Source organism: Heloderma suspectum, chromosome 11 (assembly GCF_057233095.1).
Source record: "Heloderma suspectum isolate Gila_16-S chromosome 11, 16-S_ref, whole genome shotgun sequence".
NCBI lineage: Eukaryota > Metazoa > Chordata > Lepidosauria > Squamata > Helodermatidae > Heloderma > Heloderma suspectum.
Window position 1 is genome coordinate 20,570,107 of NC_139468.1, and position 549,040 is coordinate 21,119,146.

General features: G+C 44.6%; 1 long non-coding RNA gene across 1 annotated transcript; it reads left to right on the forward strand.

Moving 5' to 3' along the window:
• Window positions 1-130,581: 130,581 nt before the first annotated feature.
• On the forward strand, window positions 130,582-474,781 carry LOC146337113 (uncharacterized). The gene is made up of 6 exons (XR_014785353.1): window positions 130,582-130,763; window positions 237,288-237,437; window positions 305,642-305,706; window positions 397,914-397,986; window positions 451,000-451,032; window positions 473,637-474,781. It is a non-coding gene; the product is annotated as an uncharacterized LOC146337113 (long non-coding RNA).
• The last annotated feature ends 74,259 nt before the right edge of the window (window positions 474,782-549,040 follow it).

Below are 549,040 nucleotides of genomic sequence, written 5' to 3' on the forward strand. Positions count from 1 at the left end.
CCCAACACATGCACACCATTTGGGCAGCATCTGTTTCTAAGGAAGTGAACTGGTCACCTTGCATTGCAAGGAACTCAGGGTGTGGGATGGGGAATTGGAATTCATATTTTGAAAACTAAGTTGTCATCCCATTCCATTTCTCCCTCCCAGCATGTTTCCCAATATGTGCAGTGCTTAACTGGTGAGTCGTTCAGGGGATTATACAAAACACAGAGATAAAGAGAACAGGGATTTAGATTTGGATATTGCGAAAGAGGATTAAAATTCAATTTGGGACCAAGTTGGGATAATTTTTGTCAATATAAACAACAATGTGCTTAAGGATTCAGCCTATAACTTGCTTATCAGTTGATAAGTGGCAGTGGATTTTGTCCTCCTTCGAGACTGGAAATAAGCAATAAGCAGCAGCAGAGGGCTTTGCTCAGTCAGGAGATGGAGCCAAATTAATGTGTGGTACAAAATAATGCATTGACTAGTTACAAGAATAGCAAGAACATCTGAATCTTCTGGCTGCAAGGGTGCACACCGTACTGGCCAGCACAACCTGTGACTTATCAGGATGAACACAGCCCACCAGCCACAATTCATGGCCTGCACCAGCTGTACTGGATGGTCAGGAAGTTGACTGCTCCTTTTGTTTATGCTGGAAACCAGCAAAACCAGGAGGTTTACTGGACCTCTGATGGGCTGCCATGCATAACTGGTGGGATGCCCTCTGGCTAACAAAGTACTTACATGGGCATTTCAGCCCTTCACTTGTCCTAAATGTGTCGTGGCCACCTGGAGCTCTTGGAAGTAAGAATCTGATTCCACACAAAACGTAGGAGCTGAGTAGTTTATTTTAATGTGCCTTCCTGGCAGACAGCCACAGGCAGGCCAATCCTTGTCTTGCCAGTCTAGCATATATATTAGGATAGATTATGTGCTTGCATCCAGGCCATTCAGAAATCCTGGCCTGGCTCAAGAAATGGGCGTATCACAAATACTACAAAATGCTCTTGCAAATATGCCTGCAGTGCTAATAGGATGTCATTGCCCCAATTCAGATGCTCTGTGTGAGGATGGGAGCTCTGACACATGGAAACACATTTCCATTGTTTCCATGTTCACATGGCCTGAACATGAAGAGATGGGTATATGGAGCTGAGGAATCAGTGCTGGCTCCAGGTTTTTGAGGGCCTTTGGGCAAGACAGCCAATCAGCCCCTCCCTCCATGAGTTGCTGCCATTGTCCCCAACTGCTATTGCTTCTCATTCTGTTCTCATCATTGCTGCCACTTGCTTTCAGAGAGCCGATGAACAAGAGGGCAATGGCTTCTACTGCCCCTCCTTCTCACCACCCCTGTTGTCTGGTCCAGAGCCAGAGGGGGTGATCAAGCAGGTTGCAATCGTGAAGAGGAGGAGGAGATCCAGTGGCTGTTGTCAGTGGGCCCCTATTTGTGTGTGACCCCTTGGCAGGTGCCCAACCATGCCTACCCTTGACACCATCCTGTGAGAGAGGTTTCCAAAATTCTTCCCCTATGGGTTTCTCCCCAGATTTTTGAGCTCCAAATTACTGGATTCTTTCCCCCATAGTGGGACTGATGAAATAAAATTTTTATTTATTGTTGTTGTCGTTGTTGTTCTTGTTCTTGTTGTACAAAGTGCTGTGAAATTTGAGGTCCAGGCAATCTCCTGGGACCCCCTCAGAGCCAGGCATTTGGGCCTGGCTGGCTCTCTGAAGAGATAATCCTCAGGCTGAGCCAGAGGGCAGGTGGTTGGAAGCAGCTGTCCATCCATCATCAGCTTCACTGGTTCATCAACCAGGGCCTGGTGCAAAGGCCACCAAGTTAGAATTAAAGTATACTAAGCCCAGGAAATAGTTTTCAGTAGGGTCATGCATGGGGCCCCCGCTTCACTTTGGATGCCAAGTTGGACCTTCCAAACTGGCCTTGCTTCACTTCAGACCAATTCAACCCCTATCTGCTTCAACTTGGATCCGAATCCAAAGCAAGATTCGGACATCCTTGTCACTCATTTTTGATGTTTTCCCATTGACTTGCATTGGAAAACACAAATGGCCATAACTTTTTCAGTTTTCATGATAAATACATGAGATGTGGGGACTGTGCAGCCACCATGAAGAGAATTCCACCTACCAAATGTCAGCCAGTTTAGCCCAGTAGTTTTTGTGCTAGGTGGAGTTAAAATATTTTTTTTCAACAAAAACTCTCAAAGCAAAGAGCTATAACTTTTCACAATTTCCACAGAAGTGCTTGAAATCTGGGCAGCTAGCAGCCCCCATGGAGGGGATCCCATCTTCCAAATTTCAGACAGTTTGGCCCAGTAGTTTTTGTGCTAGGCACAGGTGAAATGTGCTATTCTCAGAAACTCAAACCAAACTCAGAAGAGATAATCAGAGAAGTTAGGTGTTGAAGCAGATGAGGTCCTGTAGGTTTCTTTGAAGTTCAAATAACCACTCTTCCCTAGTACTACTTTTGTATTCACAGTGGATGACCTCATGCTCTCTTTGGCTGAATTTGGAATACACATTACCTGGCGGGTAGGCTGGCAGAGTTTTTTTTGTAGTAATGTACTTTTTTAGCACATACAAAATGAATATTTTAGATTTTAGATTTTAATTTTTTTTAATAGCCACACTACGCCTGCCAAATTTCAGACAATTTTTAATTAAAGAAATGATGCAAGTGAACTGAAGGAACTAAGAGTGTACCAAAATGCACATCCTTATCCAGTTTGTGTTTATATATGCAGCTGGTGATTTAGCCGGGTGCTAGAAACCTCCACCTTGTGGACCCATACTTCTCCCACCCCATCTCCTCCATGGTGGCCTACCTAGGGATGTATGAAAGTCACTTACCTTTCCGCAGAATTTTTTGCGGTGGGGGGGAGGTGTTCTGTCCCTCCCCCCGGAATTCTCGATGGGGGGGAGGCAATCCCGTCCTCCTCCCCAGAATCCTGCCCGGCCGGCTGCTGGAATCCATGGTGGAATTCTCTGCTATCCCTAGGCCTACCTATGCCTCTTGGGCGTGAGATACGGAGAGCTTTCAGGAGTTCCAGCACTACCAACCTTCTGCTTGCCCCTGCTGCCTGTCTGCTGGGACGTGGGGACCTCTTCCCCAAGCAAGGCCGATAGGTGCTGCCTCCTTAAGTGCAGGAGCAGGCTGCCCATGGTGTTTCCTGGCTGTTTCCCCCTGCTCAGAGATGCCTTGCAGTAGCAGCAGATCCACTCCCACCTCAAAGTCGTCCCATATGATGCTGCCCTGACATTTCTGTGGAGACAGAGACTGCTTGCCTTGAGTCTCGGGGGTCACAACATGAGCCGGGTGGACAATGGAAGGGGGTTCAGGTGCTGGAGCTTCTGCATGCTGCTCATCCTCCCCGACACTCTGAATGATCTCCTCCTCTTCAAGGACTGGGGGAGAACCAGCTTGCCTACCAGCACTGCTAGTCCCAGTGGCACCTCACCCACCTCTGCCCCCACACACCAGACCCTGAAGATGCCTCAGATTGGGCTTGCTTGGCTTGCAACACACAGTATAGTATTATATTATTTAAATGATAGATGTTAATGCATGTGTAGGGCTTTGCCCACTGTTTTTGGAAGTGGGGACTGTGTAGCGCTTTGACACACACTGTGTGTCCACAGTAGAAGCACACACTTGCAGACACACACACACACTCACACACACACACACACACACACACAGACAAGGGCAAAAGAAAAGCAAACACTAAACTACCTACAATAAATGGGAAGGAGAGGACTGTAATCCAAACAGAAGAGAAAAGGTTTTTCATTTTATTATTTTATTTTTTAAAAGAAAAGACAGAGATCAAAAATGGGAAGGGGAGGAATACAGGAATCAAGAATGGCAGGGGAGGGGAGCCAAGAACAAGGACAGGAAAAGAGATAGATTACATAGATGATAGAGAGATAGAGAGATGATAGGTAGGTAGGTAGGTAGATGATTGAGAGAGAGAGAGAGAGAGAGAGAGAGAGAGAGAGAGAGAATGAAAGTAAGGGCAAACTAGTGGTTGAGAGAGAATTGAGAATGGTGTGGGGGAGTTACAGAATGAGGCAAGGCAAGTAAAGTAAAGTTTTCTGGATTTTTAAATGAACAAACAAGAAGAATGAAAGGTACAACCTATTAGGGAAGGGTCAGGTGGGGGAAAACAAAGACCAGGGAGGAAACTCAAATGAAGTGCTAAATGTTTGTTTTTTAAAAAATAAAGAATCTACAAAAGAAAGAGCATAGTTGAATTGGGAAGAAAGAAGAGCAGTACAAACACACACACACACACACACCTCTAGTCGAATAAGTTCAGACAGACCCTCTCCAATGACACCACCAGAATGAGCAAATGCAACTGTTTTTCTCCAAGTTTATTCAGTATCCCCCCCCTCCACCGCTGTCACTGATTGAAGACTACTGGGTTACATTCAGCCCTAATTTGGCAACTAGAGTTGCCATTCACTGAAGCTCCCTCCCTCCTCCTCCTCCTCTCCCCTTCCCCACTCCCTCCTCCTCTTCTTCCCCTCCTTGATCTCTCTCAATTTGATATATTTGGAGCCAACCTGTCTGGGCTGCTCAAAAGAGCTGAGTCTCCAAGGTGGACGAGGCGCCTTGTTGATGATGAGCTGCTTCGCTTTGGGGTGCCTCAGTGCTGTTCTGATCAGCCTTGTATCACGCTGAGGCACCTCTGAATCAGCGCACTTCACCTTGTTATTCAAGCTTTGGACCAAAGTGATGCACAGCCCTAGTTTTCAGTACCACAGAGTTCTCAGTCCTTCCACACAAAAACCCACTCCTGGTTAACCCCAAATCTTCCTTCATTTGAGTCATATAATTTAAGGCATGCTTCCCTAACCTGGTGCCCTCCAGATGTGTCAGAGTAGCTGGAAATGATGGAAGATTTAAACCAACACATCTGGAGGGCAACAGGTTGAGGGGGCTGATTTAAGGTATGTCTGTGTGGGGGTGTCATTTCCTTGATGATGTACTTAAACAATTTGGAGTTGGAAATTCTTGATGCAGATTCATGCCCATGGCCATGATAGGCTACGTACATATTTTTTTAGTAAAAAAGTAAAGTAAATAAAGTAAAAAAAAAATACAGTAAAGAGCAGGGATGCAAATGGCATCCGTTACACCATTTGCGTCCCTGCTCTTTGCCATGATAGGCATCCGCTACACCATTTGTGTCCCTGCTGTTTTCGTGATTGGCTACATAAATATTTATATAGCCAATCACGGAAAGAGCAGGGATGCAAATGGCGTCCGCTATGCTATTTGCATCCCTGCTCTTTACCGTGATAGGCTACGTAAATATTACGTAGCCTATCAAGGGCAGGGACGCAAATGGTGTCTGCTACACCAGACGCCATTTGTGTGGCAGCGGATGGAAGTCCAGCTGCAGACAGGCCCGGCCGGCGGCTCCGCAGACTCGCCACCGAGTGGAGCCAGTCGGGCAGGATTCCGGGCTGAGGGATGGATCACCTCCCACCCCCGCCCCGCCACGGATCCCTTCAACAGACTGGTAAGTGGGTTTTGTACACCCCTAGCTGCAGGACAAGATGGCACCACTCCCCATCCCATGTACAGAAGCTGGCTGGACTGGCAGTTAAAACATACTTCAACACTTGCAATGGGGTAGTATCCCCCTCCACTTCTGAAGCAGTAGACTAGTTTAGGGAGCCCTGGACAGGTCATGTGCCATACACAGCTCTGTTCTCCAGTGGGGTGGGAGGAATAGCTAGGGAGTTCAGGAGGAACAGCCAAGAGGCTGCCACTGCTGTGCACACGCACACACACACACACACACACGCACGTGCACACAGCATCTACCACCTGATATGATCATTGTACTCTGCCTAATGGGAGTGCCAGCCCTGCTTTGGTCTGTCCTGAATCAACTGCCGATGAGTTTCATTGGATGACCCCACATTGTACTATTGTGAGAAAAGAGAAAATAAATCACACACCTCTATATTAATTCTCCCCACACCATGCAGAATAAGGTCTCCAAATTTCACCTAATCTAATCACATCCCTGAGCAAAACCAAACCAAAATGAAGACAAAAACCTGGTGATACAGAAGTGTTAAGGAACAGAGCTGTCAGTCATCTGACAACAAAGATCAGGGGAGCATCTCCTTTTCCCCCCAAGTAATTCTACCCACAGAAAAATGTAGCACAATCTCCTGGCCATTCGTTTTGCAAGTGCAACGGAAGCCTTTGTGTTCCGAAGCATGTAAAATGTCACTTACTGAGATGTCATGCTGTGCGCCTTGTCATGCTCGCTTATGTGAGGCTGGTGGTGTTATATTAATCCACCAGCTTCCAAGCTACTTTGCATATGAAATCATGCTGAAGAAATGTAAAGTGTTTGAAGAATCCCTGGAGCAGTTTGTCTTCTTAGGGTCCTTCTTCTGTCCCCTGCACCCCTCACCAGGAGAAAGTAAAGAAAGCCGTATACTCTCAGCTGTTTAGGGTCAGCTCTTATTTTCTGCAACTGCCTTCTCCACCCTTGTATTCCACCCCTAGACATTTTGGAATACAGCTCCCATCAAGCCTGGCCATTGACCATGCTCCCGGGGCTGATGGGAAGTGTAAACTGAAACATCTGGTGGGCTGTTCAGCTGGATAGTTGGAGAAGGCTGTTCTTGTACTTGCTTCCACTTCTGGATTTTGGGGGAGGTTTTGGAAAATCTTTTACAATTGTTGCTGGTGCAAGTTACTATATCTCTCCTTCAGGTGCCTCCGCCATCTTAGGGATAGTGAGGAGCTAACAGGTAAAGGCTTTCTCGATGGTGGGACCCCAGCTGTGAAATGTTATCCTGATGTCATTTCAGCACTAGGCAAAGGCCTCTCTGTTTTCTCAGCCTCTTTAATTTGATTGGTTTTATCTCTGCTTATCACTGTTATGCTGTCTTGTATCTGCTCTTATCTCTGCTGATTGCTTTCTTTTAAACTATGTTGGTGGTTTAAAAAAAAAAAGTTTAAAATGTTTTTAATTGTAATTTTGATTTTTATGAGCAGCCCCTGGGAACTCGCAGAAGGACAGAAGAAGAAATTGGTAAAACAAATAAAATGTTCTCTTCCTTAAGTCTTTAACAGCTATACACACACACACACACACACACACACACACACCTGTTCAGAGATTTATCTTGTCTCTAGTAGGGATGGATGAGCGCCCTCTCGTCCAGGTTCTCCGGGTGCCCGCCGAGCCCCTGTCCCTGCTCGCTGGGCCTTCGGGCTGCACTCAAGCCCCCCTCCGCGCTCGGTAAGCAGCCCACTACTTCCCAGGGCCCGATCGTCTCTGTCCCAATTGCCATATTTTTAAAAAAACATGACGATGGGCAGCCCGTGCCCATAGACCTATATGCGACATAGCACTGTGAAACTAGAGTATATGGGTGATTCATGGAGCTTTTTGCGTATAAGTCTATGTGGGCACATAGACCATGCTTTTTAAAAACATGCCTATCAGGACAGAGACGAACAGGCCCAGCTAAGTGGTGGGCTGCTTACCGAGTGCAGGAGGGTGGTCCAGGGACTGGTGAGCAGGGGGAAGGGCTCAGCGGGCACAGCTCGGCGGGAGCAGGCACCAGCGGTCCAGCAGATTTGCAGACTGAAATGGGTGCCTGCAACATCCCTATTCTCTAGCACACATCCAAAAGGCATGAGAACCTGTGTGGTGTAATAGTTAGAGTGTCAGACCAGGACTCAGGAGATACAAGTTCTAGTCCCCACTCACCCATGAAGCTCACTGGGTGACTTTGGGCCAGTCATTGACTCTCAGCCAATCCTACCCTGCAGGGTTGTTGTGAGGATAAAATGGAGAGGAGGAGGACCATGTAAGCCACCTTGGGTTCCTTGCAAGAGGAATAAAGGTGGAACATAAATGTAATAAATGAATAATTTGAACAATAAGGCACCACAGAGTGCCCCAAGAATATATAACAAAAAACACACACAATCTTTCCCTTTTTAGACCTGCCTCTACTTCCCTCCCCTTTTTCTGTTGTTTCCCCTGTGTTGAATTGTTAGATTGTAAAGTCCTTGGGGCAGGGACCCATCTTTTTGTACTGTGTAAAGAGCCCTGTGCGGAGGAATGAGGAGGAATGAGACAGGAGGAGGAATGAGACAGCCTGAGTGCCCTGGACATTGCCTTCTGTTGGAGGACAGATCTGAGTGTGCCACATAGTCTTCCCTGTTCAGAGGTGTTAAAGCTCTCTGCAGACATCCTGGCGACTATGTTTAACTACACTTTTGACTTGAGCCTTCTGCAAATCTTTTCCCTCCCCAAGCAAACATCCTGACTCCTATAATCTTTAACTAAATGTTTGGTCTTTGGGCTGAAACTGACCAGCATGCACAAACAGATGTAACCCCATAATATCCCCAAAGCAAACTGAATACAAAAATGGAAGCCAGTTCTGTTCCTTCACAGCTCCACTCCTGATCTCTGCACAGTCAGCTGAAGTTCTATGCATTCACATCTGTGTCCGCAATGGGAAACCCGTCTGTCAGGCTTCCAGCTTGAGCAGGGCTCATTCTGTGACAAGCAAGCAAGGATCCACAGGGCCAAAGCTGGTGGTTGAGGCCAGGCTGGTGTTCAGCTCAGTGGAGGGTGGTGGCTCCGATTTCGATGGGGCTGTGAATCCATTCTGGGTTTTAGTCAGAACCAGCCAAAAGTCTAATGGAGCTATCCAAGGTGATGAACCCTATACCCAAAATGTCTTCCACAACTTGGATAGCTCCTTTAGAGTTTTGGCTGGTTCTGACTAAAACCTAGAATGGATTCACAGCCCCATTGAAATTGGAGCCACCAGCCTCCACTGGTTCAGGTTCTAGAGGAGGCAAATGAGGGTCAAAAGAGCTAGATTCCCAAGGGAAGAGAGAAGGCAAGACGGTCTCTATGGTCATTCTTGGTGATAAGTTGCTCAGATTGAGGAGCTGATCTAGTGCATCCCTATTGGCCGGTATCAGCTGACTGCATTCAGGCTAGAATTGCAGCCTAGAGGGCACCCTTTATCCACAGAGTCTGTTCTGCCTACTTTGCTAAGGAATCAGAGCATTAGTAGGGATGGCGGAGAATTCCGCCGCGGATTTCAGTGAGGCCGAATGCACTGGCATTCAGCCCCCTGAAATCCGTGGCAGAATGGCCTGCCCCCCCACCCCCCCTGCGGATTCCCCCCAGGACAAGACTTGCCTGGGGTGGATGTTCTGGACAGCGGCGGGTCCTGTGGCAGGTCAGGCGGCGGTGGTGGCAGTGGCTGGTCTTTCGACCAGCTGCCGCGGCCACCATTTGCATCCTGGTCTTTGCCATGATAGGTTACATAAGTCTTTACGTAGCCTATCACGGCAAGCCAAGCAAAAAAAAAAAAAAGGCGTACACAAATGGTGGCGGCTATGGCGGCCGCCATTTGCGTTCCCTATTTTTTGCTGTTTTAGCCTACATAAATATTTACGTAGGCTAAAACAGCAAAAAATAGGGAATGCAAATGGCAGCCGCCATAGCTGCCGCCATTTGTGTACACCATGGGTTTTTTTGTTTGTTTTTTGCCCAGCCATGATAGGCTACATAAAGACTTACGTAGCCTATCATGGCTGCCTGGCTGAACGCAAATGGCGGCCGCTACGGTGGCCACCATTTGCGACTGCACCAGCCAGTCCGCGGCCGGAACTCCGGCTGCAGACGGTCCTGGCTGGCTGCTCCATGGAGCCGCCACGGAGCAGAGCCAGCTGGGCAGGATTCTGGGGGGGAGGACCAGATCTCTTCCCCCCCCATCGAGGATTCCGGGGGGAGGGATGGAGCGCCTCCCCCCCCCACCGCGAACACAATCCATGAAAAGGTAAGTGACTTTTGTACATCCCTAAACATTAGTATTGCAAGTGCCATAGACTAGCTGTTGGAGGCCCTGGTTCAACATCGCCACCATCATCCCAAGGACACCTTACATTTGCCTTTTGCAACGGTCATAGACATAGACTTTAGGGATGGACGAAAGTCACTTACCTGGTCCCTCAGCTTGCTTCGCGGTGGGAGGGAGGCCCTCCATTCCTCCCCGCCAAAATTCTGGCTGGGGGGGAGGTGCCCCGTCCCTCCGGCCAAAATTCTGGCCGGGGGGGAGGTGCCCCGTCCCTCTGGCCGCGAATCCTCCTGGCCGGCCAGGACGCAAATGGCGGTGGCCGTAGCCGCCACCATTTGCATCCCTGCAGTCAGCCATGATAGGCTACGTAAATCCTTATGTAGCCTATTACAGCTGACTTGGGGGGGGGGGAAGCGCGTATGCAAATGGCGGTGCCCATGGGCGCCGCCATTTACGTTCCTTATTTGGGCACATGTAGTCTACGTAAAGATTTATGTAGACTACGGTGAAAATAAGGGCAACGCTATTTGCGTTGCCCTTATTTTCGCCGTAGTCTACGTAAATCTTTACGTAGACTACACATGCCCAAATAAGGAACGCAAATGGCGGCGCCCATGGGCACCACCATTTGTGTACGCGCTTTCCCCCCCCCAAAGTCAGCCATGATAGGCTACGTAAGGATTTACGTAGCCTATCACGGTGTTTTTTGAAAATCTAGCCATGATAGGCTACATACATCTTTACGTAGCCTATCATGTTTGCTTGTGTTTTTTGTGTTTTTTTTACTTGGAAATGGCGGCGGCGGCAGCCGGTCAGAAGACTGGCCGCCGCCACCACCGCCGCCGCCGAACCGCCGCCGAACCGCCGCCGGGAGCCGCCAGTGCCAGGGACATTCGGCAAAGGTAAGTCCCATCCTGGGGGGGGTGGGGGGTGGACCATTTCTCCACCAATTTTGGGGGGCCGAATGCATTGGCATTCCGCCTCCCGGAGATTCGTGGAGAAATTCTCCGACATCCATACCTTAGACTTAGACTCATAGGGTTGGAAGGGGCCTATAAGTCCATTGAGTCCAACCCCCTGCTCAATGCAGGAAGCCTGATTCACAGGCAGTCTCCCATCCAAGTATTAACCAGGGCTGAACCTGCTTAGCTTCCGAGATCAGACAAGATCAGGTGCATCCAGCCTTTTGCTCGACTTCGTAGAATCATAGGGTTGGAAGGGGCCTACAAGACCATCGGGTCCAAACCCCCTGCTCAATGCAGGAAGTCTGATTCCCAGGCGGTCTCCCATCCAAGTACTAACCAGGGCTGACCCTGCTTAGCTTCTGAGATCAGCCGAGTGTGTGTGTAAAAAGCCCACCTGCAAATAGGTTGTACATGAATAGGTTTCCTTAGGCTGAAAATGCAGAGGTAAAAGGCAGGGCCAGTGGACATGATCCCACTCCTGCTGCCCACATGTTCATCTCCATTGATATTTTGGATGAATAGGGATATTCTCCCCTGACAGCCTTCTGGTTTGTGTCAGCAGCTAGTTTGAAGGGCAAGACGAGGCAATCAATGTGCAATCCTATGAGCTTTCTCTAATAAAATGCCTGTCAACATTTTATGATAAAGCCTTGTGCTGCTGGGATTTCTTACTCAGCTATAAAAGTTGCCCTAAGCAACTTCTTCACATACATGAACTTGTTCAAAGTTTGTTGAAATCAAGAGACTCAGGATGAGATGCAGACTGCATTGTCCTGGCATCATATTTGTTTTCTTGAGAGCATGTACAAACCACTCAGCCACCTCATTACAGCAAGGTAAGCACTGAAGCCCTGCACCTTGAGAAATTTCTCCTAAATTGTCAACATCCCTATCAAAGAGGCAGAAAAAGGCCTGTCTCCTTTGCAGGAAAACGGAGATGTTGCAAAAGGGCAGGTGGGGTTTCAGCACAGCACTAACATGAAACTATGAAGAACAATTCAGAAATGCCTCCTGACATTTATGTATGTATGTATGTATGTATTTATGTATTTTTGTATTTATTAAATTTATTAATCATCCATCTGGCTGGTCACCCAGCCACTCTGGGCGATGTACTAGCATATAATAAAACAGTTTAAAACAATACGATTCTACAATAAAAACATTTTCTAGAATACCCTAACCCACCCCAAATGCCTGCCTGAACAACCACATTTTTAATGCACGGTGGAAGCTCATTAATGAGGGGGCATGGCGGAGTTCCCTAGAGAGGGAGTTCCACAGAGTGAGGGCCACACACCATCTACTATAGCCTTTAAGAAGACCATGGAAATACCTACTTCTGTGGAAAATCCCACCCCTGATTCACAGGAATTTTAAGCTCTGGGCAGTAGTGAAAACCCCATCCACAAGTTGCATTATTAGTATTACCCTAGTCAAAGAAGCAAAACAAGTAAAAAGGAAAATGCAGTCACTGTGGAAAGGCAGATGTAACACAATGGATTGCCATCCCTAACATATGACTCACTGGTAGAGTGAGTCATATGCCTCCTTCGGACTCCTCCAAGGCTGAAGGGGAATGGCAGGCTCCAGACCCCAGGGAAGGGACCTGCACAGAAGGGTCCCGAGCCCCCTCCCCTCCTGTGGATGTTCCTTGCCCAGCTGCAGCCTCCCCAGAGGATTCAGGGGGCGAAATGCCACTGAGCCCAGCAGACCAAAGGAGGCTGCATGTAAGAGAACAACGTAGGCAGGCCTCTGTCCATGTAAGACAGAGAGGCTTTCAGAAGCAAGGAGACTGGCTACATACAGCTGCTTCAGGACACTGCAGTTAAAAGCAGGAAGCAGGCAGGGGCAAGGGTGCTGGAGAACAATGTCATTTTCACACGCCGGTTCTCGTCAGCCTCACCTTGACCCCAAACCTGGACCTCAGCCTTGCTCATGTTCCTCTGTGTTTGGGGCTTTGGACTGGAAAATGGACTTCTCATTGTCACATTGCCTTGGATCTGAATGAACTGGTAAAGTTTCCCACTTCAGCCTCCTTTTCTCTCTCTCAGCTTTGGACAGGTTTACAACCCTGTATTCAGCCAGTGAGTTATTGCCGCCAGCTGGCAAGAACTGATAAGGTGTGACCTGCCCCTTCCAGAAATGAGCATTGCTATTCTTTGTGGCACTTCCCACTGGAAGCACTACTTCATGACTGCCAACGATAGGGGCCATGCGTGTGCCACCACTGGCATGCAAGGGCAGCACTGGATTCTACCCTAAGAATCCCAAGGGCAGCAATTAATAAAATACAGATTGAAATTTAAAAGTCTTCCAACTTAGTGGGTTGTTTTAAAAAAAAAACTGATCATAATGGAACCACACAAACCTTGGGGTGGGGAAGTGAATTCCAGAAATGTGAGCCACAACTAAGAATTCCCTGGCATGGGCCCTGAGCAGGTCCTGTATCTACACCAGTGGGACAGAAATCAAAACAGTCTAAAAATCCCACCAGTGAACTAAAAGGGGGGAAAGACCCACACCCCACCTCCCAGCCTTTCTGGAGAGAGCCAGCAGCACTTTGGACATGGGAGATCATCTGCCACTCAGCTTGGATTGGTCTGTCAGTCTCCAAAGTGTCGCAAGACTTTCTGTTGTTTCAGCTCGGCTCCTTACTGCAAATATGCATATTTTTTTCTCTGCCACTTTGATGAAGTCAGTAGAAACTGCTGGAGGTCTGGCTGATTTCCCAGATGTACTAGGTGTTACCAATTGCATTAAAAAGCTGCTCACACTTTCTTTTCTTTTGCTTTTGTGCATGGAGAAAGCACTGAAACAGAGCAAGCATCCTGTGGAAGAGGCAGTGGCTTGGCCACAATTGTGGCCATCGAATTTAAGATCCGTAACCCATTGCCTCACTGCTATGTGAGAGCCACCAATGAACAGCACATTTCTTGGGAGAACAGCCTTGCTCATCACAGCACTGCTGTGCATTCCACTCTCATGGACACCTAGGACACCTTGGGTCCAAACGCAGTTCAGTGGAAAGGACATTCTGGAGCTCCAGTGCCACTACCAAAAAGGCCCTGTCTTTCATATTTACATGTGATGGCACTGATGGCATAGGGCAGGTTTCTGTGGGAGCAGGAAGTCCCTGGGTAATCCGGTTGGATTGGGTTGCTTTTTCCAAGGCAAACAGGATGGTTTCTAACTTTCTATACTGAAATCTTATGTGAGAATGTGTAGTGCTGTGCCTATTATTTATTTGTCCTTCTTTTCTCTTGCTTTTAGGCCAGGGTTAGCCAGGTACATTCTTCACTGACGGCACTGATAAAAACAATTGACAAGTAATCGGCTCTCGGAGAAGATGATTTAATGCTGCAATCCGAGCTGGCTTGATTAATAAGAGCAATAACAATGCTTGGCACGTATGCCAAAGAGAGCACAGCTTCAGCTAATTGTACCTGCCCACACCACATACGTCTTCGACATTCATTGCTCCTGGGGAAGGAGCATTTGCCAGAAATGGAGCATGCAAATTAAAAAGAGATTGGAAAATATCTAGTGATCTGGGCTCTTCTCTTCTTTGATTTTTTTTTTTAGTCCAAGTCACAAGGGACTAGATCAAATTCATGCTAGATGCATTGTGACTCTTTGCAGGTCCAGCACCAAGGGTAGGCATGTTTGGGCACCTGCCAAGGGCCCACACCCCAACAGGGCCCCACTGACAACAGCCCCCTGGAGCTGCTGCTCCTCTTCACCATTGCAACCTGCTTGTTTGCCTCACTTTTGCTCCGGCCCAGACTATGGTGGTGGTGAGGGTCAGGAGAGATGCCACTGCCTACCTGCTCCCTAGCTCTCTACCTGTCAACCAGGCACATGGTAGAAATAATGCGAAAGAAGGTGAGGAGCAACAGCAGCATGTGACAATGGCACTGAGAAGACAGACCTACTGAGGGGCTGGGGGATCCATTGAGGGTGTGTTGCCCGAGACTCACAACACCTGGAGCCAGCACTCGCTCTGTTACATAGCAGTTCTGTCACTGTGATCAGTTTGGGGTGGTGGGGCAGCCTCCAGCTTCTTACTCTTCCAACTTGTTTGGGAGCTGGACTGTATATGAGGTTATTCAGCCTCACGCTCTGACAGCCCCTCAAATACAGGAATGTACACATGGCTGCCCTCACCAGCATGTGGCAATCTTGGAAGCCTGCAAAGGCTCTAATGAGGTTGAAGGGGTTAATAGAACCCAAACGCTGGGTGTCCTGGGACTCGTCTCCAAGGGAAAAGACACCTGCAAAATGGTGCTGAGCATGTGCAGAGCACAGTCCTCTGAAAGCATCCTATGTTTCAGCTTTCCCCCACCTGGTGCCCTCCAGAGGTTCTGCACTACAACTCCAGGTTTCCTTACTAAGACTGATGGGAGATGATGTCCAAAACGTCTGGAGGGCACCAGGTGCGGGAAGGGCCATCCGGTCCAAGTCCAGATGAAAGATAAAGAAGTCAGGACAGCAGGATACTCAAAGGCGCCAATCAACAGTTACCACCTGGACAGCAAACTGAGCAGGCACACAAGTCAACTGATCAAAGTCTTCCCCACTATGGGGAGATGAACCGTACATGATCACCTATATACATATCCGTTGTGCAAATGTTACATAAGTATGTGCCCCCTTCATTGTGTAAGTGGCCACCAGGGATGTAAAAGGGTTGTTGACACCAGATCTTAGGAACATGGGAAACTGCCTTAGACAGAGTCAGACCCTGGGTCCATCCAGCCCAGTATTGTCAACACAGACTGGCAGCAGCTCTCCGGGTTTTCAGGCAGGACTTTTTCCAGCTCTACCTGGAGTAGGGGTGTATGAATCCCCTACCTGCCAGTCCGGGGGGGGGTCCGCAGGGGGGGAGGCGATCCATTCCTCCCCTCAGAATCCTCTTCGGCCAGCTCCACTCTGCGGCAATTCCATGGAGCTGCCGTCCAGCACCAAAGTGCCAGCGATACGGCCACCATGCCATATTGCTGGTTGAAGGGGACTACTGACTGCAGCTGCAAATGGCATCCCGGACATTTCCGTTCCGCCACAAGTCTTCTGCTCTGTCTCAGACTCCGGGGGGCCGGATTCTTTAGAATCCAGCCTCATTGGAGTCTGTGGTGGAATTCTCCGCCATCCCTAACCTGGAGATGCTGGGGATCGAACCTGGGACCTTCTGCATGCCAAGCAGAGGCTCCACCACTTAGCTACAGCCCCTCCCTGAGCCACCTAACTGTGCTGCTCTTTTTTGTTTTGTTTTGTTTTTAATTTGTTTTGTTTTTAAATCCTCTTTACTGGTGATGTATAAGTGGCCACCCTAGTGTTGGTGCTCACTAGGGGTGCACGGAAGTCACTTACCTGGTCTCATAGCTTTTCATGGTGGGGGGGAGGCGCTTCGCTGCTCTCCCCCCGAAGTTCAGGCCGGGGGGGGAGGCTTCCCACCTCGCCCGGCCGAAATTCAGGCCGGGGGGGAGGCTTCCCGCCTCACCCGGCCGAAATTCAGGCCGGAGAGGAGGCGCCTCGCCTCGCCCGGCCGCGAAATTAAAAGTTAAAAAAAAAAAACGCCCCCGTGATAGGCTACGTGACGATTAACGTAGCCTATCACGGCTAGATCTGCAAAGTCAGCCGTGATAGGCTACGTAAATCGTCACGTAGCCTATCACGGGTGACTTTAAAAAAAAAAAAAAAAGCGCATACGCAAATGGCGGCCCCCATAGGGAGACGCCGTTCGCGTTCCTTATTTGGTTGCTGTAGTCTACGTAAATCTTTACGTAGACTACAGCGACCAAATAAGGAACGGTAATGGCGGCTCCCTATGGGGGCCACCATTAGCCATACGTGCTTTTTTTTTTAAAGTCACCCGTGATAGGCTACGTGACGATTTACGTAGCCTATCACGGCTGACTTTGCAAATCTAGCCGTGATAGGCTACGTTAATCGTCACGTAGCCTATCACGGGGGCGTTTTTTTTTTTTATTTACTTTTATTGGAATGGTGGCGGCGGCAGCCGGTCGAAAGATCGGCTGCCGCCCCCGCCCCTGACGAAGACCCGACGAACCGCCGCCGGGACCCGCCGCCGGGAGGGACATTCGGGAAAGGTAAGTCCCGTCCCGGGGGGGGGGGCGGAGAATTTCTCCCCAAAACTTTTTCGGGTGGCCAAACACGTTGGCACTCGGCCCCCTGAAGTTTCGGGGAGAAATTCTCCGCCAACCCTAGTGCTCACTATGCTTTTGAAAGTGTGCATGTTCAAAAACATAAAAGATAAGAAGAGCCCTGCTGGATCAGACCAAGGGTCCCTCTACTCCAGCATTCTGTTCACACAGTGGCCAAACAGCTGCCTGTGGGTAGCCCACAAACAGGACATGAGAGCAACAGCACCTTCCCACCCATGTTCCCCAGCAACTGGTGTACATAGGCTCACTGCCTCTGGTACTGGAGGTAGCACATAGCCCTCAAGCCTAGTAGCCATTGATAGCCTTCTCCTCCAGGAATTTGTCTAACCTCCTCTTAAAGCCATCCAAGTTGGTGGCTACATCTTGTGGTAGCGAATAATGAAATGATGTTTGACAGACATCACTGCAATGCTTCATCACCAGCCTGGTTTGCAGCTACCAGCATTTCATATCATTAAAAAAAAAGAAAAAAAAATTCACCCATAAAGAGAGCTGAAAGCTTTAGTTTGTTTTTATTTAGTCTGTAGAATAGATGCACCTGAAATTAAAGCAATCCCTGTGGAGTACACCATTTGTTATTTGTTACCTTGCTTTTAAAAAATCATGGGGGGATCTCTATTTTAAAAAATTGCAGCCACAGACAGAACGATTTGCCAGCAGGTTGCAGGCTGAATCAGGGGTGCTTTTTTGATCAATCTGCTTCTAACGATGCTCAAAATGCTGTAATGGATGTAGCCTCCCTGCCTTGACCTAAATTGGATTAGATGCCTCACTAATGTGATGTCGGCAAGTCAAATCAGCCCTTAATGCCACCAGGATGAACCTGTGGGGAATATTTGATCGCTAATACCCGCATGCGAGTTGGAAAAGAAATCCTATCTTTTGATTTAATAAACCATTTCTATATTTCCCAAAGGTGGTTACATGTTGGAGCAAGATAAACTAATTAGCCAAATTACTCTTTTTAAAGGGAAGCTATAGGACATGGTGCTAAATTAGAACATACGAAACACTACAGTCCTACAAGACCTGGCAGTTGTTCACACACACTCGTTTTGATCATTCTAAGCATCGTGGTGGTTCACAGAAGGATTTGGCATTCTCTGTTAAGGAGCCGATCTTAAATGATGCATTTGAATCTCATAAAATACTCATCACTATTAAAGAATTTAGGAAACATGAAAGGCCTATATCCTTAAATATGTCCTGCTGAACTCAGTTCACCTGGGTATCTTCCAGCTTCATTGCATTCATATTTTAACAGGAAAAAATGGCAACCTTTCTAATGTTAGACATTTCTGACTGGCATAGGTCTCCCTCACCATTTGTGTCAGTGCCACCTTGGTCTGTGCCAACACCATCAAGCCCTCCTCCATCTATACACAGACCTCACTTTACATAAAGGATGAATCTGAATATTGGACAGAGAAGTGGCAGGAGAACTGGAAGAGTGGAACCATGTACACACACGTGACAGAAGGGGAGAGAAGATGTAAAAGATCCAAACCAGGTGCAATGCCAGGAGAGAGGATCACAGCCCAGTGGTAGAGCAGATGCTTTGCATGCAAAAGGTCCCAGGTTCAATCCCTGGCATCTACAGGTAGGGCCGGGAAAGCCCCTGTTTAAAACCCTGGAGAGCCGCTGCTGCCATTGGCAATACTGGGCTAGATGGACCTGTCAGGGTGGAAACTAAGCCCATAGAGCCCCAGAGCAGTTCTGATTCTGAGGAAGAACAGCAATCCGTGGAAGAGGAGCTTACTCATCTCTCACAAGCACCGCAGCTGGCACAGATTCCTCCCGCCAGCATTCCTGGGAGAGATAGTGACCCTGGCAGTGAGAGAGCACTGGAGGGGGGCTTGCTGGATGCTCAGCGCAGATGCAGGGAGTGACGACAGACGGAGGGCGCTGAAAGGAGGCGCTGTGCTCGTTTGGCGCTAAAACAACAGTCGCGTCCCAAGGACCCAAGGGAAAAAGGGAGTAACTCTCCCTAGCCCATAAATTCAGGGTTTTCCCATGGTTCCCCTTCAAATGGGGACCAACTGCCTTACCTGGAGCTTAGGCTACTCTGCTTTCTTTCCCCAGTGCTATTCCTTGCTTAGTCGTTAGTGATTAGTATCTGAAAGAGTCATAAAGGAATAAAGGAATAAAGCCTTGGAAAGAATCCTCGTCGTCTGTGTCCCGAGTTGGCTATTGGAAGTAGGGATGGCAGAGAATTCTGCCATGGATCACAGTGAGGCCGAATGCCAGTGCATTCGGCCCTCTGAACTCCGTGGTGGAATGGCCTGCCCCCCACCCCCCCGCGGATCCCCCCCGGGACGAGACTCACCTGGGGCGGATCTTCTGGGCGACAGCGGCTCCGGCGGTGGCTCCGGCGGCGGCTCCGGCGGCGGCCGGTCTTCTGACCGGCTGCCGCTGCCACCATTTCCACTCTGGTAAAAAAGAAAGAAAGAAAGAGAGAGAGAGAGAGAGAGAGAGAGAGAGAAAGAAAGAAAGAAAGAAAGAAAGAAAGAAAGAAAGAAAGAAAGAAAGAAAGACGTGATAGGCTATGTAAAGATTTACGTAGCCTATCATGACTAGGTTTAAAAAAAAAACGCGTACGCAAATGGCGGTGGCTATGGCCGCCGCCATTTGCATTCCTTATTTTTGCCCTCTTCATCTACGTAAATATTTACATAGACTATGACGGCGAAAATCAAGGGGGACGCAAATAGCGTAGCGGGTGCTATTTGCGTCCCTTTTTGATTCCCCATTTTAGCCTATGTAAATATTTACGTAGGCTAAAATGGGGGATCAAAAAGGGAGACACATAGTGCCCGCTAAGCTATTTGCGTTCCCCTTGATTTTTGCCGTCTTAGTCTATGTAAATATTTACGTAGATTAAGAGGGCAAAAATAAGGAACACAAATGGCGGCAGCCGTAGCCGCCGCCATTTGCGTACGTGGTGTTTTGTTTTGTTTTTTACCCAGAGCCCTCCGCAGTCAGAAATCCGGCTGCAGACGGCTCTGGCCTGGCCGGGCCTGGCCTGGCTGACTGCTCTGTGGAGCTGCCGTGGAGCACAGCCGGCCACGGAGGATTCCGGGGGGGGAGGAACGGAGCACCTCCCCCCCCGGCGAGGATTCCGGTGGGAGGGACGGAACGCCTCCCCCCCCACCAACATAATCCGCGAACAGGTAAGTGACTTTCGTACATCCCTAATTGGAAGGGACTGCAAGAGGCAGCTAGGGCACTCCTGACAGCTTGGTCCCCGTTCCTCTCTTTTTTCTCTCTCTCTTTCTCTGCTCCTACCGCCTCTGGAGGCTGCCATGGACTCGGCGGTGCAAGCTCTCGCGCAAGAGAACCAGGGTCTTCGTGATCAAGTGGCTCAACTGACGACTGCCATACAGAGTCTGCAAGCTGTGGTTCAACCCCCACCACCTCCGATTCCCCCCCGCTGCAAGTGCCCGGTGGCTGTGCCAGAGAAGTTTTCTGGTGAGAAAGGACTTTTTCAGATTTTCCGTGCCCAGTCAGAGCTGTACATGTGCCTACGACCTGAGGATTTCCTAACAGAACAGGTTCATGTGGGCTTTATCATTAACCTACTTTCAGGCATGGCAGCTAGATGGGCTTCGGGACTTCTTCTCGCTAATGACCCCCTGCTCGGGGACTATCAAGGTTTCATGACAGCGATGGCCATATTTTTCAGTGACCCCCTGCGCACACAGACAGCTTCTCGGGAGATGTGCTGCCTCAGGCAGGGCAAGGACTCAGTTTCCAGGTACGTGAGAACTTTTTGCTTGCTCATGCAGAATTTACAGTGGAATGATGCCGCGCTGGTGGCTCAGATTTTGGACAGTTTGAATGACGAGATCTTGGATGAGTTGGCATGCACGCCTAGCCCGCCTACTTTGGAGGACCTCATCCAGATCTGCCTCCAGATAGATAGTCGGCTGGAGGGGCACCGGCAGACCTGGCGGGGCACCGGGAGCTGAGATTTCCCTCCTCCCATTCCCCCACATTTCCTGCCCCCTCCCCCACCCCCCACTCCTGCGGTGGGGGTGGAGGAGACCCCAATGCAGCTGGGAGCTACCTGAGCCCTGCTGCCGCTGGAGGAACTAGAGCGGCGGTGCGCAGAGCACCGATGCTTTCGGTGTGGAAAGCTGGGACATTTCACCCAAACCTGCCACGTCAGACCCGCAGCCCCACTGCCTCCCCTTCCTCTCCTTCCTCCTCCTTCTCCTAGTCCCCAGGGCTGACTAGGTTGTCCCCCAAGCCTGTTGGGGGTCTCCAGTGTGGGGGTCAGTTCCCCACCAGGTGGGTGCCTTCTGCAGCCCCCCCACCCTCCCATCTGCTATTGCATGTTCACCCCTGCTCCTCCCAGTGGGGTGGGGTGGAGGCACTAGCTTTAGTGGACTCGGGGGCTACAACTAGTTTCATGGATGAAACGTTCGCTCACCTCCACAAGATTCCTACCCTGCCTCTTCCTGCCCCCTTGGCAGTGGAGACCATCGATGGGCGTCCTCTTTCCTTGGGCGCGGTGACCCAGATTACAGCTCCACTCACTCTGCGCGCCCAGTCCCACGTTGAGCAGATTCAGTTTCACTTGGCCAAGGTTCCCCAGTACCCAATCATGCTGGGTGTTTCCTGGCTCACTAAGCATAATCCTCAGATTTCTTGGGGGCTTCAGCAAGTGGAGTTTGTGTCTCCCTACTGCCGGGACCATTGCCTCCTGACCGAGGTGCTAATCCCATCCCAGGCCTTAACCCTTTCCTCCCCCTCCTCGTCTGCTTCTGGCAGTTCTTCAGCTACCGTGATCCTCCCAGAGAAGTATGTGGCTTTTCGGGATATTTTTGACAAAAAGGAGGCTGACCAGCTCCCCCCTCACTGCCCTTTTGACTGTGCCATTAACCTCATTCCTGGGGCGACCATCCCCACCGGCTGGCTGTATTCGATGTCGGAGCCGGAACTTCAAGCTCTATGGGAGTTTTTGGACACAAACCTCATACGTGGTTTCATTTGCCCCACCTCCTCCCCCGTCTGCGCCCCTAAGATATTTGTGCACAAAAAATTGGGAGAACTCCACCTGGTGCACAACTTCAGAGCATTGAATTCGGTCTCGATCCCCAACAAGTACCCCCTCCCCCTCATACCCGAGATGCTGGAGCACCTGGGGTGAGCCAAGATTTTCACAAAGTTGGACCTGCATGGCACCTACAATCTGATTCACATCCGGGAGGGGGATGAGTGGAAGACCTGTTTCGGCACCCGGTACAGAGCGTATGAATACCTAGTGATGCCATTTGGGCTCGCCTGCACCGCCCCCCCACGTTTTCGCGTTTTAGGAATGCCATCTTCATTCATCTTGGACACTTTCCTCATTGTGTATCTCAATGATTTACTTATATTTTCTGAGGACCCCCATGCCCATCAGCACCATGTCTCCGCCATCCTCCAGCGTCTCCATGAGAACCATCTTTATGACAAGCTGGAGAAATGTGCATTTGACCTAACCTCTTTGGACTATCTCAGCTACATTATCTCAGAAGACGGTATCAGGATGGATCCTGAAAAGGTCCAGGCTGTCCTCTCCTGGCAGGCTCCATCCACCAAGAAGGACTTGCAATGTTTTCTAGGGTTTGCTAATTTTTACAGAAAGTTCCTGCCTAGCTTTGCTTGGGTGACATCTCCTCTCACAGACCTCCTTAAGGGCAAGAAATCTCCTTTTCATTGGACGGCATCTGCCCAACAGGCTTTCGAGGAACTTAAGAAGCTTTTTAGTTCTGAGCCGATCCTGTTACATCCCGACCCAAGGAAGCCTTTTGTAGTGCAAACTGATGCCTCTGGCTTTGCGGTGGGGGGGTGCTTTTTCAGCCAGATCGGGCGGGTGGCAGGTTGCAACCCTGCGCCTACCACTCCAGGAAACTGATCATGTCTAAGAGAAATTATACCATCTGGGAGAAGGAACTGTTGGCCATCAAGTCCGCTTTGGAGACCTGGTGTCATCTTCTGTAGGGGGCACAGCACCCAGTGAAAGTTAGAACCAACCATCGCAACCTGGAACATGATGCCCGTGCCTTAAACCAGTGGCAGATTAGGTTGTCGCTTTTTTCCCCCCAGTTCCACCTTAAGATTTGCCATGTGAAGGCCTCCGACAACCTACAAGTGTTGCAGAACCCAGAGTCAGAGAGACCACGGAGTGAAGGAAAAAGAGATTCTTTATTTAACGCGCGGGCTTAAGGCTGGAATCATTTCTAAAGAGCCAGAAGCCCCGATTTACATTAGCACATTGGTTTTATAGACATTGTGACATATATGAAACGGCTCCTCCTCTCCCTCCCGCATGGGGTTGCAATCCTCAACATTTCTTCTCCTAGCACTATTGTTTATAATACAAGAACTGGGTTATAGGGTAGCCATGATAAGGAGAGAACAGAAGAGAACAGCAGAGAACAAGATATACAATTGTATGACCTTTGACAAGATAAGGAATTCCTGTGTCTCGTCAGCTTACAACAATATATTCAAAGGAGAAAGAGTTCAGCAAGAACATGAAGCATGAGACTGCATGAGGCTACTTAGTCTGACCCCCGATATGGCTGCTACATTCCCCCCTTAAATGCATAATTTCATTACAATTATAGCATTTTTGATAACCATACAAAGCTTTTTGTGACATACATATTACTTAGCCTCTTGTTGGGCTATTAGAGTGTAGAGGCCAGCAGTTTTACTAGCTGAGACATAAAACAGATTGGTTAAACAGCTCATAAGACAAGGAACGCAGAGACATAATAGAACTTTTATGAACAACACTGGTAGAATTAGGATGAACAATGCTTCAAGCCAGCTAAGATCTGGAAGCCAAGGGGTCAATTAATTGAGCTAATTGTTTTGTCTTATTGTTTTGTTAGCTACTATATTGTGCAGCTTGTTGATCTGTTCATCTACAGCATTGCCATTATCAGTTAAGTTAAAACAACAGAGCTTTTGGTGTGTCTCACAACTTAAATGATGAAGAAGGAAGAGGTAATCTATACCAGCTTTATTTTCTAGAACTGCACCTCTTAGATCACGCAACTCTTTATTTAACAATGACAATGCTTGTGAGGTGGCATTTATGCTTTTGGCTAAGCTGCAAGCTAACCGGTTGATTTCCAGACCATCAGCCAAGGCTAAACCTGGAACCTTAACCAGTGACATTGCTAAGGCCAATTTTTCTGAGTCAAAATATAACTGCACATGACTATTACAATTTTTAGTTAGTTTTAGTGCTCGAGGCTGCCGTTGACGGATTTTCTCGGGCTACAGGGGAAGAATTGGCACCAATTTAATTGGCGGCTGAGGCAACATGGGTGGTTATTAGACAAGTTGGCAGGAATGAATGACCAAGTGCGGGAACTACATGTCTAAAACCATCCATGAGGCAAAAGTATGTGGGCATTATTAAAAGATATGTTTTGAATTTTATTACAGTGGAAGGGGGCCAGGGATAGCTTTATATTTTCTGGAAAATTTTTGACAATTAAGCATTCGTGCACACGTAGCATTTGTTTTAGCAACGATGGGGGTGCATAGAGTGAACTCTGTAGGGGGTAGGATCTTTGCAACTATGCTCCAATTAGCATTTTGGGAATAAGTTAAACTTACACCATAAACTTTTAACATGGTATCTTTTTGAATTTTCCCAGGATGTCTACAGACAGGTATTAGGCAAGAGCTAATAAGCCTGTTTGCAGGTATACCTCTTGGCAAACAAAAATGTTTTATTTTCGTGATGTTAGCCAGGTGGAGCCAGTAATTATCAGCAAATCACTGGGACAAACTTTTTTTTCCAGGGGCAGACCCCCCTTTTGCACCTTATTAAGGAAACACAATGCAACACTACTAACACTACAACACTACAATACGCATGTTTGATCTTCTTTGGGATCTGACCGTACGCTGGGCAGCTATTCACCTGGCAAGCTGCAGTAGGGTCTAGTCCCCTTCTTCAATTTTCCAGTTGCAGGTCTGACCGTACGCAGGGGGACAGTTTCCCGGTGTGTCTACAGTAAGGTCTAGCCTGAGTCTTCTTACTGCTTTTTCAGAATGATTTTTAAAGGATTTTCAGGATTTCTGTTTATAGTCTACTTTCCCCCTCTCGCTCTCTTGACTCGTGTCCAATGTATCTAGGGTTTAACTCCAGCTGCTTTCATAGCTGTGGGGGTGGAAAGTATGACAGTTCTCAGTTCTCTCCATTTGGGAGTCAAAGGGTTATTTTTTCCTCTTTAACTCATACTTTAACTCTTGGTTGGAAAGGATGAACTTCTGTGATGGGAATTGGGGGCTTATTTTCTAAGACAAAGCGACGCTGGGCTTGAAGAACTTTGTTCAGTGTTTGGACTTCTTGTTTAAGGCTAATGTTTGATTGACATTTTGATGTCAATCAAAACGCTGCTCCAGTGTCAATTATGAAGTCAATGTCACGGCCCCTCACAGTCAATGTCACGGCCCTTCTCAAGCTGTCTCCCTCTTCGCCCATTCTGGCCCTTTTGTTTTTTTCCTTTGTGTATTTGATTTATTTTATTTGGGCATTCATGCCACTAATGTCCATCTTGTCTACACTGGGCACACTGGTTCTTTTTTAAGAATCTTCTGCCTCTGCCGGGTCTTCTTCTTTTCTTTTTTCGTTTACGTCTCCTTGGGCCTCTGGGTCGAGGGGGGTGTACTGGCGATAGGCATTTGAAAGATGCTCCAAGTACACTCTGGGGCCTCGGTGGCACCTTGCAGCACTTTAGATACTTTGGTCATATTAACTGACTTATTTATACCTGCCTTTACGGCTTTTAACAGCAGGGTTTGATACTGGGTGAGGCGCTCTAGCCCAACTTGTGTTTTGGGATTCCAGCAGGGGGGGGTTACTTACAAGGAGACTTTATTGGGTAACTTACAGCACACAGGCATACTTAATGGTTGGATCAGACAGCTTCTCTGAACCACGAACTATTGGGCTAAATGGGTTTTATACTATACATGTTACCCATGAGGCAGCACAACACTAGCAAGCATTTTCAGCATAGGCTAGAAGTGTTTGGTTCTCAGGCACAGCTTCCTGTAAACAACTTCACTTCCCAAAGTGCTTGATAACACTTTTATTTATTAGTATGGGAAGACATTTTTTTTTCTTTCTTTTTCTTTCTTTTTCTTTGCTGATCTGCCTGTATTGCAGATCATGTTTCAAACTTTTTATATAAAACTTTCTGATCTATGCACCAGCCTTGTTTCTTTATTTGTCTTTTTCAAGTTAAACTCACTTACTTAAACTTTTCTGCCTTACACTAGTCTCAATGACACACATTTGGGATACGCTCTTCTTCTCTTTCTAGTTACATTTTCTTTATCTTAAAGAACTATTACATTATTGTGGCTACTTTACCCCAGGTAATAAGCTCCAGGCACAATCAGCTGCTTTTAATTTACCCTGGGGGCAACTATGGCCACGCTTCTTTTCTACTTGCCTCTGTCTTTTCTCCTTGTTATCCATCGGGAACCACACTTAGTATTATTTGGAGTTGCAACTAACACTAATTTGCAAATATCACATATATTTCATGATATTTAAGAAATCATAAAATATACACAACAAACTTTTTTTGCAATTTAACACAATGAATGGAAAGCACTTTTTGCATGGTAAGGCATGATGGAGCAGATCCAGCAATTATACTGCTCTTCTGGCTGAAAGCTCAGGGCTCATTAAAATCAAAGGACGGGCATACCCACACACGCAGAGTTCTAGGTCACCATTTTTGCATTGGCAACTCTATGCTGCATGAGTTCTGGCAGAAGGAAATTTAAAAGTTATAAATCAAACTCAGCCTGCTGTACACTGAGCTGACTACAAACATAGACACACGGTCCACAGCGATGAGAGTTCAAGTTTATCAAAAGCTTCATAGCACTGTCCATGGCAAGTCTTTGACAATTTAAAATTTTAGTCCATGTGCAGAGTGTCTCTAAAAAGCCCAGACGATGATGGAGCCAAACAGAGAAGGCTCTGGGCAATGAAGATGTGATGTTTTCAGCAAAGGCTCTCCACTTTTGCATCAGTTTAAAAAGGGGAAGTGTGGCCCTACACCCCTTCTGACAGACAAGGGCCTTTAACTTTTTAGCAAGGCCTCTGTCTAAACAGAGCGGCACAGCTCAGCTATTTAGCCGTGACGCTTTAACCTGGGCAACTTCTTTGTAAATTTTATTTTACTTCTGTCAGGTTCTCTCACAGACATTTTAAAAACTTACTCTTTTTTTTTTTCCTTCTAACCTGGTACACGAAAGCACTGAAACACTGAGTGCCGAAACTCAGGACGCTGGGGGGTGATGGGCATCGCCTTATACTTGCATTTTTCAAGCAGCCATTAATCTTCGGGGAGGCGGTGGGGTGATTTGCAGGACTTTAAAGGCAAGCTTCTCAGTTTGTTTGTATTTGTAAATCCCAAGCTTAAAACAGGACATGATGAGGTACAGGGCAGCTAAATTCTTGCTTTGGCACGGGCAACAAATAACTCGGGTCAGCTTTCTTCGCTGGGGTCTCAAACAGGAAAACAGTCTTAATTTAAAGTTGTAACATCACTGACAGCGTCAGCCAGCCAGCTACACAGATCTCATTGTTTTTTTAAGACAGTTGCTCCAATATTTTCTTTTCTTCTCAATCAGGTTGGGTCTCCCAGCTTACACAGTTTATTGCAGCTTTCAGGAGCATGGTAGTAGAGCGATTTTGGCTTGGCCAGGAACATGCTGTCTGGTTTCTCGGTCTCTTCAGCACACACTTAGGCAGTGTAACACTGGACACTCAAATCAGTGAGATTTCTTCATTGCAGGGAATCCCACAGCAAAAGCTTAATGGTTACGCTCTTCAGAAATCATATAGCTGATGGTTAGTAGCTACAGGCTCTATGCAATTTTAACACAGTTCAAAGCTAAACACGGTTACCTTGACAGAGATCTTCAACATGGTCTTTCCGCTTCATTCTGCTTTGGGACAGTCTTATGGCACACTTTTCACTCGAAGAGGGGTCTAGCCTGTGCTCTGGGGGCTGATTCTTCACCTTTATTTTCTATTTTGCCTTCATCTTCTGGGTCTTCATTTTCAGTTTCCATTTTTTAGGGATTTTATCTCAATTAGGCGAGGTGATGATGTTGCACAACTCAGAACGTTGTGGGCAATTTTCCTGCCCCCCCTCTCTCGGCGCGCTAGGCTAACAGCTACTTCTTCAGCCTTACACTCTCACGCTCCCACGCTTTGTTAAAAGCCAGACTGTCCTGCAACATTTTTCTAATTAACAGCCTCAGATCTTGTTTTTTTTTTTCTTCTCAGCTCGACCTTGAGCTTTTTGCTGTTTTCTCTCTCTATTCTGAATCTTTTTTTAAAAAAAAAAAACTTTTTCCTTCTTTGTTTGACATACATCTCAAGGGGGTGCAAGGTTTGCTTCCCCCACCACCCATAGCCTCCCTCCTAAATTGAAGACAGACACAATTAGGGAATGGGAATTGGTCAGTGAGTAAGGGGTCTCACTGGCCGACACAAGAGGATTTTTCACACCACGCACTTTGCTACTGGCCTGGGCACCCGGATGGTCAACGGTATGCTTCAGAAACCGCAGTAGCCACTCACACAATCATCAATCTCTCCACTACTTCCATATGTCCCTGCCTCCCACTTTTCCCACTTTTTACCAGAGCGGAAAACGGCTTCCCCAGCTTCCTCAGCTTCCTACTGAGTACTGGCCGGCTGGGTACTGGCGCCCACTCGGGGGTGTGATCAGGCCCCCCTTCTACCCGCAAGGAGTAGGTTCTTTTGTATACATGTACCACCAACACTGACCTTCTTCATAAGTCGGGGCCCTCTTTTTTTCTGCCCAGTGGCCTTTCTCCCTAAAGTCGGGGCCCTCTTTTTCCCATATACTTGCCTTTCTCCTGAAGGCTTCCAATGTGGGTTTCAACTCAATTGCAGCTGCGATACAGGCAGGGCTCAAGTTCCTTCCTCCGCTTCTCAAGGTTCTCTTGCTGCGCGCTGCCGTTTGGGCGATCCCGGTGCAGGCTTTCTCCCATTCACTCGACAAAAAGGTCGGTGGCGCCAAGAAAGGGAGGCATGCGCCGAGCTCGTCTTCCCGGTGCGGCGATCAAGAGCAGGCAACTGCCACCTGTCTGGCTCAGAGCCTGCCACATCCGAGTCACGGCACCATTTATGTTGCAGAACCCAGAGTCAGAGAGACCACGGAGTGAAGGAAAAAGAGATTCTTTATTTAACGCGCGGGCTTAAGGCTGGCTGGAATCATTTCCAAAGAGCCAGAAGCCCCGATTTACATTAGCACATTGGTTTTATAGACATTGTGACATATATGAAACGGCTCCTCCTCTCCCTCCCGCATGGGGTTGCAATCCTCAACATTTCTTCTCCTAGCACTATTGTTTATAATACAAGAACTGGGTTATAGGGTAGCCATGATAAGGAGAGAACAGAAGAGAACAGCAGAGAACAAGATATACAATTGTATGACCTTTGACAAGATAAGGAATTCCTGTGTCTCATCAGCTTACAACAATATATTCAAAAGAGAAAGAGCTCAGCAAAAACATGAAGCATGAGACTGCATGAGGCTACTTAGTCTGACCCCCGATATGGCTGCTACACAAGCAGATGCTCTTTCTCGTAAGCTGGACCTCCAGCCAGGGGGTGAGGGAAATCCCCCCCCCGATTCGTCCCCCCAGAGCCTGGTGGCAGCTGCGGTGCCTCACTCTTAGGAGGAGCATATTCACTCTGAACAGGCTCGGGATGCTTTTGTCCGCACAAAAGTGGAGGAATTGGGGCTAGCCTCTGCCCCCCCTCTATCCCCTTCTCTTTGCGAGGTGGCCTGCTTTACCATTCTGGTCGGGTCTATGTGCCTTCTAGACCCCTCTGTGAGAAGGTCCTCCATCAGTGCCACGACTCCCCCACCGCTGGGCATTTTGGCTTTGCTAAGACCCCGCATGGAGTGACGCGGGATTTTTGGTGGCCTCCTGTGTGTCAGGACATCAAGACCTATGTCACCTCCTGCCCAACCTGCCAGCGGGCGAAGGCCCCCTCAGGCAAGCCCACAGGCTTGCTTCACCCCCTGCCTATCCCCTCAGGACCTTGGAAACTGCACTCCCTTGACTTCATCACTGACTTGCCTCGCCCACACGGTAAGACCACTATTCTGGTGGTGGTGGATTTGTTTTCTAAGATGGCCCATTTCATCCCCTGCTCTGGGTTGCCCACAGCCAGGGAGATGGCAGAACTTTTTTTGGTGCATGTTTTCCGGCTCCATGGATGGCCTGAGGGTCTCATTTTGGATAGGGGCCCCCAATTCACTGCCCATTTCTGGAGGGAGCTACTTGGGCTTCTCCATGTAATACTCTCTCTTTCCTCTGCCCACTATCCACACATGGATGGCCAGACCGAGTTCATCAATGCGACTCTGGAGCAATACTTGCGCTGTTATGTCAATTACCAGCAAGATGACTGATTTTTCTTGCTGCCTCTCGCAGAATTTGCTTATAACAATGCCTGCCATGCTTCCACCCTCCAAACACCATTTTTTGTAGGGATGTACGAAAGTCACTTACCTTTCCGCAGCTTATGTTGATGGGGGGGGAGGCATTCCATCCCTCCCCCAGGAATCCTCGATGGGGGGGAGGCGATCTGTTCCTCCCCCCCAGAATCCTCCATGGCCGGCTGTGCTCCACGGCAGCTCCACAGAGCAGCCGGCCAGGCCCAGGCCAGAGCTGTCCGAAGCCGGATTTCCAGCCGTGGAGGGCTCTGGGTAAAAAACAAAAACAAAAAACCGCGTACGCAAATGGCGGTGGCTACGGGCAACGCCATTTGCATTCCTTATTTTTGGCCGTCTTAGTCTACGTAAATATTTACGTAGACTATGACGGCAAAAATAAAGGGGAATGCAAATAACTTAGCAGGCGCTATTTGCGTCCCTTTTTGATTCACCATTTTAGCCTATGTAAATATTCATGTAGGCTAAAACGGCAAATCAAAAAGGGATGCAAATAGCGCCCTCTACGCTATTTGCGTTCCCCTTGATTTTCGCCGTCATAGTCTACATAAATATTTTCGTAGACTAAGATGGCCAAAAATAAGGAATGCAAATGGTGGCGGCCGTAGCTGCCGCCATTTGCGTATGCGGTTTTTTGTTTTTAACCCAGCCATGATAGGCTACGTAAATCACATCTTGTAAAAAAAAAAAAACACAAGACTGCAAATGGCAGCGGCGGCAGCCAGTCGGAAGACCAAGCACCGCCGCCGCTGCCGCCGCCGCCAGAGCCACCGCCGGAGCCGCCGCCCCCCGGAACATCCGCCCCAGGTAAGTCTCGTCCCGGGGGGGATCCGCGGGGGGGTGGCAGGCCGTTCCGCCACAGAGTTTGGGGGGCCGAATGCACTGGCATTCGGCCTCACTGAGATCCGTGGCGGAATTCTCTGACATCCCTAGCATGCAGAAGATCCCAGGTTCAATCCCTGGCATCAGAAGGTCCCATCCTTGCCCCAACTCTTGCCATCACTATCCTCCTCCTCATCATTGCCCGGCCAGCCCCGCTGGTAAAAAGAAGTACCATGGCCAAGCCTGTAGGCCCCTCAGCACTCCATTTAAAAAAAAATGTTTTAGGTTTTGGCTTTATCTTACATTTGGAGTGTCAGCGATCTAAACCAATCAGATGCTGCCTTTGGGCGGGACACAGCCAGTAGGGCACAGGCCAGTTTTTACATTGCTCTGTTCCGTCATTGGTCACAAAGACAGTGTCTGATTGGTTCAGATGACTGCTGCTCAAAACTTAAGCATAGTAGTAGTTGTTTTAAAACACTGTTAAATAAGTGCATGGCAAGCCTGGTGCTATGGGGATTTGCCAGCAAGAGTGACTAGAAGAGGAGGAGAAACCATCACTGACCTCCGCAAGGTCAAAACTGAACCTACCCCGAAATGGACCTACCCACACTCCACTTTCAACATCTAAGGTCCTTCTCCAGCTGCCTCCTCTGAGGAAAGCTCAGAGGGCATCAGTGAGGGAGAGGGCCTTCTCAGTGGTGGCCCCCCACCTCTGGAATGATCTCCCCAATGAGGCCCTCTTGGCACCAACATTGTTGCCCTTTCGGCAACAGGTTAAGACCTTCCTCTTCTTTCAGGCATTTGGTAGCACGTGATGAGTTTTTAATCGGTCCTGGATCTGTCTTTGGTTATGACTGACTGTTCAAAGTTGTTTTTAGTTATATGTTGTCTTTGTGTATGTTGTCTCTCTGTGTGTTACGTAAATGGATTTTAAACTTTGTATAATGTATTTTAATGTTTTAAGCTCTGTAAACTGCCCAGAGAGCTTTGGCTATGGTGGGGTATAGAAATGTTAATAATAGTAGTTGTGATGATGATGATGATGATGATGATGACAACTAGGTGGATGAGTAACTGGCTGCTGCAGCAGGTAGTGGACAGGCAAGAACCCTAAGAAGGGAGGGGAGGGACCTTGAAGTTGCCCATCTACAGTTAGGACCTGGAGTGCAGATGGAGCAATCAGGCACACAATTCATCTGGCCAGAGTCTTCAATGGCTACTAGTCTTGGTGGCTATGTGCTACATCCAGTAGCAGAGTAAACTAGTTGCAGGGGAACATGGGTGGGAGGGTGTTATTATGCGCGTGTCCTGCTTGTGGGTTCCTGGTCGACAGCTGGTTCGCCACTGTGTGAACAGAATGCGGGTCTAGATGGGCCCTTGGTCTGATCCAGCAGGGCTCTCCTTATGTTTTTACATTGCCCACTATGGTGAGAGATGGCTTGCATCTCTATTTAAATTTTAATAACTCTTCCTGTGTGTTGGGTACATTGTTGTTGTTCAGTCGTTCAGTTGTGTCCGACTCTTCGTGACCCCATGGACCATAGCACGCCAGGCCTTCCTGTCCTGCGCTCTCTCCCAGAGCGTGCTCAAGTTCATCTTCATTGCATCGGTGATGCTATCTAGCCATCTCATCCTCTGCCGTCCCCTTCTCCTTTTGCCTTCAGTCTTTCCCAGCATCAGGGTCTTTTCCAGGGAGTATTCTCTTCGCATTAGGTGGCCAAAATATTGGAGCTTCAGCTTCATTATCTGTCCTTCCAATGAGCACTCAGGCTTGATTTCCTTTAGGATGGACTGATTTGACCTCCTTGCAGTCCAGGGGACTCGTAAGAGTCTTCTCCAGCACCACAGTTCGAAAGCATCAATTCTTCGTGTTGGGTACATTAGCACATGCCAATTTTATGCAGACCTCATCCTCTTTTGCCCTCTTTTGGCACAATGCATTTCCTCTTTCGGGGGTGATGTGCAAGTAGCCACCCCAAAGACAGAGCAGATACAATATCAGTCTTCAGCGACGAGCAGGGGTGGGGGGCTGGCCAGTGTCCTTCATATCAGGATTGAGGTACTGTGTGTCCCTATTCTCATTGGTGAAATGTTGGCAGGTGTGCAGTCCAACCTGAGACTTGTGGACCCAGAGTGCCATCCAGGGTTGCTGGCACCAGATCTTAGGAACATGGGAAACTGCCTTAAACTGAGTCAGACCCATGGCCCATCTAGCTAGTATTGTCAACACTGACTGGCAGCATCTCTCCAGCGTTTCAGTAGGGATGCTGGAGAAATTCGAGATGGATTACAACAAACTCAGATTTCTAAGAATCTAACCTGAGGAATCTGCTGTGGAGCGCCCCATCAGGTCGTGCAGAGTCCGTGGACTTTGGGATGATTTTTTTGCTTGTTTTTACTTTCACAAAAATTATGCATATAAATTTGTAGACAAATATGCATGTTTCTGCTGAGGAAACGTTGAATGGAATGAGGGACAATACACTAGATGTTCTGTACTGAGGTAAATTATGTAAATACTTATGTAAATATTTATGTAGTTATTTGCATATTTTTCTGCATGACAAAAAAATATTCGTATCTGTCTGTGGGTGGACAATGGAACGAGAGGCTCCTGACAATCCGCGAAACACAGACGGAGCGGATTTTTCACAGTCCCTGCCTCCCTAGGTTTCAAGCAGGAATTTTTCCAGCCCTACCCGGAGATGCCTGGGATCAAACCTGGGACCTTCCATACACAAAGCAGGTGCTCCTTCCCCTGAGCCACGGCCCTCCTCTTGGGGATCTCTTAGGCAAGAGGCCATTATTGGCGGGGCCCACTGTTTGAGTGGCCTCTCCACGTTGCCACTGTCACTACTGCTCATTTGCTTGCCCTCCTCCTCTGGGCCTGATCCACACCATTGCCAAGACAGGATGAGGTAAGTGGCAGTGGCTGCCCCTTCTCTTTTTTTCCTGCCACTGTTCACATGACCGGAGATGGCAAGTGCTCCTATCTGCCTGTCCACGGCAGTGCTGTTGCTGCCTGTTTGTGGCGAGTGAACAGGCAGCAACAGCGGAGGAGCAGGGGGCTGGGGTGGGGGGCGGGGGTCAGCAGTGAGCCCCTGCTGTGGACTGGGCCTCAGCAGGCACCTCATGATGCCAGCCCCTGGCGCTGCACTATGCGAAAGTCTCAGTGGGGTTGAATTATAGTGATTACAAAAACAACTCCTGAATGATGCATAGCTAAACTAGCAGTACATTTGTACTGTATTGTATTATATTGTATTGTATTGTATTTATTACATTTCTATGCTGCCCCATAGACGAAGCTCTCTGGGTGGTTTACAAAAGTTAAAACATTAAAATACAATGTTGTTGTTCAGTCGTTAAGTCGTGTCCGACTCTTCCTGACCCCATGGACCATAGCACACCAGGCCTTCCTCTCCTGCGCTCTCTCCTGGAGCATGCTCAAGTCCATATTCATTGCATCAGTGATGCTATCTAGCCATCTCATCCTCTGCCGTCCCCTTCTCCTTTTGCCTTCAATCTTTCCCAGCATCAGGGTCTTTTCCACAGAGTTTTCTGTTCGCATTAGGTGGCCAAAATATTTGAGCTTCAGCTTCAGTATCTGTCCTTCCAATGAGCACTCAGGGTTGAGTCAAGTCCAGGGCACTCGTAAGAGTCTTCTCCAGCAGCACAGTTCGAAAGCATCAATTCTTCGGTGCTCAGCCTTCCTTATAGTCCAGCTCTCACAGCCATACGTTACTACTGGGAAAACCATAGCTTTGATTAGACGGACCTTTGTCAGCAAGGTGATGTCTCTGCTTCTTACTATGCTGTCTAGGTTGGCCATAGCTTTCCTCCCAAGGAGCAAGTGTCTTTTAATTTCATGGCTACAGTCATCACCGTCTGCGGTGATCTTGGAGCCCAAGAAAGTAAAATCTGTCACTGCTTCCATTTCTTCCCCTTCTATATGCCAGGAAATGATGGGGCCAGATGCCATGATCTTAGTTTTTTTAATGTTGAGTTTCAAACCAGCTCTCCTCTTTCACCCTCAACAAGGTGAATGTACAATGTACAAAGTTTAAAAGCCATTTACATAAAAGCACACAGACAATATATACAAACAACGTATCACTAAAAACCTATAACTAAACGTATCAATAAAAACTTTGAACTTAAAACAATTTAGCACAAAAGAAAAATATGACAATAAAACAACACAGCTTAAAATAGCACAGCTTAATATAAAAACAGTATACAAGAGTGAGCAAAAGGAACAAGAGTTCTAAAAAGGGAAGGCCTGCTGGAATAATGGAGTCTTTAATGCTTGCTTAAAAACATTCAACGAGGTCCGTGGGAGCATTTCAACTGGCATGTCATTCCACAATTGAGGGGCAGCAAAGGAAAAGGTCCCCTTGCATGTGGCTGCCAGTCTCACATTAGGCAGCCGCAGCAGAGAGCCCTCAGAGGACCTTAGGGGGAGGACTGGGACGTAGGGGAGAAGGCACTCCCTAAGGTACCTTGGACCTAGACCAAAGCCTTAAAGGTAAGAACCAGCACTTTATGCTTTGCTCAGAAACAAATTGGCAGCCAGTGTAAAGATTTTAAAACCAGTGCTCATTGACAGAGGGCATGGCTAGCTTAAATAGCAAACCCCCTAATTCTTAAGGGGCCGCAGTGGCTTAGTAGTTAAGACGCTGAGCTGCAGACTGGAAGGTCGGCAGGTCAGCAGTTCTAGACCCGAGTGCTGCGTGATGGAGTGAGCTCCCGTCTTCAGTCCCAGCTTCTGCCAACCTAGCAGTTCGAAAGCAAGAAATTGCAAGTAGATAAATAGGTACCGCCTTGGCGGGAAAGGTAACAGCATTCCATGCACCTCGGTGTTCAGTCATGCCGGCCACATGACCACAGAAGCGTCTTCAGACAGCGCTGGCTCTTCAGCTTAGAAACGGGGATGAGCACCGCACCCTAGAGTCGGACACGACTGGTTGGGGACACCTTTACCTTTTACCTAATTCTTAGGAGACACCAGCTGGGATCGTAAAGGCTTTTTTCTTTTCTTTTTCTGTTTTTTTGCTGGCAGAGCCTAATAGCTCTAAATGTGACTGCACACAGATTCATTAACAAGATCCATTAAAAGTGGCCAGTACCCACTATATGGTCAGCAGAAATTTTGCAATTGATTTCCGCAGAAAAAGCAGAGAAAACATTATTTATGAAACTCCACAAAGGACCCAACCACCCAATACAAAGACCAGTCAAGACATGACAAAATGACATTGATATTACATCTTTTGACCTGGATTCCATCTTTAATTGAGGCCTGTCACCTGATTTAAAAATTCAGACAGTTTTAATCCATTTGTTAAATATACATGAATACATTTGCATAGAAATAAAATTATAGTTCCATGCTAGTGGTGGGGGAGGAGAGAGAGAAAGAAATGTGCTGCTTTCATGTTTAGGTATTCCATTTATTTATACATTTGTTTGATTTCTACCTGTTCTACCAAGACATTCCACTCAACGTCTTGCAGAAGATGCTGTTTTACTGGAAATTCTTCAAAGTTGGCACCTGACACCCATGATTTTTGCCAGTACTTGTATTAAAAATAATACAGGGGCACCTTTAATTTGATCAAAAGGTGGCAAATATGAGAAGAGTTCTGCTGGATCAGGCCAAAGGCCTACCTTGTACAGATGCCTGTTTCCCACAGTGGCCAATCAGATGCCCCAGTGGGAAGCCCACCAGCAGGACATGAGAGCAATGGCACCCTCCTGCTCATGTTCCCCAGTAGGTGGCATCCAGAGGTGCACTGCCTCTGATACTGAAGGCAATGTATAGCCATCAGGACAAGCATCACTGATAGCCTTATCCTCCCTCGGTTTGACTAATCTTTGTTTAAAGCTGTCCAAGCAGGGTGGTTACATATGCATAACTAGGGAACAGGACAAAAGAAGATAGAGATTTGGATAAAATTTGCATAGATATAATAGGCACATTTTAAAACCCTGCTATAATTTAAATAGAAATATAATACATCTGACCATAGTGGGGAAGACACTGACCAGGTGATCTGTATGTCTGCTTGGTCTGCCGTCCAGGTGCTAAGATGGGCAGCTCCAAGGCCCCTGATGCTCTCCCTTCATATGGGTTCTTTACCTTCAAACAGAGGACTGTGCTCTGTAAAGCAGGACACATGGCCAAACTACATCTACACTGGTGGCTGTCACCACATCTTGTGGCACCAAATACAATAGTTTGCCAATGTGCTATGAAGAAGAGCTTCCCTTTGAGTTGAATCTCCCACCATTCAGCTTCATTGGATGAGCCCACTGGATTCTAGCATTGTGAGTGAGGGAGAAAAACTCTGGCCGATCCACTTTCTCCATGCCATGCCTAATTGTAAAAGCCTCTCCCTTGCCCTTCTCTTGATCAGATTTTTTGCTAAACTAAATTACAACTAAGGGAGCAATCCTATAGCCACTAGACGCCATCTAGAGGGCCATAAGATATGCTCTTTTTTGGGAACCGACCTTGGAGCCCGCACTCCAAGGTCGGTTCCCAGAAAACCGACTTCCCCCCACATCTGCACTGCCTCGGAGGCAGCGCGGAGAAGCCCCGTCCTCCGCACTCGGAAAAGGAGCGTGGAGCAACTGAAAAGGGGCGGGGCTGGGGGCGTTCTGGGGTGGGGAGAGCCGAGCTGCAGGTAAAGCACATCCTATCTATCGTATAGCAGCCTCTTCTCCCGGTCACCCCCCCCCCAATGGCTAGTCTAGCAGAAAATAGTAGGGCAGGAGAGATACGGAAGGAGTGATTCCCCCCATGCCTCTCCTGCCTTGCTTTGGATAGGTGGTCACCTCCGAGTTCGGAGGCAGACACCTATCTTGATAGGATGGCACACTAAATGTTGTAAGCTTTCTTCATGAGAGTTGCTCCAGCCCCTTGATCATATTGGTTGCCCTTTTTGCTCCTTTTCCAGCTAGACAGCTTCATTCAGTGGCCAATCAGATGCCTCTTGGAAGCCCACAATCGGGACCTGAGGGCTTTCAAATCAGTTAATCAAATCAATTGTCCATTACAGCTCTCCTTCAATTCTTAGCCTCTTTCAGCTGTTAAAAGTGCTGATTTCTGACAAAGGAGGGCCGTGGCAGGACTGTAGCCCCTTCAGTAGAGATGTATGAGAAATCGGTTTCACTTCGTTTTTGATCAGAATTTGCACACTTTGCACCTTCCAGACTGAACATGGACTCAGACGCAAACTGCAGTCGAAGTCCACACATTTCCAAGCTTGCAGTGTGATTCGTGGACTAAAAAAAAATGTGTTCGACAGCATGCGTTCATTTGAAAAATGCACATGAGAAGTGCACACTTTTGAAAATTGTACACAAATATGCTTTAATCGATGGGAGAAGAATGAATTGGAGCATCACCTTGCTGTGGTGAGTGGGCTTGTATGTTCCAATGAACCCTGTGAGCAAAACCGTCGGGAGTCATGTACTCCCAGCAGGGTCACCCATGGCGGTAAGGTCAAGGGGGAGGAACCAAACAAAGAACGATCCAAGAAAGTCCTCAATGGCAGAACAGGCGGACGATAACAAGGTGTATGTTACAACGGCTGTGAAGGCGGATGAAGGCTGCAGCAGATAAAGGACTACCAATCATCATGTTATTCATGCCATTGGATTTAGAGCCTTTTTCTGTGAAGACTGTGTGTTGATTATTGTGCACTGATCTCTACATATAAAACAAATTCACACACAAGCATCTTCCAATCCAAACCACCCAAACAACCAAAAGTCCCATGGCGATCGGCAAATGGCAACAGGGGCAGGACTGTGAAATCCAGAAGCCCCTAGTCATGGACCGGCACATGGGCGGTGGATACAGATTCAGTTGTCCTGACTCAAGGGCCAAGGCAGTTGAGTAGTTCAGCAGCTGTATCCATGACTGAGCAGTCCTATTTAGGATCCACTCTGCTCACCCCGTATGGGGAGGGGGCTAGAAAAGATGCCCTAAACATAGTCTGCCTCACCTCTTCCCTGACTGGATTACTGTGTCCAGTGGGGTCACCACTTAGTGGTCGCAAAAGACAAATGAATTTTGGAACATGGAATATACGGACACTGCTGGGCAATACAGATTGTGAATGCCCTGAACATAGGACTGCCATCATTGCAAGGGAGCTGAGACATTTTAACATTGACATAGCAGCACTCCAAGAAACCCGAAGTGCAGGAGAGGGACAACTGAAGGAAGAAAAAGGAGGTTATACCTTCCTCTGGAAAGGGCTGCCTGGACAAGAACAACAAATACATGGAGTAGGCTTTGCTACTAAAAATGATCTTATGAAGCTCCTGTCAGAAGTTCCTACTGGCATTAACGAACGACTCTCAACTCTTTGAATAAAATTCACCAAAAACCAGCAGGCAGCTATTTTAAGTGCTTATGCACCAACATTAGATGCTGATGAAGACATCAAAGAAAATTTTTACTCCCAGCTGGACACCATCTTATCAGAGATACCTAAGGAGGACAAAATTATCCTCCTGGGTGATTTCAATGCAAGAGTTGGGCGTGATCTTGATTTGTGGCCGGGGACTATTGGGAAAGAAGGAATTGGCAATAGCAACCAGAATGGAATTCTACTTCTGACTAAATGTGCAGAGCATAATCTTGTTATTACCAACACACTCTTTCACCAGAGAAATAAATTTAAAACATCATTTAAGCACTCTCGGTCGAAGCACTAGCATCTTCTAGTGTATGTAATTGTCCGTGCCAGAGATCACCGCGATGTACTCCTCACCAGAGCCATGATGAGTGCTGATGAGTGCTGGACAGACCATCCATTAATTCGTTCCACGATGGCCATTAAGATTGTCCCTCAACGTAGGCTCCAAGGAAGAAAACTAAGATGTAAAATCAACACCCAAGCCCTTCAAGATCCTATTAAGTGAGCCTGCTTTCAAACAACTCTTAAGGAACATCTACCTATGGAAACCCCTAAAAATGTCGAGGAACACTGGAATAAAATAAACTGAAGACCTCCATTATCGCAGCTTGTGAACAAACTATCGGATACCAAACTAAGAAACATCAGGATTGGTTCGATGAGAATGATAGGGAGATTGAACATATTATTGATAAGAAAAGGAAAGCCTTCCAAATATGGAAAAAAGACATCAGCTGTGCCGCTAAGAAAAAAATCCACGCCAGTGCAAAGGCTGAGGTCCAAAGAAGAACTAGAGAATTTAAGAACACTTGGTGGATAAAGAAAGCTCAAGAAATCCAGCATTTTGCAGATGCCCATGATGTACGGGATTTTTTTAATGCCACAAAGGCCATCTACGGACCAACAAATCATGGTACAAACCCCCTACGCTCAATAGATGGTGCCAAACTCCTAAAGGACAAAGAGTCTCTTGCACTGCATTGGGAAGAGCATTACCACAATCTCTTTAACCATAACTCTATGGTTAACCATAACTCTACTGAACTGCTCTCTGGACCATTCTTTTGAAAACCTGATGCCTTAATAAATTTGTGAACATCTTGCAACTCCTCAAGATGGCAACACTCTTGGATAACAATGTCTCTCAGAGTGATCCATTTAAAGTGGGATCAGGCATTAAACAGGGATGCGTTATTGCTCCAACTTCATTTGCTATCTTCATCGCTATGATTCTACACCTTGTTGAAGGGAAACTTCCCACTGGTGTCGAAATCATATATCGAACAGATGGAAAACTTTTTGATCTCAGTAGACTGAAAGCAAAAGTAAAGTAGTTACATCCTCTGTCATTGAATTTCAATATGCTGATGATAACGTAATCTGCACACATTCAGAGGAAGATCTCCAAACTATCCTAGACATCTTTGCAGAAGCATATGAAAAGCTTGGCCTCTTGCTTAACATCAAAAAAACCAAAGTGCTTTATCAGCAAGCACAAACGAACCCCTCTGTAGCGCCATCAATCCAGCTTAACGGTGTGATGCTGGAAAATGTCAATCACTTTTCTTACCTTGGCAGCCATCTCTCCACAAAAGCCGACATAGACGTTGAAATTCAGCATCGCCTGAGTTCTGCGAGTGCAGCATTCTCCCGAATGAAGCGTAGAGTGTTCGAGGATTGGGACATTCACAGGGAGTCCAAAATGCTTGTTTACAATCTTTGTACTACTGACCTTACTGTACACCTGTGAAACATGGACCATCTATAAACACCACCTCCAACTTCTCGAAAGATTTCATCAATGCTGCCTCCGAAAAATTCTGCAAATTACTTGGGAAGACAGACAGACTAATGTCAGCGTATTGGAAGAAGCAAAGACCACCAGCGTTGAAACAATGATTCTCCAACATCAACTTCATTGGACCGGCCATGTTGTTCGAATGCCTGATCATCATCTTCCAAAGCAGTTACTCTATTCCCAACTTATGAATGGAAAACGGAATATTGGTGGACAGCAAAAGAGATTTAAAGATGTTCTCAAAGCTAATCTAAAAAAATGTAACATAAGCATTGAGAACTGGGAAGCTCTAACTCATGAGCGTTCCAACTGGAGGTCAGCCTATATTAAAGGCGCTATGGACTTTGAAGAAGCATGAGTACAGAGCGAAAGGGAGAAACGAGCTCAGCAGAAGGCACATCAAGCAAACCCTCACCGTGTAGTGTAGTGGTGAGAGTGACGGACTGGGAGCCGGGAGATCCGGGTTCTAGTCCCCACTTGGCCATGGAAGCTCACTGGGTGACTTTGGGCCAGTCACAGACTCTCAGCCCAACCTACCTCACAGGGTTGTTGTTGTGAGGATACAATGGTGAGGAGGAGGATAATGTAAGCCGCCTTGAGTTCCTTGCGAGAGGGAGAAAGGCGGGGTATAAATGCAATAAATAAATAAAATAAATAAACCTATGTCCTCACTGTGGGAGGCTGGTTAGATCCAGAATCGGCCTTTACAGCCACCTGCAGACCCACTGTCTAATCCTTTTAAAGAGTTATCTATATAGACTCTATCTTTGGAAGACAATCTTACTCGGTCATAAGTGATCACCATGATGATGATGATATTGGTTAAAATATGTATGAAAATATGCACAGATTTTCATGTGAAAATAAAAAAAATGAGCTTGCAATCTGATATGGACTTGAGTTGGAATGAGCTTCAAGATGGAATTCAGAGAATTTTGCTCAGCTTGAGTTTTGCTGATTCGCACATCCTTTCCCTTCAGGAAGATTCCATGCCCTTTTCCTGAACAGCTTCCATTCTTCCTTCCTCCCTTTCAAGTAACCATTTAAGTCTTACATCGCAGCTTGGGCAGCTGTTGGGGCCCTGACACCCTGGCAGGGCCCACCACTCACCTGACATTTGTCTTGGATCTCCTGCCCTGGAGAGAGTGGGTCAGAGCTGCCATTTTAATTCCCCACAATGCTCCAGAATGACACTACACCAGAGGTATTACAGGAAATTTAAATGATGATACAGACCCAATTGCTTGGTGCCAATCTCTGGGGTACTACCTACTGCTGGTCAACACTAGGGAGGCCATGTGTCCTCTTTTACAGCAAACCATCCTCTATTTGAAGGGCTGTCCTGTTCAATTCCAGTTTAAAGATAAGGAACCGTTAGAATTGTTGCCCATCAGCAATTAGCACTTGGAACAGCAGGCCAGACAAGCACACAAGTCACCTGGTCACAGTCTTCCACACTATGGTGACATGTATTGTATTTAAATTATAGTATAAAGTAAATTGTATTTCTAAACATGCATACATACATATAAATTAGGGGTGTACTAAACCCCACTTACCTGGCTCCGCTGGGTTCCGAAGGTGGGGGGAGGCGATCCGTTCCTCCCCCCGGAATCCTCGAGGGCCACGGAGCCACCAGCAGGGCCAACCTGCAGCGGGGCCTCCAGCTGCTGCCCGGCTGGTGCGGACGCAAATGGCGTCCCCTACACAGGACACCATTTGCGTCCTTTCCCCTCCCCGTGATAGGCTACGTAAATATTTACGTAGCCTATCACGGCAAAACTAAGGGAATGCAAATGGTGGCCACTATGCCATTTGCACCCCTCTGTTTTGCCGTGATAGGCTACGTAAGTATTTATGTAGCCTATCATGGTGGAAAAAAAGGGAACGCAAATGGCGGCCGCCGTAGCTGCCGCCATTTGCGTTCCCTTAGTTTTGCCATGATAGGCTACGTAAATACTTATGTAACCTATCACGGCTTCCGCAGGGACGCAAATGGCATCCCTGCGTTAGCCATGATAGGCTACATAAGCATTTACGTAGCCTATCACGGCTATATGGAAGAAGCGAATGGCGGATGCAGATGCGGCCAGCGCCACCATTCACAATGCAGCGTGGATGGCAGCAGGTAGGTGCTCCTTTCCGGGCCCATTTTGCAGGGTGGGGGAGCTTTGTTCCGCCACGGATTTCGGGGGGCCGAATGCGCTGGCATTCGGTCTCACTGAGATCCATGGTGGAATTCTCCTCCATGCCTAGTATAAATTAGAATATTTTTGGGGGGAGGGGGGGAATCGCTGTCATCTTTTGTCCCCTTTTTTTAATGTTTCCTCTTGTTTGGAGATTCATAAGTGACCACCCCAGGTCAACCTCTATCCCCAGGTAAGCTGGTCAGGGGCTAGTGGCAGGGACCAACCAGAGGGCCCCCTCAAACACGGAGCTGGCCCTGCTTCTGGTGATAAAAGGGGGGAAAGACACACAGGAATGATTCTTTTCCATTGCTGAGTGAGAAGTAAAGCTGGCTCTTCCCCAGAGTGCAGTGATGTAGGGATATTTTCTGAGCACTTATAAAATCAAATGTTTATTTTATTCAGGTTTAATACATGTTAACTATCTGTACTGAGTTTCTGGCTATTCTGCATTGACCTCCTTCCACCCTCTCCTACCCGTATAATGTGTCCTTTGGCCCTCTCAGAAGAACATTTCTTGCTCTGGACCTGGACTTTAAGTAAACACAGATCTTGATATGAAACCAGTTCTTTCTTCCCTGGAACTAGAGAATGTCTCCCATTCAGTTGCTCTTTCTTTTTTTCTTTCATTCTTTTGTGAGGCTGTCTGGATTGATGGGGTTTTGTACCATTTCTCACACATACAACAGCCGCAACAGTCTTTTAGATCCAGGACCTGGAGAAGCACCTGGTCTAAGTAGCCTTGTCATGCACCGCCTCGCTGTTTGGCTTCCTGGATTTCTTATGAGTGATATGTTTCTCACCTGCAGGAATGACAAACTGGTCTACCCTTGGGTTTGCCTGAAAATATGGACGTATTAAAGCATGATATGAAAGAGCTATTTCTGGTCTTTGTCGGAGATTTATAATGTATGCAGCACTAATATTTCTGCCAGCCCCAAGGTATGTGGAACAGGAACTGGGGAGCACCTAGCTTTGGAGAAAGGGTCTTTTGAAATGTTGTGCCCATCAAACCAAGAAAAAGCCATTTAAACACACACACACACACACACACACCAAAAAACTTCTCATAAGTAAGGCACCCCAGGAGGACTCTGCTGAGAAGAATGTTCTGCCATGATGCTCTTTCTGGGCCAGGTGAACATTCTTGTGTGGTCCAGGTCCCTCGCAGCCCAGGAGGCCTCCAAACACCCATCCAGAGAGCAGCAGGTGATGTGGCAGCAGAAGCAAACTCCATGTTATTCCTGTAGTCAAGCTGGTGCTATGACTTAAGTGAGTTTCAAATGCAAAACTATCCATGCTCAGACTATTATTTTTATCTAAGTTAATAAATAGTGTTGTTGTTGTTGTTGTTGTTGTTGTAACACATTCTAACATACCAGGAATGCAGAAGCAGTTGTAAACATGGAATGGTGGCTTACAGGTGAAGAGAACTGTTAGCTGTGTGCTCACATGGGCATCGAAAGGGGGCTTCTGTAAGACCATTAAATCCAGGGTCTAAAATTGCCCTGCTGCACTACTGCAGGAGGACAACCTCCATAGAACTTGAAGTGACAGGGTGAAAGAGCTTTCAAAGAATGAACGTGGAAGAAAGGGGCCAGTTTTGAATACTGCCACTGATACTGGAGGTAGCACATAGCCATCAGGACTATTGATAGCCTTCTCCTCCAGGTATTTGTCTAACCCCCTTATAAAACCATCACCATATCTTGTGGTAGTGAATTCCATAGTCTGACTATATGCTGTGTGACGAAGTCCATACTTTTATCTATCCTGAATCTCCCATCAATCAGCTTCATGGGTTGACCCCAGGTTCTAGGATTATGAGAGAGGGAGAAAAATGTCTATGGGGGAAGAGTTAAAAAAAATACACACACCACTACATCAATACACAATCATGCCACTGTCTGGATCTGGATCAGGGAGCCTGTCACTGCTTTTCCTAAACTTTAGAATCTAAAGAAAGTGATGCATCACGTTTTAAGCACATTCACATTAGTTCAAAATGCGTTTTAGTGTTACATGTTGTTTGTCCCTTTTCCAAGAGATACCTAGAATGATGATGAATATTTTATTTCAGTCCAAGACCATTCCTAGAATTTAGCAGGGTTATTAATGAGGCTGATTAGGTGATAGCTGGCTATACTGGTTACACATCTCCTTCCTGAAATATGTTGTTCTTCAGTCGTTCAGTCGTGTCCGACTCTTCATGACCCCATGGACCATAGCATGCCAGGCCTTCCTGTCCTGCGCTCTCTCCCGGAGCATGCTCAAGTTCATATTCATTGCGTCGGTGATGCTATCTAGCCATCTCATCCTCTGCCATCCCCTTCTCCTTTTGCCTTCAGTCTTTCCCAGCATCAGGGTCTTTTTCACAGAGTTTTCTCTTTGCATTAGGTGGCCAAAATATTTCAGCTTCAGCTTCAGTATCTGTCCTTCCAATGAGCACTCGGGGTTGATTTCCTTCAGGATTGACTGATTTGACCTCCTTGCAGTCCAGGGGACTCGTAAGAGTCTTCTCCAGCACCACAGTTCGAAAGCATCAATTCTTCGGTGCTCAGCCTTCCTTATAGTCCAGCTCTCACAGCCATACATTACTACTGGGAAAACCACAGCTTTGATTAGACGGACCTTTGTCGGCAAGGTGATGTCTCTGCTTCTTACTATGCTGTCTAGGTTTGCCATAGCTTTCCTCCCAAGGAGCAAGCGTCTTTTAATTTCATGGCTACAGTCACCGTCTGCGGTGATCTTGGAGCCCAAGAAAATAAAATCTGTCACAGCTTCCATTTCTTCCCTTTCCATATGCCAGGAAGTGATGGGGCCAGATGCCATGATCTTAGTTTTTTTAATGTTGAGTTTCAAACCAGCTTTTGCACTCTCCTCTTTCACCCTCAACAAGAGGCTCTTGAGATCCTCTTCACTTTCTGCCTTTAGGGTGGTATCATCTGCATATCGGAGGTTGTTGATAATTCTCCCAGCAATCTTAATTCTGACCTGTGATTCATCCAACCCGGAGTTTCTCATGATGTAATCTGCATATAAGTTAAATAAGCAGGGTGACAATATGCAGCCTTGTCATCCTCCTTTCCCAATTTTGAAACCAATCGGTTGTTCCATGTCTGGTTCTTACTGTTGCTTCTTGACCCTCATACAGGTTTCTCAGGAGACAGGTAAGGTGGTCTGGTACTCCCATCACTTTAAGAATTTGCCACAGTTTGTTGTGATCCACACAATCAAAGGCTTTATTGTAGTCAATGAAGCAGAAGAAATAGACGTTTTTCTGGAATTCTCTTGCTTTCTCCATGATCCAGCAAATGTTGGCGATTTGATCTCTAGTTCCTCTGCCTATTCGAAACCCAGCTTGTACTTCCGGTAGTTCTTGGTTCACATACTGCTGAAGCCTAGCTTGTAGGATTTTGAGCATCACCTTGCTGGCATGTGAAATGAGCGCAATTGTGCAGTAGTTTGAACACTCTTTGGTGTTGCCCTTCTTTGGAATTGGAATGTAAACTGACCTTTTCCAGTCTTGTGGCCACTGTTGAGTGTTCCTAATTTGTTGGCATATTGAGTGCAGCACTTTAACAGCATCATCTTTTAGGATTTTAAATAGCTCAGCTGGAAGACTGTCATCTCCGCTAGCTTTGTTGTTAGTAATGCTTTTTAAGGCCCACTTGACTTCACTCTCGAGGATGTCCGGCTCAAGTTCAGTGACCGCACTATCATGGCTATCAGGGACATTCAGATCTTTCCTGTATAGTTCTTCTGTGTATTCCTGCCACCTCTTCTTAATCTCATCTGCTTCTGTTAGGTTCCTGCCTTCTTTGTCCTTTATCATGCCCGTCTTTGCACAAAACGTTCCCTTGAGATCTCCGATTTTCTTGAAGAGATCTCTAGTCTTTCCCATTCTATTGTTTTCCTCGATTTCTTTGCATGGTTCATTTAAGAAGGCCTTCTTGTCTCTCCTTGATATTCTCTGGAACTCTGCATTCAGTTGGATGTATCTTCCCCTTTCTCCCTTGCTTTTCGCTTCCCTTCTTTCCTCAGCTACTTGTAAAGCCTCATCAGACAGCCACTTGGCTTTCTTGCATTTCTTTTTCTTTGGGATGGATTTCGTTGCTGCCTCCTGAACAATGTTACGGAGCTCCATCCATAGTTCCTCAGGCACTCTGTCTATCAGGTCTAATCCCTGAAATCTATTCCTCACCTCCACTGTATATTCATCAGGGATATGATTTAGGTCATACCTGAATGGTTTAGTGGTTTTCCCTATGTGTTTCAATTTAACCCGAAATTTTTCAACAAGAAGCTCATGATCTGAGCCACAGTCAGCTCCAGGTCTTGTTTTGACTGACTGTATAGAGCTTCTCCATCTTTGGCGGCAAAGGACATAATCAATCTGATTTCGATATTGACCATCTGGTGATGTCCATGTGTTGAGTCGTCTCTTGTGCTGTTGGAAAAGAGTGTTTGCTATGATCAGCGTGTTCTCTTGGCAAAACTCTGTTAGCTTTTGTCCTGCTTCATTTTGTACACCAAGGCCATGCTTGCCTGTTATCCCGGTGATTTCTTGACTTTCCACTTTAGCATTCCAATCCCCTATGATGAAGAGGACATCTGTTTTTGGTGTTAGTTCTAGAAGGTGTTGTAGGTCTTCATAGAACCGATCAACCTCAGCTTCTTCAGCCTCAGTGGTTGGGGCATAGACTTGAATTACTGTGATGTTGAATGGTTTGCCTTGGATTCGTACTGAGACCATTCTATCGTTTTTGAGATTATACCCCAGTACTGCTTTCCCCCCCCCTACATGGATCACTGCCTTGTTGTGGCGAAGGGGTTTGCATAACTCAGTGAAGCCATAAGCTATGCCGTGCAGGGCCACCCAAGACGGACAGGTCATGGCAGAGAGTTCTGACAAAATGTGGTCCACTGGAGAAGGAAACGGCAACCCACTCCAGTATTCTTGCCAAGAAAACCCCATGGAACGTATCACAAGGCTAAAAGAGATGACGCCAGAAGATGAGCCCCTCAGGTCAGAAGGTGTCCAATATACTACTGGGGAAGAGCAGAGGGTATTTCCAAGGAGTGCCAGAAAGAGTGAAGCAGCTGGGCCAAAGCCGAAAGGACACTCAGCTGTAGATGTGCCTGGTGGTGAAAAGAAAATCCGATGCTGTAAAGAACAATATTGTTTAGGAACCTAGAATGTCAGATCAATGAATCAAGGTAAGCTGGAGGTGGTCAAACATGAGATGGCAAGACTGAACATCGACCTCCTGGGAATCAGTGAACTAAAATGGACAGGCATGGGCAAATTTAATTCAGGTGACAATCATATCTACTATTGTGGGCAAGAATCCCTTAGAAGAAATGGAGTAGCACTCATAGTCAACAAAAGGGTGGGAAAAGCAGTACTCGGGTACAATCTTAAAAATGATAGAATGATCTCAGTACGAATCCGAGGCAAACCATTCAACATGACAGTAATTCAAGTCTATGCCCCAACCACTGAGGCCCAAGAAGCTGATGTGGGTCGGTTCTATGAAGACCTACAACACCTTCTAGAATTAACACCAAAAAAAGATGTCCTCTTCATCATAGGGGATTGGAATGCTAAAGAAGGAAGTCAAGAAATCACCGGGATAACAGGCAGGCATGGCCTTGGTGTACAAAATGAAGCAGGACAAAAGCTAACAGAGTTTTGCCAAGAGAACACGCTGATCATAGCAAACACTCTTTTCCAACAGCACAAGAGACGACTCTACACATGGACATCACCAGATGGTCAATATCGAAATCAGATTGATTATGTCCTTTGCCGCCAAAGATGGAGAAGCTCTATACAGTCAGTCAAAACAAGACCTGGAGCTGACTGTGGCTCAGATCATGAGCTTCTTGTTGAAAAATTTCGGGTTAAATTGAAACACATAGGGAAAACCACTAAACCATTCAGGTATGACCTAAATCATATCCCTGATGAATATACAGTGGAGGTGAGGAATAGATTTCAGGGATTAGACCTGATAGACAGAGTGCCTGAGGAACTATGGACGGAGCTCCGTAACATTGTTCAGGAGGCAGCAACGAAATTCATCCCCAAGAAAAAGAAATGCAAGAAAACAAAGTGGCTGTCTGATGAGGCTTTACAAGTAGCTGAGGAAAGAAGGGAAGCGAAAAGCAAGGGAGAAAGGGGAAGATATATCCAACTGAATGCAGAGTTCCAGAGAATAGCAAGGAGAGACAAGAAGGCCTTCTTAAATGAACCATGCAAAGAAATCGAGGAAAACAACAGAATGGGAAAGGCTAGAGATCTCTTCAAGAAAATCAGAGATCTCAAGGGAACGTTTTGTGCAAAGACGGGCATGATAAAGGATAGAGAAGGCAGGGACCTAACAAATGCAGATGAGATTAAGAAGAGGTGGCAAGAATACACAGAAGAACTATACAGAAAAGATCTCAATGTCCCGATAGCCATGACAGAGTGGTCACTGAACTTGAGCCGGACATCCTCGAGAGTGAAGTCAAGTGGGCCTTAGGAAGCATTACTAACAACAAAGCTAGCGGAGATGACGGTCTTCCAGCTGAGCTATTTAAAATCCTAAAAGATGATGCTGTTAAAGTGCTGCATTCAATATGCCAACAAATTTGGAACACTCAACAGTGGCCACAAGACTGGAAAAGGTCAGTTTACATTCCAATTCCAAAGAAGGGCAACGCCAAAGAGTGTTCAAACTACCGCACAATTGTGCTCAATTCACATGCCAGCAAGGTGATGCTCAAAATCCTACAAGCTAGGCTTCAGCAGTATGCGAACCGAGAACTACCGGAAGTACAAGCTGGGTTTCGAAGAGGCAGAGGAACTAGAGATCAAATCGCCAACATTTGCTGGATCATGGAGAAAGCAAGAGAATTCCAGAAAAACATCTATTTCTGCTTCATTGACTATGCTAAAGCCTTTGATTGTGTGGGTCACAACAAACTGTGGCAAATTCTTAAAGTGATGGGAGTACCAGACCACCTTACCTGTCTCCTGAGAAACCAGTACGAGGGTCAAGAAGCAACAGTAAGAACCAGACACGGAACAACTGAGTGGTTCCAAATTGGGAAAGGAGGACGACAAGGCTGCATATTGTCACCCTGCTTATTTCACTTATATGCAGAGTACATCATGAGAAATGCTCGGTTGGATGAATCAGAGGTCGGAATTAAGATTGCTGGGAGAATTATCAACAACCTCCGATATGCAGATGATACCACCCTAATGGCAGAAAGCGAAGAGGATCTAAAGAGCCTCTTGCTGAGGGTGAAAGAGGAGAGTGCAAAAGCTGGTTTGAAACTCAACATTAAAAAAACGAAGATCATGGCATCTGGCCCTATCACTTCCTGGCATATAAAAGGGGAAGAAATGGAAGCAGTGACAGATTTTACTTTCTTGGGCTCCAAGATCACCACAGACGGTGACTGTAGCCATGAAATTAAAAGACGCTTGCTCCTTGGGAGGAAAGCTATGGCCAACCTAGACAGCATAGTAAGAAGCAGAGACATCACCTTGCCGACAAAGGTCCGTCTAATCAAAGCTATGGTTTTCCCAGTAGTAATGTATGGCTGTGAGAGCTGGACTATAAGGAAGGCTGAGTGCCGAAGAATTGATGCTTTCGAACTGTGGTGCTGGAGAAGACTCTTACGAGTCCCCTGGACTGCAAGGAGGTCAAATCAGTCAATCCTAAAGGAAATCAAGCCTGAGTGCTCATTGGAAGGACAGATACTGAAGCTGAAGCTCCAATATTTTGGCCACCTAATGCGAAGAGAAAACTCTCTGGAAAAGATCCTGATGCTGGGAAAGACTGAAGGCAAAAGGAGAAGGGGACGGCAGAGGATGAGATGGCTAGATAGCATCACCGATGCAATGATGATGAACTTGAGCACACTCCGGGAGAGAGCGCAGGACAGGAAGGCCTGGCGTGCTATGGTCCATGGGTTCACGAAGAGTCGGACACGACTGAATGACTGAACAACAACAACTGCTTTTCCCACCCTTTTGTTGACTATGAATGCTACTCCATTTCTTCTAAGGGATTCTTGCCCACAGTAGTAGATATGATAGTCACCTGAATTAAATTCACCCATGCCTGTCCATTTTAGTTCACTGATTCCCAAGATGTCGATGTTCAATCTTGCCATCTCATGTTTGACCACCTCCAGCTTACCTTGATTCATTGATCTGACATTCCAGGTTCCTAAACAATATTGTTCTTTACAGCATCGGATTTTCTTTTCACCACCAGGCACATCCACAGCTGAGTGTCCTTTCGGCTTTGGCCCAGCCGCTTCACTCTTTCTGGCGCTACTTGGAAATACCCTCTGCTCTTCCTCAGTATTATATTGGACACCTTCCGACCTGAGGGGCTCATCTTCTGGCATCATCTCTTTTAGCCTTGTGATACGTTCCATGGGGTTTTCTTGGCAAGAATACTGGAGGAGGTTGCCATTTCCTTCTCCAGTGGACCACATTTTGTCAGAACTCTCTGCCATGACCTGTCCGTCTTGGGTGGCCCTGCACGGCATAGCTTATGGCTTCACTGAGTTACGCAAGCCTCTTCGCCACAGCAAGGCAGTGATCCATGAAGGGATCACATGAAGGGATCACCACAACAAGGCAGTGATCCTGAAATATAGGGGTGACTATACTAATAGACCAGCCAGTTGGAAACCAGCCAGTGTGAATAAAAAAGTTTTTTAAAAAGTTGCCAAAATTGGAATGTGCCAATTAGGATCAGTATCCATGCAAGTAATTCTCCCCATGAGTTTTGCTATTGTTTTTGGCTCCTGGACCAAAACTAGCAAAATGAAATTCATCACAGAGAAATGCAAAGTTTTGCATTTTGCGGGGAGGATCCAATACACAGGTATAGGTTAGGGCAGGGTTAAGCAACCTGGTGCCCTCCAAATATTTGGACTATAACTCCCATAATCCCTGACCATTGGCCATGCTGGCTGGGACTGATGGGAATAGTAGTCCAAAACATCTGGAGGGCATTACATTTCCTACCCCAGGATAAGGGATACTGAGCTTGGCAGTAATACATATGAAAAGGATCTCAGGATGTGGTTGATCATAAGCTGAACATGAGTCAGTAGTGTGATGTGGCTGCAAGGCTCATACAATTTTAGGCTGCATGAATAGTATCATAGGTTCCAAGTTACATGAAGGAATAGGTCCAGTTTATTCTATACTAGTCAGATGCATTTGGAGTATACTATGTCCAGTGCTGGGTGCCATATTTTACGAAAGATGTAGACAAATTGGAATGAGCTCAGAGGAGAACAATAAAGATGACTAGCAGTATAGAAAACAAGTCCTATCAGAAAAGGCTGAAGGAACTGGTCATGTTTAGCCTGGAGAAGAGTAGACTGGGGGAGGGCAGGGTGATGATAGAACTCTTCCAGTACCTGAAAGGCTGTTACATGGAACAGAGCAAAAACCTGTTTTCTGCTGCCCCAGAGGGCACGACTATGTTCCACTTAAGCTGGGTCAGACTCAGCATTAAGGGTCAAATCCAAAGGCAGCTCAATAAACTTGCAAAGTTCAAAGGCACAACTGTACCAGGCAAGTTGGTGGTTTCCAGAAGAGAGGCCTGAAGAACAGCCAAGGTCAAAACAGTCAAATAGAAACATAGTCCAAAAAGCAGAGTCAACCAAGAGTCCAGAGGTCAGTAACACAGAGGTTCAATCACAAAGCAGGGCCAAGGAAACAAGACTACGAGACACTGGAAGCTGAGGTAGGTATTGTTTCCAATGGCTATCAAGTTCTAACTGAGAGCTAATATAGCCAGACCTTCCAAGGTTCAGCTGAAGTTCACACAGGCTTGTGTAAAACATCATCCTTGTGAAGAGGGCCCTATTTATGAGGAGTCTGGTTACTGTGGTTCTTGAGGCATATGCTTCACCTCTGGGTGGGGGCCTGTGCCTCTACCATCTGGTGCTGGTGTATTCTAGGGCTAGGCAGATGCTCAGCCTTTCCTCAGATTCTATAGGGCATGTATGGTCTTCTGGGTCCTTGTCCTAGAGTTCCTCAGTGTCCACCAGTACTGGAGGACCTGTTATAGCTTCCTGGAGGTGCTAGGAGTGCCAGCATTAGGATGATGCACAGGGATGCTGGACTGCAGTCTCAGAATCATCCAAAAAGTCATCCTGGCCTGACAGACTACATCTACTGGGCTTGACTTACAGGAGGGTCAATCTCAGTTGAACTTGAGGAGAAACTCCTTGACAATTGGACCAACTACCTAGAAGGCTGATGGGCCCTTCCTCACTGGAGACCTTCAAACGGAGGCTGGACATCCTCCATCTGTTGTGGATGCTCTAGCTCTGAATTTCCTCCATTGACTAGGGGTTGGACTAGATGGCCTACAAGGTCCCCTCCAGTTCTGTGGCTCTATTGTTCAGAGACTGGAAATGGGTTTTCTCATTTCCTTCTCCACACCTGGCCCAAGGTAGGCTGTCAGCAAGGTCCAAATGGATATAGACCAGGGGTGGGCAACACAACCTGCAACCCATATGCGGCCCCTGCCCTCTGCTGTCTCTGCACCGCCAAAATTCATGGCAGTAGCGGCAGTGGTAATGTTTTGCCACTGAATTCCAGCAGGAAATCATTGGTTTTTATTTATTTTTTTTGCAGCTGTCATGCCCCCACCCCCAAGAGCCTTCTTCCAATGAAGAACTTCCCTTGCCTAAGCTCAAGAGCTCTCCTGTCCCCGACAATGTTCCAAAGGCAGGTTTCCAGGAGGATTGTGGTTGTGCAGCTGAGTAAGAGGCAGGTCCATCTGGAATGCCCAATGGGGGCATCCCTCCTCCAGTTCTTCCATCCCAGCATGGCTCGGATTCAGAGCCAGACATGGCAAGACCACCCAGCCCTCAAGAGCAATAGAGAATGAAGCATGGGCAGCAAACCAGGCCTTCTGGAAAAGCGCCTGGCTACAAGCCAGAAATCCAGCTCCGCAATGCTTTCCTTTTATAGCCAGCATTGCCGAAAAGCTCAGTAATGAGTTGCACCTGGGACTTGGGCGTGTCCTGACTGTGCTTGGCAAGCAGCATGAGCAGGTTGTTGAAAACAACATCTCCGTGTGCTTCCCATGTTCATGTGTCTTCAATGATCCTGACCTTCCGCCTCAGAAACTAGACCTTTTTAAACCTTTGGACTGGATCTGACTTGCCTCTGGAGTCACTCTTGCCTGGATACTGTGCTCAGAACTTTGCCTGGCATGACTTTTGGACCGCTTGACTTCTGGCTTTTCAGACAACCCCTTATCAACCTGCTGTAAGTAGAAGCGGCCTTGAAGAGACCATTATCAGTCATTGCTACTTCTGCTGGCAGGGCTCCCAGCCTAATTAAGGCTTTGCTTAGACAGGGCAGCTGCCACCACCAGCAGCCCTGAAATTCCACAGGGTGGCAGCAAAAGTGTGGCCAATAGGGGGTCCAGGGGTCAAAAATGGCCCCCAGGCCCCCTGAAATTGCCCATTCTTGATATAAACATTAGTTGCACAATTTGCCATATTGCCAAAAGTAAAGTGGAGAAATGCTACTCTTGTACATTTTTGAGATGTACACTTCTAAATAATATTTTTAAATTATCCTTACCAGTAATTAGTTTCCCAAATTCAGCCAACTCTTTGTCTCTTTTAGCTTTTTCTATTTCTGTCCAGAACTGTTTTCAATAGCGATCCTTTTTCTCTATTAAAATTCAAAACCCCAAGTAATGTGTGCTGTACTATAGTACCCTGTTTGTGGAACTCACTTCTCAGGGCAGAGGGTTCATCTGATATTGTCTTTGTCATTTAGGTGACAAGTTAAGACATTTTTGGTTACCCAGGCTTTTTAGATATGTTGACTGATGTCAACTGAACTCTATTTTGTGTGGTTTTATTGTAGTTTTAGTGGCTGTTGTTTTATTGGTATTGTGAGTTATGTGATCATAAACCACTCTGAAATCAATTGATGGAGGGTGGTATAAAATTTTATTTAAAAAACAGAAGTAAATAAAACTCTGATTTTAGGTTTGCTAGTTTGAAAACATATCGCTCTTGGAGGCAATATGTGATTTCAGCTCTAATCGGCAAGCTTTGTTGCAGTAAGAATTGACAAGAAGAACTGAAAAAATGGTTAAAATATTGAATCCACACTTTCTGTCAGGCAGAGTGGCATGCTACAATGGAAATGACATGGAATACTTTGAAGATGAAAACCAGGATGAAAAAATCTCCTAAAATGTATAGAATGGTTGTAAAATAATGGTGACATGGAACAATGCAGGAAGAAGGTACTGCTTCTCTCCACACATTTGTACTCCATGACTTGCAGAAGCAACCATTTCATAAAAGTCATCCCTGATTTGTTTGATATGCAATTATTGAAATTTTACTAAGGATTGTGCAGAGATTCCAGTGCATAGCATGCAGTCAGTGAGGAATAATAAGTTTATTGCAGCAGGCTCTGACAGTGGCTCATAAAAATGAGTGACATTCTATATCATAACATCTCATCGGCTCTTCCACATGCTAATAGCTGGCTTCGTCTTTCTTTAGCATAATGTGGCAGGCTATGTACCCAATATTCAACTCCAAAATGAAGATTATGGAACATTTGATTTGAAGCCAGAAAGTCACATTTAGCAGAGATTCAAACAACTTGCATATAAAATTTCAATTAAAGTCATTTTAAGAAGCCTTTTATTATGCCAAAGACTAGATATTCTTGCAGGGAAAAGCATGTGTGTATATGTTTTCCCCGCCCCCAGCTACATTTTTAAAACCTATTTTTCTGGTGGGATGTAGGCTTTTCCTCTTATGGGGGAGAATTTCATTTGGTTCACATTTTTAAGCTTACTGATCTGATTTGCACTTCCCAAACTACTATGCAGATTAGCCTTTTGCATCATAAATACAAAGCCATTTTCAAGAAGTCAGAAGATTACTCTAAGGTACAATAGTATACTGGAGAGATCCAAAGAATCCTACCATCTTGTCTAGCTCAGCTCAAGGTTCCCAGGAGAACCTATCTGAAGCAATTGCAGTAACTAGAATGACAAGCAGGGGTGGACGAAAGTCCCTTACCTGTCCTCGAAGGACGTTCGCGGTGGGGGGGAGGCGCTTCGCTGGTCCCCCTGCGAAGTTCCGGCTGGGGGGGGAGGCTTCCCGCCTCGCCCCGGCCGAAATTCAGGCCGGAGAGGAGGCTTCCCGCCTCGCCTGGCCGCAAACGCGAAAGTTTAAAAAAAAAACAAAACGCCCCCTGATAGGCTACGTGACGATTCACGTAGCCTATCACGGCTAGATCTGCAAAGTCAGCCGTGACAGGCTATGTCAATCGTCACGTAGCCTATCACGGGTGACTTTAAAAAAAAAAGCGCGTACGCTAATGGCAGCCCCCATAGGGAGCCACCATTCGCGTTCCTTATTTAGTCGCTGTAGTCTACGTAAATGTTTACGTAGACTACGGCGAAAATAAGGGCAACGCAAATAGCGTTGCTCTTATTTTCGCCGTAGTCTACGTAAACATTTACGTAGACTACAGCGACCAAATAAGGAACGGGAATGGCGGCTCCCTATGGGGGCCGCCATTATCCGTACACACTTTTTTTTTTTTAAGTCACCCGTGATAGGCTACGTGACGATTGACGTAGCCTATCACGGCTGACTTTGCAAATCTAGCCGTGATAGGCTACGTGAATCGTCACGTAGCCTATCAGGGGGCATTTTTTTTTTCTTTTATTGCAATGGCGGCAGCGGCAGCCGGTCGAAAGACCAGCTGCCGCTCCCGCCCCGCTCGAACACCCGCCGAACCGCCGGCCGGACCCGCCGCCGGGAGGGACATTCGGCGAAGGTAAGTCCCATCCCGGGGGGGGTGTGGGGGGCAGGGGGGTTCGGAGGATTTCTCCCCGAAACTTGTTCAGGGGGCCAAACATGTTGGCGCTTGGCCCCCCGAAGTTTCGGGGAGAAATTCTCCGCCAACCCTAATGACAAGGCAGCGTCAAGTCTGGCTATACAGGATGGCCAGGACTTCCAGGACCCTGGACAGACCTATGCTGGCTGGGACTCACTCGGGAAGAGCTGTTGTCTCAGCAACATGAAGAGGCCTTTTGAAGCCTGGTGGGTGTGGGCCTACTGTTAACCCACCCTCTCTGAGGTACTGTCTACTTCTTAAAGGGGCATTGGCCAATTCTTCAGTCACTGGCTCCTATAATGTGAAGGCAATGATAATGAAATTGGAGGAATGTCATCTGAGTCTGAAGAGTTAAAGTCACACCCTCCAACCTGGAAGGTCCTGGCATAGCAGATAATCAGTTATTGGATGATGCCTCCTCCCCCTCTGAGTCCTTCTGTTAGCCAGAGTGGGGATAGAGACTGGAGAACATGACACCTTCTTGCTTGTTTTAGACCTTATTCACCCATTTCTGTTAACTTGAAACACCAACCTTTCTCATGTGGATAAGGAATTCCACCAGAGGTTCAGCCACATATTCATAGTCCATCAACTTTATTTGCTCCCAATTTGTTTCAGACCCCAATTCAAAGTGTTAGCTTTGACCTTTTTAAGCCCTAAATGCTTTGGGGCCTAGATTTCTGAAGGCTCACAACCCATATGAGCATGCTTTGCTCTATCAATCCATATATTTTTGTTTCTCTGAGTTCCTTAATTTTTCAATCTTAAATTCAGTTCATCTATAATTTCAAGAATTTCTCCAGTCTTACGTTCAGTGTTCCCCAAGCTTAGAGATTTGTTTTTAAGTTTGCATGAAAATTCATAAGCATTATGTGAACATTTCTCCTAATACATGCATTCCCTAATATGCACTTTTTATTGGATAATTTCATTACGATATTCAGGGAAAGTGCAAATTCCAAAGGAAAAATGAGTTTCAGTTAACACAGTGGTTAAAAGTATGAAATTAAGTAAGATCGCATTAAAATGCAAACTGAATGACTTTTTCCCCCAGCCCTCTTTGGTCCTCAGAGGAAGTCTTGCTCTGTATTCCAGCACCATCTGTGCTGGCATCTGGGGGAAGAAAGGACAGGGGCTTCTCACAGTGACTGTAAGGCACTAGAGGACTCAAACCACAGCACCTGGCAGCAAAGCACACAGACATCACACTCTCTCACCCAGGACATCTGTTAGGCAAAGGGATCTATTGGTCTGATATTTACTGCTCTGCACCATCACACATATAATGGCCAGTGAGGCATACTGCAGGCCATCACCCCAGCTGAACCAGGTGACCTGGAGAGCCAGTATGTGCTTAGTTGTCCTTCTGACTGTTGCTTCCAATTTGGACATTCTTTCACCATTGTCTGGAATAACCGATGAGTGAGCTGATATAGTATGCTATTGCTGCTCACTTTTGTCTTTTTAGGGGGTTGTTTATTTATTTTATTGATTAAGGATTTTATAAAAGTTGAGAGCTTCCTTGAGGGTTCTATTTTAGAATGACCACTTATGCATTGCCAAAAAAGGAGGCAGTGCTTTATTGAATATGTAACATTTGAATATGCTAATGTATACTTATACGTTTACACAGAAATACAATACATCTCATCACAGTGGGGCAGATTGTGACCAGGTGACCCACCTGCAAGCCTGCTCAGTGTGCTGCCCATATGCTAACTCGTGAGGGGCAACATCAAGGCCCCTGTCTCACCCTTCTTATGATTCTTCACCTTTCAATGAGATTTGGACTGGACAGCCATTCAAAGATTATCCTCTGTGAAGGACACAGGGCCACCCTAAGCTGACTACAACCCACCAGCCATGCAGGGCCTTGATAAACCTCTTGCGTGGGACTTCAAAATTGGTGTGGTGGGGAGGGGGTTGTCAAACATCTCATGGAACATAGGAAGCTGCCTTATATTGAGTCAGACAATTATTCCATCTCACCCACTGTTTTCCATTCTGAGTGGCAGCCCTACCTGGAGATACCAGGGATCGAACCTGGGACCTTCCACATGCAAAGCATGTGCTCGACCATTGATCCATGGCCATTCTCTTTGGGAGCTCTCCAGACATTCAGGTACTGTTGTTTCCCATCTTTTGCTGTTGGGAGACCCTTTTTTAACTGAAGATGCCAGGGACTGATTCTGGGGCCTTTAACATACAAAGCACATGAGCTACACCACCACCCTCTTCAAGCTCAATGCATAGTTAAACTAAAAAGCTTAAAACCCAATGCATACTTAAACTATGGCATTCTTCTGTCACCCTATGAAGTGATGACCACCAGCATAGATGGCTTTAAAGGGGAATTAGACAAATTCATAGAGGATAAGGCTAACACTGGCAACTAGCAATGATGGTGATGTGTAATCACCAGAATCAGAGGCAATCTGCACAGGAGTAGGGTCTTTCACCCACTTGTGAGTTTTCCATTGGGGCATCTGTTTGGCTACCATAGGAGACAGAATGCTGGACTAGATTTGGTCTGATTCAGCAGAGCTCTTCATACATCTTTTTTATTTTTTATTATTGTTTGCACCTCAGCAATGCATCATCCCTTGAATCACTAACCAAATCAGTAACCAAAATAAGTTAAGTGGTTGTTAATTGCAAGAAAACATTGTACAAACAAGCCCTGTGACCCCTTGGCTTTTGCAAGGATCAACTCAGAAAGCTAATTAGATAGAATCACTCCTAAAAGAGTCTAGAATGTGGTACAGAAGATCAGAGGACGGGCAAGCTTATTAACCATTTATGATCGCCATATTACTAATGACTTACTGGCTAAAATGGTCCCAAATGTGGTAGTGGTGGTGATGATGATTTTAAAAGCCTGGCTTTAAACATGTCACAGATTTTCCTAGTCTTCTTAATCTTTTTGCTGATGCAAGGTCAGTTTCCACCTCATTACAACAAGACTGCTATTACTTTTCATAATTAAAAAGACCAAATTAGTCTGACTAGATTCACCTTGCCTTCCTCAGTTCCCTAGCCTTCCATTTCCTTCAGATGGAAGTGGTAGCACTGTCAGCATCCCCATGCGTTTCACTTCTCACAAACTGTTCTGTTCTGTGATCCTGCTTCAGAGTCAACAACATTTACAGGAGGGGGTTCCTGTGCTTTAGCTGAAGTAGTTACAGGTGACAGGCTGAAAGTGAGCAAGTGAAACTGTTCCCAACATACTGCTCCAGTTCCGCTTTTTGCATAGCTGATACAAGTACAGAGCTCCTGTTTGTGGAAAAATTGATCCTCACAACAACCCTGTGAGGCAGGTTAGGCTGAATCACAGTCACTGATATAGGGTCATCCAGCAAGCTTCAAGGCTGGGTGTGGATCTGACCCAGGTCTTTATAAGAAGATTAATGGAACTAAGTTAAAGACAGCAGTTCCCAGGGAAGCAGGGTGGTTTCCATGCTCGCAGCTTCTGACCTCATTCTGGTCAGATCTCAGTTCAGTAAAGCTTTTGTTGCTGGATGAACTTTCCTTGAATCTCTCTCACCTTCTCTCTCTCTCTCTCTCTCTCTCTCTCTCTTTCTGTGTGTAATCTGAACAGCCCCCACACTCCAATGCCCAGCACTGCCTCTGCTACCAAAAAAGGTGATAAGTTGTCCAAAGTTTTTTAGAGTGCGACCCTATGGGCTGTAGTAAGAGGGCAGATGGCTCCAAATCTGGAGCCCTCCAACTATCCTATACCCTGCCAGCAAAAGCCAGGCAGGGCAAGAGTAGGATGGAGGTGATTCCATCTCCATTCCTCTGTTTAAAATATAGGGATGGCAGAGAATTCCGCCACGGATCACGGTGAGGCCGAATGCCAGTGCATTCAGCCCCCCGAACTCTGTGGTGGAATGGCCTGCCCCCCCCGCCCCCCACCTGCGGATCCCCCCTGGGACGAGACTTACCTGGGGCGGATCTTCCGGGTGGTGGCGGCTGCGGCAGTGGCGGCGGCAACGGCGGCCAGTCTTTCCACTCTTGTAGAAGAAAAAAAAAGAAAGAAAGAAAAAGAAAGGCGTTATAGGCTATGTAAATCTTTACGTAGCCTATCATGGCTGGGTGGGTTAAAAAAAAAACCGCGTACGCAAATGGTGGCGGCTATGGAAAATAAATATTCCTTATTTTTGCCCTCTTAATCTACATAAATATTTACATAGACTATGACGGCTATTTGCGTCCCTTTTTGATTCCCCATTTTAGCCTACGTAAATATTTACGTAGATTAAGAGGGCAAAAATAAGGAACACAAATGGCGGCGGCCATAGCCGCCGCCATTTGCATATGCGGTTTTTTTGTTGTTTTTTTACCCATTGCCCTCCACGGCTGGAAATCCATCTGCGGACAGCTCTGGCCTGGCCAGGCCTGGCCTGGCTGGCTGCTCCGCGGAGCTGCCGCAGAGCACAGCCGGCCTCGGAGAATTCTGGGGGGGAGGAACGGAGCACCTCCCCCCCCGGTGAGGATTCCGGGGGGAGGGACAGAACGCCCCCCCACCATCAACATAATCTGCAAACAGGTAAGTGACTTTCGTACATCCCTATTAAAATACAAAAAGCATACTCTGAGCCCACCTAGATGATCTACCTTTCAGTGGGTGGGGAGGGGACTAGAGAGGGCTTTTAGGGATGGCAGAGAATTCCACCACGAATTTCAGTGAGGCCGAATGCATTGGCATTCAGCCCCCCAAAATCCGTGGCGGAATGGTCTGCCCCCCTGGCCCCCATGCGGATTCCCCCCGGGACGAGGCTTACCTGGGGCGGATGTTCCGGACGCCAGCAGCTCCGGCAGCTCTGGCGGTGGTTGGTCTTTCGACCAGCTGCTGCGGCCGCCATTGTCATCCTGGTCTTTGCTGTGATAGGCTACGTAAGTATTTACATAGCCTATCATGTCAAGCCAATAATAATAATAATAAAACGGCATATGCAAATGGCGGCTACACCAGCCGCCATTTATGTTCCCTAGTTTTCGCCGTTCTAGCCTATGTAAATATGTACGTAGGCTATTATGGCAAAAAAAGGGGGGGAACGCAAATAGCGTAGTGGGCGCTATTTGCATTCCTTTATTTTTTGCCATTCTAGCCTAAGTAAATATTTTTTACTTTAATCAATTTAATTGATACATAAATATTTACGTAGGCTAGAATGGCGAAAAATAAAGGAACGCAAATAGCGTCCACTACGCTATTTGCGTTCCCCTTTTTTTTCGCCGTAATAGCCTACGTAAATATTTATGTAGGCTAGAATGGCAAAAAATAGGGAACGCAAATGGCAGCCACCATAGCCGCCGCCATTTGCGTATGCTGTTTTTTTTTGCGGGGGGGGCGGTTTAGCCGTGATAGGCTATGTAAATACTTACGTAGCCTATCATGGCAGCCTGGCTGGACACAAATGTGTCCACACCAGCCCATTCACGGCCAGAAATCCAGCTGCGGACAGCCCTGGCCAGCTGCTCCGCGGAGCCACCGCAGAGTGGAGCAGAGCCAGCCGGGCAGGATTCCAAGGGGGAGGACCGGATCACCTCCCCCCCGTCGAAGATTCCGCGAATCAATCCGTGAAAAGGTGAGTTTCGTACATCCCTACTTAGGATACTGCATATCCCAGCCTCTCCTCCCGCCCCCCTTACACACTTCTGATCATTTTCTTCTTAGAAATTTTCATTTCCCAGCATGCTGAATTGCTACTCTTGGTATCCATTTAACATCACACCTACTGATGAGGGCAGAAACCAAAACATTTATCTCTAAATATATTTTGAAATTATTCTGTTTTTAGTCTATCTATCTATCTATCTATCTATCAAATACATGTTGCCCTGAATAAGCAGCCAACCCTAGAACAGTATTTATATTCAGCCAGCTGAACACCTATTAGCATCCCAGATTCTTTGATTCTTCTTGTGCCAACTGCCTGTAGTCCCTTTACACCCACTGTCAAGTTGAGTGACCATGTTTCCTAATTTACAGAGGAAAGTCCTCTATGTGAAGGGCCACCCAGTCCAAGACTGGTTTAAAGTAGGGATGTGTCAATCAGCAAAACTCAAGGTCACCAAAATTCTCTGAATTCCATCTCAAAGTTCATTCCAATTTGAGTCCATATCAGATCGCAAGCTGAGATGTATGCATTCTTCCCCCATTGATTAAAGTACATGTGTGTGCTTTTTCCAAAAGTATGCATTCGCATACACATTTTTCAAATGAGTGCATGCTGTCGAACACATTCATTTTCATCTGTGAATCACACTGCAAGCTCGGAAAAGTATGGACTTCAAATGTAGATTGCGTTGGACTCCATGTTCTGTCTGGAAGGTGCAAACTGGGAAAAATGACCAAAAATGAGCTGAAACAGATTTCTCACACATCCCTAGTTTAAAGATAAAGGATCTTGAGAAGCCAGGAGAGCAGGGATCTTCAAGTTGTCCACCAACAGTTAGCATCTGTGCCATAGTCTGAGCAGCAAGCACACAGGTCACCTGGTCACAATCATCCCCACTCTGGTGAGATGTATTATATTTATACATTATCTATATGTTTGGAGGGCACCAGTTTGCCTATGCCTGGCATCGAAGGATATCACTGTGCTCCTCTTCTTTAGGGAACCACTGGTGTCATATTTCACCTGTTTTGAAACATCTGCACCAGCTCTCGGTTATCTTGGGGACTCAGTTCAAAGGGCTGATTTTAACCTCTGAAGCCCTACATGGCTTGAGACCCAGATAGTTGTGAAGGAAGCAACAGTAGTAATTCACCTGCCGACTGTGAGTTCAATAAGTGGATCTGCACATCTTAAAAACCTCATTGTTAGACCCTAGGTAGTTTATCTGCTGCAGTACAGATGACTGGATATATTATGTCTTCTTTCCTGTTAATTAAATGTAGCTGTCCTTGGTCCTACTGTTTGTCAGGCCTTATCTTCTCTTTGGGGATTTTAATACTAGTTTTGCTAAGGCTTGTTTATCTGCTTTCCCTTAATGTTTATCTCCCACCATGTATTTGTGGAATTGTTATTGCAAAGAGTTGAGACACTCCAAAATGCCATCTGCAGCCCTCACTTTTCCTCTGCCCAAGTTTGCATTTTACTCTCTTTCCTTGGGGAATGTTATTCACTCTCCTTGTTTGTAGCATCATTGGTATGCAGAAAAAATACTCCCATATACTTTCCGGTCCCTACAGATGGTATAAAAGTGGTTGATCTTTTGCATAATTTTCTGTGTGATATTCAGTCTTGGATGTCTTCAAATTCCCTTAAAATGAGCAGGTAGAATATAATCAAGCCACTATTGAAATCATAGTTTCCCATTCAAAGGCTTTCTGATATTCTGCCTCTTCTTAGGCTGATCAATTCACCGTTGAAATAGTGATTTTAAGCATTTAAAATAAAATATCCGTTAACTATTTTGGGCTCAGTTTATTTCTGTATGAATGCTCAATTATGTGGGCAGTGCATTCTCCTTCTCCAAATGCTATTGGACTGTGGTTTACATACACAGCAGATGGTAGGCCATATCTGCCCTGTGTAGGCATAGTGTTGCCCAATCATCTGGCTATGATTAAGATATTGGGAACCGACCCGTAGATTTGCAGGCTCCTTCTCCCACCTCTTCCTTTCCTTCTTATACTCCCTTCTTGCATGCAAATTCCCCTTTCCTTTCCTTTTCAGTGCTAACTACGGTCGGCATCACATCTGTACTGGTGATCCTTGCTAACTATGCATAGCTTGAACCTCATTTTGGAAGCCCACTTTTCACCATGGTTGCAAGATGCAATTTGGGGCTAGCTGTGGGGCTAGCTCCCAAAATGTGTGGGAGGAGAACACAGGAAACTGCTTTATACTGAGTCAGGCCATTGGTCCATCTAGCCCAGTATGTCAACACTGAGCACGAATGGCTCTTCAGGGTTTCAGACAGGACTCCTTCCTAGTGCTACCCGGACAAGCTGGGGATTGAAGCTGGGACCTTCTGCATGCAAAGCATGCACTCTACCACTGAGCCATTGTGGTCCTGATCTCCAGATTATGCTTAGGAAACAGAGGCAGCCTTACATTTGCATCAGGGCATTGCTTTTTATTTTATTTTATTTCATTTCCATGCAGTACATGCACAGAGGCCCCTGATGGCAGATAATCATGAGAGCCAGTCACACTACATAGCACATAGCTGGTGAGTGCACTGGCCTTCCTTCTACTTTGGCTGCCTTTTAGCAGTGGCCCAGTAGCACAGACTCCTCACCCAGTGCCAACTCCAGGTTTTGATGGCCCTTGGACAAGACAAGACTGCCCCCTTCTTCTCACAACCCTTGTTACCAGCTGCTCTTGCCTCCTCTTTCTCATCAGTGTGGCCACTTGCTTGCTTGTCAGGCAGACAGCCAGGCAGAACACAGGCCGTGGCATCTCCTGCTCCTCCTTCTCGCCACCACTGTTGTCTGGGCCAGAGCAAGAGGCAGGCGAGCAAGTGGGTTGCAATGATGAAGAAGAGGAGCAAGTCCAGGGGGCTCCTGTCAGTGGGCCCCTGCCACTGTGTGGGCCCATGGCAGGTGCCCAACCATGCCTACCCTTGACACCATCCCTGCAGGCGATGTAGACATATTGGAATGAGTCCAGAGGGGAAGAGCAAAGATGGTCAGATGTCTGGAGAACAAGTGAGAATGGGGCCAGCAGCAAGGACAGGCATGATCAGGGGCCTGCTGAAGGCCCACCCCCCATCAAGGGGCCACTGCCAAGAGCCCCCTAGAGTTGCTTCTCCCCTTCAGCATTGCACCCTGCTTGTTCACCTGCCTCTCGCTCTGGCCCAGACAACAGTGGTGGTGAGAAGCAGGAGCAGTGGGTGCCACTGCCAACTTGCTTACTGGCTCTCTGCCTGTCGAGCAAGCAAGTGGTAGCAAGGGACAACTAGCAATGCCTATCCTTGCTGCTGATCCTACTCTCACCCCTATCCTGACCATGCCTATCCTTGCTGCTGGCCCTACTCTCACCCCATTTAAACAAGTGGCACCAGAATATTAAAAATATACCCTGGCCCCAACCCCTTTCCCCCAAGCACCAATCATTAGAGGAGTTTCCCAGCTTTCCTGCCATTTTTCCCCATTCAAAAAGAATGGAATACCTCTCCTAAGGCAATGAGAGCATCAAGCTAAAATATCAAGCTGGACAGCCATCTGTCAGGGAGGCTCTGACTTGGATTCCTGCATTGAGCAGGGGGTTGGACTCGATGGCCTTGTAGGCCCCTTCCAACCCTACTATTCTATGATTCTATGCTAATATCTTGGTCTTTTGACTCTACCCCATTTGCCTTTGGCCCCATCCACCACTGGAATGTGGCCCCAAGAGATGCTCTGAAATGGAATTTGGCCCTCGGGTGGAAAGAGGTTCTGCACACTTGGTTTACAGGATCTGCTTTAACCCTGTTCAGCATTCTTTTTACTGGTTTCATGGACCATGTAAGAATAGGAACCCTCCAGCCCTAGGGATGTCAGAGAATTTCGCCACAAATCTCGGGGAGGCTGAATGCCAGCGCATTCAGCCCCCCGAAATTGGTGGCAAAACAGTTTGCCCCCCCCCCCAGGACAGGACTTACCTTGGGCGAATCTCCCTGGCGGCGGCGGCAGCTCCGGTTCGGCGGCAGCCAGTCTTCCAACCAGCTGCCACCACCGCCATTTCCAGTTAAAAAAAAAAAAAGTAATAGGCTCCGTAAAGATTTACATAGCCTATCACAGCTAGATTTTCAAAAAATACTGTGATAGGCTATGTAAATATTTACGTAGCCTATCACGGCTGAGTTAAAAAAAAAAAACCGTGCGTACGTAAATGGCGGCACCCATGGGCGCCCACATTTGTGTTCCTTATTTTGGCATGTCTAGTCTACATAAACATTTACGTAGACTACGGCAAAAATAAGGGGAACGCAAATAGCGTAGCGTCTACGCTATTTGCGTTCCCCTTATTTTCGCCGTAGTCTAAGTAAATGTTTATGTAGACTAGACGTGCCAAAATAAGGAACGCAAATGGCGGCGCCCATTGCGTACGCGCGGGTTTGTTTTTTTTAACTCAGCCATGATAGGCTACGTAAACATTTACGTAGCCTATCACGGCTGACTGCAGGGACGCAAACAGCGGCTGCTACGGCTGCTGCCATTTGCAGTCCCAGCCGGCTAGGATTCGCAGCAGGAGGGACAGGGCGCCTCCCCCCCGGCCAGAATTTCGGGGGGGAGGGACGGGGTGCCTCCCCCCCGGCCAAAATTTGGGGGGGGAGGGACAGGGGCATCCTCCCGGGCCAGAATTTCAGGGGGAGGGACAGAGCGCCTCTCCCCCCCACGAATCAAATTTCATCACAGGTAAGTGACTTTTGTACATCCCTATCCAGCCCTGCCCCCCTCCTTACGTGCTTCCATCACTATGTATGTGTGGAGGGCAATGGTCAGAACCGGAGAGCCTCCTGATACCAGGAATGAATCTGAGTGGGTGGAGATGTCTGGCAGAATCAGATTCAGAATCAGCAAGAACAAAGGGAGGCACCCTCCCTAGTGAGCCCAGAGACGGCGAGACTTTCTTCCCAAGACCTTGACACATAGATGGCCCAGCCTGAATGGCTCCTCCATTCCTCCACCATGAGAACTCAAGTTTCAGAAGGAGAGAAGGAGGACGAGGATGATGATGATGAGGAGGAGGAGGAGGAGGAGGAGGAAAGTGAGGGGTGTGACATGAAGGAGGCTAGGGCCCATCGCAGAGTGAAGCTGCAAAAATTAGGGGCAGGGCTCAGCTGCTGTGCCAGGTTGGCCACTCATGGAAGCCAATGTAGGGGGAGCCACCCTAAGGGAGGGGCATCCTTGTGAAGCAAGTCTGGCCAAGACGTTCATGCCCAGATTGCTGGCAACTTCTCTAAATTCCACTTCGTCTTCTCTATTGGTATTTGTAGATGTGTGGATTAGCTGATTCTATGCAGTCAGAGTTTCCTAGAATCTGCATTTGTAAAGAAGTTTGTCATTTACTAATAAAATAGTTTTGGCCTGAAGCTTTGTTTCCTTGAGTGTGTTGATTGTGAAAGGGGAGGACAAAGGAATGTGACACCTGCAGTCATGGAGGTTCTCCATGCATACCAGGATCCTGATTTTGCAAGGTCATGGATCACGTGGAAAGCCTCCATGAATACAGGAGGTTCTTCTCTTCTGCCTGTTGCCCTCCACACATACAGGGTGACAGAAATGCACAAGCACAGGGCAGGGCTTTCTTCATGCATGAATACAACTGGCAAATAGAAGGCCTGAATAGGGGTTTTGTTTCCCCGTAAAACCCCTGAGTTCCATGAATAGAGAGCCAGTGTTGTGTGGTTGTTGGACTGAGACTTGGGACATCCAGGTCCTAGTCCCCACTTGGCCATGAAGTTCACTGGGTGGCTCTGGACCAGTCACTGACTCTCAGCCTCACCTACCTCATGGGGTTGTTGTAAAGATAAAATGGAGAGGAGGAGGGCCACGTAAGCCTCCTTGGGTTCCTTGTAAAAGGGGAAAAAGTAGGATATAAATACAATAATAATTGAAATTGTCATCAGATACAAAATATGGATTCAAGAAGGCAGACAGAGAATTGCGGAACAAGGTGTTTCTAAGCATATGCTCAGTCCATGGATTTGTCTTCAGTTCCAGAAATGGAGCCTTGTACACAAATCCTTTCATACACAATTCTACTCTGATCTTCTGCCCACCCCTAAAGCTTTCTTGACTAGTTCAGCAGCCTAATTTGGAAGTGAGAATGGGCTTGTTGTTGTTGTTAAACCATTGGGAGTTATTAACCCTTGCTGGTTTACTGCATATCACCCGGAGATCTCCCAGTATATCCTAATCTAACTTCTGCCCACGCCTGTGATGTGGGTTATGAATTCTATCACAGAGCTGCAGCCATGGCATGCCATAAACCTTCAGTCACTTTGAAAATCTTTAGCCCAATTGTTAGCCAAGTAACAGCAGGCCTTTTATGACATAAAATGGTGGTTTTTTACTGTTGTGTCTGTGTGAGAAATAGACGCAATTATCTAACTTATAAGGGCTGAATTTATTATCTTTACTTAAGTGTTCCTGTTGTTGTTGGAATTATTGCTTTGCCAACTAAGTTTTGGGGCTAGTGTCATACATTCATTTTTTTATTATTGTTTCTACTGTTGCACCAAATAATTTCTTCCAGATGCCTATTATTTTAACAGAGTATGTTGTATAAACTCAAGCACATTGGTATTAAATATTGATTTTTCCTTTAGACAGCCAGATTCATTATCTAGTCAGAATTATGCTATAGTAAATACCCACCAGACAACAGCTTTTTTTGTTGTTTAGGGCTGTAAACCTCCTGTAGGAAACCAAGCTTTATAATAGTTATTGTACCCTCCAGGCCTTGCAGATAGATATAGATAGATAGATAGATAGATAGATAGATAGATAGATAGATAGACAGACCACTATCAATTACTTGATGTCATATGCCAGTCTTCCCCAACCTGGTGCCCTCCTATATTTCCCAGACAGCATGGCCATGCTAGCTGGGAATTGTGGGAGTTGCAGTCCCAACTTATCTGGAGGGCACCAGGCTGGGGAAGGTTTCTGATATGCTCTTTCCCCTGCATTGTTGGTTAAGTAAGGTTGATCATTTCATTGAACTCAATTATGAGTGTTAATCTATGTTAACAATCACAGTATACGGTTGCTCGAAACGTTACGCTTTCTCATTTTTCTTGAGTTCAATTGCTCATGCTACCCTAGTGCTTGGATAATGATGATTTCTTTTTTAGAAACAGCCTAGCATTAGGGATGGAAGGAATAACCTTTGCCTGCCCCGCTCAGCGCTCTCCAAATCTCCGGCACTTACCCAGCCCAGGCGAGTGCATGGGGCGAGCCGCTGGGTGGTTTGTGAATTGCTCAGCATGGCGCCCAGGCATCAGCTCCCTCATCGAGCACCATTTGCCGCTCAAATGGCTGCTCATTCTTTTCCATAAGTATCCCATCTATGCAAATGGGGGCCTTAAAGAGGCAATGTCTGCAACACTGCAGGCATTTAGTTGATCTAAAGTTAATCTATGGATGTGCCTTGATCAGTGTTGTTGGCAAGGCTCTCCCAGCTGTGGCTTGGGGTCACACTGGTTCAGTGGCCCGATGCCATGTCCCCAGGCTCACAGGGTCAGCAGTACCCTGAGGACGACTAAGAGTCCAGTGAGCCCCACTTCAGTGAGAACCCTCAGCGCCCCCTCATATCCCTCAGCCATGCAGGAGCAAGAGGCTACAGAAAAGACCACGGGCCCTTTAAGGGACACAGCTAGCACTCAGCAGAGGTGAAACCTCTGAATGTTCTGGGTCTGACAGTCTCCTTAAAGCCTCTCTTGCCTGCAATCCCTTGTTGAGCCAACTCTCTAGAGGAAAAACTCCAGTTAGTATCACCTGCAATGCACTCTCCAGTGTCCTGACAGTTCTTTATCTTGCCGCGACCCTGCTCGCTTGGACCTGACTGTGCTTTACTAGTCATGACCGTGCTTTATCGGACTTTGACCCCTTCCTACCTGACACTGAATCATCTGTGAAAGCATGTGCTAAACGCTCCTTCCCTTGGGTATCATAAGAACATAAGGAGAGCCCTGCTGGATCAGAGCAAGGGTCCATCTAGTCGAGCATTCTGTTCCCACAGTGGCTAACCAGCTGCCTGTGAGAAACCCACAAGAAGGACACAAGCACAGTAGCACCCTCCCAGTTGTGTTCCCCAGCATATTGCCTCTGATACTGAGGGTAGCATAAATCTATCAGGACTGGTAGCCATTGATAGCTTTATCCTCATCACGCCAAGCCAAGCCAAGATGTTCTCCTCTTATCTGGGGGCTGATTCCAGAAGGTGGTACTGGGGAACTTTTATTTGGCCCTGTGCCATTTCTGCTATGAGGTCTCTCAAGGGTCTAACCTGTACCCCATATTATTTAATATCTACATCTAGCATGGGCAACGTCCTGGGGTTGTGGTACTGTCTGGGAGGGGGGCACACCCATGCTGCCATGATGGCAGTACAGCTGTGGGGAAAAGCAGCTATTTTGTTTGAAAACAGCCACTTTTCGGCTCTGTGGCAGTGCCAAACTTTGGCAGTAAATGGCTGCTTTTTGCTTTAGAACGGGGGCTCTTTTCCTCTCAGTGCAGCTGTGGTGGGGCAGTGGAAGGGTGCAAACAAGGTAGGGTTGGCGGAGAATTTATCCCCGAAACTTCGGGGGGCCGAGCGCCAACATGTTCGGCCCCCCGAACAAGTTTCGGGGAGAAATCCTCTGAACCCCCCCCCCCGCACCCCGCACCCCTCCCCGGGACGGGACTTACCTTCGCCGAATGTCCCTCCCGGCAGCGGGTCCGGCTGGCGGTTCAACGGGTGTTCGAGCGGGGCAGGAGCGGCAGCCGGTCTTTCGACCGGCTGCCGCTGCCGCCATTGCAATAAAAGAAAAAAAAACGCCCCCTGATAGGCTACGTAACGATTAACGTAGCCTATCATGGCTAGATTTGCAAAGTCAGCCATGATAGGCTACATCAATCGTCACGTAGCCTATCACGGGTGACTTTAAAAAAAAAAAAAGTGTGTACGGATAATGGCGGCCCCCATAGGGAGCCGCCATTCCCGTTCCTTATTTGGTCGCTGTACTCTACGTAAAGATTTACGTAGACTACGGCGACTAAATAAGGAACGCGAATGGCGGCTCCCTATGGGGGCCGCCATTAGCGTACGCGCTTTTTTTTTTTTTAAAGTCACCCGTGATAGGCTACGTGATGATTGACGTAGCCTATCACAGCTGAATTTGCAGATCTAGCCGTGATAGGCTACGTGAATCGTCACGTAGCCTATCAGGGGGCGTTTTTTGTTTTTTTTAAAACTTTCGCGTTCGCGGCCGGGTGAGGCGGGAAGCTGACCAAAATGGGAACATTTCTTCATAAACAGAATGGGGGGGGGGGACTTGATTAAAAACACTGAATGTGCAAAAAGCCAAATTCACATATTCATCCATCCCTAAGGATTACTGCATACATGCCCCCCCCCATTACACATTGCTGAGGAATATATTATCTCTTGTTGTCTGCTATATTTATTAGCTCTAAGTGTTTGTCTTGGACCAGCTTTAAAACCCAAGAGGATCTTTGTGCTTTAGATTAAAGCTATACCAGAAAAACTACATATGTCCGACAACAGCTGAAAAATCAAGGTGTTTGAGAGTGTTGTAGGTATTTGAAGAGTGCTACTGTGTGCCCCACTCGCAGTCTTCCCTTTGCAAAGCTATGCAAACACACTTCCTTCAGTCTTTCCACATAGAACTTGTTTTCCATACATCTGACCATCTTTGCTCTTCTCCTCTGGACCCATTTCAATTTTGTCTACATCTTTCTAAAAGTGCAGCACTCGAAGTTGGACATGGTACACCTAGATGTCTGACTAGTGCAGAATAAAGAGGAACTATTACTTCCCATAATGAAACAATGGTACTATTAATGGATTAGCCTAATCAATTAAGTGTGTGTGTGTGTGTGTGTGTGTGTGTGTGTTTTACAAATATCCTACCATTCTTCCTCCAAGAAACCCAAGGCAGCATACATGGTCCTCGTCCACTCCATTTTATCCTCACAACCACTCTGTGAGGTAAATTAGTCTGAAAGTCAGTGCTCACTCAAAGTCACCCATGGAGCTTCATGGCTGTGTGGGGGACTAGAACTGAAGTCTCCTAAGAAGGGATGTCAGAGGAATCCGCAACAGAATCAAATGAGTTTGGATTTTATCGATCTGACCCATCAATTCCACAGCAGACTAGCTTTTCCTGAGTCACATAAGAACATAAGAAGAGCCATGATGGATTAGACCAAGGGTCCATCCAGGCCAGCATTCTGTTCACACAGTGGCCAACCAGCTGCCCACAGGAAACTGACAAGCAGGACACGAGTGCAACAGCACCCTCCCACCCATGTTCCCCAGCAACTAGTGTACATACGCTCACTGCCTCTAGTACTGGATGTAACACATAGCCATCAAAACTAGTAGGCATTGATAGCCTTTTCCTCCAGGAATTTGTCTAACCCCCTTTTAAAGCCATCCAAACTGGTGGCCATCACTACTTCCTGTGGTAGCAAATTCCATCATTTAACTATGCGCTGTGTGAAGAAGTCCTTCCTTTTATCTGTCCTGAATCTCCCGCCAATCAGCTTCATTGGAAGACCCTGAGTTCTAGTATTTTGAGAGAGGGAGAAAAATATCTCCCTATTCACATTCTCCACACCATGCATAATTTTGTAGACCTCTCTCATGTCTCCCCTTACCTTCCTTTTTCCAAGCTAAACAATCCCAGCTGCTGTAACCTTCTCTCATAGGAGAGATGCTCCAGCCCCTTGATAATTTTACTTGCCCTTTTCTGCACCTTTTCCAGCTCTACAATATATTGTATTTACAACAGGTGAAAATGTGCATTTCTCCCATAGGTCAAAGCATGAAAATGTCCATTTGGGGGAGGATTTGTGCATCTGGGGGGGATTTGCACATTTTCACAAGTGTGAATTTGTTCAAATGCAAATTTTTGCAAATTGCAGAAACTGGAAAACATCCGATTCTGCCAATGAGTGGATGATGCAGCGAAAGGCACCTGACAATCCATGAAATGCAGAGAGAGTGGATTTTAGAAAATCCATATATCCCTACTCTTGAGTCCCAGTCCAACAATCTAACCACTACACTAATTCACATTTTTTCAATGGCAAATGGTAGTAATTGAAGTACATGTGATTCTTTCTGGCTTGCAGTGGTGGTGCACCCCTTTGCTAGGTGTATGCACGACGTATGGCAACCCTTGACACATGACACTTCCTAAACCTGTAGTTAAATGTTCATCAAAATAAAGCTTTTGCTCAAAAATATGTGACATAGGAGCCTAACCAGTCCATAATTCAAGATCATCTAAACTTCAGGTTTTTTTCCCCCATTTATATTACTTACCAGCAAAGTAGGATCTGTTTGAGGCCTGTAATATATGGGACGACTTAAGGAAAGAACTGGGGAGCACATGAGACATTGTTTGTAAAATTCACCCTCCCCCACCCTGGTGCCCTCCAGATTTGTTAGACTACAACTCCCATCAACCTCAGCCAGCATGGCCAATGAGCTCCCCCTGCTGGTTCAACTCTGTCAGTTATGCGGCCATCCTTCATTTCACTCCAGCAGTGAGTTTGTGTGCACGTACTGCAAATCACCACTTTGATATGTCATCTGCACTTTGATCACATGTTGTCAGGAGCGCCCTAACTGCCTCTTGCAGTCCCCTCCAATAGCCAACTCAGGACAGAGACGACGAGGATTCTTTCCAAGGCTTTATTCCTTTATTACTTTATGACTCTTTCAGATACTAATCACTAGCAACTAAGCAAAGAACAGCACTGGGGAAAGATAGCAGAGTAGCCTAAGCTCCAGGTAAGGCAGTTGGTCCCCGTTTGAAGGGGAACCACGGGAAAACCCTGAACTTATGGGCTAGGGAGAGTTCCTCCCTTTTTCCCTTGGGTCCTCAGGACGCGACTGTTGTTTGAGCGCCAAACGAGCAGAGCGCCTCCTTTCAGTGCCCTCCATCACTCGTCACTTCCTGTGTCTGCGCCAAGCGTCCAGCAAGCCCCCCTCCAGCACTCTCTCACTGCCTGGGTCACTATCTCTCCCAGGAATGCTGGCAGGAGGAATCTCTGTCAGCTGCTATGCCTGTGAGAGATGAGCGAGCTCCTCTCCAATGGATTGCTGTTCCTCCTCAGAATCTGAACTGCTCTGGGGCTCTATGGGCTCAGTTTCCACCCTGACACATGTCCACTTTGCTTCACGTAGTTTGCAAAGTATTCAGAAGCCTAAGTCTGTGCATGTAAAGCTCACTTTGGTGTGTAACTATTGAACAGACACAGCCTGTTTACTTGCTTTTTTAGCTAGCCTGCTTGGCATGGATAAGTTGGAGAATGCACCTGGAGGTAATGAAATATTGGGGTTTCTTGGAGGAAGGTTGTCAAAAGGGGAAACATCAGTGGAAGCTGGTGGGTCTGGTTTTGGTGGGTCTGTGAATCCATTCTGGGTTTTAGTCAGAACCAGCCAAAACTCTAAAAGAGGTATCTAGGGTGCTGAACCTATTTTGTGGCTGGGGTTTAGCACCTTGGATAGCTCTTTTAGAGTTCTGGCTGGCTCTGACTAAAACCCAGAATTGAAATACTGCCACACCAGAATTGGAGCCACCAGCCTCCACTGGGGAACATGACTTGTTAAGTACATTTTAATGTCTTGAGAACTGGAAAAGTAAATCTGCTGTTTAAAAGATAAACATTGGGCCAACAATCTCCAACACTAATGACTATAGATCTTTACAACCTCAACAGTTCTGCCAGCAGACTTCCTTCCTTCTGTTCTGTGGCTAGAACAAACAGAACGTCCTTAAATATACCTGCTTCATATTACATCATCATATCTACATCAGGCTTAGCTTTGCAACAGGCTGCAACATGGTCTAAACCTGACACAGGCACATCCTACTCGGGTGAGCCCGGGACTAGAGATATGCTCAAAGATGGCCTGGAGGTCAGAAATCAAGCAGGCAAGCTGAATCAGCCTGAGGAGCTATCTTGGAAGGAAAGGTTATATAGGGCATGGTACATCTCCATTGGCTTGTGAGGTCAGCTGACCATGTACAAGCTGGGAGACCCACCAACAGCACTAAAGCCAGGACTGAAGCCTAGAGCCAGTGAGAACAACCACTTTTGGTCCGGGAGCTGGATTACTGGGACATGGACCTCATCAGGTGCCTGACAATGCCAGTTCTTCTTTTTTTTAAATAATTTTTATTGTGAGTTTTAACAAAACAAAGCAAACAAAAAACATAACAAACCCAAAAAATTAAAAATATAACATATTTTAAAATCCTCAGTTTCAAATATTACAATATTTTAGGGAGAAAATAAGAGAAAAAGAATAAGTGACAAATAATCATCAGTAAAAGCAGACCAGATATCCAAATATAAGTAGGGGTGTACAGACCCCACCTACCTGGGTCTGCTGGGGGATCCACAGGGGGGGGAGGCAATCCAGTCCTCCCCCCCAGAATCCTCCCCAGCCAGCTCTGCTCTGCGCCGGCGAGTCCATGGAGCCGCCGGCCAGGGCCGGCCGCTGCCAGACTTCCAGCCATGGCTGGTCTATGGACGCAAATGGCATCTGGCATAGCAGACTCCATTTGCATCCTTCCCTTTGTCCATGATAGGCTATGTAAATCTTTACGTAGCCTATCATGGCCAAAGGGAGGCATGCAAATGGCGTCTGCTATGCCGGACGCCATTTTGCATCCGCACGGGGCAGCGGACGGACCCGGCAGGATCCGGAGCTGGCAGTGCCAGCCTGCCAGGTAGGATCTGGCCGGGTCAGACTTTGCAGGGTGGCAGAGTGGGGTGGTCCGTTCACCACAGACTCGGGGGGGGGGGATTCTAAGAATCTGGCCTCATTGGAGTCTGTGGCGGAATTCTCCGCCATCCCTAAATATAAGTTCATTTAAGAACCTAAGAAGAGCCATACTGGATCAGTCCAAGCATCCATCTAGTCCAGCAGCATTCTGTTCACACAGTGGCCAACCAGCTGTTGACCAGGAACCCACAAGCAGGACACGAACACAAGAGCACCCTCCTGCCCATGTTCCCCAGCAACTGGGATACATAGGCTCACTGCCTCTGGTACTGGACATAGCACATAGCCATCAAGACTAGTAGTCATTGATAGCCTTTTCCTCCAGGAAGTTGTCCAGCCCCCTTTTAAAGCCATCCAAATCGGTGGCCATCACTACATCCTGTGGTAGCGAATTCCACAGTTTAACTATGTGCTGTGGGAAGAAGTACCTCCTTTTATCTGTCCTGAATCTCCCACCAATCAGCTTCACAGGATGACCCCATTGGGTTCTAGTATTTTGAGAGAGGGAGAAAAATGTCTCCCTATCCACATTCTCCACACCATGCATAATTTTACGCCTATATACCAACACTTTCAAATGTTGCTAGCATTGTTAAGTCTTCAATCCATTGCATTATAGGCAATGCCAGTCCTGTAAGCAAGTTGACAACATCAATTGGTTGGCTACTTATGCATCACCAGAAAGAAAAAATGCATCACCAACAAAGTGGACAAAAAAGGATTCAGATTTCCATAAAATTTGCATGTGCTGATTTAAAGATATAGGTGCAAATTCAGAAATGAAAACTAGAATTTAAATAGAGATACAGTCCATCTCACAACAGTGGAGAAGACGGTGACAAGGTGACCTGCGTGCCTGCTCAATCTGTTGTCCAGGTGCTTACTGCTGATGGCCAACTTCAGGGCCCAGCTCTTCCTCCTGGAGGTTCTTTATCTTTAAACAGCCCTTCAAATAAAGGATGACTTGAAAAAGAGGACTGTCCTCAGTAACACATGACTACACTATTGTCTATCCTAATCCTCTATGAGCAAAACAATCCAGTTTATAAGTAGTTCTAGCTGTACTACGCCAGCTAAGAGTGCAATCCTATTGCGATAGTCGGCAGCCTTTGAAGTCACAGGCTGCCGCATATCCAATACAGGGTAGTCGTAGCATGGAGGCCATCCTCACCCCCATAATCTGGCAGCCCTCCATTTTTGCTTAGACAGCCAATTTTCACTGTCATGCTGCAGCTTCGGGGAGGGGGACGGAAAACAGGCCATGCAGCGCATAGGAAGCTGTATAAGGTGGCTTCCGCAGTCTCCTACGTTCCCTGCCCCCAGGACCATCCCCTTTTCTCCATCGCCATGCTCCATTTCTGAGCATGGAGACATAGCTGGTGTGGAGAGAAACGTGCTGGCTATGAAAGAGAGGGCAAGCATGGTTTCTGGGAACTGTGTTCCCAGCCCTGGCTCCAATCTTGGTTCCCAGAAACTGAAATATCCTATATCCCTCTAGACAGTGTCTAGTGGCCATAGGATTGCTCCCTCCATCTATAATATTGTTCTGGATACAGAATTGCTCTTTGGAGCATTTTAACATGTATTTTGTGCTGCCACCTTTCTCAAACACATCCCCGGAAAGCAAATCAAAAACACAGGTAAGTCTCTTTTAGGGATGGCGGAGAATTCCGCCATGGATTTCAGTAAGGCGAAAGGCACTGGCATTCGGCCGCCCAAAACCCGTGGCGGAACAGCCTGCCCCCCCTGCAGAATATTCCCCAGGATGAAGCTTACCTGGGGCGGATGTTCCGGCGGATGTTCCAGCGGTGGCGGCTCCGGCAGTGGCGGCTCCAGCGGTGGCTCCAGCGGCGGCAGCTGGTCTCTCGGCCGGCTGCTGCGGACTCAAATGGCGGCCACCATAGCAGCTGCCATTTGCATCTGGCCAGGCTGCTGTGATAGGCTATGTAAGTATTTACATAGCCTATCCCGGCAAAGGCAGCCATGCGAATGGTGGCCACCACGCCATTTGCATAGCTGCCTTTGCAGTGATAGGCTATGTAAATACTTACGTAGCCTATCACGGCAAGCTAAAAAAAACCCAACAGTGTACGCAAATGGTGGCGGCTATGGCGGCCGCCATTTGCGTTCCCTTTTTTTTCGCTGTTTTAGCCTACGTAAATATTTACATAGGCTAAAACGGTGGGAAAAAAGGAACGCAAATAGCGCCCACTACACTATTTCCGTCCCCCTTTTTTTCACCGTAATAGCTTACGTAAATATTTACGTAGGCTAAAACAGCGAAAAAAAGGGAATGCAAATGGCAGCCGCCGTAACCGCCGCCATTTGCGTACGCTGTTTTTTTTTTTCCGGAAGGCTGCCCAGCGGCCGGATGTCCAGCTGCGGGCGGCCCCGGCCGGCGGCTCTGTGGAATCTCCGCAGAGCGGAGCCGGACAGATTAGGATTTTGAGGGGAGGTGCACCGCAAATCACCCCGTCGAAAAGGTAAGTGACTTTCGTACATCCCTAGTCTCTTTTAGCACATTTTGTTGTTGTTGTTCCAGCCAGGTGAAAATATTACTTTGGCCCCATTTTGCTCAAAGTAAAAGCCTTCTGCTGATTGAGGGGAGTTTAATCTGTAACTCCTCTCCCCTTGATTGCTTTTTTTGGTCCTCCTTATTTGTGAAGAGCTTCCAGCTCCCGCCCAGGCCGCCCTTCAGCACTGTCATTAAGCACAGAATGCATCAGGTGCTGAAAATAGCTTTGCTGGATCAAATTCCTGCCATTGCATTACCCGCTCACTGGAAAAAGGGCCTAATTGGCCTACAGTGATAATAGGTTTGACTCTAAAGTACTGATACCAATTTACGAAGCTTTACATGTCTTGGTTCTGTCTTCTGGAAAGACTTAAACGAGAGCCTTTGTTCAACTTCTAAATGGCCTTTCTCCGTTCTTCTGTGCACCTAATAGATCATATCCATTTACTCCGCCAGCTATGAAACACAATCTCTTTATGTTTTGCAACACAAAGTGCCATCTATTTTTAGGTTGAAACCCACCCTCTCCTCACTTTCTCCCCTCCCCATCTATTTGTCTTATTTTAAAATATTTATTTTGCCCCATTTTACATTATTTGTATTTGGGGCTTTTTTGTCCCGTGGCATTGGCATAAAATGCACCATTGGATTTTATTTTATTTTTTTTAAAAGGGCATGCAATTGATTTTTATACATTTATTTTTAAGTCTGTCTGACACATGAAAGGTTCAGGTTCCACCTGCTCAAAGGAAAACAGCAGCAGAAAAATTGTGACTTGACCATTTCAGAAAAGAAAGAATATGAGTGCATGGGATGCATTCCTAGAGCAGTATTTGACATTAGAGAGAAATTGAGACAGAAATTAAGGACAGATCGAGAAAGATGCCTGGTTACTGTTAGACCATTTCACATCTCTTGAAAACCCAGTTCAATTCACATTTTGGCTCCCATCCCACAGAACATGCATGGAACAGCTGGGGCCGCACCTGTGTATAGGCTTCTCCTAAAACAGGGCTGGGAAATCTCTTTCACCCCAAGGGCTAAATTCAGTTTCAGACAAGTTCTTGGGGGCTGCATCCCCATGGTGGATCTACTCTGGGTTTCATTCAGAAGCAGTCAGAACTCTAAAGCTTCTGCACCCCAAATACCAGCATATTTTAGCTTAAACCCCTTACTGCCAGTAACTAAGCATTAGGAGAGGCATTTCAACCTTTTTAGAATAGCGGGGGAAAGAACTGCGGAAAAGGTGGGAAACCACCAAAGGGGTGAGGCTAGGGGAAAGGGGTCCTGGCCTCCCCAGAGGGCCAGATTGGGACCCCAGGGTGGGCCTGGATTTCGCTCCCAGGCCTGAGGTTCCACACCTCTGTTCTAAAAGCTGGAATCCTCCTGATTAACTGTTTGGCAGGAAAAGGGAATGAGCAGTGGTGCAGCTAGGGTTCAACCTCGGGGTTGAAGCCCATGGCCCAGGGGCCCCAGAGTCCAACCCTCTTCCCCCCCTCCCACAACTGCCCCGAGAGCAGCAGCTGATGGGGCCAGCAGCAAACAGGCCCAGTGCCAGCCCATGGGCTAACATGGGTCCACCAGGGCTGATGCTTGCTGCTGCAGCATCCGTTCTTATTTATAAAAACATTTTATAGTGGGGAGCAGCTGGCTGAGCATTGCACATTGGTGCTGATGCTCATGTTATTATTTCTACTTTGAAAATATATTACCCTTTTCTACAAGAAAAACGTGTGTTTAGCATCGAGGCAGCAGATGCAAACTCCATTTTATTGCTGGAGTCCTGGTGGTACCATGATGGAAGTTTAAAAATGAAAAACTGCACATGCTCAAGAGTATTTCTTTTTTTAATCAGGGTTAGCAAACAGGTTTTGTTTGCTCGTTCTAACATATCAGGAATGTAGAAGGTGCAGTTGTAAAGGATGAAATTGCCATGGGGATTGTTAGTTGTGTACTTCAAAACTGAAATAATACGCTGTCTAAAGCCTCCCATAAGACCATTAAGTTCAGGGTCCAAAATTACCTAGCTGCCCTACTAGTTGTGTGGAGAAACTAAGTGAGCCTCTGTCTCCCTCTCCCGTATGGCTGAGCAGGAGAATTTTAATATTTTTAAAAGTACTACGCATGTGCAGTCTTTGCTGTCAGATCAAGCGCGAGAATCCTGTGAAGTGAATCATACAACATCAAACTTTCATACCCACACTGGAAAGCAAGTGTAGCATAGTGGTTAGAGTGTTTGACTGGGACTTGGCAGATCCAGGTTCTAGTCCCCACTTGGTCACGAAGCTCACAGTGACTTGAGCCAGTCCCTGTCTCTCAACCTAACATACCTCAAAGGGTTGTTGTGAGGATAAAATGGAGAGGAGGAGGATCATGTAAGCCACCTTGGGTTCCTTGGAGAACACCTTGAAATGTATAATAAATATATGTAAAAATAAATGAATAAATAAAATATGGGAGCTTGATGTCCATTGGGAGGAGACTTTATCATTCCTCTTTCATAATACTAGTACTGGGGTCATCCCATGAAGCTGATTGGTAGGAGATTCAGGACAAATAAAAGGAAGGACTTCTTCACGCAGGACATAGTCAAACTATGGAATTCACTACCACAAGACATAGCGATGATGGCCACCAATTTGGATGGCTTTAAAAGAGGGTTAGACAAATTCCTGGAGGAGAAGGCTATCAGTGGCTACTAGTCTTGATGGCTATGTGCTACCTCCAGTATCAAGGGCAGTATACCTATATACACCAGTTGCTGGGGAACATGGGTGGGAGGGTGCTCTTGCACTCATGTCCTGCTTGTGGGTTTCCTGTGGACAGCTAGTTGGCCACTGTGTAAATAGAATGCTGGATTTGATGGACTCTTGGTCTGATCCAGCATGGCTCTTCTTATGTTTTTATGTACACTTCTATAATGCATGCATGTCTGTAAAGTTCCCCATACTTCTTCACCATTTTTCTCCATTGCATAACCCGTAGCATGTACCTCTTCTTTTGCTGCCAGACCCAATATCAACCATTGTGATGCAGCTGCATCTGGAAAAGGAAGGACGCAAGTGTCCATGTAGCAGCTGTCAACCTTTGTCTAGTGTCTGAAGCCACACAATCTATGCTGTCCTAGATGAATTTGTTGCTCACATTTATTGCAGGCACCAGCAACTGGTAGTCTACTTGTCAGTAAAGGGGACCAGCCTTTCTACTGCCATACTTCAAGTACCGATTCAAGGTAACTTTAGCCTGGCCCCATTTTTAAAGAAATGTAGATTGTGTTCCAGCAATATTACTCGCATCGCTTCTGATTGTCGCCAGAAGACCACATATGGTATATCCCTCATTTCCCAGATGTATTATTCTCATCTAGCATAACGAAAGGAATGTTGAAGAGAAAACTGCAGGTGTGGACACAGCTGTGAAAGACAACTGCAACTACTTTGGCAAGGCTGGAAAATACTCAATGAACTGTATAGCGAGAGAATTTGTCATAAGAATGATTGCATCAAGAGGTTCCAACTCATTGAATCTCTTCTTCCCGTATGTTTGAACATCTGGAATATGAGGAAGCCCTATATATGTATGTGCATATGGTGATGGATATAACCGTTGCACTGCCTCTGATATGAACTGGTATTCTATTTGCTTCTTAATATCCCAGATGAAGTGCCCAAGGGATATACAAGGATTGGAGTGGGAGAAAGAAATAGCAGGAGTTTGCAGTAATCTCTGATCTGTCATATAATATATATTTCAGCAGAGTTTGCATAAGGACGGAAGCTGACAACAGTACATATCAAGGGGAAAAGGTATATACAATATTTTATCAACAGCGGAACATTATCTTCTGAGAAGGAAAAATGAAGCACAGAAGAATTCAAATTCGGAATGTTTCCACTGGAATAACTGGTTGCTTTCTGGTTTCATTGTTCATAAATGCTGCTTGAGAATATTAAGAATATTTAATGCTTTACAAGTTCAGATTTGCACTTCCATGGAAAATAATCAACACTCACGACAATGCAAAACTATTGGAAGCATCAAAATGATTTCTTTCTTTCTTTTCTGTCCTAATTTCCACAGCTCCATCACAGCTCTCTAATCATAGTGGCTAATTTATGTTCTTCTTGTACGAGAATAAATGCACTGTCATGAATTTGCCGTGAAGAGATTTTAAATAAATCCCTGTGCCTTGCTGAGTTTAGCAAGGCAAGGCATAACCTGCAATGTTCTGAAGAGATGCATGTTAAATGATGCTCTTTGCCATGCAGTCATTTGCATTTTACTGCCTTAGCACAGAGCTGGGGAGCCTTTTTCAGTCCAAGGGCCAAATTCCAATCTGGGAAAGGACTTGGGGGCGACATTATATTTGTGGGCAGGGCCAAAGGCAAAGTGGGAGCAGCCAAAAGCAAAATGGGCAGGGCCAAATGTGTTTTTTACCAATCATAAGTCTACTCAGAAGTAAGCAAGACAAGCTTCTGCATGTCTAATCAGAAGTAAGCAGGAATGACTCACTCAACACAGTAGCACTTTCAAATAGCATCCCAAATATCAAGCCTCTACATGTCTACTCAGGAGTAAGTAGGAACGATTCACTCAGCCCAGCCCAGTAGCATTTTCAAATAGCATCCCAAAAAGCAAGCCTCCTCTACACATCTACTTTGGTACTTTATCCTGAGTTAACTGAAAGAATATAAAATAGCTGTAAATGCTGGCTTCTTTTTCAAATGTACCTCAACTTTAGCCTGCCCCAACCTGGTGCCCTCAGATGTATTCATCTACAACTTTCATCATCTCTGACCACTGGCCATGTTTGCTTGGGCTGATGGGATATGAAGTCCAAAACATTTGGAGGGCACCAACTTGGGAAAGGCTGCTGTACATGCTGCATTTGACATCAGGGTTCAATAAAGGAACCGAAGTCAGAATGGATTTTCCAAGAGATGTTTTGGGCCTTCAATCATTTGCAAATTCAAGTATGAAATTTCCTGATCCACCTTCTGACTCAGGCTAATTGCAGATCAGAACATAGCTATCCCAAGAGATCGTGCACTTCTTCAGATGTTGTGTTGCAATCTTGGTATTTTAAACATATCCAACATGGATTTAAATTTGTGTTTTGAGAGATAATAGAGATTTTTTTAAAAAAAAGATTTTTTAAAAGATTTTTTTTTTAAAAAATCTCATATTAATGTGGAAACATGATGTAAGGAAATTATGAGGAAAAATATGTTAAAGTGACTCAGACTTGAACAAGACAGATCTGTCCTTGATTTTCTCTTGGTTTCAGTAGAAATTGCCAATGCCATGCCATGTAATCAAGGTTTTTCCACTAAAGGGTCGGAGAGTATATGTAATGCCAAGCAAAGTCAGTGATAAGTATATCTGGACAGTATTGTTAGATTCATAATCATCAGTAGTTGAAGAATATTCTGGTGCCACTCTCATGAGTAGCACATAGCTGTGATGATATCATTGAGATGGCTGCCAAAGTCTAATTATCTTGGTATCTATTGGACTGATTTTATTATGTAAGCTCTCATAGGAAAAGTATTTACATATGCTAATCAAAACATGCCCTTATGATGATGAAATGGTTATTATTTTTAAGACAGTTTTGGTCCCAAGCACCGTTTTTAAAAGGTATTGTGAAAGGCGGTATGCAAAGAGGGGGCAGGGATCATTTAGCTGCTCCATTCATTTTAGCTATTCAAAATTTCATTCATTCATTATAATTACATTCATTTAGGGCATAATCCTAGGCATATTTAAACAGAAAAAGTCCTAAACTCCCAGCATTCCCCAGATGGGGAATGCTAGGACTTGTAGGACCTTTTTCTCTCTGAACATGCATAGGATTGCATCCTTAGTTACTGATTCAGAATAAGTTCAGTCACTACTAAAACTCCTGTTTGTTTCCATTTGCCATTGATTTCCATGGGTCACCTTCTGCTGCCTGTATCTTCCGTGTTTTCAATACAAATGGCATTTCACTACTCCTTAAAGTCATTAGACCTGCTGAATTTCAGACAGATGGGGGGAAAGGATCCCTGTTTTAGAGGCAATTATGAAAAAGGTGCATATCTTATATGCTTCCCATTGATTTTGATGGGAGACCCAGCTGCTATTCTCATTCTTTTAATTTCTGTATCTCTCACCCTATTGGCATGAAATTTTCAGGCACGTTACTATCCCTGCAAGGTGCCAAATATGTGCCAAATTGCAGAAAGATAAGATGGGGGGGGGATTTTATAGGCAATTATACAATAATTAACTAATTTTATTACTTATTATTTTATTACTTATTAATTATATAATTATATCTCATCTCATCTGAACAGGGCTCTGAGCTTTCCCACTTAGACAATAGGTGCACACACTTATGGGTGGATCCAGGCTTGGCCATACCTCAGGGAAACCCATTGAAATCAATGGAACTGAAATATCACTAGGTCTAGGTCCAGCCCATTTTGAAGAGCCTTTCTTGTGCAGAAATGTGAATTTAACATCCTTTGAAATACCAGCTGCCACAACCTCCTCCACCTGCAGCAGCAACTAGGGAAGACCCACAATGCATGGAGCTAAGAAAGGGGAAGCACTGAAGGTGGACAATCAGGTAACTGTTCCCTGTTAGTCAGTTGTGCTGCTCATTGGCTAAAAAGCAGGGGTGGGAGAGCTGTGGCCCTCCAGATGTTGTTGAGCTCCACCTCTCATCAACCCAAGCCACCACAATTAATGAACAGGGCAGATGGGATCTGCAGTACAGCAACATCTGGAGGGCTACAGGTTCCCCACCCTGGCCTGGACTAAAGTGTTGCCTCAACTACTCAGGCAACAGGTTTTTTTGTTTAAAGAACCCTTATTTTTTAATAGAAATGCTTATAAAAACTGTGGATGAAAGCATCTTCTTAAAAGACGTATTCCCCCCTTCTTTCCTTATATGGGAGTGAGATGACTTTTGAAAATGATTCTTGCTTTCTCTCACTCTCCCTAGATTACATCAATGTGGAAACACCTGCTGACAGAGTAAGAAAAAAATGGACCGAAAGGGTATAAAATAAGATTCGAGAAACAGTTTTCCCCCCAGTCTCCAGTAGATTGACAAAGGAGACAACATTTTGCTGAAAAAATTCTCAGACTTTTTTCATTAGTAAGTATGTATCTATATGTTATTTTTAGTACTAAAGTAAGTTTTATATAGTTTTAAAAATAATGTTATATATGCATTAGCTCCTGTGGCAATTTGTATTTTAGTGGTGTTTTACTGTAATTACTGTATGTGTTGTCCTATTTGTAAATTTTATTACCATTTAGGTTACAGCCCCCTGAAGAAGACCTAAAATAAGAAAAAGAAAGGCTGAAATGCATTGGGCTTCTTAGAATAAATTCAATTTTCCATCCTGAGAACTTGTTTCTCTTCTTTGTGATACACTCAGCTCATACCAGTCCCTCAGAGTTTCAGTCTGTAAGTGGGCAAGCTGAACTGCATCCTGACAAAGGGCCCTTTGGCCTTGCTGTCGCATCATTGACCTTACAGACTCCCACAGGAAGATCCATGCTCAATCATGCCAAAGGCCAGCAATCAAGGCCAGCATTCCCTTTGCATGCTGGCTGACCAACTAACTGCCTGCTTGGAGGAAGCCCACAAGGGCTTCCATCAGTGCAAGAGGACCCTCCTCCCACTCCTTCTCCCCAGGCTGCAACTGGTATACAGAGGCCTACTGCCTCCCAGACTGGAGGAGATAGCCTTCAGGACTCAGAACGAGACATAGCCTTATCCTCCAGAAACTGGTCCAATCCCCTTTTAAAGCCATCCAAATCAGTGGTCATCGCAGCATCTTGGGGTAACCAAGTCCATCATTTAACTAGGTGTTGTGTGAAGAAGGATCTGTCCTGAATCTCCCACCATTCAGCTTCATGGCAAGACCCTACTGGGTTCTAGAAGGAAGGGTGTGTGTCCGTGTGTGTGTGTGTGTGTGTGTGAGAGAGAGAGAGAGAGAGAGGGAGAGGGAGAGAGAGAGAGAGAGAACGAGGATGAGAAGAACGGACAAGAATACCTTCTCCCTTTTCCCCCAGTTGTCAGCCTACTTCCTGGCTGCCCACATTGGGTACTCACCTTCCCAGCTTGGTCCTTCCACCCTTGGGTTCTCCCTGGCCTCCAGGCTTCTGGCTGGACCTCACTGGGGCAGGGGCTGGCATCTCTCCCCAGCCCCCTCTGTAACTTGGGAGAGGAGGGGCAGGGGAGAGACCTGGCCTCTGAGACAGACTGGCAAATCACGGACCGGACTTTCTGGAATTTCCAGTTGTGTCACCCACCACTCCGCCAGTGATGTGAGCAGCAGCCACAAATGGTGCATCATCTAATCTAACACCAAATAAAAGATACACTTCTTGCTTCTGAATTATGGTTACCCATATGCAAATGTAATTGAATAATCAACTGAGGTTTCTTTAATGAGGTGTCAGCCCTAGAAATTAGTCAGTGGCAAGACACAAAATAGTTCAATCTGAATCACTATTGCTGTTATTAATTAATGTATACCACATCCTTGGGGTATCTGGCATTTTACATAGTAATACAAGCAAAACGACTAAAGTAAAAAAAAAAAAGAAGGAAAAAAGGTAGATCCCTGCCCTGTTGCTTATACAATTTAAATTTATACCAGCCTTCCCCAATGTAGTGCCCTCCGGGTGTTTTGGACTACAGTGTCCATCAGATCTAGCATGACAGATGGTCTGGGATGATGGGAGTAGTAGTCCAAAATATCTGGAAGGCTGAATTATACAATCAGGAAAGACAAAGTGGGGAAGAAGAGAGATAGAAGGGATTAATGCAAGCAAAACTCCTTGTATTTATGCTTCATTTCAGTTGGAGTGAAGAGTGAGAGGTTAAGCCTAAAGTGGGAGGTTTGTGTGTTTGATTTATTTGCACCTCACCTTTCTACCAGGAAAAATGGCACTCGCAGCAGCTTACAGTCATAAATAAAACTTGATCAAAACAATCATAAAACAAATGCCTTCAAACACAATTAAAAACACAACAGAATAAAAACAGCATCCAACCCAACAGGCATGTTTACATGCCGAAGGTCAATTTGATTTAAAAGGTCTTTGCCTACCAACAGAAGAAGAACAAAGAGGGAGCAAACCTAGTCTCCCTAGGCAGGGAGTTCCAGAGCCTGGGAGCAGCCACCGAGAAGGCCTTCTTTTGTGAAACGTGCTTCTGAAGGTGGCAGGCTTGAAGGAAGAGTCTCTCCTAAAGGTCTTAAGACCTGGGCAGGGAGAAGGTGGTCTTTTGATCAGGGGTACCAAATAATCCAGAAACAATCAAGAAATGAAGTATTACGATAACATGACTAATATAGAGTGCTATTTGCTTAAGCAATGTTTGGGGAACCAGTGGCCCTCCAGATGTTATGAGACTACAACTCCCATAATCACTGGCCATTGGCTGTGCTGGCTGGGGCTGATCATAGTCCAACACCATCTGGAGGGCCCCAGATCCCCACTCCAGGCTGAAGCCTATCATTACACTATGTAGGTATATCATTTCTTATGTACAAATATTATTGTATTTACTGGAGCCTGGATGTTATGGGGCAGGTGGTGTTTTGATGAGAGATTGGAAGCAAGGGGAGGGGTGTGACCTGGGAGGCAGTGCTACACATAAGGAACACACACCAAAACACCTGTGGCCTCCATGAGTTGTTCCTCCATTGGCTGTGCGGGGACTTGCCTTAAAGATGGAAGCTCACATCACCGTAGATCAGTTGGTCTTGAAGGTGCCAGCAGATAGTTTCTTGCATTTGCTGTAACAGGCGAGGGACCAAATTAGACCTGAGGTTAAATGCATCTTTGTGTTTAATATGTGGGTTTATTAAACATGCAAATAAAATTAGCTGCCCAGGGTGGTGGTGGTGGGGAGCTTGTCATTATCAATGTTGCAGCAGGCATGGAGGGGGAGTTTAACACTTTCCTTCCCTGCTGGAATTGGCACCAGCAGGGGGGATTTCCTCCCAATGCAAATGCCAGCTTCAGAGGAGGGGTTTTCTTCACAACTGCAGCAGAGGAGGATAGAGTTAAATTTCCCCTCCAGTCCTGCAATCCTGATCATCATCAGCCAGGGCTAGCTCCAAGTTTTTGAGGGCCCTTGGGAAAGACACCTTCAATGGGCCCCCTCCTTCTGTTAGGCCACCTTCTCACCACTATTATCACCAGCTGCTGCTGCGCATCCTCCTCTGTCTCAGCATTGCTACCACTTGCTTGCTTGACAGGCAGAGAGCCAGTGAGCAAGTAGGCCATGGCATCTCCTGCTTCTCCTTCTAATCACCACCATTTTCTGGGCCAGAATCAGAGGCAGGTGAGCAAGCAGGCTGCAATGGTGAAGAGGAGGGAGGGGCAACTCCAGTCCATGGGACCTGCTGAGGTATGGGCCCCCAGCAGATGCCCGACCACACCTGCCCTTGATGCTAGTCCAACCCCCAACTAATGCTGTTCATCTTTTCTTTTGTTTTTTAATCTGCCCATCAAATACAAAGACACGTGTAACGTTGCATCTAGTTTGGCCCTAGCGTGGTTATCCATCTGGAAATACACATAAAGGCTAGCTAGGGAGGATACTTGGTGATGTCTTTGCCTCTGGGCATGTGTAGACCAGTGTCTCATGTCAGAATCTGCAGTACAACTTTCTCGAAATCTGATTATTAGCATGATCTGCTTCCTCTTTTCTATCATCATCATCATGATTTGCAATTCCGCCCGACAACATAGAGCAGGCAGCACGTCACCCAAGAAGCAAAAGCCTAATTTATGAAAGCAGCATCACACCTTGCACCGATAATTCTCTGCAGCTCTCCGTCTCTCAAATCAATTACAAGAGACAAGGCAAAGCAGGCCCCTGTAGATGATGAACGGCTGTATCAGAGGCTAGTTAAGAAGAAGCCCCTTCACATCTTGCGATATGCAACTCTCTCTTTGAATAATTCCAAAAGTATAACTGGTGAATTATGGATTTCTAACTAAAAGAGTTGTGTAATTATAAAGTGTTTATCTCCCGCCGCCCCTGCCCCCTCTCCTCAGGGTGGCCATAATCGGGAATGTTCGATCGCATTATGCAATACCATTGTGAAGAACAGACATTGTCACCATTCAAAGTGGGTACTTCGGGCGCATAATAGCAGTGTCACATTTGTCACAGCATTGAAGAGATGGGAGGGCTTGAAAGCAGGAGGAAAGCTATTAATGCCAAAGAGGTTTTTTTTAAGTGCCGTTGGATCTTATAGCTGATGCCTCTGCTTTACATACAAATGTCCAGCGTTGATGATGAAACGGAAGTTGTCTGTGGTGAAAATCATCGGAGAACAGTCAAATATGATAAATGACTGCCAGGTGCTGCCATTTGGCCAAGCAAAGGGGCAAATTTACAATAACGGAGCTAAGACGAATGAATAGCCACCAAAACAAAACAAAAATTTGATGCTAAGGCTACAATCCTATACACGCTTTCCTGGTTTCATTGAACACAATGGGACTTACTTCTGAGTGGACATAAGAACATAAGAAGAACCCTGCTGGATCAGAGCAAGGGTCCATCTAGTCCAGCATTCTGTTCACACAGTGGCCAACCAACTGTCGACCAGGAACCCACATGCAGGGCATGAGCACAACAGCACCCCCCACCAATGATCCCCAGCAACTGGTGTACATAGGCTCACTGTCTCTGGTACTGGACATGCATAGGATTGTACTGCAAAAGAAACAAACAGAGCACAAAGCCCATCTAAAACAGAGGTACAGAACCTGAACCTCAGGCCCAGGGGTGAAATCCAGACCACCTGGTGTCCCAGTCTTGCCCTCTGTGGTTCTCCAGAGATCCAGGTCCCCTGCCCCCACCCTCTTTTCCCAAATTGTTTGGTGGTTTCTTAGATTTTGTACAGTTTTCCCCATTCTAAAAGGTTGAAATGCCTCTCCGAAGGCTGTGTTACAGTAAGAGCTTGAAGGTAAAATATGTTGTTATTTTGGAGGCTTGCCCCTTTTGCCTTCAGCCCTACCCACCACTGGAATGCCATTCCTGAGAGCTTCTCTGATATTGTACTCGGCCCCTGGGCTGAAATAGGTTCTGCACCCCTGATCTAAAAGCATAGAAACAGCATGATTCAGTCAGCCATGTTTAGTTTATATTAGAGCTGTGCACAAAGGGCCTCTCAAAATTATCTAGCCTGTTTGTGGGCAGAGAAACAAATTCACTGAATTTCTCCTAGGGGAGGAGAAATTCTCCAATGGTTTCTCACAGATGGGGCTCACTATCGGCAGGGGTTGTCACACGGGTTCTTTCTTTGTTCCTTAGGGTTTTTGGTTGACTACATTGCTTCTGTAGGTGGCAACAGCATCAACTGTGTTGAGGCTTCCACTTTTTTGAGGCAGAATTTTGAATTTCTTATGGTGGTATTTTTGACCTTACCTAATCATTGTGAGGTGCTGAATGTGTTTTCTCTCCCAATTACACAAATTACTCAAAGCAAAGCTTCCAATGAAGATCTTGACCATTGGGCGATATAGGAACCAGACAATAGATTTGTGGCTCCTACTCCTGTAAATAATGTATCTTTCCAGCTATGTTGTGTATGGCAACTAGAAGAATTAGCTGAGGTCTCACAGGGGTCCAGCTCCATAGCCTGTTTCACAGCCACTTTGACTGAAGCAACAGCAACATCTCCCCGCCTTAGACAAGACCTAGAAGCATTGGGAGAAGAAGCACCAGTTCACTCATGCTTCACAAGAGCATTGGAAGCAGCTAACAAAAGCCAGTGGTGAGCCTCAGAACTCAAAACCTGCAACATCAGGCATTAGCGAGGACTGGTATGACACTCAGTGCCGTGTGGTGTGTAAACTGTTGGATGAGGACTTGAGAGGGCTCAGTTCAAACCCAGCCTTTGTCCTGAAACTCACTACTAGCCTCAATCTCTTGCTTTAACTTATATCATGGAGTTGTTGTGAGGATCACAGCGGCAATGCATATCATTCCCAGCTCCTCAAAGGGAAATTATGTTATTGGTGGTGCAGTTCACAATACCATTTCTTCATACCTTCATATTTCAGTTTGTATGAAATAGAAAGAGTTTCTTATAGCTATGGGTAGACACATCTGACAATTTTGGATTCTCTCAGTTCCTCATTTTTCCCATTTAACTACATTCTGTCCAATGTCTTCATCAGTTTGCAACTTTTTTTTTTTAAAAGGAGACATGAAAATTCATATGCATTTTTTTGTGCACATTTTCCTAATTCATGCATTTTTCTATGCAAGTTTGCCTAATATACGCATTTTTGTAAGCAGTTTTCTGTAATAGAATGTTGCCTTGTATGTCCCCCTAATATACACATCTTTGTGTGCGCTTTCACCTAATATATGCATTTTATTTATTTATTTAATTCATTCATTCATTCATTTCTATACCGCCCAATAGCCAAAGCATTTTTGTATGCTTTTGGAGTGGGGGAGTGGAGAGTGGAGAACAGCATCACAAAATTCTGAGAAGTGTGAATACTGAAGGATAACTGCACTCCTGTTTGCGTATTGATTTGTGAAGTGTGAATTTGCTGTGCAAACTGAAGCGCAAACCAAATAACCAAACCAAAATATCCTCCTCCATCCCTATTCACAGCAGGGCAGACTTCAGGCTTGTGGGACCTATTTCATGGGGGGGGGATGAACTAGATCTCCGAGCTCCACCAGTTGGGTCCAAGTGTTTGCACTGTGGCTCTGTGGAGCAGCCATAGAAGTAATGTAGAGGAGTAGGTTACTTCTGAGCTATGCTCAGCCCAGGAATTGGTTTTCATTACCAGAACTGAGCTCTTAGCGTTTTCTCACAAAAATCCACTCTGGGCTTTCCCTTGGAGTTTTCTGTGTTTCAGCAGTGAGTGAGAGGAAGACTGTTAGTTGTTGGAATTGGTAAACAGTTCGAGTTGAAAACCCTTGCTGATCAACCACAAGTCACCCAGAGATCTGGAGGAAAGTACGGATGGGGTAAAAGTGCCCATTCACTGGTGAAATGGAAACCTGCCAGAGGAGGGGGCAGCTCTGCTATGTAGACCCCCAGTTCATCTACCACTAGCAGTGTTTCTGGCAGAATTAGGGACCAAAACAGAGTATTTGGGATTGGGGGAGATGGAGGCAGTCTTGGATCTGTCAGATCCAATATTCCTTCATTCCCCCAAGGTCCTCCAAGATTAGGTCCATTGACAACACCAGCTTGGAGCTTACACAATTAACACATTTAGTTAATTCTAGGGATGGTGGAGAATTTCTCCCCGAATCTTCGAGAGGCCGAGCGCCGAGGCATTCGGCCCCCCGAAAGTGTTGGGGAAATTCTCCGCCGGCCCCCCGCCCCCCCCCCGGGATGGGACTTACCTTCAGTGAATGTCCCTCTCGGCAGCGGGTCCCGGCGGCGGTTCGGCAACGTTTCGTGGGGGGCGGGGGCCGGTGTAAGTAAGTAAAGTAAGTAAAAAAACAACAACACACACCCGTGATAGGCTACGTGACGATTTACGTAGCCTATCACAGCTAGATTTCCAAAGTCAGCCGTGATAGGCTATGTAAATCGTCATGTAGCCTATCACGGGTGACTTTGGGGGGGGGAAAGCGCGTACGCAAATGGCAGCGGCCCATGGGTGCCGCCATTTGCGTTCCTTATTTTGGCACGTCTAGTCTACATAAAGATTTATGTAGACTACAGCGAAAATAAGGGAATGTTATTTGCGTTGCCCTTATTTTCGCCGTAGTCTACGTAAATCTTTATGTAGACTAGACGTGCCAAAATAAGGAACGCAAATGGTGGCACCCATGGGCCGCCGCCATTTGCGTACACGTTTTTTTTTTCCAAAGTCACCCATGATAGGCTACGTGACGATTAACGTAGCCTATCACGGGTCACTTTGGAAATCTAGCCGTGATAGGCTACATTAATCGTTACGTAGCCTATCACGGGTTGTTTTTTTTTTCACTTTTTGTTTCGCAGCCGGGGAGACGTGGCGCTTCTCCCTGGCCTGAATTTCGGCCGGGCGAGGCGGGGCGCCTCCCCCCCCAGCCTGAATTTCGGCCGGGCGAGGCGGGATGCCTCCCCCCCCTCACCTGAACTTCGGGGGGAGAAGCAAAGTGCCTCCCCCCCACCGCGAAGCCAAGCTGCGAAAACGTAACTGACTTTCGTACATCCCTAGTTAATTCACCGTGATTGGGGGTTGGGTGGGGGCAGGGGATTAAAAAATCTTTAAAATTTAAGGATCTTTAAAAAAGGATCTGCTAGGACTCTTTATTGAAACAAAAACTCACCCCTATACACCTCCTGAACTACACCAGTGCAAACCAGCAGGGCGTTGGTGGATCATCCATCACTTCACTCCTCCCTCACCCCCCGCAACCATACATTCACACACTCAGAATTGTTGTTAGCCACCCTGAGGTCCCCTTGGAGTTGAAGGGCAGGATATAAATATATTAAAGAAAAATAAATATATTAAAATACACTTTCAGTAAAATATCTCCATTAGTTGTTTGTGTTTCACACCACATTTTAGAAACATTCTGTATTCAAATGCTGAAAATATACCTAGGTGTTCCGATTGTGGGTGGGTGAGGGTTTTTTTCCCCTTTTCTTTTCAAGACAGAAAGAAAACACCTGTTTGGGAATCAATTATGAATGACAGAGAACTATCAGTCCTAATTAATGAATAGCTCCAGGATTCTCATTTAAGCCAAATCAGCCATACTTGAAAACCAAACTTGGAAATGTAAATGATGCAATCAAGTTTTGATTCATTCTGCCATGCTACGTAGAGAAGTACAATTCAATTCAATTCAAAACTTTTTGTTGAATTTGCACATTTGAAAAATTCTGTGTGTGCTGTAGCATAACTAGCACCCTATTTTAGAAAGAAGTGGGTAGAATGTGGTTTCAAAGGTTTCTTGTTTAGCCATGCTTTCAAGCATTTATTGCATACACAGCAGTTTTCTTTGACTTCAAGGAATCCTCCCATCTACCTTAAACTTATCCCTTATTCCAGATGCTGGAAAAAGAGATGCAACCTAGGAAAAATTGTTGTGATTTGCTCCTTGTGTGTGTGGTTCACTGTATACAATCAAATTATGTACTGTCTGTCAGGGTGGACACTGAGCCCATAGAACCTCAGAGCAGTTCTGATTCTGAGGAGGAACAGCCGTCGGTGGGAGAGGAGCGCGCTCATCCCTCCCAGGCCCTGCAGCTGGCAGAGATTGCTCCTGCCGGCATTCCAGACATAGATAGCGGTCCTGGGAGTGAAAGAGCGCGGGAGGAGGACTGGTTGGATGCTCGACGCAGACGCAGAGAGCGACGAGCTATGGAGGGCGCAGAAAGGAGGTGTAGCACCCGTTTGGTGCACAAGCAACGGTCACGTCCAGAGGACCCAAGGGAAAAGGGGAGGGACTCTCCCTAGCCCATAAGTTCAGGGTCTGCAAGTGATTCTCGTCCAAACGGGGACCAACTGTTTCCAACCTGGGGCATAGATTACTCTGCTGTTCATAGCTTAGTCACTGGTGATAGAGTTATTAAGTTGTAAAAGGAATAAAGCCTTGAAAAGAATCCTTTGTCTGTGTCTGGAGTTGGCTACTGGAGTAGACTAAAAGAGGCTGGCTAGGGCCTCCTGACACTTTCATTTGAGGAGGCTAGAACAATCAGAGATTTGTATGGCCCACCTCCCCTCCTTTGCTTGAGGTCAGGCAGAGTAAGAAAAATGGCTTTACAGAAGCCTTCTCCAACCAGGTGTCTTTGAGACGTGTCAGAATACAACCCCACTATCCCAGCTAGCATGGTCACTGTAGTACAAGACATCTGGAGAGCCCCAGCTTGGGGAAAGCTGTTTTCATGACTATCCCTCGCAGAAACACATAACCAGCAGGAAGTACACCCATGGGGTAGCCTACTTTGGGATTGGGCTGCTCTCCTGTCCTGGCAAACTCCCTCCTGCTTTTGGTCTGGAAACTTTGCATCTTGTATGCAAGATCTATGGTATTTCAAATAGTCCTTGAAAGGCATTAATCAATACATAATAATCAAAATGTTGCCATTAGCCAGCAAGCTAAGCAGGAAGTGCCTAGTTTAGAATTTAGGTTAGGTTAGAATTTAGGTTAGAATTTACAAACAGAATAAAAAAAAATGTTTCAATCTACTCTTGAGCTATTGGTGCAGTTAGGTCATTTAAGACTCCGGACTTAATGCCCTTATGCCTCCCTCCTCTTTAGATGGTAAATGTGTATCACTTCACTTACTTCAAAATGAACTAAGCCAGCCCTGTTGTGTATGGGGGGTCCTTCTGCTCATTCTGCTGAGTGAGCCCTAGACTTCTGCTCCAGCGTTCTGCCCTGATGGCACCACCGTACTGATCAGCATTAAAATTTAGTAATATAAAGCGTGTGAGAGAGAGTGTATATGTGCATACAGTACTTTGAGCACTAGTGTGGTGTAGTAGTTAGACTGGGGAGGCTTGGGTTCCAGTCCCACAAAGCTCACTGGGTGTCTTTAGGATGGTCTCTCTCTCTCTCTCTCTCTCACACACACACACACACACACACACACACCATAACATACCTCACAGGTTGTTGTGAGGTGAAAATGATACATGTGATTAGCATGTTGGACTAGGATATTGGATTTGGGTTGAAATCCTCACTCAGCCATGACACACCCTGAATGCCTTTGGGCCAGTCTCTCTGTCGCTCTCGCTCACTCTCTCTCTCTCTCTCTCTCAGCCTACCTTACTTCACAGGGTTATTGTGAGCGTGAAATGGCTCAAGAGCCATATGCACCATCATGAGCTCCCAGCAGAAAGGGTGGAATGTAAATGTAATGTCCGAAGCACCAGCTGGATGCCAGAAGGGCTCTCTCTACACAAATTAGAGTCAGTGTAGCAAAGTGGACAGTGCATCAGATCTAGACTGGGTGGGCTTGTGTTCATAACACTATCATGACCCAGGCTTTCAGCAGCAATCTGGAGGGAGAGGGAAAATTGAAACAGAACAACCAGTAGCACAATCTACTGTGGTGCTGTATATGGGCTCTGACACCACTGAACCTGGGTTCAGCAGTGGGGATATCGGAGAAATGGAGGGTTTTGAAGGGTGGAGCTTGATGAGTTTTCATCAGCTTAGCCACCCAGACTTTGGTCTGTATTCTGCTAGTTATGCTGAATCGGTCTGCAGCAAGTCAGGCCAGCTAGCAGATTTTTGATGTGTGTGTGTTTTTTTAATTTGCACAAATTACAGCCACAATTTGCTCAGGTTTGCATAATGTGTGCAAATTTCCATAATGTCTACAAATTGCACAAAGTACAGCCACAGTTTGTGCAAATGTCTATTTACACAAACTACCACAAACATAAAAAATAAATATATGCAAAAACTCCCCGGAGTTCAGGGAAAATCTGTGGCTCGGTTCACAAATGCAAGCTGTGTTAGGGATGGCAGAGAATATCTCCACGAATCTCCGGGTGGGGAATCCGAAATTGGTGGGGAAATTCTCCGACACCCCCCCGCCCCACCCTGGGATGGGACTTACCTCTGTCGAATGTCCCTCTCGGCGGCGGGTCCCGGTGGCGTTTCGGCAGTGGCGGGGGCAGCGGCCGGTCTTCTGACCGGCTGCCGCCGCCGCCATTTCCCCGTAAAGTAAACAAACAACAAAAAAAAATTGATAGGCTACGTAACGATTTATGTAGCCTATCACAGCTAGATTTTCAAAGTCAGCCGTGATAGGCTACGTAAATCTTTACGTAGCCTATCACGACTGACTTTGAGGGGGAAAAAAAGCACTTATGCAAATGGCGGCGCCCATGGGCGCCGCCATTTGCGTTCCTTATTTGGGCACGGGTAGTCTATATAAAGATTTATGTAGACTACGGCAAAAATAAGGGCAACGCAAATAGCCCTTATGCAAATGGCGGCGCCCATGGGTAAATACATCTATAAATACATACATCTATAAATAATACATCTGTTGGATAAATGCATCTATAAGCACTTTCTTGAGAAGGGGGTTGAAATACTTTTTGCAAGACCAGGGATTACTTGCTAAATGGTCTTCTTTCCTTCAGCAGACATCATCTCCCATTCATACATTGTTGTTCAGTCGTTCAGTCGTGTCCGACTCTTCGTGACACCAGGGACCATAGCACACCAGGCCTTCCTGTCCTGCACTCTCTCCCGGAGCGTGCTCAAGTTCATATTCATTGCATCACTGATGCTATCTAGCCATCTCATCCTCTACCGTCCCCTTCTCCTTTTGCCTTCAGTCTTTCCCAGCATCAGGGTCTTTTCCAGGGAGTTTTCTCTTCGCATTAGGTGGCCAAAATATTTGAGCTTCAGCTTCACTATCTGTCCTTCCAATGAGCACTCAGGGTTGATTTCTTTTAGGATGGACTGATTTGACCTCCTTGCAGTCCAGGGGACTCGTAAGAGTCTTCTCCAGCACCACAGTTCAAAAGCATCAATTCTTCGGCGCTCAGTCTTCCTTATAGTCCAGCTCTCACAGCCATACGTTACTAATGGGAAAACCATAGCTTTGATTAGACGGACCTTTGTTGGCAAGGTGATGTCTCTGCTTCTTACTATGCTGTCTAGGTTTGCCATAGCTTTCCTCCCAAGGAGCAAGCGTCTTTTAATTTCATGGCTACAGTCATAGTCTGCAGTGATCTTGGAGCCCAAGAAAATAAAATCTGTCACAGCTTCCATTTCTTCCCCTTCTATACGCCAGGAAGTGATGGGGCCAGATGCCATGATCTTAGTTTTTTTAATGTTGAGTTTCAAACCAGCTTTTGCACTCTCCTCTTTCACCCTCAACAAGAGGCTCTTTAGATCCTCTTCGCTTTCTGCCATTGGGGTGGTATCATCTGCATATTGGAGGTTGTTGATATTTCTCCCGGCAATCTTAATTCCAACCTGTGATTCATCCAACCCGGTGTTTCTCATGATGTACTCTGCATATAAGTTAAATAAGCAGGGTGGTAATATGCAGCCTTGTCGTACTCCTTTCCCAATTTTGAACCAATCAGTTGTTCCATGTCTGGTTTTTACTGTTGCTTCTTGACCCTCGTACAGGTTTTTCAGGAGACAGGTAAGGTGGTCTGGTACTCCCATCACTTTAAGAATTTGCCACAGTTTGTTGTGATCCACACAATCAAAGGCTTTAGCATAGTCAATGAAGCAGAAATAGACGTTTTTCTGGAATTCTCTTGCTTTCTCCATGATCTAGCAATGTTGGCGATTTGATCTCTAGTTCCTCTGCCTCTTCAAAACCCAGCTTGTACTTCCGGTAGTTCTCGGTTCACATACTGCTGAAGCCTAGTTGGTAGGATTTTGAGCATCACCTTGCTGGCATGTGAAATGAGCGCAATTGTGCGGTAGTTTGAACACTCTTTGGCGTTGCCCTTCTTTGGAATTGGAATGTAAACTGACCTTTTCCAGTCTTGCGGCCACTGTTGAGTGTTCCAAATTTGTTGGCATATTGAGTGCAGCACTTTAACAGCATCATCTTTTAGGATTTTAAATAGCTCAGCTGGAATACTGTCATCTCCGCTAGCTTTGTTGTTACTAATGCTTCCTAAGGCCCACTTGACTTCACTCTCGAGGATGTCTGGCTCAAGTTCAGTGACCGCACTATCATGGCTATCAGGGACATCTTTCCTGTATAGTTCTTCTGTGTATTCTTTCCACCTCTTCTTCATCTCATCTGCTTCTGTTAAGTCCCTGCCTTCTTTGTCCTTTATCATGCCCATCTTTGCACAAAATGTTCCCTTGAGATCTCCGATTTTCTTGAAGAGATCTCTAGTCTTTCCCATTCTATTGTTTTCCTCGATTTCTTTGCATTGTTCATTTAAGAAGGCCTTCTTGTCTCTCCTTGTTATTCTCTGGAACTCTGCATTCAGTTGGATATATCTTCCCCTTTCTCCCTTGCTTTTCACTTCCCTTCTTTCGTGAGCTACTTGTAAAGCCTCATCAGACAGCCACTTGGCTTTCTTGCATTTCTTTTTCTTTGGGATGGATTTCGTTGCTGCCTCCTGAACAATGTTACGGACCTCCGTCCATAGTTCCTCAGGCACTCTGTCTATCAGGTCTAATCCCTGAAATCTATTCCTCACCTCCACTGTATATTCATAAGGGATATGATTTAGGTCATACCTGAATGGTTTAGTGCTTTTCCCTACGTTCTTCAATTTAAGCCGAAATTTTGCAACAAGAAGCTCATGATCTGAGCCACAGTCAGCTCCAGGTCTTGTTTTGACTGACTGTATAGAGCTTCTCCATCTTTGGCTGCAAAGGACATAATCAATCTGATTTCGATATTGACCATCTGGTGATGTCCATGTGTAGTCGCCTCTTGTGCTGTTGGAAAAGAGTGTTTGCTATGATCAGCATGTTCTCTTGGCAAAACTCTATGAGCCTTTGTCCTGTTTCATTTTGTACACCAAGGCCATGCCTGCCTGTTATCCCGGTGATTTCTTGACTTCCTACTTTAGCATTCCAATCCCCTATGATGAAGAGGACATCTTTTTTTGGTGTTAGTTCTAGAAGGTGTTGTAGGTCTTCATAGAACCGATCAACCTCAGCTTCTTCGGCATCAGTGGTTGGGGCATAGACTTGAATTACTGTGATGTTGAATGGTTTGCCTTGGATTCGTACTGAGATCATTCTATCGTTTTTGAGATTGTACCCCAGTACTGCTTTTCCCACCCTTTTGTTGACTATGAGTGCTACTCCATTTCTTCTAAGGGATTCTTGCCCACAGTAGTAGATATGATGGTCACCTGAATTAAATTCACCCATGCCTGTCCATTTGAGTTCACTCATTCCCAAGATGTCGATGTTCAATCTTGCCATCTCATGTTTGACCACCTCCAGTTTACCTTGATTCATTGATCTGACATTCCAGGTTCCTAAACAATATTGTTCTTTACAGCATTGGATTTTCTTTTCACCACCAGACACATCCACAGCTGAGTGTCCTTTAGGCTTTGGCCCAGCCGCTTCACTCTTTCTGGCGCTACTTGGAAATACTCTCTGCTCCTCCCCGGTAGTATATTGGACACCTTCCGACCTGAGGGGCTCATCTTCTGGCATCATCTCTTTTAGCCTTGTGATACGTTCCATGGGGTTTTCTTGGCAAGAATACTGGAGTGGGTTGCCGTTTCCTTCTCCAGTGGACCACATTTTGTCAGAACTCTCTGCCATGACCTGTCTGTCTTGGGTGGCCCTGCACGGCATAGCTTATGGCTTCACTGAGTTACGCAAGCCCCTTCGCCACAACAAGGCAGTGATCCATGAAGGGGATTCATACATTAGCAGAAGCAATTATCCAGTGTAAACCAAGGATCATTTCTGTGGCAGAGTGAGGACCCAAAAATCTCACGTGCATTGGGAAGTGACCACCCTTTTGTGAGCAGCCACATAAATCTCAGCATCAGTTCTTGGTTTGCAAGAATTAACCTACTATTTGCAGCCAGAAAGGGGCAACACAAATGAGTTGTTTCATCTCTGGGTAGGTATATTGCAATTATGGGTTGCAGAAGCAACTCATTCATGGGAGATGTCAATTCATTAGCAATTGCCATCTTCTGATTCCTTCTTTCATCTTAAATGAATATTGACATTTGCACTTAAAACCTATCAATAAATTTAATTGATAGCAAACCATTTCACCACACTGTTCAGTTATCAGTGTAAAGGTTTAGCTCAGAGCTATAGAGCTTCCTCAACAGTTTTGTGATATACTATTAAGACCTTCATAGAAAAGCATTCTAGCACATATTACTCAGTTTTTCTGGAGAATCAAAGTTTATTTCCTTAAAGTTCATTTGGCACAGCTATGTTTCACAGTTATTGGGAAGAATTCAGGCAGGCATCCTCCATCAATGTGGAAATCACATCTTTCTAGCAGCCAATTGGCACTTGATTTAGAAGACCATCTGCTCTCATAGGAACCTGTTTCTTCATTAAGATCTTCACTGGAGCACCTTCTCTGGGTGCCCAGCTTTAGAGGTTAGGCAACAGATGACCAGGAAGAGGGACTTTTCTCTGGGGGCACCCTGGGTTTGGAGTATTTTTCTCAGAATCACTTAACCAGTGGCCATTTTGATTAGCTTTAGGCAGCAGGTTGAAGCATATAGCTGTCTTATTCTGTGGTCCCTGGAGACCCACAGGGGAGGTTAGAAGCATCTGATGGTGGCCAAAGCAAGTCAAGAAGGAAACAAGACACTGGATATCTCCAAGTGAGTCCTGCTGGCTGGAGGTCTCTCCTACTATGACAATAGGAGTATGTTGTCTCAGCAGAAAGCTAAAGCCAACTGAAGCCTTATGTAGACTGACAAAACCTATGGTGTGGTCAGCTTCACCCTTCCCTTCCTGGAAGAGCTGACTGGACTGTTAAAAGATCCTCACCTTTGTAGCCTGAGACTGCTGTGTGGCTGGGGAGATAGGAGTTTCTGCTGCAGACTCATCGTCTGAGCCAGAGGGAATAAGGCATTGACTGTCCTACCCCAGCAAAGTATCCTGTGCCTTGTCCTCCTTAGAACAATATGTTGCAAAGTGTAGAGGCTTAGTACTGGGGGTCATGACAATAGTTTGCATTGGGGCAGGGAAAATACCCAACCTCAATTATGCAACACTTAAAAAGACAGAGCTAGAAAGAACAAGCAAAGAATATAGTCGTAACAAGGGGAACCAATAACACCAGAGCAGAATCACAAAGCTTTGTGAAATTTAAAAAAAAAAAATTGTCATGATCAAACAGAAACCCAACAGGCATGAGAACAGTCAGGTTTCCCCATAGAGCGAGTGCCACTATCAGGGGGCTATACTCAAGAAAGGTCTTGCCCTGCATCCCTCTCAGCTGAACATATGAAAGTAATGAGACTTGGAACATGACTTCAGTTGAAGAGTGCGGGGAGGTTGATGTGGAAGAGGGTGGTCCTTCAAGTAACCTGTCCCCAAACCATTTAGGGCAGCTTTCCCCAACTTAATGTCCTCCAGATATTTTGGACTTCAGCTACCATCAGCTCCAAGCAGCATGGACATTGGCCAAGAGTCCTGGGAGTTGTAGTCCAAACCATCTGGAGGCTACCAGGTTAGGGAAAGCTGATTTAGGGTTTTATAAGTAATAAGAAGTACTGTGAGTTGGACCCTTGTCTTCCAATTTCTGGATATTCCTCATCTTTTGCTATCACACTTCCAACCATAACTCAGCAGTCATGAAGGTCTGAGCCTGACTTTTCAAAGCAAACAAAATGAAAGCAAGTGCTTTCCCAATCCTAACAAATCTGCAGGTCACATCAAGATACACACAGGCCATAAGCCAATATTGTCTCCTTTACAGTCCATCCTCCAGACTTTTAAGCAAGATCTATTGAGCTGGATGATGATTATTTTCCCAGCCCTTTAAAATGTGCAAAGTGGTGAGCAATCATCTTTCTTGATCAAAGTGGTGAGCAATCATCTTTCACGATCTTTTACAACATTTCGTTGATGGAGGTGCTATTAAAGTCTGTCCATTTGCAATTTTTTTTCAGGTGCAGTGAGAGACCTGCTTAACGAGCTTTCTTTTTTCTTTTCTTTGTTTCCCCCAGAAAAACTCACCAATGATTTAAATAATGGCAAGTTGAAAATAGGCTCTTCCAGAAGTAGTTTTCAGATCTATGTTTTAAAACACACACACACACACACACACACACACACACCATTTTAGATAATTCAGCATGAAGGTTAAAAGGTTGAGGGACCATTACTGCATATAATAATTCATGTAACCAAAGTGAAAGCCCCATTGTCTACTTAGTGGGGTTAAAGGTGGCAAATGCAAGGAATGGAGAGAAAGCTATGTAGACCATCTGTCTTTGGGCATGATTGCTGTTCTGTGGATCAATTCTTAAATGCAAGCAGCACACCAAAACAAAACAAAAAAGAATATGCTTTAAGTGTTACATTTACTATAAATCTTTGTCTGACACGTGTTTGGAAATCTGAAAAGGCAAACCCAACATTTCATGTTCAAGATATTCAACATCTTTAACCATTTATGAACGGTGGATTAATATTTTATTGAGCCATGTTTTAAAGGACAGGAACAGAGCTCCTTGCCAATTTAGAGGAAGCAAAGGATGATTAGCTTAATGATTTAACATCTAAGTACCCACAAAACGTGCCAAGATGGAATAATAAACATACACAGTTGTGTCTGAGGCATTTTAGTTTTAAAAATAAAAGGAGAAAAAAGAGAAAAATGACTAAGGAGGTGATAGAGGTTTTTTTAAAAAAAAATCCCTGATTTGGAGACAGTGGATAGAGAGAGCTTCTTTCCTTTTTCTTGTGAAATATTGGAACCCAGGTTCATCCAAAGAAATTGAGTGACAGGAGATTCAGGACTAAAAGTGGTGCTATTACTAGGAATGCTGGAGAAATTCGAGATGGACTAAAATGACCTCAGATTTCTAAGTATCCGAACTGTGGAATCCACTGCTGACCAACCCCCTCAGGCCATGCGGAGTCTGTGGACTTCCAGATTTATTTATTTATTTATTTATTAATTATTATTATTATTATTATTATTATTATTATTATTATTATTATTTTACTTTCCTGAAATTTACTCATATTTATTCATAGGAAAATATGCAAGTTTCTGCTGAGGAAAAGTTGAATGGAATGGGGGACGATACACTAATGGTTATGTGCTAAGGTAAATTATGTAAATGGTTGCTAACTCTCTTATGGAATTATTTGCGTCTTTTTCCGCATAACAAAAAAATGATCAAATCCGTCGGTGAATGGACGATGGAACAAAAGGTTCCTGACAATCCACGAAACACAGGCAGCATGGATTTTACACCATCCATACATCCCTAGCTATTACGGAATGACTTTGGGCAGAAGTCCAGGCAGGGCTCCACTCGGCACAAGGAGCAAGAGGTCCCCCAAATGTAGTGGGACTGGCTTACCACATTTTGAAGTAAGTTACGTCATCTCATGTGCATTGCCATCTGAACAGGAGCAGGGGTATGATTCCAGAGTCTAAACCAGGGGTGGGCAACTTCTCAGAGTCTGGGGGACAATTTGCTATCCCTGGAACCTGCTGCGTGCCACCCACACACCCATGCTACTGAAATTGCTGCTGCCAAATTGCTACAAAATTCAGCAGCCATTTGGCGGCAGAAACAAAAAAAGCAGGGGAGCCCTTTTCACTTTAAAAGCAGGCATGTGGGGAGTAAGTGCCCTGCTTTCATGCTTTCATGCATCGTCATGCTCCTAGAGGGCCCGGAGGAGTGTGAAAGTTGAGTTTAAAGAAGTGCACATTCTCTGCACACCTTGTTTTAAATTGACAATGCAGCTTTTCCTGCCGCCACATCACCAAAATTTGGTGGCAATTCAACAGTGGGGGCTGCAGGGAAGGCTGGGGAGGTGCACGAGGGCCACAAGCTGCATGTTGCCCAGCCCTGGGCTAAAGTGACCTAAGTGCACCACTGAGTACAAAAAAGAAAAGAAAGTATTTCTTCCCATGATGCATCATTAGAACTCTCTGCCACAGGCTGCAATGATGGCCATGGATTTACATGGATTTAACAGAGGATTAGACAAATTCAAGAACATTAAGCCGATCCACAGAAATCAGCAATGTCAGCTTAATCGAGGCCACATGCCTCAGAAAACTTCCAGGAGCACCTTCTCTCACATGTTCCTGCCTAATTGCTAAGATAATCTTTGGAGACTCTTCTCTAGCGGCTATAGTGGGCCCCTGTCTGTGGAATGTTCTTCCTAGGGTCATCTATTTGGCATCCTTATCGAATACATTTAGACACCAGGATAAGACCATCCTCTCCTTTTGTTGTTTATTCGGTCAGTCACTTCCAACTCTTTGTGACTTCATGGACCAGCCCATGACAGAGCTTCCTGTCAGCCGTCGCCACCCCCAGCTCCCCCAAGGTCAAGTCCATCACCTCCAGACCTCCAGAACCTCCTCTCCTAGCAGGCATCTAATCTCTAATTTGTTACTCTGATTATTAACTTTCCTGCTGGCTGTTTAATATTTTTTAATGTTTTAATATTTTAATATTTTCATTGTTGTATTGATTGGTTTGGTTGCTATTTTATTGCTGTTTGGGGGGTTTTATGCTTGTAAGCTTGCCCTGAGAGTAAGTGCCAGTTTGGATGATTGATAGATAGAATAGATCGATAGATAGATAGATAGATAGATAGATAGATAGATAGATAGATATAGGCAGGTCATTAGCCACTGCTGGGAGGCAAGAGAGCAGGGCAGGTGTTCCCTTTATCCACCAGGCTTTAGCCTTAGGGCCAATATGGTACAAATTTAGCCACACTGAAAAAATGAGAATTCAGCAGCCATCACATTCCAGAATGCAAAGCCATTTTAAAAGTGTCCAGTGGATGGCCCATGGCTTCTAAGCAGAGCCTCTATTAAATCATACAGGGACCTTAATCTCACTGGAGTCTCATGCTATAGTGCACTTACCCCACTAGTTATTGCAGAGCTGCCAACTGGGATGAAATATGTTCCCTTTCTGATATTATGCTGCCATCGCAAGTCCCTATGCAAGCACCTAAGTGCTTTGTTGCTGATGGAAGAGCTCAGAGAATACAATCTTGAATTGACTCCATTCTTTCGTATATGTGTGAATGTGTAACATTTACATTTCTTTAAAAAAAAAATCACTCCCACCACCACCACCACCCACCCCCTTCAGAGAAAACCTACCTTAAGGTAAAAAGGATTGCAAAACTGCCCAAAGCATCTTCTTGATCTCACAGCCTGAAAACAGGAGCAGGGGAACCATCTCGGGGTGGGGGGGTGCTGCCATGCTGTGAGGTGGTGGAGGGTGCACCGGGGAGGGGAAGGGGCTATATGCAGCCCACAGATTGCATGTTGCCCACCCCTAGTCTCAACAGATTAAATTTCAAGGAGCAGTTGAAAGTTCACCCCAAAATAAAGGTTCATTTTCACAACAACCCCCCACCCCCAAAACAGAGTCTGCTTTAGTACAGTTCTATGTTTACTTAATATGAACTGCACTCACCATGTCTCAACAACATCATGGGGTTAGATGATGTTTTCATGCAGATGACAGTGGCCTGGGATGCCCTTAGAGGTTGAGAGACAGTGGAAAAGATGCTAGATTCATTCAACAAGGCTAGAGGCCAGCTCTTAGATTGATGCAAGATTAAATGATGGGAGGAGGCATTTTCTGTGGCTGCATCCCAACTGAGGAACTCCATCGAAAGGGAGATCTGCCTGGCATCTTTGCATTATCCACTAGGTTCTGGGCAAATGAGATGGGAGAGAAATTTCCTTGGTTCTCATTTCAATGCAAACTAATCTGATCTGCACTTCCCAAACCAATTCACAAACTGAGATACAGTTATACTTCGATATTCACCGTTTTCAGGAATGTTGTGATGCAGTTCTCCAATAAAGAAATGCATACAAATATGTATATAATAGGGGAAAATGTGCACAAATCCATGAAAATAATCTTATTCCCTCCAAACCCCCCCCCCCATTATATTCAGGAAAATTGTCTAAAAATGTCTTATTATGCAAAATTGCATACATAAATGTATATATTAGGAGACATGTGCACAGCAGAGTGTACAAATTTTTATGCAAACTTTTTCTTCAAAAATCTCAGACTGATGCAGAAATGGGACAAAATGAATTTAAGAAAAACTGAAATTGGCAGATTCATCCACCCTTTGGGCTTGTGGTAAATAAACTGATTTGTTAGGTGGTTCTGTCCACTGCTACTACTATCTGACTATTGTTTCCTGCCTCCCAGCTGAGCAGAGCAGAGCAAGCTGGTCCAGGGACTACAGAAGCAAGCAAGCTCCCAATGAGCAAGCGACCAGAGCAAGTGAACAGGGGGAGCAAACACGAGTTGGCCAGGGGAGTTGCAGTGGTAGAAGAGACAAAGGAGACAGAGGCAAAGAGGTAAGCAGGCTTCAGGAAGACCAGGGGGCTGTCCTTTTTCCTTCTGAGTGGCTGTGAGCTCACCAGGTGGTAGAAGAGACAAAGGAGACAGAGGCTAAGAGGTAAGTGGGCTGCAGGAAGCCCAGGGGCCTGTTCTTTTTCCTTCTGAGTGGCTGTGAGCTCACCAGGTGCTCCTGAGAGCTCCAACTGAATTGGGGGGGGGGTGTAGCCTGAGTACTCCCAGCAGCTGTGTAGCCAGGAAGCTTCAGTCTGTTTCCTGCCTCCCAGCTGAGCAGAGCAGAGCAAGCTGCTCCAGGGACAGAAGCAAGCAAGCAAGCTCCCAGAGAGCAAGTGACCAGAGCGAATGGACAGGGGGAGCAAACAGGAGTTGGCCAGGGGAGTTGGCCAGGGGAGGTCAAGGGGGAGGTCAAGGAGGAGGCTACTAACATTTTTTTCTTTTCTTTTTTGACAAACTTTTTTTTCATTTATTTGTCTTGTAACACACACTTGCACACCAGTGGGACTCTGCTTTAACCTCTACTGAGTAGAGGAGCAGGCACAGGCTAGTCTAGAACAATCACAAAGCTAGACACAAAAAGGGAAAAGAGGCTATGGAAGGACAAGACTCTCCAGTGGTGGTGACCTGCAAGGTGTGTGCCATGTTTGTTTTCTTGCCTGAGAACAACATGGCCTATACCTGCAACAAGTGCAAGTTGATCACGCTGCTGGAAGAAAAAGTAAGAGGACTGGAGCGGTGACTGTCAACCCTCCAGGGAATAAGAGAACATGAAGAGTTCTTGGACAGAATGGGGGAACTACAGCAGCAAAGTGAAGACCTGAAGCTTGAAGAGCAATAGCATGCTGAGGCAGAAGTGGGAAGTGCTGAGGTGTTGAAAAATGGAGTAGAGGATATTCCTTGGAAAAGGGTGACAGTTAGGAGAAGAACTAGATGCCACTCTGCACCAGTGGAAGCAGTAGAGCTGTGGAACCGATTCCAGGTACTTGAGGATGAGACTGGAGGAGAGCCTGCAGAGGAAGAATCACAGGGGAACCTGCATGAGTGTGAGCAAGAGGCTGAAGGTCAGTCAAACAAAGGCAATGAAACCCAGGCCTACAACAACAAGAAGAGAATAGTAGTAGTAGTGGGAGACTCCTTGCTGTGTGGGATCGAAACTCAAGTATGCTGCGAAGACCTGTGGACTTGCCAGGTATGTTGTCACCTGGGAGGACGGATTAGAGACATGACTGAAAGGTTGCCTGCACTCATAAAGCCCACCGACAGGTATCCCTTTCTTCTCATCCATGTGGGAATAAATGATACCACCAAGTGGAGCTACGAAGAAATCACATCAGACTTTGAAGCTTTGGGAAGGAAACTCAAGAACTTTGGGGCCCAGATAGCTTTCTCATCCATCCTTCCAGTAGTTAGAAGAGGGATAGAAAGGGAAAGAAAAATACTCCAGGTGAATGACTGGCTACGAAGGTGGTGCCGGTGCAAGAGATTTGGATTCTGGGACCATGGGCTATACTTCCTGGAAGATAGGCTGTTGGCAAGGGACTGGTTGCACAAAGGCTGGGAAGAATGTGTTTGGCCACAGCATGAAGAACTTCATCAGAAGGGCTTTAAACTGAATCCTATGGGGAAGGGAGATGTACAGTTGGGAGTAATAAGGGATGAAGGCTCATGCACCACAATGGAGAAAACAGTTCTAATAGCGCCCAATAATAGTCTCCACAAACATGTAGGAAGAAAGCCAGACCATGAAGCACATGGTCTTCGATGTCTATATACTAATGCCCAGAGTATGGGAAACAAACAGAACAAACTTGAACTTTTAATACAAGAGGGAAATTATGACTTGATAGGTATAACTGAGACTTGGTGGGATGACTCTCATGACTGGAATACAGCAGTTGAAGGATAGAACTTGTTCAAAAAGAACAGGAGGAACAGTAAGGGAGGTGGGGTTGCACTGTATGTGAAAAATACATATCTCTGCACAGAAATACAGGAGGATGAGCTTGGTAGCCCCATCGAGAGCATCTGGATCAAAATAAATGGAGCAAAGAATAAAAGGAACCTGGTGGTCAGATTCTACTACTGGCCACCCAATCAAGGAGAAGACGAGGATGAAACTTTTGAAAAGCAAATAGCCAATGTTTCAAGGAAGCATGATATAGTAGTAATGGGGGACTTCAATTTCCTCGATATTTGTTGGGAGACAAATTCTGCAAAACATGGCCCCTCCAGGAAATTCCTGACTTGTGTGGTGGATAACTTTCTCCTACAGAATGTAGAGGAAGGAACTAGAGGATCGGCTATCCTTGACTTGATCCTAACCAACAGAGATGACTTAGTGGATAAAGTAGCAGTTACAGGAACTCTGGGGGAAAGCGACCATGTTATACTTGAGTTCTTGGTTCTAAGGGAAGCAAAACCCGATTGTAGTCAAACACGTACCATGGATTTTAGGAAAGCTGATTTTAATAAACTCAGAACAATGATCAGTAAGGTCCCATGGCAAGCGACTCTAATGAGAAAAGGAAGCCAAGATGGGTGGGAGCTTTTAAAAAAGGAAATTCTCAAGGAATAATTACAAACAATTCCAACAAGAGGAAAAGGTGGAAGACAACAGAAGAAGCCAATGTGGCTTCACAAAAAGCTTAGAGATGACCTGTAAACAAAAAAAGGACACATATAGGAAGTGGAAAGAAAGCCAAGCAACAAAAGTACAGGTAGGTAGCACAGAATTGCAGGGATGGCGTCAGGAAGGCTAAAGCTGAGAATGAGGCGAGCTGAGGTTAGCGAGGGATGCCAAAAGCAACAAAAAGGCTTTCTTCAGCTACGTGCATAGTAAAAGGCAGAGGAAAGAAATGGTGGTTCAGCTATTAAATAAGGATGGCAAAATGATAACAGATGACAAAGAAAAGGCAGAGGTGCTCAATTCCTACTTTGGCTCAGTCTTCTCCCAAAAGATGGTCTGTGACCCCCCTGGCAAAGGTGAAGTACAGGCTGAAGGGGCAGGATTGCAGCTTGAGATCGACAGGCATATGGTCAAGGAACACCTAATTACTTTGAATGGGTTCAAATCTCCAGGGCCAGATGAACTGCATCCTAGAGTCATAAAGGAACTGGCAGAAGAACTCTCAGAACCGCTGTCTATTCTCTTTGAGCAATCCTGGAGGACGGGTGAAGTGCCAGATGACTGGAGGGCGGCTAATGTTGTCCCTATCTTCAGAAAGGGTAAAAAGAAGGAACTGGGAACTACAGACCAGTCAGTCTGACATCAATCCCTGGGAAAATTCTGGAGCAGATTATAAAGCAATCCATCTGTAAGCACCTTGAAAACAACGCAGTGATTACTCAAAGCCAACACGGATTTGTCAAGAACAAATCCTGCCAGATGAGTCTGATCTCATTTTTGGATCAGGTAACCTCCCTTGTGGACTGTGGGAATGCTGTAGACATAATATACCTCGACTTCAGCAAAGCTTTCGATGAAGTGCCCCATGATATCTTGATGAGCTAACTAGCTCAAAGTGGGCTAGATGAAACAACGATCAGGAGGATCCACAGTTGGCTACAGAATCGGACTCAAAGAGTGCTTATCAATGGGACCTTCTCAAACTGGGGAGAGGTAATGAGTAGGGTAGTGCAGGGCTCAGTCCTGGGCCCAGTGCTCTTCAACATTTTTATTAATGTCTTGGAGGAGGAGGTGCAAGGAATGCTGATCAAATTTGCAGATGACACAAAATTGGGTGGGATAGCTAATACTTTGGAAGACAGAAACAAAATTCAAAGTGATCTTGATAGACAGGAGCGCTGGGCAGAAAACAACAGAATGACATTTAATAGGGATAAATGCCAAGTTCTGCACCTAGGAAAAAGAAACCAAATGCACAGTGACGAGATGGGGGACACGTGGCTCAACAACACTACAAGCGAGAAGGATCTTGGAATTGTTGTTGATCACAAGCTGAATATGAGCCAACAATGTGATGTGGCTGCAAAAAAGGCCAATGCTATTTTGAGCTGCATTAATAGAAGCATAGCTTCCAAATCCTGGGAAGTACTAGTTTCCCTCTACTCAGAACTGATTAGGCCTCATCTTGAGTACTGTGTCCAGTTGTGGGCACCATGCTTTAAGAAGGATGCAGACAAATTGGAGAGTGTTGAGAGGAGGGCAACAAAGATGATCAGGGGACTGAAAACAAAGCCCTATGAGGACAGACTGAAAGAACTGGGCATGTTTAGCCTTGAGAAGACTGAGGGGAGATATGATAGCACTCTTCAAGTACTTGAAAGGTTGTCACAGAGAGGAAGGCCAGGATCTCTTCTCGATCATCCCAGAGTACAGGACAAGGAACAATGGGCTCAAGTTACAGGAAGCTCGATTCCGGCTGAACATCAGGAAAAACTTCCTGACTGTTAGAGCAATACGACAATGGAACCAATTACCTAGGGAGGTGCTGGGCTCTCCCACACTGGAGGCATTCAAGATGAGGCTGGACAGCTATCTGTCAGGGATGCTCTGACTTGGATTCCTGCATTGAGCAGGGGGTTGTGCTCGATGGCTTTGTAGGCCCCTTCCAACCATACTATTCTATGATTCTATTGTTATTTTTATGTAGAATGGTCTGTTTTCTGATGTTATTGCTGTTTAATGTTTTACAATAGCGATGCTTTTATGAGACGTTGTTAAGCTGCCTTAAATGTCAACTATGGCAGAAAGGTAGGATGCATTTTTCATTGATGGATGAATGGATTTTTGGAATAAAAGCACTGATTTATCCCACACTTTTCTGTTACAGCCTCTGTTGGCCCATGATGCATATTCACGTTCATCAGGTCTCCCTGCTGATTTCATTGCTAGTTTCCACTGGAGGCCATCACATATCTGCTCTCTGAGGTAAAACCTGGTGGATATACAGCTCTTAGCCAAGGGATGAGAATTCATGATAAATAATTGTATCATATCCAACAGGTCTACAAAATGTCAAGAACCTGAAGCTTAAGATGCTTGGATTTATTGGCTCAGCCTCTCCTATATCTGATAGTAAGAAGGGTTTGATTTTCATCTGAAAGTTAAGCAGTGTGTGTGTGTTTACAGACACACACGTACACACTCAATGCTTTATGGCTTTATTTAAATCTAATGGATCAATGCATATCCATACTTTGTTTGGCTTTTCAATTACAGCCGTAGTACTAAACCAGTCTACAGGCTGTTCTACTTTATAAATATATCCTCAGCTTTTCCATATTATCACACTAATGTTTTTCACTTTATCTGCAAAGGAAAATTGAATTTGCCTTGGTATCTGGTTTACCAGCTACTGGGTTGTCTACTCATAATGGACTGATGATAGTCTGCTTTTAGCAATTTTGGCCTCCATAAAACCTAGGTGGAATCTCCCACCATGTCTTTGCAATTTTGCAGCATCTCCAAAAGACTCCTTTGTGTAACTAACTTCATATCCAGCCAGTTTCATAAATTAAAAAAACAAAGCAACCCCCCCCCCCCCAAGAACAGGTGGTACACATCAGTATTTATTACTTGAAATTTATTACAGGGTACTCAATTTTAAAAGACAATTTATTTGTTGCTTGCTCTTTTCAATGGCATTTACCATCCTGAATAAGATGCAGGCTTTACTTAACAGTTCTATACTCTTTCCTTATCTACAGTGGTCCACATTATATTTGGAGTGGTGTTGCACTATAGAGTATTGTTCACTTTGGAGGATGGGAAGGTGCATTCATGCTGTCATGCTCAGCCACATTTCCTAATAAGGAGCAATTTGCTGCATGCACAATGGACTTGATGTTTTCTTATCATGACTCTGCATCTTGGACTGCTAGTGAAGTCAGCAGGAAATTCTGGTGAGGTCAACTAAGCACAAAAAGCCCTGCAAAGTCAATTATCAGGAGTTCAGCCTTTTAAAGCCTATATAAGAGCCTAGATTTTTGGCCATTGTTTGAACAGATAAAAATGTGCTCAAAAGGGAAAACAACAACAACCACCAGTGGATTGCTGGCCTGAGGCATGCAGGGTATAGCAAAAAGGACAGCATCTGGAGACTGTGCAAGGTGTAATTCTTTCTCTGAATGTAAAAGGTCCTGGACTCAGTTCCTAGACAAGCCCAGGCAACCAGAGGAAGAGGACAGAAGAACATAAGAGCAGCCATGTCGGATCAGAACAGAGGCCTGTCTAGTCTAGCACTCTATTCACACAATAGCCAAAATAGATAATGAGTACAATAGCACCCTCCTGCTCTTATTCACCACAACTGGTACATATAGGCATACTGCCTCTGATAATGGAGAAATATATAGCCATCATGACTAATCACCATTGATAGCCTTATCCTCCATGAATTTGTCTAATCCAGAGTCTCATCTTGCAGTAACACGGCAATAAGACTTCTCTATGGTGGCAGTGGCACCCTCCCTCTGGACTGACCTCCCTTCTGCAATACATCAGGCATGGACGGTCATGTGTTTTCGATTATTATTAAAGCTAACCTGTTTATTCTGGCTTTCCTCAACCATTAACTTGTCTAAGGGCACAATCCTATGCATGTTTAGACAGAAAAAAAGCCCTACAATTCCCAGCCAGGATGCTGGGAGTTGTAGGACTTCTTCCTGTCTAAACACACATAGGATTGTGCCCTAAATGTTGTGCTTTAATAATGACATCTTGTTATATGATACACCATGCTCCGTCATTGCAGGCTTTTAAGAAAGCCGGCGCAGAGTGGTAGGCGGCAGTATTGCAACCGAAACTCTCCCTACAACCTGAGTTCGATCCCAGCGGAAGCTGGGTCCCAGGTAGCCGGCTCAGGTCGACTCAGCCTTCCATCCTTTTGAGATTGGTAAAATGAGTACCCAGCTTGCTGAAAGGTAGTCACGACTGGGGAAGGCAATGGCAAACCACCCCGCTATAGTCTGCCATGAAAATGCCAGCGAAAGCGGCGTCCCTCTAGGAGTCAGCAATGACTTGGTGCTTGCACAGGAGGAACCTTTCCCTTTCTCTTGATATGACTGTTGTTGTTGCTGTTTTTACCACTCAGTGTAACACATCTCGAGCCCCCAACATTAAAGTCAACAATCTGCGTTAGAATACAGCTTATCAAAATGCAAGATGTAAACACACAAAAAGGCTCAGGGAGGTGGGGTTTTTCCCTCATGCAGGGCCTGCTCCACGTTTGAGGCAGCTCTGGGCATAGTGCCCTCTCCCAGCAAGTCCCTCTAGAGTGTGGCGTTCTGAGGAAAGAGCCCTGCTGGATCAGACCAAAGGCCCATCTAGTCCATCATTCTGTTCACACTGTGGCCAACCAGATGCCTATAAAATGCCCTCAAGCTGGACATGAATTCATCATCACCCTCCTGCTCTCAACTGGTATTGAGAGACATCCTGTCTTGAAATCATTAAGACACAAGAATAAATTAAAAACCAACAGAGAGAGCACATCTCAAGATTTCAGGAGACGGCTGACATGTGATAATAAAACACCATCCTCTTGAGTAATGTGGGGTGAGAAATGCTTTCCTTGTGATTTCATGGAGTTTCATTTAACCTTCTTTGAGCAAAACTGTATGGGAGAAAAGTGGGATTAGCAGACGGCCAAGTGGTGTTGCTCTGTCTACTGTGCACAGGACTCACCTGGAAATATGAACGGGATGTTATTCATAACATTACATCTGCATTTCTAGATTACTAGAGGTGGCCTTTTTTCCAGGCATTGTCATTTAGGGAGAGCAGGGGATGTGTGCAAAACTCCCTCAAGAAATGTTGTTGTTGAATAATAATAATAATAATAATAGCAGCAACAACATTCTTTTGACCATCTTAGAAATTCAGTAGACCCTGTTAGGCAGCCTTTCACAACCTGCTGTCCTCCAGATGCTCTGAACTACAATGCCCTGACCACTGGTCATGCTGTCTGGGGCTGATGGGAGTTGTAGTCCAAAATACCTGGAAGGCAGTAGGTTGGAGAACGCTGTTGCTTTCCCCACCCCATGTCCTTTCAAAACAGAAGCCTTTGCTCCGCACGCACACCCCTTGCCGTGCTCAATCATGGCCATTTTGCTCAGAATAGAATAAACTGCACATCATATCTGACAAGTGGAAGAATAAATTCTGCTTTTCACCCATTGACATAACAGCCCCATATGGGAACAATCCTATGGCACCTGGAGAGCATCTGAGGGCCCATAAGATTGTTTGGCGTCTCCTCTCTGAGGTTGGAGACAGTGCTCTGAACTTGGAAGGGGGAACTGGAGATCCACCCCCCTCCTCGTCCCCCTCACAGCCGGTGTGGAAAGAACTGTCTTGGCTGGCTTCTGAGGTCATGAAAGCAACCCCAGAGTGGGGGAACAGGGAATGTTCTGATGGGGGGGGGGAAGAAGACTGGAGTGACTAGGACATGAGTTACCCAGGCCTCCTTTTCTCCCCTTCTGAAACGCCTTCATGGACCGTCTACTGGAAAATGTAGGGCAGGACAGGGAGGTGAAAATCACCTCCGCCGCTCCTCCTGCCCAGTACTGGATGATCAGAAACCTCAGAGTTCAAGGGCTTTCGATCAGAGGGCGGAATCGATGGGTTTGCACCCTGTAAACAACCTGAGTTGCTAGGCACTTGAGAGGAGCCCCCAACTTTATTTTGAATTTCACTATAGGTTGTTATTTTATGGGGGAGGGAAAGGAAAATCTTGGGAAGAGGAGGGCAGAAAAATGGGTGGATAGGTAAGTTTAAAAATAAGAAAGGAAGGGAAAGATCAGGAAATCAAAAAGACAGCTCAGATAGTTGTGCAAACTGCTCATTGCTGCCATTATGGAACCTGACTACTTAAGAGTCTGTCAGTTTGTGTGTCAAAATACACTTCTGTCAGGAGAATACAAAAGTTCATCCTAGCTGCTGTTTTTAAAAATAGAAGTCCTTTTCAGTCTTCACATATTCTGCACTGTGATTCCTAATCACATAATCCCTTCCAGGAGGGAGTTAGTACTCCCCTTTTGTTTTATTTTTGTTTTATTTATTTGAAGAAAAATGAGGAATTAAAAGCAAACAAACCCCCAAACAAGACCAAAAGCAGAATGTATCTTCATTCCTGTTGCCCTTACTTGCTTGATTTTTATGACTCTGTGAAGTCAACAGGGAAAGTCCCTTCGATTTTCGTTTTTGTGCAAGATCAACTTAATAAATAATTGATTATATTAAAGACCTTAGCCAAATGTCTTTGCTGCCTTACATGGAGTGAGATCTTCATGCAGTCTAGCACAGTATTGCCTGCACTGGGCAGCAGCATCTCTCCAGGGTTTCAGACAGAGGTCCTTCCCAGCCCTACCTGGTGATGCCGGGGATTGAACCTGGGACCAAACCTGGGACCTTCTGCATGCACATGCTTCTGCATGCACATGCTTTACCACACAGCAACAGCCCCTCCCTTATACCAGGTTAGACCATTGGTCCATCCAGCTCTGTATTGTCTTCATCGTAGGTGCACAACCTTTTCAGCCCAGAGGGTCGTATTGGGTGTCTGCTCAGTTGGCAGGGGCTGCACATGTGTCAGTATGCACATATATACATCCACATTTACATACAACTCTCCCCCCCTTCTCTCTCTCTCTCTCTCTCACACACACACACACACACACACACACACACACACTATTCACTCACACTGTGCGTGTCTTGTATACCTGATAATGTCTATGACAGGCCTGGGCAACTTGTCCCACATTCTCTTGGGGATAATCTGTCAGGGCTTGGGGGTGCCCCTGTGCACCCTGTCTCTGACACAAACTACCTCCACTCACATCCACATACTTCTCCCCCATTCCTTCCCTCACACAGTCACTCCCCCCCTCATTCACTCTCACACACACATCCCTTCTCACGCACAGCCTTAACCCTTCTCTCCACCTCCACTGAAAAAGGGGGGAAAACATTCTAAGAACAGACTCCGTGGTTCCTGCTTGAGAAGCTTCATTCCTAGAGCATCTCCAGAGCATCCTAGGAAGCAGGCAGGAACCATCCAGCACTGCTTCCCAGGATGCTCTAGGAATGGGGCTTCTCAAGCAGGAGCCATAGAGCCCATTCCTATACCATTTTCCTCCCCCCCATTTTCTTTCTTTCTTTCTATCTTTCTCTTTCTTTTTTGTTTTGGTTTTGGTGGCAGCAGATGCTGTGGGTTTCAGCGGCCACAGGGCTTGGGGAGCCAGTCCACACTTTTTGGCTATACTGACTGGGGCTGAATCTGGGATCTATCTTTATGGAGTTACAATACCTGTAAGATTTATCCATAAACACTACCACATTCTTTTTATCCTCTTCCTTCTCTGCCTGCTTGCTTTGTGTTGACCCTAGCAATTAGTAATGCCAAGCAACTGTTCAAATGGGGCTCATTATCCTGAAAGTCCTCCCCCCCTTCAAACTCAATGATCTTGGGGAAAAGGACTCACCCCCCACCATGAGTTCAGTATAGCATCCAGTGCCATCAGTATAATTCAGCCATCCTAATTTCTTCAATAAGAAAGTAGGTTTCCAGCTGTGATTAATTTTAGCTGTAGTTGTCCTAGAGCCAATCCTGAGCTAATGTCCTGGGTCTTTATTCCCATAGTGGGTCTTTTATTCCCATAGTGGGAATAAAAGGCCCCAATGACCGATTATAAGGAGCAAATGGCTGGTGGCAACAGATTTTGACTCTGTCTCAAATCCCTGCAGTAGTAATGTTTTGTTGAAGATGATCTGTGAAGTGACATCATCTCACTCAGCATTTCCCCACTCAAACATTTCCTCTACTTCCAATGTTCAGATGGTGAGTGCTATTGCATATGTAAGGCCTGGATGTGAACAGCCTGAGTGGGAGAGGGGAATGTGAATTCAGAACCTTGGAGTCAGAGTTGGGACTGTCAAATGAGAAGGAACTGACTGAAATTGGTGGGGAAGAGGAGAGGGTCTGCTGAGGCTGTCTGGCAAGTGGTCAGATAACAGGAGAAGAGGAGAGCTGGTGGATTCCAGTGACCTGGTGAACTCCTTTGCTCTGTGGATTTATGAATTTATCTTCTTCACAGAGATACTCTTAACTTTTCTCCCCCTGCCATTATGTGTCCCCCCACATGTTCATTTTGCATGTATGTGTTTTTATTTATCTTTCATCTATAAATATTTTGACTGTGTTTATTTAATGTACTAATTTGAAAATTATTCCAAAGTGCATATTGTGCTGTGTCAGTTTAAGTGGGAGTGCAAAACCTGGCCCATTATTACTGTGCAACTGTGAGCAGTACATCAAGTTGGGTGGACATATGTAACCAAAGCAAAACTACCCACACAAGGAGAAAGAGGGAAGTATCCACAGACTCTGAGAGACCACAATTTTTGCAGAAGCATGCATTAGAAAGAAACCCATGTGTGTGTGTGTGTGTGTGCGCGTGCGCATGTGCCAAAACAGCCCAATGAGGCTAGAGCATGGTCATTGGCCACAGAATGATGACTGACTCTTGGAGGGGGAGAAACAGAAGACCAGGATGGAGGGGAACAGAATGGTGTATACTGAACTGGAGCCCCCCAGACTGCAACTTTTTGTTGCACTTAGAACTTGTCATTATCGAAATTCACATGAACCCTAGCTTTCAAAACAGATTCCAAGACTGAAGCATAACACTTAATGCACACAGAGAACCAACTCTGCTTCAAATTCAGTAAGCATTCAGTAAGCAACGACAAATTAACCCTGCTGCATGAACCAAGAGCTCAATACAGGAATGTATCTTTTGCATCTGACAAATGCATTACATTTCATTTCTCTGTCCTGATTTGAAGCACAGTGGCTATGATCCAGAGTAGGGATATGCATCTCCCAAGGAATTTCACAGGTCTTATCAAAACTATATTAGCTTCCCTCAAAATTCCTTAGATGTTTGCCCTGAGCAAAAAATAAAATTAAAAATCCACCTTTGAATTTTGCCTTAGGCAGAATGCAGCAGAACTCTTTGACTTGGTTCATATATAATGACAACCTAGAATATTGGTTGAGTATGGGTTGTTGTTGAATTGTGGGTTGTTGTTATGTGCAAACTGCAGTATGGTTTAACTATGGGTTGTTAACCTTGAACAACTCAGGAAGAGAACCCATGGTTTGTTGCTGGGTTGTGAACTTTGGGTTGTTTGTGGTTAACAACCCAGAGTTAAAACATAGTGCAGGTTTCACATGTAACGACAACCTACAATTCAACGATAACCCATATTCAACCATACTCAACCCATACTCTGGATTGTCTTTATGTGCAAACCAGGCCAATCTTGTTCTGTGCTGAAGTCATGGAGTGGGGGGAATGGCATTGGGCAAAGCAAGAACAGGGGTTTAGCTGAGAAATAGATAACATTCTGCTCTCATTCGGCAGATCCAGGCAAGAGATCTCAAGTTCCAGGGAACCAGATCTACACAGAAGACACCAAATGAGTTCTGCAGGACCAGAGACAGCTCCGAGTGAGTCTCTCTTCAGTAGACACAGAGTGCTTTCGGCCAGAGGCCTTGTATACACATACAGCAGAATAAAGTTGCAAGAGTTCTCTGAGGTGGTAGAATGGACTGTGCCACATTAGACAGCATTTGTATGTTTGATGCAGAACAAACATGCTTACATCTGTAAGAACATAAGAAAAGCCCTGCTGGATCAAATCAAAAAGCCCTGCTGGATCAAATCAAAGGCCAGTCTAGTCCAGCATCCAGAGTGGCCAACAAGGGAAGTCCACAATTAGGACATAAGGAAGGCAACAGAATTCTCCTGTTGTTGCATTGCACTTTGAGCTTCTTCGGTTCAAAGAAATTCACCCCTCTATTAACTCATCGTTTTAAGACATCGAGCTGCCCTGGAAATCAAGAGCAGGCCACCAGCCAGGCAACTGAAGACCACCAGGGGAGAGCACCCCCTGCTTCCCAGAAATAACATCAAGCCAAGGGGGTGACCAACCTGCCCCATCTATTGGCCAGAGTCAGAGAAGGGGCAGTCGCAGGGAGCTCACTTCCCCTTCTCTGCCAGAAAGAACACACAACTCCAACCAGTTGTTGCCCTGAGAGTGCAGAGGCAAGGGCAAAGAATTTTTTAGCCCCATCTATCACCCAAAGGAACAGTGAGAACACCAGTAATGGAAGATTAGCATGGCTGGAACAGGATCTAACTACCTGCTTATAGCTCACCACCTTGCTCTGGACTTGAAAAACTGTTCCCCTCCTTTTCTTTTTCTATCCACTTTCCTTCCCTTGTGTGTCCTGTTTTTCTTTAGTTTGTAAGCCTGAGGGCAGGGCCTGTCTCTCTCTTTTATTGGCATGAGCCACTCTGGGAGACAATAATTGTCTGAAAAGCAGGATAAAAATGCAGAAAATCAATCAATCAATCAATCAATCAGATTAAAAGGACTATGACATATATAATAAAGTAAGATGCTTTGAAGCCTTACTGCTTTCTAGATGTGCACGATGGAAGGACAGAAGTAGCAAAATTGGGCAGAATTGTTAGGCACTCTAGCCCTAGTACAGTGCTAGAGTGCACCCCCTTGCATACAGATGGTTCCAGGTTCAATCTCTGACATCTCCAGTTTAAAGGATCAGATAGAGGATGGTAAGAATGATCTCTGATCGAAGCCTCTGAGAAGAGTCGGCACAGATAATCCTGGACTAGATGGCCAAATAGTCCAACCTGGTATGAGGCTTTTACCTATGACAAGTCCACAGTATTGGTAAAACATTATGAATTCCCTGGTCCAGACCATTTAGGCCTCTACAAGCCAACAACCAGCTCTTTGAACTGGGCCTTGAATAGGGATGGGCGAACAAGTGATGTTCAGGATCGCTAAGGTTCTCTGAACATCATCTTGTTGCTGCTCAACTCGTGAGTGATTCCTGTTCACGTTTGCAATCACTGCTTGCTCTGCATGAATGGGAAAATTGTGCAAATCAAGCAGCAATCAATTGAGAAATTTGCACAGATTTCCCCATATTTGCCTAAATTTCCTAATTTGCACAATTTCCACCCATAGACTAAACCAGAGCTGATTCAGCCTACAGGGGGAAATTGTGCAAATTAGGAAAGTTGCACAAAATTCAACTTGGAAAGTTGTGTAAATCAAACACAAGCACCTGTCCGGCAATTTATGAACATTCTTCGTGGACGCGTGCTTGCGCTTGCATTCAGGGCTTTGAACAGGATGTGCTCACATGTTTTGCAAGCAAAAGCAAAATTCTCATACCTGTCTAGACATGAATGCAACTGGGAACTAACTGGTGTAGCTGATGCAAAATTGGAATTCTGAGCTTGGAACAGCTTGTTCCTCTCAAACTCTGGCAGCTGCAATCTGGCCCAGTTGTAGTTTCTGTGTGCATTTCAGAGGCAGTGCCACAAAGAGCATGTTCAGTCATCTACGTAGTTGGTGACCATCACTATGACTCACAATACCAAATTCTATATTTGACTTTGCAGTGCATGGAGAAGTACTTCTTTCTGTCTGTCTAGAATGCCAACCAGTCTGTTTTTTGGATGCCCCCACTGGGATCTGGTATTTCTCCACATTGAGCATTTCAGATACAGTTTACTGATTGAATAAAATGGTAAAGCCAAAAATACTCCAAAATTCGAAGGCTGTCAACCATTGATTAAATCTGCATATCACTACTACCTGAACAGAGGTGCCTTTCTGAGACACTGAAGGAAGATAACTTAGCAGAGGCTACAACTCCTTCTTAGAAGGAAAGGGCAGTTTAATACTCTCATCCTATATTACAGTAACACAGTAGAATCTAGTGGATATTGAAGCTAATAAGGTCTGAGTCTGGTCACTTCCTGGATGGGCAACTGTCCCATTCACTGTCTTCAGTCCAATGGAAGAAAGGTAAGATATGGGTGTAATATATAAATTAGCCTCCAAAACAAATCGAATTACCCCTTTAATCTCTGACCCACAGATTGAAATTGAACCCCAATCATTAATCTGGGAAAGTTTTGATTGTACTTATTAAATTGATATCCTGCCTCTCCTCCAAGGGGGTCAAAGCAGCATACATGGGTCTACCCCCCACACACACATTTTATCATTACAACAACCCTGTGGGGTAGGTTAGGCTGAGAGATGGTGACTGGCCCAAGATCACCCATTGAACTGCATGGGATTTGAACCTGGGTCTCCCCAGTCTTAGCCCAAAATGTTAACCAATACAGCAGACTGCCTGTACCAGTGAAGCCCTGCAGAAATTCAAGAAGTGTTAGCTGTTCACCACTGCCAACTCTCCCTGCTGCTATTTAGGGAGGTGGTATTAGCCCTATTCCCAGATTTCAGGCTATTTGTGATTATTTCTCAGGACCATATATAGCTCTGGTTATTAAGATAGAAGAAATAACCGCAGTAAACACACAGCCATTTGCTTTTTTTTTCAATTAAGGCTGCAATCCTATACACACTTACCTGGGAGAAAAGCCCCATTGAACTCAATGGAGCTCTGAGTGGCATGCATAGGATTGAACTGTTAATCTTGAATATGTCAAGGAACAAACTTTGGAACTTTGTGCTGTGAATCTTACCCTTTCCCCTGAAACCTTTTTGTCCCTTCCTTCTCCTGGAACCTGGAAAATAATGCCCCACTCTTTCCCCCACCCTCTGCTTTAAATCCAGACCTTATCATTTTATGCTTCTGAACCCGTATCTGGATTTCTGGCATTGTGTACAATGAACCAGCTGTAATCCAGTGATATGAGTCCAAAATGCCTTTGCATTTTGCAATAAAGTAATGTGTGTCCTGTATGCACATACATCTGTATATTATGCAGAGAAAGCAACAGCTAAAATCTCTCATTCTCTCCATCTGTCCGTGAGAACAAGCAGGGAAAAGCCAAGTTTAAACTGAACAGGAAGCATAGTGCAAGCGCAGAGAAAGGCAAGCAAAGCAATTCTTTTTTTTAAGAGGAAAATCTCTGCTTGATACTTTTCCCCCACAGCTAAGGCAAACCACTTCTTTATTGATTGCTGAAGAGCATTTGCCATGTCAGCTGGGGATGGAGGTGGTGAGGAGGAGGTGGGGGGAAGAGTTGTTCAGAGCCGGAGAGGCTGCTGAATTCCCTGAGAAGGGGCCAAGGCAGCAAGTCAATGCACCCTCATTATGGATGGTGTCCCTAAGCCTCAGATGAATAAAAAGCAGAGTGAATTGGATTGCATTACTGGGAGGGCAAAAGAGACACCAAGGACTGGAAAAGACAAAGGAAAGGGAGGAGGCTCAGGGGGACTGCACGGATTATATATATAAAAACGAGGGTAGGGCATGGGAAACAAACAATAGGTGAGCAGAAACTGAGAGGCGCAGGGAGGAGGCAGGCAAGAATGAAAAGATTGCTAGGCGTGTGTTGACAAAAGAACATCTGGAGGACAAAGGCCTAGAAGATTAAAAAGAAATTAAAGGTAAAGAAGGAACAGGGAGACAAAAGGCCCTGGACCCAAGGGGAAGATGAAAACAGAACAGAATAGGAAAGAGACACTGGGACGTCCCCCACCCACCACACACAGGTACCAATAGGGGGAATATCCAATGGTGTCCCAGCACCAATGGCATTGCACTGGCACGAACCAGCGCTTGTGCAACATAACTAGGGCAGTGGAGAAAAGCAGCAATTTTCCACCAAATTCCCTAAGCAGCAGAGCTGGGGAAGGTCCTTACCTGAGAAGACATTGCTAGCCAGTGGAGATCATCCCTGGATGACCGAGGACCAGTCATCATCCCTCAGCCTAGCCTAGCCCACCTCACTGTTGTATCAGTTTATGCACAACACCCAGCTTTTACCCATGAAAGACATGGCGACATTCCAGGACGTAAATCCTGTATTACAGAAAACTTGAATATGATTATAGAAGCTCATAAGGATAGACCAAATCATTACAGATCTGACTGCTCATATGTATCATAACCTTTCATACTGAAGAGGAAATATTTTGGCAGGAGCAACTTGTCCTACAGGACAGGAGTGGTCCAGAGCTGCAGTTCATGAAAGGCCCACTTCTGCACAGCAGCTGATAAAAGCTATAGGGGCCCATGTCCTCTTTAGCTTCTGGTTGCCTTTGCTGCTCTGTCCTATGCAGAGTTCAGCCTGGTGAAACCCACTCATCTCAATGGACATAAGAAGAGCCCTGCCAGATCAGACCAAAAAGGACATCTAGTCCAGCATCCTGTCCTCACAGTGGCCCACCAGAAGCCTAAAGGGAGCCCAAAAACAGTGCTGGAAAGCAATGGTCCTTCCACACACCCTGACATTGTCCTTGTGCAACTGAAATTCAGAGGTAGACTGTCCCTGACAAGGAGGTTCCATTCAACTATAAGAATGTAAGAACAGCCACGCTGGATCAGATGAAGGGTCCCTCTTGTCCAGCATTCTGTTCAAACAGTGGCCAGCCAGCTGTGCAAATGGGAAACTCACAAGTAGGATATGACTGCAACAGCGCCCTCCCACCCATGTTCCCCAGCAACCGGTGCACATAGATATACTGCCTCTGATACTGGAGGTAGCATATAGCCATCAGGACTAGTAGCTATTGATAACCTTCTCCTCTAGTAATTTGTACAATCCCCCTTTAAAGCCATCCAAATTGGTGGCCGTCACTACATCTTGTGGAAGTGAATGCCATAGTTTAACTATGCACTGTGTGTGTGAAAAAGCCCTTCCTTGTATCTGTCCTGAATTTCCCACCAATCAGCCTCATGGGATGACCCCATTGGGTTCTAGTCTTATGAGACTATCATAGCTGGTAAACATTGAGAGACCTATCTGCTGTCTAATCCCCTTTAAGGGCCACCTGTGCTGATCACCACATCTCACGGTAGGCAATTTCATAAATTAACTGTGTGTCATGGAATGTTTTCTCTGTCTGTGCTGACACTCAGTTTCATTCGGGATGGGGATGGGGGTAGGGACAGGGTTGACAGATCTTTACTGGCTCCACTCCTGTGCCTTTAACAGCATCCCAATGTGTGGAAATTAATCAGGCCACACACCTAGTACTGAGAGATACACTGCTACTGAATCTGGATACTCCATTTACTATCATGGCTAATAGCTTTTTCCTCCATGGAACTACCGAATCCTCTTTTAAAGCTATCTAAAAACAGCCTTCCCCAGCTTGATGCCCTCCAAATACTTTGGACTACAACTCCTATCAGCCCCAGCTAGCACGGCCAATGGAGAGGAATGGTGGGAATTGTAGTCCAAAACATCTCGAGGGCACCAGGCTGGGGAAGGCGGATCTAAGCTATCGGCAATCACCACATCTTACAACAGCAAATTCCTTAAATCACTGCATGTGCTGCGTGGAAAAAGTACTTGCTTTTGTATATACTGACTCTATTGCCGATCAATTTCATTGGATGACTCCAGATTCTAATATCAGGAAAGAGAGAAGAAAAGGACCCCTCTCTCTGCCCACTTTCTCCAGACAGACTACGCATCTATGCCAGTGGCCACCGTAACGTAACCACATCATGCCACAGCAAATTCCATTAAGTTCCACCATAGCTTGTGTGAAGAAGTACGATTTCCCAATGGGCTTAGGCATGCCTCACTCTGCCTACAACTGGGCTGTTTGATAAGTGCAAGAACATTGACACCCAAAGCCGAAGCCCACTGAAGCCCATTGCCTAAGCCCACTGAAACCCATGAGTTTATGGCTGCAGTCCCAGGTGGTTAGCAGTTTATGGCTGCAAACCCAGAACATACTTGGGCTGCAGTCCTATGCATCCTTACCTGGGAGTAAGGACCATTGAACACAGCGGGACTTACTTCTAAATAAATATGAATAGGATTGCACTGTTGTTGCTAGGGAGTATGCCCCATGAAACACAATGGGACTTACTTCTGAGCAAACTGAACTTAATGTGGCCATTATGGAACAAAGAAACTTGAAAGGGAGGTTAGAGCAAGAGATCAACAGGTTTAATTCTTTCCCCAGAGGCTTGGATGGGGATCAAGGATTTTTCTCACACTATATGTATTAATTCGCTTACCTAGTGCCAGGATGTTTGTGTTATCAGCAACAACTGTACTGTGAACAACCACTGTTAATAATATGATTATCACTGTCAGCGCTTCTGGCATTTAATTTCCTTCTGACCTCACTGTTTACAATTCTTCTTCTCCCTCTTCACCAATATGTGCTGTATATAAAACCAAAAACTCTCTATAATACTCCATGGATCTGATGCAGTGGACAGGAAAACATATGCCAGAATAGGTTTGTCAGTCTTTAAGGTGCCACAAGACACTTTGTTGTTTTTCCCGCAATAGACGATCATGGTCACCTCATCTTACAACAGCTGGGGCTGTTTGGCATAGAAAATAGGCAAGTAAGGGGAGACAAGATAGAAGTGTTCAAAATTATGCCTGGTGTACAGAAAGTGGACAGAGAACTTCAGCTATTGGGCAGTATAAAAATAAACAAACAAACAAACAGGGAGACATTTCTCTCCCTCTCTCATAATCTTAGAACCCAGGATCATCCCATGAAACTGATTGGTGGGAGATTCAGGACAGATAAAAGGTACTTCTTCACACAGCACATAGTCAAACTATGGAAATTCGCTTCCACAAGATGTAGCATGCAGCATGGCTGGTTGGGGAATGCTGGGAGTTGTAGGACTCTTTTCTTTCTAAACATGCTCAGGATTGGGCCCTAAGACTATCAATGGCTATATGCTACTTCCAGTATCAGAGGCAGTATGTCTATGCACACCAGTTGCTGGGGAACATGGGTGGGAGGGTGCTGTTGCACTCATGTCCTGCTTGTGAGTTGGCCGCTGCGTGAACAGAATGCTGGACTAGATGGACCCTTGGTCTGATCCAGCAGGGCTTTTCTTATGTTCTTAACTCTCTAGAAACTCATACACAGGATTGTGCTTGGAAATTCATGCATTTCAATGGACATGATTTCAATGTTTTGTTTTAAAGATGTGCTTATCTCAGCCTAGGACTAGTTTGTACAACATCCTATTTACAAACCAAACTGCACACGGACAGCCGGATGATGGATCTTAGGCAGAATGAAACACACTTAAGCCCATAGACAGCCATGGGCTTGATTTCATTTTGCTTAGGCACATCTAATTCTCACTGGAAGTTGGCTGCTTATCTGTGTGAGAGAGGATTTACAGCCCAGAAAGCACATCTAACCCACACTCACAAAACTGAAATTCATAGGTTTAAGCCGCTAACTCTGCCTAGGATTGCAGTCCAAGGATAGCTGTGGGCCCAGTCTCAATGGGTTTATGCAAGCCTAACTTCTGCACAGGACTAGGCTGTGAGAACCCCCCTAAACCCAATGAATCAATCCCTCTGAAAGCCACTGGATTTTTTTTTAAGGTTGCAATTTTAGGTAGATTTGGACTTAGAGCTGCAATCCTATATTTTATTTTAATTTATTACATTTCTATACCACACAGTAGGCAAAGTTCTCTGGGCAATCCTTTATCTGCTTACCTGGGTGTAAGTCCCACTAAACATAATGGGGCTTACTCCCAAGTCAGTGGCTATAGGATCACAGCTTTAAGCTTAAACTTTATCAGACTTTCTTCTAAGCAGCCATGGGCAGGATTTCACTGTAAAACAGCCAGGGATGGCCCTACCATTAGACAGAGTGAGGCAACTGCCTCAGGCAGCACATGCTGGGGGGGGGTGAGCGACAGGGAGCGGAGGCAATTCCAACCTGCTTCTCCTGATCCCCCGCCTCGCCAAGCCATTCCCATCTGTTTGGAGGGATCTGTATGCGGCATGCTCTGTCCTGGGCCCCCTCTGCTCTGTCCTGGGCCCCCTAAACTAGCTTATAGGTACAATGAGGATTCTAGCCTGGAAAATTAGCCCAGTGGGATTGTGCTCATGGAATGGGGAAAGGGTGCCATCTTGTCTTTTGCCTCAGGCAACAAAATGTCTTGGTTCTGGCCCTGAAGCAAACCACCCTCCTCCCGATTGGTTTACCTTATTTATTATTACATTTCTATCCCACCTTTTATCTTTTTTGCAAGGAACCCAAGGCAGCTTACACAGGCCTCCACCTCCTCCCTTTTATCCTCACAACATCCCTGCGAGGTACGCTAGCCTGAGAGCCAGCGACTGGTCCAAAGTCTCCCAGCGAGTCCCATGGCAGAGCAGGGACTTAGAATCCGGATCTCCGCAGCGCTCCAACCACTACACCACACTGCCTCCCTCCAGATGTGCTGGACCTCAACCCCCATCAACCCCCAGACAGAAGGGCTACCGCGCCGAGGGAGCCAAGATGGGAGAAAAAGGCTGCTGTGAGATTTCAGCCCGCTTCAATGTCTGTTTGACCTTAAACTTCGTCTTTACTAGGCGCGGTGTCTAATCTGAGCCCGACTTAGAGCAGAGCCATTGAAATGAACGGAAAAGAAGCTAGCCATGACTAACCTATGTCTCGTTCATCCCAGTGGGTCGGCTCTACGTACGGTACGACTAAGGCTGGACGCTAGCCAAGGAGCGGGCTGGAAATCCTCCCGGGTTTGTTCATGCGCGCGCGCGCAGGCCGAACCCGGGCCGCGTCGCGCGCCGGCACAAGGCCGGGCGCCGCGCGGCGTCCGGGGCTCGAAGCGCGCCTGACTCGCCTCAGCGGAGCTCGGGGTCTCTCCTTTCCGCCGCGCCTTCCGGAGAGCGCATGCGGGGAAAGGGGCGCCGCCGGCTCGGCTGAGTTCGCCTGCCTCCTCGGCAGACGCAGCCAGCCAGCCAGCCAGCCTGCCGCAAATGGCTCGGGGAGGGCCGAGGAGGCGGGAGCGGCTGAAGTGAAGCCGCGAGGGGAGTTCGGCTGGCGGAGAGCCGCGGGGGAGAGCGAGCCGGCGAGCGGCGGGGGCCTGCCGAGAGCCGCTGCGGGCGAGGCGCCGCGCGACGCCGGCACCGAGGCGAGCTCCAGCCGCGACGGGCGGGCGGCGCGCCGCCCTGCGAGGCTCTCGCTCGCCACAGCGGCCGCCGTCGGGGCTGCGAGGCGCGCTGCCCGGCTGGTGAGTGCGCGAGCGAAGGAGCCCGCGCGCGGTGGGTGTGGCTGGCAGGGTGGCCACTGGCGGAGCCCGCGCGGAGGGGGGCGGGGAGCCTTGGCACCTGTGTCTCGTATTACGTGGGAATGCGCATTGGATGGGTTTAGGCGAGTCTCCCCCCTCCCATCCCCTCAGAAGAAGAAGCGGGGGGGGGGACAAGAGTGTATCTATATAGGAGAGCTGGACTAGCGTTCTCCTGTGTATACTCCGAAGCAATGGGACTTACTCCCAGGTAAGCCTCTTTGAGTTTCCCCTTGGGAACCTTATGGAAAAGCACAAACACGCATAAAACGACCCACGCCCGTGTTCTGACGACTGCCTCTTGCATCTGGGTCGTGAATTACACCCCTCACCCCCCTCCTCCCGGGTTCTTCGCAGAGGGTGTTTGTGGCGTTTGTTTGTTCTCCTTTGTGGTTGTTTCGCTCTGTCTTGCTTCTCTCTCCCCCCCCCCGCTTTTTTCCCCCTCCCCTCCCCTTTTCTCTGCAATAAGTGCTATTGCCGTAGTCGAGGAGGTCGGAAAAGCTGCTGGAAATTACTTGGTCTCCTTTCAGACTTTACCAGGCCGGCCATGATTTGTGTGTGTGTGGGGGGGGGGGGGGAGTCCTGCCCTAGCCTCCCTAACCTCCCTTCCTGTCTGTATCATCTGGGCTGGATATGCCTATATCTGTGTGATAGCTGGTCACTGACACATAATGGAAAACTTCCAGTGTATTCTGTGTCAAAAGAAAAGCAAAAAACCAACACACACCTCCAGTTGCTGAATTGTATCTGTAGAAAGGGGGAATTAGTTTCTCTCTGGTGTTTTTGTTTGCTCTACATCTAGTCGCATAAAGTCATTATAACCTCCCCAATGGCAAAACACCCCCCGTTACTCAGTCTGAGCGCTACTGTCTGTATGCTGTTTTTGTCGGTTCTTCCCCATAAATCTTTTGCACTTTCTGCCTCCTTTCTTGCCATTCTTTAAGGATGTTTTCACTTTCCAATTCTCCCAGCTGGGTACTCAGCAGTCCTTGTTTGAAAGGCTGAAAAATTCTTATTCTCTCTTCTCCGTACCCCCCCCCTTTCCCACTGACGTTGGTGGCTTCCACTTCTCGCATTTCATTCCCTCCCCAAGACCACATGGAGATGGGCTGTTAAAGGTCTCTCTTCTCTCCTTGGCTGCCCCCTGAAACTAATGGGAGAGAGGCTCTTTCTTCAGACATGATCAATATAGTGTTGCACTCCCCCTGCCCTGCCCCCCCCACACTTTACATCAGATGTTCAATCATTCCAAACAGGGTGTGACTAACTGTGAACACCCATGAACAATGTTCTCTTGCTGTTTACTGTTAATTTGTAATTGGAGCGCTTTGCCTTCTCCCACATACACACATAACACACACAAATACTCGTGTGCATTTAGCTGAACCAAGATATTGGACACATTTTTTTTCTTTTTTGCAAATGATGCAACCTCAAAATGCCAAACAGCTACTGTGCATCAAGTGATCTTGGCTGTGAATCCCATGAGATTTTCATCTACCCCAACTATCCTGATAGGTTCTATGACAGAGAGAGAGAGAGAGAGAGAGAGAGAGAGTGTTTAGCAGTTGCTAAGTGCACCAAGTCTACTGAGGCACAGAGTTCCTAAGCTTTCCTTCCTCCCAAGAGAAATACATTTTATGACCATCTCTGAAATGAAACTCCCCAGCTTAATTTCAGAGGGAAAATCCTTCCTCCTTTGGGGATGTACTGCAAGTGACCTGTTAAGTTTTCCTAGGAAGTGGGGGTAGGTGGATGGAAAACAAATACTTTATAGGAATTAGAGACCTGTTTGTTTTTAAACAGTGTATATACACTGTTATTCTCTTTTATAGCAGCTGTTCTCCCCCCCACAGCATTTCATTGTCCTTTAATGAGGCTTTAAACCTCTCTGCTTTTTTAATGCCCTTGCTGACTACTCCTTAAACTGAGCACTAGTTTGAAATTCTGTGTGTTTTGGCAGCTTCAAACAAAGATCTTTCCCATTTGCAATGCCCTCCGTATTTAAAAGCATAGACTTTCTCTATGTCTCGCTATTGATCTTTTTGGGTGTCTGTCTGGGCCCTGCATTTGTGCTGTTTAGATGTTACGATAACATGGATTTTTTTTCAAGCAGATTTTGATTAGGAGAGAAAGTGGAACATAAATATGTTTCACTACCCATCCTGACTGGCCTTTTGGCTCTCTGCACACTTATTGTACTCTAAATTTCCAGCTAAAAATGCAGAACAGACTGTGTCTAGCTTTGTTCTCTTTGAAATATTGTATAAAAAACAGCAGTCAGCAGATCTAGGTCCTGCACATTTTTTCTTTCTTGATGAGTGTGGCTTCGTTGCACCTGATCAAAACGTTTAGGACCTCAGGTTGAAGAGAAATGATACTTACCACTTAAATTATGATTTAGAGATTCTTTTCAAGTATATATTTTCATTCTATCCAGCCATTGCCTATATATGTATATTTTAGTTTGAAAAAACCACAAATTTGACTGATGCCGCGCTCCTATATGCACTTACCCGAAGTAAGTCCTATTGAACTCAGTGGGGCTTACCTCTGAGTAAATATGTTTAGGGTCACATTGCACAGGGAGACGTGGCAGAGTAGAGGTGCACAGCCTGTGGCCCAGGGAGCACATATGATCCCCCCGCTGGGGCTAGTCTTTGTACCCCCTCCCCAGTAGTCCTGGTACAGATTACTCATTTCCTGGTATGGCTAGCAGTGGGTGATCAGTATCAGGTTAGCTGTGTGCATGCATATATGTATATGGCCCCGGTCCCTGAGCCTGCATTATATGTGGCCTGCGGGGCTGTAAAGGTTGCCCACTTCTGTGACAGAGGCTTAGAAAAGTATGTATGCTGTGGCAAAAATGGATAGATAGGAGTTTTTCTCCCTCTCTCCCAGTACTAGAACGTGGGGTCATCCAGTGGAATTGATTGGCAGCAGATCCGGACAGATGAAAGACAACTGAAATTAATTTATGAGTTGACAGAAGATGGCAGTTGGCTTGGGCTGCAATCCTTTCCCCACTTTCCTGGGACTAAGCTCTAGTGAACTCAGTGGGGCTTCTTTTTGAGTAGACTCCTTTTGCAGTAGCATAGGATTCCACTGTTAGATAGCTTTCAGAGGCGATTGGGCTAATTCATGGAGGTGGCCAGGGCTGCTGTCCTCTGCTCACTTTCCTGGGAGTAAGCTCCACTGAACTCATTGTGACTTACTTCTGAGTAAACATGCCTAGGGTTGCATGGCAAGTCCAGCAATTGCTATTAGCCATGATAGATATATGGAACCTCTATGTTTAAGGGTAGTATGTCACTGTATACCAGTTGCTGGGGGGGAACAGTGGGAGAGGCTGTTGCATCCATGTCCTGTTGTGGGTATCTTGGAGGTATCAAGCCAGGCACTGGCTTGTGAGAAACAGGGTGCTGGACTAAATGGATCTTTGGTCTGATCCAGCAAGGGTCCTCTCATGTTCTGTCATCCAGGAGGTCCAATCAGGTGTGTGTAGGTGTGTGTAAAAACACACACACACACACAGCTGTTTACTTTAGAAGTGGTGGAGAATCATGAGTTCTTACACCATTGACTGATCTGTTTTAGGGCAGCGGTGGCCAGAAGGTAGATCTCCAGATGTTTGGAACATCAACTCCCAGAAGCCCCTGCAAGGATGGCCATTAGTCAGGAATTCCCAGGAGCTGAAATGCAAATATCTGGAAATCTATTTTTTGCCCACCCCTGTATTTAAAATGTTTTGCTTTTATTTATCTCAGTAATTCCTACAACTGCCCTGCAATGTTGGCTAATGTTATTATCTCCAGATTGCAGGTGTATGTGTCTGAGTCTCAGATGGTCATCCCAAGCTGATTCCCTCCAGATATTTGGTACTACAGCTGCCATCATTCACAGGTGGCATGGCCAATAGTATACATAAGGCAATGGATGAAGTGAGATTTGAACTCAGCTCACATTCTTGCATGTTTACACAGAACAAAGTCCACATGCATCCATTAGGGCTTACTCTCTAGAAAGTGGGTTTTGTATTTCAGCCTCACTGTGGCAATGTGTGTGTATGTGTGTCTTTAACTGGAAAAGAGCCTCTGACAAACATTTATTGAATTTGCTTCCCTATTTGAAGACAAGAACGGTTGTTGGTTTTTGTTATCTAGCAAGTGTGGTAAGATTGAGAGGTACAAACTGCCAATCTGTAAAGGATTTTGGTCAGGATGCAGTTCTGACTTCATTTGGATGCTGATGTCTTGTGCGCTTACAAAACAATGCACATGAGGGTAAGTTTTGTGGCAAAGATGTTTATTGTCCACTCACAGGGTTTGAAACTCACTCAGAGAATAATTAGCAGAGCCTGAGATTGCCTGGAATCTTCTGTTTGTGTGGTTACTTTATGCTTCTTTGGAAATATGAATGCAGTTCAAAGTAGTTCACTTCTGTACAAGGTAGGACTTACCCTGAGCTTCCTACTCTCCCTTGAAACATATTAATTGAAGTAGTCTATTGTGTGCATAACAAACTCGTTGATTTCACACTCCACTTTGTATAGATAATTGCATCTAATAAATTTATTGTTTTTTATTATTCTTTTTATCCTGCCCTTTCCTCAGGAAGCTCAAGGCAGGGCACATGGTTTCCTACCACCCATTTTCTCCTCTCAACAACTCTGTGAGATAGGTTAGGCAGAGAGAACGTGTCTAGCCTAAAGCTACTTAGAGTACAATCTTATGCATGTTTAGACAGAAAAAAGCCATGGCTAGCTGGGGCATGCTGGGAGTTGTAGGACTTTTTTTCTGTCTAGACATGCATAGGATTGCACCCCCAGTGAACTTCAAAGCTGAGTGGAGATTTGTTTCTGGGTCTCCCTGCTCCTAGTCTAACACCATAACCCACCTTCTCCAACCTGGTGCCCTCCAGATGTGTTGGACTTCACATCCCGTCATTCCTAGCCAGCATCTCCAATGGTTGGGGAGGATGGAAGTTATAGTCCAGCACATCTGGAAAGCACCAGGTTGGGGATAACAGCTCTAACTATTACCCCTATAGGTAATATCACCAATTTGCTGAAACGTCTCAGAGTAGACACCTTCCTTCTTCCAAATATAGTGCTTGCACATTCTTCAACAGATTCATTCTTGTGATGAATTTTTCTTAAGCAGTGGTTTTGAAATAGGTTCTTTCTCTTACATCTGGATAATTAACCCTGCAGTTGCTGGGCAAACCTCCCTGGAAGGAAGCGCCATAGAAAGTATTTATTTTTATTGACCAGTGCCAATAAAAATTTGATTTTACAGAATAGGACAGGTCCCTGCCCCAAAGAGCTTACAGTAACACAATTGTCATGGGAAACACGGGGGGGGGGGGGCAGAGGTAACCAGGTCGGCAGTATACCAGAGCAGGAGACCTTCCGGCAGCTAAGAGTAGCAGAGCTGAAGGAGTGAAGGTCACAAGCATGGATGGAACATGTAAAGGCTGTAAACTATGCTTGGTGAGCTGTGGTCTCATGGATATGGCACTTTGAATGTAAGTGAAAAAGATCTCACCCAAAGGCATGTGCAACCTAAAAGGAGAGGTCTGAGTAAAAAGGGATAAATATGTACCAAGTGTCACATTTGTTTTCAGGCAGTCAAGGTCTAGAAGCTTTCTGCTGAGGATAGTAAGAGTGGTTGCACTGGAGAGGTGGTGGAGGAGGAGACCTTTAGCTCTGATTAAATCTGGTAAGAGCAGAGGGCATGTTGCGTACAAAGGAAGGTCAGGATTAACTAAATGAGAATGACGGCTGTTTCTTTTGACCTTGTAAAATTGAGTGAGGTGCTAATTTTCAAGGGCATTGTAGAGAAAAATATAAGATAGCCAGTTGCTGTCATGTGTATACTGAGATTCTAAGGATGGTAAAGCTCTTTTAGGAAATTGAGTTTCAATTTATTTAATGCTTCTTTTTTAAAAAACCTTACAGGTACCTTTAAAAACTTTTTATTTGTTTAAATATATAGCCCTCTCTAAGCTAAGAGTACATCAGGGTAAGAGTGCTATATAAATATGAAAAAGCCAAAGGGCTTTTATTGGACTTTGGATAGGCCTGACAGGGCAGAGAGACTCCTGTTACTTCCTTTGCACTTCATTTAAGAAGTTACTAAACCTGATGCATCTATTCTTGGTTTCTTAAAGTAGGAGCATCTCAGATGTCAACTTTAGTTTTAAAGAGAGCTGAAGATGGTATGATAGAGGCATCATTTCCTGTGGTCAGACACTTCTTTATATTGACCCATTGCCCTATCTGGTCAAACAGGATTTTTAAAGCACTAAAGAGATGGGCAACTTGTGGCCCTCCAGATGTTTTGGCCTACAACTCCCATGATCTCTCACCATTGGCTATACTGGCTAGGGCTAATGGGAGTTGTAGGCCAAAACATCTGGAAGGACACAAGTTGCCCACCTCTGCACTACAAAAACTTACAGAATCTGTGAACAGAGATAATCATGGGATGAGTGTGCACACTGCAAGCACTGATGATCGATCCTACTTTTTTCAAGTTTCTGATGAACAAATGATTGCCGGCTTCAGACATTCATATTGCTAATACAGTCCAGGGTGGCCAGTTACACATTAGCCAAGAAAAGAGGAAATGCATCACACACACCCCTCCCAAAAAAAGAGAAGACAAGGGTGTGAATAACATTTGCATGTGCTAATATGATGCAGATTTGGAACTACTTACTAAAATTTAAACATTTATTTATTTATTGCACTTTTGAACCATCCAGTAACCCGAGTTCTCTGGACAGCGTACAATATAAACAATGAAAGAACGAATAAAAACACATACTAAAAAAATACCAAGGTAAAACCATCAGCAAAGACTAAAAACTTTGCAGCAATTAAAACCAAATAAAAATGGCATGCATCTCACCAGAGTGGGGAAGACCATGACTAGATCACCTACTCAGTCAGCTGTCCAGGTGCTAATTGTGGATGGGCAGCTTCTGCGTTCCTGCTCTCCTGGCTTTTTATAGTTCTTTATCTTCAAATCAGACTTGGACTGGAGAGCCCATTCAGTAGAGGGCACCTTCAAAGAGAGGATGGTCCTCTGTAAAGAAGGACATATTGTCACTGTAATTAGTGTGTATGTTTAGATGTCATACTAAGCATCCCAGCTATGCTCTCCCCCCACTCCCCCATCTCTTCTTCCCATGTGGCTGGGTAGAGAAGTTTGAAAGCTTTTACTTCCTTTTGTGTTACTTGTCATGTCATCTCAACTGACGAACTGTAGTTTTTTGTAAACTATAGTTTCTTTGAAACAAGACAGCTTCAAAGCAGGGATTATGAAGTCATGTAAGTGGGCCAGGTTAAAGCAGTGAGCAGAAAGAACTGGACTCATTGGAAGATGGCTGCAACTGTGTGACTAAGCTTGGACATCCAATGACTGTGATTCACATCTGCAGCATTGCTTCAAGGATAGTGCCAAATACAGCTGCCCTTGCAATTGCTCAGTGCAATATAAGCATCTCAGACACCACACTTCATCAGCCCTGGTTGCTCACTGATTCTCTCAGTGGAATAAACTTTGTAATATAGTATAAACTTTGTAATAGCCATGCAACTTCCCCCAAAAGATAGTAGCTTAACCACTTTGAAACCTCTGCCTTTGTCACTAAGTTTACACTCTGGCTTCTCCAAAGCATGAAGCAGGCCCCACAGCAGAGGAGCTTGAAAGAGGCATGAATGGCTTCTTATTGGCTTTCATTTCAGTCTCCCATCCAAGTACTAACCAGGGCTGACCCTGATTAGCTTCCGAGATCAGATGAGATCAGGCACATCTAGCCAGCAGTGGGTCCTCTGTATAGTCCTCACGCCCCACATTCACTGCATTGCAGAGCCTGTTGCTGGCTCTCTGCTCCTTATTCCCCAGAATTGCAAGTCTTTCTGCTGTTTGAGGGCAGAAAGGGAGGTGCCGGGCGCACAGAAGATCCAAACTATCATTCCTCAGGAGCTCACCTGACATGTACCGGCTACAGTTGGGTTTTTCCCCAATGCCATTGGACACGGAAAAGACCAGCAGCCCTGGGAGAGGGGATGGGAAGATATACTCCCTAGGCCTGTGTGTTGGGGTGGGGAGTCAAAGGAGCCTCTTGTGTCATTGCATTTGATTATTTTATGTAATTTGCCTTGGTGATCCTTCTGGATCGAGCAGCTCTTGGAAAGGCATTTATTGCTGATGTGAGATTGGTTTGGTACTATACAATGTCTGTATATCCCCTCCCAGTGATGGTAATATTTCTTCCTTTCCCCAGCTTTTTATTTATTTATTTATTTATTTATTTATTACATTTATACCCCACCTTTTTTCCTCCTTAAGGAACCCAAGGCAGTGTACGTAGTCATCGTCCTCCTCCTCCATTTTATCCTCACAACAACATGTCAGGGTGGACACTGAGCCCATAGAATCCCAGAGTAGTTCTGATTCTGAGGAAGAGCAGTCGCTCCTGGGAGAGGAGCGCGCTCCTCTTTCCCAGGGCCAACAGCTGACGGAGATTCCTCCCACCAGCATTCCTAGCTTAGATAGCACCTGGGAGTGACAGAGCGTGGAAAGCAGACTTGATGGACGTGTGACACCGACTCAGAGAGCGGCACCAAATGGAGGGCGCAGAAAGGAGGTGTAGTGCCCGGTTGGCGCGCAAACAACGGCTGCGCCCAGAGGATCCAAGGGAAAAGGGGAGGGACTCTCCCTAGTCCTTAAGTTCAGGGGTCTGCCAGTAATTCCCTTTCAAACGGGGACCAACTGTTCCAACGTAGGGCATAGGTACTCTGCTGCTCATATCTAGTTGCTAACAGTAGAGTTGTTAAGTTGTAAAAGAGGAATAAAGCTTTGAAAAGAATCCCTTTGTCTGTGTCTGGACTTGGCTACTAGATTAGACTGAGAGAGGCCTCCAAGGAGCCCTTGACATCTTGGTCCCCGTTTGAAAGGGAATTACTGGCACACCCCTGAACTTAAGGACTAGGGAGAGTCCCTCCCCTTCTCCCTTGGATCCTCTGGGCGCAGCCATTGTTTGTGCGCCAACTGGGCATTACGCCTCCTTTCTGCGCCCTCCATTTGGCGCTGCTCTCTGCGTTGGCATCGCGCGTCCATCAAGTCTGCTTCCCGCGCTCTGTCACTCCCAGGACTGCTATCTAAGCTAGGAATGCTGGTGGGAGGAATCTCCGTCAGCTGTTGGCCCTGGGAAAGAGGAGCGCGCTCCTCTCCTAGGAGCGACTGCTCTTCCTCAGAATCAGAACTACTCTGGGATTCTATGGGCTCAGTGTCCACCCTGACACAACAACCCTATGAGGTGGGTTGGGCTGAGAGTCTGTGACTGGCCCAAAGTCACCCAGTGAGCTTCCATGGCTGAGTGGGGAGTAGAACCCAGATCTCCCGACTCCCAGTCCAACACTGCAGCCGCTACACCACCCTGGCTCTCAATAAGAAGCCAATAAGAAGCTTTGTGTCTTCTCTCCTTCTTGTTAATTTTTCACCGTTGTCTCCCAATGTGTGCTTTGATCAGATTCCTCCTTGGTTCATCTGACCAGTTCTTGGATCCTCTTAATCTATTCTTTTTGTTATTGACCCTTTCCCCCCCAACACACACACCCCTATTCAATTTAATCAATTCCTAAATCCAATGTTCTCCTTGCTCTCAACTCCCCATAGCTAAGTTGTTCAATTCTTTCCACCCTTGCCCCATCAATCATATCTTAGGTCATCCTTCCAGTTCTTGAGCAGCATTAATTACGGGGCAATCTTATCCAATTCATCCAGTCATTTCTCATTGCATATACCCATGTGCACAATTACTGTTTCATTAAGGAAAAGTTAAGAGGTGTTGTGCGTGGGGCAGGGTGGGTGGGAATGACCGCAATTCAAGTCTCTTTGCCTCGGCTTATACAAAGAACTCTTGTTAGAGTAGGGTTATTATCTTATCTGTTGTGTGGATGCTCTGGATAGTTCTGACCTTTCTCTTCATAATGGTTATCTGAGATGTATAAATGGTAATTTTTCAGAAGATTGAATTAGCAGGTAATAGATGGTGATGCTGGGATCTCTTGGGCCAATGCCATGCAATGAGCTGGGAATATATCAGCCTAAGGGTGCAATTCCCCTGCTGTCTGAGGAATGCTGGGAGTTGTAGGACTTTTTTCTGTCTAAATATGCACCCTAATAAAGCCTTTCCCACCTGGTGCCCTCCAGATATGTTGGACAGCAACAGCTCCCATCATTCACAGCCATGGCCATGCTGGCTGGGGATGATAGGTGTTGTAGGCTACAGTATCTGGAGGGCAACAGGTTGTGTACCACTGGGTATGGGAGGTGCTTTGATCACTCAAAGGAATGATATAACTGCTGTTATCATTATTACCAACAGCAGCATGAGGAGAACAGGGGTTTTCTCTGTGACATTGAAATGTCTTTAGTCATCCTTTCATGCAGGTACAAAGGTTGGCTGAAGAGATCAAGAAGCAGGGTGGGAGGTGAGGAGTCCCTTCCTGATCCCCTCAACTGTTCAGTTGAGCAGCCATGGAAGGTCCAGGGCTAACCTTCACTTTCCTGCAAGTGACACATTGTACTTGCTTGCTGACACATGTACATTGTGTTCTTGGGTCTCTGAGCAGTGTGCTTTGTCTCTTTTAGCTGGAGAACAGTAACAAAATGATTTCAACCAAACACAATGTTATGTTCCTTCTTTATATGGAATGTCTCTGCCTGTATCTGCCTTGTTGTTGTTGTTCAGTCGTTCAGTCGTGTCCGACTCTTCGTGACCCCATGGACCACAGCACGCCAGGCCTTCCTGTCCTGCGCTCTCTCCCGGAGCGTGCTCAAGTTCATATTCATTGCATCCGTGATGCTATCTAGCCATCTCATCCTCTGCCGTCCCCTTCTCCTTTTGCCTTCAGTCTTTCCCAGCATCAGGGTCTTTTCCAGGGAGTTTTCTCTTCGCATTAGGTGGCCAAAATATTGGAGCTTCAGCTTCATTATCTGTCCTTCCAATGAGCACTCAGGGTTGATTTCCTTTAGGATGGACTGATTTGACCTCCTTGCAGTCCAGGGGACTCGTAAGAGTCTTCTCCAGCACCACAGTTCGAAAGCATCAATTCTTCGGCGCTCAGCCTTCCTTATAGTCCAGCTCTCACAGCCATACATTACTATTGGGAAAACCATAGCTTTGATTAGACGGACCTTTGTCGGCAAGGTGATGTCTCTGCTTCTTACTATGCTGTCTAGGTTGGCCATAGCTTTCCTCCCAAGGAGCAAGCGTCTTTTAATGTCATGGCTACAGTCACCGTCTGCGGTGATCTTGGAGCCCAAGAAAGTAAAATCTGTCACTGCTTCCATTTCTTCCCCTTCTATATGCCAGGAAGTGATGGGGCCAGATGCCATGATCTTAGTTTTTTTAATGTTGAGTTTCAAACCAGCTTTGGCACTCTCCTCTTTCACCCTCAACAAGAGGCTCTTTAGATCCTCTTCGCTTTCTGCCATTAGGGTGGTATCGTCTGCATATCGGAGGTTGTTGATAATTCTCCCAGCAATCTTAATTCCGACCTCTGATTCATCCAACCCGGCATTTCTCATGATGTACTCTGCATATAAGTTAAATAAGCAGGGTGACAATATGCAGCCTTGTCGTACTCCTTTCCCAATTTTGAACCAATCGGTTGTTCCATGTCTGGTTCTTACTGTTGCTTCTTGACCCTCATACAGGTTTCTCAGGAGACAGGTAAGGTGGTCTGGTACTCCCATCACTTTAAGAATTTGCCACAGTTTGTTGTGATCCACACAATCAAAGGCTTTAGCGTAGTCAATGAAGCAGAAATAGACGTTTTTCTGGAATTCTCTTGCTTTCTCCATGATGCAGCGAATGTTGGCGATTTGATCTCTAGTTCCTCTGCCTCTTCTAAACCCAGCTTGTACTTCCGGTAGTTCTCGGTTCACATACTGCTGAAGCCTAGCTGGTAGGATTTTGAGCATCCCCTTGCTGGCATGTGAAATGAGCGCAATTGTGCGGTAGTTTGAACACTCTTTGGCGTTGCCCTTCTTTGGAATTGGAATGTAAACTGACCTTTTCCAGTCTTGTGGCCACTGTTGAGTGTTCCAGATTTGTTGGCATATTGAATGCAGCACTTTAACAGCATCATCTTTTAGGATTTTAAATAGCTCGGCTGGAATACTGTCATCTCCGCTAGCTTTGTTGTTACTAATGCTTCCTAAGGCCCACTTGACTTCACTCTCTAGGATGTCGGGCTCAAGTTCAGTGACCGCACTATCATGGCTATCAGGGACATTCAGATCTTTCCTGTATAGTTCTTCTCTGTATTCTTGCCACCTCTTCTTCATCTCATCTGCTTCTGTGAGGTCCCTGCCTTCTTTGTCCTTTATCATGCCCGTCTTTGCACAAAACGTTCCCTTGAGTTCTCCAATTTTCTTGAAGAGATCTCTAGTCTTTCCCATTCTGTTGTTTTCCTTGATTTCTTTGCATTGTTCATTTAAGAAGGCCTTCTTGTCTCTCCTTGCTATTCTCTGGAACTCTGCATTCATTTGGGTATATCTTCCCCTTTCTCCCTTGCTTTTCGCTTCCCTTCTTTCGTGAGCTACTTGTAAAGCCTCATCAGACAGCCACTTGGCTTTCTTGCATTTCTTTTTCTCTGGGATGGATTTCGTTGCTGCCTCCTGAACAATGTTACGGACCTCCGTCCATAGTTCCTCAGGCACTCTGTCTATCAGGTCTAATCCCTGAAATCTATTCCTCACCTCCACTATATATTCATCAGGGATATGATTTAGGTCATACCTGAACGGTTCAGTGGTTTTCCCGACGTTCTTCAATTTAAGCCGAAATTTTGCAAGAAGCAGCTCATGATCTGAGCCACAGTCAGCTCCAGGTCTTGTTTTTACTGACTGTATGGAGCTTCTCCATCTTTGGCTGCAAAGGACATAATCAATCTGATTTCGATATTGACCATCTGGTGACGTCCATGTGTAGAGTCGCCTCTTGTGCTGTTGGAAAAGAGTGTTTGCTATGATCAGCATGTTCTCCTGGCAAAACTCTATTAGCTTTTGTCCTGCTTCATTTTGTACACCAAGGCCATGCCTGCCTGTTATCCCGGTGATTTCTTGACTTCCTACTTTAGCATTCCAATCCCCTATGATGAAGAGGACATCTTTTTTTGGTGTTAGTTCTAGAAGGTGTTGTAGGTCATTTTTAAGATTGTACCCCAATACTGCTTTTCCCACCCTTTTGTTGACTGTGAGTGCTACTCCATTTCTTCTAAGGGATTCTTGCCCACAGTAGTAGATATGATGGTCACCTGAATTAAATTCGCCCATGCCTGTCCATTTTAGTTCGCTGATTCCCAAGATGTCGATGTTCACTCTTGCCATCTCATGTTTGACCACCTCCAGCTTACCTTGATTCATTGATCTGACATTCCAGGTTCCTAAACAATATTGTTCTTTACAGCATCGGATTTTCTTGTCACCACCAGACACATCCACAGCTGAGTGTCCTTTCGGCTTTGGCCCAGCCGCTTCACTCTTTCTGGCGCTACTTGGAACTTCCCTCTGCTCTTCCCCAGTAGCATATTGGACACCTTCTGACCTGAGGGGCTCATCTTCCGGCGTCATATCTTTTAGCCTTGTGATACGTTCCATGGGGTTTTCTTGGCAAGAATACTGGAGTGGATTGCCATTTCCTTCTCCAGTGGACCACATTTTGTCAGAACTCTCTGCCATGACCTGTCCGTCTTGGGTGGCCCTGCACGGCATAGCTTATGGCTTCACTGAGTTACGCAAGCCCCTTCGCCACAACAAGGCAGTGATCCATGAAGGGGTGTATCTGCCTACCTGTTCACTAAGGTCAGTATTGGAGGTCTTGGTCAGCATCACCTTGGTGGATGGGAACACAGGATAGGGCCTTCTTGGTTGTGGTACCCCAACTTTAAATGGCCTCCCTTGGTCCATTATTATATTTTATTGCTGGATGTCTGTTGTGGATGGCTATTTCTGCTTCCCTTAAAAAAAGAAAAAATATATTTGTAAAAACCCTGTTTTCAACATGGTTGGGCTACCTTAGATATTTTACATAAATAAGGTATAATTTTTAAAACTTAAATATACCCCTGAGGTATACTTTAAATAAGGTATAATTATTTGTAAACAAGGTGTGGTTTTTAAAAATTAAGTACAAATTAAATAAACCTTTTTGTATTCTTTTCCTAGCCCTTGAAAGCAGTGGGGGTATATTTTTGCTGGTTGTCATATGACACCATTAATGGTTGGTTCCATTTTAATGACTGTCCTGAACATTTCAAATTGAAGGGTGGTATATAAATCTTCCAAAGGGTGGGTGGGGCGGAATCATATACCCTTTAACTTTTGCCATTTCAGCAGTTTTCTACAAATGGCTACACAGACTTTTCAAAGGGAATGGGGCCAGAACAACATCACTTTCTGGCTCTGCAAATCTTGTAAGCCCTTCAGAGCTTCCCACGTAATTTAAGCAGTACTTTAAATACCCTAAAAATACAAATAGATTTTAAAGCGATAGTATCTGAGAGATGCATCAGATAAGAAGGGCACTCTCATAAATAGCTTCAGGATGTGTGTAGAAGGATGGACGTATCTGTCCGTTTTGCTTTCTGCCACATTTGCTTTTTTAAAAATTTCATGTTTGTGTGGTAGTTATGAAACAATTTGTGACTTTCAGCGAGTTCTTATAAAAACAACGGCCAGCAATACTGTCATTAGATCTGTGGTTGTTTTTCATTTCATTATTACTTTGTTGGTTGCTGTACCCTGTGTTCCACTTTGCTTGCCTTCCTGTTCAGCTTCCAGTATTTGTGAAATTAATTTCAGCATTGATGTATGACAGCCTGACAGCCCCCCAGAGCTGTGAGATGACAACTCCCATCATCCCCAGCCAGACACAGGCTGCCTGGGGATAATGGGAGTTGCCATTGGAGGGGGGAAGGCTGGCGTATGAGCAGTTTTCTGTAAATTTCAGCTTGCATCTTTCCTCCCCTCCCCTTCTAGGTTACTGACGCAGCCGAGTGCATTGTTTTTCAAAACATGGCGAAAAAAAAATCTTGATATGATTGCTGACTACTGTGCCTGAGCAGCAGTCTGAACAAAGTTTGATATTCAAAAATAGGAGAACGGCGGAGAGCTAATTCATTGGTGCTGGTCTGAAAAACAAGAATAGGTAATCCTGTGGGAAACTTGGATGGAGAAAATCTGAGAAACATTCTAAAATCTCTGCCTTTCCCTTTTTTAACAGTTCAGTGGGAAAGGGCTGGGCTGTTGCTCGCTTACAGTTTGAAGGGCATTCAGTTGAATCTAGTGGTGTCCAATCCACCAGCACAGGGGTGGGCAACTTCAGATGTGTGTCTCCAGATGTGTTGGCTTACAATGCCTATTTGTGTCCCTTGAGATGTTTTGGCCTACAATCCCCATCATTCTTCACCATTGGCTATGCTGGCTAAGGCTGCTGGGAGTTGTAGGCTAAAACGTCTGGAGGAGCACAAGTTGCCTACCCCGAGTCAGCAGAAAGGACACCACTGGTGGACTGGATTTCGCCTTGCCCCTGCAGTTCCCTGCAGACCCACCAAATCTGCTCCCATGCCTTGGGGGATCTCCAGGAGCAGATTTGGGGGGTGGGATGAAGGGGGCCACATAGGAGAGGAAAGAAACTCCCACCGCATGAGCGGACGTCCACTTGTGTGAAGTTGGTTATAGCCCAGTGTTTTTATGCATGTGCCCTTTCTGTCTGATGGAGTACTTGAGCATTTTTGTATTTGGGTATTAGCATCTCTTGACAAACCTGTATGAGGGTCAAGAAGCAACAGTAAGAACCTGACATGGAACAACCGATTGGTTCCAAATTGGGAAAGGAGTACGACAAGACTGTATATTGTCGCCCTGCTTATTTAACTTATATGCAGAGTACATCATGAGAAACGCCGGGTTGGATGAATCACAGGTCGGAATTAAGATTGCCGGCAGAATTATCAACAACCTCAGATACGCAGACGATACCACCCTAATGGCAGAAAGCAAAGAGGATCTAAAGAGCCTCTAAAGAGTTGAGGGTGAAAGTGGAGAGTGCAAAAGCTGGTTTGAAACTCAACATTAAAAAAACGAACATCATGGCATCTGGCCCCAACACTTCCTGGCATATAGAAGGGGAAGAAATGGAAGCAGTGACAGATTTTATTTTCTTGGGCTCCAAGATCACCGCAGATGGTGACTGTAGCCATGAAACTGAAAGACGCTTGCTCCTTGGGAGGAAAGCTATGGCACACCTAGACAGCATAGTAAGAAGCAGAGACATCACCTTGCCGACAAAGGTCCGTCTAATCAAAGCTATGGTTTTCCCAGTAGTAATGTATGGCTGTGAGAGCTGGACTGTAAGGAAGGCTGAGTGCTGAAGAATTGATGCTTTTGAACTGTGGTGCTGGAGAAGACTCTTACGAGTCCCCTGAACTGCAAGGAGGTCAAATCAGTCCATCCTAAAGGAAATCAACCCTGAGTGCTCATTGGAAGGACAGATAGTGAAGCTGAAGCTCAGATATTTTGGCCACCTAATGCGAAAACTCCCTGGAAAAGGCCCTGATGCTGGGAAAGATTGAAGGCAAAAGGAGAAGGGGACGGCAGAGGATGAGATGGCTAGATAGCATCACCGATGCAATGAATATGAACTTGAGCACACTCCGGGAGACAGCAGAGGACAGGAAGGCCTGGCGTGCTATGGTCCATGGGGTCACGAAGAGTCGGACACGACTGAATGACTGAACAACAACAACAATCCACGCAAGAAGCAGTCTCTAGACACAGATTGGGCAAAGGAACAAAGTGAGCTGGGAGGCAGGCTGTGTAAAGGAAAAAGATCACAAAATGTGGTGGAAGGAATAGAGACCAGAAATCCTGGTGACTTTTGCTGACTGTTTGTACATACAAGTTCTGAAAGTGGCAGCAGAGATCATGCTGCCTCACCTAAGAGTTTTGGTTATATCTAAAATATGTCAAAAGGTTTTTCAGTATATCTCTCCCCACCCCAATTCAACCCAACATTTATACCGACAGGTATGAAGCTGTTCAATGTATATTGTATGTGAGTCTTCTCCAACCTGCGGCCCTCCTGATGTGTTGGACTGCAACTCCCATAATTCCCAGCCAGCATGGGCATTGGCCCACTGGCCAGCATTAGCCATGTTGGCTGGGGGTGATTGGAGTTGTAGTCCTACATCCATTGAGGACTCCAGGTTGGGATGGCACAGTGGTATGTCTTGAGAGTATATGTGTGTTGTTCGTTTTATGTTTGTATGTAAATGATTTTTATATTATGTACAATATTGTATTTTTAAGGTTTTTAATCTTTGTAAACTGCCCAGTTAACTGCCCAATAGCTTTGGCTATTGAGTGGTATAGAAATGTAATACATGAAATGGAAATGAAATGAGAGGACGGTATTGAAATAGGAAGTGTTTGTGCCTTAAGCTGGGACTGATTGATTTTGCCACCTAGGAAGGGGGGAACTAATTTTTCCCCCTAATAAAAGCAGCCCAAGTAAATAGCAGGCCAACCTGCATTTGTAAATACTAGTTCAAGCTCTACAGCCATCTTCAATGCAACCCTTTTATAAGCCCCTCCAACCGCTGTGCTTTACTACTGTTACTGCTTTGAATTTTAAGATACACACCCCTGGTTTTGTTGACATTGCTTAATTTATTTATTTTTGTCCAAGAAAATAATGAAAATGCCAATTTAGCCACCTTGGAAATGTGAGATGATGTTGAATTACAGTTCTGTTAAAAGGTGCATGCAGGCGGGTGGGTGAGGAAGCAGAGAGTCAGAAACCGCTTAGTGTTTTCTCCCTTTTACATAAACATTTTTTTTTACACCTTGCTAGAATTCATGAAGAGATTAATAGTTTTGTTAAACTTGGAGTTAGTTCTAAGGGGGAGGAAATGGAGCATGAGAAAAGCAAAAGATCAGATTTTGGAAATTTCAGTGGGTAGTGAAAAGTACATATAAAAATACAAGCACCTGTAAACTAGGACTTGTACTAAATGTACCTTACTATGGATTAGGCAATGGGATGTAGAGTGTATTGTAGCATATATGATCAGTATTCCTAGAAATTGGGCAGGTTGCTTGTCCTGTGAGAAGTGAGGTATTTCTATGGTAAATCTGGAGATGGCTGATTTAGTTCTTTCAGTGGTTTGGGCTTTTTTCTCATCAGATTCAGTGGAAGCTCATGGCTGTGATCTCAGTGGGGTGGAGTTCTGTGTCAGGGTTGAATCAGAGCCCAGAGAGCCCCAAAGCATTTCTGATTCTGAGGAAGAGATAGAAACTGCGGGAGAGGAGCCCGCATGCTGTTCAGAGGAGCAGCCAGGGGGAGAGCCCTGCCTGGTACACATTCCTGAGAGTGATAGTGACCCTGGCAGGGAGAGGGAGGCACAACAGCAGTTTCTGGATGCTAGGCGCTGGTGCAGCGTCAAGTGGGAGATGGCGGGCGCTGAGAGGAGGCGCTCAGCCCGCTCGGCGCAACGGCAACAGCGGTGCCCCGATGCCGCATGGGAAAGGGGTGGATTCTCTCCTCCTAGCTCATGTGTTCAGAGGTTCCCTGCCTTCCCCTCCAAACGGAGATCAACTGATTCCTAAGGTTAGAACCCCGGAGTAGGCAGCTCTCCTAAGTCTCACTTGTAGGATCAAGCAATTAGCATCTGTAAGCGTCATTAAGTTGAATGGAAATAAAGCCTTGGAAAAGAGCCCTATTGTCTGCGTGTTGATTCTGGCTACCTGAGGATTTCAGAAGGCAGCAGGGGCGACCTCCCGACATTCTGGCTGGTTCTGACTGAAACGTGGAGCAGATTCACTGCCCCAATGACATCAGAGCCACCAGCCTCTACTGATCAGATTCAAAGAAGGTATGAACTATCCAGTTTTCCAGAGCCACTGTGGTGACTAGGAACTGGTCTGGGTTCAATTCCCCACTTGGTCTTCATGTTTATTGAGTGACCGTAGGCCTTCTAGCCTTCCCCAACCAGGTGCCCTCCAAATTAGGGATGGCGGAGAATTTCTCCCCGAATCTTTGGGAGGCCGAGCGCCGACGCGTTCAGCCCCCTGAAGGTGGTTGGGAAATTCTCCGCCGGCCCCCCGCCCCCCCCCCGGGACGGGACGTACCTCCTGCGAATGTGCCTCTCGGCGGCGGGTCCCGGCGGCGGTTCGGCGGCGGTTCGGTGCGGGCGGGGGCGGCAACCGGTCTCCTGACCGGCTGCTGCCGCCGCCATTGCAAAAAAAAAAAAAAACTAAAGTAAAAAAACAAGCAAACACCCGTGATAGGCTACGTAACGATTTACGTAGCCTATCACGGCTAGATTTCCAAAGTCAGCCGTGATAGGCTACGTAAATCGTCACATAGCCTATCACGGGTGACTTTGAAAAAAAAAAAAAAGCACGTACACAAATGGCGGCGTCCATGGGGCGCTGCCATTTGCATTCCTTATTTTGGCACGTCTAGTCTACGTAAAGATTTACGTAGACTACGGCGAAAATAAGGGAACGCTATTTGTGTTGCCCTTATTTTCGCCGTAGTCTACGTAAATCTTTACGTAGACTAGACGTGCCAAAATAAGGAACGCAAATGGCAGCACCCCATGGGCGCCGCCATTTGCGTATGCGCTTTTTTTTTTCTAAAGTCACCCGTGGTAGGCTACGTGACGATTTACTTAGCCTATCATGGCTGACTTTGGAAATCTAGCCATGATAGGCTATGTAAATCGTCATGTAGCCTATCACGGGGTCTTTTTTTTTTTTTTACTTTTTGTTTCGTGGCCGGGGAGATGGGGCGCTTCTCCCCGGCCTGAATTCCGGCTGGGCGAGGCGGGGCGCCTCCCCCCCAGCCTGAATTTTGGCCGGGCGAGGCGGGGCGCCTCCCCCCCCTCGCCTGAATTTCGGAGGGGAAAGCGGAGCACCTCCCCCCCACCGCGAAGCCAAGCTGCGAAAAGGTAAGTGACTTTCGTACATCCCTACTCCAAATGTTTTGAACTACAACTCCCCGAATTCCTGGCCATTAGCCATACTGGCTGCATCTGATGAGAGTAGGAGTCCAAAACATCTGGGGGGCATCAGGTTGAGGAAGGCTGCTCCAAACCTAACTTGCAGGATTGTTGTCAAGATAAAATGTGGAGAGCTATTTTTTGAACACCCCCAGGCTTCTTGGAAGAACGGAAGGATAAACGTGTACACTTGTATTCAAACATGCCCATGCTTACAGCAGCACCACTGAAATCAGTGGGGCAATTAAGTCATGACTTAAGCCATTGATTTCAGTGGGTGTGCTCTACGCAGAACTACGGATGTAGGGACTGTGAAAAATCCACTCCATCTGTGTTTCGCAGATTGTCAGGCACCTTTTGTTCCGTCATCTGTTGACAGATGGATGCCATTTTTTTTTGTCATACAGAAAACTACGCAAATAATTACATAAGAGGTTTCATAACAATGTACATAATTTACCTTAGTATGTAACATTTAGCGTATTGGCCCCCATTCCATTCAACCTTTCTTCAGCAGAAACTTGCATATTTTCCTATGAATAAATATGCATAAATTTCGGGAAAGTAAAAAATAAATAAATCTGAAAGACTGCAGACTCCACGGGGTCTGAGGGCATCGCTCTGCAGTGGATTCTGCAGGTCGGATTCTTAGAAATCTGAGCTCATTTTAGTCACTCTCAAATTTCTCCAGCATCCCTACACAGAACTAAGTCTGGAACCAACCTGGAATGATTAATTGATTTAGGGCACAATCCTATGCATGTTTAGACAGAAAAAAGTCCTACAACTCCCAGCCTGCCCCAGCCAGCATGCTTGGAGTTGTAGGACTTTTTTCTGTCTAAACATGCATAGGATTGTGCCCTTTATTGCCTTGGGGTACATGCTCATCCCATTGTTCTCTCTTATGGCAGTGATGGGGAACATATGCCCCTCCAGATGTTGATGGACTGCAACTCCCATCAGCCCTAGCCTGCATTGCCAATTGTGAGGGATTATGGGAGTTGCAGTCCAACAACTTCTGGATGGCTACAGACTCCCCATTCCTGTTTTATGGTCTTCTGCTGTATGGCAAACCCCTTCCTGTTTAGGCAGGGTTTTGTTTTATTGGATAGGCCAGGTTTTATCTGATGCCTCTGTTTTATATGCTGCAACTGTCTCTGTTTTTATTATACTGTTAATTTTGGTGGTGGTGATGATTTTATTGTATTGTTAGCTGCTTTGAGTGGTGCATGGGCACCAGAATGGTGGGATATAAATTTGTGTATACGTAAATCTCTGGCAAACAGGTTTGATCAGTTGTAGTAGTGCCTTCACAAACCTGTTTGACTAGAGGTGACTGGAATATAGGAAGCTGTAACACACTTAGAGATACTATTTCATAATTATCATCAATATCCATGTATTTGTATCCTGCTTTTCTATGGTAAATCATGTGGCACACAAGAACACCAGAAAAGTTTGCATAATATAGCAATGCTTCAAGACTGTTCTCTAACAATGACAAGACATAAAAAATGTAAATTATAGGATAATCAAAACATCTCCTATTAATAAATAGGCACTAAGATTCAACAAGTCATGCTAAGGCCTATCAACAGAAATACAAAAATGTGCTCCAAACAGCAGCATAGATAGATCTTGTCCAAAGCTCAAAGTTGCCCCCAGCAACAACCCCTGCAGAAGTCACCACCCTGATGGACTCTGCATCTTGATTGACTCTTGGAGCTGAAGTCCATCAGGGCTCTGCCTTCCCAGGCGAGGTGGAAATGAGCCAGGCCCAGAACAGAAAACCAAGACTTAAAGGATTCATAGCTAGATTGTCTTTAGGTACCTTCAGCTGTAGTCTGTCTAGCCCAGTATGGTCTCCTCTGACCAGCAAGATCAGGGATTCAAGCATGGCCCTTCTACATTATCTCCTACTGGAGTTTCATTTAACTGGCAATGCTCGTGCCTGCATCTGGGACCTTAGATAAGAACATAAGAAGAGCCATGCTGGATCAGACTAAGGGTCCATCTAGTCTGGCATTCTGTTCACACAGTGGCCAATCAGCTGCTCACGGGAAACCCACAAGCAGGACATGAGTACAAGAGCACCCTCCCACCCATCTTCCCCAGCAACTGGTGTCCATAGGCATACTGCCTCTGAGACTGGAGGTAGCATATAGCCATCAGGACTAGTAGCCATTGATAGCCTTATCCTCCAGGAATTTGTCTAACCCTCTTTTAAAGCCATGCAAATTGGTGCCCATCACTACATCTTGTGGTAAGACCTTCTACATATACTCTAACACTGAGCCATGGGGGGGAGTGTCTCCCCCCATCATTTGGAAGAAAAGAGAGAGGTGTGTGTGTTCCACAGTGAGTAATGCCTCTCTCATACCACCTTCAACTCTCTCTTTAAAAAGTATCCGTTGTCTCCAGCCTTAGTTTTTGTGACTTAAAACTTGGCAGTCATACAATGGACGCCTCCCATACTGGCTTCGCGTACTGGCTGCATGTTTAGTTTGTAAGTGGTGGGAAAGCTCAAGGGAAATTAATCTGTCTTCCACCCACAAACTCATGGAAAGATTAACATCTGGCTGTAATGGATGTGTGCAACCAGCTGGAAAGGATCCTGGCGGTCCATCCTGTATCTGCCAGGTATAGGAATAAACATCCTAATTCTAGACATTTGAGCTGGCATATTTTCCCCGCAACATTTTTGCAATGTTAAGCTGGTGATGCAAGGACAAAACTGTTCACGTTGGTTTGGAAGGGGAATGTGAGGCTACCACTTTCTGACTGCTAGTTTCTTGGCATATCCGATCTGGTAGGATCTGGTAATTGTCCTGCAAATATCAACTTAGAGTATATTTGGGCATCAAGCCAGGGGTACAATGCACAGACTATTCTGAGCATTGATGTGATCAGGGCCTGGGTTCCAAGCATCAGTGTTTCCAACATCAGCTCTTCTGTAGTGTTAATGTTTCGAGCATCAGCTCTTCTCTTTGGAAGAGGTGAAGGCAGACCAAAAGGGAGAAAAAGAAAATAAATCTGTGGAGGGAGAAAGAACACTAAAACATATTTGAGGTGAGGTCTTACTGAAATAAGCAGTTCTTCCCTCCTTTATTAAATTCTGGCAGTGGAGGCTGGTGGCTCCAATGTCAGTGGGGCAGAGAGTCCACTCTGAGTTTCAGTCAGAGCCAAGATGTGGACTCTAAAGGAGCTTCACAGCTTGGATAGCTCCTTTAGTGTTATGACTGGTTCTGCCTGAAACCTGGAGTGGATTCACCGCCCCACTGACATCAGAGCCACCAGCCTCCACTGAAATCTGAGGTTTGTCTTCTACTGCAAGCCAGTGTGGGCCTCCGTCTCTTCTTTCCTCAGCAATGTTCCTGGAGTGGTGTTACCTCATGACATAGTATTGCAGGGCGTGGTCCAAGGGCATGTGAAGCAGCCACCTTGCTGAAGCCAAGCCAGCTTGGGTCTAGTCAGTGCCTAGATGGGAAACCACCTGCGAACCCCATGTAGCCGCCTTGAGTTCCCTAATGGAAGACAGGTGGGATATAAACATACCAGTTACATTAAAACCTACCCAAGGGGCCATTGTGGCTGGGCCACCATCTGTAGCGATGAGAACATTTTGTTTAAAAGCAAGGCAAGGGGTGAGAACACATGCCGCTGCTTATCCGAGCAAGTCCCCAACCTGAAAGGTTTTAGAATCCTCCCAAGTGGCTGAAATGGGCCCCCACTTCCATGACCTCCAAATAGGGCTATGAAAGGGGGCATTTTCAGCTTGGGACTCGGTTCAAGTAAGATTCTCTTCTCTCTCCCCCGCCCGCCACACTCCCCCTGTGCCTCCCCATGCCCACAACTACCTCTTAATTATTGCTAGGCAGGCTTGTGCGTCCTGTTATTGCAGGGACGGCAAACCTCCACTTCACAGGTCAAATGTTGTCTGCCAGGCCTCCCAATCTGATCTGCCATCCCTCTCCCCGGCCCCACTCCAGATCCCCCTTGAACAGTCCCGGCAGCTATGGCTCCTTCTGGCTCCTAAACAAGCACTCTGGGGTGCTCTTTAGATCTTGCCAAAGGCATGTCAGAATGCTGCTTCAGTTCCTGAGGCTCTCCATGGCTTCCTCTCTGGCAGCAAGCGTGCCCACGCAGTGTCGGAAGCATTCGACAGTGATTGCCAGTTCACTCCAAACATCGGAAGCACGCAGGTGTTACGGGGAGTATCTGGCCACCATTGGCCTGGAATGCTGCTCCCACCTCCCCCTTCCAAAGCTGGTTGAAGTCCAACTCGGTTGCATCTGAATACAAGAAAGTTAAAAGGACAAGAAAATCAGCTACAAGTTGCAGGATGGTGATGCTGCTGTGGGGCAAGAGTGTCTTTTATAGATAAAATTGATAAAAGATAAACTGGTGGGAGGTTCGAGGCAAAAGGGTTCCTTTTTTTCCTGGCAGGGGAGGGATGTTTCCTAAAATGCATGTTGCTTAATAGACATTTTCCAAAATGCAAATGGGGTCCTGCGAGACTGTGAGGGCTGGATGCTTCTGATCTCGTCTGATCTCAGAAGCTAAGCAGGGTCAGCCCTGGTTAGTACTTGGATGGGAGACTGCCTGTGAATCAGGCTTCCTGCAGTGAGCAGGAGGTTGGACTCGATGGTCTTGTAGGCCCCTTCCAGCCCAGTGATTCTATGATTCTATTCTTGATGCAAAAAGCTTTTTCAGTGTGAGGAGCTTGTATGTTTGCATGGATGTCTGTGGCTTAGGTCCTGCTCTCAGCTGGGATGAACATGTCCCTGGAAAGTTACCCCCGAGGGAATGTGGTCATTGGTCTAAAATGAGTTATTTGTACTACTGGATGCAGAATCAGGCACCTGGAAATTCTCTGTGTGATCTGGGGGGCCTTGAGGCGAGAGTAGGTAAAGTAGAGTGCATTTAGAGAAGAGGCTGAAGTGTACAGTTAGACAGCTTTTGAGCTAGGAATTTGGTTGTTATGCAAAGCTGAAGAGCTTCTCTCCATTGCTGGACAGAGAGCGAGAGAATAGTTTGCAAATGTTCACTTGTATCAAATAGTTCACTTGTATCCTTGAAAGTGAGATGGAGTAAAAATCCAATGCATCTAAATCCCATAAACCTCCTCATCCGGGAGAACAACATTTTGTGTTTTATTCCCGTAATCAATTTGCCATTTTTCCCCCTTCTCACGGGCTTGCTTCACTCATCTCATTATCTGCTGTGTCTGAAACTTGAGCTGGTTCTGTTTGTTGCCAAATTGGGATTTTAAAAAAAAATACATCTGTGCTTAAAACTTGAAGAAATTGCTTTCCAATTAGACTCTTTAATTCTGTGTGTGACAGAAGGAAGAACGTGGCTCTTTTGGCTTTTCACTTGCTTTTTAAGTGAAATGCTGCATCTCTCTTGATCCTCTTGCATTGCCTTTAATGTTCTGCAGCATGCAGTTCAACAGATGTGCCTGCACTGGGAGCTTTACTGAATGTGTCATCGTCACTGTTTTCACACACTGGCAGACAGTTCAATACTAGAAAGCTGTGCCTGTCAAATGACTCTTCTTGATTGCTCTGCAGTATGTGCAAAATAGTTTTAAAATGTCATAATTACCTCTCTAAAGAGCGGGGGGAGAGGAAGAAGCCAACCATCTCCCCCACAATTTTCATTTAAGTGGATACAAAGGTTAGCAGGCATGTTTGCAGAACACACACTGATCTATTTCACACAATCAAAACAGCCCACCATGGGTTGTTTAAGCCATGCTGGGCTGCAGTGTGTGCCAGGCAGGATCTGTGTATTCACCACCTGGCTGTGGCTTGTTGTGTCATGCAAGCCCGGGGACCGTGGGTTATGCAAGGGTTAAACAACCCTCACTTAACCAACAGCAGACCACGGGTGAGTATTGAATATTCAAAATGGCCACCCACCCATGCCACAGCCTACCATGGCTTAAATAAGCCATGATGGGTTGTTCAGTCATGTGAACCAGTCCATTCTGCAACAAAGAGGGCTGTTGACCAGATTAAAATTTATTTAAGACACAATCCTATGGATGTCTGGAAAGAAAATAGTCTTTCAACTCCCCACATTCCCCAGCCAGCCAAGAATTGTAGGTATTATTTCTGTCTAAACAAGCGTAGGATTGTGCCCTTAATCAGTTGACTAAGATTGTTTTATTAATGAAATCTGTATATATTTACGTTTGACTAGAACAGTGTGTGGAAGAAAAAAGCATGCATTCTGCTTTTTTCATTTTTTTTATTTTATTTTCCATGAAATTTTATATTATCTTGAAATAAAATTTAAAAAATAAAGGCCATAATAAAAGAAGAAAACTTCTTGTTTTTAGATGCCATGTGTTTGTCATAGCAAGCTTATCTTAGAAGAGACATTCTTCTAAGAGACATACTTTCACACATTGGCAGTTTTTAATTAGAGATAGGGAGAATTTCATTCAGTTCGCATTTTGATAAGAATTTCCTGAATATGAACCACAACACGGACCCTTTCGTGTTTGCACTTCTCAGGATGTTGTGATGCTGTTCTCTAAACAAAAAATGTGTGTATTAGGGGAAAGTGCAATCTGAAATGCATATATTAGTAAAAGGTATGTAGAAAAAAAGCGTTATATTAAGGAAAACTACATACAAAAATGTATATGCTAGGAGAAATGCTCATGAAACTATACAAATTTTCATGCAGACTTTAAAAAAGTGCAAACTGATGAAGAAATAGAATGGACCAAACTTAAGAGTGAAAATAATTATAAACAGAGAGACCAAAATTGACATATTCATGTATCTCTATGTAAGTAAATATGTTGTCAGATTAATCGGGGGTATCTCTTTTTTAGTTGTTACTAAAATGTTTTTAATTGATAATTAGATATTTTTAATAGATAATTAAAGATTGCAGGCCTGAAAGGATCCACACTGGAGAGAAACCGCATCAGCTTCATGTGTCAGGAAGATTTCAAGTGATGGCTAAAGCTCACAACCGATTACGTTTTGTAGCACATACTAGCACAGATTACGTTTTGTAGCACAGTTGTGGAGTTGAAGGTTTGAATTCCATATATTCTGATCAGGGAAACATCTACAAGGTAAAAGAAGTAAGGATCTCTTGTAATAGACTGGCTTCCCCTGAGCACCCGATCTAGGCAGAATTAGGCCCAATACTTTTCTGATGATAATGCCAACCATCACTGTTCCTAAGAGATGTCCCAGTTCATTGGGGGAGGGGGTAGCAGTAGACTGGGGAAAGATTCCTTTTTAATGTTTTTAAAAGTTACTGATTTGAGTATATTTAAGATTTATTCCGGTGCCCAGCTGTTGAGTTACACCATTCTATATTCACATATTTTTATTATTTGTTGTAAGCTTCCCCTGGGAATTCTAATTAGCACTGAAGGGTGGGGTCTAAATTCTAGAAATAAATAAAATGGTAACAAACATAATTACAGATTTGGAAGTGCTGACTAATACATTTTCTCTCAGCAGTCGTAGTTTACCAATATGAACATGACTACAAATAGGTCACTTTGTATTCAAAACTAAGCTGAAACTGCTCTTATGCTTTGACAAACATTTTTAGCAATACCGAAAAAACACTTCCCAATTGTGGAATTCTTGCAGAAAAGTTAGTTCCTTTGTTTAAATTGGACTTGAGGCAGACATCCTTCAGTGACATCACATAGCCAAACCAGATTTGATTCTGTAGCATTATTATGTGCAATTTACTACAATAGTAGAATGGGAGGGGCTCATATCACTCATCTAAGAAGGAGTAGCAACCAGAGAGAAAATTTGACAATTGAAATGGCTGTTGTGGAATGACCTTCCCAGAGAGGTTTACCTGGCACCTACATTGTATTCATTTTGGCACCAGGCGAAGACCTTTTTATTCTCCCAGGCATTATAGGTTTTCAGTTTATTTTATATTTGGTATTGTATATTAAATTTTTGCACTGCTGCTACCTTCTGCTTATTGTTATTTTTATATTGTAGTGTTAAACTTTACAACATTTACATTGTGTTTTATTGCTTTGTATTTTATGGCTTTAATTATTGTGAACTGCCCAGACAGCTTCATCTATGGGGCAATATAGAAATGTAATAAATCAATAAATTTCCAGGGAAACAAAAACATTAACAAGTGAATATTTGCATGGTTCACATAGGGGAGTTTCTTTCCCACTGAAATAATTCATTTTGACCTGAAAATTAGTGCTGTGCTGAACATTTCTCCCACATTTTTTTCAACCCTTCTCATTCAATTTGATAGAAAAGAAATTGCTTTTGAAGATAAATTCAGAGAAGGAGAAATTTCAGAGAAATTCTCATGGGTTGGGTTTGGGGTTCTTGTGTTTACCTTACTTGTGAAGTGGCTGAGGAGTGTGCATGAGTGTCCTGTCTGTCATTGCACAGTAATCTGTGGCAGCCTGTAGGCTCCTCAGCTTCCCACACTTCAGTTAAAGCCATCATGAGGAAGATGTCATGAGGCAATTCCTCCCGTGGGGCTTTTTCAGTTCAGAAAGTTCAGATGACCTGGGCGGCTGTAGAGCAATGGAAAGATTGATTGTAATAGAGAGAGAAAACACACACAGCACCCTTGGCCACCTCGCAGTGATTAGGTAAGCTCAAAAATACCACCCAAAGAAATTAAAAATTCTGCCTCAAAAAAGTGGAGGCCTCAACACAGTTGATGCTGTTGCCACCTACAGAAGCAGTGCAGTAAACCAAAAACCCTGAGGAGCAAGGAAAGAACCTGTGCTACAACCCCTGCCAATAGTGAGCTCCATCTGTGAGAAACTGTTGGAGAATTTCTCCTCCCCTAGGAGAAATTCAGTGAAATTTCCCCACCAATTTCTCTGCCCACGAATAGGCTGGTGAGTTTTGAGAGACCATTTGTGCACAGCTCTACTGAAAATCAACAAATGCCAAATGTTAATGACAGGCTTAAGCATTTTTAAGCTTTTGAAATGTTTCAAATCTTCATCAGATCAATCATTGATGTCAACCTTGCAGGGGTTGCGGTGGGGGGGAGACGTTTGATTCAGAAGTTGGAAGTGAATGCCAGCATGTTCTCAAAGCTGGCTGATTTCATACAATTTCTCCCGCCCCCCCCCCCCCTGTGGGCAAAATCCACTAAAGTGTTTGGTCACCTGAGTGCATCTCCCCCCCCTCTCATGATGTATGCCTAAACAGGCAGCAAAACTTTACTCCAGGTAAAATTGTGCAAAAACCACCCCTCTGTATTTCTCAATGGATACTAATAATGTCGGCTGTACATTACCTCCAGTGTTACTTCCAGCATGCCTCTCAACACAAGTTGCTGGGGAACATGGATGTGTGTACAGGGGGTGCAATTGTGCTCATGCCCCGCTTGTGGGTTTCTGGGGCACCTGGTTGGCCACTGAGGGAACAGAAGGCTGGGATGGATAGAGCTTTCATCTGATTCAGCACAGCTGCTCTTACATTCTGTGTTTTCCACCTTATACTCTTGGATACTTATGAGCCTTGTTCAGGTGTTATGTCAGAGTGTTTAAAGAGTGCATGGGGTGTGTGTGGAGAGTGAGGATGATCATCCTAGCTCCACCTCCCTTGGTTACCGTTCTCATCCTGCTGCATGCGTTGAGGGTGAACTTATGCAGTAAGGAGCCTTCTAGCCATGTAGCCTCCCCACACAATTTAGAACCCTGATTTTCTAGCAGGAAGGTGTGGGAAGAGGAGGGAGCTTTTAAATTCACTGTCAAACTCTCCAGCTTTTGTGCACCATTCTCTGTGCTTGTTTTGTACATTTTGTGCATATCCATTTCTCTGTCCTGCAGGGGCCGCCGTGGCTTAGTGGTTAAGACGCTGAACTGCAGACTAGAAGGTCGGCAGGTCAGCAGTTCGAGACCCGAGTACGGCATGACGGAGTGAGCTCCCGTCTTCAGTCCCAGCTTCTGCCAACCTAGCAGTTCGAAAGCAAGAAATTGCAAGTAGATAAATAGGTACCGCCTCGGCGGGAAAGGTAACAGCGTTCCGTGCACCTCGGTGTTCAGTCATGCCGGCCACATGACCACGGAAGCGTCTTCGGACAGCGCTGGCTCTTCGGCTTATAAACGGGGATGAGCACCACACCCTAGAGTCGGACACGACTGGTTGGGGACACCTTTACCTTTACCTTTTTATTTCTCTGTCCAGCATGTATATTCAGCTACTGACAAGATTCTTCCATGTTGGAAAATGGCATAGGAAGCTGTATTTTGCCAGGTCAGACTACTTGGACATCTAGCCCAAATAAAAGGAAGTACTTCTTCACACAGCACATAGTTAAACTCTGGAATTCACTTCCACAAGATGTAGTGATGGCCACCAATTTGGAAGGCTTTAGAAGGGGGTTAGACAAATCCCTGGAGGAGAAGGCTATCAATGGCTACTAAGCCTGATGGCTGTATGCTACCACCAATACCAGAGGCAGTGAGCCTCTGTGCACCATTTGCTGGGAAACATGGGCAGGAGGTTGCTGTTGCATTCATGCCCTGCTTCTGGGTTTCCTGTGAGCAGCTGGTTGGCCACTGTGTGGACATAATGCTGGACTAGATGGACCCTTGTTTTGATCCAGCAGGGCTTTTATGTTTTTAGCCCCAAAGTCTGCTCTGACTGGCAGGGTCTCCCCAGGTTCTCAGGCAGAGGTATTTCCCATCCCCAGCTACTTGAACCTTCTAATCCAGGGATGAGGAACCTCTGGTCCACAAGCTTCATCTGGCCTGCGGAGGTTCTCCATCTGGTCTGCAGAGCCACCACTGGCTGCAAGCCCCACCCCCTGGAGGAATCCCTGTAACCTCCATCAGGGATTGGAGATGATAGCAAGGATTCTCCTGCGATCTGCCCTCCCTCCCAAGTTGCAACTTCTGGCCCCCCAGAAAGGAAGGGAGGCAATTTGACCCCTGGACCTCAACAAGTTTGACAGCCCTGTTGTAAGTGGACATATCAAAGATTAAACCTGGGACCTTCTGCATGCAAAGCCAGGTGCTTGACACTGAAATATGAAGGATAGAATTAGACGTATGGAATTCCAAGATAACTTGCCTGTACCAGCTTGGTGGGTTATTGCAGTATCCCTACCCTGAACCCAGGCCCCATATCTAAAGAGTTCTAACCTGTTCTTCCCTCTTCATAGCTGGGAGATCATGCAAGCGATGGGATGATTTTCTGATCAGGAAAATGACAATGCCAGTAGTTCCATGGTTGAGTTCCCCAACTGATGTCTTTGCTTCAGCTCCCTCATGTTTGGACAGGCTGGTGCAGGATCTCTATGGATCAGGCCTCATGTATATATGTATCTGTATTCCTCTTATTAATAGCTCTTGCATAAAGGTTTTCTTTGGGATTTGTATGTGATTCAGGTTTTAAAGCACCGAGTGCTATAATATTGGATGGATACAGACAGACACACATCTAGGATAGGGTATATTCTTATAACCATATCAGATTCACTTCTCTGATGAGGACAAGGGTGTATTTTTTGTACTGTGACCTCTATTCACCTATATTATTTTTTGAATGTGTGAGAGATTCAGTCATGCATCTTGCAATGCCATGTCTAGTTGTGCTCTTAGTAAATTGTAAGTTTAGGCTTCTTTTTTAAGGTACTGTATTATAATTCTTGAATACCTTTGGCTTTGAAAGATTCTTATATTCCTGTACAATTTGTGAGTTGATTTTTTGTAATGTCCGGCAGAAAATACCACTTGGTCCCAACAAAAGTCTGAGAAAATATTTTGCCTGTCTGGATGGGGCTGTGGGGGGTGGGGAGAGAAGCAGGTACAAAATTACTGAGAAAGTTCATGAGATGATGGCTCTTACCAGGAGGTGTCACTGCAGTTCAGTAGGAACTCCAGAGACAAAAAATAGCTAATGCTCTCATCAGAATTATACTTTGCCTTTGGCTTTCTTAGTGGTTTAGCAAATGTTATCCTGAGATATGCACACACAAGTACCTTAAAAACAACAACAACACACTTTGTGCTCCTGAAGAGGGTGGTCTTAGGAGTTTAGAGAGTGAGATCCGGTTCACACAATCAGCTGAAATGGTGCTGCTGATGAGATACATTTGTCATGTGATAAACTTGCCCCTAGCAATAGTCTCTCTGATCAGCTGCTCAGAGCAAAACAAGGTATTTGTGGTGGGCATGAGGCTGCTAATGAAAAAGACAGGCCTATATTCAATTATCTCCCCTTTCCCTGTAATGCAGGGATGGGGGATGTGTGGCCCTCGAACTGCAACTCGTGTCACCTCTCACCATTGGCTGTACATATAATGGGTTATTCATGGCCACAACTTTTATAGGTTACAGCTTATAGCAGTCTTCTTCAACCTGGCACCTTCTAGATGTGTTGAACTACAACTCCCATAATTCCACAGCCAGGCTGTTGTATAGAGTTTGGTGTGGCATGGGGCAAGGATGCGGTGGCCTGAGCGCTGGCTGATCCACCACCCCAGCCTGAATTCTGGGGGAATGTTGGGAGTGGCAAGAGTTTCAGACCCAATGAAACATGGACCAATGTGAGTGACCTGGGTGTTGGGTAGGCCTGGCAGCCCCTGAGCTGGACTACAGCCTTGAAGCCCCACCCAAAGATTCCTTATGGCTGGGGGTCTTCAGCATGGTACCTATGGGCACCAGTGTGCCCATGGATACCTCCGTTGGCACACATACCAGGCTCCTTGCTCCTCCTGATTTTTATCTTATTTCTTAAGGTATTTTAAATAATAATAATTGGGGAGCTGATATGCTGCAAAGTGAAGTTCTGCCCTCCAGTGCCATTTTTATTTGGGGTCAGAAGAGTGGTTTTGTGTTTTGGAGCTCAGACCTTACCTCTGCCTTGTATTTATGTTCTTGGGCAAGTTACTTAACTTTTAGTCATACCAGTTTGCCTTCTGGGAGATGAGTGTTTTGTGACTGGCCATGCCCACCATAATAGCCATTTTATGGATGTGCAAGCCTCACCTCCCATGGCAGCCATTTTGTGAGGGCACCCACTATATTCTCTCCAAATTCCAGATGTGCCCACTGACCCAGGAAGGTTGGGGACCTCTGCCATGTGGGGACCTCCATTTTGGGGAGTGGGGTACCCCTGTCCCCACTTGTCACCTGAAATAGATCTAACCCAGTGCCTCCAGCACCTATTCTCAGGGTGGACACAGCCCATAGAATCCCAGAGTAGTTCTGAGGAAGAGGAGTCGCTCCTGGGAGAGGAGCACGCTCCTCTTTCCCAGGGCCAACAGCTGACGGAGATTCCTCCCACCGGCATTCCTAACTTAGATAGCAGCCCTGAGAGTGACAGAGCACAGGAAGCAGACTTGATGGACGCACGACGCCGACGCAGAGAGCGGTGCCAAATGGAGGGCGCAGAAAGGAGGCGTAGTGCCCGGTTGGCGCGCAAACAACGGCTGTGCCCAGAGGATCCAAGGGAAAAGGGGAGGGACTCTCCCTAGCCCTTAAGTTCAGGGGTCTGCCAGTGATTCCCTTTCAAACGGGGACCAACTGTTCCAACTTAGGGCATAGGTACTCTGCTGCTCATATCTAGTTGCTAACAGTAGAGTTGTTAAGTTGTAAAAGAGGAATAAAGCTTTGAAAAGAATCCCTTTGTCTGTGTCTGGACTTGGCTACTGGATTAGACAGAGAGAGGCCTCCAAGGAGCCCTTGACACCTATAATAATGAATTTGTGACAGAGATTACAAGGCAAATAAATTATAGAATCAATAATATTGCTATAAGGAAGGTAACTTCCCCCCCCCCATAATGCAAGCCCAATCATATAAGCAGGTACATTTCCTTCCTAGTCCCATTAACCAGCAGCTAACACATGTACATAACTAGGCAAAACACTAGAAATAGGGAGGATGGGTGGAGAAGAGGGTGGAAAGCAATGGCTGAGTCCATGTCCTGATGGCTATATGGCTCTGTGCTACCTCCAATTTCAAAGGCAGTATGCCTGTGTACAGCTGTTGCTGGGAAACATGGGCAGGAGGGTGCTGTTGCACTCCTGCCCTGCTTGTGGGTTTCCTATGGACTGCTGTTTGGCCACTGTGTGAACAGAATGCTGGACTGGATGGACCCTTGGTCTGGTCCAGCATGGCTCTTTTTATGTTCTGATGTGCGGGTCCCCAGTATATGTCCTAACAGTGGACCAGAGGACGGTCTCTCCATCCCAAGTCCACATGCACCCCTTGCTATTGCTCTCAGTGGTGCTTTCAGCCTGCAGTGTAGCCCTGGCTGGCCAGGTGGCTGGCCATGCTGCAAGAAGGGCTTTTCAACTGCCCCCTTCTCCCCCACCCGTCACAGTGGTATAAATGGGGTCCCTGGATCTGACCTTATGTTTGTAGGGGACCAAAATGTTTTGTGGTAGCTCTAAAAAGACCCACAAGGGTACTCCCATTTAGATGGGAAGCACCATTCTGAAATGTTACTATTCTTTCTCTTCCTTCCCCGCCATCCCAGCCGCTTGGCCTTCCTGGGATTTACAGCCAGTGTGGGACAAGGGGGTGTTTCCATTTGCATTGGTGGTACTGGTTATTCTGCTAATTCTCACCTAACATCCTTGCTGTCAATGTTAGGATTCATAAAATACGGAGGCTCTTTGCGATGCCATCAACAAAAAACAGCATTCAGAAGGCTGGCTTTTTATATAGCTTTACAATAGCTGATGGAAGTTTTTATGTTCTTTGTGAAATGAAAAATACCTAATAAAAGAAGTGTGAAATCTGGAATGATTTCACTTTCTATTTTGGCACTTTGGCTTATAGCATAGTATATGGCTCTGCTCTAATATTGCTGCTCTTCTTGACCTGAATGAGGGGTTTCTTTTTATAGTTGCGTCTACTGGATTTGTTTGCCATTGGATTCCAGTATTCGGCAAATGTTTATCATGCTATAACGTTATGTGTAAACATTTCTAGAACTTTTTTCCTTGTTGCTTCTTGATATTGCATGTACAATTCAATGGTTTTTCATGATTTCAGCAAAACTTATTACGGTTAAGTCAATATTGTATATAAATTCCACTAGGTAGGATCATCAGGGATTAAAGCTATTATAGATCTAATTTTATAGATTCAAGATGCATATCCTAGTGCAGTTTTGAGAGTACAAGTAGAAATCGTGAAGCTTGCTGTGATATTAGCAAAGTTCTCCAGTAAAGCTTTGATATTGTGTGTAAATCACTTGGAATATAGAATGATGAGGCTGAAACATGGCTAGGTGGTTGATGGATGCCTTGATTCTTTGGACAACATGATAGAAGTGTATAGAACTATGAATGGTATAGAGGGGTGTATAGAAATAAATTTTCCCTTTCTCATTTTTGTTTTACTGCACCCAATAAAATTGATAGGCAGTAAACTTAGAACCGCGGTGGCTTAGTGGTTAAGACGCTGAACTGCAGACTGGAAGGTCGGCAGGTCAGTAGTTCGAGACCCGAGTGCTGCGTGACGGAGTGAGCTCCCGTCTTCAGTCCCAGCTTCTGCCAACCTAGCAGTTCGAAAGCAAGAAATTGCAAGTAGATAAATAGGTGCCGCCTCAGCGGGAAAGGTAACGGCGTTCCGTACACCTCGATGTTCAGTCATGCCGGCCACATGACCACGGAAGCGTCTTCGGACAGCGCTGGCTCTTCGGCTTAGAAACGGGGATGAGCACCGCACCCTAGAGTCGGACACGACTGGTTGGGGACGCCTTTACCTTTTACTTTTACCTTTTAAACTTAGAACAGAACTTCTTCATACAATGTATACTTGACAAGATGTGATAATGGCCACAAGCCCAGTTGGCTTTGGAGTATCAGGAGTAGGCCATGTACAACAGTCTGAAGTGGGTTGGGAGCTTTGGGACTGCTCAGTAGTCAGGACAGAAGAGCAAGTCAGGACCAATGGGCAAACCTAGGAGTCAGGGCCAAGGCCCCAGCCAGAAGTCAGGACTGAAGAATACCCAAGGATGGAGGAACACACCACAGCTCAGGAAGACCTTGTTTGACTAAGGCCCAAGGAAGCCCTTTTCTAGTCCTTCCTGTCCAGGAGGCTCCAATAGTCAGCCTGAGTCAGCAGAATGAGTCCAGGGCCTGAGTGTAAGAAGTTGCCACCTGCAGTTTAATGGCTTGCCACATGGGGGAGTTGTCTACACAGATCCACCAGGTCCTCCTGTCCTGACATGGGACGAATTCACAGAGGATATGTATTGGCATGGTTCATGAAGGACAGGGCAATCAACAGCTATTAGCTAAGACAGTTAAATGGGGCCCCCAATTTCAGAGCGTTTATCTCTGAAGAGCAGCTGTTAGAGACCAACAGAGGAGGATTGTTGTCTTCCTGTCCTGCTGGTGAGTTTTCCCAGAGACAGAATGCTGAACTAGATGATTGCAGGATGGCTGTTCTTACATTCATAAAAAAAGGCTTCAGTTTTCTGTTTAGCCATGAAGCATACTGGGGTAGCCTTGAGCTAATCACAGGACCTTGGCCTAGCCTGCCTCAGTGAGTTGTAGTGAGAATAAATACGATAATCCTGAGTTCCACAAAGGAAGACCCAAGAAGCACAGTATGCATCAGGCATTCCTGGGTGCTCCGAGTATCCCTTGGAGGGTTGGGTGACTGACAGACATGCCTTATAAATGAAATCCTTTGCAGTGTCTCCTCCTGCAGGCCCTCTTGCTTGGATATATTGGACTAGGTTCCAGCACCAGTCTGTCTGAACTCCTATGGTAGCCTTATCTGAATAAGTGGGATCATAAAGTACATGGAAGCCGGGTATATTTGGGGTGTGGTGGGGGGTAAGCATTGAGCTTCAAAACTCTTCAGTTGCAGTGCATTCATGACTGCTCTTGAAACAAGAGTTTAGGGGGAAGTTAATAACTTCTTCTCTTAGTTGACCTCTGGTCAATTTTTATTTTAGGTCTCCCAGATGCTTTTTAAAAAATCCCAGAAAGGATATATGGAAAGCGCTTTAAGCTTTGGATTATTCCTCAAAGCACCCGAGGGGAACATCTAAATAGATGCAAACTGACAGGCTCTGGGGGTATATGAGCTCGGAAGGCCGATGTGCCAGCCTCTGCATCATTCCTGCTTTGTGTGGAAGCTTTTGGCCTTTACCCTATTGGCTAGCTTAGAAGCTGGGGGCACTGTGTGTGTGTGTGTGTGTGTGTGTGTTGTAGAGCACTTCTCACTCTAAAAATGGATTCAGTTGGTGCTTCCTGCCATGGTATGGAAGTCGTCAAAAAGTCTCACTACAGCAAAAGGTGCTTTGTTTTAAAGAGGCAGAACCACTTAGTCCAGTGATTTAAATTTGTGCTTGTGTGGTGAGTAGCAATCAATGCAGGGCCACCTGGATGCAACTTTATCTTTTTAAAAAGACTATGCAGGATCCATCGTGCTGTGCTGTATTAATGTGCCACTCTCCCAAGCACATGGGCACTCAGCCCTAGCCTTAAAAAACCAAACTGGTTCTCTTTTAAGAGTACAAGGGTGAATTGGACCGGTCTATGGAGCCACCATAACATCACACCTTTTATTAAACATCAGACAGGATTATGGAGGTGGTATGCATGGCGCTCACTTTCCCTAACCTAACAGATCTTTTTAAGGCTAGAAGACAGAATGAGACACACACACACCCATAGGCAGTCCCCATAAGTCCAGCTCATTACTGACTTTAGGGAACATGCGGGGTTGGTGAGCAGTCATGGCCACCATATTCATGGCTAATGTATGGCAGGAACAACCCAGGAAGAAAACCCATGGTTTGTTGTTGGGTTATGAACTCTGGGTTGTTCTTGGTTAACAACCCATAATTAAACCATAGTGCAGGGTTCACACATAATGGCAACCAATGATTCAACAACAACCTATGATTCAATGACAACTGATACTCAGCCTGTACTCTGGGTTGCTGTTACATGTGAATGAGGCCCACATGTACTCAAGATGATGCCTGTTTACACCACCGATGCTTTCCATCTTTCCATATCTGGCCCAACAATTTCATAGAAAGCTAATATAATTTGCCATTCCTTATTATTTGTACCCAAGCATTGCATCTGCACATTGAGTCACTCCATTGGCTTTGGAACAGTACTCTCTCTTTTTTAAGCAGAACCGTATTACACAGGAAATTTCAAAGGAAGGAGCAATGAGGGTGAGCGATATGCATTAACATAAATCTCTCTCCTATGCCTGGAGTGCACTAGCTGTAACAAAAGATATTTAGCACACTCCTGTAGACTAATTTCTCTAGTCCAATGGATGATGCGGTTTGCCAGGCTTTGCAAGAGAGTGCAAGAAGCGAGTAGAGTGATGGCAAATCCAGCCTGGAGTGTTTTCAAGAGTTCACCATGACCTTGATTTTGAAGCTTCCCCTTGGAGCAGCTTTCCCCAACCTGGCACTCCCCAGATGTGTTGGGCTACAACTCCCAGCATGTCCCAGCCCAACTATGGATTATTGAGGGCCAAATGGCACAGTGTGCTTAAAATGGATACTTTTATTTTGGAGAGGCAGCAGCTATGGTGCCCCAATCCGGAACGATCAAGGAAAACAAATGGTGACCATAAGCAGCATTTTTTGTTTTGTTTAGCACATGCAGATCCCATGTTTCTTCCATCATGGAACTTTGAGATGGCTTGCGTGGGGTTCCCTGGCAGTCTCCGATGCAGACACTGACCAGACCCAGTCCTGCTTAGCTTCAGCAAAGTGGCTGTGTCCTTTGCTTTCAGTCAATACCCTGGGAGGCATGGCAAAGGAGGCCACCAGTCTGCCTGTGTTTCTCCATTCACACTAGGGATACTGGAGAAATCCACAATGGATTCAAATGAGTTTGGATTTCTATGAATCTGACTTGCGGATTCCTTAGTGGACTGGCTTTTTTTGAGTCATATGGATTGTGAGGACATGTGGACCGGTTTTTCAGTTTGGGGAGGGATTTGCTGTAATTCACATTAATAAATGTGCATTAGTGCAAGTAGAAAGAAATTCTGGTTTAAAAAATTGAGTCTGTCAATGAGCGGATGACAGAATGAAAGACACCTGAGAATATGCGAAACACAGATGGAATGGGTTTAACAAAATCTGTAAATCGCTAATTCACATATTTATTTATTTATTTATTTTATTTATTTCATTTCTATACCGCCCAATAGCCGAAGCTCTATTCATCGGAGACATACACACACATACACACACACACATGATCAAAAGGCAAATGTGGGGAGTCAGTTCACCCCTTCACCTTTTGTGATTTATATTTTTGCTGTTATCCAGCTTGGGTTTGATTTTATCATAGAAATGTGGGATATAGATGTCTATAAATAAAAGCTAGGGAAAGTGGAAGGCAAAAGGAAGAGGGGCCGACCAAGGGCAAGATGGATGGATGATATTCTGGAGGTGACGGACTCGACTTTGGGGGAGCTGGGGGTGGCGACGGCCAACAGGAAGCTCTGGCGTGGGCTGGTCCATGAAGTCACGAAGAGTCAGAAGCGACTGACCAAATAAACAACAACAAATAAAATCTGAAACAGAAAATATTTCCTGGGTTGCTCTTGTGAAAACTGCTGCTGGGGGACAAAAGCTCACCCCCCTACAGGGGGTTCTCTTGCCTTAAAGGTCCCACACAAGGGCCAGCCTTTAGTGCTTGCCATCCTCTCTGCATTTCCCAGGGACAGCCCTTCGAAGCTATCCCTAAACCGATGCTTCTCTAATGTTTTGTTGTTGTCTTTTAAGCAGACCATTTGAATATTGCTAGGGATCCCAGTAGACTACTTAATAACTTTTTGTTGTTGTTCCACAGATCAAAGCATGGAACTAAGTGTCATCTTGCCTTTGTAATGCGGTGGATGTGCCCAATTTTGTGAGCAAAGTTCTGTGAAGTCAGGTATAACTTCTGTGAAGTCTAGTGGGAGGAGAAATTCTCCAACCATTTCTCACAGGTCGGGCTCACCATTGGCAGGGGTTGTAGCACAGCTTCTTTCTTTCTTTTTTCGAAGGGTTTTTTGCACTACCCACACCTAGCATTGTTCCAGGGCGCTGGGGGGAGGGGAGAGAGGGAAGGCAAACCCCACCAAAAACTGAGGGAGAAAATTTGGGGAAATTCTGCAAAGTGGCCTTTTAATTCTAGTGGGGTAAGAAAAGAAAAATCTCAGGGCATTTCTGAGAAAAATCTTGAGACATTTTGGCTCAGCTCTGGTTGTCATTCTTTAGGGTTCAGCACCTTCCCCAGGGTATTTCAAATGAATATGATTTCTGAGGGGTGATTGTGGATATATCTTGACTCTAATGTAGGTGCAGAGAGATGACTGTACAATGCAAGACAGAACATTCTTACACACTCCTTAGCCACCTCTTAAGTAAAGTAAGCACAAGAACCCTGAACCCACCCCAGGACAATTTTTCCAAAATTTATTCTCCTTCAAATTTCTTTTCAAAAACCATTTCTTTTCTATCAAGTTGAATGAGAATGGTTGAAAAAGATGTGGGAGAAATTCTCGGCACAGCACTAGTATTTGTCAGCCTTTCCTCGGTTTGCCTGAATTGAGCTTGTGGACTCCCAGTAGTTGGCGGACCACAGTTTGAGAACCTTTGCCTGAGGCAAAGTACAGGATGTTTTTCTCCTCTGCCTTGCCTAGAGGTCTGTGGTGAAGAAACTATGGGCCTTGTTTAGACATGAAACTCAGTGAGTGGCTCTCTTTTCCAGTTGGCATAATCCAGTGGAGGTTGGTGGGTCTGATTTTTGTGGAGCTGTGAATCCATTCTGGTTTTTAATCAGAACCAGCCAGAACCCCAAAGGAGTTATCCAAGGTGCTGAACCTATTGCGGGGATAAGGTTCACCACCTTGGATCACTCCTATAGAGTTCCGGCTGGCTCTGACTAAAACCCAGAATGGATTCAGAGCCACACGCCCACACCAAAATCAGAGCCACTGGACTAATCTACAGTTGTTAGGATAAAAAGTGATCTTCTCATGTAGGTCACCTGAACTCCTTGGAGTGGGGGAGGGCAGAGTTTTAATGTGGGATGTGTCTGTGTGTGAGCGCTCTGTCAAACCCTACCCCACATTTTCCAACTCTCTCTCTCTCTCCCCACCACAACCATCACACACACGCACACATGCACACACACCAGTCTAAGCAGGATGTATTTTTTTTTGCTGCTTTTGCTTGGAAGGGGAGAATTTCAGTGATTTATTTATTTATTTTTGCCAGTGTGGGGGGGGAGGGGTATTTGTCTATATTTTGTCCTTACCTTAAAAAAAAACATTATGGTGTTTTCTTCTTTTCTTCTTGCTTTTTAAAATATATAATATAGTATAATATATAATTATGCTATAATTGCCCATGTGTCAAGAGCGTACAGGGGGCCTCTTTCAGTCTACTCCAATAGCTAACTCAAGACACAGACAAAAGGATTCTTTTCAAGGCTTTAATCCTTTTACAACTTAATGACTCTTTCAGATTCTAATCACCAGCAACTAAGCAAGGAACAGCAGAGTAGCCTATGCTCCAGGTTAGGCAGTTGGTCCCCATTTGAAGGAGAATTACGGGAAGACCCTGAACTTATGGGCTAGGGAGAGTTCTTCCCTCTTTCCCTTGGGTCCTCGGGACACGACCATTGCTTGCGTGCCAAATGAGCGCTACGCCTCCTTTCCGCGCCCTCCAGCTGTCGTCGCTCCCGGCGTCGGCGTCGAGTGTCCAGCAAGCCCCCCTCCTGCACTCTCTCGCTGCCAGGGTCACTATCTATCTCAGGAATGCTGGCAGGAGGAATCTCTGCCAGCTGCTGTGCCTGTGAGAGATGAGTGCGCTCCTCCCCCATGGATTGCTGTTCCTCCTCAGAATTAGAACTGCTCTGGGGTTCTATCGGCTCAGTTTCCACCCTGACATCATGCTGGGGAACATGGGTGGGAAGGTGCTGTTGTGCTCGTGTCCTCTATGTGGGTTCCCGGTCAACAGCTGGTTGGCCACTGTGTGAACAGGATGCTGGACTCAATGGACCCTTGGTCTGATCCAGCAGGGCTCTTCTTCCATTCCTATGTTTTTATAATATAGTATTGTTTTGTGTTTGTTCAGTGAAAAGTGGTATTGAGGATCTCACAGTGAAGGCTGGTGGCTCCAATGTCAGTATCTGCTTTGAGTTTCAGTCAGAACCAGTCAGAATTCTAAAGGAGCTATCCGAGGTGCTGAACCCTAACTCCCCAAAATTGGTTTCAGCACCTTGGATAGCTCCTTTAGAGTTCTGCCTGGTTCTGACTGGAACCCAGAATGGATTCACAATCCCACCGACATCAGAACCACCACTGTCCACTGTGATGTTGATAATGCTGCTGCTAATAATAGTGTTTCATATTATGTATGTATATAGCACGCCTGCCTTGAAGAGGGTTGGGAACAAGCATACCCAAAGCCAAGGTAAGCTGCTCTATCTGCCAGTTGGAGAAGTGGAGAGGCTCGTTTTTGTCTGGTATTGGGATTTCACCTCAGTTACCAGGGAATTGAAGCATTAAAATACCCAGGCTATAAATCAGTTGCCTACACACACACACACACACTCATTTTACCTTTTTTTAATATAGCAGTACAATTCTTTGTAAGAGGATTATTGCTGAAGTTAATTCTTCTCATACATCCTCTCTGCTGCTGATCCACCCCCCTAGGATTTCATTTTAAAGGCAATTTAGGTGCTGCAGAATGTATAGGTTTGTAAAAAGTTAAATAATGGTGGTCTCCGAAGTAATTGTCAGGCATCAGTGCAACTTCTGGGTATTATTGTATGTCTTTAGTCAATGTACATCTTTAAGTAGTGTGACACAATATGCAGTCTGTTTCTGATGGATTAAGATTTGCCTCAGGTATATTATCTGTAATGTTGGGTTGAACAGCTCTACAAGAAAAGGGGAATAATCTGTCCTCAGAGGCATTACATGGTGTGCCTTATTGCTGTTAAGAGATGTAATTGTTAAAAAATATCCCCAAACAACCAGCCTTTTTGCGCTTACTGTAGATTTTGACAGAAGTGTGACAATTACAGTTAAGCATTACAAATAGCCACAGTGCATTTTGCTGCAGACATGAAAGACATTTCAGGTTTTAGTTGCAGTGGGGGTGGTGGAATTCAGCAAGGTCCAGAGGCCCAATTTTCAAAGCTTTCAAATTTCTAAATTGCAAAAAGAAAAGAAAAAAATCCGCGTGTGTTGAAAGCATTTGCTGTTACTTTCTCTTTTATATCTCACAAAAACTGTAACAGTGTTTGTCTGCCAAACTATCTCTTTCTCATTCACACCTTCCTCTCCCTCTCTCTCTCTCTCTCTCTCTCTCTCTCTTTTAAGCAAAGGACTTAATATGTGCCCAGTACATCTTTAGAAAAATAGCAAGGTGTATCACAGGGGTCCCCAATGTGGTGCCCACACAGGTATTCACTCCCTCCCCCCTTCAAAAACTTCTTTTAATAAATGGGAAAATATCAGGTCATGAAGTTCTCCTTCCTGTTCCTGAACCTGCTACTGATCAGGTCTTCACTGGGCAGGAAGAGAAAGCAAGGCAAATGGGTAGAGGGGAGAGAAAGAGTGAGGCTAGAGGCTGGGAGGGGGAAGAAACAGTGTGATAAAGAGGTGGGGGGAGAGAAATAGTGAGGCTAGAGGGTGGAAGTGAAGAGAAACAGCCAGATAAAGAGGTGAGTGGCAGAGAAACAGCAAGGCTAGGGGCTAGGAAGAGAGAGAGAGAAGAAAGCTAGGGACGGGGAAGGAAGAGAAAGAGCAAGGCTAGAGACGGGGAAGGGAGAGAAAGAGCAAGGCTAGGGACGGGGAAAGGAGAGAAAGAGCAAGGCTAGGGACGGGGAAGGGAGAGAAAGAGCAAGGCTAGGGATGGGGAAGGGAGAGAAAGAGCAAGGCTAGGGACGGGGAAAGGAGAGAAAGAGCAAGGCTAGGGACGGGGAAGGGAGAGAAAGAGCAAGGCTAGGGATGGGGAAGGGAGTGAAAGAAGGTTAGGGATAGGGAAGGGAGAGAAATAGTGAGGAAAGGGGTTGGGAGAGAGAAATAGTGAGGCTAGAGGCTGGGAGTGGCAGGGGGAGGAAAAGAGCAAAGGGGAAAGGTCTGTGTGGACTGAAGAAAATTGAGCAGGCCAGGAAGAAACTCTTTCCATTTCCCCCTCCCAGTCTTGCTATTTCTCCCCACCCCCCCATGTGTGCGTGCATGTGCACACACACACCCCTCTTGACTAGCCAGGCCCCCATGGCAGTCATTGTGTTACTAGCCACCACCACTGTGGGAGCCTTTTTGTGGTGGTTCCTACCACAGTTTCTCAAATTCACGGATAATGGTGTTGTTGTTTTTTCCCCCCACAAGTGAACTTAGATTGGATGCAATTGGGCATAAGGAGGATCTGGAATACTTGTCTACACCAGCATAACTGCCATGTCTGGATCCGGAAACAACCTGCTGGATCACCACAACTTACTTTCTTTCTTTCTTTCTTTCTTTCTTTCTTTCTTTCTTTCTTTCCTTCCTTCCTTCCTTCCTTCCTTCCTTCCTTCCTTCCTTCCTCATCTCCTTGGTTTTGCTTAAATTCTGTGTGTTCAGTAGTTACACTGGAGAGGTAATAATATATGTGCACCACAATTTGTTTAAAGCACAAAGAAGGGGGAAAAGGAATAGTCTCTCTCTCCTTTTTTATTGGTATAAACTATCGTGACCATGGCAAATTAATATTAACTACCTGGGAGTTTTGCTGGGCAAATTGATTTTTATTTAAGCTGTAGTTATGCTTGTGTGTTCCTTTTAAAATTTAAAATGTATATAATTGAGCTTTTCTAATATCTATTCTTCAGTTCTTTGCCCTGGAAGATTAGAGGGGGCGAAACACTTCTGGCACTTAAGAGAACATACAATGCTACTTGGGGAAAAAATGAGCATATTACTTTGAGGAAAGAAAGAATGCTCCATAATGAAGGCTTTTTTTAATTTTTATTTTATTTTATAAAAAAAAAACCCACCCTGATTACAGTCCTCCAGAGTTCTTAACTGTTTCCTCCATAAAATAAAATCTGGTGGGTTCAAGTGATTGGTTCAAATAACCGGTATTGTTCACCTGGCAGTATTCCTGCTAAATGTGCACTATTTCAGTCATAGCCAGGTTATATAATTGGCAGAATGAAGGGGCAAAATGTTTTGTATACCCTTGTCAGTGGGAAGTTGCATACTTGAATGCTTTCTTCCAGGGGCTCCAGAAGGGGTGGGGGACAGAGGTCCCACCCCAGAGATGATCAGGCAAAAATTTGGTTGCTGTTGTATTCAAGGCTAATTGATGGGAGAGGTGCAACCTGTTTTCTAGGATCTGGCTACCAACTGCATCTAGGGATGGGCAAACAAGCAATGTTTGAGATCAGCAGGATTCTCTGAGTATCAGCTCACTGATTGTCTTGAGCCTGATTCCCATTCCCATTTGTGATCGCTGCTCCCTCTGTGTGAATGGGAAACTTGTGTGAGCTGAGCAGTGATCGAACGGGAGATTTGCGCAAATCTCCCCAACTTTGCACAGATTTCCTAGGCTAAAGCAGAACTCATTCAGTCTACTGAAGAAATTTGCACAAATTAGGAAATTTGTATAAATCAAACTGGGCATCAGGAGTGAGAGAAACACGAGCATGTGTTCGACAATTTCCAAATATATTCGGTGGACACATACGCGCTCTGGGGCTTGCTCGCATATTGTGCTAGCAAAACCAAAATTCTCATACATCCCTAACTGCATCATCTTGCTTGCTGTGCCGTGGGAGCAGAGCTTTGCAGTGTGGGGAGCTGCTGAGTTGGTCACTAATGTGTGTAGAGAGAGAGAGACAGAGTTGAGTTTGAGAGTGAAGAGGCTGAACCGTGAACAGCTAACTCCTGGTTCACCCAGTCTGTAATGTTCATGAACTGGGTCTTTTCACTGATCCAGTGTATTGAATTTATTGAATCCCTTTGAGCCCCCTCCCCATCTTAATAGTACTTCCTGGGCCCCTGCTCTCCCAAGGGGTGAAAAAGCCACTGCTTCTCTGCATGAGGAAACAGTGTATCAGGGTAGAAGATTCACCCTTCTTCATGTGCTGGTGTTCTACAAGCAGGGACAGCAAGTGTGTGGCTGGCATTATTCAAACTTCTCTGTCTTTCATTCCAAATCAAGCAGTCCTGTGTGGATGAAGACATGGCCAAAAGAAAACACACCCCTGTGTAATGAACAGAGTATAATTAGCTGCTGTGTGTCATGCTGGTTCCTTGCTTAGCTTCAGCCAGTTCTTCTAATTCATTTACAGAATACTCAGCGGCATCGCTGGTGTTGAAGCAGCTTAGCAGGGACTTGTGTGCTGCTAAGTGCATGAGGCACTAGAAGGCTTTTTGTTGGGAGGAGGAGAACACATTTTAAGATAAAAGGATATTGGAAAAGAAAAAAAGGGGGATAATCCTTGAGGATTATGACACGCTGGGGCAAAGGCTGTCCATCCAAAAATTATTGTGATGATAGCATGTGGTGGTGTTGATTTTCTTTTAGTATGGAATGAATACATGGGCAAGCTTCTTGAAGACCATTAGCTGGAAGCAGTAGTTCTGATGGCATTGTCCTGCCTCTCCTATAAGTACTTCTAATGCCTGCTATTAGATGCATGTGTCCCGTATGCTTATGGAACTAAAATCATTAGAGGACTGAATGCAGAATGTAAAGTGTGTGTGTGTGCGTGCGCACGCGCATGATTTCAGTGCAGCTACTCAAAGTAAAATCAAGTCTGGATTGGACCCAATATATATTTATAAGGAAAACAGTAAGCGTAGCTTTGCTATCCCAGCTGCACTGACCTCAGCCTCGCTAGGCCAGTGCTCATTATAGATAACAGTATTTAGAGTAATACTCACCAATATAATATTTTTCATATATAAACTGTGTGTGTGTGTGTGTTATCTGTTGCTGTTATTTAAATAGGAAATGGCAATAGACGTTTTTTCAAAAGACCATGGGCCATTTCAGTTATTAGTGATCCCTGTAAATGTCTGCATGGTGAGGTGGCTGCCTGGGAATGCACACAGCAACTGTTGCCAGCAGCAGTCATTACAAGCACTCACACCATGGAGTGCCCAATTCACCTGATTTCTTCTCCTGCCTCAGCCTTTTGGAAACCATTGCAGAAACTGGGCAAATATATATACATGTGTAGGTATTCTATTTATTTACTGCAGTTGTATAACACCCAACTGGCAAGTGCCCTCAGGGCAATTAACTTTCATTAAAAAAAACTCTAAATCAACAATACAATAACAACCAAAACAATAAATGCAACAATGAAAGTATTAAAATACTTAAAAATATTAAAGAGGCAGCGGTAAAGTTCATAATAAGAGCAACAGATTAAAGAGTAAATGCCTACTGGAAGAGGAAGGTCTTAACCTGGTGTCTGAACATATACAGTGAAGATGCCTGGCAGACCTCCATGGGAAGGGCATTCCATGAGTGGGGGCAGGGGGACTACAGAGAAGGTTTTCTTTTTACTCTTATTTTTATTCATGTGCAAGGTGCATGGGGACATAATCTTGAAGGGTGGGCTATAAATGGATAAAATAAGTAAACTGGTATAAAAGCATAGGGTGGAGAGCACTTTGGTAAATGCTACAGTTCTCTCTGATCTTACAGAATCGGAGCAGATTTTACTTTCAGATTCAACTTATTTGAATAGTGAAATGTGTTGGATGTTAATTAACCTAGCAGAGAAGATTCAGCTGTGGTCTAATTATAGTCTAAGAAATATCGTTCATTTTGTTCTCACTTGTAACATCACAAAATGTCACCGATAGCTTTATACATACACGCATGCACGCACGAGCGCACACACACACAATTTTGACTTTCACTGTTAATTTCTTAGCTGGGTAGCGTGTGTCAAGGGGTTTTATTTTTATTTTTGTTTTGTTGCTTAGGAAGATTTTTTTTTAAAAAAACTAGTTATTTAAATAGACTAGTGATCTGTAAAACGGAGATAATTAAGACAGAGATGGTTGTAGATAGGCAATAAAATGTAACAAGATACCATTTCATATTCTTCTTTAAAGATATGGGAGAGCTAAAATTAGTCCAGTTACACTCCAGCACACAAATCAGGGAATCTGAATCTCTTGTAAATTTCTACCACTTCAAATGTAGTTTTTTCACAGAAATTCAGAATAATGGCCACAATCCAGCACTAGTTTAAGTGCAATGCGTCCTGACTCTGCTGGATTGTGGCCAATGTTAGTGAAAGGTTAGTCAGCCACTTTCCTTTTATTATTGTACTCCTATAACCAACCATATATAATTATGCATGGGGCCTAAAATTATGCAAGAATGTTTAGACCTCCATTGATGAACAAAATATTCCGTAGACTCTGGAGCTCTTGTGTTTATTTTAGGGTTACTCATTGTAAACATGATGGGTTGGGTCCATAGTTTATTAAACTTGGAGTATACCTTCTCAGTGGCTAAATATGACTAAGTATGGATCCAACCCAATGAGTTTCCCAAATATGATATTTAGGTGCATGATACAATAATTCAGAAGTATGTAGGGATGTCAGAGAATTTCACCACGAATCTCAGGGAGGCCGAATGCCAGCACATTCGGCCCCCGAAATTGGTGGCAAAACGGTCTGCCAACCCCCCACCCCCCTCCGGGACAGGACGTACCTTGGGCGAATCTTCCTAGTGGCGGCAGCTGCGGCGGCGGGGCGGCGGCGGCGGCCGGTCTTCCGACCGGCCGCCGCCGCCACCATTTCCAGTAAAAAAAAAAAAGTGATAGGCTACGTAAAGATTTACGTAGCCTATCACGGCTAGATTTTATAAAATACCGTGATAGGCTACGTAAACGTTTACGTAGCCTATCACGGCTGATTGCAGGGACGCAAACGGCGGCGGCTATGGCCGCCGCCATTTGCGGACCCGGCCGGCCAAGATTTGGGGGGGAGGAATGGAGCGCCTCCCCCCTGGCCAGAATTTCAGGGGGAGGGACAGAGCGCCTCCCCCCCACCGCGAATGTCACCCTTTGAAAAGGTAAGTGACTTTCATACATCCCTAGAAGTATATCTTATTCTTATCCCCTTCATGGATCACTGCCTTGTTGTGGCGAAGGGGCTTGCGTAACCCAGTGAAGTCATAAGCTATGCCATGCAGGGCCACCCAAGATGGACAGGTCATGGCGGAGAGTTCTAACAAAATGTGGTCCACTGGAGAAGGAAACGGCAACCCACTCCAGTATTCTTGCCAAGAAAACCCCATGGAACTTATCACAAGGCTAAAAGAGATGACGCCGGAAGATGAGCCTCAGGTCGGAAGGTGTCCTGTATACTACTGGGGAAGAGCAGAGGGTATTTCCAAGGAGCGCCAGAAAGAGTGAAGTGGCTGGGCCAAAGCCGAAAGGACACTCAGCTGTGGATGTGTCTGGTGGTGAAAAGAAAATCTGATGCTGTAAAGAACAATGTTGTTTAGGAACCTGGAATGTCAGATCAATGAATCAAGGTAAGCTGGAGGTGGTCAAACATGAGATGGCAAGATTGAACATCGACATCGTGGGAATCGGCGAACTAAAATGGACAAGCATGGGCGAATGTAATTCAGGTGACCATTATATCTACTACTGTGGGCAAGAATCCCTTAGAAGAAATGGAGGAGCACTCATAGTCAACAAAAGGGTGGGAAAAGCAGTACTGGGGTACAATCTCAAAAATGATAGAATGATCTCAGTATGAATCCAAGGCAAACCATTCAACATCACAGTAATTCAAGTCTATGCCCCAACCACTGAGGCCAAAGAAGCTGAGGTTGATCGGTTCTATGAAGACCTACAACACCTTCTAGAACTAACACCAAAAAAAGATGTCCTTTTCATCATAGGGGATTGGAATGCTAAAGTAGGAAGTCAAGAAATCACCGGGATAACAGGCAGTTTTGCCTTGGTGTACAAAATGAAGCAGGACAAAGGCTCATAGAGTTTTGCAAGAGAATACGCTGATCATAGCAAACACTCTTTTCCAACAGCACAAGAGGCGACTCAGTCTGGTGATTGAACATCACCAGATGGTCAATATCGAAATCAGATTGATTATGTACTTTGCAGCCATTAATGGAGAAGCTCTACAGAGTCAGTAAAAACAAGACCTGGAGCTGACTGTGGCTCAGATCATGAGCTTCTTGTTGCAAAATTTCAGCTCAAATTGAAGAATGTAGGGAAAACCACTAAACCATTCAGGTATGACTTAAATCATATCCCTTATGAATATACAGTGGAGGTGAGGAATAGATTTCAGGGATTAGACCTGATAGACAGAGTGCCTGAGGAACTATGGACGGAGGTCCGTAACATTGTTCAGGAGGCAGCAACTCAATCCATCCCAAAGAAAAAGAAATGCAAGAAAGCCAAGTGGCTGTCCGATGAGGCTTTACAGGTAGCTGAGGAAAGAAGGGAAGTAGGGATGTCAGAGAATTCCGTGACGGATCTCAGTGAGGCCGAATGCCAGTGCGTTCGGCCCCCCCCAAAACCGTCGCGGAACGAAGCCCCTGCCCCCCCAATTCACAAAAGGCACGCAGAATGAAGTGCCTGCCGCCCCCACCCCACGAAAGGCGTGCAAAACGGAGCACTTAACCTGCTCCCGTCTGTGCTGCTGTGCGAATGGCGGCCGTCCTGCAGCCCGCCATTCATTTCCTCTTTCAGCCATGATAGGCTACGTAAATACTTATGTAGCCTATCACGGCTAACGCAGGGATGCCATTTGCGTCCCTGCGGAGGCCATGATAGGCTACGTAAGTATTTATGTAGCCTATCACGGCGGGGGGGGAGAAACCCCAGCGTACACAAATGGCGGTAGCCGCCGCCATTTGCGTACGCTGGGTTTTTTTCCCCCTGTCGTGATAGGCTATGTAAATATTTACGTAGCCTATCATGGCTCACTACAGGGACGCAAATGACGGTGGCTACGGCAGCCACCATTTGCATCCCTGCAGGGCTGCCCAGCGGCTGGATGTCCGGCCGCAGGCGGCCGGTGCCAGCCAGTGGCTCCGTGGATTGGCAGCGGAGTGGAGGCGGCTAGCCAGGATTCCGGGGGGAGGCGCGGAGCACCCCCCCAGTGGGGATTCTGGGGGGAGGGACGGAGCGCCTCCCCCCACCTGCGGAACCCAGCAGGCAGAACCCAGGTAAGCGGGGTTTCGTATACCCCTAAAGGGAAATGAAAAGCAAAGGAGAAAGGGGAAGATATATCCAACTGAATGCAGAGTTCCAGAGAATAGGAAGGAGAGACAAGAAGGCCTTCTTAAATGAACAATGCAAAGAAATCAAGGAAAACAATAGAATGGGAAAGACTAGAGATCTTTTCAAGAAAATCGGAGATATCAAGGGAACGTTTTGTGCAAAGATGGGCATGATAAAGGACAAAGAAGGCAGGGACCTAACAGAAGCAGATGAGATTAAGAAGAGGTGGAAAGAATTCACAGAAGAACTATACAGGAAAGATTTGAATGTCCCTGATAGCCATGATAGTGCAGTCACTGAACTTGATCCGGACATCGTAGAGAGTGAAGTCAAGTGGGCCTTAGGAAGCATTACTAACAACAAAGCTAGCGGAGATGACAGTCTTCCAGCTGAGCTATTTAAAATCCTAAAAGATGTTGCTGTTAAAATGCTGCACTCAATATGTCAACAAATTTGGAACACTCAACAGTGGCCACAAGACTGGAAAAGGTCAGTTTACATTCCAATTCCAAAGAAGGGCAATGCCAAAGAGTGTTCTAACTACCGTACAATTGCGCTCGTTTCACATGCCAGCAAGGTTATGCTCAAAATCCTACAAGCTAGGCTTCAGCAGTATGGGAACTGAGAACTACCGGAAGTAAAAGCAGGGTTCCGAAAACTCAGAGGAACTAGAGATCAAATCGCCAACATTCGCTGCATCATGGAGAAAGCAAGAGAATTCCAGAAAAACATCTATTTCTGCTTCATTGACTACGCTAAAGCCTTTGATTGTGTGGATCACAACAAACTGTAGCAAATTCTCAAAGAGATGGGAGTACCAGACCACCTAACCTGTCTCCTGAGAAACCTGTATGAAGGACAAGAAGCAACAGTAAGAACTTGACATGGAACAACCGATTGGTTCCAAATTGGGAAGGAGTATGACAAGGCTGCATATTGTCGCCCTGCTTATTTAACTTATATGCAGAGTACATCATGAGAATGAGTACATTCATCCAACGCCAGGTTGGATGAATCACAGGTCAGAATTAAGATTGTCAGGAGAATTATCAACAACCTCAGCTACGCAGACGATTCCACCGTAATGGCAGAAAGCAAAGAGGATCTAAGGAGCCTCTAAAGAGTTGAGGGTGAAAGTGGAGAGTGCAAAAGCTGGTTTGAAACTCAACATTAAAACAACTAAGATCATGACATCTGGCCCCATCACTTCCTGGCATATAGAAGGGGAAGAAATGGAAGCAGTGACAGATTTTATTTTCGTGGGCTCCAAGATCACCACAGATGGTGACTGTAGCCATGAAACTGAAAGACGCTTGCTTCTTGGGAGGAAACCTATGGCACACCTAGACAGCATAGTAAGAAGCAGAGACATCACCTTGCCGACAAAGGTCCATATAATCAAAGTTATGGTTTTCCCAGTAGTAATGTATGGCTGTGAGAGCTGGACTGTAAGGAAGGCTGAGTGCTGAAGAATTGATGCTTTTGAACTGTGGTGCTGGAGAAGACTCTTACGAGTCCCCTGAACTGCAAGGAGGTCAAATCAGTCCATCCTAAAGGAAATCAACCCTGACTGCTCATTGGAAGGACAGATAGTGAAGCTGAAGCTCAAATATTTTGGCCACCTAATGCGAAGAGAAAACTCCCTGGAAAAGGCCCTGATGCTGGGAAAGATTGAAGGCAAAAGGAGAAGGTTACGGCAGAGGATGAGATGGCTAGATAGCATCACCTATGCAATGAATATGAACTTGAGCACACTCCGGGAGAGAGCGGAGGACAGGAAGGCCTGGTGTGCTATTGTCCATGGGGTCATGAAGAGTCAGGCACGACTTAATGACTGAACAACAACATGTCTTATTCTAAGGTATTAAAATGATTGCGTAAATGATAACATGATGAAGTCATATTAATAAGACGAGCCTTTCCTTCAAGGCATATTTGGGGAAGACAGTCGGATGAGCACACAGGACACTATACCCAAGTTAATAGCTCAGTCGATTCACACACAACTTTCTGATCCACCGAATGATGGCTTGAGTTTCAAGAATGTTCTGCAAGCTTGCACCCTCCCTCTTTCCCTCCCTCCCTCTTCTGCATAATCAGATTCAATTAGTCACTTCTTGGTTTAGGAAAACCATCTGGATCCTTTGATCTTTTCTACATGAGGCTGTTAATGCGCTGTATTTACTTTCAGTTTCATTGAAGAATTGAGACCTGAGGACTACACAAAGAGTGCTTCCTTTCCTGCTTTTCTACTATATAATCTCTAGGTGGCACTGTGGCATAGTGAAATAACACAATTGCAAAGTAGAAAAAGTGCTTTCTTTCCCTGCTCTAAAAAAAACCTTGTTGAAACTGCTATTTAAAAACAGAAGTGAAACTTGGAGGGTCAGGACCCATAAACAACTGTGAATGGGGAATGACAAGCATGCAATAAATGCCTTGTTTATAAAAGCTCTGTGTTCGTGGTTTGTGTTTGCCCTTCAGTGCAGAACTGGAAACCAGTTCCTCATCCGCATCCTGGTTTGGAGGACAAGCACAAACCATACTTTGTCAGGTCAAACATAAGGGCAGACTGCTTTTCATGAACACTTTAAGCAAAACATTTACATGTATGCCTCTATGATATTTGCAGTCACCATCCTATGGATGCAAAATGTTGTCCAAGAATTAGGTTTTGTTCTGTTTAGTAATTTTGGCAGTTCTATCAACAAATGGGATGCTCAGGTGGAGTGCTTCTGTTTAGGATTCCAGTCAACCATGCCTTCTTCCAGCATACTCTGTTCCATCCCCATCCCCAGTTTTCTGTGTTTTTTCCTCAACAGATGGTAAGCATTCTATGGCCACTGAGTATGCCCAGTCCTAATTAAGCTGAAGTGTGTGCATGTGTGCGCACACTAGGGGTGTCAGAGAATTTCTCGCCGAAACTTCGGTGGGCCGAGTGCCGACGTATTCGGCCCCCCGAAGTAGTTTCGGGGAGAAATTCTCCCCCCCGCTCCCACCCCCGGGATGGGACTTAGCTTTCCCGAATGTCGCTCCCGGTGGCAGGTTGCAGCGGCGGTTCGGCAGGGCTTCGACAGGGGCGGGGGCGGCAGCCGGTCTTTCGACCGGCTGCCGCCGCCGCCATTCCAAGAAAAGTAAAAAAAAACAAAAAACGCCCCCGTGATAGGCTACGTGACGATTAACGTAGCCTATCACGGCTAGATCTGCAAAGTCAGCCATGATAGGCTGCGTAAATCGTCACGTAGCCTATCACGGGTGACTTTAAAAAAAAAAAAAAAGCGCGTACGGCTAATGGCGGCCCCCTTAGGGAGCCGCCATTCACGTTCCTTATTTGGTCGCTGTAGTCTACATAAAGATTACTTAGACTACGGCGAAAATAAGGGCAACGCTATTTGTCCCGCTAGCTGCGGGACAAGGTAAGTCCCTTTCGTACATCCTTAGCGCATGCTAGGGATGTCAGAGAATTCCGCCATGGATCTCATTGAGGCCAAATGCCAGTGCATTTGGCCCCCCGAAATCTGTGGCGGAACGGCCTGCCACCCCCCGCGGATCCCTTACCTGGGGCGGATCTTCTGGGCCGCGGCTGCAGTGGCGGCCGCGGTGGCGGCCGCGGGTGGTCTTCCGACCAGCTGCCACCGCCGCCATTTCCAGGCTTGTGTGAAAAAAAAAAAAAAGATGTGATAGGCTACGTTAACATTTATGTCTAGGTTTTAAAAAAAAAGACAAAAAAGACATGGTCAGGGGTGGGTTTAAAAAAAAAAAAGCGTACGCCAGTGGCGGCGGCTATGGCCGCCACCATTTGCGTTCCTTTTTTTACCGTCTTAATCTATGTAAATATTTATGTAGACTATGACGGCGAAAATCAAGGGGAACGCAAATAGCGTAGCGGGCGCTATTTGCGTTCCCTTTTGATTCGCCGTTTTAGCCTACGTAAAGATTTACATAGATTAAGACGGTGAATGAAAAAGGGACGCAAATAGCGCCCGCTACGCTATTTGCGTTCCCCTTGATTTTTGCCGTCATAGTCTACGTAAATATTTACATAGATTAAGACAGCCAAAAAGAAGGAACGCAAATGGCGGCGGCCGTAGCCGCCATTTGCATACACGGTTGTTTGTTTGTTTTTTACCCAGCTGCAGGCGGCTCTGCAGACGGCTTTGGCCTGGCTGCGGACGGCTCTGCCTGGCTGGGCCTGGCCGGCTCATGGAGCTGCCGCGAAGCACAGGATTGAGGATTCCGGGGGGAGGGACGGAACGCCTCCCCCCCCATCAACATAATCCACGAAAGGTAAGTCACTTTCGTACATCCCTAGCGCACGCACGTGTGTGTCTGTGTGCAGGGAGGGGGGTGCTGTCCCACTTAGGTTGTTCTTCTTAAATATTTGTTTTCATTTCTGCAAAGCATAGAGTTCCCCCAAGCATGCTGACACTTTCCTCTTGTTTCTCATTGGCCCAGTTTTGGCTACAGTTCTGTTGACACTCACCACCTGAGTTTGGTTTTAGAGGGAGTGATGAGCGCAAATGGAACCTGAACTTACAGTCTCAAACCCAACACAGTAGCCCACTGCATCTAGGCAGGCTCTTAGATATGTCTCCCTAAGCCATACAACCATATTCAATCTCCAACATGATTCAGCTGAATGTTAATAGTAAAACCACTATATTTTCACACTTATAGAACCGTTCAGCTATGCAATGAACTTTATACACTGGGAGGTGTAATAATACTGCTTATCGTTACTGCCTACGCTAATTTAGCTTTTGCCATGCAGTTAGTCATGTTTGCTTAAAAACTATACATCACCATAGTTTGCTTGAAATAGGAGGGAATGCTAACCAGTAGAAAAAGACTAGTTGATCCAGTCTGTAGCGTAACTGAACTCTGTCTCCTATGATCCAGCGTGGTTAAGAATTTTTAGCTATAACGACTCTTATTACCTACAGTATGTTTTGTACTCAGTGACTCTTATTTATCCTGGATAACTGCTGTGATCCAGTTCTGCAGTATATTTATTAAGATTTCAACACTTCAACAAATAGCCTAGATGTCTGGTTTGCTTGCATATGCTTCATCCACGATGATGTACTGCTCTTTACCTTATCTAGCTGCATACTGCCACCACCATGAGGTCTCTACCTGATGAAGCGAGTATAATATACTGTTGGGGGAGGGAGTTTGAAGCCATATAATATTATCAAAACATTTATCAAGCACTTTGCATATTAGTCAGGTGCAAATTAGTACAAGTGCTGCTTCTTCCCCCCCCCCCACCTAATCACAGCTGCTACCCAGAGCCACACTAATAATGGAAGATAATTTTGCAGCGCCATTGTGTGGGAGAAAACATTTATTTGAGTGAGCTTTGATTGAGCATTCATATTAATGCCCCGCACTTTGCTCTGCCTAGTCAAACTGCTCTCAAAATGAAATTGCACACCTTTATTATGTGGCTAAAAAGACCTTATACTTTTCTGGTCTACAAAAAGAAATAGAGCTAGTGCTTCTACTTGACTCTCACTCTCTCTTTCTCTCTCTCTCTCTCTGTGTGTGTGTGTGTGTGTGTGTGTGTGATGAGAGAGAGAGAGAGAGAGAGGAGATATATATTTTTATATAAGTGGAAATGAGGGGTGGGGGAATTGTATATTTAACTCATGTGGATTTTTTTATAACACTTCTGTTAGCTGATATGAATTGTGAGAGCCATGTCCCATACATACTTCCTGCTGAAATTGCAGCCTTGGCACAGGCGATTAGACATGAGCAACAGACATGAATTTTATTGAAGAATACAATGAAGAAGGGGGGACCTAAGGAAATGGCTACAATATTTTGACACCATATTCTTGTTTATACATTCCCTCCCTCCACCCCCAAGTTGTTCCTTTAACATTCTTTAAAATGCTTTTTCACATAGGCATATACATAATAGATGCACTTGTAATAGGCACAGAAAATTATTCATTAAAGTACTCCATATAATTAAGTACTCCATTTATCCAGTGGACCAGAAGGGTTCTTAATTATGCACATTATTTTTAATAAAACAGGAAGTCCTAAATATGCAATGTAAAGTTTTTAAACTGGTGTGTGTGTGTGTGTGTGTGTGTGTGTGTGTGAAGAAAGGCAAGTATTGCTGCTAGCTTGGGACATATCCCTCTAACAATGAGTTAATAGGGGTGGTGTCCTTCTAAAATGTTGCCATATTCTAGAGTGTTTGTGCAGAACCTTTTTCAGCCCGAGGGCCAATTTCCATTTCGGAGAAGCTTTGGCGGTGGGCGGAGGGGGCATATTCTAGCGGTGGATAGGACTGTAGGCAAAAAGAAGCCAGGCCAAATGCAAAGGGGTGGGGTAAAATTACAAAAAAACCCCACCCAAAATATCAGCATATTTCTGCTTAAAGATCTTTTTGCCAATAACTAAGCTTTAGGAGAGGCATTTGAACTAGTGCTGTGCCACATCCTGTCCCCTACTTTCAGGAATGTTTTCTCTCCCTGTGAAAGAGGCTTTGTATGTTCTGCCTGTTTCACAGGGAGGGAGAGAATTTTGAAGAATTTTTGCCTTGGGGAGGGGGACAGTGTGTACACATAGCTTTTCTCAAGTGTAGGCGATTCTTGAGGCGATTCTTGACAGAATTCTTCTGTCTATTTTTTTACTTTTTAAAAAACACCCCCTGCATTTCCAGGAGTTGAGGCCTCTTCACCAGCAGGGAGTTCTTCTGGAATGCCTATTGGAGAGTGTGAGGTTACATGGTCTCCTGGGAGTTCAGAAAGAACTGCCAGGCTGGAGAAGAGGCCTGCAGGTGTTTTTTAAAAAATAAAAATAGAAAGAAGACCCCTTAAGAATGGCCTACATTTAAAAGGTATGTGGAAACCTTGTTTCCCTCCCCAAGAGAGAATTTTCCTAAATTCTCACCTCTCCCAGCCTCTTTCTCCAGAGTTTTCATTTTTCCCCCACCCCCCATGAAATGCCAAAAAAGGAGGAGTCAAAATTTCTGGCACAGTGCTAATCTGAACCTTTTAGAATGGAGAAAAAACAGCACAAAAGCCAGGAAACCATGAAACAATTGGTGGTTGGGGGAAAGGGGGTGGGGCCAGGGAAAGAAGGTGGGGCCAGGGAAAGGGTGGGGCCATCTGAGGAACTCTGGAGGGTCAGATTTGGCCCCTGAGCCTGAGGTTGTACATCCCTGTTGTAGAGAGAAAAGGCCAAGCCTTCCTGGGCGGGAGGTGGATGGTACAGTCAAAGAAGTCCTCTTGATCTGGGCCTGAGAGGGAATATTGGTATACCTCATGACTCACTGGTAGAGAGGAGGCTATCTCAGAGTATAAACCCCCAAACAAAAACAGAACCTGTACTGGAGATTGTTGAACAGGGTTGTCCAGACCTCAGTAAAAGCAGAACATAAGAGCCATGCTGGATCAGACCAAAGGCCTATCTAGTCCATCATCATCACCACCGCCACCACCGCCATCTACTTCTGGGCCCACAGTGGCCAACAAGATGCCTATGGAAAGCTCACAAGCAGACAACAGTGCCAATAGGGACCAGAAAAACATCCCTAAGGCTGGAAACCAAAGTAAAAAAAAAAAGAAACAGCTACACCAATTTAATTCCCATCACATTTTGACACTTGGTCATTATCAAGGAAAAAACTCTTGGAGATTCTTTTGGAGGAAGCAAGGGAGAGGGAATCCTTCAAAAGAATGAATATGATAGCATCTGTCTGGTTGGGTTCCCCAAGAGTTGGAATTAAGAGGCATGTTGCCTCTAATACTGGAATTAATATATAGCTAGGAATGGGAGTGGGGAAAGTTTGTTCAGTTTGCATTTTAATGCTAACCTGCCTAATTTTGTGAACCAACCAATACATGAACTAAAACTCAAGTTATTCTTTGAAATTCGTGCCTCTCCAAATTTTGCAATGTAATTCTCATCCAAAAATGTTTACAAAACATGTGCATATTAGGGAAAAGTGCACACAATTTTTTTGTGTGAAAATAACATTAAAAACACATTGCATTAGGAAAATTACTTGCAAAAATATGTGTATATTAGGCACAATTGCACACAAAAATGCATACGGTAGGAGACATGCATACAAATTATGGGTGAATGTTTATGTGAACTTTAAACAAAATTCTCATAGCTGAATTTAGGATTGAAAAAAATGACAAAGTGAGAGGAGCCAAAATGGGTAGATTACTCCGTCTTTATATGTAGCCATCATGACTACTCTAAATATTTGTCACTAAGGACCTCTCAGGGGCCAGACTACACATTGCACTATTCAAGCCTCCCCCCACCCCACCCGCCACATCCTTAGGGGGAAAAGGCAGCTTTGGGACTCTGATCCAAAACATTCTCCCACTCGAGATTTGGCCCCCACAACAGTTTGCTGCTGTAAATCACCATCCCTCAACTTCTTTTTACCCCCAAAGATGCTTTTTAGTGCAGATACCATCTTTGGGGACAAATAGCAGTTAGAGAGGGAGTGGTTTTCTGTAAGAAACTGGTGAGGATCATAGAATCGTAGAATAGTAGGGTTGGAAGGGGCCTATAAGACCATCGAGTCCAACCCCCTGCTCAATGCAGGATCAAGTTCCAGATTGGGAGCCTGTGGCTGTTCTTTTCTTAAGGTAGTTTTAGATAAAACTAGCCAGAGTGTCTTGTGGAACCTTAAAGGCTAACATATTTGATAAGGTTTTGAGAACTACAACCCATTCATCAGATGCAGGAAGTTAGGAGTGGGCAACCGGTGGTCCATACGTCCATTGCCTCTGTGGAACACTTGAAGCAAGCTAAATTTAACCATTGTAGTGCTCTATAGTGCAATGGAGTGGTTTGCTGCTGAATTTTAGACTTTTATCGAGGGGGTAACATGGACTGCTGGTACCCCACGGACTGCGGGCTATGGTGGGTGTCTGGGAGGCAAAAATGGCACCTGGACATCCAGAAGTTGACTACCCCTGCATTAAGTGTTATGCTGAGTTAGAAATATATATACATGCATAGTTGTTGGGGGTGGGGGAACTGTGAACACTGAGGTTAGAGGAAAATGAAATGCAGAAAGTATGGACAGTGATCATTACCTTATTAGTAAGTGTCACCAACAAAACAGGTTTTGGGTGAAAACACCATGCTTGCATTGGTGAATTGATTCACACATGTAGTGTGATTTATTTTATTTTTTTACTGTTTTGGAAGTCCTAGGGGAGAGTTGAACATCTTGATGGATTGTAGTTTAGCTGGAATCTATCTCTGGAGTTCCTTTGTTCAGGCAGGACTCATTGACAAACTAGAGCATGTCCATAGGAGGGCAACCAGGAGGGTAAGAGGTCTGGAAACCAAGTCCTGTCAACATTTGTTGAAAGACATAGGTATGTTTAGCCTGGATAAGAGAAGTTTAAAGGGAGACATGATTGTGGTCTTCTAATATCTGATGGGTTGTCACGAAGAAGGTGGAGTGGACTTGCTTACTCTTGCTCCAGAGGGCAGGACTGTAGTCTGAAGGCACATGAGGCAGCCACCTTGCTGAAGCTAAGCAGGTTTGTCTCTGGTCAGTGCTTGGAGGGGAGACTACCCAGGAACCACATGTAGCCACCTTGAGTTCCACAGTGGAAGAAAAGTGGGATATAAATGTAATAAATAAAGTAAATTGCTGGATGGAAATTGCAAGGAAGCAGATTTCAGCTAAATATTAGGAGAAACTTCCTAAGTTTCTAAGCCGCTGGAGGTGGTGGGGCAGTCTGTTCCTTCACTGGAGATATTTAAGAAGAGGCCAGACAGCCTTCTGTCAGGAATACTGTAGTTGCACGATTACTGCACTGAGCAGGGACCTCCAAAGTCACATCCAACTCTAAAATTCTATGACACTATGGCTCCCTAGTCCTGATGGCTATGTGCTGCCTCCAGTATCAGAGACAGTATGCCTATGTACACCAGTTGCTGGGGAACATGGATAAGAGGGTGCTGTTTCATTCATGTCCTGCTTGTGGCTTTCCCGTGGGCAGCTGGCTGGCCACTGTGTGAACAGAATGCTTCTCTAGATGGACCCTTGGTCTGATCTGGCAGGGCTCTTCTTATGTTCTTATATCCTTTTCTTTTTTTTAATCTGTTTTTATTTTATTTTTATAAATTAAATAAACACTACCAACAATATAATCAGAATCTTCAGTTTCCAACATTACAGTATTCTAAGAAAAAGAAAAAAGGGAGAATAGCAAAATAAGGAAGAGAAAAAAAGAGAAAAGAAAAAACAGAATTATATTAAATTTCAATAAGAACAAACCAAATATCCAGTCTTATAGCACAGAAATAGAAGCAAACACTCCATTTCCATTGGCCATAAATTATCATTCAGTTAACATGTATTAATAAACGTTAAAGGTTTAGCCAACAAGGAATAGTAATAATAATAATAATCCCATAATGATATTAATAATAATAATACTAATAAGAAGGGGGGGAAAGAGAAGTTTAAGAAAAGGATAAAAACAGGAACAAATCATTTGTATATTTTAAGTAATATATCTAAAAATGTATTTATATGTGTACGCACACATACACACACAAATATGCACTTTATTACAATATAACATAAAGGAGAAAGAAAAAAAATGCAAACATTTATTTTGGCATAGTGCCCAGACATCTTATCAGCTAAAGCCCAAACAACACTTCAAAAGAACAGTAAAAATGGCTAAGTTCCAACTCCGGAGGCTTCTTATGTTCTTATATCCTGATGTACATCTTGCACTAAGCCAGTAAGGTTGAAAGTTCTAGGTCATGTGGGAGAATAACATTCCCCAGCTCCTTCCTGTGTCAGCACAGTACTTCCTAGAAACCAGAGCAGCATTGCCATGGAAAAGACCCATGGTGTGGACTCCTCAGATGGACTTAAATGGAGGGGAAATGTTGGGAGACCCAGTCATTTCCAGCATCATCTTTTCTTTTTAGCCCTCATATTATTTCCAGGTCCTTTTGATGTTAACTTTTATGGCTAGGGTCTCATTCATCATTTTTCTAGCCCCCATGATGCTTTGGGAGCTTAAACATTTAATGTAAATACTAAGCAGTATTAAGCAGAAGCAGGTGCCTGTATGGTGGCTAGGGATGGACGAAAGTCCCTTACCTGATCCCGAAGCTTGCTTTGCGGTGGGGGGGGGAGGCGCCCCATCCCTCCGGCCATGAAACCTCCTCTCCTGCAGGGACGCAAATGGCAGCGGCCATAGCTGCCACCGTTTGCGTCCCTGCAGTCAGCCGTGATAGGCTACGTAAATGTTTACATAGCCTATCACGGCTGACTTTGAAAAAAAAAAAAAGCGCGGACGCAGATGGCGGAAATGGCGTTCCCCTTATTTTCACCGTAGTCTACGTAAATGTTCACGTAGACTACTCGTGCCAAAATAAGGAACGCAAATGGCGGTCCCCATGGGAGCCGCCATTTGCATATGCGCTTTTTTTTTTCCCCAAAGTCACCCGTGATACATGACGATTTACATAGCCAATCACAGCTGACTTTGGAAATCTAGCCGTGATAGGCTACGTAAATTGTTACGTAGCCTATCACGGATGTGTGTGTGTGTGTTTTACTTTTTTTTTCGCGGCTGGGTAGACGGGACGCTCCTACCCGGGCTGAATTTCGCCGGCGAGGGATGGGGCGCCTCCCCCCCGGCCTGAATTTCGGCCGGGTGAGGTGGGGCGCCTCCCCCCCTCGCCTGAACTTCAGGGGGAGAACCGAAGTGCCTCCCCCCCACCGCGAAGCAAGCTGCGGGACGAGGTAAGTCCCTTTCGTCCATCCCTACGTAGCCTATCACGTTTGTTTGTGTGTTGTTGTTTTTTACTTGGAAATGGCGGCGGCAGCTGGTCGGAAGACTGGCCGCCGCCACTGAACCGCCACCGGAGCCGCCGCCGCCAGGGACATTCGAACAAGGTAAGTCCCGTCCTGGGGGGGGGGGGGCGGGGGGGCAGACCGTTTCTCCACCAATTTCAGGGGGTCGAATGCACTGGCATTCGGCCTCCCCAAGATTCGTGGAGAAATTTTGTGACATCCCTAAGGGTGGCCATGCTTTGAAAATGTGCATCTTAAACACTTGACTCTACACTAGTGCGTTATAAGTTAAATATATGTTGGAGAAAAATCTGTTGAATTCCCCATTCAGGTTATGAACCATGGCAGCACCAGCCAGGATTGACTTAATAAGCTGTATATCAGGGGTGCTGAACAACTTTCAGTCTGAGGGCTGAATTCCATTTCAGAGAATCTCTTAGCAGCTTCATTCCTGTGGTGGGTGGAGCCAAAGATAAAAGAGTTGGGCCAAAATACCACTATATTTTAGATTAAAGGTCTTGCTGCCAGTATCTAAGCCTTAAGAGAGGCATTCCACCTTTTTAGAATGAGAAAAAAACTTGCAAAATCTAGGAAACCACCAAATGATCAATGGGTGGGGGAGTTGTATGGCTATCTGGGCAACCCTGGGGGGCTGAATTTGGCCCCTGGGCCTGAGACTCAATACCCTGCTCTACAGTTTCCTGTAATATATGCCCATGAACTTGACTATGATCTTAAGATGGGTCAACTTGGAGCCAGTGTGGAAAACACCTTCTTGGAAGAGTGCTGCTTTGCCCTTGTGGTCTTGCTTTTGCTTTGCATTACTTCCCATATTACCAGAGTGGCATAGTTTATTGCTCTTTGTTGCAGAAATAAGGTTTGCTTTCCAAACTGCTACATCAATTACTTCCTTTATCACTCTGTGTTTTTTTTTTTTTAATATTTATTTTAGACTTTGCTTCAGGTACTTTTAAATGAGAATCCCTGAAATCTTGACTAATAACCAGTGGTTTAATTTCATGATATTTCAAAGCCCTTGTTCGGAGCAACTTCTTTTCATATTGCAGTTATGATCGGCAGTTCCTTCCATGAATAATAGAATGGCCCTGAATGAATTCGCATAGTCTTTTGCCTTGGGGAGAAACATGAGCTTAGGTAGATGACTCTGAGTATGATCCTTTGTCTGTTGACATTACTTTTAAACTTTTCCTCCTCTGGCTGTGGCAATGCATATTAAATAAATGATAACCATCATTTCTCATACAGACCCTGTGAACCATTTTGAGCCACAAAGGATCCTTTCCAGGCAGTTGAAAGGTTAAATATATGTGAATTATTTATTCCTTATGGGTGATTATATATAAATATATCTCTCCGCCCACAGCTGGTTCAGAGTAAACAGAATGGATGGTAGCCAACGTGATCATTAACTCAGAAGCATCAAAAACACTGCACTGATTGATGGATGATTGCTCCATGTAGCTAAATCAACCTTATTTAAGTCATTCACTGAGTGTAAAGTAAGGGGCTGCCAATCTTAAATATGACTCCAGCCCAGCCCTTAGAATTTGGGTGCAGTAGTTCTGGGAGATGAACTGCAAGGAGGAGCCCCATTTCAGTTTTGTGGTAAGATACGGTGAGGCCCAAAAGGCTTGGCCTGATATTTGGCCATAGCTCAGTGGTAGAGTAATTGCCAGGCATGTAGATGGTCTCAGGTTCAATCCCTGTGATCTTCAGGTAGGGCTGGGAAAGACCCTTACATGCTCCCAGTTTATGTAGACTGGGGATAGGGAGCATTCGGCCCTGAGGTTATTGTTGGACTGCAACACCCAGCAGCCCTAGCCAGCATAGCCAATGGTGAGCGATGGTGGAAGATGCGGTCCAACAACATCTGGAGGACCATACAGTCCCCATCCCTGGTGTAGATAGTACTGAACTGGATGGACCAGTGGGTTGGCTTGCTATAAGGCAGCTTCCTAAGGTCCTATGGATGCAATGCTAGATATTTATTGTTCCCCTTTCTTTTTGGCAACTTAAGAGCATTTGTAGTTTATTTTCTAATTCCGTATTATAATGATGAATTGGATCCAGACTAAGTTAGTTGAACTTTGGTCTCAGGTTAGCTATGACTAGGCTTAAGTCATATTGATGCCAATACAAACCAAGTGCAACGAACTCCAACCCAATAAATATGTTCAAGAACTAGATTTGTGCTGGAGATTTGTGCTTTCATGAGAATGCATTCATTCATTTAACTGCTTGTAACAAGTGCATACATTTAGGAGATTAGTTTCTAGTAATTAACCAGCTGAGTTAACTATTATTTGCATTCAGGCATAACCTTGTAGAATAGCAGCAGCAGCTGCAAGTTGGTCCAGACAGGACTGTGTGAGTTCTTCCTTCTTTAAAAGAGACCAATACGCAGTATCTTTCATCAGTTTATACTAGCAACCTTCCCTAATGTGGCACCCTCCGGATGACCAGGAGTGACCTTCAGTTACTCAAATGCAGACATCTCCAATTAACCATAGTTCCCATAGTTCCCAGCCTTGGAAAAAGCCATGAACTTAACCTGAGGCTAGTGACAATAGTTTCCTGGTTTGAATGAAATGGGAAAGTATGGTCAATTGAAGACTTCTGGGTTTTATTGCTGTGTGCCGCAAAGGGAGAAGAGAAGAGAAGAGGTGTTGTGCACAAGAACAATGCTCATTCATATCTTGGCTTATTAAGCTGAGATATGATAGTCCAAATCAGCTCTATGAGTATATGAAGCTGCTTGTTATTAAGCCGAGATATGATCATCCAAGCCAGCTCATGGGTGTGAACAGGAGATGCCCTTAAGTCACTGTGCGCTTTCAAATAGGAGAACAGATTAGAAGGCAGGTAAACAAAGAAAAATTGTGATAGATTGCAAGCAAAGCAAAGTGTTGCAAGTCACATCACATTCGTGTTTGGGGTTTGAGCTTATTTTAAAATGGGAACCACGATGAACAATGTATAGTCAGGTACATCAGGCCTCTGTCTACATACGTGTATGTGTGTGTGTGTGTGTGTGTGTGTGTGTGTTTGTGTGTATCTCCAAGCCTAGCTTGAAGTTTAACAAGTGCATCCTTCTGATCAATGATGTCAGTGAAATCTCTTCTCTCTCACTTGATGATATCCAGAGCAGCAAGTGTTTCAAGATGCTCGATTGCTCTGTTTAGTGTGACCTAAAAATTTCAGTTGAAACGATGACAGCAGATGCTTGGCATTGTTCTGCGATTGATTGTGTCTCGTTGTTTCAAGTTAATCAGAAAGATCATTTGGAAGGAGGTGGAAGCATATTGACCTTTCTGTGTGGCTGTTGTCATCATCAAAAGGAGCTACACATTCACAAGCAGAGGAGGATAACTGGATGGAGATTTCTCTTGTATGCTGGAACGTGACTGCTATTATGATTCTTCTCTATATTAGTGTGTATTGTGTTTTTATATTTATATTGTCTAGTTTATTTGAAATGTAAGTAGTGGAAATATTCTTATGGGAAAAAATGCATTTCCTCAATTCCCCTCTTGCTGCCATAAGTGGTACAGTCCAATAAACATTGTTCCATGTACATTGCATCTTTAACGTCATGCAGGGAACAATTGGTCTGATGCTAAAAACTGTGTGTAGTCATTTTGGTCTGTTTGGAAACAATCCAAAGGGAATAGTAGTGCAATATATTTATTTGGACCCAAGGAAATATCACAGATTAATGAGCAAGCTTTTAAGTTCCCTAGAACTCTTATTCAGGCTACATGGATGCTCTCCCTTTGAAAATATAAATGCCACTGATAATTCAGACGCAATTTGAAGTAATTCTGATGTTGCTGAATGTATACATTGAACTGTATTCTTCCCTGGCATGCTATTTTTCTGTGTGCAAGAAATCTGGGGGAACATTCCAACATCAATTCCTCTCTAACACCACCTATAGACAAAAGTGGTATAATCTAAGGAGGTTTGTAACATTTCTCTGCCTTGTCTCACATGGATGTGGTTCATGCTCACCACTGGTGATTCTATGAATGGACATTTAGAAGCCTGTTTTAAAATGGTGGTAGCCCCCATGTTAGCTGTCAGGACTGCTGCAAACAAGTAAGGTTTCTGAAGAGACTGGCTGGAGAATTATGGGAGGCTGGAGGCGGCTGCTTTAGGGAAACATTTCAACAAAATTCATGTCAATGAAATGCCATCTGATACTATGTTTAGCAAGTGTAACATCTAATTTTAAAGTCATACCAGTTCATTTGGTTGATCCGGCTGTGAACTGATTGATTTGATGTGATGGATTTATGTAAAAAGAAACTACTGGGCATTTTGAGAGTTTTAAAACTTGGAACATTTTAATTACTATAATGATGGCTTTTTGTTTAATCTTACAGACTGCTTTGCTTAGGTATACACTCTATGGCTGTTTGTTTTTTAATTCATTTTTTGGAAGGGAATGAAATTTACTTACTGGATGTCACAGGATGACAGCCAATTGATTATTCTAGATGAGGGATTCAAATCACTGCGCATCCTGACTTCCTTTTTGATATGTGTGTAAAACATTTTAACTATAATCAGAATTATATTGAATCTGTGATTAGGGATGGATGAACTTACTGTGGTCCGGGTTGTGCGCTGCTCGCAGGACCCTGCCCCCCGGCTGCCCACCCCTGCTTGCTGCATGTGGTGAGTCGCTGGGGGGTCTGCAAGCACCCAGAGAGCATCACACAACCACCCAATCCCTTGCTGGGCCACCATTTTATGTAATAATGGCAGCTTGGCCTTTTTTGTAAAGGCCAATTTTACAGAACTGGCAGCCGTAAAGCAGCCATTTACTCACGATTACAGGTGTAATTGATGTTTATGCCTGTAATCTTGCATAAATGGTTGCTTTACAGCTGCCATTTCTGTAAAACCAGCCTTTACGAAAACAGCCAAGCTACCATTTTGTGGCTCGGCAAGGGATCCACGGACTGGCATCTGAGGGGACGAGCCGAGCTGGTGATTTCTTGCTGGGCCTTGAGCCCCAGCCGGATGCCTGCAACATCCCTGTCTGTGATGTGTGTGTATGTGTTTATGGCTGCATTGTATAGTTCCTTGCATTTTTATAAGTTTCCTATAATGTAGGAATGGCCAAAACATCTTAGAAACATCTCTGCATTTGCATATATTTCTAATTATAATTAGAACTTAGTAGTAAGTATCTAAAAAAAACCAGAAGTAAGTGAAATGTAAAGTTATTTTCCCATCAAAGCAGACTTGAGCCATGTAAATGTCAATTACAGTGGCGGCATGTTGGCTTAGCACCTCATGGAAATCTAAAAATCCTTTTTCCCACTATTTTTATGATTCTTCATAAAACAAAGGCTTATTAATACTTGGCAGCTGTATGGAAAGGTACAACAAATGAAATAAGCTGTGTTTGGGTCTTTCTTTCCTGGAGGAACATTTGGCAGCTCTCCCACTTTCTATTTTAAACCAGTGTGTGATTGAAAACCAAAGTTGGTCAGTGTTTTTGTTTTGTTTTTGTTTTTTAATATAACAGCAAATGTCCTGCTGTTTTGTTCTGTGACCTAACTTGAATTGACACTTATTTTTTAAAATATGTTTAAACTGCTTTTCCAAAAGTGCTCAAAGCAGCTTACAAAAATAAAATGTAAAAGGAAATACTATAACGTCTCTTAGTGTGCAGATGGGCCCAGGTTCAGTACCCAGCATCTCCAGTTAGAAGGATATATCAGTAGCAGATGATGCGAAAGACACTTATTTGCCGGAGAACCTGGAGAAACGCTGCCAGTCAGAGCAGGGAATACTAAGAAGAGCCCTGCTGGATCAGACCGAGGTCCATCTAGTCCAGCATTCTATTCATACAGTGGCCAACCAGCTGCCTGTAGGAAGCCCACAAGTAGGACATAAGTGCAAAAGCACCCCCCCCCCAGCTGTGGTCCTCAGCAACTGGTATACTGGACTGGATGAACAAATAATCTGACCTCATATAAGGCAGTTTCCTATATTCTGTGTTAAAGTAGCCTACTGGTCATCAGAAGCATTAATATAGGAGCTCTGAGCAGTATCCATCAGTGTCATTCTGCAAACTCAAATACCACTAGTGAAGCTACACTGAATCTTTCCATTATGCAAGTGGTTGTCCAGTAAGCCTGTGCAACCGATTATGCAACAACTACAATTCTGCAGGCATGCGTGCGCAAGCAGTTGTGCATCATGCTTGTACAACCCATTGTGCAGACTGTTGTGCATAACTCTTGTGCAACCTGTTTTACAATGGGTTGCACAGGAGTTACGCACAATGGGTTGCACAAGCATAATGCACAACTGTAACTTCAAATGTAACTTCAGTTGGAAGTTCAGTTCGCAAATGTAACTTCAGTTGGATTCCTCTCTTGCACGTAGTTCAGTGCCTAGTTTCTGCTAGTGTAACATCGTTTCTGCTGCTAATGGGATGACAAGGTTGGTTGCTGCCCACAGGAAGCTGCCTTGTATCAAATCAGACCGTTGGATCATCTAGCTCAGTATTCTCAACACTGATTGTAGCTGCTGTCCAGGGTTTCAGGCAGTCTTTCCCAGCCTTACCTGGAGATACCGGGAGTTGAACCTGAGATTTTTTGCATATAGGACATGTGCTCTTGCAATGGAGCCATAGACCTTCCTCCACACATATTTGAACAAAAATGTTTTGCAGCTCTTATGTAAGGTGAAAAGAGGTGAACTTCAACGTAACTCAAGAGCTAAAGCATTCTAAAGCCAGAGGTCACACTTCCGAGGGCCCTGGTCCTAGCTGCTGCCATTCTAACATAATGTAAGTGATGCTCCCTCCCTGCATTGTTGGAAGTACCTGTCAAAAACATACACTTGCTGGTTGCTGTTCTATCATCAGTGTGAATGGCACATCACACAGTGACATGCAGATGACCCCTGCCCCCAAGGAGCCTATGATTTAATTTATCACTTTATGGCTGCATTTTAAAAATGTTTTATTTACTTCTTTGCTGCATGTAGGAAGGTAGCTGTCAGGTTTCCTGATCCCCCCAGTGCACATGCTCAGGCAATCTGACACTGGACACCAAAATCAGTGAGATTTTTTTTATCACAGGAAATCCCATGACAAAAGCTTAATGGTTACACTCTTCAGGAATCATATAGCTGATGGTCAGTAGCTATAGGCTCTGTGTAATTCCGGAGCAGTCCAAAGCTAAACACTACTACCGTGACTGAGATCCTCATCAATGTGGTTTCCCTGTTGTCATTCTCCATAGTTCTGAACACAAGGGAAGGGACTCTGAATTCCTGGGTACCTAACCCAGTCAATCCTTTCACAGGGTTCCAACCCCGGTCATGGAAAAGGAATAATTCCTGGACTGAACCCATCAGGCAATCAAAGGATAACTTCTTGAAGGGCCTAAACAAAGCACACCCATAGAGAGTCCAACTTTGAATCTTTTGTTGATAACTCCAGGCTACATGGTCAAGGCCTATCAAGATCAAAGGAAGGGGAAACCCAGATATGCAAGGAGTTCCGTGCCACCGCTTTTGCATTGGTAACTCCACACTGCATGCGTCCAGGCAGAGGAAAGTCCAAAAGTCGTAGCTCAAACCCAGCCTGCCAGTATGCTGAGCTGACGACAGACACACACAATCCACAGCAGCAAGAGTTCAAGTCTATGAAAAAAGCCTCACAGTACTTTTCATGGCAAGTCCTTAACAATCCAACGTTCCAGTCCATGTGCAGAGTGCCTCCAAAAGCCCAGACAACGATGCATCCAAACAGACAAGGCTTCAGGTAATGAAGACAAGAGGTTCCTAGCAAAGGCTCTTCACCTTTGCATCAGCTTAAAAGGGAAGACATGACTGTAAGACATCCCCTCCAGATCCCTTGACAGACAAGGGCCTTTAGCTCTTCAGCAAGGCCCCTGTCTAAAAAGGGTGTCACTGCTCAGCCCTCCAGCAGTGACGCTTCAACCTGGGTGACCCTTCTGCAAACCCCACCCCACCTCTGTCAGGTTCTTACAGACAACTTCCAGCCTCCCTGCCTGCCACAGCCAGACCAGCGGATGGACAGGGATGACTCCCCCTGTCTCTGATCTGAGAACAATGACAGAGATAAGCTCACACAGACTCTGACATTCCAGAGACCAAATAGGCCCAAGCCCTTCTGGCTACCTCTAATCAAATCCTGGCTATAACCTGCAAGGCCCACTGCAGTGCTAAAGCTGGGCCCTGACATTAGCAGCTGTTGATGTCCTGGCAACATTCCGGCTGCACAGTATGTAGCACTCTGGGAGATCCATGGTTGATGCTCCTTTTTTTCTTAGCCTTAAGGGGCTACCCAAGGGAGATGATGGGTTTTGGTGTACAACCAACTTCACGCTACTGTAGGGTACAGGGAGTGGAACACTGGACTAGCTGCTTGCCTGGTGTAACAGAGTCAGGCCAGACACTCATCATGAAAGTCCCTGTAGCCATGTCTGCAAGGAGAGTCCAAAACTTCAGGCAACTGTTAATCCACATCAACAGACTAGTTCTAACAGGTTATCTCCACGAAGAGCAGGTCTTTTGTAAAAGTAATGGGTCTTAATTGTCCATTCCAGACCAAGCCACCACAGAATACTTTCCATTGCAACAGGGAACAATATATTGTTGCTAGGAAAATTCATTCTCCCCCCAGCTACTGTGAGAATTGCAGCTAAGCTCAGAGGGAATTCTGAGGGGGGTGGCAGATGACGTCAGCACCCCTGCTAATAGAAAATTGCCGGCACTTCATCCTCGTGAGCCCTGACTGTGCTACAGCCCTGCTCTCCCGTCTTCAAGAAGGGAGCAGAGACAGGAAGGGGCAGTCTTGTCAAGAGGAATACAAGGCTGGAGGGTCAAACTGCCTGTGGCAATAATCATGTTGTTTGCCCTTGAGTTTTTATTCACAAATTGCTGGCAGCCCCCCCTCCCCGATCCAGATTGGGACCCTGGCATGGTGTGTGTGTGGGGGGGAGCTTTAACCCTTTTCCTCTTGGTGTGGTCCTGATCAGGATTGGAGGCCCTGCACATGTGGTTTGCTCCAATGGGAGCTTTACCCCCACAATGCAAATTGCAGCTCCTGATCCATATTAGAACCACAGCTGAGGTGGTGGCGGTCAAAGCATTAAAACCCCCCTACCGCCAACACCAGGGTCCTGCTCTGGATTGGGGGCAGGGGGTGACGATTTGTGAATGTAAATGCTTGCACTCAAAGGCAAGCAACATGATTAATGTCCTCTGGAGTTTGGCCCTTGACTGAGCTGCAGACTTGGAGCTATCCAAGGTCCTTCAGTGCTGTCCTGACTGTGCCTGGCAAAACCACCCTCAGGCATCCAGCATGCTTGTGGACTTCTGTTAGAGGACAGGACAGCTCACTTCTTTGCTGCCAGGCTTGGCCCAGATACCTGGGGATCAGAAGGCATACTCAAGTGCAGAAAAGGGTACTATGGAGAATTCATCTAAAGCTTCTTTCTGTAGGTTGCATTATTATATTTGTTTATGGAATTCATGTGCTGCCTAGTAGTAGAAGTGGTAGTAGTGGTTGTTGTTATCTGGGCAGCTTACAATATAAAACAATAATTTTAAAAATACAACAATCATAATAAAATGTTAAAACATGACGCAACATAGAAGCTAAAACAGTGAAGAATACAAAGATAAACCAGACAAGAGGCAACCACAAAATTAAAATACTGAGACCAATTTTAAAAGGGCTGGAAAGTAAAAAGGGCTTTGCCCAACATTGAAAATACAAATTAGGTGCCAGGCAAGCCTCTCTGGGGAGGATATTCTACACACAGTGCATCACCACCAAAAAGGACCTCACCTCTGTAGCTACCCACCACACCTCACCTGGAAGGGAACACACAGAGAAGACTTCAGAGTCTAGGAAGGCAAATATGAGGAGAGGTGATCCTTCAGGTACTTGATGAAAATGCTCTGCTTTGTCACCAGTTATTATCAGTATTGCTAATAATTTCTTCGTTGACATCTACAAGGAAGACTGGAATTACCAAGACAATTTGGTCATGAGTTAGAAATGGGGCGTCTTCCAGGATCTGCACTTCCATGCTGAAGAACCATTTAGGGCATGGATAGGCAACTTGTGGCCCTCCAGATGGTGTGGCCTACAACTGCCATCAACCCTAGGCAGCTTAGCCAATGGTGAGGGATCATGGTAGTTGTAGGCCAAGACATTTGGAGGGTGACAAGTTGACCACCCCTCCCTTAGGGTGTGCAAAATGCTGGCAAGTCTGACCACAGCAAAGTTACTGGGCAGCCAATTATGCAAATGAATATTGATGCTTTCTGTAGCTGCAACAAAATAAATGGAGAGGAGATGTTAATTGAAAATGCGATTTATGGTTTTAACAGTGTAAAAGCTGCAGAATGATGTGCAGTATTTCAATAAGCCTGTTCCTTTAAGAAAGAAATAATATATTGTGGTGGCCATATTTTATCAAGACTCTGGAGTTTGTGGCAGGAGACACTTCCTTTTGTTTAATAAATGAGTAAATTGTGCTGTAAATATCCTCTCAAAGGATAACCAGGCACAATGTTTAAATGTATTGTGGAGCATTTTCTTCCCACTTCTTTTTAAAACACCTGTTTTCTCCCCATGTCACCCCCATTCCATTGCAGTAGGGCAAGGTAAATTGCAAGGACGTGGATGCTTCATGGTAGTGACTTTTCTAATTGCACGTAGCTCCATTTACATCCAGAATAAATGCTTTGTTTTAATAAGTCATGGAAGCAGGCTGATTGAGCCTCTAAGAAAGGAGGGGAAATGGTTCACATGCCTTATTTCCTTGAATGGTGGAAACTCTCAGGGATAGCCTTTTATAAGTTAAGGCTCCTTGGAACAAGAGAGTACTGGAGATGTCTGGTGAGTTTGTTTGCGCATCAGGGAGAAGAAAGCCACCCAGACACAATGCTAATCTCTGAAGCAGCATTTGTGTTCCCAAAAGCAAACAGCCTGCTCTCCGAGCCCCCTCAAGGGTCCTTCTTGCCATCAAGCTGCATAACTCAGGCTTCTGTCTCCTTTCCAAGCTGCAGTGCCGACTCTGAAATGGTTTTTCTCCAGCCCCACCAAAGCAGGTGGGAGGCATGTTCAGTATCTAGTATCCACCAACCAGTGCTCTTTTAAGCAAGCACCTTCTAGCCATCAGTTCCCATTTAAAGAAACCTTTTTGGCTATATTAATTATGCGGGTTGGGGGGAAGACTTGAGGAAAAGCCATCTCCTTAGTGGTAGGCTACTACAACAATATACTGACTATGTGGAAAGCACAAAGTAGCTTACTGCTAGCTACTGCTGATGGATAAGCAACAACAACAACAAAATCCCCACCACCGTTTGAAGGCTACATTTACCCAAATTAAAGAGCAAATGATGCACATCCAGATTTTCATGCTGGGTAATTTTTGGATTGCTCTGGGATATTTAACTTTGGCATTAAGACTGAAGTTGATCAGCAAGCTAAAAAACAACAGTCGTTTCTCTTGTACTTTCAGGGGTGCTTTGCTGTGGATAAATGATTAAAGCTACATCTAGGGAGTAGGGGTTAATCTGGAAAGCTGAGGGTAGGTGAAGTGATACTTACTGAGACTGCAGTAAATCAAAGATAATTAGAAATTTTGTTCTCCCGAGATGTACCAACCACATGCAAACATTTTCCAACCTTTGAATAATATATACAATTTGTGACATATTATTTAAGATGAACAAGGATGCACAAAATGAAATATGTTAGCACTAGCCGGATGCTATTCTATTATGGAGAGATAATCGGGGGGGGGGGGATGCTGAAATGGATCAAAGATATTTTCCCGTTAGTTCTGTACTTAGCCATTATTAGTAATGGTAGCTAACCAATCTCCTCAGGTTGTAATGATTGGGAGTAAGAGATAAGCATAAAATTAGAGCTGATGAGTATTAAAGGAGCACAAAATATGCTAATGAAATAAGTAGCTTCTTTGTAGGTAATGGCCAGGTCAGCATCTTTAGGCTGATGTATGCTAGGTTTATGCATACTTTAATATACTCCCAAATGGTGCTCAAATTGTCACCCACATAGACTATTCACTATGCATAATGTATCTGCAACAGCTGTGAGGAACCTGTGGCCCTCCAGATGTTGTTTGGTCCAACTCCCAACAGCTCCAGTAAAAAAAAAAAAAAAAGGATGACCGAAGTGGGGAATGATAGAAGTTTATAAAATCATGGATTGAGTGAGGAGAGTGACATTTTTCTCACTCTCTCGTAATACAGGCATTCATGGGGTGAGGAACCCAATAAAACTGATCAGCAGCCAGTTCAGGACAGACAAAAAATACAGTGCATCCTCTTTTTATCCAGTGTGCAATAACATGGCATTCACTGCCTTAAGATATGGTGATGGCCTCTAGTCCAGATGGCTTTGAAGGTGGATTGGGAAAACTCACGGAAGGTGTGTCTGTTATAGGGATGGGTGAACCAACGATGTTATGGATCTCTAGGATTCTTTGAACATCGTTTCACTGTTTGTTTCATGCCCAATTCCTGTTTGCATTTGCAGTCGCTGCTCACTCTATATGAATGGGAGAAATGCATAAATCAAGCAGCGATTGAACGTGAAATTTGCGTGAATTTCCTCCCTAGACTAAAGCAGGCTGATTCAGTCTACAGGGGAAATGTGTGCAAATTGGGAAACGTTTGCATAAAAGCAAACTCAGGAAGTTGCGCAAATCGAACGTCAGCACATGCTCAGCAATTTTGCAAACATTTTTGGCAGGCACATGCTCACGCTCGTATTTGGGGCTTCGAACAGGGCATGCCTGCATGTTTTGAGAGCAAAAATGAAATAATCTATCATAGAATTATAGGGCTGGAAGCAACCTCAGAGGTCATATAGTCTAGCCCCCTGTCAGTGCAGGAAATCCTCTATTACAGCATCCCTGGTAGGTGGCCAACCAACCTCAGCTTAAAAACCTCTAGCAAAGGAGAGTCCACCACCTTCTGACACAGTCTGTCCCATGATTGAGCAGCTCATACCATCAGGAGATTCTTCCTAATGTTTGATCCAAGTCCCCTTTCTTGTAATTTTGAGCCCATTGACTCAGTTCATACCTTCTGGAGCAATGGGGAACAAGTTTGCTGCAATGTCTGTGTGAGAGCCCTTCAAACAGATGGCTATTGTGATGCCTGTTGGCCAGCTGTTCCTCAGGCAAAACATACCCAATTCTTTTCCTTGTAGGACCAAAGCAGAATAGACCAGTACCATTATGTCAGAGGTCAGCAACTGGTGACCCTCCAGATGTTTTGGCCTACAACTTCCATCAGCCCTAGCCAATGGTGAGTGATGATGGGAGTTGTACGCCAAAACATCTGGAGGGCCACAAGTTGTCCACCCCTGCATTCTGTCTTGTGATCTGGACATTATAGGTTTGTTTAGATAGCCTAGAATTGTGTTAGCCTTTTGATCTATCAGTTGATATTAGTGATGATAGCAAAGTGGGATTTCCATGTTGAAGACAGTATGTCTCTGAACACCATGTGTTGGTGGGGGCAAAGAATGGGGGAGGGCCATCACCTTGATGCTTGTGTACATCTGGGGCATATGACCAGTTTCTGGTGGAAATAGAATGCTGGACTAGAGGAGCCATATGTATCCATATGATGGGTGTAATGGTTGAAGTGTCTCACTAGGATCGAGGAGGAACTGGGTTTAAGTCCACACTCAGCCACGAAATTCACTGGATGACCTTGAGCCAGTCACTCTCTCTCAGCCTAACTTACATCACAGGGTTTTCATGGAGATAAAATGTGCTGGAGAATGATGTAAGCTACCTTGAGCTCTTTGAAGGAATGGCAGGACATAACTGGGGTGGGTGGGTGGGTGGATGGATGGAGAGATGCGCTTTGGTCTGATCAAACAAGGTCGTTCTTAGATTCTTAATGGCAAAGAGCAAGATGGTACAGCTTTATGCGCTTTAAAATAAGATAGAGGTGGTGAACTTGTGGCTCTCAAGATACTGTTGGACTACATCTCCCATAATCTCTGACCACTGGCTGGGGTAGATGGGAGGTGGGAGTCCAACAACATCTGGAGGCCACAGGTTCCCCCCTCCTGGGATAAATTATGAGGTACTATAACAAGAAGCCATCCCAGTACCTGTTTAATATTTGAGGTGGGGCCCGGGGGGCAGGGGGAAGAGACCTTAACTTGAAATAACTCAAAGTTTGTTTAAACACCACCTTCTGCTTTCCCCTTCAGATCAGCTTGTCTGTCCCTACTGGATACAACTTATTACTACTTCTGCAGAGCAGCAATTATCCTAATTACACTTCACCACTTAAAATCATCTTCCTGAAGATGATTTACAAGAATTACATAGAAGAGATCTATACACGATGACACACTTGCTTGTTTGGCCTGAAGCAGTTTATGTTTTTCAGCTTAATCAGAATTCTTATGATAAGGAGAGATGCTCTAATGAGTTCCTGCACAAGTCTCTTGTGCCTGAAGATATATTAAAGACTACACTGGTCTCTCTCGATCTTCGCACCCACCAGTCTTCCTTTTTTTTTTTTTTTCTTTCCTCCGAACAGTTGTGTGTGGACAAATAGATCTTTATGTGATGGCCACACTGTAGTGCTATTGTTATTGGGTTTTGTGAGATTATGGTAGCTGACACTAGGTCTATACTTTTCTCCCAGAAAAATTAAAGTGCTTAAGAGCTTTAAAAATTTGTGTCTGTATCGCATCAGCACTGATGCCTTCCCACAGGAAGATGAAGGTTATTATAACTATGAAATCATTAGAGATAGTGTTGGAATTTGTCCTTGTCCATGCCAGTGTGTTGAAATTGTGGTTTGTCTGTTTGCATGTCCGTGCACATCTCAGAGCTGCTGGTATTGGTAACTGATGGATTCCCATCAGCTCAGTTCAGAACCATATTGGTAATTATGAGCTTTCTCGGCAAGCGGTTGGAAAAAGCTCTTCTGTGTTCTCTCCCAGCTTGTGATGTTGGTGCTTTTTTGGATGTTTGTGTGTGTTCCTTTCATTTTCTCTTCTTGTTGCTGAGAAGTCTGGTCAGCGAATTCAGTTGCCCTACAAAATTTCATCTATGGGTTATTTGTTGTTTGTCCAACTCCCAGTTCCAACAGGGCTGTGCAAAAGCCCCCAAGGGCTGTGTCCAGGGAACTGTGCCTACTGACATAGGCCTTTATATACATTCTGCAAGCCCTCTGCCTAGCCTGTGTGCCTAGTAAGAGCCCTGCCCCTGGTCTATCTACAGGGATCAACACACTTCTTTTGGTCCCAGGCAGGGCCAGTGTCAATAATAGGTATGGTTGGGCACATGCTGAGGACCCCACACCCCAGTTGGGGGCCTCTGACAAGAGCCCCCTAGAGTTTCTCCTCATTATTGCAACCTCCTTGTTCACCCACCTCTCTGCTGCTGGTGAGAGAAGGAGCAGCAGATGCTACTGCTGACGTGCTTACTGGCTCTCTGCCTGCCAAGCAAGCAAGCAGCAGCAATGATGAGAAAGTGAAGGAGGAGCAGCATTATCTGATGGTGACCATGGTGGTGAGAAAGGTAGACTCACTGAGGGAGGGGGCCCATGGGACGGGTCTTGCCAAGGGCCCTCAAAACCTTGTACTGGCACTAGTCCCAAGGCTCCACAGTGATGCCAGTAGCTGTGCCCTGTGCAGTTGCCTAGAACCTTAAATGCTAGTCTTTGGGGGCTCTTTTACAGCTCTTTCTGAGCTGTAATTTGGGTCATGGACCCAGATGGGGGGAAAGTAGGTCTCATTTCACATGCTCAGCCAGAGATGAACTTTGCAGATGTCACCCAACTCTGAGAATGATGAGCTTGACAAATTCCTATTATGGGCCAGGTAACTGAAAATATTGTTACCCCCTTATTTTTTTTAAGGATGTACAAATTTGAAAAATAAAATATTCTTTTTATTGAAAAGAAAAAAAGAAAAGGAAACATCACTAATTTGCATTGTGGGGGTAGTGGTGAAGGTGATGGTTTTGCAGGCTCCTCCAACCTCGTGGCCCCAGATGTTTGGGATTTCATCTCATCATCTCCATCCAGCATGGCCAGTGATCAGGAATCCTGGAAGTTGAAGTCTAAAACATCTGGAGGGCACCAGTTGGGGGAGGGCTGGTCTTGAGGAAGCTGATACCTTTGAGCTGAATATAACTCCAAGAGTTTTTTGAGAGAATCAAGTGAGCTCACAGGGCAGAGAAGAAATGTAAATCAATGAAGTAATACCACTAATGTGTTATTCCTTTCCCCCATCAGCTTGTTAAATAACTGTACATATTACTTTTTGGATCCCTTGGAAACTTAGCCAAGTAAAATATCTGTGCAAAGAAGTGTAATACCAACACTAAGGTAGTAACAGCACTGTTCAGTCTTTCACTGGGTGAGTCGCAGCTGGGATGCAATGCCCAAGAAGAGTATCTGCCTGTGCCAAACAGTTACTCATTCTGATACTTGTTTCAAATTAGCATATTCTGTGCAGCTGAACCAATTGCGCCAAATACAGTGTGGTGTAGTGGCAAGAGTGTTGGACTAGGAGCCGGGAGATCCGGGTTCTAGCCCCCACTCGGCCATGGAAGCTCACTGGGTGACTTTGGGCCAGTCACAGACTCTCAGCCCAACCCACCTCACAGGGTTGTTGTTGTGAGGATAAAATGGAGAGGAGGAGGATAATGTAAGCCACCTTGGGTTCCTTGCAAGAGGGAAAAAGGTATAAATGCAATAAATAAATAAAATAAATAAATACTCACCTTGTCAAATGTTTGCATTGTTTCTGTGCTGCTTGGTGCCCTGGCAGGTGCAGTTGCTCTGCCCTCACTGTCCTCAGTCCTCACTTCCCCACACTGCTGTCCAATCTGGATGTGGCCACTGTTGTATTTTAAGATTATAGCTGTTTGTGACATCATCCCATCATAATCTGCATTGGCATCATTGACAGAAATCACATGGGTTGTCTCTCCCAATCAGATTAAAAAACAGGACAAATGAGGCCAAGGACATTGAGGGCAAAGGAGGAGAAAAATGTCCCTTGGATGAAGCATCTACCAGAAGAGAAAAAGGGTGCCAAGTAGCATCAAAACAATGCAAATATGTTTTATGAATGTCAAAAATTGCTGGGGGAAATCTGCTTCTTGAAACTCTCAAAAACCAGCTAAGTAGTTTTGACTACAACATTAATCATTTCTACTTCCATGATTCTAGTGGAAATGGCTCTTTCTACCAAATCAATCCAAGAGGGATATCTTCTGAGTATACAATGTTTTATTTTTTCCCCTTCTATTTTAAAAGTAGAAAAAATATATTGGGTTGGATCCAGACCTAGTCATACTTGGAATAGACCCATTGAAATCAATGGGGCTTAAGTTCATCATGAATAACAAGTCCTATTGATATCAGTGGGTCTACTCTAAGCATGACATAAGTCTGAATCCAACTCAATGCATCTATTCTTTCACACATCTTTTGTCATCCAGAACTTGTATATATAGTATATGCACTCATATACTATGGACTGAACATGTGTATATAGTATATGCACTAGAATACTATGGGCTGAAATCTTTGAGTTGGCCCTGCTGATGAGATCTAGAGGTTTTAACCTTCAGATCCTTGTTTCAAATAAAGTCCTTCCAAGATAGAATGGTCTTATTCAAATCCAAGTGGTTGATAATTCTTTACTCAGTCAAAGCAATAGTCTCACTGCACTGCCTGGACTGTTTGACTCTCTGTAGAGAAACCAATATAGGAGTGGGAATGTATAAAACCAAGGAACTTTATTCAGCTCTGCTTGCATTTTGTTTTGCATGACTATTGACCTAAGTTTGGTATACTCATCCTCACCTTTGACATACTCCCACAGGCTCAGTGGGGATTAAATGCGCATTGTGATGCATATCTGCATCCAGGAACGTATGGATCTCTCTTGTTGGGTCCAGCTAATGGGACTCTTTACAGCAGCTGTGTTGGCTGGGAATGTTGGCTGCCATCCAACACATCTGGAGGGCACCAGGTCAGGGAAGGCTGTTTTACGGGTTAGATATAGATTATATGGGTGTGAGATTCTAGTCTGAACCACACACACATCTACATGCACACATATGCACAGGTGCCCTTGATTTAGCTTACACTGCCATAGGACTATATAGTGTTAAATTAAGTTGGAGCTGAAGAATGGGCTGTTTTGAAATCTAAAAGGTTCTTTATTTCAAATTCAGTGTTGCCTACTCTCCCTGTTTTTTAAAAAAAATCTCTCCCATAATTCCTCTTGGTTGTAATCTTCTCTGAGTACTATACAATGGGGCAAAACATTTTTCATGTTTAGAAGAAAATGCGAGTGAACAATGAGCTAGTGAAACTTGTACAGATGACACTGAATTTAGGAATGTCCTGGGGAAGACTGCAAGGAACTTCAAAAGACAACTGACAAAATAAGTTGAACCATCAGCCAAGTGATGGATGACATTCGACATTAGCTAACACAAATTGGGTTGGAAGGAATGTTTTTCAAGGAACGTTGTTGCCGCCTCAATTAACTGTACCCCATTCTGTAAAACTGCCTGATTATATTTTTAGGCAACTCATCCTAAGTGCCTCAAGCATGCTGTAGTTGTCAAGAGTGGTAGAATAGAATGATGAATGAGATTAAAGTCTCTAAAGATGTTAAAAACAGAGCAAAATTTAACAAATAAGCCCCAACCCATATGCATGGGACATCTGATATGGGCAAGCAAGCAAGGATGAACAGTTTACTTCCATGTTGTGTGTGGGAGGCTGGCATGCTGCAAATAAAAATGATGGGGAGGCTGGCGTGCTGCAAATCTTTATCTGGGTTCAAAGGAGTGTTTTTGTGTGTGTTGGAGCTCAAACCCCATCTCTGCTTTGTGTTTAGGTTCTTGGACTAGTTACTTTTCCTTTAGCCTCATCTGTTTGCCTTCTGAGAAATTAGCATTTTGTGACTGACCATGCCCACTGTGGAAGCCATGTTATGAATGGGTAAGCCCTCCCCATTGCAGCCATTTTGTGACAGCACCCATGACATATTCTCAAAATTCCAAATAGGCCCACTGATCCAAAAGGTTGGAGACCTCTGCAATAGAGAGCTTTGGACTGACTGGGCTGATTGTCTGCTTCAAATGTGTGAACAACATGTAGAACATTCAGATGTTTAGACCACTAGTTTTCAAACTTCCTACCATGCGGGAACCCCTTTCATCCTGATTTATCTACTAAAGAGCTTCAGCACATCTGCCAGAGACTCCATGGGGGTTGTAAAGAATTTGGGAAATTGGTTTAGAATGCATTCTTAGTGTCAGGGTGGAAACTGAGCCGATAGAACCCCAGAGCACTTCTGATTCTGAGGAGGATCAGCAGTCCATGGGAGAGGAGCCAGCTCATCCCTCACAGGCACAGCAGCTGGCAGATTCCTCCTGCCAGCATTCCTGAGATAGATAGTGATCCTAGCAGTGAGAAAGTGTGGGAACAGGGCTTGCTAGACGCTTGATGCAGGGAGCGACGAGCAATGGAGGGCGCGGAAAGGAGGTGTAGCGCCCATTTGGCACACAAGCAATGGCCGCCCCCCGCAGACCCAAGGGAATGAGGGAGGATCTCTCCCTAGCCCATAAGTTCAGGGTCTTCAAGTGACTGTCCTTCAAATGAGGATCAACTGCCTACTTGGAGTTAGGGATGTACGAAAGTCACTTACCTTTTTGTGGATTCTGTTCATGGGGGGGGGAGGTGTTCCGTCCCTCCCCCTGGAATCCTTGACGGCCGGCTGTGCTCCGCGGCAGCTCCGCGGAACAACCGGCCAGGCCCAGGCCAGGGCCGTCCGCAGCCGGATTTCCGGCCGCGGAGGGCTCTGGGTAAAAAAAAAAAAAAACGCGTACGCAAATGGCGGCGGCTATGGCCACCACCATTTGCATTCCTTATTTTTCGCCGTCTTAGTCTACATCAATATTTACGTAGACTAAGACAAAGAAAAGAAAGGGGAATGCAAATAGAGTACTGGGTGCTATTTTTGTTCCCCTTTCTTGTCTTTGTCTTAGTCTATGTAAATATTGACGTAGACTAAGAAGGTGAAAAATAAGGAACGCAAATGTTCCATCCGGAACATCCGCCCCAGGTAAGTCTCGTCCTGGGGGGGATCCACAGGGGGCGGGGGGGTATCAGGCCGTTCCGCCATGGATTTCGGGGGGCCGAATGCACTGGCATTCGGTCTTACTGAGATCCGTGGCGGAATTCTCTGACATCTCTACTCGGAGTATAGGCTACTCTGTTGTTCCTTGCTTAGTCGCTGGTGATTAGCATCTGAAAGAGTCATTAAGATGTACAAGGATTAAAGCCTTGAAAAGAATCCTTTCGTCTGTGTCTTGAGTTGGCTATTAGAGTCTACTGAAAGAGGCCGCCAGGGTGCTCCTGACACTTAGTTTATCCAGGATGCCAGGCAGACCAGTTGGACTTGGGCCTGATTTATATCGGCTGCAGACAGCCCATCTGTGTGTAAGTTTTCTGAGAATGCCTGGTCAGATTTAAACGCACTTACTAGGTGCAACAACTCATCACATGTAACATTAGCATGACAACAGTATACCCTCTCAGGCCATCAACCAGTGACATCTTAAGTAAACATGCAACTGGGCCACTGCATGTGGTAAGTGCATTTAAACATGGCCATCACATGTGGAAAGCTTACACAGTATATTTCCCCTTCTGTGGCATGCATCCTCTATTAATCAGGTCTTCGTTGTTGCAGCCTGAGAGAGCATACTAGAAGAAGTCCACTCCTCTGAGAGTGAGTACATGGCAAGAAAAGAGAGGAACATAGGAAGCTGCCTTTATCTGAGTCACAACACTGGTCTATCTAGTCCAGTATTGTTGGCACTGACTGGCAGCAGCTCTCCAGGGTTTCAGGCAGGATTCCTTCCTAGCCCTACCTGGAGTTGCCAGGGATTGAACTTGGTACCTTCTGCATTCAAAGCAGGTGCTCTATCATTGAGCTATGGACCCTCCACTAGGCAAGCTGCTGTTGTTTTTTACTGAAGCTTGTCCACCATTATTGATGTTCTTATCAAAGAACCCCAGTATTCTCTGAAACACACTTTGACAACCAGTTAACATAAGAACATAAGAAGAGCCCTGCTGGATCAGACCAAGGGTCCATCTAGTCCAGTATTCTGTTCACACAGTGGCCAACCAGCTGTCGATTGGGAACCCACAAGCAGGACACAAGTGCAACAACACCCTACCACCCATGTTCCCCAGCAACTGGTGTACATGGGCTCACTGCCTCTAATACTGGAGGTGGCTCATAGCATCAGGACTAGTAGCCATTAGTAGCCAGTTCTTAAGCAGTGTGTGTGTGGGAGCGGGGAGGGATAGGAATGTACAGGTTGCGTGGAGTGTGCTCTGTCTGTGTTTTGTGCATTGTCAGGCATCTTTTAATTTGTCATCTGTTCACATATGGATTTGATTTTTTTTTTCATCATGTGGAAAAATTAGCAAATAATTCCATAAGAAGATTCGCAACAATTTACATAATTTACCTTAGTACGTAACATTTAGCATATTGTCCCCCATTTCATTCAACTTTTCCCTGTCTATAGTTACCAGTCTCAGCAGAAACTTGTGTATTTTCCTACAAATATACATGCCTAAATCTCAGGAAGGTAAAAAAAAATCAAAAAGTCCATGGGCTCCACGCAGCCTGAGGGGGTCGCTCTTCTGTGGATTCTGCAGGTTGGATTCTAAGAAATCTGAGCTCATGTTAGTCAGTCTCTAATTTCTCCAGCATCCCAGGGGGGGGGGGGGTGAGCCTTAAAATAAAGTAATATAATAATTGAATCTATTAAAGGTTGTGGTCAGTGTTTATTTCACCATATAGAATGAACAGTAATATAACCCAACACGGTGCTCTCTGACCTGCTTGTAAAAGATGCCTATATTACCTGGCCAAGTAGAGGAAGGCACTGAAAGAAACGGTGTGTAGGTTTCAATGTCATATGATATAACTGAGCTCTATAAAAAGGCTTAGTGGAATTCCAAAGCGGATTAAGCATTTCTTTGTGGAATGACAGCATCCATACTTATAATGAACAGAGTAAAAAAAAAAAAAAAGTTATATGGGACATAGATATTCTATAGCTTGAGGGCATTAGATGGCTCCTCAGTAAAGGTGTATAGGAAGATGCTTCTCCTTCAGGCTAGAATGGGATATTTCCCCATGCCTCATTCCTCTGAGAAAGTTAGTGCTGGCTGATATGAGAAATGGGGTGACAGATGGGCTATTTTATCTAGCCTGGCAGTTCTTGTGTTCTCAGTGCTTCTTGATTTCTTGCCCTAGGCTGCAGACTGCTCTTACTTATGCCCCATTGAACTGAATGGAGATGCTGTAGGAGTGCCCCTCAGTAGACTTGGCAGCAGAAGCTTTCCTTGTCCTCCAGTATTTACTTTGCAATGGATGACATTGCGTTTAGGGTGCAATCCTATGTGGATTGCCGGCAGCCTCTGAACTCAGAGACTGCTGCGTATCCAATGCAGGGCGGGAGGACAGCGGAGGTATACCAATTGCTGGGGAACATGAGTGAGGGGTTGCTATTGCACTCATGTTCTCCTTATGGGCTTCCCATTATCATCTGTCTGGCCATTATACTGGACTAGATAGGCTTTTCATTTGATCTAGCTCAGCACATACTTTCTTATGACATATTATGCATTGACAGTGAATCAGAGTGTGATCAGTGAGTGCTGGCATGAAGTTTTAAACAATGCAACAGACATCTGAGATGGACCTGCACAGCTTTACTGAACTTGATCTTCCTTGTAGCAGGGAAAAGGTCCTCCTCTAAATAAGGAATCTATGGGGTTATCAAGTACATGGTCAAAGGAAAGTGGTGATTAACTCATACAAAACACAGATACACACTACTGGGTTAATGAAACTAATGTATAAGATCATTTACAAAGATATAGTCATCCATGCAGCTTATGAATATTTGGGAGATTTCTACTGGCCAAGAGAAGAGAGCAAACTCAAGGTATTCTAGATGTAAGGTGGCTTCAAAGGATGATGCAAATACAAAATTCTGCTAGCCTGACACCTGTATTTTATTACCTTAAATGAATGTAATCTCTGTCTGTCCTTTTGAGCTATTGGCACTCCCAGCAATGGTGATTAACCAATCATATTTTCAAGACAGGATCGATTATCACTTAACCTTTGAGTAAGTTTGTAATTGCTGGAGCCAGCTTCTCTTTGTTGTCATGACCTTGGTCTCTATTAGTTAATTGGAGCCATTTGGCTATTCCAGACAGTATCTCATCATTTCTGGCAATTAGTTGCAACACCGAGTAAAAGCTGTCCCATCTTTGAGAAAAATGGATTTCTTTCATGAAATGGCTTTTAATGAGCTGGCAGAAACTGGGTTCATACTTTGCTGGCAATGCAAACAAATACTAAGGATACATGCTCTCAGTGTATTTTGATAATTTTTATACTGCTATTTTGTTTTTTAAAAAATATGAAAAGCAGTGTACAAAAATACAAAGCTTGAACTACCTATGACCAGTTAAAACGAATTATCATCAATGTAGAATTACAAGAATAGCAAAATTAATCCACCCAGGTTGTCCTTGGAAAGGAAAGGTCTTGCCCTGCCTATTGAAAGACAGCAGGCAGGGAAAAGGCTATCAATGGCTCCTAGTCTTGAAGGCTATGTGCTACTTCCAGTACCAGAGGCAGTGAACCTAGGTACACCAGTTGCTGGGGAACATGGGTGGGAGGGTACTGTTGCACTTGTGTCCTTCTTGGGGATTCCTGGTTGACAGCTGGTTGGCCACTGTGTGAACAGAATGCTGGACTAGATGGACCCTTGGTCTGATCCAACAGGGCTCTTCTTACGTTCTTATCATATGAACTTCCTGGGTGAGGGCATTCCAAAGAATTGTGGCTACCACTGAAAAGGCCATGCTTCTCATAGAGGCTGGTGTGGCTTCCATTTAAGATGAAATTCAAAACAGAGCTTGTCAATTTTAACTCCCATGAGGATTCAAATGGGCACTTATGATCTTCAGGTGAGTAGGGCTATGCACAGAATCATTTTTAGCTTCGGATAGGAGGCTGCTTTGCAGTGGCCTACTTTGAGAAAGACCTGCTTTTACTCAGAGTTAAAGCCTTGCTTTGGTTTTGTAGCACTTTGGATGTCTCCCCCCTATGCAAATCAAGAGAGATGGCACTATTTCCATTGACTGACTGGCATAGGAAGGAAAAGAAGGCTTTGGAGGTATGTATATCAGGGCAGTTGCCAAAGCCTCAATGCTAGTGCAAGCAGGGACTGGTCTGAAGGTGCATGTCAAGGCTTTGACAGATGCTCCAGTATCCTACAAAACTCTGAAGTGGGTCCAACACTTCAGGGCCAGCCTACGTTGGTTTGGATCACTTTGCTTTGGAGGAAGTCCAAATATCTCTGAAGCAGCCCACTTTGGTATTTGGGTTTTGTCTGAAGCAGATGCATACCTGTATAAGAGAGGCCCATTTTGAAATCTGTCATACGACGAGTATGTATTGGATTTGTTTATGTAAATGCAACCTGGGAATCCCCTCGGACCATTGGATAAAGACCGCATTATTAGCAAAGCATATCTGTCTGCCCATAGCCAGGGACCCCAGTTAATAGCTGTTAACTATTAGCAGAATCCAAACTCCGCTGTAGTTCTGCTCTTGTACCAAGAGATTGCCCAAAGCCTCTCTTCCCTATGCCATTCTTTTGGAAAGAACGTGCCACTGCAGCTCATTAGCACAATCCTTTTTTTTTTCTTTTTTGCACAATTTATATTTATCATAGTCACTGCAAGTCTACCGAGTCCTTCCACATTGTAGATTCAGCATTTCTGAAAGCAATACCTTCTTGTCAATCAATTGACAGAAAATATTGCTTCTAGGAGTGCTGATTAAGCAACACAAGGGACTTGAGAAACTTGGGAAGCAATTTTGCAGCTACCGAGTGCATTACTTTCCTGTGCATGGTGCACCGTGGATAGAGGCATAAAAGGAACTCCTTATGCCACTTTCACTTTTCACCTCTTCAGTGTCTCACCAAATTGCTTAGAAAGCAGTGTTTTGCCATATTATTGGCTATTTCTAGCTTATGAACAATCACATCCAAACTTTGTGAAGCTGAGCCCATTACTTATTTAGAACGTTTATTATCCTGCCTTTCTAACAGCATAGAACTCAAGGATTCCCAGAGATCTCCCCTCCAGGCACTATCCACCTAACAATCTGCTTCAGCTCAACAAGACAGGTGCACCATGGTCCTATGAGGAATCATCTTGATCTCACCCCATGTATAGGGTAGAAAAGAGCATGTGGAATGAATTATCATCCAGCTCCTCAATACAGTTAAGCTGGCTTAGTCCTGTAGGCTACATTCTGGATCAGAGCAACTCCCATCTAGATAACGACCCATTTTGCACATGATGGCGGCAAATCAAGGGTTATTTAACCCACAATTTCTGGGGATGCATACTGTGCGCTAGCCACTTCCCCTTCTGCTTTCTGTAAACAAATCCCAGTCAGCCTGATCAGAGGTTGTGAGTGTAGTTTAGGAGCTAAACAACCCAGTGGTTAACTCATGGTTTGTTGTTGGTTAACTGCTGGATTTTTTAGCCCCTAAGCAACCCAGCGGTCCAGATTTGCACATCATGCTCACAACCTCAGATCGCGATGCGTGAGCCACTTCTGCTTTCAGTGAACAAACTTCAGTTGGAAGTTGTGAGTGTGACATGCAAACCTGGTCTTCTGGGGCTTTTTTAGGGGCTAAACAACCCAAGGGTTTGCTGCTATGATGTGTGAACCACCCCAAAGTCTTGCGAGTTGATTGGAAGGGGAACACAGGCACAGAGAACCTGGTTTGCATGCCCAAGACCCCAGATTCAGTCCCTGGGATCTCATGTTAAAAAGGATCAAAGACACCCCGAAGAGCCACTGCCAATTGGAGTAGCCTATACTGGGTTATATGAGCTGGCCTGGTAGTTGGAGCTCATAGAAAGCAACTTCCTATGTTCCTATGTCTCCTTGTCTTCTTTACCCACACCCCAGTCTTTAGTACCTGCATTTAGTACCTGTCTCATAATTCTAGAACCCGGGGTGATCCCATGTAGTCAGTTGGTGGGGGATTCAGGACAGATAGAAGGAAGTACTTCTTCACACAGTGCAGAGTTCAACTGTGGAATTCGTTATCACAAGATGTAGTGATGGCCACCAGTTTGGATGGCTTTAAAAGGGGGTTAGACAAATCCTGGAGGATAAGGCTATCAGTGGCTACTAGATCTGATGGCTATATATTACCTCCATTATCAGAAGCAGTAAGCCTATGCACACCAGTTGCTGGGGAACATGGGCAGGAGGGTGCTGTTGTACTCATGTCCTGCTTGTGTGTTTCCCACGGACAGCTGGTTGGCCACTGTGTGAACAGAATGATGGACTAGATGGACCCTTGGTCTGATCCAGCAGGGCTCTTCTTATGTTCTTATGTTCACTGCTGTGTTAGGCTGCCGGTACAAGGCCACTGTGAAGCTGCCTGGCCCTTGACCTTGCTAAGGCTGAAGAAAGTCAACCTTGCCAATTGGAAGTAGCTACTCTTTCTGATGGCCACTAGTTTAAATTGCTGTTTAAAGAAAAGATTAGTCAAACACAAGGGGCACAGGTTATTGGTCATACTAGATAAATTGAACCACCATGATCAGAGATGATATATCTCTGAACACCAAGTGCAAGAACAAGCAATGGCTGTCACCTTGATGCCCTGCTTGGCACCTTCCAGAGGCACCTCTCTGACTGCCATCCCAAACAACGTTGGATGCACTTGATGCTCTCTTGATCTGGTCCAGCAAGGCAGTTCTTATAAAAAGAACAGATAAAATGAATCTGAAGGGAAGGCTTTCCTATCATGCAGGGGGAATGTTTCCTGGAGGGTTTGTGGGAATCTCTTCCAAGCTCCTTATTCTCTAGAGTGTTTGAAAAGTATGAACTTGAGACCGTGTGCCTGTCTGCAGCCTGCAGGGCTAAATTGTCAGTGTTAAATCCAGAGGGAATGTCAGTGAATTCTCTTGTAGAATGCTTTTGATATGTATGTATGTATGTATGTATGTATGTATATAAGAGAGAGAGAGAGAGAGACTATATTTGACTCATACCCCAGTGTGACCCTTTGGAAAACAGCACAATGAGTACAGAACCCGAGCTAAGATTCAGAAATCCAAAGCTTCATGCCTCCCTTTGATCATGGGAGAGTAACAAATGGCTTTAACGTTGTTGTTTTGCTCTTTGTCAGAATAGGATGATGTTTAGAGGCATAGCAGCCCCTTGGGAGGGGATTACGGCTGCCCAATGTCGTAAAAATAGGTGCCTTGTGCAAGCGATCAGTTCAAACTTCTGGTAAGAGCAACTTGTCTTTCCTCCAACAGCCAGCTTGGGGGGGGGGGGGATAAGGAGAAGAAGTGGCTGAAAAAGGGAAAGATCTGACCCCATGCACATTTGGCCCTGCCTCACAACTTTGGCCCTGCCGACCACTAGCATGTAGCCTCTGCCAGATTTTCCCTGAGAAAATGTGGCCCTCGACAGAAAAGGGTTCCCTACCCCTGGTTTATGATGTTACCTTGAATCTGTATCAGAAACCAGTGCTGTTGTTTCAACCATAGGAGGCTAGTAGCTCCAGTGTCAGTGGGGCTGTGAAGCCATTCTGGGTTTCACTCAGAACCAGCCAGAACTCTAAAGAAAGGGCAGGGTTCAGCACCTTGGCTAGTTTCTTTAGAGTTCTGGCTGGTTCAGACTAAAACCCAGATTGGATTCTCAGCCCCATCGAAGTTGGAGCCACCAGTCTCCACTGGTTTCAGCACTGGTGATATGACTCTGCCAGGTAATACCTATCAATAATTGAGCAGCAGTATTCTGCACCAGTTAAACTCCCAGAACCATGTTTCTGGGCAGTCCCATGTAAAGCATGTTACAGTAGCCTAATCTGGAGATCACCAGCTCTGTCTCCCAGCAGAGGGCGCAGCTGGTTTATCAGTCAAAGGTTGTAAAAGTAGGGGTGTACGAAACCCTGCTTACCTGGCTCCGCTGGGTTCCGCTGGGGGGAGGCACTCCGTCCCTCCCCCTGGAATCCTGGCCAGCCGGCTCCACTCCGCGGGGATTCCACAAAGCCGCCGGCTGGCTCCACCAGCAGCCGGACATCCAGCCACTGGCTAGCAGGGACACAAATGCGTCCCTGTATTCAGCCGTGATAGGCTATGTAAAGACTTACGTAGCCTATCACGTCTGGGTTAAAAAAAACAACAACAACGTACAGAAATGGCAGCGGCTACAGCCGCTGCCATTTGCGTTCCTTATTTTTGACAACCGGCTGCTGGCTAGAACAACCAGACAACCGGCTGCTGGCCAGCAGGGACGCAAATGGCGGCGGCCATAGCCGCCGCCGTTTGCATCCCTGTAGTCAGCCGTGATAGGCTACATAAATCTCTATATAGCCTATCACGTCTGACTTTTTTAAAAAAACCAAAATGCGTGTACGCAAATGGCGGCGGCTATGGCCGCCACGCTTTGCGTTCTTTATTTTGGCCCGTCTTAGTCTACGTAAATATTTACGTAGACTAAGACAGCGAAAATAAGGGGAACGCAAATAGCGTAATGGACACTATTTGCGTTCCCCCTTATTTTTGCCATCTTTGTCTACATAAATATTTACGTAGACTAGGACGGGCCAAAATAAGGCACGCAAATGGCGGCAGCGATAGCCGCCGCCATTTGCGTACGAGCGTTTTGTTTTTTTTTTAAGTCAGACGTGATAGGCTATGTAAAGTTTTACGTAGCCTATCACGTCGTTTTGTTTTGTTTTTAACCTAGCCATGATAGGCTACTTAAATCTTTACGTAGCCTATCACATCTTTTTTTTTTTTAACACTGGAAATGGCGGCAGCGGCAGCCGGTCAGAAGACCGGCCACTGCCGCCGGAGCTGCCGCCTCCCGGAAGATCCACCCCAGGTAAGTCTCGTCCCGGGGGGGATCCGCGGGGGGGCAGGCCGTTCTGCCACAGGGTTCGGGGGGCTGAATGCACTGGCATTTGGCCTCACCGAGATCCGTGGCAGAATTCTCTGCCATCCCTAATTTGTGCACATTTTTCAAATGTGCATTTTGCCCAGCTCATGTTTTCCAAATATCTTCATGCATGTTTTCCGAATATCTTCATGCACCATTTTTGTTGTGCAAATCGCATTGCTGCCTCGGAAATGTTTGGGCTTCAGATGGCAGAATGCATTCTGGTCCACGTTTGGTTCCAAGAGGTGCGAATTATATAAATCCTGGTCAAAACTGAACTGAAACAAATTTCTCACCTATCTCTACCCTGTGAAGCAGCTCCAGGTAGACAGCACCAGACTAGATGCGCCAACAGCCTGACTCAGTAACATTTGTGTCATTTCATTTACTTATAGGTTTGCATGGTATCTTGCTTAGGGATGTCCGTCATTGTGGGGTCCAGCCCTCTTTGTGCTCGACAGACTTCCAGTGAGCACCTGACTTGGTTTGCATTTGGGAGATGAGCCGCTGGGCTTTCCCCAAAATCCAGGAACTTTTTTTCATTTAAAAAAAAAATACATACATAGAAATGTGTACAAATTGTGGGGCACATTTTTGTGATTTATGCAAATTTTGGCCTTGATTTGCATAAGTCATGCAAATTACAGCCACAATTGCACAATTTACACAAATTTTGGCGGCAGTGTGTGCAAATTATGCAAATTACAGCCAAAATTTGCATAAATCACACTAATTGCCCTGCAATTTGCGCACATTGCTATTTATGTGCATTTTAAAAAACTCGGGAAAATCCATGAGCTGGCCTGAGTCAGGACAGCACATGGGGAAGCAAGCTGAAGTCCAGGGGGCCACGCTGATGAAAGGTCAGCGAGGTCCGCCCACCGGATGGATTCGTCCAACATCCCTAATCTTGCTTCGCAACGTATAAAACAGCTCAAATTAAAATACTTGAAATACTAATTTTTGGCTTTTCTAAATTCTACATTTCTAAAGGCCAGTTAGAAATCTTTCTGCCTGCATACACACAGGATTTGGTCATGAAGCGGTATGATGTCCCCAGGTTTTCGTATCTACTTAACATTACTGCAGCCAAGAGTGGAAGGGATGTTTTTCATGACAATGACTTGATGCAGGAGGCACTTAAGCTCTTGACACAGTTGTGATATTAAATGGCAGCTGGATCTCTAGGAAGGAACTCCCTGCACTGTGGCAGGAAATGGAGGAGACAATTTATTTTCCTTTAAGTGTATTACTACAAATTCGACTTTAATGTGATTCACAAATGTTCTACTAAAGCTTTTTATTCTTCCAACGGTGCTCTCCTATAATTCTGTATTGTTGATGAGCCTGGACAATGACAACTGGTACCTGATCTCACATTTCCTTTTTCCATTTGCTCATGGTTTTCATTTGTCCTCACTTTTATCTGCTAGGTCCAAGTTCATTCCTTTCCCCCCCTTTAAAATATGTTATGGCTCTGCTGGTTTAAACCGGTGCTGAAAATATTTTAAAGCTGTTTTTTAATTTTATTTATTTAAACTATTTTTATCTGGGCTGTTACTGTTTTTATATTGTTGCTGTTGTAACCCGCTGCTGTTTTTATAGTGATTTGGGGGGTATATATGTGATGTTGGATTATGTATGTTATGTTTTATGTGCTGGAAGCTACCTTGGGATGGCTTGACCCTAAAGGGCATCCTAAGAATATATAAAACAAATACTAGTGTCAGGTAATGTTTAAGAGCATTATCTAGTTAGGCGGGCCGAGTTCAACTGTCAGCTCTGCTATGAACTTCCTGGATGACTTTTGGCAAGCTCCTATCTTGTAATAGGAGGGTAATCATATTGCCCCATCATGTAGAGCGGTGCAAGCAAGGCTTGGATTATTGGGGGTTGGAAGGTAGTGAGCCTTTATTGTAATTTTAGCTAAATCACCACCCCCATAAGTGGTTTTTATTTTGGTTCAAAATCTTTATTTGGGTTCAGAAGACTGGTTTTGTACTTCGGAGCTCAGCCCCCACTCCTGCCTTGCACTTAAGTTGTTGGGCAAATTACTTATTTAGTCTCACCGGTTTGGCTTCTGGGAAATGAGTATTTTGTGACCAGTCATGCCCATCATGGCAGCCATTTTATGAATGATCAAGCCCCTCTGTGGCAGCCATTTTGTGGGAGTACCCATGACACTCTCTGAAAATTCAAAATATGCCCATCATCCCGGAAAGGTTAGGGACTCCTGCTCTGAGTAGAGAAAACTGTTTATTTTATATTGTTTTTCTCCTCCCTCCACATGCTTCTCAAAGTCTTCTTACCCATCTCCTGCCATTTCTTCTCCCCTTCTTTTCTTTCATACTTAACTTGTACTCTATCCCCAACTGCCAGTTTTTTTCATCCCTCCCTGACTCCTGTTGCTTTTACATTCACTTCATTCTGTAGCAGCTTCCGTCTTTTATTCCCTTCCTCTTTATTCTCAGATGATGATGAAAAATATTGGCCTTGCTGTCTAGCCAATGCCCACTGCTACACCTGCCTATGCAGTGTGCCTGGTGCGGCCATGGCACAGGAAGGTCAAGCAAAGATGCACTGGGCAGTCTGCAGCACTGAGACCCACCTGAAGGTTGGCTGAGACCCACTGGTGAGTCCTAGCCCACAGTCTGAGAAACACTGAAATAGAGGACAGCTTCAAATAGAGGACTGTCCTCTCTTTTGCACATGGCCACCCTTGGTGAGAGATCAGTTTTGTTCATTGTATATCTAGGAATGACTTCTGAGTGAGCAATAGTAGTCACCTTTTGGGAAAGGTAGCACCTGGAAGAATATAAGGTTTTTTTGTAGATTCAGGCAAACTTCCCAGATGTGCACGAAGTAGTCTGTATACTTTCTCCCTTCTTATTTTCAAATATCAGTTTTCCGCCTTTCAGCACTAGCCGTCCTGGCCTCTCGCCCTCTTTTTACTGATCTTGGGACATTTCCCAGCATTAGCTCTTGTTGCCTTTGCACATTGCTGGGGTTCATGTGGATGTCCTATTCTCTTTCTTTTTGCTTCATTCTTTTCTTTTGACTTCATGGCTGGCAGCATGTGAATGTGTCGGCTGGGTGTGCAAGCTTTTATTGAGGGGGGGAGGGAGGGGGAACCAGTCTCAAAGACTTGTAGTTTTAAGCCTGCCTTCTGGAAGAAGAAAAAATGCTTGAAAGTATTGTTGGATCGCATTGCTCGAAACAACCTCCCAGCTATCCAGGAAGCCCTAGTTCTGTTGGTGCTGCTTAGTTCCTGCTAGGGTAATTCAGCTTGAATAAGTTGGAAATTTTGAATGTATGTTGGTGTTCAATTACTCTGAGCATTAAGCATCCAAGCTGGAGCAGCTGTCCATCCTATGAAAATCCTCCATAAGTAATAAGCTACATTTGAGAGGAACTGTTTCATGAAAAGCCATTAGAGCGAGCTGAATTATTTCAGATGTACTTACAGCGAATCTCTTGGGACCAAACTGGACGAGGCGCGGGATCCATGATTGAATCGCCTGACATCTTTTTCAGAGCTTAAAAGCAGCCATGGCATGGGATGGGGAAGGCAATTGGATTGGGGTCATGGCAGGTATTATTAATCCTTCCCCTCTCTGCTTTTTCCTGCTCCAAAGTTCCTGCCCATCTCCAAAGCTACCAATAGTACACTAGGGAGTGAAAGGACAGGTGCCTATATTGTACCTATCATTCCCCCCACCACCACCAATAAGGCTGTTAGCAGCTGCAGGGGCATAGGGAGGGAGTAGGATTCTGATTGGGGAAAGCCACTGGGTAAAGGGGTGGCTGGATCCCTATTCTTATGTCATTGATATCGGAGCAAAACTACACATTATGCAAATCTCATAGTGTGCAGCTTGAGTATTAGCTTTTTATTTACTGTAGTGTAAATGCACTTGGCCTGATTTGGATTGGGACCACTGCACACTGGGAGGGAGGATTAAGCCTCCTGCCACCACTCTTTCTCTCCTCCCCCCCATTTCCCCTTGGGGGGGGGTTAAAAAAGAAGAAAAGCTTCCAATGACACCAATAGAGTGTTTTCTTCCTTTTTTTACACCCACCCCCCCGGGAAAGAGGATTTCTAGGAAAGTGGTGTGGGGGGGAGAGGTTTAATCTTCCCCTCCCATTGCATGGTGGTCCCAATTTGAATCAGGGCTGTGTGTGCTTACGCTAGAGTAAAGAAAAGGTAACCTTCAGCTACACGTTATGCAATAAGCATAATGTGTCGTTTGACTCTGGAAGCCATTCAACAAACTACGAAGATTACTAATGTATGATCCCGCACAGGCAACGTGCCATGTGGTTCTGACTGACTGTTGGACGGTTTTAGCGTGCAACTGAAGAACCACTGGTCTGTGAAAACTGACTGAATTCTATTAATTATTAAAATGGTTGTTCTGCTTCCCCCCATCCTCCCCTTTTTGGAAATATTCCCAGGGTCCTTTTATGTATAGTCCATGCTCTTTAATACCGAAGCACTTGTTTTTCTCCCTGAATTGTTGATGCTTTTTATATCCATTATTTTGAGGCATAGATGGATCTGTAGTACAAAGAATAGGGATGGGCGGGTGGGTGAAGGTATTGAGAAAATGCCCTCTGCTTTCCCTTATTTGTGTGTGTGGTCCAGCTACCTCTCCTGTTCTGTACTCTTTTGATTTTTCAGCACAGTCACTTGGTACCACGGTCACCTCTAAGAACAAGAAAGGAAATTGGTAAGGCGGCGATGCAGTCTGTGGAACCAAGAGTATCTGTTACCTAGAACAGACTCGAAGCTGTTCTTCGTGGCCTTAGAGCTCAGGCTGGCATCAGAACCAGGCGGGGTGCATAGGTGATGCCTGCCCAGGACCCCCTCTTCCTTTTGTTTTTTGGCCCAGCACTGTGAGTGGCACCAGAATGCAGATCTAGCCACCCTTTTAGTTTCTCACAGTGCCCCTCACCTAGTGTTGCTCAGGGGTACCGTGGGAAATTAAAAGAGTGGCTACATCACATGCAGCTACCCAGCACTGTTTGGAGAACTATCAGTGCAGCTAAGCATGCCCACCAGGGCTTATTGACACAGGAGGGGGCTCACCAGAAGACACTTTGCCCAAGGTCATCTCAGACCCATAGGAGCATAGGAAGATAGGAAGCTGACATACTGAGTCAGACCTTGAAGAACATTAGAAGAGCCCTGCTGGATCAGACCAGGGTCCATCTAGTCCAACATTCTGTTCGCACAGTGGCCAACCAGCTGCCCATGGGAAACCCACAAGCAGGACCTGAGTGCAACGGCACCCTCCTGCCCATGTTCCCCAGCAACTGGTATGCATAGGCATACTACCTCTCCGATACCGGAGGCAGCATATAGCCATCAGGACTAGTAGCCATTGATTGGTCCATCTAGTCCACTGTTGGTCCATCTAGTCCAGTATTGTGGACACTGACTGGCAGCGGCTTTCCAGGGTTTCAGGTAGGAATTTTTCCAGCATTACCTGGGGATGCCAGGGATCAAACCTGGGACCTGCTGTGTGCAAAGCAAGTGCCCTACCACTGAGCTACGGTACAGAGCAGATCCAGCTTAGAACCCACATCTGACTATGCATACCTCCTTTTATGTGCCTCCCAGCCAAGTGCAAAGTCTGGGGGCGGTGGGGAGGAATTGATCCCATTTTCTTGCTGGCAACCACATATCCCATTACTTTGGCAGGCCTCCACACTTCCCACTAAGAGCCTTGTGCTTGGGATGGGACAGGCTGCCAGGTCTCTTCCCCTCCACTCCCCTGAGGTTCAGCACTCAGCAGGGAGGCCTGTGAAGCAGGCAGACTGGCCGTGGGCCAAGTTATTCTCTTCCCACCCTCCAGCCTTCCCAGAGCTCAGAGGACTGCTTTGGAAGCTGACAACTCCGGCAAAGACAAGTTCATCAGAGAGGAGGCATATCAGCCCTCTCAGCATTAGCCGCCATGGCTGAGCTGGAGAGAATCCAAATGTCAGTCTTGAAATGCTGAACTTCCCTTGAGAACTTCAGTTCGGAGACCACCCAGGTTTACAGTCCCTAGTCCCATTAATGCCTTTTTTCCATGTGGAAACTTTAGGTGGCACAAACATGTACATGTTACTGTGTATGCTGCTGGATTCCAGTTGGTGTGCTTCTATGATGATAATGGCATGCTTGTGTAAATCTTTGCACACAAAATTATTCACAGTGCATTCTGTGGGGAAACATGGGAGCAAAGTTTTTGCTGTGTATAAGAGCTGGGCAGCAAGCACAGCCACCGCCATTACTGCCCATCTCCTATGAATGCCTGTCAGTTCTCTTTTGGGGGAAAACACCTGCCTGTATTGCACTTATGCCATATAATTGCACCGTTTGTGCTACATAATTTCTCATCCATATCTACTTGTCTCAAGTAAACAGAGAGCTCTGCTTAGTTTATGCTTGTGTATCTGGCAGGCAGCACAATGAAATGGATGCTTCAGTTAGGTAAATATCCGACGGTAAATTCTTAACGTGTAGCAAAGGGTTTAGCAAGATACGCCACTGAAAACAATGGGGGTTTCAGCCCTAAGACCCAAACATGTGCTCTGAAAAGAAAAATAAATCTGTGTGTGTTGTAAATTTCATCATCTTAAAATAGATCGGAAAATGGATAAGCATTGTTTCAATAGCAAATGTTATGTCCCTCTAGGGGCTCTGCCAAGAAGGAGAGTGTTTTGAGTTGTTTATGTTCAAAAGCAGAATCCCAAGAGTGAAATACTGCTATCGGTTCACTCTGTTCTGTGGCCTTTTATTGTTGTTTATATTGGGTTGAGGATTCCCACCTCCTTCCACTTACATTTTATCTATTGGTTTGAAGAGCTCAACAAGAAGAATTCAATCTGAAAAGTAGCTTAGGAAGATGTGGGGTTGTAGGTGGCCTGTTTTTCTAGAGAATTATTGGTAATATGTATTACTTAAAATGTGCATTTCCTACCTGAATTCGGCTGAAAAGTCTTACAAATCTGTTAGGTGTTGAATTGCACATCCTCCTTTTCAGAACGGCACAGAACTCACTCACCAGAAAATTGTCAAATCGCCTTCATCTCAGAGCATTAAGGAAATATGTATCTAATTGTATTAGCAAAAGGTGTGTTTATTGTCACAATAAATCACAATAGCCCTGCTTTTACACGTTGTATCCAGCATCCTACTGGGTTTTTGGTTAGTAGAGTATTGGGAAGGGATGTGGACAAAGAACCATGAATTGCAAAAAGGAAGGAGCAAAATACTACTTGCACACTAGTAAGTAATGACACTTTAAGAAAGTAGCAATTTGGGGGAAATTGGAAATTGGAAGAGAGTGGCTTAAAGGGGCCTCTGGGGTGGGTTCGCCTAGGAGGTGGTGCTGAAGAGAAGAAAAGCCCAAAGTAGTTAATGTCTGCAGCCAGGTCAGATCCTGAGCAAAAATAATTTTCTGGGCATAAGGATTAGAACTAAGTCAGGACCAGTTCCAGGCTTCTGAGGTCTCTGGAGAAGAGGGCCTCTAGCTCCTGCCATTAGGTACACCACTGGTATGCAAGTGAGTGGCTCATTTGTACTTTTAGCTGCCCCTGTCACTCATTTGAGTCATTTAGCGACTGTTGGCAAGCTGCAGAGGCAACTACCACCCAGAGGGAGAGGGCAATACCATCTATATGGGGCTGTTCACATGATGCAACAGCCCACCATGGGTTATTTATCCCACAGCGAGGCTGAGTAATGTGTGGGGCACACACAGCTGCCATTTTGAATGTTCAACCCCTGCTTGGGGGTTGCTGTGTTATGTAAATTTGACAAGCGTGGCTTATGTGAGGGTTAAACAACCCAGGATCTGTTTTAGGTTAAACAACCTTTGCATAACCCACAGTCACTGGGTTTGCGTGACACAACAACTCCCGACTGGGGATTGGATATTCAGATTGCCGCTTGCGGGCACTTTGGCTCATTCTGGTTTAAATAACCCGCAGCAAGCCATGATGTGTCATCTGAACCTGGTCTATATCTCTGAATGAGTGTTCATTTGTGCAAATATATGTGGTGCTAATATTTGTATACTTGTCTGTGTTTTTTAATTGGAACGGGCCTAAATGACTGTAATGAAGACTATTTGATTGATGGTGCTGAACATTAAAAATAGCACAGTGGTGCGCAACCTACAACACACAATAATAAAATGCACACAAGAAGAGAAAAAGATAAGTAGAAACAATTGTATCTTCAGTAGGAACCAATGTACACAGTACAGGGAGAGGGGGAGGGAGCTGCTGCTGCTCTCTTTGGTGACGGCATGGTGCAGAGGGAGACGTCAGAGGCAGGTCATTCCTCTCAGTGGAGCCATTCTTCTGGTCTGGACACATACCTAGAGGAGCACATTTGGTCACAAAACCCTGGAGAGCCCCCTGCCCATCAAAAATAGCGAGCTAGATGGGTAAGTGGTCTGACTCCATATAAGCCACCTTCCCATGTTCCTTAATAGGAAGATTCTATCCCCCTGTAAATACCTGTTAGGCCACTACAATCTTCAGGGAAGGCCTTGTTGTCGGTATCAGATGCTGCAGAGTCCCATCTGGCAGCCACATGGCCATGGGCCTTGTTTGTGGTGGCACCTTTCCTCTGGAATGACCGCCCCTGTGTGACGCATCAGGCACTGACAATCATGTGCTTTCAACAGTTATGAAAAACTTGTTTACCCTGACTGTTCCCAGCCATTAACATGTTTAAGTTTGTTAACTTGTTTTAGGATTAGCTGTAAACCGCTCTGGGTTTTTTAAAATGGGAAGCTGCATATAAAATGTCTTAAATAAATAAATAAATAAACAAACGAACAAACTGTTCAATTAATGGTTTAATAACAACAACAACAATATCTGCCTTACACTACAGTAAGCTGAGTGACTTGGATGCCCTTTAGAGGTTACAGCAGCTGTGTAGGAACTATTTTTCTGTAGCTTCATCTTCCAGTGCTGCTATAATAAAACTTGCCACCATGTGGGCAGGGCCAGGTCCTTGCCACCCAGTCATTGTCCTCAGTTATGGCTGGGTGATGATTACATCATAAGGGCTGTGTGCAAGTGCCCCACTGACCTGAAAATAGGCCTTCAAATAGTACAGCAGTACAGTGGGAAGAACTGATGGGAAAGCGCCTCCTTACCCCATTGCTGTCTCATCTAAAGGGCACCTTTATACCAGCTGCATTAAAGGAAAATAATTGCTTCTCGTGGCAACGTGGAGATAAAATTATCCCATCAAGAAGAAGCAGGCAGTTGCTTTGGCCTGGCCTGGGCTTTCACTTTCCACACACCGAGAGAGTTGGATAGGTTAACAACCTCTCTAATATTTAATTCTGTGCCACCCGTTTATCCTGCTATTTGTAACATTTGTATCCCGCCTTTGCTGTATGCAGGCTGCAGCTCAAGAGTGGTGACATCTTGTTCCCAGGCAATTTCCTTTCCAGGTACCAGTCAAGCCTAGACCTGCTTAGATTCAGAGGAAGGACTGTGGCAGGTGACTGCAAAGCATTCTCTGGGCATTTTCAGCTTCTGAGACTGCAGCACAGACAATTTGCACTTCCTGCAAGTGGGGAACTGATATTCATCGGACAGAAAATGAATGTGCAAATGAAGATCTTATACAGAATGAACATGCACCCTTAAAAAAAAATTAGTGAAGCACGTGTATGAAACTGTCACATAAACAACAACAACAATATTAATAGTAATAATAATAATAGATGATAATAATAATAATAAACATCAAAGCCTACAAAATATAAGACTCTTCAAAACAATTTAAAGCACACATGATGTGTCATCCCTAAAAAAAATCTAATCTAGGGGCACGCAGAAGGTAGACTGGGATACGTTGATATATCTTTGCGTAAAGTATTTTGGCAGGGGTTTCTATACGATGTCTAATTGTTTAACAACAACAACAACAAAACGTATCTCCTTCTTTTGTTTTTCTAAACTAGGCTGCTGAGATTAGAAAGGCTTGGGAATGGGAGGAAACCAGGAGTGTTTTTGTGTGTGATAGAACTGTGAATTTGCTGAAAACAAATTCTTCACCTGTGTTCAGAGGTGCCCTGTTAATTCTAAGTGAATATCTGCTCCCCTGAAGTCAATATTTTCCAGCAGGCTTTCATTAGGGGATCTCAGGGTCCTAGTAAAAAAAGTTAGATGCCACAAGCCTGGTCTACCTGTCTCTGCTCTAATGGGATTGTGGCTGCGGCTTCCATTATTCAAATAGGTTATTATTATTATTTTTGAGAATATAACTATAATATCTAGAGGTGACATTTAGATTCATTATTTAATTACTTCTGTCAGGGTGGCAGTGGACTGAGCGTTCGGGAATGAAATGAGAGAGCTTTGGAAGTTCAGTAATACTGGAAGAAGGCATTGAGCACTGGGAGAAAAGTGATTTCTTGAGACTTGAATCTTCAGGAGTTAATGCTAGAGGTGGTAACTACTGTTTAAATTTAAGCTTGGCCTACACAAGCAGTAGAATGAGGTGGTTGAATAGATTGTACCACTTTAGACATAAGCTGCAAATTCCCTGCAAATAATAATAATAATAATAATAATAATAATAATAATAATAAAAAAGCCTATCAGGGAGAACGGTTCTAATTCAGACCGCTCGCTGCTGTTTTGGTTTTCTTTTTTCAGTGAGTTTTTCATCCCATTCTACCTCCTCACGTCAGGACTCTACCACCTACTTCCTCCTCAGTCTACTGTCTGCATGTGTAGACCAGGCCCTTGGTGAGGTCCATCCACTCATCTTTAGAGGTTGAGTGATTTGAAATGGATTTGGGGGCCCATATGGTTACTGTAAATTCACTAAAAGGGGCAATGGAGACAGTTATAGCAGCCACACATGTCTGACCCCATTGAAAACTACACCTTATTTGCAGTCCATGGATAAGTGTCCATTGGTCTGTGCATTTCATATTTCACACAACCAGAGTACCTATTGGAGGTCCTCTAGATCAGGAGCTCTTCTCATGGAGGGCAGAGCTCTTGTTCAAGGAGGTGGGGTTCTCCACTTCAAAGAAGGGGAAGGTTCTGCCGAGTCTGTGGAACACTCAGCAAACCTGATGCAAATATTTAGCCTTAGTTTCACACTGGTTTATCTTGCAGCTACAGAGAATGAAGCATTCTATCATGCAGAGTGAATGCTGTCCAATGTTTATTTTTTTAAAGATTTCTGAAGGGCTGGCTTCAGAGCACATTGATCACACATTAAACATTTCTGTTTCTTGACTGGACAAAAGTGTCACCATGCAGCCAGTAGAAATAATGCATTCATAAAGCAGCATGGAATACTAAGATGGTGAAAATCTGGGCAGAACCTGATAATGGCGTTGCTTTCAACTTTGAACTATGGGTCAGCTACATAGGACAGCCTTCCCCAACCTGGTGCCCATCTAATGTGTTGGACTACGGTTCTCATAATCAGCTGGATGAGCAGAGGGTCAGGATCCTGGGACAGAGTATCCAGATATGACATATTTCTAAGCTAGACTCCAGTATTCTTATTGGAAGAGGGCTATAATCCATCAGCTCCCCTTCTTGCAATACAGCCAATGCATGGAGTCATTATTCACCTTCCAAGCAAACATCTTAGGCTGTGGTTTTCCTTTCAAAGCAGAATGTGTTGTTATTGTTAGAATGACTGGCTGAAGTTGAAACAGCTCTGTGCCCAGCTTGGCAAAAGTATTTCATACCTTTTTTTTGATCTACAGGGAATGCTTAACAGGAAGCAGGGCTGGGTGATGGCAGGAGAACAGCCTGGCTGTGAAACCAGGTATATGGATTGCCCATGCATGGATTGGACTGTGTCAGCTTTCCACTGGGGATGCTTCATCCCTAGCTTGTATCTGAAATCCCCACCTGTGGAGTATCACTCCTGTTTCTGAAATCCGGCAGAGACAATACACCCAAAGCAGAAACAGACAGCACCCTAATCCACATTCTAAAGTCAACTCTGGTGTACATGGATCTAACCACACATGCGTCTAATGGAGCGGCATTGGTATCTCTTCATGCTGTTACTGTATTAGCAGGATTTTAGGAGGCAGAGTGATTTCTCACAGCTCCATTTCCTCCTCCTGCTAAGTAAGCTTTCATAGGCAAGGTTACACTGCCACTACAGTCCCCACTCCCCTCTGGAAATTCAGGTGTTCCACAATGCTACCAGTGATGGGAAAAGGCTTGTGTTGTTCATGTGCAGCTTTGCTGTTGTTCCATCATTCAGTCGTGTCCAACTCTTTGTGACCCCATGGACCATAGCACGCCAGGCCTTCCTGTCCTCCGCTCTCTCCCGGAGTGTGCTCAAGTTCATTCATGTGCAGCTAGAGATCAGAAAACTACTGATGCAAACTGCCCTTATTCTGGGTTAGCTGGAGTTTTTAAGCATGGGTGCCAGTTTTGCAGACTAACTGAAGTAGGTTCCAAGCCCCCAGATTCCCCTGTTATTTCTTGCTATTTATTTACTTATTTACTTGCTTACTTAGTTACTCCACTCTTCAGCCAAAAAGGCTCCCAGAGTAATTTACGAAGATCAATAATATGAGAATCCCTGTCCTCAGGGTTATAATGTAAAAGTCTCAACACAAAAGGAAAACAGATTGGGAAGGAGGAGGGGAAAACAACAACTCAGGCATTAGTTCTTAGTTACAAAGATTTTATAATGACCAGCTGGGATGGAAACAGTTCAAGGAGGGGAGGGGACAAAGGTTCACACGGCGCATAGTTGAATTACTGAATTTGCTATCACAAGGCGTAGTGATGGTCACCAATTTGGATGGCTTTAAAAGGGGGTTAGGCAAATACCTGTAGGAGATGGCTACTAGCTGTGATGGCTATATGCTACCTCCAGTACTAGAGGCAGTATGCCTATGTATACCAGTTGCTGGGGAACTTGTGTGGGAGGGTGCTAATGCACTCATGACCTGCATGTGAGTTTTCTGTTGACAGCTGGTTGGCCTTTGTGTGAATGGAATGCTGGACCAGATGGACCCTTGGTCTGATCCAGCATGGCTCTTTGTATGTTCTTATGTTGCTAGTCTCTCAGATGCGCCAGTGGAGTGGACCCAGCTTCCCCTCTCTCCCTCTGCTGCAGTAAGGCCTACGGCTAGGCCTTAAAAGTGAGTGTTTTCCATTGCCTTGAATTTTCGGAGCAGGCCTTGTGTTCTTGTTTGTTGATTGGATGAAGAGATTGCAGGGCATCTTAACATTTCACAGATGAAAACAGAGACACACTCATAACGTCCCTATTTGGGATCACTGCCCAATGCCCACCATCAGTATGACAAATTGCTAGCAATTCTACTACATCCTGTTGTATGCTGCATTCATTTCACACTGTGATAGCCCTATCCTCCACTGATTCAAAAACCAAGAGAGTGATGGTTTGTTTAGGAGGGCAGAAACATATAATTGTCCTACAATTTGTTATCAACAGTCCAAGGCATACCTCAGCAGCTGCGGTATGTAAAATTGCAGGCTGTGCTCTACATTCACGCATGGTGCATTTACACTGATGTGTGCTTGGGGTAAGATGCGTCTATTCCCCACTCCAAGTTTTCACATCTAGAGACCCTGGGGAATAAGCTAAACCTTGAAGAAGGACAACACACAACTACTAACAAAAAAAATGACAAGGGATCCCCTAAAAGGCAAAAATGGGGGTAGTTATTGACAATGACAGAGACCAGAAAATAGGGACTGATAAATGAGGACAAGTATGAGATTGTTTCCTTAAAAAGCAGAATAGATGGGCGAGGAAATGATTGTTGTAAAAAACAAGGTATTATATGCATAGCGATGTCTGTCTGACTTACAAGTATTCACATTAACAAAAAAGATGAGAAAAAGAAAGAAAAAAAAGTAGAGAGAACGGTTGAAAATATCATGATGGGTTGCAATACATTTCAGCTTAAAATGATGTACAGGTCTGCCTTGAGTCCACTGAGATATTAAGGCTATACTGAGCTGGTCAGGTGGAAAATCTGGCATCTTCCTTGGCTGTGCTTTGAAAAACCATTCATCTAGAAATTCAAAGAACAAAGCAGGAAAAATACTGGCCTGGGAAAAAATCTTGTTTTATTTTGATAACATATTTTTCAGGGCATCCTGCGCTGATGTATTTTCAAGGAAGCGGTGGCTTTGATGGAAACAAAGAAGGCTCAAGACCTGATACGTGTGTGATGCTGGGGCTGCCTGGAGCTTTTTTCCTTCACTCTTGGGTGTCTGGCATCCCCACAAGCTATGTGACATGTGAGTTGGCAGCTCATGGATCTCCTATCACTGCTGCTCCAGGTTGCATGCCAGAGATCATAGAGGTTGCCGTGACATACGCCCGGTGCAGATGTAATGCTGTCTGATTGCCTAACTAGTGATGTTGCCAAAATTAATATTTCCTGGCTTGGAAATATGCATCTTGGTGGCTCATGATTCAGATATGAGGTGAGCATTGCAGCCCGTAATCTCAGTGGAAAAGAACTTACATCCTCCTCCTGTGTCACCCATATGCCTGCCTCAAACCTCTTCTTCCTCTCTTCACCTTGCCTGCTACTTTGGCAGCAGTGGAATGGAGGGGAAGGCATCTCCCCCCCCCCCCCGCAATGCATGGTATGCTCTTTCCCTGCTCCTCTGATGCATAGCAATTGTGTGCCAGGCACCAGAAGCATGGGAAAATGGAAATTTAAAAACTTGTCCCCTTGCCCCTGGTGTCTGGCACATAGATGAAGAAGCTGGAGGGGGAAATAAGTGGCCACTACCACCAACAAAGTATTAAACATAAGTATGTTGGCAGGGGATTTGGTGAGATGGCCGTGGGCAGGTAGGTGTGTGTGTATGGGGAATTTGTGGCTCAACAGGGTGCTTGTGGGAGGGATCACACCATATCACACTCTAGATGACATCGTTGGGAAAATGTAGGGTCCATATTGCCCTCAGAATCAACTGAGCTATTTTCCATGATTGTTTGTTTGTTTTGAAATAGGTTTTCTGAGCCTGTCTGGGGAATTTTGCCCCAGCAATACTTCTCATCATGGTTAGGACATTGGAAGTACCCTATGGACCTGTGCACTCCTCCCTCTTCCTTTCTTGCATATGAATTACCTCCTTTCATTTTCAGAGCTATTCCAGGTTAGTATTGCAGGGACACTGGCCTTTTACTAACCATGGTTAATGCCAAACCACAAGTGGCAAACTTGTTTCTAACCAGGGTCTGTGAAAACTGGTGATGATATAATGCAAACTGGGGTTAGCTCTGAAAACGAAAGGGGTGGCAATTGGAATTCATGCAAAAGGAGCATCTCTTGCCAACTTAGGGTAAACTTCAGGCACATGGTCCAGTGAGCTCTAGTCCACAAAGTGTATGCCATCATCCTGTGCTAATACCAATCCTCAGCCGAGAGCGCTTGCACCTTTGGAGCCAAAGGAGCACCACCAATGCACAAGAGGGATGTATTGGCAAGCTTGGGAGCACCCCAAGCTGTGTAGAAGAACAAAAAAACACTGGGGGGGAATGTAAGGAAGGGAACCCCAAAACAGGTTAATGAAGGCTGAGTGTGTGCCGGGGACATGGAATGCTGTCTGACTGTTGTGGGAATGAGAGAAAATTGGCAGAAAGGAATGGAGAATTTGGGAAAGGGCATGGCTGGCTGGAATCCTGAACAGGAATACTCCATGCTCCAACATTTTGTACACCTCCCACTTGTAAAACAATTAAACTTTAAGACGTTATAAGACACCTTTTTGTTTTTATTATCAACATTCTAATCAATAGTGAGGGAGTGAAGAATCCAGGGAAATTGTTTGGAATCTGAATCAAGACTACAGCATGACTCCTACAGGGGAGAAATGTGACCAGAGGATTTGCAACTCTCTCTTGTGGGTTGAGCATTCCTTCAATATTTCTTCCATGCAGAGAGTGCTCACACGCTCACCCTTCCCAGCAAAGAAATTTAAAGCATTCATGATTTCTCCTACAGGCTGGGAAGAAGAAAGGGACAGATTGTTAATTCAATTATTTAGAAAAATTGAAGCATTTTTAAAAATCCTGGCGATAGCCGATGAATGTGTGCCCACCAAAACTGGGTTGTGTACATCATCATAAATATTTGTGAGCATTCACAATAAAACCATTGTGTAATTGCTATGGTGGCAATGTAAAAAATGTATATTTGTCAGATATCTGAAACAACTATAGCTAAACTGAAACATGTCATTGAGTGAAACCATACCCAGCATGTTGGGGTTTGTTTGTTGGTAACTTTGGAAATACAGCCAAAGAGGTAGGACCTGCAACAAAATTTTACAATGTGGAGTTGCTCCTGTTCAGGGTTCTTGCCGGTCAGCCACACTGTTTTCCACGATACTCCATTCCGTCATCCTGCTGCCCCAGTTTTTCTGTTCTTTTATCTCTCCAGTGGTCTTGTTTATGACCACTGAGCATGCTCAATCCCCATTAGGCTTTTGGGGGGCCCTTTCTTAGATATTTTTTCTCCTAGAGATATCATGTACTTCTGCAAACTTTGAGGTTCCCCCAGCCTGCTGATGCCTCCATCATGTGTGTTGGTGACATAATGACCCACACTTAGAGAATTATTTTTCTGTCAGTATGTATGTATGTATAAGATTCCATTTCAGGGCTATGGTCTAAAGGCACATGACACAGCAACCTTGCAGGAGCTAAGCAAGTCTGGTTCTGATCAGTGCCTGGATGGGAGACTGCCTGGGAGCACCATGATAAAAGAAAGGTGAGATAAAAGGTGGGCCTTCTCCCATATCAACCTGCCCGTTCACTGAGATCCACAGATCAGGGTCCCCTGGTTGTCCCATTACCTGCACAGGTACATCTGACAACAATCAGGGACAGAGACTTTTCTGTGGTGGCACCCCACTTTTGGAATTCTCTCCCTCCAGCCTGCAGTGTGACAAGCCCCGTCTTTGATGGAGCTTAGGCACCTGCTGAAAATTTCTCTTTATATTGAGGCCTTTGCTGATTTTAAGACCTAGCTTGGTAAATTCTCTTTGTTATTTTTAGCTTTATCTTTTTTTGTTGTTTTAATGCATTTTGTACAACACCCTGTATATAATCTTTTTAATTTTTAAAATAAATAAATAAATAAAAATGGGCTAAATAATTCATATGAACTTGAGCATACTCCGGGAGAGAGCAGAGGACAGGAAGGCCTGGCGTGCTATGGTCCATGGGGTCACGAAGAGTCGGACACGACTTAAACGGCTGAACAACAACAACAAATAATTCATAGATGACTGGGGGCCCATTCTCACAAACTCTGGGCTCAAGGCAGCCGTAATGATTCCCAGGCATGGATAACATGCTGAAGCAGGTCTTTATAGCACATCTGTGTGTGTGGGAGGGATGGTGATAAGATAAGCACGCATGCAGCTTCCTCAGCATATGGTAGCCATGGCTGGAAATTAGCATTGATGGCCTCAAAGCTGGCTAGCTTAACTTACCTCAAGCTGGTGCCTCCAGATGTGCTGGACTGCAACACCCATTATTCTTAGCCAGCATTTCCATGCTAGCTGGGGATGATGGGAGTTGAAGTCCAACATATCTGGAGGGCACCCAACTTGGGGAAGGTTAGGCTAGAGTCAGCAGAAGCTTGTAGCTCTGATTTCGGTGGGGCCGTGCATCCATTCTGGGTTTCAGTCAGAACCAGCCAGAACTCTATAGGAGCTGTCCAAGGTGATGAACCCATTTGGGGGTGAGGGTTCAGCACCTTGGATAGCTCCTGTAGGGTTCTGGCTGGTTCTGACTAAAACCCAGAATGGATGCACGGCCCCACTGAAACCAGAGCCACCAACCTCCCCTGGCTAGAGTATTGGACTATGCCTAGGGATGGGTGAACAAGCAGTGTTTAAGGTCACCAGGATTCTCTGAGCATCGTCTGGAGGTTCGTCCTGTGCCCACTTCCCATTCACATCTGTGATCACTGCTCACTCTGCATGAACAGGAAACTTGTGCAAATTGAGCAATCGCACGGGAGATTTGAACAAGTTCCCCCAAATTTGGGCAGGTTTCCCCAAATTTGCACAACTTTCCTTTGTCCATGGAGGAAATTTGCACAAATTATGAAAATTGTGCAAATCAAACTGGGAATCAGGAGTGAGACAAATGTAAGCACGTGTTTGACAATTTGCAAATTTGGGGGGTGGACACGTGCTCACCTTCATAGCTTCAAATGGAGCATGCTCAGATGTTTTGTGAGCAAAAAGAAAATTCTCACACATCCCAAACTATGCCCAAAGAGGCCCAGGTTCAGACCCTTGCTCAGCCATGAAGCTCACAGGCCAGCCATGCTCTCTCTCTCAGCCTAAACCCCACCCTAGCGGCTAGGATAAAAAGAAAGGCAGGGGAGATCATGTGCAGTGTCCTGAATATTCCTTGGAGTGAATAAATGTAATAAACATAATTGTGGATGCCATATCCTGATAGGATTATGAGAACACGCCCTCATTACAAGGCAACACTGGAACAATCCCGTGTATTCTATAGTCAAAGTACCTGCAAATGTGATTCTTGTTCCTGGCAGTTTTAGGTGCTGCTGCTGCATGACTAGGAATCTGAAATAGCATAAATGCAGAAATCTTTATTCTTAATATTTTATTAGCATATAAAATTAAATAGGCCAGAACCATAAAACTGGGAAAAAATCGAATGTCTTCTATAATTACCATCTATCTTCTTGCCTTACTGTTTCCGAAGAGTTTGTCCAATTCCAATATAAAATAAATGGCTGCCGATTTTCAATCTGGAGTCTTCACTTATTTTTGTATCGTTGCAAAGTCTCTTGTAATATATCAATTTGGACATTAATATTGGATGCCACATTTTCATTTATAAATCCAGAACTCTTAGATACATTAATTAAAATCCAGAGTTGCTAAGCCATTTGCAATTTATTGCTATTAAACATTTATTTTAGCAGAATACGGCCAATAATCTGGGTCTTCTGTGACCAAATGCATTATTCGCTACATCTTGCAGGTTGTCTAACTCAGCTTTTGCTTAGGATGTTTGATGTTTCATTTGTATATGTCAGTATCTATGGAATATCGACATTTAGAAAACTGTGAAATGGGACTTATTTCTCAACGCACATATGATTGTTGTTAAAGGGGAGATATGATCAGAGTTAACTTATTAGACTTGGGGTCATCCAGTCAAATATATAGGCAGCATGTTCTAGCTAAATAACAGGAAGTAATGCTTTATACAGTGATCTGGTTTGAATGTAATGCTGAGCTATGGTTTAGCATTATGTGAAGAAGTCTCAAGCTCATCTGCTCCTCCTTCCCTTCTCCTCTAGCATGGCTTCAAGTAAGAGATTGGGAGACTTCACTTCCATTTCCAATTAACGGTGTGTGTTTTTTTTCATAATGTGCAGACTGTGTTTAATCCTAACTATAGTGTAGGGAAACAAGACAGAATCATAAACCATGATTTGAAGTTGCCTTGTTTCTGTAAACCAAGGGCAGGCAGCCTGGATTCCTCCTGTCCAGTTGTTTTGGACTACAACTCCCATAATCCCTGACTGTTTGCTATGCTGGCTGGGTTGATGTGAGTTATGGTCCAAAATACCTGGAGGACATCCAGTTGCCTACTCCTGCCCTAAACCATTAGTTAAGATGAACTGTTGTATGCAATGTATGCATTTTCACATAACAGAAAGCAAAAAAATCCTGGCTTAATAAGCATGAACACTGAGGGGGTGTGCACGGCCCATTCATTGCCACTTCACTCGTCTCAAGCCAGAATTCAGCACTTAAACATATCTTCCCAGTACATGTGAATCGGGAACTATGGTTAAGTGCCTCCAAGCAAGCCATGATCAGAATGCAGCTTTAAAGCAGGATTTGCAAGCACAGTGTTATGTGAGAACCAGGGCAGATAAAGTGAAAGGGAAGAAGACCCTCAACATAAAACCCAAACTGAACAAATCAGTGAACCCAAGAAGTAAGATATTATACAAAAGAACAAAATTATGCACACTAAATTGAAAGAATAAACCATTTACTGTAAATGTATGTATGGCTGTGTACACTGAAAAAGTCACATCTACATGTAAATGCACAAGGTCTCTCTTTGACAATGTACCAATTGCTTCTCAAGAATACAGTACGGTGTAGTACCAACCACACACACAGTGAATTCAAAATATCTCTATACAGCAATAATAGACAACAGTAGGTTGCCATAATCTATACATGATATGATGAACAAAACACTACTAAGGACATTAGGTCTCTATTTAACAACGTACAAATTGCTTCTCAAGAATAAAATGGAGTGTAGTACCAACCATACACAAAGTAAATTCAAGGTGTCTCTATGCAACAATAATAATAATTTGTTGTTTATTCGTTCAGCTGCTTCCGACTCTTCATGACTTCATGGACCAGCCCACGCCAGAGCTTCCTGTCAGCCAGCACCACCCCCACCTTCCCCAAGGTCAAGCCCGTCACCTCCAGAATATCATCCATCCATCTTGCCCTTGGTCGGCCCCTCTTCCTTTTCCCTTCCACTTGCCCTAGCATCAGCATCTTCTCCAGGGTATCCTGTCTTCTCATTATGTGGCCAAAGTATTTCAGTTTTTCCTTTAATATCATTCCCTCAAGTGAGCAGTCTGGCTTTATTTCCTGGAGTATGGACTGGTTTTTGATCTTCTTGCAGACCAAGGCACTCTCAGAATTTTCCTCCAACACCACAGTTCAAAAGCATCTATACTCCTTCGCTCAGCCTTCCTTATGGTCCAGCTCTCGCAGCCATAGGTTACTACGGGGAATACCATTGCTTTAACTATGCGGATCTTTGTTGTCAGTGTGATGTCTCTGCTCTTAACTATTTCATCAAGATTCATCATTGCTCTCCTCCCAAGAAGTAAATGCCTTCTGATTTCCTGGCTGCAGTCAGCATCTGCAGTAATCTTTGCACCTAGAAAGACAAAGTCTGTCACTGCCTCCATGTTTTCTCCCTCTATTTGCCAGTTATCAATCAAGCTGATTGCCATAATCTTGGGTTTTTTTAGGTTTAACTGCAACCCAGCCTTTGCAATTTCTTCTTTCACCTTCGTCATAAGGTTCCTCAGCTCCTCCTCATTTTCAGCCACCAAAGTGGTATCATCTGCATATCTGAGATTGTTAATGTTTCTTCCAGGGATTTTAACTCCAGCCTTGGCTTCATCAAGCCCAGCACGTTGCATGATGTGTTCTGCATACAGGTTGAATAGGTAGGGTGAGAGTATACAACCCTGCCGTACTCCTTCCCCAATCTTAAACCAGTCCGTTGTTCCGTGGTCTGTTCTTACCGTTGCTACTTGGTCATTATACAGATTCCTCAGGAGGCAGACAAGATGACTTGGTATCCCCATCCCACCAAGAACTTGCCACAATTTGTTATGATCCACACAGTCAAAGGCTTTAGAACAGTCAATAAGACAGAAATAGAAGTTTTTCTGAAACACCCTGGCTTTCTCCATTATCCAGCAGATATTGGCAATTTGGTCTCTAGTTCCTCTGCCTTTTCTAAACCCAGCTTGTACATCTGGCAATTCTTGTTCCATGAATTGTTGGAGTCTACCTTGCAAGATCTTGAGCATTACCTTACTACATGTGAAATAAGTGCCATTGTTCGATAGTTTGAACATTCTTTAGTGTTTCCCTTTTTGGTATGGGGATATAAGTTGATTTTTTTCCAATCTGGTGGCCTTTCTTGTGCTTTCCAAATTTGCTGGCATATGGCATGCATCACCTTGACAGCATCATCTTCTTGCAAGATTTTAAACAGTTCAGCTGGGATACCGTCGTCTCCTGCTGCCTTGTTATTAGCAATGCTTCTTAAGGCCCATTCAACCTCACTCTTCAGGATGTCTGGCTCTAACTCACTGACCACACCATCAAATCTATCCCCGATATTATTATCCTTCCTATACAGATCTTCCGTATATTCTTGCTACCCTTTCTTGCTGTCTTCTGCTTCTGTTAGGTCCTTGCCATCTTTGTTTTTGATCATACCCATTTTTGCCTGGAATTTACCTCCAATGTTTCTAATTTTCTGGAAGAGGTCTCTTGTCCTTCCTATTCTATTATCTTCTTCCACTTCCATGCATTGCTTGTTTAAAAATAATTCCTTATCTCTTCTGGCTAACCTCTGGAATTTTGCATTTAATTGGGCATATCTCCCTCTTTCACTGTTGCCTTTTGCTTTCCTTCTTTCTTGGGCTACTTCCAGTGTCTCAGCAGACAGCCATCTTGCCTTCTTGGTTTTCTTTTTCTTTGGGACGTTTTTTGTTGCCGCCTCCTGAACAATGTTGTGAACTTCTGTCCATAGTTCTTCCGGGACCCTATCTACCTAATCTAGTCCCTTAAATCTATTCCTCACCTCCACTGCATATTCATGAGGAATATTAGTGAGCTCATATCTAACTGATCTGTGGATCTTCCCTATTCTCTTGAGTCTGATTCTAAATTGTGCAATAAGAAGTTCGTGATCTGAACTACAGTCAGCTCCAGGTCTTGTTTTTACCAACTGTATAGATGTCCACCACCTTTGGCTACAAAGGATGTAGTCAATCTGATTTCGGTGTCGACTATCTAGTGAAGTCCATGTATAAAGCCATCTTTTAGGTTGTTGGAAGAGAGTGTTTGTTATGCACAGTGAGTTGTCTTGGCAAAATTCTATCAGCCTATGTCCCGCTTCATTTTGTTCTCCCAGACCATGCTTGCCTGTAATTCCAGGTGTCGTTTGACTACCCACCTTAGCATTCCAGTCTCCTGTAATGAAAAGAACAGCTCTTTTTGGCATATTATCCAGTAGGTGCTGCAGATCCTCATAGAACTGATCTGCTTCTGCTCCTTCAGCATCTGTGGTTGGAGCATATATTTGGATCACTGTGATGTTCAATGGCTTACCCTGAATTCGAATTGAGTTCATTCTGTCATTTTTTGGATTGTATCCAAGCACTGCTTTAGCCACTTTATTATTAATTATGAAGGCTACTCCATTTCTTCTGTGGTCCTCTTGTCCACAGTAGTAGATCTGGTGGTCATCTCATGTGAAGTGGCCCATTCCAGTCCATTTGAGTTCACTGACACCCAAAATGTCTATATTTAATTTTGACATCTCCCCAGTAACCACATCCAATTTGCCCTGGCTCATAGAACTTACATTCCAGGTTCCTATGGTGTGTTGATCTTTAGAACATCGGATTTGTCGTTCACCACCAGCACCATCGGCCGCTAGCCATCCTTTCGGCTTTGAGCTAGCTGCGTCATCACATCTGGGGCTAGTTGAACTTACCCTCTGTTCCTCCCCAATAGCATTTTGACCACCTTCCGGCCTGGGAGTCCCATCTTCCAATGGTATACCAACATATCTCTGGTTGTATTGATCCATTTAGTTTTCACACGGCAAGAATACTGGGGTGGGTTGGTGTTACCTTCCCCAGGGATCGTAGTTATCTTAAACTACACAACAAAAACTCTGGAATGTGATTTTGTTTCTGTACTTCATCAGAATGACAAATCTACGTATTGTTTAATTTTCTTCATCTGTTGTACTGGCAGCCAAACTTTGTTCCTCTCCATTAATATGCTGTATTTAAAGAAACAAAACAGGAAGGCGATAAAATAACTTGCCTCAGAAGCCTGAAGCAACTAATACAAAATTTACTTCTATCATTAACTATTACCTGAGAACTTGAAAAATATTGAAGTGCTTCAGTGAAACCATTTGCCTTAAACTATGTCAATTCAGGGGAAAAAGAAATGCTTGTTATCCTGGAACAGCAAAATAACGAAGGAAGTGGTTAGCATTTGTGACTGGTTCCAGACAGCCAAGGCTTTCTTCATAATGGCATACAAAGATTTTTAACTGTACCGGTAGTGTTCCAGGTCAAACCTTGTTCCTAACTTGAGAAAACAAATGAGCACAAGCATGTAGGAGGTAGCCTGTGTATGGCTTGTTCAAGGAAGAATGCTGCCAGATGAAGTGGATTTACAAGTTTGACCTGGAAAATTTCTGGTAAGATTAAAAATCTTTGTATGCCATTATGAAGAAAGCTTTAATTGGCTGGAACCAGTTACAAACTCTAACCGTTTGCTCCGTTATTTTGCTATTTTGCTATTTCAGGATAACAGGAGTTTATTCCCCTGACTTGAGATAGTTTGGGGCAAATGGTTTCATTGAAGCACTTACATATTTTATACATTTATAGTAAAAGTTTTTTTTTTCATTTTAGTGTGCATACATTTGCTCTTTTGTATAATATATTACTTCTTGAGTCCATTGATTTGATCAGTCAGATAAACCACAGTTAGTTCAAAATGAAAGCAAAAGCCTCTGGTCCTCTCGTGGCTGGGGAGCGGTGTTTCTGAGCTCAAGGCTTGTTCGCGTAATGCTCAAGCACGTTTTGCTATTACGTCTGAATGAGGCCAATGTGTTGTGGCGATGGTACTATATAATGTGACTTATATGGCATAATTCCTTATATACATCTGTGGTCTATTAGCCACCACTAATCTCATGGCTCAAAATAGAACCTTCATATTCAGAAGCAATATGTCCTTAACTCTTGGTTGCTAGAGGCAAATACCAGGGGATGTGAGCTTCCTGGAGGGTGGGGGGGGGGAATCTGAGTGACCTGTCTCCTCAGCAGTGGTGGAGCAGTGCCTGTGGTTGTGGAAGGCAATTATTACAACCTTAGTAACAGTTGCACTGCATAAGCTTTCACAGTATCAGTGTTATCTACCTTCACTGCTCCAAAATCATTTGATGTGGAGCGGTATATAAATATTGTAAATAAATAAAAAATAAAAACAAAGGAAATACCTTTAACCTCACTACCTTTTCCAAGCAGAGGTAAAGAGAATGGGCCAGGCTAGAGCTGGGGTTCACTTTACCTTCTGTTAGATCCTGCTCACTCTGCAAGCTGAAGCAGTAGCGAGTCAATAGGATTCTGGTGTAAAATGCATTGGAAATCCCAGGAAACTAATGCGGAGCGACACACGCATGGCACTGTGCGAGTTCATCTTTTAGGCAAAGGCATTCACATTTACTCCTCTTAATTTGGGGCCATTAGCATAGCGAGAAAAGGTTACACTGGCTATTATGAATCAGAGGAGTCAAAGCCATGTTTTTGCAAAGACTGGTGGTCAGCAGTCTTTGCAAAAACCCTAACCCTACAATGTAGGGTTAGGGTTTTAACCCTACAAATGTAGGTTAAGGAAGCCAATTCATAAAATATCGTTTGGCTTGTTTTCATGAGTTTCTTGAAGCATGTCTGACCAATAAACTGTTCTTTGTTTACAGTTTCTAAGACAGCTTTGGCCTTCCTGGAGCTCTTCCAGCCCCTCTTTGTGGTTTCATTTGAAAACAACCCTTTTTGTAGGAAACTTCCTTTTGAAAATGTCCTTCCAACATAGAAATGTTTACATCTCTCTTCATACGATGTCGTGTCTTCAGGCCTTAATGAAAGCTTGTTTATCTAGTGTTGCCTGAGGAATCTGATCATTCTGAATTATGATCTGGATTGTCTTGATCTGCAGCTCCTGGGGTTCATGTGCAGGTTGAGAATTTAGTTATTCACTGGCTTTCACACTTGCCAATTGCCCTGATGTGACTTTCGGCTCAAAAACATATTCAGATATGTTTTAAAATGTGTATTTTGAGTGAAAATACATTTATAAATAGTATTTAAATGATTTTGTGTGTGTACATGAAGATTCACAGATGAATGTGGAGACAGTATGGAATGGATTTGTGGTGAACACTCGCAGAAGAGACATGTACGGAAAGTATACTGATTCCTCCATCACCGCACTTGTCAAATATTTATTTATTTATCTATTTATTTATTTGCAGCATTTATATACCTCTCCACATTTAAACAGTTTCCAGACCGGTGAACAATAACAGATAAAAAGATAAAAGCACTAAAACACCATATTAAAAATCGTTATTTCTCAAAACAGAGTATCGATAAAAAAAAACATGGCTGGTTTGTCAAGGAAGGCTTCCTGGAAGAAAGATGTTTTCAGGAGGCACCAGAAACAACACAGTGTTGGTGCCTGCCTGACCTCCAGGGGCAGAGAGTTCCATAGACAGGGGGCCACCATGCTGAAGGTTTTTCTCCTGGTGGACTCCAGTTGGGCCATAGGTCCATGCAGAACTACCAGGAACATGCCCCCAGATGACCTCAGTGACTGGCAAGTTGATAGGGGAGAAGGCGCTCTCTCAAGTATCCAGGTCCCAAGTTGTTTAGGGCTTTATACACTAGTACCAAAACCTTAAACCTGGGCCAGTAGCGAACGGGTATGTATATGTACATACACATTTATGATTGTATGGGGCATACTGGACAGTAATTCCTATTTCCCCAGAACTGTTTACAGCTGTGTTAATAAATGTAACTGGTTTCAGTCTGTAAAGTTACAGTAGGTTGATTTGGCACAGTTCAGGAAACAATATTGTACAGGAGGCAACACAGTACCGCAACGTTTGCAGATATCCGTTCTTGGCTGGGTTTGTGGGAGTGGGGGCAGCGGTCGTCTCTGTGTGGGAGTTACTTTGCACTACTACTTTATTTTACCTCCTTCAACTTTTTAGTGTGGTCAGAATTGCATTTCATGGCTTGTTGTTTTCCTTTAAGAAAGACATAGTGGAGCACAGCATCAGTAAATCTGATAAGACTGGATTTGCAGGGCAGCTGGGCTTTCTAGGAGAGAAGCGTGGCACATGATTGTGGCAACTCCCTTTGAGGTTTCACCTTTAATACACTAGTCCAAAGTCTTTCAATTTCTAGGTAAAGAACCAAACACTGAAGTGAAAAAAGGGCCTTGCAAATATGTGCAAATCACCCTCCACATAGTTATTCCACTATTTTCTCATCTGATTTCATTTCCATTTAAACCTGTTTTGTTGGACTTAATCATACTATATATATTTTCATATGCAATTATCCTTGTAAAGCCTTTTCATAATTTTCTGCCAAGGAAAGTTCTGGCGAAAGGTTTTCCTTAAACATGTCATTTCCTGCTGAAAACACGTAGCCATCAGCGCTTGATGTTGTGTGCTGTGTGTGTGTGTGGGGGACTTGTCTGGTTGTCATCCAAGATAAAGGCCGACAGTTATGGTTAGAAATGGCTGCTTGCCATCCTGTTTAAAAGGAAAATTTGTGTGGCTTTTCAAAAGGGCTTAAAATCCACATTGTGCTTCTGTTTGCTGGCAGGGGACATATAGAAGAGAGTGACGAAGTGGATTTACATAGCAGTCTAATCTGCCTAAAAAACGTGCACGTCCAACTATCCATCTCCAGGAACTTTTAAAAACAACAACCCAGGGAACAAGGTTCTTAATTCTTCAGAATAAGTTTATCATCAGACATTTGTATACATCCTTTATGGCCTATTTAGTAGACTAATGGAAGGCAGGAAAGCGAAGTTTGAGTATCTGATTAGAGATGGCAAAGGTTTCAGTTTTCCCATGAACTGCCTTGTATCATAGTCCAACATGCCAACAGAGTTCCATGTTCTCTGCCTTTTCCTTTTCTAAATATGATTTATCTCACAAATAATACTGTCATTTATTTAAGATATTTATACCTGGCTCTTCTTTAGGTTGGGCAGCTTTTATTTGTTAGAAGAATATACACACACAAAAAAAGCAAGGCATCTTGCAAATAGCAGCATGAAATCAATGGCACAATCCATCCTTGCCCAAGGGATGTTGTGAGCATTCAGTCAGGGCACTGCCCTGATCCTGCAAGCACCCACCTGCCCTTTCCCTTTCCCTGTCAGACTCCTGGGGAGAGCTCTTCAAAGGAGGAAGAGTGGGATTCCTCTGTAAAGCCCCTTTCACACAAGATGTGGGGCAACCTGAGGAGGCCCGATGCAGGGCTGCCTTGTCTAAGGTTCCCCCAAAACCCCTTTGACCCCATCCTAAGCCCTGCCATGGTTCCTGACTCCCCTCCTCATCCTATGGCTCACCAGAGCACCAACAGTGATGGACCAGGTGGGACATGCAGAATCGTCACTGGAACATCTGCCTGGCTGCCAGAAGATCCAGGTTCTACTCATGGGGTAAAATCCAATGTAAGTCCTATGTAGAGTAGGCCCATTGAAATGAATAGGATTTAAGTTAGTCATGACTGAGTTCATTCTTTTCAATAGGTCTACTCTACTCTAAGCAGGACTTATGTTGGATTTTACTCATGAGGAAGAAGAATCAGACTCGGCTGTAACTGCTGAAGGTCAGTCAAGCAGTGTTGGACTGGGAGCCAGGAGATCTGATTTCTAGTCCCCACTCGGCCATGGAAGCTCACTGGGTGACTTTGGGCCAGTCACAGACTCTCAGCCCAACCTACCTCACAGGGTTGTTGTTGTGAGGCTAAAATGGAGAGGAGGAGGGTTATGTATGCCACCTTGGATTCTTCAAAGAGGAAAAAAGGTGGGATATAAATGTAATTAAATAATAATAATAAGCAGAGACAATGAAACCAAGGCCTACAACAAGAAGAAGAGAAGAGTAGTAGTTGTGGGAGACTCCTTGATGCTGTGTGGGTTTGAAACCCAAGTATGTCGTGAAGACCCATGGACTCGCCAGGTATACTGTCCCCCAGGGGGATGGATTAGAGAAGTGACTGAAGGGTTGCCTACACTCATAAAGCCCAGTGACATGTATCCCTTCTCATCCAGGTGGGAAGAAATGATGTCTACATATTAATGCCTGAAAATTAACTCCGTTGGAATCCTATCCCTACATCTTTTGAATACCTTAGGAGAACAGCCAATGGAAGATCCATATAAAATTATGAACCTGCTCCCCAGATGTCTTTTTTTTAATTATTTGGGAATGAATCGTGACCATTTCCCCCAAAATCCCATTGCAAATGGGCAAAGCCACCAACTGTCTTGGATCACCATATCTCCAACAAGCTATTTTATGCACTTCATATTTTAACATATATTTCAAGTTCCATCGAGTATGCTTTGTTGAGCCCCTTTTAACTCCCTTCTGCTACTGGTTCTCAGCCAGATACATCTTGGCCGTTATTTTCAACAATGAGACCCATCAGTGTTCAGGGCACACATGGTCTATGTGTATATCTTTGGCAGAAAGTAGGAAAGTAGGAAAACTAGAGCTCACTGTGGGAACCAATAGATCATGTGTTCTATGGCTGGGTGTGCTACAGCGCACCAGCATTACACGTGCACTTGGCTGAGAAGGCCAGTGGTTGGACGAAGGGGAGGCAATGGGCACCATTGAGACCTATGGGAAATGCCCTCCATTCCACATTAGGGGGACAAAAAGCTCTCTTTGAGAGTAGTAAGGATGCAAGAGCATACCTGAACTTGCCTGAAAGAGTTGGGGCTTTGCGCATGTTCAGAGCAAATGTTAACAAAATCCTCAAGAGTGCTCAAGAGATGCCCATTCTGTTACCACTGCCTCTTCCTTCCCCAGGGTGAAGAAGCTCAGTTTGGGGCATGCTGCAGGATGGCCTTGGGGCAGACACACCCAGGGAACTTCTCCTTGATGGAGAAGGGGATGGCAGAGGATGAGATGGCTAGGTAGCATCACTGCACTTCTCCTGCCCTGCTTTTCTGGCTAGACGGGTGATAGAGGCTGTCTAGCCATGGGGGGACGGAGCAGGGAAGGAGGCTGCTGTATGACACATAGGATGTGTGGTACAGGCAGTTCTGCCCTACTTGCCCCAGAACACCCCCAGCCATGCCCCTTTTTGGCCACTCCACAGTCCTCTTGCAAGCGTGGAGGATGGGGCTGTTCCGCACTTCTCCAAGGCAGTGCGGAATTGGGGGGTGGTCATTTCCCAGAAAACAACATATCCTATGGCCGTCTAGCCACTGTCTAGAGGCCATAAGATTACCCCCTAAGTCATCTCTGTTGGTTAGGATCAAGTCAAGGATAGCTGATCCTCTAGTTCCTTCCTCCACTTTCTGTAGGAGGAAGTTAGCAGCAACACAAGTCAGGAATTTCTTGGAGGGGCCATGTTTTGCAGAATTTGTCTCCCAACAAATATCAGGGAAATTGAAGTCCCCTGTTACTACTATTACATCTTGCTTCTTTGAAATATTGGCAATTTGCTTTTCAAAAGTTTCATCCTCATCTTCTCCTTAATTTGCTGGAAGCATTACTAACAACAAAGCTAGCGGACATGACGGTATTCCAGCTGAGCTATTTAAGATCCTAAAAGATGATGTTGTTAAAGTGCTGCACTCAATATGCCAACAAATTTGGAACACTCAGCAGTGGCCACAAGACTGGAAAAGGTCAGTTTACATTCCAATTCCAAAGAACAGCAATGCCAAAGAGTGTTCAAACTACCATACAATTGCGCTCATTTCACATTCCAGCAAGGTTATGCTGGAAGAATTATCAACAACCTCAGATACACAGACGATACCACCCTAATGGCAGAAAGCAAAGAGGATCTAAAGAGCCTCTTGTTGAGGGTGAAAGTGGAGAGTGCAAAAGCTGGTTTGAAACTCAACATTAAAAAAAAGAAGATCATGGAATCTGGCCCCATCACCTCCTGGCATATAGAAGGGGAAGAAATGGAAGCAGTGGCAGATTTTATTTTCTTGGGCTCCAAGATCACCGCAGACGGTGACTGTAGCCATGAAATTAAAAGACGTTTGCTCCTTGGGAGGAAAGCTATGGCACACCAAGACAGCATAGTAAGAAGCAGAGACATCACCTTGCCGACAAAGGTCCGCATAATCAAAGCTATGGTTTTTCCCAGTAGTAACGTATGGCTGTGAGAGCTGGACTATAAGTAGGGATGTACGAAACTCACTTACCTGTTCGCGGATGTGATTCGCGGTGGGGGGGAGGTGCTCTGTCCCTCTCCCCAGAATCCTCAATGGGGGTTAGGCGATCCGGTCCTCCCCCCCGGAATCCTGCCCGGCCGGCTCCACTCCACGGCGGCTCTGCAGAGCAGCCAGCCAAGGCCGTCCGCAGTCAGATTTCTGGCCGCGGACAGGCTGGTGCGGACGCAAATGGCGGCTGCCGTAGCATCCAGCCAGGCTGCTGTGATAGGCTACGTAAGAATTTACGTAACCTATCACGGCTAACCTCCCCCACCCAAAAAAAACCAGCGTATGCAAATGGCGGCGGCTACGGTGGCTGCCATTTGCGTTCCCTATTTTTCACTGTTCTAGCGGTGACCCACTACACTATGGCGGCCCACTACGCTATTTGCGTTCCCCCTTTTTTCACTGTAATAGCCTATGTAAATATTTACGTAGGCTAGAATGGCAAAAAATAGGGAACACAAATGGCGGCCGCCATAGCCAGCGCCATTTGCGTACACTGGGGTTTTTTGGGGAGGGGGTTAGCTGTGATAGGCTACGTAAATTCTTACATAGCCTATCACAGCTGCAAGGATGGCAATGGCGGCCGCAGCAGCCCAGCCATGGCCGGCCAGGAGACCAGCGGCCAGAGCCGCCGCCACCGGAACCGCCGCCGCCGCCGCCACCGAATCTGCCACATCCGCCCCAGGTAAGTGCCGTCCCAGGGATTCTGCGGGGGGGGGGGGACAGGCGGCCATTCTGCCATGGATTCCAGGGGGGCAGATTCTAAAGAATCGGGCCTCACTGGAATCCGTGGCGGAATTCTCTGCCATCCCTAACTATAAGGAAGGCTGAGCACCGAAGAATTGATGCTTTCGAACTGTGGTGCTGGAGAAGACTCTTACGAGTCCCCTGTACTGCAAGGAGGTCAAATCAGTCAGTCCTAAAGGAAATCCACCCTGACTGCTCATTGGAAGGACAGATACTGAAGCTGAAGCTCAAATATTTTGGCTACCTAATGCGAAGAGAAAACTCTCTGGAAAAGACCCTGATGCTGGGAAAGATTGAAGGCAAAAGGAGAAGGGGACAGCAGAGGATGAGATGGTTAGGTAGCATCACTGATGCAATGAATAAGAACTTGAGCACACTCTGGGAGACAGCGGAGGACAGGAAGGCCTGGCGTGCTATGGTCCATGGGATCACGAAGAGTCAGACACGACTTAAGGACTGAACAACAAGTAGACTCTCACCACCATATTCCTTTTATTCTTTGCTCCATTTATTTTAACCCATATGCTCTCGATGGGGCTACCAAGTTTATCCTCCTGTATTTCTGTGCAGAGGTAATGTATCTTAACAGCTCCCTTTCTGTTCCTTCTGCTCTTTTTGAAGAAGTTATATCCTTCAATTGCTGTATTCCCGTCATGGGAGTCATCCCACCAAGTTTCAGTTACACTTATTAAGTCATAATTTCCTTCCTGTATTAAGAGTTAAAGTTAGTTCTGTTTGTTTCCCATACTCTGGGCATTAGTATATAGACATTGAAGCATGCATTTGGCTATTGAAAGTTGATTGTCCAAAATGCTGAAAATCATGATGGCTGCTCAAAATTTGCATATAATGTAAGATTAGATTAAAGTTGACTTTATTTACAGCATGTTCTAAGAATTAGAGAAGGAAGACTGTATTGTTTTGATTTGTGGAAAGGCTGCAATAAGTTTGTATTTGGAGATAATATTGTGATAAGGTCTCAGATATAATATACGAAAAGGAGGAGTTGCATTTTGCATTGCTTCATTATATTCATTCATTCATTTAAAGCATTTATACTCCTGCTTTTCAGCTGGAAATGCTGCCAGAGTGGCTTACAGATCAATAAAAACAAGATAATCCCTGCCCTCAGGCATCCAATCTAAAAAGGCATGTCACAGAGGCCAACGGGGCTGGGGAGGAAAATAGAAAAACAAGACAACACAGGAACCAATTCTTAGATCAATCCTATGCCCCCTAGACAGCATCTGGGGGATATAGGATATTTCAGATTCCTGGATCTAAGGCCGGAGACAGCGCTCCAACCTTGGACCCAGGAGTCCGAGCTCCCCATCCCCTTGCAGCCATCATGGAGAGAACTGCACAGGCTTCCTCTGTGAACTCCCAAACATGAGCTTAAAGAGGAGGGAAAGGGGGCAGTTCTGTGGGTGGGGAGGGGACTGGGGAAACAAGGCTACAAGCTACCCCCAGGCTTCCCCAGGCTCCTCCTCCCCAAAGCCCCCTCTACACAGGCAAAAGTAGCCATCTAACTAAAATGCAGAGTAAAATTCAGTTCTACATTGAATACTTATAAGTCTCCAAGTTTGGATTGTAATAGGATCTAATAGTTCTAATAATATTATAATTCTTATAATACAATCTAATAGGATTGTACCCTTAATGTTGTAACAACATTGTTATATGACATTTGTTATATGTTCCAAGATAATGTCATAACTACTGTGTACTTTGCTCTCACCCATTGAAATCACTGGGACTTAAAAACTTGGGTTAGATATTTTATTAAGCATCTGATGAGGCAACGTGTTAATGAGTTCATCTGTCCAAAATTGATCTAATTTCTGGCCACTTTCTGTTGTGGCTTAATGCTTTTGTGAGTGTTCTTGGAAACAAAGGCATTTAACTCTTTTAGAAGTACCTACTACCTCCATCACCATCCTGTTTGCCTGATAGAAAAAAATCCCTATCCTAAACATGGAAATCTGCCTTTAGGGTTTGTCTGTGCGTGTGTGTTTGCAGACAAATATGTGTGTAAAAATGAGGTGCTAGTGCTAATAGCAGTTAGAGCTAAATGACTGAGTTCAAATGGTTGCCTGTTTGTAATGTTCACAGATGTTTAACTTGAACAGAAATTTCTGTGTGTTGATGTTGTAGTCCTGATTTTCCAGGCTAGGCAGGAGTGATCTAGCAGAGTCCAGAAAGATCTATGGAGATTCAGTAGTCTTTCCAGACTATGGAGCAGCTGGGGAGCTGTCAGTGGTGCAAGCAGGGTTAGTAAGAGTCAGAGGGCCATGTGCTGAACAGCAGGGGAACTGTACAGAAGGTTGCCAGAAATAGAAACCAGGATATTCCTTTAAAAAAGGAAATTCTCAAGGCACAATTACAAACAATTCCAACAAGAAGAAAAGGTGGAAGACAACAGAAGAAGCCAATGTGGCTTCACAAAAAGCTAAGAGATGACCTGAAAACAAAAAAGGACACATATAGGAAGTGGAAAGAAGGCCAAATAACAAAGGAAGAGTACAGGCAGGTAGCACAGAATTGCAGGGATGGCATCAGGAAAGCTAAAGCTGAGAATGAGCTGAGATTAGCGAGGGATGCTAAAAGCAATAAAACAGCTTTCTTCAGCTATGTGCATAGTAAAAGACAGATGAAAGAAATGGTTGTTCAGCTATTAAATAAGGATGGCAAAATGATATCAGATGACAAAGAAAAGGCAGAAGTGCTCAATTCCTACTTTGGCTCAAGTCTTCTCCCAAAAGGGGGTCTATGACTCCCCTGGCAAAGGCGAAGTACAGGCTGAAGGGGCATGGTTGCAGCTTGAGATCGATAGGCATATGGTCAAGGAACACCTAATTACTTTGAATGAGTTCAAATCTCCAGGGCCAGATGACTGCATCCTAGAGTAATAAAGGAACTGGCAGAAGAACTCTCAGAACCGCTGCCTATTCTCTTTGAGAAATCATGGAGGACGGGTAAAGTGCCAGATGACTGAAGGAGGGCTAATGTTTTCCCTATCTTCAAAAGGGCAAAAAGGAGGAACCTGGGAACTACAGACCAGTCAGTCTGACATCAATCCCTGGGAAAATTCTGGAGCAGATGATAAAGCAATCCATCTGTAAGCACCTTGAAAACAATGCAGTGATTACTCAAAGCCAACATGGATTTGTCAAGAACAAATCCTGCCAAACAAATCTGATCTCATTTTTTGATCAAGTAACCTCCCTTATGGACCGTGGGAATGCTGTAGACATAATATATCTCGACTTCAGCAAAGCTTTTGACAAAGTGCCCCATGATATCCTGATAAGCAAATTAGCTCAAAGTGGGCTAGATGAAACAACGATCCGGTGGATCCACAGTTGGCTACAGAATCGGACTCAAAGAGTGCTTCTCAATGGGACCTTCTCAAACTGGGGAGAGGTAACGAGTGGGGTACCGCAGGGCTCAGCCCTGGGCCCAGTGCTCTTCAACATTTTTATTAATGACTTGGAGGAAGAGGTGCAGGGAATGCTGATCAAATTTTCAGATGACACAAAACTGGGCAGGATAGCTAATACTTTGGAAGACAGAAACAAAATTCAAAGTGATCTTGATAGACTGGAGCGCTGAGCTGAAAACAACAGAATGACATTTAATAGGGATAAATGCCAAGTTCTGCACCTAGGAAAAAGAAACCAAATGCACAGTTACAAGGTGGGGGATATGTGGCTCAAGAACACTACAAGCAAGAAGGATCTTAGAATTGTTGTCGATCACAAGCTGAATATGAGCCAACAATGTGATGTGGCTGCAAAAAAGGCCAATGCTCTTTTGGGCTGCATTAATAGAAGCATAACTTCCAAATCCCGGGAAGTACTAGTTCCTCTGTACTCAGCACTGGTTAGGCCTCACCTGGAGTACTGTGCCCAGTTCTGGGCACCACTCTTTAAGAAGGATGCAGACAAACTGGAGAGTGTTGAGAGGATGGCAACAAAGATGATCAGGGGACTGGAAACAAAGCCCTATGAAGAGAGACTGAAAGAACTGGGCATGTTTATCCTTGAGAAGAGAAGACTGAGAGGAGATATGATAGCACTCTTCAAATACTTGAAAGGTTATCACAGAGAAGAAGGCCAGGATCTCTTCTCGACCATCCCAGAGTACAGGACATGGAGTAATGGGCTCAAGTTACTGGAAGCCAGGTTCCGGCTGAACATCTGGAAAAATTTCCTGACTGTTAGAGCAATACGACAATGGAACCAATTCCCTAGGGAGGTGGTGGGCTCTCCCACACTGGAGGCATTCAAGATGAGGCTGGACAGCCATGTGTCAGGGATGCTCTGACTTGGATTCCTTCATTGAGCAGGGGGTTGGGCTCGATGGCCTTGTAGGCCCCTTCCAACCCTACTATTCTATGATTCTGTGATATGTCCCTGTCAGGGTTCCACCACTCACCTGGACCCCTTGAGCAACTTGTTAAGGATCTGTTGCCTCCTTAAGAGACCCACCTTTCTTCTTTTACCTTCCCCTTCCCAATAATGTGGGGTTTAGGCTGTAGGCATGGGGTGATTGACAGTTTAGACACAGGGTTTAGCCACAATAGTTTACTGGTAAATTAAAGCAAGCAAATCACAACTAAAGGTAATTACACAATACAGCTTAGTGGTACTCAAGGCATTAAGAGAAAATAAAAGTTGCAAAAATACAAGTTCTTTCACCCTAGCTGTATGACATCTCCAGGCTGTTTCTTCCTGCTTCCTCTTCAGGCTCTGGTCTCCCTGACTCTCCCCTTACTCTCTTTATATACCCCCCATCCTCAAAACTGAAAGTACTGTTTCAAACCTGAAGAAATGACACTTAACTGGGGAAATGACACTGAAACCTAACGAGGGAAATGCAACTACTCCTCTCAGAGATATCCCCTCTCAAAAAACAAACAAACAGGCTTCTAAGCTGGACCAGTTTCCCCTTTGCCTCCGTAGGCCTCAGATCTTCACAGTCCCAGAGCATTGTTGCACCACCACCAACAGCTGAGGAGTTTTGTGTTGTTGCTGTTGTCTTCCTGGTTGCCCAACCCTTCCTGATGCACTGGGGTGGGCAACCAGGAACATCATAAATCATACAATTGTAATGTCATAAATCATACAATGCCAAGTGGGTATTCATTCATACACACACACACACACACACACACACACTTAGAGGACATCCAGTTAAAGTAGATGCCTCCAAATATATTAAAAACAACAGCCTGTTCTTCCACTTCCCTCAAGAGCTGGCAACATCAGTCTTAATTTGTTTGTTTTTTTATTTTAGGAAAGAAATCAGAATGTTGATAAAATATTATGAACACAACCTGGAGTATATTAAATAAAATATTCATCGAGTTGCCTTATTTAATGACAAGTAGCAGCTGTCTGATACAACAGAGGGCAGAAGTGAAGCTTTAAAGTTCTTAGTGGCATCGTCATGGTTGTTGTTCAGTCGTTCAGTCGTGTCCGACTCTTCGTGACCCCATGGACCATGGCACGCCAGGCCTTCCTGTCCTCTGCTCTCATCATGGTACTTGCTGGTAAATAACAATAAGGTAGTTCTAAGAGCTCACACCTGCTCCCTGCTCAAACACTCCATATTATTTTGAGAATCCTGTCCCTTTATATTATATTTTATAAAGAATTTCCTTAAAACACATGTGCACACACACATGCATACCCCCCCACAAGGTATAGGTGTTAGCATTTCAAAATGACTGAACATTGTGATGGAATCAAAACTTTACAAAAACATTATTTCTTTGTCCCCATTTTATCCCCAAAGAAGGAAATAAAAGCACAGAGATAACCTTTGGCTGTGCACATAATCCAGCCCCATCTGCACATGGACTGGACACTCCAGATGCATAGCTGTGCTCTCTAGGCACCTGTACCTGTTGTTGGTCATGGGAAGGGACAACACATGGCAGTGAAGACCGAGTTCCAAGCAACATGCATTTGCAAGACCCGAGAAGCCTCTTGCATTTCATTTCTATACTGCTCAATAGCCAAAGCTCTGTTACATCCATTCATGCCACCTTTTCCCTGTCTGTCTTTGTATTCTCCTATAGCATGCAGCCCTTTAAGGTTAGAGGCCTCTGTTTCTTGCCGTTATGACCCATTTGGTATGGGATGCTTGCTCAGCATGGTCTTCTTCCCATCAAGGGCTTCCCTCCATATCCAGAGGGCGCAACCCACCAACAAGATGGCTTTTGTCAGGCACAAGAGTTTGGGCTGTTAGGCATGCAGCTGGGGGATGAGCAAGGCTTGCTTTGCTTTGCCCATTTCTGTCAACTCTGGCATGGTGAACGGAGAGAGTAGAGCTATAAGACTGCAGATTGTTATAGAACACTTAATGTTGGGATACTTTATCAGTAACAAATCTGATTGTCCACAGTTGGGCACTATCTTTATTAAGACCAATCAAAATTCCACCAAACTGTGCAACCATTCAAGTTCCCCAGAATAAAATTGTGGAATGTTGATTGGTCTTAATAAAGGTATGGCCTGATTGCATATTTTGATTTTTTTTTTCTTCATACACCCTTCCTTTCCTTTCCTTTGTTTTGTTTTAAATCTCCTTATTTAAAAATTCTCGTTCATTTTATGTGTCCTGTGCCTGGATTCTGAGTTTAGATGTATCGATGTGGCTGCTCCATTTGGGCTCCTAGTATGTTTAGACACATGTGAAGCCATTGCATTGTACCCTGGGGTTAACTGGATAATGTCCTTCCTACGTTATTTGTTTAGTTCATTCATTATTTTATTTATTACATTTTTATACCGCCCAATAGCTGAAGCTCTCTGGGCAGCTCACAACAATTAAAGCCTTAAAATACAAGACAATAAAATACAGATGATAAAATGCAATATAAAAGTTTAAAACTACAGTATAAAATTGAAGATAATAACCAAACAGAAGCTAGCAGTGGTGCAACAATTTAAAATACAATACCAGATGTAAAACAAACCAAAAAACTAAAATGCCTGAGAGAATAAAAAAAGGTTTTCACATGTTACAGAAGAAGTGATAACATTAACGCTGAGATTCTTGGTTAAAATCTAATTGAGTTAAAGATTGGTCTTTGACATCCTTATGGACATATTTTTGCATATTTTTCGTGAACTGCCCAGAGAGCTTCAGCTATGGGGCAGTATAGAAATATAATAAATGAAATAAAATAAAATATCGCAGGTCCCTGGCATATCTAGCTAAAAGGTTGGCAGGAAGCAGGCCAGAAAAGACCTCATTGCATGGGACCCTAGAGAGCTCCTGTCAGTCAGAGTGGACCAGTGGTCCCCAACTTCTTTGGTGAGGTGGGCACACTTGGAATTTTGAGGGACTGTCATGGGACAGTCACTCACACAAAATGGCTGCCATGGGGGGCTTGGCCTTTCATAAGATGGCTACCAAAGGTGCCATAAGGGTCTTGCCGATTCATGAAATGGCTGCCACGATGACCATGGCCAGTCACAATACGCTAATCTCCCAGAGAGCAAACTGATGAGACAAGAACAGAAGTAATTTGCCCTAGAGCCTAAATACAGAGGTGAGGTCTGAGCTTCACAACACAAAACCACTCTTTGAAACCCAAATAAAAATGGCACTGGAGGGCAGCACTTTGTTTTGCAGCATGCCAGTCTCCCAGTTAATTTTGTAATTACAAAAAAATGTTAAGAAATAAAGATCAGGAGGGACAGGGAGCCTGGCAAGACATGAAGAGAGGTGTCTGCAGGCACATTGGTATCCACGGGCACCATGTTGGAGACCCCAGGAAAGTACTGAGTTGAATGGATCCAAGGATCTGACCTGGCATAAGAAGCATCCTGTATATTTTCTCATATGTATCTTTCCAATGTTTGGATGAATATTAGCTTCTGTCTTTTGCTATGCTCTGTGTTCTTTATTTAATTTCCTGAACATTTGTAAGCTGGTCTCCTCTGACATGAATGGGTGATAGAGGCCAGTGGAGGAGAATTCAAATTCTGTTGGGTTTAATTTCGGTTGGTTACCAGGCTGGCTGTTCTGTTCTACCATTGTGTTTATTAAATAAAACTGCATCTTGATGTTGGTTCTTTGAATCTATTCAGAGGGTTCAAATTTAGTTGTGAATGTAGCACCACTCCAAATTTTTAAAAGCACCCCATACCCTGGCATGGAATGTCCTGTGCCCTCTTTATTTTTATTTTTTTTAATCTTGTGCCTACATTTTGTTTGCTGTCCTAAATCTTGCCTATTAGACCCTATATGTAAATTGACGGCAGTATCCAACTGTGTCATTCCATTAGTGCAAATGACTTTGCGCTAGTGGAAACTAGGTTCTGAACTATGCGCAAGAAAAAATCCAACTAAAGCTATATTTGTGCAAGCATGGTTGTGCGAGCTGTTGTGTTTGATGCTTGTGCAACCCACTGTGCAACCAGTTGCGCATAACTCTTGTGTAGCTGGTTGCCCAAATATAATGGGCAACTGCTTGAGCAACAGAAAGATTCAGCGCAGCTCTGCTAGTGCTATTTGAATTTGCAGAATGACACCGTTGGATACTGCTCCAAGCAATTAATATGTTACCTTAGCTTTTGTCAAACGTGATCCAATTGGATCATAGTGTTTGTTGTTCAAATAGATTGTTTGCATTGACAGAACAGTAGAAGAGGCATTTGTTTTTGTTAGCTAAAGTATCTTTGCTCTCTGCCCAAAACTCCTGTGGTTCTAAGCTCCAACTATGCCCATCATTCAAGGCATTGCAGGACAGACATTACCTGAGATTTGTGCCCTTTGGGCTGTATAAAAATAGGATTATGGAACATCTGGCAGCACAGTAGGAATATTTCACGCTTTAGTACAAAAATAAAACCACAGAAGAGCAGAAGTAAAGCGTTGCAGGCAAGAAATTACCCTCTCTTTATCTCTCCAGCATCCATCAAGCAACAGCAACTTAGAAGGTGGAAAGCAATGAGATGAGATGACAAAAAGAAAAAAACGCTGGGTGAGAATTAAAACTAGCTTCATGTCATTAGCACTTCTACTGCAATTCTGCTGCCTTAACTAGCATTAGCAAAGGCTGACATCTTTCAACCTTTGGGGCAACAGGAAGTCAGTAACAAGAGAGCCAGTTCCTTGTCACTTTTGAGTTTATTTCCCCCCATCTTTATAGCAATGAATAATCCTCTTTGGGATAGGGTGGGGGGAATGACAGGAAAAATAGGCCATTGATTTCTCTCACCAGACTGAACAATTGTAGTAGCAATCATAACAAAGCTCATATTTAATTAATTAATTACTTAATTTCTTAATCACCCATCTGGCTGGTCACCCAGCTACTCTGGGCAATGTACAGCAGTACAGACAATCTAAAATAGTAGAATTAAACATTAAAACATATTCTAAAAGTACCCTAACCCACCCCAAATGCCTGCCTGAACAACCAAGTGTTCAATGCGTGGTGGAAGCTCATTAAAGCAAATTTATATAGTATTTATATAGCATTATGTAGTATTTCTATTGAGTTTCACTTTACAACAGTCCTGTAATTCTGTCAGTATTACAGTTGCACAGTATTTGTCCCTTTCCATTCACTGTGTTTTCTGCTGTTTCATCCCGTGGTGCTGAGATCTCCACAGGAAAGGTATCTGTAATCCGTGAAGTTTCCAAACATCCCTGCATGCATAGTCATTCTTACTCTAAAAAGGCACTTGTTCTTAGGGCTGATGTAAACATGTGCTCCAGTAATTGTGGGGTATCGGGTATGTATCTGTGTGTGTGTGGACCCTTCAGAAGATTGTGAGGAGATGCGGGGCATCTTAGTATCATATGAGGTGGCCGTGGGGGGGGGGTCTTTTTTTTTATGTAAAGGCAAACTATATCTCAAGGCAAGCCTCGAATGCCCCTCGAAACAACAGCACATGATGATGTACCTTTGTTTCGAGGACCATCGTACAGGAAAAGTTGGTAGCTTCCTCATAGGTCCACCTGGCCACATTGTCTAATAGTAAGTGCTTGTGAAGGTGTATGTGGTGGTGATGGTGGGGAACCATGCAGGATAACACTAATTTTCCTCTCCCTGTTGCTTGTGCAACTTCTAACTGATGATCCCAGAAAGGCTCATGCAAATAGTGCCCATGTTAAAAGCTTCAAAGAACCATGATGAAGTTGACACATTTTCTTTTGGAGAGAAACAAAAAAACGCTTTATTTTGAGGAAGTCTATTGGAGCAGTTGTAGGGTTGAAATTGTCTACAGTTCCTTGTAGCCTTTGCAGAGGGTTTAGAAAAGCTCCTTCATTGTTGAGTAGAATTGACAACATATTTAAAACCTCATTGAAAATTTCACATCTACAGAAAATATACTTCTCTCAGACGCATTGGGGTGGAGTGTGTCAGTTTCACTTTGCAAACTTTGTTCACCAGTCTTTAAGTTTGTACAAAATATTGCACATCTGAGCAGATTTTTTTTCTCCTCTGTGAGGCATGGGAAACAATCGACTATATCTAGCCGTGTCACTCCTACCACAAATGATAATCACTCCTGAGCATTTTGAAGAATTTTTGTTCCCCTAAAATCCATTTCAGGACTCACAAATTTTCCCCTATTTGAGCCAGACTTTCTAGCTTGAGAAAGTTCAGTTCAGTATTGTGCTAACAGCCATATCAGTGCAAGAGCTTTACTGTTGTGTATTGGCATCTGACAATGAAACGTTGTGTGTGTAGAGACAGCGTGGTGTAGTTTTGACAGTCTTGGACTGGGAGCCAGGAGATCCGGGTTCTAGTCTCCACTCAACCATGAAAGCTGACTGGGTGACTTTGGGCTGGTCACAGACTCTCAGCCCAACCTCCCTCACAGGGTTGTTGTTGTGCCAATGAAATGGAGAGGAGGAGGATAATGTAAGCTGCCTTGGGTTCCTTGCAGGAAGAAACAAGGCAGGATATAAATGCAATAAATAAATAAATATTTCCCTTGTTACACCTTAGTGAGCCCAATTTTAGAGTGGACGGAAGTGTGAAGTGTCACACAGGCCTCAGACAGTGTAGATGTGCCACTCTTCTTTTACTTTGTTCTCAGCAGCCAGAGAAAATCAAAATGAATTTTTTTAGGAGAGGGATGTGCTCTTTAAAGATATTGAACTTTTATGTAGAACCTTTCAGATGTTAAAAGTGCACTGCATACATTCACAACATTGTCGAGTACTTTAATATTATTGCCCCCATAATGCTTCCAGGGAATTGTCTGAAGCCCACAATGCAGCAACCTTGCTGAAGCTAAGCTGGTCTGCGTCTGGCCAATGCCTTGATTAGAGACTGGGATCTATTACCTATGTATGTTTGAGGTTCCATTGTGGCAGAAATTTATTAATTTGTTTTATTTAAAATATTTCTTGGCTGCCTTTCAGGGCAGGACTCCGCAGGAGCCCTCCCAAGGCAACATACAACAATTAAACACATTTAATTGATACAATGTTAGGAGTGATAACACAGTAAAAACAGCAACAACAACTGCAACAACAGCAATCATATCAGGAGAAGACCAGAGTAAAATAATCTGTTTTTAAGGCCTTCTTAAAAGCCTGCAGTGATGGAGCATGGCAGACCCCCAATGGCAGCTTATTCCAGAGGTGTAGGACCACTGCAGAGAAGGCCCTCTCACATGTGGTCCCCCCCCCAATTGCTCTCACAGGTGGGCAAATGAGAAGGGCCTCAATTGCTGGTCTTAAAAGTGTGGGCAGGTTGATATGGGTGCAAGTCGTCCTTCAGGTAATTTGATACCAAACCATTTAAGGCTTTAAAGGTCAAAACCAGCACTGTAAATTAGGCTTGGAAAAACACACAGGTAACCAGTGCAGCTGGTGCAGTATAGGTGTTATAATACAGAAAGGCAAGGTATAAATGTAGCAAATATTGCAGATGTGAGAAAGTGTGACTTGCCTGAAGTCATGTTTGTGGTTGAGAGCCAGACTAGATGAAGTGGGAAAGACGTGTGAGCCGTGTTCCAGTGCAGGTGGATTTTTTTAACAGAAAACATCAGAGGCTGCATTCAGAAGCAGAAGCGTGGAGGCAGAGGGGTTGCTTGATCTGCTCCTCTTCCTGATATGTATCTGCTCAAAATCACTTTTTCCCTAAGCTGCTTTTCCACCTGCAGGGGAAAGATCCCCCTCCCCCACCACCAGAGGGTTGTTTTGGAGGGTTTTTTAAGCAGGAAGGTGGTCGGAGAGAAAAGGTAAAGCAGACTTTCTCCTCCACACCACCCACACATTATTCCTCAACTACTGGGCAGTATCAATCTCCGATATGCAGATGATACCATTTTGATGGCTGAAAGCAAGGAGGAGCTGAGGAACCTTATGACGAAGGTGAAAGAAGAAAGTGCAAGGGCTGGGTTGCAGTTAAACCTCAAAAAACCCCAAGATTATGGCAACCACCTTGATTGATAACTGGCAAATAGAGGGAGAAAACATGGAGGCAGTGACAGACTTTGTCTTTCTAGGCACAAAGATTACTGCAGACGCTGACTGCAGCCAGGAAATCAGAAGACGTTTACTTCTTGGGAGGACATCAATGACAAATCTTGATAAAATAGTGAAGAGCAGAGGCATCACACTGACAACAAAGGTCCGCATAGTTAAAGCAATGGTATTTCCCATAGTAACCTATGGCTGCGAGAGCTGGACCATAAGGAAGGCTGAGCGAAGGAAGACAGATGTTTTTGAACTGTGGTGCTGGAGGAAAATTCTGAGAGTGCCTTGGACTGCAAGAAGATCAAACCAGCCCATATGCCAGGAAATAAAGCTAGACTGCTCACTTGAGGGAATGATATGAGAGGCAAAACTGAAGTACTTTGGCCACATAATGAGAAGACAGGATACCCTGGAGAAGATGCTGATGCTAGGGAAAGTGGAAGGGAAAAGGAAGAGGGGCTGACCAAGGGCAAGATGGATGGATGATATTCTGGAGGTGACGGGCTCGACCTTGGGGGAGCTGGGGGTGGCGCCAGCCAACAGGAAGCTCTGGCGTGGGCTGGTCCATGAAGTCATGAAGAGTCGGAAGTGACTGAACGAATAAACAACAGAACTGGGCAGTATAGAAATTGATTGAATGAATGAATGAATGAATGAATTCCAGCCTTCCCCAATCTGGCACCTTCTAGATGTTTTGGACTTCATTTCCCAAGAGTTCCAGGCAACATGGCTGGTAGTCAGGACTTCTGGGACTTGGAGTTGAAAACATTGAGGGCACCAGGTTGGGGAAGGTTATTCTACTGAAGTAGACTGCTCCCAAAGGCAGCTTTTCAGTTTTATTTAAAAAAGGAAGTTGGATGACAGTTCACCCATCTTTTTCACATTGTTGAGTTTGGGCTCCAGGCAATATTTCAACTCGGCGTTCACAGCTCGTCATCTTACCCCACTGCATTACACCAACTCACAGCTTTTGAAAAGGATGATTAAAAACAGTATTTTTTTTTAATCAACCCAAAATGGAAATCTCTTTAGAATGAAGTCACAAAGCTCTAATCACTAATCCAGAACTCTGTCACAATTTCTGGGATAACTAATATGTCTCATAGCTAGGGAAAATAATAATGGTGCTTTTTCCATATTTTAAACTGCCAACACTGACACCTCTTTAACACTGCAATTAATTCATGTTGGAGCAGTGTGCAGGTTTATCTCATGTATGAATGATGGCCAGGCTTGGCAAAGATTCGATTCCATCCATTTTGAAGTTGGGATGGGGAGGCACCCATTTTGTTTGGAAATGAAGCTTTTCTGTTGCATGGTATTTTCTTTCTCACTGTTTTAGTGTGTTAGGCTATGATTTAAAAATCGTTAACAGTGATTTAATAGATCTGTGAGTCGAGGGTAATCTCATGGAGGATATCAATGGCTACTACTTATGATGGCTGTATATTACTTCCAGTATCAGAGGCAGCATGCCCCTCAATACCAGCTGTTGAGGAAGTGGGAGGGTGCTGTTGTACTTGTGGCCTGTTTGTGGGCTTTCCAGAGGGATCTGGTTGGCCCCTTGGGAACGGAGGACTCAGCAGGGATTGAAACCAGTGATTCAAGAAGACATATATCTGTTTTTGTTTGTTGTAAGCTGCAACTCCCTATGTTTGTATTAGGGGATTATTATAAAACAATGTATTTCACATTCAGAGGTTGCATGTGAGCACTGAAATTATATTTCTGTTGACATTTTCAGATTCTAGTGGTTTTCCACACATTTGTCTTTTTATATTATGAATCTGTTCTTCTTTGGGTTGTTGTGTACTATTCATGATGGCCATGTTCACTAGTTCTCAAAGGCAGTATGCCTCTCTGTATTGGTTGCTGGGGAGCAACAACAAAAGAGGGCTGTCACTCTCATGTCCTGCTTGTAGACTCCCCAGATGTATCTTGTTTGCCATTGTGAGAAACAGGATGCTGGACTCTGGAATTCACTTCCACGAGATGTAGTGACTGATGGCCCCAATTTGGATGGCTGTAAAAGGGGACTGGACAAATTCATGGAGGGAGGAGGCAATCAGTGACTCCTATTCCTGATGGCTCTATGCTACCTCCAGTATCAGAGGAAGGATGCCTATGTACACCCATTGCTGGGAACACGGGTGGGAGGGTGCTGTGCATGCATGTCCTGCGTATGGGTTTCTGTGGGCAACTGCTGAAACAGATGGAGCCTTGGTGTGATCCAGCATGGCTCTTTTTATGTTCTTATCCAGCAGAGCTGCTCTTGTGTTCTTAATGTGCCTCACTTGATGGTGTCATCATCTTCTGTATGTTTTTACGTATTAATTTCAGCTGGATACCAAGTGACTTACTGTCTGCGTACTGGACTAATAGCAAAAGAATGGTTCAGCTCCTACTGAAAAAGCAGAGAGTGTGAAGTCATTTCATCAGTGCCATTTAAATTACCATTAGCAACCTTGGCCTGTCTATTTTTAAAGCCTTCATCAAGTAGGGCTTTTGGTCTTATTAACACAGCAGGATTTTGTGGTCTTTGGTAGCAATTTGTGATTTGGCTGTCATGAGAATAGTTGTATTAATGCAACTTTGAGCTAACCTCTAGACTGTCTGGATCTTTTTTGTATTACTATAGAAACACCTATCTAGAACTGACCTGCCTCCACCCTCCATAGTTTGTTTGTTTGTTTGTTTGTTTGCTTATTTATATATTTACAATATTTATATACCACTCCAGATCAAAGATTTCAGAGTAGCAAACAAGATAAAAGAATAAGACCCCACAATTAAAACAGTTAAAACATTTTTTTAAAAAAACAGATTCTGAATTTAATAAACTGCAACTTGTCACTCAGGGAAGGCCTCCTGAAATAACAATGTCTTCAGGAGGTGCCAAAAGCAACACAACGTTGGCGCTTGCCTGACCTCCAAAGGCAGGGAGTTCCACAGGAAGGGGGCCACCATACTGAAGGCTCTCTTCCTGGTGTACTCCAACCGATAGGCCCATATGGAACCACCAGGAGCAGGCCCTCCAATAGTTTTATATCCTATTACCATGGAACGTGCTGTGCACTTCCCCCCAACCTCTGCAGAAAAATCCTTCAAAACGTTCCATTTGCACCCATTCTGTTTGCTATCCTGGATCATGGCCATTTATTTATTTTTATTTGTTTATTCTAAGGATTTTTACGCTGCTGTTCAGGTGAAGACAGATCCTGCCATCAGGCTTACAATTGAAAATGCATGATACAAAAGAAAAAGGGACTGAGAGGGAAGAGGAAAAAAGCAAACCCTGGCATTAGTTGCTAGCAACGAAGTTCTTGTAATGACCAGATGGAGTGCATATGGTTCAAGGAGAGTAGGAGCCCAATGTTGCTAGTCTCTCAGCTGAGCTAATGGATGTCAGGGGTGCCTCTGAGCATAGGCAATGGCAGAGAAGCTCAGATTCTGAAGAGGAACCGCAAAACGTGGGGGAGGAATTTTCCACACTCTTCCAGACAGGGAGAGACAAACTCCTCAGGTTTCAATAGTCCAGCTGGATGGAGAGAGCCTCTCTTCACCCCCCCCCATGAGAGATCATGAACAGGGAGAGGCGGGGCTTGGACAGTCTGAATTCTTAGACGCCAGGCGCAGATGCAGGGCCAAGAGAGAGATGGCAGGGGTGGAGCTTAGGCAATCTGCCCGATTGGCCTGGCAGGAACTGCTGTGCATAGACTCCCTTATGAGTCAGAGGGAGATCCCCACCCACCCCTTAAGTTTAGGGATGTAGGAAAGGCACTTACCTTTCGCAGATTATGTTGATGGTGGGGGGGGAGGCGCTCTGTCCCTTCCCCCGGAATCCTGGATGGGGGGGGGAGGCGCTCTGTTTCTCCCCCCCTGGAATCCTGGCCGGCCGGCTGTGCTCCGCAGGGATTCTGCAGAGCCGCCAGCCGGTCACTGGCTAGCAGGGATGCAAATGGCGGCAGCCGTAGCCACCGCCGTTTGCGTCCCTGCAGTCAGCCGTGATAGGCTACGTAAATCTTTACGTAGCCTATCACGGCTGACTTAAAAAAAAAACAATGCACGTACGCAAATGGCGGCGGCCATGGCCGCCACCATTTGCGTACGTGCATTGTTGTTGTTGCCCTTATAATAGCGTTGCCCTTAATAGCGTTGCCCTTATTTTCACAGTAGTCTACCTAAATCTTTACGTAGACTAGACGTGCCAAACTAAGGAACGCAAATGGCGGCGCCCCATGGGCGCCGCCATTTGCGTACGCGCTTTTTTTTTTTAAGTCACCCGTGATAGGCTACGTAACGATTTACGTAGCCTATCATGGCTGACTTTGGAAATCTAGCCATGATAGGCTATGTAAATCGTTACGTAGCCTATCATGGGTGTGTGTTGTTGTTTTTTTAATTCACTTTTTTATTTCGCAGCCAGGGAGATGGGGCGCTTCTCCCCGGCCTGAATTTCGGCCGGGTGAGGCGGGGCGCCTCCCCCCCCGGCCTGAACTTCGGGGGAAGAACCGAAGCGCCTCCCCCCCACCGCAAAGCGAGCTGCGGGACCAGGTAAGTGACTTTCGTACATCCCTACTGCAGCCTGACGGAATCTCTGTTGCTGGTTGACGGCTGAGGGAAAGCCTGATGGAACTGGCTTCTCTGCAGTCCTGATGGTCTGCTCTCCTCCTCCTCTCTCTCTCTCTCTGTCTCTCCTGCAGCCTAATGGATTGAAGGAGCTGGTCTTTCAGCAGAGGGGATGGAATGCTCCTGCCTCCCTTCACTCCCTCAGCTGTAAGCCTGATGTATTGGCTGGTGCCAGGTGATGATTTGCACATCCCCATTTTAACAATCTGACAGGCACCTAGTTGTAAGAAATTCAGTAGGGGTGCTTGCAAAGGCAACCACCCCGCCTTGATTTTTGTCAGCAGAATTTGGATAGACAATTTGAGATTTCTGCTCAAATATCCCCCCCACCTCAGACTGTCCTGGCACCTGGGGGGATCAGGATAGGGAAGCAGGGCTTTGTTAGAAGCTCCAGTGTCAGTGGCTTCAGCGTGGCACCTTCTTTGAAAGCTGCAGGAGGTGCTATGGCCAGATGGATGATGTCAATGCTATCTTCCCCTTGGGAGGATGGGCTTTGAGCTAAAACCCCCATCACCCCAGCTTTTGGTAATTTCCGCCCAGGATGATAAGAGTTGTAATTCAACACCCATGATCCTAGGTTGAAGACGATGCTTTCAGCATCAATACATTACAAGTGCTTCTGCAGCTTTTGAAGATGTGTGGGGAAAGGAGAGAGAGAGAGGCCTGAACTGGCCTCTACTTTTTAAGGCAGTGCTGTGCTGGAGCACCTGCCACCAGAGCCTGCTACCCCATCCTGATCCCCAAGGGAAGCTCCCCACCACCACCTTTGTGGGGCAAGGACTTGCTGATGTGGGGCTTGGGCCTCCTTCAGCAGCCCAATCGATCATTGACCTCTTGGGGTTTCTGCATTGAATTGGTGATGGCCACCGACTTGGATGGCTGTAAAAGGGGGTTAGACAAATTCCTGGAGGAGAAGGCTATCAATGGCTACTAGGCTTGAGGGCTATGTGCTATCTCCAGTAGCAGAGGTGGTATGTCTGTGTACACCAGTTGCTGAGGAACATGGGTGGGAGAGTGATGTTGCACTCGTGTCCTGCTTGTGAGTTTCCTGTGGGCAGCTGGTTGGCCACTGTGTGAACAGAATACTGGGCTAGATGGACCCTTGGTCTGATCTAGCATGGCTGTTCTGATGGGCCTCTTGAGAGGGCCTGATCCATTTTGGGAGCAAGTAGCCTGATGCTTGCCTTTCCCTATGTCTGTTCAGAAATGGTTGGTTTATTTGATTTGATTGATTGATTGAATATTTATTTATTTATTTATTTATTACATTTCTGTACCACCCAGTAGTTGAAGCTGTCTGGGTGGTTCAAAACAATTAAAACCTGGATAATTGCCACCTGCCTCATCTCATTTGGTGATGGGGCTCCTGGAGGAGGGCCTCTGAAGATGATTTTAGGGTCCAGGCAGGTAGATGTGGTTGACAGAAAGGTAAACTAAACATACCATTCATGTAAACAAACATGAAGCGGGGGTGACACCCCGGCTGTGGAATGAGCTCCCTAGAGAGGTTCTCCTGGTACCTACATTGTTTCCTTTTAGTGCCAGGTGAAGACCTGTTTATTTTCCCAGCATTTTAGCACTCTACTCTTTTATCTCTGCTGTTTTAAATTTGTATTTCAAATCTCTGCATTGCTGCTCGGTTTTATTCTGATTATGATTTTATCTTGTAGTTTTAAGCTTTCATATTTTATATTGTTTTATGCTGTACTTTTGTGGTTTTAATTTTTGTGAACTGCCCAGAGACCTTTGGCTATTGGGCGGTGTAGAAATAAATAAATGAAAGGTCTTAACACGTTTGTTCAAGTTCAAGACTTAATTTGTCCCAGGGCTCTGCAATGGTAAAGGAGAGAGAGAGAGAGAGAGCTCCCATGTGCCTTTCCTTTGCCACTGAATAACCACTATTCCTAGGAGATGAGGAGGTTTTGATCCAAGCAACCTGCTCTTTCTTTTGGAAAATTAAGCACGGGCTCAGACAACACTTCTTTTGGGGGCGATGATTCATATTAAAAATCAGGCACACTGTTTTTTCCATAGTAGACCTTAATTCTGTCATTCTGAGTTGTTTTGTGACCTGTATTTTTTTGACACAGTTTGGTTTGCTTGATCTGAAACAACCACGTTGTAGGATCTTCGGTATAAAGATGGGCTGTCCAGTTTGACAAAAACAGCCTGACAAAATTGTTTGTACAGCAAGAAGATTGGAGGCAATAGCCGCTGGCTCAGAAACACTGTCCACCCAGTAGTTATACAAATGGATGCTTTTAGCTTGTGCTCAGCTAATTCCTAGGCAATTCCTAACTCAGTCCTTGGGTCTATGCAAAATTACTAGTTTTAGGGAACGCAAATGTTAATCTGCAAAACCCAAATCATCATTTAAGTGGAGTGAGACTATTTTGCCTCTGTATAGATAGTTTGTCAAGGGACAGTAAACAAACGTGAGTAGACAATGTAGAAATGAGCAGCGGTGCCAGCTTTTGATTTCTTTCTCTCCTTTTTGTATGTTCTGATTTTGAGGAAGTTATTTGTTCAAGGCAAACTGTGCAGTGATTCCAGTAATGATGTCAGTCACTCATTAAACCTTATTCTCCATTGGGCTGCACTCTTTGTACTCATTTGGCCCCCTGTGTATATAAGGGGAGTAGTGTGACCAAACCAGGGGAGATGAGTTCCTTGTGTTTCTCTTGGCTGATAAAGAAGCATGAACGACCAGCACGTTCACTTGTATGGGAGAGTAGTGGAGGTTTGAAGGGAGATGTAGAAAGCATACAGAAAGAGCCTTCCCTGCCTCCCTTTCCGCTGACCCATTCATGGTTTTGGCTACTTTGCATCCTGTCGTTCATCCCCAACAGAATGGAAAAAGAACACCTGTTGAGTGCCTAATGAGTACAAGTTAAATTGCCAGTGCTGGTGAATTAAGAGCTTCAGGATTGATTGGCAGTTTTACAGAATTCCAAATGCTTTGAGCACCCCACCCTTGGATTCATGAGCCAAGGGGAAGTGGTGGAATAGGGTTTGAGGGTTCCCTTTCAAGACTATTTAACATTGGTAAGTTACCTCTTAAGTTAACTACCACGTTGTATTCACAAGGGTCCATTATTCCCACTTTTTGAATGCATACTTTGAGGCCCTTTCCAGTGTTCCCATAAAACAGGGGTAGGCAACCTGGCGTCTCTCAGGTGTTTTGGACTACAAATCCCATAATGCCTGGACCATTTGCTGTGTGGGCTGAAACTTATGGGAGTTGAGGTCCAAAAGATCTGGGGAGCACCAGGTTGCTTACCCCTCCCTTGGAAGCATGAGAGTTACAGCAGTGTCTGTTATCCCCTATCACTTCGTTAAAGTTACTTAACCTGTGAGGTGTGTAGAGTTGGGCATTTGTTTGGTTAAAAGAGATTTATTTAGTTGACCTGTCAAATCTTTTAAAAGCATTGTTAAAGCATAAACAGGTTTTTTTTAGAACCAGAAAAGGATAACTTTTAGTCATTTGTATGTTGATTGCAAAAACAAACTAGTTAAACTGTTACTGAGAACAAACTAAGTTTAAAAAAATTGTAATGAATTATACCTTTTAACAACAGCTGCTTTCAGATGATTTTCCAGACTATGGTTTGAAAGATCAAGAACAAGCCCTAGGTTCACCTGCTCCCTCCTCCCCTCAACGCAGCTGAACACATTTTATCAAATCATAGTATGCTGTTGGATCCCAACCAGCAAAATATGGCTTCAACAAGCCCTCCAAAGCTGAATTGCAAACCATTCTGGCAATTGCACTACACTAGCAAAAGAGTTGCTTGCCTTTTCCTCTCTTCACCACATATGTCTCTCTTCTTCTTCTTCTTCTTCTTCTTCTTCTTCTTCTTCTTCTTCTTCTTCTTCTTCTTCTTCTTCTTCCTCCTCCTCCTCCTCCTCCTCCTCCTCCTCCTCCTCTTTTTTGAAGGTCCTCTCTTCCATTCACACAGGCATCTTTGGTGGCCCTTCTGTCATAACCAGAAAGCTCTCTTCCATGAGACCTGTTTTCATTTGAGTGTCATGCTTCATTCACCCAGCTCCTGAGTATGTGGTCAGTGGCCTTCCCTGATTACAAATGAATTATATCAAACAGGGCTCTGCTCAGGGCTACAGTTCTGTGCATCCCTTCTGAATTCAGTGGCTGAATCTACGCATAGCAGTTATACCGTTATCATACCATTATCATAACTGTTAGTACACATGACACCAATGGGCAGCAATAGTTATGGTAATAGTATAACTGCTATGTGTAGATTCAGCCAGTATGAGAAGACTTGTGATCACAATTTGGGTCATCGATGGAGTCCTCGTATTATTGATTCATAGAATCATAGAATAGTAGGGTTGGAAGGGGCCTATAAGACCATCGAGTCCAACCCCCTGCTCAATGCAGGAATCCAAGTCAAAGCATCCCTGACAGATGGCTGTCCAGCCTCGTCTTGAATGCCTCCAGGGTGGGAGAGCCCACCACCTCCCTAGGGAATTGGTTCCACTGTCATATTGTCAGTGACAGTCAGTCAGTGACTTCACAGTCAGGAAGTTTTTTCCTGATGTTCAGCCGGAACCTGGCTTCCGGTAACTTGAGCCCATGATTCCATGTCCTGCACTCTGGGATGATCAAGAAGAGATCCTGGCCTTCCTCTCTGTGATAACCTTTCAAGTATTTGAAGAGTGCTACCATATCTCCCCTCATTCTTCTCTTCTCAAAGCTAAACATGCCCAGTTCTTTCAGTCTCTCCTCATGGGGCTTTGTTTCCAGTCCTCCGATCATCTTCGTTGCCCTCCTCTGAACCCTCTCCAGCTTGTCTGCATTCTTCTTGAAGTGTGGTGCCCAGAACTGGGCACACTACTCCAGATGAGGCCTAACCAGTGCTGAGTAGAGGGGAACTAGTACTCCACGTGATTTGGAAGCTATGCTTCTATTAATGCAGCTCAAAATAGCATTTGCCTTTTTTGCAGCCACATCACATTGCTGGCTCATATAAGCTTGTGATGCACAACAATTCCAGGATCCTTCTCTCTTGTGCTATTGTTACCTCTCCCCAGTTTGAGAAGGTCCCATTCATAAGCACTCTTTGAGTCCGATTCTGTAGTCAACTGTGGATCCACCAGATAGTTGTTTATCTAGCCCACTTTTATCTAGTTTGCTAATCATGGGGCACTTTGTCGAAAGCGTTGCTGAAGTCGAGATAAATTATGTCCACAGCATTCCCAAAGTCCACAAGGGAGGTTACTTGATCAAAAAATGAGATCAGATTCGTCTAGCAGGATTTGTTCTTGACAAATCCATGTTGGCTTCGAGTAATCACTGCATTGTTTTCAAGGTGCTTACAGATAGATTGCTTTATTATCTGCTCCAGAATTTTCCCAGGGATTGATATCAGACTGACTGGTCTGTAGTTCTCAGGTTCCTCCTTTTTTGCGCTTTTTGAAGGTAGGGACAACATTAGCCCTCCTCCAGTCATCTAGCACTTCACCCATCCTCCATGATTTCTCAAAGATAATAGACAGTGAGAGTTGTTCTGCCAGTTTCTTTATTACCCTAGGATGCAGCTCATCTGGCCCTGGAGATGTGAACTCATTCAAAGTAATTAGGTGTTCCTTGACCATATGCCTATCGATCTCAAGCTGCAATCCTGCCCCTTCAGCCTGTACTTTGCCTTTGCCGGGGGGTCATAGACCCTCTTTCAGGATAAGACTGAGCCGAAGTAACAATTTAGGATTTCTGCTTTTTCTTTGTCATCTGTTATGATTTTGCCATCTTCATTGAATCACTGAACCACCATTTCAGTCCTCAGTCTTTTACTATGCATGTATCTGAAGAAAGCTTTTTTGTTGCTTTTATCATATTCATCATAAGTGTGTTACAATGGCGGCCATTCATTCCATGTACTTGGAAACTGACCTGCAAGCCAGAGCCATTTTTGTCCAAATAAGACAGGAGTGCAGAACCTCCGGCTCGGGCTCCCAGGTTAGCCCTCTGGGGGTCCTTAGAAGGCCACACCCCCTTCTCCCAGCCCCAGCCCCTTTTCCCAACCACCAACCATTTGGAGGTTTCCCAGCTTTTGTGCAGTTCCTTCCTCATTTTAGACGGTCGAAATACTCCTCCTAAGGCTTTGTTCCTGTGGTAAGAGCTTTAAACTAAAATATGCTGCCATTTCTTTGTTTGCATTTGGGGCCTGCCCCTTTTGTCTTTGGCCCTGCCCACCGCTGGAATGCACCCCCCCCCCCGAGAGCTTCTCTGAAATGGAATCCAGCCCTCATGCTAAAAGTGATGCTGCATCCCTGAAATAAGACTACTGTGTCCTTTTTTACCACAGTCCTTAGTGGGGAAGACCTCTGGAGGCAGAATTTTGTAGAGAAAGGAGCACAGACTTGAGAATCACAAGCAGAGCTTCAAAGGCTTTTGCTTTCCAGGAGCTAACTAGGTAGAGCTTGCAAAATGGGGATCTGGCTTCTTACACCAGCATCCACCATGACTCAGTGAGCAGCTGACAGCTTTTGATAATGCTACACTTATGCTAGAGGTGGACGGGGGATCTAGTAGTTCCTCTCAGCCACTCTTCCTCCCAGTATTCTTCTTTTCTAAGCATGGACTTTAAGAACACTGAGTGAAGCCCTGTTCTTAGCTGGCAATCAGAGGAAATGAAAAGCCTCCTCAAAAACAAACCGTGTTCCTTGGCACAGCACTTTGTCTTTGCTTGGTGGCACTTAAGTGTTTGTGTTTGTGCCTTAATGGCACCCGAGGCTTCATTCTCTGCTGCTTTATGTTTCCTGCAGCCAGTGGGCTTCCAGAAGGGAAGGCACCACTGCTCTGTTCCACCTTGAAAACCCTTTTCCATAGTCCCAATTTGGGGTGGGTTGACTCTCACAGAAGAAAGAGAGCAAGCAAATCACTCAGTACATGCTTAAGGGCATCTTTGTCATAGGCAAGAGGAAATTGCTTGCAGATTAGGGGTTCCCTCCCTTTGTACCCAACATTGAAATGCAGGAGAGTCAGAGGTCTCTGCCCCCTCCCCTCCTTTTTGCCAGAATCCCAAGAGGGTTTTTGCAGGTTTTTAATTTCTGTCGACTTATTTCAAGGCTGCCTTAGAGTACCTAAGTAATCTTCCACCTTTTCTGAGCGATGACCCATGTTTAACCCCAACCTAAAACAATGGATCCTGGTTTTGATAATTGATAGATCATCTCCCTCATCCTTTCTTAAGTGTAGCTCTACTGCAGAACACTCATTTACATACCATTTAGCACTCACTCTTTCTACCCAAAGAACTCTGGAAATTGTAGCTGTTGTGAGAGCAATGTCAAGGTCTCATGCAAAGCATATGCTCTACCAGTAAAGTGTGTGGCCTTTCTACAAAGCATATCAGTGTGCCACACCAAACTAAATATCAATGTCCTACTGTTGTGACCAAGAATCTGAAAAGGCTCCTGGATTAGAGTTCATGTGCTGCTGTTAAGGTTCTCAGGGTCATTGGACTGTCCACTGGGGGAAACATGATCCTGGTCTGGAATGAACTCTTGGACTGATCCAGCAAGGGTCTTCTTAAGATCCTCTATGCAGCCAGTACTCAGTCGCCATTTATTTTGAGTTCTGACGCTTTGGTGCCTTGAACATGGGACCTTGAGATTAAGGAGAGCTACCATCTCTACAGCTACTTAGGAGGCTGAATATTATTCCCAGCTCAATGATTTCATTTGGTCCACATTATTAAGAAAACCCATCTGATTCACATTTCCTAGACTAATATGTGGATCAAAACACAGTTATCCTTCAGTTTTGGCATTTCCCTGAATGTTGCTCAAAGAATTTACCAAATGTGTACAAAAATGCATATTTTAGGATAAAATGTTTGTGTGTGAGAGAGAGAAAAAATACATTAAAAATCATGTGTGGATCCATACGAAAATGGATTAGACTGGAGTTATGAGTAAATATATGCAAAACTAATACAGACCAGAGAAAGACTGATCCATCCATCCCAACTCCCAGTGTAACATTATTTTCTGAAACAAATTGGTTTTAAAAATTGTTTCAAACAAAAAAAAACATCGCAGTGTGGAGAGCTTCCTGGGTAAAATCCAACCTAGGTCCTACTTGGCGTAGTTCCATTGAAATGAATTACTTAGGATGGGATCTGAGTTAGTCATGGCTAACTTAGATCCCATTCACTTCAATAGATCTACTCTATGTAGGACTTAGATTGGATTTTCTCCCTGTTCACAATTCCAGCTATGTAAACTAGGGAGAAAGTAATGTTGGCCCCATTTTAAAATTTATTGTTTTGATCTAATTACTCTTAATCAATTGTATCTTCCTTTGTATAAAAAATTGTATTGGTCTGTGACCCTAATAAACCATTCATTCATTCATTCATAATTCCAGCTGTTCCATCCCACCCCTACCCACCCAAACATTTAGCCAACATTCCGTGGCATTGGGCTGGGGGGAGGTGTCTTAAGACCTGTTTATATTTCTGTAGACCTTAGGATACCCCCAAGCTGCTGATAATACCTCCCTGCATGTGCATAGCTCTGTTTTGGCTGCATGAGCAAATAAAGCCCTTGGAGAATTGGGTTTGCTGTTAGCGTATATGGTTTAGTAAGGGTTGGGCAGCACTGTTGGTCAGTACACTGGAAATTATTATTATTGTTATTGTTATTATTATTCAGTTTCTTAGACAGCTTTCTCAGAAAAAAAAGGACTCAAGGTGTCTTACAACAAAAACATACAAAACTTTTAAGCAGCTAAGAACAATTAACAGTAAAATTAAAACAGTAAAATGGTAAAACCTGATAAAACAACTAAATTAAGAAGCCCATCATATGCCATCAAATGTCTGGGAGTAGAGGAAATCTTAACTTGGTGCTGAAAAGATGACAGTGTTGGTCACTGGAGAGAGCCTTCCACAATCGGGGCGCCACCACCAAAAAAGCCTTCTCCCTTGTTGCCATCCTCCGAACCTCCCTCAGAGGAGGCATTCAGAGGAGGATGAGAAGATGAAAGGGTGTGATGTATTTAATGTGTTTCAGCATCCCCTACTGAGCCCCTTTAACCCAAATTGTGTAGGACCAGTGACTGCCACCATACATTTTTATTGAAAAGATCATGAAAACCTAACTTGAACAACATTCCTGTGTTCCATTTATTCTATGAGGTGAGTTTATCTATGTAGCTTCCATTGCAATACTCTGCCCAGGGAAGATGCGTTGCATTTGATTTTCTTGTTGCTCGTTTTTGTTTTTGTTTTATAAAGTAGATTAATGAATCCAGGCTGAGAAACCAATTTTATATTTAGCATGTGCTAATTCTGATTTAATTTACCTCTCAGCCAGAATATAATTTATTTTCTGGTGATAGTTTAGATGCTTGTACTAAAAAGGCAAGGCTATTTTTGAAGCCAAGAAGCAGAGGACTCCATAACTTTAAATAGTCAAGCCTTATCTCCAGCGAGCCTGCCTATGTAAGGCAAAACAGAAGTTTCCTCTAATGCAGAACAGGCAATGAATTCTGCTGAGTCTTAGGGCAAGAAGTGGGGATTAATCTTCAATGTGCTTTTTTCCTGAAGGGTAGCAAAAGATCAAGGTGTTGGAATGTTGTTTTTTAGCTTAATTATAAAAGTTAGGAAATATAATTAACAGTGTGGATGTTGCAGCAGGATCTTGCTAATTTGGTCCAGAGATTCAGTCTTTTGTAAACATTTACAAATTAGAGGCTATTAAAATGTATCCTCCTTGCATGGGGTAAAATGCCCAGCCCATCTATATTGTCAAATGGCTTGTGTAAGTCATGCAAGAATGGGAAAAGAATCTCCTCTTAGTGCAGTGCATTCCCCCCACCCTTGTCATGCAGAGCAGCTTCCAGAGGACTTAATAATTTATTCTATTCAGAGTATAAATTTAGAATTAGGATTCTGGATTCTCTGATTCATACACATCCCTTGCTTTATTAAGCACAGATTTAAATACTTTAGCAAAAGAAATAGCAACATGCATTGAAATACTAAGGTATTTTTATCTGTCAAGAGCAGCCCTGGCTGTAATGCCAAATGAGATGGCTTGCTAAGTATTTGGGGGAATGTAGCTAATAGTATAGTAAGTGCGTTGTAATGTTCTAAATAGTGGTCCGACAATACATAATGCTACAGTCCCGTGCCCATTGATTGGATACTGGCCTGTGTCCAGTTATGCATATTAATCCCACTGAAGCCAATCAGCCAGGTCCAGAACTCCATGTGACAACCATAATTGTGCTGGTAAGGTCTCGATGGGATTATTTTAATGTGCTCCATTTGGGACTGTCCTTGAAGACAATTTGGAAAATGCAAATTGGTCCAGAACGTGGCAGCCTGGTTGCCTTCTAGAGGAGGCCACAGAGAGCAAATCATTCCATTGTAGAGAATGTAGCAAACCATTCCATTGTAGAGCAAATAATTCCATTTAAAGCAAAGGTGGGTAGAACTCGAATGTGGCCCCTGCTGCCTTGGGTGCAGCCCCTGCTATCCATGGCCACAGCCAATAATATTTTTTACAAACAAAATGGCACTACAGAGTGCTAAAAGGGTCAAATTTAGCTTGCGAACAAGCTAATGTAACCCTTTTGGTGGGAAACTGACTTTTTTTAGTGCTTTTTATCAGGGCAGTCTGCAGGGATTTGGGGACCCAGGGGACGAAAATGGCCCCAGACCTCCCATAGTTGCCCACCTCTGCTTTAAAGGGAAGTGCCAGCACTTTGAAATGTGTTCCATTGTGAATAGACAGCCAATGTAGTTCTCTCAGAAGTGATAGATCATGGCTCCATCTACAGTATGTCAGGGATGGGGAACATGTGATTTTCTAGATGGTGTTGGACTGCAGTTCTTATAACCCCTCACCATTGGTTATGCTGGCTAGGTAGGGCTGATGGGAGTTGCAGTCCAACAACATTGGGATGGGTGCATGTACCCTATTCCTGATCTTGATAAACCAGTCAGAATTCTAGGAGCCAAATTCTGTACTAGTTGAGGCTTTGGAACCATTTTCAAGGACAGCCCCACAAATGACGCATTATAATAATCCAACCTGCAGTCTGTTTGAAGACTACTCAGAGTACAGTCTTCAGAGTATTTGACTCCATCTCTCTGGAACTCCCTGCCGGTTGATGTTGGGCAGGCAACGACATCATTTTATTTCTGGCACCCACTGAAGACATTTTTATTTAAACAAGCATCTCTTAACTAAACAGCCACCGTTTTATTGGCACAAATTGGTTTTAATTCTGTATTTTTTATAATTATTATTATTATTACTATTACTACTACTATTATCCTTTTTTTTTAATGGCTGCAGAGCAGTATATAAATCTTGTAACTCTATAAATAAAATACATAAAGCTAGATGTTACTGGAGCACAGATCACCATGGCCAAGCCATCCCTGTCTGGGAAAGGCCGCAGCTGTTGAACCACCCATAGGTGGTAAAAAGCATTCTGAGCCACTGAGGCTCCCAGGGCTTAATGTCAGTGTTGGCTTAAGGACCACCCCCAAGGTTTTCTATCCCCCATACTTGCCCTCACAGCAGGGCCAGACTTTCCTGCCACTTGAAGTGAACAAGCCAGTGAAGTAAACCACTTCACTGGCTTGTGTGGGTGATTCCTTCTCTGGGATCATCCACCAGGCAGCCTTGGGGAAGGCACAACCTCACTGGATGTTCTTGATTGGAGCTCTATAGGCAAAAGACATAATAATACAGATGTCATTAAGCAAGTTTGAAAAATACACAGTGTGTTCTCTTGCTGGGGCATAACCTTCATGGACGATAAATCTATCAATGGTTGCTATTTATTTTTCATGTATTTATAATATTTCTTGGCTGCCTCTCAGGGCAGAAGCCCTCCCAAGGCGGTGTACAACAATAAAATGCATAAAACCAATACACTATTAAAAGCAATAAAAACACAATAAAACAGAGAGAACACAATAGAAACAGCAATGAAAACCGATGACAAAACTAGCAAAAAGAACAGCAACAACAGCAATCATATCAGGAGAAGGCCAGAGTAAAATAATCTGTTTTCAAGGCCTTCTTAAAAGCCTGCAATGATGGAGCATGGTGGACCCCTAATGGCAGCTTATTCCAGAGGTATGGGGCTACTGCAGAGAAGACTCTCTTACGTGTGGTCAGCCACCTAACTGCTCTCATAGGTGGGCAGATGAGAAGGACCTCTCTTGCTGGTCTTAAAGTGTGGGTAGGCTGTAATTTGGTGCCAAACCATTTAAGGCTTTAAATGTCAATACCAGCACTTTAGATTGGGCTCAGAAACACGGTAGCTGTCTGCAAACTCCAGATTCAGAGACAGCATGCCTTTGACTGCCAGTTCCTGGGGAACAACCATAGGAGAGGGCCATTGCCTTCAAGTCCTGCTTGTGGGCTTCTGTGTACCACAACATTCTAGGATAGTTCAATGTTGCAAACACGTTGCTCTGATCCTATTGGCCCTGGGATTGTCACACATTGGGTAGTTCTGCTACAGATGTTTGCTAGGGGTGCACAAAAGTCCCTTACCTGTCCTCGAAGCTTTTCACGGTGGGGGGGAGGCGCTTTGCTGCTCCCCCCGTGAAGTTCAGGCTGGGGGGGGAGGCTTCCCGCCTCGCCCGGCCGAAATTCAGGCCGGGGGGGAGGCTTCCCGCCTCGCCCGGCCGAAATTCAGGCCGGGGGGGAGGCTTCCCGCCTCGCCCGGCCGAAATTCAGGCCGGGGAGGAGGCGCCTCGCCTTGCCCGGCCGCGAACTAAACAGTTAAAAAAAAAAAAACACGCCCCCATGATAGGCTACGTGACGATTAACGTAGCCTATCACGGCTAGATCTGCAAAGTCAGCCGTGATAGGCTACGTTAATCGTCACGTAGCCTATCACAGGGACGTGTTGTTGTTTTTTTCTTTTATTGGAATGGCGGTGGCGGCAGCCGGTCAAAAGATCGGCTGCCGCCCCCGCCCCTGACGAAGACCCGACGAACCGCCGGCCGGACCCGCCGCCGGGAGGGACATTCGCCAAAGGTAAGTCCCGTCCCGGGGGGGGGTACGGGGGGCGGGGGTGTGTGGAGAATTTCTCCCCGAAACTTGTTCGGGGGGCCGAACACATTGGTGCTCGGCCCCCCGAAGTTTCGGGGAGAAATTCTCCGCCAACCCTAATGTTTGCAAGATATACTGTGAGGCTGCTAGCCCAGATGAATCCAGCACAGCAGCCCCATCCCTCATATTACATTTATAGTGCTAATACTGGATCATCTCTGTGACATCACTTGGCTACAGAGCATGGGGGAAGTCTTGGAATTCATTGCTCGTATTACCCTTGGGATGTAAGTGTTGGGTATCAACTACCACATTACCTGCTTAGGAGCTTCCATAAAGCATGCCAGAATATATAAACTTATGGAAAATGGTGGTGATGTACTGTGTGCATGCTACACCTTTCCACACAACTGAGGCCTTAGAAGGGTAATGTTAGAACTTGCCCAAAGACCCTAGATCTTAAATAAATCCTTAAAATATATAGATAAATGTCTTTTTTTTTTAAACAGACCTTAACTTCTATTCATTCATTGTTTTCTTGTAATACTGAATGAGGACATTTTTCACAAGGAAGAAAGAAACCCCGATGAGTCCCAGGCAGTGGCAGTGCGGGGGGATATAATTAGAACACCAGTAGCATATAGAGAGTGTTGCCGCTTTCCCCATTTATCTGGTTCCAAATAACAATATGTTAGGAAAGCTATTTTCATTTTTAAATGTGTGTTTCCTGCCTTCCATGTCAGATAATTTGTTCTTTTGCCTGTTGCTTTCCCTTTGTGTATTTTAGGAACACTTTAAGAGTGATTATATAAGAGGACAGATCACATGGTTCTCTTGCACCATGGAGGTGATCAGTCAGGTCTAAGCGACAGCATAATTACATTCATAGAACCAGATGGTAATATATTTCTCTGCAGAACTCATGAGTCAGTGTCCAGGCTCCTATACAATCATTTAGTGAGCCGTCTGAATATTTTTCAAAGTGTGTGTGTGTGTGTGTGTATCCTGATGAGGGTTTTTAAAATAGATCATTAATAATTCAATTCTGCATTGCAAATAGGCTCTGAAATAAAGAATTCCTAACTTAAAACATTGTCATACACTACAGTAATTTCACTAGGCTGTTGTGTCGAACAAGTAGGTGGTCTTGAAACAAAATCTAGCAGTGTTTCCCCAAAACACCCAGGATACATCCCTGTATAATACAGGGAAGAGAGTTCCCCTCCCAATCCTAATCCCCCCTCCGGTCTCCTTACTGTAGGCTGTTAGGGGCTTGAACAGGCCAAACTCCCTTTTTTTCCTTCTTCCTCACTTCCTCACCTCCACTTTTCTTTTTGTTCCTCCTCAACATGCACTGCAACATTCTGTAAATCCTGAAAGCTCACAGGCCCTCCTCAGATCATTTTGGGGGTTCCCCCCCTTCTTTTAATATTTAAAGTTCTGTCTCCTGAGGGAGACACCCAGATATATAGTAACCAAAACCTTATTTTGGTTTGGACCCATTTCCCTTCCAAACTCATAGGCATTCTGTCAACCAAGTTGATGATTAGGGGAAAGAATTAGATGTTTAATTAGAGCAAAACTCACCTGCCTCACTTCTTCAAGTGTCTATTCTGTTCATCAGTTCTCTGAAGCAATGGTTTGGTAGATGCTGCTTAAATGGTTAGGATAAGTGGTGAATTAGTTTAGATATGCCTGCTGCCTTCTTGGGCATAGGAACATAGCAAGCTGCCTTGTCCTGACTCAGACCCTTGGTCCATCTAGCCCAGTATTGTCAACACTGACTGGCAGCAACTCTTCAGGCAGGTATTTTCCAGCATTACCTAGAGATGCCGGGGATTAAACCTGGGGCCTTCTGCATGCAAAGCAGCTCCTCTGCCACTGAGCCATGGTCCCATTGGGCACGACTCCCAATCGTAAGATTTGTGGAGTGACAAAGTGTGGGACCACAAATGGGCCTAGAAACCTGCCTTCTCCCACCTCCTTACCCACTTTCTTATGTGCCACTTACTCCATCCCACTAATGGAGCAAAGTTTCTTAGACGTACAGGATTGCCTAGGGGATGGGTCATGGCTCAGTGGTAGAGCACACATTTTGCAGACACAAGGTCCCAAGTTCAATCCCCAGCATCTCCAGGTATGGCTGGAAAAATCCCTGCCTGAGAGCTGCTTCCAATCAGTGTTGACAGTACTGGGCTAGATGGACCCATGGTCTGACTCAGTGTAAGGCAGCTTCCTATGTTCTTGATAGGAAATCCTAAATACATACCTAAACCCCACATACAGATACTAAGCATCATCCCTGTTAAGATAATGCTCCAGAAAATGACATAGGGGTTCCTTTTACTAGAGATTGTCCCAACCCCATATCTGCTTTTGGAACCCTTCCACTCACAGCTTCCTCCATGCTGGAACCATTCTTTGGAGCAGCTACTGAACAGATATGAGTCACCACAAATAGAGCAGTCATGGTGGTAACTGCAGGGATGGTAGTTCCAGGACCACAGGGAGCTGAACTCCCAGCAAAGCAGGCAGTGTTGTGCCCCTGCCCCACTATCCCATGGGCTGTGTCATGTAGGGATGGGCGAACAAGTGGTATTTGAGATCGCTACTCCCAGCATCATCTCACTGCTCATCTCATGCCTGATTTCTGTTCGCATTTGCGACTGCTGCTCACTTTGCACGAATGGGAAACTTCTGCAGTTCGAGCAGTGATCAAATGGGAGACTTATGCAAATCTCCTGAAATGTGCATAAATCTCCCCAAATGTGCATAAATTCCCTAATTTGTGCAAATTTCCTCCATAGACTAAAATGGAGCTGGTTGAGTCTACTGAGGAAATTTGCAAATTAGGAAATTTGCGCAAATCGAACTGGGAATCAAGAGTGAGACAAACGCAAGCACATGTTCAACAATTTGTGAACATTTTCAGCAGACATGTTCTCACGCTTGTGTTCAAATTAGGGATGTACAAAAGTCACTTACCTTTTGCGGATTATGTTGATGGTGGGGGGGAGGCATTCCGTCCCTCCCCCCCGGAATCCTCGACGGGGGGAAGGCGCTCCGTTCCCCCCCCCCCGGAATCCTCCGCAGCCGGCTGTGCTCCATGGCAGCTCCGCGGAGCAGCTGGCCAGGCCCAGCCAGGCCAGAGCCGTCCGCAGCCAGATTTCCGGCCGCGGGGGACTCTGGGGAAAAAACAACAACACCCGTGTATGCAAATGGCGGCAGCTACGGCTGCCACCATTTGCATTCCTTATTTTGGGCCGTCTTAATCTACGTAAATATTTACGTAGATTAAGACGACGAAAATAAGGGGAACGCAAATAGCGTAGCGGATGCTATTTGCGTTCCCCTTATTTTCACCGTCTTAGTCTATGTAAATATTTACGTAGACTAAGACGGCCCAAAATAAGGAATGCAAATGGCAGCAGCCGTAGCCGCCGCCATTTGTGTACGCCTTTTTTTTTTTTTACCCAGTCGTTTTATCACTTTTTTTTAATCACGTTTGCGTACACTTTTTTTTTTTTACCCAGTCGTTTTATCACGTCTGGGTAAAAAACCCCAAAAAACCGCGTACGCAAATGGCAGCGGCCATAGCCACCGCCATTTGCATAGACTTTTTTTATTATTATTTTACCCAGACGTTTTAGGCTATGTAAAAACTTACGTAGCCTATGACATCTCTGTAAAAAAAACAACTACTGCAAATGGCGGCGGCAGCCAGTCGGAAGACCAGCTGCCGCAGCTGCTGCCACCACCGCCATCCGAAAGATCCACCCCAGGTAAGTCTCGTCCCGGGGGGGATCCACGGGGGGGGCAGGGGGGCAAGTCATTTCACCACAGATTTCGGGGGGCCAAATGCACTGGCATTCGGCCTCACCGAGATCCGTGGCGGAATTCTCTGCCCTCCGTAGTTCAAATAGGCTTGAAATAGGATATTCTTGCATATTTTGCAAGCAAAACCATAATTCTCATACATCCCTACATGTTGCCCAGTCACCTTCTGCATAAGAACATAAGAACATAACAAGAGCCCTGCTGGATCAGACCAAGGGTCCATCTAGTCCAGCATTCTGTTCACAGCTTCACACAGTGGCCAACCAGCTGCCAACCAGGAACCCACAACCAGGACACAAGTGCAACAGCAACCTTCTGCCCATGTTCCCCAGCAACTGGTGTACATAGGCATACTGCCTCTGATACTGAGGTAGCGCTCAAGACCTGCTCACTGCAGGTCTTGAGGGGGCTCAGGCATTGCAGCTACAATGGCGGCTGCTATTCATACCATCTTTGGGTCAGCTCAGGTCACTTGTGCCCCTCATTCTCAAAGTCTTGTCCTCTTTCCCCTTAAGGGCATTGCTGGGCCGCTGGCATTGCTAGCCTCAAGATCCACTGGTCCATGATCCAAGACCCACTGGGCCATTCTCCAAAATGCCCTTTGGGCTGTAAACTGTTGCCATGGCTTCTCAGGACTCCACATTCTGAAGTCTGGGCCCCACCTCACCACTGCTGCAACCAAAAACACTGTGCTGAGATAAGTAGGAAACAGAGGATGGGGAGGGGAGGAACCAGGCTTAAATAACCTCACCAGGTTCTGCCTGGCATGCATTAGCACGCCAATGCCTGCATGCCCCACCCCATTGGGGGCCAGACGCAATGCCGCCACCTCCACCACTTCCTTCATTGTGTGTGTGTGGGGGAGAAGGGACAAGTGTGTGGGTGTGTTTTAATTCATACTTTCCTTCCTCACCCATAAACCTGTACTTATTCAGTTCTGCAAGCAATTTGCCAAGTCCAGCATAAGGAAACAGCTGGCAACATTTCTAAAACTCCATGCTTATTTTGGGAGCTAGTGAGCTAAATACTGCCTGGTTGTAAAAACTGACAACCAAATCCTTCATTTAACAGGGAACTGACCAAGAGCAAGTCCAGCCTCTGTGTATATAGACTCTGACTCCTGGTCTTCTTGTCTGCAGTTTGAAACTGTGAATGTCAAAGCTTAGGAGGAAGCAATTTAGCCAACTTTGGTTTATGTGACCTTATTTTAAATAGAAGGTAGAGGGAGAGATGGCAATTGAGTTAGTATTTGAGGGCAAAGCTAGGCAATAAGTTACATGCACGTTTGCGTTTGATTTGATGTGTCTCGTATTTCCATTAGAATTAACAGCTGCAAAGAGGATCAGAATTGGGACTGTGTGGCATGCAGGTGGGGGAAGTTCCTCCCTGTTCCGCAGTGCTGGTGAAAATCACCCCCACCCTTGAAGCTGCTATTCACCCTGGGAGTTTTGCAGTCTGGGTATGCACCTAGATGCAGCTCCGAACCCAGATAGCAAAGTATTCATGCTGTCCAGAGCACACTTGCACAGTGCAGTCCGGTGCACCAACTGCTCCTTGTTTGAAACATCAGATCTGTCCAGGGTAACACATGCCTTAGTTACATCTTGATTGGATTACTCTAATGGACTCTATGGGGGGCTGCCTTTGAAAAGCATTTGGAAAGATCAGATGGTCCTTGTATTCACAATGTTGACCAGAGCTGGTTATTGGAAGTATGCCACTCCCTTGTCACAACAGCTTCACTAGCTTCTGGTTCATAGGAACGTAAGAAGAGCCATGCTGAATCAGACCAAGGGTCCACTAGTTCAGCATTCTGTTCACACAGTGCCGAACCAGCTGCCCACGGGAAAGCCACAAGCAGGACACGAGTGCAACGGCACCCTCCTGCCCATGTTCCACAGCAATTAATGTACATAAGCATGCTGCCTCTGATACTGGAGGTAGTATACAGCCATCAGAACTAGCAGCTGTTGATAGCCTTCTCCTCCAGGAATTTGTCTAGCCCCCCTTTTAAAGCCATCCAAATTGGTGGCCATCACTACATCTCAGGGAAGTGAATTCCATAGTTTAACAATGCACTGTGTGAAGAAGTGCTTCCCTTTATCTGTCCTGAATCTCCCACCAATCAGCTTCATGGGATGACTCCGGGTTCTACTATTATTTCTCCCTATCCACATTCTCCACACCACGCATAATTTTGTACACCTCTATCATGTCTCCCCTTACCCTCCTTTTCTCCAAGCCAAACAATCCCAGCTGTTTCAACCTTCCCTCATAGGGAACCTTCCCTACCCTTGACCATTTTAGTTGCTCTTTTCTGCACTTTTTCCAACTCTACAATATCCCTTTGTGGGTACAGAGTCTAGAACTGTACACAGTTCATTTCCAGGCACGATTCATCATGCTGGTTATGACCTTTAAAACCCTAAAGGATTTAAGACAAGGTTACCTTGGAGGAACATCTTCTCCAATATGAACCTGCCCAACTATTAAGATCTTCAGGAGAGGCCCTTTTCCGCAGCTTGCCAACATCATATAAACACAATACAACATATAAACACCATTAAAATCATATCTCTAAAATTACAAATACCCAAGAAAAAGAAGAAAACCATCACTGCTATACCAGAAAACAGCTAAGACGCTTGCCTCTACCTCAGAAAGTTTGTACAAATCAGTACATATATAATTTAATTTGGGGTGCCACCACCGAGAAGGGTAACACTTACATTGTATTTTGATTTTATTACAATGGTATGTTGGCTGCCTTGGGGCCTTATTGTGGAAAAGCAAGAAAATAATTTGAATAAGAAAAAAGAAAGGAAAATAATTAAACAGCTCCTTTCCCTTTCCACTGGGCCTTCACACTCAGTTGGAAGCTACCTGCAGGAGCTTTGTGCTATCAAAGAAAGCCCCTAGAAGAAACAGTCCCGCACATAACATGTAGTTAATTTTTTTATTATTATTCAAGTTTCTCCCCTTCACCCTACTCCATTTCAAGTTGACTTCTTTCAGTACACTAGCCACTAAACTATGTGTGTGTGTTTTCTTTTGATAAGACGGCAGCTGTGGCTAAAGCAAAGTTGGCTTCATTTGACACAAGTGCCAAGTTTGGCTAGGCTGAAATATCATTATGCCTCCTCCTAAGTGGCTATCTTTAAAGATCTGCATTGGCTCCTGCTTACAAGCCAAATCTTGCATCTTTCCTCATCTCTGATTTGGATTTTAATGAGAAAGATCTCATTAAAGTCAGTGGGGTTGTGACATAGTCAGAAGCCCACATGCAGCTTGTCGGACAGAACATACACAGCAACCTGAACCGATTAAGGAGCCGGCAAGCACCGAGTGAACATGTGTGGGGTTTTTTGCTCAGTGGGATGTGTTGCTTGAGTGTGCTGTTTAAAATTAAAACATTTCAGGTCTAACATTAAGCTGCTGATTTTAATTTGGTGTTCCATATGGAACACTGGAGTGGGGGTGGGGGGAGAAGATATAGCAGCTAATGAACATACATGGAAGTATGCCTCTCCAAACATATTGATTGTCTTATTCCCTTCCACCCCTCACCTTTCCCCCAAAGGCTCACTCAATTAAAACTGAACCTAACGGAAGTTAATCTGGAGGCTTGCTCTCTGTATGGATGGGGAAGAAGTTCATTTGGTTTACATCATAATACGAACCAACCTAATTCGCATGTCCCAAATTAATAAGCACAGCGGAATGCAATTATCCTTCAGTATTTGCACTTCTCTGAATTTTGCAGTGCAGTTCCCTGCTTTAAAAAAAAATGCATGCATTAGGGAAAATTTTGTTTAAAAATACAAACAATTCAGGAAAATAACATACAAAAAGGCATATATTAGAGAAAATGGTTTGCAAAAAAAAATGTTTTTTGTGGACTTAGAAAAATTGCAAAGTGAGACAGAAACAGGATGGAACAAACTTGTGCTCAAAAAAATGTAAACATTATAGGAAGTGAAAGAGACGGATTCATCCAACCTCAGGCTTCTCTTCCTATTGCTTTAAAGACTAAACAAAATAGCCGGTGCCCCACATGATATATCTCTTATTTTAATTTCTAGAGATGTGTTTTATCCCACTCATTCTTCAAGTAATTCAGGACAGCATACATGGATCTCCTTCCCACCCACCTCCTTTTGCACTCACAAGAACCCCGAGAGGTTAGGCTGACTGGTCCATATTCACACAAGGAGTTATTTGGCTGAAGGAAGGTTTGACCCCAAGTTGCCTGGATCCTAGTCAGACAATATAACCACTACACCACAACGGGATGTGCCCTTTCAGACTGCAGGGAGGTCAAATGTTTGAATTTTCCTGCACACACTCTCTCACACACACACCCCTAGCATGTCAAGAAAAAAGCTTTTCCTTCTCTCTCCATCCATCCCTTGGGACATAGTCTTTTGTTCTCTTCTGTAGCCTTACATCAGTTGCCTTGTCCCCCTTTTCATCTCAGACGTATTCAGCTGCAGCCTGTTCCTGAGCATGTCCATATTGTGAAATATGTTGGTTTCTCTAACCATGAAGATAAGTCTGAGATTAGGGTTGTGACTGGTGTACTGTCTGCTAATGTCACTGATATCTCCCTAAAGCACTGCCATTTTTCTATAGCATCCATAGGGAAGAAGGAGTACTGTTGGGTGTCCGTTCCCTAAATAAAGTTTGTTGCTTTCCTTTCCTTTTCAGCTTTCAATCAGAATCTTTCCCAGCGGTCCTGGAAAAGCTATTCAGGAAGAGAAAGCAGACAGACAGACAGACTTGAACTCACAGAGGTGTGGATCTGAGATGGTGTTATAAAACAGGGCTGAGTGTGCATACCAGTGGTGCATGCCCGCAATGGTTGGGGATGCCTGAGGAGGGACAGATCAGTTTTGCCAGAGGTCCAAAGTAATTTCTTGCAGTATGCTCTTGAAATTAAGCCAAAGGCCTCAAGTTGCCCACTCCTGTTATAGAACATGGACAGGATTCACCTAAATGACATCCTAGTGGCATTTTGTCTGCAGTACAGAAACAGTTACGTTCTTGTGCTTCTGCACACCTGAGATCTTTTATTAAGACATTTCAGCAGATCTGCATGATAAAGCCACCTCCTTTGTGCCTTGCGTAGGATGCTGTTATTAGCTATGAATGCTTTTAGGAGTTGCGTGTCTTGTTACTATTTGTTTTAGATGAGCTTACACCCACAGCCTGTGTTTGCTGATCACCATCAAGTGAGCGTCTCAACTTAAACATTTCCATAATTAAGTATGATACTAAACAGTTGTGAACCTGTGGTTGTGATGAATATTTATACTGAACTAAGTTTAAAAAAAACACGCTTCAGCTGCCCATGACTGATGATGATTTGTACTTGCTTTGTGAGTTTGGTTTCTGCATAGCTACCGGTGTGAAACCTACTGCAAACTTAAATTACAGGGAGATTTGCGTAAAGGTTTTTTCCACAAGGAAAAGCCCCGGGGGGGTTACAGTGTATACTGCAGCATGAAACTAAACCCGTGCAAGAGTGGGAGGGGGATAAATACCCAAGCATTTCAAATATACCGTGAAATGATGTGTTTGTTGTCTTCTCCCACAATGGAAACCGTGCTCAACCTGGCAAAAATTGATAAAATGGTGAAGGGAAGGAGATGCAACTCAAGACAGGTAAACAGGTGGTGCGAAAGCACCTGGCCACTCTAAATAAATTCATGCCTTCAGGGCCTGATGAGTTGCATTCTAGTGTACTAAAGGAATTTACGTGCATAATCTTGGAGCCTCCAGATGAGGTCTGACTAGTTCAGAATAAAGTGGAATTATTGCTTTCCGTGACTTGAAAATGATGCTTCTGTTAATGCAGCCTAAGTTGCATGCACCTTTTTTTTTTTTTTTTTTTGCAGGCACATCATGCTAAGTTATTCATCAGTGTCATCTCAGTGGAATTTGGCTCAAAGTCATCCCAGTGGAATGTACCCCATCAATGTGCTACTACAAGCAGTCCTTCTGCCACATTAGAGTACTTGTCCATTCAGCCATTATTATCTACCATTATTGGCAGTGGCTCTCCATGATCTCTGTATCATTCATGTCATGATCCTTTTTTAAAAAAAAATGGAGATACCAGAGATCAAACTTGGGACCTTCCGCATGCAAAGAATGTGCTTTACCATTGAGCTGCAGTCCATCCTCAAACTTCTACTAGTTTAAGAACATCTAATAGGCAGAGTGGAAGATTAAAATATTGCCATTGCATGTTGGGCAGAAAAAGATAACATCGTATCTCGGTACATTTTAAAGTCTTCTTTTCATATGGAAATGATAAAAGAAAAGTATTCCATTTTGTATTGCATAAAATATAACTTACGGCATATAATTCCATACAGCAATAACAGTTTCATAAATTACTAATGCACCATTAATATGCAACATCCACAGTAATGTCGGCTGGCTTTCCTATGTGTAGTTAGTCCTTGTACTAGATGCTATGGATCATTCCTTTCAAGCACAGGGCTTCTGGATTTGATTAAATAGCAACACTGGGTTTCTGCTGCATTCCCCAACATGGATGTCTCAATAAACCCTGTTCAAATGACTGGATACACTGAACGTGTAGGGGCTGAGCATGAGTATCAGTGTTGTATAGTGGTTAGAGTGGAGACTAGGGATGGTGAGACCCAACTGAAAATGCCCGCTCAGCCATGAAGCTGATATGAACATAAGGAGAGCCATGCTGGATTCTGTTAACACAGTGGCCAACCAGCTGCCCATGGGAACCCTACAAGCAGGGCATGAGTGCAACAGCACTCTCCTGCCCGTGTCCCCCACCAACTGGTGTACATAGGCATATTGTCTGTGGTACCAGTGGTAGCATATAGCCATCAGGACTAGTAGCCATTGATAGCCTTCTCCTCCATGAATTCGTCCAATCCCCTTTTAAAACCATTCATGTTGGTGGCCATCACTACATCATGTGGAAGTGAATTCCATAGTTTAACTGTGCTGTGTGAAGAAGTACTTCCTCAGTGGGTGATGGTGGACCAATCAATATTATAATGTTTTTTCTCTTGGGGGTAGTGGGGCTTGTTATTCCCCTTCACCACCCTTCAATATCTTAGATCTTAGTTCTAGGCAGTGTTCATCTTCAGGCACTCTTGGATGAGGTGGATTATCTAGACCCATTTCAATTTGTTTTCAGGACTGGTTTTGGTAAAGAAATGGCCTTGGGCACTCTGATGAATGACTTTTGTTAGGAGAGACACAGGAGAAGTGTGACCCTGTTAATTCTACTTATTTCTCATGGTTTCTTTCTGGATTGATTCTGTGGGTTGTGGGTGGGAGGCGCAGTGATTTGGTGGCTAGGCTCCTATGTGCAGAAGGTAGCATCTTAAGATGGTGGTGGTTCTGCTTGACTCCATGGCACTTGTATTATAGGGTCCCATTTATTCCCCATCCTTTTAAATGTCTATGTGAAGCAACTGGGTCATCAGGAAATTTGGGGTGAGGTGTCATAGATATGCTATGATACGAAGCTCTATTTTTCTGTGAATCAGGTGTGGCTGTGCAAACCCTGGCTCAGTGCCTAGAAGCAGTAGTGGACTGGATGAGGGCCAATGAGCTGAAACTGAATCCTGGACAAGATGGAGGTGCTGTGGGTAGATGGTTCTTGGATCTGGGAAACTGGTGTTTACTGTTTTCCCTGATCTGGACATGGTTGTGCTCCCCCAGAAAGATCAGGTGTGCAGTTAAGCAGGATTTCTAAATCCAGCTTTGGCATTTATCTTATGTTTTGCACCCTTGTCCTATGGCTCTTGTTAATCTGTTGGTTTTTTAAAAAATAAAGCTTGCTTTGTTACCAGTTGAGTTTGACCATGTAATTTGGAGGTGTCTGACCAGACCTCAGGGAGATGATTACCCCCCTACATGGCCTGACTACTCGGGAACGCTCCCCACCCAACCCTGCAGCTATTCTATGTAGATGTCTCCCAAAATTCCATACCCACCTTTAAATTCAGCGTATTTTTGCCTTCTGTTCTTCTGTTCAAGCTGCCTTGAGTGTCATATTTCTTGTTAGAAAGGTGGGGTACAAATCAAATAAATAAATATTGTTAAACACATCATAAAGCTTAGGTTCTTCAGCCATCCTGCTTCCATACCTAGCTCAGTTTACACTGTGATGATGGAATAACAGCATATGATTTTGCCACCGGATGATAAACAGATTTTATGTGTGGTGTAATCAACCCCCTTGACCATCTCCAGAGATAAGTTTTAATTTCTAGTTTGGGTATTAAAGACTCACTTGGATTTTAATTTAACATAAAATAAATAAAATCTTACATGCTTTAAGGTAATCAAACCTTCAACCCAATGGGAAAACCTGACACTTGTCCATTAGAACTTTTAGAGGTTTAGAAAATAGCATGTGGTAGGTAGATCTCAAATAAAACCAGAAAGAAATGTTGTTTTGTTGTTCTTTAAAAAATCTTTATTTGGTGTATATCTCTAACACAACTGTACAAATGTTATTTCTTAAGTCATAGGCCAACAACAACACCTAAATAAAATGCAACATACAAATGTATGTTTAAATGAACAAATACATTATAATATTCACTTCAGTTCTTCCTCTATAGGTTAAAATTGAAAGCGACAACAAATAATAAAAAGAAATTTCATAGTGCAATCCTATGCATGCCTATTCAGAAGTAACTCCCATTGGGTGAAATACAACATAAGCCCTACTTAGAGTAGACTCATTGAAATGAATGGGACTTAAGGTAGTCATGACTATCTTAAGTCCCATTCATTTCAGTAGGTCCATTCTAAGTAGGGCTTATGTTGGATTTTACCTACTGAGTCCAATGAGCCTTATTCCAAGGCAATTTTGTATAGGATTGCAACCTTAACTACCTAGATGTACCTCTTAATTAAGATAGTAAATATCAGATGTTGTTGTTTATTCGTTCAGTTGCTTCCGACTCTTCGTGACTTCATGGACTAGCCCACGCCAGAGCTTCCTGTCGGCTGGCGCCAAGGTCGAGTCCATCACCTCCAGAATATCATCCATCCATCTTGCCCTTGGTCGGCCCCTCTTCCTTTTGCCTTCCACTTTCCCTAGCATCAGCATCTTCTCCAGGGTATCCTGTCTTCTCATGATGTGGCCAAAGTACTTCAGTTTTGCCTTTAGTATAATTCCCTCAAGTGAGCAGAATATCAAATATCAGATAAAATGACCATAAACACAATGACATTTATATGCTGAGCATGGACTTTCTTGGTTGCCAGAGCAAATTTTGAAACCCTCCATATAATAAACAGATTTTAATTTTTGCGAACCACCCAGAGAGCTTTGGCTATGGGGTAGTACAGAAATATAATGAGTGAGTAAGTGAGTGAGTGAAATGAAATGAAATGATTATCTGCAAGGCGGATACATATCTCCACTGGAATGGGTTTCTTTACAAGTAATCATAAAATCCTAGCAAGAAAACTTTCCCTAGGACAATTATATAAAGAACATGTAACATTCTATACCTAAGTGAACCCTAAATACAAAGCTTTGATCAACATATGTGTTACAGTGCAGTCCTATATGTGTCTACTCAGGGATTCAATGGGACTTACTCCCAGGTAGATTTGTATAGAATTGCAGCCTTAGGGCACAGTCCTAACTAGGTAGGCAGCCGGCTCTGAACTCGGAGGCGACCGCCTACCCAAAGCAAGGCAGGAGAGGCACGGGGGGGATCGTTCCCTCTGCATCTCTCCTGCCTTGCTACTTTTTGCTAGACAACCATTTTTGGCTGTCTAGTGGCAGGGCGGCCGACCGGGAGAGGAAGCTGCCATGTGACACATTGGATGTGTCGTACGCGCAGCCCCACTCTCCCTGCCTTGGAACACCCCCCAGCCCCACCCCTTTTCAGTCACTCTGCTCTCCTCTTGTGAGTGCAGAGGACGGGGCTTCTCTGTGCTGCCCCCGAGGCCGCGCGGACGAGGGGGGAGGTTGGTTTTCCGGGAATTGACCTCGGAGTGTGGGCTTATTTCCAGTTCCTGGAAATAAGTATATCCTATGGCCATCTAGACAGTGTCTACTGGCCACAGAATTGCTCCCTTAGTGCAGAATGCAGCAGCTCAGCTGTTATCGGATGGGAACTGCCCCTTTTCAGCTTGTAACACCTTTGCTGAGGGAACTGCACTGGCTGCCTATTCACTACCAGTTTAAGGTATTAGTACTAGTGTACAAAGGGATACACCAGGATACTTGAGAGAGTGCCTCCTTCTTTACCAACCTGCCCAGTCACTGAGGTCATCAGAGGGCATGTTTCCGGTGGTTCCACATGGACCCTTGGCCCAGTTGGAGTCCACCAGGAAAAGAGCCTTCAATGTGGCAGCCCCATGCCTGTGGAATTCCCTGCCTTTGGAGGTCAGGCAGGCGCCAACGTTGTGTTCCTTCTAGTGCCTCCTGAAGATATTGGAATTTCAAGAGGCCTTCCTTGCGTGACCAGCCGCAGTTTATTACATTTGCCTTTATTGGAATTTGTCTTTCTAAAAAATGTTTTAACCTGGTGTTTTATTATTTTACCTTTGTTGTTCACCACTCCAAAATCTTCTGATGTGGAGTGGTATATAAATATTGTAAATAAATAAATAAATACCCTTCTCCTTCATGAATTTGTCTAACCCCCTTTTAAAGGCACCCAAATTGGTGGCCATCACTACATCTTGTGGTGGCAAATTCCATAGTTTGACCATGTCTTGTGAGAAGAAGTACTTCCTTTTATCTGACCTGAGTCTCCCCACAATCAGGTTCATGGGATGACCCTGGGTTCCAGTATTATGAGAGACGGAGAAAAATGTCTCCCTATCCACATTCTCCACACCATGCATCATTCTGTACACATCTATCATGCCTCCCTTTTTCGCCTTTTTCCCCCCCAAGCTAAGCAATCCCAGCTGTTGTAACCTTCCCTCATAGGGGAGCTCCTCCAGAACCTTGATCATTTCAGTTGCCCTCCTCTGCACTTTTGCAGAGGAGGGCAGCTCTAGTGGCTTCCAGTGGAGCCTATGAGGGTGGTGCCCTATCCTTGGCCTCTCTTAATTTCTGACATCCACCCAATCTTCCCTGTTGGCTGGCTGTTTATGGAGCCAGACTGGATTTTCTTTTTATCTGCCTACAGATTGGCCTAGTCACTGGGACTTTGTGCTTGCTTTGCATGGTCTTCCAGGGTGAGTAGCAGCAAGTAGTGTGAGTGTACCTGCTAATTAGGTCAATTCGGTCACATTTGGCAGGGATGCGTGAGACAGTATCAGGTTGGGGTGATGCTAGGTGATCATCCCCAAACACCTGTGCTGTGACTTGTGATTCCTGAGAATTGCAGCTCAGGGCTTTGGGTCTGTGGGCAGGGTACAGATCACCTTTGGGGGTTAACCTGACTTATCTACTCAGAGTTGTGGGGGGAGCTGATGTGCCTTCCCCACTCACCTGAAAAGGTGTGGCCTAAGAGAAGGGGTGGTAAAAATTGCCCCCTTTCACCCTGGGGCAGGAGTAGGCTCACCCAAATAACTTGCAGGCTAATTATCTGCAGGACCCTTCATGAGTTACCTTCCTGCAGAAATATTTCTCTGCAAGTTGCTATTGTAAGTTTTATAATTGCGGCCATAATTCAACCCATTTACCTGTGTCTCCCCTCTTTGGTTCCAGTTCTCAGTACAACCTGTACCTGACTTACCGGTCACCTTACAACACAGACACTGTTTTCATGACAATGGTAATTTTTGGAGTGAAGGTGTGCTTTGGGGAAGGGATGGGCAAATATTTTCCACCTTCTTTGATGCTGTTTGTAGCCAGTCTTTCCCTTCACTGCCACTGTTTTGGGACTGTTGTTTTTTGGCTTTCTCAGATGCTAGAGGATCTACCCAATCAGGAATCATGCAGTGGTGACATCACACTATTTCATAGCCAGTCACATTTGGCAGTGTGGTGATGTCGCAGGAGACAAAGAAAGCCAGTGGTGAATGAGCGCAATGTTTCTTTGTTTGCTATAAAGGATCACTTTCTTCAGCTGCTCATGAAAAGCAGCCACTTTTTGGCTCAAGCTTACTATTAATAGGATTACGTGGATTGCTTTGGATGTACTGTGGGCAACACCAAACCTCGGGCTAAACTAGATGGAAAATACATTTAACTTAAAAAAAAAAAAACCCTCCTTCCCTGTTTGAAGAACAAATTCTGTGACTCATTCTGCATTTTTTAATCAATGTCCCAGATTTTTGATGGAATTTGTCCAGTGCCACAAGGGTTATTTCTCTAATATGATTTCTTTTTAATTTCATCATAAAATAGCTACATTTTGAGTAGTGTGTCATGGAGATTTTCACTGCAAAATAAAGCAATGCTTCACGTAATAGCTGTACATTCCTAATTATGACTTGCTCTCAGTTTTAATGTAGCTTCTCTTGCCAATTTCCCTGATGGAGGTTTTCTTTTCATTTCCCCTTTTTTTCTGTCTCATGCTAGCTCTTTTTCTACATATGGTTGCAATCCCCAATACCACTGAAGGGTGTGTGTGTTTTGGCTTGGGGACTGGTTTGGCAAAATTCCCATGGATTTTAATGTTTTGCTGCTTGCTCCCTGTTGCATCTTGGCTTTCCTTCTTGGAACAGAAGCCACTGGGAAGCTCTTCTGAGCAAGCAAACTCCATTGACATGAATGGGAGCCACAGAAGGGCACAGCAGTGCTCTTAGATGGCCCCATTTATTTCAATGGAGCTTGCTTAACTGAATGTCCTGGAGGCTTGTCCATGCCTGTCCCTTTTTTAAGAAAGTCATTGTTTTTCTCTCTCAAACAGGGAGAGTATCAATGTTTTCTCTGTTAAGGAGGGATGAAAGAACTTCCTCCATTCCTTTCCTTTACTCTTCCTCAGGTTTACTTCCCTTGCATTCCAAGGATTTATACTAATAGGGAACACAGTTACCCAAGTAGCTAAAATGGCAGCACGCACACACAAGGTTTGCAGAAGTCCCCCCAAAAGTTAGAAAAAATCCCTAAGGGCATCCACCCCAAAACAAGCGCAGTGAGGGCTGAGCATGCACGGTAGGCAGAGAATGCTAGCCAGGGTGGCTGTGTGTCCTATTTCACAGAGGACAGATCTGCATTAGTCCTTTTATCAATGCACGCAAGTACACACTCACATTGGTAAAAGAGTGTAGAAAAACAGCTGCAACACCAGCCGGCCTTGGACTCTCAGACAGTTCTTTGCCAACATCTCTAAATCTCATAGAAAATTCCAAAGAAATTCCAAAGACAGCCAACAGAATCCGTCAAGTCCCTCTCCCTTTATTTATTTATTTATTTATTTCCCGCCCTATATCATTAAGATCTCAGGGCAGCGTACAGATAAAATCAATTTAAACAGTATAAAAAAATTATTTAAACACCTAAAAACATATTGAACTATTAAACAAGCTAATACCAGTTAAAATCTAAAACAGTGAAAACAATGTGCTAGGGAATGCATTTAGTGCTCAAAGGCTTTGGTAAAAAGCCATGTTTTTACTTGTTGCCAAAATGAGACCAATGTCTGCACCTTTTGGGCCTCCAAGGGGAGGGCATTCCACAACTGGGGTGCCACAGCAGAGAAGGCCCTCTCCCACGTCCCACCGTAGTGTATGTCTTGTACTGGTGGGATGTGGAGGAGGGCCCCTCCAACAGATCTCAGTTCTCAGGCAGGCATATATAGGGAGAGGCGCTCCCTCAAATATCGAGGTCCCAAGCTGCGTTAAATGTCATCACCAAAACCTTGAATTCCAACCAGAAGTGTATTGGCAGCCAGTGCAATCCCTTTTAAACTGGTGTTATATGGTTTTTATGAGGTGTTCCGGTCAGCCATTTAGCTGCTGCATTTTGTACTAGCTGCAACTTCCGAGTCGTCTTCAAGGGCAGCCCCATGTAAAGTGCATTGCAATAGTCTAATCGGGAAGTTACCAGCACAGGTACTACTGTGGCTAGGTTATTCCTGTCCAGGAAAGGCCGTAGCTGGTGGATCAGCCGAAGCTGGCCCCAAGTACTCGGGGCCACGGAGTCCACCTGGGGCTCCAGTGACAGGGATGGATCTAGGAGTACTCCCAAGCTATTCACCTGCTCCTTCAGGAGGAGTGCAACCCCATCCAGGACAAGTCGCTTACCCAATTCCCGGACTCGGGAACCACCAATCCACAAAGCTTCCATCTTGTCAGGATTTAGCTTCAATTTATTGGCCCTCATGCAACCCATTGTAGCCTCCAGGCACTGGTCCAGCACCTTCACCGCCTCAGCCAACTCCGATGACAAGGAGAAATAGAGCTGAGTATCATCAGCGTACTGGTGACACCCCACCCCAAAACTGATCTCTCCCAATGGCTTCATATAGATGTTGAACAGCATGGGGGATAGAATAGAACCCTGTGCACACCACAACTTAATAGCCATGGGGTAGATCAGGAATCCCCCAATACCACTGTCTGGAATCGGCCCTGCAAGTAGGAGTGGGGCCACTGGAGCACAGTGCCGCCAACTCCCATCCTGCAGAGCCGATCCAGTAAGATACAATGGTCAATGGTGTCAAAAGCCACGGAGAGATCCAAGAGGATCAGCAGGGTAGCACTCCCCCTGTCTTTCACCCGGAGTAGGTCATCAGTCAGAGCAATCAAGGCTGTTTCAGTGCCGTACCCTGGCCCGAAACCAGACTGAAAAGGGTCCAGATAATCAGTTTCCTCCAAGAACGTCTAAAGCTGCCCAGCCATCACATGCTCAAGCACCTTGCCCCAAAAGGAGATATTGGCAATAAGGCGATAGTTCTCACACACCTCTGGGTCCAGGGAGGGCCTCTTCAGGAGAGGGCGCACTACAGCCTCTTTCTAGGCAGCAAGAACCACCCCCTGACAGGGCGAAGCATTTACCACTCCCTGGATCCACCCAGACAAGCCACCCCTGCTAGATCGTATAAGCCAAGATGAGCAAGGGTCAAGCTTACATGTTGTGGTCGGACTGATTCAAGCATCTTGTACTCATCATCAGGCTGCAACAACTGAAACTGATCCCAGGAAACACAACCAAGTGGAACACTGGACACGTCCCCAGACTCTGCGATAACTGTGGCATCATGTTCTGAGCGAATATAAGCGACTTTCTCCTCGAAGTGCCTAGCAAATTTATCGCAGCAAATTACCAAGGGTTCCAATCCCAGTTTCTCTGATCCTGAGCAAGATCCCAAAAGGCCCTTCACCACTCGGAATAATTCTGCTAGGCGATATTTCAAGGATGAAATAATAGATGTATAATAAGATTTTTTTTGCCATCCTCACTGCTGCATAATAGGCACAAGGAAGAGTCTTTGCTCATCGTCGGTTGTACTCGCTCCGAGACCTGCGCCACCTGCACTCTAGCCATCGTCTAGCCTGTTTCATTGCCCATAGATCTTCTGTAAACCAAGGTGAATTACAGGCTCCACTGCCCCAGAGTGGGTGCTTGGGAGCAATTGTATCAATGGACCTTCCCATCTCACCATTCCATAGTGAGACCAAAGCCTCGACCAAATCGCCAGCCCTGTCAGCCAGAAAATCCCCCAGAGCGTTCAGGAATCGATCAGATTCCTAATCCGTCCCCCACCCCTGCAGGGAGGATCTGCTACTGCCAATCCAAACTTCACAAGGAAATGATCTGACCATGACAACGGGGTTGTTGACCCCCCCCCCCCGGCAGGTCATCCCTCATCCGCCCAACAGCAAAAACCAGGTCCAGGGTATGTCCTGCCAGGCCAGTGATGTACTGAGACAGCCCCATGGTTGTCATGGTTGCCATGAAGTCCCGAGCAGGCCCTGTCAGGATAGCCTCAGCATGGATGTTGAAGTCCCCCAGAACCACTGTCCTAGGGTTCTCCAGCACCACCTCCGAGACCATCTCAGCCAGCTCAGGCAGGAAGACTGCTGGGCAGTGTGGTGGGCGGTACAGCAGCAGCATACCTGTTCTGTCTCTTTGGCCCAACACAGGGTAGAGACCCTCAAAACTGGTGCTAGGATGGATCGGTTTCCTCGTAAGGGAGATGGAATCCTTATCCTTAAGCCTTTACAGAGGCCTCTGAGCTCATGCAAGATGTTCAGAAAGGCTGATGTCTGCACCGTTGACCCAATCCCTGATGAAGCTGACCAGAGTTTCAGATATGAGAGAGCCGTGCAGTTCTTTGCAAAGTTTCAGTTCGGAAGAACTTTAGCCTCAACCTTACCAAGGTAGAACTGGGCCAGCTCCTCTGTAAACAGCTACAAGACCCCATCCCCCAGCCCTTGATGATCCAGACATCATGCAACCATAATCTTTTTTCTGGAAAAATGAAACCTGATAAAATGTCATCTCTTTAACATTCATTTTCTGATATTCAGGGAAAGACTCCCAAAGGAGAAGTGAGAGGACCTGATTTTTCTCTGAACTTGGAGGCATCTTGGGGATTTTAATTAAAAAATGTACTTTCTCGTACATGCTTCATTAATCTCAAATTGGTCATTGAGTCCCCCACCCCACCTCCCCGCATTGACCTTTTCATTCTTTTTAAAATTGTAATACTCTTTATTAAAACCAACCATGCCGTGCTCCGTTGTTCCTTCCTGGTTGGTTAATTGCAATTGCGTTCATGAAAATCCAATGCCCTCTATTCAAAACACGCTTCTGGGAAATCAATAGGCAAGTTCTGTATTTGGGGTGTAGACATGCTGGGTTTCCCATTCCTAATTTAGTGGTTTCATCATTAAACTGCTTGTAGCCATCAACAGCCCACACTTCCCATGGATACCTAACATGCTGAGGTTTAAATAATCACCCACCTCATTAATATTCTGCTTTCGACTTTGTTTGGCAGATCTCCCACCTGAGCTGAGGAGAGCCTGTATGGGAACATCAACTCCAACCCTCAAAGGATCAAGGGTAAGACTTAGAAATATGTCTTTCAGATGTTACTCAGTGATTGTGGGGTTGGGGGGAGTAAAGAGGTATGGAAGATGAAACACTTCCCCTTGACAGATGGAGGTGTCACAACTTGTTGCTGGAATGAGCTGTTGTTGCTCCCTAAATTGTGAACCCCAATAATTAAAATGTGTAGACACATACTTAGGAAAGAGGGCCCCAATGTACAGGAATATCCTCTACATTGGGGGCAAGCAGAAGATGGATTAAGATCTACTGGTGAATCATCTAGTATGACGATTCATACTAGACCAGCAAGTGTTTCTGATATCCAGTTGCTTGACAACAGGAGCAAAAAAAACCTTTTCTCCCCCTCCTCCAAATTAAGCTGCCAAAATGAAGAAAGCTTGCAAGGGAAGGATTGTGAGCTCGGTCATCCAAGCATATTGCTCATGAGCTGACCAGGGTCCAGCTTCTAAGCCACCATTTTGCATCTTGCTCAATCCACACACACACACAAAGCCATGGTCTGGCGCATGACTCCAGTTGGCAGGCCTCAGAGTTTGAGTAGATCATGCATGCTTGAAGTCTGCTGGTCCCTGCTCTGCATCAGTCATTCCCAAAATATATGTCAGAGGATGCAGTGTGCAGAAAGAGTTCTGCTAATATGCCTCAAAAAATCATATATACTAATATTCTCCAAGTGTAGAACCTTAGTGGCCAAAATGGCACCATCCATGCACAAAGAGGGAAGTATCGGCAGGCTTGGGGGAACCCCAGCGTTTAAAGGGGAGGAGACCCCAAAACAGCTCAATGAAGGCTAATGATCTTCAGTGGCCACAAAGGCCTGCATGTCTGGTGGGAGAGTGAGGAGGTAGAATGGAATATATTGGAAAAAGGCAGAGATGACTGGCCCTACAGGAGCACTCCATGTTTCTTTGCAGATCCCATTTGTAATTAAAGGTTAGGAACATAGGAAGCTGGCTTATATAGACCATTGGTCCACCTAGGTCAGTATTCGTCAACACTGACTGGCAGTGGCTCTCCAAGGTTTCTTTCCTGGCCCTACCTGGAGATGCTGGGGATAGAACTTGGGATCTTCTGCATGAAAAGCTGGTGCTCTACCCACTGAGCTATGCACTACGGCCCTGAGCAAAGGCCCCTAAGATTCCTGCAAGTTCATATATAGCGCTTACCTATAAAGTATGTGTTCATTGCATGTCTGCACAACTCACTGCTCTGCCCTTGCCTTCCCTTCCAATCAGCCATGGCCAGGGAGGGAGTCAGCCTGCTGCATCTTTGCATCAGCTGTGACTGGATCATTCAACCACTCCCAATGCAGAGACACAGGAGAATGTACCTGCCTGCCAAAGAGGCTGCTGGTTTCCTCTCTGAAAGAGTTACAGGTCTGGGTTTGCCTTCTTCCAATCAGGGATGGCATTTAACAATAATTTCTATTGTTATTGGTGAGCTCAGGTGAGCTCCTCGAAAGGCAGGTAAATATGTTAAATCTTTCTAGTATGCATGGCAATCTTTCTTATTCAGTCAGTCAGTCAGTCAGTTTGTTTGAAATGTTTGTGCCCTGCTCTTGGCCCCTTCAACCAAGGGTTTTCAGACCATTTTTAAAAAATAAAATAAAAATCTTTTAACACATACACTAAAGTGGCAATAATGCAGAGCATTTTAAAACAGAAGAACAGCATCAAATATTGTTTAAAAGCATTGTTTAAGAACAATGACAACAGTGTTGTACTAGAGTGGTTTTTTTTTTTTAAAGTACAAACCCAAATGACACATTCTGTGTTTGACACATTTCTACTTTACTCCATCAACACTAGAAGAAGAATCAGAGGCATGAGTTAGGAAAGCTTTAAAAACAGAAGCGGGTTAGGAAAGCTTTAATAATGTAAATATTCAGGATAACTTTCCAAATGAGTAACCTTTGATGAGCTCCTGATCCTCCACTTGGCTTGATACTTTGGATGCAAAATGCTTTAGCTTCTCAGAACCTTTTGAGAGTGCTTCACCTTATAAGTATTTGCCACTTACAACCAATATATAGCCAGTGGGGTCCGTCAAATTATACCAAAAAGGGTCCTCAGCAGTTGCACATGGGTGTAGCAGCTCAGTATACAGGTAAGGCTAGACGACCTCTTTGCATTAGTTCCAGCAGCGTAATTTTGTGCCACTGCAAGTGCTTTCATCCGTCTATTTATTATTATGTTGAAGTCTGCTGAGTTGGCATCTGCGGCTCCCACTGTTGTGCAGCCTGCTCAACTGAAGCCACTGTAAATGCAGCCAATTACCCGCTATCAACATACACTCATAGCCCAAGGGAGACCAGTTGTCAGAATGAGATCAAGCTGATCTATTGGTGGCATCCTATTTTAACACTTTGCCTTTAAATCCAAACCTTATATAAACTGTCAGGAATAACTACACACACTACATCGTAGAACACCACTGGGGCAACACTAGATACAGGACCTATTCTTGGGTGGATTCAGTGGTGAACTTAAGGCATGACTTTTGGACCGCCATTCAGGCCCTCACTCAGCAGAAAGTAAGGCCCCCATATCCAGCAAGGCTGATCCTTCATTTTGAAGTAAGCAAACTAACATACATAACAGCAGGGGTAGCCAACATGGTGCCCACGGGTACCATTGTGCCCCCAGACACTTTCCTTGGTTCCTACTGAGATACCTTATTCTTCCCAATTTTTATTTATTTATTTTTTCTTGCTGGCAGCTGGGATTACTTCAAAATGAAGTGGAAGCCTTTAGCTGCTGCCATCTTAATTTTCCATGAATACCTCTGAGCAGGCTTTTGACAAAGTCCCTCACCAAAGACTCTGGAGCGAACTTAGCAGTCATGGGATAAGAGGAGAAGTCCTCTTATGTATCAGTAACTGGTTAAAGAATAGAAAGCAGACAACAAGAATAAATGGTAAGTTCTCCCAATGGAGGGAAGTAAATAGTGGGGTCCCAGAGGGATCTGTATTAGGGCCAATGCTTTTCAACCTGTTCATAAATGATCTGGAATTAGTAGTGAGCAGTGAAGTGGCGAAGTTTGTGGATGACACCAAATTATTAGGGTGGTTAAAACAAAAATGGATTGTGAGAAGCTCCAAAAGGATTTCTTCAAACTGGGAGAATGGGCATCCAAATGGCAAATGTGGTTAAGTGTAAACAAGTGTAAAGTGATGCATGTTGGGGCAAAAAATCCCAACTTCAAGTATAACCTGATGGGATCCGGTGACTGACCAAGAAAGAGATCTTGGGGTTGTGGTGGACAGGTTGTTGAAAATGTCAACCGAGTGTGCAGCTACTGTAAAAAAGGCAAACTCCATGTTAGGTATAATTAAAAAAGGAACTGAGAATAAAGTCTGAGCGATAAAGTCGCTCAGATTCGTCATGAATTGGACACCACCATTAATGCAGTTCCATTGGTAGAGGCGTTCAGAGCACCATCTGGTCCAGTTTTATTGGATGAGTTTCAGTTACTGAGGCCTGAGGATGTGGACAAGGTGCTTGGCCAAGTCCGATCGACCACTTGTGTGCTTGACCCTTGCCCTTCATGGCTTATTAAATCAAACAAGGAGGGGTTGTCTGGCTGGGTCCAGGAGGTTGTAAATTCCTCCTTGAGAGAGGGAGTGGTGCCTGCCGCTTTAAAAGAGGCAGTAATTAGACCACTCCTGAAAAAGCCTAACCTGGACCCAGAGGATGTTAACAATTATAGGCCAGTGGCCAACTTCCCCTTCCTGGGCAAGGTGCTTGAGCGGGTGGTTGTAGGACAGCTCCAGGCACCGTTGAATGAAACGGATTATCTAGATCCATTTCAATCGGGCTTCAGGCCTGGTTTTGGAACGGAAACTGCCTTGGTCGCCCTGTGGGATGACCTCTGCCAGGAGAGGGACAGGGGGAGTGCGACCCTGTTGATTCTCCTGGACCTCTCAGCAGCTTTCGATACCATCAACCATGGTATCCTTCTGGATAGGTTGTCTGGGTTGGGAGTTGGAGGCACTGCACTACAGTGGTTCCGCTCCTACTTGGATGGCCGATTCCAGAAGGTGGTGCTGGGGGATTATTGCTCTGCGCCATGGCAATTGTGCCATGGGGTTCCACAGGGCTCTATTTTATCCCCCATGCTGTTTAACATCTACATGAAACCACTGGGGGAGGTTATCCGGAGGCGTGGGCTGAGGTGCCATCAATATGCGGATGACACCCAGCTCTACCTCTCTTTCTCATCAAAACCAGGTGAGGCAGTGGCTGTTCTGAGTCAGTGCCTGGGCACGGTAATGGACTGGATGAGGGCCAATAAACTGAAACTCAGTCCAGACAAGACGGAGGTACTGTTAGTGGGTGGTTCGTCTGCCCGGCTAGGTGATATTCAACCTGTTCTGGAAGGGGTTGCACTCCCCCTAAAGGATCAGGTTCGTAGTTTGGGGGTGCTCTTGGATCCAGAACTGTCACTTGAGGCACAGGTGAACTCAGTGGCACGGAGCACTTTTTATCAGCTTAGGCTGGTATACCAACTACGCCCTTATCTGGACAGAGATAGCCTAGCTACAGTTATCCATGCTCTGATAACTTCTCGTCTGGATTACTGCAATGCGTTATATGTGGGGCTGCCTTTGAAAACGGTCCGGAAATTTCAGCTGGTCCAAAATAGGGCAGCAAGATTGTTAACAGGGACTGGCCTGCGAGCTCATATTACGCCAGTACTTTTCCAGCTGCACTGGCTGCCAGTCCATTTCCGGGCCCGATTCAAAGTGCTGGTGTTAACATTTAAAGCCCTTAATGGCTTGGGGCCAGGTTACCTGAAGGATCGCCTCCTCCCATATGTACCTGCCCGGACCTTACGATCATCATCAGCGGCCCTTCTCCATGAGCCCCTGCCAAAGGAAGTGAGGCAGGTGGCTACTAGGAGGAAGGCTTTTTCTGTTGTGGCACCCCGGCTCTGGAATGAGCTCCCTAGTGAGGTTCGCCTGGCGCCTACATTGTACTCCTTTCGGCGCCAGGTGAAGACCTTTTTATTTTCCCAGGCATTTTAGCATTTTAGCTTTCTAAATTTTTATCTTTGCTGTTTTAAATCTGTATTTTAAACTCCTGTACTGCTGCTAGGTTTTATTGTGGCGGTATAGAAATAAATAAATAAATAAATAAATAAATAAATAAATAAATAAATAAAACTGCCAGTATCATACTGCCTTTATACAAATCTGTGGTGCAACCACACTTAGAATTCTGTGTATCGTTCCGGTTATAACACCTAAAAAAGATATTGTCGAGCTGGAAAAAGGGCAGAAAAGGGCAGCTAAAATGATCAAGGGGCTGGAGCATCTCCTCTATGAGGGAAGGTCACAACAGATGGGCTTGTTTAGCCTGGAAAAAAGGAGGGTCAGGGGAGACAGGATAGAGGTGCACAAAATTATGCATGGTGTGGAGAATGTGGATAGGGAGACATTTTTCTCCCTCTCTCAAAATACTAGAACCTGGGGTCATCCCATGAAACTGATTGATGGGAGGTTCAGTATACAGATAAAAGTACTTTTTCACACAGTGCATAGTTAAACTATGGAATTCGCTACCTCAGGATGTAGTGGTGGCCACCAATTTGGATGGCTTTGAAAGGGGGATAGATAAATAGCTGGAGGAGAAGGCTATCAATGGCTACTAGGCCTGATGGCTATGTGCTACCTCTAGTACCAGAGGCAGCATGCCTGTGTACATAACTTGCAGGGGAACATGGGCAGGAGGGTGCTGTTGCACTCATGTCCTGCTTGTGGGTTTCCCGTGGGCAGCTGGTTGGCCACTGTGTGAACAGAATGCTGGACTAGATGGACCCTTGTTCTGATCCAGCAGGGCTCTTCTTATGTTCAGCTTATTTGTCCATTGTGACCACTCATGCCCATCCATGGCAAATGTTTTATGGCTGTGCCCAGGACAGTTCCACAAATTTCCAAATGTGTCCACAGGCCCAAAAGGGTGCTTCCCCAGCATGAAAGAGTGGGAACCCAGAAGACGATTTGAAGATATGTTACCATGAAGAGGACCCACACACAATATAACCACAGCAGGGGACCCAGAAAAATACTTAAATCTAGAGTCCCAAATTATGCAAGTACAGCTTTGTGTTGCTTTTGAGCCCTAGCTGAGCTCCTTACAAATTTGCTCTACCCCCTTGCATCAGTGCTAATATTGCATCAATTTAGTATTTCTTGGTTGTAATTCTGCTGGTTCTTCATGAGGCCATGTAAGAAGGCAGTGTAAAGATCTTATTCTCTACCTAGAATCAAATTCTGCTGAAATTGGAGAGAGGAAACTTTGCATTTTGATGAGACGTGTTTACTTGAAAACTAGGGATGGATGATTCTGGCAAGTTCACTTCTGCTCAGTGTCTCATTTTGCCAATGCTGAGTTCATTCAACCCCATTTCCATTTCAGTTTGAGATTTTTTTTCCTAAAAACTGCACAAAAATTTGTACATCCTTTTGTGAGCTTTTCTCCTAATATGCATTTTTCCAGATATACACATTTTTTTCCAAATGCGTTCCCCTAATATAATGGATTTTATGTGCACTTTCCCCTATTTTACACATGTTATACACTTCTTTTTTTTTACTTGCAAACTGCATCGCAACATTTGGAAAAGTGTGAATATTGCCATATAACTGGTTTCGTCTTCATGTGCAAGTTCGGGAAGTGTGAGTTTGGGAAGTTTGCATGAAAACATGAAACAAAATGCTCACTCATTCCCTATCATGCCCCATGTTAAAACTTACCAACTCAAAGAAAAGGGTGGGGGGAGCTTCCATCTTCAGGGGGCAGGAATTAACATGGGATAAAAAGTTCCAAACAATCAAACTCCCCAAATGAAATCAGAGGTGGTATCATTCTGTAAGAATATTGTACCATTTCAGTTCCTGCATATTTGAATTACTCTTCAATCTGATTTAGGCCCAGTGTCAGGGGTTGGCATGACTGGGCATTTGCCAATGGCTCAAGCCTCCCAGACTCACTGGAAAAGACCCTGATGCTGGGAAAGGTTGAAGGCAAAAGGAGAAGGGGACGGCAGAGGATGAGATGGCTAGATAGCATCACCGATGCAATGAATATGAACTTGAGCACACTCCGGGAGAGAGTGGAGGACAGGAAGGCCTGGCGTGCTGTGGTCCATGGAGTCACGAAGAGTCGGACACGACTTAACAACTGAGCAACAACAACAACAAGCCTCCCAGAGTGCCCGCTTCCCCATCTCCCTCATTTCCCTTACTTTGAGGGAGGTGTGCACTGGCAGCAACCCCCCACCCAAATGGTCTAGTAGCTGGCAAAAGCTGCTGCTGGCACCCACCATTTTAATGCCCCACAATGCCGCTGGGGCTGCATCATCACTCCAGAGTGATGCTGTGTTTGGGCCCCTGAGGCATTGTGGGAGAATTAAAATGGTGAGGACCAACAGCAGTGCATGTTGGCTGCTGGACTGCTGCTGGCACGTGCCCACCTCAAGTTAAGGGGTGGGGAGGTGAGTGGAATATAGCCACCCCTTCCACTGCAGCCATGGCTTCATCTTTGTTGCCCCCGCCACCGAGGGTGAGGCTGCTGAGGGACCCAACAAGCCCTGTCTTGGTCCTGATCTTGTTTCAAAGAAATGCATCCATGGAAATAATGCCTCTGGGTCTGGGGTCACATCAGTGCTGTTGTAAAAGACTTTAGGAACATCAGAGGCGATCATCTCTCTTTATTGTTGCTACTCTTTCAAGAGGCAGTAACTGTGGATGGATGAACAGCCACATATACACACACAAAGTTTCTCCTAGCTAAACTGCATTATTTGTCCATCCATTCACACTTCATTTCAGCCTTTATGTGGCTTTTGAATTCATGCTTTAATACATTTTCTTGACACAAGAAAGGGTTTCAATGAGCGTGTGATGAATGTCCGTATTAAATTAGATCCCCTTTTTAATTAAGTTCATCTAAATTTAATTTTGCAATTTTACTTCAGTAAACCCACCTGACTCCCGCTGTTGAATGTGCTTTTCCTACCACTGTTCACACATAATTGTACCTGTGAAAGATTTATGACTTAGGCAGATGATTCTGAACCCTTTGGAATGTGTTCAGCATATGCTTCATGGATGACTAGTAACTTGAGCAATTAGTAACTGGGAGTACTATTCAGCTTCCAGAACTTTTGTTTTAGTAACTCTTCTGATTTACCTTTAACTATAAGCAAACAATCCATTTTAACAGAATACATTCTTAAGTTATCTTAATTGCAGCTGTGCTATTAATTCCTAAAATATCATGATGAGTTGATGATTGGGAAGGCTGAACATTCTGTAACAATAGCAGTCATATTACTATGAGCACAATAAAACTTATTAGACTCAAATTTGCAATAGATTTGTATATCATCATGGCATATGCCAGACTTGGAGTCCTTGGGCCACCTACTGGGGGTTACCACTGCTGATGCTATTGCCCTGGGCCCTCTTCTGTGCTGCTCTGATGAGGACTGAGTGTCCTACTCTAAACTGAGTCCTGGCTCTTTGCTAAGCAAATACAGGGATGTATACAACACAGAAATCAATTTAGCAGGCAAATGGTCCAGCACAGTTTTGTCAGGCATGTAGGGTTTTTTTCCCAGAGAGGCCTGAGGTGCAAGCAAGGTTAAATGCTTGATTAGTCAACGAGAAACACAGGCAGAAAGCAAAGTCAGGTAGGGGCCCAGAGGTCCAAATGCACAGCAAAGCCGAGGAGAAATCAGGATACCAAAGACTAGAACTGAAGACACAACATTGTTTCCAGCAGCTCTCAAGTTAGAAGTGAGAGCTGATATAGCTAGAACTACCAGAGCCCCACCCAAGGCTCAGCTGCATCATGTTAGAAGCTTGTCAGATGTCCTCCTCATGAGGAGAGCTGGACTCATGAGTAGCCCTCTTCCATAATCAAGCCACCATCCTATCATGGATCTTAAGGCACCAGTGTTCTCAGGGGCTAGGTGGCGGCCCAGCATCCCCCTCTGCCTCAGAAGTTGAGCTCTCTGTATCTCCAGGAGGCATATGCAAAGGCATCACCCCTGAAGGTCCTGGACCATCTTGGGTAGAGCCAGGGCCTGCTGAGGGGCCAACTGGCTCTGAAGGTTCTGGCTTCTCCTCGGAAGATGATTCCAGTGTCAGCATGACACCTGGGACCATGACACTGAATGGCCACCCATGATTCTGCAGAACAATGCTACATCTTGGGGACATGTCCCACTGAGTTTAATGGTTCTGGATTGTACCCTACAGGTGCAAACTACAGTCACATTAAGTTTGTGTTGCAAAAAAAGTGTTCCTTCGGTATTTTCTAAGCAAATGCTTTTTTCTACCATGCATAATTAATGTGATAATAATTTACACCTATAGGATACAATTAAGGTGGCCACTTAGGCATCACCAAAACAGAGGACATGTATCACACCAAAAATGAGGACAAGAGAGGACACAGTTTTGCATAACATTTGCATATGCTAATTAGATTTATAGATGTAAATTAAGAAAAATACTATAACTTAAATAGAAATGCAATACATCTGACTCTAGTGGGAAAGACTGTGTTCAGGTGACCATAGTTACTGCTCAGTCAGCTGTCGTCAAGGTGCTAACTGTCAATAGGAAACTTTAAGCCTCTGCACTTACTCCTTTCTTATGTTTTTTTATCTTTAATCAGGCTTTTGATTGGACAGACGTTCAAATAGAGGACTGTCCTCTGACACCCCCTCAAATAAAGGACACATGGCCACACTAGGTACAATCCAAAACCATTAAAACAGCTTTCTCTGGCCATGCTAGCTGGGGCTGATGGGAACTGTAGGCCAAAACATCTAGAGGGACCCAGGCTGCACTAAACTCAATGGGAAATTTCCCCAAGACACCAAGACAATGTGCTTGACACACTAAACAGCTAGCATCCATAGTTATTTATAAAGTTTAATATTGCTATTGTTTAAGTCCCTAAAACATGGCCACCAGTAATCCAACACTGATACCTCTTTTTAACCCAGTACAAAACAAGGCTTGGCAATAAAGCTGTTTGAACCCCAGGATGCTAGTACTTAATCTTCCAAACCGACTGCTAAATTGGTTTCGAAAGAGCACTTTTATTGAACCAAACAATGTGTCTTTCTTGTACTGTATATATAGATAGATATTTTCCCTCTTTTCAGGTTCATTTTTTTGGTCTCTAAGAAAGCTCTCATTATTTAGCTGTGGGTGAAAGTGTTGTTCTTTCCCAGACTTCTGAATGCCTCTGGATTAAATTAACTGCAGCGCGTCGTAAGGCTGAGCAAGTCTACACTTATAAAAGTTTCTGCAAAGAAACTCAAGTACCTCATTTAATCTCCTATAGAAAAGGTAGTGAGGGGCGCGGAGGGAAGTCACAGTCCTCAGCATGATGAAACACATCTGAGCTTTAAAGACCTGATGGGGAAGTCTGGATGAGACCCAGAGAAGGAAGCTCTTGAAAATTACAAAATGGCACAGTTATGTTATTGTTTGGTCTTGAGACAGTAACCATGTGAGGGTTTGGGGTTTTTTTTTAAGATCCTAACTAGAGAAGGGGTGTGTTAAACCTCAGAAGTTTTAAGAATACTTAATGACTGCCTGCCAATACAGCTGATCCCTGCTGGGTAATGGGGGAATGCTGACCATGTAAATATAAAGGGGGTTATTTAGGAGACCCAGTGAGCTGTGAATTATTGCCTCGGTTGTCACAAAAAGAGGGGAAAATGAGTTGCGAAGAGGGAAGGACGTGCATTGGGTTCTGAAAAGCTTCATGAGATTTTTGGCTGATAGGAGGGAAAAACTCATATGTACTTTTCTGTGAAAAGAAATATTTGTTTTGTCAGATTGCAGAGCTGCCAACCCACCTCAGTTGCTTTGTAAAATCCATTATAGAAACAAAAGAAGTCTATTTTTATGCCACATGCAATGCAGAAATAAGAGGAAAATAGGTTGGAAGCCCTGCTTTTCCTATCTTCTTTTAATATTTGCCCACTTGCTAAAGTTAACAACTGGAACTCCAGTCCGAAACCAAGTCAGCAGCAAGTTGCCCTGTGATTCACAGGGGTGGGGGCTGGATCCTGAAGATTATTTTAAAAACAGGGTGGGGTGGGGCCCTTGCATTCCTCCTGGAATTTGTTTTGCTAGGTGCTTTAAAACTGACTGTCTGGAATGGAGTGGTTGATTAAAAACCATAATTTAGATACACTTGTGATGAATTTAGATACACTTGCAATGAATTTACATGACCAGCCTGTTCACTGGCATGACCAGGCAATCCTTCTCAACAGTAGCTTCACCTTGGCACTACCAAACATTCTGGAGAAGCAGAACTGGACATTTGACTTGGTGTACTGTTTCCTGTTACTTAGGATAAATCTGTGCAGGTGCTTCCAAATGAGCAATTTAAGGCACAGTCCCATGCATGTTTGGGCAGAAGAAAAATCCCACAGCTCCCAGCACTTCTGGCTGGGGAATGCTGGGAGTTCTAGGACTTTTTTGTGTCTAAACATGCAAAGGATTGCTCGCTTAGTGCTGCGGTGAATCCATGTATTGTATGGATCTTTCTCTATTCTTTTAGAAATGTAAGTCCTTTCAAATGCCCCACCTGTAGCCACAAGCAAAATCAGAGCTTTGACAGAGCCCTAGTCAGTTCTAACACCATCCCTGAAATCCTAGGCCCGACCCCAAAATGCACCAAAAAAAAGGAAGCAGTTTCATCTTCACTTTTGCCCCTAACTCCCCCTCCAAAACATGGCCCAAATTTCTGAAGGTTTGGCCCTACCTTGGCAAGCTGTCTTTCAGGGAACCTTGTCTGCCATCACTGATCTTCTTATCGGGGAACACGTTCTTTGGAAACCCTACGTATCTTTGGAACACAGTTTCGAGATCACTGGCCTATGCACTATGCAGCATGTGGTAGAATTCTGGACTTTGCCACTTCAGATAGGTGTTGGTAATTGTCAAAAATTTGCGTACCTCTTCAGCTCAAACCTATACATAACAAACAAGTGCATCAGAGAAACAAGCTGGGAACTATGTTTTAACACTGATAGTAGGAGAAGCCTCATTATGATGAGGGGAATTCACCAAAGTATCATTAGCGAAACTTACTATAGTAATCAAGTTAAAAAGCAATCTCTCGTTGTTCCATGTATGTTGCCTCTTCCACCCCTAGAAATCTGACACTGCTAATAAGAATGTAATTTTTTTAAAAAATGGGCAAACTAAAAAATAACAATACCAAATGGTTCTGCAAATCTATTTGTAAAATACCTCATACTGAATTCCTAATGAGGATGTATTTGCGGATAAATAAATCTTTTCTTCCTTTCATAACTCTTTAGACTCTCTACAATGAAGTCATCTGCCCAGACCTCCCTCTAATGAGTTGAAAGCCTCAATGGTCCCTTTTATTTATAATAAATATTGCCTACTAATGTTACCACTGCCATTGTGTGATGTCTCAATAGAGGATTATTACTTTGTGTAGTAAGTTAGCTTCATGTCTTCTCTTCTTGATAGTGGAGTTAATCCACCACCCCGGTCCCTCCCTCCTTGCAAGAGAAGAAGAGAAATACTTAATCCACGAACCATGCAATGAATTATGTGTGCAAAAATGATGTCAGTCCAGTGTCATTAAAGCTGGCAGTGACGTTCCTGGGTAGAAAATGCAGATCAGATTGATCTCTATTAACTTTGACAGGGAGGGTAGGACTAAAATGTGACTTGTATATAAAGTAATATTTACTCATCTTCATCATCATCATCCAATTTTGACTCCAAGAGGCTTAGAAAGGCATACATAATTCTCTCTCCCCTCCCTTCCCTGTATTATCCTCACAATAGCCCCATAAGGTAGATTATGCTGAGAGATAGTGAGAGGCCCAAAGTTACTAAAAGTGCAATCTTATGCATGTTTAGACAGAAAAAAAGCCCTACAACTCCCAGAATGCCCCAGCTAGCAGTGGAATTGTCTAAACATGTGTAGGATTGTGCTTTAAGTGAGCTTCATGGCTGAGTGAAGATTTGAATCTGGATCTCCCCAGTCCTAGCCTGACATGTTAACTCAGGAGTATGCAACCTGCCCCCCTCCAAATGTTTTGGACTACAACTCCCACAATCCCTGATCATTGGCCATGGTGCTGGGGTTTGTGGATGTTATAGTCCAAACATCTGGAGGGCACCAGGTTGCCTACCCCCACTACTAATTTCATTTATTCCCCCCTCCACTTCTTCCATTGAGCTCAAGACAGAGTATTTTGGTTTTCCTGCCATCAACGTTGATATCAACTCCATCTGATATGGAAGTGCACTCCTACCTTCCCGACCATCTGCTCCCATCGGTAGTACATGCCCTGGTCTCCTCTCATCTAGACTACTGTAATGCGCTCTATGTGGGGTTACCCTTGAAGACTGTTCAGAAGCTGCAGCTGGTGCAGAACACAGCGGCTCGCCTTATTAAAGGCATCCGCCAACGTGACCATATCATTCCGGTGCTGAAGGACTTGCACTGGTTACCAGTTGTTTTCCGGGCCAAATTTAAGGTGTTGGTTTTGACCTTTAAAACCCTATATGGTTCCAGCCCAGCCTATCTCAAGGACCACCTCCAGCAACACCAGACAGGCCTCTCAGCAAGAACAGCCTCGGATGGCCTTCTCTCTGTCCCATCAGCCAGGACAGCTAGGCTGGTGAGGATGAGGGAGAGGGTCTTCTCTGTGGTGGCCCCCACTCTGTGGAACTCCCTCCCTAGGGAACTCCGCCATGCCCCCTCTTTAATGAGCTTCCGCATGCATTAAAAATGTGGTTGTTCAGGCAGGCATTTGGGGTGGGTTAGGGTATTTTTAGAAATATGTTTTAATGTTGAATTTTATTGTTTTAAACTGTTGTATTATTGTACATCGCCCAGAGTGGCTGGGTGATGGCCAGATGGGCGATTAAGAAATTTAATAAATAGATAACATTTTCAACAACAGGCAAAAAACATTTTCAATTACCCATTTCATTTATTACATTTCTATACTACCCAGAGCCAGAGCTCTGTAGGTGGTTCACAAAAAGTAAATCCTTAAAATGCAACATGATAAGATGATATAAAAACTTTAACATATAAAAAGCTAAAAACAATTAACAGTAAAATACCAGGGCCCGGTAAACCACCTAACATTAAAAGCCCCATCATAGGCTGTCAAATGCTGTGGTCATCACAGAACCTTCAAAGAACAGCAGCAGCAGTAGCAGTAACGTCTTGGGACTGAGGAGAGGACATTTTGTATCATTGTCCAGTGTTGTTTTGTTTCTAATCTTGTGTTGTAAACCTTATTATATCTTCATTTCCTCATATTGCCAGCTGTCTTGGAGGTAGGTCTGTTGTCAAGCAGAGAGGCAGCATATAAATATTTTAAGTAAATTAAATAGAATAACCTATTGAACTAAGCCACACAGGTAGAAATGTAATAAGACAAAAAGCCTAATGGTTTTGGCAACCTAAACATTAGCACCTAATGATATTCAAATACTCGTCCATCCTGTTAATACAAATTATGCAGTAATATGAAACTAAATGCAAACAGATCCTTAGTGCTTGGATACTCCAAAAGAAAATTGTTTCACAGCTTATGAAACCAGATCTAGTTTCAGAGGAAAAACAAAAACATGTTAATATGTTTCTTGTTGTAATACTATATAACCAGCAATGAAAATGATAGGACTACCTAACAGTAAGAATTTAAGGGGGGGGGGGATAATCAGAACTCAGCTTAATTGAAGAAAAGCTCATGCTATCCTCTTAAATTACTGTTTCATGAATGCAGTTCTACAGTTTCTATGAATAAATGAAATTTGTTGAACAACTGTATGAGAAGAGGGTTATGCTAAAAAGACACACACGCAAAAGGAAATGGTTAATATCATGGAAGGCAGGACTGTAGTAGGAAGAGTTGTTTAAATTCATATCTGTGCAAGTAATAGCAAACCTGCTTTTTAAATACTGTAAAAATTGAAGTTCTGCAGAGGCATTTATTAGCAACATGTTTGGAGATGTGTAACTACAGTGTTACATGCTGATTTTTTTTTTTATAGGGTGAGGCAAAAAGCAGGGAGAAAAATGAGATGTAAAACTTCTGATGACTTGTGGGGGGGGCACTGATGGGGCCTGAGGATTTATGTATTTATTTGTTAGCAGTTACAGGCAGTAGCAAAACCACAGACTTCTTCTTTTTAAACTGTGTTCCCCTCTGCTTGCTTTTAAAGTTTTTTCCACAGAGGTAGTGATCCTCCTTGGTCAGGGGCCATCTTTCCCCACAATGCATTGGAAGAAGTAAACTATGTCCTTTCTAGGGATGTACGAAACAACTTACCTGTTTCGTTTTGTACATCCGTGGGGGGGGAGGCGCTCCGTCCCTCCCCCCAAAACCCTCAACGGCCGGCTCTGCTCCGCGGCGACTCCACGGAGCTGCCGGCTGGGGCAGCCCGCAGCAACATCCGGCCGCTGCTGGGCTGTGCAGGGACGCAAATGGCGGCCGCCGTAGCCGCCGCCATTTGCGTCCCTTTTTTTTTGCCATGATAGTCTACGTAAATATTTACGTAGTCTATCACGGCAAAAAAAAAAGGGGGGAACGCAAATGACAGCAGCTACGGCGGCCGCCATTTGCGTTCCCTTTTTCACCATGATAGGCTATGTAAATATTTACGTAGCCTATCACAGCTAAAAAAGGGAACACAAAATGCGTCCCTGCGTTAGCCGTGATAGGCTACATAAGTATTTACATAGCCTATCATGGCTAAAATGGTGAAGCGAATGGCGGACGCAGACGCCATTCGCAGAGCAGTGCGAATGACAGCAGGTGAGTGCTCCATTTCGTGCGCCTTTTGCAGGGTGGGGGGGGTGGGGGGCTTCGTTCCGCCATGGGTTTCGGGGGGCCAAATGCGCTGGCGTTCAGCCTCACCAAGATCCGTGGCGGAATTCTCTGCCATCCCTAGTCCTTTCTCAGATGCATTGTAGAGCAAGATGATGCTACATCCTTCTATAGATGAATTGTGGGGTGAGATGACCCCTGACGGAGGAGAATCACCCACACCACTGGAAAATGGCAGCAAAAATTATTCAAAGGAAAGAAAGAAAGAAAGAAAGAAAGAAAGAAAGAAAGAAAAGCAAGCAAGCAACATTTAACAAGAAGAAGCCTTTGATTGTGATACGGTCTCTGTTTGCTAAAAATGCAAGCCCCGCACGTGAGAAAGCCATCTGAATTTCTCCAGCCCACCCTCAAAGGTGCAGAAAGTGCCTCCTTGAAAGCCCAAGAATTGGGTTGAGAAAGTGTGTGTGTGTGTGGGGGGGACTTTCTGGCCACCTCTCCTACCCTTCCCCATCAGAAGTGATGCCAAAGTCAACTAGAAAAGGGGCTTTTTTAGCTCTGGCATGCTGCATATGGAATTCCCTCCCCATGGAGTCCCACCTAGCTCCAACCTTTGTTATATTTTATGGGCAAAAACATTTAAATTCAGCAGGCTGTTTCAGATCTTTTATCTGCTGCTTTTTATATTCCTGGCCTGTTTTTCATGTGTTGTGTTTTACATATTATTGTCTGTTCTTAGGTTGTTGTAAACTGCCTTTTTTATTGAGGAGGAGGGTGTGTGTGTGTGTGTGTGTGTGTATAGGTACTGCTGCCTTGAAAACTAGCTGCAGTTGCTCTAAAGATGGGGAAATTATTTTAAACGATATATAAGACGACCTTTTAGGGAAGCCCCCCATCCCAAGACAGCATACAACATTTAAAACCACAGCAATGATAAAATCCAATAAAAATAATAATTAAAATCAGTTAACAACATATACACAACAGCACCCAATAATGTCCTGACTCAGTTACAGGGCCAAATGAAACAGATAAATTTTCAGGGCCTGCTTGAAGGCCTGCGAACATGGAAGTAGTGACAGTAACCCTTCCTCTTTCAGGTTGTGGGGAAACCAAGATGTAAGCACTTGATGTTTTGGTTGCTGTTTTGGGAGGGGATCTGCCCTTTCCATGAGTGTTTTAAAACAAGTGTAGGAGGGTTCAAGAAGATGTGTTGCTTCATGTGGTGGTTTGGACCACAATCCCTGACCATTGGCCATGCTAGCTGGAGCTGGTGGGAGTCACAGTCCAAAATGTCTTAAGGACCCAGATAGCCTAGCCCACCTTTCCAGTAAGAGTATAGAACCAAGATGCTGTTCCCTAGTTGAACACACTTCAGGTTTTGTTCATTGACAGCACACAATCCTCAACATGTTTACACAAAAGTAAATCCCCTTGCCTTTAATGGGTCTTACTCCCAGGAAGTGGCTATAGGACTGCAGCCTCTGAATCCCTGAATGATTGACATGCTTTTGCATCTTTCAGGTAGGAGGACGGTTTTGTATCAGTTATTAGAAACTCAGCAAGCAGTCAAGCAGTTAAAGAGACTTGAGCCAGACAGACTCTGTGGATTATTTACACTGCTAAAACTGAAGCAGAGACTCCATTAAAAAAAAAAAGCAATGATTTCATTGAGCACGTAGTCAGAGCAACTATAGATAAAAACAAATGGAAATTATTTTACTAAGAAAAAGTTAGGGGAAAAAGGTGGAAAGTTGTCGATAGTGGAATCGGGCTGATGGGTGCAGAATGTGTATGTGATTGTCCTTCAACTAAGGGGTTTGGCTGAATTAATATTTGTGGAGATAACGTTGAGCTGCAATAGACACACCTCTGGCCTATCTTTAGAAGTACCTTTTAAATCTATATCCAATTTTAACCTAACTGATGATAGTTGAAAATATGAACCCGTGTTTGCACAGCAAAACGAGAGAGGGGTGGTGGTGGAGGAATCTATAGTGTAATTAGCCGTTTGCAGACAATTGATGTAAGGTGAATGAACAGATGTGCGTGGAGGGGGTGGGAGAGTGGGATTGCAGCATTAGGCTCCACCCTGACCCTCACACATTCTGTAGATAGATCTTATGTGAGCATAAATTGTTTGTGTAATCAAGAAGTCTGAAAAAAGCAGGCTCTGCAATTGTGCAAACAGGCTTACCCGCACAATTTATATGCACACACAGGACATAATGTCAAGAATGAATCTGAGTGTGTGGAGATGTCTGGCAGCTCAGATCGAGAAACGGGAACAGCCAGAACAGAGGGAGGCACCCTCCCTAGTGAGCCCAGATATGGCGACACTTTCTTCCCAAGACCTTGACATACAGATGGCCCAACCTGAATGGCTCCCCCATTCCTCCACCATGAGAGCTCAAGTTGAGGAGGAGGAGGAGGGTGAGGGGCATGACGTGAGGGATGCTAGGATCCATTGCAGAGTGAAGCAGGAAAAGATAGGGGCATTGCTCAGATGCTCCGCCAGCTTGGCCAGTTGTGGAAGCCAACATAGGAGGGAGCTACCCTAAGGGAGGGGCATCCCTGCAAACCAAGTCTGGCCATGAAGTCCTTGCCCAGACTGCTGGCAACTTCTCTAACTTCCACTTCATATCCTCTGTTGATATTTGTAGATGTGTGGATTAGCTGGTTCTATGCAGTCTGAGAGTTCCCTAGAATCTGCATTTGTAAAGAAGCTAGTTGTTTATTAATAAAGTAGTGTTAGCCTGAAGTTTTGTTTCCTGGAGTGTGTTGATTGCAAAGGGAGAAGATGAAGAAATGTGCTTAGGTCAGGAGTGGGGCCTGCTGTTCCTCACACATTCAGTCTAGGGATGGCAGAGAATTCCGCCACAGATCTCGGTGAGGCTGAATGCCAGTGCATTCTGTGGCGGAACTCCGTGGCAGAATTGCCTGCCCCCCCACCCCCCCACGGATCCCCCCTGGGACGAGACTTACCTGGGGCGGATCTTCCGGGCGGCGGCGGCTGGTCTTCTGACCAGCTGCCGCTGCCATTTGCAGTCTTGTAAAAAAAAAAAAAAAGTGATAGGCTACATATAGATTTACATAGCCTATCATGGCTGGGTTAAAAAAAAAAAGTGCGTGCGAAAATGGCGGCGGCTACGGCCGCCGCCATATGTGTTCCTTATTTTTGGCCATCTTAGTCTATGTAAATATTTACGTAGACTATGATGGCGAAAATAAAGGGGAACGCAAATAGCGTAGTGGGCGCTATTTGCGTCCCTTTTTGATTTGCCGTTTTAGCCTATGTAAAGATTCACGTAAACGGTGAATCAAAAAGGGATGCAAAAACATGCAAAACCAGGCATGTGTGTGGGTCTTGCAGGAACACTTCAGTGCCCCTCGTTAATCTTGAGTATAAAAATTGCAGCTTTCATTTGCCTTTAAAACTTTGCATTTTGAAAGGTCTTTGATAATAGCTTAGCAAGACTAAAGTGGGGGTGGGGGAGAGAAATCCTTTTCAAGATGACTAGAGACAAACAAGGAAGAGTGGGGTATTTAGGCTCTGGTCATGTTCTAGAGAAAATTGGTTTTCCTTGAGAATGGAAATCCATTTTTTTCTGATTAATTCAATATGTATGATTAGAATAGGTCAAAAGGGCAAAATGTCTTGATCTCTGTCTAAATTGAAGTTTTGGAACACACAGGAAAGGCTAGGAAATAAAGTAACCTCACTGACTGGGCTGGAGATAACAAAACTGTACCATTACTAATTCACAGATTGGGGGTGGGGGGAGGAAGCCCTGGTTTCTCTGCTTTAAAAGTAGGTTTCCAATTCAGCATTCTAGTTTAAGATTTGGAAAATATTGGACCATCCTGTCGTATAACTTCTAAACAAAGTAGCCAAGATTCTGGCTTTGATTTTTTTTTTTTTAATGGTGAGGCGATAACCAGAACTGTGCCAACTATGTTCCACTTCCAGCAGTTTCAGTGGGATAGGTCTATCCCCACACCACCAGCACAAAAAATACTTAAACTATGCAAATATTCACCTTCTCCCCTGCACTGTTCCCCTGTTTCCCCGGGCTTCTGTTAGGTGGCCATGTGACCTACTTAATGGAGGAAGTCTTCTCTTTGAAGGGCTGTATTAAGGCATACTCTGTTTGGAGGTCTGTGTGGTTCAAGTCCAGTTGAAATATCAAGAACCCTAAGAACGGACAGCAGCAGGGGCCTGGAAGTTGTCCTTCAAGAGCTAGCAGCTTGACAGTCTGAGCAGACACACAGGCCACCTGGTCAGTCTTCCCCACCATGGTGAGATGGATTGTATTTCCATTTAAATTATAATAATCATTTCTGAATTTGCATGTACACAGATATACTAACATATGTAAATTTTATGCACATCTGTATCCTCTTTTATACTCTTTTTGGCAATGCCCCACCCCCCAGCTTCTCTGTCCTTCAGAACTATTCTTTTTTAATTCTTTTTTTTTTTTAATCTCAGCTGCTCCTGCTTCCTTTTTCCTGAATTAATCACATGGGTTATCCCACCCAATCAGAGAGCACAAAGTGAATGTGTTGGCATCATGACACTATATATTCTAGCCAATCAGATTGGGTGCCTGATACCACTGAGGGCAAGTAAGAGCAATTGAGTGTGTGAGAGCAATTTAAATGGATGAGCAAATATTTTTGCAAGAGCCTCAAAAATCATCAGAAAGGGAGGTGGCTTTTTGGCACTGCTGAAATGGTAATGTGTGTGTGTGTGTGTGTGAGAGAGAGAGGGGGGGGGAGAGAGGGAGAGAGAGGGAGGGGAGGGGAGGGAGAGGGGTTCTGGCTCATTTCTAGTGATAACCTTCCCCCAGATATCCAGAGCTCCTTACATATGTGTTATTAACGTGCATAGGTTCTGCATAGTGACAGTGCTTGGGGGCTTGTAACTAGCATTAGTAGCGATGGTAAATTTTAATTTTTTCTCACAACATCAAAACATCAGGGTACAATATGGATTTGAAATTGTCTGTGGGCCATAAAGCCCTATTTCTCAACAGTTCTTGAATTTCTTGTGTTTTTATTTTTGGGCAGAATTGATCATGCCAAGTATTGCTATTACATAATTTGTGGCCCAGATGTGTCCCCCACCCCTCTATCAGCACAAATGTGCAGGGCTTGGGTTAAGTGAAGTTATTCACTGAATATGGAAGAGAAACACCTGTGGGCCTACTTTACTTAAACCCACTGCTGAGCAAGCTTCAACCAATTCTGTAATTATTACCCTGTTTCCAAGGTATTACAGTTTAAGCATAAAATCTGGCTCACCATACCATCGCTATTCATATATAAGCCTTGTAGTACAGATTAGGGAAAAAGCAGATAATTAAGATGGTGAGAGCTATACATTTTGCCAGCAGCTGTCTAGCGCTGTATTAAAATGGAACCTTTTGAAGTCGGCTTTCAGCAATTACATCTGAGTGCTTGTTTGGGAAGTTTTAAGGAAGAAAGCAGAACTTTCTAAGCTACCATTGTGCATCTCTCCCTCCCCATTTCCCCCCAGTAAGTATTATTTATCATGTCTAATGACAGATTGATTTAAATTAGTTCTGGCTGAGGAAACAGACTTTCCTTGACAAGAAATAATTCAAGAAGCATGGGGAAAATGGTGCCACTTATTCATTTTCCCCCTTTGTTTCACAAAAAAAATGCATGATTAAGATAAAGTGGGTGATTTGAAAATATATAGTACGGTGGCATTTAGAAGCTTAAACACGAACCCTGATCTCCTTGTGCATGAAAACTTACTGCAACTTCCTTCAAAGTGGAGGTGTAATTGCGGATGTCGGCAGCATTCGCCCATGCAGTGATCATGCGCAGTTGCACCACAAGGCTTCTGCACAATCAGCAGCTTCATGGGAGACCTGAGGACAGGGTACATATCCCCATTCCCTGGATGTGCCACCACCTGCATGACATCTCCCTGATAGTAGAACCCTCTCAGGGAACAGGTGGAGAGGGGAGTGACATCCCGACCCTAATCCCCATATATCCTGTTGAGACTATGCACAGAGCCCTACCATATATGCATACGGTTGTACATGGGTGAGTCAGGAGCTTCTCAGTGAGAAGCGTTGGCATGTGCGCAAGAAAGCTCTTGTGTGTGCCCTAATGGGCCCTCTAGATCATGGGTCAGACAAAACTGGAGAACACCCAAAGTAACCCAGTGGAATGAAAGGACAAAGTCTCAGGATGTTGAGAAATGTATATATAGTTTTATTACTTGAAGTAGCCCAATGTGTTCTGAAGAAGGCCCATATAGCTGAAGGGCACTGGGCTACTTCAAGGAATAAAACTGTATATATTTTTTCAACATCCTGAGTTTTTGCCTCTTCATTCCATTGGGCTCTCTAGATCATGGACATCTATTTTGTGTTTCCATGGGTGGGAACGGGGGCAGGATAAAACGTTCCTTTATATTCTTTAATTGTACACCATTTAGTAGACAACTATGCTCATCTGTGTGCACAAACTGAAGGTAGTTGGTTAAAAGCAGACCTAACATAGAATACTTTATCCAGCCATATCTATCTGGATAGTCCCACATGGTACTGGGCTTTGCCCTTTCAGTTCATAGTTACTAAGGGCACAATCCAATGGGGTGCTTATGCCCCCCGCCAATTCCTTTATGCTTCTCCAGTTCCCTTCCACAAGCAGTGGGCCCCACCGATTCCATTGCACAAGCAAGACCCACCACTTATGCAAGGGAGATTTAACAGAGAGAATAGGCATAAGATTGTAAGCAACACCATGCTGATTGAGACCAAACACCTAGCTAGTTCAGCATTCTGTTCATACAGTAGCCAATTAGTTACCTGTGGGAAACCCCTTAGTAGAACATGAGTACAGTAGCACCCTCCCACTCGTGTTCCCCAGCCGTTGGTGTACATCGGCATACTGCCCCTGATACTGGAGAGCCATTGATAGCCTTATCCTTCTACATTTCATCCTGAGCACTCCAGAGCATATCAGTAGCATTTATTAAATTATTAAGTTGGCATGGGATCTATAGTGTTCCCTGTCTCTTGGCCCAGTTTAAAAACAGAAAGCTGCAAATCCGATGCATCCCAACTGGAATTTATGCTCCTGAGCATGCTCAGGTATGTCCAGGCCTTAAGGATGTATTTCCGTTAGCAGCCTTCCGCCACTGACAATCCAATTCTCTTTCCCCCATTCAGAATTGTACAGTTTGGCTTGAATTGGCAGGGAGGGCTGGGAACAAACTCCTGAAGGCTTTGCTTTCCCAGAAAGACTTTCAAGGATTCTCCAAGAAAGTTTGAGTGGGGGGATCCCTGAATTCATTCGAAAATGAGCAGAGGGAAGCTTACCCCTCACCACTACTTTACTAAAAGCCAAATAAATGCACCAATTTTCTTAGATGTTGATGGGTATGCTATTCCTCCATGTGACATCCCACAGAGCTAGTGCTCTGAAAGTAACATTTTCAACTGAGAATAATTTGGAAAAGTGGCAAATTACTTGGAAACTGTTTGTGAGATAATATCATTCCTGATCAATTTTAAAGCACTTGGGGCCCATCCCAGGAAAGATGAAGAGTTTGCAGGGGGTGGATGTTGATCCATAGCAGATGTTTGATGTATTTCCATTAGTCCATCCAACCATCAGGTCTCCTTCCTTGATGTTTCTAGCTGTAGCATCTGAAGTAAAGGCAACCACAGGTGCCTTTGATACCACATCTGTGCTGATGCAGCAGTGGAGTTAGCAGACAGGGAGAGAGATTCAAATTCAGGAATAGCATTTTTCAAGCACCAGGTTGGAAAGCTTCAGAAGAACTGGCTCTCATTCATATTTGGAAAAGTGTGTTCTCTCAGTCATGATCTGCAAGATGGTATCACTGGGCTAAAAGGCATAAACAAGGCAGTATTATTTGTAGAACACATTTCGCGTAACTTTGACAATGTAAAGATTTGTATGTAATCTATCTGGCAGATATAACGCAGAGGTATTTAAAAAAAAAAAAAAAAGCAATACCATTCAAATGCCTGACCTAAGACCTGATCCATAATTTCCAGGAAGGGGCCATAGCTCAGTGGTAGAACATACATTTTGCATGCAAAATCCAATCCCTGGCTTCTCCAGGTAGGGCTAAGAAAGAATCCTACTTGAAACTTCACTGGGGAGCTGCAGCCAGTCAGTGTCAGCAATACAGGCCTAGGTGAACCAAGGGTCTAACTCAATATAAGGCAGCTTCCTGTGGTTCTTAGATTCCTGTTGTACTGTTCAGTGCTAGAGGCAGCTGTGCTCATGCACCCACAGCCCTGACAAAACCCAACAATACCTTGAGTCCTGTGGCTGGGAGGAATAGTTGCAGGTGGTGAGGCAATATCATCGATCTGAGGGTGTAGTCACTGGTCCAACTAGTGCTAATCTTTCTTGCCATGTATGCAGAAGTACTGTTCTGTGGTGAAACAGGTATTTCTGATTTTTGCTTGGTGTCAGCTGCCTGACTACACCAGTGCAGTGGTGTGACAGGTGAGAATGTAAGAGACCTGCGGGATCAGGCCATCCCCTCCCCCTCACCCCCCGCGCGCACGCACACACACACACACACACACGTCCTGCTTTCTACAGTGGCCAGGCAAATGCCCCTGAGAAGCCTACAAGGAGGACATGAAAGCAGGGCTGGCCCAAGACATTTTGCTGCCTGAGGTGAAGAACAAAATGGCGCCCCCTCCAATCCCCTGTACAAAACCCTTCAAGACTGAACATCTTCCTTCTACATTGATAATGGGACAGCATCCTCTGGCACGCCTGAAGGCAGCAGGCTAGTGTAGGAGGTGTAGGGAAAGCCACATGGCACACAATTCTTTCCCCAAATACTTTGCTGCCACCTCTCAGCATTTGGTGCCTGAGGAAACCAGCTCACTTTGCCTAATGGTAGGGTTGGCCTTCCATGAAAGCATTGGCCATTTCCCACCATTGTCCCCTTCCCCGGTTTGCAGTGGCATACTGCCCCGTGTATGGAGACCTCTGCAGCCACCATAGTGAATAACTATTGATGACCCTCTCCTCTGTGAATCTGACTAATTTTAATGCCATCTGTGACCCATGGTTGTTTTATTATTATTATTATTATTATTATTATTATTATTAAAGAACATTCAGTCAGGTGAACCCCGACCCACAGTCTGAAGTGGTACAGTCCAGAAACAGGTTTAAGGATGTTACAAGGAATCAAACAGGGCTGCTTATAAAAGTGAACAGCCTGTTTTATTTCTGCAAGCAGGATCAGGGTGAGAAGTGTAGCCCACCTTGTGCAGGATGCACCCAGTGGGCTATTCTGGGCAGTGAGGAAGAGATTTCCCCACTTTTCTGGCCAACGTAGAAGTACAGCATGCTCTGTTAATCCTGGCCAATGAGACAGGTGCTTCCCCCACTGCCCTAGCCAGCATGAACACACAGCATGCCGACAGAGAGGAGCACCCTCCCGGCCAGGCCGTATAACAAGAGTCCAGCCCCTTTGAGCAGCCAGCTGAACATTGTAACCTCATCTCCTCCGAAGGATCTCAGTGTTCATAGGCACTGCTGGTCCTCCTGGGCATGCCAAAATGAAAGGAATGTCACCATGAAGAACCCCGATGGCGGGCCTTCTCTGTAGTGCCACCGACCCTCCGGAAAAGCCTCCCTCGTGAAGTTTGGGAGGCAGAAAATGTGACATCTTTTAGACGCCTCCTGAAAATGCACCTTTTCACCCAGGGCTGTAACTGTTGCTGAGTATTACTTTGTTTTTACATGATAGTTTTACACTTTTGAAATTTAATATTGTGCTTTGTTTTGCAGTATTTTATGGCTTTAATTGTTGTGAACTGTTCAGAGAGCCTCAGCAACTGAGCAGAATAGAAATGTAATAAATAAAGAAATAATTGTGGGGACCCAATTCTTTGGATGGGTGAGCACTTTGCCACTCGGTGTTTCTTAAATTTGTTTGTTTTCTATCCTGCCTTTCTGCCAAATTAAAAAAGTGGCACTCAAGGCAGCTAGCAGTAAAACCCAGATTTTGAAAAAAAAACAATAGCTTAATTGAAGCGTAATATAAAAATAAATGCATTAAAAACACAATTAAAAACGCAACAATGAAAGAAAGAATCAAACAGCACCAACTTATTACCCACTCCCCCTTCAGCAAAAGACCCATTCATATGCCAAAGGCCTACCTGAATAAAAACGTCTTTGTCTGCCAGCAGAAGGACAAGAGAGTGGGGGCCAACATAGCCTCCCTCAGCAGGGGTTTACCACCACATCTACTATTAGTGTGAACCCCCTCATGGAATTTTTTGCCTGGGCAGTCAGATGCGCCAGCAATGAGATGTTACAGTCCAGGAGTAGGGATGGCACAGGAGTCCAAGGAGGGGGTGGAGTCTGACAGATTCACCCCTGTCCCGCCACCTGGACCCCACTCACCGGGCGGTGAGGGGCTCACTTACCCACTCGGCCACCACTGCGAGGCTGTCCGTCCCCTTACCAAGCTGCGATTGTGCACACAATCGCAGCTCGGGTTACTTTTGCATGTGTAAAGTTGCATCTATGGCTGCCTTAAAGGGGCAATGACTCAAAATTACAGTGTAAAGGGCCCTTTATGCCTGTAATCTTGAGTCATTGCCCCTTCATATGTAAAGTCATAGACACAACTTTACATATGTGGAAGCAACCCGAGTCACAATTTCTGCACACAATCGCACTTCAGTAAGGGGCAGACGGTCCTGCTCAGACAATCGCCGAGCCGTCCTGCAGCTCCCACAGCTCACATGGGCAGGTAGTGAGGACGGCTTGTCGACCGCCCAAAAGGAGCGGACAGAGGTGCATCCGTCCATCCCTATCCAGGAGTATCGCCCACTTCTACAACTAAGGAAATACAGGCATAGCAATAGGATTGGGTTGCAGAAGGAAGGAAGGACAACACATGATGTCTGTCAACACTTTGCCTCGCGGCGGCTGTTCACAAATGCTTACGCGCAATCCCAGGTACAGGGCCGTCCAGACCTTCTGAGCACAAATCAAAGTGAGATGCCTTTCATGTGATATTTCTAGAAGAGTGGCATGTGTATGTGTGTGTGTGTATTTGTTTTCCCATTTTGGGTAGCAGCTGTGGCAATGTGAACATCTGGGACAAATGCAGTATCTGTGAGAGAAGTGAAGTGTCACGGGCCCACCCTTGAGCAAGGCCGGTTCTTTGTCACTTCTGCTACAGAGAAAGCGGCAAAAGCAACGCGAATGAACCTCAGGTTTCAATTTTGGCGTGAAATGTGTAGCTCTGAATAGACACGACAGATAATTTTCTCCTCGGGTCCTGCCACCAAGCATTATTTTTTCACAGTTTCAAATTAATATTTTGTGAAGAGAAAATAGGGATGGCACAGAAAAATCATAGATAATAGAAAGTACGATTTCTCTCTTTCACCTTTTGGGACTTAACTTTCCTCACTAATTCTTCTGCTCTCGGCAGAGCCCAGAAGAGAGAGCGAGAGAAGAAAAAAGTAAATTAATTTGTTAACCCATTGTCATCCTGATCCTTCAGCAAAGAGTACATAACACCAGCCAAGTCTGAGTCACTAAGATGAGCTGTGTGTGTGTTTCAATCATCTTTATTGGGGGGGGGGCAAGCTTCAGTAGTGATGGATTTTTAGCAAACAAGGCAGTATATAAGTAACAATAAACAAATAAAATAAATAGATGTGTGTCTGTTTTGTAGTGTGTTGTCCTGGTTAGAGCAATATCTGCAGTATTGTTTTGGTTTCATTACTCATGAAGGTTATGTGGTTTTTAATTTTTCATATGAAGCATTCCTTGTACCAGCTGCTCAGATAAAACAAGGGAGAGAGCACTAAGACATTAATATCCTGGCAAATAAGAGAAATGAGAGCTGGAGTACTCTATGAGTTTCTATTTTGGCATGTCTATTTTGAAATACATAAATGATACTCTTATCACTGAATCAAATAACATCAAACCCTATTTTGTAGCCAATGACTTTCACAGCACTAGAAATACCTATGGATCAATTAGCCATGCAACAATTCTCCAAAAGTAGGAGGAAGATAAATGCTAGATTAATAATTTTGAAAAGGATAATGTAGATATCACAGAAGATGTCACGAAGAGCCACTCCTCCTCCTCCTTCTTCTTCTTCTTCTTCTTCTTCTTCTTCTATACATATTTAAATGAATGCATTTTTTAAAGCTAACTTTTTCAAATGTGGTTTTCTCTTTTTATTTTTTATTTTTAAGATGTGATGCATTTATCTGTACCCAAAGGAAAAGGAACAAAATAAACGTAACAGGAAGCACACAACAATAAGCTCTATAGACTCAATGATAAGCAACCTGTTGGCCTCCAGGTATTTGGGGTAGAATTCCCACAATCCCCGACATTTGACCATGCTGGCTGGGAAATATGGAAATTGTAGCCCAAAACACCTGGAGGGCAACCAGTTAGCTACCCATGCTATATCCCAATCCTATATATCAGGGGTGTGGTGAATTTATGGCCCTCCAGATGTTTTGGCCTACAAGACCCATCAGCTCTAGCCAGCATAGCCAGTGGTGAGCGATGATGGAAATTGCTGGCCAAAACATTTGGAGGGCTACAAGTTGCCCACCTCTGTTACACGTGTTTACTTGGAAATGAGACGTATTTCCAAGTAAGTGCTTATAGGATTGCAGCCTTACATCACTATACTACAAACTGTAGCATTAGCTGGAAGTAAAATAAGATAATTAACATCTGATCGTATGTTCTAATCATGCATGTAAGAGAGTATATTCTGAAACAAGTAGATAGTGGTCAGCCATTTGTAGGCATTGGATCTTGTTTCCTGCCTTCTCTTGGGCTGAATTTCTATGGAATATCCTTTATAGGCTCTACATTATGCAGAAGAGACCCTGGGTTTGCCAGAGTATATTCTCAACATAGAATTGCAGCCAATCACAGTCCCCGATGAATGTACCTGTATGAGACATGATTGGAAAGTCATGTTTGTTGTGTTCACGTTCACTTTTAACATTTTAGCTCTGTATTTGAAACATCCTAGATATACACCTAAAAATACAATGCGTTAAGTGGCCTCATGTTATAATTTTCTTTCCACTGGTATAACTCCACAACAGGCTTCATCTTGGTTATTTTATCGCCTTTCTTTTTGGAACCATCTGGTTGTGGCCAATATTTACCAAAGCTCCTTATTTTACCCACACTGTGAAATGGCATAAGTCTCCACTAGCTTAAAAAAAAAAGTCCATGCTCATTTGTGGTAGCTAGTGAGTCATGACTAGTGATCAGAAAGTTCCCTTTGGTTTGGACCTGTAGTAACAGGAGGGAAAAAAAATGAGAAGATAACTTGGTTTTGCAGAGCCCTGTTCTAAACTCCTGACTGGTGCAGCAAATGCTTCAGGGGCAGAAATGTCAGTTTCCTAACATGCCTGAGTTCTTAAATGTCCTAGGACTCCTTATACCACTGCTACTGTAGCATTCAAAGCATCAAAGAGGGAGGGAGTCGTAGGGTTGTATCCGATGTTAGTCCTACTTAGAGTAACCCATTCAAATGAATGAGACTTCAAGTAGTCATAACTAACTGCAGTCTCAGTCATTTGAATAGGTCTTCTCTAAGTAGGACTAACATTGGATACAACCTTTAGTTTTTAGATTCAGAGCCACAATAGAACTTTTGGTGGAGATGTCATTTGATTGTAAAGCTGTTAAACATCACATGGAAGGACAAGTTTATATTGAAAGAGCTAATTGTGACCTTCCGCAGTGTTGTGTAAAAATGCTGTAGCCCAGTCACAGCTAGGGGAAAAAAAAAACAAAACACGCTTCTGTATTTGATTGGAATATGATCTGAAGCTTAACAGGCTTCTCCATAGGAAATAAGCCATCGTGCCATAACATCTTTTAAAACATTTGGATTCCAAGTTTGTTGCACTTGCTGATAAGTTCATATGTAATCATGCTCTCCCACATTTTATCAACCCACTGCTGTTTAGAAGGTTGCTCGGGAGACTTCCAATTATGTGCTATACACAAGTTCACTCCTGTGTACTATTGCTTAAGATGGTCTTTATTCAAGAATCCAGGGTCATTAAGTTCAAAATGATGAAGAAGCATAGTTTTAGGAGTTACTTGTGGACTATTGTGGAGAGAAACTCACAACTGAGAAGTCTACTGGGCTTCTATTTATAGCATACTGATATTTAGAGAGGCAAAACAGACAGGAGTCGGTGGTGGTGGTTTTAACACAAACACTATTGCTTCTAGTCTTGTGTGTGTTGATCAGGGTGTTTAAAAAATAAGTAAATATCTCCTCTTAGTTGTCCTTAAAAAAAAAAAAAAGAGCAATTACATTACACATTCATGCAGTTGGCAAAGAAGGCGCTAAAATGTAATATAGCATATTGTTGCACTTGGCTGTACCACTAGAATATTCCTGAATGAATATGTTTGCTCATTTTGTTTACATCCTGGGGGAATTTCGAGCATAGTGAGGGTTGACTATAAAATTTAGATGCCTTTAAAGTCGGGGACACTGAAAAAAATGTATTTTATAATATACACACAATATAACTATATGTGAATCTGTCTATACGTATATGAGTGTGTGTGTACACACACACACACACATACTATTTCAAAATATATGCAATATGTATGAATATATGTAATTCAGATATATAATACATAAATTCATTTTGGTTACCAAAACTCAGGATAGCAAATGAGATACAATCTTGTCTCACTGAGCAACAGTATGAGGTAGTGAAATCAATTTCTTTTAATACAATTCTGTCAAAAGTGGCAAGGCAAGTTCAATAAGAAATCAGCAGTCCTGGGTTGTTGGTTTTTGTTTTTCAGGAGGGGAAGGTTTTAAAGGATTAGGATCAATTTATGGGACTTGGATCAAGAAAAATGCATAGGACTGAGGATCAAGAGAAATGCTTTAGTTCTTCAACTTGATTGTAGTGGTTTGAGTATAGCAGAGCGGGGGCATATAGTATATACCCTTAAGACGGCACATTAGGTTTGAGGAGTCTTGTGGCTTTTCAGCCCTACAAGGAACGTTTGCCATAAACACTCATGGGTGAGTCTGAATTATCATACCTTTATTTGGCTGAATGATTTCTATCACTACTTTGTTCTGTAAAACAATGATGTGGTGGTGGTGGTGGATCTGGTTGATTGGAGAGTGTAAAGAGGAGACATCTGACTCCTAACACTCAGCTATGCACAGCGGATACATAATTGCCTGTGGCTCCCTAGTGTCTGGCTACAGTATGCTGGAAGGGAGGCATCTCTCCTTCATGGTTTACATACCGAGAAGATCCTGGGACTACCCATGTCAGTGCTGGCCACCATAAAGCATGAACCGACACAGATGAAAAAGAGGCAACTAAAGCAGGGGGAGGGAAGCTTTTTCACCCCAAGGGCTGCATTTACCCTCATAGATAAATATCTGGAGGCTACATGCCAAAGACACCTACACACACACCGCATTCACACACACTCCCCCTGTTCACGTACATCCATACTCAATACACACACCCCCATTCAGGGTCATCAACACCCCACACTCTCCCCCCCTTCTTTCTCACATACACCCATTCATCCACACTCCCCCATCAATCCATCTGCCCATCCATCCACACACACCCCATCAATCTGTCCATCTATCCATGCATCCTCACTCCCCTATCCACCTACTCAGCCATTCACACTCCCCCATGCATCCACACTTCCCCATCTGTTCATCCATCCATCCATCCACATTCCTCCCATCCATCCATCTGCACTCCCCTGAGAAATGGAAAAGAGAAGGCTGACCCCCCCCCCCCGTCTTTGAACTATTGTGCACTAATGATTCCTCACTCACGGTAGTTTGTGAGTGCTTTAGATGATGACGTCTTCATCCTCCAGGGCCTCTGCTGCCCTTTGCAAGCACGTTTGGTGGGTGGTTTTGATCAGGAAAAGTCCAGCATATTCGGGAATGGCAGAATGGAATGCTAGTGTAGTTGTGCAATTCCTCTATACAACAACGCTACCTAGAAGTTATGTAGCAGAACATGTACAAAGCCAGAGAAGTGGGGGGGAAACAGAAAAAACCGTGGCAGCACAATTCATGCTAGATAGGCTCAGTGGAAGATACTGTGAAGCATGGAGAGGTATAGCCCCATCACCCTTCCTGCCCTGCTGGTAAGCAGCTCAGCAGGCCACTGGATATGTGGAAGTAGGGATGTATGAGAAATTTGTTTTAGTTCATTTTTGATCAAGGTTTACCAAGTTCACACTCTCTGGACTGAATTGAATGCCACCTGCGATCGAAGTCTGTACATTTCCAACCTTGCAATGTCATTCACACGCACACACCAAAGGTGTTCAACAGCATGTGTACATTTGAGAAATGTATGTGCACATCTTTGAAAAATTACAGCATGCGTACACCTTTGAAAAAAGCACAAAAAGTTTAATTAATGAGAGAAGAATGTGTACATTTCAAAGATGAATACAATTGATGCACACAATTGGAAAAACATGCATGAAAATACTCACACATTTTTGTTGGAAAACACACACACACAAAGCTCTCAGTCTGATACAGACATCAGACGGAAAGAACTTGGAGGTGGAATTTGAATAATTTCAACAAGCTCATGTTCTACTGATTTGCACATCCCTACTCAGATGTCTGAGATGGGAGGCTTCCATCTATCAGGTGGCATAAAATCATAGAATAGTAGAGTTGGAAGGGGCCTATAAGACCATCAAGTCCAACCCCCTGCTCAGTGCAGGAATCCAAGTCAAAGCATCCCTGACAGGTGGCTGTTCAGCCTCGTCTTGAATGCCCCCAGTGTGGGAGAGCCCACCACCTCCCTAGGTCATTGGTTCCATTGCCATACTGCTCTAACAGTCAGGACGTTTTTTCCTGATGTTCCGCTGAAATCTGGCCTCCTGTAACTTGAGCCCATTATTCCGTGTCCTGCACTCTGGGATGATCGAGAGGAGATCCTGGCCATCCTCTTTGTGACAACCTTTCAAGTTCTTGAAGAGTGCTATCATATCTCCCCTAAGTCTTCTCTTCTCAAGGCTAAACATGTCCAGTTCTTTCAGTCTCTCCTCATAGGACTTTGTTTCCAGTCCCCTGATCATCCTCGTTGTCCTCCTCTGAACCCTCTCCAGTTTGTCTGCATCCTTCTTAAAGTGTGGTGCCCAGAACTGGACACAGTACTCCAGATGAGGCCTAACCAGTGCTGAGTAGAGGGGAACTAGTACTTCCTGGGATTTGGAAGCAATACTTCTAATGCAGCCCAAAAGAGCATTGGCCTTTTTTGCAGCCACATCACATTGTTGGCTCATATTCAGCTTGTGATCGACAACAATTCCAATATCCTTCTTGCTTGTAGTGCTGTTGAGCCACATATCCCCCATCTTGTAACTGTGCATTTGGTTTCTTTTTCCTAGGTGCAGAACTTGGCATTTATCCCTATTAAATTTCATTCTGTTGTTTTCTGCCCAGCACTCCAGCCTGTCAAGATCACTTTAAATTTTGTTTCGGTCTTCCAGGGTATTAGCTATCCTGCCCAATTTTGTGTCATATGCAAATTTGATCAGCATTCCCTGCACCTCCTCATCCAAGTCATTGATAAAAATGTTGAAGAGCACTGGGCGCAAGACTGAGCCCTATGGTACCCCTCTCATTACCTCTTCCCAGTTTGAGAAGATCCCATTGATCAGCACTCTTTGAGTCCGATTCTGTAGCCAACTGTGAGCCCTGATCGTTGTTTCTTCTAGCCCACTTTGAGTTTGAGCTAGTTTGCTCATCAGGATATCATGGGGCACTTTGTCAAAAGCTTTGCTGAAGTCGAGGTATATTATGTCCACAGCATTCCCACAGTCCACAAGGGAGGTTACCTGATCCAAAAATGAGATCAGATTCGTCTGGCAGGATTTGTTCTTGACAAATCCATGTTGGCTTTGAGTAATCACTGCATTGTTTTCAAGGTGCTTACAGATGGATTGCTTTATCATCTGCTCCAGAATTTTCCCAGGGATTGATGTCAGGCTGACTGGTCTGTAGTTCCCAGGTTCCTCCTTTTTGACCTTTTTGAAGATGGGGACAACATTAGCCCTCCTCCAGTCATCTGGCATGTCACCCGTTCTCCATGATTGCTCAAAGATAATAGACAGTGGTTCTGAGAGTTCTTCTGCCAGTTCCTTTATTACTCCAGGATGCAGTTCATCTGGCCCTGGAGATTTGAACTCATTCAAAGTAATTAAGTGTTCTTTGACCATATGCCTATCGATCTCAAGCTGCAATCCTGCCCATTCAGCCTGTACTTTGCCTTTGCCGGAGGGGTCATAGACCCTCTTTCAGGAGAAGACTGAGCCGAAATAGGAATTGAGCACTTCTGCCTTTTCTTTGTCATCTGTTATCATTAAATTAACTATTTAATAGTTGAACCACCATTTCTTTCCTCTGTCTTTTACTATGCATGTATCTGAAGAAAGCCTTTTTGTTGCTTTTAGCATCCCTCACTGACCTCAGCTCATTCTCAGCTTTAGCCTTCCTGACACCATCCCTTCAATTCTGTGCTACCTGCCTGTATGCTTCCTTTGTAGCTTGGCCTTCCTTCCACTTCCTATATATTGTGTTGTTGTTTTTTGTTTTCAGGTTATCTCTAAGCTTTTTCTGAAGCCACCTTGGCTTCTTCTGTTGTCTTCTGCCTTTTTTGTTGTTGGGATTGTTTGGAATTGTGCCTTTAGAATTTCCTTTTTTAAAAAAATCCCACCCATCTTGGACTCCTTCTTGGCAATCTAATGCGATTGTGTGGTAAGTGTATCAAAATATACATTTAAATACATAGTTTGAGAGAAAATGCACTGGCTGCCTATATGTTTCTGAGCTCAATTCAAGGTGCTGGTTTTAACCTCTAACGCCTGGGACCACAATATTTGACGGCACGCCTCTTCCAAAACGAACCTACCCATACACTACTTTCAGCATCTAAGATCCTCCTCTGAGTGCCTCCTCCAAGGGAAGCTCAGAAGGCAGAAACGAGGAAGTGGGCCTTCTCAGTGGTTGCCCCCCATCTGTGGAACAAGTTCCCTGATGAGGTCTGCCTGGCACCAACATTATTACCTTTTAGGTGCCAGGTTAAGACCTATCTCTTTTAACAGGCTTTTGGCAACACATGATGAGTTTTAATCGGTCCTTGATGTGTCTTTAGTTATGACTGATCGTTTGATGTTGTTTTTAGTTATATGTTGTTTGTGTACATTGTCTGTGTGCTTTTTTGTAAATGGCTTTAAAACTGTGTATATTGTATTTAATGTTTTAACTTCTGTAAACCACCCAGAGAGCTTTGGCTATGGGGTGGTATAGAAATGCAATAAAATAAATAAAATAAAATACATATTTAAAATAAACATCAAAATACACATTTAAATGCATATTAAATGAAATATGTATTTAAAAACATTTTGAGGCTTAACCCCCCGCCCCCCAGCAGATTAATGCAGAAGTGGAACAGAAGGGAATTACAGGTAAGGCCATGTTCAGGAGACATGGGTTCTTAGGACAGGTGTCTCTTATGCGTGATGCAGATGTGCATAACATGGTCACACACAGTTGTTTGTTTCTTGTATTTATATTGCACCCTGTTCTCCAGGCTTTGGGTGGTTTATGTAATTTTCAGCAATATCTAGCTGTGTTCTCAAAGTATTAGGCTGGGATGGCTTGAGGGAACAAAGGAGGGCAAATTAAAAACAATCCTCTCCACTCCCTTTTTAATTTCAGTGCTAGTCAATGCACCCATAATGACTTTCTGGAATGATCTAGTGATACTTGAATTTTATATGTGTGGCCAGTGGGGGACTAGCAAGAAACACTGATCTGAGCACTGGTTGTTGTTTTTTTTCTGACATGAATATAAAGCATGCCCTCATCATATTGTGCCTACATTTATTTCAGTAATTCAGTAAATTCAGGTCATTATTATGCTCCAATCCTATGCACATTTACTTGGAAATGAGTTCCATTAAGGAGAAAAACAAGTTATGTCAAAGAATATACAAGCAGGCTGGCCTGATATGTAAACTGTGAGTTAATAGAAAGGAAGTGTGTTTTTGTTATTAACAGTTTATTAGATTTATAGGTGTGGATGCAAATGTAGAAATAATTACTATCATTTAAATAGAAATACCTTTCATCTCCCCACAGTCGGGAAGACTGACTGGGTGATCTTTGTGTCTGCCCAATCTGCTCTCCAGATGTTAAATGTGGATGGGCAAATTCAAGGTTCCTGCTCTCCCTTCTTATCAGTCTTAATCTTTAAAGCATTCTGTATCTTCAAATAGAGGATGCCTCTGACAGCATTTTCAAATAGAGGACTGTTGTCTGTAAAGAAGGACAGATGGGTAACCTAATGACACCTGTGTGTGTCTTCTGACACACACACACACACAAATATGTCTACATAGTTTAAGAGTCAGATTTCAATCTGATTTGCTTCTGCTTCTGCAGTGGTTGTTATAGCCAGTCTGTTCCAACTCACACTGTGGTCTTTCTGGGACCAGCCCAAGCCACCTCACCACCTGAGACTAGGGATGTCGGAGGAATCCGTTTGGAGGGTGAATCTTGATGCGCTTCCCTTGGTTCAGCCCCCTGGACTTCGATCCGCTTTCTGCTGCGGAGCCCAACTCGATCTGCATTGAGTCAGGCTAGTTCACAGATTCTCCATATTTTTTAAGTTGCACAAATTACAGCTGGTTTTGGTGCAAATTTGCACAATTTGTGCCAATTATGTAAATTCCGCCCGCAATTTGTGCAAATCTCTATTTGCGCACATTACAGCTCCAACAAGACAAAACTGCAAAAAGTTCCTGGAGTTCAGGAAAAACTCGTGGTTCAGCCTGCAAATGCAAGCTAAGTCAGACACGCTGTGGAACTCTGTGAAGCAGAAAGAGAAATGGATTTCCCAGTGACAGACATCGCTACCTGAGATGGAGCACCACCATTCCTGCCAGCAACTCTGTGCTGCCAGCAACTCTATGCTGCAGGTGCCACAGAAAAGCCACTCCCAAGTCTTGCAAGGCCTCTCCCACCAAGGGCCGGCCCAAGTCTGTGGGTAGGCACTGCCTGGTCTAGACCTCCTGCTGCATAGCTAAATGCCCATGGCCATAAAGGGTGTGAGAGGGGGGCAGCAACCACTTGTTTTCTCGTTTAATTACATGGCAGCTGCTGCGCTTCAAGGAAAAGAGAAAGCAACCCACCCATGGGGCTCCACAGCCAAGCAGGGAGCCAGCCTCATCATGGAGTATCCAGCTAGAATGGGGTCTCCAGAGTCCAGAGCCACAGGAGGATGCCAGGCTGGTCCTGGATTGCAGCAAGGTGCTGCCCTGGTTCTGGGGCTTCTGGCCAGGCAGCTGATGGCAACAGGGGCCGGAAAGGCAATGCCTAGCAGAAAGTGTCATGTGGTCACAGAGGTGGCAGAGAGGGTATGCTCATTTTGCCACCCCTCCCTGTTCACCACCTGAGCCCAGAAGCTCAGCGTGCCTCATGGTAAGGCTGGCAGCTGAAATAAAAGCAAATGTTATATATAGGTTTTGTTATAGAACCTTTACGTAATCTTGTGTGAAATGAAGTTGGTGCTGGTGAGTTACTTTTATCTCCATTAAAAACACAGGGGGAGAAAAAACAATCAATGTTTGCCTAATGGAAAAAGACAATATCAGGAGAAAGAAAATTATATTTCCAAGTTTCTAAAATGGCATTACAAACATTGGGAGGGGAAAAGGGGAAAAAATAGACTGGGTAAAAAATACAATAAGATCTATAAAAATTAATTCAGTTTGTGCTTCTAGAAATGTATGACATTCTTTCAACAACCCACTAATAGAATTCTAAATGTAACTCAGAAGGATAGAAGGCGTGTTGCGCTCGTGTGTGTGTGTGTGTGTGTGTGTGTGTGAGAGAGAGAGAGAGAGAGAGAGAGAGAGATTTATTTTTTTATTTCAGTTGCAGAGAACATTAGTAAAGGACAAGATTGATTTTCTTTCTTTTAAGACTTAGATTTGGAAGCTTTTCAGCTTAAAGCAATAATTAAATTTTCTTTGACTAGTAAATGAATTTGAAAGACCACACGTGTTTGTATTGTAGGACAAAAACGTTATTTAAAAAAATACAGAAACTGATGTCCTGATTGTGTATTGGTTATTATGGGCTTTTGGAGAGAGAGAGAGAGAGAGAGAGAGAGAGAGCAGTAATTAGATGTGATTTCTCATAGAAATGACATTCAGGTATTGAAAGACATTCAAACAATTTGGCATATTTTCATGTGTGTGTGTTTTAAACAGGATAGGAAATAATAGTCCTCTTCAAGAATTAAATGAATTAAATGGATTTATACCGCAGTGAACATGTTTTTTTAAAAGAAATATCTAAGTGACTGTAAAAGATCCCAGAAAGAAGTGAACTAATAGATTATATAAAGGAGTCCTGGTCAGTGCAGAATTTCAAATGTTGCCCTAAATGAAGGAAGCCATATGAGCAAGTGAAAATCTAGTTTGCATTTAGCTTTTCTTTACCTTACTTTTTGATGGCCTATATACAGATAAACTTCAGATATAAAAATATCCAATGCACTAATAACAAAAGTGGTATTTCTTAAATAAAAAGACTTAAAATTAAGTGTGTCACTTCATTAAAGTAATGTTACAATGCCTTTTCAAAAGTAAGTCCCATTGAGTTCAGTAGGTATGGAATTCAGCTTTAAATTAATTTAATTGAAGAATCCACTAAAAGATGCAGCCATACTTAAAATAAATGATCTTAATCTTTGCCAATATTCTCAGCTAATGGGCTGTTGAGGCGGGGGACATGCAGGGAGGGAGAGAGAAATACAGAGATGGGCACAGTCCTGTGAAATCAGTCTGGGCTGGACTGCAGACATCATCTCTTGTCATGCAAAACCTAACTTGCATCCATTTGGCTTGTGAGTAGGATGAGGTATAAATTAACAAAATGAATAAAAAGGAAGAAGGCATTTAAGACTGTGTGTGTGTGTGTGTGTGTGTTTCAACACTATATATATATTTTTAAATTCTTAGATTAAATGTTTAGTTCAAAAGTTCAGCCCAGCCCTAATTTCTGTCTAGAGTTAACTAAAACTCAACGTGAAGCCTGAGGGGCTGTAGAAGTTGCTCATTGAAGGATATTCTGTGTTTTCGGAGTCCCTGTTTACCTCCACTTGTGCTCTGATTATATATTTGTAAACTAGGGATGTATGAGAATTTCATGTTTGCTCACAATCATGAGCAAACAATCATGCCCCATTGGAAGCCCTGAACGTGAGTTCAAGCACATGTCTGACGAAAATATTCATAAATTGTCAAACACATACTCCCATTCGTCTCGCCTGATTCCCAGTTCAGTTGTGCAAATTTCCTAATTTTCACACATATCTTCTGTAGAGTGAGTTAGAATCAGCCCTGTTTTAGCCTATGGAGGCAATTTGCACAAATTAGGAAAGTGGAGATAATTTGGGGAAAGTTGTGCAAATCTCCCATTCGGTTGCTCCTCAATTTATGCAGTTTTCCCATTCACGCATAGAGAGCAGCAATCATGAACAGGAATCATGCACAAGACAAGCAGCAAGACGATGTTCAGAGAATCCTGATGCTCTTGAACATTGCTCGTCCACCCATCCCTACTGTAAACAAAGATGGCTAAAGTCTCCAGTGCTCCCTCATTCAAGAGAAACCAAACTTGGTAGCATTACTACTTGTGCCATGTGGCAATATATTAGAGGAGGGGCCCCTAACCATTTTGGAATTTTGAGAGAGGGTTGTGGGTGCTCTCACAAAACCATGCTGTGACAGGGCTTACCCATTCATAAAATGGCTACTATGGTGGACATGGCCGGTCATGTCCCAGAAGACAAACAGATGATGCTAAAAGAAAGTAACTTGAACCTAGGTTCAAGGCAGAACTGGGGTCTGAGCTCCAAAACATCAAACCACTCTTTTGAACCCAAATAAAGATGGCACTGGAGGGCAGCACTGTTCTTTGCTGCATGTCTGCCTCCCAGTTAAAACAAAAATAATAATTGAAAAATATCTTAAGAAATAAAATAAAAATCAGGAGGGGCATGGAGCCTGGCAGTTACTGAGAGATGTCTGTGGGCACATTGTGGCCCATGTGCACCACACTGAAGACCTCAGTATTAAATTAAGTGGAGGCATGCAGCTTGGGGTGAGTCATTTGAATGGGCAGAAAGCATCTGCCATTTCAAGAGCAGAGAGGTTATATATTAGAAGACAGACAGGCCGGTACAGCCCTACCAAATAATGAACATAGTAACTGTGTGTGGTAAGGAGATGGTGTTGATATTAATCCTTCGTACAGCTATGTTGGGTCATGTTCAGTCAGTGTTGTTTTAATGTATACAGTGTGTGTTTCACTATGTAGCTAGAGCAAAAGGAAAGCCCTGAGGGAGCATTTTGACCAACCTTGCTTAGATTTCAGGTTGAAGTAAAAAGCCAGGTGTTGTGTGTGTGTGTGTGTGTGTGTGTGTGTGTGTGTGTTTTAATGTGGTTTCAGATTTAATAAAAAATATTTTTGTACTTCAGCTGTCAGTAGTTTGGGCTTTTTGTATTCTCTCCATATTTTGAATTCTTCTGTTTTTGTTTGTTGATTTTTTAAATTGGCTTCTGTATATCTGAGATTTAGGTAGGACACACCAGCACAGTGGTTACAGTGTCAGACAATGCAGATTCAAATTCCCACGCAGACATGAAATTCACTGGGTGACCTTGGCCCAGTCATTTTCTGTCAGCCTAGCCTACTTCACAGGATTATTGTGAGGAAAGAAGGGGGGAACCATATGTGCCTCCCCAAGCCTCTTGAAGGAAGGGTAGGATATAAATATAATAAGTACAAATAATATTTAGAATTTATATAGCTTTCTGAGAATGTTCAAAACACTGCACCTGCATTACGTCAGCAATCTTTGCAACACACCTGTTTTATTATCCCGATATTGGATGTGCTGAGGGCAGAGCCTGAGAGATAATCAGTAGTGCAGCTAGGTAATTTTAGATCCTGGATCTAATGGTCTTATGGAGGCACCTTTTTAGATACCCATGTATATTACTTCAGTTGTGATGCACACAATATTCTCCACTCTCTCCCCATTCCCCATATGTTAGAACAAAATACTTCAAACTGCTTGCAAACCCTGATTAAGAAAGAAAGACAAACAGACAGGCAGACAGACAGACTCTGAGCATGTGAAGTTTTACATTTTAAACTCACAAATGGCAGCATCATGACTACAGGAATAAAATGGAGTTTGCTTCCGCTACCCTGATGCTAAGCACGTTGACTGGGAATAAGCACAATTTTGTCATAGAAAAAGATACTATGGGCAGTATCCAATGATGCTGCTCGGCCTCCACTGGTTCAGTTGCGCTCAGGGGGACCCACCACTTGTGCAACGGGTCTGGGGCACTTCTAAAAATAACCCCGGAAATAAGTGGAAACTGAAACAGGGCCATGGAGCTCCCTTTTGTGAGCTCCGCTGACTTGGGCCGTTCCCGAAATGAGTCTTTCTGCATGTTTTGGATTATTTGTAAAAGTGCCAAAGCCCTGTTGCACAAGTGTTGGGTCCTGCAAGTGCACGGGCATAATAGGATACTACCCTACGTTTTTAAAATTTAAAAAAAAATGTGACCATGTACATGCCCACCAAGCCAACTGCTGGCTACAAACTGTGTTCTGGTTTGTTTCTTTAATTAGAAGAAAGAAAGACTATAGTGAATAACCTCAGCCCTGGTGGGCTCTGTTATACTCATACTCAGTTATGCCACTGGCCACTGCCCCCATCACCTGCCACTCTCTGGGTGATCATTTGGACTCCCCTGGGCTGTGTGGGGCCATGGGCCATTGGCCATGGCCCCAGGTCCGGCCCTAGCTGCACCACTGGGTGCAGTTAGGTAATTTCTAGACCTGGTGGTTTTATGCCTCCTTTAGATGGTGATGGTTATTATTTCACTTGCTGAAAAATGTACTAAGCCAATTTTGCTGCATCTGCAGGGCCCCCTCCTCATTCTGCTGAGTGGGACCCCAGACATCTGCCCTAAAGTCCTACTGTTAGGGTACCACTGGAGAGAATGGCTTAAATAAAGCCACCAAGTGAATCATGAGATTTGAACAAGGCTGCTTCCTGGTTCACAGCTCAGCTCCTTAGCTGCTACGCTGCACCAGTGCTCAGGAAAGAATAAGAGGAAGCCCGCCATTGCCATCATCCGTTCTCTCAAAAAGTAGCAGAAATATGGAAGGGTCAAGGGGAAAGTGAAAGGGAGGGCACAGTTTTTCTCACTGTTCTCCTCTTGAATTTATACTCTCTGTTCAAGGATAACTTCTGTAGGTATATTCCCTCTAATATTGCACTTATTTAGCTTTCCCAGCTCCAAACTGCGCATATTTGAATATGCGCATTTTTTAAACTTCCTGTTTTTCCTAGAAAGCAAAGGCGTGAAAATGGCGGCACTCACCGAATGGGTTTGCGTTGAGTGCTGGGAAATTCACCGAACTCGTGGGTGGCTCGAGCACAGGTTTAGGGGGGAAGCGAGCAGGGACACTGCTTCAGCGAGTGCATGGAGAAACTAACTAGGGTGAGTTCTTACATCCCTACTGTTGAGTGATTACAGGATAATAGTCTGGAACAATTTTGGGAAAGTCCTGGTCTCTTGATATGGCAAGGAGATCGGAGGGAGCAATTTAGTTCCCACCTGGCCATAGGCGTTAGACAAGCTGCACCAAATATTCTCAAGTTTTGGTGTTCAAGTAGTAGCTGGGACTTTTAGTGGGGTAGAAATCCCCCCCCCCAAATACCCCAACAACTCCACTAGGATTGCATAAATAAACACTTTATTGTTGTTTTCTATTTGATACCATTGTTTTGTTATTTTATCTCTATTTCCCCTCAGTTCCAGGTTGGGGGGGGTGATCGTCCATCATGGGAGACAATCCTACCCACTCAGGGGTCACACAGAACACAATATAGTATAATACAACATCTGGCTACATGCTAATGGGTTGGATTCAGACTACGTTAGTTGAACTTAGTTTCTATTGAAATCAAATGGGAGTTACTTGCTCCATCAATTTCAGGGGACCTACTTTCAGCTAAGGCTGGAATCCTATACCCACTTACCTGGACGTAAGCCCTACTGAGCTCAGTGGGACTTTCTTTTGAGTAGACATGTATAGTATTTCTCTGTTAGTCTGGATCCAACCCAATGTTATGGATGACAATGAGGCAATGTAAACATTTTGACAAGGGTTGCCAAAAGATCATCCCAAAGAAGAAGCTGTCTTGATATGGCTAAACACGTTCACAAATGATGGGGAACAGTTTTGACTCAGCTCTAGCTGGAAGCCTGGAAAAGACTGTCTACCTGTTGACCAGCAGTTGAAATAAGGGCTCAATCCAGTGGGGATAGGCAGCCGTCTGCAAACTCGGAGGCGACCGCCTATCCTATGCAGGGCAGGGGAAGCACAGAGGGGATCATTCCCTCTGCACTTCTCCTGCCCTACATTTGCAGCTAAACAGCCGATTTTGGCTGTCTAGCTGTGGGAAGGCGGAGCAGGGGAGGAGGCTGTCGGATGACACATAGGATGTGTTGTACTGGCATTGCCGCCTTCCCTGCCCCAGAACTCCCCCCCCCCGAATGCCCCATTTGGCCTTTCCGTGCTCCTCTTCAGAGCGCGGAGCATGGGGCTGCAGGCAGCGTGGAAAGGGGGAAAGGTCCGTTCCCTGGGAACCAACCTTAGAGCGCAGGCTCCGCTGACTAGCGGCCATAGGATTGCTCCCCCCTAGAACTAACTAGGAAATTTAATTAACAGCTGCTGGTGTTAAAGGTGGGCAACTCCATCTTTTCGAAAGGAAAGCATTAGCTTCAGTAGCTTGGACAAGAAGCCAAGGAATAAGCCTATGTTGCCATTAGCTCATATGGTTCTTGAGTTGCCTCCTTGGTGTATTTTCTTTTAACAGCAGAGAATTCCAGTAGTGCTCCATCAGAACTAAAAGAATACAGTGTCAAATACAGGAAGTTCTGTGGTTCCGTTTGCTTTCTACCATCCCATGTCATCATTACTGCAGAAAAACAAGAATGAATGATAGTGGGATGCAGTGAAAATTAGTTCCAGAAGAGAACTCATTCAGGCATGCATATCCATCACTTGATTACTTATCAAGTGTTTATTTCCCGTCAGTTGAATGTGTGACCTGGCTGCAGTGAAAAGCATTGTGTCTGAGGTGGGGCCAGCCCTACCATTAGGCAGAGTGGGACAGCTGCTTCTAGCAGTAGATGCTGGGAGGCAGCAACCCCCACAACCATTCCCCCTGAACCCTCCACACCTATTCCCATTCTCATGAGCTGGCACCCTGTCAACAGAAATGCTTGCTTGTTCCTGGCCTGAGACGGCTACCTGTCTCCTCGAGTCACCTTCTCCCAACATGTTATGAACTGTGCTGCTTGAAAAGACCCCTGACCGAACAAGTAGGCAGAGAAGTGGGTGGAGTCAGTCCAGGACCTGACAGCACTACACTAAGAAGCTGCCACTTCCAGTTCTGGAGCAGCCGTCCACAGATCTCAGCAGCTCTTGACACATGCCACCCCTCAGTCAGTCCTCAAAGTGGTCCTCCAGGAAAACAGCTGGTTGCTTGCTGAGGTTTTTATGAAGAAGCTTGCTATATTTATTTTCTGCAAGAACCCCATGTCCCTTTTGCACTCACAAAGGGTTTTGAGCATCACCCCTAATCCGATTACAAATCTGAACCCAAAGCTATCTGTTCATTTATTTTATTTTATTTTATTTGCGTTTTTTTAAAAAAGCCATCTGATTGTGAAGTTGCTGTTTTGTCTACCTGTTGACCAGCAATTGAAATAAGGGCGCAATCCAGTGGGGATAGGCAGCTGTCTCCAAACTCGGAGGCGACCGCCTATCCTATGCAGGGCAGGGGAAGCACAGAGGGGATCGTTCCCTCGGCGCTTTTCCTGCCCTGCCTGCAGCTAAACAGCCGATTTTGGCTGTCTAGCAGTGGGAAGGCGGAGCAGGGGAGGAGGCTGTCGGACGACACATAGGATGTGTTGTACTGGCATTTCCGCCTTCCCTGCCCCAGAACTCCCCCCCCCCGAACGCCCCATTTGGCCTTTCCATGCTCCTCTTCAGAGAAGGGTTTATTTGTTCAAGCAAAAGTGTATTAAATCACCAGACTTGTTCTTCTTACGGTCATAAAATCTTAAAACAGCAACACCAATTTGTGTGGAGGGTGGGTTTGGGGTGAAAGTCAGCCTGAGAACTTGTGTGGCGCCTTTTCATCCTGGAGTGTATTTTTATAGCTCAAGTTATAAACCCCTCATAAATGGGTTTTATAGCACAAGTGCTGACACAACCTTTACCTATAGCATCCTGAGCCACCTACATGGCAATAAATGTTCACAGTTGTAAAGCTGGGATATTAGAGAAGCAAGGCAGGGTGCGCACGTGTGAAGGGGGGCACCTTTCCAATCCAGAAGACCTGATCTCATAGGCCATTTAGTCATTGATCTCTGTTTGATTATCCACGGCACAACCTTTTGCCTGTCCCTGTGAAACCGGAACTGAAGAAACCTAAGACTGGCTTCAATGCTAATTCCAAAATTTTAGAACAGTGATTAGTTATGAAGAAAAATAGGTCCACTGTTTCTGCATTCCACGCACATCATTGATTGATCTGTTCATGGTATTTGAAACAGGCTCTTCCTCAAAGGAGCTCATTGTGGTGTACATGGTGCCACCATCTTCAGACCAGTGCTCCTCACCTTCACTTCCCCCCCCCCCACACACACATACACAAACACAGACATATGAGGTGAGGTGGGAGGTGATAGGGCCTTTTTATGGTGGCACCCCAGTTGTTGAATGCAGGACTAGAACTAATGGGTGGAAATGTCAAGGCGTAGAACATTAAGAGAAACCTTCTGATGGTGTTCAGCAGCGGAGATGATTGCTTCATTGTGGTGGGGAGGGGAGGAGACCAAGGTGGCTGCAGTACAAGGTATCCTATGGCTGCCCCATTCTACTTCACTCCCCCTCTGAGGCTCCGCTGCTAGACAGGCAAAATTGCCCATGTAGTAGAAATGCAGGCCAGCTGGAGCGCGGAGGCAAAGATGACCTCTGCTGTCTTCCTGCCCTGCATTGGATACTCAACTTTGGAGGCTGCTGGAAATCCACATAGGATTGTGCCCTTAAGATCTTATCCCCACAATAAGCCTTTGGTGTAGGTTGGGCTGACATGCACTTCATGCCAGAGCATGAATTCACACCACGGTGTCCCCAGCCCATATTGAAAAGCCTACGCACTGGGCTAATAAATATCAGGTTCTGTTTGTGATATAGGCATAGAAAGGTAAAACGCAGTCTGCAGCAGTGTTTACCCAAGCTCGCATTTCTTTACTAAGAAAGGTTTTTGCCAAGCTTCACTTTCAGACTATGCCTACCGCTTATTAGGAAGGAAGATTCCTTACATGGGAGCAACATCTCTGTGGATGGGGAGAGGTGGAGGATTATTTGTCATTATTTGTTGCACTGCCCATTGTTCAGGGCACCTAGAAAGAGATTTTTATCCAGTTTCCTTTCTTGCCCTGAGATGTCAGATTTTAGGAAAATATGTATGCTTTTGGCTTATCAGGACAAATTTGCAATCTATCGAGTTTTGTTATTTGCAACAGCCACTTTTATAATTAGACAGAATTGTGTATAATATATTAGTGGTGGAGATTATCTGATTTGGTCCTTTATTGTGGATTTTGGCTGTTGTTTTCTTCTCTCCTGGTTTGTGATGACCTTTGGCTTTAAGCAAATAAAGACTGATTGATTGATTGTAGTTACATGGAGGAGTGCAAGTGCATACAAATGTACAACAGCATCACTGAAGGTAATCAGAGGAGAAAACAGACTCAGTATTTTCTGCCCAGCTGCCAGGCTTCCAAATTTTGCCCTGGTATCAAAAATATGCTCATTCTGATCTTTATCCCCGAAAAATTATAAGTGTTTTAAAATATATGCACAGCTAAGAAAATGGCCACTGCTTCCCCCCCCCCCAAACATATACAGAGAGAGAGAGAGAGAGACCAGGTCTGCATGATCACAGAGGGGGAAATAAGCCATGGTGGCGTATTTCCCCACCCCATCCCCACACATGCATGCTGGTCACATGCCAGGGAGATTCACATAATTTCCCTCAGCAGCGCAGATTGTCATGTCATATGAACCTAGCTAGGGTGGCTTGTTGCCGTGGGTAACAAGCCACCCAGAACCCCTGGTAACAAGCCATCCTGGCCAGGTTCACATGACACAACAAACAGTGTTGCAGGGGGTAATTATGCAAATCCCCCTGGCACACAGCTGGCACACGGTTGGCAGGGAGGGGGCGGAAATAAGCCATTGTGGCTTATTTCTCCTCTGTGATCATCCAAACCAGGACACACACGAAACAAGCAATAATTTAGTTGCTATTCTGAATGCAGAGAACAAGTATATTCTCTACAGTTGGAGAGCTCCTAGATGTCTGATATTTCTCTATAAAATAGATAGCATAATGGTTGATCCAGCCCTAGTTGAAACAGCATCCCAAGAGACCAGTTGTCACATTTCTAACAGCAATCAAGTCCAGAATGCAATCCAGAACAAGGTTATGAAAGCCAAAGCCTTGATCCAAAAAAGAAATGCTCCAGCTAGCAAGGCAGAGGACCTCTAACACTCCAGGTTGCATGTTTGTGTTCTGCCCATGAACATTCTCATTGTTGAGTTCTCTTCCCAGATTGGTTCCCTACTTCCCCATATTCCTTAAAATACTTCCTTTAGTCATTTCCTTTTTCCTCTGTCTGGAATAACAGAGCCAATCATATTGCAGGACACCAAGGTGGATACATAGATGTTTTGAGAGTTGGGCAGTGTTTAGGCCAGCAGTGGGGAACCCCCATTGGCCCACAAGACCTTCCCAAGTTGTCTCGTCCCCAGTCTCTACTCCCAGGGAAAGGCAAAGGGGAAGAAAAGGCAGCTCCATTAGGAGCCATCACCACAAGGAGTATGGTAGGTTTAAACCTCCTTGTGAGCTTCCTCCTCCTACTGCTCAAGAAACATCTGAGCAGCAGCAAAGAGGGTGGTGTGTGTGTGTGTGTGTATGAAGAGAGAGATAGAGAGTGGTGGTGGCTCCAGCCACTTTTAAATTTGGCCCCATCTATCAGTGGCATATGGCTCCCAGAAGGTTAGCCAGGAGAGAATGTGTTCCTTGGGATGAAAAGAGTTCTTCACCTCTGGTTCATGAGTTCAGGTCTATCCATCTACAGCCCCCGTGCACTTTTGGCTATTTTGCCAGTTTGGCTGTGATTGTAGCATCATCTTTCATTCCACTCACAAATGACCATCAGAAAACAAACGATAAGAGTACTGTGAACAGCAATGAGTCTGTCTCAATGGCATTGCAGCTTTCTGTATCCTAGTAATGTAACCTCACCCTTTCTAGTCAAATTGGATACAGTGTATGAAACCCATCAGCAGTGAAGGAAGCAAAAATGTCTACAAAGCAGGCCTTTGCTGACTGGGAAACAACGGCATGAGGCATTGCAAACAGAGTTTGTTAATGTCCTGGAAGAAATTCCCTGCAGCATTAAACTCACAAATAGCAAACCTGACAGTCACTCAGAGCATTACTCCTGAAGTTTTAATATGAGCTTTGTGGATCATTTCTATAATTTAGTAATAGACCATTTGGCTGGAGCGCAGTTAATGTAACTTCTTTTCACGACAAACAGCTGCTGTCGGCTTTTACCAACATCATTGCCTCCCGTATCATTCAACAACATGCTTATATTGCCAACATATTTCTTTCTTCCCTCCACCCTCCTCCTAAACTACAATAAGATGCTATAGATGTGATTTACTCAATTACTTTTTCTCAGCTGAAATGTTTACAGCGTTTTGATTTTGCCTCTGAACTTAAGGGAACCAGGCTGCAGTGCCATGTGGAGTGGAAATGGGTAAAATGAAACACCTTGGCAGCATTAAGCACCAGCTGGAGCTTTCGAACTGCCACCAAGTGCTGTAAAGGAGTCTAGCCTCAAGACTATGAAGGTGTGAATGGCATCCACTGGGTCTGAGTCAGAATGAAGGTGCTCTTGCCTTCTCCCCTACAGCAAGTTGGCGAAGAGAGGAACAGACCTTAACTCGGGGCAGAACACGTGCTTTGCATGCAAAAGGCCCCAGATTCAACTAGAGATGTTGGCGAAATCTGCAACAGAATCAAATGAGTTTGGATTTTTATGAATCCAACCTGTGGATTCTGCAGCGGACCCAGATTCCATGGATTTACAGGTGGTTTTTCTAGCTTTCCGGAATTTTGCGCAAATGTAGTAATTTAAAAATATGCAACATAAAAAAGAACAGCTGAAAATGCCCATTTCCCCCATAGGCCAAAGTCTTGAAAATGCACATTTTGGAGGGATTTGCACATTTTCACAAGTGCAAATCTGTAACAAACGCAAATCTGCGCAAACGCACATTTGCACAAATTTGAAACAAAAATCATCTTACTCTGTTTCTGTCGATGAGCGGACGATGGAACAAAAGGTGCCTGGCAATCTCTGAAACGTAGACAGAACAGATTTTACACCATCTGTACATCCCTAGATTCAACCTTCCCCCCGCCACCCCAGTTAAAAGGATTAGGAAGTGGGTGATGGGAAAGTCCTGGAGAGGCAATAGCAAGGATGAGTGAAACTGTCTGTTTCATTTTCTCCTGCATTTAGTTAAAAAAAAAACAACTCATATCCTTTCTCTCCCAAATATGAAGAATTTCATGAATTCTGTTAATTTTTTTAGGGATGCATGAAACACCTACCTGGCTCCATGCCAGACAATCCCCGGGGGGAGGAGGTGCTCCGTCCCTCCCCCCAGAATCTTGCCTGGCTGGCTCCTCTCCGCAGCCAAGCTGCGGAGCCGCCAGCCGGCTCCGGCCGGCTGCCCGCAACCGGACATCCAGCCGCTGGGCAGCCCTGCAGGGACGCAAATGGCGGCTGTCGTAGCTGCCGCCATTTGCGTCCCTGTATTGAGCCATGATAGGCTATGTAAATATTTACATAGCCTATCACGGCAGGGGGGAAAACCCCAGTGTATGCAAATGGCGGTAGCTGCCGCCATTTGCATACGCTGGGGTTTCCCCCCCCCCCAGCCGTGATAGGTTACATAAATACTTACGTAGCCTATCACGGCAGGGGGGGAAAAACCCAGCATACGCAAATGGTGGTAGCCGCCGCCATTTGCATACGCTGGTTCCCCCCCCCCCCGCCGTGATAGGCTACGTAAATTCTTACGTAGCCTATCACAGCCTCTGTAGGGATGCAAATGGCGTCCCTGCATTAGCCGTGATAGGCTACATAATTATTTACATAGCCTATCATGGCTATGAAGAGGAGGAAGCAAATGGTGGCCGCAGGACGACCGCCATTCGCAAAGCAGCGCGGACGGGAGCAGGTAAGTGCTCCGTTTCGCGCGCCTTTCGTGGGGTGGGGGCGGCGGGGACTTTGTCCCGCGCACCTTTCGTGGGGTGGGGGGTGGGGGCTTCGTTCCACGATGGATTTCGGGGGCCGAATGCACTGGCATTCAGCCTCACCGAGATCCGTCGCAGAATTCTCTGACATCCCTAAATTTTTTATTGCAAATGACCTGAACTAAAAATTCTCACCCATCTGCACCAGCCACATTCGAAAGGTACTTACTATTCCCAGCATGAAGAGGACCATAATGTACCTGTCTGCTGTGTAGCTGTTAAAGATGAGGAGCCTGTCAGAATATAAAGATGGCCACCCTAATGCAGCACTAACATGGTTAAATAACAGGGATTCAAACTAGTGCTGTGCCGATAACTTCTCCCACATTTTTGACCGTTCCCATTCCATTTGATAGAAGAGAAATTGCTTTTGAAAAGAAATTCAGTGGTGAAGGAATTTTGGAGAAATTCTCATGCCTTGGGTATGGGTTTCTTGAGCTTAGCTTACTTAGGAGATGGCCAAGGACTGAGCACAAACATCCTGTTTTTCATTGGACAGTCATCTCTCTGGTAGCCTGTAGCCTCCTCAGCTTCCCACACTTCAGTTAAAGCCCAGGGAAGGGATCCTGAAGTAATTCCTCCCACAGGGTCTTTTCAGCTCTGGAAGTGCAGGCAGCCTGGGAGGCTAGCAATGATTCAGTAAGCTCAAAAACACCACAAAAACAAATTATAAAATGCCCTGAGAATGAGGTAGAACAATGGAAGTTTCTTTCATGGGAGAAGAAAACTTTAAGGAGCCAAACACAACACTGCCCCGCTCACACCTGCATTGTGGAAGATGCAAAATGAGGACCAGCCTACCAACACAGTTGATGTTGTTTCAGCGCGCACACACACACACACAACCTTATGGAAAAAGAAAGGAACTGTGCAACAACCCCTGTCAATGGTGAGGCCTACCTGTGAGGAACTGTGCAGAATTTCTCCTTCCCCTGGAGAAATTTGGTGAAACAAATAGGGTAGAGAATTTCGAGAGGATACTTCTGCACAGCTCTAATTCAATCCCTGGCTTTTAAGAGCTAAGCACTCCAAGCCCTGGGTCTGGATGGATGAATTGGTCAGGCTCTGTTTCTCCCATATTCTTTTAATTAACTTCTTAAGGTGTGTTTTTTTGTCCTGAATATGGAGAACTTTGTGAATTTTTAAAATTATTTTCAAAATCGAACTGAAACCAAGTTTTGACCTGTCCCTAGCTGCTACCAGCCCTGAGATAGATGGACAAGCACTCTGACTTGGTATAAGGCGGCTTCTCAGGTTCCTATGAAGAACACAGCACTCCTAGCCATCATGGTGAAGTAGCATTTCAGTTCTGGAAATGGCCAGAAGCACCCAAAGGGTGGTGAACCAAGACTGATCTAGGATGTACTTGAGTAGTTTCCAGACTGCACTGGGAGCAGTCATGCCAGCTGAAGTGGAAACCTTCCAAAACTTGGAAGCCTGTTCATATGACTGTCTCATACTGTGGCTTTTCCTCATGCGGTAGCTTTTAGTTAGTCTGTACTGTGCTGGACTTTTAGCTGCATCTCCACAGGCTAAGGCAGTTGTGTGATTGCTGACATTCCCCCATACATACTCGCATCAGACTTTCGAACTTGATCGCAGTTTCTCTTTGATTCTTTAATGAACTCGGGAATGTTTTGGTTGGGGGTCCCCAAAACCTTTTGGGTCAGTGGGCACATTAGGAATTTTAAGAGTGTCATGGGTGCTGTCATAAAATGGCTGCCGGGGGGGCATGGCCAATCATGAAACACATATTGACATGGTGTGAGGAGGTCACATAAATGGATAATGGCGATCAGTAGGCCCCATGATCTGGGGAAAGATTAGGCAGTATAGAACAGTGTTCTTCACTGCAAGGCCCATGGGCCACTGGTGGTTCCCAGTCACCTCAAGTGCAGCCCTCCCCCTCTCTTTTTTATTCTCTTTATTTCTTTGTATTAGGTGCTCACTCTCAGCAGGGACTGCCTGGCTTTGCCTTGCTGCTTGCTTTAGAGGTGGGCCATCTGCTGTCAGGATTCCCCTTTTGCCTACTGAATACTCCAATAGCCAAATCAACACTCGGACAAAAGGGCTGCTTTCCAAGGCTTTAATTCCATTTACCCTAATAAGGCATACAGATGCTAATTGCTAGAGACTCAGAGAACTACAAAGGAACAGCCTTCTAGGGGTTCAGAGGGAAACTATGCCAATTGATCTCCATTTGGGAAAAGGGTGGCAATTCTTTGAACTTAAGGGGAGGGAGGGGAAGATCTCCCCCTCTCCCGTGATGCTTCTGGGCACAGCTGTTTATGTCGAGCCAATCGGCTGAGCACCAAAGCTCAGCCCCTGCGATCTCTCGCTTGTGCCTGCATCTGCGCCTCACATCTAAAAGTTCAAGTTGTCCTTCCCTTTCCACGCCTTGTTCATGTCATTCCCAGGGATGTGAGAAGGGGGAGGGGCTCCCCCTCTAGCAGTGCCTCTGAAGTCTGGGAAAATTCCTCCCCCACGAGTTGCCTCTCTTCCTCAGAATCAGAGCTGCTTTGGGACTCTACGGGCTCAGATGCAACCCTGACATCTGCTGTGATCTGGGCTACCAGAGGAGGCCTTGGGGGTGGGGAGTCAGGCGACCTGACACTCGTCAGCTGTAAGATGGCTGCAGGGAGGAGAGGAAAATTAGGTGCAATCAGCTAATAAGCTGTGATGGGGAAGGAGCCCGAGAGGCAAAGAACAATGGTGATGAAGTTTATTTCAGTCACAAACCAGTATAACCCTCCCCTCCCCCTGAAAAAAAGCAGCATTAAAAACCTGTTGGTAAAATCTATAAAAACATTGTATTAAACACAACCATCCAACCTAAACCTAAAATATTATTATTCAATAAAATGGTTCAACATCAATTTCCATTATGGCAGCCACACAAAAGCTGGTCACTTTTAGAGTACTTGAGGATCCTAATTCGACAATAGATGCTTGCAGTAATATTCATCAGATCTACCAGGGGTTTGTTGTAAGATAGGAATAATAAATGTTTGGTGCAAATCCCAGTAAAAAGAACAATACAACAAAACATGGCTTGTTTCCACTTCTCCCATCTCACAAGGGCATACCCATTCTTGGTAGGGTATACTTCTAAACCTTCCATCCAGTAGGGCTGAAGGCAAGACGTTAAACCTGGCCAGTGTGAAAGCTTTCCTGAATTTGGGAGTATTCAAATCAGCCAAATACTTTGCGTACGCAAATGTCATCCCATTGTCTCTAAGTTCAGGGTACATATGATTCGCTGTCTGCAGTAATGTACTGCACAGCTGCTGGAGGCAGAGGGGAAATGGAATTCACGGGCAAAAGAGAGAACAATGTGGACCTGCGCGGGGAGTAGCCTCGGTGGTGGTGCTTGGAGTCAAAGGGGCTCCTGTGTGAAAAATAGGGAAGGTAATGGGTATAGAATCTCCATCTAGCATTTGCCACACTTTAGGGTTCACGCTGCTGTAAAACATGGACATTTTCACCTTTTCCAACTTGTAGCGGTTGGCGGTGCAAATCTATTACCCCATTCCAAAGGCATTACGCTGTCTATATGGCCTGTGTTTCACATCTGAATTTCTTTATGAGCAGTAAAACAAGTTTACAGCTATGTAATAAGGTGTCAGGCCATGTATATATGCCTCCACAGCGAGGACACAAAAAGAGGCTTGTAGTTCGGGGCTATGTTTTGAATTCTTTAAAACCAGAGCCTATGTTCACCATACATTTACTTAATAAAACTATGAGGTAGTTGCGAGGTGCCCTTCATTTGGCATAAAGGTGTCTTTCAGCTCGATGCAGGAGGGGTGGGAGGGAGAAGAACCAGCTAATGGTCTTACGGAGGATAATCAAATTTAATGAGCTTGTTAAAGTAATCAATATATGTTTTATAGACACACTTTGTATTTAGCCTCAAACAAGCTGAGTCTCCGAGGACACCAGCATAAGGATCAGGTGTGATGAAAAAGGAATTAAACCACCAGGGACAACCAGCAATTTTCCATGATATGCCCCTGTTGGCTTTCTAACTTACATGCAAATATGTCATGCGCGCACACACAATTGGGTCCATGCAAGTCTCAAACGAGTGCCAGCTGAAGTTGATGACAATGGTGGCTGCACATTCTCTGCTTTGTAATTGCATCTGTCTTAAGCACAAAGAAACTGCTCAGTTTAGCAAACAGTTTGCTGCTGAGATGTCAGACACAAGCTGGAAGCGCATGAAATTAACAGCAGCAAGTATTTCAGGGCCAATGCCAGGCTTGAGGGGACTTCTGGGCAAGTGCCCTCAGCAACCCCCAGCAGCACCCTGGCAGCCTTCACCCACCAACTCAGGTGCCCCCTTCCCACACCACTCTGGTGGTCCCTCCAAAAGCTTACCAAGGGGTGGAGAAGGGCTAGGTGGAGGTGAGAGATATGGGACAGGTGGCAAGGGCAGGCAGCCCCGCACTGAGAAAAGAAATGCCAGGTGAATTGGCTCTAAGAGCTGCCACTATTTTCATTTCCCCAGAATGCCTCTGGGCCCCAACATAGTATATTAGGGGTAATAAAAATGGACTCTGTGCCTGCAGCTGCTTGGCTTCTTTTTGCAGAGTAGGGTCCTTAACAATTCTGTTTTGGAGGGAGGGAGGGAGGGAGGGAGGGAGAGAGAGAGAGAGAGAGAGAGAGGAGTCAAGCATCAGCTGCAGTGTGCCCTCTGGAGTGCATGGACCCTATTATTAAAATTATTAATAAATTTACATCTATACATATAAATTAGCACATGCATATCAGTGTCTCCTTTTGTCCTCTTTTTTGGTGATGCTTGTCCTCTTTTTTGGCAATTTATTAGTTGCTGCTCTATTCAGTACAGGATCTAGAACATGGCTAATGAATAAATATTAGAGTATCCGGATATGTCTTTAGGTATGACTGACTGTTCAAAGTTGTTTTTAGTTATATGTTGTCTGTGTGTATTTTCTGTGTGCTTGTATATAAATGGCTTTTAAACTTTGTATATTGTATTTTAATGTTTTAACTTCTGTAAATGGCCCAGAGAGCTTCGGCTATAGGGCAGTATAGAAATGGAACAACAACAACAATCTAGTAATGTGAGAGTTGAATCTACCCACCACAAGCTTGGATTTTGATCAGCAGGCTTTGGTTTTTATAAAGAGACAAGTGCGGTCTAAACCAAGGAGGACTTTGGGGATGGAAAGATTAGGACTGAACAGTTGCCCCCCACCGATTTTTTTAAGTGGTTCTCAGTTCTGGACCAGCTGGTGCCTGAGATTACTTTGGAGGTCCTAAAACGGGTTGATCATGGTCCTTTGACAATGTCGGGACCTCCTGCAAATGACAATACCTCTGTCCTAAAATGCAAATGTTGCATTTTTCATTCGGCATAATGATCCCATATGTCTGAAGTCACATGACACAGCAATTTTGCCGAAGTGAAGCTGGTCTGGATCAGGTCAGTGTCTGAATGGGGGATAGACACACAGAAAAAACTTATTTGATGCCTCCATATTCCCCCTGTCCAAATAAAACATTGAAGAAGCTTACAAAAGGAGTAAAATACTTAGTAAAAGCTTACACATAAAACTAGCATGCCACAGCAGCGACACCACACATCAAAATAAAATGTCAACAAAAATGAAAAAATAGAAAGGCAGCAATAAAGCACAAGTATATCCTCATTTGCTATGTTTCAGGAGGTGGGCAGGCTCAGCAAAGAGCCTTACTAGATGATCTTAAGGAGCAGGCAGTTTCATATGCAAGCAAGCAAGACACCCAGGTCCAAGACAGTATAAGAGCTTTAAATTTAACTTAAACTGGACTCAGAAGTGTTCAGGAATTGAGTTCCATGAGGGATATGGTAAAAATGTAACAAATAGATAATACAACAATCAACCCTAGGAAAGCCTCCATAGCTAATGTAAATTTATAATGTTTTATCTTCCCATATGTTCTCAATGTTTATCGTCACTAAGCCCCCCCATAATAATAATAATGATACTTCCAGCACATGTTATAGCCCCAACTTGAAGGCAGGAAGTCTTCCTTGCTTTGATAAGAGTCCAATTTCTTAGCATTTCCTCTCTTGGAAATTGCAATCCTCTCTTTGATATCAAATAAGTGACTACAATAGGATGCCCAAAGCACTGACCCATTCACTCCACAAAAGCGGCTGGCTCACTTTGAAGTCTGACCATAAGGGAACCAGGTAAGTTCAAGAGGGTTTGTTCATCGGCAATTCGTACTAGCTCCTGTTAAGGAAATGAGCAAATTTCAAGCTGTTAGTATGGTCTCTGTCTTCTACAGATGCTAGAAATGTCTGCAATTGGATGATGCATATTCTGTGATCCCTGGGCTGTCAGACAGGCATTATTTTACTAGTTCAACCATGCTACACTTCAGAACTGGCCTGAAAATGGGGGAGGTTGCTATTTGCCCCATCAGGCTCCATGCCAGCCTGATCAAACTGCTAGAATCCTGGAATAGACATCATCCCATAGAGTTTCCCTACAGTGGCCTGCTAGCTGGCTTGCTTTGCACTTCTAGCATCACACTCATAAACCAGCCAGGGTTCTTATAACATAAAAGTTAGAGGGTAAGATTGGCATTAGTGATGGGTGAATTCTCCTCAGCTTGCCTCTAAATCCATTTTGTCTCAGCTTTCATGGAGAAGTCATGGTTTCTGAAGCTGGCTTGTTGAAACTAACCATAGTTAGTATGAACCACAATTTGTGGTTTGGATGACATGGGAAGCTGTGGTTGACTAAAAGTGGAGAGGGAAGTTTCCAAACTCCTCCTCTAAGCTGTACAGGAGGAGGAGAGAGAAGGGGGAGTTTACAAGCCTGAGGCTTGCTGTGGCTAATGCATATTGTACTAAACCATGGTTTAGCATGGCATGCAGATGTGGCCATTGTGTCTGCAGTGATATGAGAAGCTGTATCTCGTCAAATACTCTCTGTTTCAGAACGATTTGCTATATAAGAGCCCTAGTTTCTATTGGCTTTGGGTTCCTCCCTCAATATTACCTTTTTCGTTATTTATGCCCTGCTTGTTAATTTTTTTCCAGATACTTTTCTTGTTAATTTTATACACCGGTTACTCCATTTTGTATATTGTAAGCACCTTTGAACTTGGAATGGCAAATAAACGCTTCAAATAAATAACCCTATGTATGGACCTAAATGCAAACAAAAAACCCCTTAGGATGAATACAATACAAATTAAACTGAATGTAGCAAGGGCACTACCACATCCACCCCACTGCTCTAAATATAGTATGTCCATCTTCATTGTTACAGAATCCACTCTCAGATCATATCATGATTGCCACTAGGCAACTTTTAAAAAGCAATGGTTAGACCTTGGTCTGATCAGTAAGGCCATGTGTATGTTCTTTAATGAACAGCCTGGTAATACTGACCGTGTCAGTGAAACCATTGTCCTTTCTGCTCTGTATGCGTAGGAGAATTTAGCTCAAAAAAGAACAATAGGCAAAATCTCCCAGAAGCCTCTCCTCAACCCCCACTGAAGTCATATCACATCTTATTTCCAGTTGTTTTATGCAACGCCTGTTATACTCGGGGTCCAAATATGTGTAGCATATGTTAGCCTATTTATAGTGTCACAATTACTTCAGCAGGCTGAGTCAGGCAGATGGTAAACATTACTACCAGGCATAAGAACACTGAGAATTAGACATTTAAATGCCTTCAGGTCTTGTCTCGAGCTTACTTAGGGGAATTTATTTCTTAAGCCATTTTAGGTGTCTGGGGCCACTAGGTATCTCATGTAGACAGATGTAGCCTCTCCAGCCTTAGAACTATAGATAGTTTTCTGATGACACAGTTATATTTGCTTCTGGGTTTTGTTTTAAAAAAACTTCACACACATAGACACACACACACTCACACACGCAGTTCACTAGAGCCAATAATCCTTATTAACTTTGAAAACAAAGGGAAAGTAAATGTGTGTGGCAGGGGGCAGGGGTAGTGTTGAATGACAGTTGTTGACTCCTGTGATTGCCTTGAAAAGGGAGGCACGTGCCAGAGGTGACAAATTGGTCTCCCTTGGCTGAAAAACCAGGAATCTTCTGAGAAAGAAATTGGAAAAGGTAACCTTTTTTTTCCAAAGGACCAGCCCATAATCTCTTCACTTGAAAACTTCCAAATTAAAGGCTGGAGAAGGGGAGGGACTTCTACACAAATCCTCCATGAGCAATAAAAGTATACATCAGTATTTAGAGGGAAAACTGAGAACTGAATCTATCTTAGCTGAGCACACTTTCCAGAGTAGCAGTGAGGGGAGGGGACCTAACATAATATTGGCTTCTGTAGCCTTATTATTTTGAGACATTTTCTAGATGGATCAAAAGTAGAATGGTTTTGCAGCGCACAACAAAAACAAGGTCATAAAAGCAGGCTTTGGCATTTGAATTAACTTAGTCGATGATTTGGTTTTAACTATCAGGATGCATTTATGGCCTGGTTTCAGACTTCCACAGTTACTCACTGTGAAATGAAATTGAACGTTTTTCTTTTCTTTTTCCGCTGTTCATTTACAGACTGAGGGACAAGCAGGCCATAATTTGACTTTTATATTACACTTTGCTGATAAACCCTGCCATTATAGAAAGAATAACATCCTATACTGGTGTAACAGAAGACAGAATAACTTACCTTTGGTTAGTTTTTGTTGTTTGTTCTTCCCTAATGTTGTCTAATCCAGGTGCCCAGTTCTTTCCTGTGAACCCTAAATGAGGGACAAGGAATGTAGCTAGAGCACCTCCTTGACATGCAAAAACACCCAGGTGCAATCCCTGGCATCTCCAGAAAAGGATCCGCTAACAGGTGAGAGGGAAAATTTCTGTCTGAAACCCTGGAAAGTTTCTGGCAGAGTAGACAGAGGCAGTCATTTTTCTCCCTCTCTCATAATACTAGAACCCGGGGTCATCTCATGAAGCCGAATGGTGAAAGATTCAGGACAGATAAAAGGAAGGATTTCTTCACACAGCACAGCACTGCCACAAAATGTAATGATGGCCACCATCTTGGGTAGCTTTATAAGACGATTAGACAAATTACCAGTCATGAAGGCTATATATTACCTCCAGTATTATTGGCAGTATGCCTCTGTGTATGAGTTTCTGGGAACACCTGCAGGAGGATGCTGTTGACTCATGTACTACTTAGGGGTTTCTCACAGGTGGCTGGTTGGACAGCATGTGATCAGAATGCTGGACTAGATGGGCCTTTAGTCTGATTCAGCATGGTTCTTCTTATGTCAGTCAATCCTGATCTAAATAAACAAATAATCTGACTTGGTGTAAGGCAGGTTCCTATGGGTAGTAGCCAGTGTTAGTCCTACATAGGGTCAACCCATTGAAATGAACGAGATTTAAGTTAGTCACAACTTAACTCTCATTCATTTCAGTGGGTCTACTCTGCATAGGACTATCATTGGATACTACCATATGTTTCTAAATAAAATGTGCATTAAATAATACATGCTAAATTATGTCAGGGAACAAAGCACATTCCCCACCAATTTCCTGTGCTATCTACACAACAGTCCCTTGGGATGGTCTGCATTGAGATCCTCCACATTGGAACTTTAATCAAAATTCTCACCAATGCAACAGTTTCTGATCCGTATAGCAAGCAAATCTCATTTACCCAAAAATTCCTGAGTTGAACAAGATTTTATTCATGTTAAAATATGCGCCCTGTGAAGATGGCTCCATAGAGCTCTCAGGGCAGCTAATGATATAGCATAAATCAGAGTCAGGCAATGCAATGCCCATGGGTACCAATGTGCCCCTGGACATCTTTTTTGATTCCTGCCAACGGATCCTACCTTTCCCACTTCTTAAAAAAAATTAACACATTTTCTTACCAGCAGCTGGGATTGCTGTGAAATAGGTTTCTGCTGGTGCTGAAAACTGTGGGTTCAGAGAAGTTGTTCAGTGTTTTGGGGCTCAGACCCCACTTCTGCCTTGTACTCAGTCTTTTGGGCAAGTTACTTGTCCTTTGCCATGCCTCCCATGGCAGCCATTTTGTGGTGGTGCCCAGGGCACTTTATCAAATTGCCAAATGTGCCCACAGTCCAGAAAGGTTGCCTACCCCTGCTATAAACAGATTTAAATCACGTAATTTCAAATATACAAACCATGTCTTATTATAGGCCAGATATCCATGGGCTGCAGGAAGCAGGGACTTCACAGTCACAGGGTATTGCTATGCAAACAATTTAGTGACAGATATTTGCAGATGGGCATAAAAATAGGAATGGATGCATCAGCTTTTGCAAATGTAGAAACCAAAGGGGCCACAGCCAGCTGGAAATCAGTAGGGTCGTGTTTGCAGAGCAGCACTGGTGAGTGACTGATTTTGAGATTTTCTTCACAATGCTAGACAAGTACAGTTGTTTTCTTTATATGTTACCAATGCACACAAGCACATATGAAGAACAAAACAGAACCTTGGTCTGAGTCCTTCAAGATTTCTTTTCACATTTGTGCTCACGCACGTTGGTAACCTGTAAGCAAAAAAAGAAAGGAAGCTGCCTGAATTTTTGGACTCTCCTTGATGCTAAGATAATAGTATCAATGCCTTAGAGTATGGCTGAGGTTAGTGCATCCATGTTGCTCTGTAAAATACAAGTCGGTAAACTGGAATCTCAAAATCCAGGGCGAAATTTGGATGGGGTAATTTTATAAACATCACTACCAGACGTAGATTTCTGGGCTCTTGCATTTTGCTCCAGTGATTGCTACTTTTCTTGGGGGAATAATCTCTCTCCCAGCAGTTTTACAAGATTATACCCTTAATCTTAAATCCACTTATGCATGATTAGGTCAGAAAGGCCTATGAGGTTCCTTATGAGTAAGCATGTTCGTAATCCTAGGCTTTGTTTGTACATTTCAATTTATTTGTTTACATTCCTAAATTGCACTCTCCCTCAGGACTGGGGTTGGGTGGGGAATGGGAAGAAGTAACTACCATTTCAAAACATAAAGGATGCTACAATTGCATGGAATTTACAGTCAGCTGTAATATCTCCTTACCTAGTCCTTGCATGGTTTCTGGAAAATGCCATACGTAGCTAAAAATGAGCTCCTCTAGCAGAGGAGAATTCTGGGCTGGGTGGGTGTAATGAATCAGCATGTTGTTCTGCCATGATCATTTGATTCTTCCTTGTTCCCATTGGGAGATCTGCTTTAGAGCAGAAGAACAGGAGTAGTCAGGAATGGATCACCGAAATTTATGTGCACCATCCCATTTTAGAGGTTATCCAGTGTTGCTGCATCCAAATTCCAATGTTTATCAGCTTTTTGATGGAAATAACAAGTGCTGAAACAGTAAAATCCATGCATAAAAAATATTGTTACATTTTTAGTGACCCATGATGCACAGTAAACATTTTCCCCTAAGTGGCTGTTAGCAAGTACTTTTACCAAAATGGGCCAAGTCTTGATAGAGGTGGTTGCCATCAAGTCCCACCTTAGCTTGAGCCAACCACATTTCTGGATGAGTTACCATTCACTGTACTATAAATCATTTCACTGTACAATAACAGCATAGACTGTCACACTTGTTGTCATCACTATTATCATCCCAATAGTCACTAAAGAGAGAGAAAGAGAGAGGTCATCTTCATTGTGTAAGTTGATTGCCGGTCATCTTCATAACCACTGTATAAGTTTATTGTCAAATCCTCATTCCATTCATGATGGTTCAGGAAGGTCAACAGTGATTTTTGCTGTTGCAGAAAGTTGTCAAAGCCTTCATGCATCATTGGAGCAATGGATGAGTAATGTTAGACACTGTTGACATATGGTAGATAAATCCATTATTCGTTTGCCCTCTTGTAAACATTGCCCCCGAAAAATCTTTGTCCAAGTTGTGTTAACACTTGTAAAGTTATTCTGTCTATCCACTGTTCAGAAAACATTTTCAGGACATCATAAATTACATATTCGATCACCCAAGATGATCCTAAATGGGTGAAAATGTATTGGCATTCCTCAGACATGCTTGTTAAATGGAGGAAGTGATCCTATGCCCCCCAGACAGCATCGAAGGGTAGGAGTGGCATAGGATAGTCTGCTTTCCTGGCTCTGAGGTTGGAGCCAGGAAGCTATGCTTCCCTCCCCCTCGGAGCCGGCACAGAGACAACCACACCCACTACCTCCACGCTCGGAAAATGGAGTGCAGAGATGTGGAAAAAGTGGCGTTCCTGGGGGCAGGGAGAAGAGGAGACCAGCCAGTTGTAATATGATGTATCCTATGGCTGCCCCAGCCTCCTTCCCTCCCCCTCTGAGGCAGTTCTGCTGGATCGGCGAAGATCAAAAGTGAAGATCACCTCCGCTGATCTCCTGCCCTACATTGGATACTCGGCAGCCTCCGAGTTCAAAGGCTGCCAGCAATCCACATAGGATTGTGCCCTAAACCACACTTCCTTTCCTTTAATAGAGAAAGGAGGGAGAACATGGTTTTCGCTAAAACAGGGGTGGGCAACATCTGGCTGTCCAGATGTTTTGGCCTACAACTCCCATAATCACTCAACATTGGCTATGCTGGCTAGGGCTGATGGGCATTGTAGGCCAAAATATCTGGAGGGTCACAAGTTGCCTACCCCTGCACTAAAGGCATGCAGTCCCAACAATGTTGTTTGCATCAAGTAGAGTTGTACGGTCAGATTAACCAGTTCCCTGATTTTTGCATTCCCATTAGCCAGGAACAATGAACATTTGGTTGATACCAGGAAAATGTGGTAGCATCGATGAAAACATCAATGCACATGCAGCATGGGAAATAATCTTTGAATTGACTTCCTCCTGATTTCATTTTCTGCAGTTTAGTAATGGCTGTCATCTTGCCATTCTCTTCAACAGCTACCTCCTCTCTCTGATTGCTCAGCCTTTGCCAACATTATGCGCATTAATCTTTGACATAAAATAAAATGTGACAAACATAAAGGAGAAGTTTACTGAGAAGCTCAGCCATGATGGCTTATACAAGTGCATTTTGTTGTGATCACCCTAGCTGATGCACTTTGCCTAACATGGCTTTTGTTCTAGGAAAGGCTGCATGAACACAGGACTCATGGCAGCTGGTAGCAAGAGGGGCCTGATGGTGCTATGCTAGGCTACCCACTGGTATTGTAATTGAAGTTCATGACCAATATGTCGTCTATCCTAATGGAATCAAGCAGTATGCAAGGCTTGAGAAACCTTGAAGCTGAAAGTGGGAATCAAGATGGTTAAACCTCTCCAAAATTCTTGGGAGGTTACATAAAACAACAATAATAGAAGTTCAGCTAGAATGTATACTGCAAGTCAAGAAACGTTGCACCTAGTCCAAGAGGTCACCAGCGTGGTTAATAAGCAGTGCCAAGGAAGCTATTAGAGAAAAGAAGGCTCCCTTCCAAAACTGTAAGTGGACCTTGTGTGAGATGTGAGTTGGGAGACAATTCCAAGAAACCAGGCTTGAGCAGTCTTTCAGATATTTTTGGATGACAGCTCTCATCACCCTTGGCCATCAGCCATGCTGGCTGGAGCTGATGGGAATTGTTGTCCAAACTCTTTGGGGGGCATGTCTCAGTCCCACATGCAAACAGAGGCTATCTTAGAACAATGAAAGGAGACTACACTCTTCTTCAGTGAAGGAAGAAAACAGTTTTACTCACAAATCTTCTTGCATATACAATGCAGGTACAGCATAGAATTTCAAAAGAAGTTTGTTCAGTCCATTTTGTGTTCCATTACAGAGGCAGCAGTGAGAGAGCAAACACACATGCTCCCAGCAATGGTGGAAGTCAGACAGGTGGGGGGAGGAATGGGAGGAGAACAGGAAACCACATTGTAGGATGTAGAGACGTTAAGGATAGCTGCATTCAAAATTCCCATGAACAAATTAACTGCAGCACTGCTCCCTTCTGGTAACTTGCAGATGAGGTTGCAGTATGTCCAACACAAAGTACTCATGTGATGAGGGGGAGCAGCAGTGAGTGCTCCAGCTCTTCCCCTCCCTGCCATCTACAGCCTTGTCACCCTCCATAGGTTGGAGGCAAATGTCTTTTGTACTCCAATGGTCTCCCCTGACCACTTAAAGCTCCAATTTGCCCGGATCCTAAATCCTCAACAAGGAGAGGAGTCTCTCCACTGCAGATGTTTGCATCCAGTGTGTGGAGGACAACAAGAATGCATGGTGTGGAGAAAGTGGATAGGGAGACATTTTTCTCCCTCTCTCTTAATACTGGAACCTGGGGTCATCCCATGAAGCTGATTGGGGGGAGATTCAGGACAGATTAAAAGAAGGACTTCTTCACGCAGCAGCTAGTTAAACTATGGAATTCACACTACCAAAAGACATAGTGATGGCCACCAACTTGGATGGCTTTAAAGGGGGATTGGACAAATTCATGGAGGAGAAGGCTATTAATGGCTACTAGTCATGATGGCTATATGCTTCCTCCAGGATCAGAGCCTATGTACACCTGTTGGTGGGGAGCATGGGCACGAAGGTGCTGTTGCACTCCTGTCCTGCTTGTGAGTTTCCCGTGGGCAGCTGGTTGGCCACTGTGTAAGCAGAATGCTGGACTAGATGGACCCTTGGTCTGGTCCAGCAGGGCTCTTCTTATGTTCTTATATAAGAATGGTGACAGAAAGAGAGGGTTGGAGCTAGCAAGCTCATTCCTGCTCTCCCTCATAATTTGAACATAATTTGAACACATCTCTAACATCCACTAACCGATGTAGAAAACACCAGTGATTTATCACCATATTAAGTTCTGCAAGATGGCCACACATACCTCCTAATATCTGTTTTGTCCATCGGTATGTTATTAAATCCTAGATGGTTTGAATGCAAATACGCCCTGATATAGGCAGACAGGTCCCCTTCATGGATCACTGCCTTGTTGTGGTGAAGGGGCTGGCGTAACTCAGTGAAGCCATAAGCTATGCCGTGCAGGGCCACCCAAGATGAACAGGTCATGGCAGAGAGTTCTGACAAAATGTGGTCCACTGGAGAAGGAAACGGCAACCCACTCCAGTATTCTTGCCAAGAAAACCACATGGATCATATCACAAGGCTAAAAGATATGACGCCGGAAGATGAGCCCCTCAGGTCGGAAGGTGTCCAATATACTACTGGGGAAGAGCAGAGCGTATTTCCAAGTAGCGCCAGAAAGAGTGAAGCGGCTGGGCCAAAGCCGAAAGGACACTCAGCTGTGGATGTGTCTGGTGGTGAAAAGAAAATCCGATGCTGTAAAGAACAATATTGTTTAGGAACCTGGAATGTCAGATCAATGAATCAAGGTAAGCTGGAGGTGGTCAAACATGAGATGGCAAGATTGAACATCGACATCTTGGGAATCAGGGAACTAAAATGGACAAGCATGGGCGAATTGAATTCAGGTGACCATCATATCTACTACAGTGGGCAAGAATCCCTTAGAAGAAATGGAGTAGCACTCATAGTCAACAAAAGGGTGGGAAAAGCAATACTGGGGTACAATCTCAAAAACGATAGAATAATCTCAGTACGAATCCAAGGCAAACCATTCAACATCACAGTAATTCAAGTCTATGCCCCAACCACTGATGCCGAAGAAGCTGAGGTTGATCGGTTCTATGAAGACCTACAACACCTTCTAGAACTAATACCAAAAAAAGATGTTCTTTTCATCATAGGGGATTGGAATGCTAAAGTAGGAAGTCAAGAAATCACCGGGATAACAGGCAAGCATGGCCTTGGTGTACAAACTGAAGCAGGACAAAGGCTCATAGAGTTTTGCCAAGAGAACACACTGATCATAGCAAACACTCTTTTCCAACAGCACAAGAGGCAACTCTACACATGGACATCACCAGATGGTCAATATCGAAATCAGAGTGATTATGTCCTTTGCAGCCAAAGATGGAGAAGCTGTATACAGTCAGTAAAAACAAGACCTGGAGCTGGCTGTGGCTCAGATCATGAGCTGCTTCTTGCAAAATTTCAGCTTAAATTGAAGAACGTCGGGAAAACCACAAAACCATTCAGGTATGACCTAAATCATATCCCTTATGAATATACAGTGGAGGTGAGGAATAGATTTCAGGGATTAGACCTGATAGACAGAGTGCCTGAGGAACTATGGACGGAGGTCTGTAACATTGTTCAGGAGGCAGCAACTCAATCCATCCCAAAGAAAAAGAAATGCAAGAAAGCCAAGTGGCTGTCTGATGAGGCTTTACAAGTAGCTCACGAAAGAAGGGAAGCGAAAAGCAAGGGAGAAAGGGGAAGATATACCCAACTGAATGCAGAGTTCCAGAGAATAGCAAGGAGAGACAAGAAGGCCTTCTTAAATGAACAATGCAAAGAAATCGAAGAAAACAACAGAATGGGAAAGACTAGAGATCTCTTCAAGAAAATCGGAGATCTCAAGGAACGTTTTGTGCAAAGACGGGCATAATAAAGGACAAAGAAGGCAGGGACCTAACAGAAGCAGAATTAAGAAGAGGTGGAAAGAATACATGGAAGAACTATACAGGAAAGATCTGAATGTCCCTGATAGCCATGATAGTGCGGTCACTGACTTGAGCCAGACATCCAGAGAGTGAAGTCAAGTGGGCCTTAGGAAGCATTAGTAACAACAAAGCTAGCGGAGATGACAGTATTCCAGGTGAGCTATTTAAAATCCTAAAAGATGATGCTGTTAAAGTGCTGCACTCAATATGCCAACAAATTTGGAACACTCAACAGTGGTCACAAGACTGGAAAAGGTCATTTTACATTCCAATTCCAAAGAAAGGGCAATGCGTACAATTGCGCTCATTTCACATGCCAGCAAGGTGATGCTCAAAATCCTACAAGCTAGGCTTCAGCAGTATGCGAACTGAGAAGTACCGGAAGTACAAGCTGGGTTTCGAAGGGGCAGAGGAACTAGAGATCAAATCACCAACATTCGCTGGATCATGGAGAAAGCAAGAGAATTCCAGAAAAAAGTCTATTTCTGCTTCATTGACTATGCTAAAGCCTTTGATTGTGTGGATCACAACAAACTGTGGCAAATTCTTAAAGAGATGGGAGTACCAGACCACCTTACCTGTCTCCTGAGAAACCTGTACGAGGGTCAGGAAGCAACAGTAAGAACCGGACATGGAACAACCGATTGGTTCCAAATTGGGAAAGGAGTATGACAAGGCTGCATATTGTCGCCCTGCTTATTTAACTTATATGCAGAGTACATCATGAGAAACGCCGGGTTGGATGAATCACAGGTCGGAATTAAGATTGCCAGGAGAATTATCAACAACCTCAGATACGCAGATGATACCACCCTAATGGCAGAAAGCGAAGAGGATCTCAAGAGCCTCTTGTTGAGGGTGAAAGAAGAGAGTGCAAAAGCTGGTTTGAAACTCAACATTAAAAAAATGAAGATCATGGCATCTGGCCTCATCACTTCCTGGCATATAGAAGGGGAAGAAATGGAAGCAGTGGCAGATTTTATTTTCTTGGGCTCCAAGATCACCGCAGACGGTGACTGTAGCCATGAAATTAAAAGACGCTTGCTCCTTGGGTGGAAAGCTATGGCACACCTAGACAGCACAGTAAGAAGCAGAGACATCACCTTGCTGACAAAGGTCCGTCTAATCAAAGCTATGGTTTTCCCAGTAGTAATGTATGGCTGTGAGAGCTGGACTATAAGGAAGGCTGAGTGCTGAAGAACTGATGGTTTCGAACTGTGGTGCTGGAGAAGACTCTTACGAGTCCCCTGGACTGCAAGGAAGTCCAATCAATCAATCAATCCTAAAGGAAATCAACCCTGACTGCTAATTGGAAGGAGAGATACTGAAGCTGAAGCTCAAATATTTTGGCCAACTAATGCAAAGAGAAAACTGTCTGGAAAAGACCCTGATACTGGGAAAGACTGAAGGCAAAAGGAGAAGGGGACGGCAGAGGATGAGATGGCTAGATAGCATCACTGATGCAATGAATATGGACTTGAGCACGCTCCGGGAGAGAGCGGAGGACAGGAAGGCCTGGCGTGCTATGATCCATGGGGTCACGAAGAGTCGGACACGACTGAACGACTGAACAACAACAACAAGGCAGACAAGAAGTAAGAAATGCATATCAATGGCTTGACCAACATACTTGCAAAGGGGAAGCAACTGGGGTCCCTGCAGAATTTCCATTTAGGTTTTGTGTTACCTCTTGCAAATGAGAAGAACTCTCAGAAGAATATGTAGCCCAATATTGGAGGAGGTGTGGAATTCTTTTCAGGGCTTGAAACCAATCTATTCCACACTGAATTAACATATGAAGCCTAATACCTTACTCCTCAGGAGATAGAAAATGAACATAACTCTGTTACTGCAGGAGGCTCATTTGGTTTTTCATTGCTTCATATTCACTCCTCTTTTATATATTAAAATATCCTCTTCGTGCTTGTACTGCTGTTGTAATAACTGAAGCCATATCATCAAATATCCAAATTAATAAGGCTTCTTTAGGTTGTTATTTTTAAAGGCTTAGGCAACACCAAGGAGAAATCGAGGTGAAGCAGCATTGCTCATTACTGTATGGGGAACTCTCAGAACCATTGTCTATTATCTTTGAGCAATCATGGAGGACGGGTGAAGTGCCAGATGACTGGAGGAGGGCTAATGTTGTCCCTATCTTCAAAAAGGGCAAAAAGGAGGAACTTGGGAACTACAGACCCTGGGAAAATTCCCTGGGAAAATTCTGGAGCAGATGATAAAGCAATCCATCTGGAAGCACCTTAAAAACAATGCAGTGATTACTTGAAGCCAACATGGATTTGTCAAGAACAAATCCTGCCAGACGAATCTGATCTCATTTTTTCATCAAGTGACCTCCCTTGTGGACTGTGGGAATGCTGTGGACATAATATACTTTATACCTTTCGACAAAGTGTCCCATGATATCCTGATGAGCAAACTAGCTCAAAGTGGGCTAGATGAAACAATGATCCGGTGGATCCACAGTTGGCTACAGAATCGGACTCAAAGAGGGCTTATCAATGGGATCTTCTCAAACTGGGGAGAGGTAACAAGTGGAGTACTGCAGGGCTCAGTCCTGGGCCCAATGCTCTTCAACATTTTTATTAATGTCTTGGAGGAGGAGGTGCAAGGAATGCTGATCAAATTTGCAGATGACACAAACTAGATTTCGTAGATAGGGTTCCGGAAGAACTATGGACAGAAGATCGCAACATTGTTCAGGAGGAGGCAACAAAAAACGTCCCAAAGAAAAAGAAAACCAAGAAGGCAAGATGGCTGTCTGACACTGGAAGTAGCCCAAGAAAGAAGGAAAGCAAAAGGCAACAGTGAAAGGGGGAGATATGCCCAATTAAATGCAAAATTCCAGAAGTTAGCCAGAAGAGATAAGGAATTATTTTTAAACAAGCAATGCGTGGAAGTGGAAGAAGATAATAGAATAGGAAGGACAAGAGACCTCTTCCAGAAAATTAGAAACATCAGAGGTAAATTCCAGGCAAAAATGGGTATGATCAAAAACACAGATGGCAAGGACGGACCTAACAGAAGCAGAAGAGAGCAAGAAAAGGTGGCAAGAATATACGGAAGATCTGTATAGGAAGGATAATAATATCGGGGATAGATTTGACAGTGTGGTCAGTGAGCCAGACATCCTGAAGAGTAAGGTTGAATGGGCCTTAAGAAGCATTGCTAATAACAAGGCAGCAGGAGACGACGGTATCCCAGCTGAACTGTTTAAAATCTTGCAAGATGATGCTGTCAAGGTGATACATGCCATATGCCAGCAAATTTGGAAAACACAAGAATGGCCAACAGATTGGAAAAAAATCAACTTATATCTAGGGATGGCGGAGAATTTCTCCCCGAATCTCTGGGAGGCCGAATGCCAACACATTCGGCCCCCCGAAATTGGTGGTGAAATTCTCCGCCGGCCCCCCGCGCCCCCCCCCCCCCGGATGGGACTTACCTCGTGTGAATGTCCCTCTCGGCGGCGGGTCCCGGCAGCGTTTTGGTGGGGGCGGCGGCAGTGGCCGGTCTTCTGACCGGCTGCCGCCGCCGACATTGCAAAATAAAAAAGTAAAGTAAAAAAAAACACACACCCTTGAAAAAAAAAAAAACAAATAGCGTTCCCTTATTTTCGCCATAGTCTACGTAAATCTTTACGTAGACTAGACGTGCCAAACTAAGGAATGCAAATGGCAGCGCCCCATGGGTGCCGCCATTTGTGTACGTGCTTTTTTTTTTCCCCAAAGTCACCTGTGATAGGCTACGTGACGATTTACATAGCCTATCATGGCTGACTTTGGAAATCTAGCCGTGATAGGCTACGTTAATCGTTACGTAGCCTATCACGGGGTTTTGTTTTGTTTTTTCACTTTTTCTTTCGTGGGCGGGGAGACAGGGCGCTTCTCCCCGGCCGGAATTTCGGCCGGGCAAGGTAGGGCGCCTCCCCCCCAGCCTGAATTTTGGCCGGGCGAGGAGGGGTGCCTCCCCCCCTCGCCTGAACTTCGGGAGGAGAACCGAAGCACCTCCCCCCCACCGCGAAGCAAGCTGCAGGACAAGGTAAGTCCCTTTCGTCCATCCCTACTTATATCCCCATACCAAAAAAGGGAAGCACCAAAGAATGTTCAAACTATCAAACAGCGGCACTTATTTCACATGCCAGTAATGCTCAAGATCTTGCAAGGTAGACTCCAGCAATTCATGGAACGAGAATTCCAGATGTACAAGCTGGGTTTAGAAAAGGCAGAGGAACTAGAGACCAAATTGCTAATATCCGCTGGATAATGGAGAAAGCCAGGGAGTTTCAGAAAAACGTCTATTTCTGTTTTACTTACTACTCTAAAGCCTTGGACTGTGTGGATCATAACAAATTGTGGCAAGTTCTTGGTGGGATGGGGATACCAAGTCATCTTGTCTGCCTCCTGAGGAATCTGTATAACGACCCAGTAGCAATGGTAAGAACAGACCACGGAACAACGGACTGGTTTAAGATTGGGAAAGGAGTACAGCAGGGTTGTATACTCTCACCCTACCTATTCAACCTGTACGCAGAACACATCATGCGATGTGCTGGGCTTGATGAATCCAAGGCTGGAGTTAAACTCACTGGAAGAAACATTAACAATCTTAGATATGCAGATGATACCACTTTGATGGCTGAAAGCAAGGAGGAGCTGAGGAACCTTATGACGAAGGTGAAAGAAGAAAGTGCAAAAGCTGGGTTGCAGTTAAACCTCAAGAAAACCAAAATGATGGCAACCAACTTGATTGATAACTGGCAAATAGAGGGAGAAAAGGTGGAGGCAGTGACAGACTTTGTCTTTCTAGGCGCAAAGATTACTGCAGACGCTGACTGCAGCCAGGAAATCAGAAGGCATTTACTTCTTGGGAGGAGAGCAATGACAAATCTTGATAAAATAGAGAAGAGCAGAGACATCACACTGACAACAAAGGTCCGCATAGTTAAAGCAATAGTATTCCCCGTAGTAACCTATGGCTGCGAGAGCTGGACCATAAGGAAGGCTGAGCAAAGGAAGATAGATGCTTTTGAACGGTGGTGCTGGAGGAAAATTCTGAGCGTGCCTTGGACTGCAAGAAGATCAAACCAGTCCATACTCCAGGAAATAAAGCCAGAGTGCTCACTTGAGGGAATGATATAGGGATGTACGAAAGTCACTTATCGTTTTGCGGATGTGCTTCGCAGTGGGGGGGAGGCGCTCTGTCCCTCCCCCCGGAATCCTCGACAGGTGGGGAGGTGCTCCGTCCCTCCCCCCGGAGTCCTGCTCGGCCGGCTCCGCTCTGCGGGGATTCTGAGAAACCGCCGGCCAGCTCCGCCCACAGCCGGACATCTGGCCACTGGGCAGCAGGGATGCAAATGGCAGCATGGTCCCTGTATTTAACCGTGATAGGCTATGTAAAGACTTACGTGGCCTGTCACTTCTGGATTAAAAAAAAAAACGCTTAAGCAAATGGCGGCATAACTATTTACGTAGGCTAAAACAGTGAATCAAAAAGGAACGCAAATAGCGCCCACTACGCTATTTGCGTTCCCCTTTATTTTCACTGTAATAGCCTGCGTAAATATTTACGTAGACTAAAACGGCGAAAAATAAGGAATGCTAATGGCGGCCACCGTAGCCACCGCCATTTGCGTACGCTTTTTCTTTTTTTTACCCAGACGTGATAGGCTACATAAGTCTTTATGTAGCCTATCACGTCTGGGTAAAAAAAAAACAGACCAGACTGCAAATGGCAGCGGCGGCAGCCGGTCAGAAGACCAGCTGCCAAAGCCGCCGCTGGAGCCCCCGCCGTCCGGAACATCCGCCCCAGGTAAGTCTCATCCCGGGGGTGATCCTCAGAGGGGCGGGGGGGCAGGCCATTCCGCCATGGATTTCAGGGGGCCAAATGCCAGTACATTCAGCCTCACTGAAATCCATGGCGGAATTCTCCGCCATCCCTAGAATGATATGAAAGGCAAAACTGAAGTACTTTGGCCACATAATGAGAAGACAGGACACCCTGGAGAAGATGCTGATGCTAGGGAAAGTGGAAGGCAAAAGGAAGAGGGGCCGACCAAGGGCAAGATGGATGGATGATATTCTAGAGGAGACGGACTCGACCTTGGGGGAGCTGGGGGTGACGACAGCCGACAGAAAGCTCTGGCGTGGGCTGGTCCATGAAGTCACCAAGAGTCAGAAGCAACTGACCAAATAAACAACAAAAAGCTAATACCTTGGAAGCCAGAAACAAAATTCAAAGTGCTCTTGATAGACTGGAGCACTGGGCAGAAAACAACAGAATGACATTTAATAGGGATAATGCTAAGTTCTGCACCTAGGAAAAACAAACCAAATGCACAGTTACAAGATGGGAGATACGTGACTCAACAATACTACAAGTGAGAAGGATCTTGGAATTGTTGTCGATCACAAGCTGAATATGAGCCAACAATGTGATGTGGCTGCAAAAAAGGCCAATGCTATTTTGGGCTGCGTTAATAGAAGCATAGCTTCCAAAACCCAGGGAGTACTAGTTCCCCTCTACTCAGCACTGGTTAGGCCTCATCTGGAGTACTGTGTCCAGTTCTGGGCACCAAATTTTAAGAAGGATGCAGACAAACTGGAGAGGGTTCAGAGGAGGGCAGCAAGGATGATCAGGGGACTGGAAACAAAGCCCCATGAGGAGAGATTGAAAGAACTGGGCATGTTTAGCCTTGAGAAAAGAAGACTGAAGATAGGATAGCGTTCTTCAAGTACTTGAAAGGTTGTCACAGAGAGGAAGGCCAGGATGTCTTCTCGATCATCCCAGAATGCAGGACATGGAACAATGGGTTCAAGTTACAGGAAGCCAGATTCCGGCTGAACATCAGGAAAAACTTCCTGATTGTTAGAGCAATACAACAATGGAACCAATTACCTAGGGAGGTAGTGGGCTGTCCCACACTGGAGGCTTTGAAGATGAGGCTGGACAGCCATCTGTTGGGGATGTTCTCTGACTTGGATTCCTGCATTGAGCAGGGGGTTGGACTCGATGGTCTTATAGGCCCCTTCCAACCCTACTATTCTATGATTCTGTGATTCTGTGAAGGGCTATAGCTCTGTGGTAGAGCACATGGCTTACATGAAGAAGGTTCCTGGCATCACCAAGTAGATCTTGGAGAGACCTTTGTTGCACAATTGGAAGTCTGTTCGAAAGGTATAAGTATGTTCACAAGGTATAAACCCAACATACATAAATGTTATTATGATTTATTGTTATTTTGTAGTTTCCATTGTAAAATCTGCTTACTACTAAATTTAGTAGTGTGTAACCCAAGGGGCAGTATCCAGTGGTAATCCTACATAAACTAGGCCCATTCACTTCAGTGGGTCTACTCTGGATAGGAGTATGATTGGATACTGCCCCATACGTTGAGTGTGCTAATACAGAGAGTGGTCTGAAAGTTTTAGAAACCCAAGTTTATTTAAGAAGGGAAAGCTTTCTGTTCATCCCTTCTGGCCTGTAAATAGGATGCATCTGTTTGATTCCTTTTAAAAACGATCTATTGATCCTAAAAGACCTTTTGACAGCATGCATTGTTGCAGGGGAGATGTGATTGTTCACCATTTTCAATGATGCTGATTAAAGAGATCCTTGACATTGCTTATTATATAAGGACTGTTTTACAGCTTCTTCAGTTGTTCATTCTTTTCATCTTAGATCAGTGGTTCTCTTCAGTGTCTTTAGATTCTTAGGAGTGAAATCCTCTTGAAGCTTATATATATACACACACACCCAAAAAACAAAGCAAAACCAAGAGCTGAAATTGTATCCGAACCTTCGGGAGTCAATAGAAGAACAAAGGAAACGAAATGTGCCTGAAGGGAGCTTGTGTTACTTTCCTAATAGCAAGTTTATGCTGGTGGGTGCAGGGAGTTTTGATGGCAGGGGAAACTGCTCTAATAGTCAATAAACCAGCAGTAAGTGTTTGCTTCAGTCCACTATTGAGCATGAACCCTGAAGAGAGGAGATGAGAAACCCTGCCTTCGTAAGATTTATGAATAGTTTTGCTGACCAAACACAAACATACCCCTGACTGAGTGCAGTAGCATAGCTCGTTTTTTCACAACTGTGCACTGTCTCATAATAGCTCCAAATGTGCACCAGTGGTAGACTAATACAGGATGATCATTTTCAGATATGGAGGCAAGTGGGGTATTGCACATGTGATATTTCACATATGTGTGCCTGCACAGTCGATAGTAATAATGTTTCTGTTTGAGCATGGTACAACACACAGTGGGCTGGATCCAGATTTAATCAGACTTAGAATAGACCAATTGAAATCAAGGGGTCTTATGTTAGCCATGACTAAGTTAAGACCCATCAATTTCAATGGGTCTACTCTTAAGTATGATTAAGTATGGATCCAACCCACTGACTCACATACCAATCATGCGCTTTTTCATAAAAGCACCAAATTTTACATTTTGTGGTCTAATACACTGTGATCACTTTCAGATATGAAGACATGGTATTTGGCCCATGTGCTAGAGGTTCTCCGCCCCTGATGTGCATAATGTCACTGGGTGCAGTCATCTGGAGATCTGGGGCTATGTGCCATTGGTATGCTGATGACACCCAGCTCCACTTCTCCTTCTTGCCACGTATTCCCTTAATAGCTGCCTGAAATGAGTGGTGGACTGGATGACGGTAAATAAACCGAAGCAATTCCGATAGTGGGGACATGACAACCCATGTGCTCCCTTTTTTCAATGGAAATTGATTCTCTTCAGGTCGGGGTCCTTCCCCCCACCCCCGCCATCTGCTGTTTTTATTGATGCAGCCTTTTTATCCTTCTGTTTGATTTAATGGGGCCACCTTTAAACAACTGGTAGAGAAAGAAAGCCCCCTGCACACACATATACAAATAGCTGGTGGGGAAGGCCTTTTCAGGGATTCTCTTACCCCAAGGGGTTTTCACGGGTGCAGTTTGTTTCCCTCACACTTTGTGGCAGTCCTGTATTGTTTGTAGAATGTCATTTTGACCTTTATTAATAAATGCATTCAAAAGCCGGGGTGGGTGGTGGAGAGAAGAGAAAATAAAATGTATGAATCCATCAGTAGACAATCAAAGAAGCATGGAAGTAATGCCTGGCTGTCAAATGGTGCTGCTGAATTAAGCTTGGCTAAGGTTGAGCTGAACCATCTCCCCATTTTTTCAGCGGGCAGGGGTGGGAAGATGCCTAATCTTATTTCTGAGCTAATCTGATGTGGGCTGCAGGTCACTCAGCCATCTCCACTCTTTTACCAGATCAAAGATGATTGGAACAAAGGTCCTATCTGTACAGGCAGTAAGTATCCAGTGTAGGGTTAGCATGAATCAGGTTGATTTTGCTTTCACCCAGTTTCTCATTTTCCCATCCATACGTTTGCTTTCATTTTATTCTTACTTACTTAAAAATATTTCCATACTGCCTGTTATGTGCAACGTATCAAGGCAGTTTGCCATGATAGAATTACAATACAAATATAAATTAGACTGAAACAATCAACAGTACAATAAAACCAGTGGTCATGAATTAAACACCGAAAAGAGAAGAGTCCTAGACCAACAAATGCTAAGGTGAATAAAAGAACTCTTCAACATGGAACCTAATATACACATTTTGCTGGGCACTTTTCCTTCATATACATGTCTCTTTAGTTGAATAGCAAATTTTGGAAAAGTGTGGATTTTGAAACACAAGTGCATTGCAGTTTGTGTATAGCAGGGATGGAGAATGCGTGGCTTTCCAGACATCATTGGACTGCAACTCCCAGCATCCCTCAGTATAGGCTATGCTGGCTAGGGCTGATGGAAGTCCACCAGCATCTGGACGACCACAGGTTCTCTATCTCCATATAGTTTCAGGACGTGCAAATTGAGTAAGTCCATATAAACATTTGGGCTGAACAAATTTCTTATCCATCCTTAATCCAGTAACAGCACAAATCCAGCAGCTGAATGAATGAATAAATACTAGCATATTTATTAATTGCTACTGATAGGCCACTGTGTGCATCACTCACTTTCAAACAAGGTTTGCTGACTTCTTGACTAAATAATTATGACTTTATTTTTCAAAATGCCCCTGCTAGAATAACCTCTTGGAGCCATTACCATTTCAATTCTAAGGCAGTCCAAAGGGACACGAGCAAATGTATTTGTATTTTTCCATCATGAATGCTAAATAAGCTAATTAAAAGGATCAAAATTAGACTCTTTTATGATTCGTTAACTCTCCCTAAAATAATTACCTTAATACAGCTGGCTGTTATTATGTGATACATATCTACAGCTAGTTCATAAAAAGGCTTAACATAACGACATGGTATAATTATTTTTTATATTGATAGTTGATTAACCGCCCCAATGAAAATCAGACTGAAAGCATGTTCCTTCTGCATTATATATATTAGGTGAATATTGAACGATGACATATAAGGAAATGGGACATGTGAGAGTGAAAATACCTTGCTCACACCTTCAGACACAGTATAGGTTCAGTACATAGAGGGAGAAGTGAAACACTCCTACTGGCAAAATTCATTCAGTTTGCATTTTAATATGAACCAATTTAATTCACAGTTTGCAGTTTAATTTGTGAACCGGAATGCAATTATCCTTCAGTTTTCAAATTTCTCCAAATGTTGTGATGCTGTTGTCTGATACAAAAATGAGTACATTCAGGAACATACTGTACAAAAAGGCAGATATTAGGGGAAATTGCATACAAAAATGCCTTCACATTTTCATGCACATGAAAATCCACATGAATTTTTATGCAGATTTTTTTAAAAAAATGAACTGCAGAAATAGATTGGGGCAAACTTGTGCTTGACAAAATGAGAACAGGATAGAAACCGAAACAGACAGATTCATCCATCTCTCCCATGACCTCCACGTATTGACCCAAAGCTTAGAACAGAGCCTACGTTCATGCAACTTGTAAGGACATAGGCTCTCCTTCTGCAGTCTGCTACCATGCAAATGTCAGGTTACCAGATCATGGACAGACTCTGTTCAGACATTTAAATCAATGTATGATGGTCAGAGGTGGGGATGGCAGGCGGGATCCCACATCCCCCACCACACATTTTGAGCCTGCATAGTTTTTAAAGTTGTGAAAAAACTAAAGCATAGGTCTAGGGAAGGGGTATAGAGCCTCTTTTAGCCTGAGGGTCAAATTCAAGTTCAGAGAAACTCTTTGGGACCATATTCCAGTCGTGGGTATGGCCAAAGGCAAGGGGGTGGGGCTAGGGATGTATGAATGTTGTTAAATCCATTCTGTCTCATTTCGTGGCTTGTTAGGCATCTTTCGTTCCATCATCCGTAGTGATTTGAGAAAGTGTATTTAATCTGGTCTGTGTTTTCCAGTTCGCTGTTTGCAAACTCCGGAGGTTTGCCTATGCCTGCATCTCTTCAAGGAAGGAGGGAAATCCATTGAAAGCAAATTGCCTTCTGATTTGGAGGGGACAGAGACTGCCTTTCCCATCCAAGCAGTAGTGCCTTACCTAAAGCAACTCCTTAAAAAAAACTCTTAAAGATGACTATGCCAAGCTCTGCATGATGAATTGCAGGAAGGGCACAATCCTATGCATGTTTAGACAGAAAAAAAGTCCTACAACTCCCAGAATTCCCTAGCCAGCCATGCTGGCTGGGGAATACTGGGAGTTGTAGGACTTTTTTCTGTCTAAACTTGCATAGGATTGTGCCCTAAATAGCCAGTGAAATCCTAACTTTGAAGGCTTTCTCCTGCTTGGCTGAAAAAGGAGACTGCCCCATTCACCCAGGGAGCCATTGTGTTGGGAGGAACTGGTTAAAACAAGGGTCCATAAAATCAAAAAGGGATCCTCATGATTTCATATAATTTTTAAATGGGAGACCCACAAAACCACCATCCAATCACAAAGCACATCTGCCTCCATGGAGTGCAATAATCATGGATCTGCCACTTGTGGGTGCAGCCACCGTGGAAAAACTTGGATTTTGAGGCAGGGATCCTCATGCTTTTTTCAAGAAAGATACCCCAAAACACTCTCATATCACAGAGCACATCTGTGCCCATGGATTGAGTGACAAAAAAAAACATAGATTTGGGGCTTCATAGGACCATCATGTTATAAAGCCCTGGATAAGACACCCAATTCAATATGGTTCCTCTGAATTTTTACATTGGGTCCACCACCACCACCACCCCATCAAAGCATATAACTCATCTTTGTCCAAGTGTGCACACTAATAATCCCAGATCTTCTGCTTCACCTCAAGTGGTATGAAAAATCATATGAAATCAAGAGGATCCTTGCCTGGGATCCCAGTTTTTGCGCTGCACCCATGAGTGGCACATTGTGATTTTTCTAGTTCAGTCCATGGAGACAGATGTGCTCTGTGATATGATGGTGTTTGGGGGTATGTATCTTGTAAAAATTATGAGGATCCCTGGGAATCCCTGCCTCAAATCCCTGCTTTGGGCCTGTGGCTGCACCCATGCGTGACAGATCTGTGATTTTTCTGCTTCAGTCTGTGGAAGCAGATGTGCTCTGTGATGGGAAGGTGGTTTGGGGGGGGCTTTAAAAATCATGAAATCATGAGGATCCCTTTTTGATTTCATGGATCCTTGTTTTACTTTCTTTCCAATGTGTTTACTCAATGTGCTTACAGCCAATGTGTTTACGCAGAAGTAAGCATTGTGTGTTCAGTGGGATCTTGGAGAAGCCTTCTGGAATTCACAGCTCAAGCCTGTGCATGTCTACTCAAAAGGAAGTCCTGTTGATTTCAATGAGAGTTACTCTCAGGTAAGTAAGTGTGTAGAAGATCGAAGGCAAGAATGCTATCAATGAGCACTTTTCCTCCGTGCAGGCAACCTCCTAGCAAGCAACCTTTCTGGAATGCGCATGAAAGGAACTGGAGTCCTTTTATGGAATTCCAGGAAGTGCACCAACATGGGAGACATAAAAGAAGACAAGGATGTTACCGGTAACCACAATACTCCCCACCCACTACTACATTTATAAGGAAGTTGCAGCTTCCACAAATTTAAAGAAAAAGAGTTGCATGTCCGCAGAATCTGCCTGAGAGGCAGGTGCCGCTCCAGGAAGGAATTCACAGAAATTACAAGAAATCCGAACTATTTGAGTCCATTTTGGATTTCTCCAACATCCCTAGCTGGGGCACCTTTTAGCTTGAAGCTCTTCTTGCCAGTAACTGAGCCTTAGGAGAGGCATTTCAACCATTTAGAATGGGAGGATAACTGCACAAAATCTGGAAAACCACCAAATGATCAGTGGGGGGGGGAATAGGGGACAGGGGAGGAGGCATGGCCTCCTGGGGACCTCTGGAGGGCCAGATTTGGTTCTGTACCCCATCTAGAGTTGTGCCCACTGGCACTAATGTACCCATGAGCACCTCTCTTGGCACCCACCAGGCAACCTACCCCTCCTGCTTTTAATTTTGTTTCTTAAGGGTTTGGGTTTTTTTAGAAATTAATGTTGTTTTTCTTTAAAACTGGGAAGCTGGCATGCTGTAAAGCAAAGTGCTGCTTTCCAGCACCATTTTTATTTGGATTCAAAAGCATGGTTTTGTGTTTGCAAGCTCAGGCCATATCTCTGCCCTGTAATTTGGGTCTTGGGCAAGTTGTCTTTCTTTTAGTCTTACCAGATGCCTTCTGGTAAGTGTTTTGTGTATTTCAGTGTTTTGTGACTGGCCATGCCCCCCATGGCAGCCATTTTTGAATGGGCAATCCCTTGTTGGCAGGCATTTTGTAAGAACACCCACAGCACTCTCTCCAAATTTCAAATGTGCCTACGACCCCAAAGAGATTGGGGATTGTGGGTATAGGTTAAGCACGTTGACTGCTGGGATAAATTAAGCACTCCCATTCATTTTAAAGAGGGCATTAGGCATACACTTCTATTGAAATAAACGGGATTTCAAAATTATTAATGTTTAGCTTAGCTGGATTAAGATCTGATCAGGATCTTTGGTCAGTCTGGGGGCCAATTTTCCCGCCATACCCACACTCCTGCCCCCACTGTTGCCACAAAAAAAGGGGGAAGTCCAGTCAAAGCCCCTGGAACAGCTACGGAGGCTTAGAATGGACACATTTAGCTTGTTTTATTATCTATCTATCTATCCATCCATCCATTTATTTATTTATTTATTTATTTATTACATTTCTATACTGCCCAATAACCAAACCTCTCTGGGCAGTTCACAGTAATTAAAATGACAAAGTACAGAATAAAAACAGAATAAAATATAAAAGTTTGTTGTTGTTGTTGTTGTTCAGTCGTTCAGTCGTGTCCGACTCTTCGTGACCCCATGGACCATAGCACGCCAGGCCTTCCTGTCCTGCGCTCTCTCCCGGAGCGTGCTCAAGTTCATATTCATTGCATCCGTGATGCTATCTAGCCATCTCATCCTCTGCCGTCCCCTTCTCCTTTTGCCTTCAGTCTTTCCCAGCATCAAGGGTCTTTTCCAGGGAGTTTTCTCTTCGCATTAGGTGGCCAAAATATTGGAGCTTCAGCTTCATTATCTGTCCTTCCAATGAGCACTCAGGGTTGATTTCCTTTAGGATGGACTGATTGGACCTCCTTGCAGTCCAGGGGACTCGTAAGAGTCTTCTCCAGCACCACAGTTCGAAAGCATCAATTCTTCGGCGCTCAGCCTTCCTTATAGTCCAGCTCTCACAGCCATACATTACTAATAAAAGTTAGAGTAATATTTAAACTACAGTATAAACATACAACCAGGATAAAACCTAGCAGCACTGCAGAGATTTAAAACAGAGTAGCAGATTTACAATAACAAAGTTAAAAAAACCATAATACTAAAATGCTGGGGAAATAAAAAGGTCTTCACCTAGTGCTGGCAAGAGTACAACATAGGTGCCAGGCAAACCTCTCTAAGGAGCTCATTCCACACCTGGGGTACCACAGCAGAAATGGCCCTCTTCCTGGTAGCCACCCACCTCACTTCCTTTGGCAGGGGCTCCCGGAGAAGAGCCCCTGAAGATGTTCTTAGGGTCCAGGCAAGTACATATGGGAGGAGATGATCCTTCAGACAACCTTGCCCCAAGCCAGAGCTTTGAATGTTAATACCAGTACTTTGAATTAGGCCTGGACATGGACTGGCAGCCAGTGAAGCTGGAAAAGTACTGGCGTATGATCACATTGGCCAGTCCCCATTAACAATTGCTGTTTTGGATCAGCGGAAATTTCCAGACCATTTTCAAAGGCGGCCCCACGTCTAACGCATTCCAGTAATCCAGACAAGAGGTTATCAGAATATGGATAACTGTAGCTAAGCTACCTCTGTTCACTGTAGCAGTTTGTCACTGAATTTCAGTGGTAAACCATGATTTCTCCCTTTTTCCTGAAATAATTAAAATAAATAGGGGCAACAGGGAGCTCAGTGAGGGACGGTAGGAGCCATGTGTCACCCTTCCCTGCTCAAGAGTCAAAAAGGGGAGAAAAAGACATAGCTAGTAATAAGGTGATGTGTGGAATGTAACTGTAATGGATCTGTTGCTAGGTTGTACCACCCCACTTCAGGTTTCACATGTGGATTGAGAGCTTAAATATTCTCCAGAACATACACACATACACTCCTCCCTAAACATACAAAACTACCAAGAGAAGGAGAAGAATTCTCTTTCCAACATACCCTGTTTCTTGTATAGCATAGCATCAAATAGGGCTGGTGATTATGCCTTTCTGCACAAAACTCTAAGCTTTCAGAGTCTCATTTCACAAAATAATAAATGTCAATTCTAACTGATTACCGCGGGAACCATTGCTCAGTGATGGTGGTGGTGGTGGCCACTACCTGAGACGAACTTTAAAAGATGATTCAACAAATTTGTGGAAAACTGGTTTTATCGGCTGCTATTAGTCACAACAACTAAATGAAACTTCCAATACTAGCTGGTGGGAGATAAAGAAGAGCTGTTGTCTTTACACCCTGCTGATGGGGCATACTTCCTTGGGACAGCTGGCCGACCATGATGGGAAACATGATGTTGGACTAGAGTTAGCTTCAGTCTAATCTAATGGGGCTCTTTCTTTCTTTCTTTCTTTCTTTCTTTCTTTCTTTCTTTGGGATACAGCACATTCTTTGCATACACACCCACACTATATACCACTAAAGGCTGATTCGGGGCTGGCAGCCAGGTCCAAACCTGGATCCCTTAGTGCTGTATTGTATGGCGGGAGAAGGTTTCAGGATGGTGGAAAACTGACTTGCCTTTTCCTTTTTGCCCCTTTTGAAACCTCTCCCTACCACCACCTGCAAGCCCTAGAAAGCTCCTGTTCAAGACTCACTGGATCCCAAAACAGGAGCACTCCTATTAGGGTCTGGGCATACACAGTTAATTTTTATGAGGGGCCCTGAAATAAACAGCATTGCATTAAACATCAGAACATGACTGGCTTCATAGCATCCTTCTGAGTGACTTGCAGGCTGGGGGATTTCCACCTTCAGATTTTTTTATTTTTTTTAAAAAAGAGGTTTCTAGTCCTCGTAGCCTTGTAGCTCAAGGTAAAAGCATTCAAATAAAACTCAGATATTCTGGTAATATATATAGCACTATAAACGTCCTTTACTTGGTTTCCTTTCATTGGCTTGGTGTGTGTGTGTGTGTGTGTCTTAGTTAATCTGAAAAACAAAACAAAAATGACTCACACATTAGCATTGCCATGAGAGCAGGCAGGTGTTGTGCTGCAGAAACACCCAAAGCTGGGAAGGAGACGAGTAGGATGACTTTGACCCATCGATCCTGTACATCACCTGTTGCCTCTGCTGGCAGGACTCCATCACAGCAACGGTACAGTCTAGTAGCAGCAGATGCTGCTATGGACACCAGTAGGTGGGAGCCAAGCATCAAGTACAGAAAAGGCAGAGGAAACAAAAGAGATAATGCCCAACTAAAACAAAGGCAAAACTGCTATGGATGTTATGGGTACTTATGGAACAACTAGACAATTCCAGCCTCTAGTAATTGGCAGAAGTAGCACTGACTGCCATCGTAACAGTGGTGGAGAAAAAAGCCCTCTTCTATCTTAATTTTTTTTACATTGTGCATCTGCAACTCATCTGTGATCCTATCCAGCTGTATTTTGTTTAGAACCAGAACTTGTACTGTACAGCTGCATGCTATTACTAACCTTCTGGGGGGTAAGGTTTAAATGAAAAGTATTGACTGCAATAAGTGGCCTGGGACCAAGTGATACTGCTCTATTGATGAAGCTAAGCCGGTATCTGAGTGGGAAGTCCCTAGAAGCCCTACGAAACAGCACAATAGATACAGACAAGTGGGACCTGCAACAAAATGTTAACATGTGGAGCATGCATGTTCAGACTGCCCCCCAGCCTGCCCTGCTGTCTTTCAGAATACTCCATCACATGCCCCCATCCCCGTGGTTTTCCATTTCACCCCCTCTCAACAGTAGTAGCATTTTATGGTCACCGGGCATGCTCAATTCTTATTGTACTGCTTTCAGGGAATTCCTCACCTTACTGTTAAAAAAGAGAAACTTCCGCAAACTTTGGGGCTCCCCACAACCCTGCTGATCCTTCTCTCTAGATTAAGGATGTTGGAGAAATCCACAACAGAATCAGATGAGTTTGCATTTCTATGAATCCGCAGATTCCACAGTGTACCATCTTTTGTCGAGTTCCACAGATTACGTGGACTTGCGAACTGTGGGGGGTTTTTTTTTTTTACTTTATGGAATTTTAGACGAATTAGAAATAGCAAAATATGTAAAATAAAAATTTTAAAAACACTGGCCAAAAATGCACATTTCTTCCATAGGCTAAAGCATGGAAATACACATGGGGGGGGATTTACTCATTTCGGAAGGATTTGGGCTTTTTCATAAGTGTGAATTTGCACCGGTGCAAATTTGTATAAATTTGGGAAATTGGGAAAAATCCGATTCTGTCAATGAGCAGACAACAGAACGAAAGGCACCTGACAATCCACAAAATGAGGATGGAACAGATTTCACAAAATTCCTACATGTGTAGCATGGATGGTGCCAAAATGGCTACATAAGGATCCATATTCCAAGAATGTGTTCATTATTAGCACATGGAACAGCCTTCTCCAACCTGGTGGTCTCCAAATGTGTTAGACTACAACTCCTTGTAGTTCAACATCTGGAGGGCCCCCAGTTGGGGAAGGCTTATATGGAATATAGACATAGGGATTTTTTTATAACACATGTCTAGATTTCATGTAGAGCCAGTGTGGTGTAGTGGCAAGAGTGTTGGACTAGGAGCTGGGAGATCCGGGTTCTAGTCCCCGCTCGGCCATGGAAGCTCACTGGGTGACTTTGGGCCAGTCACAGACTCTCAGCCCAACCCACCTCACAGGGTTGTTGTTGTGAGGATAAAATGGAGAGGAGGAGGATAATGTAAGCCGCCTTGGGTTCCTTGCAAGAGGAAAAAAGGCGGGGTATTAAATAAAATAAATAAATAAATAAATAAATAAAAAAGGGGTAAACTGAAGTTTCTGAATAAATGACTAGTCCGAACTGTTTCTGAAATATCTTCATAGCATTGCTACAAATCTGGAAAAAATTGATCCAAATCTCACTTCTGCCATGAATTCACTAGATGGCTCTGGGCAACCCACTCTCCCACCCTCAGCCCTCTTTCTGTGATATATGGGTGATAATTTGGTTTGGTACATTTCTTGCAAGAACTTACCAAAATTTACATATTTCTACATAAATGTAATGGAAAGAACTTGAGATTTTTTTTATTTAAAAAAATGAATGTGGGAGAAAGCAGATCTGACAGATTCATCCATCCAGGCAGAGGGTTGAACTGCTTAGCTCTTAAAAGTATAGCTTTGAATCCCTGTGTATTCAGCCACATTTGTGGTACAGAATTAGGGTCACCACCTCTTCTTTTTTTCCTGACAGGCTCCTCTTTAAGAGCTACATGGCAAGCAGGTACAACATGATCCTCTCTATGCAGGGAATAGCTGCACCTATTCAATTCAGTTGGTGCAGATGGTTGGTGAGAATTTCATTCGGCTCCTTGTTTAATAAGAACTTGACAAAATTCCCAAGCTTCTTCATAAATGGAACAGAAAGAACTTGAGATTATATGGGAGAGAGCAAAAGTGAAAGATTTATCCATCCACAGTGCAATGATGGCTTAGAACCTGGGTATCTCAAGGACTGCTTTCTCCCACATGAACCTACCCCCAAACTTTTATTCATCAGCAGCAGCCCTTCTCACAGTCCCTCTGACTTCTGAAATCAAGCAAGTGGTGACTGTCAGGAGCGCCCTAGCAGCCTCTTTCAGTACACTCCAATAGCCAACACAAGACACAGACAAAAGGATTCTTTTCAAGGCTTTAATCCTTTTACAACTTAATGACTCTTTCAGATGCTAATCACCAGTGACTAAGCAATGAACAGCAGAGTAGCCTATGCTCCGGGTTGGGCAGTTGGACCCCATTCGGAGGAGAATCACTTGAAGACCCTGAACATAAGGGCTAGGGAGAGTTCCTCCCTCTTTCCCTTGGGTCCTCGGGACTCAGCCATTGCTTTCACGCTAAACGGGCGCTATGACTCCTTTCCACGCCCTGCATCGCTCGTCACTCCTGCGTCTGCGTCGAGTGTCTAGCAAGCCCCCCTCCCACACTCTCTCACTGCCAGGGTCACTATCTCAGGAATGCTGGCAGGAGGAATCTCCGCCAGCTGCTGTGCCTGTGAGGGATGAGCGGGCTCCTCTCCCACGGATTGCTGTTCCTCCTCAGAATCAGAACTGCTCTGAGGTTCTATCAGCTCAGTTTCCACCATGACAGTGACCAGAAAGAGGTGGCAGCAAATTTAGCAATAATTGCTATAATTCAAATCAAAATACAATGTATATCTCACCGTAATAGGGAAGACTGTGATTTGAGTGACCTGTTTGCCTTCCTTTTCAGTCTGCTGTTCATATACTAACTGTTGATACGCAGCATCAGGTCTCCTGCCCTCCTTTCTTATGATTCTTTATCTTTAAACTGGACTTGGATTGGAGGTCCAGAGGTCCAGAGGACCCCTTCAAACAGAGGACTGTCTTCTGACAGTCCTTCAAATAGAGGACTGTCTTCTGTAAATTAGGACATCCTAGTTGGAGTCTGATGCATCAGACGCATGCTTTATCTGGTGGTTTTAGAAGCAATAATTGCTTTATTAGACTCCCCTGGTTTTGTTATGGAGGGTCATTAGAATCTTTTGCAGCCCTCCAATTTGGCCCATAGTAGGGCCAAAGGCCAGCTGCAACATAGCTTAAACAGAAGGAGAGAGAGAAGCTGGTGAGCAACACACTTTGCCCCTGAGATACTGCTGAGTTAGTCCTGGCCACTAAGACCTTCCGGGGGGGAAAGGCATGTTGTCAGGGATTGGAAAAATCATTTGGACTGCAGTAGCTGCTCTTGCTGTGTTTCAATTAATGTTGATCTAAAATTGATTAGCAGTTTTTCATAAATGTGTAGCCAATTGATGTGCAAATTAAGGTAAATCAAGTCAGCCTTGCTACATTATCCATCATGGTGTGAATAATGTGGATACGTATCGATTTGCTCTGTAAGATATTCACAGCTGGGTAGTCCATTGGTGACTTAATACTGGAATTCCCACCCTTGAGGGGACAGATGGCCTTCTGTAGGTTTTCGTTTCTAGTTCTTTTGTTGATTGTTGTTGATTTCTTTTAGGATTGACTGATTTGACCACCTTTCAGTCCAGGGGACTCGTAAGAGTCTTCTCAAGAACCACAGTTCGAAAGCATCAGTTCTTCGGCACTCAGCCTTCCTTATAGTCCAGCTCTCACAGCCATACGTTACTAATGGGAAAACCATAGCTTTGATAATATGGACCTTTGTCAGCAAGGTGATGTCTCTGCTTCTTACTATGCTGTCTAGGTTTGCCATAGCTTTCCTCCAAGGAGCAAGCGTCTTTTAATTTCATGGCTACAGTCACCGTCTGCGGTGATCTTGGAGCCCAAGAAAATAAAATCTGTCACTGCTTCCATTTCTTCCCCTTCGATATGCCAGGAAGTGATGGGGCCAGATGCCACAATTTTAGTTTTTTTTAATGTTGAGTTTCAAACCAGCTTTTGCACTCTCCACTTTCACCCTCAACAAGAGGCTCTTTAGATCCTCTTCACTTTCTACCATTAGGGTGGTATCGTCTGCGTATCTGAGGTTGTTGATAATTCTCCCGGCAATCTTAATTCCAACCTGTGATTCATCCAACCCGGCGTTTCTCATGATGTACTCTGCATATAAATTAAATAAGCAGGGCGACAATATACAGCCTTGTTGTACTCCTTTCCCAATTTTGAACCAATCGGTTGTCTGGTTCTTACTGCTGCTTCTTGTCCTTCGTACAGGTTTCTCAGGAGACATGTAAGGTGGTGTGGTATTCCCATCTCTTTAAGAATTTGCCACAGTTTGTTGTGATCCACACAATCAAAGGCTTTAGCTTAGTCAATGAAGCAGAAATAGACGTTTTTCTGGAATTCTCTTGCTTTCTCCGTGATCCAGCGAATGTTGGCGATTTGATCTCTAGTTCCTCTGCCTCTTCGGAACCCAGCTTGTACTTCCGGTAGTTCTTGGTTCACATGCTGCTGAAGCATAGCTTGTAGGATTTTGAGCATCACCTTGCTGGCATGTGAAATGAGCGCAATTGTACGGTAGTTTGAACACTCTTCGACATTGCCCTTCTTTGGCATTGGAATGTCAACTGACCTTTTCCATCTTGTGGCCACTGCTGAGTGTTCCAAATTTGTTGGCATATTGAGTGCAGCACTTTAATAGCATCATCTTTTAGGATCTTAAATAGCTCAGCTGGAATACTGTCATCTCCACTAGCTTTGTTGTTAGTAATGCTTCCTAAGGCCCACTTGACTTCACTCTCTGGATGTCTGGCTCAAGTTCAGTGACCGCACTATCATGGCTATCAGGGACATTCAGATCTTTCCTGTATAGTTCTTCTGTGTATTCTTTCCACTTCTTCTTAATCCCATTTGCTTCTGTTAGGTCCCTGCCTTCTTCGTCCTTTATCATGCCCATCTTTGCACAAAACGTTCCCTTGATATCTCCAATTTTCTTGAAGAGATCTCTAGTCTTTCCCATTCTATTGTTTTCCTTGATTTCTTTGCATTGTTCATTTAAGAAGGCCTTCTTGTCTCTCCTTGCTATTCTCTGAAACTCTGCATTCAGTTGGATATTTCTTCCCCTTTCTCCCTTGCTTTTCGCTTCCCTTCTTTCTTCAGCTACTTGTAAAGCCTCATCAGAGAGCCACTTTGTTTTCTTGTATTTCTTTTTCTTTGGGATGGATTGAGTTACTGCTTCCTGAACAATGTTACAGACCTCCGTCCATAGTTCCTCAGGCACTCTGTCTATCAGGTCTAATTCCTGAAATCTATTCCTCACCTCCACTGTATAGTCATAAGGGATATGATTTAGGTCATACCTGGATGGTTTAGTGGTTTTCCCGACGTTCTTCAATTTAAGCCGAAATTTTGCAAGAAGCAGCTCATGATCTGAGCCACAGTCAGCTCCAGGTCTTGTTTGTACTGACTGTATAGAGCTTCTCCATCTTTGGCTGCAAAGGACATAATCACTCTGATTTCGATATTGACCATCTGGTGATGTCCATGTGTAGAGTCGCCTCTTGTGCTGTTGGAAAAGAGTGTTTGCTATGATCAGCGTGTTCTCTTGGCAAGACTCTATTAGCCTTTGTCCTGTATATTTTTGTATACCAAGGCCATGCTTGCCTGTTATCCCGGTGATTTCTTGACTTCCTACTTTGGCATTCCAATCCCCTATGATGAAGAGGACATCTTTTTTTGGTGGTAGTTCTAGAAGGTGTTGTAGGTCTTCATAGAACCGATCAACCTCAGCTTCTTCGGCCTCAGTGGTTGGGGCATAGACTTGAATTACTGTGATGTTGAATGGTTTGCCTTGGATCCGTACTGAGATCATTCTATCGTTTTTGAGATTGTACCCCAGTACTGCTTTTCCCACCCTTTTGTTGACTATGAGTGCTACTCCATTTCTTCTAAGGGATTCTTGCCCACAGTAGTAGATATAATGGTCACCTGAATTAAATTCGCCCATGCTTGTCCATTTTAGTCCGCTGATTCCCAAGATGTTGATGTTCAATCTTGCCATCTCATGTTTGACCACCTCCAGCTTACCTTGATTCATTGATCTGACATTCCAGGTTCGTAAACAATATTGTTCTTTACAGCATCGGATTTTCTTTTCACCACCAGACACATCCACAGCTGAGTGTCCTTTCGGCTTTGGCCCAGCCGCTTCACTCTTTCTGGCACTACTTGGAAATACCCTCTGCTCTTCCCCAGTAGTATATTGGACACCTTCCGACCTGAGGGGCTCATCTTCCGGTGTCATCTCTTTTAGCCTTGTGATACGTTCCATGGGGTTTTCTTGGCAAGAATACTGGAGTGGGTTGCCATTTCCTTCTCCAGTGGACCACATTTCATCAGAACTCTCCACCATGACCTGTCCGTCTTGGGTGGCCCTGCACAGCATAGCTTATGGCTTCACTGAGTTACGCAAGCCCCTTCGCCACAACAAGGCAGTGATCCATGAAGGGGTTTGTTGAATGACTATCATATATTATAGTTTTAATTGTTTAACCATTTTAAATAAGTTTTATATTGCCTTGAGTACAGCTGTGTTATTATCCACCATGCTTTTGATTTTCAAATCACTTCACATACTGTGTTCAGATGTTACAGTAAGCCAGAATGTTTTAAAATCCTGGTTTCCCATGAGTAAGCCAGAGAGTAGTGCACATGGCTCAATTACTCCCCCTTGACTCCTTCTGCCAATGGGAGTGGCTAAATAAGCCAGCAACTTACTATCTCTGGTTTGTTTAGCATGACTTCTGAACTGGAAACTCTCTCTCCCCAGAGAAGCCAGAGTCATAACCTAGGGTTTGTTCTTAGACCACAACTCTAGCTTGTTAGGGGAGAGACAAGCCAGAGTTCCCAGTTCAAACCTCACCCTAAACAAACCAGGGACAAAGTGTCCCTGGCTTGTTTAGCCACTCCTGCTGGAAGGACCCAACTGGGAACGATTGAGCCACATACACTAGTCACTCACAGTAAGCCAGGATTTAAAAACAAAAAACAGTGGTTTACCAAGATGTGCAGACTGGGCCATTATCTTGTAATCAGCCCTGTAAGGTGGGTCAGTATTAGTCTGCCCATTTTACAAATGAGAGATGAGTTGAGAGCCGCTTGCCTCAGACCATCTAGTGAGTTTGTTCCCGAGGCAAGATTTGAAGCCTGAGCTTCCCGATTCATGATTGACAATGTGATCTTATGAATATCTACGTGGAAGCAAGTCCCACCAAGTTCAGTGGAACACATTCCCAAGTAAATGTTCATACCTGATTACTTGGTAGTAAGCCCCACTTGGAAGCAGGTCTGTCTGAGTTCAGTGGGGCATATTCCCAGGTAAATATTCATACCCAATTAATTGGGAGTAAGCCCCACTGACTAGGTAGCATCACCGATGCAATGAATATGAACTTGAGCACACTCCGGGAGAGAGCGGAGGACAGGAAGGCCCAGCATGCTATGGTCCATGGGGTCACGAAGAGTCAGACACGACTTAACAACTGAACAACAACAAGCCCCATTGAACTCAGTGGGACTTATTTTTGAGTAGACATGTATAAGATTGTGCTTGATGACCTCTTAGCTATGACTCTACACCAGCTTTAACAAAGTAACTAATAAAGTTTAAATAATAATAACATAATTTCTGTTCACATGTCTCTGAAGGGCAGGAGCATAACTTCTGGAGGTCAAATACCCCTGTCTGTACATTAAATAACATCATTTGGGCACTGATAATGGACACTCAGTACCAGTTTTAGGTAGATTTGTTGAGATTCTGTTATCAGCTACATACAGATTATTATATCTTTGGTTTTGTGCTGGAACCAGAAACTGGAATGCCTGCTTTATATCTCTCTAGTAGACATATGATGGATGTAATCAGCAGTTTTTATATGGCTTCTTTCTTTCTTTTCCTTGGGAACAGATAAAGGAAATGGTGGCTATTACAGAAGAAATCATATTTCTGCACCCCTGAGTTCCACATTGCAGAAAAAGAGGTAAATGTCTAAGAAGGATTTTTTTTAAGGATGATATAATCTACAGGCCTTATAAAGCAGCATGGCATTTTTGTCCATAGCAGCCTTCCCTAAACTGGTGTGCTCCAGATGTGTCAGACTTGAACTCCCATCATTACGGTGTTAATGTGCATAACCTAGCTACTTTATTCCTTTCTCCTTGGTGGAAATGGTAATATGGGAAAGAAAGAGTAAGAAGTTGTGGATTACAAGAGTTTCTTCCCTGGAAAATCTGGACTTTGGTGTTTCAGAAGCCAAGGCTCTATACCAGGAGCCTAAAAGCCAGACTTAAGTATGCTCTGTTTTTGTGTTGTTTTTCAAAAAACATTAGCTCAGTCCTGTGCCCTGCTACATAGAGGAATGTATGTGGTCATGAATGGAGCTCTTTGCGCCAGCCAAGGGGGGGCCTGATCCACATCAACCACTGTTTCACAGAAATAGCTGCTGTTGCTCCAGACTTGGGGAATTGCCTCTACGTGGTGCTAGTGTGTTATGCCTGGGGCATTTGTGGGTATGGAAAAGAGCTGATACCATTGCCAGCCAAGAGCTTGAAGAAAGGCCTTCCTCTTTGCTTATGAAAACAGGCTGGGCAAAATATTCTGCTTATTTTTCCACAGAGGCCTCTGCTGCAGCAATAACAGCCATTGGATATGGCTGTAAATAAATAAAATCCAATTTCTGCATCACACTTTATATTCAGGATAAATAATATAAATTAGCTCAAATGTGCTTTATGCAGAATGTATTGCTCAGGTTATAAAAGAGTTCTGAATGCTTTGGCAAATACATGGAGTGTGGACACAAAGATGAAGAAGATTTATAGATGGGCCGACAAGAATAGGAGGCAGCCATGCAGAGGGACAGGGAGTTATGCAGGGCACTGAACACCCTCTCTGACACCCAAGTATCCTGCCCAAGACCCATAATGGTTCTTCAACCTTTATTGTGATCATGAGGACGAACATGTTGATTTTAAAAACAACTAAGTGTCTTGTGACACCTAAAGACTAACACATTTATTCTGTCTTAAGCTTCACTGTCCACTTCTTCAGATGCATGAAGTATTGACCTCAAACTGGCAGATTGGACACATACTGGGGCAGGGGAGATGTAGGCTGTTTTGTCAAAGGGAATTGAAATGCAAAAAGTAGGGATGTACGAAAGTGACTTACCTTTCGCGGATTATGTTGATGGTGGGGAGGGAGGCATTCCGTCCCTCCCCCCGGAATCCTGGCCAGGGTGGGAGGCGCTCCGTTCCTCCCCCCGGAATCCTCGAACGGCCAGCTGTGCTCTGTGGCAGCTCCACAGAGCAGCCAGCCAGGCCCGGCCAGGCCAGAGCCATCCGCAGCTGGATTTCTGGCCGCGGAGGGCTCTGGGTAAAAAAACCCCCAAAACCGCGTACGCAAATGGCGGCAGCTACGGCCGCCACCATTTGCGTTCCTTCTTTTTGGCCATCTTAATCTATGTAAATATTTACATAGAGTATGACGGTGAAAATCAAGGGGAATGCAAATAGCGTAGCGGGTGCTATTTGCATCCCTTTTTGATTCCCCGTTTTAGCCTACGTAAATCTTTACGTAGGCTAAAACGGTGAATCAAACGGGGACGCAAATAGCGCCCGCTACACTATTTGCGTTCCCCTTTATTTTCGCCATCATAGTCTACGTAAATATTTACGTAGATTAAGACGGTAAAAAGAAGGAATGCAAATGGTGGTGGCCATAGCCGCCGCCATTTGCATATGTGTGTTTTTTTTTTAACCCACCCAGCCGTGATAGGCTTTTGATTTACGTAGCCTATCACGTCTTTTTTTTTTTTACACAAGGCAAGCCTGGAAATGGCAGCAGCAGCTGATCGGAAGATCCGCCCCAGGTGAGTCTAGTCCCAGGGGGGGATCCACGGGGGGGCAGGCCGTTCCGCCGTGGAGTTCGGGGGGCCGAATGCACTGGCATTCGGCCTCCCTGAGATCCGTGGCGGAATTCTCTGACATCCCTAGCAAAAAGTACAGACAGTAATGATTTCCATAACACTTGCCATTCACAAAACATTGTGAATGTTTCATTGTTTTGTGAATGAAAAGACAGAAAACAAAGACATCATTGCAGTGGTGAGCCAATTAATATATGTAGTGTGATTAAAAAAAAAAAACTCTTGTTATTCAAGCCACAGGAAATAGAGTTGAATCTCTTGTACTTCAGCAATTTCACATTGATATGTCTTTGAAATTCCTTTGTTCAAGAATGGCCACCTTAAGGTCACTGACAATGGAGCTGTTCACACAACATGCTAATGCACCCTCAGTGGTTGAGTGTGGGTTGTTTTGAACCATGGGTTGTTTGTTATACTGTGGGTTAGTATGTTGTCTGAACATAGCTAGGGTGGCTTGTTAACCTGCAGAAGAAATGCTGCATCCAGACCACACACTAATCCACGGTTCATCAAACAAGCCCATGGTTCAACAACAATTCACACTCAACCACTGAGTGTGAGTTAGCGTGTTGTGTTAACAGCCTCAGAGTGTTCTGAGAGGTTGAAATGTTCCCCAGCTGGTTTCTGAACCATTGCCATTCCTGATGTCAGATTTGTGTCCATTTATTCTTTTGTGTAGAGACTGACCTGTGTGTCCTATGTAGAATGCAGTAGTGCATTGCTGGCAAATGATGGCATATATCATTGGAAGATGAGCAGCTAGAGATTCTCCAGAAGGCAAAGAAGTGCTACTTCTTTCAAAAGCAATTGTATAGGTTTCAGAGGCTACAGTAACAGCTATATAAAACATGGGACAAACATAAAATAATTCTGGTCTGTTAGGTATCCAAATACAACTTCCACCCTCATAATCCTGTCCCTACAATAGACCTCCATAGGAATTTCATGCCTGACCACAATTTCCACTTGTATGTGGCAAAGACACTGGGTAGTATGCTGTTGTGTTTGTGCAGCTGCAGGAGCAACCGCTTCTGCAATGGAGCTTTTGCAGTTCTAAAAATAACCTGTTGTTGTTTATTCGTTCAGTCGCTTCCGGCTCTTCGTGACTTCATGGACCAGCCCACGCTAGAGCTTCCTGTCGGCCGGTGCCACCCCCAGCTCCCCCAAGGTCGAGCCCATCACCTCCAGAATATCATCCATCCATCTTGCCCTTGGTCAGCCCCTCTTCCTTTTGCCTTCCACTTTCTCTAGCATCAGCATCTTCTCCAGGGTGTCCTGTCTTCTCATTATGTGGCCAAAGTACTTCAGTTTTGCCTTTCATATCATTCCCTCAAGTGAGCAGTCTGGCTTTATTTCCTGGAGTATGGACTGGTTTGATCTTGCAGTCCAAGGCACTCTCAGAATTGTCCTCCAACACCACAGTTCAAAAGCATCTATCTTCCTTCGCTCAACCTTCTTTATGGTCTAGCTCTCGCAGCCATAGGTTACTACGGGGGATACCATTGCTTGAACTATGTGGACCTTTGTTGTCAGGGTGATGTCTCTGCTCTTCACTATTTTATCAAGATTTGTCATTGCTCTCCTCCCAAGAAGTAAACGCCTTCTGATTTCCTGGCTGCAATCAGCGTCTGCAGTAGGGATGTACGAAAATCCCTTACCTTTCACAAAACTTGATTCGCGGTGGGGGGGAGGTGCTCCATCCCTCCCCCTGAAATTCTGGCTGGGGGGGAGGCGCCCCGTCCCTTCCCCCCGAAATTCTGGCCCGGGGGGCAGGCGCCCCGTCCCTCCCGCCACGAATCCTTGCCAGCCGGGACGCAAATGGCGGCGGCTGTAGCCGCCGCCGTTTGCGTCCCTGCAGTCAGCCATGATAGGCTATGTAAATGTTTATGTAGCCTATCACAGCTGAGTGAAAGAAAAAAAATGCGCGTACGCAAATGGCGGGGCCCATGGGCGCCGCCATTTGCGTTCCTTATTTTGGCACGTGTAGTCTACGTAAACTTTTACGTAGTCTACAGCGAAAATAAGGGGAACACTGCTTGCGTTCCCCTTATTTTTGCCGTAGTCTACGTAAATGTTTACATAGACTACCCGTGCCAAAATAACACAAATGGCGGCGCCCATGGGCGCCACCATTTGCATACGCGCAGTTTTTTTTTTCTCCACTCAGCCGTGATAGGCTACGTAAACATTTATGTAGCCTATTACGGTATTTTTTAAAAATCTAACCATGATAGGCTACGTAAATGTTTACGTAACCTATCACGTTTTGGGGGTTTGTTTGTGTTTTTTTACTAGAAATGGCGGTGGCGGCCGGTCGGAATACCGGCCGCCGCAGCCGCTGCCACCGGAGCTGCCGGAGCCGCTGCCGCCGGGGACATTCGCACAAGGTAAGTCCCGTCCCAGGGGGGGTGGGGGGGCAGACCGTTTCGCCACCAATTTTGGGGGGCCGAATGCGCTGGCATTCGGCCTCCCCGAGATTCGTGGCGAAATTCTCTGACATCCCTAGTCTGCAGTAATCTTTGCACCTAGAAAGACAAAGTCTGTCACTGCCTCCACATTTTCTCCCTCTGTTTTCCAATTATCAATCAAGCTAGTTGCCATAATCTTGGGTTTTTTTGAAGTTTAACTGCAACCCAGCTTTTGCACTTTCTTCTTTCACCTTAGTCATGAGGTTCCTCAGCTCCTCCTCGCTTTCAGCCATCAAAGTGGTATCATCTGCAGAGCTGAGATTGTCATAGGGATGTCAGAGAATTCCACCATGGATCTTGGTGAGGCCGAATGCCAGTGCATTCAGCCCCCCGAACTCCATGGTGGAACGGCCTGCTACCCCCCCCCTGCGGATCCCCCCCAGGACGAGACTTACTTGGGGCAGACCTTCCAGGCGGCGGTGGCTCTGGTGGTGGCTGCGGCGGCGGCAGCTACAGCGGCTGGTCTTCTGACCGGCTGCCGCCGCCGCCATTTCCAGTGTTGAAAAAAAAAAAAAAGACATGATTGGCTACGTAAAGATTTATGTAGCCTTAGGGATGGGCAAAAGTCCCTTACCTGTTCTTGAAGCTTGCTTCGTGGTGGGGTGGAGGCGCTTCGGTTCTCCCCCCAAAATTCAGGCCGGGGTGGAGGCACCCCATCCCTCGCCAGCAAAATTCAGGCCGGGTAGAAGCGCCCCGTCTACCCGGCCACGAAAAACAAAGTAAAACACACACACACACACACACCCGTTATAGGCTACGTAACGATTTACGTAGCCTATCACGGCTAGATTTCCAAAGTCAGCCGTGATAGGCTACGTAAATCGTCACGTAGCCTATCACGGGTGACTTTGGGGGAAAAAAAAAAGCTTGTACGCAAATGGCGGCTCCCATGGGGACCGCCATTTGCGTTCCTTATTTTGGCACGTCTAGTCTACGTAAAGATTTACGTAGACTACGGCGAAAATAAGGGCAACGCAAATAGGGTTCCCTTATTTTCGCCGTAGTCTACGTAAATCTTTATGTAGACTAGATGTGCCAAAATAAAGAACGCAAATGGCGGCGCCCATGGGGACCGCCATTTGTGTTCCTTATTTTGGCACGTCTAGTCTACATAAAGATTTACGTAGACTACGGCGAAAATAAGGGCAACGCAAATAGGATTCCCTTATTTTCGCCGTAGTCTACGTAAATCTTTACATAGACTAGACGTGCCAAAATAAAGAACTCACATGGCGGCACACATGGGCCGCTGCCATTTGCGTACGCGCTTTTTTTTTCCCCCAAAGTCAGCTGTGATAGGCTACGTGACGATTTACGTAGCCTATCATGGCTGACTTTGGAAATCTAGCCGTGATAGGCTACGTAAATCGTTACGTAGCCTATCACGGGTGTGTTTTGTTTTTTTTACTGCACTGTTGTTTTTTTTGCAATGGTGGCGGCGGCAGCCGGTCGGCAGACCGGCTGCCGCCCCCACCCCCGATGAAACGCCGCCGAAACGCCGCCAGGAACCGCCGCCGGGAGGGACATTTGGCCATGGTAAGTCCCATCCCGGGGGGGGCAGGGGGCCGGCAGAGAATTTCCCCACCAATTTTGGGGGGCCGAATGAGTTGGCATTCATCCTCCCGAAGATTCGGGTAGAAATTCTCCGCCATCCCTACGTAGCCTATCATGGCTAGGTTTAAAAAAAAAAAAACGATGTGATAGGCTACATAAATCTTTACATAGCCTATCACGTCTGACTTTAAAAAAACAAAAAAAAGTGCATACGCAAATGGCGGCGGCTTCGGCCGCCGCCATTTGCGTTCCTTATTTTGGGCCATCTCAGTGTACGCAAATATTTACATAGACTAAGACTGCAAAAATAAGGGGGAATGCAAATAGCGTAAATAAGGAACGTAAATGGCGGCAGCCGTAGCCAAAACGTTTGCGTACGCACGTTTTTGTTTTTGTTTTTTTTAAGTCAGATGTGATAGGCTATGTAAAGATTTATGTAGCCTATCTCGGCTGACTGCAGGGATGCAAACGGCAGCGGCTATGGCCGCCGCCCTTTGCGTCCCTACTAGCCAGCGGCCGGATGTCCAGCTGCTGGCGGAGCCAGCCGGCGGCTCCGCGGAATCCCCATGGAGCGGAGCCGGCCGGCCAGGATTCCGGGGCGAGTGACAGAGCGCCTCCCCCCCACTGGAACCCGGCGGAGCCAAGTAAGGGCAATTTCATACATCCCTAGATTGTTAATGTTTCTTCCAGAGATTTTAACTCCAGCCTTGGCTTCATCAAGCCCAGCACGTTGCATGATGTATTCTGCATACAGGTTGAATAGGTAGGGTGAGAGTATACAACCCTGCCATACTCCTTTCCCAATCTTAATCCAGTCCGTTGTTCCGTGGTCAGTTCTTACCATTGCTACTTGGTCATTATACAGATTCCTCAGGAGGCAGACAAGATGACTTGGTATCCCCATGCCACTAAGAACTTGCCACAATTTGTTATGATCCACACAGTGAAAGGCTTTAGAATAGTCAATAAAATAGAAATAGATGTTTTTTTGAAACTCCCTGGCTCTCTCCATTATCCAGCAGATATTGGCAATTTGGTCTCTAGTTCCTCTGTTTTTCTAAACCCAGCAGTACATCTGTCAATTCTCGTTCCATGAATTGCTGGAGTCTACCTTGCAAGATCTTGAGCATTACCTTACTGGCATGTGAAATAAGTGCCACTGTTCAATAGTTTGAACATTCTTTAGTGTTGGTATGGGGATATAAGTTGATTTTTTCCAATCTGTTAGCCATTCTTGTGTTTTCCAAATTTGCTGGCATATGGCATGCATCAGCTTAACAACATCATCTTGCAATATTTTAAACAGTTCAGCTGGGATACCGTCGTCTCCTGCTGCCTTGTTATTAGCAATGCTTCTTAAGGCCCATTCAACCTCACTCTTCAGGACGTCTGGCTCTAGCTCACTGACCACACCATCAGTTCTATCCCCAATATTATTATCCTTCCTATACAGATCTTCCGTATATTCTTGCCACCTTTTCTTGCTGTCTTCTGCTTCTGTTAGGTCCTTGCCATCTTTGTTTTTGATCATACCCATTTTTGCCTGGAATTTACCTCCGATGTTTCTAATTTTCTGGAAGAGGTCTCTTGTCCTTCCTATTCTATTATCTTCTTCCACTGCCATGCATTGCTTGTTTAAAAATAATTATCTCTTCTGGCTAACTTCTGGAATTTTGCATTTAATTGGGCATATCTCCCCCTTTCACTGTTGCCTTTTGCTTTCCTTCTTTCTTGGGCTACTTCCAGTGTCTCAGCAGACAGCCATCTTGCCTTCTTGGTTTTCTTTTTCTTTGGGGCATTTTTTGTTGCCGCCTCCTGAACAATGTTGCGAACTTCTGTCCATAGCTCTTCCGGGACCATATCTACTAAATCTAGTCCCTTAAATCTATTCTTCACCTCCACTGCATATTCATTAGGAATATTAGTGAGCTCATATCTAACTGATCTGTGGGTCTTCCCTATTCTCTTTTGTCTGATTCTAAATTGTGCAATAAGAAGTTCCTGATCTGAACTGCAGTCAGCTCCAGGTCTTGTTTTTACCGATTGCACAGATGTCCGCCACCTTTGGCTACAAAGGATGTAGTCAATATGATTTCGGTGTCGACCATCTGGTTAGGGATATACGAAACACCTACCCGGTTCCGTGCCAGGCAATCCGCGGTGGGGGGGAGGCGCTCTGTCCCTCCCCCCGGAATCCTCGACGGGGGGGAGGTGCTCCGTCCCTCACTCGGTACCCTGCCCAGCCAGCTCCACTCTGCGGCCAAGCCGTGGAGCCACCAGCCAGCTCCAGCCGCCCGCAGCTGGACATCCGGCCGCTGGGCAGCCCTGCAGGGACACAAATGGTGGCTGTCGTAGCCGCCGCCATTTGCATCCCTGTTTTGAGCCATGATAGGCTACGTAAATATTTACGTAGCCTATCACAGCAGGGGGAAAAAACCCAGTGTACGCAAATGGCGGTAGCCACCGCCACTTGCGTACGCTGGGTTTCTCCCCCCCCCCGCCGTGATAGGCTACGTAAATATTAAAATAGCCTATCATGGCCTCCTCAGGAATCCGCAGGAATTCTCTGACATCCCTACATCTGGTGAAGTCCATGTATAAAGTCGTCTTTTAGGTTGTTGGAAGAGAGTGTTGGTTACGCACAGTGAGTTGTCTTGGCAAAATTCTATCAGCCTATGTCCCGCTTCATTTTGTTCTCCCAAACCATGCTTGCCTGTAATTCCAGGTGTCGTTTGACCACCCACCTTAGCATTCCAGTCTCCTGTAATGAAAATAACATCTCTTTTTGGCATATTATCCAGTAGGTGCTGCAGATCCTCATAGAACTGATCTACTTCTGCTTCTTCCGTATCTGTGGTTGGGGTGTATATTTGGATCACTGTGATGTTCAATGGCTTACCCTGAATTCGAATTGAGTTCATTCTGTCATTTTTTGGATTGTATCCAAGCACTGCTTTAGCCACTTTATTATTAATTATGAAGGCGACTCCATTTCTTCTGTGGTCCTCTTGTCCACAGTAGTAGATCTGGTGGTCATCTGATGTGAAGTGGCCCATTCCAGTCCATTTCAGTTCACTGACACCCAAAATGTCTATATTTAATCTTGACATCTCCCCAATAACCACATCCAATTTGCCCTGGCTCATAGATCTTACATTCCAGGTTCCTATGGTGTGTTGATCTTTAGAACATCGGATTCGTCATTCAACGCCAGCACCATCAGCCGCTAGCCGTCCTTTCAGCTTTGAGCTAGCTGCGTCATCACATCTGGGGCTAGTTGAACTTACCCTCTGTTTCTCCCCAATAGCATTGTGACCACCTTCTGACCTGGGAGTCCCATCTTCCGATGGTATACCGACATATCTCTGGTTGTACTGATCCATTTAGTTTTCACAGCAAGAATACTCGGGTGGGTTGCCGTTACCTTCCCCAGGGATCTTATTTAGTCTGACCTCTCTGCCATGACCTTCCTGTCTTGGGTGTCCCTTCTAGGGATGGCAGAGAATTTCTCCACGAATCTCCGGGAGGCCGAATGTCAACGCATTCGGCCCCCCGAAATTGGTGGTGAAATTCTCCGCCACCCCCCCCGGGATGGGACTTACCTCCTTAGAATGTCCCTCTCGGCAGCGGGTCCCGGCGGCGTTTCAGCGGGGGCGGCGGCCGGTCTTCCGACCGGCCGCCGCCGCCACCATTACAAACTAAAGTAAAGTAAAAAAAAAATGTGATAGGCTATGTAACAATTTACGTAGCCTATCATGGCTAGATTTTCAGTCAGCCGTGATAGGCTACGTAAATCTTTACGTAGCCGATCACGGCTGCGTTTGGAAAAAAAAAATAGATTTTCAGTCAGCCGTGATTCTTTACGTAAATCTTTACGTAGACTACCCCTGCCCAAACAAGGAACACAAATGGCGGTGCCCATGGGCGCCGCCATTTGCATACACACCTTTTTTCCCCAAACTCAGCCATGATAGGCTACGTAAAGATTTACGTAGCCTATCACGGCTGACTTTGAAAATCTAGCCGTGATAGGCTACGTAAATCGTTACGTAGCCTATCATGTGTTTTTTTATTATTATTTATTTACTTTTTTATTTCACGGCCGGGGAGACAGGGCACTCCTCCCCGGCCTGAATTTCGGCGGCGAGGGATGGGGCGCCTCCCCCCCTGCCTGAATTTCGGGGGGAGAACCGGAGCACCTCCCCCCCACCGCGAAGCAAGCTGCAGGACCAGGTAAGGGACTTTCGTCCATCCTTAGTCCCTTCACAGTTTAGCTCATGGCATCATTGAGGTGCTCAAGCTCCAGCACCACAACAACGTAACGATCTCCTTTGCTGGGAAAAAATAACCTGAAACAAACAGAAATGCTCATTTCCAGAACAGGGCAGATCAGTGGAGCTCACAGAAGGGAGCGCTGCCAACCTGTCCCAGTCTGGAAACTAGCATTTCCTCTCATTTCTGGGATTAATTTTAGAAGCACAAAAGCCCCCTTGAACAAGCGGTCACTCCTGCAAGTGTAATAAAACCAGTGGAGGCAGAGCAGCCTTGTGGGATACTGCCCATGGTTTGGAATGAGAAAAAAACTTGGGTAGACATTATGAGCAGCTTAGCATATGTCTGCAGTCACCATTTTCCAAAATGGCTGACAGTCAACCTTCTGCAGCACCTATTTGATGAGCCATAGCACCTACATCCATAACATTTATATCAATATATAGAGTTTGGGGTATAAAAAAGCCAATGGTGGACAGCACCAGACCCAGCATTTTACCACTCAAAATTGTCCTCCTTTCCAATGGTATTAAAATGTGTGTTTGCCTAGAAAATGGAGTTTGCCATCAAGTTTCTGTTTCTTTTCTGGTCCAACATATTAATATACAGAACATTCTGAAAAAGATTTGTGAACTCTTATTTTTTTGTTTGCTGGATATATTTGTGGCAACATATAATGCATTAGTCTCGAGAGCTTAGTGCAGCTGGAAATTTGGAATGCACCAAACAAGTGTGATGTGATTGTGAATTGTTGATATTGGTTACTCATAAACATAACAATATTACTTTCTTTTTTCTTTTCTTTCTTTTTTTTTGGGGGGGGGATATTAAATCTCTTTTAAGGAATCTTCATAGCAAAGCCAGAATCAAAGACCAGTTCAGGCTAGCAAAGGGGTCTTTCTTGGCACTTTGACTAGGGGTGGACGAAAGGGACTTACCTTGTCCCGCAGCTTGCTTCGCGGTGGGGGGGAGGCGCTTCGGTTCTCCCCCCGAAGTTCAGGCAAGGGGGGGAGGTGCCCCGCCTCACCTGGCCGAAATTCAGGCCGGGGAGAAGTGCCCCGTCTCCCCGGCCGCGAAAGAAAAAGTGAAAAAAAAAAACCGTGATAGGCTACGTAACGATTTACATCGCCTATCACCTCTAGATTTCCAAAGTCAGCTGTGATAGGCTACGTAAATCGTCATGTAGCCTATCACGGGTGACTTTGAAAAAAAAAAGCGCGTACGCAAATGGCGGCGCCCATAGGGCACCGCCATTTGCGTTCCTTAGTTTGGCACGTCTAGTCTACGAAAAGATTTACGTAGACTACAGTGAAAATAAGGGCAACGCAAATAGCGTTCCCTTATTTTCGCCGTAGTCTATGTAAATCTTTACGTAGACTACACGTGCCAAAATAAGGAACGCAAATGGCGGCACCCATGGGCCGCCGCCATTTGCGTACGCGCTTTCCCCCCCCCAAAGTCACCCATGATAGGCTACGTGACTATTTACGTAGCCTATCACGGCTGACTTTGGAAATCTAGCCGTGATAGGCTACGTAAATCGTTACGTAGCCTATCACGGGTGTGTTTTGTTTTTTTTTACTTTACTTTTTTATTTTGGAATGGCGGCGGCGGCAGCCGGTCAAAAGACCGGCCGCCGCCCCCGCCGAAACGCCGCCGGGACCCGCCGCCGGGAGGGACATTAGCAGGAGCTAAGTCCCATCCCGGGGAGGGGCGCGGGGCCGGCGGAGAATTTCACCGCCAATTTCGGGGGACTGAATGAGTTGGCATTCGGCCTCCCGGACATTCGGGGAGAAATTCTCCGCCATCCCTGACTTTGACAAGACAGGACCTTGGATCTGCCCTAATGGCAGAACCCCCCAGAAAAGGCTGGGGAGGAAGGGAGAGATCAAAGTTATTCGGAGGCTGTTAAAAGACAGTTAGAAAGTGCAATCCTGCCAGGCCTGCACACACAGGCTAGTATGTAAAGCTGCCTTGAAGGAACATAGGAAGCGGCCTTACACTGAGTCAGACCATTGCCCCATCTAGCCCAGTATTGTCGACACTGACTGGCAGCAGCTCTCCAGGGTTTCAGGCAGGAATTTTTCCAGCCTTACCTGGAGATGTAGGGGATTGAACTTGGGACCTTCTGCATGCAAAGCAGGGGCTCTACCACTGAGCTACAGCACTTCCCAAGACTTCGCAATGCCAGAGTAGGGACATGAGCCCAGAGATTAAACATTTGATTCTCTACCAACAAAGCTACCTGGCCAAAGGAGTCAGCAGTGTGTACAGTGAATTAACGGTGCGCTATTTCCTTCCTCGGTAGGGTCATAGTACATTGGGGTGTTTCCATATGGGTTTGCATGCATCAGACATGCAGAGTCAGTGCACCTCATGCTCATAAGCCACATATAGGATGTGTTGATTCCCAGGCTTTTCTAACTGGAGTGGCAGCAGCACAGTAGGCAATGCAGCTATCAGTGACTGTATTGCTCCGTACTAATTGTCACCTTGTTGTTGTTCAGTCATTCAGTTGTGTCCGACTCTTCGTGACCCCATGGACCATAGCACGCCAGGCCTTCCTGTCCTCTGCTCTCTCCCGGAGTGTGCTCAAGTCGATATTCATTGCATTGGTGATGCTATCTAGCCATCTCCTCCTCTGCCGTCTCCTTCTCCTTTTGCCTTCAATCTTTCCTAGCATCAGGGTCTTTTCCAGGGAGTTTTCTCTTCGCATTAGGTGGCCAAAATATTTGAGCTTCAGCTTCAGTATCTGTCCTTCCAATGAGCACTCAGGGTTGATTTCCTTTAGGATGGACTGATTTGACCTCCTTGCACTCCAGGGGACTCATAAGAGTCTTCTCAAGCACCACAGTTCGAAAGCATCGATTCTTCGGTGCTCAGCCTTCCTTATAGTCCGGCTCTCACAGCCATACGTTGCTACTGGGAAAACCATAGCTTTGATTATACGAACCTTTGTCAGCAAGGTGATGTCTCTGCTTCTTACTATGTTGTCTAGGTTTGCCATAGCTTTCCTCCCAAGGAGCAAGCGTCTTTTAATTTCATAGCTACAGTCACCGTCTGCAGTGATCTTGGAGCCCAAGAAAATAAAATCTGTCACTGCTTCCATTTCTTCCCTTCTATATGCCAGGAAGTGATGGGGCCAGATGCCATGATTTTAATTTTTTTAATGTTGAGTTTCAAACCAGCTTTTGCACTCTCCTCTTTCACCCTCAACAAGAGGCTCTTTAGATCCTCTTTGCTTTCTGCCACTAGGGTGGTATCGTCTGCGTATCTGAGGTTGTTGATAATTCTCCCGGCAATCTTAATTCCGACCTCTGATTCATCCAACCCGGCGCTTCTCATGATGTACTCTGCATATAAATTAAATAAGCAGGATGACAATATGCAGCCTTGTCATACTCCTTTCCCAATTTTGAACCAATCGGTTGTTCCATGTCCGGTTCCGGTTCTTACTGTTGCTTCTTGACCCTCGTACAGGTTTTTCAGGAGACAGGTAAGCTGGTCTGGTACTCCCATCTTTTTAAGAATTTGCCACAGTTTGTTGTGATCCACACAATCAAAGGCTTTAGCATAGTCAATGAAGCAGAAATAGACGTTTTTCTGGAATTCTCTTGCTTTCTCCATGATCCAGCAAACGTTGGCAATTTAATCTCTAGTTCCTCTGCCTGTTCGAAACCCAGCTTGTATTTCCGGTAGTTCTCAGTTCACATACTGCTGAAGCCGAGCTTGTAGGATTTTGTGCATTACCTTGCTGGCATGTGAAATGAGCGCAATTGTATGGTAGTTTGAACACTCTTTGGTGTTGCCCTTCTTTGGAATTGGAATGTAAACTGACCTTTTCCAGTCTTGTGGCCAACTGGCCATTGTTGAGTGTTCCAAATTTGTTGGCATATTGAGAGCAGCACTTTCACAGCAATATCTTTTAGGATCTTAAATAGCTCAGCTGGGATACTGTCATCTCCGCTAGCTTTGTTGTTACTAATGCTTCCTAAGGCCCACTTGACTTCACTCTCTAGGATGTCCGGCTCAAGTTCAGTGACCACACTATCATGGCTATCAGGGACATTCAGATCTTTCCTGTATAGTTCTTCTGTGTATTCTTTCCACCTCTTCGAAATCTCCTCTGCTTCTGTTAGGTCCCTGCCTTCTTTGTCCTTTATCATGCTCGTCTTTGCACAAAACGTTCCCTTGATATCTACGATTTTCTTGAAGAGATCTCTAGTCTTTCCCATTCTATTGTTTTCTTCGATTTCTTTGCATTGTTCATTTAAGAAGGCCTTCTTGTCTTTCCTTGTTATTCTATGGAAATCTGCATTCAGTTGGGTATATCTTCCCCTTTCTCCCTTGCTTTTCGCTTCCCTTCTTTCGTCAGCTACTTGTAAAGCCTCATCAGACAGCCACTTTGCTTTATCGCATTTCTTTTTCTTTGGGATGCATTTAGTTTCTGCCTACTGAACAATGTTACAGACCTCCGTCCATAGTTCCTCAGGCACTCTGTCTATCAGGTCTAATCCCTGAAATCTATTCCTCACCTCCACTGTATATTCATAAGGGATATGATTTAGGTCATACCTGGATGGTTTAGTGGTTTTCCCTACGTTCTTCAATTTAAGCCAAAATTTTGCAAGAAGCAGCTCATGATCTGAGCCACAGTCAGCTCCAGGTCTTGTTTTGACTGACTCTATAGAGCTTCTCCATCTTTGGCTGCAAAGGACACAATCAATCTGATTTCGATATTGACCATCTGGTGATGTCCATGTGTAGAGTTGCCTCTTGTGCTGTTGGAAAAGAGTGTTTGCTATGATCAGCGTGTTCTCTTGGCAAAACTCTATGAGCCTTTGTCCTGCTTCATTTTGTACACCAAGGCCATGCTTGCCTGTTATGCCGGTGATTTCTTGACTTCCTTCTTTAGCATTCTAATCCCCTGTGATGAAGAGGACATCTTTTTTGGGTGTTAGTTCTAGAAGGTGTTGTAGGTCTTCATAGAACCGATCAACCTCAGCTTCTTCAGCATCAGTGGTTGGGGCATAGACTTGAATAACTGTGATGTTGAATGGTTTGCCTTGGATTTGTACTGAGATCATTCTATCGTTTTTGAGATTGTACCCCAGTACTGCTTTTCCCACCCTTTTGTTGACTATGAGTGCTACTCCATTTCTTCTAAGGGATTCTTGCCCACAGTAGTAGATATAATGGTCACCTGAATTAAATTCGCCCATGCTTGTCCATTTTAGTTCGCTGATTCCCAAGATGTTGATGTTCACTCTTGCCATCTCATGTTTGACCACCTCCAGCTTACCTTGATTCATTGATCTTACATTCAGGTTCCTAAACAATATTGTTCTTTAGGGCATCAGACTTTCTTTTCACTACCAGACACATCCACAGCTGAGTGTCCTTTCGGGTTTGGCCCAGCCGCTTCACTCTTTCTGGCGCTACTTGGAAATACCCTCTGCTCTTCCCCAGTAGTATATTGGACACCTTCCGACCTGAGGGGCTCATCTTCCAGCGTTATATCTTTTAGTCTTGTGATACGTTCCATGGGGTTTTCTTGGCAAGAATATTGGAGTGGGTTGCTATTTCCTTCTCCAGTGGACCACATTTTGTCAGAACTCTCCACCATGACCTGTCCGTCTTAGGTGGCCCTGCACAGCACAGCTTATGGCTTCACTGAGTTACGCAAGCCCCTTCACCACAACAAGGCAGTGATCCATGAAGAGGAATTGTCACCTTAGAATCATAGAATCATAGGATTGGAAGGGGCCTACAAGACCATCAAGTCCAACCCCCTGCTCAGTGCAGGAAGCCTGATTCCCAGGCGGTCTCCCATCCAAGTACTAACCAGGGCTGACCCTGCTTAGCTATGAAACAGTCAGCCATACTCTAGTCTTGCAAGCACTAGACAACTTTGCAGCTGAGGCATTGTCACAGCCTTGCAATAGGCGCAGTGCCATCACCTATTACCAGGAGCTATCCGATGTTCCTTCAGAGACCTCTAATGTGGCCATGTGCCCTGCTTTACAAAGAACAGTCCTCTGTTTGAAGGGATGCCTGGTCCAAGTTGAATTTAAAGTTAAAGAAGCCAGGAGAGCAGGGGCCTTGAAGCTGCCCATCAGCAGTGAGCGCCTGGAGAGCAGACGGAGGAGCAGGCAGCCAGGTCTCCTGGCCACAGTCTTCCCCACAATGATGAGATGTATTGTGTTGCTATTTAAATTATAGTAATCATTTCTAAATTTACATGTATGCCTATAAATTAGGATATGTAATTTTTATGCAGATCTGTGTCCTTTTTCTCTCTTTCTTTCTCTGTCTTTCTCTCTTTGGCAGTGTGTTCCATCTTTTTTGGCAGCGTGCGAGCGGCCACCCTGTTCTAACCTCAGGCACTGGCTCATCACACACAGCCAGCTTTCCTACCACTTTTCCCTGATGGCTGCACATCTCAGTCTCTTGCCAGAGCCGTAACTGACCTCATGCCGATACTGTTCTCTGCTTCTCCTTCAGGAGCCTTACCTATCTCATCTGTCACACAGTCGCTTTATTTACCTTCGTTCACTTGTGCCCTAAAGATCTTTTTCCAACCACCCTGGCTTTGGCTTGGCTCTAGCCACAGCATTTAGGTCTTCCTTCCTTTTTGTCTGCCTTATTCACAATAGTTTCTGGTCTGCAACTTTGGTCTGATACTTTAATGGCCTCAATGTGGCCCAGACGCTTTGGCCTTAATTCTGCCACTAGATATATTCAAACTATCCCCAGTTGCTAGGGTGAGTCTTTTTTTTCTGCTCCCTAGTAAACCACTGTCCCATGTTTTCCTTACCACCACCACCACCCTCCTTTGGGGGATGCCTTGTGAAAATCGTCTTAGCTTGAATGGCTGCACTTGTCGTTCGTCAAGGTTCTGTTTCCTCCCCAGACAGTCTCTACAAATTAAAGTGCAAGGGTGGGCTGTGGGCATATCTTGTCACTCACACAAATGTGTGTAAATGTGCGTGCATGAACTTTGAGGCACTGTGCCATGCACAGCCTATCATTTTACATACTTGCAGCTGTTGAGGTATATTTCAAATTGTTGATAACCTTGTGTAAGACTTTTTTTTTCTTTTGCTCACCATGGGCTTCTTCACAAGGAGCTTTTATAATGCTGTTGAGATTGCTCACTCGCAGAAGTTTGCAGGTCCTTCAGATGATGGGCATCTACTGCACTAAATGACTTCTATTCCATTTTTTAAAAGATCAGAGATAATGAGCTATCAAATTACAGCGCTTGAGTTCCCTCCATGGAAAGAGGAAAAGCTGCAATAAGAGGAGCTAGATCACAGTGCCATCTAGTGGCTGTATAATGAAACATATGGAAGACTCAGATAAGGGGGGAAGGAGGGAGGAAGCACATGTGAAGGGAATCTGTCATGATCCTGCATTTAAAATGGAAACAGAAATCCCCATTTTAGGGATTTCAGGTGGGATTTTAGGCTAGTGTAGAGATGCTCCAAGACTGACTCCAGGTTTGGAGCGGGGGAGCAAAGGGGCCTGTGGGGGCCCCTTCTATATTAGTGAGCCCTCCCTGGTGGCAGGTAGCAGCAATGGCAGGCATTGAGTGACACTGCGAGCTGCCATTTTAATTCCCCACGATTCCCCAGAGCATTGCAACATCAAGGCATTATGGGAATTTAAATGGTGGCTCCCAGCTAGGCACTTACTTCAGCCCCAGTAAAATGACATAGGAACATAGCAACTGCCTTATACATGGGAAGCTGCCTTATACTGAGTCAGACCATAGGTCCATCTAGCCCAGCACTGACTAGCAGAGGCTCTCCAGAGTTTCAGGCAGGATTCCGTCCTTGCCCCACGTGGAGAAACCTGGGACCTTCTTCATGCAAGGAATGTGCTCTACCAGGGAGCTACAGTCCCTCCCCATGAATAAAAGTGGGGTCGAGGGCAGCCAGCCAGCCATCACTGGTAAGACCTGCCAGGGGATTCCACCAGCTGCCCAAGGAGACCACATGCTAATGCCATGGTCTGAAGCATAGTCTTGGCTTTTACACCAGTGGAAGGCAGGTCGCTGAAGAGTAAACAAATGATATATCATGACAGCAGATGAAATAGACCTGTATTGACACAGGTGTCTTTGCCAACAATGTAGCACTTCAGTTACTGTCCTGAACACATACCTACTCTGAAGTGAGTCTGCTTAGGATTGCAGCCATGCATGCTCTTGCTATGCATATTTTCTTGGGAGGAAGTCCACACCAATTTCAATGGGGCTTGCTCTCAAGAAGATGTAATGAAGTGGCTAAGGGACTTGAGCCTCAAATCAGGAAGTCCAATCTTGCCTGTGCCATGAACTCATTCGGTCATGCTGGCTGGGAATGATGGGAGTTGCAGTCCAACCAGGAATGATAGGAGTTGCAGTCCATCCCATCTGAAGGGTAACTGGTTAAGGAAGGCTGCAGTATACACAGCTTAAGTATTACTATTATTAGTGAAAAACATGGATCTGTCCCCCCATTTATTTTGACTGGAACGCACTGCCTTCATTCACCTTAATAAGCCTTATTAAAATTTGTTGGGGAGGGTCCAGGTTCAAAGAAAGGCTTTATGTGAAGGGAGAAAATGCTTCAGATTCAGACGTAGTCGGTAAGACTATTAAGTCTCCATCACAGTTCAGATCGAGCTTGTGCAGTTTCCATTTATGCTTCTGAGATCGCAAATATTTGCTTTGATGTATCATCCCTTTGCTGCTGACTGCCAATTAATTTGTTTAACCACCCACTTGTTAAAGCTGTTTCAAAAGTAATAATGTTTTAGTGGTATGAAATTGTTAGGTTCGTTGTTGTTTTATGAACACCTACCTGCTGAAAAGATTCCATTGTACTTTCTTGGTGTGCTGCAGGTCGCTTGTTTGTACTCCTGTGGTAATTGCTAAGTAGACAACCCGCTTATTGAACTTTTGGATCACTAGATTTTATTGCATCTTAAATTCCAAGCCACCACAATAAAAGAAAACCACAGACAATGCAAATGACATTTGAGGGGTGTGTGTGTGTGTATACACACACACACAAACACACACGTGCATCATTGTAAAAAGTTATGCTCCAATCAGTATCAACTGCTGCTGCTGCTATGTTATTATTATGTGATATTCTCTCTAGAGCCAAAACACCACCTTCCTTGTACAAGAGCGAGGGGCTATAGCTCAGTGATAGAGCCCCATCTTTGCATACAGGAGGTCCCAGGTTTGATCCCAGCATCTCCAGGTACAGCAGGAAAGAATCCTTCCTGAAACCCTGGAGAGCCATTGCTGCCAGTCAGTGTCGACAATACTGGACTAGATGGACCAAGAGTCCGACTCAGTAGAAGTCAACTTCCTTTTTTTCCTATCAGCAGGCTTGGATCCCCAAGGTTACAAAAATCTTTTGTGAGGGGTAAGGGAATGGCAACAAAATTACACAGCCCAATGAGGACTGAGCATGCCCAATGGGCATGGAATTCTGATTGACTGTTGGGGAGGGGGAGTAAGAAAACCAGGGGGTATAGAATAGAGCAGCCTCCTCCAACCTGGTGCCCTCCAGATGTGTTGGACTGCAACTCCCATAATTCCCAGCCAGAATGACCAAAAAAGGCCATGCTGGCTGGGAATTATGGGAGTTGCTATCCAACACATCTGGAGGACACCAGGTTGGGAAAGGCTGGAATAGAGTACCCGGGGAGAGGGCGTAGCTGGCTTGCCAACCGGAACCCTGGACAGGAGCATTGCACACCATAACATTTTGTACTAATACACAACAATATGTCATGGAGACACATGGAGAGCCAGTGTGGTGTAGTGGTTAGAGTGTTGGACTTGGACTTGGGAGAACCAGGTTCTAGTCCCCTCTCAGCCATGAAGCTCATTTTGGGTCAGTCACTGACTCTCAGCCTAACCTACCTCATGGTGTTGTGAGGATAAATGGAGAGAAGCAGAAGGAGAATCATGTATACTGCCTTGGACTCCTTGGAGGAAGAGGCAGGATATAAAATAAATACATACATGCATACATACATACATACATACATAAAATCTGATTAGATGCAAATCCAGGGGTATGATGAGCTTCCGACTTAACAGTGACCCCATCGAATAGTGCTGGTATTTGTTGTCAGCATCAGTCAATTGCTTCTGGCTATGGTCCAGAAGCACCTAACACATACCAGTAGTCAGTGCGTGGCTTCCCTTTCCTTCCTAAACTAGTCACCATACCTTCTCTAGTGGCTAATTTATTTAATAGCCCAGATGGGAGAGCTGTGTTATTCTGCTAAGAGCAAGCACAAAAGGGAACAATGGGTGCCTTTAAAAGTGAACAAATTTATTGTGGCAGATGCTTTTCTGGAAGAGAGCCCACTTCATCAGAGGCATGAAGCATTACCTGTCGGCAGGTTATCCTCCTCTCTCAGTCTGTAGATACAGCTACACATACAAATGGGTAGCGAGAGAAAAGAATTGCAAACTGTGAAAGGCCAAGAAGGCTGAAGTACAAGACGTATTGTTTGTGATCTATGTGCATATCCATACAACTACAACAGTACAGTGTACATATCTTATTTGTTTATTTGCTTATTTATTTATTATTTATCTATAAATTTATGAGTCGTCTTTCAGCCCAAATAGGGCTTTCAAGGCAACTTCCAGTTAAAACATGCAGCAATTTGAAGACTTCAGCAAGAATGTGAAAACTTTAAAACATCACCACCAGCAGAAATTGAGATCAGGAGAGAATCTGAAAAACAGAGTGCAGAGCTAAGAGATTTAGGTTGCTATCTTATACCCATTTACCTGGGAGTAAGCCCCGTTGAATTCAGGATTACACTGTTAAAATGCTAAAAAGCCATACAGATCAAAAATATTTTAACAGCCCACCTAAAACTGAACAGAGACAGGGCCAGTCTAACCTACTTTGGGAGAGGGCCTGACAGGCACGGTGCTGGCAGAGAGAAGGCCCCATCCCATGTTCCCACCAACTTAACATCTCTTGGTGATGGGACACACAGAAGGGCATCCAAAGAAGATATTGGCAGGTTCATATGGGAGGAGGAGGCCTTTCAGATATCTTGGCCCCAAGCCATTTATGACTTTATAGGTAAGCAGTGGCACCTTGAATTGTGCCTGGAAAATAATTGGCAGCCAGTGCAGTTCATACAAGTCCGGTTGCAGAAAGAGAGCATTAGTGTACCCAAGGTCCTATATGCAGGGAGATATTTATATGGGGGAGCATTAAACAATATGGCAGGGTGATTTTGAAATGGCACCACCCAGAATTCCACTGCCTCATTCTATAATGACATGTAAAATGACTTTGTAGACTAGAGGCTGGTGAAGTCACTGTAAGAAGAGGTGTTCGATTTTGTGAAGGCAATCAAAGATGGGTTGAAGTTGAAATGTCTTTGCTCAAGAACCCAGCACAGTGTTCATGAGGAGTCACAACGGCAGAGCGGAGGAAGGGCTGTTCCACCCGCTAACCATTCTGTTTAGGTGTACAGTTCATGTGTTGTCTTGCAGTTGACCCAAGTCCACAAGTCTAGATTTAAAGATCACAAATAGAAAGGGAAATGAGTGCATGGGGGATACCAGACAAGATCCGAAACCTGACACCAGTCTGAGAGTTTTATTTTTTGTGGCAGTGTTATGTTGCCGCACAGCAAGATTTGTTGTCTTAAAGCCTTGATTGATATCTTTTCACATGGCACATTATGTTTGCATTAGCCAGGGCTGTCAGGCTGGTTGCGTGCTTTATGGCACTCCTGGGCCGCTGCTCGGCACTGTCTTTGGGAGAACATTGTATGCAAACTCCTGCAAGTTTGGTGTTTACCTTTTAACTTGAAAAGGTCAGAAGTTTGTTTCTCAGCACGGCTGGCTTGCTAACCTGCCTACCTGGGAATACAGCGTTACCATTTTGAGCTGCTCATTCTCTGCTGAACGATAAGCAAAACAAGATGAGGAACACTTTCGGTGCAAGACAAAGAACTGATCTTACCATGTTCTTCCTGAGTTCAGGGTGACCTGGGATCTGTCAAACCGCCTTCCCACCCTTGTCAAGGTTGCCAAATCCATGCCAGTGGGTTTCAATTGACAGTTTCCATATGTCAGGGACTGTTGTGTCATGGTAAATACTGAAGTGGAGATGTTCATCATGACAGTACCCATAGAACTGCCCCCCAGGAGAGACCAAAAATGTGTTGATCCAGTCAGTGGGGGCTGGTGGCCCAGATTTCGCTGGGGCTGTGATTCCATTTTGGGTTTCAGTCAGAACCAGCCAGAACTCTCAAGGAGCTATCCAAGCTGCTGCACACAGTTTGGGGACAGGGGACAGCACCTTGGATAGCTCCTTTAGAGTCCTGGCTGGTTCTGACTAAAACCCAGAATGGAATCACAGCCCCATCAAAATTGGAACCACCAGCCTCCACTGGATCCAGTTCTAGTAGTTTTCATCTCCACCAGAGCAGGTCTTTTGTAAAGCTAGTGGGACTTAATTGCCCATTCCAGACCAGGCCACCCCAGAATTTTTTGTATTACAACAGGGAACAATATATTATTACTGCAGAAATACATTTTCCACCAGCTACTGTCAGAATTGCAGCTAAGCTAGGAAGGAACAGGAAACTTGGAGGTGGGTGGCAGCTGACGTCAGCATCCCTGCTAAAAAAAAAAAATTTAAGTGCTGGCGCTGCATCACTGCAAGCCCTGGCTCCCCTACACCACTGGTCAGGTATGGGAAGACTTCAGACTTGCAGGATCTACTTATCTGACTTACTTATTTTTACCAGAAGCCTAAGTGGAGATGGATGAATTAGTCTTATTTCCAGTTCATGTCTGTTTGGCATATATTCTGTCCAATTTCTGCATCAGTCTGTGAATACGTTTGTTTTTAAAGCATGAAAAATGTGTATGCAATTTTCCCTAACATACACATTTTGTATGCAGTTCTCCCTAAACGATGCATTTTTTAATGCAACTTCCCCTAATATACACATTTTTGTATGTCATTTTTGAGCCGAGCACTGCCTCACATAAATTGGAGGAGTGCGTGATCCCAAGGATAACTGTGCTCTAAGTCGCATTATAGTAAGGGAAGTGTGAATTAGGTTGATTAGCTTAAAAATGCAGGCTTGCCACACCTGATACTTTAAGGTTATGTTGTTGTTCAGTCGTTAAGTCGTGTCCGACTCTTCATGACACCATGGACCATAGCACACCAGGCCTTCCTGTCCTCCGCTCTCTCCCAGAGTGTGCTCAAGTTCATATTCATTGCATCGGTGATGCTATCTAGCCATCTCATCCTCTGCCGTCCCTTTCTCCTTTTGCCTTCAATCTTTCCCAGCATCAGGGTCTTTTCCAGGGAGTTTTCTCTTTGCATTAGGTGGCCAAAATATTTGAACTTCAGCTTCAGTATCTGTCCTTCCAATGAGCAGTCAGGGTTGATTTCCTTCAGGATGGACTGATTTGACCTCCTTGCAGTCCAGGGGACTCGTAAGAGTCTTCTCCAGCACCACAGTTCGAAAGCATCAATTCTTCGGCGCTCAGCGTTCCCTATAGTCCAGGTCTCACAGCCATACGTTGCTACTGGGAAAACCATAGCTTTGATTATAGTTTATACGGACCTTTGTCGGCAAGGTGATGTCTCTGCTTCTTACTATGCTGTCTAGGTGTGCCATAGCTTTCCTCCCAAGGAGCAAGCGTCTTTTAATTTCATGGCTACAGTCACCGTCTGCAGTGATCTTGGAGCCCAAGAAAATAAAATCTGCCACTGCTTCAATTTCTTCCCCTTCTATATGCCAGGAAGTGATGGGGCCAGATGCCATGATCTTCTTTTTTTAATATTGACTTTCAAACCAGCTTTTGCACTCTCCTCTTTCACCCTCAACAAGAGGCTCTTTAGATCCTCTTTGCTTTCTGCCATTAGGGTGGTATCATCTGCGTATCTGAGGTTGTTGATAATTCTCCCGGCAATCTTAATTCCGACCTGTGATAATTCTCCTGGCGTTTCTCATGATGTACTCTGCATATAAGTTAAATAAGCAGGGTGACAATATGCAGCCTTGTCATACTCCTTTCCCAATTTTGAACCAATCGGTTGTTCCATGTCCGGTTCTTACTGTTGCTTCTTGACCCTCGTACAGGTTTCTCAGGAGACAGTTAAGACAGTTGGTCTGGTACTCCCATCACTTTAAGAATTTGCCACAGTTTGTTGCGATCCACACAATCAAAGGCTTTAGCATAGTCAATGAAGCAGAAATAGATGTTTTTCTGGAATTCTCTTGCTTTCTCCATGATCCAGCGAATGTTGGCGATTTGATCTCTAGTTCCTCTGCCTCTTCGAAACCCAGCTTGTACTTCTGGTAGTTCTCGGTTCACATACTGCTGAAGCGTAGCTTGTAGGTTTTTGAGCATAACCTTGCTGGCATGTGAAATGAGCACAATTGCATGGTAGTTTGAACCTTAAGGTTATACCCTGCCTAAAAACCATTTTAGATAAATAAAAAAAAAAAAAAACAAGCCCAGGGAAACAGGGGAACAGGAGCATCCATCAGGTGTTGATATCAGTGCTGTTGGGTCCTCCCAGAGTGTCTTGCACCCTGCCAGCAGCCAGGCCCTGACATTTGAATTCATTGCAAGGTACTCCCCAAGACCTTAAAGTGGGCCTCATGGTAAAGTAGGCTTTGAAATGGGGTGTCCTATAGTCTTCTGTTGTACTTGCATATGTGTATGTAGAGAAATCCTGGAATTGAGGATGTTAAGAAAGAACATAAGAGCCCTGTTGGATCAGACCAAAGGCTGATCTAGTCCAGGATTCTTTTCCCATGGTGGCCAACTAGATATGCCAGTAGGAAGAACACAAGCAGCGCATAAGGGAAATTGCGACCTCCCACTATTGTTTCCCAACAGATGGTATTCAGAGGAATACAGCCTCCAGTACTGGAGGTAATAAATAGCCATTGTGACTATTAGCCATTGATATATTCCTACTGATAGCCTGCTTTGTTAGCTGCAAGAATCCCATGAATAGGTTGAGGGGAAACTTCTTGGGCAACTGGGAGTGAAGGTCTACAGCTGCTGAGCTTGTCTAGTTAGAGCAGCTTTGCAAATGAATCCACAGCAGTGACTTGCCCACAAAGAAAACTAATGCATCCACAAACGTATGTTTGTACTTTAGGGCACATCAAAGGCCCATAAGAAGAAAAAGAACAGATGTTTCCTCATGCATTGCATAATGAAGGTCCAACATTCAATCCTTGATATCTCCAATTTAATAAAAAAAAAAAAGATTTGGGGCTCAGAAAGTCCCAAGGCCTCACAGAGCTGCTGCCAACCAGAGTAGATGGACAATAATGAGCTAGATGGACTGACACCCTGATTTGCAGGTCCAACACCCTGCCTGGCAGATCTAAGGCAACTCCGTATTTTATTCACGTACATCGCTTTCTGCATGTGCTAGCACTGTTGCAGTCCTCAGAGATGAAATCACAAAGCCTAAAGAGTTACACATTAGTGTCCCAAATCGTATTGTATTCCCACATGCTGTGAAGGACCTGGAATCTTCCCAGGAGGAGCAATTCAGAGACTGCCAAACTGTCTGAAAGTTTGTGTTTTTGACAGCCGTAATCTATGCACAACCCCTGTGGGTAGTCTGCTCCTCTTGTGGGTAGGAACTGCAAATTAAGCAGAAACACAACAAGCCAAAGCTATTCAATTAAAACACTTACTTTCTCTAAAAACTATATCTTTGGGGGATTTGGTGTGCTTTTGTTTACTTCACCCCACCCCAAATCTGAAGTTAATGTTTTATACCAGGGATGGTGGGTGGAAACCCTGGAATGAGCATGAGGGAGACCTAAGAAATGTGACCAGTATGGGGTTTCATTAGTATAAATTTGTTGATGAGGGGTCATTAAAAATTCTCTTATGAGGTTGGCAATTATATCCACACAGTGCCAAACTTTGAAATTAATTGTTTGGATCTATTTTATTTTGTATGCCATCTCATTGCCGCATGATAGCAGCCTTGCACATCAGTCCATAGAAGTTACTAGCTCATTAAAAAAAAACCCACCTTAAGTATATTTTTGCAAAAGCTCTGGTCTACCAGATAATAGCCCTATAAAATGTGTGTAGAATTATTTTTAATAACACATTTCTACCATTTACCATATATAAAGTATACTTTTTCCTCGGAATACATATCAATGTAGTTTTGGTTTTTCTTGCCTTTGTAGTCTTTGGGCTGAACTAGATGGTATGTTAAATATATGTATGCATTTAACAAGTCTGTTTTTTTTTCTTATTTAAACAGCAGCCATGGGATGTGGGGGCAATCAGGATTGGGACCATGGCTGTGTGGAGGGGTGGTTTACACTTTTCCCTCACACCACGGCCCTGAGGAAAAAAACCCTCCCAAACTACTATTCGTCCAGAAGGGAAGGTTGCTTGTTTATACTACAGCTGTGCATAAATGGCCTCTTGAAATTCTCCACCCTATTTGCGGGCAGAGAAATTGGAGGAACTATTTCACAGAATTTCTCTGGGGGCGGGGGAGAGAAATTCTCCAACAATTTCTCATCGGTAGGGCTCATCATTGGCAAGCGTTGGAGCACAGCTTCTTTCTTCACCCCACCCAAGGTTGCTTTTTGTTTGCAACACCACTGCAAACAGCAACGGCATCATCTGTGTAGGCAGCCTGACCCCTATTTTGCATCCTCCATAATACCCCATCATCATTCCAGGCCATGGGGTGGGAGGAGGAAATGTCACCACTAAAAAAAAAAAAAAATAGTGAAGAAAAGAAAAATCACAAACCTTTTCTGAGGAAAAATGTCTTCTGAGAAATTTTAGCTCAGCTCTAGTTGACATTGTTCAAGGTTCAGCACCTTCCTCAGGATCTTCCAAATGCTAAATTTCTGAGGGGTGATTGTGGATACATCATTTCTCTAATGCAGGTGCTAATAGTTCCACTCCTTCCCTGCAAGCCCTGTAGTGGGTGTGAGGGGGGCAGTGTTGTATCCAGCTCCAGGGCAGAAATGGAGCTAATTCTGTGACAAAATCTGACCTCCAATTTCCTGAAATATTCCCTCATGAAAAAGTCTTCCATTTTTCTGCCTTATTCTCAGGCCATTTTATTGTTTACTTTGAATTTTGTTTGGTGGTGTTTTTGACCTTACCTAATTACTGTGATGTGGCTGAGGGTACCATGTGTGTGTTTTTCTTTCTATTACACGTCACTGTTCTGCATTCTCCCAGGCTGGCTGCAATTCCTGATCTGAAAAAGCCATATGGGAGGAATTACCTCATGATGTCTTCCCCTGGGTGGGAAGTAGGGGAAGGCAAGGAGGCTACAGGGTTCCAGAGAGATGATTGTACAATGAAAGACGGGACACTCATACACACTCCTCAGCCCCCTCATAAGTAAGGTTAGCACAAGAACCCTGAACCAAATCCATGCTAATTTCTCCAAAATGTCTTCTACTTTGAATTTCTTTTCAAAAACAATTTCTTTTCTATTAAATCGAATGAGAATGGTCGAAAAAATGTGGGATACATTTTTGGGACAGCAGTAGGGATGTTCATCACTAGGAAATCTGGTATTTTTTTGTTCTGCAGCATGTACGACTCAATTTGCATTTGTGAGCCAAGCTGCAGGCTTTCCCCTGAACTCTGGGAACTTTTTTTGTGCATTTTTCCCCACAGGTTCTGCAATGTGCGCACATTTCTGAGCAATTTGCACAAATTATAGCTGAATTTGGGCAAATGTGCACAGCTTGCTCAGGAATTTGCACAAATTGCTCAGATTGCAATCAATTTCAGATTGCTCAGAAATTTGTGCAAATTGCAGAACCTGCAAAAAATTTGCATACTGCCCGGAAAAATCCATGAACCCGCCTGCCTTTCTGCAGATCAAGTCAGGAACCCCAGTGGGAACCAAAATGAAGTCTTGGGGGGAGACCTAGGAAAACTCATCAAATGCCCCCCCCAATGGATTTCTCTGACAACCCTACACAGGACTAGTTCCCCCCCCCCATTTCAATCAAATAATCTTCAAGGCAGTTTACAACAGATTAAAACAGATTAAAACAACTCAAGAATAAGATACAAAATACTTAAGAGAACAGGCTTTAGTAGTGTAAAGGCCTCTTCCTAGCTCTCTGATGTTCCTGCAACTACTTTTGCATAGGCTGCAGTGAGACCATGGGAGAGAGCTCCCCTCAGGGAAATGTGTTTCCTAGCAGCTGCAGCACCAGATATACATGGCCCTAGCAGCTGGGCCTCTTCTTTGTCCAGGTGAGCTTGTATGCTATTCTGTGGAGCTTCTGGGGCTAGAACTGGGAGCTCATAGCTCTGGGTACAGCTCTCCCATGGGGTGAGCTATTAGGACTATAGGCCCCACCCACCAAAGTTGGCCACTGGCTCCCCTCAACAGGAAAGATTATGAAGTCTTCCAGTTCTGCCTCAGATTTTGTTTTTTCAATGACAGTCTCTTCTGCCTTCTTTTGATTCTCAGTTTGTTCCTTTCCTGATACCAAGAACCTCCTGACTCCAGGAAGCCAGGAACCTCCTGACAGTGGTTTCTGGCTTCCACTTGATAGTTCAGATACTGGCTTCTGGCTCATCTCTCAGCAGGGCCACCTGTTTGGGTCTGATCTAAGGGTGGGCAAGAACTTACCTAATTTGCACTTCTTGAACCAAGATGTGAACTGAAACAGTTATACTTTGAAATTCACATTGTTCCCCAAATGTTGTAATACAGTTCTTCAAACAAACACAAAGTGTTCAAAAATGCATATAGGAGGGAAATGTGCACACAAAAATGTGTATAGTAGTGACACAAAATGTGTATATGCATGAAAATATGTATATGCACAAAAATGCATTATATTAGGGGAAATGGCTTGCAAAAATGTGTCAATTACTCAAAATTGCATTAAAATTTGATGCGTATATTAGGATAAATGTCCGTGAATATGTGTACAGATTTTCATGCAAAGGTATGTGTGTGTTTCTCTAATTGCAACCTGATGCAGAAACGGGATGAAACAAATGTAAGGCGAGAAAAATGAGAAATAGTGAAACTGAAATTGACAGGTTCATCCATCCCTACCATCTGACCTGATCCTCTCAATGCTCTCCAGTGATCTAAATGAGGGACTTAGCTACTGAGCATGGCCATTGCCTTGCAGCGCTGCCTTGAGAGAGACCTTGTTGGACTAGAGTGTGTTATGATGGAAGATTATTAATTGCATTTCTAAGCCATTATTTTGCTGCTGGTCACAGCTGTGGGGAAAACATCAGAAATCCTTTACTGCTGATGCGTTTCCCCTTGAAGATTTATATTTTCGATAAAAGCTCACAATATTGTCGCTTTCATTCTGTAAATCAGATTTGTCAGACGTAGTTCGCTTTGGGGAAGATAGAAAACAAAAGAAGAAGGCTCATGTGCTCAACAGAATTCCCCAAATCCCACAAATTGGGGGGGGGGATAAATGTGGGGTTTAAAAGAAGTCTTAGCTCCTGGGCCATTGCCCTGATGGCTGCAGACTGACAATTCTACGGATATGTCTGAGGAGACACTGTTGTTTTCCATTAATAAAAGGTTTAGCCTCAAGCACCAAAACAGAGTTTCAGCTTTCCTTCCTTATCATTCCTCCCAGCAATGGGAAGTTGCATAACAGAAGGCTACTGAAACAGAAGAGAAGAATGGCTTTGAACTCTGTTGCTGGCCTCTGAGCTTCTTCAGTTGTCATCTAGCTGCACTCTGGGGAATGTTGGGGGTTCTTTGGGAGCTCATCAGAGCTCCTTGATCAGCAAATCACTAATGGTGAACAACTTTTCTTGAAAGACAGCTTGGCCTGTCTCCTTTCTAGCTGATTCCAGGATGGTTGTTAAGGTTCTAAACCAAGGGTGAGCAACACATGAGCTGCGAGAGGCCCCATTACCCACTGATGCCCAGTGCAACCCTCACAGCTCCCGTTGCCGTGCTGCAGAGCAGTAAAAAGGTCAGATTTAGCTTGCTCTCAAGCTAAATTTGACCTTCTTACTGATTCATACTGGTTTGTGGCCAGATTCTGGCAGGAAGCTAGCAATTTATTTGCCACCAGGGCAGCAGCAGGATCCACGAGGGAAGCAGTCACGGGGGATCCAGAGGGGGGTGAAATCGCCCCTGGACACCGCCCCCCCCCCAGGTTTCCCACACTTATTCTAAACATTGCCTGGAGATGGTAATGGACTGGATACAGGATAACAAATTGAAAATTAATCCAGACGAGAGAGAGAGAGAGGGAGGGAGAGAGAGAGAGGTTCATGGTCAGTAGAACTGACTTGGGAATTGGGGCTCAGATGGTGTTGGATGGGGTAGTGCTCCCCCTGAATATGCAGGTTCGTAGTTTGGGGTTCTTCTGGACCTGGCCTTGATCTTGGATGTCCCAGTCTCAGCTGTGGCCAGGAGTGCTTTTGCCCAACTAAGGCTGGTGCACCAACTGTGCCCACTCTAGGAGAATGGAGGATCTGGCCAGGGCAATGCATACCTTAGTTACATCATGCTTGGATTATTGCAGTGCACTTTACATAGGGCTGCCTCTGAAGAGTATTCAGAAACCTCAATTAGCCCAGAATTGTTAACAGGGGCCATGTACAGGGCAAATGTTACTCCCTTATTCAGACAGCTGCACTGACATCCAATTTGGTGAGGGGCTGTAGCTCAGTGTGATAGAGCACATGCTTTGCATGCTGAAGGTTGCAGGCTCGATCCCCAGCTTCTCCAGGTAGGGTGAGGAAAGAATCCTGCCTGAAACCCTGGAGAGCTGCTGCCAGTCATTGTTGACAGTACTGGGCTAGATGGGCCAATGGTCTGACTCAGTATAAGGCAGCTTCCTATGTTCCTGAATCAAAATGCTAATAATGACCTTTGAAACCCTGAGTGGTTTAGCACTGGCATATCTAAACGATTGCCTTTTCTCGCCTCTTACGATAATCTCCAGAGGCCTTCTTGTTTTTCCCAACAACTCTAGAGATACACTTAATTGGGACCAGGGACAGGGCCTTTTCAGTGTCTGCAACTCAGTCTCTGGAACTTCCTTCCATGGGAGGCCCATCTCACTTAATGGCTGGAATCTGGTGAAGACCTTCCTTTCTAGGGAGGCGCTTAATATGTCATTTTTTATGTGCTGTTTTAATCTTTCTCCATCTTTTGAATATTTAAAAACATTTAGACTGCTTCTGTTTTTGTGTTTAAATGTTCAGTTGGTTTTGTTTGAAATTGTAAGGATTTTTGTTGTTGTTTCATTTATGATTGTTGTTGTTAGCTGCCTTGAGCTCCTAGGAGGAAAGCTGGAGTGTACATGTTTTAAAATAAATGCGTATGTTATCATCACCCTTCCCCAAACTGCTATTTGCCTCATAGGGGAAAATATTTGGATATGCTTAACCCACAGGGCAAGTAGAAGCTTCTGGGGGATGGAATTTAAATTGAGAAATTGACAAGACCAGCATCACAGGTAGGCATGGTTGGGCATCTGCTGAGGGCCCACACACCAGCAGGGCCTCACTGATAAGAGCCCCCTGGCTTTGCCTGTCCTCTTCATCATTGCAGCCTGCTGGTTCAGCTGCCTCTCACTCTGGCTCAGACAATGGTGGTGTTGTGAAGGAACAGTAGATGCCTACTTGCTCACTGGCTCTCTGTCTATCAAGCAAGAAAGTGGTAGCAATAATGATAAAAAGAGAGTGGGGAGCTATAGCAGATGGTGACAATTGTGGTGAGAAGGTAGGCTCATGAGGAAGGGGGCCCATTCAGGGTGTCTTGCCCAAGGGCCCTCCAGAACCCAAAGCTGGCATTGAACAAGGCAAAAGAGGTATACAACTCCTATCTAGATTTCTCTGCCTGCCTGCCACTCCCTCCCTCCCTCCCTCCCTCTCACACGTACACACACACCCTGTGGCTACTTCTAATTTAAAAAAAAAAAAAAACGCTGGAGATCCTGTTAACAGAGCTCCCATTTCAAGTCTATTTCGGTGCTATTCATTTCTTTATTTGATCTGATTTTTACCTCACCATTCTACCAAAAAAAAATGGCACCCAAGGCAGTTTACAGATATAATTAAATGCTAAGTTCCCTTGTAGGACAGGAAGGCCTGGCGTGCTATGGTCCATGGGGTCACGAAGAGTCGGACACGACTGAACGACTGAACAACAACAACAAAGTTCCCTTGTATTAACTGTTATGAGTAGCTTGGCTTGGCTTTGTATTTCCTCTCCTTTTCTCGCAGGTAGGGATGTATGGACTGTGTAACATCCACTCTGTCTGTGTTTCGCGGATTGTCAGGTGCCTTTTGTTCCATTGTCTACTCAGAGACAGATGCGAATTTTTTTTCCCGCCATGCGGAAAAATACACAAAAAATTACATAAGAGGTTTCTTAAGAATTTACATAATTTACCTTAGTACATAACATTTAGCGTATTGTCCCTCATTCCATTCAACTTTTCCTCAGCAGGAATTTGCATATTTTTCTACAAGTAAATATGCATAAATTTCAGGAAAGTAAAAAAACAATCTCAAAGTCAATGGACTCTGTGCGGCCTGAGGAGGTCGCTCCACAGTGCATTCCGCAGGTTGGATTCTTAGAAATCCAAGCTCATTTTAGTCCATCTTGAATTTCTTCAGCATCCCTACTCACAGGAGCAAAAACGATGTCATAGAAAAAGTGGTGAACTTACACTGGTGAGAACTGGGTTCAAGTACCCTACTAAGCCATGGCATCTAGATACAGGCCTACCTGAGAAATCCATTCTTACTTCAAAGCCGTAGTGTGTGGGGGGGGGGCTGCTTTCAAAAATGCAGCAGCTGGGTACCCAGGACAGGGCCTTTTCTGCTGTGGCACCCAAGAACTGGAATAGCCTCCCAAGGGAGGTTAACCAGAGAAGACAGTTATATTTCAGTGAGCTTTTGAGGATAATTGCTCTTAAGCTGATTTTATGCTGCTACAGCTTTGTTGCTGTTGTTTCTGTCTGACAGTGCAATCCTGCATATTAGGCACAGGCAGATTTCAGGCTTCTGGGATCTACTTTGCTGCTGCTGCTGCTGCTGCTGCTTCTTTTTCTTCTTCTTCTTCTCCTCCTTCTCCTCCTCCTCTTCCTAGAACCCTAAGATCCACCAACTGGAGCCAGGTACGAAATAGTGGTTGGGAGATGTGTGGAGCCCAATGCAACCTGGTGGCTCAGAAGGTATACCATCAGCCAGACACTGGGATGTCCACCATTTATGGGATTTATGGGATGACAAACCTACAGCCAAGTTATTGCAAATTAGATTCTCACAGTCTAATTTAGAAGGGGAAAAACATATTTTGTTGCTGTAAACAATTCAGAGTCAGTAACCCTGGCTGATCTACTTCAAAGCATCCAGCAATCTACCAGTAGATCCCGATCGATCTTCTTCCTCCCACCACTTGCTGTGCATGTTTATTGAGAAGTAGCACATTCTGAGTTCAGTGGGATTTACTTCCAGTTACGCATGTATAGGATTGCAGCCTTAGTCATTTTTACTGAGTGCTGGCAGATTTGCTATTTCTTTTTATCATTGTGCATTGTTTTGTTTTTTTCCTGCATTGCAAGTGGCCTTCAATAGTCTGGGAGACAGGATGTAAGTTTTGAAAATAAATAAATAACAGATGACCTTGGCTGACTGTCAGCATGACCTGCTGCTTAGGACTGATACGAGAATAAAAAGAGCTGGACTCGTGTGTGTGAGTGCCTTGAAGAAAGGGTGGGATATAAATGCGAAAGATAAATAGAGGGAGAGATCTACAGGACCTCAAGATCCTGGAATACAATCAGGTCTGAGTTAATTTTATCTATTTATGGTAACAATTCCACATTTCCTCTTCAGTGGAGATGCTCAAAGCTCTAACAAAACAAAACAAAAAAAGCAATCCAGAACTAACACATACATTACGCATTGTGATTTACGCACTGTGAAGTAAAATCAAAGGCATGCAGAAGAAGAGAAGTCTTCAAATGCCAGTGGAATGCAAGCAAAGAGGAAGATAAATCTAAGTTATCTGGGCAGGGAGTTTCACATACTGGGACCACTATAGCAAAGGCGTGTGTATTAATAGTTTAAACTATCCAAAACCTAAATGAGGGAGGTTTTCAAAAATAAATTAAGGCTGCAATCCTGAACACAGTGGGTTCTATCTAGTGCTGTGCCCAAAATTTCTCCTACATTTTTTTACCATTCTCCTTAAATTTGATAGAAGAGAAATTGCTTTTGGGGAAAAAAAAAATCAATACTGAAGAAATTTTGGAGAAATTCTCAAGGGTTGGATTTGGGTTTCTTGGGCTTACTTTAGGGCGTGGCTGAGGTCTGTGAGCACAGGTGTTCTGTTCTTCACTGTGCAATCTTCTCTCTGGCAGCCTATAGCTTCCTCAGCTCCCTACACTTCAATTGAAGCCCAGTGGAAGGCATCATGAGCTAATTCCTCCCTTAGGGCTTTTTCAGATCAGGAAGTGCAGGCAGCCTGGGAGGCTGGCTGTGATTAGGTCAGCTCAAAAGCACCACTAAAAGAAATTCAACATATTACAGTCTGTCCTGAGAATGATGAGGCAGAACAATGGAAGTCTCTTTCATGGGAGAAGAAAACTTCCTGGAAATTGGAGGACAGATTTTAGCAAAGCACTAACTCCATATTCCTGGAGCTGGACACCATACTACCCCCTCCACATACACACACACACACACACACACACACAACTGCATTGTGGTGGATGCAAAATGTGGGCCAGCCTGCCAAGACAGTTGATGCTGTTGCAGCACCAATAACCCCAAAACCCTTTACCAAAAATGAAAGAAGCTGTGCTATGAGTGCTGCCAAATGGGAGCCCTAGCTGGGAGAAACGGTTGAGAATGTCTCCTTCCCCTGGAGAAATTCAGTGAAATTATCTCCCACACTTCTGTGCCCACAAATACAGTGGAGAATTTTGAGAGGCCATCTGCACACAGCTCTAGTTCTATCCAACATTACACTAGCAAAAGAATTACAAGAATTTGGTGTTGCACAACCACTAGCAGAACAACTAGCACAACCAACACCTCAGCTAATGAAGTTGTAATTAATCGTGCAGTGCCTTGCTAATGCAAAGCCTTGTGCAGTGATGATGATTTCATGCTCAGTTCTTCTGAGGCCTCCCAACATTGTTTCGCTCTTCTTTGGATGTTGCATATTCAAGGCTAAAAAGAAGATGCCACGGCTCAGAGGAAGGGACTGGAACAAGAGTACTGGATTTGACATTAGTGCAAGGATAAAAATTGGGTTTCCACGAGTGGTTGATGCCTTATGCTACTTTGATGGCACTGCTGGAGAATGGACCTATCCATGGACTGCACTATCCATGCAGTAGTGACATCCAGCCTGGATGACTGTAACGCACTGCACATGGAGCTGCCTTTGAAAATGGTCCAGAAACTTCAGCTGGTGCAGAATGCAGTCAATTGACTAGAGGTGGGGGCAAGGTGATCAGATCATATAACTCCTATACTGGTTACCGGTGAGTTTCTGAGCCCAATTTAAAGTTCTGTTTTGTACCATTAAAGCCTTAAATGGTTTGGGATGAAATTACTTCAAGGACCGCCTTCAGCTTATCAGCCTGCCTGCACTTTAAGACCAGCAAGAGAGACCCTTCTCTCTTCCCCACCTGCGAGGGCAGTTAGGTGGGTGAGTACTTGAGAGAGGGCCTTTTCTGCAGTGGCCCCGCACCGCTAGAATAAGTTGCCATCAGGGGTTCACCAGGCCTCATCATTGCAGGCTTTTAAGAAGGCCCTGAAGACTTACTTCTTTACTCTGGCCTTTCCCTGATTATTTTTTATCAGACTGTGTTACAGCTGCAACTGGTTCTGTTTTATGCTGATGTTTGTGTTTTGTGGAACTTTTGCTGCTTATTATTTTTTAAAAATTTATTATATTCATTTTAATGTTGTACACCACGTTGGGAGGGCTCTGGCCCTGAAAGGCAGCCTATAAATATTTTAAATAAACAGAAATAAAATAAACATTGGATACAACCCTGTAAGACCCATTGAACTTAATAAAACTTACATCTGAGAAAACATGCCTGGGATTGCACATTAAGAGCTTTTCAAGATACTTAGAGCATCTCTACACCAGCCTAAAATCCCACATTTGAAATGGGGCTTTCTGCTTCCGTTTTAAATGTAGGGTTATAATGGACTCCCCTTACATGTGCTTCCTTTCCCCCCTCCCCTTTCCCCCTCCTTCTCCCCCTTATCTGAGTCTTCCATATGTTTCATTTGGTCTAGCTCCTCCTCTTGTGGCTTTTCCTTTTTCATGGAGGGAACTCAAACGGAACTCAAGCGCGATAATTTGATAGCTCATTATCTCTGATCTGTTTAAAAATGGAATAAGGGTCATTTAGTGCACGAAACGCCCTGGCAGTTCACGATGTCATCTAAAGGGCCCACAAACTTCTGTGATTGAGCAATCCCAATAGCAGGGTAAAAGCTCCTTGTGAAGAAGCTCTTAGTGCTGTCCTTGGACTAGTCCAATTCATTGCCAGTAACACACTATCTTGTGTTAGATATGGGGTTAGGGGGTTGCCGTGCTGTTGGGTGGGGATTGGAAATGTGTGGATTCTGGCTTTGGAGGTTCAGCAAGACAGAATGTATCTATGTGACAGAACTAGGAATTTATCCAAATAATCTGTTGTTATGAAATTTGCCAGTGTCCTGAACCAAATAAAATGCTCAACACATCACACCAGAAATCTATCAGATTTTCTTGAGAGCTGAGAAGAATGTATGCATTTCTCTCTCTCTCTCTCTCTCTTTTTCCCCATGGTGGAAAACGCAGATGTTTCCAAGTAGAAGTCAATCTTCTTTATCACATTAAAAGTTAGGGCAAAACTTAAAATTGAAACTGTACGTGGCTCCAGCAGTGTCTTTAAAAGGTTCTGATAATAAATGTGGAAACCATAAATCAGGCTGTGTCCTCCCTGTGCACTCAGCTACTGGAAGCCTGATGATTTCATGCTTGGTTCTTCTGAGGCCTGCCAACATTTTTTTGCTCTTCTTTGGCTGTTGCATTTTCAAGGCTAAAAAGAAGATGCCACAGCTCAGAGGAAGGGACTTTGCACAGCCAAAGCACCCCCCACCCCACTCTCACACACACACATACATACATACATACATGCTTCAATTCCTTGAGTCTCCAGCTACAGAACCATAGTTAGCAGAGTTGAAAAATACCTCTTCTTGATCTTCTGATGTGCTGGGTTTGAATCCTGCCTCCAGTTCTGGACTAGGCAGGCCTGGAGTCTCCAGTGTGATGTCGGTGGCCATAAATACCATTCATAAATACCATCAGGCACCCTACCCCTCCTGATTTTTATTTTATTTCTTAACTTTTTAAAAAAGTGATTGTTTAAAAACTGGGACACAGCTAGGCTGCAAAGTGAAGTGCTGCCCTCCAGTGCCATCTTTATTTGGGTTCAAAAGACTGGTTTTGTGTTTTGGGCTTAGACCCCACCTCTGCCTTGTACTTAGGTTCTTGGGCCAGCTGCTTTTCTTTTAGCCTCACCAGTTTGCCTTCTGAGAGTTTTGAAACCAACCATGGTAGCCACTTTATGATTGGGCAAGCCTCCATAGCAGCCATTTTGTGAGAGTGCCCATGACACCCTCTCAAAATTCGAAATGTGCCTAACAACCCAAAAGGGTTGGGGACCCCTGAGGTAGGCCAGCCTTCTCATTGGGAAGATGATTGGCCCAGTGGCTCTGCAAGGGTTGAGCACTCCTGGGTTTTCCACCTCCCTGGTTTCTCTTCGCTGCTTTCTCGCGCACTTACCAGGCAGCAATAGAGCTTTCTTTTCTTTCTTTTTCTCTCTCTTTATTTCTCTCTTTTATTTCTTCCTTTCAACTTACGGAAGAGTTTGGGCATGTTGTAGTGTGAAGCGGCTGTCATGCCTGGCATCTGAATTTCCCCAGAACACCTCTGACTACTCCAATTGGGGGGTCCCCTACGCTGCAGGGCCCCAGACCCACACCTGATGGTCCAGCCCTAGGAGCATCACTAAGCCCGAAAAGCTGTTGTGTTTGGAGCATAAAATCATGTGATGTTTAGGCAGCTGGTGAAAAGGAGAAATAAACTTAGCTGTCATCAGTGTACTCCAAATTCCTGGGTGACCTCACCCAGCAGTTCCATGTGGATGTTGAAAAAATGGATGAAATAGACCCCTGCAGAACCCCATTGACATGCTGCAGAGAGGTAGAATCATTGAATCATAGCATTGGAAGGGGCCTCAAAGGTTTGTTGTTGCAGCATCCCTACTAGGTAGCCATCCAGGCTCTGTTTAAAATTAAAGGAGAGTACACCACCTTCTGAGGCTATCTGTTCCACTGTTGAACAGTCCATATTGACATGCAATTCTCCTTAATGTTTAGTCAAAATCCACTGTCTTGCCATTTGAACCCACTGGTTTGGCTCCTACCCTCTGGAACAGCTTTCCCCAATGAGGTGTCCTCCAGATGCTCTGAACTACAGCTCTCATCATCCATGTCCATTGGCCTTACTGGTTGGGAGTTATGGGAGTTGTGGTCTGAAACATCTGGAGGGCATTACATTGAGGAAGATTGCCCTGGAGCAACAGAAAATCCCCTCCATATTCTTATGTGTCAGCCCTTCAGATATTTGAAGGTGGCTATCATATTGTCTCTTAAGCATCTCTTCTTCAGGCTAAACATACCCCACTCCTTCAACCTTTTCTCATAGGAGTTAGTCACCAGGTATCTCACCATCTTTTTCACCTTCTCCTGGACACATTCCAGTTTGTCGATCTCCTTCTTAAACTCAAAGCAGCACTCCAAGTAGGAACGGAACCATGGGTGGATGGTGCCTCCCACACCCATCCTAGCTAGGTAATCCAGATAGACTTCATCATCAGTGGTGTCATAAACCACTTAGATATCCAGGACAATTAGCAGGGCTGAATACCCCCATCCCTCTCATTGTTTCTTGGCCAAACCCAGGCTGGGCTGGAATGTATTATTATTATTATTATTATTATTATTATTATTATTACTATTACATTTTTATCCCGGCTTTATTTCCTCTTGCAAGGAACCCAAGATTGGTTACATGGTCCTCCTCCTCTCCATTTTATCCTCACAACAACCCAATGAGGTAAGTTAGGTTAAGAGTCAGTGACTGGCCCAGAGTCATCCAGTGAGCTTTGTGGTCAAGTAGGACCATGAAATTAAAAGATGCCTGCTCCTTAGGAGGAAAGCTATGGCAAACCTAGACAGCATAGTAAGAAGCAGAGACATCACCTTGCCGACAAAGGTCCATCTAATCAAAGCTATGGTTTTCCCAGTAGTAACGTATGGCTGTGAGAGCTGGACTATAAGGAAGGCTAAGCACCGAAGAATTGATGCTTTCGAACTATGGTGCTGGAGAAGACTCTTACGAGTCCCCTGGACTGCAAGGAGGTCAAATCAGTCAATCCTACAGGAAATCAACCCTGAGTGCTCATTGGAAGGACAGATGCTGAAGCTGAAGCTCAAATATTTTGGCCACCTAATGCGAAGAAAAAACTGTCTGGAAAAGACCCTGATACTGGGAAAGATTGAAGGCAAAAGGAGAAGGGGACGGCAGAGGATGAGATGGCTAGATAGCATCACCGATGCAATGAATATGAACTTGAGCACACTCCGGGAGACAGCGCAGGACAGGAAGGCCTGGCGTGCTATTGCCCATGGGGTCATGAAGAGTCGGACACGACTGAACAACTGAACAACAACAACAAGGGACTAGAACCCAGTTCTCCTGAGTCCCAGTCCAACATTTTAACCACTACACTACACTGGCTCTGAATCCAGATGATTGTTTCATTCAAGAGTGTTAGGAATTGAGAGGGTTGTTCTGGATAGGAGGGTGCTACACTGGACTGTGCAGCTGCTGCTTTTTTACATGTATTTTTAATTGGATAGGTGGTTGGATTTGACTTTTCTTGTAAGTCATGTTGTTGAGTTTGTTGGGTTTCTTTAAAAAGTGATAGATTCATTTTATAAATAAGTAAACAATACTGGCCAGTCACATGGGGCTGTTGTAAGGGTTATAGTAGGGATAGGGGAGAATTTTGTTTGGTTCACATTTCAATAATACTGAATTTGCACGTCTCGAATCAATATGCATTTGGGAATGCAGTTATCCTGTGATATTTGCATTTCTCAGAATTTTGCAGTGAAAAAATAAAAATTCCAAGCAAAAAATGTGTGCAAAAGTGCATATATGAGGGCAAAGTGCACTTAAAATACATATCAGGCAGGGGGACACACATAACATTATATTAAGGAAACCTGCTTTAAAAATGTGTAAATCAGGAAAAATGTGCAGAAAAAAATGGGTATGATTTTTGTTCTACTGACTTTAAGTTACAAACTGATGTGGAAACTGGATGGAATGAACTTAAGAGACAAAAACGAGAAAATGAGTGAAACCAAAACTGACAACTTGGATGCTCCTACGTTCTGGAGGCAAAGGATATGAAGCCCATGAAACACTTCACATGAGTGTTATTATGTAGTCGGTTCCAAACAGAATTGATCAACAATGCCGTGCCATTCAGCAATGCCATACCATTTCATCTGACTTGGTTTTTTTAAATGTTTATTTTCTTTTGTGTTTTCTACCATTTTCCAAAGCCTGTGCTCCCTGAACCTCCAACACTGGAATCCACAATTTTCTAAAACCTACCTTGCTGCAATCTTCTTTCCACGTCTTATGTGGGCACAAGATCATGTGCTACTGGCAGTGAATTGACCATTACAAGGATAATACTAAGTGCACAATCCTCTGGTCCCTGGCAGGGTGTCTCAGGGATCCTAGGATTTTGCAGTTCTCCCTCTCTACAGGAGGGGAGGGAAGTCCACCCTTGGAAGCCTCCCTCCCACTGGCCACAGAAAGGCCCAGTCCTCTTCCTGCAATGATAACACTGCTGTGATGGTGGAGGAAACAGAAGGGAGGTGAGCTGTGGAACTGCCAAGGGAGGTTTCAATCCACTGTTTCCAAAGCCCTCCTGTTCTTCCAACACACCTCTGGAATAGGGGGAAATGTACACCAGCCCTTGAGTTGGCATACCTATTTTCTCTACAGCTGCATCCCACTGCCTCCACTTCCTGCCTTGCTGGCACAATCCCAACAGAGCGTTGGATTTGGCAGCTCTCCTGCCTCTGTTCCTCCCTCCCCCCTTTCCCCCCATAGCATTGCCCTGTAAGTATCTGAAAAGGATCTTAATTTGTTTTTTGAGAACTTCGCTCTCTTAGTCTTTGGATAGTTTGAGCTATTAATTTTAACTTTTAATAACTGTATATTTCCTTGTCTCCATTAATGGAGGACATTTGTGGCCTTAGCCTTTTAATTGGGTGATAATTAGTATCTAAATAACATCTGTGACTTCCTGAAAATGAACCCATTAGTACATGAGTTCTTTTCAACATGCCCTTATTTTTTAAAAGCGCAAGTGCAAACTTGCCACAGGGCTGGATTAGAATGCCCAAGTTTTTCTCTAGTCAAACACCTTGTGGATTGCCTTCTCCTAGTATTCTGGATGTGCATGGAGAAGATGATGTTTTAAAACCAACTGCAACATCATTCTCTGAAAGCAAATGTGTTTTACTTGAATCAGGCTACTCTGGGATCAGTGATTTGAAGAATGTACCATTAGGTGAACCACTGCAATCTCTTCTAGAACACTTCAGCAGGCATAGCTGGTTTTTAATGGCTGCTTCTGTCTTCTTCTTTATTTCTTCATTTTGGATAGTGGGAAAGTGGTCTAAAAATGATCACAAACTCAATGCTTTGTACTGTCAGATGTGAATATGAGATCAATTGAAAGTAAATTTTGTAGGATGGATGTTTCATACTCAAATCTGGCCATCTCTATGCATGAAGACACAAGGCTGAGGCCAGCATTTGCCTGTTTTCCAAAGCTGAGTAGGGAAATGAACTATGAATAGTAGCCCTTGGTTACTCTGGTTTGTGTTAGGGCTGAAACATTTCATCTTTGAATATTTTTATTTTGGTCCAAGACCAGCGCATAAATAATAACAATCATGCAAAACGCGTGCTGTCAGACCACATAAACACAAGACAACATGATTAAAAACATACAATCCCAATATAAAAAAATCATTACAATGTTAAAAAAATGTTAAAATAATATTTTGTCAACACCCTCCGGCAAGTGATAGCAGCTGCACAAAAACTGGCTACTTTTGCTGTTACATGGGGATTCTGATCAGATAAAAAAATATAAGTAAGATAAAACAGATCTGCCAGGGCTTTGTTGTAAAATCGGGGTAATAAAAGTGCAAACAAAGATCCAAACATTCAAACTTTTCATCAACACACACTGACTGATCAGATGGGATGGGGACTCGGGGCTAAAATGCTGGGCAGGTCTAGCAGGGGGGTTAGAGAGCTATAGGCAGGCAGCTGGAGCTCTTGGGGAAGTGATCAACCAAGTGATCAACCAAGCAGGATGGATGAGCTGGCATCAAAGGTAGGCATGGTTGGACACCTGCCGAGGGCCCACTGTCCAAAAGGAGTCCACTGGCAGGAGCTCCCTGGAGTTTCTCCTCTTCACTATTGCAACCTGCTGGTACACCTGCCTCTTGCTCTGGCCCAGAAAATGGGGGTGAGGAGGAGGAGCAGTAGATGCCACCTCCAACCTGTCTTTCAAGCAAGCAAGTGGTAATGACCATGAGAAGGAATAGCGTTTGTTAACAAGTGCAGTGAAAAGGTAGACTCACTAAGGGATGGGGCCTGTTGAGGGTATCTTGCCTAAAGGCTTTCAGAATCCTGGAGCCAAAACTGCAGGGGCAGACAGGTGCTTGAAAAACTTCTGGAGAGCTTGGGAAACATCTGGAGAGCTTTATGGAAACGGAGAGGCTCTAGTTGTTGCACAGGCAAGGACTTAGGTAGGTCTGACCAGAAAAAAAACCTTATGGCCAGGCCAAGCCTTGGGAAACCAGCTGGATTCCTGGGTAAGTGGAGCTATGCTGGATCCTGGGAAGGTCATACCACTGTTTAAGCCTTCTCATTGGAGCCTTGAGTTGCTTGGTACTAGGGATGGACAAACTCATTGCGGTCCAGGTCGCATGCCACTTGCCAGACCCATGCCGCCCACCCCTGTTTGTTGTGCCTCGCAAGCTGCTGGGTGGTCTGCAAGTTCCCGCTTCCTCACCAAGCTGCCATTTTGCAGGGAAACAGCAGCTCGGCCTTGTTTGTAAATGTCCATTTGCGCAAGTGGCAGCCATAAAGTGGCCATATACACCTGCAACCTTGCATAAATGGCCCCTTTACGGCTGCCATTTTGACAAATTGACTTTTGCAAACAAGGAGGAGCCACCATTTTTCTGCAAAATAAAGCTCAGCTCAGCAAAGAAGTGGGCAGCCACATGCTTGCCCGGCTTGGTGCGTGCCAAGCTGGGCAAGTGGGGGGAGAGATTCACGGACTGGCACCTAGGGGATCGAGTCTCCAATGTCTCGACAGGTTTTGAGCCCCAGCTGGATTCCTGCATCATCCCTACTTGGTGCATGGGGCGGCAGAGCATTGGCCAGGGAGCCCCCTGGTTCAAGCCCCCGTCTGTACTGCCCATTAAGTTTTTGCCAGGGAGCTTAACCCAGGCAATCGCATTACCTTTGACTGTACATGCTCAGGCCTCAGAACCCTGGTCAGAAGGGAATAGGAGTGTGCAACCTCTGACACTGCATAGGTTGGCCATGTGTCCTACCTTACAGAGGACAGGCCTGTTTGAAGGCAATTTAGGGATGGGAGAACCAGCTTGCTGAAATTCTCTGAACTCTACTGCAGTGCTCAGTTCAGCCCGTTCCCATTCTCATTTGCAACCTGTTTTTCAGTTTGTTTGAATGGGAAAAGTTGTGCATTTTGAGGAAGTTGTACAATACCAAGTACAGATTTTGTGAACGCAAGTTCTGGAATTTGCAAACATTTTCGGGGAACGTGCGTTCACGTTCGTATTCAGGGTTGCAAACGGGACATTTTTAAGTGATTTGCAAACCGAAATGAAATTCTCATACATCTCTAGAAGGCATCCTTTATTTGAAGGGCTGTCTTGCTGAAAGATAAAGAGCATTAAGAAGGGAGAATTGGGGCTGACTTAGAGTAGACTGAGTAGGCACCCAGGTGACCTGATCACTGCCCTCCCCGCTATGGTGAGATGTACTGATATTTGAATAGTAGTTGTGCTTCTATAATGAATGAGTGGTGTGAGAGAGTGAGTGGTGACTGTGTGAGAATGTGTGGGTGAGTGTGTATGTAAGAGTGTGAGAAAGAGTGTGTTTTGCAGTCATATAACATCATTGGTTTTGATTATCTTTGTGGCCCTTGTGAATCCTTACCATTCCCTGGATTGCGTTCAATCACATTATTCCTGGTTTATTGCTATGTGGGAGTGTTCTGTTGTGTAATGAAATGTGTTGTGTATTCCAATGATATATATGGTTTCTGTTTATACATACTTTGATTGACCATCTATCTATGATTTGTCATTGGGGTGGCTTTGCATGTGCGTGCACGTGACTGAATGGAACAGCGGTGAGGTAGCAATAAATTTTGCCTACACAGTTTAGTGACAAGTTGCTGTGATGAGCATTAATCTCCCCAAACTCATCCATGCAATGAATAATTAAAACACGGATTCCGCACCTTGCAGAACATGCAAAGGTTGTTGTGTCCTTCTAACTAACCTACCCAAGAGCTAAACTAAGCAGACTGCATAGAAGGCCTGCTCAGTGTTCAGATGTAATTCAAATTACATCAGATCTCCTTTTGTTCCAGGATTACACACAGCCAGAACTTGTTTTTTTAAAAAAATGTAATCTAGTAATCGTATAAACCTAAGATTTGGGATTTCTTTTGTTTTCATTTTTTTAAGGAACTTTTGAAATATTTATGCCAAAAGTATCAAAGGAATTGGCCAGCACATTCCTTCCCCCATACATGAAAAGGGAAAACTTTAAAGATCATTCTGTTACATTGTATATCATGCCAGAGGGATGTTCCTCATTCATACTATTGAGAGAAGGTTAATTTTAAAATCTCGCAACCGGAAAAATTGGGAGAAGATGCTATTTAGGAGAGCAATCCTATGGCCTTCTAACCCAAGCGATGGAGGACTCTGATCTTGGAAAACTCCACCCATCCAAAGCCCTGCTGGGCTCTTGCTGCCAGGCTGGGAGGGGCGACGGAGGTTCTTTTTTTGCTTCTCCATTCTCTGTATGAGCATTTTTCTGTTAAATTTCCCTCAGAGCCCATCTAATTTACTCACCTGTCAGGAGTGCCCTTTCTGCCCTCAGAAATCCTCAAGTAGCCAGAATCAACACGCAGACGACAGGGCTCTTTTCCAAGACTTTATTTCCATTCAACCTAATGATGCTTACAGATGCTAAGTGAGTGAGTCTGATGAGGGAAACTTAAGAGAGCTGCCTACTAGAGGTTTCTAGCCTTAGTGAATCAGTAGATCTCCATTTGGAGGGTAAAAGTGGGAAGCCTCTGAAAAGGGCTAGGAGGCGAAAGTCCACCCCTTTCCCGTGGGGCATCGGGGCGCAGCTGTTGATGTCATGCCAAGCGGGCTGAGCACCTCCTCTCTGTGCCCTCCATCTCCCGCTTGTCCCTATGCCGGCACCTAGTGTCCCAAAGCTCCAGTTGTCCCTCCCCCTGCCTGCCAGGGTCGCTACCACTCTCAGGAATGTGAGGAGGGAAGGGCTCTCCCTCCAGCAGTGCCTCTGACCAGCATTCAGGTTCCTCTCCCACAGTTTCTGTCTCTTCCTCAGAATCAGAACTGCTTTGGGGCTCTATGGGCTCCGATCCAACCCTGACTGACATCACCCTGCTGAGGGCGGAGCTGAGAGGTCACTGGATTCAGGGGATCCATGGCCTCTCCCCTCCTCACCCACTGGCCTGCCTGCAAAACTCATATCCTTCCTTCCTGTGGCTGGAGTTCCAACCTCAGGAAAGGAAGCCCAGCCTTCCTGCAGCAGCTGTGAGGGGCGTGGGGGGGGGGGAGATCCATATTGCGATCTCCTCCTCTGAGTTCTGTCACTGGTCTAGGAAGGAGAGATCCTTTGACACTGTCTGGGGGCCTATAGGATTGCGCTCTGAAGCTCAGTTTTAAAAAGAAAATAAATCTTTTCAGATTCCAGCGGATGCTAAGGCTTTATAAAAGGGCGACCTTAGTTCATCATTGTGGAAATTCCTATCCTGTGCAAAATTGGTGCAAAATTGGTGCAATCCACTGGGTATTTCTTCTGTGCAAACTCCACTGAGATCTATGGAAAATACTCTAAGGGCATAATCCTTTGGTCCATGGAGAACGTCCCACAGACAATAGGATTTTTAGGCGTGCCCCTCCTGAAGCTGTAGACACTGCTGCACCTTCAGGAGGAGGATGTAAATATTCATTCCCTCCACCTCTTAGCCAATGTGGAAAGAACTGTAGCGCCTGCTTTCTGAGATCACAAAAGCATCCTTGGATGACCTTGTAGAGGTCAAAAAAGGACTGTTTTCATGGGCAGGAAGGGGAGACGAGATGCCAGGATACAAAAAATCCTATGGCCTCTTCCAAGACTGGCCCAAGATATTTTGCTGCCTGAAGCAAAACACAAGATGGTGTCCCCCATCCTGTGTACAGAAGCCAACTGGACTGGATTCACAGTTGAATCTTACTTCCAACACTGGCAATCGATAGCATCCTGAGGGCAGCATGCTAGCTTAGGGGACACAGGGCAGGCTGAGTAGCATACACAGCTCTGTCCTCCAACACCTCACTGCCATTCCCCACCCCTCAGTATCTGCTGCCTGAGGCGAGTGCTTCACTCTGCCTGATGGTAGGGCTGGGTCTGGCCTCTTCAGCCTCACCCCCAGCAGCATGCATCCTCTAGGGAGGCTCAGAGGCCTGTCTAGGGGAAAAGGAGTATGGAGAGGTGAAAATCACCTCTGCCGCTCCTTCTGCCCCTCTAGCAGGAGCCCAGCAGGGCACTGGATACTCAGAAGCCTTCAAGATTGGAGGTTTCCTTCTACCAGGCAGCAAGCCAATAGGATTGCATCCTATGAGGCTGGGCTATAAGGCAGAAAGTCCACAGTTCAAATCTTGCCTCTGCCATGAAGCCACTAAAATTTTATTATTTTAGGAATTTATATATCTCATTTCTGGGCAGAGAGCCCCCTCAAGGCAGCTTACAAAATTTTTAAAATTAATAATTACCAAAAAAAAATACCATTAATATAAAACAAAACATTCAATACCAACAGTAAAAAAGCCTTATCTACAGATGCACAATGACAGGGCCACCACCAAAAAGGCCCTGTCTCTTGCGTCACCACTTCTTGAAGAATGCATGAGCATTCTTCCAGACCTATACACTTAGGTGCAGATCGTCCTTTAAATTACTGGCTCCAAGCCATTTAAAGCTTCCAAGGTTATAACCAGCAGAACGTATGAAGGGGAAGCAAAAGGTAGAAGGATATTATCATGATTGTCACAAAAAGCTCATGCTTCATATTAGTCCTTCTGTGTTGAAAGCATTGGCTGTGATCTAACAAACATTAGTTGCCCTTGTCTATTCAGATCAGCGGAGCTTAAGCAACTGGAGACTAACTTGTCCCATTGATTTCAATAGGGCGTAAGCATGGACAACTTTATTTCCATTCAAGCCAACATGCCTTCAGTTGCAAAGTGCAAGTGACTGAAATAATTCAGAAAGACTGTATAACAAAAGGCATAATGTTCCAAGCTTACAGATCACTCTTTTATTCATGCTGCAGAATAGGCAGGAGAAGGCAAAGGCAAATCTGTTCTGTAATTACACATGCTACATTCCTGTGTCAAGAAAAATGAGATTATTGTGTTTAATTTAAAACACACTATTGCCTTACTTTAGAAAAACAACAAAAAGACTACAGTCTTAAGAACAATAACATGAAAGTAAGCCTTGTTGAACTCCTTCCACACTACATTCTTTTCCACTTGGTCTGTCACTGGGTAGTTGTGGGTTAGCAGAGGCAAGAATAAGGATTCTTTACAGATGTCAACATGGTTTTGCATGGCTTAAAACGAATTAAAAATTGCAGGTTGGAGGGGGAGGGCGGGGATGAGTTTGTGCATTGAATTTGGCCGAAACCAGAACTGAATCGGGCTGATTTGAACAGATTCAGGAGATGCCCAAATCAAAGTAGGGCTCCTCTAAGGCAGACCGAATCCAAACATTCCTGAAGATTCAGGATTCAGAAGGACACAGCAACACATCAAACGTGTCTCTCAAAATTAATGCATTTCTCGGTTTCTCCACAAGTTCTGATATAAGGAAATCACCAGGGTGAGGAGTGTAGGGGGCATAGTTTGGGTACTGTCAGCTCTGACTTCTCATCATAGTGGATGGTTTTACCAGGTTCTCCGGTCTCAGTGGTTTGGGGGAGGGATGTTGAAGTACAATGTCGCAGTGTTCCATGCTCTTTCCCAGTCCAGACTGACTCCCAGGAGCAGAAAGATCCGTAGACAGGTTTGGTGTGGTCTACGGGAGCTGGAAGAGTGTAGCATTGGGTGCTTGCTAGGAAAACACTGGATGTTCAAGTCCTTCTGCCTCTGCCACTGTATGCTCAACATACCTGATCCACCCCTGTCCTATTGCACATTCTGTGACTTTGGAGCCAACTGACCAAAAAACAAATGAGTCTTAAGCTGTTTGTCATTCATCATTACTCCCTAGCCCCTGAACCCATCCTTCTGAAATTTTGCAGGTTTATTCACTAGGACCATCTCTGATAAGAATAATTCCCCACAGAACAATGAAGGGGGATAAACATGTCCTTTTTTTGTAAACCTTCAAACTGTAAAGGCTGCTCTTGCACAAAGCTCCCTGTAAGTGTTCACCTTAAACGTGAAAAGGCTGTTCACCTTTTAGGCTTGATCCCCTCAGAAGGAGCGACATTACCTGCAGATTCCATCCAATACTGCCAATACATTTTTTAAAATATCGGCAGTTCCCTTAAAAAAAAAGATTTAAAAATCAAAATTTAAAAGTGCATACCACAAAAACCCCTGCACCTATTTGTCTGAAATTTGGCAAACATGATCCCTCCATAAGGGGCTACTAAACTTATAAACAACATCCAGTTTGGGTGAACAAAACAAAGACCATGTGTTGATTTCCCATAGTAGTCAATGGGAGACATGAAGATTCAGATTTCCTCCAAACTGAGATTCACATTCAGACCCAGGTCAAAGTAGGAAGCCTCCAAATTGATCCAAGACAAGTTGGGCTCATTTCTGAATTGTGAACTGAATTTTGTGGTTGGTGCACACCCTTATCCTAACTAAACTTGCATAGGCTCAGTCTCAAAATAGTCAGAATATACTTACACTGGTATGTACCCTTTTTCAGATTCCGAAGAATACTCCTAGCTAGATACTTGCATGCATATGTCATAAACAGTGGTTTGAGTCCAAAGCTTTCCTTCCACGTGTGGAATACATTTGTATTACATCTTTTCCTACAGCGTTGTGTGAGAAAAGTGAAACTAAATCCAAAGATGTACTTCTCCTTGTGCAGCCTCTTGCACAAGGAGAAGCGTAACAATTGCGTCAGGAATCTACATATTGTTATATTTGATAAAAGTGTTAGATCTTTTTTTTTTTTCCGGAGGATTATCTCTCTCCTTTATTTTAGTTTAGTTTATCTTGGTTTTTTTATTTATTTATTGGCATGTACTAATTTAAGTATGTAAATTTAGAAGAAAAATGCCATGATAGTTTTTTGTGTTGTATGAATATCATAAATGGAATTATATCAAAATTAGATACAAATGAGACAGAGAGCCCTTGAAATAGAGGACCGTCTTCTGCAAAGTAGGATGCATGGCTCCCTGTGGAGAATGAATCCAGTGTGGGCATTAAAAAAGAACTAGGTCAAGTTATCTCAGACTTCCTCCTAAAACCAGCCAGCCCCAAGCTCCCTGGGCTGTTCTGTTCCTGCCTGCCATCTCTGCCATAAAGGTCAATTCCTGCCTTACCGAGAGCAGTTCTATGCTTCAAGGATCAGTAAGGTCAGGTGAGCTGTCCAGCAGAGAACACACTAAGAGAGATGTTGCTTCAGCAATGGCTAGACTCCAACTCAGCAGCTTTATAAGGGATGTTGTTGCCCTACTCCCTCCTGGCTTGTCATTAGGGCCCTGATCCAGAGCATGCTTCCTCCTCATGAATACGGACATTCAATGTACTGCCAGGTGGGCAGTGTGTCTCCGCCATAAGGACCTACCCTGATACCACTGTTGATTAGGGATGTGCAAACCCACCCCCATCTGGGTTCTCCAGGCACCCACCCAACCCCTGACCCCACTCACTGGTTCCCAGACCACGCTTGAGTCCCTCCCGTGCTCAGCAAGCAGCTTGCACGCACCCCAGTGGCCTCGTCAAGCTCCACAGTTGCCATTTTTTGAAAAATAAAATGGCAATTGAAAAATGCACATATTTGCGAATGCGCATATTTGCATATCGGAAAATGTGCATTTTGCGAATGCAAATGCACATTTTCATAAAGATGCAAATGTTTGCGATCACCATTTTATTTTTCAAAAAACTGGCAACCACAGAGCTCGATGAGGCCACTGGGATGAGTGCGGGCTGCTCGCTGAGCATGAGCAGGGGATGAGCATGGGCAGGGGCTTAGTGAATGGAGCTTGAGGGTGTGGGCAGGGGGGGTTCTGCCGGATTCCTGGACAGAATCGGGCACCCACACCATTCCTAATATTGATTATGCATGTGCTTGGAAATATTATGATGATGTAAATCAGGGTTTGGGAACCTGTAGCCTTCCAGGTGTTGTTTAAATACATCCTCAACCATTGTCCATGCTGGCTAGGGCTGATGGGAGTTTGAGTCCATGAACATCTGAAGGGCTGCAGATTCCCCACTGCTGCTGTATAGAAAGTGGTGCTAATTAATTCATCACATTTAGTCTAGCTTGTTGTATGCTGAAATGAATTTTGTTTCTTTTAAGGGCTTTTTAAAGGGGGAACTGTAAATCTAAAGAGAACCTTGAGATTTAAGGAAACTAAACAGCTTGCAAATTCTTATAGCAATCTTTAAAAATAAAAATAAAAAAGTTGAAATGCTTCATTTTCCCTGAACTATTTAAAATGAAATGTTTCTATATCTAGTTACAAATTATAAAAAGGATATGTATTTATATACTGGGTCCTTTGTAGCTGATTGCACCAAGATAGCTGATCCATCTGCAGGCTTTGTTGGAGAATGCGTCGGAATTCAGGGATGAATAAGATCTGCAAGAGAAGTGTTTTCCCAACAGCTGGGTTTCGAGATTTGTCTTTGCACAAAAGTTACAGAGGAAAACTTACCCACAGCACGACTTACTCCTTCCAAGATTGACTCTCCCAGTGTCTTCACCAGAAATGCTGCAGTTTTCATGGTCACTGTCATCACCTCTGAGGGTGAAGTTACATAGGGAAATTGCCTTATACTGAGCCAGACCATTGGTCCATCCAGTCCAGTATTGTCAACACTGACTGACAGTGGCTCTCCAGGGTTTTAAGTAGGGATGTACGAAAATCACTTACCTTTCGGGGATTATGCTGATGGTGCGGGGGGGAGGTGTTCCGTCCCTCCCCCCGGAATCCTCGCCGCGGGGGGAGGCGCTCTGTTTCCCCCCCCCCGGAATCCTGGCCGGCCGGCTGTGCTCCGCAGCCGGACTTCCGGCTGCTGGCTAGCAGGGACACAAATGGCAGCGGCCGTAGCCGCCACCGTTTGCATCCCTGCAGTCAGCTGTGATAGGCTACGTAAATGTTTACGTAGCCTATCACGGCTGATTTTTTTTTTAAAAAAAGTGCGTAAGCAAATGGCGGCGCCCGTGGGCACCGCCATTTGCGTTCCTTATTTTGGCACGTCTTAGTCTACGTAAACATTTACGTAGACTAAGACGGCAAAAATAAGGGGAACGCAAATAGCGTAGACACTACGCTATTTGCGTTCCCCTTATTTTCGCCTTCTTAGTCTACGTAAATGTTTACGTAGACTAACACGTGCCAAAATAAGGAACGCAAATGGCGGTGCCCACGGGCGCCGCCATTTGCTTACGCACTTTTTTTAAAAAAAAAATCAGCCGTGATAGGCTACGTAAACATTTACGTAGCCTATCACGGTGGTTTTTTTTAAATCTAGCTGTGATAGGCTATGTAAATCTTTACGTAGTCTATCACATTTTTGTGTGTGTGTGTGTTTTTTTAAACCTGGAAATGGTGGTGGCAGCCAGTCAGAAGACCGGCCGCCGCCGCCGCCAGGAAGATCCGCCCCAGGTAAGTCCCGTCCCGGGGGGGGGGCTGTTCCGCCACCAATTTTGGGGGGCTGAATGCGCTGGCATTCGGCCTCCCCGAGATCCGTGACAGAACTTTCATACATCCCTAGTTTTAAGCAGGAGTTTTTCCAGCCCTACCTGGAGATGGCGGGGATCGAACCTGGGACCTTCTGCATGCAAAGCAGGGGCTCTACCACTGAGCTACAGCCCCTCAACTGTATATATTTGTAATTACCTGACCCAAAAGCCTTCATAATGAGGTGCACTATATGAGAATGAATAATATTGTTTTACATTAATAGGATTTTATAACTTGGCTCATCTCTCTTTCTCTCTCTCTCTCTCTCTCTCCCCCATAGTTTCGATATTCAGCATCCAGTTATCTGAGGAAGGTAAGTGCTGTCTGTCTTCAGATGCAATACATTGAACTTTGTGGCCAAGATCCTTCACATTTATGTTTTTCAACATCAGCTTAACAAAAAAAGAATCCCACTGTGAAGCTTTGCTAATGATCCATCAGCAGTATTGCAGAGATAGTCTATTGGTGGCATTTGTTCTTCACTGGCCAGATGTACCTATCCAGAGGTGTTAAATGAAAGGAGTGGCAACCCCATCTGATAAGGTCTACATGAAGCTAACTTATCATGGATCAGACATGCTTTTATCCCTGTATTGTCAACTCTGATTGGCAGCAGTTCTCCCAGGCTGCTGGTCTCTTGCACCCCTGATGTCTGGTATAATTTAAGCAGAGATGCCAGATGCTGAACCTGCAACCTTCAGCAGGCAAAGAATGTGCTGTACCACTGAGCAGTAAGATTACCACAGTGTAATCTGGTGGGCACTCTTGGTTATGTAAGTACATTCCCACGAACCCTAGGAAGCATAGGCACTGCTAATAACGTTTGTGATGCTTGGTTATATGATCACTCCCAACAAGAGTTAATGTTCATAATACATTGTCTGGAATACATCCCCCCCAAAGTCATATATATAAAGTAGAAGAGGTCAAATGTAATCAAACAACAAATGTATCCAGTCACAGGTTGTTCTTGTTGACTTTCCCCCTTCCCCATCAATCTTTGGGGGTCCCTGGTTGAAGTAGTCTAAGTTGAATATTGAAAGTACCCTTAAGTTAAGTATATGTTGTCAGTGACACCATTTCTATGAACTCGAGTGAGATATGTGAACTGCACAAAAGTGAATTCTTCTTGGTTGTGTTTGGGAGTTAAAGAAATAATGCAGAATGTGATCTTTAGCAAGAGAACAAGAATTTTTGTCTTTGGGTTTCTTTTTACGAATAGACAACCTCCTAATCTGCAAAGCTAGATCACATGGCCGGATCCTTTGTATGTGTCCGTTAGCCCAAGTGGAGCTCCTTTGGGAAAGAACTGTTCTTGAGGCTTAGTTTTAAAAAGGAAAAGAAAGTGGACTGCCTTGACGTATCCCTGTAATGTAATATTTTAATTATGGTTTCCCCCACACTTCAGACAGTGCCCCTGCAGGACGGCCTAATTAACTAAGTTGTTCAGCTTTCAAATAGTATCAATCAAAGCATTGCTGGAAATGTCTGGATTTCATTTTTGGAGATTATGGCATAAAAGAAGGACACTTTGCTCCATTGTTACTCCACTTAAAGGGGTCATCTCTAATGGGAACCACCTGGTTTGCAAGCTTGTTATTAAAATCTCAGGTAACGTAATGATGATGCCTGCTCTGGAAAGAGTTTAGGCGTTGGCTTTATTATTTTTTAAGGGTATAAAAGATCCCATTCATTTATAAGGCTCTTCCAAAGGCTTGGGCTGAAGGCTGACTGAACTGGACCTTTGGGGTCCTCTTCATCTAACACAAAATAAATCTCTCTTAAAGGACTTTTTAAAATCCTGCAGATCAGTAATGGCATTGGAGGAAGAGTACTTATGGTACTGATTGTCTTAGATAATATTAGTTTGTTGTTCAGTAATTAAGCAATGCATCATAAACTCCAGCTGCCCCTTTTTAATAAGGGCAGTCCTTTGTTTTCTGGTCCCTGTCCCAGATAAATCTTTGTATGACCAGGAGCGGGAAGCCTGTACCCTCTAGGCAGGATGCAGTCTTCCAGGCCTTCCCCTCTGGCCTGCCAGCCTCTCCTCCTCCTCCAGCTCACATGGGTAGCTTCCGAAGTATCCAATTGTCTCATTCGGTTAGCATCAATGATGTTGCGTTAGCAGAAACTCAGTACTGAAGTACGCACAAGAAAAGAATCCAACTAAAGTTACGGTTGCACAAGCATGGTTGAACATAGCTCTTGTGCAACCAGTTACACAACAGGTTGCACAAGAGTTATGCACAATGGGTTGCACAAGCATAATGCAGAATTGCTTGTGCAACCGTACTTACACAACTGTCACTTTAGTTGTTGCACAACCGTTGCGCAAGCATGATGGGCAACTACTTGTGCAGTGGAAAGATTCGGCGGAGCTCCGCTAGCACTATTTGAGTTGGTGGGATGACACCGTTGGATGCTGCCCCTTGCTTGGAAAGGGGATGGATGAAGATCAGATATAGCAGGTTCATTATGAAACACTTCATTTGAAACACTTTGGAAATGGTGGCTGGTGCAGTCACCTCTTAATTAAGTGGGGTTTTCTCTTTGGACTTATCAAATTGTACTTGAGTATGTCATCTGTATTCTGGCAGTGTTAGTTTGGAGAAGAGGAGGGTAAGGGGAGACATGATAGAGATCTACAAAATTATGCATGGTGTGGAGAATGTGGATAGGGAGACATATTAGAACCTGAGGTCATCCCATGAAGCTGATTGGTGGGAGATTCAGGGCAGATAAAAGGAAGGACTTCTTCACACAGCACATAGTTAAACTATGGAATTCGCTACTGCAGGAAGTAGTGATGGCCACCAGTTTGGATGGCTTTTAGAAGGCGTTGGACAAATTCGTGGAGGAAAAGGCTATCAATGGCTACTAGTCCTGACAGCTATGTGCTACCCCCAGTACCAGAGGTGGTGAGCTTATGCACACCAGTTGGGTGCTCTTGCGCTCATGCCCTGCTTGTGGGTTCCAGGTTGACAGCTGGATGGCCACTGTGTGAACAGAATGCTGGACTAGATGGACCCTTGGTTTGATCCAGCTCCAGCATGGCTCTTCTTATGTTCTTATGTCCTTTGGAGGTTGTCTAAGATATAAGGAATGCTTGCAGATCTTTGGAATGTGCCCGTTGTCGTTCCACCCAGCCTTGAGCACCGTTTTTGGGATACCAATTTAATAAAGACAAGAAACAGAAAGTGCCTCTTGCCATGCAAACCTATGCTTTACTCAATACTCAGACATGAAATCCCACATGGTTCAATGGCACTTACTCCCAGATAAGGGTGCATCGGATTGCAATCTTAGCCTCCAGCCAATGTTTTTCCTCAAAGGGCTCCAAGGTCACGTAGACCTATGAAGAACCTTCCTGAGAAACGTTGCTACTCTTAGCTAAACTCTTTTGGCTGTGTCAAAATTCCACAGGGGTTTTGCTTGAAGAGTAATCTCTAAGCCTGCTTCAAGCCTTGGTAGCAAGTCTCCATGCTGACAATATTATTGCCATTTGATTTGCCAGTGGAGGATGGCGGCTCCGACGTCAGTGGGGCGGTGAATCAGCTGCAGGTTTCCAGTCAGAACTCTAAAGGAGCTCTCCAAGGTGCAGAGCATCAGAGCCGCCAGCCTCCACAGATTATTGCTTGATAGATGGGGGAAAGGAAGGAGCAAAAGAGTGTCACTCAGTGTCCTCCCTGTGTTGGTCTCACCTCCTTGCCACTATTCTATTATCACTCTTCATTTGCCATTCATTTGCCCTTTCCCTGTGGGCTCAGTCGGCACCCACTGGTGCCATCGGTAGGATTAGGAGGCTGAAACCCAGGGTCCCACTCAGCAGCAGGGCCCCCTAAATGCAGAGAGGCTGACCTGCTGCATTTTGAAGTAAGTGCAGTAATACACGTTACCATCTAGAGAGAGGAGCTGCCATAGGACCATTAAGACTGGAGTCTACAATTACCTAACTACACCACTGTCTACACTACTACCAAGAAGGAAAGGGCGAAGGAATGGTGCTTGCTGATCCTTCTCTTCACTTGCACATTTTGAGAGGGCAGGTAAATAGGTATTGACTGCAAGAAAGAGGAGCAGCACCAGGCGGCTTTTGAGGGTTAGTAGTGGACCTTCTACTGAGGTATGGGCCATGGCTGATGCCCCACCATGCTGACTCTTGATGCTGATTCTGATGTCGCCCATGCATGTCTTGAGCTAGATCTATACTTCCTCTTCTCTAGTCTATGTGCATACTCCCAGTCTCGGGATGGAACTGCACTCCTCAGTCATCTCTAGTTGCCATTGGCTGATCTTCTCTGACATCACAGAGTGTGAAACAGGTGGCCAGGGCTGTAATTCTGATAGTGCTAACCATCTATCTATGTGTGTACACCTCTATATTAGAGCCACAATCTGTAAAGGTTGAGGTAGTTCTGGTATGGTGAGGTTTAAAACTTTTCCAAATGCCGATAAACATACACTCTGTTTTTTTCCATCTCTTTTTAGCCATACAAATAACTATTCAGTTGCAAGTGTTAAGCAGATTCTGAATCCCAATTATTTGTGGGGGATACATTTATCTTCTGTAGTGGCTTCATATGGGTAGCATATGTTTTAATGTTGGGACTTTTTTTTCTTCAAAAAGCAATTACATTAATTCAGATTATTCCCATATTGAATGTGTATTTTGGAAATAACAAGTTCTTTCTTTAAACAATGTAATAACAAAAATGTGAAAATCAGAGTAACTGCTGGCACTGCAATGCTCTGTGTAGCTCATGACTTTTTAGGTAAAAGAAACACAAACCTTTCAGATGCTCCATAGTGTGTTTATCTTGCAATGCCATGTAGCAGTGAAGCTTTGTGGATTAATTCCTTTGAATCAAGAAAGTTGCTTCTGATTAGAAATTATTTAAGCTGCTGCCATTTTCTCTCCTTCTTCTATGCAATAACAAACATGATTAGCTCCAATATATCATGTTCTCCTTAACCTGCTTGTAATTGGGAGAATCTACTGTATATATTCTATAGTCCAACTCATGCTGAAGACTGACAAGTAATTACAGTACAAGCAGTCTCATCTCTGGTAATTACCATTGTCACCATCGATCCAATTAACCAGGATAAATAACTCAATGGAACTGGAGTCATCAAAGCTTTGTTGTTAAATCCAGATTGCTTCACAAGTGGTTTTGTGGTGGGGGCATTCTTTGAGACTTTTCCATTTCCAAAAATAGTTAAAAGAGAAAGGACAATGGAGGTTTTGAAGAGAAACCACACTTTCATTTCATACTAAGGGACCAGCCATATAGAATCATAGAATAGTAGTTCACTGGGGTGGGGAAGATGGACCACGTTTCCCTGGGACATGAAGAAAAGTGAAACAAGACATCATAGAATCATAGAATAGTAGGGTTGGAAGGGGCCTATAAGACCATCGAGTCCAACCCCCTGCTCAGTGCAGGAATCCAAGTCAGAGCATCCTTGACAGGTGGCTGTCCAGCCTCATCTTGAATGCCTCCAATGTGGGAGAGCCCACCACCTCCCTAGGTAATTGGTTCCATTGTCGTATTGCTCTAACAGTCAGGAAGTTTTTCCTGATGTTCAGCCGGAATCTGGCTTCCTGTAACTTGAGCTCATTGTTCCATGTCCTTCACTCTGGCATGATCAAGAGGAGATCCTGGCCTTCCTCTCTGTGACAACCTTTCAAGTACTTGAAGAGTGCTATCATATTTCCCCTCAGTCTTCTCTTCTCAAGGCTAAACATGTCCATTATATGTTTACATGTTATAAACATATAATGGGCTCTATTTTCCTTCTCCCATTAAATCCCTTCCTCATCCTCTGGCCTCTTGCTATCACCTCCTCAGCCTGTATCTCTGACTGGTTCTCCTCTCTGGTTGTCATTGGCTGATCTTCTCTGACATCACAGAAAGTCTAAGCAGCCTTGGGACAGGGAAATGAGACCTTGGAATCCAGACTCATTGGTCCCTGGGGAACTTAAAACATAGACACATCCTAGTTCAGGCACTAGGACTGAACTGTAAGCAGCAGTCAGACTGGGGGCAGGAACCAGAAATTTTGCCAGGGAGTTAAAACCGAGGGAGACAGTTGGGGATCAGTGGAAGAAGAACATAGAAAAATACCAGAAACAGGAAGGTTCTTCTTGTTCCAGCACAAACAGGAAGGCCTTCATAGTCCAGGAAGGCCCAGTGGCCAGCTGGTGGGTGGAGCTAATCTAAAGCCTGACAAGATTTCACTACCAAGAAGGGGCTCCAAAACTGCAGTCCTGGTGGCTGACCACACAGGGTACCCAACACAGCTGAAGGTTCCCAATTCTAGCCCCAGTGGCTCCTGTCCCCTAGGCTTTCAAATGACACCTTGGTGGTACAAATTTGGTGGAGCAATGTGTTTTGGGCCAACAAGACCTGCTTTTAAAAAAAAACCAAACTGATTGGCAAACATGACACTTGGAAATGGGAGGCGGGGTGAAGAGAGAGAAAACATATGATTGAAATATCATTATGAAATGGTAGAGCAATAAAGCCCTGTGTATCCAAGAAAATCTCTCTCCCATTGTCAGCAGTGACAGAAGAAAGCACCACAAAGGCCCGCCATGCTCATCTACCATAGCCAGCAGTTGGAGCCCCACAAATAAGAACATAAGAAGAATCATGCTGGATCAAACCAAGAGTCCATCTAGTCCAGCATTCTGTTCACGCGGTGGGAAATATGTGTAGAGCTCAAGGTCACAGTCAAAGTAAGCGTAGATAAGCCAGAATGTTATCCAAATTCAGGCCCAATGTTGAGCACATGTCCGGTTTTTTTTATGATGCCTGCCATGAAGGAGCATCTCAAGGAGTCCAGAAACTTTAAGCTAAGAGCCTCATGCTCTGAAGCTGGGACCTAGCTTGGGGAAATGCCTGGGACTTCTGTGTGGGCACCCGATTCGAGAGACCTCTTCCGGTGCAAAAGGAAATAGAAGAGTGTGACATCTGCCCTCCAGTTGGCAGACAGTGAGAAGCCTATGCATTGACCATGCCTGGCCTAATTATGAGGAGGCAGACTCTTGTGCCCTTTCCCTGGTCGACAAGGCAAGTATTCCCTGTTCAAGTTGTTTGCCTAGGTCAGCACCCTTGTTCAATTCTGGCAAACAGAACTGAGGAAGGCACAGTGTTCAATTCTGTTTGAAGCCTTCCACCACCTCCCTTGCTGCAAGGGCCAAAAAGCTTACCTTGGATGAGGTGGAAGCAGCAGCGACGTGCACTCCCAATCCCCCAGTAGAGCACATTTCGTTCCAGTGCCTAGTGGGAAAAGATGTTCTGCTGGGAAGCTCCTGTCAACGGTGCTGGTGCCTCCTCCTGCCCCAAGGTCAGTTTTGGGGTCCTTGGGTGTGGGGACTCAGAGGCTTTTGAGCCTTTGATTGGAATGTAACAGCATGTAAGCTGGCCTTCTCACTAGTGGCATCCACCCTCCATAAGAATGTAATACCATAAGAAGAGCCCTCCTCGATCAAACCAAGGTCCATCTAGTCCAGCATTCTGTTCACACAGCAGCCAACCAGCTACCCACAGGAAACCCAGAAATAGGACATGGGTGTAACAATACCCTCCCACTCATGTTCCCCTGCAACTGGTGTTCACAGACATACATCAGGACTAGTAGCCATTGATAGCCTTATCGTCCATGAATTTGTCCAGTCCCCGTTTAAAGCCTTCCAAACTGGTGGCCATCACTACATCGTGTGGATGTTCCACCTCTGGAACACTCCCACATGTTGTCTAAGAAGCAGAAACTGTGGAGAGCTTTAGATGCATCTTGAAGTTGTATCTTTTTACTCAGGTATTCCCAGACTCATAATGACGCTGCTCTGTTTTATTTTTGTGTAATGTTTTTTCATGTCTTTATTATTTTATACTGTTTTTACATTCATTTTTCTATTGTATTTAATGAATTCTTTATGTGAACTGTTTAGCACTCTTAAGATATCAAGCAGTATACAAGTAGTTTAAATAAATAAATAAACAAACACTGAGGAAAAGCCAAGTACCTTTCAGGGCTAGAACTGGGGACCTTTGCTCTTGGAGCAGCTGCAATTAGCTACACTAACTATAGTTTGGAACTCCTTCCTAAGCAGTACAGTATGCTCTAAGGCTGGATGACTCTCTCAATTCCAGTGTTTCCCAGTTTCTCATTTTCTCAGTCTTAAGTTGTTCCTTCCCATATCCACATCAGTGTGTTATTTTTTTTTTCAAACCTACACAAAATTTCATATGCATATTCATGTGCATTTCTCCTTATCTACACATTTATGTATGCCATTTCTGCATTGCTTTTCACTAATATATGCATTTTTGCATATATTGTTTGATCATAGAACTATATTGCAAAATTCGGAGAAGTATGAATATTGCAGATTGTGTATCAGTTCAGGAGTACAAATTAGGTAACTTCGCATTAAAATGCAAATCCAACAAATTTATCTCACTCTAGCCCACTAGATTGGCCATTGGCCACTCTTGGACAGGACGAACTATGAAAGGATGGCTGATCACCCATCCCTCATATGTGCTGTCCACTGTACTTCAGGCTCCAGCTTGTTGCAGCTTCCAGCTGCTTTCTGCTTCTCCTTATTCTCCAGGCATAGATTTGGGTATGCCCATTATGGCCCAACTCCGGACAGGTCCTGATAGAAGAGATGTAAAGAGATCCATGTGTCCCTCAGACAATATGTTCAAATGCAATCCACGACCAGGTTGGACGGATGATGAATCTGTTCTGCCAGAATTTTTTTTATTTGATTGCATCCTTTAGAAATCATTCCAGAATTAACTCATTTTGTCCAATGTAGCCCTCCTCAGCTCATTTTCAGCCTGATCTAATCCACTGTCCAGCAATCTTCCATGGTTACCCCAGGCAACTGAGTCAAGACATTGGTCCAGTTGACAGGCACTTCTATCCCCCCGCCCCACCACCCTTTTCCATCTCTTACTCATCGATTTCCTGTTATATTTTTAGCCACGTTGTTTTGAAATAGGGTGCTCTGTCATAACATCAAGAGGGGACTTTTCAGCCCACTGTGTCCTAAATACCAACAGAAGGTGAATATTTCAGGCCAGAAAGCAGAAGTGCAGCCTCATTTGCATCAACTCTGTGTTCCATTAACAAGGTCCAGATGAAAACCCTATCCATCTGCAGGCATGACTAATCTTGGCAACGGTTGGTTTTGTAGTGAGTGCAAGACAGGAAGATTTTTTCCACCTGCTATCTAGAAGAGAGGTGGTGCTTTCCCCCCCTCACTTTAACATCTATCCTCTTCCACAAAAGGAAAGCACATTTTTTCACTGCTTGACCTGTATCCCACATCCTCCCTTTCCTACTTCTTGTTCCCCTTTTATCTTCTTTTGTCTTATTCCTTATCTTCCTCCTTACCTGATTGAAAACAGAAGGCTGAATTTTCAATAATTCCAGAGTCATAAGGCCAGCTTTCCCCAACCTGGGGCCTGCCAGATGCTTTGGACTGCAACTCCCATCATCCCTAACCAGGCTGGCTGGGGCTGATGGGAGTTGTCATCCAGAACCTCTGGAAAGCAGCAGATTGAGGAAGGCTGCTCAAGACTAACAATAGAGAAATTCATTCATTCTTTAAAAGTCCCTTTTTTCCCAAACATTTTGTACCACTCACCATGGTATTATACCTGTTTTTCACAACTTAGCAGATTTTGTGTTCTAATTTTAGCACAGTTTCCCTCCTTCTTTTCAATTATTATTTCTTGTTGTAGTTAATGAAAAATCTTAATGAAGCATAATTTTTTAAAAACTTTCAAAATAGTGAAGAGCGTTAAAAGCACTATCTAAGTATTCTTGCACTGAATCACATTCTGCTCTTTGAAGCTAGAGGGCAATTTAAAAGCTACTTCTGGTGGAGCATGAGACAAATGCTGTGTGTGTGTGTTTTGCGGGGAGAGGATGGAAAAAGGCCTGTTGTGAGCACATACATGTGTTGTTTGTCGGACGATTAGCTTTTTTATGCCTCTCATCTTCTGATTTTATTGTTATTATTCTATTTGTTTTCTATAATTTTATGCAGTCCACCTTGGGAACCCTTGCAGATGAAGTGTGGTTTATATTGTCTTTAAAATAAAATAAAATAAAATAAAATAAAATAATTTATTGAAGACATCCCCCCTGCCCTGCCCCCATGACAGAAAGTCCTCCGGGTGGCTTATAATCAACAATTTAAACACAACATAAAACATAAACCCATAAAATCAAAATCAGAATAAAATATGACAAAACGCAGAGCATCCTAAAATTAAACACGCATTTATTAAAACTGGATGGCCCTGTGGATTATTTTAAAAGCCCCTGGATAAACAGAAAGGTTCTTCAACTGGTGCCGAGAAAGCACTGAGATGTTCCAGGGGATCATCTCTGGGAAGGCTATGCTATCAATGGGGTGCCCCTACCAAAAAGGTCCTCTCCTTCATGGTCAAGATAAAATAAATCCTCTTTTTTGCCTGTGGGTTCCCAAGGGTGCCACTATGAAACAGTCTTCCCTGCCCCAGTAGGTTCTGCTCTCAGGTCAGCACTCAGTTGACACAGGCAGGCTGATGAACCACTTGCTTTTTATTAGGAACAACACATGGAAACATCATAACTATCTTGCAGCAAAGCAGAGCAGCACAAATAGCCTTATGCTCACTTCAACATATACACACTGAAAGATGGAACAAACAAGAACCGTACCTACTTGGACAGAACCACACCAGGCAAGTCTCAGAGGGGAAGCTGGACTGTTCCATTACAGGCCCCTTCAATGTACATTCAGTGCACCACTCGCCCAACACATGCTATAGGATTTGTTGAAGGGACTCTGTTGTCCCATTTCATTTCAAAGGCATTGCTTTGGGTGAGTGACCAACAGGGGCACCTATGGAATCCTTGTCTTCTTATAGACAAGGCACTGCAACTAGTGGTGCAATGCAGGCATCCCCAACGTGGCACCCATGGGCACCTTGGTGCCTGTAGGACCTCGAATGGTGCCTATGAAGCTCTCCCCTCCCTGACCCTGACCCCTTCATAAAAACTGTTTGAAGAAAAACCTTGGAAAATGTTAGGACAATCTTCTTTCTCTCCCTTTCTAGCGTCTAGCCTTGCTCTTTCACTCCCCTCTCCCCCCTTGGCAATGCTGTTTCCCCCTCCCTCTCAGCCTCTAACGTTTCTATTCCCCCTCCTCTTTAGCTCACTGTTTCTCCCCCTCATAGCTTCTAGCCTTGCTCTTTCTTTCCATTGCCTTGTTATTTCCCCTTGCCCCCCCCCCAGCTTCTAGCCTCACTATTTCTCTCCCCCACTCCTCTTTAGCTCATTTTTGACAAGCCGGGCCCCCATGGCATTATGTGGCTAGCCACATCCTCCATGAAAGTCATTTTGTGGTGGTGCCCACATCAGTTTCTCAAATTCCCAAATGTGCCATTGAGGTTGGGGGGGGGGGGGGCTGTAAAGGAACCAGGGCTCACAGGGTCATAGTGCTGGTGCTCTTCGATTAGCAGGGATGCTGATGTCATCTGCTGCCCCCTCAGAATTACCTGTTCTATCTCACCTTAGCTGAAATTCTTGGTCTTGCATGGACAATTATGACCCAGTGGCTTGGCAAACAAAAACCCTGCTCCTAGCAGATGAGAATTCCCAAAATGGGTTTATTGATATAGATCAACAGAGCAGCCTGAAATTTTGGACTCTCCCTGGGGGCGTGGCTGTGTGATGAGCACCTGCACTTTGAAATGCACTGATTTGCAACACATGTTTGTCTCCATGAGATGTATGCATGCAGTTTTGCGGGAAGTGTTCACCAGCATGTGGTTCCAATACCCACAGGAAGTAGGATCCTTCTTGATCTCTGGGAAAAACGGTCTTATAACATGGGTATTCACTTCAGCCACTAAGGCTAATGCACCTGCCCAAATAGTTGTAGCAAAGTTTACTTTCATGTTTGATATATACCGTGTTGTATATTTATGACGTACAGTCTCTACGTTATTTTTTTAGAGAATTATTTTCCAGCAGTTCCTCCTGTACGGTGATATAGCTATAAATAAGGGATTCTATGGCAACTGAGTCTTGAAACTGCAAGACCTCGTTCCTCCTTTTTGGAGTTCCTAACAATATAACCAGTGCAGAGTTGATAAAACCCTGAAGTAAGTCTGCTTTCTTACTGACCTCATTGGAAGCTAAATTTATTACAGTAAATCCCCCTATAAAAATGGTTCCAGTCATTTTGAGACTTTACAGGGGGAAAATATTGCAGATAGCTTGTGTGTGGGGGGGGGTCCTCCTTCTTAGCAGTGCTATATTTTAGCTCCCTGCATTGAGACGAAACTATGCCTGTACTAGCTGTAAGCCAGGTGGTGTATGATGCCACCTCTCCAGGCTCACAGCTCTGCTTCTGCCTGTATTGATACCACCAGAAATATACTGGATCTGGCAAGTACAATCATACTGCTGTGCTGTATTATACTTGGTTGGAGAGGGGTCAGTTTCCCAAAGTCCACTTCCCCTTTTTAGATTCCCCTATTTTGGCCCAGGTGCTGTATGGCCAACTTCAGGTCTGGGCACTTTTAAGTCACACAAAGCCTTGATTTACATTAGTTCTATCTACCCAAAAGAACAGGCAAAAAAGCATACGTCAGCTATGGGTGGAAGGATCAGTCTATTTGCAGTTTGTGTCACTTTTCCATGTGTCCATTTATAAGTCCATTCAGTCCTGTTTGGGCATTAATCTGCACTTGTTAAAAGTGTTCACGGAAATTCATAGTTGAATTTTGAGGATATTTTCTCATGAAATAGACATATTTTCTAAATATATTTCTCCCCAAGTACATATTTCTAAACATATTTTTTCCTAAAATAAATTTTTTTCTATGCCACTTCGGTACATTTTTTGAGCCAAGAACAGCATCACAAACTTTGCAAACTCCAAAGGATAGCTGCATTCTGTTAGGGATGTCGGAGAATTTCTCCACGAATCTCCGGGAGGCCGAATGCCAATGCATTCGGCCCCCCGAAATTGGTGGGGAAATTCTCCGACACCCCCCCCACCCCCACCCCCGGGATGGAACTTACCTCGTGTGAATGTCCCTCTCGGCGGCGGGTCCCAGCGGCGGTTCGGCGGTGGCGGCGGCCGGTCTTCCGACCGGCTGCCGCCGCAACCATTTCCAAGTAAAGTAAAAAAAAAAGTGATAGGCTACGTAAAGGTTTACATAACCTATCACGGCTGACTTTGAAAATCTTTACGTAGCCTATCACATTTTTTTTTTTTTACATAACTTTTTTCTTTCGCGGCCGGAGAGGCGGGGCGCTCCCCCCCAGCCAGAATTTCAGCAGGGAGGGATGGGGCGCCTCCCCCTCGGCCAGAATTTCGGCGGGGAGAGACGGGGCGCCTCCCCACCCACCAAGAATTTCGGGGGGAGAAACGGAGTGCCTCCCCCCCAAAAAAAAACAGCTGTGGGACCAGGTAAGGGACTTTCGTCCATCCCTAGTTCTGATCCACACACTAGCACAGGGAGTGCAGATCAAGTCAGTTTGCTTTGGAATGGGGACTGTACAAAATCCTCAAGCATCCCTAATATCAAGAAGAGTCTACAAGACAGGCAACAGAAGAACAGATCCCCAGGAGGAAATGCACAAAGGGTTTTTCCTCTTGAATCTGCTGTCCTCCTCCTTTGACAGAGCAGACCGTTGGGCTTCCACTCCAGCTCCACGCCCTTTCCCCAGCAATTTAAATGACATACCAAAATTGCACAGACACCTGTGCATCATCAAAAAAGAGGACAAAATTAGGACATGGATTTGTGTGACGTTTGCATATGCTGATGTATGTATACATGCACATTTAGAAAGAATGACTATCGTTTATATCTCACCAGAATGGGGGAGACTTTGCCCAGGTGACCTGTGTGTCTCCTCAGTCTGCTGCCCAGATGCTCACTGTTGGTGGACAACTTCAAGGCCCTGGCTTGCTCTCTTTTTTTATCTTTAAAGCAGACTTGGCATCCTTTCAAACAGAGGACACCTTCAGATAAAGGATTACCCTCTGTCCACCCTTTGAGTAGAGAACTGTTCTCTGTAAAATAGGGCACACAACCTCCCTACGGCAGCATTTACAAATGGTACTAAGTCATTTAGAACTTGCATTTAAACTAACATTCCGTGAAGGCCGAAATAGGCTTTAAGAAGCTGGTCTCATCAGAGACCCCCAGGAATCACAAACCATCAGACCCAACACTTTACTTTCTACATAAATGTGACAAAAAGACTGAAGCTACCCCATATGCAAAGCAATTGTCAAAGCAGGGGAAACAACAGAAATGGACATAACAACTCAACATAACAATGGGAAAATGTATGTATGTGTGTATATCAGCATCTCTATGTCACTTTTCAGCACAAAGACACCCAGAGCAGCTTACAAACAATTAAAAAAAAACAGAACTAAGACCAGAATGAAACAGATAAGAACAGCAATAAATAAAAACTATATATACAGTAACAGGAGCCAGCCATCACAAACTCATCCGGAGAAGAGATTATTTACCATTAAAAGCCCCTCAAAACAGGATGGCATTTACAAGCTATTGAAAGCAAAGAAGGGAAGGGACCCAATGGGCCTCCTGAGAGAATTTCAGGTCTTTGGGCACTGCCACTAAGAAGGCCTTAAAACTTAAGAACATAAGAAGATGCATGCTGGATCAGACCAAGGTCCACCTAGTCCAGCATTCTGTTCACACAGCAGCCAACCAGCTGCCCACAGGAAACCCATAAGCAGGACATGAGTGCAACAGCACCCTCCTGCCCATGTTCCCCAGTAACTGGTGTACATAGGCAAACTGCCTCTGATACTGGAGGTAGCATATAGCCATCAGGACTAGTAGCCACTGATAGCCTTGTCCTCCATGAATTTGTCCAGTCTCTTTTAAAACTGTCTAAATTTATTTTTATTTATTTATTTATTTATTTCTATACCGCCCAATAGCCGAAGCTCTCTGGTGGCCATCACTGTGGAATTAAATTGGTGGCCATCACTGTGGAATTAAATTCTATAGTTTAGCTGTGCACGGTGTGAAGCATACTGTCCCACATACTGACCAACCTGACCAGATCATAATAAAAATAATGAAATAATACATTAAAACAAACTCAGTATCTGAGTACATATCTAAGGTACAAAACATCGCCGAAAATAGCTTGGGCAGAAAAATCTGTACTTCAGTGCCAAGAGAGTAAATCCATAGGAGCTCCATTTTGCCACTTTATTCCTTGAGTCGTCTCCCAGTTATGCTCGCAGTTATAGAGCAAGCTGTCGAAAAGATGCTGTTTCTGACAGTAAGTGATTAACAGGATGCTGGTCTTTCTACCCTTTTCAGGATCATCATCGTCAAGAGCGGATTAGATATGGTGGGAGATGCTAAGAATGGGTATCAGAATATATCAGAATGGGAAAGATTGTTGTTGTCACGCTCAGCAGTAAGGCACTTTGACACATGCACTGGCACTGTAGTTTCCTGTCCTAACCAGTTGCAAACCGCAAACGAAAATATTTCAGACTAAGTGGAACCATGCGAGTGCCTTCCTTCCTTTAAGCTCCCCAGACACTGCAGTACCTAACAATCGGTGCGACTTCTCATCTCAAGAAACAACTTATCTTCTCTCAACTAAGTGCAGTCAGGATTGAAGGGACTGTGGCTCAGTGGGAGAGCACATTGCATGCAGCTAGGGATAGACAAAAGTCACTTACCTGGTCCCGCTGCGGTGGGGGGGAGGCGCTCCGTTCCTCCCCACTGAAATTCTGGCCGGGCGGGGGAAGCACCCCATCCCTCCAGCCAAAATTCTGGCCGGGGGGGAGGCGCCCCGTCCCTCCGGCCACGAATCCTCCGTGCCGGCCGGGACGCAAATGGCAGCGGCCATAGCCGCCGCCGTTTGCGTCCCTGCAGTCAGCCACGTGATAGGCTACGTAAATCCTTACATAGCCTATCACAGCTGACTTTGGGGGGGGAGGGTGTACTCAAATGGCGGCGCCCATGGGCGCCGCCATTTGCATTCCTTATTTGGGCACGTGTAGTCTACGTAAACATTTACGTAGACTACGGCGAAAATAAGGGCAACGCAAATAGCGTTGCCCTTATTTTCACCGTAGTCTACGTAAATGTTTACGTAGACTACACGTGCCCAAATAAGGAACGTAAATGGCAGCGCCCATGGGCGCCTCCATTTGCATACGCGCTTCCCCCCCCCCAAAGTCAGCTGTGATAGGCTACGTAAGTTTTTACGCAGCCTATAACGGTGTTTTTTGAAAATTTAGCCGTGATAGGCTACGTAAATCTTTACGTAGCCTATCACATTTGTTGTTGTTGTTGTTTTTTACTGGGAAATGGCGGCGGCGGCAGCCAGTCGGAAGACCGGCCGCCGCTGCCACCAAGCCGCCGCCAAACCGCCGCCGGGAGCCGCCAGCACCAGGGACATTCGCCAAAGGTAAGTCCCATTCCGGGGGGGAGGGCGGACCGTTTCTCCACCAATTTCGGGGGGCCGAATGCATTGGCATTCGGCCTCCTGGAGATTTGTGGAGAAATTCTCCGCCATCCCTACATGCAGCTCCCAAGCATCTCCAGGTAGGATTGGAAAAAATCCTGCCTGGAACCCTGAAAGCCACCACCAGTCAGTGTCAACAATACTGGGCTAGATGGACCAATGATCTGACTCAATATAAGGCAGCTTTGTATATTCCTAGATGTTTTTCACTATTCAACCTTTCTTCTTTTCTTTTCTTTTCTTTTCTACATTGCCAACAAATCTGTAGACAGTCCTATAAGCCAGAAGTTGGTACTGTGGTTCTCCTAGCTCAGTACCTGTCAGGTGCTATTACAAGGTTATTAGGGTTCCACCTGGGCCAATGAGAACTGTCATTTGAGTCAAGATTGGGCAACTCTCGAGTTGTTGCTTAGCTATTTCACTGCTTACCTGAATTTCATAGGTAACCATAGCTCAGTGGTAAATCACATACTCTGCATGCACGAGGTCCCAGGTCCAATCCCTGGTCCCTTCAGTTAAAACAGGGGTGCAGAACTTCAGGCCTGGGAGCCAAATCCAGTCCTCCAGAGTTCCCCAGATGGCCATGCCCCCTTTCCCTGGCCCCATCCCCTTTTCCCTGACAACCCGTCATTGGACGGTGCCCTGGCTTTTGTGCTATCCCCCCACACCTTATTCTAAGTGCTCCTTCTAAGGTTTAGTTAGGAAGAGCTATTCCTAAAGGAAATCCACCCTGAGTGCTCCTTGTAAGGACAGATCCTGAAGCTGAAGCTCAAATATTTTGGCCACCTAATGCGAAGAGAAAACTCCCTGGAAAAGACCCTGATGCTGGGAAAGACTGAAGGCAAAAGGAGAAGGGGACGGCAGAGGATGAGATGGCTAGATAGCATCCCCGATGCAATGAATATGGACTTGAGCACGCTCCGGGAGAGAGCGCAGGACAGGAAGGCCTGGTGTGCGATGGTCCATGGGGTCATGAAGAGTCAGACATGACTGAACGACTGAACAACAGAACAACACTGCTGCAAAATTTGTTGGGGCTATGGCAAACCCCCCAGCAATTTTGCAAGGAAACAAGACATGCGGGGAGCATGCACTTTATTTTTAAGAAGAATCATACTTCTGGAAGTTCGATTCTTCTGGGAGTAGGAGCAGATTCAGTAGCCATTTCTTCAGGCTGCAAGGAGGTCAAATCAGTCCATCCTAAAGGAAATCAACCCTGACTGCTCCTTGGAAGGACAGATACTGAAGCTGAAGCTCCAATATTTTGGCCACCTAATGCGAAGAGAAAACTCCCTGGAAAAGACCCTGATGCTGGGAAAGATTGATGGCAAAAGGAGAAGGGGATGGCAGAGGATGAGATGGCTAGATAGCATCACTGATGCAATGAATATGGACTTGAGCACACTCCGGGAGAGAGCGCAGGACAGGAAGGCCTGGCATGCTATGGTCCATGGGGTCACGAAGAGTCGGAAACGACTGAACAAAAAGTAAGAGCTGTAAGCTAAAACATATTCTATTGTTGGTCATGCCCCTTTTGCCCCACCCACTATTGGAATGTGGCCCCTGGGAGCTTTACCAAAATGGAATTTGGTCCTCAGGCTGGAAGAGGTTCAGGCTGTGATTGATAGTACCTCTGATTTAAAAGGATCAGGTAACAGGTGCTGGGAAATACATCTTCTTGAGAGCAGCCATCCCCCAACCTAGTGCCTTCTAGTCATTTTGGACTCCAGCTCCCACCATTCCTAACCACTGGCCATGCTAGCTGGGGCTGTTGGGAGCTGGTCCGAAACATCTGGAGGGAACCAAGTTGGGGAAGGCTGCCCTAGAGGGCCATTGCCTATCAGAACAGACAGTACCGGACTAGATGGACAAATAGTCTGACCAGGTATATAAAGTAGTGCCCTAGCCCTATTATGTTTCTGCTTGGAGCGTACCTCCAATTCACCAACCCTAACAAGCATAATGAATTCTATGAATTCTCAGTCGATTCCAGATTCACTGCTGATTCTACAGAGCGATGTGAAGGCTGATAGGCCTGATGTCATTTAACTTGAAGGTTGAGGGTTCAAGGTCTAACACCACATGGTCAGCTGTCCATCTTCATTTTAAAAATGGTGGCAAATCGGCAGTAATCCAATACGTTTTTTTTCCTCTTTTTTTACTTCGTTGTACATGGGACACCTTGCAAAGTCGCCTGCTTTTTACATTTGTTGGATGGCTTCGGAGGGAGTTTTGTTCACATAAAGAATCAATGAACTTGCGAAGTGCCTCTGGGGGGTGTTGGTGTGTGTGTGTGTGTGCGCGCGCGTGCACGCATGTACATGTGGAGGAGGACATTCAGCAAAGATGCAGCTGTTCCTGTTGAAATTCCTCCTGGTAGCAGCCCAGCCCGCAGTTGCCGCAAAGTGGCAAAGCTTCTGTGCCTCCTCCCCTCCCCTTCAGACACCAGATGGCCCACAATGGAACCATATGGGAAGCTCTGATCATGGATAAATTTACCTATCCGAAGACAGACAAACACATGGCCCATTTTGGAATATGAGCTCCTTTATTCACAAGGCCGTAAATTGAATGACTCCAAACAGCCCATAGTTTTGGCATCCCTCATGCCTTACCATAGGGATCGGGTTACTTTATGTTCTATATTTTGCTCGCAGTTGTGTTTATAGTGCCACTGAAGGGCAACCCCCCCCCCTTTGGATTGTAGTCACTACAGGGCCATATGTACTGCCATGCCTGATACAAAAATAATCATCTGTGGCATGCTGTGATTGATAGTACCCTAGCCACACAATCCTGACTGTAAAATCAAGGGGGAGAGGGTATGTAAGAAGGAAATCCAGACCATTGTCTGATCAGAAATGCAAAATATTGGGAGAGGCTGTTACACATACGATTTTGTATTGCTGTTGTTTTCAAGTACCACCCTTGGTACAAATTACAGAAATTAGGTCATAAAAGGATGGAAGACTCTTTCAGGGTTTTTTTAAGTGGTACAATAAATTATTTTTCTTTTCACTCCCTTGCAACAGATAACAGCATTTAATTTTCTAGATCCATGGTTCTTCAAGTGTGAAATAGACTATCCAAAGAGAGGCAAGGGCAGTTTCCAATGGAGATGCAAACGTCTCCCACCTTCCCCTAAAGTCTTGGAGCTAAAAATCACACAAGCAGTTAACAAGCCATTCACATGGCAATAATTTAATGACATGAAACCTTTCCTTGCATTGATAGTTACAGCTTGTGCATGATGGGGGGAAAATATTGCCAGAAAACCACCATGTGATAAAAGCTCAAAACAGTGCTCTTGACTGTAATCATAGTTTGAATAACATGTACATGCAATACTGGCAGCTATACATGACATGTGCCTTGCCATGATGTATTACATTCTGATGTATGCATTTATAAATTAATTAGCTGCTCTTCTACTTAGCAGTACAGAAGGTGACTTACAAGAAAAGAAGCAAATTAAAAAATGGATGACAATATTAAATTCTAATATTAAAATCCTATACAAAACGAATCCATTAAAACATGCTATCTGTAAAAGACAGGAGCTACATAGCATTCATACCTTGAAAAAGGCATAATGTCATCAGAACCTCACCAGCTCATCTAAGAGGATAGGGAGGTACTGTTATACTTAATGTTCATATAGGGCTTTCAAGTGTTCAAGGTGTGTCATGGACAGTATCTAGCTGTCATCGTTACAATCACCTTGCAAGGTAGGTTCAGTATTATTAACCCCCATTTTTCAGATGGGGCGACTGAGGCTAAGAAGAAGTTGCTTCCTAAGGCCACCCAGGTTGCTCATGGCAAAGGCAAGTTTCAAACCAAGGACTTCCTGATTCATAGGTCAGTCTCTTAGCCACTAGGCTCCAAGCTGAACGACTGTTTTGTTGTTTATTCATTCAGTCGTTTCCGACTCTACGTGACTTCATGGACCAGCCCACGCCAGAGCGTCCTGTCGGCCATTGCCACCCCCAGCTCCCCCAAGGTCGAGTCCATCACCTCCAGAATATCATCCATCCATCTTGCCCTTGGTCAGCCCCTCTTTCTTTTGCCTTCCACTTTCCCTAGCATCAGCATCTTCTCCAGAGTATCCTGTCTTCTCATTATGTGGCCAAAGTACTTCAGTTTTGCCTGTAATATCATTCCCTCAAGTGAGCAGTCTGGCTTTCTTTCCTGGAGTATGGACTGGATTGATCTTCTTGCAGTCCAAGGCACTCTCAGAATTTTCCTCCAGCACGACAGTTCAAAAGCATCTATCTTCCTTTGCTCAGCCTTCCTTATGGTCCAGCTCTCGCAGCCATAGGTTACTACGGGGAATACCATTGCTTGAACTATGCGGACCTTTGTTGTCAGTGTGATGTCTCTGCTCTTAACTATTTTATCAAGATTTGTCATTGCTCTCCTCCCAAGAAGTAAACATCTTGAACAACTGTTAGCCACTTACAAATATCCCTGCCCCCCTTCCCACAACTAGCACAAAGTGTTGTTCTCACCAAAGAGTAGGAAACTGAACCTAGTAAAAATCCTATTATTTTCTGTTCGTGCCTCCTCACCCCTGTTTTAGATACAGGACCTCAATGGAAAAATAAGATGACCACTCTTCAGGGTCAAACTTCCCATGAGCCACAGAGAGCCATGTGGCTCAGATGACAGATTGGAATCACTCCCTGTCAGCCACTCAGAGGGCTGCCCATTGGTGCCATGACCTCATTTCCCCAGCTGGCTGTGGCTGCCACTACTGCCATGACCCCTGCATGCCTACCCTGGAACACTACCGCCACTTGCTGTCATGGCATTTACCACAGCAGGAAAGCGACTGGTGGGGCTCTCCAGAGCAGCCACCCTATGCCTTGTTCTAAGGGGTCCTTCCTAACAGCGAGGCATTGTGGGTGAGGTGGCAGTGGCACAAAAGCAGCAAATATTGTTTGAAGTTATTTTAAAGTTACTTTACAACAGAGTGACAGCACCACAGTGGGTCTCTGTGGCCACCTCACCCACAGTACTTCATACTGAGGAAGGACCCCTCAGAGTGAGGTATTGAAGGGTGAGATCACCTGCCTTGGTGCTGCTAATAATAATAATCATACAGCAGGAGAAAATTTAAAAGGTGGGGGGGGGAGGGTCTTCCCATCTCAGATGGTGTGACATATTGCACCAGCCCTGCATCTCTCAGTTCTATACCATTTGCTGATTTATGTAGTAAAAGTCTTATCAATGACATTCTTTTGTTTTCTCCAATATTCCGTTATGCAAATGTAATGTACAGGCTTGCATTCTATGAATAAAGAACCTTTCTCAAGATAGATTTCATTCCTCCAGGTCCATAGTGTGCATTCCACAAACACGGTTGCTGGAGCAAAAATACGCCAAAGGAAATTCCCCACATGTGCTAATCCTAATCTTGAAAAGGTCACAGACCAATGTAACTGAACTTCATAAAATAGAACCTTGTGTACCATAAGTAGTCTAGAAGAACATGGTATGAACAGAGGTGAAAATCTTTGCACGGCTAATGGGCGTTTTATTGCTAGACAAACCCATTCAGAAGTCTGGGGCTGTTTCTGTAATCCTCAACACAGCTGCTTTGTTAATTGGGATGGTCTTTTAATAAGGCTTAAGCAGGGGAAGCTTCTCAAGTAACAAAACTCTCCAGCTGAAGCTTTGCCTTGGAGGTGGATCAACCCTAAACACAGACCCTCCAACATTTGGCAAAGGAAAATAGATACACTGCGGCTGCAGTCCTGTGCAATCTTACTTGTAAACTGAAAATCCCAGTGAATTCAGCATACTTACATGTAAGCAGGAATGTACGAGAAAATTGTTTTGGTTTGTTTCTTACCAGAATTTACCCAATTCGCACCTCCGAGAACTGAACACAGACCGACTGTAATCTGCAGTCGAAGTCCGTACATTTCCGAGCTTGTGTTGCATTTCATGTGACCAAATCTGCATTCAATCATGCGCATGAAAAAATACGCACTTTTGAAAAATGTTCACTTTTGGAAAAAATGCACACAAACATAATTTAATCAATGGGAGAAAATGCATACATTTAAAAATGCACACAGTTAATGCGCACATTTCAGGAAATGTGCATGGGAAGAAAGAAAAAAACAAAAAAACAAACCAGGGTTCAGAATCTAATATGAACATGATTCAGGGTGGGATTTGGAGAACAAGCTTGAGTTCTGTTGATTTGCACATCCCAATTTGTGTTTGTTTTTTAAAAAATTCAGTGACAAATAAATAAATAAATAAATAAATACATTGAATTTCAATCCAATTGTTGACAGAGGGTAATTAATACATTTAACATTTTCTCTCTTCACTTTACAGACAAACACATCAGTGGAATCCATTGGCTTCTTAGAGGTTTTCATGATGGTTCTTCATAATAAATATATATATAGAGAGAGAGAGAGACAGAGACAGAGAGAGCAATCCTGTGGTCCCTGGAGAATGTCCCAGGAACCCTAGGATTTTGCAAATTCACTGTCCTGAAGCCATAGACACTGCTGCGACTTCAGGAGCCCCCTCCCCACAATCCAATCTCACCCAGGCCTCCGAGCTATGAAAAGAACTGCAATGCCTGCTTCCTGAGGTTGCAAAAGCAGCCTCAGAGGACCTCATAGCAGTATGAAAGGTTTGTTCCATTGGGCAGGGAAGAGAGAAGAGAGGCCAGGGTACAAAAAATCCTTTGGCCTTTCTAATCCCAGCACACCCCCTGGCTCAGAGGCCCATCTTGAGGAAAATCAAACAAAAGGAAGACAGAAAGGCAAGAATGTATTTATTCATTACATTTCTATACCACCCAATAGCTGAAGCTTTCTGGGCTTCAGATTGCCTCTGTTGCTCCTCCTGCCCTGTTAGCAGGGCATAGGACAGTCGAGGCTGGTGGCTTCAGTGTCAGTGGGGCTGTGGATCCTCTCTGTGTTTCAATCAGAATCAGTCAGAACTCTAACGGAGCTATCCAAGGTGCTGAACCCATTTGGGGGTAGAGTTCAGCACTTTGAATAGCTCCTTTAGAGGGCTGGCTGGTTTTGGAGTGAACCCCAGAGCGGATTCACAGCCCCACTAACATGGGAGCCACCAGCCTCCACTGGCATAGGATATCAGAAGCCTTAGAATTCAGAGTCTTCTTTCTAATGCAGATGCAACCCATTGTCTCTTTTTCCACAATCCTAGGAATGGCTGAGTATGTCCCTGATTTGTACATACAATAAGATCATGCGATACTTGATTTAAAAAAAAACATATATTTTGATTTTGCCTTTAGTTAATTTCCATTGATAAGTCCATTTTTCTGCCATTGCTATTTGCCTAAATTCCGTGTACCAAGATTTCAGTGTTAGAAGTTCTACAGTTTTTCAACTTTTAGCTATTACCCTGCAAATTGCTATCAGCATGAACACGATGAATTCCTTAAATGTCACCTTTGCATTTTGTTCTTCTCATATCATTAATAAAGCCAATGCTTATGTAAAATATATAGAGTAATGTGTAATATTTGACATTCCTGACAATACCATGTTTCAAAACACAACAGGTCACAACCACCACATAGCAATATATAAACCTTGCTGATTACAGTTCCTCCAACATTTTGTATTATTTGTGTTTGCTATTCTTTCCAGATACACTGATGTACTATGCCATCGGTGTAACAATTTTAATGAATTCTCCCTAAGGATTATTGATACAGTTTTATTTGATTGAGTCATCCATAATTTCTCCCAGACGTTTTGCTCTATTGTTATCCCAGTATCATCTTCCCACATTTTTATCAATTCACCCAACGTATCTGTGTCTATTTCAATTAGATGTGAACATTTTTTAAGACACTAATCTTTTTGTATTGACCTTATGTTCCAATATATCTTCAAATTTTGTCATACTTGTATGCAAGGTGGAAACAAAAAGGGTTTTATAGAATGAGAGATTTCAGTGAAAATTAAACCCTTGTCACTGTAGCAAAATTAGAAGAAAAGCTTCAGGGAGTGCAAATGAATTGAATTACCTGTCATCAAATGTATTGTCTTATTGTGAATCCCCTAGCACATCCCTGTTTGTGCATTGAAAATCCCCCTGAATTCAGTAGTGCATGGTTCCAAGTAAACATATGTAAAGTCAGGCTGGCAGTGATGTAGCTAGGTACTTTTAGATCCTGAACTTAGGGCACAATCCTATGCATGTTTAGAAAGAAAAACAGGCTTACAACATGCCCCAGCCAGCCATGCTGGAGTTGTAGTCCTTTTTCTGTCTAAACATGCATAGGATTACATCTTTAATGATCAGGGGAGGGGGAGCTTTAGACATCCATCTATATTATTTCAGTTGTGTAGCACACAAGTAACACTTTTCTTCTTGATATGTTAGAAAAACAACAGAACAGTTTGCCAGCCCTGATTTTAAAAAAAAACAAAACACACCAGCCTCTCGGCATGTGCAGTTTTGCATTTTAAACTCACTTAAATCATAGCACCATCATGAAAATATGAATAAAAGGGACTTTGTTTCTGCTGCCCTTATGCCCCCATCACCTGCACTCTCTGGGTGGTCATTTGGAGGGTGGGGCTGGACTATGGGGCCCTGCACTTTGTCCCCATGGTACGTCCCTTGCTGCACCATTGCAGGCTGGAAGCAAACAGAGAGGTCCCAATATAGTCATGAGCAAAGCAAGTGAGTGGGCCACATTTTGTAGACCCTTCATGGCATCATATCTTTATTTCTACCCCAATACAGAAAGCACATTTTCATGTTTAAATGACGTGTACTATTTGAGCTTCTTAGTAAAGCTAGAAAAATTGTGTGACAATGATGGTCATTCCAAAGAGTCACTGCGCTTCCCTTGTATGTATTCGAGCTTTGCTTTCGGGATGCTTCCAAAATGCTCCTAATCCAAATTTCACCCTGGATTTTTGGAGCTCCAGATTGCCTGATTTCTGAAGCGGAACTGCTGCATTAGGAGATGTTCATTGCTCAAGACAGGTGGGGGTGTTATTCCTGAATGTTTTCCAGATTTCCAGTTCATTGTGTCTTCCCACTCCTTTACATTACTGTTATGCCAGCGACAAAACACAGCAAAAAAAGTGGTATTGATGTGACGTGTAATTGCATTGGTTGGGGGGGGGGCTGTATTTTACGAATGTGCATGTGTACATTGGTAAAACACCATGGAGTGGAACATTATATATATAAAAGCATACCAAGAATGGTGTTTTGTTGTTTTTTGCAGCATACATCAGTAATTTGGGGGGGGGGGGCATGCAAAGGAAATGAATGCTGAAGCAAACCGTTCCAATTCAAGAATTAATTTTAGAAATTCACCCAGATGAACTAGACTTGTAGAAGAATGAGTGGTACCTGTAACAAAATGTTGCAGTGTGGAATGCTCCCTGTTCAAGATTCCTGCCACTTGGTTCTATTCTCACCCCTCCCAGTTTTCCAGTTTTCTCCCAGCGGGCCACTGAGCATGCTCAGTTCTCATTGGACTGTTTGGGTTCCCCCACCCCACTTCAGCTTGTTGTTTTTCCTAACAATATTTTGCTGATAGATCCCTCTTGTGGACAGGTAGTGCTGTTTTGGTTACATGTCCACTCACAGCCTGGACAGGAGAAATAGAAGGAGCAATGGAACTTAGGGCAAGGTGATCCTGCCGAACAATAAAGGAAGAGAACAGAGAAATGCCACAGATTGAATTTCTTAACACTTCGTGCATCTGATGAAGTGAGCTCTAGGCCATGAAAACTTCTGCCACAATAAATCTCTTGGTTTTTACAGTTCTTTGTGACAATTTATTGCCACATCTGAAACACTAGCCTTCCCAGGATTCCAAAATTCATTACATATTCTATCAGAGTTTGGAGATCACGTTGCCCAGTAAAAATGGTACTCCCTGATCGATGTGTATAGGACTGCAACCTTAGGCTCGTATCTCAGGGATTGCTGCAACCTTGCCTTCTTTAAACGATGCCTTGAGCAGATGTCTCGAGAACTCCCAGAAGGCCCACCCAGGTGAGAATTCTTGAAGGCAATCATTAGCGCACTTCGTCTGCAGGAACACCGGGTCATGCTTGGGTCACAGCAGCTTTCTTTCACAATATATGCACCATATACTGCAATCACCATCTTTCCCAACTCAGATGCTTGTTCATATCTACCTATTTGTCTTTCTGACTGTCTATGGTCGGAGCAACTGATTCTGCATATTATCAGTAAGTGCAGGTTACTAAAGGGGCTCCAGGAGTGATTACTATCAGCTCCTGTTTGCAGCACAGAAACTGATAGTATTTCAAGCACTCAATGGCCAGCACCCATACTTTTGATGTTGTTGTTACAATTTGTTGTTGTTGTTACATTTATATACCGCCTTTTTTTCCTCTTGCAAGGAACCCAAGGTGGCTTACATGGTCATCCTCCTCTTCATTTTATTCTCATAACAACCCTGTGAGGTGGGTTAGGCTGAGAGTCAGTGACTGGCCCAAAGTCACCCAGTGAGCTTCATGGCCGAGTGGGGACTAGAACCGGATCTCCCGACTCCCAGTCCAACACTCTAACCATTACACCATACTGCCTCTAATCTGAGGGAATGTGTCTGCCTTCTTCTCACATACATCCATCATCCAGATCATCAGGAGAGGCTCTACTCCCAAGATCCTTCCCAGGAGTAGAATTTGGAGGAGGGCTTTTTTCAGTGGTTGCTTCTGTTGTCTGGAACAGCCTTCCAGGTGATGCCCAAAGATGTCCAGTTCTATTAGAATTTAAGAGGGAAAAGAAGAACCTCCTCTTTGGTAAAGCTTTTTAATGGGTCATTTCTTCTTTTCTGAGTGCTGTTATTGCTGGTTTCATTGATTTTGTTTTAAAGTGAAATTCCAGTATTTTTACATGTGGGGGGTATATTGTTGGTTTTGCTTTGTGGTATTCACCACTTTACGTTGTGTCAGAAAAGCGATATTGAAATAAAGTATTAATGGGGGCGCTATCTGCACAGGAATGCCCACTCTTGTCATGCTGGCCTCCCCTAAGGGCAGAACACATTCTTCTGCAAGTGTCACCTTCCATCCTCCCATAACTCAGTCAACCCAAAGAGATGTTGATGGTATATGGAACCTGGGAGGAAGAAGGAATTCATAGAGGATCACTTGATCTCTCCTGTGGTATCCATTGTTCAATAGCTGTGGGGAGGTGTCACTGTCAACCCTTTCCCCCGCATTCAGGGCTGGCATCAGACCCTGGCATCCTGGGGCCACTGCCATGGCTCCAGCCTCCTGGCAAAGCCCACCACTGATGCCTGGCCTGGGTCCCCTTTGAACTTTTTGTTTTCCCAGCCCAGTGTTCTGAGCAGCACCAGGCAGCTGATTCTAGCGGCCATTTTAACTTCCCACAATACCTCTCTTGTAGCATCAGCCTGGAGCATCATCAGAAATGAATGTGGTGGCCTTCGGCCACTCAAGTGTTGCTATTTGGCCACCAGCACTTCTAGGTAAGCCTGCTAGGGCCCTCTGACAGAGGTGGAGGAGGGCCCCCAGAATGCACTTTGCCCAGGGCTCAGAACTGAAGTGGCCCTCCAGCCACTGTTTCCCAAACTAAATCACTCTTCAAAGCTGCTATTTTGCCTTCACAGGGGGAAAAACTCTACCAGTACCCATACAGATACCTCTGTGTTTCCCCTCACGTATGTAATAGCAGCTTCAGAGGGTGGAATTTAGATCAGGAAAGAGCACAGAAAGGATGAACTACCTCTGCTGGCACCGTGGCCCTGATCCAACTTCCCAGGCAGAGCTGGGGGTAGAAACAATGAGAGATCCAACCACCAAGAGAGATATCCCGTAGCATCACCTAGTTAACGCTTAGACTTCCTTTCAGATGAAATAAGAATTAGGGTAGCCTGCCCTAACTTGGTGCCTTCCAGGTATGTTACACTACAATTCTCATTGTCCTCAGCCAGCATGGGGCATGGGAATTGTAGTCCAACACATCGGGCGGAGGGGGCACCAGGTTGGAGAATCCTGGGGTTTCAAGGGTTAAGCCAATAGCGCTGTGGAAGAAGTAGATTTGGGGGGGTGGGATTTTGGACTCATTCTGTGTAGCGGGTAGCAGGCATACAGGCAGAGTTTAAGCAAGCACAAGAGTCTTTTTTAATGCTACTCATCATCTAGAAAGGCCCATGCACATTCAAGTAGCATATTTGTTTATGGCAGTCCTTTGAACATTCCTGATGTTTTTGGTGAGAAAAGCGTTATGGGTGTGCGTGTTTTCCAGCTCCAAAGACTGGCAGTCTTAAGATGTATTAAGTAAGTATAACAAAGTAATCAAGCATTCTAATGCATTTGAACATTTGGCCCTAGGAGCTGCTATTATCGGGCAGATCCAAAATAAAGCAGGATAGTAGAGAACAGCACAGACAGGAAAAGCAGTATGGGAAGGGACCCTTTTTTGAGTATTTAAAGCCAGCTTGTCACCGTTAGCTTTGCACAAAAATAGTTTTACATTAGGCTATTAACATTTTAATTTTATGTCTAATGTTTCTAGCAAGTTGTTAATTGAAAGGGATTATTCTCCTCCTATGTTGCAAACATAGCTTGGGTAAACACCTTCCTTCTCACAGGCTGCATCCAAACCAAAAAGCACTCGACCTGCAGCCCTCCACATAATTTGAAAAGCCCTCTTCATGGGACCTGTTCCTTCCTAGGAAGTCAAGAAACTTGACTTCCTAGTTTCTTCCTAGCTAGAAGCAGGAAGAAAGAGGGAGGGAGAGAAAATGGGGTGGCAGAAAAAGAGAAAAGAGAGTAGCAGGGAAACAAGGGGGGACCCACCCACTTTTAGCTCTGGCCTTGCCTAACATGAGACTCCTGAAAGATTACCCAATAATGAATGCAGCCCTCGAAAGACAAAAATGTCACCCAGCCCTGTTTTAGGTGGAGAAGTGAGGAATTTATACATGGGACCTTCTATCTATCAGTAGGCTTTTGCTTTCAGCCAAAGGCCATTGCAACTTTCCAAGAAATAATAGGTATATTCCAGGGATACGGAGTTCAATTTCCAAATTAAAACCTTAAGATTCCTTTATATATCAATACATTAGTCATCATTACAGCAATTAACTTCCTAATCTTAAAATATATTTTTCTCGGATGCTCAAGGCTGCCAAGGTATAAAGAGAAATTCTATGGGTCATAAGCGTATCAGTGTCAGACAATAGATAACTTAACCTTTCTGAAACAAGACTCAACTGTAAGTGGGTTAAAATAGCAACAAGAACATTTAGAACACGGTTCAGAGAATAAAGGGCAAGTTAACATATAGCAAGGAAGGTCTTCCTACTCGGAAACTCAACAACTACAAATTCCCTGTGCCAATGGAGTTTGATGATATTTGCAATCTATTAATCTATGTATTTATTTGTGGCATTTCTATGCTGCCCTGTATCCAGAGTTCTCTGGGCTGCTTCTGTCAAAAATTAGAATTCTGTCGCCGAACAATGAAAGTACAAATGCATCTTAAAAGTAGACAGCAGCAGAGGTAAAATAAAGAAAATCAGCCAAGACGAGACAATAAAAGTCTTGCAAGAGCAGCAGATCTTAAAACGTTTCAATCTTTCAAAACCTTCAGAGCCTTAAAAGCCTTCAAAATTTTAAAAGCCCCTACAAAGCCTGGGGAAATCTTTTCAAAAATCTTCACCTGGCACTGAAAAGAGTTGCAGAATAGGTGCCAGGCAAGCCTGTCTGGGGAGGGCATTCCATAATGGGGCTGTTACCACTGAGAAGACCCCCTCCCTAGCACCCACACTCTGAATCTCCCTAGGATGAGGACTAAGAAGTTAGTCCTTAGCCTCCAGCAATGAGCCCAAGGTCTGTGTAGGCATATGTGCATGGAGTGAATCCTTCCTGCAGACAGGCTAACAGCACATGCACTCTACCACCTAGGTGTGACCTCCCTCTCGTCTTGAGTTAACTATGTAATCAATGGAACTGGGTCCAGTAATTACCCCAAAATACCTTGGGATAACCCAAATCAGTGTTTATAAAGTTTTGAGTTCTAGGTGTGGTGTAAATAATCATCATTTATAACAATGAATCGAGATCTGCTGGCATCCGTTGAATCATGTGTCGACTCACCACTGCTGCTCAGTACCTTGGGAAAACACCCCCCAAAGTAGAAGACAAGTTTGGAGGTGATGCAGAACAATGAGCAATACTAATGTATATGTGGTGATGGCTGCTGGCAGTTTCAGTGTGTGTCAGGCACTAGAACAAGTCTATTCTGGCCTGGTCGGAGGGTCTTTAGAACCAAAAGAGGTAACATCAGTGCAGGAGGAGGCTTGGCTCCAGAATTCAGCTCCAGGCTGCAAGCTTGTCTCCTCCTTAGTGAAGCAATGGAGCAGACTTAACTTGAGTAATGACCCTATTATTGGTTTGTATTATTGGCTGCTTGTTCGCTACCGGGAGGAGGGTGCACTTTTCCATGGTTCTGCCTTTAATTTGTAAGAAATGTTTATATGAATTACTCATTTAAAGAGCAGATTTTAAATATGTCATGATAGTGTGAGAAAAACAAGCAAACAAAAACAGCTAACTCCAGGAAGTTTAAATAGCAGCTCATAGTACAGTGCCAATGTGCAGGAAAAAAAAATAAACCCTACAATGCATACTGCTCTTCGGTTTTCATTTTGCTGGATTGGGATACTAATCTCCCATTTTTCTAATATTTCATGATCCAGCAATTAAGATGAGTTTTGCATACCCATTATCTTTAGCTCCCAAGCCGGACATAGACATTTACTGGAACCTCGTGGCAATTGGCCAAGACAAGAACCCAGCACTTTCTCCTTCTCAAACCACCCCCACCCCAGTAATGCAGTGTGACATCATTGTGCTCAAAGCTCCCTGTAAGCAGCAGCCACCAAGTGGAATGGGGAAACTGAGAGCATGACATCTTGTCACATGTTTTGTTTTGCTACACATGACCCGGAGAGAGAGTAATAGGAGACAGGGCATTGCTGTTTATCATACCTTCCACACATCTCCAATTCCATCTCTTTATCAAGCTGACATGGTTACTTTAGCTTACTGTCCACTGTACCTTAATCTATATGCCTCCCCCAGTAGAAATCTAGCATTCCTCCTGATAGCACTCATTTTCTGTGTGTCAGGCTGGGAGGTTTTTGTTTGTTTTATCTCTCACATGTGGGAAACACACGAATTCCACCTGCAGACTGAAGTGGTACAATCCAGGATGGGTTAGTTATATACATGTGATACCTATGAATGTGTGTGTTTGTGGGGGTGGGCAATGACATAACCAAGGTATATAAAATGATTCCTGGTATGGAAAAAAAGTGGACAGAAAGAAGTTTTTCTCCGCCTCTCATAATACTAGAATACCAGAACTTGGAAGCATCAAAGTAAACTTATTTGCAGGAAATTCAGGGTAGGCAAAAGGAAGTTCTCTTTCACACAGTGCAGAATCTGTTTATGGAATTCCCTGTCACAGGATAGGGGCTGGACAAATTCATGGAAGCAAAGACTTTCAATGGCTACTAGTTCTGATGGCTATGTGCTACCTAGGGATGGTGGAGGAATCCGGTTGGGGGTGGAGCTCGATAAGCTTTCATTGGCTCGGCCCTCCATACTCTGTTCTGTTTTCTGCCAGCTGGCCCAACTCAGTGCGCGACGAGTTGGGCCAGCTCGCAGAATTTCTGTAAAAAAAATAAAAATGGTGCAATAAAGACATTTGCACAAATTTGCATAATTTGCACAAATTAGCCATAATTTCTGCAAATTATGCAGATTTGCACAATTTACAGCCAAAATTTGTGCAAGTTAAGCAAATTAAGAGCATTATTTGTGGAAATGGCACCCATGGGCATCATGTTGACAATCTTGCAGAAATGGTGCCTTTAGGGGGAAGAAACCTGATTAAGTTCTCAGATTTCAGGAAAAAGCTCATGGGTTGGCTTGCAAATGCAAGCCGAGTTGGGGGTTCCAGGAGTTTGGGGTTCCAGGGTAATCCAGTGAGCCCAAAAAGGGCCAGATTTCTCCATGGCAGCCATCCCTAGTGCTGCCACCAAAATCAGAGACAGTGTGCCTGTGTACACCAGTTGCTGGGGAACATGGGTGGGAGAGTGCTGTTGCATTTATGTCCTAGTTGGGGGCTTCCCACAGGCAGCTGGTTGGCCATTGTGTGAACAGAATGTTGGACGAGATGGACCCTGGGTCTGATCGAGCATGGTTCTTACTTCTTCTTATGTTCTTATGATAAATCTTCAGTTTAGATGGCTTTAGGAGATTAGACGAAGAAAAGTCTGTCAGTGGCTACTAGTCACAATGGCTCATTTCATAGGTTTCAGAGGGAGTATGACACACAGGACTGTTTATTAGAGAGCAACAATGGGAGAGGGCTATTGCCTTCAAGTCTTCCTTGTGGGCATCTGTTTGGTCACTGTGGGAAATTGAATACTAAACTAAGTAGATATTTGTTCTGATCCAGCAGTGCTCTTATGTCCAATCAAAACAACCATTGCAGCTCATATTTTGAATGGCAAAAGAAACTGGCTTATCCCTTCTAAAAACCAAGATTTATTTGCTGCAATTATACTCCAACTAATTGTGAATAATGGATGAATCAAAACAAGTAATAAACTCTTAGCAAATACATGAGGAAGAGAAAAGGAAGCTACATTTGTAGAGTAAATAATTTAATGCTGATAGTTTGTCCAGTGCCAGCTATGTTATACCAAGAGTTGGAGTGATGCCAGGATCTGCTAGGACCAAGCCCCGGTAATCTAAGAAGGACCTCATTATCTCAGGTGTCAGGTGTTTCTCTGTGTTCCTCATGATGGAAAGTCACATGGAAAGAAAGTGGGCTGTGCCATATTCCTCAGTGGTTCAAATAACTGCATGTAGGCAATTTGGGTCAAAACAACAAGTCACTTGACTCTCTTTGTCATGCTGGCAGTAAAACAGACTGTAGATTAAGTGGCATGATCGAATGCCAAATAGCCCTTTCAAAGGGCTGGTAATATACAGACTGAACAATGGCTGTAAACCTACAGTGAGAGAGGTGGAATGCCTGAGATAAAACTTTTGGAGATGCAAGAAAACATGATGGAATGCACCACTGCATTTAGGGTAGCTACTTCCTCAATACCCAAAGAGAGGACAATGGATTGTGCAGATTTGCATAAAATTGTATAAGCTCATTTATTGGTAGAGATACACATTTTAAAATAATTACTGTAATTTACATGGAAATACAATGCATCTCCCCAGAGTGCAGACATCAGTGACCAGACGATGTGTGTTCCTGTCTGCTCAGTTTGCAGTCCAGATACCATCTGCTGATGGGTGACTTCAGGGCCTCTATTCTCCTGGCTTCTTATGGTTCTTTATCTTTAAACTGCACTTGGATTAGACAGCCCTTCAGACAGAGAACTCGGTAAAGAACTGTACATGACCACCCTAACTGGCTTTAAAAGGGGGTTAGACAATTTCATGGAGGAGAATAGGTCTGTCGAGGGCTGTTAGCCATAATGGCTCGATGCACTGTCTATGTCCAGAGGCAGCGTTCTACTGAACAGTGGGGAAGGACTTTTGCCCTTCTGTCCTGCTTATGGAATTCCCGGAGGCATCTGGTTGGAAAACAGGATGCTGGACTAAACAGGACCTTTAGTGTGTTCCAGCAGAGAACACCTTGTGTTCCTTGTGTTTACAGACACCAAATGTTATGAATTTATTCATTCATTCATTTCATTTCATTTCTATACCGCCCAATAGCCAAAGCTCTCTGGGCAGTTCACAAAAATTAAAACCAAACAGCACACAATAAAACAATTTAAAATATATAGAACATTAAAACCACAATATAGCAATACAACCACAATAAAACCTAGCAGCAGTGCAGGAGTTTTAAATACAGATTTAAAACAGCAAAGCTAAAAATTTAGAAAGCTAAAATGCTAAAATGCCTGGGAAAATAAAAAAGTCTTCACCTGGCGCCGAAAGGAATACAATGTAGGTGCCAGGCGAAGCATCTTTCCCCAACCTGGGTCCCTGCAGATGTTGTTGAACTACAACTTCTATTACTCCTGGCCATAGGCATGCTGGCTGGGGCTGATGGGAGTTGAAGTTCAACAACATCTGGGAGACCACAGGTTCCCCACCCCTGTGTTAATACCTAATAACAGCACTGACATCACCCTTTTGATTATCCAGAGCAACCCGTTCAAGTAGATCAGTGTTATTGCTGTCTTGCTGAGAGCAAGGCTGAGGCTGGGAGAATATTGAAATCTATTATAGCAATCAACAGTAAGAAAGGACAGTAAGAATCATCTGGATGGCTCCTTGGGGCAGGGACCTGCCTTTAAAAAAAAATGCTCCTTTTTAAAGACCATGTATGCTGATGACATAACAAGAACTACTGCTGCTGTTACAACTGTGTGTATCCAGATAACTTAGGGCACAATCCTATTGCCGCTAGACAGTGTCTAGATGACCATAGGATTTTTTGGTTTCTGGAAACCAAGCTTGGAACCAGGGCTCTGAGCTCAGTTCCCAGAAACCTGACTCCCCACCCCCCACTGCCTCATAGGCAGCACGATTCGTCCCTGGCTCTGCTCTCATAAGAGCAGCACAGAGCAGGCGAAAAGGAGCATTCCCAGGAGAGGTGATGGGAGGAGATCATCAAAGCGCCATTACAATGCCTCCTATGTGCCTCCCAGCCTCTCCCTACCCCCCACCGCGCTCCGACACACCCCAGCTAGACAGCCAAAATCGTCTGTCTAGCCACAAATGCAGGGCAGCCAGAACATGGAGGAGAGGATCCCCTCCATGCTCTACCCATTATGCATTAGATAGCTGGCCACCTCCGAGTTCGGAGGCAGCCGACTATCCCCATATGATTGCGCCTTTAGAGAATAGTTGAGGTAGTTGGCTAACCTACAGCTGAGATGAACTGATTATTGTGATGTATCTGTGTAGGGGTCGGCAGCCTGTGGTCCATAGGCCATATGTGGCCCTCAGACTAATTCCATGCACATGGGAGGAGCCCAGAAGGAGAAAATAGGAATAGGAGGAAGGAATAGGGAGGAAGGAATAGGAGGAAGTAAGAGAGAGGGAGAGAGGGAGAGAGAGAGTGAAGGGGTGCTAGATTACCTTCAAGTGCATGTGGCCCTCAACAAAAAGGGCATTCCCCCATGCCAGCTCAGGCCTCAGCATAGGGATGAGGTTGTGGCCGGGGTGGTGGGTGTGGCCAATGTTTCATGTGGACACATACATGGGATGCTGGTGTGGGGTGCCTCCTCAGGGTCTATGTAAACCTGCAGTGCCAATCCCCTCTTTCCATTTTCGGAACCTTCTCCCTCTCCCTCTCCCTCTCTATCAGTGTAGGGTGGGTTAGCGGGTTGCTTTTGGGGGTGAGGTGGCAGGTTTTTTCATCTACGCTGATGTTAGGGGGTGTTATTTTCCAGGTGGGCCACGGTTAGCTTAATTCTGTCACATTTCCCACTTACAGCTGCTGTGTGTGGGAAATGTAGGGTACGGGGTCAGTGAGTACCCCGAGGCACCTTTGTGATGATCAGCAGTTCCCCAAGCTTGCCGCTCAGGTTCATGGAACCCATGGGCAAGATACAGATCACCTGTGGGGCTCACCCAGCTCACCCACTCAAGATTATGAGGGTCCTAGAAGGGGGTAACATGGGAAGGCCTCACTGCTCACCCAGAATGGTGTAGCCATGAGGAGGGGTGGTAGAAGTCCACCTCTCCCCAAGGCCAGGATGTCTTGCCCAAGCAGGTCACAGGCTAGTCTCCCAATGAAGATAGAATTTAGCTTCCTGCACAGATATTCCTTGCAGATCCAGTTTGTATTCAATAAATGTGCCCGTAGTTCAACCCACTGCATGGGTCTCACCTCTTCGTTACTGTCTGTGCTTGCAAAAAGCTTTCCCACTCCAGCTATAGGGCTACGGTAGCATGGCATACAACACCCAATAAAGGTTTGTCACGATTATTTTTTCTTTCTTTCAGAAAACTGAGTTTTGAATGTGAGGGGATATAAACCTGTGCTAGGTTTAGAAATTGTTCTTTTCTGTTGTTTTTTTTTAAAAAAAATCCTGCATCTCCCCCCCCCCCTCTCTTCTGCACTCTACAATTTTCTGTGAGTCAGCCAAGAGTAATCTACTGTTACAATCACAGCTCTTGGGTAATGGATATTTTCCAGTCATAGATTATAAGTACTTTAAAGAACATAAGCCTCAGAAAAACGGAATTAAAATGGCTTTCTCATGAGCAATGGCTGAGAAGGAACAGCAATGGTTGGGTGCAAGCAATGAAACCTGAGCAAGAGGCTCATTTGGAAAAGGTTTAATTCTTAGCAGGCAAGTGCATAGGAGGGACACATGAAGACAGAATTATTATTAGCATCCTCAAGTCTTTCCTGTCTTGCAGAAGCAAAGATGTGTCAGTCATGCATTGCGGAATTTGACAAGGATGGTTATGACTTGTTTTAATGATTACTCAGTAACCCTCACTTGCAATCCATTTTTTAAAGAATCCACTTCACAATAAACTCACTTTGGCCCATTTGATTATTTTAAATAAAAAGATGCCTGGGGACTAACTTCTTTAGTGGTATTTATCATTTATTGAATGAGAGTGATTGTGCTGAGCTAACAAATGCTATGCAAATCCACCACCCCACTCTCAAACCCTAGGTAATTATACTGATAAATTCATTTGACTTGGAGAGCTCTGATCTACTCGCTGTGACACACTGGGCAAATGCAGTCTGGCCTCCCAAGTGTTCTTTATGAGATATTCTATTGTATGTAGAGTAACAGTTGCTGAAGCTGCAATTTTAAGCTACATGTAATGTGATTTGAAGCGAAGGTGCTGAGAGAGCCTCAGCCCTTAACCTGAAAAAGTTGGTCCTTTAAATGGGTGGTGGGGGAGAGAGGGGAGGGGATGCAGAAAAAGCAAAATGAGATTTCTTCACCCTCTAGATATTGCCCAGTGCTGAACCTTTGAATTCTATTTTGATGCCATCAAGGGGAACATATGTTCTCTGTGAATTGCCAACAGACCTATTTCCATAAACATATGGACAATAAAGATACATGCTTTTGGTTAAATATGTATTGATATTTTGCCTTCTGCTACTAATTAAAGGGAGCCAAGCTGATAAAAAATGTAGGTCTAAGTATGCAGTGCCTGTGGTCCATTGTTCCATCAAGGCCTTGATTATCTACATTGATGGGCAGAGGTCAATCCAAGGCCTATAACTTGGGATCCTTTAACTCAGCCATCCCCAGCCTCCAGATGTGTTGGACTACAATTCCCAGAACCTCTGGCTGGGGGATTCTGGGAGTTGAAGTCCAACACATCTGGAGGGCACCAAGTTGGGGAAGGCTGTTTTAAATGGAAATGCTGGGAATTGAATCTGATACTGTTGGCATGCAAAGCACAAACTCTACCACTGAGCTGTGGGCCCTCCCTTGAAATGTGTCAGCTGCTGTTTCTTGAGATTCCACCCCCCCCCTCTTCTTATTGACTTAGATCATCTAATCTCTGTGTAACACAGGCATTTAAATATTCTTGATTGGAGGCTGCCAGTTTAAACACACACACACCCCACTGCATTAATTTATTAAAGTTGACGTATTAAAAATGCAGGCACGGGCAGCAGCTTTGATAGCAAATGTGTATGATTCATGGATGCTTCTTTTGCTGTCAAATGATGTTTGACAATAATCATATGATAATGAAATGTATAATTAATAATAAAAGTGCCAACATCTGTTAGCCTGCTATTGCAGACAGATTCTGAATGTGCTGTTTAGAAGATGTCACCATTGACTTAATTTATATTAAAATGCCTTAAATACAGCCTGCTTTCATTAGCTTCTAATTTAGGGTGGAACATGTCAAGCTATGGGAGTTGTTTTGTATTTCTTTACACACGCATGCACGCACACACACACTGTGCTTCTTCCTATGTCAGTTTCAGAATTTCACAAATTAATGTAAACCTGCCAAAACAACTCAAAAATCCTATCAGCAGATGGGTCCAATAGTTTGGTGAGACCCCCAAGACAGAAGTCTGGACATCCTATTCTCAGCTTGCAGACTCTGCTAGTGGCCATCTCTGTTATGATAGTCTGTCTTCTTGCATCCGTCTGTCCTCTAACCAGTTTTATTGATTGTGCTTGCTTTCTCCTTGCCAAAAGAAGACTCTTCTCGGAGGCCGGAATGGCTCCCAATGGAAGCATGAATTTCTTTCAATGTAAACACTCATTTACACAGTCCTACAATGCACATTCAGAAAGCTACGTCTCAATAAAGGCGGCTGACGGCCTTGGAAGCTGGATTTTCTTAAAGCCTTTGGCCGACAAACCAGATGTCTTTGCTACATTTAAGACATTTTGTGTGACACTTAACAAGAGAATTATAGGACACTAGGGATAATCTGTTGTGTGCCGAACAAACGAAAGGGCTGCAGCTTTTGGAAGCATTCCCACGCATGCACTGTCATGCCATCTGCAGGGGAAATTCTACATATGGGACTCTGCTCAGAGAGACATCAGCAAGGAACCTAGAAAGCGAGGCTGTCTCTTTTCATATGCAAATAGAAGCCATTCTCTTGCCTTCTGAAAACAGTCCAGGGACTCGTGGTGACCATCTGAGCACTGCTCTGCACCACAGTGACATGACCCCTGAAAACAGCTGGCTTTGGATGAAGATCTCACAGCGATAAGCCATTTTTCTGGTGATGGTCAAAGCATGGAACATTTTGTTTCTATTGTCCTGAGAAACTGGATCCTCTGGGGATGGACACTGGGAGGCACCTATACATATCCTGTCGAAGAAGCTGGGTGAATGAACTCAAAGACACACTCGTATTGCTCCAGATTCTTCAGCATTCTGAAATCCCCAATTTAAAAGCTGATGTTGATGGTTTTTCGTCATTTCTGAATTATGGGGTGGGGACTTCAGAGGGGTTATTCTTCACAATTTATTCAGAGCTATTTATTTCATAGCTCCAACGTGCGTCAATGATGAAATGAAAATGGTCCCGTCATCTTAGCAGTAGTAACAATTCCGAGGGCCTCTGGGAGGAAATGGCATCCCCTGACCTGTGGACGCAGGCAGGGGTGAATTTATCCCACCCACGACCCCCCCCCCCTTCAAGACAATGGAGCATGAGGTCCCAACACAGCTGTGTATGGCCAGGACAAGTAGGCCGATGGGGAAAAGGAAGTGGACTGCCTAAAAAGGCAAGCATTGCCTCTTCTCCCCAGGAGCATTCTCCAAAGCAGCACCCCCACCCACCCACCCCACAGGAGGGACAGCATGAGATAGCCAGTCACTTTTGTGGGGGTGAGAGGAATTTGGGGGTGTATCTCACAATTGACAACTGGGATCATTATTTTCACCTACTTACTTCTGAAGTATGTCTGGTGGGTAGTATGGTAATTTGGCTGAACCTAACTCAGTGTGGGGAGGGAGGGAGTTAAGCAGAGGCTACCTTGGTGAGGTATCATTATGGAGAAGGGTTGCTTTTCCAACCAGCACATCGTTAAACTGTGGACTTGGCTAGCAAAAGATGCAGTGATGGCCACTAATTAGGATGGCTTTTAAAAGAGATTAGACAAAGTCATAGAGGATAAGGCAATCAGTGGCTACTAGCCATGATGGCTATATGCTGCCTCCAGTAACGGAGGCAGTATGCCTACGTACACCTGTTGCTGGAGGACAGGAGTGGGAGGGGGCTGTTGCATTCAAGTCCTATTTGTGGGTTCCCACAGACAGCTGGTAGGCCATCGTGTGAACAGAATGCTGGATGAGATAGACCTGTGGTCTAATCCAGCTCTCCCCTGGGGATTAGGTGTGCACAATGAGCATCAGAGTTTGCCCATTATTAGCATAGTTTGCTTGTTGCAAATCTCTGTACATTAATAAAGCTGTGGCCCATTTATCCCATAAATTGTGTTGCACCTTCATTCCAGTACATATACAGTTATTTAGAAAATACCCAAAAAAATCTCCCTCTCACTTTCCCTTTTTAACTTTCTAATGTTTGGGCAGCATCCTCCAGGCTCCATAATCTGAGGGAGCAGCATTGGGAATGCATTGTCATTGGCATGAATTAAACTGCAAAGAAGCACATTGTTTATATTGTCAGGAAGTGGAGATAAAGTTATAACATTCTTATAAGGGAGGCACAGGTGAAAGGGACAGGAGCCTTTGGTGCCTGATGGAAGGAGCTATAGTGGCAGAATCTGAATGGTGCTCCAGAGTTTTTGAATAGGAGATATTTTTACGCACGCACACACACACACACACTTTGCCTAATGTTTGTATTATTTATTAATTTTGAAATCGGGGCATTCTATTTTAATAATGATTTAATTAAATTTCACGCGATAAAAAAAAAATCATCAACATTAGCCATAGTCAGTTAACCATAGCAGAGGTAGGGCTCGCAAGCAAGGTCAAAGCTTCCAAACCTTTTGATTAGCTGGGACAGTGACACCATCTGCCAACCCCGTCACACTTCCCTGTTCCCTCTGAGCTTAGCTGCAATCCTCACAGTAGCTGGGGGGAAATGGATTGTCCCAGCAACAATATATTACTGGTAGTGATCCCTGTTGTAGTGCAAACTATTTGGAGGTGGCTTGATCTTGAAAGGGCAATTCAGACCCATTAGCTTGACAAAAGACCTGCTCTTGATGGTGATGAAAATTGCTAGAACTGGTTTGTTGACTTTGAAATAAATTGTTTACACTTGGTGCTGTGAAAAGAAACTCCTGAAAAATCTTGAGTTGGTGGTCTTATGCTGTTTGGGGACGTGTTGTGTCACTCTCATGCAATCTCAGATCTCTCCAACTAAAGTCCAACATGCAAAGTCTCCATGTGGAGAATGTGGATAGGGAGACATTTTCTCTGACTCTCAGAATACTTGAATCCAGTGGGGTCATCCCATGAAGCTGATTAGTGGGGGATTGAGGACAGATAAAAGGAAGTACTTCTTCCCACAGCACATAGTCAAACTCTGGAATTCACTTCCCCAAGATGTAGTGATGGCCACTAATATGGATAGGGATGGCGGAGAATTTCTCCACGAATCTCTGGGAGGCCGAATGCCAAACATTCGGCCCCCGAAATTGGTGGTGAAATTCTCCGCCACCCCCCTGGGATGGGACTTACCTCCTTCGAATGTCCCTCTCGGCAGCGGGTCCCAGCGGTGTTTCGGGGGCGTTTCGGTGGGGGCGGGGGCAGCGGCCAGTCTTCCGACCGGCTGCCGCTGCCGCCATTACAAAGTAAAGTTAAAAAAAAAAATGTGATAGGCTACATAATGATTTACGTCGCCTATCACGGCTAGGTTTTCAAAGTCAGCCATGATAGGCTACGTAAATCTTTACGTAGCCTATCACAGGTGACTTTGACAAAAAAAAAAACACAGTGTGTACGCAAATGGCGGCACCCATGGGCGCCGCCATTTGCATTCCTTATTTGGGCACGGGTAGTCTACGTAAAGATTTGCGTTGCCCTTATTTGCGTTGCCCTACGTAAAGATTTGCGTTGCTATTTGCGTTGCCCTTATTTTCGCCGTAGTCTATGTAAATCTTTACGTAGACTACCCCTGCCCAAACAAGGAACGCAAATGGCGGCGCCCATGGGCGCCGCCATTTGCATACGCGCTTTTTTTTCTTTTTCAAAGTCACCCGTGATAGGCTACGTAAAGATTTATGTAGCCTATCACAGCTGACTTTGAAAATCTAGCCGTGATAGGTGACGTAAATCGTTATGTAGCCTATCACATTTTTTTTTTAATTTTATTTTACTTTTTTTATTTCACGGCCGGGGAGACGGGGCGCTCCCCCCTGGCCTGAATTTCAGCGGCGAGGGATGGGGTGCCTCCCCCCTGCCAAGAACTTCGGGGGGAGAACCGAAGCGCCTCCCCCCCACTGCGAAGCAAGCTGCGGGTCCAGGTAAGGGACTTTCGTCCATCCTTAAATATGGATGGCTGTAAAAGGCAGTTAGACAGATTCTTGGAGGAAAAGGCTATCAATGGCTACTAGTCCTGATGGCTATATGCTACCTCCAGTATCAGAAGCAGTATGCCTATGTACATCAGTTGCTGGGGAACATGGATGGGAGGATGCTGTTGCACTCATGACCTGCTTGGCCACTGTGTGAACAGAATGTTGGACTAGATGGATCCTTGGTCTGATCCAGCAGGGCTCTTAATAAAGGAACTGGCAGAAGAACTATCAGAACCACTGTCTATTCTCTTTGAGAAATCATAGAGGACAGGTGAAGTGCCACATGACTGGAGGAGGGCTAATGTGGTCCCTATCTTCAAAAGGGGTACAAAGGAGGAACCTGGGAACTACAGACCAGTCAGTCTGACATCAATCCCTAGGAAAATTCTGGAGCAGATGATAAAGCAATCCATCTGGAAGCACCTTGAAAACAATGCCGTGATTACTCAAAGCCAACATGGATTTGTCAAGAACAAATCCTGCCAGATTAATCTGATCTCATTTTTTGATCAAGTAACCTCCCTTGTGGACTGTGGGAATGCTGTGGACATAATATACCTCGACTTCAGCAAAGCTTTCGACAAAGTGCCCCATGATATCCTGATGAGCAAACTAGCTCAAAGTGGGCTAGATGAAACAACGATCCGGTGGATCCACAGTTGGCTACAGAATCGGACTCAAAGAGTGCTTATCAATGGGATCTTCTCAAACTGGGGAGAGGTAACGAGCGGAGTACCACAGGGCTCAGTCCTGGGCCCAGTGCTCTTCAACATTTTTATTAATGACTTGGAGGAGGAGGAGGTGCAGAGAATGCTGATCAAATTTGCAGATGACACAAAACTGGGTGGGATAGCTAATACTTTGGAATACAGAAACAAAATTCAAAGTGATCTTGATAGACTGGAGCGCTGGGCAGAAAACAACAGAATGACATTTAATAGGGATAAATGCCAAGTTCTGCACCTAGCAAAAGGAAACCAAATGCACAGTCACAAGATGGGGGATACTTGGCTCAACAACACTACAAGCGAGAAGGATCTTGGAATTGTTGTAGACCACAACCTGAATATGAGCCAACAATGTGATGTGGCTGCAAAAAAGGCAAATACTCTTTTGGGCTGCATTAATAGAAGCATAGCTTCCAAATCCCAGGAAGTACTAGTTCCCCTGTACTCAGCATGGGTTAGGCCTCATCTGGAGTACTGCGTCCAGTTCTGGGCACCACATTTTAAGAAGGATGCAGACAAACTGGAGAGGGTTCAGAAGAAGACAACAAAGATGATCAGGGGACTGGAAACAAAGCCCTATGAAGAGAGACTGAAAGAACTGGGCATGTTTAGCCTTGAGAAGAGAAGACTGAGGGGAGATATGATAGCGCTCTTCAAGTACTTGAAATGTTGTCACAGAGAGAAAGGCCAGGATCTCTTCTTGATCATCCCGGAGTGGAGGACACGGAATCATGGGCTCAAGTTACAGGAAGCCAGATTCCGGCTTAACATCAGGAAAAACTTCCTGACTGTTAGAGCAAATACGACAATGGAACCAATTCCCTAGGGAGGTGGTGGGCTGTCCCACACTGGAGGCATTCAAGACGAGGCTGGACAGCCATCTGTCAGGGATGCTCTGACTTTGATTCCTGCATTGGGCAGGGGGTTGGGCTCTATGGCCTTGTAGACCCCTTCCATCCCTACTGTTCTATGCTTCTATGATTCTTTTTATGTTCTTATGTTCTAACCACTACACTGCCTTTTGCCAGCTCTATGGCTCATCCTAATAAAGTGGGTATTATGCTATGTATTGCTGCTTTTGGGGAGGGGGAGTAGACATACACATACAGCTGATTGCATGTTATTCTTGTGTTGTTGTTGTTTTTGTTGTTGTTTCATTTCTATACTGCCCAATAGCCGAAGCTCTCTTGGCAGTTTACAAAAACTCACTGTTAGCATTCTCCATAGTAGTCCCAATACATTGGGTGTATAGAAGGGTCTCAACAAGATGTTTAATCTACAACTGTCTCTCCATGGGGACCCACAGGTTTTTGGCAGTGCAATTGTATTATCCAAGCTGCCTTATCTTCAGTCAGATTATTGGTCTGTCTAACTCAGTATTACCCATACAGACTAGCAGCAGCTCTCCAGGATTTCAGACGGGTCTTTTCCAGCCTTCCCTAGAGATGCCAGGGATTGAATTCGGGACCTTTCCAGTGGAATGCATGTCCTGTCCACTTATTTATTCAGTCATTAACAGTGCAGTCTTAGGCATGCTGCAGACAACATACGATCAGTAAAAATCCAGATATCAATGCAAAGCAGATAAAGCATCAACAACCCCCACAGCTCCTGACAACGTATCTTATACATGTCTCTCTGAACTAATATAGAACACCATCCCATAACATTGCAAGAGGGAAGAAATACTCTTCGATGAAGAACACTTGAAAGATGCTCTGATCATCTTGTCCTGTATCAGCTATACATGTTTTGGAGTATGAGCCATTTTAATGAAGCCCGTCTTAATTATTGCGTGCTCAACAGTCCAGGTGCTGATTGGGTGTTCAAAACACTGATTGGGTGTTCAAAAAAGGGCAGAATTGTTATAGCACCATACATGTCACAATTAAGTATGAAACAGGTCATGAACATGAGCTAATTGTTTTCAGCCAAAAAGAAAAGAAGAAAAAAGAAAGCAGCTCTTTCTGCTAATAATCACAATAACCAGTTCACTGTTGCTTGGGGTAAAACTATTGGATAACTGGGAAATGCCATTTGTTGGTGTTGGTTCCAGGTTTGAGGCTTCCCTCTAAACCAGGGATGCACAGCCTTTTCAGTCCTGAAGGCTGCATGTCATGCTGGCTTGGAGATTGGGGGCCATACATGTACGGATACACACACACACACACACACACACATATATATATATATATATATATACATACACACTTGTACACACACACACACAAGCAATCCTGATACAAGTTGTTCTTTGCCCCCTGCTAACAGCAGTGAGGAAAGAGCAATCTGTATGAATATCTCTGGGGAGAGGGGTAAAGAGTACAAGTGGCAAGGAAATCAACAGGGAGATTTCAGCAGTGGCAGGGGAATAGGGCACCCTTCAGGGGCTGCAGTAAAGGCCTTGGGGTACAGGTTGTGCACCCCTGCTTTAAGCATTATACCACACTGACTCTCAGATGTTGAGTATGGGATCTTTTGCATACAAAGCACGTGCTCTACAACTGAACTATGGTCCCTATCCTTTAATGTCTTAGAGTGCTAAGCAAGCTTTACTGATTTTTACAAGCACCCTGTAAGGGAGATTAGTAATATCCTCATATGGCCATCAGGGGACTGAACCCAATAGAATAATGGCATGCCTGCAGCCATCTAGTGAGTTCATAGAGAAGGTGAAATCTGAATTAGAGATTTCATTGTTCACAGCCACTACGCCACAGTAGCTTTCACTATAACCACTGCAGAATACAGAAATGACATTTTCACATGTGCCATGTGTGATGACACCTTTGTCAGAAGAGACACTGAAATGGGTTATAAACAAGAAGTGGAAGAGAAGCTCACCTAGACATGAAATTATCATGAAAGATAGGAAGATGAGATCTTAGTACCATCATTTCAGGGCTGCTGTTAGTTACAGGGAGCAGATCTGTCTTCATGAGCTATATGCATTAAAAAATAAACATTTTAATGCTCCTGTTCATTTCATTGGCACATTCTCCATCTGAAAACCAAGACAAGCCCTTATGGGTGAAAGTTCCATTCGAATGGATGTGATGGATATGCATATTGCTTTTCTAAACATGGTTATGGAGAATAAACAAAAGTATTCACTAGAGGAAAATGCTTCATTTGCTTCGTTTGTCACCCAGATAAGGATCAAGTTTAAGGGTTCCTTCATATAAACTATTTTTGTGGATTAAAAGTTAGCAACACAGCAGCTTGGTTTTCATCAGGACTGCCATTGTGGCTACAAATAGCCAAACAAAACAGTGTATATACCTGGTCATCAACTGACACAGCACAATATAGTTTGCAGATCTCCATCTTGTTTTCTCTGGTCCTCTTCATACAACCAAATCAGTGTGCCAAGAATGTAGATTGAGACGATCCATGCAGAATTCTGCTGATAGTTAAGCACGAGTCCAGTCCCTTTACCAGCACTTAGACCGAGTATTGGCATTAAACCAGGACACACCCTATATCCACCCACATGGCATGGAGAATAAAATGAATAATTCCAATATATGGTGCCTGGGGCTCAATGGGAGAAGGATTGGGATGTTAAGAATTTCATTTGGTTTGTTTTTTGGTAGGAGGTTCCCGGAATTCACAAATCTCTCCATAAACAGAGCAGAAAGAATTGGTGATTTAAAACACTTCAATGTGGGACAAAGTGAAATGGACAGACCCATCCAAGAAGAGGGCTTGGAGTGCTTTGCTTTTAAGAGTCTGTTGGTGCTACTGAATTAGGGCTGCCACTTCTTTTTTCTGACAGGCTCCTTATCTTTAACACTTATATTTCAGGCAGGTCTACAACATGGTCCTTTCCCTGAGAGGAACAGCTTTGCCTATCGAATTTGGCCAGGGCCACTGGGTGCGGATTTTGTTTGGTTTGTTTTTGTTTGTGTGTGTTTTGTTTTATGTCATTATGTGAATGGGTTTTATATTTTATATAATGTATTTTAATGGTTTTTAATTTCTGTGCACTGCCCAGAGAGCATCAGCTATGGGGTGGTATAGAAATATAATAAATGAAATGAATGAAATGACAAGAACTTTCCAAATTTTGCAAATTTCTTCATATTGGAGATGGTAAGAGCTTGGGATTTTAAATGTTTGAATGTGGAAGAAAGTGAAACAGACTGATTTATCCATCCCTAGAGAAGAGTAGGATATAACTATAATACAGCAATGAGTAAGGAAAAGTTGGTTATAAAATTCATATAGGTAGCAGGCTAAAAAAAAAATCATTCACTTCAGTGCTTCAAGCACCTCTTCTGTGTGGTTCAGGAAGGGGTTACAGGGTGTTTTTAGGTACAACCTGTGCTGGGCAGTGTTCCATTGCACTTGGCAAAGAGATCCATGGAGCATTTCTAGCAGACACACAATTATTATTATTATTATTATTATTATTATTATTATTTTGCTATATTGGGTAAACTCTTGTGATTATAGCTCTCCCAATATTTTGTGTATAGAGAGCACTTTACAAGGTATTGGATTTTTAACTGCAAAGATATATGCCTCCATAAGTGCAAGCTATTAAAACAATTTAATAGCATGTCAAGAAGCACTGATATGTATATAAAAACAGGATTGTTTTGTGTGTGTTTTAATTCATCAAGCCAGGCCTGCTATGCACCGTCAAGAGCTATTGAGAATCACTTTGTGCTAACAGGATTACATGACTGGAATGGTGCATTGCTGCCATCTTAATTTGCCTGAAGGCCACACGCAGGTTGAAGAGAGACTGGCAGACCGGCGTTCAGTGAATGAAAGGAATGAGGCAGCCGCATCACAGGCTTGTCACGTGGTGCTTGAGGCCTACTCCCCTCAGAATGCGGTGTCAAGGCTGACTTAGCAGGATTCGAGTTCACAGAGATGGGTGGGGCACCAGGGCCAAGAGAATAATGTACCATAAGTAATTCATTGGACTGAATCGGGCACACTTCTCATCTTCCCTGAAGATCCAGGAGCCTGTCACCATTTTCCCAGGGGATTTATTAACTTGTCTTTAATGAAAGCAATTGTCTTCAGCCTTTTCCCGACTCCAGGCCCGTCGTCCGCTGACTACAACCTGCAGCATTTTCTTTTCTTTTATTGACTGATTTGATGTGTACCCTGCCTTTCTACCAAAAACTGGCACTCAAGGCGGCTTACAGGCATAATTAAAAGTGATTAAAACAATAAAATACATTAAAATACAATAAAGACATAGCAATTACAAACTAAAAACAGTCACCCAACCACCAAGGCCCATTTACAGGCCCAAAGGCCCTCTTGAATAAAGCGATCTTTGCCTGCCTGCGGAAGGACAGCAGAGAGGGAGCAAACCTAGCCTCCCTTGGGAGGGAGTTCCACAGCCTGGGAGCAGCCACCAAAAAGGCCTGCTCTCAGGTTACCACCAAACATGCCTCTGAAAGTGGGAGTCTTGAAAGAAAGGCCTCTCCAGAACAACTTAAGAACCAGGCAGGCTCATATGGGAGAAAGCAGTGTTTCTATTTATGTATTATTACATTTATACTCTGTCTTTTTTCCTCCTCCAAGGAACCCAAGGTGGCTTACATAACTCTCCTCCTCTCCATTTTATCCTCACAACGACCCTGTGAGGTAGGTTAGGCTGAGAGTCAGTGCTTAACCCAAAGTCACTAAATGGGGACTAGAACCCAGATTTCCCGAGTCCCAGTCCTACAGTCTAACCACTGTACCACACTGGTTTTCCAGTGTAGGACTCGCTTTTAATTTTTTAAGCGTTCATGGCCACCGTCCTGCATTGCTCTCTAGGGTGGTGGGCAGATGAAACAGAAGACAAAGATCCTGCTGTTGTAACAACTACACAGGAAAGGGAATGATGGTACCAAAAACAGTTCCCAGGTTAGTGTAGGTGGGCTTGTAGCCCAAAGATACAGGAGGCCTTGTCCTCATTGGTATCTGGTCTCTCTCCCCCTCCCCACCCCTTTAAACAAACCCCAAACAAAAAAGAGTGGTAGTGATGCCACTGCTATGACTTACCTTAGGTCAGGGCATGAGACCCACTTGTGGGCAGGACATGAGAATCCTTTTTTAAAATTCATTTTGCATTTCCAGTTGGCAATCTGGTTCTAAAAATAGATGGATTTAAAAAAAAAAAAAAATGAAGGAAGTACTATTTTGCATCATCGGTATTGAGAATAAGGGCATTTAATGAAATAATCTCATATTCTTCCCCTGTTTACTCCTGGGAGCCTCCATTTCCCTCCCCTCTGTTGTTAGAGTTGGAAGGTACCAGGGAGGTCATCTATTCCAACCTCTTGCTCAGTGCAGGAACTGCAATGGAGGGATGCAGCTAAAGCATTCCAGACAGATGGATGTCCATAAATACCAGGAAACTACCAAATGATCAGTTGGGGAAAAGGGGGATGAATGCTTTAATACCCCCAGTGAAGCAGTCTTTTCCACTGATGAATAGTTATTATCATTAGGTAATTTCTCCAACTTCCCCGCAGTTCATTGGTTCTAGTCCTTTCTCCTCCATTTATTTATTTATACATACATACATACATGCATACATACATATACATACAGGTGATACCAAGAACAGCACTTGAATTTCCCAAATTGGTAGGCTGAGTAAACAGCCACTGTATTGAGTATAATCTACTTCAGATTTAAAATGACTCTCTTCTGCTTTCCACAGCCAGAGGCCAGCCCAAGATATTTGAATGCCCATGGTGGAAAACCCAAATAGTGTCTCCCCGTTTCCACTAATTAATATGGGGCACCATCAAGTAGGGACTTCCCCTTCATAAGCAAGAGCACTGCCATTCATTTCAGGGGAAGCCAGCAGTGGGGGGCTGCCCTAGAGTATTCCCTGGTCAATAGCGCTTTACTCTTCAGATCTGTATAGTACTTTGCCATCCTTAATGTCACCCAAAACCTGCCCCACAGAGGGAGACCTCATCTTACTTCATGACTGGGCTGCCTACTGTGCATTAACATCGAGGCTGCAACTGTATACTATGGGTCCCGTACCTTTTTCAGGTCGGCAGCCAAATTCCATTTCAGAGAAGCTCTCGGGGGCCACATTCCAGTGATGGGTGGGACCAAAGGCAAAAAGGCAGGATCAACAATACCAGCATATTTTACATTAAAGCTCTTACTGCCAAAAACTAAACTTTAGCAGAGGCATTTCAACCTTTTAGAATATGGAAAAAACTGCACAACAGCCATGAAACCACCAAACCATTAGTTGGGGGAAAGGGCCTGGAGCCAGGGGGAGGGTGTGTGGCCATATGGGGAACCAAACAATATAGGTTATAGGAAACTGTCCATTCTAATAAACAATTAAAAAGAAGGTTTTAATAAAATATTACAAACAAGTTTAAAAAGATCTACAAACAGTCCTCAGGTATTCCCTACATATATACTATAATAATTGGTATCTACATATATCTGGGCTATACAAAGTTTACAATACCCCTGCCCCATACACGTTTCGACCTAAACCATCTTCACCAGTGGGAAAATAAACACAAATTACAGCTTGTATAGTCACCAATTGTAAATAATATCTCAGAATTGCAGAGATTCTGCATAAAGCCAACAGTTTTAAAACTAGTAAGATTGTTGGCTTCTCACCAAGTTGTATGTATGTGCATCTGCTGGATAAGGGAGCCTAAACATTTCCTCCTGTACCCAAGACGGTAAAGTTCTTCCATCAATATATACTGAGCAGAACTGTATCTAGCTCTAGTTCTATCCCAAGAAAGAAGATTTTTAACACTGTGTCCTACTCCTCCATGCCGCTTGGACTCTGTGAGGGACAGGGGTATTGTAAAATTTCTATAGGCTGACTTGGCCACAGTAACACATGCCTTAGTTACATCCCATTTGGATTACTGTAACACCCTCTACGTGGGGCTGCCGCTGAAGAGTGTTCGGAAACTTCAGCTGGTTCAAAGAGCTGCTGCCAGACTGCTGGCTGGGGCTGGCTACAGGGAGCATACCACTCTCCTGCTAAAACAGTTTCACTGACTCACAGTCTGTTTCCGGGCACAATTCAAAGTGCTAGTCATCCTATAAAGCCCTACATGGCTCGGGTCTAGGCTATCTGAAAGACTGTATTCTCCCCAGTGAGCCTACTCATGCCCTGAGATCTTCAGGGGAGGCATTCTCGCCGTCCCGCCACCATCACAGGCATGTTTGGTGGGAATGCGGGAGAGGGCCTTCTCAGTGGCTGCCCCAAGGCTCTGGAACTCCCTTCCCAGGGAGGCGATAGTGGCACCCTCCTTGACAGGCTTTCACAGGCATGTAAAAACATTCTTGTTCTGACAGGCCTTTGGGGATAGCTAATCTGGACCTGTGAGAATATGACGGATGGATACCATATTTCTTGTTGTCTTTTAATGTTTTGATATTTTATACGATTTTAATATTATTGATGATTTAATTATATTGTTAACATTTGTATACTTCTATTTATGCTTCTATTTATAGGTTTTAATTGTACACGTTTTAATGTTGTAAAAAAGCCGCCTTGAGTCCCAGTATTGGGAAAAAGGTGGGATATGATGATGATGATTGATATAGACCAGATATAGATACCAATTATTATAGTATGTAAGTAGGGAATGCTTGCGGACTGTTTGTAGATCTTTTTAACTTGGTTTGTAATATTTTATTAAAACCTTGTTTTAAAATGTTTGTTAGATTTGGCAGTTTCCTATAACCTATATTGTTTGGTGGCTTTTTTGTGTGTGGTTTAGGATATTACCTTTTTTCTGCGAGCCATATGGGGAACCCCAGAGGGCCAGATTGGGTCCCCAGGCCTGAGGTTCTGCACCCCCACTCTACAGACTTACCAGGAAGTCTCATTGAACTCAGTGAACTGACTCCAAAGTAAACATGCATAGGACTGTGCTATCAGAGATGGTTTGGGAAAATAAAATGGTGTTTTAATGTCATTTGTGAAAACTTGCACAGAGACAGTGTTGACCATAATCAGATGACCATGGGTTAAATTATTTTTATGGCTGCTTCTGTTGGCCTTTCAAAGCCAGTGCATTTCCTAGCCTAGGTCACATAGGTTCTGAAGCACTTTGGAAGTAAGGATTCAGAAAGGATTCTTTCTGCTGGGACAGAATTCTGGAGCACCCCAAATCAGAGGTGGTCCAATGTCTTGGGAGGTGCTGAGAACACAGCCATTGTCGATCACTGGCTCTCGAACCATGCAAAGTGATCTTTGATGTTCTTCTTTGCATTTCCAAAGACCATATCTTTGATCCTGAGAACATACGAGATAATATTGTAAAATTGTTTTGCAGAGTGGAAGGGCTACATTCATAACAATTATTTTCCTTACTGAAACTTGTACCTGCCCACAGGATTGCAACCAATTAAATTCTTGAGCTTCAACACAGTTCAGGGAAAACTGAAGCAACATTTCAGATGCCATAGATCCCATAATGAGCACCTAGTATTTTGAACCATAATACATTTCTCCAGGCCTCTCATCTTTTGCCAGCAGTTGTGTCTGAATTGTTTCATGTGATGAAAACATGCCCATGCACCTAGCAATAAGCAAGCCATATCCTTATGTACCACAAGTGGATTCAATTGCAGGAGACGGGGGAAGGAGGACACTGGTTGGGGAAATCCTCATGCCATGTTGGGCTAGATCATCTTTACAGAGGAGAGAAAAACCTTTCCCTGTAACCTGATCCCTTTTTGAAATGTACGGGCATGCTTTTGTGAAACTGCAGCCTTGGCTGGGGCACATTTCCCCTCTCTGTTTTTACTTTAGTAAACACTTTGACCCTTGGCCAATGGCTCCTTTGCTTTGAGCGCAATGGAGAGCATTGGATCAAAATGCAGATCACCTCCCACACACACCAGCCACCATACACCGCACCATGCCCGTAGAGATCATGAGGCGTTAGTGGTGAAGCGTAATCCCGTTATCCCGAGCAAGACCAACCCAGGCCTCTGAAAACAGAGATAACAAAGTAGCATGCCCTTGGGTCAAATGATCTGTGGAGCCTCAACAGAGTATCGAAAGGAGTAACTTGAGATGGACAGCAAGGCCTGGGGAAAGGAGAAGAGCCATTCCCCGAGAAGCAATTCTCCCTGCTCAGCAATCCGTTGCAGTTGCTACAAAATGAACAAATGCTACAAATGGCCCGCAAAATGAACAAATGCTGCAAAATGGCCCACAACAAATTAGGCCTTTGGCAGCCTTCCTGGCTCCAGAGTTTGAGATTTTTCCAGTCAAAGTAGGAACTGTCAGTGGGAACTGGTGCTCCAACTGGGATGGCATGGTGTCAGAAGCCATCTCACATCTTTTCCGGCAGACCTGTAGCTATCCCACTTCTTTTCAGGGAGACTTTATTGAGTTTGGCCTAATCATCCCACTTCCTTTTTTCCCCTCCTACTATGAAACCATTATTTACTTACTTACATATTTAGAGACCCAATCAATACATAGAGGTCTGGAGTATGGCCAGTGGGTGTGATTTGGGTCCGGATTGAAGAACAGCTTTCACCCATATCAGCCTGACTACATTTTAAGAACATCAACAGGGGCCCTTCTCACTTACCCACCTTTGAGGGCAGTTAGGTGGGCAAGTATACAAGGGAGACCTTTTCTGCAGTGGCCCCACACCTCTGGACTGGGCTTCCGCTGAGGGTCTGTAAGGCCCCAATACTGCAGACTTTTAGGAAGGTCCTGAAAAGTGACATGTTTACTCTGGCCTTCCCCTGATTGTGCATATGAGTTGTTGTTGTTTAGATTGCTGTTTTTATGAAATTGTATCACTCTATTTTATTATTGTAAGCCACTTTGTGGGGGGTCTCCTGTCCTGAAAGGCACCTAGAAATATTTTGAATAAAATAATAATAAATCCCACCAGGGCCAGCCCTAACATTAGGCAGAAGGAGAAGTCAGTGGATGCTGAGGGGTGCAGAACTGTGGCAAGCTGTTGGAGGACAGGCCTGGATGTGCTGTGAAGCTTGCCCTGCACCCGCTAAGCTAGCCTGCTGCCCTCAGGTGCACTGGAAGACTCTGTTCTGTCACCAGTGTTGGTTAGGGATGCTGGAGAAATTCAAAACAGACTAAAATAAGCTCGGATTTCTAAGAATCCGACCTGCGGAATCCACTGCAGAGTCACCCCCTCAGGCCACACAGAGTCCGTGGACTTTCGGATTTTTTTTTTACTTTCCCGAAATTTACGCATATTAATTCATAGGAAAATACAAACGTTTCTGCTGAGGAAACGTTGAATGGAATGGGGGACAATATGCTAAATGTTATGTACTGAGGTAAATTATGTAAATGCTTACATAAATATATACGTAATTATTTGTGGATTTTTCTACATGATGGGAAAAAAATCATCTGCATCTGTCTGTAGGCAGACGATGGAACAAAAGGCACCTGACAATCCACGAAAGACAGATGGAGTGGATTTTACACAGTCTGTACATCCCTAGTGTTGGTAGCAAGATTCATCTCCCAGTCTGGGATGCCATTTTGTCCTTGGCCTTGGACAGCAAAATGTCTTCAGTTGACCATGGATCCCACTACCCCTTCCAACATCAGTTATCCCCAAATCAACGGCACAGGGCTAATGCATCTCCTTGGTTCCTGGCCTTTGTGTTTAGTTTTGACATTTTATTCTTGTGTGAATGTTATATTTGGCAAAAGCCATAAATACAGTGAAACAGATTACTATTTTTTCAGGTATGTCCTGGTTTTAGCACTGTGAGATACATTTAAGTGAACCCAGTAGCTCTGGATCCAAAGAAAATTATAGAACCATGACTGTGGTGTGACTTACAAATTAAAAACCAGACAGCAAATGATTTTTTTAATGAAAAGCCCTGAATGTTAGGGGTGGGAGAGGTTTTAGGTATCTGGTTTAGAGGAAACTTTTCCACAACATTTTAAAAAACTATTTGTGGTAGGCAATTATGTGGCTGGCTGATACTGCTTGCTTTGTTCATAATAAGTTTCAAAAGTGAAGCGTGCCAGCAGCAACAATAGAGGAGGTGGGGAGTGTAACTTCTAGACTGTGGGATGTTTTGAGCTCAACAGGTCTGCCATTTTATGCAGCGTACCCATCCATTGGCTCAAGAGGTAATGAGGGCAAATGGTAAGGAGGTCTCCACAGGGCATCAGAGCTGTTGCTATATTAATCATGTATTTCTCAGAACTAATTTAGAAGAAATAAAGCGTGACAAAGGGCACAATGAACTCTGCCTGGATATGCCCTGAGGTAAAATAATAACTAGCTGATGGAGCAGCTTCCGCCACAACTCGCTGCTAGTCAGACTCTGAAAAACAGGCTCGGTTGCCAGACAAGACAGATTATTTATAATGAACCAAACTAGGTTCCAGATACATTTCCAGCTAGAGAATATACTGGATGCTGTTCTCTGGCAGTGGTATTCTAAATATTTCCTGTAAGTTAAAAAGATACACAAAAATAAAGTTACATTCACTGAGATACAAGAAATGAAATATAAGGACTAGGTTTTATAGTTGCATACAGAAGTTGGGAATTCAGGAGGCCCTGTTTTTTGTTAGCAGTGTAATCCTGTACATGTCTACTCAGGAGCAAGCTCCATTGTAACACCGAAGCCACAGCCTTACCCACAACCACGGATGTATGGATTTTGTAAAATCTATTCCATGTGTTTTGTGGATTGTCAGGTGCCTTTTGTTCCGTCGTCCACTCATTCATGGAATCGGATTTTTCCAGTTTCCCAAATTTGCATTTCCACAAATTCACACTTGTGAAAATGCACAACTCTCCCCAAATGTGTGTTTTTATGGTTTAGCCTATGGAGGAAATGTGCATATTCAGCCAGTGTTCTTGTTGTTTTATGTATTTTTCTCTGACTAAATTTGTGTAAAATTCCAGAAAGTAAAAAAAAAAAACTGTCTGCAAGGCCACAGAAGCCATGTGATTTGGGAAAAGTCAGTCTGCTGTGGAATCTGCAGCTCAGATCCATAGATAGAAATCCAAACTCATTCGATTCTGTTGTGGATTTCTCCGACATTCCCATCCACAACTTTGGCTTGAACTAGACTTGACTGCAACAGTCTGCAGTCTGTTCTCATCCAGGGTAGGATGGCTGTGTGTCCTAATTTACAAAGGGTAGTCCTCCATTTGAAGGAACATCAGAGGACAGTCCTCTATTTGAAGTAGGGATATACGGACTGTGTAAAAACTGCTCCGTCTGTGTTTTGCGGATTGTCAGGTGCCTTTTGTTCCGTCGTCCACTCACAGGCGGATGCCAATTTTTTTTTCATAGTGCAGAAAAATACATAAATAAGTACGTAAGTATTTACATCATTTACCTAGTACATAACATTTAGTGTATTGTCCCCCATTCCATTCACCATTTCCTCAGCAGAAACGTATTTTCTTACAAATTTTTATGTGTAAATTTCAAGAAAGCAAAAAAAAAAACACCTCATCCAAAAGTCCACAGACACCATGTGGCCTGAGGGGGTCACTCTGCAGCGGATTCTGCAGGTCGGGTTCTTAGAAATCCGAGCTCATTTTAGTCCGTCTCGATTTTCTGCAGCATCCCTAATTTGAAGTTGTCCTCTGTTTAAAGGCTGCCCAGTCTAAGTCAGGTTCAAAGATAAAGAACCATAAGAAGGTACCTTGGCCGTCCTCCTTGGGCCTTGTATTTTTATCTGAAGATCTGCTGCTGAGTTATCTCCACTGGATATAGCTGTAAGAAGAGTTCCAGTGCAAGAAGGTTGCAAATAAAATTCTCCTTGCCACAGTTGGCTTTTCATGTGGTTATTCGCCCATCATGGAAAATCACCATATGGTAAATATCCACCTGTATTCAGCTTGCTTTTATGTGAGAAACGTCTCATGCAACATTTTGTGCTTAGGTACAGATTAAGGCTGGGCTGACCTTTTGAACCATCTGAAGTTTGGACCAAATTTGGGAGGGGTTGGGGACAAATGAGTGGACAAAACTACCTCCGCTTTTTCGCATTTGTGGGCGGAGCATGATTTTTGAAGGGGTGAAGCTCACTCGAGCTTCTTCACGTTGATAGGCTAGTAGCTGACATCTCTTTCCCCACCCCCACACCCTCAAATTATCTTCTCTGGGGAGCATTCAAGGAAAAAATGGCAGCTCACTCCAAGAAATGCCAGACACCCATGGGGGCCACCATTTCTTATGGCCATTTCCATTTCCCCCAAGAATTCACCTAGGAACAAGGCATTTTGGTGGGAAGTGGAGAAGAAGATAACTGAATAACACACAATGGCCATTCACAGTTGGGGTAAAATCAAGGAAGATTTTAAATTGAGGGGGGGAAATGGCACCCTATTCACATTCTTCTAGATTAGGGACCTGCTGATGTGTCTGCCTACATTGCAGGTATAATGCTTCTGCTGTAGCGTCAGAGTAGTGTTATGCTTGGTTAGCCGTTCGTACAGCAGTCTTTTTCACACCTTCTTAACTGTGTAAATACTGAACAGGTGGAGGGGTAGTAGGACCATGCCCACTGGCCAGGCCAACTCACTGCCGACCCCACATTCACCCACTGGCCTGGCCCAAACTTTCATGCATTCAGCAGAACGTATGAGTCCCCTCGCCCTGCCTCCACCCATGCTTGTACAACTTCTGCTTCAAACTGAGCACTTGGATGGTGGCAAAAGGAAGCCAAATAGAAAGACACGCTGTTTGGAAAATGACATGCTTGCAAGCCTCTTCCTGGGTGGAGAGTTTATTCCCAGCATTCCCTTTCCCCAAGAGCTTCTTTTACTCCACAGCATAACAGAGACACTGCTGTATTGCAAGCTAGCTGACTATTTACAATGAAAGTGTACATCTGGACCTGAGAATGAAGCAAAGGTCTGTGATCGCAAATCCAAAAGTGCAATGCAAGGCCATGTTTCTTCAGGGTTAAAACCCCAGAAACAGAAGCGGGTGAGAACAAGTCCAGATGTGCTTTTTCTCCAATGAAAATCTTCTTCCAAGCTATCCACACTGGAAATTTCTCAGTGGAGGATCTGCATGTACAAATACAATAGGGGAGGGAGATACTATGGTGGGAAAATGTATTATAATATTATGACTGCTCATCTGAAACAAAGAACCCATTAATCACGATTTCACCAGGCTGGAAACGTCAACAGCGTATTAATCCTAGCAACTTCACAGCAGAAAAACTTTTGTTTCATTACACATAAAATGGCCTTCATCTTGACATAACAAATTGTCCTTTTCTTTCAACAATAGTTGGCAATATTACTGATAATACTTTAAAAAAAAAATCGTACTCATAATTTAACAAGGTCAAATGATTTCCTGGAAGTAAGTCAAGGAATAGAAGAGATTATTCTGCACTTGCTGAGATGTTGCAGTTGGTGTTAAAGGAATGTGTTGGGCAGACCCAAGATAAGTTCTGCCGGTTATTAAAGGGCTCACAAACAAAATCTACATCTGTCTGGATTTCAGCTCCTAACAGCTACTTACAGATTTCATGACTTATTATTGTGCCCATCCAGTGATATTAACTGATAGCTTCCTTATAAATGTGTTAAATACCTGCCCTGATGCTGTTGAGTTCAAGAGCCTGCGATGGCTGATACAGCCCACATTTGCCTGTGTGGCACACTTTATACTGGGACGTGAGAAGCCCCTGCTGAACTATTCTCACAGTATCGAAGTTGTTTTCTACAAATATATTCCCATCTTTCCATGGCAATGACTGCCTCTACAGCAATAGCGTCTACTCCCTTATACAGTTCCGGAGGACAATACAGCCCCCACACCAATCCCAGGGCAGTAGCATGAGAAAGAAGCTACCAAAAATGGGATGTGCCTGTATACCAGCCTTCCCCAACCTGGTGCCCTCCAGATTTTTTGGACATATTATTTATTAATTTGTTATATTTATATATTGCAAAATATAATAAAATCCCTCTGCGGCTCACATATAAATATTACGATGACATTTAAAATACAATATTGAAAACACAATATTAAAAACAATTCCAAAGACAATAAAGGCAATACAAAGAGCAGTAAGACGGAGCAGCATGATTAGTTTAATGACAGCCCAGGGAAAGCCTGAGTGAACAAATATGTTTTCAGGAGGCATTTAAAAGATGCCACATTTCCTGCTTCCCAAACTGCATGAGGGAGGATTTTCCAAAGGATGGGTGCCGCTACTGAGAAGGCCCACCATCAGGGTTTTGCGTGGTGACATTCTGTTAGTTTCAGAATGACCAGGAAGACCTCCTCTGATTATTTAACTCCCAGCTTACCCAGCCACCATGGCCAATGGGCAGGCACCAGGTTGGACAAGCCTGTACACACCATATTTTAATTCTAACTACCGTAAAGCCTCCTCTTCTGTAGAATGTTTTCATTCAATGGTTCTGCATTCTCCAATCTCATGTTATTGTTATAGGATTTAAGGAGTATTTCACATATAACTGCCAACCATGCACCAGCATCTATGTGGTAGGTGGCTGTTATTTTATACCCACAATGCACATGGATGACTTGCCAAAGGCCACCTGATGTTTGTTATTGAAGCAGAGCTGGCCCAAGACACTGAAATGGCAGAAAAATCTTTCTTCAACCCTGGCAATGGGACAGCGTCCTCTGCTGTGCTTGAAGGCAGCAGGCTAACTGAGGGGGTGCAGACCATAGAATCATGGAATAGTAGGGTTGGAAGGGGCCTACAAGACCATTGAGTCCAACCCCCTGCTCATCTGGAGTACTGTGTCCAGTTCTGAGCACCACACTTTAAGAAACACACATTAGAATGGGCTCAGGGGAAGGCAACAAAAATGGTCATGGATATGGAAAACACATCCTATGAGAAAGGTGAAGAAACTAGAATCATAGAATTGTAGGGTTGGAAGGGGCCTACAAGGCCATTGAGTCCAACCCCCTGCTCAATGCAGGAATCCAGGTCAGAGCATCCCTGACAAATGGCTGTCCAGCTTCGTCTTGAATGCCTCCAGTGTAGGAGAGCCCACTACCTCCCTAGGTATTTGGTTCCATTGTCGTATTGCTCTAACAGTCAGGACGTTTCTCCTGATGTTCAGCCAGAATCTGGCTTCCTGTAACTTGAGCCCATGATTCTGTGTCCTGCACCCTGGGATGATCGAGAAGAGATCCTGGCCTTCCTCTCAGTGATAACTTTTCAAGTACTTGAAGAGTGCTACCATATCTCCCCTCAGTCTTCTCTTCTCAAGGCTAAACATGCCCAGTTCTTTCAGTCTCTCTTCATAGGCCTTTGTTTCCAATCTCCTGATCATCTTTTTTGCCCTCCTCTGAACCCTCTCCAGTTTGTCTGCATCCTTCTTAAAGTGTGGTTCCCAGAACTGGACACATACTCCAGATGAGGCCTAACCAGTGCAGAGTAGAGGGGAACTAGTACTTCCCGGGATTTGGAAGCTATGCTTCTATGAATGCAGCCCAAAAGAGCATTTGCATTTTTTGCAGCCACATCACGTTGTTGGCTCATATTCAGCTTGTGATCTACAGCAATTCCAAAATCCTTCTCACTTGTAGTGTTGTTGAGCCACGTGTCCCCCATCTTGTCACTGTGCATTTGGTTTCTTTTTGCTAGGTGCAGAACTTGGCATTTATCCCTATTAAATGTCATTCTGTTGTTTTCTGCCCAGCACTCCAGTCTGTCAAGATCACTTTAAATTTTATTTCTGTCTTCCAAAGTATTAGCTATCCCGCCCAATTTTGTGTCATCTGCAAATTTGATCAGCATACCCTGCACCTCCTCCTCCAAGTCATTAATAAAAATGTTGAAGAGCACTGGGCCCAGGACTGAGCCCTGCGGTACCCCACTCGTTACCTCTTCCCAGTTTGAGAAGATCCCATTGATAAGCACTCTTTGAGTCCGATTCTGTAGCCAACTGTGGATCCACACGATCGTTGTTTCATCTACCCACTTTGAGCTAGTTTGCTCATCAGGATATCATGGGGCACTTTGTCGAAAGCTTTGCTGAAGTCAAGGTATATGATGTCCACAGCATTCCCACGGTCCACAAGAGAGGTTTCTTGATCAAAAAATGAGATCAGATTCGTCTGGCAGGATTTGTTCTTGACAAATCCATGTTGGCTTTGAGTAATCACTGCATTGTTTTCAAGGTGCTTCCAGATGGATTGCTTTATCATCTGCTCCAGAATTTTCCCAGGGATTGATGTCAGACTGACTGGTCTGTAGTTCCCAGGTTCCTCCTTTTCACCCTTTTTGAAGATAGGGACATTAGCCCTCCTCCAGTCATCTGGCACTTCACCTGTCCTCCATGATTGCTCAAAGAGAATAGACAGCGGTTCTGAGAGTTCTTCTGCCAGTTCCTTTATTACTCTAGGATATAGTTCATCTGGCCCTGGAGATTTGAACTCATTCAAAGTAATTAGGTGTTCCTTGACAATATGCCTATCGATCTCAAGCTGCAATCCTGCCCCTTCAGCCTGTACTTCACCTTTGCCAGGGGGGGTCATAGACCCTCTTTTGGGAGAAGACTGAGCCAAAGTAGGAATTGAACACCTCTGCCTTTTCTCTGTCATCTGTTATCATTTTGCCATCCTTATTTAATAGCTGAACCACCATTTATTTCTTTGCTCTGTCTTTTACTATGCATGTATCTGAAGAAAGCCTTTGGGGGGGGTTTAGTATCCCTCGCTAACCTTGCTCATTCTCAGCTTTAGCCTTCCTGACACATCCCTGCAATTCTGTGCTACCTTCCTGTACCCTTCCTTTGTTGCTTGGCCTTCCTTCCACTTCCTATATGTGTCCTTTTTGTTTTCAGGTCATCTCTAAGCTTTCTGTGAAGCCACATTGGCTTCTTCTGTTGTCTTCCACCTTTTCTTCTTGTTGGAATTGTTTGTAATTGTGCCTTGAGAATTTCCTTTTTTAAAAACTCCCACCCATCTTGGACTCCTTTTCTTGCTATAGTCGCTTGCCATGGGACCTTACTTACCATTGTTCTGTGTTTATTGAAATCAGCTTTCCTAAAATCCAGGGTACGTGTTTGGCTACACTTGGCTTTTGCTTCCTTTAGAACCATGAACTCAAGTATAATATGGTCGCTTTCCCCCAGAGTTCCTGAAACTGCTACTTTATCTACTAAGTCATCTCTGTTGGTTAAGATCAAGTCAAGGATAGCCGATCCTCTAGTTCCTTCCTCTACTTTCTGTAGGAGGAGGTTATCTGCAACACAGTTCAGGAATTTCCTGGAGGGGCCATGTTTTGCAGAATTTGTCTCCCAACAAATATCGAGGAAATTGAAGTCCCCCATTACTACTACATCATGCTTCCTTGAAACATTGGCTATTTGCTTTTCAAAAGTTTCATCCTTGTCTTCTCCTTGATTGGGTGGCCAGTAGTAAACTCCGACCACCAGATTCCTTTTATTCAGGCCACATGGCACACCGGTCACTCCTCCAACACCTTCCTGCTGCCTTCCAGCATCTGTCACCTGAGGCAACTGTTTCACCCTACCTAATGGCCGGGCCTGGCCCTGTGTTGAGGCAAGTTTTGAATGGAGTACTTTCCAACCCACAGCTCACCTTGGTGATATTGCCAAAGTCAGTAATCTTTTGGTTCGAAATCTAAATCTCAGCAACTTGTACTACCTCCAATACAAGGTGAGTACTGTGGCCTCTAAGCTTTTCTCCATCTCAAATTTTACTCCAATCTAGAGAAAAGACCTCAGTCTTACTCCTACCCACCCATCCTGTTGTGGCCAAGGAAGGAAACCCTCTTTGCCCCTCTCTGGTGTCTGCATTGCTGCTACAGCTGCATCCAAGGAGTCAGAAGCCCTGGGAAACATAACGAGCATCAGTATTACATTTCTTATTTTATTTTGTTCTATCTATCTATCTATCTATCTATCTATGAGTCACCCTATAGTCGAAGCTCTCAGGGCAACATACACAATAAAAGCAACAACAATGCAAACAATGATAAGAAGCAAACCCAATAATATAACACATTAAAAAGCATTACTTTAAAAGCAGCAACAAAAATGCAGCATTTACAAGAGATAAATAACTGAACAGCTGAAAACACAGAAGATCATTTTAAAATGCAGAAGTATACATATTAAAAAGAAAACAAGCATCTGTTTAAAAGGCCTGGGAGAATAAAAAAAAAAAGGCCTTTGCCTGTCACTGACAAGTCAACAAAGCAGGTGCCAGGTGGAACTCCTTTGGGAGAGCATTCCACAATTTGGGGGCCACCACAGAAAATGCCTGCTCACCCAGGTGCCAGAGTTCCTGGCACCTGAACATCAAAACATAAGAAGAGCTGTGCTAGATCAGACCAAGAGCCCATCTGGTCCAGCATTCTGTTCACACAGTGGCCAACCAGCTGCCCATAGTGTTCCAAGCATGGTCACACCATAGATTTTTATAAGGGCAGTATATTGGCAGTTTTATTCTGAATTCCTTTCCTAAGACTCTGCCATGGCAGCATTTGTTTCTTGGTATGGGGTGAAGAAGGGGGAGAAAGACACCTCCTACCATCACTGCAACATCCAAGAAGTAAGGAGGCTTGGGGACTCATGAGAGAATGTATAACTCAAGGGAGGGGGTGAGGAGCAAGAACTTTTTCTGACTATTCTGAAATGTTGCTCATTATTTCCAGCCCTAATCCAAACCAAGACAGGGGGAAGTTTGCCATCACAAGCTCATGCTGTTAGCCACTGCACTGCACCAGCTGTTAAGAACATAAGAGCTGGATCAGACCAAAGAGCTGGATCAGACCAATGGTCCATCAAGTCCAGCATCCTATTTTCCCACAGTGGCCAGCCAGATGCTGATGGGAAGACTGTGAACAGGACAAAAAAGCAATCACCTTCTCTGCTCTTATTCCCAGCAGCTGGTATCTACGAACATCCTCCCTCTGAACTTTGCATTTTGGGGCAGAAAAGTGGGATGTGAATAGAATAAAATAACATGAATAAAATAAATAAAGTCATCACGATCACTGGTAGCCATGGATAGATCTATCCTCCATGAATTTGTCTAATCCCTTTTTAAAGCTACCTAAGCTAATCCTCTCTTTACTTTTACATTGACTGAAGCCATTGGTCATACACCAATGGCAGGAAAAACAGCCCTTGATTTTGAGATGAGCAAGAATGAGCTGTTTGTTGCTGGGATTAAAGCTTTAGGAGCGGTTTATAAACCCTGCGTAAGACAAACAACAGGCTGTCATGCAATATTAAATCCATCAAATCTTTTCTTCGGCACTCCATAAAAAGTGATGTGTCCTTGGGTGTAGTAAACATTAAAAGAAATGATGAAGTATGTTACTCGCATCCTAGCCTTGAGAGCCTCATGCTGCCATGTCTATCGGTGCCTTATAGAGTATCAAATCAATTTTGAAGCACTGCAAAAACCTGCAAAACCAGAGATGACACGGGTTAGTGTGTGTTCACACTGTGGGCAGCAGTGACCCCTTTGCACCACCTCCAACTCCCTAGGAAAAAAAAAAGGATTGTCTGTCTCCAACCCTAAAAGTATCTCTGAACAAAAAGATAGCTTTGAACTCCACCCAGCATAGATAAGGTCATTATACTTGTCCTTCCTGGATCAGAACAAGGATCCATCTCATAGATTCTCATTCACCATTCTAGGCAGTATCCAATGGTAGTCCTACGTAAACAAGACCTATTCACTTCAATGGATCTACTCTGTGTAGGACTGCCATTGGATACTACCTTCTGTTTCCAACAGAGACTGGCCAGATGTCTCCAGGATGCCCACAAGTACAGCCTGTGGATGATGGTCATTCTGGTTCTTTCACCTGGCACCTGGTAATCAGAACTACAAATAGGACTTGCAACAAAATGTTGCAGTGTACAGTGCTCCTGTTCAGGGTTTCAGCCAGCCAGCCACACTCACCCATTTTCAAGATACTCCATTCCATTTTGCCTCCCCCCCCCCAGTTTTCCATCCCCCCCTTCCAACAGTCAGCCAGTATTCCACAATCACTGAGCACATTCAGTCCTCATTTTGCTCTTTTGGGGGTTCTCCCCTTAGGGTTATTTATTTAAAATTATTTCTAGTCTGCCTTTAAGTGGGTGATTTTGGGCCAGTCTCAGCCCAACCTACCTCACAGGGTTGTTATTGTGAGGATAAAATGGAGAGGAGGAGGATAATGTAAGCCCCCTTGAGTTCCTTGAGGAACTTTTTTTCCAAGAGGAAAAAAAGGCGGGATATAAATGCAATAAATAAATAATAAATAATAAGTGTGGAACCTTCCCAAAGTGGCGTACAAGATAAAAACCATACAATACAGGTGCAATAAGAATTCCATACAGATGTATTCAATAAAAGTTCCATAAAAACAGTAATTACCATTTTAAAAAAATCAATACAAACAGGTGTTACTATTAAAAACCAGCAGCCCAAGGCCGACAAAACAGGTGAGTTTTCGGGGCTTTCCTGAAAACCTGTGAAGAAGGGGCCTGTTGAACCACAAATGGAAGCCAATTCCAGAGCTGCAGAGACACTGCTGAGAAGGCTCTCTCTCTCTCTCTCGTAACCAGCCTAACTGCCCTTGGTGGTGGGCATGTGAGAAGGGCCTCCATGGATGACCTCAAAGTGTGGGCAGATTGATATGGGAGAATGTTTCTCCCCCCAAAAAAATATTTTGGGCAGCATCCAGTGGTGTAATTCCTCAAACGCAAACAGTGCTAGCAGAGCTCTGCTCAATCTTTTCTTTGCACAAGCAGAATGTGCAACTGCTTGCACCATGGGCCATGCAAGAGTTATGCGCAACTGGTTGTGCATCGAGTTGCACGAGCATAATACACAACAGCTTGCACAACCATTTTTCCACAAACGTAACGTTAGTTGGATTCTTCTCTAGTGCATAGTTCAGAACCTAATTTCCACTAGCAAAACATCATGTGCGTTAATGGAATGACAGAGCTGGATGCTGCCCATTGTTTTGTACTTCTGCAAACCATACATTTCCCCAAGCCTGCTGATACCTCCTTCTTGTGTGTGGATGTTATCCTTTTGGCAATATAAGGATTCACACTCAGAGAAGAAGTTTGCTGTTTATATATAGGATACTGCCATCATGAATCGTTTCAATCATCTGAGCTTGAATTTGTCCAGTCCCCTTTTAAAGCCATCCAAATTGGTGCCCATCACAACATCTGAATGAACAGAATTTATTTGTCTGTAGCACAGAGGCCCTTACAAAATACAATACTATACATAAAATACTACATCTTGTGGAAGTGAATTCCATAGTTTAGCTATGTGCTGTGTGAAGAAGTCCTTCCTTTTATCTGTCCTGAATCTCCCACCAATCAGCTTCATGGGATGACCCTGGGTTCTAGTATTCAAAGAGAGGGAGAAAAATGTCTCCCTATCCACATTCTCCACACTATGCATAATTTTGTAGACCTCTATCATGTCTCCCCTTACCTTCCTTTTTTCCAAGCTAAACAATCCCAGCTGTTGTAACTTCCTCATAGGGGAATGCTCCAATCCTCAGTTGCCCTGTTTTGCACTTTTTTCCAACAATACCACTTTTTAGGTGCAGTGACCAGAACTGCACACAGTATTCCAAGTGTGATTTGCCCATAGATTTGTATAAGGGCAGTATGATATTGGCAGTTCTATTCTCAATTCCTTTCCTAATTATGCCTAACATGGAATTTGCCTTTTTTCACAGCCAGCACACACTGGGTCGACATTTTCATAAAGCTGTTCACCACAACCCCAAGATCTCTTTCACCATTAGCCCAGATCCCATCAGCTTCTACTTGAAGTTGGGATTTTTTTTGCCCCAGCGTGCATCACTTCACAGTGATTTCATTTCATTTATTACATTTCTACGCCACCCAATAGCCGAAACTTTCTGGGCAGTTTACAACTATTCAAAATCTTAAAAATACATTATAAAAACCGTTTACATAGTAACATACAAACAGACAGCACACACAGAGACACAGATCTATCTAAATCAATGTTAGAGTTGGCAGATAAGAAGCCTTATGTTTGCCTGGCAGCTGGCCTCATCTACAGGTTCTCGTACACTAACATCTTGTTTATTCTCTCTAGCAGTACCCCAAGAGATAGTTAAGTTTCTCTTCCTAAGCGTCTGTGCTCATGTGTAATTATTTTTCTGCCTAATGTGTGATCATAAATGCAGTTCTCATCATTAATGGTTTTCAGGTCTGGTGGACCCGTCATCTAGCAGCCATTTATTGCTTCATATGCTACTGGTGACCTTACATTATCATTTAATGATGCTGAAATAAAGTAGAGTTATCCAGTCGGACTGCTGGGATGCGACAAGAGTTTCAGAATCGTAGCAGTTTGATTGATTCCAGCAGCCATTCAGTAGGTGTTGCTTTATGTAAAGTACACACTGAACATTGCAACCAGACTACATGGGGTTGTCACATCTCCCAGCAATGTATTCATTTGTTACATTTCTACGCTGTGTTTCTGAAGCCAGCCAAGGCAGTTTATAAAATGTTCAGCAAATAAAAACCAGAATCAAATAAAAGATTAAAAACAACCTTACCACTAATAACAGTTTTAAAAGCCAAGTTAAAAAGATGTGTCTTGACCTCTTCCCTCAATGCAGAGAGAGTGGGAACCAGTCACAACTCCAAAGGGAGCACGTTCCAGGAGAAAGGCCTTTCCCACATGACCAACAATTTACCTACTTGGATATTAACTTCATCAGCTGAAACTCTCCTCCAGGTGCCCCTGCCAAATGAAGCAAGATGAGCAGCTACAAGAGAGGCAGCCATTTCAGTGGTGGCACCCCGTTGGCACCTAAGTTATGGTCTTTATGGCACCAAGTGAAGAACGTTTTATTCTCCCAGGCATAACTCTTTTTAGTGCTTCTACTATTTTATTCTGCTGCTGGTTTTAATCTGGTTTTATGATATTGTGGTGGTTTTATTCTTTGCTGCTGGTTTTATCTTGGTTTTAGACTGTTTTTTATTTTTTTGTTTTAATCTTTGTACTTTGTTTTTAATGTATTGCCCAGAGAATGTTGGTTATTGGGTGGTTTAAAAGTGCAATCAGTAAATAAATCAATAAAATAAAACAAGCAGGCCTCTCAAGCAGGGGTGTCTTCAAAGGGGGCTTTCCTTATCATAGGAACTGGTCAGGTTCATACTGAGATGTTTGCCTTTATATATTAATATTTTTCATACTGAGATGTATTTATATTTTTATGTTTACTTGGGTGAGAGGAGACAGTGATACCAACAGTGTTCAAAAATTGTAGGTAGCCCTGTGGGTACATCAGAAAAAAATAAAAATCCCAAAGCCACAGAAGGGCTGGATGTTAAGCATAATAAGAATAAGATAATGGTGGTGGTGGTGATGGTGATGGTGATAAAGAAGAAGCCCCAAAGTCAGCAGATTGTAGCAATTGTAAGATGGAGTGTAGGATGTTAGGCAGACTTAATTAGCTAGCTTAGACCTCATCTGGAGTACTGTGTCCAGTTCTGAGCACCACACTTTAAGAAACACACATTAGAATGGGCTCAGGGGAAGGCAACAAAAATTGTCATGGACATGGAAAACACATTCTATGAGAAAGTTGAAGAAACTGAGTGTATTTAGCCTGAAGAAGAGAAGATTGAGGGGAGACACAATAGACCTCTTCCAATACCTAAAGGACTGTCATATAAAAGAAGGCAAAGACTCATTGTTTGCTGCCCGCTTCACCCTGAACTTTGAGGAAATTCATATGCCTTTTTGTGTGCATTTATCCAAATATACACAATTTTGTATGCAGTTTTGCCTAATATACACAATTTTGCAAGCACTTTTCCTAATCTCATGCATTTGAAACATTATTTACATAATATATGCAGTTTTGCGTGCTTATTACCCTAATATATGCAGTTTTGTATGTATTTTTTTGATTGGAGAACTCCATTGCAAATTTCAAGAAAGCGCAAGTACTGAAGGATAACTGAATTTGGGTTTATGTATTGGTTCAAAAGTGCAAAATCGGGTACATTCACATTAAAATGAGAAACAAATGAATTTCTCCCCCATCCCTAGTTCTGGTTCCCTAAACATAGGAAGCTGCCTTATCCAGCTAGCCCAGTATCTTCAACACTGACTGGCAGCAGCTTTCCAGGATATGCCTGATCTTGTCTGATCTTGGAAGCTAAGCAGGATGGGAGACCGCCTGGGAATCAGGCTTCCTGCATTGAGCAGGGGGTTGATTCTACGATTCTTTCCTAGCCCTACCTGGAGATGCCGGAGATCAAACCTGGGACCTTCTGCATGCAAAGCAGAAGGTCTACCACTGAGCTATGGCCCTTGATAGCTATTAGTGACAACTCCAATTGATCAAACTATTTATCCCTTGGTCATAGGAAGCTGCCTTTTACTGAGTCCATCTAGCCCAATATTGTCGACACAGACTGGCAGCAGCTCTCTGGGGTTTCAGGCAGGAACTTTTCCTTCCCTACCTGGAGATGCCTGTGACTTTCTGCATGCAAAGGATGTGCTAGATGAAAATGTTCTCCCCACCACCACTGTTCCCTTGTGCTGTACATCAAGGCAGCCAATGTTGGTTTACCTATGAATAGAGCTGCATTGTTGTTGTTGTTGTTCAGTCGTTCAGTCGTGTCCGACTCTTCGTGACCCCATGGACCATAGCACGCCAGGCCTTCCTGTCCTGCGCTCTCTCCCGGAGCGTGCTCAAGTTCATATTCATTGCATAGAGCTGCATTACAGTAATGCTTTTAATGTTTAGTTTGGGGAATGAAAGGGGTTGTATCCATGTAGGATGATGCCATTACAAGAGCGTTGTATCTCTCTGTAAATATTCTCTGTGGGGAATCCAAGCAAAATAAAGCTGCAGTTGAAACATCTGTAGGAGGGGTTGTTGGTTGTATTTTAGAGAAGGGCAGTAGGCTGAAGCCTTCAGAAGACCTGGACCAGGGGTGGGCAACTCATGGCCTTCCAGATGATTTGGCCTGCACTTCTTATTAGGGGTGTACGAAAATCACTTACCTGTTCTCGGATTATGTTTATGGGAGGGGGAGGCGTTCCGTCCCTCCCCCCAGAATCCTGGACAGGGGAGGCGCTCCGTTCCTCCCTCCCGGAATCCTCCTTGGCCAGCTGTGTTCCGCAGTGGCTCCGCAGAGCAGCCGGCCAGGCCCAGCCAGGCCAGAGCCGTCCGCAGCCGGATTTCCGGCCATGGAGGGCTCTGGGGGGGGAAACGCGTACGCAAATGGCGGTGGCTATGGCCGCCGCCATTTGCGTTCCTTATTTTTAACGTTTTAATCTATGTAAATATTTACGTAGACTAAGACGGCAAAAATAAGGGGAACGCAAGTAGCATAGCAGATGCTATTTGCGTTCCCCTTATTTTCGCCGTCTTAGTCTACGTAATTATTTACGTAGACTAAGATGGCCCAAAATAAGGAACGCAAATGGTGGCGTCCGTATCCGCCACCATTTGCGTACGCCTTTTTTTTTTACCCAGACATTTTGGGCTACGTAAAAACTTACGTAGCCTATCACGTGGGTGTAAAAAAAAAAAAAAACACCTGCAAATGGCGGCGGCGGCAGCTGGTCAGAAGACCAGCCGCCGCCGCCACAGCCGCCACCACCCAGAAGATCTGCCCCAGGTAAGTCTCGTCCCGGGGGGATCCGCGGGGGGGGCGGAGGGGTGGCAGGCTGTTCCGCCACAGATTTCGGGGGACCAAATGCACTGGCATTCAGCCTCCCCGAGATCCATGGCGGAATTCTCTGCCATCCCTACTTCTCATCTGCCCTAGCCAGCATAGTCAACGGTGAGGGCTGATAGGAGTTGTAGGCCAAAACATCTGGAGGACCACAAGTTGCCTACCCCTGAACTCGACAGACATAATTCCATACATGAAATTGTTTGGGGCATGAACTGCAGCAGCCAAATTAAACCCCAAAGCCTGTTGCAGGTGATTTTTCATGAAGATTGGTGGAGCGAAGGGGAAATTGTGTTTGAATATAATTGCCATTTTATTGCACAGATGACTTTTTCCCTTGCATCTGTTTCACAGATATCAACCTTTAAATTTTATCTAATTTCTATTGATTTTTTTTTTTTTGCTGCACTTTTATAAGCTGGGATCACACATCTCAGCATACATACAAAATGATTACTTAAGTGATGATTTAAAAAGTAATGGATGTACATTAGCACATGAATGATTAATCCTTCTCGGTGACTGCAAGCATCCAGGCTACGGCTGAGTAAAATATTGATGCTACAAAGGAAATGAGCCGCTGCTTAATTTAGTTTTTGTTCTGGTAATGTGTAACTAATGTTGTTTCCTTCTAGCAATATGCATTTAGTGACCCTTTTAAATGGTAATTCTGGGTGATAACTAAAAACCTTGGGCTATGGAGGGATATGCAGAGGGTGGAATGATGAAAGGCCCATGGATGTTCTTGGTATATGCCTCTGGGATCCTGATGACCAATATGTTAGTCTTCTCCAATCTGGTGTCTTCCAGATGTGTTGAACCTCAATTCCCATAATTATGGAATTATGCTATTACAGAAGTTGCGGCCCAACACAACTGGAAGGCACTAGATTGGGACAGGCTGCAATATACAGACACAAGTGGGACCTGCATCAAAAGGTTGTTGTGCATAGTGCTTCTTTGCAGGGTGCCAGCCAACCAGCCAGCCATGCCCTCTTCAAGGATGCTCCATTACATTCCCCCCTTCCCAGTGGAGGCTGGTGGCTCCGATGTCAGTGGGGCTGTGAATCCATTCCAGGTTTCAGTCAAAACCAGCCAGAACTCTAAAGGATCTACAAATAGACCTCCCTTAGATCAGATTTGTATATTGCTTGCAGGCAACAATGTGTGTTACCACCCAGGTTGCAAAATTTGCCCTGGCTGCCAGAAAATTAAGAGCCAGGCATTGTACTGTTGTTATTGTTCAGTTGTGTCCGACTCTTCGTGACCCCATGGACCGTAGCACGCTAGGCCTTCCTGTCCTGCACTCTCTCCCGGAGCATGCTCAAGCCCATATTCATTGCATCAGTGATGCTATCTAGCCATCTCATCCTCTGCCGTCCCCTTCTCCTTTTGCCTTCAGTCTTTCCCAGCATCAGAGTCGTTTCCAGACAGTTTTCTCTTCGCATTAGGTGGCCAAAATATTTGAGCTTCAGCTTCAGTATCTGTCCTTCCAATGAGCAGTCAGGGTTGATTTACTTTAGGATCAACTGGACTGATTTGACCTCCTTGCAGTTCAGGGGACTTGTAAGAGTCTTCTCCAGCACCACAGTTCAAAAGCATCAGTTCTTCGGTGCTCAGCCTTCCTTATAGTCCAGCTCTCACAGCCATACGTTACTACTGGGAAAACCATAGCTTTGATTAGACGGACCTTTGTCAGCAAGGTGATGTCTCTGCTTCTTACTATGCTGTCTAGGTTTGCCATAGTTTTCCTCCCAAGGAGCAAGCGTCTTTTAATTTCATGGCTACAGTCACCATCTGCGGTGATCTTGGAGCCCAAGAAAATAAAATCTGTCACTGCTTCCATTTCTTCCCCTTCTATATGCCAGGAAGTGATGGGGCCAGATGCCATGATTTTAGTTTTTTTAATGTTGAGTTTCAAACCAGCTTTTGCACTCTCCACTTTCACCCTCAACAAGAGGCTCTTTAGATCCTCTTTGCTTTCTGCCATTAGGGTGGTATCGTCTGTGTATCTGAGGTTGTTGATAATTCTCCCAGCAATCTTAATTCCGACCTGTGATTCATCCAACCCAGCATTTCTCATGATGTACTCTGAATATAAGTTAAATAAGCAGGGTGACAATATGCAGCCTTGTCGTACTCCTTTCCCAATTTTGAACCAATCGGTTGTTCCATGTCTGGTTCTTACTGTTGCTTCTTGACCCTTGTACAGGTTTCTCAGGAGACAGATAAGGTGGTCTGGTACCCCCATCTCTTTCAAAATTTGCCAGAGTTTGTTGTGATCCACACAATCAAAGGCTTTAGCGTAGTCAATGAAGCAGAAATAGACGTTTTTCTGGAATTCTCTTGCTTTCTTCATGATCCAGTGAAAGTTGGCGATTTGATCTCTAGTTCCTCTGCCTCTTCGAAACCCAGCTTGTACTTCCGATAGTTCTTGGTTCGCATCCTGCTGAAGCCTAGCTTGTAGGATTTTGAGCATTACCTTGCTGGCATGTGAAATAAGCGCAATTGTACGGTAGTTTGAACACTCTTTGGCATTGCCCTTCTTTGGAATTACAATGTAAACTGACCTTTTCCAGTCTTGTGGCCACTGTTGAGTGTTCCAAATTTGTTGGCATATTGAGTGCAGCACTGTAACAGCATCGTCTTTTTAGGATTTTAAATAGCTCAGCTGGAATACTGTCATCTCCGCTAGCTTTGTTGTTAGTAATGCTTCCTAAGGCCCACGTGACTTCACTCTCGAGGATGTCCGGCTCAAGTTCAGTGACCGCACTATCATGGCTATCAGGGACATTCAGATCTTTCCTGTATAGTTCTTCTGTGTATTCTTTCCACCTCTTCTTAATCTCCTCTGCTTCTGTTAGGTCCCTGCCTTCTTTGTCCTTTATTGTGCCCGTCTTTGCACAAAACGTTCCCTTGAGATCTCCGATTTTCTTGAAGAGATCTCTAGTCTTTCCCATTCTGTTGTTTTCTTCGATTTCTTTGCATTATTCATTTAAAAAGGCCTTCTTGTCTCTCCTTGCTATTCTCTGGAACTCTGCATTCAGTTGGATATATCTTCCCCTTTCTCCCTTGCTTTTCACTTTCCTTCTTTCCTCAGCTACTTGTAAAGCCTCCTCACGCAGCCACTTTGCTTTCTTGCATTTCTTTTTCTTTGGGATGGATGGAGTTGCTGCCTCCTGAACAATGTTACGGACCTCCGTCCATAGTTCCTCAGGCACTCTGTCTATCAGGTCTAATCCCTGAAATCTATTCCTCACCTCCACTGTATATTCATCAGGGATATGATTTAGGTCATGCCTGAATGGTTTAGTGGTTTTCCCTACGTTCTTCAATTTAAGCCGAAACTTTGCAAGAAAGAGCTCATGATCTGAGCCACAGTCAGCTTCAGGTCTTGTTTTTACTGACTGTATAGAGCTTCTCCATCTTTGGCTGCAAAGGACATAATCAATCTGATTTCAATATTGACCATCTGGTGATGTCCATGTGTAGAGTCGCCTCTTGTGCTGTTGGAAAAGAGTGTTTGCTATGATCAGCGTGTTCTCTTGGCAAAACTCTATGAGCCTTTGTCCTGCTTCAGTTTGTACACCAAGGCCATGCTTGCCTGTTATCCCGGTGATTTCTTGACTTCCTGCTTTAGCATTCCAATCCCCTATGATGAAGAGGACATCTTTTTTGTGTTAGTTCTAGACGGTGTTGTAGGTCTTCATAGAACCGATCAACCTCAGCTTCTTCGGCATCAGTGGTTGGGCATAGACTTGAATTACTGTGATGTTGAATGATTTGCCTTGGATTCGTACTGAGATCATTCTATCGTTTTTGAGATTGTACCCCAGTACTGCTTTTCCCACCCTTTTGTTGACTATGAGTGCTACTCCATTTCTTCTAAGGAATTCTTGCCCACAGTAGTAGATATAATGGTCACCTGAATTCAATTCGCCCATGCTTGTCCATTTTAGTTCCCTGATTCCCAAGATATCAATGTTCAATCTTACCATCTCATGTTTGACCACCTCCAGCTTACCTTGATTAATTGATCTTACATTCCAGGTTCCTAAACAATATTGTTCTTTACAGCATCGGATTTTCTTTTCACCACCAGACACATCCACAGCTGAGTGTCCTTTCAGCTTTGGCCCAGCTGCTTCACTCTTTCTGGCGCTACTTGGAAATACCCTCTGCTCTTCCCCAGTAGTATATTGGACACCTTCCGACCTGAGGGGCTCATCTTCCGGCGTCATCTCTTTTAGCCTTGTGATACGTTCCATGGGGTTTTCTTGGCAAGAATACTGGAGTGGGTTGCCGTTTCCTTCTCCAGTGGACCACATTTTGTCAGAACTCTCCGCCATGACCTGTCCGTCTTGGGTGGCCCTGCACGGCATAGCTTATGGCTTCACTGAGTTGCACAAGCCCCTTCGCCACAACAAGGCTGCGATCCATGAAGCGGCAGTGATCCATGAAGGGGCAATTACAATTGTATTACATTGCAATTACATTGTACTGTACCCTCTTATAAATCTAGGTGGAAGGACTTCGTGGCTGTTACTTTGGAGGGGAAGTGAGATGCAAACATGTCACTTTAATCATTGTTTGTGTACTGTTTTTAAATTGTTTTTTATTGTATTTTATCCTGTGTTAGTTTGTTTTTAATTGTGATGGCCTATGGCTTTGAACAATAAAGGTTCATTCATTCTAAAGGATCTATCCAAGGTGCTCGACCTATTTTGGGGGGTAGGGCTCGTTACCCTGGATAGCTCCTTTAGAGTACTGGCTGAAACCCAGAATGGATTCACAGCCCCACTGAAATCAGAGCCACTGGCCTCCACTGCCCCTTTCCCCACTTTTCTGCCATCCCCCTACAACAGCCAATCAGCATTCCATACGTATGCTCAGTGCTCATTGGGCTGTTCAGGGCGTTTCCCCACCCACACAGGTTTTATTTATTATTATTACATTTTTATCCCACCGTTTTTCTTCTTGCAAGGAAGCCAAGGCGGCTTACCTAGTCCTCCTCCTCTCCATTTTATCCTCACAACAATCCTGTGAGGTAGGTTAATCTGATAGTCAATGGCTGGCTCAAAGTCACCCAGTGAGCTTCATGGACAAGAAGGGACTAGAACCCTGATCTCCACAGCCCCAGTCCAAGACTCTAACCACTACACCACATTGGCTGTCTTTATTTTTTCTTTTCTTTCTTAAATGTACTTCTGCAAAATAGCATGTTCCCCCAAGCCTGCTGATAACTCCCTCTTGTGCGTGGATGATGCCATTTTGGAGACATAATGATACACATTCAGAGAAGAGCTTTGCTGTGAGTATCTAGTTTGGATCTCCACCATGGTGCCCATGGGTACCAGTATGTCCACAGACACCTCTCTTGGCACCCACCAATTTTTATTTCTTAAGGGTTTTTTTTTAATTACACTTAAAACAACAACAACGGGAGGCTGGCATGCATCAAAGTGAAGTGCTGCCTTCCAGCGCCATCTTCATTTGGATTCAAAAGAGCGGTTTTATGTTTTGGAGCTCAGCCCCCATCTATGCTTTATACTTCAGGCCTTGGGCAAGTCCCATTTCTTTTAGTCTCACCAGCTTCCCTTCTGGGAAATGAGTTTTTTGTGGCCAACCACACCCACTAGAGCAGCCATTTTATGAATGGGCAAGCTGCCCTGATGGCAGCCTTTTTGTGAGGGCACCTACTACACTCTCTCAAAATTCCAAATGTGATTCAAAAAGGTTGGGAACCCCTGGTATATTGGACAGAATGTAGAGATGGCCCAACGACATGTTAAGTTAAATGCATGGTTTGACATTATGTGGTTGCTGTTTTTTTAAAAAATAATAATAATATCAGCCACAGGGGGCCTGATCAGGATCAGAACTGTGGCACACGGAGAGAAGAGTTAACCCTTTCTTCCTACACCACAGTCCTGATCCCAACCAGGGGCCTTCATGGCTATTATTCAATATTTTAAAAATAATCACACAATACCAAAGTACACATTTAACGTAATATGTTGTTTGGTCCTTAAACATTAGGTGTTCTGTGAGTAGCTCCTGTGAGACTGGCATGGCAATGACTCCCAACTTCAGATGCAGACTCAGGCCCATTGTGTAGGTATACTTAATAATAGGTCCGTACATTTCTGAGCTTGCAGTGTGATTCGCAGACCCTCCAAAATGCATTCGTACAATTGAAAAATGTGTATGAAAAAATGTGTACTTCTGGAAAATGCACACACACTTTAATCAATGGGAGATGAATGCGTATGTTTCAAAGATGTACACAATTGATGTGTACATCTGGAAAAATATGCACAAAGATACTCATGGCTTTTCATGCGAAAAGAAAAAAACAAAGCAAATGGATATGGACTCAGGAGTTTTGCTGATTTATGCATCCTCACCTCTCAGTGACTTTATGGAGGCTAATTCCATCTGAATTAGGACTGTGTCTCCTGACCCTTATGTGGCAGGATGGGGAAGAAATTAGTTTGGTTCACATTTTAATACAAAATAACCTAATTTGCACTGTCCAAACTAGTGCACAGACCAGAATGCAATTATCCTTCACACTTCCCAAAATGTTGTGATGCAGTTCTCAATTGAAAAATGAGTACAAAATTGTGTACATTAGGGGAAAATGTGTTGTGTTGGGGAAAATATTTACAGAAATGCATACAGGTTTATTCAACCATGTGAAAATGCACACAAAAATGCATACAGGTGAAACAGAGAATTTCATCCATCCCTACTTATGTGGCTATCAGACAGTTCACAACAGTTCAATGAAAGGAATGTAAGTACAACTAAGATGGCTACAGTATGCGCACACACCTAGAACCCTCACATGCATATTTAGTCTCATAGCCACACATTTTCTTCTGGGTGGAAGAAGGATCAGTGACAGGAATATGAAATCTATTGCTGTCCTTGAGTTAAGATGCCATCAGGGTCATGCATCTACCCCAAGGAAAGGGTGTGTGCAGAGGTCTGCGTTCATCCCCAACATTGCAGCTTTGCAATGCTCACCAGGATATATTGGCCACACAGAGATGTTCATTTCCAAATAAGGAAAAGGTGCATTATGCCACATCATTTCATTTCATTTATTATATTTCCATACCTCCCCATAGCTGAAGCTGTCTGGGTGGTTCACAAAAATCAAGACACCATTAAAATACGTTATATAAAGTACAAAACCATTCAGATAATGACATAGAACAAATAGCGCACAACAACAACAACAACAACAACAACATATATCTTAAATAATTTAACACCATCAGCCAGAGACAATCAAAGAGACTCCATATGCTGCCAAATGCCTGAGAGAAGAGGGCAGTTTTGACCTGGCACCGAAAAGATGTCAGAGTTGGTGCCAGGTGGGCCTCATCAGGAAGATTATTCCATAAATGGGAGGCCATCACCAAGAAGGCCCTCTCCCTTGTTGCCTCTGTCCAAGCCTACCTCAGAGGAGGCTCCCAGAGGATGGCCTTAGATGCAGAACATAGTGTACTTGAAGGCTCATCCAACGGCAATTGGTAATTGCCCCAGGTGAGCACGTGACTGAGTTGCAGAATGCAAGCACTAATATAGGTCAGTGTGATGTTACACAAGATATGCAGATAAGTAAGAAGAGCCCTGCTGGTTCAGGCCAGTGGTCTAGTCAGCATTCTATTTCCCACAGTAGCCAACCAGATGCCTGGGGGAGCCCACAAGCAGGACCTGAAGGCAATAGCCCTTCTCTGCTGTTCCCTACCCCACCCCACCCCTAAAAACCTGATATTCAGTGGCATTTGGCCTCTGAACGTCCCCTTTCAGTGTAAAAGCATATTGATGACTTTCAAAGCAACCTTCAGCTTAGGAACCTGGGCTGCTCCTGCTCCTGCTAGCTATTGAGAAACCTTCCAATGGGTAGAGAGACATCTGCATGATAGTTCACCCACCTCTAGCAGAGTACATATCTCAATTCTTCTGGGCCAAAAGCTTGGCTTTTGGCAGCTCCAAGAGAAGCACTGAGTGGCAACAGCAGTGCCCTGCATGCTCAGCCATTGGCCATGGCAGTAAAACTGCCACCAGACATTTCAGCATTCTTGGCCCCAACTCCAACTCCCTATTACTTAGGGTTGATGTGCCGACTGGATCTTTGGCATGCCTGTCGAGCTTGTTCCATCTGTTACTGCGGCATTTTGCCCACTGTGGTGACATGCCTATTTTGATTTGGAAGGGAGGCCACTTAGCAGAGAGCTCTGAAAACTTGCCTGAGAGAAGTGACTCTTCTTCCTTGCCTTTGTTGCATTTTTGGACAATGGCAACCATAGAATAGTATAGAATAGTATAGAATAGTATAGAATAGTAGGGTTGGAAGGGGCCTACAAGGCCATCGAGTCCAACCCCCTGCTCAATGCAGGAATCCAAGTCAGAGCATCCCTGACAAATGGCTGTCCAGCCTCGTCTTGAAGGCCTCCAGTGTAGGAGAGCCCATGTCCATTGGTGCTCAGTCTCATTGCAAAAGTCCCAGCTTAGCTGAAACTCTTCTGATAGGAGAGAGTGATTGGCTGGCTAGAACAGAGCTAACTGTGCTCTGTTAACAAACTGTTTGAACATATCAATTGAACATGTCAGGCAGGGGGCATTTTCCTAAGTGAGCTGGGTGGCATTGGGTTGGTATGTAGTTGTCAGGGGTGTTTTTGAGCGCAGGGAGTGGGATAGCAGTTCAGATTCTGAAGGAGAACCACCAGACATGGGGGAGGTGTTTTCCCAGGCTAGTTCAGATAGTGGGCCAGCTTCTCAGGTTACAAACATCCTGCTGGCTGAGAATGAGGGTTCCTCTACACACACACACACACACCTGTGAGAGGCAGTGAACAGGAGGAGGCAGGATTTGGGGACTATGACCTGATAGATGCCAGACGCAGGCTCAGAGCAAAGAGAGAGAAGGCAGGGGCGGAACTTAGACAGTCTACCCGATTGGCCTTGGGTGAAAAGCTGTGCTTAGAGGCCTCATGAGGAGAGAGGGACCTCCCCCCACCTTAAGTTAGGCTAGTGAGACCGCCTCCCTCTTCAAATGGCGGGCAACTCTTGTAACTTCCTTTTGAATCCCCTGAAGGCATTCCTTTGTAGACTGAGAGTCACTGAGAATTTGCATCTGTATGACCCTGTGAAGTAATGGATTAAAAGGTGTAGACTGAAGCATCTTGTCTGTGCATGTTTGGGCATTTGAAGTAAAGTGGGGGCTAAAGGAATCCTGGCAGCAGTACACAGAAACATGATACTCCTTGGCCAGCACAATAGTACCTAGATAGCCCCTGCAATTAGTACAGTTCAGCTCTTTGTTTGTAAGGTTGCCACCTGGCCAATTTTAAACCAGTCCAGCTGTTGAAGTGCTAGAAATTGGGACATTTCAAGTGAGCATGTACTTAAATGAATTCACAAATGTACATGAACAGAAGCAGCACCCATATTTGGACTGGCCACCCTTTTTTATTATTCTTTTTGGCTTACTGTGATTTGTACATTGGGGCTCCTCAGGAACAGTGCATGGAATGCATGGGAGAAAGTGGATAGGGAGAATGTTCTCCCTCTCTCATAATGCTAGAACCTGGGGTCATCCCCTCAGACTGGTTGGTGGGAGATTCGGGACAGATAAAAAGAAAGACGTATTCACACAGCGCATAGTTAAACTATGAGATTCACTTCCACAAGATGTAGTGATGGCTGCTAATTTGGATGGCTTTAAAAGGAGATTAGAGCCTCGTGTGGCGCAGAGTGGTAGGCGGCAGTAATGCAACCGAAACTGTCCCCACAACCTGAGTTTGATCCCAGCGGAAGCTGGTTTTCAGGTAGCCGGCTCAGGTCGACTCAGCCCTCCATCCTTCTGAGGTTGGTAAAATGAGTACCCAGCTTGCTGGGGGAAAGGTAGTTAGGACTGGGGAAGGCAATGGCAAACTACCCCACCATACAGTCTGCCAGGAAAATGCCGTGGAAAAGCAGCATCCCTCTAGGGGTCAGTAATGACTCAGTGCTTGCACAAGAGGAACCTTTCCTTTTTTCAATGGAGACTGGACAAATTCATGGAGGAAAAGGCTATCAATGGCTTCTAGTCCCTGATGGCTATATGCTATCTCCAGTATGCCTATGTACATCAGTTGCTGGGGAACATGGCCAGGAGGGTGCTGTTGCACTCATGTCTGGCTTGTGAGTGTCCCATGGGCATCTGGTTGGCCACTGTGTGAACAGAATGCTGGACTAGATGGACCCTTGGTCTGATCCAGTATGACCTTCTTATGTTCAGGGGCCAGGAACTCTGGCACCTGGCTGGGCTGGCCTTTTCTGTGGTGGCCCCCAAGTTGTGGAATGCTCTAGATGGACCCTTGGTCTGATCCAGCATGGCTCTTCTTATGTTTTTAATCATAACAATTCGCAGAATCAAGTGGCAAAGCTTTTCCTGGACTATGCGACCTCCATCTATAAATGGGGTGTGTGTACATTTAAGTTGATGGAGGGTAGGTCTGTTGGTGGCTTTTAGCAAAATGGAACCTCCATATTTACTTCTTAATATGAGATGCTGGGGAGAGAACTTGAGGAGTGGCAGATGGCTTCATGCTCTGCTTGCTGGTCGGCCACATGTCCTATTTTACAGAGTCATCCCTCTGTTTGAAGGGTAGTCTGCTCCAAGTCTGGCTGACCATTAAAGGACCATGAGAAGGGAGAGCTGCAGAGGCCTTGCATTTGTCCATCAACACGTAGCACCTGGGCAGCGGACTCCGCAGCAAGCACACAGATCACCTGGTCACAGTCATCGCCACTCTGGTGAGATGGATTGTGTTTCTGTGGTCCCTCTCCCTGCGCACTGCATAGCTGTAAAACGTGAGGAGACACATGAAGAACATAGGGGTGTACAAAAGTTCCACCACCGATCTCGGGGAAGCCAAATGCGGGCGCATTCGGCCCCCTGAAATTGGTGGCAGAACGGCCCGCCACCCCCCCGGGACGGGACTTACCTGGGGCGGATCTTCCTGGCGGCAGCGGCTCCTGCGGCGGTTCGGCCGCTGCCGCCGCCATTTCCAAGTTTTAAAAAAAAACAAGAACAAAAAAATGTGATAGGCTACGTAAAGATTTACGTAGCCTATCATGGCTAAATTTTAAAAAAACACCGTGATAGGCTACATAAATCTTTACGTAGCCTATCACGGCTGATTAAAAAAAAACATGCGCGTACGCAAATGGCGGCACCCATGAGCGCCACCTTTTGCATTCCTTATTTTGGCACATCTTAGTCTACGTAAACATTTACGTAGACTAAGACGGCGAAAATAAGGGGAACGCAAATAGCGTAGACACTTCTTTTTTTTTTTTTAAATCAGCCGTGATAGGCTACATTAACATTTACGTAGCCTATCACAGCTGACTGCAGGGACGCAAACGGGAGCAGCTATGGCTGCCGCCGTTTGCGTCCCTCCTAGCCAGCGGTCGGATGTCCAGCTGCTAGCGGAGCTGGCGGGCGGCTCCGCAGAATCGCTGCAGAGCACAGCCGGCTGGCCAGGATTCCGGGGGGGGAGGAACAGAGCGCCTCCCCCCCAGCGAAGATTCTGGGGGGAGGGACAGAACACCTCCCCCCGCACCATCAGCATAATCCCCGAAAGGTAAGTGATTTTCATACATCCCTAGAAGAACATGAGCTGAGGAGCCAGAGTGGGCCAGGGTTCCCCAGCCCACATATGGTGCCCTTTTCCATACTAGTATCCATTCCCATAGTCATATCTCCTTTTAAAAATTACAGTTTACCACTAGAGCCAGCCCTACCATTAGGCAGAGTGAGGTGGCTGCCTCAGGCAGCTGAATTTGGATGTCATGGAAGAGCAGCAAATCACTTCATTTATTATTATTGTATTTTTAGTGGCGGGGAGGGAGACAAGTGCTTGTGGGATTTTGTGTCTCGGGAGACAAAATCATTTGACCAGTCTTTGGTGTGATGCACTTTGACTTTGGGAGGTGGGTGGCATAAGGAGGTGCTGTTTGCTGCTCTGCTGTCGACCATGTGGATATGTGATGGCTATTTTGGAAGCATAGGCACCATGCGAAGTGTGATGGAGCCTTGAGATTGCATCCCATTGCAAAGAAATCAAAGAAAGATCTCCAGAGTTCAGTGTACCTTGATAGATGTGGAACTGCAGTGCTTGATTTTCTCTCTTTCTCTCTCTCTCTCTCCCCATCACATTAGATATTAATGTGGGGTCTATTACCTTGACCTTTTCCCTCCCAAACGAAACACTGTTTTGCAGACTTAGTAATAACCTCAACATGGTTCACTTGCTTATTCTACAATTTGCTATGCTAACAGTTCCAGCACATTCCGTGAATGTGAGCAGATTTTCTAAGTTAGGCTGGATGCCCTTGGTGATGTGATCCTGACAGCCTCTGATTTCCTTTAGCTTTTTCTAAAACCAGATCACACCCAGCAGCACATTCACATTCCCACTTTCTCTAGATGTTGTCATGTTTTAACAGCACATCCTGACATCACTGGAGGCTTTTGCTTTAAAAAAAAAATAATGATGGTGATGATTGGGCAAACACGGGTGCAACAAAATCACGGGACTCTTTGGAGCCTTCTGGTGTTGGTGCGTTCATACAGGCTTCTTGCAGTATAGTGAGACCAGAGCGATGTGGTGGTTTATACAGAACCAGGCCACATTGCACCGGATCCAGAATGAGCAGAGGTCAACCACTGCTGTAGAAAGGAGTCTGCTGCTGGGATGCAGAGTTCTGTTTGAATGGATGTGCAGTTCTGATGAATGAATCCTTGCTGATGGGATTATTTAGTAATGATGCCTCCTGTAAGAAAGGCAGTTAGCAGAGAAAAACAAAAAGGAGCGCCTCCAGCAACACCAGACAGGCCGCTTAACAAGATCAGCCTCGGATGGCCTTCTCTCTGTCCCATCAGCCAGGACAGCTAGACTGGTGGGGACGAGGGAGAGGGCCTTTTCTGTGACGGCCCCCACTCTGTGGAACTCCCTCCCTAGGGAACTCCGCCATGCCCCCTCATTAATGAGCTTCTGTCGTCTATTAAAAACGTGGTTGTTCAGGCAAGCATTTGGGGTGGGTTAGGGTATTTTAGAAAATGTTTTTACTGTAGAATTTTATTGGTTTAAACTGTTCTATTGTATGCTGTACATCGCCCAGAGTGGCTGGGTGACCAGCCAGATGGGCGATTAATAAATTTAATAATAATAATAATAATAATAATAATACAAAAAGGCAAAACGGAATGAGCGTTTACCAGTCCCACATGCGCAGAGGCTATCTTAGCACAATTAAGGAGACCACGCCCTTCTTTAGCGACGAAAATGTAAAATGGCTTTACTCACAAATAATCTTGTATATAAAATGCAGGCACAGAGTAGAGTTTCAAACAAGTTTGATCAGTCCATTTTGTGTTGCATTACGTTAGCAGGAATGAGAGAGAAAACACATGTGCTCCAAGCAATGGAGGAGGTCAGAGAGAGGGGGGGCAAGGAAGGAGATGAGCCGAAGGAAGAAATCACAGGAAACCACATTGTGGGCTATAGAGATCCTAAGGCTAGCTATGGTCAAAATTCCTATGGATTACTAACTGCAACACTGCCCACTTCCAGTAACTTGCAGGCAAAGTTACAGTATTCCCAGCACTTGCAACCTGATACATGAGCTAAGATGTAGGCTGCTCTACATTACAGTTTTCTATGTAGTTAGAAAGGGATTAGAGAATGAGGGCAGGAGGGCAGGAAATTACCGGAGTGACAGTGGACATTCCTGGCCTAGTTTAATGAGTGGGAAGTGTCACTTCAAATGCAAAACTCTTAAATGCATACAATAAGCACCACTGTGGAACAATCAGGGCTCTAGCTCGGGGATAGAGCATGGGCTTGCATGCAGAAGGTAGCAGGTTCAATCCCTCACCTATCCGCAGAGGGCTGGGGAAGACCCCTGTCTGAAGCTCTGGAAAGCCGCTGCCAGTCAGTGTAGACCAGGGGTGCAGAACCTCCAGTGTAGACCAGGGGTGCAGAACCTCCAGCGTAGACCAGGGGTGCAGAACCTCCAGTGTAGACCAGGGGTGCAGAACCTCCAGCATAGACCAAGGGTGCAGAACCTCCAGTGTAGACCAGGGGTGCAGAACCTTCAGTGTAGACTAGGGGTGCAGAACCTTCAGTGTAGACCAGGGGTGCAGAACCTCCAGCGTAGACCAAGGGTGCAGAACCTTCAGTGTAGACTAGGGGTGCAGAACCTTCAGTGTAGACTAGGGGTGCAGAACCTTCAGTGTAGACCAGGGGTGCAGAACCTCCAGCGTAGACCAAGGGTGCAGAACCTCCAGCGTAGACCAAGGGTGCAGAACCTCCAGTATAGACCAGGGGTGCAGAACCTTCAGTGTAGACTAGGGGTGCAGAACCTCCAGCGTAGACCAGGGGTGCAGAACCTCCAGCGTAGACCAGGGGTGCAGAACCTCCAGTGTAGACCAGGGCTGCAGAACCTCCAGCGTAGACCAGGGGTGCAGAACCTCCAGTGTAGACCAGGGGTGCAGAACCTTCAGTGTAGACCAGGATGCAGAACCTTCAGTGTAGACTAGGGGTGCAGAACCTTCAGTGTAGACCAGGGGTGCAGAACCTCCAGTGTAGACCAGGGGTGCAGAACCTCCAGCGTAGACCAGGGGTGCAGAACCTCCAGCGTAGACCAGGGGTGCAGAACCTCCAGCGTAGACCAGGGGTGCAGAACCTTCAGTGTAGACCAGGGGTGCAGAACCTCCCTTCTGGAAAGGAGGTGGGGATGGAGTACAGCCAACCTAATCTTCCTTGCTCCCCATCAGAGGAGCGACGGGGACTAGTTCAGCTTGGCTTCACTGTGCAAGGGGCTTCCATTACCAGGAAAGCCACTCACAGTGAAGCCTGGTCCCTGGCCAAAGCACTGAGTAGAAGATCCACCTGATGTCATATGGCCCACAGAGGTCATCCTGCACCCCCGCAAAGTAGTTCTGCCCCCCGGTGTAGACGATGCTAAGGTAAATGGATCAATGGCCTGATTTAGCATAAAGCTGCTTCCTGGGTTCCTAACGAGCTTGTCTCTTTCAAAAGGGAGTCTCTGTTCTCTCACTCCTTGGGATTCTTCGAGGTTGTCAACAAAGATGTCAAGAGGGCTGGGGGACTCCAGTGTGGCACCCATGGGCACCAATGTGCCCACAAGCACCTCTGTTGGCACACCTCTTTTCACATCTCCATGCCCCTCCTGATTTTATTACGTAAGATGTTTCCAATCTTTCTTTTTTAACTCAGATGTTTGCATGCTGCAGAGAAAAGTTTTTGCCCCCCAGTGCCATCTTTATTTGGGTTCAAAAGAGTGGCTTTGTGTTTGGGAGTTTGGGAGCACTGTCCTAGATTCTTGGTTCTTCAGTACTTTGTCTCAGTCATTTGCCTTCTGGGAAATGAGTGTTTTGTGACTGGCCATGCCCACCATTTTATGAATGAGCACCCCCCGCCCCCCGGTTTTATTTATTTATTTCTATACCACTCAATAGCTGAAGCTCTCTGGCCGGTTCACAACGATACAATACTGGGCGGTTGCCATTTTGTGAGAGCACCGATGAACTCTCAAAATTCAAAATATGCCCATTGATTATTATTTGTTTGTTTTTTGCTGCCTTTCTGCCTTAAGGCACCAAAGGCGACTGCAGCAATTAAAAACAAGAATACAACATAAAATAAAATCCCACACACACATTTTAAAAACAGTAAAAAAGCTAAAGATCTGCAATCCAAACCAGTCACAAATGACTTACAGACAGAACCGAAATGCGAATAAGATATCAAATTAAATGCAAAGAAGAGCCAGTGTGGTGTAGTGGTGAGAGTGTTGGACTGGGAGCCGGGAGATCTGGGTTCTAGTCCCCACTCAGGCATGGAAGCTCACCGGGTGACTTTGGGCCCATCACAGACTCGCAGCCCAACCCACCTCACAGGATTGTTGTTGTGAGGATAAAATGGAGAGGAGGAGGATCATGTAAGCCGCCTTGGGTTCCTTGCAAGAGGGAAAAAGGTGGGCTGTAAATGCAATCAATCAATCAATCAATAAGAAATCATATGATGGCATCCAATATTTAGATTTCCAAAACACTTTTGACAAAAACCTGCACCAACGGCTCCTAAGAAAACTTTGCACTCATGCGATAAGAGGGCAGATCCTGTCGTGGATAGGTAGCTGATTAAAAATACAGTCTGCGAGGAGTAGGAAAGAATGGGGAGTTTTCAAAATGAGGCAGCATGGACAGTGAAATGAGTAGGACTCCTTTATGAGTTGGAGTCCCACTCACCAGCTTGTGGGTTCCCGGTCAACAGCTGGTTGGCCACTGTGTGACCAGAATGCTGGACTAAATGGACCCTTGGTCTGATCCAGCAGGGCTCTTCTCATGTTCTTATGAGTAAACATGGTTAGGATTGAGCTGCACATGCTGGCAGGATCTGAGCGGGGAGAGTGCAGTGGAATGGAGAGAGCTTTGAACTGTGCAGTCCTGGGTTCAAAATTTGACTCAGCCATAAAGGCTCTGCTTCATGATGTTGCCCTAGTCACTTTTTTCTTAGCCAACTCATAGACTTGTTGTGAGGATAAAATGGCTTGACTTGAAGAATGAAATACACACGCGATGATTAAAGTAATCAATATAAATACTTGTACTAAATGCAGTCTTGCACGTAGCTGCATACTGAAGGAGATGCCCCCCGTGCTTGCGTGAGGATGCGGTGTGTGTGCCTGGCTACCTTTTTACCCACAGGCTGGATTGCGCTGTGCAGGTGGTGATGCTGCTAATACAGGTTGAGCGATCAGGGTCAGCATCAGAAGTCAGCATTGTTGGGTGCCTGCTGAGGCCCCCCACACCCCTTCAGGGAGGCCACTGCTGCTGCTCATCCTCCTTGCTGACTTGCCAACTTAACTTACTGATGACTCTTCCTGCACTTGACTTGCACTTTCCCTCTGGGTGGGCATGCAGATTGGGCCCAGTTAGCGGCAGAGGGCAATTCCCTCGGAGAAGGGGCTCTTCAATGACGACTTCTTGCCCAATGGGCCCCAAAAGCTGGAGTCAGCACTGTGAGTGAATCATGGCTCAAATCATGAATTCTCATTGTCACAGTTTGACAGCCAAAGCCCTTTGTCGTGATGATGGAATCCAGGCTGAATGCGAGTTTGCCAAGCATGCCTAGAAGGGTCCCGTGAATTAGCTCTCGCCAAATGGAAATGGTTATGCTACCAAAGGATATTTCATATGCGATGATCCTCTGTAAATGTTTATCAAGACAGTAGTACAATATTGAGAGGAGACACAGTCATTCCCTACCTACCAAAATAAAAACAAAACGGAGCCCAGCAACCAGGAATAATTCTCCAAACGAAGTGTCATTTTCAGTCAGGTCAGCCACATTGACAGCTCATTAGAGGAATCTACCATTGTCCCATAGAATCAAACTCTGGAAGGTAAACTTTCCCTATTGACACAAAAGTGGGCATCTATCTATGTGGGAAACCTAGTGAGTATTGCCAGGAGCAAAAGCCTACATGTCATCCCAGATTACACATGTACTCTGGGCCGTGTTATGCATTCAAGGCGATCAGGTAAATACATTTCATCATCTTTATTGGAGTCTGGTTTATGGAATTTAGCCAAATATTTGCAACGGCTCAGTTTGCAATTGCCTTGAGAGAGTGCAAGCGACATCCTTTTCTTGAAGCGGAAACTGCCAGACGGTGTATTTTTCTCTTGTCCTTGATGGTATTAGGCATAACCATTTCCCAGGCATTACATGAACATTGACTCTCACATGGGACCTGTTTCGTTATGACCTTAACACATTTTATCCTTGCAACCGTCGACAGCTCAACAGCATGAGAAAAGCATCTTTGTATTCATCAACATCATACTTGCTGTAACCGAGGTCAGGAGCAGCTTTTCTTTTTTTAAAAAATGTACTTCTTGTTTCTGGAATATGTTTTTGTAACTTAAAAACAAAAGACCCCAACAGTTTGCCCTGTCTTACTTATGAAAAACAAGTTGCAATAAATGAGGTTCCAGCAGATGCTGGCAGCTCCTGAGTGGTACTATGACATTCTCCGTGTGACTTCTCTGCTTAAGGGGGATGGAGGTACTTCTGTGCACAGCCCATTCAGACTTGGAGACTAAATCTCAGGGAGACCTCCAGGTGTCCTTCAGCAAGGTCTGACCCTTGTCCGTTCCACAGGGGTCCACAAATGCATGAACCAGATTGCCAGCGCCAGCCATATGTTTCAATCTGGCAAGTGCTTGCCCCGTGACAGAGTGAGCAGTAGGTAAGGGCTCATCTTGACCTCACACTGATTGGATGAATTTGAAAGCAATGAGACTTCTCAGTGCTTCTGAAGCGCAGTAGGATGGCGGGGATGACCCCCTGCCCGTCCCCTGGAGGACAGGATGCATTGAGCTTCAGGAGCAGTGAGAAATCTCATTTCTTTCAAGGGCATGCAGCAAGCATGAGGTCAGGCAAGAGCCTTCCCCCAAATCTGGGGAGGTACAGAGACAGCGGCAACCTCACATTTTGGCTGGCTACCAAAGCCAGCAAACATTTGTGACCAGATTGTTCCAGAAGGAATAACTAGGGCTGAATCTACACATCGCATTTATATTATTATTATTATTATTATTATATCCCGCCTTTTTCCCAATACAGGGACTCAAGGCAGCCATACTGGGACTCAAGGCGGTATATTTATACCATTATAATACCGTTATCATAACTATTGGTACACATGACACCAATGGGCATTGATAGTTATGAAAACGGTATGATTACAGTATAACTGCTATGTGTAGATTCAGCCTAGGATTCCATTGCTTTTTGGCAAATCTGGAAAGAGTTGGGTCATCCACTGCCACTAAAAACATAGGGAGAACAAATGAGAACATATGGTAGCATGTTGTGGGAGCATTATGAGAATAGCCCTTCATTTCTTTTTACACACACACATAGCAGATCTCAGAAGGGGCCAGGTTAAGACTTTTTTTTTAATTCACTACAGCTTTTCTGTGATTTCTTTTTTTCTACTGAGAGCCCTTATATTGATTGTTTTATTAGCTGCTTTTATCTGGGGTTTTATTAATTTTATGGCTGATGCTTCACTTCTCCTTTGGTTCTGATCTGCTGCTATGTAAATTGGTTCCTGTTGCTGTGTATATCTTGAAGTGGGTTTTCCCCCCAATTAATATTTATTGTTTGCCACTTTGGAAATATGATCAAAATTTCTAAAGTGGAATCGAAATTCTGAAAATAAACCAAGTTGCAGCAAAATCAATATCAGAGCTCAAAAGCAGGACTCAAGCATGAGCATGTGAGCAAACTGAACTCTGAATTCCGGAGTAAGTACAGAGTATAAAAACTGCCATCCCTACCGCAAATTCTTTGAAATCATTTGTTCAGTACTCCAACCATATTGATTGATGGTGTCTTTTTGTTCATTCATGGACAAGTACCTACCCAGGATCTGAACCTTTTCTTTTTTTTTTCTTTTTTGGTGTTTCGGTATAGATTGAATTGCTTTTCTGACACTGAATTTTTGAAAACTGCACTTTGTGAAATGCATCATAAATGGCTTTTAGGTTTTGTTCCCCCGAAATATAATAGCGGCATCTGCCCTTTGGCAGCTTATTAACTCTATGTGGCTGGACATGTGAATTCTTTTGTGTCTGTTTTAGTAGTTGGTAGAGTAATTTACTACAGTATGTATTTCTTTCCAGAATAAGCTTAGGGACTCCCATTAAATTTAGGGACAATGACCTGGTTCTCACAACACAACAACCCAGGGTGGGTTATCACCCTTGTTTGTTTCAGGATAGCTTGTCGTGATGTCTGAACCTGGTGCACTTTCCTCAGCGTCGTTTGTTAACCACACACAAGCCACCCTGAGAACCCATGGCTTGTTGTTGGGTTGTTCAGGGTGGCTTGCATTCAGAGTATCTTCTGTGACATGAGAACCTGACAGATTGGCTTATACATCGCTTGTCGGAAAGGACTACAGAGCAGTGGCAAGAGCAGTGAAAAACGCAGTTGCTCCTTGTGATCTCACCAGTAACCACCTCCCTCGCCATCCACCCTTCCTCCGATACATCACTAAGAAATGACACCTGTCAACTTACTCCTCCACTTCATCACCTCAGTGACACCTCTTTCTTTCACTTTTGGGGAGCTTTGCACAAATTCAACCATTTTTTTTTCACCTTCCAGAGATTATGCAAATTTAATGTCATTCTTTTTCCACCTTCGAGGTGATTTGTGCAAATTCGCAGTAACTACTGCCCTTCTTTGTAATAACTACTGTGCATATTTGCAGCAGCTTTTGTGCTTTAGCAAATTTGTGCAAATCTCCCTGAAAGTAAAACAAAAATAAAGTTCAATTTGCACCAAATCTCCCCAAGGGTGAAAAATAATAATGTTAGCTTTGTGCAAATCTCCCTGAAGGTGGGAAAAAACCTACAACAAAAGCTCTACTCTGCAGAGTAGCAGAGTAGGTTGCTGAGGTTGTGCTGCAAAGGCCCATGTTGGGAGTGGGTACACTGGGAGGACTAAGGGAGAAACAAGCCATGGCAAGCTACAGGTCCCCTGATCGTCTACCAGGAATAACATGGGCTAGCGAGAGAAACAACCAATCCATATAGCCTATTTTCAGGGTGGCTTCGCATAATGTGCGAATTGGCCCAACAAGAGGGAATTGCAACATGTTGCCATGTGGAGTGTTCCTGTTCAGGGTTCCAGCCAGCCACACCCCTCTTCCAGGATGCTGCATTCCATTCCTTTTCACCGCCACCTGGTTTTCTGTTTCTGCTGCCCAACAGTCAGTCAGCATTCTGTGATCGATGAGCTTGCTCAGTCTTCTTTGCCCGCCCCCCACTTTCAGGGTTTCTTATCTTAATAACGTTTTGCACTGCTGCAAACCTTGGGATTCCCCCAATCCTGCTGATACCTCCCTCTTGTGCATGGATGCCTACATAAGGACTCCCACTTGGAGAACGAGTTCACTAGTATTAGTGCATAAGATCCTCAACACAATATAGGATTTGCAACAAAACCTTGACCCCACTTATTGGCAATTAACAGTACAATCCTATGTCTACTCAGAAGTATGTCCCATTGACTTCAAGGGCCTTACTCTCAAGTAAGTGGGTGTAGGATTGCAGCCTAAATAAGTGAATTTAGGGTGCAATCCTTTGCATGTTTAGACAGAAAAAAGTCCCCCATGCTGGCTGGGGATTAATGGAAGTTGTAGGAGCTTTTTCTACCTAAACATGCATAGGCTTGAGCCCTTAAAGATAAAAAGTTGGACCAAGACGTAGTCATTCATAGAGTAGACCCATTGAAATGACTAACTTAAGTCCCATTGATTTCACTGAGTCTGCTCTAAGTATGAATAAGTCTGGGTCCAACCCTATGTAAATTCAAAATAATTAGATGGACAGATATAAACTGGAGGCAGCAGTCTCCTCGTTTATAATTCAATCTTGTTCTCAGATTCTTTGTAATATTTTTTTTCAGCATGAGAAGAATGACCCTTTCATAATTGTGAGACATTCAGTCTTGTGAACTTTTTTTAATACCAGAAAGGAAACCCAATCACAAAACCATAAAATGTGTGACAGAACCCAAAAATTCTAAATATACTGAATAAAACCTCCAAAGTTTCATTTCAGCTGTGGAATAATTTCACAGTAAACTGTTCTAACTTGTTCAGGGTCTATCAAGATGCCACAGCGATCTCATCTGCCTGCTAACCATTTGGCTCAGGAAAAAAAAAACTTCCTCAGTGGTTTTCCTCAGAGGTTTGAACCCTCTAAGCAGATGACGCTCTGGAATGTTCTTCTCTTTCAAAGGGTACTATGTACTTTACTTGCATAAAGGTTAGATTATAGGAGTCACTGTAAGTTTCCCTGATAAATGTTGTTGTTGTCTTCCTACATAACTTTGGATATCCTATATCACGGGTCAGCAATTCATGGTCTTGGAGAAGTTTTGGACTCTAACTCCCATCATCTCTCACCACTGGCTATCATGTCTAGGGCTGATGAGAGTTGTAGGGCAAAACATCTGAAGGGCTAGAAGTTGTCCACCCCTGCCCCATTTACCAGAGGTGAGCAGAAGGCAGATCTCCAGCTGTTTGGGGCTTCAACTCCCAGAAGTCCCTGCCAGCATCACCAATGGTCAGGAATACTGGGAACTGAAGTCTAAAACATCTGGAGTTCTACTTTCTGTCCACCCCTGCTGTACAGTAATAACGAAATCATTCTCTCAGTGTAGCTAGGGTGCCCAATTCCTCATTGCCCCCAAAAATCCAGTCTTGGATGGGAATCAGAACAGCAGACATTTTTCTAACTATTCTGGGTTACAGTTCATTTTGATAGAAGAAATTGTACTGTAAGGGTCCAACCTGTAAAAGCTTTTGCTTTTGCAAAATGATTGAAAACAAAAACTTTTCAGTTATAAAATGCCATCACTTGTTATCCCCGGAGAGGCTTTTGTGCAAGACTTGAAATCTGAGCTTTCAAACCAAGCTGATTCATGTCAGATTTTGTGTAATCTAGTCTGAGTAATGGGATACTAATCTACAGATAAATGTATCCCGTGGTATTTCTATGCAGTGAGTAATATTACCTGTCCTACTAACCACAGGTTTCAGCATGCTATCATTGCAGCAAAATGCTAGGTTTCCTACTATCTTTTGGAGCCCTTTCATAATACCTTTGAAAGATATGCTGTTGGCTCCTCAAAGGGTTTTTCCAAATGTTGCCAACCCATTTGGAAAGGGTTTTTCCAAATGCCATTTTCCCTATGCCACCTTCACATGTTAAATGTGTGAAGGCAACAATCACATAGTTGATTTCATTAGGAAATCAGCCACATGCCTTGTACATGAATATCAAATGGCAGAGACAGAGACACCATGCCAGGTGGGTGAGGAGGTATTATGTCCACTTGCTCGCCTTTCACCCATTGGGCCAGATTCATGGAGAGAGGATCATGATCTGAATGGGCCCAAAATGTCCATCTGCTTTTTATCCTACAGTATCTTTCCAGAACAGCATCCAGTGGTTTAGTGGAGCCACGGCTCAGAGGGATGCAGCACCAGCACTTTTTTATTAGCAGGAAACTGAGATCATCTGCCACCCCCTTCAGCGTTCTCTGTTCCCTCTGAGAATTAGCTGTAATTCCCACAGTAGCTGGGGGGGGGGTCAATTTTCCCAACAAAAATATATTGTTACCTGTTGTAATGCAAAGTATTTGGGGATGGCTTGGTCTTGAATGGACAATTACAACCCATTATGAGGTTTTCTACTTGAGGCATTTATTGCGTGTTTGTGATTCCTTACTCACAGTTGTTTATGGGTTCTTTAGATGATGTTGTGATTCTCCAGTTTCACTTCTGGTTTTTAAGAGCACTTTCCCAGGGAAAGGGAGTGGGGGTAGAGCGGTGGAAGTGGAATATTAATTCTGAAAGCGAAAGAAAAGGTATTTTCCTACTTGTGTAATTGCAATATTCCACCATACTGCAGTGCCACCTAGAGGTTATGTAGTGGAAAAACAGGAAAGGAAAAGCTGTTTGTGTAGTGCTCAGATCTCAGTTCTGCGAAGCAACCAAAAGTAGATACAGCGATTAACAGCCTCATGTAGAAAAGCTCTATGATCTTTACAAAACACCAGCTTCTGGTGGAGATAAAACAGATAGAACAGGTTTGTTGATATACAGCTGCCTGCATTTTTGGACTCTCCTTGGGGCCATGGATGTGGGGGACTGCCACAGTGAGCGCCTGAACTTCCACATTTACCACTACACCACTGACAGCATCTGAAGTTATGGTGGTCTAAGAATGCAAAGGGCACTCGTAGCTGCTCACCACTGCAGCCATGTAAGCCAGGGGGATCTAAGCCAGGAGGAGCCCACAGAGGGAACCTTCCTGAGGGCCCCCTCAAACATGGAGCCTAGCCTTCAGGTAGCAACTGAAGCTGCTGGTATTGATGGATGGATGGATGGATGGATGGATGGATTGCATTTCTATACCGCCCCTTAGCCGAAACTCTCTGGGCGGTTTACCGGATTGAAAACATCAAATACAATATCAAAAGTTTAAAAGCCATTTACAAAAAAAGCCCATAAAAACATACAGACAATATACACAAACAACATATAACTAAAAACAACATTGAAGTATCAGTCATAACTAAAGACACATCCAGGACCGATTAAAAACACATCATGTGCTGCCAAATGCCTGGGAAAAGAGATAGGTCGTAACCTGGCACCTAAAAGATAATAATGTTGGCACCAGGCGAACTTCATTGGGGAGCTTGTTCCACAGATGGGGGGCAACCACTGAGAAGACCCTCTCCGTCGTTGCTGCCCTCCAAGCTTCCGGTTTTGACACGCCATCCCCTCGAAGTTTTCAGTCCAATACGCCTCGTTACAGTCTCTAAGGCCAATTTTGAATGCCTTCCTGAGTTTGCGATATCAGAGGCCAGTATCAGGAGAGAGACTTCGTTTGCAAAACTCCCACAACAGTCTCAACTAGGCAGAAACATTTTATGGATGTTGCACTATATGACCAATGCTATTTGCCCTGGGGATTGGTGATCAGGAATAAGATGTGAAAATTGTGTAGGTGGGCTTTAAGTCTTGCAGATCGCTGATTTTATTTGATATGTTATTCATGTTTTTGCTTTGATTTGTTACTCATTGTTGACACCTTAGGATAGGGCAGCTAGGAATAAAGATAGATAGACAGATGATAGCACCACACTACCCTAAGCAGAATACACCACACCCAAATAAATCCTGAAATGATGGGTATTTCAATGGGATGGGAATATTTATTTATTTATTTATTTATTTATTTATTACATTTCTATACCACCCACTAGCCGAAGCTCTCTGAGCAGTTCACAACCATTAAAACCACACAATATACCATAAAATGCAATATAAAATGTGAAGGATTAAAACTACAGTATAAAAGTACAAACCAAAATAAAACCTAGCAGCAATGAAGAGATTTAAAATACAATAACAAATTTTAAAACAACAGAGCTAAGAGACCAAAATGCCTGGGACGATAAGAAGGACTTCGCCTGGTGCCGGAAAGAGCATAATGCAGGCACCAGGTGAGCCTCTCTGGGAAGCTCATTCCACAACTGGGGTGCCACAGCAGAAAAGGCCCTCTTCTTGGTAGCCACCCACCTCACTTCTTTTGGCAGGTGCTCCCAGAGAAGGACTGCTGAAGATGCTCTTAGAGCCTGGGCCAGTACATAAGGGAGGAGACGATCCTTGAGATAATATGCTTCCTAAGTTCCTAAGAACAAACCAAAGGTACATTTGATGGAAAATTCCTGGATGACAGTATCTGTCTCTTTTTCCTTATGTTGCTCAGTGAAATACAATGTACATTGATGCTGTTGCTGTTGTTGCTGTTTGGACAAGAGCAGCAATTTAGGGAGGCGGGGACACATCCTCCCCCCCACTTTCCATATTTCAGATCACACTACTTCTTGTATTTCTAAGCTGCTTTATTAACCAGAGTCCTTGTGGACTAGTTATAAAGAGCTTCTGCAGTGTGCCAGCCTGCTGATTTCCATAACACTGTGCTGACCTGTGTGGAAGGATCTTGTGTTGGCCAGAGTACAAGAAATGATGACTCAAGAAATGCAAGTTGCATTGAAAAACTGAGGATGCAGTTAAGTTTGTGAAAACTCGAATGAAAATACACTTTGTTCACTGGCCACTCTGATCTTTTCTCCAAGGCATTGCCCCACTTTGCCTGTCCTTTTTCTCTGACTGCATGCTAAGAGAGACCCCAACTGATTCCATTTCTCATGACATGCATTGATAGCGAAACAGATATGAGGGCATTGACTGCATGTAAAAATGTGCATGCACCAGGGTAGCTGAGATTTCCTGCAAGGTACTAGAAGCCACACATTAAATTTTCCATGTGTGACATGCCCTCCCCCCTCACTCCCTTTAGTTGGAACAGTGTCAACTGCCTTCCATGGGAATTTAATTTTGCTAGTGTGAACTCAAGTTTTCGGATTAAGAGATGAGAAAATAAGAATTGACCAATGTATTGTCTCTCTAGAAGAATAAAACACACACAGTCTAGATGAACCACATGTGTCTGTGTGTGTTTTATTATGGCAATATATCAAATATTCTTTGACAGGGCATACTACCAGGAGAACTCAAGCAAGTGGCGTTCTCTTACTGTAAACTCTTTGTTCACTTAATATAAAACAAGCATTCCTGTTTCCTCTCTTGGTGGTATATGGACTCCTGTCTTGGCCGCAAAGTTTGACCACCCTTGTTTATTGGACCCAATGGGGTTTTGAAATTAATGGAGGCTTTGCCACTCGTTTAAATGGGTTCGGGATCAAGTCCTGCGAGAATGAGCTAATTCACCACAGCTGGGCTTAGGCCCCTGCTTGTTCCAGTGTGCCACGGACAGTCCTTGTACTGAGATGATGCAGCTGGAGGCCTTCCCTCTCTCAGAACGAGGGAGCCCTTTCTCTGCCAGACACTGGATGGGGTCTATACATCCCTTCACACTTGTCCCTTTATACAGCAGCTCTGTTGACTGGCGTTGGGGGTGGGTTACCTAATGTTTATCGCCATCACATTCTTCATGCTTCTGCGGCTGAGATGTTCATGCTGTGCAAATGAAAAAAAAAAAAGTTCGCTTTGGAGAATAGGAAAACACAATTAGGTGCAGTGTTTCAAAGAGCATAAAATGTGTTTCCTGCACTCTTTCTTTTTGAACATAGTTTTTAATAGATGGCGAAACCCCTTCAAAGCTTTTATTTCATGGCTTTTAAAAATCCAGAATGTAGGGGAAAGGTGTAGCTCGATGGTAGACCATATGCTTTGTGCACAGAAGGCTCCAGGTTCAATCCCCAGCATCTACAGATAGAGGCTGGGAAATGCTCATGTCTGAAGCCCTTTTTGGGCTGCTCATTTTGTAACTGCTGCTGCTGCTTCATCTTTTACTGTTTTGTTTTGCTGTTTCTGTTATTATGTATGCAGCCTTGGGAGGGTTCCGCTCTTAAAGCCGACCTAAAAATCATTTAAATATGGCCTGAAATCATTTTAAATACATAAATAAATCTGTTCCCCAGATAGCCATACCCCCTTCTGACCCCACCCTCTTTTCTCCTGACCACCATTCATTTGGTGGTTTCCTGGCTTTCTCGT